General features: G+C 37.2%; 8 protein-coding genes and 2 pseudogenes across 19 annotated transcripts; 6 read left to right on the forward strand and 4 right to left on the reverse strand.

The window, feature by feature from the left end:
- Positions 1 to 2,710: 2,710 nt before the first annotated feature.
- Positions 2,711 to 43,604, reverse strand: LOC129243881 (activated Cdc42 kinase Ack). Of its 4 annotated transcripts, XM_054881293.1 has the most exons (7): positions 42,717 to 43,604; positions 22,923 to 23,015; positions 19,924 to 20,443; positions 19,180 to 19,850; positions 18,796 to 19,121; positions 16,764 to 18,729; positions 2,711 to 3,462 (listed from the first exon to the last, which is right to left on the reverse strand). In XM_054881293.1, exons 3-7 carry the CDS (start codon positions 20,419 to 20,421, stop codon positions 3,363 to 3,365), a joined length of 3,561 nt encoding a protein of 1,186 aa, XP_054737268.1. In that variant the 5' UTR covers positions 20,422 to 20,443; positions 22,923 to 23,015; positions 42,717 to 43,604; the 3' UTR covers positions 2,711 to 3,362. The 4 variants fall into 4 exon arrangements, with proteins under 4 accessions (XP_054737268.1, XP_054737270.1, XP_054737267.1 ...); XM_054881295.1 differs by lacking the exon at positions 22,923 to 23,015 and having other exon boundaries at positions 43,361 to 43,604; XM_054881292.1 differs by lacking the exon at positions 22,923 to 23,015.
- An 8,969-nt stretch (positions 43,605 to 52,573) lies between these two features.
- LOC129245731 (sodium-dependent nutrient amino acid transporter 1) lies at positions 52,574 to 78,121 on the reverse strand. 2 transcript variants are annotated; one of them, XM_054884072.1, is made up of 10 exons: positions 77,947 to 78,121; positions 62,277 to 62,543; positions 58,088 to 58,391; positions 54,472 to 54,697; positions 54,140 to 54,410; positions 53,957 to 54,060; positions 53,663 to 53,852; positions 53,312 to 53,588; positions 53,066 to 53,242; positions 52,574 to 52,996 (listed from the first exon to the last, which is right to left on the reverse strand). In XM_054884072.1, the coding sequence occupies exons 2-10, from the start codon at positions 62,445 to 62,447 to the stop codon at positions 52,746 to 52,748; spliced, it is 1,971 nt and encodes a 656-aa protein (XP_054740047.1). In that variant the 5' UTR covers positions 62,448 to 62,543; positions 77,947 to 78,121; the 3' UTR covers positions 52,574 to 52,745. The 2 variants fall into 2 exon arrangements, with proteins under 2 accessions (XP_054740047.1, XP_054740048.1); XM_054884073.1 differs by having other exon boundaries at positions 77,895 to 78,121.
- A 55,006-nt stretch (positions 78,122 to 133,127) lies between these two features.
- Positions 133,128 to 183,519, forward strand: LOC129245129 (proton-associated sugar transporter A). Its single transcript, XM_054883131.1, has 7 exons — positions 133,128 to 133,261; positions 181,103 to 181,920; positions 181,994 to 182,196; positions 182,257 to 182,592; positions 182,656 to 182,786; positions 182,866 to 183,040; positions 183,129 to 183,519. The coding sequence occupies exons 2-7, from the start codon at positions 181,155 to 181,157 to the stop codon at positions 183,348 to 183,350; spliced, it is 1,833 nt and encodes a 610-aa protein (XP_054739106.1). The 5' UTR covers positions 133,128 to 133,261; positions 181,103 to 181,154; the 3' UTR covers positions 183,351 to 183,519.
- Positions 179,381 to 179,564, forward strand: LOC129246526 (U2 spliceosomal RNA; annotated as a pseudogene).
- On the forward strand, positions 179,808 to 179,993 carry LOC129246509 (U2 spliceosomal RNA; annotated as a pseudogene).
- Positions 183,520 to 190,619: 7,100 nt separating the features above from the next.
- Positions 190,620 to 230,676, forward strand: LOC129243965 (sodium-dependent nutrient amino acid transporter 1-like). 3 transcript variants are annotated; one of them, XM_054881473.1, is made up of 9 exons: positions 190,620 to 190,877; positions 191,112 to 191,305; positions 217,736 to 217,854; positions 217,937 to 218,210; positions 219,989 to 220,295; positions 228,965 to 229,235; positions 229,293 to 229,763; positions 229,829 to 230,105; positions 230,182 to 230,676. In XM_054881473.1, the coding sequence occupies exons 3-9, from the start codon at positions 217,759 to 217,761 to the stop codon at positions 230,421 to 230,423; spliced, it is 1,938 nt and encodes a 645-aa protein (XP_054737448.1). In that variant the 5' UTR covers positions 190,620 to 190,877; positions 191,112 to 191,305; positions 217,736 to 217,758; the 3' UTR covers positions 230,424 to 230,676. The 3 variants fall into 3 exon arrangements, with proteins under 3 accessions (XP_054737448.1, XP_054737450.1, XP_054737449.1); XM_054881475.1 differs by lacking the exon at positions 219,989 to 220,295 and adding an exon at positions 228,562 to 228,859; XM_054881474.1 differs by having other exon boundaries at positions 191,187 to 191,305.
- LOC129243966 (probable 6-phosphogluconolactonase) lies at positions 230,600 to 231,819 on the reverse strand. The gene is made up of 3 exons (XM_054881477.1): positions 231,557 to 231,819; positions 230,949 to 231,439; positions 230,600 to 230,883 (listed from the first exon to the last, which is right to left on the reverse strand). Exons 1-3 carry the CDS (start codon positions 231,672 to 231,674, stop codon positions 230,779 to 230,781), a joined length of 714 nt encoding a protein of 237 aa, XP_054737452.1. The 5' UTR covers positions 231,675 to 231,819; the 3' UTR covers positions 230,600 to 230,778.
- A 538-nt stretch (positions 231,820 to 232,357) lies between these two features.
- LOC129245284 (protein CBFA2T3) lies at positions 232,358 to 424,107 on the forward strand. Of its 4 annotated transcripts, none has more exons than XM_054883363.1 (9): positions 232,358 to 232,920; positions 307,047 to 308,607; positions 388,386 to 388,482; positions 421,125 to 421,777; positions 421,848 to 422,270; positions 422,334 to 422,690; positions 422,745 to 422,978; positions 423,041 to 423,148; positions 423,247 to 424,107. In XM_054883363.1, exons 2-9 carry the CDS (start codon positions 308,605 to 308,607, stop codon positions 423,463 to 423,465), a joined length of 2,094 nt encoding a protein of 697 aa, XP_054739338.1. In that variant the 5' UTR covers positions 232,358 to 232,920; positions 307,047 to 308,604; the 3' UTR covers positions 423,466 to 424,107. The 4 variants fall into 4 exon arrangements, with proteins under 4 accessions (XP_054739338.1, XP_054739337.1, XP_054739339.1 ...); XM_054883362.1 differs by lacking the exon at positions 232,358 to 232,920 and adding an exon at positions 306,436 to 306,607 and having other exon boundaries at positions 306,991 to 308,607; XM_054883364.1 differs by lacking the exon at positions 232,358 to 232,920 and adding an exon at positions 306,436 to 306,607 and having other exon boundaries at positions 308,186 to 308,607.
- Positions 424,108 to 434,690: 10,583 nt separating this feature from the next.
- LOC129246221 (inner nuclear membrane protein Man1-like) lies at positions 434,691 to 436,414 on the reverse strand. 2 transcript variants are annotated; one of them, XM_054884857.1, is made up of 2 exons: positions 436,266 to 436,414; positions 434,691 to 436,200 (listed from the first exon to the last, which is right to left on the reverse strand). In XM_054884857.1, the coding sequence occupies exon 2, from the start codon at positions 436,196 to 436,198 to the stop codon at positions 434,780 to 434,782; it is 1,419 nt and encodes a 472-aa protein (XP_054740832.1). In that variant the 5' UTR covers positions 436,199 to 436,200; positions 436,266 to 436,414; the 3' UTR covers positions 434,691 to 434,779. The 2 variants fall into 2 exon arrangements, with proteins under 2 accessions (XP_054740832.1, XP_054740833.1); XM_054884858.1 differs by having other exon boundaries at positions 436,343 to 436,359.
- Positions 436,415 to 446,436: 10,022 nt separating this feature from the next.
- LOC129245396 (long-chain fatty acid transport protein 4) lies at positions 446,437 to 466,400 on the forward strand. Of its 2 annotated transcripts, none has more exons than XM_054883522.1 (7): positions 446,437 to 447,032; positions 463,467 to 463,680; positions 463,758 to 464,248; positions 464,311 to 464,461; positions 464,559 to 464,953; positions 465,024 to 465,463; positions 465,517 to 466,400. In XM_054883522.1, exons 2-7 carry the CDS (start codon positions 463,484 to 463,486, stop codon positions 465,823 to 465,825), a joined length of 1,983 nt encoding a protein of 660 aa, XP_054739497.1. In that variant the 5' UTR covers positions 446,437 to 447,032; positions 463,467 to 463,483; the 3' UTR covers positions 465,826 to 466,400. The 2 variants fall into 2 exon arrangements, with proteins under 2 accessions (XP_054739497.1, XP_054739498.1); XM_054883523.1 differs by having other exon boundaries at positions 446,437 to 446,705.
- Positions 466,401 to 516,969: the final 50,569 nt, after the last annotated feature.

The raw sequence follows: 516,969 nt of genomic DNA on the forward strand, positions 1-516,969 counted from the left end.
AATACGCGCGTGAGTGCATATTTAGTGAATTTTAGTGAAGTGTAAAAAAATATATACTGTAATGTGCCAAATTATAGTGAAGTTCCCGAGGGCACTTTGAAGGCAAATAATCACGAAACTATTATTTCCGGAATAATGCTTAGCAGTCGCGAACGATTTGCTAAGTCTGCTCGTTTCTATCGAAGCAACGAAATTAAGCTAAACAGAAAATGAGAAGCTGCAGCAAAAATATAAATATTTGAGTAGTCTTGCAGTACTTGCGGAAGAAACTTCAAGTACTGATGCTACAAATTTCGCAAAAATGACCGTCCGTGGCCAAAAAATCGGTATAGTGAGGAGGATAGGGATAAATATTTATTTTTTATGGTTAAGGAATTGTGTTCCATGGAATTACGTATTTTCGTATTATAAATCCAGTCAGGGTATACATACAGACACATTAGTGTCCATTATAAGTAGTATAATAATATATATTATTATTAAATACTTAATTTTTTTCATATTTTTATTTTCATTTGCAGACACTCGGCAACACTATACTGTTCAATTCCAATGAATTCTTATTCGCGTTTAAAATTGGAAAGTGATTATATGGATAAATGCATTTGCATTTAATTTTCATAGAAATATTTCAAATACAAGTATAAAATTGAGTAAAAATACGCGCGTGAGTGCATATTTAGTGAAGTGTAAAAAAAAATATATACTGTAATGTGCCAAACTATAGTGAAGTTCCCGAGGGCACTTTGTAGGCAAATAATTACGAAACTATTATTTCCGGAATAAAGCTTAAGGAAGGGTGCAATTTCTACCCTCAACTTATGTAAGTTTTCCAATGATATGAAATGTGCAAACATAAGAATGATGTGGGTTTTCATATTGTGCTGTATTGCATTAAAGTAAGCCTTCTAATTGGCATGTCCAATGTATGCACACATGATATAGTATTAGGGAGGGTAGAAAAAGCGTGCGAAAAAAATGTTTAAATATATCAAAATACTACAAGTAACTAGATTTAAAGTCTTAGATGGGGCTGTTCCTTCTTTAAGATTAGAGCCAGTTAGAATAAGTCGCTCATCTAGTGCTGGCCCTGATTGGGTTTGCCCGCCCGTTACTAAAATGTATGTAAATCCTTACAGTAGGTGTAGGAGACGATCTTGCATTAGAAGAATTTCAAAAATATTCAATGCTAGAGGAAAAAGGCAAATTCCCCAAAACAAAAAAAATTGTGAGGACTTCGAAATCCTTAGCAGTCGCGAACAATTTGCTAAGGCTGTTCGTTTCTATCGAAGCAACGAAATTAAGCTAAACAGAAAATGAGAAGCTGCAGCAAAAATATAAATATTTGTGTAGTCTTGCAGTACTTGCGGAAGAAACTTCAAGTACTAATGCTACAACTTTCGCAAAAATGACCGTCCGTGGCCAAAAAAAATCGGTATAGTGAGGAGGAAAAGGAATTGGCTCAAAACATTAATTATATGTCCTTCAAAGTACATATATACGCTTATGCGTGACGATCTAGGTTGTGCTTTGCCCCACAAGTCATCTTATTCGCCTCGGCGCCTCCGAGGTTCGATGCCAATGTCTTAAATTATTTAGAAAAAAATGTTTCTACTATGTCTGACACCGAACGCATTAGCGTTCTATTATTCGATGAACGCTAAAGATGTTCGACGCAAAAATAAAATTGGCAATAAATTTTTATTTTTTATGGTTAAGGAATTGTGTTCCATGGAATTACGTCTTTTCGTATTATATCTCCAGTGAGGGTATACATACAGACACATTAGTGTCGATTATAAGTAATATAATAAAAAATATCACACAACTTAAGAAATGGGGTTAAATTTAAAAGGTATAGTTTGCACTAAGGGCCCTCCAACACTAGCATCTTACCTTTAATACTTTAGGAATTTTCTACCAGCATTGCAGCGAAAATAGTTCCAAGAAAAACACAAGCCTCGGGCGAGCACCGCAATGAGCGCAGGCCCGATCAGGAAGACAATCAGATGACCTAAAATCAACCAGCCCTAAGTGTTTTGCATGGTCAGTCTGCAAGCAACCACAAAAACTGGCCAACCTCGGCAGCGCCTAGCATGGACAACAGAGATGAACGCCATAGTTATGCAATTCTATTATCAAGCAACAAAAATGGAAACAAATAAAGTAGGATATAAAGACGAAATGCGCAAATTATTTCTTCAAAAATAATAAATGAAATATTCAAGCAAAAATGTGACGCTTATTTAAGGAGGCTTGCCAGCCCTACCTACTCCGGCCCTATAAGCCCCAAATACCGTATATGGTGCTGGTGTGCAAATTGATGGATATCCCCAAGACATCCACGGATTACTCAACTAAAACATTAAATTACAATATTTTTTACATTCTAGAGATGCTACAGCAACTAAGTGTGAAAATTTAATGAAAGTATAAATCATGTAATTTCATCTTACTCAATCCTATAAAATCATATACACTTTATCTGCCACACACAAGTCTGAATAATCCACTCCGTTAAGATAGCCAGAATCCGTCGAGAACCTTTTATCTTGCAGATTATATAGGAACCTTGAATTTAATATGAAATGTGAACTTTAAATTTCACATAACTTAACACAGAAGACAAGATGTAGGCTCTTATTCTTCTATATGCCTTGTTCAATTTCAGAAATGTCATGTGTAGGATTTAAACTATTTCCATTTACATGCAATCATTTATAAGCTTTAATCCATTTACATAAAAATACATGTATTATAATTTTTATTTGATTCAATATTATAATATCTATAACAAAGCTCATACAGCTAACGTGGATAGATTAGGAATTTTGTATCGCTATAAATATGTATTCACTGCTTTTAGAACTTGAAGTTAGTATTCTTCGGTTATTTCAATTGTTTATACATTTTTCTTTTCTGTTTATATATTAAGGCTAATAAGTTCACGTCATAAATAAAATCTATACTAAATCTATATACTTCGTGCCAATTTTGACGTCAGGTATTTTGAATCGGACAGGTTCAGTAAATGTTAAGAATTTGAAAAAGTCTCAATGAAATGCACTCGGAAGTGAATTTCAAAACCTGCCCGAATATTCATGTTTTCGCTCTAAAAAAGGACGGCTAGTGAAAATGAATACGAAAACATTTTGTGATGCTTTTTGTTTTTGTATTCGATGATTATGTACTTTACTTGGCCAAGATCTATAGTAGATGCATATACTTATGCTAACGCAACAACTGCCTTGTAACATCGTAAAGTAATCATCGAATTTTAAAAACAAGAAGATGTGATGCAATTTGGAATGATGAATCAATGACTTAATGAGTATTTCGGAAATTTGGAAATTCTAAACCTTCTATGAAGTACTTTCTAGTAACACAGCAGCTGCAAGCTCCAGGCTCCAACCGGTTTTCTGCAACGCTTGTTCACACTGTGGACGATTGGCAAGGCCGAGTCTGGAAAAATTAAATTAATACATATCATATATACAGTCACTGGCAAATATAAGTCAATAAACTCATTGCATTGGCTTTTCTTTACATAATTTTATATATAATGATTATTTTTAAATGTTATGAGACAGAAGATGAAACGATTCAAGATTTTGGAATGCTTAAAAATAAGATAGTACGAGTACTTATACTCATTCTCTCCACGCTTGCAGTAGAAGATATCTATCCATAGTTCGCGGAACGTTTTATGAAGGAAAGTGGTCACGTGAAAAATTGAATGCACAAACAAAGCTGCTTCTAGAGCAGAACTCGCCAGAAGATACGAGCTGAAAGATCTAGAAATTACGATAGTTATTAAGCACCTGTATATAAGTCGAGGTGCATGCACATGGGGTATTCAGTTGGAAATTGAACTTGTAAGCGAATAAACGAAAAGAAATAGAGTGATTCAGTCTTAAGGTGAACATGTACATTCAGAAGTGAAGTCGTGGAAATAAAGAAAAGCAAGGGTGTTGCCATTAATCTATGTTTTTTATTCGACAATCCAGTGATCGAACTCAAGGTGTTATTGTAAGAGGTTTATTTGAATTTTAACGTAATAAAATTCGCAACAATATTATTCTAGGGCAATCGGGTCGATGTGACCGAACCTACAGGATATACTGTGAGTGTTTTGTGGGACCTCCCCACCCATATTACGTAATTTTTCTCCATTAGTTCGTAGTTCACAAAATAAAGCTGTCCTTTAATTGTTAATTTAATCTTAAGATTCTCGTTGAATAAAGCACAAGCTCGAGCTACGACTTGATTTTTTGTTCACAGAACTGGAAGATTCTAACACAAAACACAACCGTATTAAGAAATAAACTAAATTGGATAAAAACATAATGTTTGAGAAAAATTTAAAAAAAAAATTGAATCAAGAAGACAATAGTCTTAAAAAATAAAATAGAATTAAAAGCATCATCATCAAAAGGTGACCACACAAAAAATGTTTAGGCTTCCTTGCAAAGGTTTTCTGACGATGAAAGTGAAATCTAAGTAGCAGACACACATAGACAGCCTTTATAATAAACAATAATATCATTACAATCTTCAAAACGGATACTACACTTTTTGGATATTTAGAGCCTTTTGGTGTAAACCTAACTAAAGTTCAAAAAGTTGAGTTTCTGAGTCTACCAGACTGTGAAAAGAAAATTAAAAAAATACTTGGATAAGAGATTTCCTAATAATAGGACAACTCTGAAAGGTCTGAAATCACATTTGTCAGAGTTCAGAATCTCAAAACAAAAGACCAACTTGAACTCTAGAAAGAAAGTAGCAAAATTTCGTGAGACAAAGGGCATACAGTGTCAGTGTGATATTCAACCGTGTATTTGTCCTTCTACATCAGCTAGTACTTATAGTTCTCAGACTTCGGTAACTGATTCAGATAGCTTGAGCTGCTCATCAACAATTTTAAAAGAAAAGACAGAAAATACAAGCACAATGGCACAAGGAGGACAAGGTTTTAACATGAATGAGGAGATTACTGCTGCTATGACTACAAGACCATCCACTTTTGATGTTAACGCACCAGAGACGGAGAACCCAGAGCAGGATGACTTTATATCCATGATGATCTCATATCTATCACAGGAAGACATCATGCATGGTATTATTAATGCAGTGTCCTATCAAGGTTTTGATCCGATATTCATTAGGAAACTAATGTCAAAACTTCAACCTGACATGGAAGTGAGGAAGAAACAGATTTCTTTCCTAATTGTGTTAATGCTTTCTCGTGGTTCATCCATAATTTCCAAAACAGGCAAAGTGAAGCAAGAAGCACAAAGATATATTTCTGAGTTGGTAAAACTATACCGAATAACAAAAAATTTCATAGCATCACAATCCAATCGCGAAACCATAACATTATCACGCATATTGAACAGTTTCCCAGAAGTTGGATTTTCTGTATAAAAGAAATTCCCTAATATAAACCGACCAGTAACAGTTAAGCACATGGTCTCATTAGGATACGCTGATTTTGAATGATGGCTAAAATTTATTAGGTAACCACGAATACGTGATAAAATGTGTTAAGCCCGCACAGATATTTTAAAAAAAGTGAGGATATGTTTGATGAATTTGATGCGAAAAATTTCCAGTCAAAAAACCCTTTCAAGGAGTCACACCAAGAAAAATGTAAACATGAAATAGACATTTAGTTTTTACGGTCATTCAAGCTGCCGGGAAATCTATTTTCACCGGTAAAATAAATCAAGATGTGTTAGAAAACTTTTTCTATTGCATTCGAACTGGTCAGGGTATGAATACCCATCTAACAGCACGATAACGCGTTTAATCTCCATGCAAATTTTACGCCAGAGATTTGAGAGGAAATATAGTGAAGATGATGACGATATAAATTTAGATTGGAATGTAGGTCCCGAAGATCGTTATCTTGAGATAGAAGTCGGTGACCAGCAATATGAGGATCTCGTCTTAAAAGAGATAAATGTGGAAGAAGAGAATTTTAGCGAAGAAAGTGATTAAGCTGAGGCACAAGTGCAGCGTTATTACACATATATACAGTATTCCCCGCTTATATGCACCCCGGTTATAAGCATTTCCCGGTTATGAGCACTAGGAAAATTGTAAGAAAAATTCTCCTATTTCAATGTACACAAAAAATCACGATATAAACACCCCGCTTATAAGCATTTCCCGCTTAAAAGCACCTAATTCTTTCTCAACTTTTGTAATTTTCCCGTTTATAAGCACTGAATAAAAAAAAAAATATTGTAAACCCTCTACTACACGTTTTGAATTTATTTGGCTTTTAACTCTATTTAAAAGCACTGTGTCAATCCTTTTACCAATCATACTTTTATCGATTTTATTCATAAATTTAACTAGCGCACACATCCCTAGTTTCTTGTTGAAGTATGTACAATGTAAACAATGAGCACGCGAACAAGTTTAACGTATGGGCAAAAAAAGGCAATTCTTTCAGAACTGCAAAACACAAATAAAAATGAACTTTGTGTAAAATATAAATGTTCACGATCAACTATTAACCGAATAATTCGCGAAAAAGACAGTTTGGCCGTAAAATGTAACTCGGGAAATATACGTAGGAAGCGGAATAGGTGCAGCAATTCGTCCGAGATAGATAGAGCGGTAACAATTTGGTTCAACCAAATGCGTGCGTCTGGCGTTGTCATATCTGGGAGCATGGTGAAAGAAAAGCCAACGCAATTGTCTATTAAAATGAATAAGAATTTCAATGCCACCACCGGATGGTTATGGCGCTGGCAAAAACGGAACGGAATTTCATTCAAACACCTTCACGGAGAAAGTGCATCAGCAAATGTTGAGGGTGCAAATGATTTTTTTAAAATGCTTCCCGATTTAATACAAAATTACAGGAATGAGAACATATTCAACGCCGACGAAAGTGGTTTATTGTTCAAGGCACTGCCCAACTCAACTCTAAGCATGCATAACGATCGACCGAAAGGATACAAATCAAGCAAAGAACGGTTGACGGTTTGCTTCCTATGCAATGCATCTGGGGACTACAAAAAAGCTTTCGTTATCGGTAAACCCAAAAATCCACGATGTTTTAAAAATGTAACTTTACCAGTTCATTACTTTTCGCAAAGTAAGGCTTGGATGACTGAAGACATATGGACATCGATACTGACATCTTTTGACAATGAAATGACACTGCAGAAAAGAAAGGTTATTTTATTCGTCGACAATGCCGCGCCCCCAAAAGTTAGTGCCTTTACAAAATGTAGATCTCCAGTACCTTTCAGCTAACACGACATCAATTTTACAACCGCTCGATCAAGCCATTATCCACCCATTCAAAGCTTATTATCGTCAAATTATTGTAAGGAAGCAGATACTTTCTGTGGAGAGTGGAAGAAGCATTGAAGAGTTTAAGAAATCGATTAACTTGTTGACAGCAATTCAAATGATACATCGTGCTTTGTGGTTGGTAAAGCCCGAGACCATATCTAACACTTTTAAAAAGGTATGGCCATCCTTATTTTTTTATACAATATTTATTTTTTATTTATTTATACATAGTGCAAATTTTTCACCGAAAATTCCGAGATCGTGGAAGGCGACGACGAACTGGATCAGGAAAACATAATAATATTTAGTGAGCTACAACAAGAAGAGTTCAGAAATTTCGGGGGAATCTACCGACAAGCATATAATCGCAGAGGCCATAAAAGGAGAAAATTCAATAATGGAAGACCCGTCCGATGATGAACCTCCTAATAGTGTTGCAGATAGCATTCCAAGCCATAAGGAAGTCATTGATTCCATTAACACTATTCGTAGAGCACTTATGCCTACAAATAAATTTATGCTCGAGATCGATAATATTGAACAGTATTATTTCGAACTCTCTAAATTAAACATTCAGTCGAAAATTACAGACTTTTTTAAAAATGATATGTAAATGAATTTGTGCATTCATCATATGCAGTGCATACCTATATGCACATATGGATGTATGTAAGTATGTAGAACCCAATAAGTGATACAAAATTCAGTAAAACTGTTAATGTATTGATTTCTGTGCACTTGCAATTATTTATTTTAAATAAATGAATTCTCAGTAGTTCTGTTGTTCTGTTAGAGGCACTAGTGATTGGGGATTTCAATATAAGCACAATCAGTGCTTATAAGAGGGATTTCTATAAAGGCACTCCCCGCTTATAAGCACGGAAACTGGTGAATTTTCCTCGGTGCTTATATCCGGGAAATACGGTACCTACCGAAAATTGCTGTGTAAGCTGAAAGGAAAGGAGAGTTAAAATTGCATTCAGAAGCCCTGATTAGGTCCAAAAACTTCACGGACGACAGGGATAAGAGGCTTGTTTGTGCTGAAGGCAAGGCTTTCGAAGTGTGTCGACTCCAAATGGTGTGGTACCGTCAGCTCTTCGCAAAAGGTTTATGTTGTCCGTTATTAAAGAGAAAACAGAAAAAATATTTCCCGACTGGTTTGAAGGATCTGGCGATGTAGGATTATTAGATTTCGTTATAACATTTAAAAATACGATGTGGTTCTTGCGAAATCAACAAAATACTATTATATTAAACTAAAAAAGTAGTGTCAAGAGTAGTCTAAAAACATATCGGAGGAAACACACTCCTACAAGACAATTTTGAGTATTTTTAGCAAAAATTCCAACCCATTTAAAAGTATTTTATTACTTTCTAAAACATGCGCATTATCAGAATGGCATATACAATATTTTGTACATGATTCAATTTCTGAAGGTTTGCTAAGTCAACAGCTTTCTCATTCTCTCTTGTGAAATCGGCTCCCAAACTGCTCTGAAAGCTCATGTAAAGAAAAAACGAGAAGAGTTTGACTTTGAAGAAGCCATACCATCTCATTGGTAGGCGTTCAAGATTTTCAATCCGCAACAAATTACTTATTTACTAGCAAACACTAAAACCGGTTTGGAATTACGGTAAACAATTTTGGGGATGCGCTAGCTAAAGTCTATCACCTTTATCCAACGTCTGCAAAACAAAATCCTGCGTCTACATTATTTTTAAATGTACCGACCATGACATTAAGTTTAAATGTATGACCATGTCCGCACACAATTCAACAACAGTTATCTTACAAGTACGAGTTGTCAATATGTCGAGCGATGAAGAGGAATTTATTTTATTGCATTATTTTCTCCATCGGAGGAGAAATAAAAGAAAAATGAAGCACTGGGTGCACGCGTACATTAGGAATAACTCAAACATCACATTATTCTTTGCCAAAAGGGAGTTACAAGAGGATGATTACAAATTTCAGACTCTTGCTTACACAAAGGATTACAAAGAAACGTATTCCTCGCGTACATTTTGTCGCATATGCTACGATGACGATACGACCCGCCAAGTACTATACAACAATAGACTTGATATCCGATTTTCACCAAATACGAAAGACTCAGACGTACCCAAATGGTCTTCTCGACGATAAACGGAAAATACAAATTCCTAAGTTTACCCTTTTGAATGAAAAATGTACCCGCTATTTTCCAAGGCGAATTCATTAAAGGTGATAGCAGTAAATCAGCTGACGTATTTTTTTTTTCGCCGTGTTCATCACAGAATGACGTAAAGTATTTTTATCATTCAAATTTGTAACTTAAGAATTGAAATTTTGTAATTCATTTAAATTCAAAAGATTTTGTAAAAGTAAGAAGCCTTATTCATTCCACCCAAAAGTACCATGGGTTCCCGGCCATTGCGACAGCGAGGGGAACTGTAAAGCAGATGAACTAGCGAGCATCAGCACCAAACTGAAGTAATGAATATACAGAGAATGACGTAGGCATGCCCTTACAGACATGTAACCTGCTAATCTTTGAGAAATTTGTAGCGAAAGAAAGATGGCGTAATGAATCCACTTACAGAATCGCCCGACAATTGTGGCGAACTCTCAATATTACACACGGAAACTCAGCGAGCCGAACTAAGCAACATCTTAGTACACTTATCCACTTCCGTTATAATGAGCCACTGTCTAATACGACTTGTACGACCTACGATAAAAAGGAAGATTTTGCAGCTTCTATGCAATTGTGCTGCTCTAGCCAGACGTAGATTCACCATTTTAGGGAGACAAGTTTTCAACGAGTTAGAGGATCTCACTGGGATCTCTCTGAAGTTTATAAATGATTCATATCGGTTATAGGATAAATAATGACAAGTTCTCCACGAGGCATCTCAATAGGATATAAGACTGCATGTGCCCAATGGTAGACAACCGCCACAAGCTAGCTAAGGTAGCCTAAGTCTAAAGTTAAAGTTTTTGCATACGTCGTATACATACTCCCCTCGGGAAACAGCATGGCGTATTTATGTAGAAATTTTTATTCACACAACAACAAATGATGGAGTAACGTTCTCATTCGCGTTCTTACTGTGACGAAACATTACAAACAACTGGAACAAATGATTATCAAGCTTTTATATTATATTTTGAATTCTTGGAAGAAGAGCTCTATTTAATTAGATTTATTATATGAAGCATTTCTGCCGTTGGAGGAGGGTTGCGATGATACAGAACTTTACCCAACCATGGGGCAAAAAAGAAGACGAATGAAGAATTAAATAAAAATTTTGTTGGAATTGGTAAGTCACACAAGAGGCTGTCCAGCATAGTCCTAAAAATAAAATGCATCCATTACTAATGAATTCCGAGAAGCAGCAATATCAACCTGATGATAATGTTAAATACATTGTGTTCCTAGAAATATTGCGAGATACTAACGGGTTGCGAAATCGAGTGTTTTCCAATATCTTTCTCATAGAATTAATCGAAGATATCTCGATTAAACGGATTAAAGATGTCGAGGAAATGGTCACGCTAAGCTTACTTTTGACTCGGCTAATAATGCCAAGTCATACGGGATATAAAGGAGAGCGCGTCAATAAAAATACAAACAAAACAGAGGATATACCAGAATTTAAAAAACGTGAGCCTATTATAATAAAACCAAAAACAAAACAAACAAGTGATAAAACAAAACAAGACTTGAATAATAAAATTAACCCTAAAGAGCTAAACTTCGCTGACATAAAAATACGTCAAAATGGGAATATGATAATAGTGTGAATAATGAGGAAAGAAATAAAATTAAAGCAATAATCGAAAAAAATATAAGTGACCAGTACGAGATTAAGATCCCCCGACCACTTAAGCCAAAATTGATGATAACAGGTATGTCTTTCGAAAAGAACAATGAAGATTTATTAGAATGTTTGAAGAAGCAAAACAAATGTATGGAGCAAGCTGAAATAAAGGTCTTGAAACAATACGCGGTCCAAAAAAATAACAAAAGTATTACAATGCTATACTGGAAGTGGCTGAAGAACATTTCTCGAGCGCCCTAAAAATTTAAAGTCAGTATTGGATGGGAAAAATGCAAGGTGTATGACGGAGTTGATGTGACGATGTGCCGTAAATGTAAAGGATACAACCACAAATCGCTAGAATGTAAAAACGAAGAAACATGCGGCAGATGCTTTGGAAAACATAAAACAAGCGAATGCAAAGAAGACCTCAAAAATAAATGTATTAATTGTATAAGAGCAAACGAAAAATTCAATTTGGGTCTAGACGACAGCCATGTATATACAAATAAACAATGCCCAGTGTATGTAAGACATTTAAGAGCAAAGAAAAGCAAAAAATAGGATATTAGCAGTCAGAAACTATTGAAATGAATAATCCTTCAGAAGGCAACGGGAAACCACTGAAGGTATACTCCCCCATGACAATTACATACAAACAACACACAAATAATAAATAATGAATTTAACAGATTGAAACTTGACTTTCTCGGTATAAGCGAAACATGGTGGCAATCAAACGGCTGCATAAAAAAAGGCGTACACTTTTATTACTCAGGAAATGCCTCTTCAAGACATAGAAGGGGAGTAGGCATTATGATCGCGAAAAAGAATTGTGGGAAAGTTAGCGAATTTATTCCATACTCTGACAGGATGACGATCCTAAAATTGAAAACAATTCAAGTTGATTTAAATATTATCCAAGTATATGCTCCCAATGCTGACTGTACTGATGACGAGATTGAAAGTTTTTATAATGGCCTTAAAAAAATTCTAATGATGACTAAGAAACAAAATATAAATATAATCATGGGCGACTTCAATGCAAAAGTAGGATAAGAGGAAACAACAAATGTGACTGGAAAATTCCGTCTAGGAGACAGAAATGAAAGAGGAAATAGACTAGTGCATTTTTGTCAAGAAGAAGAATTCACCATTCGTAACACGTATTATCAATTACCAGAGAGACGGCTGTACACATGGAAATCACCACAAGATGGAATGAGAAATATAAAACGTAATCAAATTGACTACATCTTGATTAACAAAAGATTTAAATCATCTATGATACGGGCTAAAACACTACCAGGCACAGACGTTCCTTCTGATCTTATAACTTATTGCTAGCAACGATACGAACTCGATTAACATCGCGGAAAACAAAGCAGAAAAAATCACAAATATGACGTCAAATGCATAGAAAACTTATATTGGAATCAGACTGCAGAAATTAGATTCGGAGACAACACCACAAGAGAGACAAAAATCTACAGAGGAGTGAGACAAGGTTGCATTTTATCGCCACTATTATTTAACGTGTACGCAGAAAAAATATTTGAAGAAGCAATAAATGACGCAGAAATAGGTATTAAAGTTAGTAGAATATATGTATATAAATAACATTCGCTACGCAGACGATACAACGTTAGTAGCAAACAATTTCCAGGATCTCCAAACTATTGTAAACAAAGTGGAAAAAACACAGGAAAGACTTCGGGCTAAATATAAATATTGATAAAACCAAATTTATTATTGTAAATAAAAACAGATCCCTAGCCATATTGGAATACGTCTAAACACCTTAGCAGACGCAGCAGCAAAACTTGCCCTTAAGTCGCCGTTACACACAATATGCAGTTTTAACAAGGTCGACCTAAAAAACGCAACTAACAAAGCAAATCGACAACAAATGTTTTAACGATGGCAAAACATAAACCATTATTATAAATGCATTAATCCTAGCTTCAACCCTCCAATCTTCCCAGCAACAACCACAAGGCGAAACACGATTATTTATACCCGTTTTCGGCTTGGACATACACGCCTGACCCACAGCAACCTCTTTCAAAACAACAACCCACAAAACCACGTTTGTCAATTCTGCAACGAAGAGACACTTTCTATCCAACACATCGTTACAAATTGTGAAGCATTACATTAAATAAGACAATCAATATCAAGCCACACAATAGAAGAACTTCTGTCCGAAGTTAACGCAGAAAACATTAAAAGTTTTATACACTTTATTTACAAAATTAATTTGTATTTTGAAATCTAAATTATACACGAATATTATTATATAAATACTTATGTTACATAAAGCTGATGGCCTAGTCGCTAATGCTTTTGTGATTGTAATTCATTACTTTTCCAATTTTTCAAATAAAAATAAAAAAAACAGCAGAGACTATTCCTATGCGAGACTAACCATAGGGGCAAAACAATAGAGAGAGTAAAAAGTTTCAGGTATTTGGGTGTATAGCTGAATGACCAATGGGATCATAATCAGGAGATAAGAGTAGAATAGAAATGGCTAGAGCGGCCTTCATGAAGATCAAAAAGATACTGACATGCCGGGACATACCAATCTGTTTAAAGACAAGATTTTTAAAATGTTATGTATGGTCAATACTCTTATATGGATGTGAGGTCTGGACATTGAAACCCGTAAGCATACACCGACTAGATTTTTTCGAAATGTGGTGCTATAGAAAAATGTTGAGAATAAGCTGGAATGATAAAATATCAAATGACGTAGTGCTAAATAGTCCATGATTTCCCGTCTTCTCCAATTATATAACCGCATCCTTACCGTTGGTATTTACCCCCAAGTTTGGAAAACTAGCTCTGTTACCCCCATTCTTAAAGCTGAAAAGCCTCCTCTAGATATCTGCACTTATCGTCCAATATCCCTGCTACCCTGTTTAGGGAAGTTATTAGAAAAAATTATCGCTGCTAGACTTTCCTGGTATGCCTATACAAAAGGTCCTATTCATCACAGCCAAGTCGGATTCAAAAGAGGTCATGGAACCATTGACTCTCTTCTCCATTTAGATTTCTACATTTCAAACGCATTATCAAACAAAAATCATATAACCCTCCTGTCCCTAGATTTCATGAAAACCTTTGACCGCATCGGCATCCATATTGTTTTGAGACAACTTGATAAATGGAAAGTTGGACCAAAAATGTACAATTTTATAAAATCATTCCTATCCCATCGAAAAATCGACGTTTCAATAGCCAATTCCTATTCATCCACCTTTCCCCTCCACCTTTATCTGTGATCCTCTTCACTATAGCGTTTAATGAGCTGAGTATGATTTTATCGAAATTTAGCACTGTTGAACACCAGCTTTACGCTGACGACGTACTCATATTTTCAAAAAAGTCTAATAATACAGATATCATAAGAACGTACACAGAAATTTTACATCAAATTGATACCTGGTCCAAAACTTCAGGCTCTTCCATTTCTCCCGATAAGTGCAAATTACTACATATATGTAAAAAATTAAATTGCGATGTACCCTCACTTACTTTTTACAACATTAATATAAAGTGTACAAATAGCCTTAAGTTCTTAGGTTTAATATTAGATAAAAAGTACACTTTTACAGAACACTGTCATTATATAAGAAGTAAACTAAGTTCTAGATTAGAAGTTATTAAGTACCTGTCCACAAAGCGCTCATATATCGGCTCGGCATTGTTGATAAACGTCACAAAGGCTCTTATCACGTAAATTTATCAGTACGGCTTGGAGATTTACGGACAGAGCCATGGGCTGGAAGCTGATCTATACCGACGGGTCTAAGACCGAACAGACTTCATATGCTGTCGTAAAAGAGCAAAACGAAATAATAACTTATGGGCTCTTATTCCCATTCTGCTCTATCTTTACAGCAGAAGCAGTTGCAATTTTTAACGCTTTTTTGTATGCAATCCAAAACAAGGACAAATTCATAGTGTGCACTGATAACTTATCGTGCTTTTCGGCCATCCAGAACTACAACAACTCTAACTACATAATTGATTTTATAAGAGAGACACTAACTACCAAACCACAAAAAATCCAAATTATGTGGATTCCTGGCCACGCAGATATTAATGGTACATGCTGACCAAATTGCAAAACAAATGAGAATCACCCCTACCATTACAACCAATATCATCTTTAAACATGACATCTACAGTCTCATAAAACACCAAAGACAAAGTGATCTCCTACGCGAGTGGAGTAATTATAACCATCCCTACTCCTTTGTTAATCCTAAGCGTGTAAAACCAGGTTTTAGTGAGTCAATCCCAACGAATATGGTCACACCATACATACGCCTTCGACTAGGCCACACAATACTTACACACGCCCATATACTTCAAGTCATTCCACCCAATCTATGCCCGTTTTGCAACTCCACCCTGAGTATAAATCACCTTCTGTCTTCATGCCCTAACCTTGCATCAACTAAACATTATTACTTTCGCAACATTGACCCTCTTAAAATATTAAAAAACCCAACCGAAGCCAACATATCTACATTATATAACTATCTCAAAGATACTGATTTACTTCTAATCGAGCCATAATGAACCTACCAGCCGAAAGCCTCCGATGCTAGCGCTGCACTACTTTCCGTTTGTATAATAATTTTATTGTTATGTAAACCTTTATAAAATAAAATTCCGAATTTCACTTAAATGTAGTGAAGAAGCTATTCTGAATAATATTAAAAGCGAATCCCCCGAAATCTGTAAAGATTGCCTCTAAAGGTAACTCTAAAGTTGTTCAAATGCATTTGTGACGTTGAGTATTTCGCGCCTACCCTAAAGCAATACAGAATGTGAAGCAGACTTGGCCATATTGCCAATTTTTGTCAAAAGAGGTTAGGTGCCTACAATGTGGAGTCACATCGTGTTGTGATGACGAATGCGCTGATACTAATTATAACAACTTATCCTACTGTACTATCCTTGCATCAATGCAAAATGCAACCTGCGAACAAAGACGTTGCTTAAAATGCTAGACAAGGATGATTCAATTACGAGGATGACTACTACCGTCCGCACCTCAAGCATTTGAGCATTATTGCTATCCAAAAGTCTTCACCGACGGACCAGCGTACATGCTGCTCTTTCACTTAGACGCGTTGAATCGCAAAGCTCCACATACGCGATGGAAAAAAAAACAACTCATGTACGAACACTTCCAACGCACTTTAGCTAATGTCTTTGGCAAGTGGGAAGACATGGTCCATCAGACAATTACTAAATTGGGGTATTCTGAATGAAAATTCAACATAGCCAGAAAAAAAAAATATACAAAAAAGCAAATAAAATCCTTAATAAAGAATATAAAAAAATATAAAAAGAATATAAAAAATCAGTTTAGAAATGGCACAGGACTTTTACGACTACCTTAAGAGAAACAAGTCGTATTCCGTATAACTAAGTCATAGAGAGCTAGCTAAACATGATTTTATATTGACACAACCTCTATTTGCTGGACTGCTTTCGTAGAGTTTCATGATAGATAACTTAATTTAACAAAATATGAATTGGCGCAGGTAGATTAGCCTATAAACTTCAAGATTGTATGCACATTCAATGAGTGTAATTTGAATTACTTTCATAAATTTGCATACCTTGTCAGCTGATCGATTTTGTAGTGTCGTATTGCGGCATTTGCGTCGCCATTTGCAGCTCTCAGTGCATTACGCACATCTATTTCCTGTGCGACCGAACCCAAATCCTTGAGTATTTGTTGAATCTTTTCATTCTCTCGAGCGGAATCGGCTGGAATAGGCGCATATAAATTTCCACCACCTTGCTCCTGTTGGTGTTTCAGTTTCTCCAGACGTCGTTGTATTTGCTGTGCAGAAAGTTGTGGTGGAGCCAACGGCGCAGGCCGATGTGGACGTAAAAAATCGTCGAGCGTCACCTCATCGTACACAGCTGCAGGTGCTGCTGATGCGGTTGTTAACCCGTTTGAAAATATTCCATTTCCAACGCTAGTGGCTTTCAATGGTAATTGACCGTAATAAGTTGGGGGTGTTGGCGCCACCAAGTCGTACATTTCACGACTGCCAATACTACCGTACAGCGAAGCAGCTGAAGCATAAATTTGACTTGCTTGCGTTTTTGGCACCACAACGCGATTTGAAATAGCCACAAAGCTATGGTTTGGTTGTTCGGAAGTGACGGCAGGTGCATTTCTTTCGGCATAATCTCCTTGGTTTTGGTAAATACTATCCACTGGAATCTCATAGTAGGATGAGTTCGTTGAAGTAGTGCCACTGACACGTTCATACCATATTCGATTGATTACTTCTTGTGTGCTTATTGCAGACGCTCTGTTTCCCCCTCCAATTCTTGCCGCTTCATCCGCTGTACCAACTTCCAGATTGTTTTGTTTATATTGATCATTAGAGCGGCTATTACGAGATTCTGTAGCACTTCTAGTTGAATACTGTTGTTGGCTGTATGCATCGGGATTTTGCATTTTAGGGGAAGCGCCGCTGCTTGATGCACTTGCTGAGTTAGGTTGATTGGCAGAATTTTTTAATGGCGTTAAATTTTGTTTATAGACAACTTCTTTATTAGCATACATTTGCGTGGAATTACGTTGGTAATCACTTTGACCTTTACTGCTGTACATGTCTTTCTCCAATTCGGCAATAAATGATTTGTCTAGCACCACATTGTCCTCTAAACTAGATTGCTCCATAGGGTTCTCAAGACTTAGTAAACTCAGTGCTGATGGTATGGTATCTTGGCCTTCTGAACTCATCATGCTTTGACCTTCTGGGGTAAGAGTATGTGGTACATTTTCCTTATTACTTGGACTATTGGATCCTGCACTAAAAAGGCTTTTTCTCGCTGAAGAGCTATTATATATTGACTGCGTGGCATTTGTGCGCAATATTGACTCTTGTAGATGATCGTGTTGTTGGCGCATAACGTTAGAGTAAAGCGCAAAAGCACCGGCATTCGCATTATTCTCCGTTGTTTCACTGCTATCCATTTCTACACTACTAGTATCAAACGGATCATGCTGCTGCATCAATTGTGTTTGCTGTTGTTGCGAGAATTCAATGGTATTCGAATAAGTGGGTGGCATTTGATATGGGGGTGGCTGTGGACGTTGTCCCAGCGGTGAGGTTCCAATTCGAAAGCTTTGCTTAACTGTGCCGAAATTGTGTGAGGGTGATCCTGAGTCAGTAGCGCCTCCCGGTACGTTGTATTCTTCTCCTGCAGTCGGCACATCAATCGGTGCATCCAATATACAGAATGAGCTATCCACTTTTAGTGAATTACTACCATCTCCTTTTGTGGACGATGAAGGCGGACCAAATTCCGGCGAAATATCAATTAGAACACCTTCACTTTGTTGTTGTTGCGGCGGAGGTGGACGCTGTGGGGCCTGTTTAAGATGACTGAGTCCCTTTCCCTTTATTGCCTGGGTTGCTTGATTACGTTGCAGTTCAACACCCCGTTCGTTAACCAGTTTATTATATGCAAACTGTTTATTAGATACCGACTTCCTCTCTTTGGCATGGGGGGCTTGTTGTAACATTTGTGGCTGCATAGAAGCACATTTACGATTTCTCTCTAAAATTTTTTCGATTTTTTATTAATTTAGTCAGTTATAAAGCTAAATATTTAAGAAACACTTGCCTGCTTGCATTTCGGCACTCGAACTCATTGCACCCGCCCCTCCCCAGCAAAAGCCAAAGGGTGAACCTGCATGCCCACCGCTTTGACGAATGCTCTCGTGCAATGGTCGTATCAGGTCGCTATTTGTATTTTTCGGCTTCTCCAATATGTTGCGCGGAAAGACACCAATATCAAATGTGCGTTGATTTTGCCCCTTAATTAGTTTCAAATCAGCGCGACCGTCAATGATAGCCAAAGTATCACCAGCTTCGATCTCCAGCCGATTTTCTTCATGGTAGGAACGTAATGATTTATATACAGGCGGTGACATACCAACTAAAAATTCTCTTAAAATAAAATTGAAAAGTTAGTCTTACGCGCAGACTTATTCATCATCTCACTTACTTCAAAGCGGCAAAAGTTGGCCGTTCAGCAGGTGTTTTGTCCCAACACTGCAGCATCATTTCGTAAACATCTGGCGGACAAGCATCTGGTTGATGAAGTCGTTCACCCTCCCTATCAATTTTACGTAAGATTTGGGAACCATTTAGACCCACCCAGGGATCCTCGCCGAAAGTAAACATTTCCCATAGCGTTACACCAAACATCCAAGTATCAGAAGCATGCGAAAATTGCCTAAATCGTAAAGATTCTGGTGCGCACCAAGGAAACGGCACCTTTTTGTGCTCAGACATAACATAGCAATCATCTTCTTGCGGCAGCGCCCGCATAAGACCGAAATCACCAATCTTGATTTTATTGCCGGATGCTAGTAAGACATTCCGACACGCCAGGTCACGGTGAAGGAAGCGCTTTTGCTCTAAGTACGCCATGCCTGTAGCGATCTGTACTGACCAATTCCAAATGTTGGTCAACGGTGTATTTTTGCACTGTTTGCGCAAAGTATCTAATAAAGAGCCGCGTTCGGCTAACTCGGTGATCATCATCATTGGTTGAGAAAGCACAACGCCGTATAAACGCACCAAATTCGAGTGATCCAAAGCATGCATTGCCTGCACCTCACGAAAGAAGTCGCCTATAATACCCGGCTGTGTGAGATTATCCGATTTTAGCACCTGAAAATAATGTGCAATTATTTTGGTATGAAACTATACTCGTATTATATAAATTTACAATTCAATTACTAACCTTTACCGCAACGGCTAACACTTTCCCGTTTGGAGCGGTATGCCACTCACCGCGACGCACCACTCCGAATGAACCATCGCCCAATTTAACGCCGAGTGTGATATCCTTTTCGTGTATAAGGCATGTAAGTTGAGTATTTTGCTGTTCTTTATTTACAGCTTGTTGGGATTTTTTAGCCGAGGGTTGCTTGCCACCACCAATCAGTTTCGAAAGTATATTTTTCCGCCATTGATGTGCCTTTTTTTTGCGCACCGCCTCCATGAGTCTGCGCACAGCTGGCTTACCCAACCCGCATCGTTCCAGATCCTCCGGAAGCACGTAGTCGAAGTGTGCCAGGCGAGTCACTTGTAAATCATCGCGTATACGTTCAAGAAATTGCTCGAGTTGTACCTCATGCAGCAAATCCTCCAACCACTCAGTTTCACTCGTTGTATTAATGAAATTTACAGACGAAGTCGAACCAGCAACGAATGTGTCAGTATTTACTGGGGAAGCCATAATATTGTATTACAAGGACTGGCTAAAAATTAAACAAAAAACAAAAATATTCAGGATTAATTCCAATTATGATTAGAGGCAATAATTTTTATAGAAGAAAATGGTTATTAAATGGACCTAGTAATACCAAGGATTCTAATAATTCAAGTGAAGACTGTACTTTGCACGAAAATAAACAAGCATCAAAATATCATTCCATCTAACGGTATTATGCAGCAGTAAAACTTCAGCAGTTGTAATAGTCTGCTTGATTTATTGATTCATATGAAATTTCAATTTGAGTCGAAATAAGCATTTTTGCCTTCAAATTTGCCCATTCTCATAAACCTTACGAGCAAGCCATCCCCACAGATTTTCAATAATATTTAGATCTGGGGAATGCGGTGGCCATGCTAAAGTTTCAATGTTTTGGGGCGCAATCCAAATTTTGACCGCACTTGTACCTGGATATAAACAGGATAGTGTAACTGTTGAAACATCCAATAAATAGGTCCACATGTTTCACGAGTCTCGGATAAAGATGATTCCAACAAAGCTTCATAACCGTTTCTCGTCATTTTGTAGTCTACAATTTTCAATTCGAACGCGTACGATAGTACGACATTGCACCCCATACCAGAACACCACCCTCATGGCTGTGATGTCACTCAAGTATCTTTCCTCCTTTCTTAAGTCATGGAAATAATAATTGTATCCATCCGGCCCATCCAGATTGAACTTCTTTTCCTGACTAAATATTTGACTATTTTTGAATGTTTCCTTCCCGATTGGCTTCTTTTAATCTTCGCAAAGGATTTCAATGGGGTTTAGGTTGGGTGACTGGCTTAACTAATCCATAACTTGAACTTTATTTTCTTATTCCATTCCTGTACTAACTGGAGAAGTATTGTGGGTCATTATTTTGAATAAAAATCCTCCCACATATTCTTCTCAGGAAATGGAAGTAGTCTTTGTAAATAAATGTGTACATTAGTTATGAGGTGAATAGATCCTACTCCATATCAACATCCCCAAATCATTATGTTGGCGCTACCGTGCTTGATTGGTTTTTTGTGAACCGCGATGAAAGCTCTTGTCCTTTAGGACATCTAACACTTCGCACAACATCATTTCCAAGTAAATTTCCTTTTGGTTTCATCGTTCCAAAGTAAGTTATACCATTTTTTCATAGCGTCTGTTCCATACAATGGCTTGTGCTCTTGAACACAACTTTTTCGCTTCCTTAAATTTGTTTGTTTCAACATTGGAACTTGACGAGCTATTATGCCTGGTAGGTTCATGTTGTACAATCGACGACGACAATTCTCATTGAAGCTAAGTTATTGGTTTCAGCTGCAATAGCCTTTGATGGCTTAAAACGATCCCTCTTGGCAAAAGTCACTATCAAATTATCAGTAGTGCAAGTCGTTTTCTTTTTGCCGCCACGTCGCACAGTGATTCAGGTATATGGGCTAATCGGACAAAAATCACTACTCCTGTATTACTTTACCGATTTTAATTTAATAAAAGCAGTTGTGTAGCTCATGTATAGAGTTACAACTGTAGCATGAAAAAAAGTTCTGGGCTAAGTTAGGAGGCAGGAAGTATAAACGAAAAATTTTAGAATATTAAACATTGAACTTTTAATAATATTAATTTATTTAAAACAATAATTTTTGCTATACATTGCAAAAAATCAAAATTATGCTTCCTCTTTAATTAGCTAGGAATATTTTTAACGCATTCACCAACTTTATATAATAAACTTTAAATAATAAAAAAAAAAATATTTTTCAGTAGTACAAAAAAATATACTTAACATAGGAAAGGAAGAAAAAGAAAATTATTTAGTTAGTCACTATCTGAAATATTTTCTAAATCAAATTGATTTACATTTTCCTCTAAAATATAGGTTTTAATATCCGAAAAATTAAAAGAATGCGAAGTGGTAGTCTTTCTCAGAGAAGATATAAAAGGGGGGAGAAGACACAACACGTAATATTTGAGAAAATTTAAAAACCAAATTCTCATCAATGCCCGTTATTTCAGAGCTTATTTTGGGATTTTGAAAAAAAATTCTTGCCGTATTCCCATCATTAGTGGACCCGTAACCTGGCTTTTTGCCATTTAATATTTATTTTTCCACAAAAAATGCCAACAGATTTTTCAAATTCCCGCTTAGTTGCTTTCGTGACAGTCTGAAGTCTCATTAGGTTTAGAACCTTTTCAACTAACTTATTTTTCCTTTGTTTTTTGGGCAATGAAATCCATGTATCCACCGAATCTTCATTTTTTATATTTGGCAAAGTACCTAAAAAATAAAAATTCGGAATAAAGTACAACTTTGCGCAAAAAAAGACCTATACCTTTAAAAACAGAACAGTTTAAAATATCAAATAACAACAAATTTGGAAAGGCACCTTTTGGGACCTTTTACCAAAAATAGAGTTTTCTAAAACTAATGACTACTTTACAAAAAAAATTAAGAAAAATACCAAACATATATTAAAATATTTACATACCTTGCTGAATATTTGCCATAATAAACGAGTAAAACTATAAAATATCGAAACGTTCAGAACGAACTACCATACAATAATAAATGTTGATCAAATCTAAAAAAAACAAAATAGGATTTTATTTAGGTAGACTTAATCATAATTTTACTGATAAGGAAACAAAAAATAAAAATAAACTTAAGGTGATTTTATTTGAGCAATATAATGATGATTTTATTTCCATTTTAGTTTTTCTAAAATATTGCTTTTAATTTTTTGATTTTTGTCTATTGTTTAAATCACTGTGCGTCGTTCTGTTGATTTTTTGGGATTTTTTTTAATCGAATGCTTTAGAGTAGCTTATAAGACACCCCTTAATGTTTGTCTGTTCCGCTATTAGACTCGCCTCTGAGAGAGTGAAATCATCTCCCTGAGGGTCTAAAAATGATTAAAAGTTTGCATAATCGCTTAAAAAATTAACAAAAAAAATCATTTTTAGCCTGCTGTCGGATACGTGTTTGAATAAGAATGCGCTTCACAAATATAGCAAAACAATTTAAGGTACAAGTTTGCATATATTTAAAGTTATGTATACAATTTATAAATTAAGTTATTTATATATAAAAGTTACATCAGTGAATTAATTGCTTCCTCATAAATCAAACCGTTTTTGTTGTGGAACGTTTGTCTTAAGGTGAATCAAGGCCACCATGACTTCGCTTCTGATCAGAACCCGCAAAGGTATCCACCTGGCAAATGGATAACAAATTCCAATTCAGCAACGCCAAAAACGTATATATGATTTTTTTTTAATTTTTGCGGTGAATATTCCAGTTTTGATCTTGAACTGGTTTTTAATTTGACCCCGCAAGGACAAACGGACAATGAATTCGGATGCAGCAACACCAAAAAACTTTATATCAATTTTTTTATAGGTTTCTCCATGAAAAATATTAGTTTTTAAGTTTTAAGGTAGTTAGGGAATGGTTTCTAAGGGGTGAAGGCTGGGAAATTTGTTCTGATGTATTACCGTTGATTAGAACTGCAATAAAAATGTTCCAAACCGATTTTGAATACATATAATTTTTTATTTTTAAAGTTTCTCCGAATTTCTCATAAAAATATCCCAATTCAATGTCTAGTGTGTTTTGATATAATAAAAAAAATTAAATTCGGGTCTAGAAATTAAAAAACAAAAAACTATTGATCAGATCCTGTAGCCATTTTTGAAAAAAATTGCTCGAAAAATCCCCACTGTGAAGCACAAGGAAATCGATAGATAATAGCAGCGGACCTGTACCTTAATACCCATATGATGTAGTTCAGGTATTTAGTATCTAAAAAGATCCTTACAGGGATCTTTTTTTGCATTTTTTTAGTGTGGCACTAAGGGATTACAATTAAAAATCTGCATTCATTAAAATTTCCAATTCATATTGCACTTATTAAATGTAAACTTTTTGGTTAAATTACATCTATACCAATGAGTTGAAATCAACAAATTACATGTCTACATGTCAACTGTTCCACATTTTGGGCTTTCCATGTATAATTTTTTTTTTAACATATAAGCCGATAGTTGGTTTTTCAAGAAAGAACACAACCGATATGGGAAATTTCATGGCACATTACTTATAACTAAAGTTAAGTAGTAAAATGAAAAACAATTTAAAATACAAGTATACATATAAAGCAATATGCAAATAAATAATAGATATAAATTGGGTTACCAACCAAATAAAGAAATGTGAGTGAAACGTGCTTTAAACTTGAACTTTCATTGAGTCCACCACACGATAGAGTTGTATTGCTTTATCACCTTATTGCATTACTGTTTTCTTTTTTAATTTTTTGTATCGAACTTGTGTACGATTCAACAGGCATATTATTGTTTACGTTATAGCTGTTGTCGTAGAATGACGGAATGGAAAAGCGTAACAAAATGCGATTACATCAGTTCCATTTCAATTATATCACAAGGCGGCAAACTGAATTGGTCAGGGAACGGCGGTAGTGGCGATGCGTGTACGTGTATGTATGTATATACGCTTATCGTGTTGCGGGCCATAGGCAAAATGCATATTTAGATATTTTGTAGGGAAAATAATACAAAAATCCGCTGCTCGAGTCTCCGACCTACGAATGAAAGCTGTATTTTGTTTGCGCCAACTAAAATTTATTCGATTGCAATATTTCGTAAGCGATTATGAATCCCAGTCAACCTTCCTACTCCAATTCATTAGATCGGGAAGATTGACCAGATGGTGATTCAATGAATCATTCGTAATTCAAATGGAAAATAATGAGGTCAACATTCAATGAAAAGCTTTATCGGCAACCAACTTAGTTGTTTTTTGTTTTGTTTCGTTTTTTCGGCGCTTAAACAAACATTGATAATGACTGGCCGACTCCCGAACAAGCACGTAATATTGTCTATGGGCAAACCATGGAAACTCCAATTTAACCCCGCACACTTCTAACGTCTGGCCTAGCGATATGAAGGTTTGGTATCATAGGTATATAACCAGTATTTTTTCCAACAACGAGGTTGGCTATCGCTATTGCATTACCGTGTACAAAAAGTTCGATTGAAAGGACATTTAGCCCATTGAGACGAGTGAAGACTTGGCTCCGATCAACTATGGTCGATAATCGTTTGAATGGTAAGGAAATAATGATAAATTCATAAAATCCGTATTGATAACTCATTTTTAACAGGATTATGCATTTTAAGTGTACACAGACAAATGGTCATGGACAACGAGAAAGATATATTGAAAAGAGTTCTAGACAGGTTTGCTGAAGACCCACGCCGTTTAGCATTTGTATAGATTTACCTAGTGTGTGAGTTACTTATGCGTATGTTTCTTGAATAAAATGTGACATTTCCATATTTCGCATCTAAAATGAGTTTGCCCAACCCTGATCGACCCAAAATAAAATCCTGGCTACGCCCTTGGAGGAGGAGCTAGCGTGCAATTTTGTCTCTTGGATCGCAGCTATCTTGATTCCATGACGGCTCATGAAGTCGACTATCTCATCTGTCTTGCTCATGAGTCCGTTGTAGTTCAGTTGGAGGAGCTCGAAACTCTTCGGGAGTATGGTCGTAACACGGGGGGTGAGGGACGCGTGATGTTGTCTGCGTTGGGACCTGCTGTGCGTTCCGCAATATTTGTTGCGGCTTGATGTTGACGGGCGACCGCGCCACGGGGGGCGGTTGCGGGTGCAGAGGTCTGCAGCAGGGGGTAACGTAGTCGCGTGACCCCTCACGGGTGGTGCGTAAGCCACAGCACCTCCGAAAGTGGCACCAACCATTGCAAGAATTGCAATTGACTGTTGTCACGTTCCGAGGAACTCTGGTCTGACACACGGAACAGACTGTGCGAGGGACCAAGAGCTGCTGGTTTGTCCCCGCACTGGAATAGGAGCAGGAGGGTTGTGGGTCGATGGGGGAGTTGTATTGCACCTGTGGGCTCCTGACCGTTAAGGTTTGGTTTGTGGCGTTAGTTTGGCGGCACATTGGACGATATAGCCGTTGAGGCAGGGGCCGCCTGATGGCGGGAGCAACACGTGGGCACATACCTCGAGGAGCACTCGCTGTGCGTCTTAAGGTCTGAAGAGGTCTTAAGATGACACTTGTTGCACCTAACCGAGGTGGAGTTCGGGTGGAGCCGTTTGTGGCATATACAGCAGTAGAATACTTTTGGTTAAGGTTCGGTTCAATACCAGCCCTGAGGAGAAGTATTTGTTTGGAGCAAACATGCTGCGAGGGATTGCTCCTGTGACGATAGATTGGGGGTGGGATACGTTACACTAGACAGGGCTAGTTTACTGGGGCGGCAGCCCTTGTTCAGAAAAACCCGAGTCATTATGGTAACGTAGAACCGGCTGCCATGGGAATGCCAGTTCACAAAGCCCTGTTAAGCATTGTGAAATCACTGGTCGTTGGCGTCTACCTCATCTAGGCCCAGAAAGTATGCTGTTTTACCGGGGTGGGTTCAGACGGCAAGGGGTGTTAGATGAGTGAGTTTAAGGTGGGATGTGAATTGGTGGTTAGTCTCGTGCGGATTACCATCACATGCCAAACATACGTTGCCTATGTCTGGCTCGATTCTGGATGGGGAAATGTGCCAGAGTAACGCAGGCCACACCGGGCAACTGAAGGCTATTGTTGATGTTGTAGCAGTTCATTAATCCCTGGCGGTGCAATGTAGCCACCGGTCGTTCATAAGGAAAAAAAAAACCTAATAGCTACAACAAAAAATTGGCAAATATCAACGGTATTTTGTAGTCACTTGAAACCTACACGTTTTTATAATAAAATTCAATGGACTATACAAAAAATTGTAAACCCAATTGCGTGTAGTATATACGGGGCCGTTTGAAAAGTCCGTGCAAAAATAAAAATTACTTAATTGTCTGGGGTAAACTTTTTTTTATTTTTCGACATAGCCTCCATCTAAGCTTATGCTGTTCTAGTTTGTTGATCCCTTCTGAATAATAAGATTTGTCCAAGTCTGAAAAATATCCATTCGTTTCTGCAACCATCTCCTCCTTTAAATAAAATAATTTTCCCGCCAGCCATTTCTTCAAATTGGGGAACAAATAGTAGTCCGAGGGATTCCAGAAAGCCAACTCTGGGGAATATGGGGATGTGAAACGAGTTGAAACCTTATTTTCATTCATTTTGCCACCACAACTGCTGAGGCGTGAGCTGGTGCGTTCTCGTGATGGAAAAGGAAAATCACTCGAATGCCAAATACAAAGTTGAAAGAGATGGTACTAACTTAACATAACCTCGATATGCGCCAGTAGTGCCATCTCTCTGATTTTGCATGGACTTTTCAAACGACCATTGTAAGCATGATAAAAACGTCTAGGAAGTGGCGTCGTTGGAAAACTAAAGACTTTTCGATGTAGCCATAATAGCACATCCATCTATTTGTTCTCCGTCTATTTTAAAACTCTGTCCAGAGAATCATTCGTTATTCATTCATGTAAGAAATGCAACTAAGAAAACTGCAGATTTCACTGCACCACGCAAAATTTGTATGCGCTTTTTTAGTTAACAACTATAGGGTTTTGCGATAAGGGTAAAATGAGAAAGAGTAATTTAAACCGGATAGGTCTATGTATTCCATTATGCACAGTAGGGTGGTCCAAAAAACTCAAGTTTTTTTTAGAGACCTAGGGACCCTCTCATTTTGTTACATCTAATAAAATAATAATCTATGCAAAATCTTAGCACCCTAGAACATATAGAAGGCAGTGCTCAACAACGTTTAGTTTTCATAAATTTCTATAAAAAACTCATACTTTCGGGTAATTAACGCCTTTTTTGACATGAATGTGGTAGGGGCTTTAGACAGGAATAAAGTTTCCGATCGTGAAGCTGTAAGGCTTATCATTCCTATTGCCGCCGCACTTGACCATGATCCTGCGGCATTGCCGCTTTCAAGAAGTTCTATAAAAAGAAAACGAGAAGCAGCAAGGCAGAATTTTTCAACAGAGATGAAATCAAACTTAGACATCAAAGAACCAGTTGTTGTTCATTGGGACAGCAAAATCTTGCCCGACATTTTAGGTTCACAAAAAGTAGATAGACTACCAGTGCTAGTTTCCTATGCTGGTGGAAATGAGAAACTACTGGGGGTGCCAAAATTGGCTAGTGCAACAGGTTCGAAAACTGGAGATGCAGTACTTAAAACTCTTAAAACATGGAATCTTGATGATAAAATCATTGGTATGGGATTTGACACAACAGCCGTCAACACTGGTGTCAAGAGTGGTGCATGCACTTTCATTGAAAATACGCTGAACAAAGAACTTCTATGGTTGCCGTGTCGCCATCACATAATGGAAATCATTTTGAGCAAAGTACTTACATTATGTTTGGGACCTTCAAGCTCTCCTGAAATTCCCATATTTAAAAGGTTAAAGGAATCATGGAATGCAGTTGATCGATCAGATTACACACCATTAAATTTTTCCCCTAGAGAAGCTGAGTTAAAAAACAGTGCCATCGAATCCCTGATACATCATCTTAGTAAGAAAGACCAGCCTCGAGATGACTACCAATAGAAGAGAGGACAACAATAGAAAAAATTCACTGGAGAGCACCTGGGCCTATACACCACGCTCGGTGGATGGCTAAGCTTATTTATGCATATAAATTGTACCTTTTCCAAGGTCAGGGAGTTTACCATCTCACAAACAAGGAGAAAGAAAACTTGGACAGATTTGTCCGTTTCGGAGCACTTTTGTACGTGAAAAACTGGGTTGAGGCTCCAATCAGCGTCAATGCAGCTTTCAACGACCTAATGTTTTGGAAAGAGGCTAGGAAATACAGCGCGATTGATGGAGAGATAGCTAAAACCATCAAAAAAGCGTTCCAGCAACATTTGTGGTATCTATCCGACGAACTGGTCGGATTATCACTTTTTTCCACGAAAGTGAGCCTTGAAAACAAAGTGAGCATCGTGAATAAGATGTCTGTCCCTGCACCGCCCAGGATGATTAGAGGAAATGCCAATTTATTAAGTGATGAATGTGAATTGGCATATTTCGCTAATAGTAGAACAATGATGTTGTTTACTAAGCTAAACATTAAGCAAAGCTTTTTGAACAAGCACCCAAGTGAATGGGAACAGACGCCAGAATTCAAAGAGGCAAAAAATACTGTAAATAAAATCAAAGTGGTCAATGACATCGCAGAAAGAGGTGTTGAACTATTTCAAGATTTTAACAAACTCATAACAAATGATGAGGAGGAAAAACAGCTGTTGCTGCAGATTGTAGAGGCTAATAGGAAACAATTTCCGACTGAACCAACGAAGAAGGTCGTTCTAGAAAGCCTACAGAAACCATCCACTTCTAAAGAAAAAATGTAAAAGCTTGCATTTTTATTATGGTCTTCACCATAAAATGTACATATTTTTAACATGATTTATAATGTTAAATAACCAAATAAATTTAAGTTTTTGTATTCTAACATGTCTTGTCATTTTTTTCAAAAATTGTAAAAAAAACTCCCATTTTCATTTTTTAAACAGCGTTGAGCACTGCCTTCCAAGTGACTTATGACCTTGAAAATTTAGCTCTTTACTTCTTATATCAAATAGAAAAGAATTGGGGGGTCCCTTGGCTTTTACATCCAACTTGAGTTTTTACCATAGGATCTTGGACCACCCTAATGCACAGTATATGATATCCCTCAAATGCTCGTCACGGCTTCACACCGTGACAATCTGAGAGATTCAATTGAATGATTCTGTTGAAAAGATCTGGTTAAATTTGAAAAATGGCCTGCAACTTCAGAAAACCCCAAAAGGGGCACGAATTAACTCACCAGTATAAACTCTTGGTAATTTTTCAAGTAGCGTAAACATATAACAGCGCTTACTGTTCCGCCGAGTTTTGACCTCATTTTAGTGGGTTTTTGTCCAATGGAAACGTCTTATCGACTTGTCCAATGCCTTCCTCCTCTTCACACCACTGGTATTCCAACAGTTATAAAATATATATCCGAAACTTTTTCTTCTTATTTAATTTGACTCTCAATGTAATTGCGCAACCGCTTCTCACAAAACGCAAACTATTCATGGTTCACAACTAAAACAAAGTAGTCTAACAGCTGAATCTTACACTTCTAACTCTTTGAATACAAGCTTATGTCCGCAACTGTATGTGCATGGTTGCGTGATTGGGAATAAAAAATTGTGAAGAACGAATGCAGGACTTTGTTATGCGTAAAATGCAACCCTTTTTGCGTTCCGCATGACAACGTGACATATGGCGAAGTTATTCTCATAGCCAGTAGTGACTGATTCATGTTAAGAGATGGAAATGGGATTTGGAATATACTCGTACATATGTTGCAATATAGTAAAGTACAAAATTTCCACAACTTTATATTCATTCAATCATTCGCTGCATTTTTTAGATGGCTTTGATTTTGTTATTCACGGTAATATCAGTGGTAGACTTTACATTAGCGATAGGAATTTATAATATACTTTTTATGACGCACCGAAAACCTGTATGGTAATCTAAAGGAGTCACTTTAATTTTAGAAGCGACAATATGCGAGATTCAATTAATCACATGCAATATGGGAATGCAAAAAGTTAAAAACAAATCGCAGAACACGATTTGCATATAAATATTAATAAGGTTTATTTACTTGTTTATATTTAAATTTATTTATTTTTTCTCAGTAAAGAAATTTTGCTCACCCCAAACAAAAATAAACAATTAAGAAAATAAGGAATTGAACTTATAAACATTAATGTAAATAGTATATATTATATATATATATATATTTGTGGTGTGCGTCTTGACGTTGTTCCACAAATGGAGGGACCTGCTGTTTCAAGCCGACTCCGAACGGCAGATATTTTTATGAGGAGCTTTTTCATGGCAGAAATACACTCGGAGGTTTGCCATTGCCTGTCGAGCAGCGACCGCTATTAGAAAAATGTTTTTCTTAACTTTGGTGTTTCACCGAGATTCGAACCGACGTTCTCTCTGTGAATTGCGAATGCTAGTCACGCACAAGTGCTACTTTGAACTAAGTAGGCAACTGAGCAGTAAAGTCCGTGTGTTCGAGAGAAAGATTCTGCGTAAGATTTTTGGACCTTTGCACGTTGGCAACGGCGAATATCGCAGACGATGGAACGATGAGCTGTATAAGCTTTACGACGACATAGACATAGCGCAACGAATAAAGATCCAGGAGATACGTTGGCTGGGTCATGTCGTCCGAAGGGATACAAACGCTCCGGCTGTGAAAGTATGCGATGCGGTACCAGCTGGTGGGAACAGAGGAAGAGGAAGGCCTCCTCTGCGTTGGAAAGATCAGGTGGAGAAGGACTTGGCTTCACTTGGTGTGTCCAATTGGCGCCGGTTAGCACGAGAAAGAAACGACTGGCGAGCTTTGTTAAACTCGGCCAAAATCGCGTAAGCGGTTATCGCGCCAATTAAGAAGAGAAGTCACGCACCAAGCCATTCGGCTTCGGCGGCCGCCCGATTCATGATACATTTTAAAAATTACGATAAAACGTTTAAAATTGATTTCTTGCCAATTCCAGTACAATATTTGTTCACCTACAACATGCGCAAATTTATCATCGATTTTGATGAAGCTGGTTCAAATGAAAGGAGAACTCTTAGCGGCCTAACCACAAAAAGGCCTATCATACGGTATCTAAAAAAAGCCAATGGTTGAGTTTTCTAACTTGATTGAATGGATGAATTTATTTAGCCAAACAAAAGTTTTGTCGAATGTGACGAAAAATGCAAAGTTCAAGATCTGCTACCATACACAGGTACTGAAAAAATTATGACTACAAATGAATGTAATCTGGAAAAAGCGGATAAAAGAGACTTTGTTCCCATTGAAAGTCATCATTTTTACAAATACAAGAAAGATCAACCGCGCGGGAGGTTCGCGAACTATCTGTGTGGTCGACCATCGTCTGTCATGTTTCGAGACCACAGCTCAAAACTGAGGAATAAATAAAAATAAGCCGCAAAAAATAAAATAAAGCCGGAGGGTGGTGTGCTATAACCACCTGAGGGAGTTTCCCTGGAATACTTTGCTGACGATTATTCGATAACGCATCCGGCGTATCTCGCCAGCCTCTCTTTTATTGCGAGCAATATCCAACTTTCCCGCACTAAATCCATGACGACCCTCTTTGCCACCTGGACGAAGAATGTCAAGCCGCAGCTAAAGGTGAAAGTCGATGATATACCATACCGACCGTTAAGAAATGTTCCTGGCAACATTTAAAGCAATTGGATGGCCGGTACTAAATTACACTGCGCCGGTCTGGTCGGCTGGTAACTGTGACTCGAAGTGGATATCCCCCTTGCAACACTTTCACAAGCTACCGAAATGAACGAAAAATGAAGGAAACAGTGCAGACAGATTTTTCTGAGATGCTTTAAAAACTGCTGATATTACCGAGACGCATTTAAAGCTCATTAAAGTCGCATAACATATTTGAAGCTCTAGGGTCTGGCTTTACAATTATCACATATTAAGAATAGGATATTAATATAAGGTTGTCAAAAAAGTCTTGAGGTATTTTTATTGAATTTTCAATTGTTCATAAAATTGGTTATAATAATGCGATTTAAGTCAAATATGCGCCGTTTTGTTCGATGACGAGTTCCCAACGAGATGCCAACTTCATAACGCCCCTCTTATAGAAGCTCGCTTCCCTATTGTCAAAAAACTCGGAGAGCTAATTTTCACAGGACTCTCTTGTGGAAAACTTCCGACTACCAAGCTCGTTCGCCATGGACAGAAATAGGTGGTAATCACTTGGTGCGAGATTCGGACTATACGGTGAATGCAAAACAACCTCCCATCCGAGCTCCCGGATCTTCTGGCGCGTCACCAAAGATGTGTGTGGCCTGGCGTTGTCCTGATGGAAGACAATTCGGCCTCTGTTGATCAAAGATGGCCTCTTCTGCATGAGTGCTGCATTCAAGCGGTCCAGTTGTTGGCAGTACAGGTCCGAATTGAGTGTTTGGCCATAGGGGAGCAGCTCATAGTGGATGATTCCCTGCCAATCCCACCAAACACACAGAAGAACCTTCCTGGCCGTCAATCCAGGCTTGGCCACCGTCTGGGAAGCTTCACCGCTTTTCGACCACGACCGTTTGTGCTTCACGTTGTCGTAAGTGACCCACTTTTCATCGCCAGTCACCATCCGCTTCAAAAACGGGTCGATTTTGTTGCGATTCAGAAGCGATTCGCATGCATCCATACGGGCAAAAATGTTTTTTTGCGTCAAGTCGTGTGGCACCCATACATCGAGCTTCTTTTTGAATCCAAGCTTCTTCAAATGGTTTATAACGGTTTGATGACTCATGCCCAGCTCTTGGCCGATGCTACGGCTGCTACTATGCCGGTCTCTTTCGATCAATTCAGCGATTTTATCGCAATTTTCGACGACGGGCCTTCCGGACCGTGGCGCATCTTCGATCACCTCTGCACCAGAACGAAAACGTTGAAACCATCGTTGTGCGGTGGAAATGGAAACTGTATCGGGTCCATAAACTGCACAAATTTTATTGGCAGCATGAGATGCATTTTTGCCTTTATCGTAGTAGTACTGTAAAATATGCCGTATTTTCTCTTTATTTTGCTCCATGTTTGCGACGCTATAACTCACGAACGACTAAAAGCAAACAACAATTAATCACACACGTGTTAGCACGGGAAAAGAGCTTTCCAAAAAGCTCTAGCGTGAACCGATGCGACGAATACAACTAGAACTACGCGCTTGCAAAGACAAGCTTGCGGAAATGCCGCAAGACTTTTTTGACAACCTTATATAATATAATAAATACATACACATATTATATATATAACATTATGTTCAGTTACTATTTATCTCATTTATATTTAATTTGAACACCAGTTAACAACAGTGTTCGTCATCTAAATTTAAATCCAGGATGACTTTAAAAACGCTGAGCATTTTTGAAACGGAAGAAAACAACGCATAGAAATAGTACGACACCGTAGATAAGCAACGGATGTGCTCTAAAAACCCGCAAATCGAAACGATACAAAACGTTTTGCACAGCAAGCACGTGCTTGCGCGTATTGTATAACTGGCTTAATTGCACTGAATCTAATAAACTACGCTGAGATACAATTACCGTCTTTATCCAACATACGAGTACATGTTCTTATTCTGAGCCACGCCACCGAAGATAAAAAATGTAATGTCTGTGCCAGTTACCGGGGGCTAATGTTTGTGCGCCAGCGCCAGTACTGCGATTTTGCGGTTATTGAACTTTTGATGAAAGTTTAAAGCCAAGACAGCGGTATATGACTTGTGTTTTCCCTCGTACTCAGCGCTATTAAAGCAATGGTGGTATTCACTACGAAGGTCAACTCGTTTGTTTGAAGGAGTTACCAGATAGCAATGATAGTTTTTCAATTTTTACTTCGACTTTGACGTCGATGACACGTCGGGCAGTGGAAGGCCTTCTGAAATCGATGAAGAACGTCTCAAATCACTTTTGAAGGAGAACGTTCACTAAACCAGTCGTGAATTGGCGATAAAAAAATGAACAATTACCTTCATTAAAGGAAATTTACCGAAAAATTGGGAGCATGGGTGCTTCACGAGCTCAATGAAAAAAAAAAAACAAAGAAAGTCGCCTCCAAATTGCTTCTCAGCATCTCAAACCATACTCCTTCACAACAACGCCAGGTCCCATGTTGCACAAGTCATCAAAGCCACACTCCAAGAGTTCCAATGAGAGGTCATTCAGCATCCTCCGTACTCTCCGGACTTTGCACCGACTGATTACCGTCTTTTCCGCTCCCTGTCAAACAATATGAGTGGCCTTCGATAACGAAGAGATCCTTAAAAATTGGCTCAACAACTTCTTTGACACAGGACCAGGCGATTTTTGACGGAGCGCCATCAACAAAGAGGTTGTAAACAGCAACGGCGAATATATAATTGATTAACTTATTGATATAATTGTTGTTTTTGTTTAAATAAAGGTCTTCGGTAAAAGCGCTACGAACTTATTCCCCAACCTAATACATTGCACTAACAGGTTTAGTAAGCTGCTACAACAGCAACAATGTGTTGTCGCTTCGGCGGCATTTTAGCAATTGTAGGTTTCGAAATATGGTTCAGTCATCATACATTACCATTCAATAAATACAATTTTACCTCTCTTAAATAATATCGTTGCCGGGTGCAGTTCTCACAATAACTAACCTCAAATTGTCTTCAGTTTTTGTAAACAGTGTCCAAGTATGATGCAACTATTGAAATACTATTGAAATGATTCGGGTTTTTCCAGACCAAGTGCTACCGCCCCAGTAAACTAGCCCTGTCTAGTGTCGGTTAAGTTATGGAAATAGTAACTGTATCCATCCGGCCCATCCTGATTGAAATTTTTTTCGTCACTAAATACTACTTATTTTTCAATTCTCCGAGATCTTTATTTGTAACAGCCCTCCAAGCCATGTAGTTCCTTGCAAAATCGAGAGGGCATTCTTTGCGGAATTTATTTAGAAGTGGCTTTTTTTATGCTTCAGATGTGACGCTTTTAGAATAGCCTTGGAACGATGGATTTTCTGGCTGCAGCATTCGCCATTTCTTAGTTTTTGCGTTTGAAAGGGCGGTATTTGATACAATCCTAAGGATTATTTCCCTTTGTAGTGCCTTTTTTCACGTAACGATCTACAAAATTTGGACTTCAACCAATCTTTTGACAAGTTTGCATTAGAAAGTCCCTCCGTGGTCCGATTTGTCCTTTTTCGCGATCAGTTAAACCTTTCTGCTTTCCCATTTTATTAGAATTAAGAAGTTTTCGACCAACCACAATGGGTGCGTAAAACGATCTCTTTTCACAGCTTTAATGCGCAAATAATGTAGGCAAACCGAGCGTCCCTATTCAAGTGAACTAATAAGCCAAGCACAATATTCCAGCTGTTGCAGCTTTACTGCTGCGAAATACCGTTATATGGAATAATATTTTGATGCATGTTTACTTTCGAGGAAATACACTCTTAACTTGAATTATCAGAAAACCTTGGGCCACTAGATCAAATACGGTTGCTTTAATAACCATTTTATTCTATAAAAATTATTGTCTTTAATCAAGTGCACCGGACGGTACATACCAGTATCACTTATCGTACCATATATTACAGGCAATTTAGTAGCGAATTTACAGGCACAACTTTCTAAATTTCGCACTTATCGCGCGTCAAACATCTACTCAATGTATCCACGGAAGAAAACGTAATATATCAAGCCTTCAAACGATTAACCGTAATGCATTTACATCTTACACATGCTTTTTCACTAATTAACAGCATTGCACTAAATAATTTCATTCAAACAGAGCTGCAATAGGGTTGTCCTAAATACAATGTTCCAGTTAATTTTGTTTGGCCGCCCTTTTGGTTAGATCACACTTGTCAGTTTGGATTTGACGGTCGTAACGTCGCCGATATAACATATAAAGGTGCATCTGACGACGCGGCTGGTTGATGTCATAAAAAAATGTATTTGAGTAATTATTCAATTGTGGATAGAGAACAAAAAATAGTTAATTTTTTGTTGTTAACTAGAGAACGACCGAACATCGATTAAGGCTAGACCGAAAACGAACTGAACATTTTAAACGATCCAAGTAATAACCAAGCAATGATTTTTTAAAAATCTAATATTTTTTACATTTAGATATAAATTTCAGCTCACAACATATACTCACGTTTTTAAAAACAAGAAACAAAAAATTTAAATGTGCAGATTTGTTAATTATTTAATGCTTATAGTTGAATAATTTTATTTTTTAATGCAAAAACTTTAGCTTATCTGCACTTTTACCATGACAGTCGGTCCTACGTTACCGGAACCACCCGGATTTATATCCCACCAAGGACTGTCACTCCAGCAACATTCCGCATACATTTATGGGAAATATTTATGCTGCTACAACAATTATAGCAACAGTTGTAGAGCTGACTGCCAGCACGAAATTAGTGCTTACTAGCCACATTCGATGAAGAGGCAGATAATATTTGAGAACAATTTAAAAAGATATGGTTTTGATACCAGTACTCAAAAATTTTTGCAAAGACTAAAAGTGCATAAGATTTTTTACCAAAAAAAATTTACAAACTACTGAGTTAGATCGCTGTGGTCGTAGCCCTTGGTCATGAAAAATACAAAACTTTCCGGCATGTAAAGCCGCCTGCCATGGAAATTTAAGGACCCCAGCTAGGATATTAGAAAGTTCGCAGTTACATGTGCTAAGGAGCTCCCTCGATGGTCAACAGTTCCCATAATACAGGGTGGCTGATGAATTTTGCTACATTAAGAAACTCAAATAACTTTTTTTTAGTGTATGGAATTCATTTATTTTTTTTTTTCAAGTTGAAAGTCATTAAATTTTATTAAATGTAGCTTAACTAGTTTTAAAAATAATTGAATTTAAATGCCCCCCATGCTCGTTGACACAAGTGCGGCATCTTAGTAAAAAGTTGTTCATTGCTGCTTTGAGAGTTGCGACAGGAATAGCCGCAATTGTTGCCCGAATGCATTGTTTTAGTTCATCCAAATTTGTTGGCTTTGTTTTATAAACTTCTTGTTTACATAAACCCCACAAGAAAAAAGTCAGGTGCAGTAAGGTCAGGCGACCTGGGGGCCAACGAAATTCGGAGTTTCTTGAAATCAGTTTATTGGGAAATTTTCGTCGCAACTCTGTCATAACAGTCTGGGCTATGTGAGACGTTGCCCCATCTTGTTGAAACCACACAGAGTTGAAAGGAATTCTCTTTCTGCGTAGTTCTGGATAGAAAAAATCTTTCAGCATTTTCAAATAACGGTCTCCAGTAACCGTAACGGTGTGACCATTTTCTTCAAAAAAATAAGGCCCGACAATACAGCGTGAAGAAACCGCACACCACACTGTCACGCGAAGAGGATGCAATTCCGTCTCGTGGAGTATCTGTGGGTTAGAAGTACTACATATTCGACAATTTTGTTTGTTCACATTGCCGTTCAAATCGAAATGGGCCTCATCAGACATGAAAAGGCAGTTTAACATGTTTTGGTCTTCTTCCTCCATTTGCAGGATCTTCTGGCAAAATTCCAAGCGAATCGGCAAGTCTGCTGCATTCAGTTTGTTAACCATTTGAATTTTGTAGGGAAATAAGTCTAAATCTTTGTGCATTATTGTTTGCAAAGACTGTCGGCTGACACCAAGTTGAGCAGATAAGCTTCTTGTTGAAACCTTTGGATTGCTTTGTATAGCTGCAGCTACAGCAGCGATCGTTTCCTCCGTCCGAACTGGTGGGTTTCGATGATAAGGCCTTCTTGCGACTGTTCCTTGCTCAGCAAAATTATTCACCAGTCTCATTATGGTCCATCTGCTCGGGGATCGCCGCCAAACATCCGCCTGTACTCTCTCTGTACCAAAACTACGGACTCCAGTGCGTGATAGCGGCGGACTATCCAAATTCTTGTTTGCGTGTCCCAGTTATCCATTTTAATAAATTTTAAAGGTCAATCTGCAAATTAAAACAAAAATGGAAGAGATAACTTAAAAAGAAAAAGTTATTCAATTTTTGTTGGTAGCGGCTTTCATCAGCCACCCTGTACTTTTAAAGTTTTTGGTTTGTTTGTCAGATGGCTTTTGTGCTTAATGTACACACGAAACTCACTTTTCCATATCGGTTTAGGTGTATGGCTGCCACAACAAAATTATTTCCCCGATCATTCTTAAAATTATATTTTATATATATATATGTTAACATATGTATATAGTATATAATTGACGCTTACACCCTTTTTGGGTGTTTGGTGTTGGTGTGGTTTGATGTTGTTCCACAAATGGAAGGACCTACAGTTTTAAGCCGACCCCGAACGGCTGACATTTTTTATGAGGAGCTTTTTCATGGCAGAAATACAGTCGGAGGTTTGCCATTGCCTACCGAGGGGCGATTAGAAAAAACTTTTTCTTCATTTTGTTGTTTCATGGAGATTGGAACCAACGTTTTTGGAATGCGTCTTGATAAACAAAATGTTTGATTTAAGGTAACGCTATCCGTTCTAATGTTTAGAGAATTATTGACCACCCACGTAATATGTTTGGATGTACAGGGTCCGGCACTCGGAGTGTAACCAGCTTCAGACCGCTCGCGCAGCTGATGCACGGGAATCAGCTGTCTGTTAGTTGGCTAACTGACAGTCCAGAGTATTGTTTACAAACGAGCCGAGGCATTTTGTCGAGATACTGGTTATAATGATACTGGTAGCATCGCGAAACGTCTTAGAGGTGGTCATCAAAAGACTGCAACGTCACGTGAAATGGTTTAAAAAGTGAAGAAGCGACTTGAGCGAAATCCACGACGAAGTGCCAATCAAATGGCGATAGAACTGAAAACATCTGACCGTAGCTTCCACCGCATACTGAAAAATTATCTCAAAGTCAAGCCTCACAAGATCCAGAAAGAGCCTGATCTCACTAAAAAGCCGAAAGCGAACAAATTTTGAAAATTGTGTTTTCTGATGAGACAATTTTTGATATTGAACAATTCGTAAACTCCCAAAACGATAGGGTTTTTTTGACCGACCGTTCATACGAAAATTTGAGTCTTGGATTGGCCACCAGGAGACAACACTCGCCACAGCTACCGGTTTTGGCCATTGTAACCGTAGATGGGCGCTTTTTAATCGTTTTCATCGATCCTGGCACCTAGGTAAATGCGAAATATTGTCAGGAAAGTATTTTAGGGGTTGATTTGAAGCCGTGGGCAGACAAACATTTCGGTGGCAGACCATGGACGTTTCAACCGGACTCGGCGCCGTTTCACAAAGCACTAGTGCACCAAGAGTGGCTAAAAAACAACGTTCCGAACTTCATAATGTCCACTCCCTAGCTCTCAAATTCACCAGACGCAAATCCGATGGATTAATTGGGCCATTTTGGAGAGCAAGGTCCGAACTAAGAGATTCACCAGGTTCGAGTCGCTGAAAAAAGCCATTGTCCGCGAGTGGCCCAAAATCCTGCAAGACACATTAGGCAGCTTGCGATTCGTTTCTGGACCGTCTCAAGGCCATAGTCAAGGCAGAAGGTGGTCGTGTCGAGCAAAAGTAAATTGATTCTTAATTTTCTATAATTTTTCACATATTATTTACTTTGAATTGAATAGAAGTGATTTTCCAAACTAAATGTATGACCTTTTTAATTGGTTGCCCTTCGAGTGCCGGACCCTGTAGAAAAAATATAAAAATATTAGGGATGTTCATTAATATTATAATACACTCATACACATTTCTATATACACCATTATACATAGTAGCCAAACCATCGTTTAAGAGTTATTGCGAATATTTTGTGAAAATAAGATCAACCCTAGATCCACGGTCAAGTCAACTGCGACTGAAAATATTGTCATTTCTTTATTTAAAAAAATTCAAAACATTGCTTCACATGAGTACATATGAATATACTCGTATCTACCCATGGCAATTTCATGTGCAATATAGTTTCTGAAATAATTTTTGCCAACGACATAGCTACAGGCATGCTAACTATTTTACCTGTGACGGGTAATTTGATACCAGCCAATGGATGCTGAAGCTAAACTAAATAATGTCCGTAGATATAAATTTACGCTCGATGAGCAAACAGTAGCAGGTGTAAATATGTAGATATACTTGTATACATTCATACACACATCGTATGGCTATCGTCACAATGCCAAACACCACTGCAGCTTTAGGTTGACAGATGGCTGACTATGCATTGTTTCAGCATTTCGTGGTAAGTGAAAAATATCTACTTATGGCCTGTATTTCAAACATATAAAAAATATTTTAATTGCCAGAAGTTTGGTAAGGATCAAGAAATCTATGTACCACTAAATTAATAATAGTTATGGTTCGTACTCAATTTAGGCTTGCAAACTTTGCATCAAATAACCAATTAGAGTGGAATGAACGGCAAAAAAAAGAGTGTGTGGAAATTATGTTCCTATGTTGCTTCGTTTTCAATCGCATCCTTTTTTTTTTTGTTTTTTGCTTCTGGCAGCACTCCATTCAGCCATGCTTTTCAGTTATTATTAATTTAGCTGGCGCGTCAAGAGCTTGCAAGTTATAAATGCAATTTAAATTGTTAATTTATGCTATTTAGTATATAAATAAAAAGTGTTAGAAACGTGTGTGTATGTTAATGTAGATTGAATAATTATTAAAATAAATGTGATAAGTGAACTTATTGTATCAAAAAAACAACGCCCAGGTCAGGGCGTCCGAAAAAATTATCGACCCGGGAAGAGTGTTCTATAATCAACTTGACAAAGGTTAACCCCCGGATTAAATCCTCAAAATTAGTTGAAAACATAAATCCAACAAAATCGTCAAATTGTTTGGCGAAAGCCTGGAACTGCTCTTGAAAAGCAAAATCTTGTTGACACGGTTAAGCACGGAGGAGGCGGGGTTATGGTTTGGGGCTGCATGGCGGCAAATGGGGTGGGTCAGTTAGAATTTATTGATTCGACGATGGATATGTTGGGGATACTTAAACATACTTAAACGGAAATTAAAGCAAAGTGCAGAAAATCTCGGCTTATCAAGAACATTTTGGTTTCAACAAGATAACGACCCGAAGCACACAGCCGAGATCGTTAAGCTTTGGCTCTTGTACAACGCCCCAAAACAGCTTAAAACACCGCCACAGTCCCCAGATCTTAACCCCATCAAACATCTGTGGAATCTATTGAAAAAAAGAATTCGTCAGCAAGTGATTACTAGTAAAGAGGTTTTGCGGAGTGTCATGCAGGCAGAATGGAGGAAGATAACAGCAGAGGAAACAGAGAAACTAGTAAGTTCATTGCCAAATAGGCTGAGTGAAGTCCTGAAGCAACGTGAATATCCAACTAAATATTAGATTTAATTTTTGCATATAGCATATCATGTTTTTGTATTAGACTTTAAGACTGAACGCAGACTTATGGTCGCTTTATTTACTTGTTACAGCCATTATTCACCGTTATCTAAAAACTTATGTGAGGAATCTTGAAATTTATTTTTGTTTTTGAAACTTAAACATATAATAAACATATAAATATATACAAATTTATAAAAATTATAAAATCAGGTTGTGTGTTTCATTCACTAAAAAGTTATTGTAGGGTGAACGCAGACTTTTTGGGGCAGAACTATCAGATTTTTTTTCTTTATTATTTGAACAACGCCAACATTTCAACTTTGAACTTTGATATCACATTATAACTATTATTTAAATTAATCTTACCGGAAAGACGTGCGTACATATAGCATCCAAATGAACCGCAATTAACGGGAAGATAACAGACGTAATAAATCGAAACACAATACGCAACAGCTGCTATTTACCGAAAAGCTGCAGCAAATTGTTGTTGTTAAATTTCCTGCTTACTACGAAGGGCAACTGCACTTGTATGAAACACAATAACTGGATATTATAATCTTTGTCGGATTGGAAGACGAACTTCGTTGCCACAAATTATACTTGATTACACCTCTACTACTATACCCACGCGTTTTTAAACTTAGCCGCACAAGCTGCCCCAGCCGCGAAACCTGCTGCTTACACTAGTGTACTGGGACAAAAGTTACTGGTTTTGTAGAAATATTTATTTGTAGTATTTTCCGGGCGTTTATATTTAAGTGGTACTTGGTCAAGTAAGAGTGACGATGGCGTATGCCATGAAAATTATCACTATAATTTCCTTCTCTTTTGATGGAACATTTTCTTCCACTTGAACTTTTTTAAACACCTTTACAAGTAATTATACGCCAACTAAATCGTATTCTCCGATGAACTAAACGTTTCTTATTAGCTTTGTTTGCTAATTGGCTTCCCACATTCCATTAAAACGGGAAAAAGCAGCATACGAACTAAACACACATATTCACCGAGATGAGAAGCAAAGAACTGCACCACATTACGTTTTGATCATTTTTGTAGTACTAAAATTCCAATTTTGCGATCAAAACTATTTTCTTATATGAATTATATCAAAGGAAAAAGTCAAAACTATTTGATAATTATAAGCAGCAGAAAAAACGCACATAATATTAGATGAATACAACGAAACAAACGAGACAAATTTTCACAATTCAATTCCACTCTCTGAATTCGCCCTGAATAACACGAAAGAAATAAAAAGAATTACTGAACGCTGTTGGAACGCTGGTAAACAACAAACTAATTGAAAGGGTTGCAGGGTTGCTTTTGAAGTTGCCACTTTGAAAAAGAAATTTTTTGTTTTAGAATTATATCAACTGTGCAGTGGGGTCGCCTTATTATTGTGGCGAATGCTGAACATTCGTAAAACCAAACGATTGAGATACTAAAACAAAGACATGAATGCCAGGCGACAAGAGAGAAATTGGTTAAAGAAGGAGTTGCCAAATCTAGGAATTACGATAGTTATTATGCAAGGCGAATTGCGTACTGAACAAAAGAGTTACTTTATTTTTGGCATTTTGACATGTCTGACGTTAAGGCACTTACCATTAAATAGCAAAAGGAGCAGGGGAAATCACATGTTTGTGAAAATACAGTGAATGACTTGGTAATATTGTGATTTGTGAGGTTTAAACTACTGAGAACGAAGTGCCACGTGTTAAATTGAGAAAGCACAAATGTAAATAAAGTCTCTAAATGCAGTATTTTGGGTTTTATGCGGAAGATACCGTAATTTGTAGAAACTTTCTATTGCTTTCACCTACTCTTCCTCCTCACAAAAAGAAACTCACCTGCCGTTTGTTCTTTTATTCAAGTGCTCTGATGACACACCGAATTCGGAAGGCACAACCATGTAACCTATAATCCTTGAGTTTTAAGTTTTTGTCACCCATGATGTGTTCACTTATTCTTCTTTTCAATTGTTTATTTTCTGTACTCACTTGTATTTATAATTCTTGCTAACCGTAAAAAACATTAACTTACATTTCTAGAATAAGTCCATCTAGTTACAAGACTGTTTCCTAATACTTAAGATTTTATATTTTTGTTTGAGTTTATTTAGCAACTCTACTATCTTTTTACAATATTTGAACCAAATAATCATGGGCGCCGTCTTTTTCTAACAGAAACATGAAATACTCACAAAGGGGATAGCATGCGCATATATAACTAATATGAGATGAACCAAGGTGGATTTATTATAGGTGACAGCATTCACACAGCTGAATTTTTCGCCGTAGGTATGGCTTACGTCAAAATGATATGCTTTGTTTGTATGTATTGGTATGTTTACATTTGCGATTGTACGTTGACGTGATGCTTGGACCAAACGCAACAACAAATACATGTAGGGTTTTACTTATATGTGGTTGCTGTCACCTATAATAAATTCGCCTTGGGATGAACAATATATCTATCAACTAAGTAATTGCAAATTTCACTCATAGTTGGCAATTCAGCTATCAATGAGTAAAAAAGTTTTTCGATCGGTTGCGTAGTTTTCGTTTGGCGTTCGTTGAAAAATGGAAAATCAAAAGGAACATTTTCGTTACATTTTGCCTTTTTATTTCCGCAATGGGAAAATCGCATTGCAAACTCATAAAAAGTTATATGCTGTTTATGGTGACGAAGCCTTAAGGGGTAACACCACTGTACACACGTAAAATAAACACGATTTTTAAAGAATTTTTTTGTATAGAAGGAAAGAGAAAACAATCACTCTGATTTGGGAAGTTATTACATATATACTAAAATACAAAACTACAAAGTTTGATCGAAAAATTTTACAGAATGGCGGCATTGGAGACATTTTTGTAATGTGGTTTCTCTTGAAGGAGCTCCGCGGCACGCAGCACAGAGGGTGCAAATTTTAATCTGGAACAAAGAAACATTTTTTTTCTTAATCTAGATAAGAATAGCTAGAGAAACTCGTAGGGGATTTAAAAAATATTTATTTTTGTGGAATTAGCAAGCATTTGAAGGAAAAAACTCTATTTTGAACTAAAAAAACGGCACTTAAATAATTATAACAATTGTTTAAATTAATCTATCGAAAATCCCCTACGCTCTTCTCTTAAGAAGGTTATTATACAGACGTAGTGAAAAACCTGATTAAAAATATTTAAAATTGTTTGAGTTATGCTGCGTGCCAATTTCAGAAAACGTGTTTCGAGAAAAACGCGTTTAAAGTTTGGAAATTTGGAGAAGTCGTTAGGTAGCAGTCACTAACGCTTGGTTAAAAGCTTAAAATATTTATGAAATAAACTTCGGTAACGTATAAAACTTTTTGTTATGTATTTTAAAAGGTTCAAAGAATTTTTTAAGCTTATAAAAAAAAATCAATTTTTTGAAATTTCTACAGTGGTGTTACCCCTTAAAAGAACAGCAGTGTAAACTTGGTTTGCCAAATTTCGTTCTGGTGATTTTTCACTCAAAGATGAAAAACGCTCTGGTCGTCCAGCGGAAGTTGATGACGCCCTAACCAAAGCAATAATCGATTCGGATCGTCACAGTACAACACGTGAGATTGCAGAGAAGCTTCAGTTATCACATACATGCATTAAAAATCACTTAAAATAACTTAGCTATGTTCAAACTCTCGATACATGGGTTCCTCACGAACTGAAAGAAACGCATTTAACGCAACGCACTAACAGCTGCGATTTGCTAGGAAACGTAATGAAAATTATCCAAAACGACTGATAACTGGCGATGAAAAATGGGTTGTTTACCAAAATATCAAGCGGAAAGGATCGGGGAGCAGGCCAGGGAACCAACTCAAAAAACATCAAAAGCTGATATTCATCAAAAGAAGGTTTTGTTATCAGTTTGGTGGGATTACAAAGGACTTTGAACTCTTACCACCCAACCGAACGATCAATTCTGATGTCTGCATTGAACAACTAAAGAAATTAAACAATGCCGTTGAAGAAAAGCGGCCCGAATTGACAAATCGAAAAGCTATTGCATTCCATCATGACAATGCAAGGCCACACACATCTTTGTGGCCACTCGGCAAAAATTATTGGAGCTTGTTTGGGATGCTTTGTCACATCCATCATATAGTCCTGACCTTGCACCATCTGATTACTTTTTGTTTCGATATTTACAAAACTCGTTGAATGGTACAAATTACAATAATTATGATGAGGTCAAATCGTACCTGATTCAGTTTTTTGCTAATAAAAACCAGAAGTTTTATGAACGTGGGATTATGATGCAGCCTGAAAGATGGCAAAAGCTCTTTGATCAAAATGGGCAATACATTACAAAATGAAGTTATTTAGTTCCATGAAAAAATTGTCTTTGATTTAAAAAAAAAATCCGCAATTACTTAGTTGCCAACCCAAAATTTTATAAGAGAATATGGCCCGTACTCATAGTGTAACCTTAAAATACATATTAGTTAAAAACAAATTCTTACTTAAAATAAGTTTTTACACTTTGCTAATCGGTTTCCAGCTAAAATGAGAGAGAACTCATTATACTGCCGACTAAATTTTTCCTTCCACATAGAAGGCAATATAATGAAACGTGGGACTTTAAATAGTTCACCCCAAGGGGAAAAGAATTGCGAAGGTGTGGCCAATAACACACCGTTATCCGGCTCTCAGTGAATTTAACAGAATCAGGTGGTAGTCTGACGTAACTGAGGTGACGAAGTGGTTTTTTATGAAAAAGCTAAGTTTGCATTAGGTATATACGAAAAAATCAACACAATTTCACTTCATTCCGTCTGAAAAACGACTGATTGGATGATATATACATATGTATATGCCGCGTGTATATGCATATATCCGCACATATGTTTACCGTTTACATTAGAAAGAGAAGACACTAACTCAAAAGAGGTAATTGCGCGATCTAGGTATTGCAAGAACTAAGTTCAGGGGGAAAGCTACTGTCAGAAAAGGAGGCTGATCGCAATTTCTTGAGCGTGTAGAAGAGTGTCTCATGGAAAACTTAGTGCCGAAATGGGAGTATGAGAAACTATTCTAGTTAATCTTTTGATATCGACCCAAATTATTTTTGTACTGGACTAGAGCTAACGTTGCTGGTGAAATTTCCTAAACCGGAATCAATTTTGTCTTTACAACGAAAGATAGCGTTACTTATTTTGTGAATGATCAGATTTTCGGCTGACTTTGAGCATTTATATTCATGCCAATCATTTTGTTTGTCTTGTCTCAAACATGCAAGCTCAGTACTCCATCATGGTGGAGTCGACTTAAAAGTTAATCCACTTGTTTGTGGTATGGATAAGTTAGCCGTGCTTACGATAATTTTCTGTATCCCAGATGTTTCTTGGTTGACTTTAATGGAGATCGGAAGGAATTTACAACCTTGCAAGCATGAATTTTGGAATTTTAACCGAATTAGTTTTGTATTTTAGCTTCGATTTAAAAAGGGTGGGTGGGTGTTTTAAATGGAGTGGTCGTGGGAAGTAGTCGCTTCCATATAAATCGTGCCATGCACATTACATGCCATGTGCATTTGGTAGATAATGAAATTGACCATAGGGTGAAGCCGATATTGGTGAAAGATTTGTGGGTAGGAAACCCATCGTTAAACACATAAGCATTGGAGAGACGAATGGCATTGCCCAATCTTGAGCCCCAGAGAGAGAGCTCCACGCATTGAAATCTCCTCCTAAAATAAAAGGCCTCTGAACTATAGGAAAAATATTACTAAAGTCAACGGAAGTGAACGTTTGGTCGGGAGAAGCATAGACGCAAACTGTGTTTATTTTGATGCTTGCTTTTATTTCCATATCTAAAGCGGAGATACAGAATTGGAGGTAGACACATTTTTATGAATCGTTTTTTTAACTAATATAGTAATTCCTTGCTTGCTGGAAGTGATGTCGGGTAAATTATGAAAGTGGTATTGGCAAGATGAGGTTAATTTAAAATTATTATTGTCGAGAAAACGGCACGTTCAAGTAGAATCGATTCAAATCAAGGAGAACAATATTGAGGAACTCTATATTAAAATTAAGATTAACAATGACAACCTTATTTTAGGCTGTGTATATATACCTCCACATACCACGTACGAAGCCTATCACGCGCACTTATCTGCTATCTCTTTTCTTTCCGATAGCTTCCAGAATGCCAGTCTATTGGTCCCTGGTGGCTTCAACATGGCAAGTAGCTCACCCAGAAATGAATGCACGAGATTGTTATACGACAGCTATTCTACATCCGGATGCAAGCAATGCAATCATGTATTCAATGAACAGAGAAACTTACTCGACCTTTGCTTCAGCAACACCGACACAATCCCGTATGGTACTGCTGCTCTGGTTCCTGAGGATAAGTATCACCCGGCCCTAGCTTGTCAGCTCAACTTCTAGCCTAGCTTAACACCGGTCGGTATCCCTAACTATGCTTTCAAGAAAGCGGACTATGCCAGCTTGAATGTCTTTTTTATGAGAACCAATTACCAGCAAGAATCTGTTGATTATAAACTGCGTTGGCTCTACAACATTACCAGGTGTTACCCAATTCGTGCCGGTTTACTTCAGCAAACCCAGTAGATTTCCACCTTGGTTTTCAGCGCACACACAGTGTAAAAAAAAGAAAACCAGGCGAAACTACACACTCTTCAGTAACCTGAGACAAAGTCTTCTGGAATTATATGAAGGATAAGAAGCGAGGAAACAGTGACATTCCAGCATCCATGGTCTAGGATAATCAATCAGCATCAAGTGGCGTGGAGATCAGTAACTTATTTGCACAGTTCTTTAAAAGCATATATGCACCTGCGTCTGACGATAGCGTAACCCTGGCACACTCACACCCTTACACGCAATCGGTAAACTTAAATTACTTTGAGGTTACCTTTGATAATGTCTTCAAGCAACTGAACTCCTTAGATCCTAGTAAAGGTGCGGGACCTGATAGCCTACCGAATTCCTTTCTTAAGAACTGCGCCAATGGGCTCTGTGAACCGCTGACACACATTTTCCAATCGTCTCTGCATTGTGGTGTTTTTCCTACAGACTGAAAACTCTCGTACGTCAGCCCCATTCATAAAGAAGGTCAAAAGAATACAGTCACGAATTATCGGCCAATCTACATTCAGTCAGCCTTGGCTAAACTTTTTGAAAATCTGATCTTACCCCAACTCTCTGCTGCTTTTGGTCCAATCATCACCACAAGACAGCATGGTTTTATTGGTAGCCGTTCAACGTCAACTAACCTTTTCGCCTACACCAACTATCTACTGAACTCACTCACCTGTGTTCAAAGCATCTATAGTGACTTCAGTAAAGCGTTCGATCGAGTTGACCTGACATCTTGCTATGCAAACTCAGGAAATATGACGTCTGTGGCAAAGCATTAGACTGGCTCAGCTCATATCTAGCTGGTAGGCACCTGCAGGTGAAAGTGGATGGCCACCTATCCCATGAATATGCGGCTATCTCTGGTGTCCCGCAAGGTTCTCACCTCGGTCCGATTTTTTTCAGCATATTCGTGAATGATATTGGTAATGACTTCAACTCGGAATACCTACTCTTTGGAGACGATCTTAAAGTTTATCGATCAATCACTAGTGTCCTGGATAGTTATCTACTACAACAGGAGGTCGATAATCTCTCTGACTGGTGCACAAGGAACAAACTGGATCTCAACTTTAAAAAGTGTGGTGTGATGTCCTTCCCGAGATCGCGCACGCCCTTATCTGCAGTGTACACACTCATTGGTGATAAAATAAGGGAGGTGGATGACATCAAAGACCTCGGTGTCACGATTGGCACCAAACTAACTATCCACAAGCACATAGACGGAATAACTCAGAGAGCATTTAAGATACTCGGATTAATAACTAGGAATAGTAAGGACTTCAAAAACCCCTACTCTCTGATTTTTCTTTTCAAAACTCTAGTTCTTCCAATACTGGAGTATGGATCCATAATCTGGTCTCCATACACTGAAGCAGGCATTACTAGAATTGAAAGAGTGCAGCGTAAGCTCTGCAAGACCTTAGCCTTCCGGCATTCATCATCAACCGTTTCAGCCACAGAAGATATCTACATTCGGTACAACATCAACAGTTTGCGGGCTCGCCGTCGCATAACTGATCTGGCGTTCTTCTATAAAGTGGTAAATGGTATTATTGATGCCCCGGAAGTACGCAGTTCCTTCGAGCTTGCCCCGACTGGTCTCACTCTTAGGAATAGTCGTCTACTGAAAACAGTCGCTACCTACAAAAGCTACGTCTATCACGGCCCGTGCAATAGAATAGCCATCAGCGTCAACTCACTTCATGGTGTTCTCGATTTCTATGGTGGAACCTACGATACTCTTCAGCGAAATGCCAAAAATATCATCCTATAGTAATACCCTGGTTTTTCTCAAGAACTTTCTGTCCCATAATCTTTATTATTGTATTTCTTACCAGCCCTCTATAAATTCTGATTCTGTACTCTCTTTTATATTTGTATGTATATTGTCGATTGGCGTTTGTTTTAATAAAATAAAATAAAATAAAAATAAAAGAAGTATCTACGCACGCCGTAACAAAAACGACTATAAATATATTCTCGGATAGCCAGGCGGTCATCAAATCAATGAATGCGGCTTTATATTCAAGGTCAGCCTTATTTGGGTTCCAGGACATAGAAATATTGAGGGAAACTGTAAAGCTGATGAGCTAGCCAGAAAAGGTACTGCTCTCCAACTGCTCAGTGATAAAAGTACCATTGGAATACCCATGGCCAAGAGTAAACTAATAATAAAAAACCACATTATCCAAGAGGTCATGGAGAAATGAAGATACGTGTCGAACAGCTAGGCTACTGTGGCCGCAAATAAACAAGAAAAGAACAAAGGAATTGCTTAGTCTCTCGAGAGACAATATCTCGAAAGTCGCGGTTTGTTTAACCGGTCACTGGCTATTTGGCAGGCATTCCTCGAGACTAGGAGCTTTCTCCCATGAATATTGCAGAAGTTGCAGAGATGAGGAAGAGGAAGAAACAGTCGAGCACTTCCTTTGCAATTGTTCAGCCCTAGCTAAAATCAGAGCAGGTTGTCTAGGTAAATACTTTTTTAATTCTCTTACGGAACTGTCTGGCGTGGGGTTGGCATCAATACTTCTTTCATAAGAGCCACAAAATGGTTCCACGAACGAAGAAAAATGAGGTTCCCGTGTAGCACAATGGACCTGTAAGGTCTAAGTGAGTTGGTCGTGCAGACCGACTACCACCATAACCTAACCTAACCTTTTGGTCTTTTTCCCTTTTTCTTTTTAAACAGGAATAAATAACCAACATTACAAACGCACCATCCGCGTTTTTAATATCCATCTTTACGCTATCAGCACAAAACTATATGTGAGACGTTCGCCGGCAAAATACAGCGAGCATGTTGGCGAGCAGGTTCGTCGTCTGTATGCTACTTTCGGGCAAGGATGATAGATTTACCAGGTTTACTCTTTATAGTGAAAAAGGAAATTGTGGTGGGCTGCACATCACTTGGGAGATTCAACTGAATTCTGCACGATCATTTCACATGTATTCACACACTCGTCCAATTAGTCGTTGTTCAATAGCAACGAAGCATAGCATGACAACGAACATGACCGAAGACTGTGTTGATTTTTTTTCGTATATCACTAACACAATTTTATCGCCAGCCGAAATTCGCACATTTATTTCACACACATTCACACACTCGTCTAATCAGCCGTTGTCCAGACGAGAATGAAGTGTCATTGGTTGATTTTTTCATATATCACCAACTTTTGATTTCTTGTAAACACATCCTAAGTGACTAAGTGAGTGATTCTGTTAAATTCTCCCAGAGCGGAATAACGGTCTGCTAATGAGCACACCTTTAAAAATCTTTTCACTACGACTTAGGGTATTTAGAGTGGTGGTTACTTAGCATTAAGTTACGTAGGTCGATCGGGTTCATCTGCTCAACAAGTCGTTGATTTTCCATCTTAGTGTTTTAGGCAAAGCCGTTTTAGGCATCTCATAATTTGTGATGTCTTCAGTGCAGAAACTTGGAAATTATTTGATCAGTAGATAAATGGAAGTCGTCTTAAAAAAAACATAGGGCCCATCAACTGATTCGGATGCTGTTTCAAGCATACGAGTATTTATCCTTTTTTCACTTGCTTAGTAAACAGTGCGCCACTATATCACTGGAATATTTTACATATATTACAAATACAGTATTAAAAATACATTAAATTTAATGTTTCCTGCATTAAATACAATAACAAATATCACTATTAACACACTTATGTATGTATATATACATTCGATTTGTATGTACATTCATATATATGTATAGGTAAATACATATGCGGCAGTAAATTCTATCCGAATATGTTATCATAAATTTTATAACAGATGCCCGTTTTTATAAACATTTCATTTGTTCGTTGATCTGCCTTGAACAGATGATATTCCTTCAAAGTGGCAGGATTCATTGGTCCCCAATCAGCTACGGGCTTAAAGCTTTCTCTTGTTCGTTCGATTATTGTTCCGCTGGGCCTGTGCCACACCTCGCTTATACCCCAAATCAATAGCTGGCCAATACCAAAACCGGAAAGACACCAACCAAAGGCTGTTAAAAGAAGTAAAATATACTGTAAGTATGCATCTATTGTTTTAAATTTTTTAATTTTTAATATACCATATAATCCATCCTGATAGGTGTAGCCATTGTATTGTAAGGGCGTGTAGTTCACCAATGTGTAGACCAGAACGGCAGTCATGAAGGCGGGTGTAATAATTCCCCAGCATATACGGTAGTAAAAGGAAGTTTTTATGCCAAGCATGAAGTAAACGTCACGGCAGAGGTTTTTTACTCCTGTAAAACAAGAATTACATTCAGTCCATACCATATTTCGCCATTATAATTGCTTTAGGGCGGACTTACCATATATCCAGCCAACTGCGATTAGCTCGAATATTGCCAATACCAAAGCTATGAATGAAGCCCCGTAAAAGTCCATAAAATTCAATAGATATTGACCACCCGGTGTTATGTAAATAAGACCAATTCCGTAACATACAACAGCGATGCATACTGCTAAAATCCAATGTTTCGTGTTGGTAAATTTATCCTTAAGTACAGTCATAACGCACGAAGCCATGCCCACATTGCTTCCGATACCAAGTACAAACAGCATCAAAAAGAAGAGCACGGAAAATACCTGAACGTTTACACACAATTTACACAACAATTTGTAATACAACAAAGTCAATACAACGGCTGAGGAAATCTCACTTGGGGCAGAAATTCAAATTTAGATATGGCATCCGGATATGAAATGAAGGCCAGTCCCGTGTTACTCTTCACAACACTTTGTATATCAGATGTATTCGATTCATATGCTAAGTTGCCGAGTATGCCGAATATTATAATGCCAGAGAGTAGGGAGGTGAATGTATCCAATGAGGTGACAATTGTACAGTCCCTGTAAGGAGTATTAGTACATCCAGTATAAAATTATTAAATTACGGTACACAACTCATACGCATAAGTTCTGTATATGTATGTGACATATAGTGCTGACATTACCTTTTTATGTTGTGTCGGAATCGGTTGTATGAGGCGTACATTATGATATTTCCGAAACAAATTGCAAGCGAAAAGAATACTTGAGTAACTGCTGCATACCATACCTGGAACGGAAGTACATAGAATATATGGAACTCATTTTTGCAACGATAAATTTTTTAGTTTTTAGTTGAGAAAACTTACTTTCGGATCTAGAAGTTTATCCCACTGAGGCTTCAAAAAGTACACAACACCATTAAGGGCTCCTGGCAGTGTCAGTGAACGTATGAGAAGGATAAACATGACCACATAAGGAAAAAGTGCGAGCACATAGGATGCCTTGCCAGAGCTTTTAATGCCTTTAATAAGTATAGAGGTTATCACAAGCCAAGAAACGGCTAATGCTAGAGCTAATGACCAACTTGGATACCCAATGCCATCGTCTATGGAGTCCTTTTCCCGTAAAATTACTTTTCTAAAATAGAGAATTTGTGAAAAGAATTTTGAAAATTTTAAAAAAGAATTTTGTATTTTACGTAAAATAAAATTCTGCTGATGTGGTTTTCACTTTCGTTTCATTTGCGGAAACCGTTGTTTTGTTGAGTTTTGAATCGATGCACGCGTCGCCCCATTCCTCACGACAATAACTCCATGGTAATGTCGGATAGCACGACTCAATCAAATATCGAAGAGTTAGAGCCATCAAAGTGGCATAGTATGTGGATATAATAGCTGTGGCAAACACTTGACCATATCCAACGCCTATAAATAGATTATAAAGGGAGGTGAGAAAAAATTAATTAGGAATCTATGGAAATATTGATTTGACGGTTATGTATAATAAATATATGCACACATGTTTAATAAAACACCATTTGACAAAATCCGACTTTGTGTACTCATAAGAAAATCCGAAAGAATCTGAAAATGTAAATCGTAAGAATTGATATGTATTTTGGCGAATTGCTGTAGCACGCTGATGGTCTCAAACAAAATATAAATTTTAAATTATAAAATAAAAAAACCATAAAATGAGTAAAAGATTACCGATTTAAAGAAATAAAGTGATTATTGCAAAATATAGGTTGTCAAAAAAGTCTTGCGGTATTTTTATTGAATTTTCAATTGTTCATAAAATTGGTTATAATAATGCGATTTAAGTCAAATATGCGCCGTTTTGTTCGATGACGAGTTCCCAACGAGATGCCAACTTCATAATGCCCCTCTTATAGAAGCTCGCTTCCCTATTGTCAAAAAACTCGTAGAGCCAATTTTCACAGGACTCTCTTGTGGACAACTTCCGACTACCAAGCTCGTTCATCATGGACAGAAATAGGTGGTAATCACTTGGTGCGAGATCCGGACTATACGGTGGATGCAAAAGAACCTCCCATTCGAGCTCACGGAGCTTCTGGCGCGTCACCAAAGATGTGTGTGGCCTGGCGTTGTCCTGATGGAAGACAATTCGGCCTCTGTTGATCAAAGATGGCCTCTTCTGCATGAGTGCTGCATTCAAGCGGTCCAGTTGTTGGCAGTACAGGTCCGAATTCAGCGTTTGGCCATAGGGGAGCAGCGCATAGTGGATGATTCCCTGCAAATCCCACCAAACACACAGAAGAACCTTCCTGGCCGTCAATCCAGGCTTGGCCACCGTCCGGGCGGCCTCACCGCTTTTCGACCACGACCGTTTGCGCTTCACGTTGTCGTAAGTGACCCACTTTTCATCGCCAGTCACCATCCGCTTCAAAAACGTCGATTTTGTTGCGATTCAGAAGCGATTCGCATGCATCCATACGGGCAAAAATGTTTTCTTGCGTCAAGTCGTGTGGCACCCATACATCGAGTTTCTTTTTGAATCCAAGCTTCTTCAAATGGTTTATAACGGTTTGATGACTCATGCCCAGCTCTTGGACGATGCTACGGCTGCTACTATGCCGGTCTCTTTCGATCAATTCAGCGATTTTATCGCAATTTTCCACGACAGGCCTTCCGGATCGTGGCGCATATTCGATCACCTCTGCACCAGAACGAAAACGTTGAAACCATCGTTGTGCGGTGGAAATGGAAACTGTATCGGGCCCATAAACTGCACAAATATTATTGGCAGCATGAGATGCATTTTTGCCTTTATCGTAGTAGTACTGTAAAATATGCCGTATTTTCTCTTTATTTTGCTCCATGTTTGCGACGCTATAACTCACGAACGACTAAAAGCAAACAACAATTAATCAAACACGTGTTAGCACGTGAAAAGAGCTTTCCAAAAAGCTCTAGCGTGAACCGATGCGACGAATACAACTAGAACTACGCGCTTGCAAAGACAAGCTTGCAGAAATACCGCAAGACTTTTTTGACAACCTTAATTGCATACAAAATTTTACTTTTTTTCTCCAGAACTATTCTTTTCTTTTCTTTATTTTATTTATTTATTTATTGTCTCCCGATTATTCTTACAGACTAAGTAATAGTTAAAAAATGTTGACAAATTTAACTTAAAGCAGCTTAGTATTTAGATCTTTGCATAATTATTGCATATGTGAACGCATCTTGAGAGTGGCTCACTAAATTCATATTTAGTCATGTGTACATTTTCGACGGACAAACGATATATTCTTAATTCGCGGTTTGGGGAAACTTAACTCTATCATCGATTTGTCACCAGTAATATTAGAATTTAAGCAAGTCAAGAAGTTTACGCCTACAAATATAGTTCGGGAGACCGTTTGGCCATGATAAAGTACGCCAAGTTAATTTTGTATTTATAAATTCTGTGAATTTTTTCTAGATTACGCAACAGTAGTCCAAGTGACAAGACACTAAGCCTGGATACAGCGCTTTGAGAGTTAGCAGATCAATAAAGTCAACAGAATTCCTAATTATGAAACCGATAATCGTGGAGGCTTTCGACACCACATAGTCAATGTGTCTGAAAAATGTAAGTTTTGATTCAAAAATTACGCCCAGATTCTTGTCTGTGTTATTGCGGCACAACTTATGACCATTTGGTGCATAATCAAAATATATTGTTTTAGATTTTTTATCAAAAGTCGAGACACGGCACTTATTAACATTGAAGTGCAAATGATTTGAGGAACACCAATCAATGAAATTGTTCAAATCCGATTGGAGATCAATGCAATCAGTGGTATTGTGAATCTCCAAAAAATAACTTCAAGTCATCTGCATACATAAGGCAATCTGCGCCATCAAATTCCATTGATGTAAACGATAACCAGCCTAATTATGTTGCTTCTTTTGAAATTTTTGAATCCCGAATTAAATCGAAAAAGTACTTTTATATCACAAAACATGGAATTTTGATCAAACATTCACTGGCAGTTGGAATAAATTCAGATTCGACAATTGATGCAGTATTATTTGAATTGTGGATACTTTTTCCAAGTACTTTTACTTACTGTCTTATGTTGTCCAAAATATTTAACTTACACTTTACACTTTAATACTAGATTATACACTTTCTATTTAAGAAAAGATAACAAAAATGTAGTGTGTCTGGCCCCAAATGATTGTTATGCGGTCTGGTACTTGGGCGCAACTAAGTAACAGGAGTTTGATATTTATTATAGCGGAATTAGTGCAAAAATTTTAATTTTATTTTTTAGGTAGATTATCACTTGTATGCATTTCAAAATAAGTTGATGAATTTAACTCTATAGAAGCTATATCGTTGTACGGCTGTTCTTCCTATTAAACTTTTAACTGTACCGTACAATGGCGGCTCCATCTAGCGGCAGAATAGTTATGGGGAACAGAAAATAAAATGTACATACTTAATTATCTTTCCAATAAGCTTTTTATATTTAAATGGGTAAACTTTTACTTATTGTATTGATTTTTTCTTTCATTTATAATTTTTTCAAGATTATCAGCGCTAAGTCCAGGCTTTAAAGCCGATTAAAAAAAAGCCAAAGTACATTTTCTTTTGAAGTATATTTGCAGATTCTTTGGATTTTCGCATGTGAACTAAAAAAAGTTTAATCAATTGAAAACGAAAATGATGATCGGGATTACAACTCTGAATAACAGTTATTAAAATATTATTTAAGAAAACTGCTTAAATTGGACGGGTGGTTTCTATGCTATTTACATTCCATTTACACCTAAGTATGCGTATAGGAGTTATGAGCTCACCTCTCATGATGGGCGAAAAATCAAATACTTTGATGCTCCCACGACTGGAGAATTGTCCGAGCAACATTTCCATGTAGTATACTGGCTTACCAACCAAAAACAAAACTATAATATAGGGAATTACAAAAGCACCACCCCCGTTTTCGAGTGCAGTGAACGGGAAACGCCAGACATTGCCTAAACCCACGGAAAGTGCAATGCACGACATGAGAAATTCGATGTCATTGGTCCAGGTATCTCGTGCCTTCCCTGCAGTTTCGACAATAACCGGGTCGTTAGGCAACTGGGGAACATCAGAAACTTTCTATAAAATATAACAAAATAAATATAAAAATATATATGTAGGTATATGTACGTATATCACGACAAATAACCGAGCTTAATTACTTGTACCTAATTTAAATATATAAGTACGTATGTATATGTAAAATAATGGTGGTCGTGGTAGCCGAGTGGTCGTCCCTGGACAGACAATGGCAAACCTCCGAGTGTATTCCTGTCGTGAATAGAAGGCACTAATAAAAAATCATTTGCCGTTCGGAGTCAGCTTAAAAGCTGAAGACGCACGCCACACATATGGTAGAAGGCGGAGCTCAGCCAATTATTATACAAGGTGGCGCAAAAGTAACCTTGCGATGTTTTTTGGCTGTAATTTAAAAAAAAATGAAAAACTTTGATTCTTCTTGTGGATTATTTTTATTTGGTCTTTTAATTTTTTTTACATCAAGTCGAGAATATGATGTCATGTAAATGGCCGCCGCCAAAGTTGCCATTTGAGCCCTTTTTATGGCATTTTCCTTCACTTTGGCCAAAACTTCCGGCGATAGGTCCTCACATTCTTGACGGATATTGTCTTTAAGAGCTGCAAGAGTCTGAGGCTTGTTGACATAAACCCGCGACTTCAAAAAGCCTCACAAAAAAGTCTGGAGCGGTCAAATCAGGCGATCTTGCTGGCCAGTGCAAATCGCCAAAACAGGAGATTAGGCGCCCGGGAAATGCATCCTTCAGCATATCGGTTGTGGCACGTGCAGTGTGTGCCGTGGCACCGTCCTGTTGGAACCACATGTTTTCCAATCCCAATTCATCAAGTTGCGGCAAAAAGAACTCGTTGATCACTGCTCTGTAGCGCTCACCATTCACAGTAACCGTTTGACCCGCGACGGCTTCGAAGAAAAAAGGTCCGATGACTCCTCCAGCGAAAACAGCACACCATACAGTGACTTTGAGCGAGTGTAATGGCTCTTCGTGGGTTACACGCGGATTTTCAGTGCCCCAGAAGCGTAAATTTTACTTATTTACGTACCCGCTAAGATGGAAATGGGCCTCATCACTCATGATTATTTTTAATGAAAAATCATCTTCCTCTTGGTGGTGATTAAGGATGGCTTTAGCGTATGGTAGACGCGATTGGTGGTCAGCAGCTAACAGCTGATCCACCGTCTGGGCTTTGTACGGAAACATCTTCAAATCCTGTACCAAAATTCGCTGTAAAGACCGTGGACTGATACCCATTTGCGTGGCACGTCGTCTGGTCGATTTCCTCGGCTACAGCAGCAATATTCTCTACAGAACGGCTACTCCGGGGTCTGCCACGCCTGGCAGCATCTCATGTTGTGCCAGTCTCTTCGAGGCGAGCGGCTAAACGTCGCAGTGTTTCACCAGAAGGCGTTGGACGGCGAGGAAATCTGCTACGAAATTCACGTTGTGCTAAAGTCACCGACCGATTATTGGTCAAATAAATAGTCCGCAATATTCCGCGTTCTGGAGCAGTGTAGCGTAACATTGTTTATTAACGTGTATTTCGTATGTGTTTACTATACAAATGTCAAAACAGAACTGACATTAGGGGCCAATCGCAAAATTTATAGCATTTTCTGATAGGAGGATTACTTTAGCGCCACCTGTTATATACTTAGTCCTGCCATAAGTTCTGTTACAAGTCATTCGAAATGGTCATGATTTGCTTTTACACAAGCCTTCAAACAATTAAGCCATTCAGCTATTGCAGCACGAACATTTCCCATGGATATTGACGTCGCTGCTCGAACCAAAGACTTTTCAAGATTTCCAATCTTCTGCGGTTATGAACCCAGGAATATTGTTTTTTAGCCACTGCTGGGTGGATTTTGATTTATGGGCTGGAGCGGAATCTCGCTGGAAAATCCAACACTCTCAATTGAAGAGAGTACTACTCAACTGCTTCACCACGCCTTCAAAGACATCCTCCTGGTACACTTGTGCCCCATCTATATTTTTTGCGTATTTTGAAGTTTTATCATAGATTTTGTTGTTTTTCTTATTAAAAACTTCTTCAACAGTGACTCTTTCCTCATCTGTAAAAAGAATATTTTCATGGCCGTTGACCGCGGGTCTAGTCTAATTTTCTTCAAACGTTGTCAAAAGATGACTAGTTGAGCGACGGAAGGCTTTCATGTGGAGATCATCTCTAATTAATCATGACATGGATCTGGTCGATACATTCACTTCCCTGGACATGACTTTCTGCTTTCTAAGGGGATTTCTGCGAATTCTTTCCCTAGCGGTTCTTATGGCTGCACTGGTTCGAACAACGCGAGGACGTCCACTTCTTTTTCTGCCTGTCACCTGAGACATTTGGGAATAGCGATTGATCGTGCGGTAAACAAATATTCTCGAAATATTCAGTTTTTTTAGGAATTGGTAAGACGCACCTGCACTTTTACCACACTTTTTAGTGCAATCACTGCAATGCGATTTTCCTTAGCTCCCCACTCCATTGTTAACGAGCGAAATTTGCCACGAAACTGAGTAAAATTTATAAGTAGACGATATATACAAGCAAAAACGAAAATAACGGAACTTTTTTATGCGAATTTGTTCTCGCCGTATGCATTGCAAAATTTGTCACTTATACTAAGTATATATATATTTATTATAAATTTTTCCTTCAGCTGGTCTAAAAGGTTACAATAATATTCAGAATTTATTGTTTCGCCAGTTTTCAAGTAATCCACAAATAAAATACCAAAAAACTGATGCTAACACCTTCTTGGCTGATTTCTGGATATGAACTCGTTTTGGAGCCGAAGAACCAGGCCCATCTCACAGCTTCTTGTTTTGATTTAGAATCATGGTGATAGACCCAAGTTTTATCCATAGTGACGAATCGATGCACGAAGTCCACTTTATGCTTTCGAAAATTCTCTAAATGCTGCTGAGAAAGTATTACTTCAATATATCTTCTAGTTACAATTTATAATTTGTTCCACAAATGGAGGGCCCTACAGTTTTAAGCCGACTCCGAACGGCAAATGGTTTTTTTGTGAGGATCTTTTTCAAGGCAGAAATGTACTCGGAGATTTGCCATTGCCAGCCGAGGTGCGACCGCTATTAGAAAAAACTTTTTCTTCATTTTGGTGTTTCACGGAAATTCGAACCTACATACGTTCTCTCCGAATTCCGAATGGTAGTCACGCACCAACCCATTCGGCTACGGCGACCGCCGTAAGAAAATGTATTGAATAAATTGATAAATGAAGTTAATAGTGATGTTTTTTTTTCATAAAAATGGGTGGTTTAAAAATGGGTGTTGAATGTAAAAATGTGCATGAATTCATCAAAGATCAGCCAAGACCGTCATTAATTCATGCAATGCATAGCGCATCTAAAAAAATTGTTTTTATGCTGAACGATGGTCTGAAAACCTATGCGGTTTTCGTTTCTAGGAAAAAATGCAAACCTTCCATAGTGTACAAATTGTTCAATAATGCACTCCACCCTTGAAAAAGGCAGACACGATCTTGCTTTGTCTGGCTCACGCATTTCTTTCGAAGCAACCAACCACGTGATAAGGCTACTCAAGGGAGAAAATTTGCATATTTTGTCTTCGTTTTGTGTGGCATTTTAAGAATAGAACACAGAATGTTCTAAGCGGATTACACTTATTTGAGAATCAAATACGAAAAAAATAGAGGACAATGGAAAGACCATATTATTTGGGAGAAACGAAATCGTCATTACTCGACATGCTTTTAGAACGCGCATATCGCTGCATTAAGATGGGAAGAGAAGCTGCTGTTTTGGTAAAGGATAATACAGAGAACAATGTTAGTAGTAAAAAATCGTTTGATCAGTCTTAATGCTAAAACATTATGTGAAATAATAATCCAAGAAAATTGTTTAAGTAATATCAATACTTTGAAAATAATACCTGTTCCACGGGCTCTGTATTGTCATTGATTGTTGGTACTACCATTTTGCCATTGCAATCACTGCTTTGTGGTTCGAATTTGGCTCGATACTCGCCAGGTATGGAAGTAGTTGAGGTATTTGTTGATGTTGGTATATACGCGTGGTTAACGAAACCGTTATCGTTAGCCATTTTTACTTGCTTGATAAACTAAGTTGGATTGAACTGGAAAGTAACAATTGATAGCACTGCATTTATATCAAGTTCAAGGCCAGGAAATCGCTCCCTCTGGAAATTAGATTAATATCGAAGCTATTAATAAAACACAAAGAATTACACTAGTCTACAAAATTTTTACTAAATCATTATATATTAAAACACGATTATAATCGATTTGATACTTTTTATATAAATATACTTATATATCTAATATTAAATAGTTCTTGTTCCTATTTTTTTTTTTTGTTGATAAAGTGCCGGTTTGCTAAATGCTTCCCTTGCAATTTACATGCTAAATTAAAATGGGCAAAGATATGTCTTTCGGCATACTTAGAGTGAACAGTGTTGGACGAATTTAGGCAGTAAGCTTTTCTGCATGTCAAAAGTCCTGTGTTAACCTGTGTGACTTTCAAGAGTTGCCCTTCTGAATTCTTTGCAGCACAGAAAGCAAGCTATTAGTTTCCGAGCTCTTCATGGAATTTCTTTCAGGAAATGACTTGGTTGGTCCTTGGTCAAAGATGATCTTTTCTATTGGTTCTTTCTAATAAGTAAGTATTTTATTAGTGAATTAGAAGTAAAAGTAGATAAGTAAAATATTTTTTTAATTATAATTATTTCAATCAAACACTAGATGGGTTGTTATGGTATAGGTGGAGGCTAAGAATATGAAAAAAGATATCCTGGTAGTTAGAAGCAATGATATGGGTATGCTAATGTCGTCAAACATATCTGGTGATCATAGCAGAGCGCGAGCGCCGACGGACTACCGGATGGGCTATTCAAACATGGCGGCGAGAAGCTGGTAAGATGCATGCATCAGCTTCTATGCAAAATATGGTCGGATGAAAGCATGCTTGCCGATTGGAATTTAAGTGTGCTCTGCCTAATCCATAAGAAATAAATATCGCCTATAAGGTTTCAGCGAGCGTATTGTATGGAAGGCTGAAGCCCACCATTAACCAACTGATTGGACCTTATGAGTGTGGCTTTAGACCTGGAAAGTCTACAATCGACCAAATATTCACAATACGCCAAATCTTGGAAAATACCCATGAAAGAGGAGTCGACACCCACCATCTTTTCGTCGACTTCAAAGCTACATTCGACAGTACGAAAAGAAGTTACTTATATGCCGCGATGTCGGAATTTGGTATCCCCGCAAAACTAATACGGTTAAGCAAGGTGATGTTGCTCAATACCAGCAGCGCCATCAGAATTGAGAAGGACCTCTCCGAGCCGAGCAACCTGATGTTGCCAACAAGTGCTACTTTGGACTAATTGAGTTATAAAGTCCTCTCTCGATGAACGAAAATAACACTCTACAACGCTCTCATCATGCCCGTCCTTACGTACGGCGCAGAAGCGTGGATGATGACAACATCCGATGAAGCGACGCTTGGAGTGTTTGAGAGAAAGATTCTGCGCAAGATTTTTGGACCTTTACACGTTGGAAACCGCGAATATCGCAGGCGAATATATGTCTATGTCGTCGTAATGCTCATACAGCTCACCATTCCATCGCAATATATATATATATATATATAATTGGCGCGTACACCTTATTTGGGTGTTTGGCCGAGCTCCTCCTCCTATTTGTGGTGTGCGCGTCTTGATGTTGTTCCACAAATGGAGGGACCTACAGTTTCAAGCCGACTCCGAACGGCAGATATTTTTATGAGGAGCTTTTTTCATGGTAGGAATACATTCGGAGGTTTGCCATTGCCTGCCGAGGGGCGACCGCTATTAGAAAAATGTTTTTCTTAATTTTGATGTTTCACCGAGATTCGAACCGACGTTCTCTCTGTGAATTCCGAATGGTAGTCGCGCACCGACCCATTCGGCTACGGCGGCCGCCAGACGACATAGACATAGTGCAGGAAATAAAGATCTAGCAGCTGAAAAGTATTCGATGCGGTACCAGCTGATGGTAGCAGAGGAAGAGGAAGGCCTCCTCTGCGTTGGAAAGATCAGGGGGAGAAGAACTTGACTTCACTTGATGTGTCCAACTGGCGCCGGTTAGTACAAAAAAGAAACGACAGGAGCGCTTTGTTAAATTCGGCCAAAATCGCGTAAGCGGTTGTCGCGCCAATTAAGGAGAAGAGAAAGCTTTTGTAATAAAACGTCTCTTTATGAGGCATATTTAGGTTAGGTCAGGTTGACTTGGTTGATCCCGCAGATCGCACATAGACTAGAAACCAATGCAAGTGTTTGTGTGGAGAGTTTAAGAACTTTATATTTGGTTTTTAATACACAGTTTAGTTAATTTAGGTAGGGTTGAAAATTATGCAGAAAATGAGTTTATTCGTGTTTTGCTAAGTGCAGGGCAGTTGCAGAGTAGGTGTTGAGAGTTCCTCTCATAGAGGTATATTTAAATTTCTTTTAAATTTTCGATTTTTCATAGACAACTTATCATTGCAGATTGTAAAGTTACGAGACTGCGGTTGCTCACAAATCGATTAAACTATTCTGGTAAAGTTGCCACATCGTAAATTTAAACCTAAACTAAATATGAGCGCCCTAAACATTATATTATATTTATGCTAGTGCCGCCTTGTCCAATTTGTTAGCTTTGTGAGAAATTTAGAAAGTGTACGTTGTTTTTAAAAGATTTAAAGTCGTGTTCCTATGTACACACCCTAAAGGCCCAAAAATGTCACGTGCATCTGCAGCAAAATATTTGAAGGAGTCGGAGAAGTTCATAAAAAATGAATGCAATGGTACCCCGAAGGCTAAATTGTTGACGACTTCCTCGGACGAGGATCAAAATAAGTTCAGAAGATCATTTGATTTGCTGGCGACAAAGCCGAACTTATCGTTGCATGAAACTGAAGCAGTTTTAAGTAAAAGTGGTATTTATGCATCCAAAGACACGGATTCGAGGACGTCTTCGAGCAGAAAATCGCAAATTCCGGAGCGCATTGAAAAAAGACTTGGATTGGCTAAGGCAAATTCAGAACAGAATTGGACAAACGTAATATTCACGGATGAATCTTACTTTTGGTCCTGGTGTACTGTTGATAGTCGACAAATTCAACGAACTGTTAAGCATCCAGTGGAGGGTTCACATTTGGCGCTGCTTCTTCGAAAAAGTATTCGCCCGTTTATTTGTGTTTACCGCCAATTTGAATACAACTTTGATGAATGTAAGCCCTATTCAAAGCAAAGCAATTTTACCACAGAAGGTGTTTTCAAGAAATAGGTTAGGTTAGATTGAAATGGTTGCCTATAGAGAGGGCAAAGTTCGTCCTTTGAGAGGAGGAGGAGAGGATGTATATTTGTTTAAGATTTACGGTGGTGTTAGCCTCTTCGTACTCCTGAGGAGATTCATCAGGATTTTAATATCCATGCCTGCTATATCAGCAGGGGCGGCAAAGAGATGAGAGCCAAGATGCTTAAGCAGGGCAATTAAGGAGAAACCGCTAAGACGATTCCACCTCAACCTCCATGGAACTGACGCAATAAGGACTCCAAGTAAAGTCAAGTCTCACACACACAGAGTGTATACCAAGCAGCCAATGTAATGGAGGGCACCCACGAAATTCGAGAGCTGGGATTTTTTTAACCGCAGTGGATCCCTCGAGCGCCTCCGATCCACTCGTTGTCTGAAAGATTTCACGACCTTACAAGTTTGTGTATGTGCACAGCGTTTTCTGAGTTGACGCGAAGCCCACCTCTCCAGGAGCAGACCGCAAGTAGTCAACGGGAAGAATTAGAACAAACAAAGAACTAGAAAAATTTGGATTTTATAAAAAGACACCGATCCCAAGCAACGAAGCCGAATATGGTGTGGAAACAGCAAAATGGGATTGAAATGTTGGATTGGGCTTCACAGGCGCCTGATGTCAATCCTACTGAAAATGGTTGGGCAATAGTTAAGCAAAAACTCAAAGGAAAAATATGGACGGCCAAAAGTTATCAAGACAAATTCGGCTGATTTGGAGCCGATTACCTCCACAACGTGCGCAGAAATTAACCCAGAGTATGAGTCAAGGATGTGAAGCCATTATAGCTAATGGTGATGACTATACATTTTATTGAATATATTGCCCATAAAATGCAGTTTTTAGAATTGAATTGGTCAAATAGTTTCTAAGTTGTGGCGGTCACGCTTCTATTAACCAGACTGTAAGAGCAAAGTGGTGATTCCTACAATTCCACCAATTCTAGTAAGGGCTTTGAAGTTGAAGCAAGATCTGGTAAGCAAATCGTGGAAAATATCGATAGATTTCGCTGGAACTGAAGATTAATCAAAAAATCATTTGGATCCATTTGCATAAGACCAGTCTGACAAACAAACTCGTTGCTGGAGCCTACGGGCACTAACCACCTCATCACATGCCCACTTCAACGCACTCATCTAACACCCCTCTCCCGCTGCGCTTATCGCTTGATGAGTTAAACGAAGACTACTGATGGCTTCACTACACTAGCTTGGGTGTTGTAAACTAATACAGCAACAACAGCAACATGCATTTGGTTGATACAAACAATAATTATGTGAGCAAAACTGTAATACCGCTGTGCATTTGTGCCAACATAAACAGTAGAAATCGAAAAAGCCATGAAAACTACTATTCTAGTGGATAAGGCGGTAGAAGACAAGAGTAGTAGTAGTTGGCCTTTCGAGAAACTGGTAGTTGCAGTAACAATGCTACTGGTATATCTATCTGCAGTTGTACGTAATACACTACTCTATCTATATAGACGTATGTATGCATAAAAGCGTGTTTATGTGTGTATGCACACGTGACATAATAATAGGTTAGTGTCAATGGATTGATGCAATTCCACAAAGTTTGCGTCATTGTTTTCATCGCCTTTGTGCTGTTGTACATTTAGCCTCATAGGAAAAAGTCAATAAAATTAATCAGTATGTATGTATGAATGTATACATTTGGATATTTACTGCGTATGAATTTAATCATAGCTGTGTATCAGTGAGAATGATGCTATCGCAGTTGTAGTTTAAACAGACAGATAAAAACTTAAAAATTAAAATAATAAACATCAGTGAAAGCAGTAGGATCGGGTGATTAATTAGGACCGTTACACCGCTACACGTGCTATTGGTGTAACGGACCCAATGTGTAATGTGGGTCTTAATGGTGTTCCATAAATGGAGGAACATACAGTTCTATGCCGCCTCCGAAAGGGGCTTATGAGAAGCTCTTCCATAAAAATATAAAGGGTGTTTTTTTAGAGGTTAGGTTTTCAAGTTGGCACTACTTTTTTCGTAGATGGTCTTTTTGACAGCTGTCAAATGCTGTTATGCTCAGTTTGGTTTGCCATTTCATAATGAATAGACTTACACCTGAACAACGTTTGCAAATCGTGCAAATTTATTACAAAAATAATGGTTCGGTTCGCGCGACGCATCGAAGAAAATTTTGTTCAGCGATGAAGCTCACTTTTGGTTGAATGGGTATGTCAAAAAGCAAAATTGTCGCATTTGGAGTGAACATAATCAACAAGCCATTGCTGACCCGCGGTTACATCCTCAAAAAGTCACTGTTTGGTGTGTTCTATGGGCAGAGGGAATCATTGGCCCATATTTCTTTAAAAATGAAGCCGGCCATAATGTTACAGTCAATGGAGAGCGCTATAGAGCCATGATTAATGACTTTTTCGTGCCTGAATTGGACGATGTTGATGTGGACGACCTTTGGTTCCAACAAGACGGCGCTACATGCCATACAGCCAACGCAACAATCGATTTATTGAAAGAAACTTTTGGTGAGCGCATTATCTCGCGCCGTGGACCTGTGGCGTGGCCTCCAAGATCGTGCGATATAGCACCGCTGGACTATTTCTTGTGGGGCCATGTGAAGTCGCTTGTCTACGCAGATAAGCCCGAGACGATTGACGTCTTGGAAGAGAATATTCGGCGCGTTATTGCTGACATACGGCCCCAATTGCTGCAAAAAGTGGTCGAAAATTGGGCCTTTCGGCTGGAATTTATTCGAGCCAGCCGCGGCGGCCACTTGCCCGAAATCATTTTTAAAACATAATGGCAAATCCTTATCTTTATAATAAAGCTAAATTCTTGGCCATAACATTAAATTATATACGTTTTATTTCATCTTGAAAACCTAACCTCTAAAAAAAACACCCTTTACCTTTTCTTTAGCCAAAATTATTTGTTTTTTGTCCCTTGTGCGCGTTAGTTTTTATTAATATTTCCATTTAGGGCAGAACAAATACAACAACATTTATGAAATTTAGTACCGCTATGACAGTGCTTCCGGCGAATAAGATAATTTTTTTTTAAAGGTTTGTTGTTAACCCAGTTTTAGTTTTGATCTTATCATTATTTCATGGAGTGTCGTATATTCAAAATCGGAACATGCTGCTTTATCGGTGGCAGATATATGATGTCTTTATCGGTTTTGAACTTTCGATTTCATTGGAATTGGCCCAGCATGATTTAGATTTTATTTAAATATGTATTGCCCTTTTGGTTTAATTTAATAAAGTGGGTTTTGCGAAACATATAACTATTCACAAGCAAAAGTTCTCACAAATAAATCAGAAAATTTGAAGTTGTCAAATTCTAACTGAGCATAAAAGAGCTGACTAGCAGCTGTGCGGTGTATATCTAATAATTAGATAGATTACTGCAGGACTACTGCAGTAAATATCCATAGGACTCCTTTAGACGACAGATCCTACATTTCACCGAAAATGTAGTGAGACCTGCTTTTCATACAAATGTTTGGAGTCCAATGTAACCTTTAGATACCTAACATGATGCGAAGTTTCGATAATAGAAACGGTTACCACAGGCAGAGTTAAATCATAAATTTATCTCCTTCTCGCAAAGAGAACCACATTGGGTTTTAGAAGAGTCCATCTTGCGCACTAAGCACCAATAGAGTCAAATGCTGCTTGTGCTTTATGAGAAAATTGCATGCAATGCAATGCAATGTATGTAGGTATGTATGAACAGTATGTAGACCACATCTTCGAAGTTGTTTTTATTTAATTAAAAAATTAGTGACATACTTTGAGAAACTTCTACATTATTCAACAGTATTCTTTAAGATGGATGATCTTTACAACAATTTCGGGTATATTTCTTGAAATTACATTTTTGAAAATTACTTTAAAGTAGAAAGGTAGTATTTTGCCCATTTCGTTAACAATGGAACAGAAACACATTCGAATGTGATTTTCTCAGCAACATTTAGAGCATTTTCGAAAGGACAAAGTGGATTTTGTACGGCGTTTCATCACTATAGATGAGACTTGGGTCTATCACCATGATTCTAAATCAAAGCCTCTAAAGAGTAGTGTGAACCTGGTTCTTCGACTCCGAAACGAGTTCGTGTCCAGAAATCGGCTAAGAAGGTGTTAGCATCAGTTTTCTGGGATGCGAAAGGATTTTTGTTTGTAGATTATTTGCAAACTGACAAAACAATAAATTATGAATATTATTGTAACCTTTTAGACCAGCTGAAGGAAAAATTCTTGAAAAAACCCAGTTTGCAAAAGAAAAAAAATCGTTTTCATCAGGACAATGCATTGTGTCACAAGAGCATTTTGACAATGACTAAAATTCATGAATCAAAGTTCGAATTGTTAGAGTATCGACATTTTTCACCAGATTTGGGTACTAGCGACTTCCATCTGTTTCCAGACCTAAAGAAATTCATGTGTAGAAACCGTTTTTCATCAAACGATGAGGTCTGTGGAACTGTATTTTGCAGCTCTTTCAGTCCGTCGGAACAAGCGTATTGATGTTCGGGGAGTCTATATTGAATAATAAAGTGTATTTCAAATCATAAAATTGTGTTTTTCTTATCGAACCACAAAACTTATTGAACAACCTAGTAGCTAGTATCTGACATATTTACTGATGATAGCATTTTTGATCTCATTATTAACTCTTGCGCGCGGGTTTTTGGGAAAATATTTAGGGTTTTTTCATCTTCCACGATTTTTTAAAGTTGTGGAAGCTGTGGTAAATTTGGGGATTACCATATGTATCATATGTCGCATGTATTTTTGTAGACAAATATTTTTTGCACGCATTTCTAAGGAACGCATTTATCTACATTCTAAAAATAGAGTTCCGTGTACTACCTCTTAATAGCGGACGACCCTCGGCAGGCAATGCCAAGCCCCAGCGTGAGTTTCTGTTACAAAAAAGCTTTACATAAAAACCCAATACCGTTCGTAGGCAGCATTAAACCGTAAGTCTCACTATTTGTAAACATATCAAATTGTAGCGGTGTTCGACTAATCAAATCTTTCAAAATATTATCCTTCGACTCTACCGTAGTCTATCTCCGTCGTCTTCTTTTGTATAAATATTCTTTTTCACTTTTATTTCACACATATTTCGTTCAGTAAGCATATCTTAGCTGAAAAGAAATATTCCACGTGCCGGAGACCAGACCAGACCAACAAACAGAGAGACAGACAAAAAAAAAAAGAATTAAAAAGCGCACACCATAACTTAATGGTGAAGAACTGGTTTATGTAGCCCGTAGCTATGAGTTAACTGAAAATTTGAGACGCAAAAGCCAGATAAATTTAATTGAAAATGTTTAAATATTTCAGCGATTCTAATGTTCTGGCGAGGTACTGTAAACGCTAATTTGTATAATCAGACCATCTTTTATTGAAGTCATAAAATAATAACGAAAAAATATGCAATTGCATATAAAATTTGGATACACCATAATTAACTATATTTCAAAAGCTAGAAATCCCCGCAGCCTTTTTTTGAAATTAATTTTTGTTTTTCTATTGTAATTACCACAGAAAGTTGAAAGCAGTCTGCAATGAATCAGCTTTGTGCAACTATGATTCAACTACGACGCACAAACCAATTCAGTCTATACTTCCTCCATTTTATTGAGTAGAGTTAATTGTCTTATCACTTTTACTATTACCTATCGGTGGTTCTGCAGGAGTGACTTGTGGCTTAAGTAGGTGGAGTCTAGCGGATTAAAACTGCGCACTCGGTTTTTCGTTTCTTCCTCTAGTATAGAAATAAAACATTATTTTCGCTGAATTAAATAAGTCGACTACATAACACATATATTACTCACTGAGATACATACATTAATTGAGAAAGAAATTAGGTCAGCAAAGGGTTAAAATGAGTCGAGTTAACTAAAAGTTGTAAAGATAGTCAAACATAGACTTTCAGATAAGACAATGAAATCCAAACTCACATGCATTGACATATGCAACGCCTGAGGCTTTGTCGGTTTTATTACTTTATGATAGCTGTACAATTTTTACGTGAATAGCAAAACCATTTATGTATAAGTATATTTATCCAATAAACAGAATGCGGCAAATAGCGCAGCATGACAACCGGCATTTTTTCAATTGGTCTACGAAGGCAGAGAAATTATACCCAGGCAAATGTCAAGTAAGACTGAGGCAATTTATTTTAAATATACTCGTATGCTCAAAAGGACGAAATGGTCTGCAATTGATTTAGACTGACAGGTTTGCGCATCACCTAAATTGAAAATATAGGGCGAAACTGGCATTATTTTGTTACTTAAGTTTCGTATTGACAGCAAACAGTTGACAGATAGTTTTTTTTTTGTTAAATGGTTTTTATATCGGAAAACTTTATTGAAAAATTATATTAACATAATTTATTTTCATTCATAATAAGAAACATGTGTTACTAAAAAAATATATAAGAAAATGATGACAAATTTGAGTAGTTGTCCCAATTTTACGTCTTTGCGAAATGGATGAGAAATTAAAATATTACTAGTTTAAATTTAGTATCAGCGTCAACGGATGTTTTCCAAGTACTATATGATGTTGAAATTTATACCCTCACCATCATCATAATTCAAATAACCGAAATGTCGCTAAAAATGGCTTAAAAGTCTGCAGTTTACTATGCCTTCCTAGTGGTGACACCTTTTCATCTTAAGCGATATGTATGTACATGTATGAGGAACCTGCCCTTTTTAAATAACTTATGCACTCGAACAATTGCTATTGTCTGCCGAGAAACGACTGCTATTAGAAAAAATGCTTCCTATCGATTGCTCTCGAGATTAGTTTTTACTTAGTTTATACAAGGTGGCGCAAATGTAACCTTGCGATGTTTTTTGGCTGTAATTTAAAAAAAATGAAAAACTTTTATTCTTCTTGTGGATTATTTTTATTTGGTCTTTTATTTTTTTTTACAGCAAGTCGAGAATATGATGTCATGTAAATGGCCGCCGCCACAGTTGGTTTGCCATTTGAGCCCTTTTTATGGCATTTTCCATCACTTTGGCCAAAACTTCCGGCGATAGGACCTCACATTCTTGACGGATATTGTCTTTAAGAGCTGCAAGAGTCTGAGGCTTGTTGACATAAACCCGCGACTGCAAAAAGCCCCACAAAAATAAGTCTGGAGCGGTCAAATCAGGCGATCTTGCTGGCCAGTGCAAATCGCCAAAACGGGAGATTAGGCGCCCGGGAAATGCATCCTTCAGCATATCGGTTGTGGCACGTGCAGTGTGTGCCGTTGCACCGTCCTGTTGGAACCACATGTTTTCCAATCCCAATTCATCAAGTTGCGGCAAAAAGAACTCGTTGATCATTGCTCTGTAGCGCTCACCATTCACAGTAACCGTTTGGCCCGCGACGTCTTCGAAGAAAAAAGGTCCGATGACTCCTCCAGCGAAAACAGCACACCATACAGTGACTTTGAGCGGGTTTAATGGCTCTTCGTGGGTTACACGCTGATTTTCAGTGCCCCAGAAGCATAAATTTTGCTTATTTACGTACCCGCTAAGATGAAAATGGGCCTCATCACTCATGATTATTTTTGATGAAAAATCATCTTCCTCTTGGTGGTGATTAAGGATGGCTTGAGCGTATGTTAGACGCGATTGGCGGTCAGCAGCTAACTGCTGATGCACCGTCTGGACTTTGTACGGAAACATCTTCAAATCTTGTACCAAAATTCGCTGTAAAGACCGTCGACTGATACCCATTTGCGTGGCACGTCGTCTGGTGATGTCGACGGCGCTTCCATGAAATCCTCGGCTACAGCAGTAATATTCTCTGCAGAACGGCTACTCCGGGGTCTGCCACGCCTGGCAGCATCTCGTGTTGTGCCAGTCTCTTCGAGGCGAGCGGCTAAACGTCGCAGTGTTTCACCAGTAGGCGTTGGACGGCGAGGAAATCTGCGACGAAATTCACGTTGTGCCAAAGTCACCGACCGATTATTGGTCAAATAAATAGTCAGCAATATTCCGCGTTCTGGATCAGTGTAGCGAATTATTGCAATGCAAATTCTTCAATTTCCAAGAAAATGTGTTTAATCTACTTATTGAAGCGATGTAATGTTACACTTCATGCTTGAATAAATAAAACATAATAAATTTTCTTCAAGTATTTATTTACGAAGCATTGAATGATTATTTCACACGTTTTATCCTTTTTACCGAATCCTAATAAAATATTTGTGCTGAATCATGTTTTTTGAAAATACCATCTTTCATGTATTTTGTATTGGTGGGGAAAAATAGTCTATGACTACATTTTGGCAAACGTGAAGTGTAGGGGTTGAGAAAAGAATTCATCCGCTGGTTTTGTATGTAACAGGTTTAGTTCTAAATTAGGAGACTCCACTTTAAATGCTTTACTGTTCTGAATGTTTATGTTATGTATAGGTAGATTTTAATAATACGTTTTATTATAATATGACTTTAGTTATGTGCATATAACGGGTGATGACAAAAAAATCAGACTTTTGTATTGTAAAAACATTCTAAATAGGATTTATTTTATTTTTTCACAGAAAGTTTTCAATAAAATTATTTGCTGTGGTAGAACATTAAGAAAAAATATTTTTTAGTTGAGAAAGGTGCTTATCAACTATACGTCGGAGCCTTGTGGGGATACTTTCGAATGACCGCTGGATGGCAGTATTATCTATCTCATAAGCACAGATTATTTTTAGAGTTCTTCACAATTTTTTAGCTCTCCAGTTGCTCTTGTATACTAGTGATCTTAAAAGTCCAGAGAAATACTCTGGGTGATATTGGGACAAGTTTGAGGGATTTGGTACAAAATTAACTTCCGCGTATTTACGAATAAACGCTTCTGCGTTTTAACGTCGTAATCGAATAATGCTTTGTTAGGCCGGAAGACAAAGTTGTCATTCGAATAATATTTTTTAAGAAAGGAATCCATATTTTACCCAATGATTTTTTCTTCATGGCTCGAATAAAGGCTTCGAAACTTCTTTCCCGGATTGTGTGAAGTAGAGCATTACTTTCGGTTCATATTTGTGCTTGAACTTCAATTTCACATTGATGTCACATTTTGAAGCCCTATTTGTACAAATACCGATCATTTATAGACATCTGAGGTTTATATATTTATATATGAGGTTTGCTAATAGGAAAATAACTGTACTATTTATATTTTTTTCTATTTTTGTTGTAATTTCGAATCATCCATCGACATTGCGACTTCATTTTAGACATTTCTTCGACGGTGTATTTTGGTGATCTAACTTTTTTCGCAAATTTATTTGAAGTTTTCTTACGGTTTCGCAGATGTTGCTTTGACGGCAATTAATTTCTGCAGCCGCGTCACGTTGGCTTATGTTATCCTTAATGTTGGATAAGTCCAGTTTTGTCATAATCAATGGAATCCTTCTACTGCCACAGTTTCTTTTCACACTCATAGCCTTAAGAATTCTGTATAAAGTAGCCCATGGAATAGCCTCGCTTTTAAATTGGTTAATAGCAAATATTTCGCCAAGCTTTCCGTATTTTTATAGAGCTGCAAAATATGCTCGCGAATGCTGTTGCTTTGACAGCATCTTTATGAAAACCTTTTTTTCTCTGGAACAAGAAATTACGAAGTGAATTCATTAGTAAATTATTACCGATTCTATGCGTTAGCTTTTAAATTTAAAGAGTTTAACAAGCTTCCTTGGAAACTTTGAGTTCACCCCTCTGTCAACAGACCAGTGTATATCATCTCAGCACCTTCTCCTTAGCTGCCCTGCTCTGGCGATGCTAAGATTCAGGCATCTTGGCTCTTACTTCTTTGCCACGCCTGCTGATATAGCTGGCGCTGACATTAAAAATCTGATGAGTTTCATCAGCAGCACAAAGCGGTTGACGCAAACATAGTCATCGTTCGTAATCCGCACGCTCCTAACCATTCCATCACCACCTCTTCCCGCCCTCTCCCTGCACCTCATCCTGGTCCTTCCCTTCACCTCACTTCCTTGACAATGGTACCACAAAGGACGAATCCTTTTTCGTCCAAGTGTGCTCACTCCCTGGGTAACCATACCAACCTAACCTAACAAACGTTTAATTTTTTTGTAATCACCCTTTATCTGATTGCTTATGCTTGTTTGATGAAGCAGAATAAATAGGTTTAGAGGTTTTGGGTTTGCATATTTTTCTTAAGTTCTATTTAATGTCTTTTTTATATTAAATATTACTTCAAAAGGTCCCTTGTATCGGGTGGTTTTGTTTTAGCTGCAAGAGAACTATCGATATCTATAACTATGGTTTGACAGCGCTGCCACTACCAGCTGCCTCGCTTCCTAATTGCGGAAATTTAAATGAGCTACCGTTACAGGGAATTACGAGCGCTATCAAGCCATGCGGACCTAATTTTTGCAAGTCAAGCTCGAGTGTGTTCTTCGAATTTAACAAAATTTCGCCTTCAGACGCCTTAAAAATGTTGCAGACAACCTATGGGGACTTTGCTCTATCGCGTGCACGTGTTTTTCAGTGGTACAAATCGTTCAAAGAGGGCCGTACATAGGTTGAAAACTTGCCTCATGAACGTCATCCAGCAACATCAGTAAACGACGAAAACATCGGAAAAGTAAAGGAAATTGTGTTTGAAAATCGCACAAATCGCAAAATCGGTTAACGCTGAATATTATTTAGACATTTTAAAGCGTTTCCGCGAGAACATTCGTCTTAAAAGGAAGGAATTGTGGCACAACAAGCCATGGTTCTTGCATCACGATAATGGACCAGCTCACACATCACGTCTTGTTCGCGATTATTTGAACAAAAATAATGTTAATATCGTTCCGCAAGCACCGTATTCGCCTGATATGGCTCCATGTGACTTTTTCCTGTTTCCCAAGCTCAAGTTGCCGCTCCGTGGAAGACATTTGGAGACAATTGAAGTCATAAAAGAGAATTCGAAGAACACACTCGAGCTTGACTTGTTTACAGTAGCACAGAAAACAAACTATGTGACATATCACGCTGAAATTTGCCATGTAAGCTTATAACAGTCCTACCATCCAACAAAAAATTTATTTTTGCCATATGTCATCCGCGGACCGTTTTATTGATAACGTCTCGTTCATATTTGAGCAGAAGGTATATGAAAAAAGATAATCATTTCAACAATATTTCTGTTTTGTATTATCATTGTAAGTTCACATGCACTTAAAAAAAATCCGATATTTGCACTCTGATTTGTGATATGTCCGTACCTGAATCATGTGTTTTTTGAATACTCTTTACAAAATTTATTACTTTAAGATTTGTTTGTATTAGTAAATATGTGATTATTCAAATCAGTTTGTCTTAAATTTTAATGATTTCAGTTTTTGGATTTTTGCTCATATTAAAAAATTTATGCCCCACGGTTAATACCGGGACGAATCCGGGTTGCCGTGTTCCCGGGATTACTTCAAAGGCTTCCTGAAAGTCTGGGACCAAAGTTTTCCGCTAATATTAGGACCCTTAGCATACATCCATGGGATAACATGGATTTAGTTGCTTGTTGTTACCCTGTTTCGCGGAAGTATCCTTGTGCACACATGAATAATATTCTAACAGCGAGCGCACCATTTGTAGAATACTCTTTCAAATCTCAGAAAAAGTAGTTGAAAATTTGCGGAAAATTCTAATTTCCATAAATTCATTGCTTTTCATTTCAATTTAGATGTAAGCGCACACCTCGTAAAAAGATGTTCATTGCAAATGTGAGTTCACTCTATGGGAAAATTAATTTTGCCAATAAAAATTATATTTTTCTTTATTTTTATGAGTATTCAATTAATTACAATACATTGAACACTTGGCTAGTTTCGCTCAAAATAAACAAAGCTTACATTAAAATTCGCGGTCAACTGCGTTTATACACAGGTGCATATTTCAGTTTTCATAAGTCCATGTCTCAAATCACTAGAAATTCCACACTTTTTTACGCAGATGCGCATATGTATTAGTATATAAGCACATACTTATATAATAATAATTTTAGATATCACATATATTCATATTTATCATAAATAAACACTATTTATTTAATTAAACACTCACTGCAGTTAGTGTATGTACTTAACAATTGTACAAACATACATTCTATTTTTATAAATATGTACGTCCTTAGTGTACTTTTTTATAATTAATGATGCACTGTTGTACACTTGTAGATACATACATAAATCCAATATCCCTTGTTTAATCCTTGAAAATAATAATAAAAAACGCACCATTTACATTAGAAGTCATACACATATATACGTATGTGTGTATATTATTAGATGTTATGATGCGCGTTCTTCAGTCGCTAATAATTTAACTTGTTCTTGTTTTCAGTTAGCTCACTGGTGTAGGTCTTGTTATTTGGGCAGATACTCGCAAACTGAGTGTTGTAGCGCCAGCAGCACCTAAACTTGTTCCAACAGCGACGCCGGCACAATGGCAGCAATAAAGTCAATTGAAAACGTCAAATGTATACACTCATACATATGTACATATGCACCTACAAACAATATGTTTTGGCTCAGACAAAGCGTTGCACGTGCGATCGCACTCCATCGACAACAATTGGCAATAGCGCTGAGAGAGTAAAAAACGGAATATTTGAAATTGAAGTTACTACATACATATGCACATTTTACATGCATACATACGTATATATCCATACGTGTATACCTCCCAAATTTGCCTCACATTTTAACGGTGAACTCTACCTTTTGATATACAGTAAAAATTTTAAGCAGATTGAAATGTACGCTTGAACATATCACCGCTAATCAAGTAGTACAGGTACATACATACATGCATTGTTTAAAGTATGTTTTTTAAGCTGATTATGGTAGCGGCGCAAGGTTTTATAGCCACTGATCACTGGCACACCATCGACAACATCATTTATAAAAACACACATTTACGCTCGTATCAGTGTTGCCCGTTTTAAATTTACGTGCGGAGTGAAAATGCAAAACGCGTGAAATCGCTGGAATGCTTTGGAAAAAAGGATGGTTAATTTTGAATTATTGAAAAATATGCAACAAAAATTTTTTTTATACCAATTTTCGTATAATTTTCTAATAAAGTATTTATTCATAACTGTAAAAAAGCGAGGAAAATATTGTATTATTTCTTGGAATGAAAATTTATGTTATTTATTCCAATAATGTAGTAAAAAGATATTCATTATTTTTGCATGAAACTGAAGGAAATTATCCGACTTAGATCAAATATTGCACTGTTTTATTAGATAAGTTGAGCTGTAAATCCATCTCATAGAAGTACTCGACCTATTGGCAAAAACCACAAGCTTTTCTTGATGTAAATTTTTCACCAACAAATTCATTTGCCATGGGCAGAAACAATTGGTAATCATTTGGTGCATGCATAAGGGCCTCACAACCCCGGAGCTTCTGGCAAGTCTCACCGTTATGTGTAGCCAGACGTTATTCAGATGGAACAAAATTTCTTTCTTGCTAGTTATAGGGTGGGCCATGCAAAATATGCTTTTTGAATCGGCTATAAAAAAAAACGAATCAATATTTTTTCAAACTTTTGTTTTTATTTTGAAGATTGAACATTGTCATTTATGAATGAAAAATAATATCGTTCAAATGACTGCCACGACTGGCTTTACAGTAGGCCATTCGATCAACCCAATTTTTAAGCACATTTTCGATTGCTTGGGCTCCAATTTCGTGAATGGCAACTTCGATTTCGTGTTTTAAAGCATCAATCGTCTCTGGATGGTTCGCATAGCATTTGTCTTTAACGGCTCCCCACAAAAAATAGTCCAACGGGCTTAAGTCACAGCTCCGAGGTGGCCAAGTGATATCGGAATTTCGGCTGATTATTCGGTTTTCAAAAACGGTAGCCAAAAGTTCGAGTGTAACTTTGGCAGTGTGACAAGTTGCACCATCCTGTTGAAACCAAATGTCGTCCATGTCATCCTCTTCAATTTTTGGAAACAACTCGTTGAGCATGTCACGGTAACGCTGGCCATTTACTGTAACCGCGGCTCCTCACTCATTTTCGAAAAAAAAAATGGTCCGATGATGCCGCCAGACCAAAAACCGCACCAAACAGTGACTCGTTGTGGATGCACTTGCTTCTCTACAGTAACGTGTGGATTTTCTGAGCCCCAAATCCAACAATTTTGCTTATTGACGCAGCCACCGATGTGAAAATCAGAAAAGAAGAAGAAGACTCACCACTTTGGAAATAGGTTTTCAATATTTCCCAATTTTGTTTAAGCGTATAGCGTCCCATTTCGTAAATGTCAAACCTTTAAGTAAATTATGAACACATTTGACATGTCATTTGTGTTATCATTCTGAAAAAAATAGGTGATTCAAAAAGCAAACGCTATATGGTCCACCCTGTACATGCAGATGGTGCAATTGCAACATACAATACAGGTCCGAATTAAAAGTTCGGCCGTACGGGAGCAGCTCATAATACAGGGTTGGCCATATTAAACTGACCCATTGAGTAACCCTATAACTTTTTACTGTAATTTGAAATCTAAGGTTTACGTCAACAAGCCAAAGACACTAGGCGCACTTAAGGCCAATATCCGACGGGAAATAGCCGCCATATCGGCCGAGACGCTGGCCAAAACTATGGAAAACGCCGAAAAACGGGCACATTACGCTATACGAGCTAAGGGCGACCCCTTGCGCGATATCGTATTCAAAAAGTGATGTAAACGAATCTCCTTGAACTAAATTAAATGTTTTTCACAATGAAACACAAAAAAATGTTTCATTTTCCATATTTTTTTAATAATCACATGGGTCAGTTTAATATGGCCAACCCTGTATATAGATACTTCCCTGCTCATCCCACTTGACATACAACAAAACCTTCACGTTCGTCAATCCTAGCTTGGCCACTTTCCATCACTAGCCACCATCCGCTTTAGAAATGAGTAGGTTTTGTTGTGGTTCGATTTCTTTTTGTTTCAGCCTTTTTAATGTGCAATGCTTAGCTTCTGGGTCTACAAAGAAGTGTTTAAATAGCATGAAACGCAATATTAATTTTCGGTCGCTTGGCTTGAGTTTTCGCCGGTATCTGTAAAATAGGAATTGGCTCAGAAGTTTTTTAATATAGAAAAGATTTTAAATTAATTAAATATTAAATAAAATTATTAAATATAAGTATTAAAAATTAGTATTTCTATTAAACCTTCATTGATTTCAATATTTCTTGAAATTCTAGGAGATACGAGTAGAAGCCGATTTAATTACGTTCCCCGCAGCCGAATAAGTTTGTGCGTGACTGTGCGGTTATGTGCGTATCCGGGTTTGAAACCCGCTGTGGCCATGAATCATTAAATGATGTTACTACAGCGCTCACTACAAATTTAGTAAGATAAGCTAGAATCTAATTAAAAAATGGTTATATTGTAACATTTTCCCTTAGGCGGGGTTTTTCGAAGAAAGCCGTCTAAGGCTCACTAATCTATCATGTTAGTCGTGGTCAAATTCAGGGATAATATATAATAAATATTTATGGTTAAACTGCTTTTTTGATAGACTTCTAGCACAATTCATCTACCTGGAGGACAGGACAGACTTTAGAACTCTTTTTTTTTTAAGCCCATGTAAAACAAATTGCGAACCTAATGAATCATTTTGAGCTTCATGCCAATATTTTAACTTTCTAATTTCAGCACCTTTTATATATCGGACTGACGTTTACGATACTTTCAGAAGCTTAGAAGAAGCTAAACAGCTTTAGATTTCCATGCTTAACCTGCATTGTATTATAAAGAAATTGCGGATACAGCTATGATCTGATTTCAACCATGCCAAGAGTTTCCTTATGAAGGGAAAAATAAGCAACTCCGAGTTGCTTAGAGTAACCCATAAAGTGAAGGTTGCCTGTGAAGTGCGAAGAAGGAAATAGCAATGGATTGGTCGCAAACTTCGAAAGGAAAAAGGCAAAGTGGCCAAACATGCGTTACGGTGGAACCCATTCCAACAAGTAGGGTGAGCAGTTGGGAGACCTTGTATAACCTGGCGAAGATAAGCCGAATATGAAATGGCCACTTTCGGCTTATCATGGGGCGAATTAAGCGTCATAGCGCAAAATCGTATCCGATGGCATTCTAAAGTAGTTGACGCCCTATGATCCACTAGAAGTGAAAGGAAAACATATATACATATGTACGAGTATATACATATATTTCAAGGAAACATTTGACGGTAGTACGCAAGTATCAGAATACGCTTTTCTGGACTTTCAAGAATAAATACGCCACGAACTTCATAAATTCATAAATGGTTAATCAACGATTACGCCATCCTGACGATTTGCTTCTGCAAAATGACTGAATTCATTTAATGTAGAAAGAAAATTTTCTGAAAAAACGGAAAATTCTATGGAATTATTATGGAAATATTGATTGGGAGAATTTTTAATCCGCCGTCCATGCACATGGGTGTGATGGTCTATTTGGCTATTCCTTATTGTTGTATTTAGCTGAATGAATTAGCCTTCTTGAATTTTTTTCAACATAATACTAAATGAATGTAATGAACCACATAAAAAAATTCATAGTTGCTTTTTACATATCGCGGATACTTTTTTAAGAGCTTGAGAACTTTAAAAAAATTATATAGGACTTTTTAATAAGAGGTGTTATTTTGATATTCAAAGAAAAATGCTATTTTTTAATATAAATAATCGGATGTTTATTTCATTATAAAGAGGAAGGTATGCCCTTAATAGTGCGAAATAACATCAAGCAAATAACCACCACGACTTTTCCATAACCGAATTCCAAAGTGGCTGCCCTATGTCCTCGATAGCCTCACGAATTCCATCTTTGAGGTCTTGAATCGACCATGGCTTGTTGGCGTAGACCTTCTCTTTCACGTGGCCCCAAAGAAAAAAGTGACAAGGTGTTAAATCACCAGATCTCGGTGGCCAATTGTGATCATCTCTTCGAGAGATAACATGGTCCAGAGTTCGTGAGGCTATCGAGGACATAGGGCAGCCACTTTGGAATTCGGTTATGGAAATTTTCATGAAAAGGATCTTGTGCTGTAAGCGTGGTCGTGGTGGTCATTTGCCTAATGTTATTTTCCACTATTAAGGGCATACCTTCCTCTTTATAATGAAATAAACATCCGATCATTTATATTAAAAAATAGCATTTTTCTTTGAATATCAAAATAACATCTCTTATTGCAAAACCCTTTATGTATGTACATGTAGATACGTAATTCTGGAATATAAAACACTTTCGTTGTATGACGCAGAAGGTGATTAGCGTCCCTCATAACTTAGTGTCAATATACATATGTGTTTTTTTTTTGTAAGAATTCCCAATTCCGTTTTGTGGAAGCATGGAATTAATTAATTTTTGCTCATTTAGTAGTTTGTACATGTCAGTGAACAAGTTATTTCACGTAATTTTTAAATTGTGTTCTACGATTGTAAAAACTTGCCTAGTAACTTTTTCGAATGGGATAGCAACACTTTGTAAATGTTGAATAATACTTTAGGGTTCTAATTTACGTAAAAATTATGTCTTTTATGGCTACACTCGGGTAAGTGTGCACATCTAAAAATGATGGAACACAAAATTGCACCCATCAGAGAGGCGTGTCATCACCCTACAGCAGTTGCTTTTGAGAAATGCGAAAATGTGAAAAAAAATAAAATAAGAAGAAGAAATACTTAAACAACACACGAATAAATTGCACAAGTGGCATACTCAGTGATCCGACAGTGGTGGCTCCCTCCTCAAATGGTTTTAATAGTGCGCGGTAACAAGCAGATGCAATCTTTGACGTATTGCATTAGAACAATAACGGACGTTGTGTATAGTGCTCAATCCGCCTCCCCGCCGAAATACACGACGGCAGTACCGAAGGTAGGCGGTTTAGTTCGGGTTAGGCTTCTGATGGTTCCTGCATGTAAAAGAAAGCGGAATACCGATTCAAGATGGGCGCCACCTTCGGATTTTGTAATCGTGGTGCACATCTATGTATGTAAATATTTTGCAAGTATGTATGAAAGTTGAGAGAATGCGCAAATTGTGGCACCGGTAATTGGTTCTCATTGAATTTGGCAGGATACCCTGTTGAGTTATGTCACGGCAGAGCTTGTTTACAAAGCTCACGAAGTCTATGCACATATATTTTGTCAGTGAATATTTTCGGCAGACAGCAATTCATATGAGAAAATTAAATAAAAATAAATAATAAGTAATAAAAAAGTTCTCCGTTTGGAGGAGGCATAAAACTATACGCACCTTCATTTGTCGGACAACATAAAATTAGAGGAGAAACTCGGCTAAACATCTAATAAACGATACGTGACAATTTTTTGTTTTTTGGTGGGTGAGGCAGGGTTCAAAAAGCCTTCGCTCTTACAGCAGCCGTTGTCAACTGCGTTGAGTGGTGTGGCCACTAAAATAATCCCTCCTCCTCTTCTGGGGAGTCTCCCTTCCTACTATTTTCTGAATTACTTCGAGAGGGTCCAGAACTGCGTCCGTGAAATGTACCAGTTGTACCTGTCCTGCTTGTCTTCTTATGTCTCTATCTGTGCCGTGTCTGCCTTTATTGACCACAATTGGTTCCTGCGTTCTATCCTTTTGACATATGGAGGTTTTATGTGATCTGTAGTTTCGATTGCTCCGCTTTTTGAATCAAAAGGAACATCTGAAGAATTTGATATCAAATTTGTTAGTACAGTTAGCGCCTGACTCAAGAGCTCCTACTCTTCAGCCGCCCACTCCACATATCGGAGATACTGCAATATTTTTGCTGAATATGTTTTAACAGCACTCCAGTTATTAATTAATGCACACATGGCTGGTATCAGATTGTTCACCTGCCACGGGAGTCCATTGTATGACGCTCTTCTCGAAAATGGTCACATTGGAAGATAATGTGCTCTGCATCCTCGATTGTGTTGGAGCAGTGCGGTAGATAAAAATAAATGTCAAAATGTACGCGCCAATTATATACGGGCGGCCGCCGTAGCCGAATGGGTTGGTGCGTGATCACCATTCGGAATTCACTGAGAGGTCGTTGGTTCGAATCTCGGTGAAAGCAAAATTAATAAAAACATTCTTCTAATAGCGGTCGCCCCTCGGCAGGCAATGGCAAACCTCCGAGTGTATTTCTGCCATGAAAAAGCTCCTCATAAAAATATCTGCCGTTCGGAGTCGGCTTGAAACTGTAGGTCCCTCCATTTGTGGAACAACACCAAGACGCACACCACAAATAGGAGGAGGAGCTCGGCCAAACACCTAACAGAAGTGTACACGCCAATTATTTATTTATTTTATTCTATAAGTAAACGTGTTAGAAATGAAGATACCATTTCTTTCAAACATTGTTAGTTTATTTTTCAACATAGCCCCCTTTTAGAAAGACATACTTCTCCCAAAGCTCAGGTCATTTTTTAACACCTCCAAAAAATAGGAAATTTCCAATTCTCCAAAATACGCCTCTTTCTCGGCGATGATTTCCTCGCTTGAACTAAATTTTTTTCCAACGAGCCATTTCTTCATGTTAGGGAACAAGAAAAAGTCGCAGGGAGCCAGATCGGCTGAATACGGGGGTGCGGCACCTATTCCTGCAGTTTGGCGCCCACAACATCGGATGAATTTGCTAGTGCGTTACAGTGCGTTATAGTGCACCTTCTTTTTCGCCAAATGCGGTCGTCTCTCCTTCAGTTTTTTGTGAAAGTCGTCCAAAAAAATAACTGTAGTATTGTCCACTGATCGTACTTCTATAAACTCCATGAGGATGACGCAGTTCGTATCTCAAACAATCGCCGATATGACCTTTCTTGCCAATGTGACTCTCTTCGCCTTCTTTGGAGGAGATTCCCCGAGAGAAATCCATTGTTTTGATTGCTGCTTAATTGGTGTGTAGTGATGAATCCAAGTTTCATCAACGGTGACAACTCGATACAAAAATTCCTTCGAATCTCGTTTGAATTGCTCCAAACACGGCATCCGCTTGTTGTCCACCGTGAGCAATCGCGGCACCCATCGGGCCGACAATTATTTCATCGCCAACTTTTCATGTAACATATTTATTGGTGTTCCGGTCGACACACCTATGGTCTCTGTTACTTCGCGCACTTTCGTTCGGCGATTAGCGAGATTCATGTCATAGACTTTTTGGATGATTTCTTCGGTAAACACGTCTGCCGGGCGTCCTTGTCGCTCCTCATCAAAAACGGATGTTCGCCCATTTTAAAATTCGTTGAACCAATATCTAATTGTGGTCGTAGATGGGGAAGCGTCCCCAAAGACAGCTACTTTGCTGCTACGGAACGATACTGCTCTTTCTCCATCTTAGCTAAAATCACGAAACACGTCTTACTCGAATAGTAGCTAAATCCAAACTAACCTATCAATCAGTCTGAAATTTGTTTTGCCGTCGTTTGATAAATGGCAGCACACGATACTAACACCAGCTTTGCTTAGGAATACCCTCTGCCATCAAACACGGGTACTTATTGAATGTTGATGAATGATGTTACACTCCAAAACTAACGCGGCCTCAACCGATGATACCTCGATAGTATAGAGTTCTTTGGAAGGCTTACGAAATTTCACGGTGTGTTGGTTGGCTGATGTAAGAGGTGATTCATTCAGAATCCAACTAGCGCTTCCGCACCATTTTGTTGCCACATCCTCGTTACCAACTTGTTTAACGGTTATTTACAGCATGACTATACCTTATTAGGTTGTTGACATCTAAACAGCACAGTTGTTCGAGACTATCGATGGGATGACATTCTCTCCATCCATAGGGTAGGGCATTCATAGAGGAAATGGAAAATCGTTTCTTTTTTCTCCGGTTGTTTACAACTGTGACAGTGTGTGTTGTGAGGGATGTTCATTTTGGCTGCTGTTCTCCGACAGACCAAAAGCCAATTATGACTACGTTGAGTCTTCACCGTGTGTATTTTCCACAAATTGTACGACAACATACCCATATTTTTCTTATAAAATTATTCTAAGCTGGCTTATCTGCGTTACGTAGAAGTGTGTAAAATACAAATACAATAATAGATTCAAATTTTATGGAAACAAACCTTAAATTTTTGAAAAACTCCTGTCTATTGAATTGGAGTTTGCGTAAAACTGAACCTTTGAAAAACTAAGCTTCGTTTTCGCACATGGAACTTGAATATTCACTCATCACGCGATTACTTGTGATCTAAGTATGTCACAATGTCGTTAATTCTTGTAGAAATTGGCTCATTTATAGACTTGAGTAAAATAAGAAGGAAACTGAACAAATTTTGAAAAAAATTTATAATTTTGGAATTTTTTTCGAAGTAAAATATCTTCGGTTCTTCTTAAGATTTGTATAATAAAAGATAACAATAAATTGAATTATATTTTATTTAATTATGTGTTAACAATTTTGGGTGACATTTTTTTGGCCATTTTTGAGAAACGCGCCGTCTGAATTTTTTTCTAATAACAGCATATTGGTAATTCGTGCAAGTTCCACAATATGATTCCCATATCGCTGAATATCGCTGTTTTTCTACCGCAATCACCATTTACCTGTCATATTTGTCATCAAATTATAATTGGGGCAACCGCTATTAGAAAAATCTTGTTCTATCATTTGAGATGCGAACCTATGGACTTCCGATGGTAGTCATGCACCAAGCCATTTGGCTACGGTTGCCGCTTCCTCCTAATATAAAGTTTGTATATTTTACACATTAAAGGTAAAAAAATTTATTTTCGCTGCTTTATGGGAGGGACATCATAGATACGCAGAATGAAAAGTTATCTCAGCCCCAATCTTTTGCTAAATATTTGATATTTCTGTAAACACAGACAATACGCCAAATCTTGAAAAAAACCCATGAAAGGAGAATCGACATCGCACCATCTTTTCGTCGATTTCAAAGCTGCATTCGACAGTACGGAAAGGAGTTACCTGTATGCCGCGATGTCTGAATTTGGTATCCCCGCAAAACTAATACGGCTATGTAAGATGACGTTGCTCAACACCAGCAGCGCCGTCAGAATTGGGAAGGACCTCTCCGAGCCGTTTGATACCAAACGAGGTTTCAGACAGGGTAACTCGCTGTCGTGTGACTTACTCGTATTTAACCTGATGTTGGAGAGCATCATATGAGCCGCAGAACTTAATCGCTCAGGCCCACTATTTTATAAGAGCGTACAATTGTTGGCGTATGTCGATGATATCGATATCATCCGCCTTAACAACCGCGCTGTTAGTTCTGCCTTCTCCAAACTGGATAAAGAGGCAAATCGAATGGGTTTGGTGGTGAACGAGGACAAAACGAAGTACCTCCTGTCTTCAAACAAACAGTCGGCGCACACGCGTATCGGCACCCACGTCACTGTTGACAATTATAATTTCGAGGTTGTAAAAGACTTCGTTTATTTAGGAATCAGCATTAACACCTATAACAATGTCAGCCTTGAAATCCAACGCAGAATCTCTCTTGCCAACAAGTGCTACTTTGGACTAAGTAGGCAACTGAGCAGTAAAGTCCTCTCTCGATGAACAAAACTAACACTCTACAAGGCTCTCATCATGCCCGTCCTAACGTATGGCGCAGAAGCTTGGACGATGACAACATACGATGAGGCGACGCTTGGAGTGTTTGAGAGAAAGATTCTGCGCAAGATTTTTGGACCTTTGCACGTTGGCAGCGGCGAATATTGCAGGCGATGGAACGATGAGCTGTATGAGCTTTATGACGACATAGACATAGCGCAGCGAATAAAGATCCAGCGGCTACGTTGGCTGGGTCATGTTGTCCGAATGGATACAAACGCTCCGGCTTTGAAAGTATTCGATGCGGTACCAGCTGGTGGTAGTAGAGGAAGAGGAAGGCCTCTTCTGCGTTGGAAAGATCAGGTGGAGAAGGACTAGACTTGATTTGGTGTGTCCAATTGGCGCCGGTTAGCACGAGAAAGAAACGACTGGCGCGCGTTGTTAAACTCGGCCAAAATCGCGTAAACGTTTAGAGCGCCAATTAAGAAGAAGAAGAAGTAAACACAGTCATAGGGTAGATTTGTTTCAGTTTGCTAATTTTACTCAAAAATACCTGGGAATCCGTACATTTCAATCATTTATTCATTAGATTCAGTTCAACAAGAATTATTCATTTCAATAAAATCATATTGAATAGGACCATTCAGACCACCTTGGAGCGCCGTAGCTCCTAGACATAAACCTTTAGCGGATAGAAATAAGAGTTGAAAACTTCTCATAACAACGATTTGATGGTCGGAGACGATGTGACACCATCACGCTGCATGCCACTATGAATTACGCATTTTAAAGTAAACTCTTGAATATCTGCATCTACTTACTCATCAACTGTTGTTTGCGTTTATTATTATCTCATTAAACTGTTATTTTTCAGTGAACACCTTTTTATTTAAGCCATCCGGTTTAACTTAAATTTGTGTATGTGATGATTAAAAACACGGTGGAGAGAATTCAGAAGGTATGTCCCACATCAGACCGTTGATTGTCTCTCAGCGATTTTGAAGGTATCAAATAATTTTCTGACGTAACAAGAAGATGTGAGAGTGTTTTTTATAGCGCTTTTTACGGCAAAACTGAGATTTTTTTGGTGATGTAAGAAAAAGTCAAACCAGAAACCTTATATTATAAAAAATTGGTGTTGTTTTTTCGATATGCATAATAATATGTATACTATATACTTTGTAAATAAAAACTCTTAAAATGAAAAAAAACTGTTTTTATAAAAAATATATTTAACAAAACAGAAATTACTTTTAGTAATACTATTGAGTATTTTAGTAATAATAAACAGAAAATTATCTTAACTTTAATATATATTTGGTATGCCAAAAATTAAAAAACATGGATTAAAATTGGGATTCTTATCAATACTTATGCACACTTTGCTAATTTAAAAATATATAGTAATCATCAGACATATCGTGTATTACAAGTTTATTAATCTTTAAAAAAATGGGTTTGGTCCGATCCCCAGCCGAGTGCTGTATATTGTAATTACTGCATGTGCACATGTGGGCAAAAATTATTCTTTTAGTTTTTTTACGAGCATGAGCATCGCTGAAATTTATTCACGGTTTTTGGTTTTTATTCATAAAAATACTGGATTATTAAACAAGCCATTGCTTGTGTTCGCTTCGGCTTTGAAAATCGATCTTCGGTCGTTCCTACTTAACATTGTAAATTTGGTCGAAAAACAAGTTTTGAAAACTTTTTTTTAATACTTGGATATACCACCTACTCACCCAGATTAATAACTACTGTCGAGCCCAGCTTTCTCTTTCTATATCCGGCGCATGTTTAAGAGGGAATAGTCATAGTTAATGGGTTAAACCATTTTAGATGCACTGCTGAATTGGGGGAAAATGAGGTGACGCAAATGGCAACATTTATTTAAATAGAAACTGTAAAGGAATTCAAAATTTTTCCTTATAACTATTTACTGAAGTAAAGCGTGTTTTGAGATTTACACATAATATAATTTATCGGTTTAACGTATTTTTAAACGGGCGTAAATCGAAATTTTTTATACGAGAGGGGGCATGATTTCTGTTTATTTTCGTCACTACTAATTAAAAAAACAGATTAGCCATATAAAATTGATTCCACATGTCATAAAAAATATCAGATTATAGCGATAGCTTCAGCATATTTTGATGTTTATTTTTAGATGAGCCACGACATAACTAAAAGGTAAGTACAAAAACCAAGCATCTTCACTAAATATTAGTTTATTATGAATATTTTATTTAGTATTTCTTTGTACATATTTAATTCGGTCGTACAAACGAATAGATTGGTTTAAATAAAAAAAAGATGGACACTTAAACAGTCTTTAGATATTTCATTTTTCGTTAACACTAAACCTACCACGGACGGGTCAAATGACCCATTTTAAACTTTTTGTTAGAAGTTCTTAGAAATAACATTATTAAATCGTCGTTTGCCTTCACGACTTTTATTAAAAAATACATCGAATGTATTTTTCAAGATTTACTCTTCTCTTGCTAATTGTTTTACCGAGAAATATATGTGATCTTAATAATATATATAATTTTTTAAAAACGGGTCATTAGACCCACTTTGGTAGGAATAGGAATACATAAAATACCGGTAGGTTTAGTGTTAAGGAGTGCAAAGTCACAGTTTTAGCGCCGCCCCATACATTTTGCGCAGAATACACAAAACGGGGCTACACCAGCTGTGTCACTCATTCTTTCGGTTGTTATAAAATGCTTACATATTTTCTTGTAACATCTTGCCAATAGTCTTGCTGTCCTACTGGGTTGGCGATCGTTACTAGTTCTAATGCGCATGAAATACTTCTATACCAGAAAATTATTGCATACTTCTAGGCCTTCACCTAAATACCGTGTGCAGTTAAGCAGCCAGTGGCAAATCTAATTTGACTATTTATTTAGTGATTTAAACAGAAACAAATTCGAGAAAGATAATAAATAAAACTATAATGCTCCGAAAATGTTGATTCTCTAATGAAATTCTGGCAGCCAAGCTAATTAGTAATATCGGTAAACAGGTTTTTGATATAAAAGAAGCAGGATTTTATTGTATGAGTACCAGGCCATGCCAATTATATTCGGATATATTTCATTTTTGAACTGATGAATTCTTTAGCCCATTCTGACTATTGATTTTTTCACTTGAACTATAGAAGATGTAGCAACTGCAAAGGAAAAATAAAAACTTTTTGTGCTAATTTGCCGACGGAATACACAGAAACCACTTCTTGGTATTATCCGAGATTTATATGTTTAGTTTGTAGGAAATGTCGTTATTTGCAGCAATTGACGTCTTCACAATTTCTTCGGTTTTTAATCAAGTTAAATAACCTATTTTTTAATAACAAAATAAAAATAAACAAAACTCAGTTCACTCAACTCACAATAAATTCATCAAATAGAATTATTATGTACGAGTATATAATTAGCATTTACACCCTTTATTGGGTGTTTGGCCTTGGATGTTTCTTTACAAATGGAAATATCTACAGTTTCTGGACGCCTCCGAAAGGCAAACGGTTTTTATGAGGAGCCTTTTCCATGGCAGAAATACACTCGGAGATTTGCCATTGCCTGCCGAGGGGCGACCGCCATTAGAAAAAACTTTTTCTTCATTTTGATGTTTCATGAAGATTCGAACCAACGTTTTCCGAATGCTTCTTGATAAACAAAATGTTTCATTTAAGGTAACGCTATCCGATCTAATATTCAGGGTATTATTGACCACCCACGTAATATGTTTGGATGTTTGGATAAGCGCGCGGAAGTATAATATTTTGTCGAGAGCAAACGCGAAAAAAGAAAATCAGTAATTTTTGTTTATCGCCCCATTACTTGTTACAATGATACTGGTAGCATCGCGAAACATCATGGAGGTGGTCATCAAAAGACTGCAACGTCACGTGACATGGTTCAAAAAGTTAAGAAGCGACTTGAGCGAAATCCTCGATTAAGTGCCAATCAAACGGCGAAAGAACTGAAAATATCTAACCGTAGCAGCCACCGCATACTGAACAATTACCTCAAAGTTAAGCCTCACAAGATCCAAAAGGCGCATGATCTCACACCAAAGAGCGAAGGAGTTGCTTCCCTTGGCCGAAAGCAGTCAATTTCCGGACATTGTGTTTTCTGACGAGACAATTTTCCAAATTGAGCAATTCGTAAATTCCCAAAACGATAGGGCTTATTTGACCGACCGTTCATACGAAAATTTTAGTCTTGGATTGGCCACCAAGAGGCAGCACTCGCCACATCTAACGGTTTGGCCCATTGTATATGTATTTACATATATAATTGGCGCGTATACCCGTTTTGGGTGTTTCGCCGAGCTCCTCCTCCTATTTGTGGGGTGCGTCTTGATGTTGTTCCACAAATGGAGGGACCTACAGTTTCAAGCCGACACCGAACGGCAGATATTTTTATGAGGAGTTTTTTCACGGCGGAAATACACCCGGAGGCTTGCCATTGCCTGTCGAGGGGCAACCGCTATTCGAAAGAACTTTTTCTATTATTTTTGTGTTTCATGGTCGGAGATTCAAATAAGGGCACTGCCGAATGGAAGCCACACACCAAACCATTCAACTACGGCTACAGCATAGAAATTTACGTGGAAACTGCGTTGGAATGATTTACACCGTTACTCTAGAAAAAATGTGTATTTGCATTTAAACTAGATTGCAAGTTTGCCCGTCTGTAGAAGGGCTTAATCCATTGTTTTGATGGTCAATGCTTACTGTTAGCACGCAACTTTACTTCAAAATTGTGTTGTAGGCTGATGTAATTTGGCGACTACTGCTAGGTTGAAACTTTCTCCTATTAAACTGACATGTTGGTGACTCCAGTTCCAAACAACAGTGCTGCCAAATCGAAATCATTTACAAAATAAACTTGGAAAAATTTTAATTTTTGTTAAAATAACTTAAAAACAATGTTGAATAATGTTAATTATAGATAAATGAACTATTTGCATTTGTTGGTTTTTGGCTTTGGTTTATTAAACAATGAAAAATTGTAACTGATAACGCGGATGTGTGATGATCGTTCTCGCCAACTACAACTCGTCACGATGTTTTTCCCCTCCTCTTCTTTTCCCCCTCTTCTGCTTTTCCCCCATCCGACCGCATCAATATGCCGATTTGTCGTTTATTATTCTATCTTATTATATACTAAATGGTTTAGATTAGGTTTGGCAGCCGCACCGCACATAGGGGCAGCGATGCCACTTAGACCACGAAATGGGTCCGTTGTGAGTAGTAAATGGTTTAACGCAAATAAAAAGTACATCCTTAATTGAATCCTGATACACCAAATGTTGGTAAAGTAAAAGGTAAGTTTTTGAAAAAATATTCGCAAAATATGCTTATATTGCTTTTAGAATTATCCCGGTCATTTGACTCAACAAGCCACATTTTTAAATTTCTCTGCCTGTTCTAAATTATCTACACGATTTAAAGAGTATGAAGAAATAGCTCAATTGGTGATGCTTTGAATGGCAACAACTTTTTTAAATTGTCCACATAAATAGTGAATATATGCTTATAAAAAAGCTATATAAAAAAGAAAGTAATCTCTATTTTTACCACTCATCCATTCATATACCCATGTAGGTACGTATATTAAGCTTTTGTACTTACATACATGTGTACATATGAACATCTTTATAAACAATTATTGTCAGCTCAAATTAACTAAACCTCTGCAGCTGACATTGAATTGGTAAGATAGGAGGAGCATATGCCCTCGAAAGGAAATAAAAAGTAATACAGTAGAAGCCCGATAAGTACAATTCGAAAATTACAGCAATGATTGCACTTAGCGAAAAATTGCACTTCTGCGAATTTCTCCTGTGGATCGAGGAATACCTAGGGAAAAATATTTTAACTCTATTCAATGCAATTAATGAGCTCAAAAGGTCGATATTCAAGAAAAATGAACACATATTTATTGAAATTAATACAAAGAGATCAATGCGGAAGGACATATGAGTGTGTAGAAAAACTTTGTTATTTTCGATTGCGTTTTCTCGTAACACTTTTCAAGTGCTTTTGATCGGATATCATGCAAACAAGCGGTCTGATTGAATGACTGTACATCGTTCTGTTCACCCCATTTCAAAATTGTATTGACACAGCCAAAAATCGATTCATGCTGGACTTTTTTGGTTGCTTCTTCTTGAGTAGTATCTTCGGGTTCATTGGCTTCACTATCACCTTCATCTATTCCTAATTACAAAACCCAATTGCGGATTTCATCTGTGTCTGCTTCACCCACATAGTTTTCGACCATCTCATTTAACCGTTGTAATCCTCCAACAAGAAGGGGGTCGTCAATTTCGATATCCAATGGCATATCGTCTGGATTAGATTCAATAATCGCGTCAACTGTTGGGCTTGTACCCAATACGCTTTTCCAGCATTTAGCGATCGTTTCAGGGAGCAATTTCCCCCATGCTTGGCTCAACATGATCACGGCGGTTTTCAAATCAATTTTCTTCAATAGTTCATGTAATGAAGAATCTTTTTCACTAATTATGGTTTCCATTAGCAATGTTTTGTATTGAATTTTTGTCAAGTTAATAACACCTTGATCCATTGGCTGTAAAATCGCTGTGCAATTGGCCGGAAAATACATCACTTCGATCTCACCACAAACTAATTCTTCTTCGGGCGGATGAGATGGGGCTTGATCCAGCAAGAGTAATGCTTTGGGTGGAACATCATTTTCTTTGGCGAATTTTTTCACTTCTTCGACAAAATTATCAAAGAACCACTTTTTGAAAATATCCCACGTCCTCCAAGCAGTCTTGTTGCTAGCATAATTCACCGGTAGATGAAAATTTTTAAAACAACGCGGATTCATAGATTTGCGATCGTTAATGGTTTTATTTTGTGGCTGCCATCACCATTTGCACACAAAAGAACACTGATTCGATCTTTTGAAACTTTGTTGCCTGGAGCACTATTTTCATCTTTCGAAACGTAGGTTTTATTTGGCAAAAGTTTCCAAAAGAGCCCCGTTTCATCAGCATTATATATTTGTGATGTTACATATCCTTTTTCAGCGATTTTCGCCGTCAATTTTTCCTTAAATGGCTCAATGGCTTCTGGATCACAAGATAATGATTCACCAGTCACAGTCAAATAGCGAAGTCCGAAGCGTTTCTTGAATCGCGAAAACCATCCATCACTTGCATTGAATTGTTCTCCATCCTTTTTTATTTCATCAAATATTTTTAATGCTTTGCTTTTCAATATCAAGCTAGAAACAGGAGCATTTCGTCGCCGCTGATTCATGAAAAACTGGTACAAACGCTTCTCGAGCTCTGGATGATTGCCAAACCGCAAAGTTTTCCGTTTATTTCCAAGTGAAAATGAATTGTATGCATTTTCTTTTAATGAACGGGATTGTTTTTTTATTCGGCAAATCGTTGCGCAATCAACTTTGTATTCGAATGCAAGATCTCGTTGTTTAACGCCTTTTTCAATTTTTTGGAGAATCTCATCTCTTTCTTTCAATGTAAGAAAATGTATTATAGATTCTTTTTCACTTTTTCCATGATTTTATTTGATGAAAGCAAAAAAAAATGATTCAAACTCCGAACGATTGTTTTACTCTCAAGAACCAGCTTGAAAGTAACGCGTGTTGAATGTCACAAACGATTCGATGCCATATTTTATATCAGCGCTACAATTTCACAGTTATTTATAAAAATCAAAAATCACAAAGCGTGAGAACAGTGTTTTTGGTCGCAATAATTCCGAGAACCATAACTGTGCATAGCTATAAAGATGTGTCTTCGCGCGTGATGAACGCAAATACATTGCCCTATTAAGTAAAAAATTTCTTCGAACAAGAATTCTTTTGCGCCCGAAAATTGCAATTTTTTATTGCTCTTTTCGAGTTTTCTATGGACTCAAAATCGAATTGTACTTTCCGCGAAATTGCAGTTATCGGTATTGCACTTATCGGGCTTCTACTGTATTAAATAATAAAAAAACAAATATGTTTATAGGTGAATATATTTTTCTTTATGTAACTGACTGTGCTTAATAGTGAAGTCAATTAGCCCTCGAGAGACCAATTTGTATATATATATAAATATATAAAGGGTGATTTTTTAAGAGCTAGAGGGAAGTTTTTCAAAAAAAACACACGTAAAATTCAGAAAAGTGTATGAAATATTTATTTAAATCGATAGTACAGTCCATATAATTTAAGGTTTAAAGATTATTTCATGCAAATGTTGACCGCGACTGCGCTTCAAATGGTCCATCCGCTTAGTCCAATTTTGGCATAATCTTAAATGCTTTAATGTTGTCTTTCAATGCGTTAATTGAAGCAGGCTTGTCTGAAAAGACATGAGCTTTAACATATCCCCACAAAAAATAATCTAAAGGCGTTATATCGCACGATCTGGGTGGCCAATTGACAGGTCCCGAACGTGAAATAAAATGTTCAGCGAACTCGCCTCTCAACAAGAACATTGTTACACGTGCTGTGTGGCATGAGGCACCCTCTTGCTGAAACCACATGTCATGCAAGTCAAGCTCTTGCATTTTGGGCAAAAAAAAGTTGGATATCATTTCACGGTAGCGCTCACCATTCACAGTTACGTTACGATTCGCAGCATCTTTGAAGAAGTACGGTCCAATGATACCTCCAGCCCATAAACCGCACCAAACTGTGACCTTTTCTGGATATTCTTTTCTTGGAATTCTTCTGGCTGATCTTCACTCCGAAATCGACAATTCTGCTTATTTACGTACCCATTGAACCAAAAATGAGCTTCGTCGCTGAACACAATTTTTCGATAAAAAAATGGATATTCGGCCAACTTTCCCATTCACCAAAAATTCTGCGTTGCGGTAGGTCGTTCGGTTTCAATTCTTGCACCAGCTGTATTTGGAAAAGCTTCACACCTAAATCCTTTCGCAAAATTTTCCACGTTGTTGAGTAACAGAGGCCCAATTGCTGCGAACGGCGACGAATCGATAATTGATGGTCATCATAAACACTGGCCGATACAGCAGCGATAGTTTCTTCAGTTCGCACTCTTCTAAGCGTGTTGGTGGTTTGATGTCCAATAATGTAAATTTGGTTATAAATTAGTCACAATAGCTGGAATAGCCGCTTCAGTGGGTCGATTAAACTGACCATAAAATGGAAGAAGCGCGCGATAAACTTTCTCAACAGAACACGCATTTTTATAATAAAATTCAATGATTTGCAAGCGTTGTTCGTTTGTAATACGATTTATGATTAAATTATAGACCAAACTGAAGATGTTTGACAGTGAATCAAAACACGAAACGTGCGTCAGCTGTTTAAACAAACTGTTTAAAAAGATAATAGCTATAAAATCACCCGTTAGAATCACTTCCAGCCCCGCCTGAGGCGTCGATCGGAGCGCACCTGTTATTCCTACACAAGCTAATCGTTGGACTTATTTTGCTTTAATTTTGAAAAAATTGAAATTTATTTGCTTAATATTGATTGCTAACGTTTTAGTTGCCAAATTTGGCTTGTTTTTCTTAACATTTTTGTCTAGTCTTTAATATAATTTTTACTGTAGATTATTAAAATAAATATTTTAATGTGACGTACATATAGTATAAATGAGGATTTCGGTGGCTGCATGTATTCATAAAGCTGGATTTATAATATATTATCAGGCAAAGTAACTGGACACTTTCAGTTAAATAAACGTTTTTTTATTCTCTTCATAAAATAAAATATCATAAATACTTACTTGTAATGTTGTGGAAAAAATTGTACTATAAAATGTCTAAGTCATGCGTTCAAGAGGTATTAATGCCACTTGGTGATAAGAGTTAGGTTACTACAAAGTATATACATATAAAGTGTGTACTTGCAGATATTTGTAGACATTTACTTGCATGCATGCAAACATATTTACTTATGGATTAAGCAATTTGTGGTCCGCTTCAAACAATTATTGCTTAGAGATTCAGCAACACTCATACATTTGAGTATGTAATTAAACTTATCAGATTTTAAACATTTCCATTTGGAAGGGTGCTTATATTTATAAACTGTAAAATGGAACATTAGACGATCGTTAAACAAAGCGTGTGATATTTATGAACATACATATGTACATTGCTAATTGCAATAAATCAAGATACGTTAGATGCACTACTTATATTTGGAGTACCTCTGGTTTAGCTATAAAATAGTGTTGGAGACTATCGAGTGATTTCAACTATCGATAGTTAGTTACTGATTGATTTTGATTATTTTGGTTATTTATTCATTCAAAAGGCAAAACCATTTTGATCAATATGTGCACACGTATAAAAAAAAATAATAATAATTGGTCCGTACACTTCTGGGAGGTGTATGGCCGAGCTCCGCCTCTTATTTATGGTGTGCATCTTGACGTTGTTCCACAAATGGAAGGACCTACAGTTTGCCATTACAGAGGGACAGGTTTGCCATTACTTGCCGAGTGGCAACCACTATTAAAAAAAACTTTTTATTCATTTTAGTGTTTCACGGAGATTCAAACCTAGGTTCTCCGAATAGTAGTCGCGCACCAACACTTTCGGCTAAAATTGTAACAAAAACAATTTTTTTGTTTAGTTTGCGTCCTTTCAGTATATTTCTTCTGCCATTTATTATATTGCCAGTAATGTCGAAGATTTAAAAAAAATATTATACTTTAAAACTTCTACAGTCAAGCATTGAAAAACAAAAACGTCTGATTCTTTTTCATCAATATAATTTCAGAAAACATCATTCAACCTCGCTCAAATACACAGAGTCGTAAGCACTATATGGAAAAGAAAAAAGTGCGTTCAGTCGTTTCGTTTCGTTTAGATTCCTCTAAAAGCTCAACATGCTACGGGTTCTCTCATCATATCTTAATGATAGAAACTTTTGCGTAAAACACGAAAATGGATACTCGGCTCTAAAAACAATAAACGCAGGCGTTCCACGGGGAAGCATTTTGGGACCTCTGCTATACTCCTATATATATTACAAAGCAAGTCAGCACATTAGTGTTTCCATAAAAAATGCTACTTACAAGTCAGTCTTCATCGATGCGTCGATAGTCCCGTACGACAATAACACTTGATGCCAAACTGCGTTGGAAAGCTCTCCTCAAGAAAAAACGAGAATAGCTTGACTTGAAATTAAGTATAGTTAGTTAATATAGATAATATAGCTCAAGCTTATTAATCCGCAACAAATTACTTATTTAAAAACAAACACTAAGACCGGTTTGGACTTACGGTATACATTAAGTACATCACTTCTATCCAACGTCTGCAAACCAAAATCCTGTAGAGCATAGTAAACTCGCCATACTATGTATATAAGGAATAGCGGTAGCAGGCCTTATTGACAGCGAGGGGCGATTATATTGTAAAATGTTTCTTAAAACAACTCAAATGCTTAATAGTATACCTTTATGCGGTGTTAATTGTACAACGCTTCAAGCAAATAAAAACAAAATTCATTTACTAACGAATTTTTCTTCCAAAAATAGTTGATCGGACGACGCATTAGACAATCCAGCGTCTCAGAGAGAAAAGGCAGTGATTGGCCTATGATCACCTTTCGGTTTTAATATATATAATCTTAGAATCGGAATAATTTTGACATTTTTGCAGTAGGTTGTTCGACGCGTACGTGACATTGGATAAAATCTTAGGTAGGATACATTTAAGAAATTTTCATGATGTGTGTATTCCATCAAATCAGTTGCGTTATTATTAATTAGATACATGTATGATATTAACTCCACAACATCGCAGTCATCTAAGCATGCAAAACCAAAGTTTTGAAAGGAGTTCTCTGAATGTGTCACATCTGTTGTGACATGCGCTGTTTTTGGCAAGGTCCCGGATGTCTAGAGCTCGAAAATGTAGGGTATTTTCAGGATTTTTTTTACAATAAAAGAAATGAAAAACGATATTTAAAATTTTCAGGCTTTTTATTTAACTTCTTTTACATGCAAAAATAAAAAAAAATTAATTTTAATAATTTTAAAAATGGCGCTGAAGTTGACCCTCCCGAAAAATTGGACCTGGACGGTGTTGTCCATTTTGGCTCTTCTATTTATATGAAACACAAAAACCAAAAAAATTATTAATCAGTATGACTGTACACAGATATGTCCCGCTACTAGAATAAAAAAAAAATTTGACAAAATGGCGCGGTTTTGAATTTGACACTCTTAAATCGGGGGTTTTCAGCTTTTTAATCAAACAAATGCGAAATAATTTAAATAATAATATGATTCTAGTACGGGCCATAGCCATTGATGTTGTGAACATCATATTAAAATTTCAGACGATTCGGTTGAAAGTTTTTTTTCATTGACAACACCAGTCCGAAAAAAGTCGTTTCGAGATAAATGAGTTTAAAGTTTGAGGTACAGGAGAGCGCGGACCGCTTTCTACCTACAGGGTTTGATTGAAAAGTAATGAGCCTTATTTTTTTAAGCAGTTTTATTAAACCTTTTGGCTTATACAACTAATATTCTTCAAAATAGGACCCTTGAGCGTCAATACACCGCTGGTAGCGGTCCTTCCACTGCAGGAAACATTTTTTAAACTCATCCGCCGGAATCGCGTTCAATTCGGCTGTCACAGTTTTTTGGATCGCCTCGATGGAGTCGAAACGCCTCCCCTTCAGCTTTATTTTCAGGCGCGGGAACAAGAAGAAGTCCGGAGGGGACAGGTCTGGGCTGTAGAGAGGGTGGGGAAGCACCGGAACCCCCCTCTTGGCCAATGCAGAGGTGCAGAGGATAGCGGTGTGCGCCGGCGCATTGTCGTGATGAAGGGTCCAATTGTCGGGCCAAACCCGGACGACGCGGTTTTTCAGCCGAAGGAGCACTTCTTTGTAAAATGCCGCGTTTACAGTGCTTCCTAGAGGTACAAACTACTTGTGGACGATGCCTCGAGAGTCGAAAAAGATGATCAGCATGGTTTTGACCTTGGATTTCGACATGCGCCTACCGGCCTTCCTTGAACTACTTGTGCCACCGTTTTACCTGGGCACTGGACAGAGATTGGTCCCCGTAAGCCTCCTTGAGTAGCCCAATGGTTTCGGTACTCGTTTTTCGCCACTGCAATATCCTAACACACTTTTAAAACGGCTTTCACCCGCGGAGCGATGTTGACAGCACCGCTGTTGCCAGCGAACTGGGACCGGTTTCTAGTGGAAGAGGAAGGTCCAACAATCATTTTCCCCCACCAGCCGGTTCGGTTGATCGCTTGGCAGACGCTCCGCGCGGGAAGGCTCATTACTTTTCAATCAAACCCTGTAGTTAATGGGCTGTAAAAGCTATAACATTGGGAATTTCGGCATGAAAATTTCACAGTCTATTCTTAAGATACTATACTTTCGAAATGTCGAAAACACAAAAAATCGATTTTTTGAAATTTCTAATATAGACCACCGGGTCCCCTTAAGTACGCTTACATCAACAGCATTTAGAAGCTGGTGTGCTTAGACCCAACAGCTAAGCTAAATCTCTTCTCATAGTACCTGATTTTAAGAACCTTGACTTGACGATGATGATTTAAACCTTTGATTTGATTAACTTTCTAAATTTCTTATATTCAGAGTATAAGAGGTTACTTCTGGAGCATTTCTATTTACGATACACGCCATTCCTATCAGCTATTAATTCTGTTTATCTCTCAATTAAACCTAGAAGAGGGTATACATTTAACTGTTCTAGTAACTAAGTTGATCGTAACGAAGTTGATCGAAATTGTTGTAAATATAAATACTATATGTAAATAAAAAAAATTATTTACTTCTTAACCGGTTTGCATTCTTCATTGAAATATTTTAGAAACTGTTGTCAAACGCTATCCTCTTTACATGTTAGCGGGTTGTAGAATATATCCGAACCAGAAGATGCTAAAGTAGTAAACATCAAAATGTTGTCGAAAACAATTTTGCCCGTCAGACCGCGAGTGAAACATGAAAAGAGAATTTCCAGTGTCTGCCTTCCAGATGTCTCCGTGGTAAATCGGCACTAAGGAATGGATTCTTTTGTTGAAATTATAAAAGCCTTGTGCTTATGCAATGGAAAAAATAAGAATGCTGCTGGTATTGTATTTATGTAACATTAGTTCTTTTGTAAGTATAACTCATGTGTATTTTTGTATTCATGCTGTACTAGTGCTTTTGAATGCTTAAAGTATTAATACAGATGCAGGCATGCAGCAGTAGTTCAACTGTGTAGGTAAGTTACTCGTACTCATACTCTCTGAGAAGCCACACGTGTTAAATGGCAATGAAAGTTCATTTATATTGGCATGCGGACACAGCAACAACATTATGTCCCCAATATTGATGTTGTATGCATACGATTTCTACTGAGAATAAAGGAAAATATTCAATCATGAAATTAAATTTTTTATTAATGAACAAGTCAGTAAAAACTTTCAATTGGTGAAAAACTATTCTGCTATTTGTGTTTGTTTTCACTCACTTGGAATGATCGATTTATCCACAGATGTCAAATCCTCCAATATATAATATAATGTTATGTAGAATGCTTGGCCTCGAAAAATGTCTGAAGCATTTTGATTACAGTTTTAGCTTATCTAGCGCTTATAATATCATTTGTTTGATTATTTCTTGCTTGCTCGTCTCCGTCTTGTGCCGTAGTTAAAGAAATAATAAGATAATGAGATATCTGATAGATACCGCGAAATTGCAATATAGCCATCGAAGTGAACAGACTTTTCAGCTAAATTTCAGTTATTCTTTAAATATCTGTTATTCACTATCTTGGAGACACACGTTTTCAGGTATCAAAGTGATAGGACGGTTGACATGATCGGTGTACACTTAATGTATTGCACTTCGTTATGTAGAGGCCTCTGGTGCGAATCTCTAACCGTCTCTAACTAATCAGTATAAATAATTAGCTTTAAAGAGGCTTTTAAGTTGGCACTTCGTTACATAGAGGCCTTAGCTAACAGTTAATCGTCACTTATTCCGAAGTTTTCTTGCTCACAATTTCCTCGCTATATCTACGAACCGGTTTTGTATTAAAAAACTCGCCAATGAGGTTTTTAGGGGTCTCGGCAAAATTTTGTTATTTTCGTCTTCCAAGGTTCGTTATATCGAGGTTCCACTGCACTTAAAATTAACTTTCAAATACATGTTATGATAAGGGTTTTCCAATAAGAGGTGTTATTCCCGTAAAATATCAATAATTTCGATGCTTGTGTGGCACGTAGCGCCGTCTTGTTGGAAATAAACGTTGCCCAAATCAATACCATCCAATTCCGGCCCTAAAAATTGTTAATCATCTCTCGGTAACGCAATTCAATCACCGTAACTATTGCTCCAGCTTCATTTTCGAAAAAGTAAAGTCCAATGACTCCGCCGGACCATAAACCGCACCAAACAGTTGAGGATAGAGAGGCTTTTCAACCATAACTCTTGGATTTTCTGAGCCCCAGATCCGGCAATTTTGCTTTTTGACGAGGCCACCGAGGTGGAAATGGGCCTCATCACACAAGATGATTTTTCGATGGAATTTCGGATCATTTTCATGCATTTCAATTACCCAATCAGTAAAGACACGACGTTGTTGATGATCGGCCGGCCGGAGTTCTTGTGTTAACTGGACTTCATAAGCCTTAAGACCCAAATCTTTATGCAAAATACGGTGTAATGACGTATGTGGAATGCCTAATTCCAAAGAACGACGAGTAATGGACAAACCTGGGTTTTCTTCAATACTTTCGGCTACAACATCAATATTTTCGGCTGTTCTTGAGCAACGTGCACGGGTTTTATTCTTCACATCACTAATTGTCTCAACAGCTCGAATTTTTTCATCAATTTCTGTATTGCGGTCCGACAAGGTACTTCACGATTACCCAAAAATGCTCGAGTTTTACGAACCGTCTCTGCCAAATTTTCACCATTTTTATAATGAATTTTAATAATTTCAATGCGTTGTTTAAGCATGTATCGTTCCATTATTATTAATGGCGTAGTTTCTACTTGTCAAATATAAAAAAATGACAGCTTCAAAAGTGACATCTACCGAAATAGCGGGCTATTCAAAATAACACCTGTTATTGGAAAACCCTTTAGTTTATTGAGTGGCTCAGGAAGGAGAAACAACACTTGCAGGAAATTTAAACAATTTAGTGCCAGAAATTATGTAAAACAGTTTCATCAGCGTTTTTCCTAAATTGAATGTTTTTGTGACTTAAATATAGGAAAACTCGCACACTTCATAAATGTTTACTTGTACATATATGTATGTATATATGCATGTATTAGGAATGATAGCGTTTATTAACTTTTAGTGAGTTTTTTATATGTAATTAGCTGTCTTTTAAGCAAATATTATTTATTTGCATAGGTATCAACTCGGTTATTTTACCGCCTAGAGAGCGACCGCAATTCCGAAATTCTTTATAGTTTTTTCTCGAAATACATATAAACTTTTAAACTTAAAAAAAATTTTATAAAATTTTGCCGTTATAGTCAATAATTTATTTAAGAAAACGAAATTTAAAGTATCTATCTGCTCCGGCTTCGAGTGCGACTAGTGCTGCAAGTTAGCTCTATGAGATGGATGATGTCTCTTACTCAGCATAAATGCCAATAAGTTATTGTTTTTCCAAGAAGTTGTTAGTTGGTCTTGCCCACCGAAATTTGGTACACCGAATCCTGTTCAGAAATTTTGTACTAAGCATATCACATAATCCCGGAGAAGACCCACGCAGAACAACTCGGCTACCATCTCGTCGCCGATTTTAAAGTCGTCTTTGATAGCATAGATAGAAATCCCCTCTATGCCGGAGTTTGGTATTCCGATAAAACTAAAGAATTAGAAGTAACCTCCCCGAAAAGTTTGATACTAAACGAGGTTTCAGACAAGGTGATTCTCTATCCGGTGACCTTTTCAATCTCTTACTCTCTTTCGCACTTTTCGTACTATCTTACCCAAGAGTACCATGCTACTAGCATACATACATATGTCGATGTCACTGACATTATCGGCGAAACCATGCTCAGCATTCTACAGTTTAAAGAGAGCGTCGAGCAATGTGAGCCTTGCGGTGAATGTGAGCAAAACCACTGTCAACCGATTTTGTCCACCGTCCTGCTATATGGCGCAGAAACATGTACGATGTCAATAGCAAATGAGAAAGTTTTGAGAGCCTTCGAGAGAAAAATTCCTCATAAGATCATTAGTCCTCTCCGCGTTGGTGAGGAGTATCGTGTCCGGTGGAACATCGAGCTGTACGAGCTATATAGGAACATGGATATAGTTAAGCGTGTAAAAGTACAGCGGTTACGCTGGCTGGGCCATGTCATCCGCATGAGCGAAGACGCCCCAGCAAGGTGAATATACGGCACGGTACCCCAAAAAAGAAGATGAGGAATAGGAAGTCCACATTTTCCTTGGAAGAACCATGTACTGCAGGACCTGTCAGTGCCCGGAATTTCTAACTGGCACAAGTGAGAGATATCCCTCTCCTTCAATTGATGTGGCACCCAGTTACCTGATTTCTGGACCATCGCATGCAAACGTTTACCGACCGTTGATCTGTCAACATTAAACTCTTTAGACATATTATCAAGGGGTCGACATGCGTCTTCCTCCAATAATTGTTGTAGTTGAGTATCTTCGAGTTTTTTCGGTGCGCCCTGACGATCTTTAACACTCACGTTCAAATTGCCACTTTTGAAGTATCGAAACCACTCTTTACAAGTTGTATTTGATGGAGCGTGGTTACCGTAACTATTCATCAATATACAACACGTCTCAGCTGTACTTTTCTTTAAAAGATAATAATGAAGCATGACTTCCCGCAAATGCTGTTTTTTCGGGACGAACGTAGACATTTTTGACGTCAAATAGAAAAGGATCTTTCGGAAGTACTCAAATAAGTTCCTGGGTGCGCTCTCACATAAAATGAGAGAGCTTCGCATCTTGTCATCTATAGTTCAGATGGAAGCGAAGTAGTATTGGCAATGGTACACAATCCCACCGGTGCACAGTGGTTCCGCCATAGGACATTGGATGAAAATAGTCATGTTAAAATTATGCAACAATATTTAGCTAAATGTTAGTTCATTAGTCATAGTAACTTAGAGCACAAAAGAAATTTCAACTGCACAAACAATTCACTTATAATTGTGCCTCCAAAGTAAGGGAATTTGAAAAGTGATAGTTAGCATGGTCTCCGCTCCGTACTTACGCAGTTCTGGGAAGTGTTATTTTTCTAAGCATTACTGTGTTTATGACCTGTTGTACAATGGAAATTCAAGTTGAAGGTATGCACGACCTGTTAAACGTTTTGTTATCTTTTTTAATTATTATTTAATAGGTTTTCAGACCGTACCAAATACGTGCTTTAAAATTTGCCGTTTATTTTTTTTAATAACAAGTTTGTAAAGTTTTAACTAAGTTCGCACGAATTACATTAAAATATTCTTACGTATGTTCTCTTTAAGGAAAAATAATTTCCAGCTGCGATGACCTGCGATTGCGCTTGATATAGGGTCTAATCTGTACCTATGTGTAGGATTTTGAAAAATGTGACTCTACCAAGATTGCTAATAAAGATTTTTTTTGTTTTAGGTGTAAATTTGAAGTGTTTATTTACGAGCATGCATATTCTAGGAACGTGGTTATGTTACAATAGCATTAAAAATGATGTTGATAGATGTCGCCACGTACTGAAGAACATAATTCAAGCTTTACCAAACTCTGAGAATTTAACCTTAGAAGACGTTGAAAATCGTTTTTCTTGGATCTATTCACGGATTTCTCGATACTGGAAAAAAGTGCAAAGATCAAAAACAAGGCTGATTGCCAAGTACAGTAATTGGTTAACTGAAACCGAATTATGTGTGTTGAAAAAGCGGGAGTCGGGCGAGGTGACAAACTCTACGAATCCGTCTCCGAGCGAACACAGGCAGAGACACAGAAAAGATTTTGAGGATTGCAGCAAGAGGACAAAGCGTCGCAGGTTATCCGATCTAGCTAATGTTGATAGTTCCGCTATTCATGCAATACTAAGTAATTCAAAACAGCTGAATCATGTAATAAATTAGTGAAACAATTCAGACGTGACAATACCAGAGAGCACTCAAGAACTGTAACTAACACGGATCTTTTGCACAGGCTTCTTCTTAATTCCGATCCATTTATATCTAGTCTACGAAAATTACCATGTAAAAAGAAATCTATGATGTCAAGAGAAGTGTTAGATTTATTGAGTTAAAAGTTTTGTATTTCTAAGTGCATTAACTTTTTTGGAAGTGAATATTTTATTGTTTTCATAAATAAGAATAAGTTAACTGGCATCAAAGTATACTTTATGCTCATCCTTTCGGAATTTAATGTTTTTTTCTATTATTGTTTATAATTTAAGATTTATGCAAAACTTTAAACGAAACAAAAAAATTGTATATAAAAAATGTGTGTACCTAATTTTCCTTTGACTTTTTATATTAATTATATATTACTTTATTATATATTATTATTATTATATCTTATCTATATTAATATGTTTGTTTGTTTGTAACGAATAGGCTCAAAAACTACTGGACCGATTTTAAAAATTCTTTCACCATTCGAAAACTACATTATCCAAGAGTAACATGGATTACATTTTATTTTGGAAAAAAATAGGGTTCCGTAAGATATTTGGATTTTTCGGACACAAACTGAAAAAAATCTTATATATAAAATAAAGTCAACTTTTTGTGTGTGTTCGCTAACCGGCCGTGTCTGCACCGAATTAAACCAAACTTACACACATTGCTAAGAAGGTATTGAAGATGGTTTCCGTATAGTTTGGATACCTATTGGTGGATAGGGCTCGAGATATAGGTCAAAACGTGGACCCGGGGAACCTTCGGATGTGTATGTTCAGAGGGGGAAGAATCGGCGAGGATTTAGTGGGGGAAAGCTGGAGATGAAAGCTCGCAGTGAAAAAGCGAGAAAGGCTGGAGAGATAAATGTTCACTTTGGACGGACGTCATTATCAAACAAACGTCACCATATGAGATCAGTGAAACTCCCTGTGGTGGTTGAGAGAGCTTCGAAATATAGAAGTTCTTGCCGACCCCGGTTGTAAACAAACCGCTGCCACATCCCTTCTTATATCAGTAAATCAGCTGGCTCCTTCAAATTCCCTTCGCAGAGAGCCGAATAGCGGTTTATTGTTGGCGACACCTTTGAATTCTGTACATTGTGAATTCGTACGTCTCACTGCTCTTCCGCTAAAATAAAGTAATGAATTTATTTCGATTCTAAGCCCAGTTTTACAATTCCCATCAATATTTTTATATTTAAATATATTGTTTTGTTCGGATTTATTCGTTGTAATTTTTTTTCGTTTTTCGATATTTATGCTTTGAAATTTTTATAATCGGCTCTTGATCGGTCCAGGAGTACGCTGTATTTATTTGTATATATTTTCAACTTATATTAATAGATTAGCGCCTATTTAGGGGATTTTTGGACGATCTGATTTTAGTTCACTGAAATTTTATAGACCTTATCCTGTTGTACTGCTTCCACTGCCTTGTAATCCACCTTATGTTATTAGATGCGGGTTTGCCGGGTTCTGCTTGATTGTCCATACTTTCTTATGAAAATTCATTTTGGAGGCAAAGGCTCTTACGCAAATGTTTTAAAAGCTGTTTCTATATGTATGCACGCTTGCAAAGGGCGCCAAATGAAATCGGCATATTCTAAATGGGCCCTAACAAATGCTATGTACAACTTTTCCCCCGGATCTTTTAAGGATCTGAGAAATGTGTACAATTACGCCGGACAAAGGCTTGCACCAAGAATAAACTCTGTCTATGTCAGATTGCAATAAATCTGAATCTTCAAAATTCGATATGGCAGAGTAAATTTTAAGATCCTCAGCCTGAATATTAGTAAAACTAATAAAGAGAAGTGGACCCAGAATACTACAATACCTTGAGGAACACCAAACGATACCTGGAAACGACAGAATATTTTGTTTTCCAGTGCAACTGAGCAGGCAAAATTTTATGAGAGACCCTATCAATAGCCTTTGGAAAGTCAGTGTAGATGCCATCTACTTGATAGCCAGCCTTACATCTATCGATGCTTCCGAGGGAAACAGCAAAGAAGCTTGCAGAAAAATTGTAATAAAACTCCCTAACATAGAATGGGGACGCAAAGCCGAAGCAAGGTGAATGCGACCGAGCTAGAAGATCCAACAGAATCGTCATCTAAACAAGTCCTTTTGAAGCAGATCTTCTATAGGGGTGACTGTATTTACGAACAGAAGACAAGCACGAACTCCAGAGGAAAGTTTCAATGCGAATCCAAACAGACGACAAGTCGATAACGAGCAACGATTTTGCAACTTTCGGATGCGCCATTAGTCCCAAAGTAATGGTGGCTTTTGATGCCGTATAACTTCTATACGCAATTAGGAGAGGAACCTGGACGCAGACACCTGGTATGTCTAAAAGGCACAACCACGGCTCCTGTTACGGGATGCGTACACCACATACCACTAGTGCGACGGCACCTTTGATAATGTTTCAGACATTTTTGATTTTACCTCCTCTGCGAAAATAGGGCCTAAGCAAAAATGGCAAGGTTTGAATCGTAGAACTTTTAAAATTAACATAAAGACAGCATTGGCCTATGACCAGAACTGTAATGTAAAGGGTTTGAATCGTAGACCTTTTAAAATTAACATAAAGACAGCATTGGCCCATGACCAGAACTGTAATGTAAAGGGACAGTTTATGCTCGAGAACTGCTTACTTTCAAAACTTTGGTGAGAAAGGAAAGCCGACAACTTTTTGAACGAACCTCGTATGGCCAAAACAAAACTTTTATTTTTTAACAAACGATCAAGAAATAAAATACTGAAAACAAAAATAAAACATTTTTTTCGTTTCCGTTTTACAAGCTTTTAAAGGAACACCCAAAAAAAACCATTTCAAATGAGGCGAGGGCCTTAAGGCAGCAAAAATTGAATGCGTAGGTAGATTATAAAAAAAAAAAAAAATAAAATAAATAATTGGCGCGTACACTTCTGTTAGGTGTTTGGCCGAGCTCCTCCTCCTATTTGTGGTGTGCGTCTTGATGTTGTTCCACAAATGGAGGGACCTACAGTTTCAAGCCGACTCCGAACGGCAGATATTTTTATGAGGAGCTGTTTCATGGCAGAAATACACTCGGAGGTTTGCCATTGCCTGCCGAGGGGCGACCGCTATTAGAAAAATGTTTTTATTAATTTTGCTTTCACCGAGATTCGAACCAACGACCTCTCTGTGAATTTCGAATGGTAATCACGCACCAACCCATTCGGCTACGGCGGCCGCCACTTAATTTATTTTCAAAAGTGTTTTTAGAAGGAATTAAAAGAATTCTACAAATAAAATTCGAAAGCACTTGATATAAAAATTCGTCTTTAACTAAAAAATGTGGCAGGTCCCCGATTGAGCTGTTTAAAATTTCGAAAATGTCTGTATAATATGACGCAATTGAATTGTAACCAACTTAAAACTTCTTCAACATTCGAACTGCTGACAACGCGTATATTTACATACTCGTAGTTATCGACAACTGATTTAATTGATCATAAGCATGCGGAAGCTTTTGCGCCTCGTCCAAGGTTTTTATAACTTTTCGCATAATTTAATATTTATGCTGCAATAAATTGAAAAATATTCTAGTTCATGTATCTGTAGCATTCGGTAAATGTAAAAAGAAATAGCTAATCCAAGAATTAATATACTAAGGTAATGAATTGATTTAAATAATCCAGCACGTTCTGCGTACACAATTAAACAAACCGATTCTTAAAACAAATAACTTAACTTTATGAGACATATTACAGTTCAGCGATTCTTATCCAATGCATGGTTTTATTAATGCTTGCATACACCAACGCAGCGATGAAACAGTAAACTGAATAAACCTTCAGGTAAATCTCACGCAATGCAGCACTCTTAGAAAAATCTTAAATAAAATTGAAATGATTGTTAAGATTTTTCGAAGGGAGATAAAAAACCAAACAAACTAAATATTAATTTTTAGATGTTAGAACGATTTTTGCGGGAACCGGCGGAAATATTTTAATGAAGTCTTTTTAACTGCTTACATGGGTATCAAAAGTCCATAAAAATTTGCAACACACGAGCAAAGAATATTTATTGACATATTAAAAATTATACTCTGAAAAATCCAGCCGAGTTTGCAAACGAAAAGAAATGAAGTGAAATACATACGAGTATATGCATAATTATTTGGACGTAAGGCTAGCTTTCAACCAACTGCATCTAGCGAAAATGAAAAAAAACTCTTTTAGTACAATGTGTCAAGCTCCGTTGATGTTGTAATAAGTTTACCAGAGCAATCGATTCTTAGCTATGGGAATGATTTGGACTTCTCTCCGGCCAACAGCTGTCACCCCAGTAGCATTAATTAAAAGCTGATGCATAAACAGCACAATATTTTTGCTTTTAAATATTTTCATCCATTAGCTCATGTGACATATGTTGCAATAATTCTGTTTAGGGAGAGTGAGGAGAGGTTGAACTTAGGTAGAAGTGAAAACTTATTTTGAGATGTGTGAGTGATTGGCGCAGAAGTTTTAAGATATATTTATTTTTAGCTTTAGCTCACTCTTACGAGGTTGTTCGAAACTTTGTTTATTTAGCAGCCAGCATTAACATCGATAAAAATCATGCCTGTTATCATCGGAGTACGACGCAATGAGTGGTTTAGAAATGTGGGGCGTCCACGGTCGCTCCAATGATATATTATAATAATAAAATACCTCTGAGTCGGCTGACACGTCTTGATGGTAGGATTTGAGAAATCGCAGTGGAAGTTAGAATTAAAATTGAGGCGAAAGTAACCTCGCCGAACAGCGTTTAACACGGTAAACGATTTAACTGTTCGGCGGGGAAATGCCAGGGTTAACGGCCTTCACGTTGCAGCGACTGGAAACGGTGGTTAGCAACAGTCGGAACGGTAAGCGCAGTTACCATTAGGGTGGCTAAAAATTTATTAAATATTAGGGTGTGGCCAAATGTATAGCGCAGAAGTTTGAACGACGTCAACATCCGATGAGGCGTCCTTTGGAGCGTTTGAGAGAAAGATCCTGCGTAAGATTTTTGGACCTTTGCACGTTGGTGACGGAAAGTATCACATATGATGGAACGATGAGCTGTATGAGCCTTACGAGGACATAGACATAGCGCAGCGAATAAAGATCCAGGGGATACGTTGGCTGGGTCATGTCGACGGAATGTATACAAACGGTCCGGCCCTGAAAGTATTCGATGCTATACCAGCTGGTGGTAACAGAGGAAAAGGAAGGTCTCTTCTGCGTTGGAAAGATTAGGTGGAGAAGGACTTGGCTTTACTTAGTGTATCCAACCAGCGCCGGTTAGCACGATAAAGAAACGACAGGCGCGTTTCGTTAAACTTTACCACAATAAAGAAGAAGAAGAAGTTCACTCTGCAGTCTAGGATGCAGTAGCCTCCACATAGTTGTAAGTCATAGGGACTTATCATTAATTTTGTGTATACTCAATGCATATTACCTATGTATTTAACAAGCCGACGCGGCATCTCATATTCTTGCAAAGCAACTTGAAGTCACGAATAACGCACTAAAAAACCTTCAACGAAGTTAGTGCCCAGAAAATGTCGATAAGGAAACAATCATCCAGATCGGCTGCATACGCCAAACCAAGCTTCATAACTCTTTACTGAGCGAATAGGGGTATTGAAACTTTTCCCCTCACAAAGGATGAAATATATTTGTGTATATATATAAGATGCACCTAAGTAGATGCTGGAGTTTCAGGAATCGAACCAGTTGATGCTGCAGCTAAGAATTTCAACAAATCCCAAATACTAACGCTTAAATACGGCATCAAAAAAGCAAGGTTCAGACTCGATCTCAAAGATTGGACCAAGCAAGACAATAATTACTGCGCACTAAACCCAAATCACCAAAGCACAAAGGTACTCTGCCAGCTTGACTTCTATCATCCTTAAGCCATACATCCCTAAGGCTGGGTCACGGAATATTTTCGATCACTCCCATTTCCTAACTGGAACGAACCTTTCTTGCTGCCCTTTATGTGGCGGATGAAATACAGTAGATCACCTGTTATACCGAACCACTGATGATCTCCCACTTTTCCTTACTGCTTAGCATTTAGACTTCGGCAGCATCCCCGTCTATTAATGTGGGCCGTTCGCTTTTCCTTATATTGAGCAGAAATACCGCAAATACCCGTGCCCTGAAATCATTTGTTATTTATTAGCCTAGACGTCCACCGTTAAGTGGTGGTCTTGCCATAGCTTTAGCGTTTCATCCTTTATTTCGCACGCTGCAGGCTTGCTAACTCTCTCTTTCTTGAAATCTAATTGCGCTCTCAGCATTACCTTAAATTAAGAATATTTGTAATTTTATTTAGACTAGATTAAGTTAAATCACATCATTATCATGATACTGAAAATATGATGTAACTCAACACGTTTTTTATTAAAAGGAAGAAAGTCTGGTAGCTGGTGGCTTTTTTTATTTTATGCTGTAAGCACAAGCCTGATACAAAATTTAATTTCCATCTGGTCTGAATGTAGTTTAAAAAAATATTAATTGAATTGAAAGTCTTCTTTTCATTTTTATAATTATAAATAATTAGGGCTGTCTGAAATCCAAGATAATCTGCCTGTGACAGCAAGATCTTTTATTTCTGTAGTACGAGTTATAGTCAATATACTGATTTTTGGTATGTTTGAAATAAGTACGGATTTTGTGTGTTTGTGCTGATATTTTATAGTTATTTTCTATATATAGTATTCTCTTTTATTGGAAAAAAATTATTTTATAGATTTGCTTTTAATCGGTGCCTCCAGTGTAAGCCGAATCGTACGCAAACATTTCTGTATTACTACGACTTTTAACGAACAACGTTTTTGTACAGGATCAAGTTTTAGAATGGTACTCACAAGGTGGGAATAATATTACAAAGAAAGAAAATGTATGTGCAGTTTGAATGCCTAAGTGCTATGTTGACTAGCACGAATTTATTTATTTTTCTTGTTTTATTTGAAACAGACTTTCTTACAGACTATGATAAATACAGATTAATTATTCAATTTGAAAAAACTTAAAAAAAAAAACTAGTGCAGTGTTTTTGTTACAAAGGTGAATAACTCGAGCTACTGGTTTATTGTACGAGAATAGCGACTCACCCGAACCTTCAATGAACAATTCGGATTTCTGAGATTAATATTCTATTCTAGAATTTGATAAAGTACTTCCGCAGAGAGTAATGTGTGTAAATATCGGCGATAAATGCGGCCTCTTGTCAACTAGAGATTAGAGCGCAAGAGGTGTATTGCTCCTCCTTTTTGAGGTATATTCTGGAATATCCCGGCAATTTGTTCATAGCAAATATGGTGAATTCCTTTTGGCTACTCTATATTCTCTCAGACTGGTTTGTGTCCCAATACGAGTCCCAAATTATCGTCCCGTGTTCTGTAATATTCTGTACCAAGTCAACAAAAAGTGCTTTAAGAGTCGAGTCATAGTGTTCATTATAAACACCCCCATTGAATAGGCTTTAGGCCAGACTAAATCAATGTGCTTTGAAAGGTAAGTTTAGAGTTAAAAATAACACACTAATCTTTAATTTCGGGCTTACACTACAAATCAATACCATTTAGGGAATAGTAGAAAATTCTGACAGATGCGTGACGGGTATACATATGAATGTATAATGAAACTGATTTGAGGGTTAGATTATTTATGATATACAAATTCAAAAATGTTCTTCAATAAAATCTAAGCTTTTGACCATCCAGAAGACTGTTGATATTAAGAAATAATTTGACATCGTCTGCAAAAATTAAGCAATCCAACGATAGGATTCTATGAGAGCTTTGCACTTCGACCTCATGACCTTTTGTCCTCAACGGTAGGATACTCGTATGCGACGGTATGTCACTAATAAAAAGTGTAATAAATAGGGTGCCTATGTGAGTATCCCCATGTGTCATTGATTTCAATGTCAGAACTTGTCGAACCTGAAGGGCTTAAAAAAGAATCGGTAACACCAAATTTATGGAGCTTAAATAAAAAAATGTCATGGTTGACTTAATCAAAAGTAGCATAAACAACAAGGACGGGTACAATTTTCCGTATTAATATAGCTGTAATAATGCTTTTCGGAATAAGAGACAAGTTGGTAACTGTATATATACCAGATAAAGCCCCGTGTTGGCAGCTAGGTAGGGCATACCAAACGTGTTCAAGTAACTTTATATTGATTATATGATCAAAAATTTTCAAAAAAACTTCTTGATTTGCTATAACTCAATAGTCACAGATAAGAAAAATCACCTGTTCTAGTAACACCACCTGCATGAATTCTCCTTGGAAAGGGGCTCATCGATAAAATCGACAACCGATTATTGACAGGATACCGAAATATGTAGGTTCTACGAGTAATAAATTCTGAGTAAATAAAAATTATTTAGAAAGAAAAAATAAATAAGTTTAATGGCGAAGAGTGGAAAAACCAAATTTATATAAATAATAGATTAATTGAATCAATTTATATGAATTTCTTAGGTAACGTACTGATTTTTGACTTAAGTACCTGCAGTTTTAACCAGTTATAACATTTAAGTAAAAATTGAAGTAGTTTAATTTTTTTGATGAAAAAGTTTTAAAGGTATTGAAATAATTTGAAGCCAGTTTACCTGTACATATCACTTTTCATACATAAAATAATGACGAAATATTGCTTAAATGTTTATCGTAGCAAAACAAGTCTTTTAATATTTATGCCATCAATTAAATGCAACATTCCTTCCAACATTCAATGAAATAGTGGTTGGAGCTGGTGACGTATGTACTAGTTAACATAAATGTATGAATATGTTCAACAAAATTATTTGTATAAATTGTAGCGCACTGTGAAATAATCTATTTAAGTTATATATGAAACTGTGTTAGTTTCATAACGAATCTATTTTGTACGTCAAATAATTACTATCTCAATAATTACCATTTGCGAAAGGTGACTTAATAAGTGTTTACTATTTAATTTAATCCAGCCATAAGAAGTAAAGAGTAAGAATTGATATAGACTTGTCATAATAAACTGCTACGATTCATAAAAAAATTTGGAAAGCTTGCAGACGAGAAATGAATCACACCCACCTGTATCTCCCTATTATTTAACCCTTTCAGCCCCGACTTTTTTTTTAAGTACGTTCTCTCTGCTCTGAATTTCTCACATCTTATCTGACAAAATTTTTTTTTTTTTTTTTGGTGGTTGAGGGCTCAAAATGTCTTCGCTCTTACAGCGACCGTCGTCTACTGCGTCGAGTGGTGTGCCCACTAAAACAATCCCTCCTCTCCTTCTGGGGAGACACCCTTCCTGGGACTAATTTCTGCATTATTACGGATGGCATTCATAAAGCACCATTCTATTCACCCACGTCTGGCTCCACCGTATTCGTAACCAGCTTTCATGCTATAGGCTTATGCTTCTATCTGTACGATTTCGCTTTGTTCCACTGTGTCGAGGTCTATCTTTTTTTTTGCGGTACGTCGTCGATGTATCTCTTTACTGCGTTCCAACTGCTTTCAAGTTCGAGCATTTTGTTGATTATGCTGCTCGGCGCGATGTTGCCAATCTGCTTCCTCAGAGCATCTCTTTCCTCGAGCCATCTGTCTGCGCTTCGCAGTATAAGCACTGGGGATCGCTTACCTTGCCCATGCAGTATAGGTATCTCTGGAAGTATCCGCGGCCCTAGAGAGACTGAGTTAAGAAGTAATTCACTTCGCGGAAGTTCCTTTGGACCAATTTGCCTATTGTTGTTGGAATGAGTTTTACCGTCCATCTGCCACTCGGTTTTGTGTCCCCGGGCTTTGCCCCCGCAACATGGCTTGGGGTCTCCGTTCCGCGATGCTAGTGTTGGCGGGTTTCTTCTTGCAGTCCGACGCATCCATTCGTTCCCGGACCATGGGGTTGACGGGTATCTCCTCACTGATCACGAAGACTGGCCACAGACAGTGCGGTAGGCTGAAGCAATTCTGAGTGCCGCTGTTCGTTGCACAGCATCCAGTGCTTTGCACTTGGCTTTGCAGTTTAGCGCAGCTCCCCATACTTCGCTACCGTACAGGAGAATTAAGTTTGTGGCCGTTATGATTAGCTTTCTTTTGCTCTGAATTGACCCACCGATGTTTGTCATTAATCTGCAATTGAATCACTTCACTCAAACTACTCTAAATCACGGTTCACAAATTTGCTGCTGCAGTCTGTTACAAATAACTGAACAATAACAGCAAAGTTTGTTATATAGGGTGAGCCATGTAAAATTTGTTTTTGAATCGGCCATAAAAAAAAACTAGTCAATATTTTTTCAAACTTTTTTTTGTATTTCGAAGATTGAACATTGTCATTTATGAATAAAAAATAATATCGTTCAAATGACTGCCACGACTGGCTTTACAGTAGGCCATTCGATCAACCCAATTTTTAAGCACATTTTCGATTGTTTGGGCACCAATTTCATGAATGGCAACTTCGATTTCGTGTTTTAAAGCATCAATCGTCTTTGGATGGTTCGCATAGCATTTGTCCTTAAGGGCTCTCCACAAAAAATAGTCCAACGGACTTAAATCACAGCTCCGAGGCGGCCAATTGATTTCGGAATTGAAAAACGGTAGCCAAAAGTTCGAGTATAACTTTGGCAGTGTGACAAGTTGCACCGTCCTGTTGAAACCAAATGTCGTCCTCTTCAATTTTTGGAAACAAAAACTCGTTGAACATGTCACGGTAACGCTCGCCATTTACTGTAACCGCAGAAGAAGAAGAAGACTCACCACTTTGGAAATAGGTTTTCAATATTTCCCAATTTTGTTCAAGCGTATAGGGTCCCATTCCGTAAATGTCAAACTTTAAGTAAATTATGAACACATTTGACATGTCATTTGTGTTACCATTCTCAAAAAAATAGGTGTTTCAAAAAGCAAACGCTATATGGCTCCCCCTTTATTTACTTTGATTCTCATTCTAATTACGTCAGTTAACATATTAGTAACTACTTAAGTCGAATCAAGAAATTTATAGCTTAAAACAGAAAACTGTAGAGACTGTAACGAAGGGTTAAATCCTGCCTCATTCGATTCCATACCAAACCTTGCCATCAAACATGAAAAACAGTTTTATGCCACGTTTACTCTTAACGGAATTCCTCCATAAATTGTCTGATGGGGTTAGGCATCAGACCTTCGGCTGATTAGGGATTTCGATTTTCGATTGTAATATTTCCCAATTTTATTCATGTGAAAAACATCCCAGTTGCCAAAAAATAAACTAAATTTCTCACACATCCAGAATGTTATTTTAGCTGCATAAACATATCTGAAATGATTTCGCGAAGTCATTTTTAAACTTAAAAGGTAAATATTATTAATGATCAGCGGCCGCCGTAGCCGAATGGGTTGGTGCACAACTACCATTCGGAATTCACAGAGAGGTCGTTGGTTCGAATCTCGGTGAAAGCAAAATTAATAAAAACATTTTTCTAATAGCGGTCGCCCCTAGGCAGGCAATGGCAAATCTCCGAGTGTATTTCTGCCATAAAAAAACTCCTCATAAAAATATCTGCCATTCGGAGTCGGCTTGAAACTGTAGCTCCCTCCATTTGTGGAACAACATCAAGACGCACACCACAAATAGGAAGAGGAGCTCGGCCAAACACCTAACAGAAGTGTACGCGCCAATTATTTATTTTTTTTTTTTATATTTTTCCACAATAAACCTCTATCTAAATAATTAGATGAAGATGCCAAAGTGGAAAATTTCTACAACTATGTATTTATGTACATATTTATATTAGGGCGTGCCAACTAATTATTAAGTGTGTGAAATAATCCCTGCTGAGAATATGGTTGAGCTTATCTGGAATTTATGCAAAGTAATATAAATATAAAAAGAAAAGAATCTTGGGGCCACTGAACAAATAATATATGTAGGTACTGTCTACAAGTATTACAATAAACATGAGATATCAATGAATAGACAAATTGTAGTAATTTACGTATAAACAAAATGTGCTTCTAAACTCGGAGGTGTTTTATTGGGCTTTATTTATTCTAAGTTAGTGTGACGCGAAAAATAAAAATCACTCGAGTTGAAAAAGAATTAAATTTAGCATTAGCATTTTTAATATTTTCTTAAGTTTTTTAAAGTAAATCTTTAGTTGTGGAGAATAAACCTCCAAGAAATATTAACTTTTTACACACCACTAGACAGTAGTTTGATATTTTGCGTTAATAATCTTGTGAGCATATTGGGTTTAGAAACATGTGAATCTTATAACAAATTTACTTTTGGCCAATTGCGTTTTTGGACATTTAGTCAGGAGAGAATTTAACGAACTTTATGGAGATATAGCTGGAAAATCGGTAGCCATAAGCGTCTTTGGTAGCAAAGCATGTTAGGGTCAAATTTGTTGTTGTTGAAGTGAGGTGAAGTCTCTAACGCCAAAAGTTGGCAGTGCATACCACATATTTCTCAAAGGGAGATGGTGGAAAAGTTTGAAAGAAGTAAACTTGTATTCAATAGACCATGAAAAGTTTGATCAAACGGGATCACTGAAGCGAAGTTTATGTTCAAGATGACCATCGAAAATTATATAACAAGATAAGGGCAAAATTTTGCGTTCCATAAACTTATATAGGGTGTGTCTTTAGCTGTGTGAAAACTATCCATAAAGATAACTAAGATTTGACAGCTGATAATGATAAACTGTGTTGAAATTTCTGTTCAGTAAGGTTTGGGAATTCATCATGAATCATTTAACGGTAGAACGACGCTTCCAAATAAATCTGTCGATTCGTCACTATTCTGAACTTGTTGGTCTTTGTCCTGCGACTACGTGGAAAATTTTATATGAAGATGTTGGCTTACGTGCCTGTAAAATACACCATCGTTTGCGTTGCATTGTTGCTGATTGGTGTCATTTAGATTTATTATTTACCAGGTTATGATAAAAAAATTCATTTTTCCTGTTTTGAATTATCATTTTAAGTTAAAAGTTCTCAAAAGAACATCAATTATATGTATATATATATTATATATATATATATATATCTATGTAGGTATATAAGTCCTGTGACTTGGAAATGGTAAGTATTGTAGATTTTGTATAAATTATATTATTATACATTACCAAAAAAGTGCTTATATGCAATTTTAAGTGCAAAACTCTAAAAAGAGGTTGTCTGCAAAGTCGGTTTACTGACGATAGTTTAACGTGATAACGTCATAAGAAAATACTGATTGAATGGTTGCATTTTTCAAAAGAAAATTTTAATTTTATTTGTTTGATACATATTTTGTATGGATATAGAGAATGAGTTAACATTAACATAACATATACTTTAACATAACATAACATAACATAACATAACATAACATAACATAACATGACATAACACAACACAACACAACACAACACAACACAACATAACATAACATAACATAACATAACATAACATAACATAACATAACATAACATGACATAACACAACACAACACAACATAACATAACATAACATAACATAACATAACATAACATAACATAACACAACATAACATAACATAACATAACATAACATAACATAACATAACATAACATAACATAACATAACATAACATAACATAACATAACATAACATAACATAACATAACATAACATAACATAACATAACATAACATAACATAACATAACATAACATAACATAACATAACATAACATAACATAACATAACATAACATAACATAACATAACATAACATAACATAACATAACATAACATAACATAACATAACATAACATAACATAACATAACATAACATAACATAACATAACATAACATAACATAACATAACATAACATAACATAACATAACATAACATAACATAACATAACATAACATAACATAACATAACATAACATAACATAACATAACATAACATAACATAACATAACATAACATAACATAACATAACATAACATAACATAACATAACATAACATAACATAACATAACATAACATAAAAAATTACCCCGTATTAAAGCACTTATCAACAGCTTTCATTTGATACGAATATTGTACATACACAACCAAAGGTTACCCGGGTCCACGTTTTGACCTATATCTCGAGACCCCAGTCATGGAGCGGATGGAAATACTCTGAACTAAAGCATTCACCAACAGCTTCCATTTGATACCCATATTGTACATACACATCCGAAGGTTACCCGGTTCCACGTTTTGACCTATATCTCGAGACCCTATCTACCAATAGGTATCCAAACTATACGGAAACCATCTTCAATACCTCCTTAACAATGTGTGTAAGTTTGGTTTAATTCGGTGCAAAGACACGGCGGGTCCACGTTTTGGCATATATTTCCAGACCCTAGTCATCAATAGGTATGAAAATTACCCCGTACTAAAGCATTCACCAACAGCTTTCATTTGGTACCCATATTGTACATACACGTCCGAAGGTTACTCGGGTCCACGTTTTGACCTATATCTCGAGACCCTATCTACCAATAGGTATTCACACTATACGGAAATCGTCTTCAATACCTACTTAACAATGTGTGTAAGTTTGGTTTAATTCGGTTCAAAGACACGGCGGGTCCACGTTTTGGCATATATTTCGAGACCCTAGTCATCAATAGGTATGAAAATTACCCCGTATTAAAGCACTTATCAACAGCTTTCATTTGATATCCATATTGTACAAACACATTCTAGGGTCCACGTTTTGGTCTCTATCTCGAGACCCTAGTCACGGAGCGGATGGAAATACTCTGAACTAAAGCATTCACCAACAGCTTCCATTGGATACCCATATTGTACATACACATCCGAAGGTTACCCGGGTCCACGTTTTGACCTATATCTCGAGACCCTATCTACCAATAGGTATCCAAACTATACGGAAACCATCTTCAATACCTCCTTAACAATGTGTGTAAGTTTGGTTTAATTCGATGCAAAGACACGGCGGGTCCACGTTTTGGCATATATTTCCAGACCCTAGTCATCAATAGGTATGAAAATTACCCCGTATTAAAGCACTTATCAACAGCTTTCATTTGATACCCATATCGTACATACACATCCGAAGGTTACCCGGGTCCACGTTTTGACCTATATCTCGAGCCCTATTTCCAAAACAAAATATAATCCATGTTACTCGTGATGTAGCTTTCGAATGGTGAAAGAATTTTTAAAATCGGTCCAGTAGTTTTTGAGCCTATTCATTACAACCAAACAAACAAAGTTTTCCTCTTTATAATATTAGTATAGACAACATATCTTATAAGGTATATGGTAAATATTACCATACATTTTTTCCTTCATATATAATAAAAAAATAATAATAATAACATTAAAACAACAGGTATTATTAACAAACTTGGTTTTATTTTAAATTCTTCAAGTAAATCAAATTAATAATAATCAATAAGAAGGCATATGCAAATACAAATACGTGAATTTAAATATGTACATATGCGCATATACATACATATATACGCTCACTTAAGTAGGGGAGAGCAAGATGTCGAACGTTGCCGTTCGTTTGCTTTGTTTGCTTTGTTTGCTTTGTCGTTCCTTCCGCGCTTTCGCTTGCAGTTCATTCAATGCAATGAGCAAGGTAACACTAATATGAGCAAGGTAACACTAATATGAGCAAGGTAACACTAATGAGCAAGGTAACACTAAAGAGCAAGGTAACACTAATATGAGCAAGGTAACACTAATATGAGCAAGGTAACACTAATGAGCAAGGTAACACTAAAGAGCAAGGTAACACTAATATGAGCAAGGTAACACTAATATGAGCAAGGTAACACTAATGAGCAAGGTAACACTAAAGAGCAAGGTAACACTAATATGAGCAAGGTAACACTAATATGAGCAAGGTAACACTAATGAACAAGGTAACACTAAAGAGCAAGGTAACACTAATGAGCAAGGTAACTACATATGAGCAAGGTAACGACACATTTTTTCGTTTGTGCAGCCTGTTAAATCGAATTATAAGACGTTATCACGTCAAAAATTTACAATAGAAGAACATTTGTAAACTGGCCTAGCAGAATTATATTTGCAATGGCAGTAAAGCCATATCAATATTGGATAATCGAGGCAAACAGTTGCAACGTATAATATTAGTTTTTTTAAATTAAAATGATCATAATCTATTTTTAGTAGTTTGCAATGCATATTTACTAACAAAAATTGTCAACTTTGAAAAGTAACTGATTTTTGATATAATCGAATATGGTTATGCATAACCCACTTCAGTCAAGAAGAAGATGAAGAAGACGAGTAATGAAAACAAATATCAGCTGTTGTCACCCAGCAAGGCACATTTTTTCTGAAAACTTTCACGATTCATTATGCCTATTGTATTAATTTACTAGAAATGCAAAAAAAAAAAAAATTAACGCGGTCTTCAATTATTGCGCTATAGCAAAAAAAGTAAAAAGTATCTTAGCTTAATATACCGTTAATGATATGTGGACTAGAAATTATATTGATATTCTAGTTTAAAACAAACCGGCTTTAGTATTGTTTTCACCAAAAAAATAGAGCTGGATGTGATTTGCATTCGCATATAAGTTATATCGTTTTTCAGCTTTCTTCTATGGAAGTTATATAGTGGTTCAGCTTTCTTCTATGGAGCAGTGATGAGTTCTTTATTACACAATGGTTATATTGTGGTTCAGCTTTCCTCTATGGAAGTTATATAGTGGTTCAGCTTTCTTCTATGGAGCAGTGATGAGTTCTTTATTACGCCATTGTCTTGGCAAAACTGATTATAAGTAAGTAGAGTATAAAAGACTAAAGCTAGTACATAAACACAAAACATGGATCTAAACTTAAATACATAATAAATATATAAAGATTATGCCATGGGTTTGTGTGTGGTCAGTAAGACCGACTCAGCACATTTCGGTCAGAACTCCAACGCTTGCGACATAACGGAAACGACTGGCCGTTGCTTTGACCCACATTACTTTGTTTATGTTGCATATGTGGTCGGGTTCAACGACATTGTTTGCGCGCGGGTCGCTCGGTGACTTCATTGCGAGGGAAGTTCGATGACTTGGCTGTTAACTAGCCCCCCTTTAAGATTGTTGCCGTCCTCGGTGACACTTAACTCCTTTACCATTTCTTGCAATTTGATGGAAGATCTTCTCCGGTACCAACATTGATAGATGATGCCAATACAGCCAAAGGCAAGGCTGAGTGTTACACCAACCATGAACCAGACTCTGGGAGTCCCTCCGGAAAACATATCGTCTCTTAACTTCTGAATTATATGCAGATTGTGCTCATTCATCCTTTGTAACATTGGTAGGCTGAGCACTTGGTCGTGTCCTGTAATATTCAGCAATGGTGACGCCACGATGCCTGGACTCTTGTTTACAACACCATTGTAGTTAATGTATGTGGTCTCGTTTATAGTCGCAATACGTTCAAATGTGATGAGATGCGTGCCTTCAATTGTCATCACTGGGCCGTCATCTACTCTTACTCTTGCTGATACTTCGTTGACAACGATTATTCCTTCGTCTAATAGGGTAATCGGTTCCAAGTGGCTTGGCTGTGTGTGGCGTAACGCTGAGCCTCCGGAATGTAGTCCGCTGGCGCATGTGTCGTAAGCAGATTTCTTGCAGAACGTCGCAAAGTTGGTTGTAGCGCATTCTGTCACAGCTAGGACTCCATCGTCGCATTCAGCTACTATGTTATCATGTACTTGCAGAATGGTGTTATTGTGGGCAACAGGATATATCATAACTTTCTTACAAATAGTCTTAACATTAGGATATTCAATTATTATGTGGATTACTCTATTTGATTGAAATATTTTTATATTTGATACTGCCATTAAACTAACTATTGGGACCTCTGCGAGCTGTTCGGTAAAAATTGATTTTAAATCTTCGTGGTCGAGAATTGCGGGGTTTATGATGTTAGATTTGGCGAGCGTTATAGTGAGCATAAGGTTTTGGATTTCAGTGGTTAACATTCTATTTCGTGCAAGTAAAGTTTCATACAAATGAGGAGAGTCTACGAACTCGCCTTTTTTTTCTTTAATTAATTTATTTACTGCATCAGTTAAAAGGTTAATTTGTTTCTGTGCTTCAGTGATTACTATTACTTGTCTGTTGTTTGATTCTATGAGCTCGGCTTCGGTAAGTTTAATCTTTTCTAAGTCTGATGCATCAGGCGTACCTGCAACGATTTTTAAAGCTGTTCCTAGAAAGTCTAAACTTCTGGCCATTCTATGGTGTATCGTTAAGCTAGATAAAATATTCTGAATATGGTCGATATCTACATCTAACAATTTTCGCATGTGTGACTGAGGGAAAAGTTTTGATAATTTAATTGTATCATCTATAATGCTCACGAAATTAGATAAATTTGTAGAATGTCTCACGTAACTATGTTGTTCCCATACAAAAACGTTTCCGTCCTATATCGGAATGTAGCTTGCGTGCGTGAGTTGTGGATAAGAGTATGAGGGTCACTCCGATGAACTTGTATGAAATCTTATGCGTTATGACCTATGTTTACCTCACATTGTCCTTATGGACCACCCTCCCCTTAACAAGTGTAGACGTTCCCAGGTCTGCTTGTACGGCGCCCTCTGTGCACAAGGGAGATAGTTTGTTACCTAATCTTTTGTTATTTTTGAGGTAAACTTTTTCTCCTACATCAAACATCCTGTTCTGTCTGTTCGGTTTGCATCTAGCTAATTGATCTTGCTGAGCTTTTATTAGTCGATCTTTGTCAATGACCAGCCGTTTATTCTTATTTCCGTTGGAATCTATTCCTTTCTTATCAACAACCCAGCTATTATACGCAGATCTTGATGGCCTTATGATGCCATCTTTCAACAGCTGTGCGACTTCGTTGTTTACAAAATCTGACACGCCTACTGGGTATGGATAGGGCTTTGAATATACCTCCTTATTGTCTACAGTCCGGATCCTGGCGACGACTGAAGTATTGTAAGGCAGTGCCTCGTTAGAGGTCGCGAATGCACTAATTCTCTTCAGTATCATTTTCTTGAATTCGCCTTTTACGGAATTTGGGACTACGATATCATCGACACGTGTAAAGTTCACGTTATCGCACGGATGGTGATTGAGTATTTCCGAAGTATTACCGTAGTTTATGCTGTTTTCCATCAGGTCAATAGTTACCCCCGCCTGCGTGAGCAGATCGAAGCCTATTATAGCATCAAAGGTGTCAAGGGTATCTAATATGAAAAACGTGGCAACTTTCCCAAAAATTACTATTGAACATTTTTTTTGAATTTTACTGGACCCGTGAATGGAGTTCACAGTAAAAGGGGTGTCGACTGGTGTTACGTTTTTTAACTCCTTTACGGGTTTAATGTAACTTTTTGCCGCCCCGGTGTCGATAAGAATCTTTAATGTTTTGCCAGCCAATTGACGCTCAACGAACGGCAATCGGGAACGACCTCTTAAAAAATACAATAAATCGTTGTCCTCGGGTTCGCCACTTTCGTCATCTATTTCAGCACGCGCAGTTTCGGCCATTTCTTCGTATTCTTTCTCGTCTTGGGTAGGCGCTCGTTGCGTAATATTGTTAATCTTTTGGCGCCTATAGCCTGACGTGTGTTCTGAAGTGTTATGCCTTTTGCGAGCCCCGTCTTGTGTAGAATAGCCCTGTGGCTTTCCCCAATTGGTCTGTTGTCTTAACTTGGACATCGAAGGATCAACGTCCATGGGTTGAGCCTGATGCTTTGATTGTGGCTCTTTGTCATTCGCTAGCGTTTTAGGGTCAGCTTGCTGTGCCCTGCTTTGGCCTTGATTTCCCACAAAATGTGGATTTCTTTCCTGGCCCCTGCCTTGTCTAGTTTGGTTACGATTGCCAAATCTAGTATTATCGCCGCTATGGTTTCTTTCTTCAATTACTTTAGCATAAGATGCAGCAAATGCGCTTCTTTCGATGCTATTTTCAGCCTCACGGGCCACTGCTAATGCAGATGGCAAATCCTTGGGCTTCGCTGGCATTACTAAAGATTTTAGGGGCCTCCTAAGTCCTGCCATGAAAGCGTGTAGTGCATCGTCTCTAATTTCTGCACAAAGAATGGACGCAGCTTGCTCGTCATGAGTCATTACTATTTTATTTGTGACCAGAGTGAGCTTCTTTTCTACCTCATTCGAGAGATATTACGGTCGGGAAACTTTTCCCGTAAAAGATCAATGGTTTCGTTGCTTGTGTGGCACGTAGCGCCTTCTTGTTGAAAATAATCGTTGTCCAAATCAATACCATCGAATTCCGGCCATAAAAAATCGTTAATAATCTTTCGGTAGCGCAATACATTCACCTGTAACACCTGTTATTGGAAAAACCCTTTATAAACAACCCGAAGATTTCCAACGGCGTAGCAAATTTTAAAATCGGGGCAGTGAGCGATGCACTTTCGAAGAAATGTTACACGATTTATATACTCGTACATATGTATGAATGCGAGTATAGGTAGAGATTTAGAGATTGAGCGTATTCCAAAACGCCTGTTGCTTTGTGTTCGAACAAAGTATCATGGTCCTAAATGCAATCGTGAAATCGTTGGCGATGTATCGTGTTTCAAAAAGTATCGTTGATTTTATCTATATGCAACAAAAAGCACCAAAGCATCACTAAAAAAGCTGATACAATATGTATACATGCAGAAAAAAAATGGCTGAGAACAAAGAAAGTAAGTTTTGATGAAATTGTTTTTATTATTATAAGATATTTGTGTTTAATATTTAATTTTTAATATTCTAGTTTAGCGAGGTGCACGCAAAGGTGAAATATTTTTGGGGAAGGCGCAACTAGCGCGCTGGTTTTTGGGAAAGAGTCTCTTTACTCGAGTTGATATCACCAGATAATTTTCATGATGATGTATAAACGGATCAAGACGAGAAACCGTACGTCGAGTGAATTAGCTACATCATGGGAGTATTCTGACAACCACGACGAAGTATATGGTTCTCGCTCCGACATATCAGTTAAAGAAAGTAACCTTGTCTCGTCAATTGGATCAATAATTGAAAATTTTAAATGAAGAAAATGAGAGTGAAAGGAAGGCCATAGGTGACCTTCTTTAGCCCCACCACGAAAACGAGCCAAAGAGGACGTTTAAGAGTTTCTAAAGAAGTCAGATGAAACGTTTAGAGCATTGTTGGAGGAAATTTTGAATTGTTGGAATTGAAAAATAGTACACTTATCAGAAGATTTTAGCGCGGAGCGATTTTTAATAATGATCTCAAATACTACTTTACTAGGTAGAACTACTTATATAAAACTATTTTGAAATAAAAATGTGATGATGCTGAAATACGATTCAGATTGCTTTTTATTTTTATATTTGCAAGTATTAACTATGGGTAAAAATTCAGTTGAAAATATTCAGTAGGTTTTTTTTTTAATAAAAAAAATTTATTTTTGTACCGTCCTCCTTAAGGCAAAGTGCCAATTCGATTTACTTAAAATTTTGCAAGAGACGCTAAACATTGCGAAGAGGCTAAACAAAATAAAAATATCCAACGGGGTACTTTGCATTAATGATATGGCCACGCATTTATTATATATGTAGATCAAGTGGACAGGAGAATGGTAATCCGTTTTCCCTTTAGCCTTGCTTTTTCTCTTTGGTTTTTATATGCTTCTAAACATACGAAATTATTTGTGGATTCTGCATACCCTCGTTGTTCGAAATATTGTTGTGAAGTATAACGCAAGCCATTATTATTTTCTTAGCTAATTTGATGCCATACATTTCCAAAAAGTATATACCCGTATGTTAAGCATGATGGTCAACGATCTGATGTTGGCCACAGCTCTGGCCCGTTAAAATACTCTATGGTAAAATCCATATTGGTCGAAAATAGAGGGAAGGCGAGCTAGTTGAAACGAATTGTGTAGGTTTCAGGGTAACGAATCATACTTTGCAAAACTACGTTCATGTACATATGTATGTAAACATAATATAAAACTTGTAAAGGTTTTTGTTTTTGGTTAAAAACAGTTTTTGGTCTGAAAGTGATTAGTGGACAAACAATTCGTTTCAATAAAATAAAATAAAATTGGTTAAAAATTAAAATAGGGTTCCATATTTCACCCACTAAATTATTTTTTAACAGTTTCTTTGGAAGCGTTATCTCTTTAAAATTAATTTTATATCTTCAATTTATTTCGGAGTTTCATCTTAATATTAGCAAGTTCCCAAAACTTCCATTCTGTACCTTTCCATTTGCAGTCGCCCATTTTCGCTTCAGATTCAAAATAAATTGTCATTCACTTCTGCCAAACATTGGATACAAAGTTTGATGCAGTACTGATAATACATAAGATTCAGTTCACAGTACAAAAATATGCCTAAGTGTGAAATAAAAGTTCCCAATTTTATAATGCAGTCACACAAATTGTACTATCCATTTTTATGAAATTTTACCAAAAAGTAACCATTTCAGAACTATAATAACCAAAATGCTTGTGATGAAAAATAAATAACTAATATTAGTTAAAAATACAAAAAAGGCAATACTAGCTGGGAGTTACTCAACTTTCTGCATTCTCCATATGAACAGCTTCGTATAAGTTCTATACTTACTATATGTTAAATATCAAGTGTATTCATGTAATTGTCGAAGCAAACCCGAACAAAAAGTGTATGCTTATGTAGACGGCTCTTAACGCTAAGGTGCTGCTCTCGAATCTATTGCGGCGAATGCAATCGGCTAAGAGCACGTACTAAATGAAATTCAGACAAAATAACAGATAATAATTTATCATAATTGAACTTTTATCATTGCGTACCCGATGCCAGAAAGAAAAAATGCTGCATCTGTTTGCTCCCTTAACACTTAAATGATTGTTCTTTTCAAATATTAAATAATTCGAATGGGATGAAATTTAATTTTAATTTTAATTTTGGTTCGAAACTTTTGGGCCAGTCATAGAAAAATGCTGAGCATAATATATATTTATGATTAAACTGCTCGCTGGGTCGATTTCTTCTGGCAAAAGTTAGCCGTAATATTCTCTCTCCGAACCATTTCGATCCTAATACCATACGTCTTAATTCTCAATCTAGCACTTTTGATATATCGACCAACTGTTTACAAACGACAAAGCGATAATATCCTCTCTCAATAAATGATTGTACCAATGGTACATCTCTAACTTTTCATTCAGCTGATGGAGTATTTTCGGAACATTCTTAGATCTCGACGCTCAATAAAATCTTGCCTTTCTCAAAACAAAAACCTTGTTAATCAGGTAAAGAAAAAAATTAACTAGTCGCAAATATGCGCGGCACTCACATTTATTGGCACTCTCATAAGACAATTCGTATCAGCTAATAGTGCGCACACTGCCCGACGTATCGTAGTTCCTTACCGCGGCCCGTAGAGAACATAAAATTGAGCAAAACTTATTACGTAGAGAACAACTACGTTCTTTTAGTTACATATTTACACAATACATCGGTTTGTGTGTGTATGTGCTTGGTTGTATCTACACAATGTTGCTATTGATATTTTTGCTTACACACTTTTTCACACATCCGCGTTATCAGTTACAACTATTCATTGTTTAATACACCAAAGCCAAAAAACCAACAAATGCAAATAGTTCATTTATCTATAATTAACATTATTCAACATTATTTTTAAGCAATTTTAACAAAAATTGAAATTTTTCCAAGTTTATTTTGTAATGATTTTGAAAAGTACTGTTTGGCAACACTGTGTGGTGAGAGAGCAATCAGCTGACACGGTTCTACGGGAATTTTCAAAAATCCTGCTATAAAATCTACGATACTACGATACGGAAGGGAAGTAATTTTCATTTACATGGGGCTCTCATCAGTTTGATCGTAACAGCTGACAGGGGACTGCGTTTACGTCGGTGACATAAAAAATATTGGAAATACTGTGACTTAATTCTGTGAGTACAGTTGTCATATGTATCGCTACGACATGTATTTTTGACTAAAAATTTTGTTATTTTTTCCAAAGTTTGGTTACAGACTTAAGGATTCCTTTTGAATGCCTCCTTTATCTTTATTTCCTTAACCGGAGGATTTCGGCGGACGACTGCTCATGCGACTCTACTGAGACTATAATTTTACAAACTTAGTTTTTTATGCATACATAAAATTCTTACAATATATTGGAACAATATTTTACTTTCTTCCAATAATTGTCTTTACTCATAGTCACGTGTACTTAGGCATTTAAAATATTGACGCATTGCACTTGCTGCCAAGCACGTGTTTTCTGCAGCATCAGCAAGTCGGCAAGACGGAAGACCACAAGATATCCAGCATAAGAGAGTGGTGATGTTGTTTATAAAAACACTACGTTTGCAAATTAAATTTAATATCCGAAATTTTACTTTCGGCTTATTCTGTGTGGTTATTACTTCAATTGCTAATATTGAAGTTTCAAAATCGTTAGGCAAAATTTTGACTATTGGTAATTTATTGCCAAATACTTTCTAGAGAAATTTAGAAACTGGAAGTTAAATGGATCGCTGCTACGATATACCATATTATTAAATGGAATGCATATGCTATAAAACTCATATTTTAATACGTATGCCGATATGTAAATATATATGTAGCAAAAATTAATTTATGTATAATGTCTGCAACGTTAACTTATATTAAAATGTTTGCTCACGCTGCAGCTGAATGTGTCAAAGCGTTCGTTTTAGTATACACAAAACGAAAGTTGTATGTAGATGGCCCCTAAGCGTCGGCAACATTAATTAGCTAGCTGCTCGCGAGACTAGACCACTATCTGAAAACGATGAGCGAATACTATCTCACTGCGAGAAAAAGCGACTTCGAATTGACTGAGGAAAGAGCATAAATCCGCAAACACCGCGAGCATATGGTCAGTCGTTCAGAGTTTTTGCAATAGATCATTAAACCGCGCAACATACGGAACTAATCGACGGCGAACGTTTTGCAGACCACGAATTGAATAAGAAGATCGTTGCAGACGCACAAGTGAGCTGGTCCAGCTGAACCAACTAGTACACCTTCATACGCACAAACATATAATACACTGAATTGTGTTAATATACGAGTGAAAACGCACTTGACGTCGAGACGCCGTAAAAGTGTCTATTTTTGTGAAAAACAAAATTAAGGCAATTGAAAAATAGCCACAAAAGCCAGTGCAAAGAAAAAAAGAGTTCTGAGTTGTGAAAAAGGAACGATCGCGGAAAATTGAATATTTCGTTTTCAAGGTGTCTGGGCGACGTCAAGAGATAAATTATGCGAATTCGCAAAATAGCAGCCACACGAAATTGTCACGAATATAGTTGAAATCCCATATTCATAAATGCAAAATTCATATTTGCGTAAAACACATTTAATTCTGTTATATTAAAAATAATTCAGTATTTGGCTCAAATAAACATTTGAGAGTGTAAAGTGATTTTTTTGCGCCCTGTATGGTCAGAGTTATGAAAGTGCCACTGCATCAAAGCAACACAAATCCGAAACACCCATCTAACGCATTTAGAAATTGTCATACAAAGTACGAAATCGTCGCACTGGCGAAGGATCGCAATTTGAAGTCGAAGTTAAAGAAATTGCAAATCTATTTTATGTTCAATAATTTATGCAAACGGAAATCTTCAAATTTAAAACAGCAATTAACTATATTATTGGCACTCAAAACACTAAAGACATCGTTGGCCATTTGTGAAATATAATTTGTTGGTGGTGTACAATCAGAAAAATTGAAAAATCTTTTGCGGTTTTGAGCTTCGTGTTTCGTTTTACATACGATACGTGCTGTAGTATTAGTGTATATATTGGAAATATTCGGATTACATATTTCTGATTAAGGTGAGTACATTCGAAGAAAGGCCAAGTATATTTAATAAATTTTTATATCGTAAACAAATTATTATTTCTACTGCTGGCATTATTTCCTGTTATCGAAAAATTCAACGAATATAACTAATTCTTTCGCACTATAAGTTTCAAAATGATTGATATAATCAAAATTTAACCATTTTTTGGAAGCAACCAAGCCTTAAATGAAATTTTAAGCCAATGGTATATCGTAAAAAATTGCAATTTGTATGCATCGGAAATAATAAATTTGAATGCTTCAAATTGAAATAGGATTGGTGAAGTTACTCAAGGAGCAGGCGTGTTGCAGTAAATTTGTAATAGAATTTCATCATCATAAGGAGCAACACACTGTATCGAGGGTATATAATCCAAGAGAAGAGGAGAGATGTTTTTAGTAGAATCACACACGCAGTAACGACGGTTACTAAATGGTGTGAAGGCATTTTCAATACAACCTCACCGTCACAAACAAAAAGGGCATATAAGTGCATGTGTTTGCCCATTGATATAATAAAATAATAGCGGATAGAGAAAAAGTTCAAAATTTGGATATTGATGTGGAAAAACAATTAAATCAATAATAAAAAAGTAAATATTCAATACCTCCATTAACCGCTTTCTTATTGATTACATAATAATAGAAATGAGATATAGAATAAATTTTCATTGTTTTTTTTTTTATCAAATTTCCGTGCCGTAATTGAAAAGACTGAAGAATAAATTGAAGAACATCCCATTCTTCCATCATTCCATTTTCGTTTTCTAACTTTTTTGTGTTTTCTCATGTGGCCAATTACGGTCAGAACCAAAGCGAATCTATTAAGGTGATATCAGTGAACTGAATTGTTTTTTTCATTCGCCTTGCACATAACGATGTCAACACAAAATGGAATGACGAATAGTCGTTCCATTTCACTTTTGTCCTGACATTCTAATGTTAGTTTAGTGATTTCCCAACAGAATACGAAGTTAGTGCCCATTTCTTACCACTATTCCGCTTCAGTGAATATGATAGACTCGTTGTGTGTGTGACGTCAAACTTGTGGAATTTTTTGTGTTGCTTGTGTAAGTTCTTTTTCTACTTGCATTTTTGTTCGCATTTTCATTTTTAATCGCATGCAACTGCATCAATGTGACATCACGCACGCTCTTACGGGCGCAACCTTGCGTTCTATCATCCTTGGTCGTAACATTTAAATTTTAAAATGGCATGAAGGTGGGAGTCAGACGAAAAAATTACAGTTAATGTTAACATAGCTAGTTTAACATTTTCGATTCGGTAAGACAAAGATGCCCTAAAAGGGGATATTTCGGTGTTCACCTGCCAGTTTGTTTTAGCACAGCTGTTTTAACTTACCATTTTGAGTTCCACACCATATTTAAAATTACGGTAATTATGGTATTCAAAAACATATAAAAGGGCATTTCAGAAAATAAATGGTCCGAAAAAATTTAATGTAAAAACATGTATTATATTATTTAAAAACTGCGAAAATTTATTTACGTACATATAAAGCGTTTGCTTCAAATCCTGCCCCATAAACGAATCCAGAATTATCTAAGAAAAAAAGAAACTTAATATTAACTAGAAAGCAGAGTTGCTCAAAAAAAAATTTTTTTGCTGTTTCAACTAGGCCAAATTTGTAAGTAATAAGACGAGATTAAAAAAAAAGATGAGATTAAAGATAAGATGAGATTGAAACAAAAGTAATGAGAATTTCGTAAAGGGGAAAAATATATTTATACAACTGGTGATTCTGAAGAAATTAGTCGAATATTTCACTATTATGGATTACAAGCTAACCAAACTTGGTACTCACATGACGTTTGCTCTCGTCGATTTATTATTATACAAGGTGAAGTGCAAAACAAACAAGACTGAGATGAAACAGAAGCGACAAGAGCTTTGTTCTGACAACTTCGAGTTCATTTATTCAAAATAATCCCTAGCCTTGATACACTGTTTTGCGTGATATAAAAGCTTTTCGAAAGAGTGTTTCAGGTCATTGACCGGAATGTCCTTCAGGATGTCTGTACAAGCCTTTTGTGTGGTCTCTACGAACGCAAACCGTTTTCCTTTCATGGCCAAAGGCAATTTTCCGAGTAGGTAGAAGTCACAGAGAGGTAGAAGTATCAGGCGAATACGGTGAGTGATTGATGGTTAAAATGCGATTTCTAGTCAAAAAATCAGTCACAAGAGTGGATCGATGAGATGATGCTTTATCAAGCAATAAGCGCCAGCTTCCTTCTTCGCGGTGTTCTGGGCGAATTCGACGAATGCGATGCAACAAACGCTTCAAAACACCAAGATAGAAAATTGCATTGACGGTTTGGCCCCTTGCACAGTGGTCCCGCCGCGTAGGAAGAGCGGTCATAAGAAATTTTGGCGTGATTAATGACTTTTTAGTACGTTTTTAACTTGAGAAATGTTTTTATCTGTTAAATTTGTTAAAAAAACATTAAGACATATAAAAAGTAATATATATATGTATAATAAGAATATATATAAGATATAATAATAATAATATATAATAAAGTAATATATAATTAATATAAAAAGTCAAAGGAAAATTAGGTACACACATTTTTTATATTAAATTTTTTTGTTTCGTTTAAAGTTTTGCATAAATCTTAAATTATAAACAATAAGAGAAAAAAAAAAAAACATTAAATTCCGAAAGGATGAGCATAAAGTATACTTTGATGCCAGTTAACTTATTCTTATTTATGAAAACAATAAAATATTCACTTCCAAAAAAGTTAATGTACTTAGAAATACAAAACTTTTAACTCAATAAATCTAACACTTCTCTTGACATCATAGATTTCTTTTTACATGGTAATTTTCGTAGACTAGATATAAATGGATCGGAATTAAGAAGAAGCCTGTGCAAAAGATCCGTGTTAGTTACAGTTCTTGAGTGCTTTCTGGTATTGTCACGTCTGAATTGTTTCACTAATTTATTACATGATTCAGCTGTTTTGAATTACTTAGTATTGCATGAATAGCGGAACTATCAACATTAGCTAGATCGGATAACCTGTGACGCTTTGTCCTCTTGCTGCAATCCTCAAAATCTTTTCTGTGTCTCTGCCTGTGTTCGCTCGGAGACGGATTCATAGAGTTTGTCACCTCGCCCGACTCCCGCTTTTTCAACACACATAATACGGTTTCAGTTAACCAATTACTGTACTTGGCAATAAGCCTTGTTTTTGATCTCTGCACCAGTATCGAGAAATCCGTGAATAGATCCAAGAAAAACGATTTTCAACGTCTTCTAAGGTTAAATTCTCAGAGTTTGGTAAAGCTTGAATTATGTTCTTCAGTACGTGGCGACATCTATCAACATCATTTTTAATGCTATTGTAACATAACCACGTTCTCAGAATATGCATGCGCGTAAATGAACACTTCAAATTTACACCTAAAACAAAAAAAAAATCTTTATTAGCAATCTTGGTAGAGTCACATTTTTCAAAATCTAACATATAGGTACAGATTAGACCCTATATCAAGCGCAATCGCAGGTCATCGCAGCTGGAAATTATTTTTCCTTAAAGAGAACATACGTAAGAATATTTTAATGTATATTTCATTTGTGCAGATTCGTGCGAACTTAGTTAAAACTTTACAAACTTCTTATTAAAAAAAATAAACGGCAAATTTTAAAGTACGTATTTCGTACGGTCTGAAAACCTATTAAATAATAATTAAAAAAGATAACAAAACGTTTAACATGTCGTACATACCTTCAACTTGAATTTCCATTGTACAACAGGTCATGAACACAGTAATGCTTAGAAAAATAACACTTCCCGGAACTGCGTAAGTACGGAGCGGAGACCACGCTTACTATCACTTTTCAAATTCCCTTACTTTGGAGGCACAATTATAAGTGAATTGTTTGTGCAGTTGAAATTTCTTTTGTACTCTAAGTTACTATGACTAATGAACTAACATTTAGCTAAATATTGTTGCATAATTTTAACATGACTATTTTCATCCAATGTCCTATGGCGGAACCACTGTGCGTTGGCACAAACTCCTTGTGAACAATTCCCTTGGAATCGTAGCAAGCACCGACTAGATTTTTGACTTCTCCAAACGCGATTTTATGGTGGTGGCACGTCTGGGGGCTTCCATTCGGTTCATGTTGGAAACACCAACAAACATTTATTGAAGCAGGCCCATAACTTTATCGACTAGTGCCTTTCGTAATGGAATATAATTATTCATTATGTAATATAATTATAAAAAAAAATATAAAAATAATATATCATCACCATCGATTCCTGTTTCTTCCATTGGAGCAGAGGGCTTCATATTCATAATTATGAATAATTATATTGCTAATAAATAATTTATTGAGCAACTCAAGGATTTGTTCAAAAGCTATGTATCTTTGATGAAAAAGAAGAGCGACAAATTTAGACACAAATGTAAAATTAAAATTGTAGCAAATTTTATTAGGAAAATATAAAAAAGTAGACAAAAACGCTACTACAATACATAAAGTGTGAAAAAAATCTTTCTCTCCTTCTTCTTTTCAAGCACAAATAAATACCATGCATGACAATTATTCTTTTCCGCTTCCATATTCGAACAGCGTGAAATTAAATTGGTCAACAATTCGTCAAAACACGTGAGTGGCGAAATGAGTTTCAGCGGATCGTTTCGATTTGTTTCGCGTTTGTGGCCTGCATAAGTGAAGAAAATAGTGTGAAATTAAATTAAGTTGTACACAAGCGCACGGGGGTATTAAAATATATTTATGTAAGTATATACAATACGTACAAGCAAACGTAAATAAAAAACACAAAGAGTATTCGTTTGCAAAAGTGTGGTCCAACTAGCGTTTGGAAATTAATTAAAATCGTCTATAAATAAAATACTCATAAAAATTTTTTAATTAATGTTTTTCATGAATTTTTATTTTTTAAATATTGCATAAAAGCAGCCGTACATAATTGTCTAAAAATGAAATGAATTTAACGGATATTATTTTAGCTATCAAAGTCAAAAAAATCAGTAGTTAAAATTGCCATCGCTAAATGGGCCACCATGCACATGCTATAACAAATGGGGACAATGACCTACAGGCTGTTGTCCAAACCGTGAGCGAGAAACCTGCAAATTTATTTTCAAATTTAATGTCTTGAAGTATTCTTATTGTACATACATATGTATATAAACTTGGCGCTTACACACTCTATCATTTGGTGTTTTGCGCTCGAGGTCTCGAACCTACGCACTTCCGAATGGTAGTTACGCACCAACCAATTCGGTTACGGCGGCCGCCGTTTGGAATTAAACATAGTAACCTCTTCTTTTCGACAAGCCTTAGCCAGTGGTCTAGTATAAATAGGATTGAAGTACTTCCACCATAATTAGATCAACCAGATTTGTAATAAGTACCGATTGAGGGTACGTATGTATGTATGTACATCAGCAACTTGAATTGATGTAGAGATAAGCTCGTTCGTGGAATATTGCAGCACTTACAATCACCCAAGTAGTAAATATTACAATAGTACAATACATATAAGTATGTGTTGATATTTACACATTTGGATGAATAGGTGTAATTGATAACTTATTCGTTCTTTAACCTGATGTGTGACCTTATATTGTATGTTTGTATAAGTATATCAAATTTGATTCAATTGATTTAATTATAAATACATAATTAGCAATTGTATAGAGGAGAATTTTCGAGGGAAAGTGATTTCGATTGAAAGTGAAAATAACAGATTATATACGAATTAAAATATTACATTGGTGCATCTATTCTTCTTTCATCTTCGTATTCTGTTTAACATACATAAATATGTACCCTGGAATGCATGAACATTTTGACAGGCATTATATCACCGGACTTACACACGAAGACATCTGGAAGGGAGACACTGGAAATTCTCTTTTCATGTCGCATTCGCGGCCACACGGGCAAAATTGTTTTCGGCAACATTTTGACGGTTACTACTTTAACATCTTCTGGTTCGAATATATTCTACAACCCGCTAACATGTAAAGCGGAAAACGTCCGTCAACAATTTCTTAAATATATCAATGAAGAATGCAAGCTGGTTAAATAATAAATAGTTTGTTGTTTTTTTATTTAAATATATTTATAAATTGTTGTACTTGAATAAAAAAAATTAAATTAAAAATACTTCATATGTAAACAATTAACTATCTAGAAATGCAGGGAAAAATTAGAAATCAACATAAAAATGTCCCATAACTATTTTAAATTATACCTACTTTACTAGCAAAAATAATCGTGCATTTCCCAAGCAGCGTTCGGATGTTTGTCATCGTTGTTATCTTCCGTTTGATTGAAAACCAACACATAACTCAGAACTTTCTCCCACAAAAGAAGAATACAAATGAAGCAACTGCCAAAAATTGCTTTAAGATTGGAAATACGAATAAGAAGAGCAAAGCATGTCGTCAGTACAGGAGACAAATTCCCTTCTCTCTTCCGCAGCCGTCCTTCACTCGCAAACAAAATGTTTCTCTTCCAAATGTTTCCGTGTGTAAATGGGCACTATGTAGTTGTTTTACGGCCGCCGCCGTAGCCGAATGGGTTGGTGCGTGACTACCATTCGGAATTCACGGAGAGAATGCAGGTTCGAATCTCGGTGAAACACCAAAATTAAGAAAAACATTTTTCTAATAGCTTGAAACTGTAGCTCCCTCCATTTGTGGAACAACATCAAGACGCACACCACAAATAGGAGGAGCTCGGCCAAATACCCAAAAAGGGTGTACGCGCCAATTATACAAACACAAGCCATACAGTTAAAAAGTCAAAGCTTGAAAAAATAAATACATATATACCTTACAACCACCTAATTCTTGTTCAATGGTACTTGTAGCTCTGTTGAAAGTTTCAAAAGAAAATGAATAGCGGTTTGATCAAAATTGAAAGACTTGCTTTATGCTACTAAGAATTTATTGCATCTTGGGTCCTCACTGGTGTCACCAAACATTATACAACTGTCATTTTCTAAGAGGCCAGGAGCTTAGCCGTGCATACCGCTATTTGTGGATCTATAAGGTGTATTGGTTATATACATTGTTAATTACCGTTATTTTTCATGTTCGATCAGAGATGACCGGGTGCATCTCTGTAATCTTCTGACGCTGTTGTTACTGAAACGCAGCGATTTTCAGTTGTGAAAAGTTTTGGATTGAAATACAGGCTTTTCCAATAAGAGGTGTTATTGAAGGTCTTTTCCCGTAAAAGATCAATGGTTTCGTTGCTTGTGTGGCACGTAGCGCCGCCGTCTTGTTGAAAATAAACGTTGTCAAGATCAATACCATCCAATTCCGGCCATAAAAATTGTTAATCATCTCTCGATAGCGCAATTCATTCTCCGTAACTGTTGCTCTAGCTTCATTTTTTGGAAAAAGTAAGGTCCTAGAACTCCGCCGGACCATAAACCGCACCAAACAGTCACACGTTGAGGAGAGAGAGGGTTTTCAATAATAATTCTTGGATTTTCTGAGCCCCAGATCTGACAATTTTGTTTGTTGACGAAGCCACCGACTTGGGAATGGGACTCATCACTCAAGATGATTTTTCGATGGAATTTGGTAGCATTTTCATGCATTTCAATTACCCAATTAGCAAAGACACGACGTTGTTGATGATCGGCCGGCTTGAGTTCTTGTGTTAACTGAGAATGGGACTCATCACTCAAGATGATTTTTCGATGGAATTTGGTAGCATTTTCATGCATTTCAATTACCCAATTAGCAAAGACACGACGTTGTTGATGATCGGCCGGCTTGAGTTCTTGTGTTAACTGGGCTTCATAAGCTTCATAAGATCCAAATCTTTATGCAAAATACGGTGTAATGTCATTTATGGAATGTATAATTCCAAAGAATGACGAGGAATGGACAAACCTGGGGTTTCTTCAAACACTTTCGGCTACAACAGCAATATTTTCGTCTGTTCTTGAGCGACGTGCACGGGTTTTATTCTTTACATCACTAACTTGTCACAGCAGCTCGAATTTGTTCCCCAATGACCCGAATGAGTTTTAATAATTTCAATGCGTTGTTTAAGCACGTATCGTTCCATTTTTATTAATAGCGAAGTTTTTACTTGTCAAATGTCAGAAAATGCCAGCTTGAAAAGTGACATCTACCGAAATAGCGGGCTATTCAAAATAACACCTGTTCTTGGAAAACCCTTTAGTTTATAAATTGCTCACCTTTGTTGCTTGTGGCCTTCACAAATATCGTAAAATTTATCGAAACCTTGTCAACCTCATTACGGGACCGACATACATTATTATCCTTTGGAGGTTTGGGGATTCCCTGGTCTGATCAATGGGCCTTTCCTGCTGTCAATATGTTGATGTTGTATGATCTCATTCTCAAACTGCAGCAATTTCCTACTTTAGAAAGCAATGAGTGGTACCACCTTTCGCGATAGATAACGTCAGAGTGATAGGTCATTTATTTGATACGAGACGTCTAACTAAGAAGATTATTTGCGAAGAAGCATCGATCTAGAATATGTATAATTAAGAATGAATATTGAAGCATTTATTTAGCTTTCAAAGGCCCTTTTAAATTAGAATCAGGACACCATTAGAAAAAGCATGGGAAGCTTAATGCAGATCGTTGTAATTTTTTTTTATAAACTGAATACTTGTCTTTGTATTCACTTGGATTTATGTCTAAGAAACGCAGTGTTGGATGAATTTGTTTTCCATTTCATAATGATTGTTTATAGAAAAAATTAAATTTCCGTTTCGATATTGTGGATCTGAGGACGATAATATAAATTTAAGTGTTAAGAAATGTTTTTGTGTCGAATTTCAATTATCGGGGAATTATTCATAATAATTGAAACAGGTAAATTTTATCATTATATACTGTAAAAAAATATATATGCATGTATGTGTTTGTAAGTATGTATCGCATTGAGTTTAGTTACCTCGATCCGAATGTTGCGTTTCAGCTAAGGAATTGTTGTTGGCATATTCACTTAGACTTTACTTAAAGAAAGGTCACAAAAACAACAATTCTAGAAAATATGCTGAGTACTCATTAAGAGGCCTAGTGTTGTCACTTAAAATTTAGGGCTTGGACCGAGTGCGCTTGTGACCCTAATCGGCTAGCTGCCAAACCCGGACATTCCCTTTTTCGGGAAGGGCTTCACAGCTTCTGAAATGAGGATTAAATGGTAAACCCAGCTTTACTGCGTGAGTGCCGATCGTACAATGACCGATAATCACAGCCACAAGTTTGGAAATTGAATGGCGTGGAGTTCCCGGGACTATCCGCGTGCTGCATCTATTGTACTGAGTCCAAAGAATTTTCGAAATAGCACACGAAGAAATGAATGTCCCTTTGATCTGCGCTTTCCTTAGAAATAAGTTGTGCTATTGCCCTTTAACAGTCGTCAGGGGAATGCCGATGACCGGGTGGGAGACCTCTGAGACTAATTCAGTCGACCCTTTTCTGGCAAGCCTATCATCAGTTTGATGTTCCTATGTCCTGAAACTCAAATCAGAGAAATGTTACCTGCACACCCAAGATATTTGAATTCCTCTTTACAGGAGTTGATCGGTTTAAATCTGATCGTTAGAGTCTTGGTCGCGGCTTGACTATCAGAAAAAATGTTGATATTTCCCCCGCTCTCGTATTCCTTAAGCATTCTAGATGCCCTGCAGAATCGCAATTATTGACGTTGTAAATAATAATCACCGGAACTTCATTTAAAAAGTAGCACTGATTCGACTTAGTTCAAATGGTTTGCAATTTCGGGGTTACTAATAGGATTTTTCCCGAATTGACGGGAGTTCTTTAGTAGTACATAATAGGTCTGCAAGTTCTTTTAAGGCTCTAGCAAGCCACATTAAATAGGCAGCAGCAGTAGAGTAAAAACAAAATAGAGACATGTAATTGGTTTTGCTTTGGTTCCTAGAATGTCAAAATCTATGCTTATCAAAATAAAATGCTTTACAGTCTGTGTAGTTATTTAATAGTCACACCTCGTAGTGTTAGTATTGCAACCGATCATAGTTCCTGATGACATTGCCTATCACCGGCAAAGAAGAAAGAAATTAGAAACGATTGGTTTTAATATTTCTTCTAGAATTTTTCGACATTCAAAATTCTTTAAAATTGCTTTTTCTAGAAGTAGTTATGGCGGCCGCCGTAGCCGAATGGATTGGTGCGTGACTACCATTCGGAATTCGGAGAGAACTAAGTTTTGAATCTTCGAGTGTTTTCTACCATGAAAAAGCTACACAAAAAAACATCTGCCGTTCAAAGTCGGCTTAAAACTGTGGGTCCCTCCATTTGTGGAACAACATCAAGACGCACGTCACAAATAGGAGGAGGAGTTCGGCCAAACACCCAAAAAAGGGTGGACGTGCCAATTATATATATACATATATTATAATATATAGTTATGGTGTCAATGCTCCCATATCGAGAACTTGTGCTGAACTAAATTTAATCTTCAATGCTTTAGATTTTGATTTCACGCAATCAAGACCGTCTTTAGATAAATATTTACGTATGTTTCTCTCTGCGCCACATCACTAGTATTACATCTTAGCTCAGGTATTTTATTTTTGTCCTAATTTTAAAATTGATCTACATTTAGATTAATGTTAGTCTGTAAGAGCTTTGTACTTTAAGGCTTGGAAAAAATATAAGTAAATAAATGTATCTAGTCTGTAAGATTCCTGTAATCATAGACTTAAATAAAATAAATAATAGCAATCCTGCCATATAGTAAGTATAAAACGCTCTTCGTATCAATGTTTCTTGCAGAGCAAACAAATATGCGCTGCTATTAAAACAATAATTCATGGTACAAGTATTGCGTAGCTATCGATCGAATATATGTATAGTTTATATGTATGTATGTAAGCCCATACATATTTATATTTTTGTAGATATTCAGATGTGTTAATGTCGCTTACAAAGCGTGTTTGTATTAAGAAAAGAATGAGTCTCTAGTCTGCCTCGAATCAAAAGTGAAACCGAATTCGTTGATGAAGGGCGCGATGTGTGATGAACTCAACAAGGTAGATCAGATTGCATTATAACAAATTATTGTAGGCCCCTGCAGCTAATTTGGAATTTTTATTTCTCACAATTGACAGTGAATTAGTAATTGTTAAATTAATTTGCTACCACTTGATGAAAACAAGTGAGTTTGCTTTCATATATACGAGTTGGAGGCGCACCTATGCATATATGACGTTTGAGTTTTTATTTTAAAATATTCAAAATGATATATGTACGTAAAATCTGAAATATATCATTAAAATCAATGAGTATGAAGTGAATACCATCAAGCGAAATGGGAATCTAAGTACCCAGCGCACATTCCAGAAATATCGTAATTTCGCACAAATTCAAAATTTCTGTCATTTGAGAAATAGTTCGCGGGTGAGTCTGTGTTGTCTTATTTTATTATATAATAGATGAAGTGGTGTCACTAATGCTTAAAATTAAAACTTTAATTATATTTTAGTACTTCGGATAGGTGTGTAACCTATCAAATCGTAGGAAAATTGTTTAACAAGTTGGGAAGTGATAATTTCTGGAATTACTTCCAGTAAATCAGCAGTATTGGAGCTAGGAGGGAAATTTACACTAATAATAGTGGCATAAGTTACGGTGCTCACACTCACCAACGTAAACGTACGCCCGTATCAGCTGATACAATGAAACTAATGAGAGCCCCATGTAAATGAATTCTAGCCACCGTTCCGTTCCGTAGTACTGTAGATCGTTGTTTCATCGTGTTAGCTGATAAAGGCGTACGGGCGTACGTTTACGTTGGTGGGTAGAAGCACCATTACTCGTATAACAGAAAGTAAGGCTAAGAAAAACTACTGTGGCTAAGATCAGATTAGGCTTGGGAGTTCATTTTTTCGAATAATTTTTTTTTTTCACGTTTTATGATTAATTGATTAAATAATTTCGACATGTTTTTACGCAAGTTACAATTTTAGCTCACACTCTTCTTCTCTGCATACATTTGAATACCTTTCTTTCTCCTCTTCATGAACTCCTCCTAAAAGCATAACGTGTTCTTAATATCTACAATTGATTCTATTTTGATTTGAATAATGTGATACGAACGCATGTATTGAATTTTTCTAAATAATCTGGAGCTGAACATAAATTACATAAAAGTGTATAAACAGCTCAGCCGCCCCATGTGTCCACACAGCACCCATATATGTACAAGTATATTTTGTTTGCTTTTTAAGATTTTATTTTTGTATAAAAAAAAAAATCAAAATAAATAATTTAATTCAGGAAATTATTTTTATTCGGAAGCTCATTATATATCATTAATATTTAAATATGACGTCGGATAATATAAACAAATAAATAAATAATTTTAACGTCCTTTTCGAGTAATTTCTGCTATAACTTGATCAATGTTGACGATCTGTAAGCAAATTTTTAATGAAATGGTAAGTTGTAAATGCCCTTTTATCTGACAACAACTTCCTTTGGGAAGCCCTATCATTCAGAAAAAAGGGAGAACGAAAAGAAACACCCTATATGTGTATGTCTCCATAAGGTGTTTGCATAAGGGCTGCCATAAAAAACCATTACGATTTAAGTTTATGGTGAGATAACTGCCGGGTCAGTAACATAATTCTACTAATACTTTCGATCTTTCTTTTCTCAAATAGTTCTTTTAAACTTTGTGCACAAAAATTTCGGTTATAATTTTGTTTAGTTTTTGGCGCGTCGTAAGGTTCAAAGATATCGGTGTTCCTTTTCGGAAGATATATGTATACTTATATATCGTATGTGTGAGGCACTAACTGCTAATGGGGACGATTTATAAATTGTACTCTTTCGAGAACCTCAGATAAGTACGCAACTTCTGAAGCAAGGAATTCGAAGTTGGCTTGGCCCGCCTACAAATTTTGGAATCTTTATTAACGGTTCCTAACTGGCTCTGACCGTTGATGCAAACCGAAGTGCTCTTCTCTTTAGAAAAAATATTGAAAGGCGAACATCTGCTAGCTCCTTAACATTCTACTACCAACTCTAATTTAATCGTAAGTGGGATAGTAGTGGTTTTTTGACTCAATCAAGCATAAAAAATGCAGAAATCCAAATCAAGTGAATTCGATGGCTGTTGGATGGTAATTCATTTCGTTCTTCACGGCTAATGATAGCACGGCTGTGCGACGGTGCGTATCTTGATGCTAAACCCACGAGTTGTTTTCCCACAAATAATGCTTGACCCAAAAAATAGTCCGCTTTAACTGTCTGACCTTCTGGCAATGATTCGTGGTGTGCAATACCTTTGTAATCAATAAAACTCGTAAGCATCGCTTTCTTTTTGGACTGAAAACTATGTAGTGGTTTTGGGCTTGGTTCATTCGGAGCTCTCTACTCACTCTCCAGTAATGATGTATTTGACGAATTTTGGGCCAGATTCCGACTTTGGAGATATCGACGCGACCCCATTTTTGCATGAAACTCAAGTCCTTTGGGACCAACTTTACAGCAACCCGTCGCAAATCTAAATTATTAACTACAGTATCCTGAACAGACTCATAATCAATGTTTAAGTCCTTTGCCAGCTCTCTGATGGTTAATTTGCGGTTATTGATCACTTTATTGATGTTTTCATCAGTTTCGTCATTTTCAGCGTTCATACCACTCGTAAGCGGTTGCTTTCTTCATTACCGAAACAATTTTCAAACATTTCTAAGTTTTTACAAATGTCAAGCTATTGGGATAAAATTTTGGTAGGAATGTTAATCGCATGTTTAGCAATCTCACAAAAAACATAACTTAGAGCGTCACCTGGCGGTTGTTCCAGGAACTTTTTGATCAAGGTGATTTGTATGTAAAACATATTAGTAGGTTCAATGAACGATATGTAGGAAATCTGAGTGCTTCTTTACAAGTTCTGTTTGTGAAACTTCTCTTGCCTCTGGGACATTCCTCCTTTTCGAACATTGATATGGAAATATTTTTCATTGCCTATATAATTTATATCTTGCCGATATTTTATTCATTAATGAAATACAGCAATTATTTAACGTCAAATTCAAGGATTTCTCAACAGATGTATAATATGTAGAATATTAAGAAGCACCCAACACCTGCTAATGCCACTTTTGTGAGCCAACGTTTCATATTTGAAGCTGCTAGGCGTTAATTATGTACATAAATAAAATATTTATTGACCATCAAAACTTAAACGGAAAAAAATTAATGCAAAGCAAAGTTGCTAATTTTATCACTAATTTGGCTTTTGTAAATCTGCGGAATATTTTAACAATTCGATAATAGGAAACTGAGCATCTGATTCCGAAACTATAACAGTTATATGTCTACGTAGCAATTTTTCAGCATTTTTATTTACCATATGCAATTAAATGTATGCACCATATTTTAACTACAATAGACAAAACGGTAAGGGGTTACGCCCAATGTAGTACCTAAAATTTTTTCTAATTACTGCAGAGTGTAACGGAAACTGGTTGCTCACAAGCAGTAAAAATATTTTAACTTGTTAATTGACCGCTTAACCGAGTTTGGTTGAGTTCAACAAATCTCGCCATTTTTTTCAGGTGTGTCTTTCTTCAGCAGTATTCCTTGGTGTAACAAGACTTAGGCAGCAGCGGCGCTTGTAGTTATTTGGCCGCTGCCCCATATATGTTTTCCCGTAAAGCACATAAAGCTTATTTTATTTACTTAATTAAGACAATAAACACAGTTCTAGGAACTACTTAAAGTTAATATCAGCGACTAGTATAGGGTGTTCTTTTAGCAGCATGAGTACTATCGATATCGATAACTATGGTTTGACAGCTCAGAATGGCAAACTGCGTTGACATTTCTCTTCAGTAAGATTTGTCAAGCCATCATGAATCCTTTAACGCCAGAACAAAGGTTCCCAATTGTGAAAATTTACTCTGAAAAAATAAATCTGTTTTCGAACTTCACAAAGCAAAGTGATGAAGAAGTCATAATTTTCAACTTGTTGACCACTGTTCTTCGAATAGGTGGAAAATTTTACGTAAGAATTTTTGCTTACGTGCCTATAAAATACGTCTCGTACAAGAACTGGAACCAAATGATCATCGTTTGTGTCGCATTTTTGCTGATGGGGTATGTCAGAATTAGTGGAAAAATTGTTCAAAAATTGGACTAATCGAATGGTTGCATGGTCGTAACCGCAGCGGACATATCCTGGATTCATAATCAAAAAATAAAAGTCGTGAAATTATCGGTCAGATTGTAATAAAAAAAATTCATTCCAACAATATTTCTGTTTTGTATTATCATTTTACGTTCTTAATCACCCGATATATTACGAAAAGAGGAGGAAAAAATAAAGTATTGACAGAAGATTTAAGTCGGTATTCAGCAAAAGCAAACTGAAGAAAAACTCTTTAGATAATGAGAAATCAAGAAAGGCGGAACTCGAGTTCTCATTGAATTCCCGAAGAGTATGCGCTAAAATTCATACTTAAATCAGTCTTGACATTGTCTATCGTCGTTGTTCTATCGTCTGCGACATTCGTCCTCCCGAACCCTTAAACCTTCCTCAGAATCTTTCCCTTGAACACTCCAATGGCCACTTCTTCGAATGTTAACATTGTCTGCGCCATTTAATGGGACGGGTAGATTTTTAAGTTGTTTTGTAATATAGAGAGGGAACATTTCAGTTCAATCGTCTACTCAATGCAAAGTAATACTTGTCCGCAGCGTATATATGTACTTCATCTTGTAAGTAAGCCTTATGTTTAATTAAATTGCTTTAATTTTTTATCGTTTAAGAAAGGAATACTTAGCAAATGTAAAAAATGGTGTTTGCGAATTTAATTTCATCACATTAAAAAAGGGAGTCATCCTACCTAAAGTCTTGTTTGGTATCAAAGGGCTTGAAAAGGAGCTGTTGAATCTACATAGATGACTCAAGATTTATCAACTCTAGAGCAATCTTAATACGGTAAAATAAACACACACTGATGGAATCTGATATTAACATAACTGAAGACCGGCCAGACCACATTTAAATTCAAATCGTCGGGCTAGCCTTCTGCTGGCGGCATAAACTTTATCAGCTCCTAACCGCAATACAGGGTGGCTGATGAATTTTGCTACATTAAGAAACTCAAATAACTTTTTTTTTAGTGTATGGAATTCATTTATTTTTTTTTCAAGTTGAAGGTCATTAAATTTTATTAAATGTAGCTTAACTAGTTTTAAAAATAATTGAATTTAAATGCCCCCCATGCTCGTTGACACAAGTGCGGCATCTTAGTAAAAAGTTGTTCATTGCTGCTTTGAGAGTTGCGACAGGAATAGCCGCAATTGTTGCCCGAATGGATTGTTTTAGTTCATCCAAATTTGTTGGCTTTGTTTTATAAACTTCTTGTTTACATAAACCCCACAAGAAAAAGTCAGGTGCAGTAAGGTCAGGTGACCTGGGGGGCCAACGAAATTCGGAGTTTCTTGAAATCAGTTTATTGGGAAATTTTCGTCGCAACTCTATCATAACAGTCTGGGCTATGTTAGACGTTGCCCCATCTTGTTGAAACCACACAGAGTTGAAAGGAATTCTCTTTCGGCGTAGTTCTGGATAGAAAAATTCTTTCAGCATTTTCAAATAACGGTCTCCAGTAACCGTAACGGTGTGACCATTTTCTTCAAAAAAATAAGGCCCGACAATACAGCGTGAAGAAACCGCACACCACACTGTCACGCGAAGAGGATGCAATTCCGTCTCGTGGAGTATCTGTGGGTTAGAAGTACTCCATATTCGACAATTTTGTTTGTTCACATTGCCGTTTAAATCGAAATGGGCCTCATCAGACATGAAAAGGCAGTTTAACATGTTTTGGTCTTCTTCCACCATTTGCAGGATCTTCTGGCGAAATTCCAAGCGAATCGGCAAGTCTGCTGCATTCAGTTTGTTAACCATTTGAATTTTGTAGGGAAATAAGTCTAAATCTTTGTGCATTATTGTTTGCAAAGACTGTCGGCTGACACCAAGTTGAGCAGATAAGCTTCTTGTTGAAACCCTTGGATTGCTTTGTATAGCTGCAGCTACAGCAGCGATCGTTTCCTCCGTCCGAACTGGTGTGTTTCGATGATAAGGCCTTCTTGCGACTGTTCCTTGCTCAGCAAAATTATTCACCAGTCTCATTATGGTCCATCTGCTCGGGGGATCGCCGCCAAACATCCGCCTGTACTCTCTCTGTACCAAAACTACGGACTCCAGTGCGTGATAGCGGCGGACTATCCAAATTCTTGTTTGCGTGTCCCAGTTATCCATTTTAATAAATTTTAAAGATCAATCTGCAAATTAAAACAAAAATGGAACAGATAACTTAAAAAGAAAAAAAGTTATTCAATTTTTTTTTGGTAGCGGCTTTCATCAGCCACCCTGTATTTGAGTAGCTCAGGTAGCAGTTCAGCAGGTACCACACTTTCATTGTTTTTTAAAGGCACCATGCCTTGTTCTCTCCCCTGCAACGGTATCGCAAATGACGAGTTTAGTTTTCAAACGAAGTGTGCTCTTGTTGGGGCTGAAAATTATTGATTCAACCAGAACACAATTCTTTTGATTTCTTACTGAGACGTCTGATCAGATTGACTACTCACGCTTAGGAGTGGAGGGCTTGTACATACATATCTACATATGAATGTAGAACGTAAGATACAGAAACCATGGAAAGCTAATGAGAGCAGAATTTTTTTTGGGCAAATATGCACCCTCTATTCCATGGAAAAAAGATTTTGAAACAACCAATCTATATTTTGTGACAAATAATTATTTTTTATTAGTCAATATATTCAATACAAATTTTCGTGCTTTTCCAAGTTTTGAAATGAGAATGGTGGCCACTGCGGCTGATATAGCTTCAACTAATTCATAGTTCAGGATGCCAAATAGTGGAACGAAATTGTTTCCCTTTTTGTTAGAAATTCTCTCACAATTCTTGACCGATCTTTGGATTTTTTGGTTGGTGTGATACAAATCATGAATCAAGTTCTCTAGCCCTCTTAGCTGAGTACGTTTGTGCGTACGACATGAAACCGTAGTCAATTTTAGGGCAACATCAAGACGCACATCACATGTTGTACGAGAAGCTAGGCCAAATCGTTCGGTCTAAATGTGATACTCAGTTATCTGATTTATAAGAGTTTCACAGAGGTTTGGTATTATTTTTACTGAAATAACATATTTTTAGGATAATCCACTAGGTCTTTAGGCATAAACCACTTAAAGGACGACTTGATCCTTCATCGTCACTGAGAGTTTCCAAGAGTTCAAATCGCTTGGGCCAGTCGTGAACTTTTACATGGAAGAAATATACAATTGTACGTTTTTTGAAATATTGCGGCAAAAAAATTGTATTGTATATAAAAAATTTAACTAAATTTAGTTACATTCAAATTTACGACATTACTTATTTACAGAGCCCAATGCTGGTCTAATATACTAGATTTCAAGGTGCTCCAATGGCTTTTTCATATTAAAAACTGGGTTTTTTGGAATAGAGGGTGTGTTAACGTAGACATAAACATACGAAGCCATTGGAATAAAAATGTGATGCAACAAACTTGCTAATGAATAGTGTGCATCTTAAGGGCAAATAAAAGGTATCCGCGGTTTATAGAAAATAAACATACCCATAGAAATGCTTTCATGCGTATGTATTTAGCATTTTAGCTGGTTGGAGACGAAAATGAAAGGTGCTGAAAACAATGTAAATAAAAGCAAAAGTTCTAAATGAAATTTGTGGATTTAAAGATGCTAATCGCGCAGGCACATGATTTCTGCAGTAGTTGAAGAAGCGAAACATATGTATTTGACCCTTCTGCGCCACTGTCCTGTTCTATTCAGACGAAGATTCGCCATTTTAGGTAGACAAGGAAGATTTCAGCACTATAGAAAATAGGGATCATTTCAAATCTTTGATCGGAACAAATTTCCCATATGGCATCACAAAGGGCTATGAGCCAAAGTATGTTTCGTAGTGGAAAACCGTTACAACTGGAGGTAGTTTAATATGGTATTGTTCCGATACTAGCAGGTACTCGTTCCTAAAAATTATCGGATGGAAGTAGTCGATTTTTGTCATATCACACTCATTTTAAAATTTTAAAAATACTTATTAAAACAAGAACTTTAAATATATTTTTAAAACCATTCTCGAGATACATTAATTGTATGTACATATGTACTTATACATTCCTGACAAGCCGATAGTACATCAATATTTGGACCAGTTTTGACTATATACCTTTTTTTATTTTAATTTTTCATTTCAAAAGTGTAGCTCATTGTCTAACATAAACTATCCAAAAAAATTTATAGAAAAATTAGAAAAATGTTTCATCCCAACTCCTCGGTTTTAATTGGAGTTTCTAGAAATATTTGTGGTATACAAATTTATAGCTTTTTAAATTCTAGTTTAATACAGTGCAAGTTTGAAGTTACTAAAAAGTCACTTTGATTTTCACACATTTTCTTCATATAATGCCGTGTATTTTTCAGGAAATTTCTCATGCTTAACAATTCCCCCACTTCCGCTACGTCATTGTGTATTGCTGTGAAATTCCGAACAGCAAGTAAGTATATTGGCCTCAGTACTGCCATCATGGTAGTGAGTGGCAAGTAGATGAAGCAACTGGTGCTGGTAGCACTGGAAAAGAGATGTCAAATATTATATTTGTTTGGAAGCATTTAATGAGTATCATTAAGGCCGTCTTCATACATTGCTTCATCTCGTTGCTTGTGATGCTCCTGCTATGTCAACACCCTTCGTGTTCTCGTTCTTCTCAATTTTGTTGCTGACTTTAGACTTAAAACTAACAATTTCAAGTTGTGTGATCACGACCGACAAAAGCAAAAGAGAATTAGCAAAGTTAAAGCTGCAGACCGCGATCTAATGACATTGAAAATAATGAGTTATATAGGGTTGTTCAGTAGGTGCGCTTCAACTTTTTTCCGATAGGGAGGGCGAACGACGCAATATTTTTTATTTTTCGCTTGTCATTTGTAAACTTCATTAGTATACATTTCATCATAAAACGCTACACACTGGAGCAACGATTGCAAATCGTGCAAATTTTTTATGAAAATAATCGTTCTGTTGCTGCTACTTTAAGAGCATTACGGCCATTTTACGGTCCATTTAACAAGCCGTCCCGTTTTGGGGTTATGTGAAGTCATTGGTCTACAGTAACAAGCCGGCGACGATTTGTGAGCTCAGAGCCAATACTGAACGGGAAATTGCTGGAATTTCGGCCGATTTATGCAAAAGAGTGGTCGAAAATTGGGTTCAACGATTGGACTTCGTAAAACGTGCACGTGGTGGTCATGCAAAAGAAATCGAATTTCATACTTCAATGTATATGTTCAAACTCGATAATAAAACAAAAATTAGTTAAAAAAGTCAAACCGTTTGTGTTTATTCAAAAAGTTCAAAAGTTGAAGCGCTCTTACTGTTTTTATGGGGTATAACGTGTATGGTTAGCGGCGAATCTCGCTCGATAACTTTTTTGTTGCTTTCACATGCACATTTTTCGTCAAGTGAATAGAGCTCGCGAGTGTGGTCACACCTAATAAAATTGTTATAATTCACTATATTCAATGCTGTTAATTCTCTTTCTGATAGTAGGCAAGTTTCATTACTAAAGCAAATGTTTCCACGTAAAGTTTGCTAAATGGACCAATATTTTACATACTTCGTACACACTTGCAATCTGATGGGAGAGATTAAAGACTTGGAGTTATTTTTGATTCTAAGTTGACGGTCATATTCGATGCTAGTATTCATACGTCGAAATTGTTCTTCATTTAATTGCCCACACACTCTCACTTAGATCGAGATTAGAGTATACCGCTGTTATTTGGAGATCGTACCAAGTAGGTCTCTCTAATCGCGTTGAGAGTGTTCAAAAAGTTTGCGCTCCGATCTTTAAACTTTTCAGAACTTTTCCCATCGTACCGTTCTCAATGTTTACTGATTGACATACAACCTCTGGATAGAAGAAGATCTGTTCTACCGTGTTCATTTATTATTAGTATCATTACTGGAACTATTGATTGTCTTTCCCTTCCTAATAAGCATCGTCGAGAATATAAAACCTTAAAAATTGGCTTATCAAGAATGAATTGCCGAGTGAATGCTTCGATTTCTAGGGCATGTGCGGATTTAAATTTGTTTTTCAATTATTTTGGTGTTGATTTTACATGACTCTATGTCATCTTAGTCAGTCATCTCAAATCGTTCTTTCTTAGTAATTATTGAACTATACTCGTAGTACATTAGCTTTATATAGTCTGTAAGAATATATCCATTCAAAGACAAATAAACAAATAAGCAAATAATTCTCATTAAGTGCTCTAAAAAATATAATTTTGGTTGCTCTTTTTCAGTACTGCCACGTATGTTTCTTCATCTATTCACCACTCGCTACTTGCATCCAATAGCCGCTAGTTTAATATGTTTTCAAAGAATAATAAAGCATACAATGTCTTGTAAGCAACTGAAGATTACGAGCTCAAAAATTTTACCAGAGTAGGTGCAGGTATTGTTAATAATCAGTAAAATTTAAAATGAAAAACGAAAAAACGAAGCTAAGTTTTGTTTTTGTAGAAAGCATGTACTTACACAAGAAACGACAAGAAACATTATTATGATGAAAGTTAACAATGGAAGCCCATTTAAATTGATCTCTATTCATTGAGCGACACCCATTTCGTACTGGCTACTCGTTCGCAGAAGTGAAAATAATGCCAGTTTTGCATTTTTTGTACATAATAAAAATATCTACGTATGTACATATGTATGCATGCTTGTATGAATGGATATTCGTTTCCTTTTAATGCGTTTATTTGCCTATCAACAATAAAAGCTTTTGTTGTTCATTTTATTAAACCAAATTAAATTCTTCACACATAATTTTTTGGCTTTGTTATTCATTGCTAATTCTGCTATTATTCACTTTCCTCCTTTTCATTTACTTTTTCTTTTTTAAATTTGCTCAATTCATTGATAACAAAAATCTGTTTACATTTAATTTTATGCATATCGTAATATTTTTAAGTACACAATATCATAATTTTTTGTATTGCTTTGTGGTTGATTTGCTTTAATTGAATGTAAAATAAGAAGTTGTGAATTAAAAATATAATTACAATACATACATACATATGTATACGTACATATACCAAATAATCAGTGTTTTATTAATATGCATTAATTACCAATAAATTCACAAAATTAATCTACCCGTTCCCATATGGCAGATTACGAGTACCTGCAAAATTAACAATTAGCTGTCAATACTATTGTGAAAGGTTTAATTTGAAATGAAAATGAATAATGAAATTATATTGGTGGAATATTTCGGTTTTTCAGAACCATATGAAGTGGAAGTATTTGGATCACACTTTTTTCAAAACATATAGAGACCTTCAATTTGTAAAAAGCATTCGCCCTGGTCGGGAAAAAGGTGATGCTAAAGTCACTGATATTCGTGCGATAAAATATACAGCAAAAAAGAAAATGTTTTACAAATTGAGATTCCCAAATTCATGGCAACATTATCCCCAAAGAATTACTAAGGCCATTTCTCCATTAGATTGGTCTGATTTGCCGCAACTCCACAGAGAGAGAAAAAAAATTACAACTAGAAAATATGACGATTTGCAATATTTAAAAATGACCTTGCCAAAGGATCACCACAAGTTTTTGACGAATTACCTCAGGATACAAATAGGATACTTATACAGGGTTACCCATATTCGACGGACCCATCTGGCAACCCTGTATCTTTTGACAGAGACGTCAGATCGCTTAATGACATACCGCGTTGGAAGCGTCAGTCCAAGCAAATTTTTACCATTTTACATTCAAGAAAAGAAGTCAGAAGAAGAAGAACAAAATCATCATGCCCGATGAGGCTCATTTCTTATTGAATGGGACGGTAAACAAGCAAAATTGCCGTATTTACGCCACTGAAAATCCTCACGAAATTCAAAAGGTACCTCTTTACGACGAAAAAGTCACTGTTTGGTGCGGCGTTAGTGCGAAAACGATTATTGGGCCGTTTTTCTTCGAAAATGAAGATGGTCAAGCTGTTACCGTCAATCAGGAGCATTATCGCGATATGATAACCACTTTTGTGATGCCAATTATTCGTCGAAAGCGTATGAGGCAGTTTTGGTTTCAACAAGACGGCGCTCCACCACACACAGCTCGCACCACAATCGATTTTTTGAAGAAATTGTTTCCTCGTCGTTTGATGTCGAAAAATGGCGATTTTGACTTGCCACCGCGTTCGCCCGATTCAACGCCACCTGACTTCTTCTTGTGGGGATATTTAAAATCAAAGGTTTATATTAATAAGCCAAAGGCCATAGAAGAGCTCAAGAACAACATCCGTGAGGAAATAGCCGCTATTCCAGCCGAAATGTTAGCTAAAACTATAGAAAATGCAGCAAAACGGGCACAATACGCCGTACAGGCTCAAGGCGGCCATTTGAGAGATATCATATTCAAAAAGTGATGTCAACAAATCTACTTGAGCCATATAAAATAATTATTATCGTCAACATAAAAAAAATTGTGTTTTTCTTTGATTTAAAAAAAAAAACACATGGATCCGTCGAATATGGACAACTCTGTATCTACCATATAAATTGTGGATGTCCATATTTTTTCATACTATTTTATATAAGCAGCGACGGAGTAAGACTGCGAAATACATTTCATGTGATAGAAACTTTTTCTTAGGTTTCATTTCTTATAATTAATTTTAAGTTACAGCAACGAAGTAAGACTGTATAAAATGTAAATCTTATTTTAAATAAATATTAAATGCCAACGACATTAAAAACACAAATTAAGTCATATTATTTAAGTTAAATAAAAAAATGTGCATAATATTTTTTTATAGAAAAGGTGCTAAGTGATGTGTAAAAAACAAAAATAACAGCAGAAAAGGTGATAAATGACAAAAGCTCTTCTAAAGCAAATATCCCTTTTTTGTTTTTTTTGTACTTACTGTACATTTAGGCAACAACCAAGGAAATAAAATTGTATTCAAGAAAAATTACAAAATTCAATATTAATTTCTTAAGACAGTTTTTTGCCTCTCCTGTAAAATTTCAAAAAGTGCGGTTGGCACCTTTGCACTCTAAGCTAGCGAAATACGTTTACCAGGAGATAATTTGTATGTATTGCTTTGAATTTACACACAGAAATGTCGTGCTTTACAAGTGAAATTGAAGTTTCATTTTGTGGTCCTTATCTCCACAAAGTACAAATATTGAGACCTTCAACGTAATTTATATCGAAAAATCAGCTAACTTATATGTACATGAACATACGTACGTTTGTACTTGTGCTTTATTGCTTTAATATGTATTTATTTAAAATAAAAATAATTGTTCTACTTATGGGTGGAACTACTGGATGCAAAGGCTTTCCGTTACTTATCTGAAATACAATACATACGTATGTAAGTATGTATAGTATGCACTTATATATGGGGTTGGCAGCTAAATAATTGTGGATTTTACTCATAGATGGCTTCAGTTGAATTTTTAGGTTTGCAGACGTAGTACAAATGTAAAACACATTTTGTTATTTGATAGTTGGCAATTCAGCTGTCAATCAGTAGAAAAAGCTTTTTGGATCGGTTGCGTAGTTTTCGTTTGGCGTTCGTTGAAAAATGGAAAATCAAAAGGAACATTTTCGTCATATTTTGCTTTTTTATTTCCGCAAAGGAAAATCGCATTGCAAGCTCATAAAAACTTATGTGCTGTTATGGCGACGAAGCCTTAAAAGAACGGCAGTGTCAAAATCGGTTTGCCAAGTTTCGTTCTGGTGATTTTTCACTCAAAGATGAAAAACGCTCTGGTCGTCCAGCGGAAGTTGATGACGCCCTAACCAAAGCAATAATCGATTCGAATCGTCACAGTACAACACGTGAGATTGCAGAGAAGCTTTAGTTATCACATACATGCATTAAAAATCAATCAAAACAACTTGGCTATGTTCAAAAGCTCCATACATGGGTTCCTCACGAAGTGAAAGAAACGAATTTAACGCAACGCACTAACAGCTGCGATTTGCTAAAGAAACGTAATGAAAATGATCCACTTTTAAAGCGACTGATAACTGGAGATGATAAATGGGTTGTTTATAACAATATCGAGCGGAAAAGATGCTGGAGCAGGCCTGGTGAACCAACTTAAACAACATCAAAAGTTGATATTCATCAAAAGAAGGTTTTGTTATCAGTTTGGTGGGATTACAAAGGAATTGTCTACTTTGAACTCTTACTACCCAACCGAACGATCAATTCTGATGTCTACATTGAAGAACTAACGAAATTAAACAATGCAGTTGAAGAAAAGCGGCCCGAATTGATAAATCGAAAAGGTGATGTATTTCATCATGACAATGCAAGGCCACACGCATCTTTGGCCACTCGGCAAAAATTATTGGAGCTTGTTTGGGATGTTTTGCCACATCCATCTTATAGTCCCGACCTTGCACCATCTGATTACTTCTTGTTTCGATCTTTACAAAACTCCTTGAATGGATACAATTTCAATAATGACGATGATATCAAATCGTACCTGATTCAGTTTTTTGCTAATAAAAACCAGAAGTTTTATGAACGTGGGATTATGATGCTGCCTGAAAGATGGCAAAAAGTCATTGATCAAAATGGGCAATATACTACATAATAAAGCTATTTTGTTCCATGAAAAAATTGTCTTTGATTTAAAAGAAAAATCCGCAATTACTTAGTTGCCAACCCAATATGGTAATGTGGCGATGTTTTTTAGATTGAGATGTGTGAATGTAGGATAGTTGTAAATATAATGTTGATAGTTGTGCGATGTACATATGTTGAAGTTTAGATTTAAGTTGAGAACCTATTTCACGTATTCGGAAGAGTATTTACATATGTACATACATACATACATACATCATCACTCGCAAGATCGATACGTTGAAAATCGCGATAATTCGTAAAAAAGTTCGGCCCCTTGAATAACTCGTACGAAATGCATTTGGTTCCCTCCATAATTCGTCTTCTTTTTTCCTGCTAAACAACTTCCTGAAATTTTTTCTGCTTCGTCGTTTGTGTCTTACAAAACTGTTCCAAAACTCGTAATTGACGAAATGTAAAAAGTCGCTAATCCATTTTAACCGTTTCTTTTGCTTTTGGTTTTATAATATTTTGTGCTTTATAACTCTTAATTCCGTTCCGGTGGTCCCTTGTAGTACGACTTATCGCGGCTCCACTGTACCTATATATTTAAGTATTTGAACTTCAGTATATTACAGTGAAACTTTAGTATAACGTAAGTGCGAGATCTCGTTTCCTTCCTCGATATGAAAATGTGTGGACCAGTAGTATCCGATTCTTAGGCGAACAAATGTTCCGGTTTTTAGCATAGGGAGTGTGGCGAATATAGAAAAGTTATAACTCTTAAGAATCTAAACCCATAGTTCCGGACCCCTGTGGTAGGAGGGATGTGGTTGAATGCATAAAAAGCTGTAACTGCTGTTGGCTGACTTAATTAACTCGTAAAAAGTGATTGATGAGGTAATTTCCCGTATCGAAAGATTGAATCTTAGTTTTCAATTCATTGGTCTGGAAGATTAATCGCTTGATGTCGATTAAAATGCCAAAGGCGGACGGCTTATTAGTCCGTCATTTTTGGTTATCAAAATTCCACGCTAGAGAACTCCTGCAGTATAAATTTCTCGAATAACCACCATAGTTTTGAACCGGTCTCAGCTAAAATGACTTACTCTAATTGGCGAAGTGATAATTGAAAATTTCTTTTCTGTTTCTGCTAATGATTTGGAGCAACAGCTAAATCGTTTTAAATATTGTCAAAAATACGTTTTACTTGGGTCGAATAAATGAGAACATCATCAATGTAAACAAAGAAGGTTATATGATGAAGTTAACGCTCATGAAGGGAGTTTTAAATAAACACTCAAAAGAGGGGAACAAGATATAATAAATAATTTTAATGAGATATTTGCTATTGCAGGTGCTTTTCAGTTTGCACATTTCTTGCGTCGGTATTTTTATTCTTTCTAAGGGTGCTGAAACTTGCCTGGAAATTTAACTAATCGGGTGAAGGTTGGTCCAGTTAGTAAAGCAAGGATTTTGGTATTTCAGTAAAACAGAGCAAAGTTTTTTAATCAGCCCGTTCAACTATAAAATTTTAATCTGTTCAAGACTCTAAAGGAACGTTTTGGAGTTTTGGAAGCAGAACAAAAGAGAATGGGTAGAAAAATGGCATACATTCTAGGCATATGATGATCCCAAAGATGACATTTTTTAGTAACTCTCTTTTTTTCAGAGGAGGATGCTAGGCGCCAAAGGCATTGATGCCTCCCAAGAAAGATATGTATATATCGGGTGTTTTTAAAGAGCTTCAGGACTTCAAATGATAATACAAAACAGAAACATGGAATGTATTTTTTTATTTTATTATAATCTGGTAGATAATTTCATGGGATTTATTTCTGGAATGTGACATCCGTCATAAGTCCGCCTGCCGCCGTAGCCGTATAGGTTGGTGCGTGACTACCATTCGGAATTCGGAGCAGAAATGTTAACACAGTTTGCCATTCTCAGCTCTCAAACCATTGTTATAGATATCGCTAGTTCTGATGCAGCTAAGAAAAGCGATAAAAATAGATTTGCAAAATTAAATATGTATCTCATGTGGTGAAAGTTTGTTTAAAAACATTAACCCCTTCTCCTCGACTTTCGAGTTAATAAATAAATTTATGCATGTATTTTGAATATATTTTTATTAATGAGGGCAATGCTTTGCTTGCAGGAAGTTTTATTGGGTTATTGTAGTCGATTTCATAATTCTTTGGCGAATACAATGGTTTTATTGTTTGTATGTGTGCTTCTTGTACAACAATTGTGTCTGGGTTAAAGTATTTAATTGTTGTATAGAATTCTGAATAATTTTTAACCGTTCTTTTACGGTTAATTATTCCGAGTACTTTCTTTGGAATTGGAAAGGGAAGAGACATTTTTGTATGTAAAGGATAGTGCTATAGTTCCGGCTTGTGCTACTTTGGGCTGGGTGGTTCTACTCTTCTATCGAGGGATTTTAGGGATCTTGCATTCATCTAAAGTGTTTAATAAATAGTGGTTTTAGTAGTATGTGATCTTTCAATGCTTACAAATCTCTACACTACGAAGTGTTTATGGTGAGCATTCAGCGCTCAGATCCCTCTTTCCTTCCATGGCAGTCGTTTCAAATTCAATTAAAACAAAAACTAATGATAAAAACAATATTATTCTACCTGTTTTGTAAGTGATGACAATTTTGTGTCCGATAACCTTTTATTGGATATTCTTATTTTTAGGAGGAAACTCTGATGGCTGATTTCGTTAACGCACGCATTTGATTTTGTCAATTCAAGGTCAGCTTCAAGGATAAGATACACCTGTTCCAAAATACCTATAGGCACCATTTTATCCATATAAATCGTCTCTTAACTTCCCATCGCATCTTATTTCTTTCAAAATGAAGACAATTTTTCAGCTACAGGACAATTTTACAATTTTTCACTAAATAACGATATCGGTGAGTTTTGGTGTCTAAAATGTCAGTAATTATTTCTTGTAATGTTCCTGTCAATGTGCCACCAAAATCATGCGATGTGGCACAGCTGGCAATGTGGGCAAACACAAAACAACCTGAACAGTTGTGAACCGGTACTCAAAATGCGTGAAGCATTCAAGTTAAACAAAACTTGTTTCCATTAGTATTATACAGGGTGACATATCAAATGTGTTCATAATTTACTTAAAGGTTTGACATTTACGAAATGGGACCCTATACGCTTGAACAAAATTGGGAAATATTGAAAACCTATTTCCAAAGTGGTGATTCTTCTTCTTCTTCCGCGGTTACAGTAAATGGCGAGCGTTACCGTGACATGGTCAACGAGTTTTTGCTTCCAAAAATTGAAGAGGATGACATGGACGACATTTGGTTTAACAGGACGGTGCAACTTGTCACACTGCCAAAGTTACACTCGAACTTTTGGCTACTGTTTTTGAAAACCGAATAATCAGCCAAAATTCCGATATCAATTGGCCGCCTCGGAGCTGTGAGTTAAGCCCGTTGGACTATTTTTTGTGGGGAGCCGTTAAGGACAAATGCTATGCGAACCATCCAGAGATAATTGATGCTTTAAACACGAAATCGAAGTTGCCATTCATGAAATCGGAGCCCTAACAATCGAAAATGTGCTTAAAAATTGGGTTGATCGAATGGCCTACTGTAAAGCCAGTCGTGGCAGTCATTTCAACGATATTATTTTTCATTCATAAATGACAATGTTCAATCTTCAAAATAAAAAAAAAAATTGAAAAAATATTTATTAGTTTTTTTTTATAGCCGAAAAGCAAATTTCACATGGCCCACCCTATATAATCAATTTTGCACAGCTTGCGCAGCCACTCTGCGTACAACAAGTATGATAACAGTGCTTCCGCTGCAGAAGCAATACACACCAAATATGTATGTACTATGTACATTCGCATCATATTTTTTTTTTTATGTATCTACATACATACATACTTGTTTGATTTGTTTTCCGTCTGTGCCCAGCTTTACAGACATTCATATGGATCAATAGCATGTCTAATTAACAACTGATCGAATTCCCTCGCTTTGTTTGCCATCGAACTTGAAATAAATAGTAACTAGTTTCGCCAAGATTCATCAATTCGATGTTGAGATGTGCCCAACGATGAATAATCAACCACTCCACAAGACAGGTTATCAATGGTATACATACATACGTACATATATGTCACTCGAAATATCAAGGAACTAGTATTGGTACATTCGGGTAAACGAGTTTACATCTTTTTTTGCCACCTCTGGTTTTTCCTCCACTTTTAGTGGAGTTAATAGATTCATGTTTTTTCTTAGCCTTTATGTACTTGCAGAAAGCAATTGTGCTACCATCTAAAACACATCTACATACATAAATATTGGGTTGGGGAATAATTTATTATTATTATATTTTCTTTTATTTTACATCGACTTGTTTGCTGTTTGGCAAAGGATAAGTATTCATTCGATAGAAGTCTTTCTGCTCTACAAAACTTTGTTAATTGTATTTTTGAGTTATTTAATTTTTTATTAGTGTCGAGGCTTGAAAATGAAATACCCAGGAGGCAAAAATCAACATTTCTGACCCCTGCTCTTCTTTGCTTTTCATCGAGGTCAAAAAGCTGTCGAAGCAGCCGGGACATTTGCGCCGTGTATGGAGAAGGAGTCTGCAGCACGGAAATGGTTTCAAAGGCTCAAAATGGCGACTTTGACGTCGATGACACGTCCCGGAGTGGAAGGCCTCCTGAATTCGATGAAGAACGTCTCAAATCACTTTTGAGGGAGAACGATCGCCAAACCAGTCTTGCATTAGCGGAACAAATTAGCTACGATCATAAAACAATTCTCTATCACCTTCATTCAATGGGATTTACCGAAAAATTGGGAGCTTAGGTACCTCATGAGCTCAACGAAAAAAACAAAGAAAGTAGCGTTCAAATTGCTTCTCAGCATCTCGCCAGCCATCGAGCAACACGCGGTTATAAACAGCGCTTTTTGTGCCGAATCGTCCCTTTAGATGAGAAATGTTGCGCAAAGAAAGGAGTGAGTGGCTCCAGGAGAGTCAAGCCAAAGCCGAGAGTCAAGCCGGATCTTCATTCGAAGAAGATAATGATATGTGTTTGGTGAGACTGGGAGGGCATGGTGCCCTGGGAAATGCTCGAAAAGAATGTTACGGTCATCAAGGAGCTCTACATTGGCCAGTTACATTGCCTAAATGAGGCTATTCGACTAAAAAGACCTGAATGATATGGTCCAACCGTACGCTTTCACGACAACGCCGGCCTTATATTGCACAGTCGTTAAAGGCGCACTCCAAGAGTTCGAATGGGAGGTCCTTCAGCATCCGCCGTATTCTCCGGACCTTGCACAGACCCATTAACATCTTTTCCGCTCCCTGTCAAACCATATGAAGGGCGTTACCTTCCTTAAAACCTGGCTCAACAACTTCTTTGACACCAGCCCAGGCGATTTTTGGCGGAACGATGTTTGGCATCAACAAATTGGTCGAGAGCTGGGAAGAGGTTGTAAACAGCAACGGCGAATATATAACCCAATATACCTATATAATTTTCATAATTTTCATGACTTAATTAACTCGTAAAAAGTGATTGATGAGGTAATTTCCCGTATCGAAAGATTGAATCTTAGTTTTCAATTCATTGGTCTGGAAGATTAATCGCTTGATGTCGATTAAAATGCCAAAGGCGGACGGCTTATTAGTCCGTCATTTTTGGTTATCAAAATTCCACGCTAGAGAACTCCTGCAGTATAAATTTCTCGAATAACCACCATAGTTTTGAACCGGTCTCAGCTAAAATGACTTACTCTAATTGGCGAAGTGATAATTGAAAATTTCTTTTCTGTTTCTGCTAATGATTTGGAGCAACAGCTAAATCGTTTTAAATATTGTCAAAAATACGTTTTACTTGGGTCGAATAAATGAGAACATCATCAATGTAAACAAAGAAGGTTATATGATGAAGTTAACGCTCATGAAGGGAGTTTTAAATAAACACTCAAAAGAGGGGAACAAGATATAATAAATAATTTTAATGAGATATTTGCTATTGCAGGTGCTTTTCAGTTTGCACATTTCTTGCGTCGGTATTTTTATTCTTTCTAAGGGTGCTGAAACTTGCCTGGAAATTTAACTAATCGGGTGAAGGTTGGTCCAGTTAGTAAAGCAAGGATTTTGGTATTTCAGTAAAACAGAGCAAAGTTTTTTAATCAGCCCGTTCAACTATAAAATTTTAATCTGTTCAAGACTCTAAAGGAACGTTTTGGAGTTTTGGAAGCAGAACAAAAGAGAATGGGTAGAAAAATGGCATACATTCTAGGCATATGATGATCCCAAAGATGACATTTTTTAGTAACTCTCTTTTTTTCAGAGGAGGATGCTAGGCGCCAAAGGCATTGATGCCTCCCAAGAAAGATATGTATATATCGGGTGTTTTTAAAGAGCTTCAGGACTTCAAATGATAATACAAAACAGAAACATGGAATGTATTTTTTTATTTTATTATAATCTGGTAGATAATTTCATGGGATTTATTTCTGGAATGTGACATCCGTCATAAGTCCGCCTGCCGCCGTAGCCGTATAGGTTGGTGCGTGACTACCATTCGGAATTCGGAGCAGAAATGTTAACACAGTTTGCCATTCTCAGCTCTCAAACCATTGTTATAGATATCGCTAGTTCTGATGCAGCTAAGAAAAGCGATAAAAATAGATTTGCAAAATTAAATATGTATCTCATGTGGTGAAAGTTTGTTTAAAAACATTAACCCCTTCTCCTCGACTTTCGAGTTAATAAATAAATTTATGCATGTATTTTGAATATATTTTTATTAATGAGGGCAATGCTTTGCTTGCAGGAAGTTTTATTGGGTTATTGTAGTCGATTTCATAATTCTTTGGCGAATACAATGGTTTTATTGTTTGTATGTGTGCTTCTTGTACAACAATTGTGTCTGGGTTAAAGTATTTAATTGTTGTATAGAATTCTGAATAATTTTTAACCGTTCTTTTACGGTTAATTATTCCGAGTACTTTCTTTGGAATTGGAAAGGGAAGAGACATTTTTGTATGTAAAGGATAGTGCTATAGTTCCGGCTTGTGCTACTTTGGGCTGGGTGGTTCTACTCTTCTATCGAGGGATTTTAGGGATCTTGCATTCATCTAAAGTGTTTAATAAATAGTGGTTTTAGTAGTATGTGATCTTTCAATGCTTACAAATCTCTACACTACGAAGTGTTTATGGTGAGCATTCAGCGCTCAGATCCCTCTTTCCTTCCATGGCAGTCGTTTCAAATTCAATTAAAACAAAAACTAATGATAAAAACAATATTATTCTACCTGTTTTGTAAGTGATGACAATTTTGTGTCCGATAACCTTTTATTGGATATTCTTATTTTTAGGAGGAAACTCTGATGGCTGATTTCGTTAACGCACGCATTTGATTTTGTCAATTCAAGGTCAGCTTCAAGGATAAGATACACCTGTTCCAAAATACCTATAGGCACCATTTTATCCATATAAATCGTCTCTTAACTTCCCATCGCATCTTATTTCTTTCAAAATGAAGACAATTTTTCAGCTACAGGACAATTTTACAATTTTTCACTAAATAACGATATCGGTGAGTTTTGGTGTCTAAAATGTCAGTAATTATTTCTTGTAATGTTCCTGTCAATGTGCCACCAAAATCATGCGATGTGGCACAGCTGGCAATGTGGGCAAACACAAAACAACCTGAACAGTTGTGAACCGGTACTCAAAATGCGTGAAGCATTCAAGTTAAACAAAACTTGTTTCCATTAGTATTATACAGGGTGACATATCAAATGTGTTCATAATTTACTTAAAGGTTTGACATTTACGAAATGGGACCCTATACGCTTGAACAAAATTGGGAAATATTGAAAACCTATTTCCAAAGTGGTGATTCTTCTTCTTCTTCCGCGGTTACAGTAAATGGCGAGCGTTACCGTGACATGGTCAACGAGTTTTTGCTTCCAAAAATTGAAGAGGATGACATGGACGACATTTGGTTTAACAGGACGGTGCAACTTGTCACACTGCCAAAGTTACACTCGAACTTTTGGCTACTGTTTTTGAAAACCGAATAATCAGCCAAAATTCCGATATCAATTGGCCGCCTCGGAGCTGTGAGTTAAGCCCGTTGGACTATTTTTTGTGGGGAGCCGTTAAGGACAAATGCTATGCGAACCATCCAGAGATAATTGATGCTTTAAACACGAAATCGAAGTTGCCATTCATGAAATCGGAGCCCTAACAATCGAAAATGTGCTTAAAAATTGGGTTGATCGAATGGCCTACTGTAAAGCCAGTCGTGGCAGTCATTTCAACGATATTATTTTTCATTCATAAATGACAATGTTCAATCTTCAAAATAAAAAAAAAAATTGAAAAAATATTTATTAGTTTTTTTTTATAGCCGAAAAGCAAATTTCACATGGCCCACCCTATATAATCAATTTTGCACAGCTTGCGCAGCCACTCTGCGTACAACAAGTATGATAACAGTGCTTCCGCTGCAGAAGCAATACACACCAAATATGTATGTACTATGTACATTCGCATCATATTTTTTTTTTTATGTATCTACATACATACATACTTGTTTGATTTGTTTTCCGTCTGTGCCCAGCTTTACAGACATTCATATGGATCAATAGCATGTCTAATTAACAACTGATCGAATTCCCTCGCTTTGTTTGCCATCGAACTTGAAATAAATAGTAACTAGTTTCGCCAAGATTCATCAATTCGATGTTGAGATGTGCCCAACGATGAATAATCAACCACTCCACAAGACAGGTTATCAATGGTATACATACATACGTACATATATGTCACTCGAAATATCAAGGAACTAGTATTGGTACATTCGGGTAAACGAGTTTACATCTTTTTTTGCCACCTCTGGTTTTTCCTCCACTTTTAGTGGAGTTAATAGATTCATGTTTTTTCTTAGCCTTTATGTACTTGCAGAAAGCAATTGTGCTACCATCTAAAACACATCTACATACATAAATATTGGGTTGGGGAATAATTTATTATTATTATATTTTCTTTTATTTTACATCGACTTGTTTGCTGTTTGGCAAAGGATAAGTATTCATTCGATAGAAGTCTTTCTGCTCTACAAAACTTTGTTAATTGTATTTTTGAGTTATTTAATTTTTTATTAGTGTCGAGGCTTGAAAATGAAATACCCAGGAGGCAAAAATCAACATTTCTGACCCCTGCTCTTCTTTGCTTTTCATCGAGGTCAAAAAGCTGTCGAAGCAGCCGGGACATTTGCGCCGTGTATGGAGAAGGAGTCTGCAGCACGGAAATGGTTTCAAAGGCTCAAAATGGCGACTTTGACGTCGATGACACGTCCCGGAGTGGAAGGCCTCCTGAATTCGATGAAGAACGTCTCAAATCACTTTTGAGGGAGAACGATCGCCAAACCAGTCTTGCATTAGCGGAACAAATTAGCTACGATCATAAAACAATTCTCTATCACCTTCATTCAATGGGATTTACCGAAAAATTGGGAGCTTAGGTACCTCATGAGCTCAACGAAAAAAACAAAGAAAGTAGCGTTCAAATTGCTTCTCAGCATCTCGCCAGCCATCGAGCAACACGCGGTTATAAACAGCGCTTTTTGTGCCGAATCGTCCCTTTAGATGAGAAATGTTGCGCAAAGAAAGGAGTGAGTGGCTCCAGGAGAGTCAAGCCAAAGCCGAGAGTCAAGCCGGATCTTCATTCGAAGAAGATAATGATATGTGTTTGGTGAGACTGGGAGGGCATGGTGCCCTGGGAAATGCTCGAAAAGAATGTTACGGTCATCAAGGAGCTCTACATTGGCCAGTTACATTGCCTAAATGAGGCTATTCGACTAAAAAGACCTGAATGATATGGTCCAACCGTACGCTTTCACGACAACGCCGGCCTTATATTGCACAGTCGTTAAAGGCGCACTCCAAGAGTTCGAATGGGAGGTCCTTCAGCATCCGCCGTATTCTCCGGACCTTGCACAGACCCATTAACATCTTTTCCGCTCCCTGTCAAACCATATGAAGGGCGTTACCTTCCTTAAAACCTGGCTCAACAACTTCTTTGACACCAGCCCAGGCGATTTTTGGCGGAACGATGTTTGGCATCAACAAATTGGTCGAGAGCTGGGAAGAGGTTGTAAACAGCAACGGCGAATATATAACCCAATATACCTATATAATTTTCATAAAAGTATAAATATATGTATGTATATAGACTTTGCTAACTAGTAAATACTGTAAAAAAACGGTGCCTTTTTAAGAGAAAAAATATCGTAGTTTATCAGTATATTTTGGTGAAGAATTTTTTTATAAGCTATGAAATTTTCAACAAAAAATTGCTGCTACATTTACAAATTAAAAACAAATTTTAAGAGGCAGTCCATTCTAAGAAAAAGTGGACAATCGCTATATTTATTAATATATCTCCCGCCTAAGAATACACATAAATCAGTTTCAGATATATATATTATATATCTGTATGCTCGTAAATCTGTGGTTTTGCATACTGGAATATACTGAAATATGATGGGGGAAGGTAGAAGAGTATGCAATTTTAGAATATTTTCATACAAATTTTAATGCAAATTTTCATACAAATTACGCTGTACGACAATATCAAACATTTTCCAAAATAACACAAAAAAATACGAGTGTACGAGTATATTTGTGAATCCTTACGTTTTAGGTATATGTACGTGGTTGTCAGCGATTCTATTTAAAAAGTAGCGGCGAACATTTTTGCGCAACATTTTGACACAACTCTTGTTTCTTTTGGGGAAAAGGGCATAAAATACTCATAATAGGCGGATATAACGGATTAAAATGTGGCACAAAAATATTTCTCATGCAATTCTATTCTAAGCCTCTCAGTACACTAAAGCTCAAATTCAACTTAAACGCCAGAAATAAGACAAGAAGGAAAATGTAGACGGCAACTTATATTGAAATTTTGCCAACATTAATACAATCAATACACAATAACGAATTTAACTCTTAAATACATCAAGCTATAGCATACATATTGCTATATTTCTTTTATTAATTGTTTATGAACTTAATTTTCCGAGCAAGTGGCAAATTTTCTCGAAATTGAGCTCTTTTAAACTTGTTTGACTTGATACCTACATTATAATATTTGAATGAACTAATTAATATAATTTTACTTTTTTAACAGGTGATAACTCTCTTGAAAAAGTAGCCTATTTTCAATTCAATGTATATGCATTAAGCAGTTTTCGAGTGACTGAGTTACAAACATCCAAATGAACAAACTTTCCCATTTGCTGCACCACCTTAGTGGGATTATCAAGAAAAAACCTAATATCTTCAGCTAGCAAAAATTTCATAAGCTCATCCTCATATAAATATGCGCTACTAGAAGCCTCTATATAAGCTAGATTACTTCCTCCGCACCGAATTTATAAGTGATTGATTATAAATTTCACAGATATCAGTAGGTAGGTGGTGACCCTGTGTGGTACTCAGCATAACATAGCTTGCTATATATGTATGTAAGCACATATGTATGTATAATTATATATCTATAATTGGGGCATGAATCATTTGTTGGGTGTTTGGCCGAGCTCCTCCTCCAATTTGTGATATGCGTCTTGATATGGTTCCTGGGCCTACCCAATGGTAGTTACGCACAAGACTATTAGGCAACGGCGGTATCACTTGCGGTTCCAAAATGATGGCTCATTAAAAATTGCATTCCACTGGGCAGTACCACACCCACTTGCTTAATCCCACTTTTTGTACTCTATCATTGATTCGGCTGCCACGGCAATACCCTGTATCACTTTGAAGGGGTTAAAATGGATATTGATGAATAGTACAATAAATATTGTATTTTTCGAGAAAAGACCTCCACCAAACTTCGTATGCACGTAGTTGAATATTCATGTAATAAATATAAATTGTATTCCATTGATGCCCCGTTTATCAATCATATATTGATAAAGATTGTGGGCAATGTTATGTAGAGCAAAATATATATGTAAGTATATATGTACACACCATACATATAACTGCATACAATATACTACATAGTTAGTTATACGTTTGGTTTACATTCTTACATTACCGCATAAACGAAGCTGATGCGTGAAAATATCATAGAAACATGACTTGCCATCGTTTGAAAACTTGTACTAGTCGTAATCCGAAATTTATAATATTTAATATGCAATGAATGATAGGCTATTCTTCTTTGAATAAAAACACAGTATTGTGCTACTATACATACACTAAGGTATTGTGCGCTTTTTAGAGTACACCCGGTGCACAATGGTGCGCTATATACATATGTACATAGCTTGCGCCCGATAGATTAGGTTAGGTTGAACCAGTGGCACACTTGGATTGTACAGAAATGAATGCGACTATTTAAACAAATAAAAGTAATGCGTATCCAAATTAAAAAAAACAAAATTCTATGGTGAAGCAACAAGAAATTAGGCGATCTTAAGTTATTTTTTAAAGCTTATTTTGCCTCATAAGCAACGTGGATTGTGCGTAATATTGATTCAGCTAAGCCCACAGTGCGTACAGTGAGCCATGAGCCAAAACAAGCAGTGGTAGCAACGATGTTAGATTACAAGGTTTGGCCATCAGAAGCAAAATTGTGAGAGTAACTTTTGCTGTTACGTCATAGGAGATTTTACAGAGAGAGGCAAATGAAAACAAAATATGTAAAAGCGGTTAGTTTAATTCAATCAATCTGACGACAGCGACGTTTTTGCGCACCTCTGTTGTAAACAAACCGCAGGCACATCCCCTGTTGCATCCTCTTCTTCTTAATTGACGCGATAACCGCTTACGCGATTATGGCCGACTTTCTTAAAGCGCGCCATTTGTTTCTTTCTGACCCAGCCAACATAGCCGCTGGATTTTTATTCGCTGTGCTATGTCTATATAGTCTGGGAGCCAGGGGTCATTTTGACCTCATCATTACATGCCGACTGATTTTAATACTGAAGGCGAACGCCATCCAGTAGATGACGAAACCAATCGTCAGCTGGTCCAGTAGCGGTGAGTACGTGCGTGGGATGTTGCGAAACGTGTCAAAAAAAAAAATTGAAAATTCCGCGCGCCGCCGAAATGTATGAACGCAATGATACATTCTTGCTTCGGCTGACGGTCTGCCCACCGCTATAAACGCAGCTGACCATCATTATTATATTTTCATATGTGTCCAAAATTATGTAAAAAAATTTCAATCGGCATAAAGTAGTATTACTTTTTAATTTTATTTTACAAAGTTCCCCTGTTCAGCTGACGTATTTTCCCCCCTCTACCGCGCAGCTGACTATTTGTTTTTATTCTACTAAATTTCAACAATACATGAAAAAATTTCAGCCAGTATAAAATGAGTTGATATAAAATTTTTTTTCGACACATTTCGTCCCTCCCACAATCACACCCACCGCGGGTGCGCCAGCTGACGTTCACTTTCGTTATTTATAAAAGCTAAATCACAAGTATAGTTAAGAATTTAACGGTATAAAAACGCAGTACAAAATCGACCCCTGGCTCCCGGACTAATATCGTCGTAAAGCTCATACCGGCTCATCATTTCATCGCATGCGATATTCGCCGTCACCAACGTGCAAAGGTCCAAAAATCTTGGGTATACAGGATATTTATAAATGAAATAGTGAAGAAGAATAGGAAAGAGCAGTCCCTAACAAAGTGATATATGATTAAAGGAATCCACTATATGGACCATCCTGTATACTCCACTTAGGACGCAAAATACAAGCTGCGATGTTTTTCAAGTGTCCGGTAACAGAAATTTTCTTTGCGATGTGGTTTCTGTGGTGAATCGTTATTTTCGGTACATTCAGACGAGCTATTTAAAAGGCAGGCTGGAATGCAAAAAGGTTGAGATAAGTTTATGTGAATTCTCATACTTCTTCAGCAATATGAATTTTCTTCTACTACTAATATAATTTTTTACAATTCTAATAGCAATACACTTCGCAGAAAAAGTGGGGGTACCTTTACCACAGTTGTTGCCAATAGGTTAATAAAAGCAAACTTTTAAGTCCGAATAAGCATGTCGTCGACCCCTGTATACTGTGGCTAAATCTACTTAAGTGGTTTTGTCAAAAGTCTACAGATATGACGCGGCACTTCTTATTGGTTTATGCTTGCGAGTATAAAATTCTCCTAAATTAATTTATAAACGACAGCCGCCCCCCATGTGTTCGTATCGGCGTGACAGCTGAGCTGATTTAAAACAATGACTTCTTCTTATTTCTAGTGCTTAACTGATCAACACGCAAAAATGTGCTTGCCCTAAGCAGGTCAATCTGTAATTAATCAACTGGAGAAATAAGAGCATCATAATAAAGTTTTCTAACTCTGCATACGCGAACTTAGTGACCTATGAGTATCGGTGGCTATTGAAATATTCACAAGTATCGATTATATTCGATATTTTTTTGATTTATCTCCTGGAAATTTTTAATAATTACTAATAGACACCACTTTTATTTTCTTAAGCAGTAGTCACATTACTTTCTGTTGTTTTAGAGAAAATTACCATTTACCACATGACCACAATTTTAATATAATATTATTAAGCGAATAACTTCAACCCATTGAAGCTATGTGCAAGATTACGAGAACCCTAAGCATAAGTAGAAAGGTTGGTTTTATAATGAATAAATATGATTCTTTACGTGAGCTTTTTTATAACTTGTACAAAGGTCAATCTTCTTTTATTTATGTTATTTCCTCTTTTTCCCATTTGTCTCCATTACCAACAGTTAAAAAAAATTAATAATTTATTCTTACTGACTACAGAAGAAGTATTATCAAAGTAACTAAATAACAGGGTTGCATAGAGTAGTGCCAGATCAAGATTAGGAACATATTTTAAGAGGGCTCTCGACAAAGGAACAAATTCTCGTAATTGACCTTGAAAACCCCAACATAGAACTGGACTGAGCTTTCGAAAAGTGATATTGAACGCTAATTTTTCTAAGAGGGCACGATAACCGGTAGCGCTTAGCACCAAAACAAGACTTACATGTTATGTACGCTAAACATTATTGATATAATTATGTGTACACAAAAAAAAACCCCATAATCAAGTCGGAACCCTACGTAGTGTATAACATCTTTAGAGCACACGGGTCTGAAAACGCCGAACTGTTAAATTGGAGAAAAGCCAATTTTGGAACAATATAAGTGATATGAGTGGAGAAGCTAAGCTTCATGCCTAAGTGTAGTTAAACCCAAGACCTTAACTTCGTTAATATTTGACCGAAACCCTGAGATATGATAGAAGGCAGAGTTTGAATTTGCATTATAGCAAAGAAGATCGACAGAATTTGTTAACATTCAAGTCATTGATTACTTCCTGCAAGTTTGACGGTTAAGATTCAATTGAGCTTCATAAATAGACTTTGATAATTTTTTTTAAATAGTAACAGAAAATAATTCGTATCTTAATATTCATTTCGGTTCGATCCAGCTTTTTATATTTTTTAAAACCAGTGACATGTTTTTTAAACCTGTAATCGAGTACGTATTTGATAGAGTGTTCTTATAGATGTTTAATTTATTTAGAATCGTATTTTCCAATTAGATTCTAATTTGGCACTTTTCGCTGTGTTTTCTGAATTTGATGGCCAAAAAATGAGTTAAATGCCATTGAGTGCGACTATCAGAGTGGTGTCAGTTACCACCATGAACAAAGAAAGAATTAATTTTTTTAAACGGCTCACTTATCACGTCAATCTTCGCAATACAACTTTTAGCGTTCCAATGTTGTGTGGAATGCCATGCAACTACCAGTACTTTCACTAATTGCCTTGCAGTAACAACAATATTATATTGCAATAATAGCAGATGTTCATGGGGATGAAATAATATCTTAGAAGAGATAAATAAACTAGGGGTATACATTAGAGTGGGACGAAAAAACATTTTTTTTAGGATCGAATTCGAATAAAGAATCTAATTCTAAATAGATTAATAAAGTGTGTGCCAAATTTCAGCCCAATTGAACGATATCTTCTGTCGCCAGCAGAGGCCTCAAATATTGAAATTTCAGTTGATATTCTGAAAAATTTTATTTTTTCAGGACATTTTTTTTTCCTCTATGCTTACATTCCGGAGCACATTTCATACCAAAAATAAGAACTATAAACTAATTAGACATAAATTTATCCAAGATTAAGCACCTGTACACTATAAAATAATAATAAAACGTTATTGATTGTGCAGCTTTTTGCCTACTTTTTATTGCGAAAATACGATAACATAAATATTTTTGTAGCCTAGAACCTACCACGTGGAGGTTGCTGCACTTTAGATTCCTATGTTTTTGTTTTTTTTTAAGTTTATTATTTTTTTTTATTTATTTTTTTATTTAACTGGTGTTGTCTTTTTTCATGTTTTGTAATATTGTAAAACAAAAAAAAAGGTAGTTCAAGAAAACACTGCGGTTTTTAAACTTAAAGCAATAATTCATTTCATGTTTACCAAATTTTTTTCTTTTTGTCCACATTTTGCAGTATTGATAGAAATTTATAAAATAAAAAGTATTTCAAGAAACTCTGCGTTTTTTAAACGTAAAACAATAGTTCATTTCATATTTATCAAATCAGAAGAAGTATTGTGCTTTGTTGTCAAACTGAGGCATAGTTTGACGGGATGCTAAAGTACAGTGAATGAATCCATCCCGAGCGTCACTTCCGCATACTTGAAGCGATGCTTCAGTAACGAGTTTCACCATTCGCTCCACCGCAAGTGTGTGGCATGGATATTTAGAGAACGCCCGATTCTTATACACATTGTTGGATGATAAAATCTCCGTAAGAATTTCATTTGTTACATTCTTTAAAACGGGGGGAGATATTTACCGAAGACCAGTTTATCATTTTGCTGTAATCATCAGCATCAAAATCGAGATTGGGTAGAGTGCGAGAGCATCGAGGCGAATTTCTCGTCTCTCATCAGTCATCATTGTTAAAAGGATGTTTCCGGAAGAGCAAAATATGCGATCCGAGAAATAGAAACATTAACAACATCTAAATATTTAGGTGGGTCTTGGCCCGTTTTCAAGAGAGCTATTATTTCGTATTTTAAACCACATTGGGACATAGACGGTCAGTAAATATTTTACAAGATCTTTGAGCTTAGTTGAAGGTCGAACTGTTGAAATATACAAACGCAAAATTCTATTAGCACACGTAAGCCAGCAAGCGTGGTTGATTCGACCAGGATCACAAAAAATAAGTTCCGATAGGCAAGTACCTCTTTGAATTCCCTTTATATTTCCAGTAAATACTTTTGATCTTTGCTGAGATCCATAGTTAAGATGGATAATTCACAATTAATAGGTGCATATTTCACCACTCCAAGGTTTTCGCAACCATTTAGTTTTGAGAGAAATTTGACCACTAAATGATGCCGGTCCAAAAGTGACACCATCTATGAACTGGAAAATACTTGGAAACGATAGATCATTGAAATGGAGGAGGCATATCGACTACTGAAGCGAACGTCCCAGTTTATCCTCTAGACATCTTAAGATATCTCCTTTTGGTCCGGTATTAACTGCGGTTCCATCACAACCTACTATTGTTAATTCCTCGAAACCATCCTCTTTCATAACCACTTCATAAATCCTGTCTGTAATATCCACAGCGCTGCCTGATTTCGGTGTAACGTGAGCTAAATATTGCGATCCAGGCTCAGATAAAATTGAAGTATGTTCTTCTTTGATCACCTGACGGTAGAATTCGTTTCTCCTTTTGACCTGAAGCAACGTCATTGACGCGATCTTTGAGTTGTATTTCACGTCGCGTCTAATTTTGTTTTTATCTGTCATGAGGTTTCGTGATTCGGAAGAGATCAAACCAACATCTTTAAGTACTGAATTAACAAGCATTGCCGTTGCTCTATATCTTACGCCATATCGCTGGCCTATAACTGCAGTTTCCTGTAATCTCATACGCATTTGAGAAGTAGAGGGGGAATCAAAACCAATGAATAAGTTCGGCTGACTAGTATCAGAATTAGAGGTGTCACTTTCTGAACCATCATTCACTTCCGATATATTGCAGCCGAACGTAGAACAAGAGGGGTAGGACCACAAAATTTTTTATTAGTAATTTGCCTGGTCATCTCCGTGCGGCGTCGTTGTCTTTCTATAAGTTTCTTTGTTTCAGGTATGTCCACTATTCCGATACGGCCTATACGAGCACCTCTTTGGTCTGACAGAAAAGCTTGCTCGTTTTGAGTAACTTTTTTTTCTCAAGTTGTAAAATCTTGACACTTACAAGCCGAAATATCAAAAAGTCGGGAAGCATTCGCCTCAAAGTCATCAGCACATTTTTTCAAAGCAGGACTTCTATGTGCAGAATACAAACCCTTTTTAATTTCTTTGTACTTTTTATAATACTCATGTATCATGTATATTACGCGTGAATGTTATAAATACAAATGATTTGCTTGACAACTTGTTCGGCTATAATCGAAAAGGCCGGCTCTCTGTTTCCTCCTGACTTTAGTCCCAGTTGCCGTCTTTAAAAAAAAACAACATCTCATTACATCTTCATAACTTGGTAGTTGATGATCTGGCAAATCTTTAGGACTTCCAAACAATTGGCAATTAAACGTTTGTCTTAGGAAAAATTTGGTTAATGCCATTGTCGTCATATAAACTTTTAATAAAATATTATAATTAAATGATTTTATACGAAACAATATCTTTCGAATAAAGCGGAAGAAAAAATAAACAAAGCAATTGCGGTAACTTCAATTCAACTCGCAGTACAAGGACGAGCTACTGGCAGCTCCATAAACGTATTGCTTGATCAAACAAACAGAGTGGAGTGTAGTGAATTAAATTATTTGTTAAAATTTCTATTTAACATATACCGGAATAATAACAAATAGTATTTTCAAAAGAGTTAAAATTGTTCAGAATGTAAACTGAAATTTCAAAATTTGAGGCCTCTGTTGGCGACAGAAGGTATCGTTCGATTGGGCTGAAATTTGGCACACACTTTATTAATCTATAACAGTTCAACTTTTCCGCACTATTAGAATTCGATCCTAAAAACAAATTTTTTTCGGCCCTCTATTAAAAAACACGCGTTACACATATGTCTAGATTTTTTTTGCTGGAATGTTGGTACAACTGTCCTCTATAGTGTCCCATAGTTTGAGCGTAATCTGTCAATTAGCTTGTATTGGGCATTTAATTATATCAGTCAACCGCAGGTTTGCTCTGCGATTTTCACTATGGTTAAAAATATCGAACAAAGAATTTGTCTTAAATTTTGTCTTTTGAACGGGATTTCGCGTGCTGAATTGTTGAAAGTGCTGCAGAAAACCTATGGCGAGTGTGCTTTATCAAAAACACGGGTCTACGAGTGGTATAAGGCTTTTGCAGAGGACCGAAAAGTCATGGAAGATTTGCCCCGATCTGATCGACCATCAATGCTGGTGGAAAACCATCATTTAAGTTTGAGGGACCTTAGGGTGTCGAATCACGAATCAATTCGCAACATTTTACACCACCAATTGAGCATGAGACGCGTGGCTGCTCGACTCGTTCCAAGAGAGTTGAAACGAAAATGTGCATAGGAAATGACACAATTTGTGGAAAGAAATCTCAGGGATCTTGCACCATAATAACGTACCGTCTCACAAGACTCATATTGTGAACACAAAAACTCGACAAATACTATATAATCGAACAACCACCGGATTTAGCCCGCTGTGAAGATCTGTTCAAACGCTTTTAAAAGGTACTTTGATGACTGGACTAATCGTTGGCATATATGTATTGCTTCGAATGGAGCTTATTTTGAAGGCGAACAAATTTAGTTTAATGCTTAAACAATTATTTTGCGTTTTATTGAACAATTCCCGCTACCTTTTTGACAGAATGTAAAAACTAGAAAAGTAGTTATTCCTCATTTAAATTTAATTAATGCGTTTTTGTATCTTCTGTTTAGATAAGATTCTTCTGAAATATATACTATTTTTTACAGATTTTTGAAGTGAAAACTTCTTTAGAATCGTTGGGAGTGATTTGAGGAAAAGTGAAACGAAAAAAGCGACCAACTTGGCTACGAAGCGTTATATTATATGTTGATATAAAAGTAGCGACGAACTAAATAAAAATAACTTTTAGTTTTTCTTGTGATTTGAACCAAGGATTTTGGATCGGAAGCTAACATTGCTAGTCGCTCGGCTACCGCGCCATGCTGTCGTCGCTGGCCTAAAAGTTATTTAGTTACGAAGCGTTATATTATATGTTGATATAAATAATTTTTGTGAGCGTGTAATTCTCAAAAGTTTTATTAGGTTTATTATTTAAAATGTATTGACTAGGTAGTGTGGTTATCAGCTTAACATCTGATAGATCCTCCATCGGAGGACAACAAATGTTAAACTGATTTTTGGAAATGGGCGGAGTGTTTTAGGGGCTTGCTCCTTCTCTGCCACGGGTTGACCCGGTATTGCAGTACCGCCGGGATTTCAGCTTTGAATAAATACAAGAAAAAATATATATTACTAATACATTTAGCTTTGGTGGAAAGAGCCATAAATTTTTATATGAATACATGTAGACGAAAATGGAGTTTTTTTTATTGAAATTTGCATTGTAGGACATTTCTGATTATTTATTGAACAGTTTTTTGGTTTAGATACTGAAAGTCAGTTTAAGTGAATCGGTATAAATATTTCGTACATTAATTTTTGTGAGCGTGTAAATTCTCAAAAGGCTTATTAGAAAATCTATTGAAGTAGGTAGTGTGGTATCTGTTCCTATCAGCTTAACATCTGATAGATCCTCCATCGGAGGACCACAAATGTTAAACTAATTTTTGGAAATGCGCGGAGTGTTTTATGGGCTTGCTCCGCCTCTGCCACGGGTTGACCCGGTATTGCAGTACCGCCGGGATTTCAGCCTTGAATAAATACAAGAAAAAATATACTAATACATTTAGCTTTGGTGGGAAGAGCCATAAATTTTTATATGAATACATGTAGACGAAAATGGAATTTTTTTTTTTGAAATTTGCATTGTAGGACATTTCTGATTATTTATTGAAAACAGTTTTTTGGCTTTTCTATTTTTGGTTTAGATACTGAAAGTCAGTTTAAGTGAATCGGTATAAATATTTCGTACATTAATTTTTGAAGTGAAAACTTCTTTAGAATCGTTGGGAGTGATTTGGGAAAAAGTGAAACGAATTACATATAAACGTAGCGACGAACTAAATAACTTTTAGGCCAACACCGACAGTATGGCGCGATTGCCGAGCGGCTAGCAATGTGAGCTTCCGATCCAAAATTCTTGGTTCGAATCACAAGAAATAAAATTTTTTTTTTTTTTGAAATTTGCATTGTAGGACATTTCTGATTATTTATTGAAAACAGTTTTTTGGATTTCAGCCTTGAATAAATACAAGAAAAAATATACTAATACATTTAGCTTTGGTGGGAAGAGACATAAATTTTTATATGAATACAAGTAGACGAAAATGGAAGAAATTTGTAAGTCTGTTTCTTCGGTCTGTTTGGGTATTTTTTTTGACAACATCGAAACCAAAGCATTTGTATCATATTTTATCTATCATAAGCCACTCGTATCATTTGTTGAAATTGAAAACATTGAGGATGAATAATGATAAAATGAAGAAAATAAAATATGAACTTTATAGCAATATTATAATGAACCTATAATTATCCCGCTCCTAATGCTGCTTTCGTCTTATTCTCTCTCAGTTTGTTTTACGGAAGGTTTCACTTCTATCAAGTCTAACCGTTAGACTGGTATTTTTTTTTAAATGGTTATTGTTGGAGGTTTTCAGTTCTCCAATTAAAAAAAAAACCAAGGTCCAAAGCGGCGCACATTTACTGCCCGACATCACTCTACCAAAAGTTCAGTTGACTTCTACATGGTTTGGGTTTCCGATTTAATAGTCGGGTATAAAATATGATATTTTCGAAATTTATTTGTGTAGTATCTATTAGTTTTTATTTTGGCTTATACTTACAATAATATTTATTTTTAATTTTTCAGTTTGCTTGCTCTTCAACATCTCAAACCTCAATCAGTATAATAAAATCCGGAAATGGTTGGTGTAGCCGCAGCTGCCAGTGAGCAGAGTATGTCATCGACGAAAAATCCTATGATTAAATATATGTTGAAAGCTCGCGAAAACCATGCTCGTAATCAGAAACACGACTACTCACACGTCTTCCGGCTCAAGACGCGTTTTGAAATGTTTCGGCTTGCCGTTATTGCAATGGCCATAGAGTTTGCCTATGCGGCCGAAACGTCCTTCGTGTCCCCGATCTTATTACAGATTGGCATCGATCACAAACTTATGACCATGGCCTGGGGCGTTTCTCCCGTTATTGGGTTTTTCATCTCGCCATTATTAGGATCGATTAGTGATCGTTGTACACTTAATTGGGGTAGACGTCGACCGATCATTACTGTCCTATCGGTGGGTATCTTAACAGGCTTGATACTGGTGCCTTACGGAAAAGATCTTGGTTTGTTATTGGGCGATATTGGATATAATACAACCACAACCAATAATTTAACGGCTACGAATGATGGATTAGCGGCTGCTTTAGTTTCATCTGACGCAGAAAACACGGATGGGCCGGTTACAGCGAATTTCAAATTTGCTGCGATATTGACAATACTTGGCATGGTACTGTTGGACCTGAATGCAGATACTTGTCAAACACCGGCTCGTACGTACATGTTGGATGTGTGTGTACCTGAGGATCAGGCACGTGGCCTAACCACCTTTTCACTGTTGGCAGGTTTCGGTGGTACGATTGGTTATGCCATCGGTGGCATCGACTGGGAGAAAACAAAATTTGGTTCGTTTAAAGAAAATATTTTTGATAATAGAGAATTTTTATAATTATGTATGTATGCATGTATGCTCTTCAGGCGCAGCATTAGGTGGCAACATTCCTACGGTTTTTGGAATGGTCACCATTATATTCATCATTTGTTACTTTGTCACCATTACAACGTTCCGCGAAATTCCACTGAGGTTAATCGAAAGAGACGAAATGTTGAGACCCCTTTCAGCCACTGCTATTAAGAAGGAAATAACCAAAAAGAACAACGCTGTTTATTACATTAAAGAGGTAATATTTTCATTTACAGTTAGAAAAGATTACACTAATGTAGGATACTTTTTTGAGTAGACCGATGCTTTGGAGCTAGAATATGCTAAACAGGAAGAAAAGTATGACATGGAAAGCTACCAAAATGGTTATTCACCAGCCATGGCAAACACAAATAAAGATAATCAACCATCTCAGTCTACACCCAGCAATAACAATAAGACAATGGCTGTTGAACTGGATGAAGGCATGGACGCGCCTATCACATTGGCAAAGTACTTGAAGAGCATTTTCGTGATGCCCCGTTCAATGCGAATACTCGCACTGACAAACCTTCTCTGCTGGATGGGTCATGTGACATACTGTTTGTACTTTACGGACTTCGTTGGGGAGGCGGTATTCCATGGAGATCCAACCGTATGTTCTGTATTTAATTAATCTATAGCTACCACACGTTTAACGTAACCCTCTTTATGACAGGCTCCACCCGGCTCAGAGGCAGCTGAGTTGTATGAAGCCGGTATTCGCTTTGGTTGTTGGGGAATGTCTGTGTACGCTTTATCTTGTTCTATTTATTCGATTTCGGTAACCAAGCTGAGGAAGCTATTAGGGTAAGTGCTGGTGGCATGCAACATTCACGCTTCAATATTTGTGGCATACATCAAACTTTAATTTTTTGTTTCTTTGCAGAACTAAAGTTGTTTACATTACTGGCATACTGTACTATGGCGTCGGTATGTTAATATTGGCCATCTGGCCAACCAAGTGGGGTGTCATCGTGTTTAGTACTTCAGCGGGCATACTGTATGGCACTATTTTCACAATCCCATACATTCTGGTGGCCAACTATCATGCAAAAGATTGTGTAAGTATCTTTATCTTTAATTTTAAGAAATTTTCAACGGGCGTTTGTTTATTTTAATTAATTACTTTTATTGTATATTTTCATATAGTTCCGCATGCACAATGGCGAATCAGTTCCTCTGAAACAGGCCCGTGGCTTAGGCACAGATGTGGCGATCATTAGCAGTATGGTATTTATAGCGCAGCTGGTAATCTCATTGTCTATAGGTCCATTAATTTCATGGATGAAGACGACTTGTGCCATATTATATGCATCTACATTTTTAGCGTCAATTGCTGCAATATCTGCAATGTTTGTTTTATATGTGTAAAAATTATTGTTAGACATGTACATGCATACATGTAATATTAAAATCAGAATACTGTATAGATTATGTGCCAAAAATTACTGTTATCTCGATAAAATATTTAGGATAAAAAATACTTTGTAATTGAAGCAACTGTAATTTATTTGAATAACATGCTTTTGAATTATTTCAACAGTTTTATTTTATTTGCTGCATTTGATTTCGTGAGCACGTAAGTGAAGAGAATAGTTCAGCAAACACAACCGTCATACCGGGCAGTGCGGCCGATTCCCGAAAAGCTGGCCAAAACTCAAAAAATTAAGTAATTGATTCAAAATTTCTTACTCGGGGGTTGTCGGGGTCGCTGATTACGAATTTGATTTTAAAATTTTGAAAATCCACCCCCTTCCACCCCTATTGGCCCCCCCCTCACGTGAAATAGCGTATATTCTAGAACATAATCAAGATGCATGTAAATGTATATGTTTTCGGGGTCGCAAGGTAGCAAGTGGTAGCAGCTGAATCTTGTTTTATTCAGTAACCATTACTTTTTTGAGTAACCTTTAATAGGTTTCAAAGCAGCATATGACGGCGTTGTATTACTATACAGTTTGAAAACTCAAATTTTATAAAAAAAATTGCAAAAAATGTATCTACGTATTGCTGCAGCTAAAAATTTTGTGTCGAGGTATTGATATGTACTAAAGATTTCTCGTATTTTACTAACCTTCCGAAGATGATTCCATTTGGTTTTGTTCAATTTACTCCATTACAAAATCTTTCAAATGTGTACAACTTTCACTATTCATCGACAGTAATACGATGCTCAAACGAAGGCCACGTTGCGAATGAAAATACAGAGGATACTTAGGGTACAGGACGTTGCTATGAACGGTTTTAACTACTCAAGGCATTACTGTAGCCAACCCAAAGATAAAAAAACTCTATCTAGAAACTTTTTTTTTCGACTTTTGGCCAGCTTTTTGGGAATCGGCCGCACTGTGCACCGTCAAGTCTGCTCTTCAAGTGATCATCATTTTATTTTGTTTTTTTTCGCGTACTTTACACACAGGTCAATGCAACTCATCAGTTAATTAATCGGTGTTATCAAGCATTTGTAATCGTCGTGTCTTTCATGAAATGCCGTTGCACGCCCGTGATGATATTTGAGATCTTGAAATTCGTTTAAGTCGCCTATTGTACTTGTATATAATGATCGTACAACCACGCAACCAAGAAAATATGCGTACACATATACATTCCGTGAAATTCCACCAAAGGCACCTTGCTTTTCCTTAAGAAGTTTTGAATAAAACACGCAAATTGTTTCTTCATTTCTTCAACGCATATTAGCGAAACTTTTTTTTATAATCAAACTTAAATTAATTAAAGGCACTGGTTCTTAAATATTTACAATAAATTATTTCAAAAACGAACATGATAAATATGTTTAATATAAAAATAATAGTGCGTCCCATCTCTAAATTTATTTATCGCTTCAAAACTCCGGTTTGCCATCGAAACAATGGCATTTTGAAACTCTAAAAATGGGATTCGAGACCATACGACGTTGCGCAGCTATTCTCAGAGCTGCGTCGTACGACTTCCAGTCTACATTGGACGGGAAAGACTGCCTACCATCTTCTCCATCGGATTTAAGTTGAGGGACTGTGATGGCCCCTCTATCACTTGAATCTTTTCTCCCGAAGCCAACTTCAGGGGCATGTGACCCAAGGATGCTTGTGTTATCTTACTGAAATACGACATTAGGCCCTCCATAAAGTTAATAAATAGAGGGTGGGCCATATAGCGTTTGCTTTTTGAACCACCTATTTTTTTGAGAATGGTAACAAAAATGACATGTCAAATGTGTTCATAATTTACTTAAAGGTTTGACATTTACGAAATGGGACGCTATACGCTTAAACAAAATTGGGAAATATTGAAAACCTATTTCCAAAGTGGTGAGTCTTCTTCTTCTTTTCTGATTTTCACATCGGTGGCTATGTCAATAAGCAAAATTGTCGGCTCAGAAAATCCACACGTTAGTGTAGAGCAGCAAATGCATCCACAACGAGTCACTGTTTGGTGCGATTTTTGGTCTGGCGGCATCATCGGGCCATTTTTTTCCAAAATGAGCGAGGAGCCGCGGTTACAGAAAATGGCGAGCGTTACCGTGACATGATCAACGAGTTTTTGTTGCTGTGATTTAAGCCCGTTGAACTATTTTTTGTGGGGAGCCGTTAAGGACAAATGCTATGCGAACCATCCAGAGACGATTGATACTTTAAAACACGAAATCGAAGTTGCTATTCATGAAATTGGAGCACAAACAGTCGAAAATGTGCTTAAAAATTGGGTGGATCGAATGGCCTACTGTAAAGCCAGTCGTGGCAGTCATTTGAACGATATTATTTTTCATTCATAAATGACAATGTTCAATCTTCAAAATAAAAAAAAAAGTTTGAAAAAATATTAATTAGTTTTTTTTTATAGCCGATTCAAAAAGCAAATTTTACATGGCCCACCCTATACCTTGTTGAACAAATGGTTGTAGCTATCTGAGTTCATACGTTCGGAAATTTTCCAAATGGGTGTTGTTCTGCTATAGTAATATCGTGCTTTTCCTTTGACCTCAGTCAAACGAAACGGAATTGAAATTCGAATAGGTTGGGACTAATCTTGGTATAGCTAGAAATCTAGCTCTAGCTCTCAAATCTAGCACATTATAACGTGGCACGGTAGGTTCATTTATTGAAAAATCAAGCTTGCTCACATATCCTTGTATGCCAAAAATATTCTCGGATTCTTCTTCTTCTTCTTCTTAATTGGCGCGATAACCGCTTACGCGATTTTGACCGAGTTTAACAAAGCGCGCCAGTCGTTTCTTTTTCGTGCTAACCGGCACCAGTTGGACACACCAAGTGAAGCCAAGTGCTTCTCCACCTGAGCTTTCCAATACAGAGGACGCCTTCTTCTTCCTCTGCTACCACCAGCTGGTCCCGCATCGAATACTTTCAGAGCCGGAGCGTTTGTATTCATTCGGACGACATGACCCAGTTAACGTAGCCGCTGGATCATTATTCGCTGCGTAATGTCTATGTCGTCGTAAAGCTAATAAAACTCATCATTCCATCGCCTGCGATATTCGCCGTTGCCAACATGCAAGGGTCGAAAAATCTTGCGAAGAATACTTCTCTCAAACACTCCAAGCGTCGCTTCATCTGATGTTGTCACCGTCGACGCTTCTGCGCCATACGTTAGGACGGGCATGATGAGAGTCTTGTAGAGTGTTAGTTCTGTTCGTCGAGAAAGGACTTTACTACTCATTTGCCTACTTAGTCCAAAGTAGCACTTGTTGACAAAAGAGATTCTAGCCTAACATTGTTATCGGTGTTAAAGCTGGTTCCTAAATACACTAAGTGTATTCGTCTCTCCGTCTTACTGTACCTATAAAATAAAATAAATGAAATGAAATTAATTTATATGCCGTCAACAATTTGTAATACTAAACCGCATGTTTTTGTTCGTTACAATTTTGTATCACAACAGAGTTGCATGAAAGCTGCACCAATCAGAAGTACGTATTACCATTTAAGAAAAGCGTTAGCCTTCTTGAATTTTTTCTAATATTTTTGCTTAAAATATGGTCTAATACTTTAAAATTAAGTATGTCAAATGCTTTCAATGGAAAATGAAATGAGAAATGTCTAGATAATTCAAAGTATTTTGAAATTTGGCACGTCTTCTCTCAGTCTGATGCGTACCATACCGGAAACTTCAAACGCGTTTTTCTCTGTTACAATATCGGCATCATAAACAACATTCACAATTTCAACGGCCTGGCTTGCATTTTCGCTTTTATCAAAGAAAAAATTGGCCGAATTTTCTCTTTACTGACTTTCATTGTTAACACCCTGCACCTCACAAATGAATGGAACAAACAAAAACAGCAAACGATTTTTTTAGTGTGAAATTTCACCCTGACAACGAACATTAACTTTTAATTGGGGTACTTTACAAGATATCGATCACTACCGGTACAGTTTAGACATATGTATGTGAACATAACTACAACACCGCATAAGTGAAATTCTTCATTAGTTTAATCCCGGCCAATGTTAGTTTATATGTCAAATACCCCTCATTTGCGAAAAGTTTGGATTGGAAGAAAACTATGGCTGTGGCTTATCAAATGCAAGTGGTGACGAAAAGGTGTCCATTACGATGAAGAGAATCGTAGAAAGTTAATGCGAAATCTCGGGAGTGCTTCTTCGTTGACGACCAAACTCTGTATTTGGTGAGACTAACTCCGTGCTATATATTCTGAACTATTAAGTGAAACTATCAGAGCGGAGCGGAATTTATTCTAAATGTTAACCATATCTGATCATAATTTAGGTGACAGCATCAGCTTGTCGGATCTTAAGGTGCTATTGACAAAAATTGGTGCAGAAACGAACACGACATGAAGAGATCTATCTGCAGCTATTAGAATTCTTACGCTGATCTTCCGCTATTAATAGATCTCAGTAGCTACAAGAAGATTTATTATTTCTTATACTTAAAAAATAATTAGCTCGAATGCGCATAATGCACTATAATTGAGGTCGATAAAGCAGTATATAATATCCGCTTAAAAGCTTTACCTCAAAGCTTATCAAAGGTAGTTTGAAAGCAACTGTTGTAGGCAATCCTATCAAATAAGTAACAACATTTATGAATTCTCAAAGGCGACTATTACTTCCGTTAATATAAGTGAAACATTGTTACATATTATATTTAAGAAGGACGGAACACTTACATATATTGTTTATTATTCACGTTAGGCTAGATTTGAGTGATTATCGGCAAAAACAGCGATACACATAAAACTTCAAATTTTGTTTTGTTTTTCCTGATTGTTCATATCTTTGCTATGATTCAATTTAGCAATTAAAGGTTTGCTCACTTCTAACATTTGAATTTTTACACCCCCTTGCATTTAAGAAGGGCGCAGAAAATGGAAAAAATTAAATCCCTTTCGGTAAAATTAGTAGCAAAAAAGTATATTTTTACTTAAATGAAAACAAATGGTTTAACTTCATCCAAGAATTATATTTTACCAATTAATTTAAAATTTTAAACAGATCGCGAAGTTGCAAGTTTCGCCATTATGAAGCTTTCATGTTACCTAAGTAAAGTAGGGCTACAAATTATTTCATAGAAGAAGCGGATCAATCAAATTTAATCGACTAAACACAAATTTTACTTACCTATCTTACTTTATTTAGGTATTTATTATTTAATTATTATTATATTTAGAGAGCTTTTTTATTTATTTTGAATTTACTATATTTGTATTTATTTTTAATTAATAGATACATTCTTGTTTTGAAAAAAACTTCTGCATCGACCCATTGGAAGGAAGGTTAATTGGAAGCATGTTCCGTCAATCTCAGCTTTCTTATAATGAAACCTACATGTATTCGATCTCGTTCTCGGGGAGACTATCCAACACTTCTCCCTATAGTGCCCCGTTATGAAATGCTAGCTCATTGCAAAACGTTAGATTCTTCAAAATTACCTCATCATCAGAAAGAAAGTTTTTTTAAATACGCCACTGATGTGTAACTTAGCCAAAACCACTCGGTTTCATCAGTGAGCACGTTACCACGCACAGCAAAACTTGCGGTATTGCGGGCTGTGTTTAATTGCCTTGTAATGCATACTTCTGCAATCTATATTTTAAAAGCAACGGACTAAAATTGTTAAAAAGTGCATTACTCCAAAAAAATATTTTGTGATATCCTGATTAAGAGGTATGTCAGGACATATGCCATGCCATATTTTTACTGGACCTACCAAGCAAGTTCTTGCTCATAAGCATAGCAAACCAAATATTCTTCCTACAAATATTAATTTTTCTCAAAATTCCTTTTTACTAAAAATTTCTAGAGTTAGCAACCCAGAGGAGTCCAATTTGTTTAGGGGGACCGAGAAAGCTGCTTACTGAGCAAATCGCTTATTATTGAATCATCGATCTATACTATACATTTCGTTGAATTTCGATAAATCTTTTAAACCAATGCTTTGCATACAGTGTTGCCAACTTTTCTCTTTCATAAAGCTTCAGAACTTAGAGCAAAGCGTTTTACCACAATTAAAAGCTCTATTTTTTTTTATCAAATAATACTTTTTTTACAACAGTTTATATATATATATAATTGGCGTGAACACCCGTTTTGGGTGTTTCGCCAAGCTCCTCTTCCTATTTGTGAAAAACTTTTTCTTCATATTGGTATTTTACCGAGATTCGAACCTACGTTCTCTCTGAATTCCGAATGGTAGTCATACACCAATCCATTCGGCTACGGCGGTAGCAAAAGTATAAAATAAATAAAGACGTAATGAATCATGAAATAAAATTTATCGTACACAACGATTTTGTACAAAAATTACCCTCTGCACACAATATGCAAGTTATATCACAAATTAATTCCATAGTATATTTCCTCGACAAGCAATGGCAAACCTCCGAATGTATTTCTGCCATGAAAAAGTTCCTCATCAAATATATCTGCCGTTCGTAGTCGGCTTAAAAAATTGTATTCCAAATAAAATTCGACGTGGTTAGCACTTAAAATTTTTAGTGGCATCACTGCCCATAATGCAGGAAATCTACCACATTTTTTAAATAAACGAACTGTATTTCTTTTGTCAGGCAACTGTAGCTGAATTCAACTCCGTACTCCGTTGGCTTTGTCACCTTAGCATTTCCGTTCATTGTTGTTTACTAACCAACATCAAATAAGAATTGGCGATTGTTGTTTTTTAGCCAAAACAAAGTTGAGAGGAGAATATTTATACTGAATCTTATTTATATAAGTTGAGCTGCTTCTTTATTATTGAAGTTTAAAAAAAACCGAAGGAAAAATCGGTTAAAAACATACTCGAATATGCTCAGGAGCTTTCTGCAGCCTAGAAAATACAAGTTCCTTCTAGCGTCCATATTCTTTTTGCCTGATTCATAAACGTTTGCTAGCTAAACAAGGAAGAATTCTACCTACTGTAAATAGTTATATTTGTTTTTAATTTTAAATCCATCTGCATATTTATAATTTATAAAATCTTCTTTTGTTATCTACTTGTATGGAAATACATATGTACATGTTTTGTTCAATATCTACCACATTCTACTCAAATCTACCACTTTTGTCTTGTTGATTCTACCACATAAAAAACCAAGTAGTCCGCAGCCTGGTTGGCTATAAGAATGCTGGTTGAGAAAAATCCATGCTCAGTTGAGTTTTGCAGCCGGGCCTAATAGTAGTAGTAAGTGTTAACGGTGAAGTGGTGCAGTGATAAGTGATCGCGAAGAGAAAATACGAAAATTGCAATAAAGTTAAAAAAGAGTTTTTTATTTTGTGAGAACATATTCCTGAAATATTTATTTAATATTTGAAATAAAAACTCTTTGAAATAATGTGCAAAAATGCATAAAATTCACACTAACGCTTAACGTATTCAGAAATGTGTATAACGTTTTAAAGAAATAAATACAAGCAACAGGTAAATACGAAATTTGTGTTGTGAATGTCGGTTCATTGACATAAATATGGCAAAAGGGGGACACTTTAAATAAAAACAAACGATATTTATATGCCCAAATATATAAAGAAGCACCTTAAGCCAAACACTATTTTGCATTTGTTCATTTACATACACATTTATACACTTGTCTTATATGCCACATGTATACTTATGTATGCATATATTGTATAGAAATATAATTGTGATTTTCAGTTTGAATCGGTTTCAACCAGTTCCGTACTTACCGTGTTTTAAACTTTTCCTTTGGCTTTGCGCCACGCTTGCTAGAGGCCAATAAATAATACCACCGGCGGGAAAAGAATCCAAAGTCATTTGTTAATTGAAGTGCTGAGGTTGTTATTATTGTTATTTGCCAGCTAGCGAAGCATAGCATCAGCGCTGAGAAGGTGAGTTGACGATTAAAAATTATTACTATTGGTTAACTATTAGAATTATATGTACACATACTTACCACAATAAGCGCAGCGAATAGTTTCAGGTGTTAGGTTCACGTATATTTATACATATTTACAGTAAAGTCGTAATTAAAAATGTGAGACGAGTGTTTGTGGTTAAGCGCTAGTAATTTGCAATTGAGTGTTTATAAGTTTTACCTTAACAGGAAATGCAAATTGGTTTTTAATATTAAACTATCTACCACATATCCACATACAAATGAACTTAACTTATATTAGTTAATTTGTATTCTGCCATTGGCCCAAGCCAAATTAGCTGAGTGCTCGTTTTCGAACCGTTTAAGCATTTCAACAAAGGAGTGTGCAGTCGGAGTAACGTATATACGCGTGTACATGCGTTGCATATTGCACATGTGTGTGTACTTATATATATGCATTGAATTTTTTGGAAAGTCACGAGTTGTCACCGGCTATTTCAACAAATTATTCTTGTTTTTTATGAACGGCTGCTGTTGGAGCTGCGTTAAAATTCAGTAATATTTCAGTAAAAAGCTGATTTTATATGTTTTGTCATATAATATTTAAATGTGGACGACCTAACGATTTCTTCAGTAACTTTGCAACAGAAAGATTAAGGGGTAACACCACTGTAGAAATTTCAAAAAATTGATTTTTTTTATAAGCTTAAAAAATTCTTTGAACCTTTTAAAATACAGAACAAAAAGTTTCATACGTTACCGAAGTCTATTTCATAAATATTTTAAGCTTTTAACCAAGCGTTAGTGACTGCTACCTAACGACTTCTCCAAATTTCCAAACTTTAAACGCGTTTTTCTCGAAACACGTTTTCTGAAATTGGCACGCAGAATAACTCAAACAATTTTAAATATTTTTAATCAGGTTTTTCCCTACGTCTGTATAATAACTTTCTTAAGAGAAGAGCGTAGGGGATTTTCGATAGATTAATTTAAACGATTGTTATAATTATTTAAGTGCCGTTTTTTTAGTCCAAAATAGAGTTTTTTTCCTTCAAATGCTTGCTAATTCCACAAAAATAAATATTTTTTAAATCCCTTACGTGTTTTTCTAGCTATTCTTATCTAGATTAAGAAAAAATAAATTTCTTTGTTCCAGATTAAAATTTGCACCCTCTGTGCTGCGTGCCGCGGAGCTTCTTCAAGAGAAACCACACTACAAAAATGTTTCCAATGCCGCCATTTTGTAAAATTTCTCGGTCAAACTTTGTAGTTTTGTATTTTAGTATATAAGTAATAACTTCCCAAATCAGAGTGATGGTTTCCCCTTTCCTTCTATAGAAAAAAATTCTTTAAAAATCGTGTTTATTTTACGCGTGTACAGTGGTGTTACCCCTTAAGTATATACATATGCTTACACATCAGTAAATCCAATCCGTGTTTTTTGGAGCTATAGAACATTTTTTAGAGAAGTAAAAACAGAAGGAACTCAATGGAATCGGCAATATTTTGTCTTTATTACCTTCCAAATTGCATAAAATTTAACGCTTACAAATAAACTAGGCTATATGGCTACCTAGACTGTCCCGTGCGAAGACCGATAAGTCACATTTTGCGCCAGATTTTCCAGCATAATCTCATTTGTCTCCTTTATGCCCGAATTGAATTTTAAGTCTGAGTAAGTCAATTATAAATAGCTTATTTACTAGCATAGATTCGTTAATTGAATTATCTTACAATACCGCAGAAAGCAGTTCAAAGGCACCAAAAAACATGCCAACCAATTTCTCATATCTCGAGATGATTTGGCCTCAAGGCATTCACGCTTTCTATGACGCTTCCGCCTTGCTGGAAGCAATTGGCACTTAGACGATTGATATTAGCATATGAAACAAGAATGAAGAATTTGTCTGTAGCCACCCCTAATGATAGTACCGCTGATTCTCTCTTCACTAAGATGAACTCCTATCAGGAGATATCAGTAGAGCAGCTAATTTGTTTCTTTTTTGGTCTTCAAATTTGATGGTTTGAATGTCAAAATAATTTACTTTTTGCTATTTCGTTTGTTTGTTTACATTCTGACACCCCAAATTCCAAAACTAAATACATGAAATGTTTGTGTTTGTACTACTGCTATCGCCTTTAATGGATTCGCCTTGATATTTAGATTTGAAAATTTATTTTTCTTGGCGGTAACACCGTTAGTTTTGTTAGTGAATTTTTACGATTTGTCAAAGTTTGCTACACGTAAGTTTGATAAGTGATTCCAGTGAATGCAAAATTTGCTCATTTTGTTCAACCGACATTCCCAAAGATAGTTCTATGTGCCCAAAGAAAGCACCCGCTATTTACATTTATACAAAAATGTACCTGATGTACCTGCTTTTGATTACTTACTTACTTACTTAGGGTGGCCATAACAACCCGTTACCGAGTTACGGCCGACCTCACTAGCTCTCTCCAGGCGCCACTGCTCCGCGCGCGCCTTCTCCAATTCTGTACACCAAGCGAGCATAGGGTTTCCTCCACCTGGTCTTTCCACCGGAGCAATGGTCTTCCTCTGCGTCGGCTCCCTTGGACTTCGCCCTCGAACACCTTCTTTACTGGAGCTTCTTCATCTATACGCACGACATTCCCTAGCCAACGCAGGCGTTGGGTGGCGATGCGTTGAACTACGTCAATGTCGGCGTAAAGCTCATACAGCTCGTGGTTCATTCTTGAACGATAGTCTTCGCCAACGCGCACAGGACCGTAGATCTTACGAAGAACTTTTCTCTCGAGCATCCCAAGAGCGGTACAGGCAATCCCTTATCGGGCTATCGAACGCAGCTTTATAGTCGACAAAGAGATGATGGAAGTCGACTTGCTTTTCATGGGTCTTTTCCAGGATTTGGCGTAATGTGAAAATCTGGTCGATGGTGGACTTACCACGTCTGAAGCCGCACTGATAAGGTCCCATCAGTGTGTTGGCAAACGGCTTAAGTCTTCCACATAGGTGATAGGTGATGCCCCGGTAGTTGGTGCAGATCGTCGGGTAACCCTTCTTCAGTACAGGACAAAGAACACTGAGATTCCAATCGTCGGGCATGCTTTCTGCTAGCCATATTTTGCAGATGAGCTGATGCATCAGCACATCGCCGCCAGTCTTGAACAATTCAGCGGGCAAGCCGTCAGCGCCAGCCGCTTTGTTATTCTTGAGCCGCTGAATGGCAACTCTGACTTCGTCATGACTAGGTGGTGGAACGTCCAAATTATCGTCGATTGGCGGTATCGGGTTATCTTCTACTGGGGCGGAATTGTGTGCGTCATCGCCAGCAAGTAAATTGCAGAAGTGTTCCCTCCATATGCCCAGTGTGGACTGTGTATCCATAACCAGATTTCCGTTTTTATCACTGCAGGCTGATGCTCCGATCTTGAAACCTTGTGTCAGACGCTTGACTTGTTGATAGAATTTTCGAGCATCATTCCTGCCCCTGTACTCTTCTAGCAGCGCACGCTCACGCTTCTTCTGTTCTCATTTCTTGCGTCTGAAGAGGCGCCTCTCTTCCGATCTCCTTTCCCTGTAGTTATCTCGCACGGACCGCGTTGCAGCTCACTGCAGAGTTCTTTTGTAAGCTGCGTTCTTCGCTGCATTAGCTTCGCGACACTCTTCGTCGTACCATTGGTTTCGTTTAGGTGGGCGTTGGAACCCAATGGGTTTTTCAGCGGCAGCTCGCATAGAGCGGGATATATGTGTCCAAAGTCCGCCTGCGTCTGCAGGTAGAGAATCGTGGAGGAGCAACTCCGAGAGGTGAGCGGAATAAGTTTCGGCAGTCCGTTGTGATAACAGCTTAGCGACGTCTAGCTTTCGTTGCATTGCATAACCGCATGCGTATTTTGGCTGCGAAGATAGTGGTCAGAGGTGATGTTCACTCCACGGAACGTTCGCACATCCTGCACACATGTAGCATACCTTCCGTCGATCACAACATGGTCAATTTTGTTGCGCGTTCTTTGATCAGGGGACAGCCAGGTGGCCTTATGGATATTGAGGTGTTGGAATCTGCTGCTACTAACTACTATGTTTCGCGCCGCAGCGAAGTCGATCAGCCTTAGGCCATTGTTCGATGAGGTCTCGTGGAGGCTGAACTGACCGACAGTGGGATCGAAGACAGATTCTCGCCCAACCTTTGCGTTGAAGTCACCGAGTACGATCTTCACGTCTTGGGCTGGGCAGCGGTCATATACTTGCTCGAGTCTCGCATGGAAATTGTCTTTTATGGCATTGTCCTTTTCTTCCGTTGGGGCGTGCGCGCAAATCAGGCTTATGTTGAGGAACCGTGCCTTGATACGGATTGTGGTTAGCCTATCGCTCACAGGTGTGAACCTAGAGACGTGGGAACGAAGCCTCCCGCTTACAACAAATCCGCATCCTAATTCGCGCCGCTTCGCATGGCAGCTGTAGTAGATATCGCAGCCTGCTTGCTTAGAGCAGCCTTGTCCTGTCCATCTTATCTCATGTCCATCATCTAATTTTTTCGAGGGCTTCCGCCAACTGGATAGAGGCACCTTCCCTATTTAGGGTTCGGACATTCCAGGTGCATATCCGTAAATCGTAGTTCGGTTTTCCTTTGCGATGGTCGTCAACGTTGAGGGGCTCATTATCCGAGACTATTGCGGTCTTCACTGGTTGTTTTTTGTTTTCCGCGGCGAGTTCCAAACCCAGCGCACAACGCAAATTTAATGTCCTGGGGGGACATTCGTCTCAGACATTCGTTCACAGCCCGGCGGGTGCTCAGCAGCTATCCAGAATGGCCAAGGAAAAGACAGGATCAAATCCAGGGGGCTGTGTGTCGACTTGCATAAAGCAAGTGTCAAGGATAGAGCCCTGGAGTTTGCCATGTTAAACCCAGTCAAGGCCGTTGCTTTGTATTGCTAAATCCCATACACCTGCTTTTGATTGCAATTATTAATTTTGACCTAATAATTCAACAAACAATATGCTTCGTTGACCGGTCTACTGCCTGGTTGTGAACAACAGGCTTACATCCATACATATACAGGTCTAATATGTATGTATGCAATATGTTTCAATGGCTATGCATTACGAGTGCAAGGTATTCATTCAACAAAAACAAATGTACGTACATTATTGTTTGCGGTATTTACATACATACATATATAAGTAGTCATAACAAGCTTTGTATGTTTATGAATATTTGCGATTTTTAATGGCTTTTATAAAGTAAAGCCAGTAACTATCTTGTAATTTTACCAAAACAAAAAATAATCATACTGAATAGTAATAAACAATATATTTATAAATGTACGTATCTGCATTTGCATATACACATAATTACGTGCATACACAGATGTAATATATGCATCCAAAGCCGCAGTAGTGCACTGCGGCTTGTGTATGAGGGAGTAAGCGTAATACCAAACTGGCTTGGAATACTACAGATGAAGAGCTTGTAGCAGCTGAGTAGGCAGCTCACTATGACGTATACGCAATTTCCTTAACTTTGTGCTGCATATCGGTTATATGTTTACATCTGCATTGTTGTTTCTGCAATAGTTGCGTTGTTCGCTTTTTAACTTGTCGCATAATAAGTTGTTGAACAGGTATGAACGTTAATGTAGGGCCACGCGTGCGTATATATACATAGGTAGACTGTATGAGAGTGCATACATATGTGTGTGAATAGATTTTATAGGAAGGCTGTAATAACAAAAGCGATAAAAAAATAAAAATTAAAACAGTTAGTTTGATTTGAGTGCAACAATTGTCGGTTTCTCACTGGAATACCATTCGCATTTCGGTAACTTTATTTCAGGTTTGTTGCAAGAGGTCAAGGCGGCCGTTTTGCAATGCCACGCGGAATGACTTCAGGGCACGGAAATTTTATTGCAATGCTTGCTAAGAGATAGTTTCTTTATACATGCGTATCTATAATTAAAATTAAATGATGAATTTACTTTGACACAATGTTTCAAAAACACAGAAGTAAGTTAAATATATATACATACATATATATGTATGCAGGCATGTTTTGCCCGTTTTACATATGTATATATGTAGGTATATGAAACTTTTGACGGACTGCATGTGAAGACGTATAGCCTAGTGACCAACCGCCTCCCGACGATTTACTTAATGGTAGTACCGGGAGGGGATCAGAACATTGACGGTAGGAGGTTTAGTTCGGGTTAAGGTCCTACACTGACGGGGTAAAGGCTTTCGATGCCTTCTCCACGTACAAAAAAAAAAATTTCAAAAAGTGCCACTCACCATACATGATTTATGTACATACATACATACACATTAGGCCGGGTCGATTTGTGGGGAGGCAAAAAAATCGCCCATTGCTCTGTGAAAATCATATTCTAGGGATCACAATAAGAAACTTTGCCGAAGGAACCATACCTCTAAAACGAATTCTGATGTCCCCCAATTTGGGTCGAACTTTTCAGTTTCTTTTCTCATGTAAAGGCCAAACCCCCCAGGGGAGTTCCAGGGGGTGTGCTATTGGCATGGGTGGATCGGCCGTCCAAAGTTTGTGGGGGTCGGTCATTCATTTGGACTCGATTGGAGCACTCTAAATGGGTCAAAGTGGGATTTTTCGTTCGACCCAAATTGGGGGACATCAGAATTCGTTCTAGAGGTATGGTTCCTTCGGCAAAGTTTCTTATTTTGATCCCTAGAATACGATTTTCACAGAGCAATGAGCGATTTTTAAATCCACCCGCCCTAATACACATGGAATAAAAGGACTACGTTCCCCCAATTCGAATTTCTTTGCAGTGTCAAAAGTTTAAAATTTGAGTTTAAGATAATTCAAATTGAACAGAAAAAGTCTGCGTTCACTTCAAGAACATTTAAGAAAAGTAATAAAATTAAATATATTCATGAATTCAATAACTAGTCGCGCCTTTTTATGAAGCGATTTTTCATTGACCCAACTAACTTTGCAGTTATTTCTGGATTTCCCATTCTTCTTTGATAAAATATTTTAGCATTTCTTTGCTGGTTGTAGTACTCTGCCGGATTTTCTTCTCGAGTACGTTCCATAAGTGATGTATGTGATTTAGGTCTAGTGATTGTGGGGGTGTATGCAGTTGATTTGGAGCATTATAGACCAACCACAGCTTAACAATCTCGTCCGTGTGCTTCGGGTCGTTGTCCTGTTGAAAAATAAATCTTTCACCTAGTTTTGTTCCACTCTCTCGTAAATTTGTTTTTAAAATATTAAGACACACAACATGGCGGCTAATTTTTTAAAACTACTCAAATCCACTTAAACCCCTGAGTAACGAGTTTCATGCGAATTCATGAGTTTTTTCAAAAATCTGTCCGCCATATTGGATCCGCCATTTTGAAATTTGGAAATCTAACACCAGATTTGTAATCAGCGACCCAAAAAACCCCCGAGTAATATTATACATTTTAAGTGGATTTGAGGAGTTTTAAAAAATTAGCCGCCATGTTGTGGCCGCCATCTTGGATTTTAAAATTTTTCATTTTGTATTTTAAAGTAAACTTTATTAGCTAAATTTTGAGACCTCGTACAACTCTTTCCGTTGAAATGAATTTTTTTGGTATAGGTTATTAGAATGAATTTAATGAATTTTGATTACATTTTTAGCCATATTAAATGAGCCATCTTGAATTTCGTTTTTGGCCACTCTGTATTGAAAAGTAGATAAAAAGAGCTAAATTTTAAGCCCTATTAGAACTCTCTAGGTCAAAAACATTTTTGGACAGATAGGGGTCTCCCGTTGAGAAAGAATGCCCCATATATATATATATATATTGTAATTTATTAATGAAAATGAAATTCGGCCTTTAAGGATTTTTTGTACTGTATCTGCTTAGGGAACTTTTCTTCTATCTCCTTTGCGATCTGGCTTGCTGTCAGTCGGGGATTGCTGTCACAAGGATAGTTATGTTGCGCATTTCTTTTTTCGTCAGTTCTGATGGTAGTCCTGCCTTGGATTCGTAGGATTTCGTTTGCTTGAAGTTGTTAATCCCTCTTTCGAACTTAATGAAACAGAAAATATTTACAAATTTCAAAGATGCCAACGGCCAATTAAAGTAAGCGAAAAAAGGAAGACGTAAACATTAAAAAAGAAAAAAACGTGTTTTCGAATAACAGTCTTCACTAGTCTAACATCATTCAAGCTGGCCACACTACTTTTATGTAGAAGTTTTTTCAGTTCCACATGCTTGCTCGCTTATGGGTTGTATAGGTCTAAATGGAATTGACTTAAAAATAATGTGCAATTAAAGATATTTTATATTTTTTTCTAGTTAAATCATTATATTAAACTTGAATATAATCGGGCAATTATGTACATATGCACTTATATACCATAAACATCATAAAACCGGGGACCGATTAGTGATACTTATTTTAAAATATCTTGTGTTTTTTGGTTATGGCATATGGAAATAGGATTCCACCAATTCAAAAAGACGCGCTATACAGGCTATCGACCTGCTATGCCAAAAAAAAGGGATGGTTATTATTAATTTTGTTAAAAAAGGGAAAGAATTTGCAAGCATTTTTATATTAAAACCTAAAATTCTATTCTCTATGAGCGGAGGTATTCGAAACTTTGAACACCTACCTTTTTTTAAAGATCGAAAAATCGAAATTTACAAATTTCTCAACAACTGTTTTACTTTTATATATGTATGTTTGTGTTGAAAGACATAATTTTAATTGGATTAATTTTCAATAATTATCCTTCCGCTATCGGCATTTTAAATATGTATCCTCACACTTTCCTTTTAATTAAGTTCCTTTTCTACAGCACGAAGTGGTCGATAGTACTCAGTAGACAGAGGATGTGAATTTTGCCCTATTATAGGATCTGCCGTTTGTATGCATAGACTTATAGAGTAAAACCATCGCAATACCCTTTATGCAGTGCGGTCAAACTTTTAAATTTACAGCTGCTTTGCTTCTTCAATATGGCTCGTGTGGTCACCGAAAATCTTGTACTTCGAAAATTGTGTTGACGCTTAAACTTTCTAGACTTTCTTTATCTTAAAACATCATATTTTGAATAAATATTAATATTTCGTTATTTACCACCTGTTTGCATTAACATATAGTGGATTCACAAAATTCGAAACGTTTTTTCTGACGTAAATTTCACAGTAAGATTGAGGTTCAAGCCAATTGTGGCCATTTGACGAGGGAGTGTCCATAATACCACTTTTATCAAAAAGTTCCCGGAACAACCGCCAGGCGACGCTCTAGGTAAACTGATTTGAGTTATATTTTTCTTTGTTATTTTTCCATATCTGAGACGCGACTTCGGTTTTTGAGTACGACATGCAATCCATACATCAGCCGAGTGAGTGGATAGCTCCGAATGAACTAAAACCAAAAAAACTTAAACTTGTATTGTAACTTAAAAAATAAACTTGTATTTTGAATTTTCAGAATATAATCCGTGAACTTTTTGAGCAGGGTAAATAAGTTCATCCGACGATATGTCGTTAGCTAGAGAGGTTATTTTTTGTTTTAGTTTAAGTTAAACAAATTTGTATCTCACCTTCTAGCCATTCCATACATCAGATCCCAAAACAAGCAAGTGATAATTGCATTGACTGTAACTGTATGGAACACATACATATAGCACCTAAAATTATTATCTATATCATCACAATGAATGCACAAAACAGATGGAATCAAAATTATGTTAGCACGCCAAAGTTCTTATCGAAGACGCTGATACAAACAATTTTTTCCCCTTTATGGCCATGTCAGAAGGGCAGTTTTCCATTGAAGCCATGTGACAGATCGGTAAAGCCTGCTAAAATAACGAACCAAGAAAAAACAGTTATGGTACAAAAGCATTATCTCCTTAAAAAACTAACTACTAAGAGATAAATGTGGCCTTACAAATGGAGTTTTTATCTGCAGTCACGTTACAATAATAATTCATAGACAATATTTTGGAATTTGATATCAGTTCCTCTCAATAACATCTCTTAGACACGCAACAGCATGCAAACTAGCACTCACTTGATAACATACATACGTAGTAATGCAGCTAAATATAGTATATGAGTGCGCTTGTTTTCGAATGCTTTTATCTTAGTTGTAAAATTTGTGAATGTGCAAATCAGTCTAATAGAAGCTAATGACAAGGCCAATAAAGTGATCCGCTAAGATTAAAAACAGTACTTTTGAGAGCTGGAACAAATTAATAACATGACAACAGACTGGAATATTAGTATCGTCAGGTTATCTATGAGTGCACTATGTGTGTTGTAAATTTTGTTGGAAAACACTGCATACAGTGTTTGCAAATTTGCGGAAGAAATTTTATGAAGCATGCAAATATGGAAAAATAGTACATTGACAAAGTTGCTAATGATCTTCCTCTTCTTAATTGGCGCGCCAGTCGTTCCTTTCTCGTGCTAACCGGCACCAGTTGAACACACCAAGTGAAGCCAAGTCCTTCTCCATCTGATCTTTCCAACGCAGAGGAGGTCTTTCTTTTCCTCTGCTACCCCCAGCTGGTACCGCATCGAATACTTTCAGAGCCGTAGCGTTTCTATCCACTCGGACGACATGACCCAGCCAACGTAGCCGCTGGATCTTTATTTGCTGCACTATGTCTATGTCGTCGTAAAGCTCATACAGCTCTTCATTCCATCGCCCAAAAATCTTACGCATAATCCTTCCCTCAAACACTCCAAGCGTCGCTTCATCGCATGTTGCCATCGGCCACGCTTCTGCGCCATACGTTAGGACGGACATGATGAGAGCCTTGTAGAGTGTTAGTTTTGTTCGTCGAGAGAGGACTTTACTACTCATTTGCCTACTTAGTCCAAAGTAGCACTTGTTGGCAAGAGAGATTCTACGTTGGATTTCAAGGCTGACATTGTTATCGGTATTAATGCTGGTTCCTAAATATACGAAATCTTTTACAACCTCAAAATTATAGTTGCTAACGACGACGTCTATTAAAAATGGGCAGCATACGTAGATATTTAATTACGAGATCATTTGAATATCCAAATCGGGAAATAAATTATATAAAAAAATTGGATGCAAAATGTCTAAAATTTATTATATTATGAGTATATTGTAATTTTTAATTAATCTTATTTAAAAATAACTTATACCAGAATATTTGAATTTGAAGTATCCTAAGGAAGTTGCGCTCAAGGCCTGTGTGCGCCCGTTAATTTTATTGGCAGGCAGATTAATTTCAAAGTTCAGTGGATTTTCTGACAATTTCGCTGAAAATATTATCAAAACATAATTTTTTCCGAAAAAACGTTTTAATATTGCATTTAGCTGCTTTTACTCTCTGAGTTATTAATTTAATTTTTGTAGAATAGTGTTGAAAACTCGACCAGTAATAATTTTCATTTCATTTCATTCCCATTTAATTTCCATTAGTTATTTTATTTATTGTAATGAAACGTATATTGCACAGCCTCATTAGGCGAATTGGTAGGTGTATGACTGCCATTCGGAAGTGCGTAAGTTCGAATCTCCGTGCATGAAACACCAAAATGATAGAACAAGTTTTTTTCTAATATGCCGTCCAGAGGCGGCTCAAAACTGGGACCTACAGCTTACTTAGACTTACAGACATTTTGGAACAACAACAAAAGACGCGTGCCTCATATAGGAGGAGGAGGGTGTAAGCGCCAATTATATGTATACATATATTATATTGCACAAGACACATTATATTTCACGCTTCTCAAAGTAAAAATATATAAAAAGTATTATTGCTTTAAAAAATACTTGTGCGTTCAGTTAAACTTCTTATTATAGCGAAATAAAACGTGAGGACACATTACTTTTCTTTCACTCAACTCAGTTGGTGACATCACTGTTTTTTTAGAATGCAATATGCATTGAGCGCATGATGGAACGTGGTCCCGTTACTTTGCGCTCAGCGAATTTGACAACGAGTTACGTGATTTTAGCTCCAGTATGGCCAGATTACTATTTTCGTAACATGATTTAGCATTTTTTTTTTGTTATTTAGTCTGAGAGTTTTAGTTCTTTCTTCATGACATTTTTCTAGCCTGTTCTAATTAAAAGTAATGTTTATAATTTTGTAAAATACATATATATTTTTTAATAATTATTTAAATAATTCACTCAGTTTTATTTAGCTTTACTGTTTTTTTAACATCTGGTGGCATTGCCCGCGATTGCAGGTGTTGTTGGTGTTCTTCTGCTTTCGGCAGTCAAATCTCTCTCGCTACTGCAGTGTTGCCTAGCTTTGGATATAAAAACGCACTAGAATGCCCATTCAAAGAAAATAACACAACAAATTTTTATTGAATCACTTAAAGAACTTTGTATGCGTGACAAATTGTCTTTAGAATGTGCGTTTTTTTTTAATAAATGTGTTATGCTTATGTACAATTTAATTTATAAGTTATTTTTGTCAAGCGAGACTCTTTTGTTAAGGGAACGACTTATTTGCTATATTTGAGGTTATGTAACTAGATAAGGTACTCTTTTTGTAAAAATGTCAGTATGGCTTCTTTAGTATTTTCTGGTAGTTTGTGGCTTATTTTTACAATGAATACACCTCTTGATGCCCCATGTCCCACTAAGGATTGTTGGCCGGAAGAAACGATTACACCTCTATGGTTTTAATCCGCATTCAGTAAATTCAAACGCCTTTTAAAATGTGTAAAAAGTTTTCAATCTTAAGAAGAGTTGAGAGAGGGACATTTAATATTCTTCCATAACCTTAAAAGGAGCAAAAAATTAAATTCACACTTTCAAAATATCAAATTTTATAAAAACCAACTAATTTTCATTAGCACTAAAATCTTCTCAGAGTGGCCTTTTTTAACCTTCTTTTGTATAATAATACATTTTTTTTTAAACGTAAAGTTTCGGTAGCTTTAAATTAAAAAAAAAAAAAGAAACAAACACGAAACTTCAAAATTTTCGCATTTTCGGTATAAAATAGCACTAAATTTATTGCGAAGAGCAAATGGTTGGCAATACTGCACAACTCAGCAAACGTGACGTCACGTACTCTCTGATAGGCGCAATCTTCTTTCTATCATTCTTGCATTGAGCGTAGTATTTGGGCTCTACGGTTTTCCTTAAAATGGGATTTCGATAATAGGCGTTTATGTGTAATTCCAGTACCTTTCAGAGATAAACTTCTTCCCACTTTTCGATATTTGATTCCATTAAAAGAAAAGTGGGGTGTACGTTTTTCATATTCTGGCAACTAAAATCTAGTATGTAAAGATTATAAATAGTTCTAGGTCAGATATCCATAAAATGCTTTTTTTGCCGTGCTTGTGATTTTTCTGCATCAAAAAAAAATTTTTTTTATTCAATTTCAAAAAATTGTCTCTTTATATAGTATCCATATTATTATTCTAAATTGCATCGAATTGTTTAATTAATCTTCTGAATGGCAAATATGGACTGGAAATTTCAAAAGTCATTTTAAAAAAATTCTATCATCAGAAAAAACTGAAAAGGTAGTTTTACTTTGTTATGCCCTTAGTTTCTCCATAAATGTTTGACAAAACAATTTCTTCTTGGAAAAAAAGAAAACTCCGCCAAAAACATATAAATGTTTTTATCAAAATAAATGGAATATTCTACAATCGGGTTGAAAAGAAGAGATTAGCTCTCAGACTGTGTCGTACATTTATAGGATACATTTAGCTAGCAGTTCGGGCTGGGTAGTTCTCTTCGGGATTGATATACCGATCAGATGAAAGTCATAGAGAGAATTCCTATTTTATTGAACTTAAAAAGACAGGTGTTTCAGCAAACAATGTGAGTTTGTGAACAGCCATAAATCAATATTTAAATGTCAACCCTTATCTACCTATCACCTATCAACGTTACACAACCACTTGTCCTACCTCTGTAGGACCCCAAATTAGAATAAATACAAATTGCAAACATTAGTAAGGAAATATATGATTCTTAATTGAAAACATAAAAAAATTAAACTCTTTATCAGAGAAAAAGATGCATGATTTTTATTGTTGGTTCTTTGTTTTATCTCTAATAATTGTCAATACATCTTATGAGATGTACGAACGATGGAGAGAATAATAAGGAGCGCCGATCGTGGCACTAGTACTTTGCTCTCACGAATTTGACAGAATCGCTGTGGGTACGACTTCGCACTTATGCAATTTACTCGTGTCATTTCTTCTTTTTCTTTCATTCTTGTTCGCTTTTTCACATCTTGCTCATGCAATTGCACCAATGTCACGCCTCTCTGATGGGCACAATCTTGTTTTTATCATTCTTGAGACATATGCGTACGTCCACTCTCGATAAGTATTTGTGCAGTACTGGGGAGGGCGGGGAAAGGCAACGAGCAAGATAATTCGAAACACGTGAGAAAAAATTTTCACGGTTTGTACCTCCACCGGATCTGAATGATAGATGTTTAAGTGTTTTTGCGTTGTTGCTAAATGCCTATTGGTAAAAAATAAAAAGCAGAAAATATCAAAAAAGTTCTAATAAAAGAAAATTACAGGTTATACAATTAAAAATTGGAAGAAGTGTATACGATTGGGCACGGAGTTATATATTCCATTAAATATTAGTCCAATAAAGAGCAAGCTTGACGCAGCTGAATATTCTCGTTAATTTTTGATAATTTTTCCCCTGACAGTTGTGCGTAGTTTCTCCATATAAAAGAAGGATTTCGTGGATTTGTTTTTTGCATTAAAATGCGCAACACCGTCAAGGAAAACAATTATAAAAAATTAAAAAGATTTTTACCCCCTCCAAATTGACTCTTTATTATAATAAAACTTAATGCCCAATAGAATTGAGTACCGAATTTTTTTGGTTCTGATTAAAAAATTAGAAATTTTGCTGAAACTTTGTCCAATTTTTCAAATATTTGAATAAAATTTGAAATCTGGATTTATATTGTAAATTAATTTCTAATTAATCTCTCCTATCCCCTTTTAATACACTCATTTCCTAATGTTATAATAAAAAATCCCATCAAAACCGAAGTAAAATTGTTAAGGAATAGTGATTTTTCCTTCAAAGCTCCACTTTCGTTCTTCAGGAGTTACTGAATTATCGCAGTTTTTGCATTTCTGAAGATTAATATTGCATGGAAGGCGGTCGTCGTTATTTTCCTTTTTGCGTATTTTCAGTGTCAATGTTGGCATGTGCATCGAGTTTCGTTGACTTTTAATAAGTTATCTGTTGCGCAGTCAGTCAGGCAGACACAGTGGAGATTAAATTGATTTCTCAATTATTCTGAACATGCTGGTATGTACAGGGTGAACGATATGAAGTGTTACCAACTTCACACTGCTTGTATCTGTAAAAGAGCTCATGACATCAACGTCAAAATTGTTCTAATGACAGTTCAATATATTGTTTATAAGCCATCAAAAGCATTTGCATCTCAGTTTTGTTGAATTTTTTATTCTGTGATGGAATTCAAACGTAATAGTATGATTGCGTTATATTTGGTCACCTTTAAGTGAATAAAATGTTTGTGTATCGCACTATAAAACGTTACAATGATATTGGTAGCATTCCAAAACGCTATGGAGGGGGACCAAAAAAACCGCAACAACGCCAGAAATGGTTCGGAAAGTGAAGGCTCGGCTTGAACGAAATCTACGTCGTAGTCTAAGACAAATGGCCAAAGAACTGAAAATATCGCAAGACAGCATTCGATGCATATTAAAAAATGAGCTCGAGGACAAGGCTTCCAAGTTCCAAAAACCACACGATCTTTCACCCCAGAAAAAAAAATTCGGTGCGAAAGAGCAAAGGAGTTGTTGCGCTTGCACGAACATGGCGAATTTCCTAACGTTGTGTTTTCTGATGAAAAAAATTTCCCAATTGAGCAGTTCATAAACACTACGATCGTGTTTACTTGACCGAACGCTCATACGAGAATTTGAGCCTACGTGAGTTGATGGACGCTCTCCAATCGTTTTTATCGAGCCTGGTGTCAAAGTGAATGTGATTTATTATCGGGAAAATGTTTTACAAGCTGCTTTAGAGCCGTGGACACGCAAACATTTCGGTCGTAGATTAAGCCTGAACGTCCTGAGACCATGGACGTTCCAACAGGACTCGTCACCGTCTCATAAAGCTCGTGTGAACCAAGAATGGTTAAAGAATCATGTTCCACACTTCATTTCGTCCACACAATGGCTTTCGAATTCGCCAGACGCAAATCCGATAGACTATTCCATCTGGTCCATTTTGGAGAGCAAGGTGAGGACTAAAAAGAATGCCAGTATGGATGCGCTGAAAAAAGCGATTATGCGAGAATGGACCAAAATACCTCAAGATCACATTCGTGAAGCACACAACTCATTTTTTCACCGTTTGAAGGCTATAGTCAAGGCAAAAGGTGGTCATATCGAGCTAAAGTGAATATATTATATGTTAAAATTGTAATCATTTTTGAACAATTTTGTCTTTGAAATCAATAAAAACTAATTTCACACAAAAAAGTTATGGTGTTTTGATAGGTAACACTTCATATATTCCTATATATGTACATGTCTATATTTATCTCTGTACTGGCAGGTTGAAAAAGTTGTAATACTGTACCGCAGTAGGTTTGAAAATTATTTGAATTTCTGAAAATAAAACTTTAGCATCTTAGATAAAAGAGAACAAACTTAAATGCTTACGAACCTGAGTTATCAGACTGCCTTCTAAGAGGAAAAGGCTTGCGTATTTTATATTAATATTACACTTTTCAGCATTCGTTGTGGGTTAACACGCAAAAGTTAAGTCAATTCGAGTGCTAAGCACTTGGTCTGAATACCATTCTAAATAGTTTCGGAGTGTCCTTTGTAATTATGCAATGAACGAGTCATAACGCTTTCTAAGAATTTATGGGACTTACAATTTGTATCTTTTCTTATTCAACCAGTATGAAAGAGAATAAATAATTAATTATATCCGGGAACCGGTTAGCAAAAAATGTAGAATAAACGTCAACAAACAAGAGCTGTGAGTAGGGGTGAAGCAGTCTTCAGATTTACTCATTAGTATGAATGTACGCAAAAGTTCAATCTGGTTACTCACTTATTGACGTGCTTAAAAGTCCCCGACACAAGTTTATGCCCACAACAACATTTACTTAAACGAGTATACAAATTAGGGGTATGGCATTGCACATTTTCTTACACCTTTTAACGAAAACTATATACATACATTATTAGAAATACAAATAATACTGGGCAGTTAAAAAATGGGAAAATATCGCCTTTGAAAAAAATAGAGGTTCAATTCAGTAAACCTTCAGTTCTATTTCACGTTTTTAGTTGTGATCGTCCAAAAAGACTACTCACAAAAAGCAGCACTCGTGCAATATCTGTATATATGCTTGAAAGAATTGATCTAAGCAGTTGCTTACAAGCTAAGCAGATATACTTCTTCTTCATCTTAATTGGCGCGATAACCGCTTACGCGATTTTGGTCGACTTTAACAAAGCGCGTAAGGCGTTTCTTTCTCGTGCTAACCGGCACCAGTTGGACACACCAAGAGAAGCCAAGTCCTTCTCCACCTGATTTTTCCAACGCAGAGGAGGTCTTTCTCTTCCTCTGCTACTACCAGCTGGTATAGCATCGAATACTTTCAGAGTCGGAGCGGTTGTATTCATTCGGACGACATGACCCAGTCAACGTAGCCGCTGGATCTTTATTCGCTGTGCTATGTCTATGTCGTCATTAAGCTTATACAGCTCATCGTTCCATTGCCTGCGATAATCGCCGTTGTCAACGTGCAAAGGTCCAAAAATCTTACGCAGAATCTTTCTCTCAAACACTCCAAGCGTCGCTTCATTGGATATTGTCCTCGTCCACGCTTCTGCGCCATAGGTTAGAACGGGCATGATGAGAGCTTTGTAGAGTGTTAGTTTTGTTCGTCGAGAAAGGACTTTACTACTCATTTGCATACTTAGTCTAAAGTAGCACTTGTAGGCAAGAGAGATTCTACGTTGAATTTCAAGGCTGACATTGTTATAGGTGTCATGCTGGTTCCTAAATATGCGAAGTCTTTTATAATCTCGAATTTATAACTGTCAGCAGTGACGTGGGTGCCGATACGCGAGTGCGGCGAGTGTTTGTTTGATGACAGGAGGTACTTCGTTAAGCTCTGTTAAGTCACACGACAGCAAGTCACCCTGTCTGAAACCTGGTTAGGTATCAAACGGCTCGGAGAGGTCCTTCCCAATTCTGATAGCGCGGCTGGTATTGAGCTCATCTTGCATAGCCGTATTAGTTTTGCGGGGATACCAAACTTTCCCGGTCTAAAGCCACACTGATAAGGTCCAATCAGTTGGTTGATGGTGGGCTTCAGCCTTTCACACAATACGCTCGCTAGAACCGTATATAACCGCTATAAAACTTATAGGCGATATTTAGAAGACTAATGCCGCGATAATATGGATTGGGCAGAGCACACTTACATTGCAATCGGCAGGCATGGTTTCATCCGACCATATTTTGCATAGAAACTGATGCATGCACTTTACCAGCTCCTCGCCGCCATGTTTGAATAACTCAGCCGGCAGTCCGTCGGCGCCCGCGGTTTTGCTCTTCTTTAGTCGCGTTATCGCTATTCTCACCTCGTCGGGGAACGAGAATTCCGTCGTCAACGATTGTGGTATCAGGATCTTCACATTTTCTGTGACATACGCAGCTATCGCTGTTTAACAGGTTCGAGAAGTTTTCCCTCCATAATTTAAGTATGCTCTGGATGTCAGTCACCAGATCGCCGTCTTTGTTCTTACATCTTTGTTCCGGTCTTAAAACCTTCTGTGAGCCGCCGAACTTTTCGCGTTTTTCGATCAGGAGACAGCCAGGTAGCTTGGAGTATCTTCTAAGCAGATATACTAGGTGGCAAAATATTAATCGCCCCATGTGGAAACAGTTGACCATTCTCTCCAGCCCAAAACCTGCAAACTTTGGGTTTGTCTTTGGTGGAAACGTAGTACAGTCCAATCGTGATAGTCCGACACATACGGGACCGACTCGTTGTCGGATTATCAAATATTCCGGACTACCGAAGGTTCCATTTAATGACACGAAAAGACAGAAAAAAATCACATCAACACCGTCAGAAATCGCGAGAGAACTGGCGTCGTTCAAATTTAATGACAAATACGTTGTGACCGGGAAACAAAACACAATCCCCCTCTGCTGCTCTGCTACGACTGATCAAAATAAAATAATGCCAATTGCATCCATAGACGTTATGAGGTTGTCGGATTACCGAACGTGTCGGATTAAGAAATGTCGGACTATCACGATTGTACTGTATTAGTTACTGTGTGCCATATAAGATTTAAGAGGAATTCATAGTTTAAAAAAATCAAACACACATATAACGTTTGGTAGTATAATTAACCTTAATTAAAGGAGAACACGACTTAAGGATATATCTACTAAAGAAATTAAGAGAATTATAATGAAATTATTTGTACGAGTCTCGTCCGAAAATCAGTATTTTAAATTTTGAATCTGCCACTATTTTTGTGAAAAGTTATTTAAAGTAATAAAACATGCACATTCATTCATTGATATTTAATGAAATTTATGAACTCGTATACCGGGCTAGCCAGGGATGAATATCGTCGACTCCCAGGGATGAATGTCATGAAGTTTTTCAGTTCTTTCGGACTCGGTAATAGGTATAAGAAACTGATATTGAAGGGCTTAAACTCGCGACTAATGTTGCAAAATTAATAGCATTTTGGATAACGGTATCACTCCCTTGACTTTGAGCTTGTTGAAGTACAAGTCAATTTACGTTAACACCGACTCGGTCTACATTTTCCCGCATTACTTTTACAACATTACTTGCATTTTGGTAGAATAAGCTGAACTATCCACAACTGCTACTAATATTTAGATCTTTCCACTTCACTTTTATCTCTTTCATATTTCCTTCGCGTTAATTTTTCTTCTTGGATCATGATTTACATTTTCCTTTCTCTCCATTCTTTAACAATTGCATTTTCCTTGTTTGTAATATCAGGATCGTTTTTAATTTATCCATTCAATTTTATAACACTTCATCAATTTTGAATGACTTTTTGGACAGGGTATCTCGTCGTTGTTGGTTGTTGGTAGTGAAACTGTTTGTAGTGATGCATGTAGTTGCTTTCAATATGCCAAATATATACTTTTAATAGCAAGTATCAGATTAATATTATACTCGTATGCATAGAAAACAAAAAAAATTTCGTTTCTAAAAATAAGAAACCAAAAAGTGAAATAAATCGAAAGATCGATTGGTATATTAAAGCGCATATATTAATTTATTATGATATAATGTAACAATATTTCAAATACATACATATACTGTGTCCAAAAAATAAGGTGACATTTGATTTTAAACTGCGCGCTTTGAAGGATTAGGAGAATTCTTTTTTTTTTTAGGTTGGTAGTACTGTGAGTGACATCTATGTCAAATTTCATGTGAAATATTCATTTACTGTTTGAGATACGCGTCGTTTTGTGAGCTGCTAAAAGTGAGTTTCTCGTTTTTTGCAATGTCGAAATTTGTTGAGCAAAGAATTTGCATTAAATTTTGTTTGCGGAATCAATTTTCGGATACGTTGAGGATGGTGCAGAAAGCCTTTGGTGATGAGGCTATGTCTAAAAAAAATGTTTACAAGTGGTATAGTGAGTTCCAAGCCGGTCGTGAACGTGTCGAAGACGAAGAGCGTCCTGGGCGACCATCAACCTCAACTGACGAAGCTCACGTCCAACAAATCAAAGATTTGGTGTTGAAAAACCGTCGATTAACGATTAGAGACCTTGCTGATGATGTTGGCATATCGAAAGGCTCAGTCAATACCATTTTGAAGGATGTTTTGGGCCTCAAGCGCGTCAAATCTCGACTGGTACCGAAAACATTGAATTTTTTGGACTCGTAATTCGTGATCATTTCATCAAAAACTCAACCCATATCGTTCCGCAACCACCGTATTCACCTGATCTGGCACCGTGCGACTTCTGGCTGTTCAGCAGGCTCAAAAGACCGCTCCGGGGACACCGTTTTGACACGATAGAGGAGATTCAAGCCGCAACGAAGACGGAACTGAAGGCCATCCCGGAAAGTGACTACAACCAGTGTTTCGAAAATTGGAAAAAACGTTGGCATAAGTGCATTGTGTCGGGAGGGGATTACTTTGAAGGGGATGAAATTGATTTGGAAGAATAAATAAAGAATTTTCAAAATAAATACAATGTCACCTTATTTTTTGGACACAGAGTATATATGCAGTGAAACATTCATTCGGAAAAGCATTTTAGTCTGGTGGTCGAAATTTACCAAATTTCATGGAGGGGGAGGGGCGCTACTTTCCTTCCTGTGAGTAAAATACATGAATGTACATATGTCTAATCGATTTTTAAATGCAAGTTTTCGAAGCATTTCGACACCAGCTCCACCAGTCGAAACCAAAATGAATATAAAATGTACTAAAACCTCCGGTTAAATACAATTACGGATGCTTCCTACTATTATTACTCGTATTAATAAAAAATATTCCCTATCCACAGAAAGTTGTTATGCATTAAAATGCTAAATTTAACATTGCTTTCTTTTATTCGTAAAACAAAATTTCCCAATAATGAAAAACTATTCTGTAGGATTTTTCTTTATTATATTAGGCAATTTCATCAGAAGCAAAATATATCCACAAAATCATCATTTTCCTGGTACATGGGTTGTATGCAAAAACTTTCCATTGTCAATTGTTTTGAAAATCAAAAATGAAGAGCTCTTCATTGACTTTTTTATTTTTTCTTCCGTTGAACATGCGAAATGGCAAAATTGCCATAACAAAGGTTATCAATGTATGCGGCTTTTTAGTTTCTGAAGATCAATCGATATTATTATGCGTCCATAAAAACGAAGTATAAAATGTTTGTTAAAACTCGTTTTGGACGTAAAAAAGCTGATGAATCATACAAATTTGAAGAAATTCGCCTTCAGAAAATAATCTGCTATTAAATTATTGGCCATTACGAGTTAATGTATGTACATACCTACATAAATATGCGCATACTTCTATGGTACATAAAATGAATTAAATGTGTGTAATGGCTGAATTATTATAATAAGAGTATCTGCTCTGTCTTGTTTTTGGCTGAGTACGTAGGGTATGCGTGTATGGGAGCACCACGCATGTAATTATGATATTGCATTCCTACCCGAACTAATGACGAGTATCACAATGCGAAAGTGTGATCGGATAATCGTACACGAATACCTGTAGCTTGAGTAGTAATTGGCATCACCAATGACGAGTTTAAAAATTTTGAAGATTTATGAGAATTTATTTTTTTGTATTTGGTCCGTTACACAGAAACAGAGCACAGGAAACTATATCATGAAATATTGGACACGATGAATACAAAGATAAAATATATGACAGATTCATTGATTCACATACATACATATCATATGTACGTAGAAATACTGTGCAATTCCAGCGATACGGATAAATTTAATAGTACGCATTCGCATGCTTGGCTGCTCGTAGTTGATGATTACCATTATTGTATGTGGCTCTGAAAGGGTATAACTCAACATACGCGGAGATATATCCAAGTACGTATAAGGCAAAGTCGAAAGATGTATACGTCCTAATGCTTATAAGTGCAAGTACGAGTTTTTCATTAGCGGCGAGTCCTCGTAAAAGTGTCTGTTTAAAATTTTCGTGGAACATTTTAACACTAATTGCTTTTTCAACGTCCTTTCATTAAAGCGGTTTTGAGAACGAGTCAAAAACGCCCATTTGAGTGGAGTTTTAGTGTTAAAATCCATTCCAAAAAAATCTCTTGTTAAATTCTCTGTGGGAAAAAATTTAATTTGAAGTCGTTTTGTTCATGATATTTTCTATAAATTAATTGCACTTTCGGCCAAAATGTTAACATTTTAACCCCGGCCCTCTTATAATGGTACTGTTTTCGGAAAAGTTGGTCTGGCCGACATCCTCTTTAATAATTATTAGCATACAGGTACATATGTTCGTGTTGAGTTACTACTATTGGGGTTATATAAGGCGGTTATACGACCAATTTCAACGTATGGTTCGGTAGTTTGGTGGAAAGCTCTAGAGAGAGAATACAACTTCAAATTACTTGCCAGAATACAAAGATCAGCCTGTACAATAACAGTCGGTGCAATCAGACCATTTCCTAGGGAGGCTCTAAACGCTCTGACACACGTTATTCCGGTAGATCTACATATCAAGAAGATGGCAACAATGAGTGCATTTAGGTTAAATGAAGCGGGCCGCTGGAAGGAAAAAGCTCATGGCCATGCCAGTCTATTACTGCGACAAACCCAGTATACCTCGAAGAGGACTGACTACGTCGGCGCGGCCGTAACATTCAGTAGAAATTTTGTCACTCTCTTTCCATCTCGGAAAGAATGGAATAATGGATTCTCACTAAACAAGTTCAACACTACAGCCAGGAAGTAAAATGGATTGTGGTTTTGGAGCGGGTATATATTTTCATAGACTTAAAATTGAAAGATCTGTGCGTCTCCCTAATGCTTGCAGTGCCTTTCAGGCGAAAGTACTGGCAATTGGGGAAGCTTGTAGGCTTCTAATCGCAGATCCCTCTTTTAAAGGCAATATCGCTATTATTTCGGACAGCCAAGCTGCAATCCAGGCACTGGTTTCAGCTACAACAACCTTTAAAGTGGTGGAACAAAGTAGGACTGGCGTTACCACCTTAAACCAAACCATAAAGTTACCTTAATCTGGGTCCCGGAACATCGGAGCATTGAAGGTAATGAAAAAGCAGATGAACTGGCAAGAAGGGGATCTGCCATGAATAACGCTCTTGCAGAATCGGTATTCACACCACTAGGTGCAGTCAAAAGTGCACTTTCCCTAAAATACCTCCGAATCGCAGATTGTAAATGGAGAGACCAGACGAAATGCAAAGTTAGCAGAACGTTATGGCCCACCTACAACCTTAAGCAATCGTCAACATTGATAAACATGAATCGACGGGACGCCTGGAGACTAACGGCAGTCATAACTGGATTTTGGTCTGTGGGAGAACAAACAGCCAAAATGGGTATCCCTCACAACATATATGTATGTACTGTCACAGTTGCAAACAACTGGAGAAAAAGGAAACAATCTTTCATTTCCTCTGCAAATGCCGTGCCCTATGGAAGGACAGAATGTTAACCGTGGGTAAACCGTTGTTCGAGAGTCTGGAACAGCTGTCTAGCTTAGATGTCAACAACTGGATATAGTCATGCTGTAAATAACTGGTAAAAAAGTTGGTAACGAGGATGTGGCAATAAAATGGTGCGGAAGCGGTGGTTGTATTCTGGAAGAATCACCACTTAAACCAACCAACCAACTACTATTGGACCGTGTAGTCATAAGAAGAGAAGTTCCCTGCCAACGTACTGCGCAGAGATACTCCTCGATACTGAGCTTCAAATGAACTTATATTATGTTTGTTACAAGTATTGGCTTAAATCGACTTTAATTAAAAAAGAAAATTGCTAACAGACCATGGAATAAACATTTGGGATATCAATGCAAACCTGACCAAACGTCAAAAAGATTAAAACTTTTTCTCCGCCTCGTTTATTTTTCCATTGCATGTAACAAATATATCTAGAAAAGCCTATTGTTATTATGACTTTGTAAGCTGTACTCGCGCTGCGACCTAAAATTCGTCTATACTATTAGGTATATAAATAATTGTGGTGAGAGTGGCAAAAAGACACTTATAGGCTTGTGTCTATTAGAAAAAAAACGGTTCTATCATTTGTTGGCCACACAAACCCCCATTTAAAATGTCCCGTCTTCCATTTGGTTGCATCGTAGAGAGACACTAAATTAGAGAGAGTGCAGAGAACTGCATGTGTGGGCATCACTGGGGCCTATAGAACATGCCCCACCGCTGCGCTCAACGTTATTCTCCACTTAATTCCTGTGGATCTGCAGGTTAAATCCATTGCTGCTCAGAGTGCTATTAGACTGAAGGAGTTTGGCCTTTGGAGACAACTTCCTGTAGGACATAGCAGCATCTTGAAGCAGATCTCCCCTTCCTTCTCTGATATTCGCACCGACCTCTCCATCCGCAAACTGTGCTTTGAGGGTTGTGCTAGGGCTAGCACAGCGTCTTTCAAGCAGAGGTCTTCGCGATCCTGCAGGCATGCAAAATGCTTCGGGATCGCTGTTGGGAGGGAGACATTAATATTTTTTCCGATAGCCAAGCTGCAATCAAGGCACTATCGTCGCCGTATTGCAGCTCTCTTCTCGTGAACTTCTGTAAGGAGGAACTTAAACGTCTCGGACGTGCAGGAAACATTTCCCTCATCTGGGTTCCTGGGCACAGGAATATAGAGGGAAATGAAATTGCCGATGAGCTTGCCAGGAAGGGGGCGGCAGAACCGGATCCAGCTGCCCCCTTCTCAGGCATCGGTATCCCCTTGGCTGTCGTTAAAGGGAAACTACACAACTTCTTTCTAAGAAAAGCGCAAGACAGATGGAGGTCTGTCTCATCGTGTGCCATTTCAAAAGCACTGTGGCCTCAATACGATAGAAATAGAACGCTTAAGGTGATGGGAATCCCCCGCCATTCAATTTCCAAACTCATTGCGGTGTTCACTGGTCACTGGGTGATCGGTACTCACGCGGAGAAGCTTGGAATTCCGTACAACCCCTATTGCAGAAGCTGTGGGTATCCTACAGAGAAAGAGAATGTTGAACATTTTCTCTGCAAAAGTCCGGCTCTGGCGGCTAGGCGCTTGAGATTCCTTAGCGTGCCCTTTGGGGATGACTTGACGAAATTCTCAAGCCTAGATCCCTTTTCTCTCTCCGCTACATCAACAGCACTGGATGGCTGTAGACGGTTTTATCTCCTCCCTTAATCCTTTCACAGGTAGTGGTCCACATTATGGTATCAAAACGGCACGTAAGTGGTACTTGTAGTGTACCTGGGGTACTCTTGCCATCTTACCTACCTACCTACCTAGAGAGACACTTAAGAATCCAGGCGAAGTTGTGCACTTCGCGTTTTGTGAGGCAGGCATCCCTTCTTTTACCTTCACGGCTTTCAGCCACACACACATACACTTTTACCTCTTTATAGCTTCCTAATTGGCTTAAAGTAGTTTTGCGATCGTAGACGCGTTCACGGTATGGTTTCACTTGCACCCTTTAGTATACTCAGTACCCCGACCATAAAAGTTAGATACATTCTTACCTTCACTTTACCGGGGCAATTTGGATTCAAACCTAAAAAATACTCGATCGAACTTCTGGAAGCTTCTCGATTACACGGCTTCACTTTTCACGAATTTCGATTGTTCTGCAAGTTGTTCTCAATTTTTACTATACCGTTATGCTAACTCATAACGCATTGATTTGTTTATATTTATTTATTTATATTCTTTTAATACTTTCTATTTCCACTTTTAGAAATTCTGAACAGCTTATGAATAATGGAGACACCGCATGAGAATCCGGCTTTCGTAGGAGATGATGGCAAAACTTCTAATGGTCATCCAAGACTTTCACGAAACTCAGATGAAGAGGCGGTTAGTTATTATTTCATTATAATTATTCATTCTTCATTTGTTTGTTTTTCTTTTAAAATACTCTTCTTTATTTACCCCACAGAGCCTACCTAATAAAGGAGCTAAGGAAAATGACCGCGCCACCTGGGGTAAAGGTGTTGAGTTTCTTTTCTCGTGTATAGCGATGTCCGTCGGATTGGGCAATGTCTGGCGTTTCCCCTTTACTGCGCTGGATAATGGAGGTGGAGCCTTCTTGATACCTTATCTAATAGTATTGTTTTTAATCGGTAAACCGATTTACTATCTGGAAATGGCGATTGGTCAGTTCTCAAGTCGTGGATCGGTAAAGGTCTTTAATTTGTGTCCAGCAATGAGAGGTGAGCTTGCACAACGGCATATGTATATAATATAGTATAAAAATGTATGTACGTATTAAATATGCATGTACATGGGAGTCTCTTACGGGATATACAGAATTCCAAGGTTATTAGGGGAAATACTTGAAATTTTCTTTTTCATGATTTATAGCCGCAGTTATGGAAAATACCCAGCACTTTGGTAAATACTTGCCTATTTACCTTTAAACGTTCAGCTTAACGGTTTGGTATTTACCTTCGTATCATTCCTAAATAAGTAGTAATAGTAGTATTTATTGCAAATAAAAGTAAAATATACAAAATTTGATATTTATTTATTCTAATATTAAGAAAAAAAAATATTTACAATAATTTTACGACAATGGCATGAGCCGCCTGTCGATTTATTTTTCGTACAAAATATTTATTCCGTTTACGGTTTTTAAAACCAGCTAAACACTTTTATTAAGTAATCTCTGTATCTAAGGGCATATTTAATAAAACGCAAATGAGTATTTATAATACAATACTTCACGCAGAAATGTACATTTTCTAGAAGAATATAAACTTATATGAAATTTATTGTTATTAAGTAGATGCGCAAGCGCAAAACAATAAAGTAATGCATTTATAGGGTTACCGTATCATTGAACGCCAAAAGGGTGACCAGTTACAACATGTATAGATGTAGACACATACATGCATATATACAGTTACGTTTATTTACTAACGGGTGATCAATCATGAGGTGCTTTTTTCAATAGTTAAAAAAAAAACAAAAATGTAAATTATGTTCAAAACCTTTATCTATCATTTGAAAGGACATTCTTTGACATTTACTTTATGAATATGACTTCATTCAAATGTTGGCCGCAACTACGCTTAAGGTGGTCCATTCTGAAGGCCCAATTTTCAATCACTCGTTCGAGCATTTCGACTGGTATGTCGTGAATAACACGCGTAATGTTGGCTTCCAGAGCTTCAATCGTAGCTGGTTTATCAGCATAGACCTTGGACTTCACGAATCCCCAAAGAAAAAAGTCCAAAGGTGTGATATCACAAGATCTTGGTGGCCAACTCACAGGTCCTAAACGTGAAATCAGCTGCTCTCCGAAATGACTTCTCAATAAAGTCATTGTTTCACGAGCTGTATGGCAAGTGGCTCCGTCTTGTTGAAACCAAATGTCGTAGAGATCATTAGATTCAATTTCAGGTAGCAAAAAGTCCGATATCATGGTACGGTAGCGAGCACCATTCACAGTTACGTTGCGGCCATCATCATTTTTGAAAAAATATGGACCGATGATTCCACCAGCCCATAAACCACACCAGACCGTTGTTTTCTTTGGGTGTAAAGGTAGCTCTTGAACCTGTTCTGGTTGCTCTTCATCCCAAATACGGCAATTTTGCTTATTGACGTAACTATTGAGCCAGAAATGCGCCTCATCGCTGAACAAAATTTTCTTCGATGTGTCGCGCGAACCGAACCATTATTTTCGTAATAAATTTGCACGATTTGCAAACGTTGTTGCGGTGTGAGTCTTTCCATGATGAAATGCCAAACGCTGTTCAACAAATCCACGATGACAGTTTGCCACAACTCGCGCGCGATCTGTAAAAAAACGCAAATGAAAAAAACTCCTCTTAATTGATCACCCGTTATATACTTGATTTTTTTTAATTTTATGCATTTCTCTTACCCTCATTAGATTTTATATTTTTTTCGCATACTAACATATAATATCTACATACGTATGTACCTCATTAATTGTGAATGTACTGAATTTGTCAATTTCAAGGTATTGGCATTGGCCAAGTGTTGTCCATTTCGTTTGTGACTACCTACTATGTTGCCATTATGGGCATGATTGTACGATATCTGTTTGATTCATTCAAATCACCATTACCTTGGACAATATGCGACGATGCATGGAATGAGACCTGCATAGCATCCGGCACAGTTCCCTCAACAGAACCCGTCATTGAACTGTCAACAGGAGCATCGTTCATAAACAGTAGCAAGGCTATGGTTGCAAACTTTAGTGCAACCCCTAATGTTATATATCATCATAACAAGACCATTTCATCTGCGGAATTGTATTTTATGTGAGTTTAACTTTAATTTGGTTCCATTAAACTGGCTTTGTGTTTTGTTTACTAACTCATCATTCAATCATAATGACTGCTAATAATTTCAGCTAATTTACACTTCACAAGCACAGTCATACTCGCATATACTCGTAGCATTTGGGACATTGTTGCTGTTGTAATTTTTTTTTTTTGTAATTTTCAGCTATATAAGTTACCAAAATTTATTCAATGCAAATTTTGCGCTCTGTTTAATTTTACACGATTGATTGCTGTTTTTCATTTAGCTTTCTGATGCCGATTTTACAGTTATTGCGTGAGACATTCATAAATCAAAACAATTAAATTAATCAATGAAAATTTGCCACGGCTCGTCACATAAAATTGTATGCAAAATATTTACAAACAATCGCTGTAATTATTACCAATAAATTTAATGTTATAAAGAAGTGCCAACTACATAAAGGGTCTTTCCAAAGTGACGCATAGATGTCAGTAGTGAATAATTACTAGAATGTACCTTTTTTATGCCATCTTTGACGTTGACCAAGTAGATGGATATACAATTTTACATGACAGAGTAACGCGTTAAAATTATTCAAACTTATTGTGGAAGCGATCGATCACTAAGGACAACATAGAATAAAATTCGTGCTTTTTTAGTGGAAATAATCGTGAGAATGAGTCGACAATTCAAAGGTTGGTGAAAAATTCTCAAGAACCTGGCTCTGTCGAGGGTAGAAAAGAACTGGCAGATCAAAAACTGGGCGTTATATTCAGAATATTGTTGCTGTAACACAAAGTGCTGCTAAACAACCTCCAACAGCGATATCTCGACGTTCTCAAAAATTAGGCATTAATGATAATTGGGCAATAATCGACTGTTTGCCGGATTTTAGTTAAGGATTTGCATTTGGATCCATAAAAAATTCAATTAACACAAGAAATGAAGCCAACACATCATTATCCAATCCGAAATTTCGTGAATGGTTCTTTGAAATATCACGCAAAGTCATCTTTAGCGATGAAGCTCATTTCGCACTGAGCGGATTTGTCAACAAACCAAATTCCCGCATCTGAGCAGAAGAACACGATCGAGTAATTTCAGAAAGATTATTACATTTACTAAAATGCGCTGTTTCGCCGGAAAGAATTTAAATTTTTACATGTTTTGTGTTAAAATAACATCTAAGCACTTCTTTTGAAAGATCCTTTGCATGCTTAACATACAAGTACATGCATGGAAAATAGATAGTAACTGAAAACATTTTTTTCTGTAAAAATCACATTTAAGTTGCGATAATATTCGAGGACTGACAGCATATAACTCGAATACTATATATGTAGGTATATATAAACAAATATTGGGTAGTCGAAAAAGTCTTTTCGTATTTTGTCAATCGATGCCGTTGGAGTCATCTATCTCCAGTGCTACCAATCACATTGTGTCATATCATGTGACATTTTAAGCTTCATTTAACCAAAAAAAATTAAATTCGGAGAAGTTGAAAAAAAGTAATAGCTGTTCAAAAATGAGTGAAAATAATGAAGAAATTCGCTATATTTTGAATTTTTTTATAAAAAAGGGAAGAATGCCACGCAAGCCACCAATGAAATCTGTGAAGTTTACGGAGACGATGCTGTATCAGTTCGTGTAGCACAGTAATGGTTCGCTCGCTTCAGTTGTGGAAATTTCGATGTGAAATATGCACCTCGCTCCGGTCGACCTATCGTTGAAAAATTCAATGAAATTATGGAAAAGATTGACCAGGACAGTCACATAGGCTGCCATGACAACGCCAAGGCACTAAACATTCCTCATCAAACGGTTTTGAACCATTAAAAAAAGGCTGGTTACAAAAAGAAGCTCGATGTTTGGGACCACATGAATTGTCTGTGAAAAATTTAATGGACCGAATTAACATCTGCGATTCTTTGCTGAAACGAAATGAAATCGAACCATTTCTGAAGCGAATGGTAACAGGAGACGAAAAGTGAATCAAATACGACTATAATGTGCGAAAAAGATCATGGTCCAAGGGTGGTGAAGCTCAACAAATGGTCGAAAAGCCAGGATTGACGCCTCGAAAGGTTATGCTGTGTGTTTGGTGGGATTGGAAAGGAATCATCCACTATGAGCTGCTCCAGCCTACTCAAACGATTGATTCTACACTTTAATGCGAACAACTGATGAGATTGAAGCAAGCAATCGAAAAAAAACGGCCAGAACTGATCAGCAGAAAGGGCGTCGTCTTCCATCAGGACAACACTAGGTCACACACATCTTTGATGACTCGGCAAAAACTGGGAGAGCTTGGCTGGGAAGTTTTGATGCATCCACTATATAGCCCTGACCTTGCACCATTTGTTTCGGTCAATGCAGAACTCCCTTAATGAAAATTACTTGTCTCAGTTTTTCGCCGAGAAACCAGAAACGTTTTACACCGATGGAATAATGCCTCTAGAAGAAAAATGGCAAAAGGTGGTCGACCAAAATGGTATTATACATATTTGGTTTAATAAAGTTCATTATAAATATAAAAAAAAAATTAGTTGAAGTTTGATTAGAAATACGAAAAAACTTTTTCGACTACCCAATACAATGCACGTAGGTGCGATCAGCTTCAGTTAAGCCACTACACCACAAAACAAAAACACTGTAATTCACTAGTTATATGTGTTAAGTCCTCAAGGAATGAGGGTTGCTGTTTAAGTTTTGAGATAGACAAGTAAAAATTAATATTTATAAAAAAAAATGGCTTATTGCTTTTCAATATATATCCCATACTTTTAGAATTTTTAAAGACATCGACACGAGCCTTTTTGAGAGATCGCCCAATTGTGCGGCGTGGAACAAATCTTTTCGACGGTCAAATGTTAATGAGTGCAACTAATAGTAAATGCCTTAAACACATAATGTGTCACAATCTTGCAATATTATTTCACCCACAGCATATATTTTTCTGACACAACAATCGATTTTGGCCGACCTTCGCAAAATTCGTCTAGTAGCGAAGTGCGAAGATGATTGAGTTCGCCCTATGCATTTTCTTCAAAATAACAAATGCTCGAAATTTATTTTATATGGAAGGAAAAATGATCTAAAATCAACGCGAATTTTGAGCCACGCTAAACTGGCACAATACCGAAATTGAATGCGCTATAAAACTGCTAAAACTTCTAGAAATTCTGATTAAACGGTTCAAATTTTTGATACAAATTTGTTGAACTATTTTTTTAATTTTATACAATACATAGTTTGAAGTTTCGATTTACATATATGAATTATATTTTTATTAAAATAAAAAATAAACAAACAGTCAAAACTTTGCAATATACCGCGCTGCTGTTATTGTACATACTATACATACATAACTCGGTGCTCTCATGATCAAATCTAGGTCATGTTGTTCTTGCAGATGTGCCGGCATTTTTCGCCTATGTAATGTAAATTAGCTAATCATGCTTAAAGGTTGTGCAAGAGTCTCCATAGTAATATGATATGAAATTACGATAAAGTTTCCCCAATAAGATAATTGATAATAGTGCAGAGTTTAGAAGTGAGACGCGTGAAAAATAATCAGTTACTATTTTTTGGCAGTTATTATTCTGTAAGTGATGGTGGCCGCCGTAGCCGAATGTGTTGGTGCGTGACTACCATTCGGAATGCACAGAGAGAACGTAGGTTCGAATCTCGGTGAAACACCAAAATTAAGAAAAACATTTTTCCAATAGCGGTCGCCCCTCGGCAGGCAATGGCAAACCTCCGAGTGTATTTCTGCCATGAAAAAGCTCCTCATAAAAATATCTGCCGTTCGGAGTCGGCTTGAAACTGTAGGTCCCTCCATTTGTGGAACAACTTCAAGACGCACACCACAAATAGGAGGAGGAGCTCGGCCAAACACCCAAAAAGGGGGTACGCGCCAATTATATATATGTATAATATATATATATAGTATGGTAGAAATGAAATGAACCAACTGATTGGACCTTATCAGTGTGGCTTCAGACCTGGAAAGTCTACCATCGACCAAATATTCTCAATACGCCAAATCTTGGAAAAGACCCATGAAAGGAGAATCGACACACACCACCTTTTCGTCGATTTCAAAGCTGCATTCGACAGTACGGAAAGGAGTTACCTGTATGCCGCGATGTCTGAATTTGGTATCCCCGCAAAACTAATACGGCTATGTAAGATGACGTTGCTCAACACCAGTAGCGCCGTCAGAATTGGGAAGGACCTCTCCGAGCCGTTTGATACCAAACGAGGTTTCAGACAGGGTGACTCGCTGTCGTGTGACTTCTTTAACCTGATGTTGGAGAGCATCGTACGAGCCGCAGAACTTAATCGCTCAGGCACAATTTTTTATAAGAGCGTACAATTGTTGGCGTATGCCGATGATATTGACATCATCGGCCTTAACAACCGCGCTGTTAGTTCTGCCTTCTCCAAACTGGATAAAGAGGCAAAGCGAATGGGTTTGGTGGTGAACGAGGACAAAACGAAGTACCTCCTGTCTTCAAACAAACAGTCGGCGCACTCGCGTATCGGCACCCACGTCACTGTAGACAGTTATAATTTCGAGGTTGTAAAAGACTTCGTCTATTTAGGAACCAGCATTAACACCGATAACAATGTCAGCCTTGAAATCCAACGTAGAATCTCTCTTGCCAACAAGTGCTACTTTGGACTAAGTAGGCAACTGAGTAGTAAAGTCCTCTCTCGACGAACAAAACTAACACTCTACAAGACTCTCATCATGCCCGTCCTAACGTATGGCGCAGAAGCTTGGACGATGACAACATCCGATGAAGCGACGCTTGGAGTGTTCGAGAGAAAGATTCTGCGTAAGATTTTTGGACCTTTGCACGTTGGCAACGGCGAATATCGCAGACGATGGAACGATGAGCTGTATGAGCTTTACGACGACATAGACATAGCGCAGCGAATAAAGATCCAGCGGCTACGTTGGCTGGGTCATGTCGTCCGAATGGATACAAACGCTCCGGCTTTGAAAGTATTCGATGCGGTACCAGCTGGTGGTAGCAGAGGAAGAGGGCGGCCTCCACTGCGTTGGAAAGATCAGGTGGAGAAGGACTTGGCTTCACTTGGTGTGTCCAACTGGCGCCGGTTAGCACGAGAAAGAAACGACTGGCGCGCTTTGTTAAACTCGGCCAAAATCGCGTAAGCGGTTATAGCGCCAATTAAGAAGAAGAAGAAGAAGAAATGCACTCGGGCATTGCCTGTCCAAGGTCAAGATGCATCCTTCGTGAACAATAATTTAAAATAGAATCCATGACCATCCGACTAGAAGTCAAAGTACTAGTAATTTACATATGCACCCATATAACTTTAATACATAGATAATCTATAAATAGCCACTATCAATTTATTTTGCTGATATGACATTCTTTTAGTGAACACCTCTACTCACCAACTAGAAAATACGATTTCACACTCAAAGCCTGGTTACATGGCAATGAATATTTCAATTGATTATGTTCAAAATTATATTTAAATTTATTATTATTTGCATACACATATATATGTACTCCTATATGTATGAGGTATATGTACGTCCATATATACTGCGTTTCCAATGACAATCATTTTGACGAAAGTTCTCATATACCGCTTGAGTGCGATTGTGCAGTCGAACGTTCATATACAAGTCGTATGTAGTAAGCATACCATTACGCCTCTTTGTAAGATTGCCTACTAATATAATAAGCAAGTTAATAAAATTTCATTCATCTAATTTCAAAAAGCATTCAATGCTAATTCTGAGGAAAAAACCTCTCAATCAATATTTTTATATCGCATGCTACTAAAATATCATCACCGTTCAGTAATATTATACATTTTTCTACGCCTTCAAACATTTTTAAATAAAGTAATTTCTCAACATATACTTGTGTGAGGATGGAAGGAAGGACGGAAAAAAACTTAAACGACAAACGTTAGATGGGTAAACACTTTTTAAATGCAGTTTAAAAATAAATTAAATTAAAAAAAAATGCAATTTTGTAAACAATTTATAGCTACATGAATTGTTGCAAAATTTTAATTGATTTAGTGTTTTTTATAATTTCAATTTCCGAAAAATTATTAGGGCTTTACCCTAATACACCCTTTTTGGGTGTTGGCCGAGCTCCTCCTCCTAGTTGTGGCTTGCGTCTTGATGTTATTTCACAAATGGAGCGACTACAGTTTTCAGCCAACTCCGAACACGGCAGATATGTTTTTTTGTTTTTTTTTATGAGGAGCTTCGGCTATTACGAAAAACATTTTGTTCATGTACCATACATGTGTTCAAAATATGCGTTTAAAATGTATTAGAATTAATCAATGGTCTTCGGCAGCTTCCAGCAGCCGTTTTATACTTCAAGAACTGTTCGTGGGTTATTGTCCTAAACTTTTCCTTTCCAAAAACAACCTAAGAAAGAACGCAAGATAATATCTTCGAACAAGCTGGCAAATCCTTCGTTATTTTGATAGAGGATTTTTATAATTTTTACGCTGTACGGCCGTCACAAAAACTGGTGAAAAATCCCAAACGAGGCGGGTATACCACTATACCAGTTTCAGGGTCACCTAGCTTGTTGGGAGGTTGCTACACTATGGGAAATAAGTATTGAGGATTTGCCATTGCTTATAGAACAGCGGTCGCTATAAATATAATGTACTCATATAAGAACTACAAAAAACACACGTAAAATTCAGAAAACTGCATGAAATTTTTATTCAAATCGATAGTACAGTCCATATAACTTAATGTTTGAAGATTATTTCATGCAAATGTTGACCGCGACTACGCTTCATATGGTCCATCCGCTTAGTCCAATTTTGGCATACTCTTTCCAATGTTTCGGCCGGTATCTCACATATAAATGCTTTAATGTTGTCTTCCAATGCGATCATTAAAGCAGGCTTGTCTGAATAGACATGAGCTTCAACATAGCCCCACAAAAAATAATCTAAAGGCGTTATATCGCACGATCTGGGTGGCCAATTGACAGGTCCCGAACGTGAAATAAAATGTTCACCGAACTCGCCTCTCAACAAGTCCATTGTTACGCGTGCGCTGTGACATGTGGCACCGTCCTGCTGAAACCACATGTCATGCAAGTCAAGCTCTTGCATTTTGGGCAAAAAAAAGTTGGATATCATTTCACGGTAGCGCTCATCATTCACAGTTACGTTACGATTCGTAGCATCTTTGAAGAAATACGGTCCAATGATACCTCCAGTCCATAAACCGCACCAAACTGTTACCTTTTCTGGATACATTGGTAGCTCTTGCAATTCTTCTGGCTGATCTTCACTCCGAAATCGACAATTCTGCTTATTTACGTACCCATTGAACCAAAAATGAGCTTCGTCGCTGAACACAATTTTTCGATAAAAAAGTGGATCTTAAACTTTCTTAACAGAACACGCGTTTTTATAATAAAATTCAATGATTTGCAAGTGTTGTTCGTTTGTAAGACGATTCACGGTTAAATTACAGACCAAACTGAAGAAGTTTGACATTCAAACAAAACACGAAACGTGTGCAGCTGTTTAAACCAACTGTTTAAAAATATAATAGCTAAAAAATCACCCTTTAATTAGTAGTACTTTAGGAATGCCCAACGAGCCTTAACTCGATCAACTTTATGGCATGAGCCGTGAGTTAGGGGGGACAGCTCTGATTTCTTCTTATAAATTAAAGTATACGCAATGGAAAAGTTTAATTAGTGCGGGGGCCTACTAATATATATGTATATATCTAATTATAAATAGATCAAATAAAGTTGGTGCAAAATTAGTCATAATTTTCTTTTGGAATAACTTTTTTACCAAATAAAAAAATGCGTTTGAGTGATGAAAATCTTTAATTTCACCTTCAGACGTTTCATTACTTGTCTGTTTGTATACTGCAGAAGTATACAATTTTATTGACGTATAACAAATATTATAAATCTTCCGTTAGAGTGATTAATTTTGCGCAACCTCGTACTTCATAGAAGTTTGATTTGTAGATAAAGGTATTGAAAAATTAGTTTAACGCTTACAACCTCCTCCTGAGACTTTGTACCGACCCTGTCTGAAATTTTCCACACAATTACTAAACTTTGAGGCGCATTTTCCGCTTTTTGTATTCTTAATTTATTAGGAAATATAGAGTAGCGCATATCATACCCAAACATACGTATCTGCATATAACAGTACATTCTTAATGCTTGTATATAGTCCTAATTGCTTCCACATCTCATTTGCATCTTTAACATTTTTAAGGTATTGGCTTGGGTCAGGCTTTCATGGTATATCTTTTGGCTACTTATTACGAGTCTATTTGTGCGCTGATCGCATACTATCTGGTGCAATCATTCCGTGATCCTCTGCCCTGGTCCTATTGTCGATCGGAGTGGGGTGCGAATTGTATTGATGCAGCTCCACATAGTTGGCTCGAAGCTTCTAGAATCGTAGACTCTAAAGGGCTTAAGGTTTCCGATGGAAATTGGAGTTTGGTTTACGGTAATCTAACTAAGGAAAATAAGGAGCGGGTTAAATCGAGTTCGGAATTTTATTTTGTGTAAGTTTTGCTTAAATGGCTCTGGAAAGTTTTTCTTATTGGTTGTGGGATATAAAAGGTGTCATCTATTATTTGTTTAACAAAATTCTGATCGAACATCCACAGGAAGGAGGTGCTGCGTGAGAAAGACAATATCGACGATGGAATTGGTGCGCCGAACTGGGAGTTGGTGTTGGGTCTCTTGGTGTCGTGGACAACAATATTTCTGGTTATTAGAAGGGGTGTAAAAAGTTCTGGCAAAGCTTCGTATTTCTTGGCGCTCTTTCCCTATGTGATAATGGCAGTTTTATTGGTACGCGCCGTCACCTTGCCAGGTTCTGCCGACGGCATAATCTACTTCATCAAACCCGATTGGGGAAAGATTCTGGACCCTAAGGTGCGTAAACTACTTGAAAGTAACAACATGTTAAATTAAAGAAAATGTTTCTTCCAGGTGTGGTATGCCGCAGTTACGCAGTGTTTCTACTCCCTATCCGTTTGCTTCGGCAATATCATCATGTACGCCTCGTACAATAAATTCGACCACAACATCCACCGCGATGCAATGATAGTCACCACTTTGGACACTTTCACTTCGCTAATTTCGGGCTTCACGATATTCGGCATTCTAGGCAACTTAGCGTATGAAATTGGTACTGATGACATTGGTACAGTGGTTAAAGGAGGAACTGGCCTTGCCTTTATTTCATATCCGGATGCGATTTCCAAGTTCAAAACATTACCACAGATATTCTCCGTACTGTTCTTTTTGATGCTCTTCATTCTCGGCATCGGTTCTAATATTGCTATGACATCGTGTACAGTGACGGCGATACGCGATAGTTTCCCACAGGTTAAACAGTGGCATTGTGCTTTGGCTATATCTATAATTAGTTTCTTTATTGGATTGGCCTACGTAACGCCGGTAAAGAAGAAAACAAAATTGGAACTTATGAAAATTTAGTTATTAACTCATTGGAAAATTTTCAGGGAGGTCAATTCATTTTGACTTTGGTGGACTTTTATGGTGCTTCCATGATAGCGCTAATTTTGGGCATATTGGAGCTTTATGTTTTGGGTTGGGTTTATGGCGTAGATCGACTCTGCAAAGACATCGAATTTATGATTGGACATAAAGTGGGGCGTTATTGGCGTTGGTGTTGGGCGCTTATCACACCGGGCATAATGACGTTGATTTTGATTTACTTCTATGCGACATATCAATCACTCACCTACAACAATGTGCACTACCCAAATTGGGCTTATGGTATGTGAAATGCTATGCAATTATTTAAATTAAAATACTCACCAATAATAATATTTATTACCCATTCATTTTATAGCATTGGGATGGACTATTACCGCACTGGGTGTTCTACAAGTGCCTATATGGGCTGTAGTTGCTATCGTCCGACACCCTGGCGGTACTTTAAGTGAAAAAGTTCGGGGTGCTTTTCGACCAGTAAGCAGTTGGGGTCCCTCTGATCCTCTGCTTCGAGAACAGTACAATAAAGAGCTTGCGAATGATAGTAGTTCAAACACTACGGGTTGTTGGAACAAAGTCAAGAAGAATTTCTGCGGTTAATTAACTATTTATGTGATTTCTAAGACAGTAGGTGCTGTTTACGACTTGCCAAACTTTGTGTATTATAGGTTTTAGAAGAATCAAGTATACTTTTTGTAAAAAACACCATTAAAATATGTACGTAAATCTAAGATGGATCACCAGTATAAGCTTTAAATAAGTGTTTCTAAAAAAAATACATGTGATCATACAAATGCATGACTATTTTATTGAAAATACAGTATTTACATTATTTAAGGAATGCAAAGCACAACTCAATCACCTTTGTCTTATTCTAATGGAAATTCGTTTGATTCAATTTTTAAGCCTTTTGTATGTACGAGTATATTGTGCATATTCATTATAACTGCCAAAACTACAGGATATATCTTCCCGCTTCAGCATCCAATATCAAAAGTAGTTTACCATTATTGGGTAAAACCTTGCCAGCTGGTAGGTCTTCTTTATCGACAAATACTCGCTAAGTTAAGAAAAAAAAACTCTTGTTTGTTCAAATTGAAATAATTTGCGTTTGCTTGTACTTACTTTTACAATTTCCGCCTTGCCTGAGCCACACATAGCAAAAATGCAACACTTGGCATTGTTGATAAGCGGAAAGGTCATGGTGACCCGCTCTGGCGGCGGTTTGGGTGAATCTGCGATGGGCGCAATCAAACGAGTTTTCTCATTAAGCAATGCATGATTTGGAAATAACGAGCAGGTGTGCCCATCAGGCCCCATTCCCAAAAGCAGCAAATCAAATTCGGGAATACTTTCATCACTTAGATCAAATTCTTCTCTTATCTTCCGCTCATAATCGGCAGCACATTCGTCCAGTGGTAAGTTCAAGTTAATAGGTACAAATTGTTGTATGTGTATGTTGGTTTGTGGCACCAGTGTTGCTTTGTAAATACCATACGTAGACTCCGGATCTGTTTCGTCAACATATCGTTCATCACAGAAGAAAAATTTCCATTTGCTCACGTCAGAATTTACTCGTGGAATAGCTTCGCATAAGAAGCTTACCATGGAGCCTCCTTTGAAATAAACAGTTTTATTCATATATTTGTATGTATGTATGTAGTTTAACATAAGTACATTCCAAGGGCATTAGCATTGACCTTTCTTAATGTCTTCAGCATGTGCGTGCGTACCTGAGAGTCCCACACGAAAAACGCCATTTTTGGTGAGTGCCTGTTCGGCGCAATTCGAAATTTCACTGATTAGTCGCTCGACTACATCCAACTTACGGGTCACTACTGCCGTGGACATTATAAGTACAAAAATTACTGTTTATTAAAATATATTTATGAGCAACCATTCACCGCCGCCTTCAATCTATGTGCGCTAGTTTAACCATCAGCTGATTCTACCGTATGAAGTTACCGGCAAATAAGCTTTGACCACTTGTTGCTTGTCACTATCGCAACTATTCCAATAGCTTTATACCAAGGTGGATTTATTCCACCTTGCTTTATACGTATATACAAATATGTGGTATTCTTTGTGGAAGGAAAAAGCCGCACATGTGAGCTTTGTAAAGCTTTGGACTATAAGCTCGCACTTGGAGATTTGATGCGTATGTGTACGTCTTCGCTGAAGAAGCTTTTTCGAAATGTTTTATGAAAAAAAAGCTTTTTACAAGTTCAATGTTTCCAATCTACACGTACTGCTCCCAGTAAATATGTTTTAGCCCTCCATTAGGAGCGTGGACTACGTTCGTAGTCCAACTTATTTTTCTGTTGCAATATTTGCCAATACTGCTGTTTCTGTGGCGCCGCAATTTAATGGCGGATTCTTATAGAACTCGACAAAAGAAAACGAAATGAAGAAGTACAATTTTTTGATATCTCGCTTAGTTTTCAAGTAATTTAATGTTAAAGTTCTCTAATTTAGCGAAAAGTTGGTGTTGCCATACACCTGAAATAAAAACGAAGTTCGTATGCAAAGATGTTCAGTAGAAGGTTCATTGTAAAACTGCAGTATTTTTTGCTCTAATTTTAAGTTGAGAAATAATTTTTAAAATAAAAACATACAACTCATTCAAACTTAAAAACAATGATATTAAGCGTATCTCAAAAAATAATAAAGTAATTAAAATTAAATTAATTAACACAGTATTTTTGCGTAGAACTCCTTTTCGCGTGGGCGGCCTTCGGCCGCGCTTCAAAAAAATAACCCTCATCAGTCCAACTCCGGCTACGCAATCCACAGTATTTTTGCGTAGAACTCATTTCCGTGTTAAAACCATTGAACCCAAAATTAAAACATCATATGCGTGTATGTAGTAAGGAGGCACAATAACCCCCATCCCCAACATTAACACTAAACTTAAATACTTAATTTTTGTTCATATTTTTGTTTCATTTGCAGGCATCCGGCAACACCATACTGTTGTCATTCCAATCTTCTTATTCGCGTTTAAAATTGGAAAGTGACTGTATGGACAAATGCATTTGCATTTTATTTTAATAAAAATAATTCGAATATAAGGATAAAAATAAGTAAAAACACGCGTGTGAGTGTATATTTCGTGAATTTTAGTGAAGTGTTAAAAAATATATGGTGTAATGTGGCAAATTATAGTGAAGTTCCAAAGGGCATTGTGAGACCTTTTTTATTCAATATCTCGAAAACTAAGCTAGATATCAAAAAATTTTACTTCTTCATTTCGTTTTCTTTTGTCGAGTTCTATAAGAATCCGTCATCAGATTGCGGCGCCACGAAAACAGCAGAATCCCCCAATATTTTATAAAAAAAATGTTTTTGCTTGCTGATAAATGTTTATTTATATTATATTAAACGCCTAAAAAATATATTTACAATTACTTTTACTTATATTTCGTTATAAAAAAATGAAAACAGTTAATTCATGTTCTTTTGAGCTGTTTAATGGCAGGTTTTTAAAATGTTTGCGGAATTAAAGTGTTTAATAAAAAAAAATCAATCAAATTCATTCTTCTAATAATAAATTAACCTTATATCTAATACAAACTGACCAGTAAAAAAATATAAGGCTATACAAAAGAGTAAACATAGTTCAAATATAGAGCATATTTTATTCTGCCCAACAGGCGGTGCACACATCTCTCATATGTTCTTTGCATGCATACAAGTATTTACTACATTTTTGGCAAATTCTTCTGGAGGATTTATTACGACTCCTTGCGCAAATATAGCTTCGCCGAATACAATTTACCGCGGGTTGTGGAGGCGGTAAGGGGTCTTCTAAACTAAGTAAGTGCCGGGCTAGGCGCCGCACTTCTCTTGACACGAGTGGAATGGTTGATCGTTCTTCAATTTAAGGTGTTATTAGCTTCCAAGCAATCCTTTCAATAAAATCTTTTTTTCCGGATTCTTCGCTTTATAAACGCAAGTAGCATTGATTGCATATACAGGGTTTGATTGAAAAGTAATGAGCCTTATTTTTTTTAAGCAGTTTTATTAAACCTTTTGGCTTATACAAATAATATTCTTCAAAATAGGACCCTTGAGCGTCAATACACCGCTGGTAGCGGTCCTTCCACTGCAGGAAACATTTTTTAAACTCATTCGCCGGAATCGCGTTCAATTCGGCTGTTTTTTCGATCGCCTCGATGGAGTCGAAACGCCTCCCCTTCAGCTTTCTTTTCTTCAGGCGCGGGAGCAAGAAGAAGTCCGGAGGGGACAGGTCTGGGCTGTAGGGAGGGGGGAAGCACTGGAACCCCCATCTTGGCCAATGCAGAGGTGCAGAGGAAGGCGGTGCGCGCCGGCGCATTGTCGTGATGAAGGGTCCAATTGTTGAGGAGGTCGGGCCGAACCCGGGAGACGCGGTTTTTCAGCCGAAGAAGCACTTCTTTGTAAAATGCCGCGTTAACAGTGCTTCTTGGAGGTATAAACTCCTTGTGCACGATGCCTCGAGAGTCGAAAAAGATGATTAGCTGCATTTTCGCCATTGCACCGCTGTTGCCAGCGAACTGGCACCGTAGAAGGAGAAGGTCCAACGATGATTTTCCCCCACCAGCCGATTCGGTTGATCGCTTGGCAGATGCTCCGCGCGGGAGGTCTCATTACTTTTCAATCAAACCCTGTATATATTTAGCAAATTGTAGAATGCTACCATTGGCCATCGATTTGTTGTTCTCGCTACATTATACTTTTCGCACATCTGATCTACCAAATCCACGCCGATTATCGTTTTGTTATAGCAGGTTATTATTTCGGGTAACTTCTTGTCACCACTTTCTTGGTCAATCGAATTATCATGATGCATTGAGGATATCAGAACAACGGTTTTGTTTTTTTTCTTCTCTGTCTTTTCTTGGCAAAAACTTAGGGGGAATTTCCCGTTTATTTTTCCGCATAGTACCGATATATATAAGTCAGCTTCTTTTCATTAAGTAATTGCTTTACAAGTGGTACACTGGTAAACCAGTTGTCGCCAGTTATATTGCGGTTTGCTCCTTCTACTGGCTGCACCAACGGGAGAACAACTTCATATGGAGAATTACTAACCTTGTATGGTTCGTCAAGCAGAGTTCCCACGTAAGGCTCAAGATTAAATGTATAAGAAACTTTTGCATCGACTAACACAAACATCTTTAGCCCATATTTAGCCGGCTTACTAGGTATATACTGTTTAAAGGAGCATCACCCCCTCTAAAAGCCAATAACTGCTCATCTATTGTCAAAAATTCACTTGCAATCAACTTTTTTTGAAAATTAGCCACGAATATGTCAAATATATCTCTGATGGGCACAAATTTATCGACTTCTCTCCTATCATTTCTTGTTCTAAGGTCATCAAACCTTAGACATCTTAACAAAAATCTAAAATCCTTTTCACTCATTGTCAGGTAACTCAATGATGACTGACTCCTTTTGAGTTATCCCATATTTTGTGAGCATTTTTTTAGAACTTCTCAAAGTTCTAATTAGAAATAGAATTCCAATAAAGCCACTTATTCCTTTCCCTTTCAAATTTGTTTTGGATTTTTTCAATATATACATATATTTGTTGAATCAATTATCTTTTGAATAATACGAGGGGTGCCTTTTATATGTCGGGATTAGAGAACGAAAACAAATTTTAATCATCGAAAATCACTTTATTGTTTTTCAAAATATTCTCCATGAAGATTTATACACTTTTGCATGCGTTTGAACCAATTGTCGAAGCACTTTCGCCACTCTGAATGAAGTACCTCCAAAACATGCATTCTGAATGCCGCAACCGCTTCTTCAGGTGTCGAAAAACGTTGACCTCTCAGTTTGTTTTTTACGTACGGGAATAAAAAGAAGTCATTCGGTACCAAGTTAGGACTATACGGCGGATGACCCATTAATTCGATATTTTGGGTGCTCAAAAATGCATTTATTTGAGCCGATGTGTGAGAGCTCGCATTGTCCTGGTGAAGAGTGATCCGTCTTTGGCGATTGGTTTTCCTAATTTCTTGGAAGGCAACTGGCAAACAAATGGTTGTGTACCACTCAGAATTTACTGTTCTGTGTTGTTCTAGTAGTACGGTTGCGACATGTCCAGTTTTTCCGAAAAAACAGGCGACCATTTGCTTGGAAGTGCTTCGTGCGCGAACAACTTTTGTTGGATTTGGCTCATCTTGAAACACCCATACTGTTTACTTTCGGGTTCATACGCGTCAATCCATGATTCATCACCTGTCGCGATGTCATAGACGTGTTTCGAAGCCCCGCGATCGTATTTTTTGAGCATTTCCTTTGACCAATCGACACGAGCCTTTTTTTGAGCGATTGACAAATTGTGTGGGATCCAACGCGAACAAATTTTTTTGACAGTCAAATGTTTATGCAATATTGAATGTATGCTGGTCCCACTAATGCCCAAGATTGTCTCAATCTCACGATAGGTCACATGACGATCTTGCAATATCAGTTCGCGCACAGCATCAATGGTTTTCGGAACAACAACTGATTTTGGACGACCTTCACGAAATTCGTCTTGGAGTGAACTACGACCACGATTGAATTCATCATACCATCGATAAACACTAGTCCTTGATGGAGCTTCATGGCCAAAAAATTAATCAAATTCATTCATGCAATGTTGCTGAGTTAATCCACGTCGAAAGTTGTAAAAAATAATCGCACGAAAATGTTCACGATTTAATTCCATTTTTGGACCGAGATGAATCTTTTAAGTTACTGTACACAACACAAATAGCGCTGGTATTTCAAAACGTTCTGAGTACGTAAAAGCCAAAAAATGTCAAACTTTGCGATACAGCTGTCAGTTGCCAGATTGCAACACCAGGGTTGCCAAATCCCGACATATACAAGGCACCCCTCGTATTGTCAGTTAGAAAAAGTTGAATACTCGTACAATGAATCTCCGAAGCTACCCTTCGAGCGTTACCTTTTGGACCAGGAAAAAGTTTTATTATATTGTGGGAACGAATGCGTACCTGCAAATTAGCTCTCAATTTTTTCCACTTTGTTGTTTTGTCTCTGCCAAGGTAAAAATTATTGTCATCTGATTTTCTCTCTGCGTACGCTTCTGGCTCTATAATAGCTTCTTCTTCAGCCGAAGAAAGTTCTTGTTCAGAGTAAGTTTGATGATCGCTACTTTCTACGACATTGTCCTCTAGTTCATCTTCATCTGCTTCATCCATTGAACCTTCCTCTTCGCTAGAAAACTCAGCTAACCATTTCGTCCAAACAGCACGATGTGTGATCTGACATTTCAATCTCTACCATATAAATATAAAACAAAAATATTACTTTCTGTACTGAAATATTTGTTGCAGTGAATAGTCTCTAATTATGAAAATAATAAGATTTATAAATAATTCTATTTTTGGAATAATATAACTTACCTAGGTGTTCCAACAGACAAACTTTTAAATTGTGCACTCTGTAAAAAATGTATGACGGAAGCAAAGGCTTTTTTTATGGATTTTTAGCATTATCTATGTTGTTAGCACCGATTCGTGAGAAGGATAATAATTTCGCACAAATTTTAGAATTAAGGCCTCTGGTTTTGGGAGTAAAAGTGATACCGTTGGAAAGCTTAAAGCAGAATTATAAAATAAAAAATATAATTGCAATAATGTGGCCAATTTGTAGACTTGTTTATTCAAATTTTGAGGCGCCAATAAACTGCTCGCAAAAACATTGGTATCCTTTTAAAAAGTTAATCGGAGCGATAGAAACCGTAATTATGTGTATTTGTTCTTACTATTATCTATTATTATTGTGCCCAAGGGTATTATAGTTTTCAGTTATGTGTTTGTTTGGCTATATCTGGCAAAGTTTGGCGTACAAAGTAAAGTAACTTTAGAAGTAGTTTAATAAGTTATTTATAAATAATAATTAAAGAAAGGATGCCAACGGTTTTAAATGTTACTAAGGATGCTTTCCATTTCAATTCAACCGGGCTATTCGGGTCATGTTCTTCGATTTCGATGTAACTGAAATATGTTGCTCTCTGGTCAAAATAATGAGACACGTATTTTTTTGTTCGCCCGAAAAAATTGTTTTTCAAGAGTTATCGGCAATTTTGTTTTTCGGCTCAAACTCGATTTTTTTTAATTATATAAGAAACAATTTTTTTTAAATGCCCATAACTTAGTCAAAAATGAACCGATTTTAATAATTTTGGGTTAAAAATGATCGCAATTACTTACACGAGCGACTTCATGTAGAAACAGTTGCAAAAAAGTAGTTGAAAAAATGTCTTATATTATTAAAAAAAAATCGATTTTGAGCCGAAAAACAAAATTGCCGATAAAGATTGAAAAAAAAATTTTTTCGGGCGAACAAAAAAATACGTGTCTCATTATTTTGACCAGAGAGCAACATATTTAAGTTACATCGAAATCGAAGAACATGACCCGAATAGCCCTTTTGAATTGAAATGGAAAGAATCTATATAAGAAAATTGTATTTAATTACTCATAACTTAGTCAAAAATAAGCCGATTTGAATGATTCTGGGTTCAAAATAATTGTAATTACTTACACGAGCGACTTCATGTAGAAACAATTGCAAAAAAGTAGTTGAAAATGTTTTATTTTGCAAACAACAAAAAGTGCGAAACAGGTTTTTTACTCAAAAATTCATTACTCAAAAACAACTCATTTTAGCTACTGGGCATTCAGCTTAATTGAAGTTTGAGGTGTCCTCTTGATTTGGAAAAAGTTATAAAAAAAAAAAAAATACACTTTTTGAAATATTGAATTTCGACAAAATTTCAATTTTTTTTCTTTTTTGCTAAATAAAAAATTTTCAACTACTTTTTTGCAACTGTTTCTACATGAAGTCGCTCGTGTAAGTAATTGCGATCATTTTTAACCCAAAATTATTAAAATCGGTTCATTTTTGACTAAGTTATGGGCATTTAAAAAAAATTGTTTCTTATATAATTAAAAAAAATCGAGTTTGAGCCGAAAAACAAAATTGCCGATAACTCTTGAAAAACAATTTTTTCGGGCGAACAAAAAAATACGTGTCTCATTATTTTGACCAGAGAGCAACATATTTAAGTTACATCGAAATCGAAGAACATGACCCGAATAGCCCGGTTGAATTGAAATGGAAAGCATCTAAGTATTTGTAAAACTAAAACAAATGAAATCAGTGGTTATCTTCATAGCTAAATCGTGGTGTGTTTTTAACAAATTTTAGAAATTAAGCTACAAATAATTCGAAAATAAAGGGCCTTTCAAAAGGGACGCCGAGATGTCAGTAGTGAGTAATTCCTAAATGGTACCTATTTTTTATGCCATCTTTAACGTTTACCAAGTAGACAGATGTAAAATTTAACACGATAGAATAACCGTTAAAATTATTGAAACTTATTGTGGAAACGATCGATCTTTAAGGGGTCCCGCTGGTCTAGAGCTCGAAAATTTAGGGTATTTTCAGGAATTTTTTTACAATAAAAAAAATGAAAAAGATATTTAAATTTTTTAACCCTTTTATTTAACTTAATTTACATACAAAAATGAAAAAAAAATTTAATTTTAATAATTATAAAAATGGCGCTGAAGTTGACCCTCCCGAAAAATTGGACCTGGACGGTGTTGTTTATATTGGCTCTTCTATTTATCTGAAACACAAAAATAATAATAATAAAAAAAAAATTTCAAAAATGGCATGGTTTTGAATTTGACACTCTAAAAATCGCGGTTTTTAAGTTTTTTAATAAAAAAAACGAAATAATTGAAATAATAATATGATTCTAGTACGGGCGATAGTGATTGATATTGTGAGCAACATTTTTAAATTTCGGACGATTCGGTAGAATTTCTTTTGTTGACAACACCATTCCGAAAAAAGTAGTTTTGAGATAATTGAGTTTAAAGTTTTGAGAGTGGCCGCGTGACAAAACTGACTCTACCTGCTAAAACGGCTGTAGAATCGAAAATACTGGTAATATCCTTCCAAGAATTTGACAGTATATTCTTAAAAGCCTATACGTTCGAAATATCGATTTTTTGAAAAGACTAGGCCGCTGGGACCTCTTAAGTATAACATATTGTAAAAATCGCAATTTTTTGGTGGAAATAATCGTCCGAATGACTCGACAATTCAAAGGCTGTTAAGGATAGAAAAAGGACTGACAGAACAAAAAATTGACGTTCTGTTGAGAATATTGTCACTGTAACGCAAAGCGTTGCTGAACAACCTTCAACTTCGATATCTCAATTCTCTCAACAATTGGGCATTTATGATTTGACTGCTTGGCGGGTTTTACCTGCATAACTTTTATTTAAATAATGTTATTTTTCACATATAATTGTTAAGAGCCATATTTTGATTAAAAGTAGTGTAACCTGAAAGAATTTAAATTTTTACAAGTTTTATTTTAAAACAACTTCTAGGCGCGTCTTTTGAAAGATAAGTATATTTACCCATAATATTAAATGTTTGTTCTTGAGACGCATTTACAAAGCACTCTTTAACTGAAACTACACGTAAACGTATGACGCATAAACAAAACGTCGGGTACAGTAAAGATATAATTCGTGATTCAACCCTTGGGGCCATTACATGATTCGGGCAGTTTCATATTACGCAAACGGACTTTTAGTGCGTCGTTATAGTTTATTTGTAGGCATTCCCGGAGATAATTCAATTTTTGTACATTGCTGAAGTTCTTCTCTCTTCTCCTTCGAAGTGTTAGTGTCCCAAAGTGGAATTCCGTGATTTGTAAGTTTGCAGTATTTAGATAAGCAATATAATTGTATTATTTTTTTTATGATTTATAAGATCAATGTAAAATATTAGTATGTACTACTTACATACATCTAACGGTAAAACAGGTATCCACTTGAGATCTACGGATGATACATATAAGCCGTACAGTGTAAAAAATACTGAACATTTAAAAACCAGGTAAGATTACATTGGCCTTAAGGCAAAATTACAGTTAATAAGTCATGGCGCCTCTTTTAGGCGCTTTTCAAATGCTCCTTATTCATATTGACCAGGGTACTTTTTCCCTCGGGCCCGGAGTTTTCAGAGGGGCTCGGACTCGGGGGTAATTCGAAGAAATTTCCTGCTTGAAAAAATATAGTAAATAATACTTCTACCAGAGTTCCGTCACAGACTTTTTTTGGTGTCACCATATCGAATGTTATGATCACGATTACGAAGAATATATATAATATGGTGATACAAAAGTGTATATTATTGAGCTCTTATTAAAATGAAACATTTTATGCTACTGATTTATAAGGTAATTAATAATTATAGTGATGATTAGATTACATTTAGATAGTTGTATTTTAAATGAAGACCAATTTTAAAACGTAGTTATTCTTTAAAGCAATTTGTCCTTACGTTGATAAAGAATTAAATGTAGAGATAGCAATAATACTTTTTATAGTTTTTTTTAGAAATGTTTGATTTTTCACTGGGTATATTATTATATAAATAATTTTTTAAATTCGTTTCCCCAGTCAATTTCACACTTTTATTTTATTTTTTTATGTTTCGGCAACTAATGCGTGGCCTCTTTCAAGAAAAGTTTGCTATGTGAAATAACGTTACATTCTGGTAATCTTGTCAATTATTTTGAGCTTAAAACATATACGTTCTGAACAAGTGAACACTTTTCGCATTTTAGATACTTCATAAAACAAGTTATTTTGAATATTTATGACCGCCGAAGAAATTGATTTCAAGAGGAACCCATTTCTCGTCATCATGGACTCAGTTATTACTGGTATTGAAAATCGGTTTACTGCAAGTAAAAACATAAACAACATTTTCTCATTCCTCCGGCTATTTCCTAAAATTGAAAAAGCAGAACTTCAGACAGCAGCTCTTAATTTTGCTAAAAAATACCCTTCTGATGTGTCGGAAGAAATCTCAATTGAGATGTGTCACTTAAAGAGTGTGTACAAGGCGAATTTTACTGGAAATTCGGAATGTTGTACTACTGTGGGCAAAAAGTAAGGGGAATTTATTTGTCAAACTTCGCGGGATTAAAATTTCGCTCTAGTTATTTTTTTCATGAGTTGGCAGCATTGTTAATAACATTTGGGCCAACTTTCATGTGATGTCATTATCAGTAATATATTTGCGCTTGTGTTTACCAAACGACCAAGAGTGCATTTTTCGATTTTTACAATGTCTGATTTGATTGAGCAGAGAAGTGCCATCAAATTTTGTTTGCGGAATGAAATTTCGGCTGCGAAAACATTTAGCATGTTGCAGAAGACATTTGGTGACTCCACCATGTCGCAGAAAAATGTTTATAAGTGGTACAAAGACTTCAAAGAGGGTCGAGAACGTGTTGATGACTTGGACCGCTCCGGACGACCATCGACGTCAACAGATGACCAACACGTCAATAAAGTGAAGGAGTTAGTGCTCAAAAATCGTCGGTTGACTGTTAAAGACCTTACTGATATAATTGGAATATCAGAAGGATCTGTGAAAACCATTTTGAAAGACCATTTGGGCCTACGAAAAGTCAAATCTCGTTTGGTACCGAAAACTCTCAATTTCTTGGAAAAAAGTCGTCGCGTTGATGTGTGTGAAACAATGCTTTCTGACTATCAGGACAAACTCAAATCCATCATTACGGGAGATAAGACTTGGATTTATGCTTACGACCCTGAAACAACCGACCAATCAAGCGAATATCGTGCTAAAGGCGAGGCCAGACCGAAAAGAGCACGTCAAAGTCGTTCAAAAATAAAGGTCATGATGACAGTTTTTTTCGATTTTCGTGGTGTGGTGCACTATTAATTCCTTCCACCTGGCCAAACTATTAATAAAGAATATTATTTGAGCGTTGTGCGTCGTTTACGTGAAGCAATTCGTCTAAAAAGACCAGAATGATGGGCCAACTATTCTTGGTTTTTGCATCACGATAATGCACCGTCTCACACTGCACTCGTTCTTCGTGACCATTTCGCCAAAAATTCCACGCATATCTTTCCGCAACTACCGTATTCGCCTGATTTGGCTCCGTGTGACTTCTGGCTATTCCCGAAACTCAAGAGACCACTCCGGGGAACGCGTTTCGAGTCGATTGAGGAGATAAAAGCTGAATCGAAGAAGGTGCTGATGGCTATACCGGAAGTGGACTATTTGGCATGTTTCGGGGATTGGAAAAATCGTTGGCATAAGTGTATTTCATCGAGAGGGGATTATTTTGAAGGAGATGAAATTGAAGAATAAATAAAGATTTTTTATTTTACAACCAAATTCACCTTACTTTTTGCCCACAGTAGTATGCCTCCGTTCGACTTGTTGAATGCCATCACAGCTAAAAACTTGGATACTCTGTTCCCGAACATCTACATTGCTTTGCGAATATTCTGCACCCTGCCAGTGTCGGTTGCCGGCGCCGAAAGATCGTTCAGCGCTTTATCAAGGATCAGAGACTACCATCGTTCTTGTTCAACTTAGAGTCGAGTAACAGGGTTGGCAACTTTGTATTTGGAATTTGAGTTAGCAAGGAAACTCGACTTCGATGATATTATAAGAGCTTTTGCCTCAGCTAAAGCAAGAAATGCAATATTCTAAGCATCGTGGCAGTCATTTTCAAATATTTGTAAGGCTCACAAAATGATTAAAAAGTTTTAACTTTTTTCAGCTGCGTTTATTATTTCAGATCTGTGAAAAGTTTTCTAAAATTCATTTTAATCAATATTTCATAATTAATTCTATCAAAAATTTTATCAATGAATTTTTCAATGTTTAAATGTTAATATATATCACTATAACATAATACGCATTTTGATAAATAAAAAAAATTTGAAGGGGCCCGCATCTCAAGTTTCCCCCGGGGCCCGAATACTCTCTCCACGGCCCTGCCAGGGAGTGATTTCTGAAGTTTAATCGTTCTAGAGTCTAATGACAACAAGAAGTAGAATTTTTGTAAGGACAAAGTCGAAAATGCGATAATTACAATTAGTATGAAGTAATTTGTTCAAAATGCTCTTCTAATCTTATTCCCCTGATCCACGCCCCTCAAAAGCTTACAGATGCGTTCAGTTCATTAGTCTTCAACTTTGTTCCGTAAAAGTATGTATGTAGGTATATCCTTTACCTCAGAAGAAAAAAACAAAAAATAAGGGGTATAAAGACTTGCAGTTTGTATTCTAAAATTGTATTTGCACAGGCGTTGAGACCTTGCTTAGCGACGTGCCTTATCTCGAACGGCAGTTGAAAGTGATTGCCGCTGTAACAGGAGGATGCTAGTAAGGGAAATGATAAACAGACAACATTTCCGATATGTCGTATGTACACACGCATACGTGTGTGTGAGTAAATATAAGCCAATATGGGCGTAGAATACAGGGCCCGATCACAACTGGGAAATCTGCACTAATGAAATATATGTATAAATGTCGAAAATTCGTGTTTCGATGATGAAGGCCAAGATAACTGAAAAAGGGCTTAGATATGTAATTCACTATTAAGGAAAATAAAAAAAAAAATTCTTATTAGTACATACTAAAAAATTTAAGTTATTTGCACCTTTTGAATTAAAACCTTCACTTTTTATTGAATTAGGAGAACCTTTTAAAATTATTTCATTAACTTACTTGGCTACAAGTTCTCCGTAAGGGTAAAATTTTTGAATCCCCCGAAGCAAACAACAACGAAAATATCAAAACAAAACAAGTGATTCTCTCAGTTGTCGAGAAAGTGTTTTACCATGTCTTTACCGTGATATACCGTTATTTCACTGACTTGTTACACACACGCTAGTCATGAATTAGTCATAAAGTGATCGTAAGAGTGGTTTGTTGGTCAAAATATCAAATCGTACGTATGTAAATTACAAACATCGCAAAAATGGCTGAAAAACGTACATCGTTTGAGGTGATTCAACTATAATTATACAATAGAAAAAAGTGTGCAGTAGTTATCAGTTATCAGTTAACATAATTAATCGAGAAAAAAATGAAAATAGGGTAGAGCCCAAATATGCAAGTGGAAGACCACGGAAAATGACTGATCGCGTTGAACGTATTTTGTTCAGAAAAGTAGCGGCAAGCTCGCAGACTTCGACAAGGAATCTTGTTAGTGAGCTTAGAGTTGAGTGTAGGGGCGAAGTTTCTCATGTAATAGTCAGCTAAGTTTTGCAAAAGCGTTATATGTCCAGAGTTGCTCGAAAGAAGACTTTGCTCTTTGCACAGCATATTGAAAAACGGTTATCTTTCGCTAGAACGTACCCAGCTCAACCAGGTAGCTACTGGGATTATGGGATGCGCCTAAAATATTGCTATTCTACAACGATGGACCCAATAGAGTGTGGAGTCAGCCATTAAACGCGTCCGAAAGGTGGAATACTGTACCGACAGAGAAATTCTGCAAACTTTTAGTTTTGGTGCGTGGATGCATATCCAGCAAGGGAATAAGTGATTTGGTGTTTATAGAAGATAAGATGGATGTACGACAATATTTGAATATTATGTGATGCCATTTGAAAAATGTGGCAACAAAATGTATCTTCATTATTGACAACAAAACTCAGTTTAAATTCTACCAGTACAACCATCCAACACATAAAGCTCATGTGGTTAGAATCTGGTTTCTTCCCATTGCAGTAAAGTATTGGATACACCACCCCAAATAAATAGAAAATTAACAAAAAAAAAACACTCAAAATATCAGTCATAGCTTGACACAAAGTAGCCTAGGAGTATAATGTTTTAAAATTGATTCATTTATGAGAGATTGACTATAAGGCGTTACAGATGCCGAATGGGTTGGTGCGTGACTATCATTCGGAATTCACAGAGAGAACATAGGTTCGACTCTCGGTCAAGCACCAAAATTAAGAAAACATTTTTCTAATAGCGGTCGCCCCTCGGCAGGCAATGGCAAACCTCCGAGTGTATTTCTGCCATGAAAAAGCTCCTTATAAAAATATCTGCCGTTCGGAGTCGGCTTAAAACTGTAGGCCCCTCCATTTGTGGAACAACATCAAGACGCACACCACAAATAGGAGGAGGAATTTTAAATGAAATAACTTGATTTTCTACTAATGGCTTATAAATTATTTATTAGTTAAGTAAAATCAAAGATTGAAAGAAAACCATGAACAATATGTCTGAGTTTCGCTAAATTAGTAACACTGCGTCAGATTTCAGAAAAAACCTTCAGGTGAAGTTACCACCTAAGAGGGACTGAAGAGAGCCATCTACATAAATCCCATCCTACCTAACTTTTCTATAATTTGAGAGGCCCTGAAAAGTATTATGAAACAATTGCAAATAAATACATCGCGGCTGGATTTTCACCAATGGGAATATTCATGGCAAACTTTTCTTCCACTCGTTTAAGAACATAATAGCCTTGCAATGCATTCAAATTCACACCCTGTATTTGTATGATATGCGAATCAAATACTGGAAAGTGCAAACAGGAGCTCATAAAAAAGGTTGCGATTTACACAAAATCGAACTAAACAACCACAATTTTTGGGTTATCCATCGAGTGTCTCCCATGTTTATAGCACAGCTAGTTGCCAATATTAGTGGCAACGTGTTGTCGCAACGTATGTGGCACTTCAACTACAAAGCGCTACACGGCAATATTGGTGGCGGCAATTAATCTCCATAAATGTTCACCGCGAAAACATTTTTGCGGTGCCACACCCGCTTTCTCTCTGCAATTTGTGATCTACATATCTGGATACATCTGCATACATCCATAAGACACATTCGCACATTTACGCAATATCTCTGGTATTTGCAACGGCATTACATGTTGTTTTGAAACGTTGAAGAGGGCGGAAAAACCAATAGATGTTAAATATTTGGAGAACGTTGACGCAGCCAATTCGATTTGTATGTTTGCACTTAGTACTCTTATTACCTTCATCTCATAGTGGATTGCCGTTGAAAATGGGCAAAATCAGGCAATAACCATGCCCACTTTGGATATACTGGTAGCTTTTAAGGATATAGGAAATGTGTTTTAATTCTGCTTCAAAGAGAAACTCTAGCATCTAGCTCAAGTTCCCGCAATCCTACGTACCGTCCTTTATTAACACTATATTGCCCAAGGAAGTCATTTTGACTGCCTTTTTAGTTTTAATTGAAAAAACAATTACGTATACCTATAATGACACAATGTCTTAGAATTTTGTAATTTTTTGTGCAACATATAAATGCGTTTATTAATAAATGTAGTTACCTCCCCCTCCTTCATTTCCGTTGTATTCATATGTGTTATACATATACTGCCCAAAAGCAGTCATTTTGACTAGTTAGGAAATTTTAAATAATCAAATGACTCTTATTGAATTGAGTAAATTTCTTATATGACCAGTCTGGCTCTGTACTGAAATAACAGTTTTCATTTTACCGTTAGAGCATTTTTCGGTTGCCGCCACATGATATTTTTGTCGATTTGGCAGTATACTTGATAGGTTGCAGTTGCTCAATAAGCTAAAGTAGTACTTGTTATTCGAATCTTTATGTAGTGATACTTGTTCTAAGAAATTGTTTATTTTATTTCTTTTGTTCCCTAAATTCATGAAAGAAATGGCGAATAGAAGTGAGTTATTGGAAAAGCTAACGAACATAAGTGAAGAGTGCTTCGATATAGAGTCAGATGCAACAAATTCTGAACTATCATCTGAAGATGAAGCGGATTATATTCCAAGTGAAACTTCTGACACTGAAGATAGTGATGAAGAGTCGATCACCAATGATGAAAATAAAAGTGTCATCAATATGCCCTGGAAAAGGGTAGGGTAAATAGTGCAGACTCTGATGAAGAAACTGAAAATATCTTTCAGGAGACAGATAACAGCTGGCGATGGTACTGTATGGTCAAAATTTGACGAAGGTGGTATTTCTGGAAGGCTATCATCTACTTGTATTTTCAAGGGTGTGCAAAGCCCAACAGGCTACGCAAAAAGGAACATTATGGCAGATAATCCTATCAGTGCATTCTCGTTGATAATAGATAACTATATTATCAAACATATAAAAAAGTGCACAGAAGAAGAAGGCCGCCGAAATTGGAGGAACGATTGGACAAAATCATCGTGGAGCTTACGAAGCAAAAAATTTAAAATTGAGTTATTTATGGTCAGCAAAGTGGGGTCCCGAATTTTTTAGAAAAACTATGGTCAGAGAAAAGTTCAAGCAAATCCTACGATTTATTCGGTTTGACAGAAGAAGCGAAAGAAGTAGACGCCTACAAACAAATAAATTTGCCTTGGTTTCGGAAATATGGGACAAGTTCATTGAAAATAGTCAAGCTTGCTATAAACCAGGGCAAAATATAACAGTTGACGAGCAATTATTTCCCTCAAAAGACAGGTGCAGGTTTACCCAATATACCTTCTACTCAAATATGAACGAGACGTTATCAATAAAACGGTCCGCGGATGATATATGGCAAAAATAAATTTTTTGTTTTTTGGTAGGACTGTTATAAGCTTACATGGCAAATTTCAGCGTGATATGTCACATAGTTTGTTTTCTGTGCTACTGTAAACAAGTCAAGCTCGAGTGTGTTCTTCGAATTCTCTTTTATGACTTCAATTGTCTCAAAATGTTTTCCACGGAGCGGCAACTTGAGCTTGGGAAACAGGAAAAAGTCACATGGAGCCATATCAGGCGAATACGGTGCTTGCGGAACGATATTAATATTATTTTTGTTCAAATAATCGCGAACAAGACGTGATGTGTGAGCTGGTGCATTATCGTGATGCAAGAACCATGACTTGTTGTCCCACAATTCCATCCTTTTAAGACGAATGTTCTCGCGCAAACTCTTTAAAACGTCTAAATAATATTCAGCGTTAACCGATCGGCCTTGCGGAAGGAACTCCGAGTACACCACACCTTCGTAATCGAAAAAAACAGTCAGCATAACCTTAATTTTTGAGCGACTTTGGCGTGGTTTTTTGGGTTGATGTACGGCCCTCTTTGAACGATTTGTACCACTGGAAAACACGTGTACGCGATAGAGCAGAGTCCCCATAGGTTGTCTGCAACATTTTTAAGGCGTCTGAAGCCGAAATTTTGTTGGAATAAGAAAATTTCAAACAAATTCTTTGTTCAACTTGAATTTCCATCGTTAAATTCGAAGAACACACTCGAGCTTGACTTGTTTACAGTAGCACAGAAAACAAACTATGTGACATATCGCGCTGAAATTTGCCATGTAAGCTTATAACAGTCCTACCAAAAAACAAAAAATTTATTTTTGCCATATGTCATCCGCGGACCGTTTTATTGATAACGTCTCGTTCATATTTGAGTAGAAGGTATGCCTAATAAACCCAACAAATTTGGCATCAAATTCTGGCTTGCATCAGATGTTAGTAGCAAATATATTTTAAATGGTTTTCCTTATTTGGAGAAAGATGAACAACGACCATCGTCAATGCTTCTCAGTGAACACGTTGTTCTGAAACTTGTCGGACCATATACAAACTGTGGAAGAAATATCACGACCGATAACTTTTTCACTAGCTTGTCACTCGCGACAAAATTATTGGCAAAAAAAACTACTCTAGTTGGAACTATTAGAGCAAACAAAAGAGAACTACCCAAAGCAGCAGCAAACAAAGGAAGGATAAGATGCCTCGTTTTTCCACTATGCTATATTATATAAATCAGAGAATTGTGTTCTTACACTATATAAAAGCAAACTAAATAAAAGAGTAGCTGTTCTACGTTCTAAGCATAAATTTGTGAAAATTGATAAGAGTAATAAAAAAATGTTACCGGAATCTATACAATTTTATAACAGCACAAAATGTGAAGTTGATATGACGGCCAGAAAATACACAGTAAAATGTAGTTCTCGTAGATGGCCCCTTCAAATATTTTTCAATATTTTAGATTTGGCTGCAATAAATGCTTGGATCCTTTCAAAGAAACGACAGGAATACAAATACAACGAAAAGAGTTCTTGTTTCAATTGGCAGAACAGTTTTCCACTGAATACAGAGCAGCAAGACAGAAAAATTCATCAGAACATGAAGACCCAAAAAGATCAACTGCAACATTATCAAATGCAACCCATTCTAACAAACGCAAAATTTGTCAAATACGACTTTGCCACAAAAACAAAACAAATAATATGTGTGCAAAATGTCAAAAATATGTTTACGGAAGATGTACACATAAAAAGATTTCCACCTTAATTTGCATAAAATATACAAATATGAATGAACTATTTTTTTTCCAAGTGAAGTAAATTTTTTTTATTGTTAATATATACTAATAACTGTAAATAATATAAAAAATTTTAAAAATTAACTTCAAACAAATTTCTTTACACATTAGTTATTCTTTCATAATGCAGTCATTTTGACTGCATTTGGGCAATATAGGTATATACTAACTTTCAGTCTTTCTAGTGTTTTTTTGAGCTCTAGTAAGTGATTTGCACTCCCGTTTCCTACGCGCCGGTGCTAGTTAAACCTATAATAACTTTGCTGTTTTCACAGATATTTCGTACTCAATAGCTCGTTTGTCCGTTAGCAAAATTAATATTATAAGCAACAAACTTAGTTCTTCTTCTTCTTCCTTCATTCGCTGACATGTATTTGGTTTTCGCCACAGTGGAATTTTACCAAACGAAGTAATTAGAAGAGTACGCAAGATCAGGCACTACCTTATTTTGAATCTGACCCTGTGAAAATGCAAGAATTAGTATAATTAAAATACTAATTAAAAAATGTTGGTTGTTAAAATATGAAAATTACGAGAACTCACCGATCATTGATAAAAAAATTTAAGTAAAGCGAATTCGATCAACATATCAAAATTAAGTTCAAAATACATAGCCGCGCAATTTAATGCCTTCAGTTTAAAACATGTTGAAATTTCCAAGTAAGTGCTATGAAATTATTGCAAAAGAGACCGACTTGTTACGCCCTCGAATTTTTTAAACAATAGCAAAATTTAATAACTTCAACAATTATGTACATAGTTTAAGGAAATCGATGTTATCTTTGGTTTCGAAAGATTAACGAATGTTGAAAACTTGGTCCATCCATGACCAATCTGTAAGCCTGAAGAAGCACATATCCCCTCTTTTTCTGTAGATTCCGTGCAATAAGCTCTGACCCGCACTAACAAACTTGAAAAAACATATACATTCTGCCTTCCATTCTTTTCGCGCACAAAACCCATTTCACCATTTTTTTACTTATATTAAATCTTTACCCGAAATAATACCATATTTCCACTTCTTTTGTTTTTTGTTTGTTTTGATTCAATTTAAATGGCTGGAACATTATTATTTCCCCTCCCATAAAAATTTCCAATAATAATAGCACTGCGTTACAAAAACAAACTTTTTTGCTGTTCTATGAACCAAATATACTTTTTCGGAAAGGGGAGAAAAAATAAAAATACACGTGTATCGGCGATTTTCATGTACACGTCAGAATTTTTTTTTATGTATAAAATATAGAGCTCGTAGTCCGCCTGTCTGAAAAACTTTGGATCAATTTCTAACCCTTTTTCCGTGATCCAATCGCGGTTTTATATCTCTATTGTAATGCGGAGTGAAATACCTTTCTTTTGATACCCACATCGGCATATCTCATGCAATTTTTTTTTTAATTTCGAACAGGTGGCAGCCCTGTGAAACATTGTCAGTAGCAACCCCTAGGAGAAAAATCTAGAAATGTGATACACTATCTGTGTGCCCAATTTCATTCAAATCCGTTAAGCTAATCCTGAGATCGTGTGGCTATACAGATATCCATACAAGAATTGCTCGTTTAAAGTTATAAAATACAAAAAAAAAAGATTGTGACGTGTACATGAAAATCGCCGATACACGTGTATTTTTATTTTTTATCCCCTTTCCGAAAAAGTATATTTGGTTCATAGGACAGAATGTGCGTAACACGGTGTAGGAAACGAAATATTATATGATATGCAAGCAAAGCACAAACTTTTGTGTTGGATTCGAAGACAACTGAAACTGATTAAACTTTCTGTAAAACACAATGGTTGGTCTTTTGGACGAGTTTTCCTTGTGCCAAAGGAAAAACATTGATTACAGCATAATGGTCCAGTTCATTTTTTGATTGCTACGACGAAATTCTTCGAATAGAGATGTCTGAGAATGTGCATCTAGTTGGATATGGAGACAACATTGCAGCTGACATAACTGCTCGAAACACTGACAAAACCTAAAGGAAGTAATCAAGTGACGATTCGAGTACAGACTTGGCTAAAGGGCCATGGATTACAATTGACCACAGAGAAAACAGAGCTAATCTTTCTAACTAATAGAGGTAGTATGCAAGTACTCGGTGCCACTTTATCGACAAAAAGAATTGTTCAAATACCTAGGAGTGTAACTGGACGCAAGATTAACTTATTGGGCGCATATAAATCATGCTGCGGCATGTTAAGTCACCTCATGTCAAACATTGGAGGTACAGTTCAGAGCAAGCGAAAGCTTTTAATGGATACGGCGAACTCATGTGCTCTCAGAGTGGCTTCTTCATACAGAACAGTATCAGAAGCACCGGTCTTAGTTATCAGCGGATCCATCCCTATGGATCTTTTAGCCCAAGCACACAAACGGAGACGGCAAAAATCTTAGGAACTCCAGCGCATGCTTCTCCGACATTAGAATTTGCTTACACTTTGGCAAAAAAAAAATGGAGCAGTATGGTAGATGGACAGCGATTAATATCCAATTTAAAAAAGTAGGTAGAAAGAAAGCACGGTGAAGTTAATTATTACCTCACACGATTTTTATCTGGATATGGGTTCTTTCGTAAGTATTTTTGGCGAATGCGAAAGGTGAACCTACCAAATTGCATTTATGGTGGTATCTTCAAATACGAGAGGCGGAACATAGAGAGAACAGCTCTGCAACGAGCTATTGGTGTAATCACACCCGAAGAAATAATTGAGGAAAGGCGAGGATGATAGGCGAAGAAAAATGGAATGTCGTCGCAAATTTCGTTGAAAATCTTATCCGAAAAAAGCATAAGCATATGTTTTTCAAAACAAGAGACCCTAGACGCAGGGTGAGTAAGTTAATGTGTCCTTCTTGGCGTCCTACACTTGTACCTCTCTACCTCGAAGCAATGCGGAAACAGTCTCGGGGTTGAGGAAAAAACCAAAAGGAAGAAGAGGAATTTTTTTAAGGAAATCACCACACACGTAGTAACGACGGTTACTATACGGTGCGAAGGCATTTTTAACCCCACCTCACAGTCAACTAAAAAAAAGGAAAAACTTTCGATTGCCGTTAGGAGTATTTACAACAAAATATTTGCTTATAGTAATCTTGTAAAAAACCTGAAAGAGCTGCAGCCATAGTTTAACCCCTTGAATACGTATTCCTTTGAGAAAATACTTGCGTGTGGAAGGGATTTATGGGCATGTAAAAGCAGTACATTTTATTTACATAAGAGTTCATTTATTTCTAAAATATGAGTGATTGATCAGGTAATTAGAATTGCACAACAAAAATCTGTTCCTAGGGCAAACAAGTGCATCACGTGTCTCGGACATCAAATCTACCCAAGGGGTTAATCAAAAATGGCTTCAAATCAGAGCCATTGAGGAGGTTTTAAAAAGAGTTCGGAAAAGGTGTCGAGCCCACTTGGAAATGGAAGAACATCTTTGATCATCTTTGCAGCTTTGGTTCTTGTTTTTGTTGTGTTTGATTCTAAAAAATAAATTAACAGGTGATTGGAAATAAATGTATCAGAAAGGAATTACTTGCATTAGTTTGCGTACCTATGTTTTTCAGACGTATTTGCCTATTTTGGTCCATACTCCGTATATATATCGGTTCATCCGTAAGATTTATATATATATAATTGGCGCTTACACCTTTGTTGGGTGTTTGGCCGAGCTCCTCCTCCTATTTGTGGCCTACGTCTTGAATGTTGTTCTACAAATGGAGGGACCTACAGCTTCAAGACAACTCCGAGTGGCAGATATTTTTTTATGAGGAGCAGGTGAGGGGGAGAAATACACTCGGAGGTTTACCGAAGGGCGACCGCTATTAGAAACAACTTTTTTTAATTTTGGTGTTTCATCAAGATTCGAACTTACGTTCTCTCTGAATTCCGTAAGATTTACTTCCATAAATATATAACATTATTTTCTCAACACCCTGTAGAGTAATATAAAATATATACAGTAAATAAAAAAAATTAAATTGCATGCATCCCATAATCAGCCATCCCGAAACTAGTATAAACAAAAACACTAAAAATTAATTTTCAGGCGGTATATAGTATATGATTATGGGGAATTCTGTTTATCACGCCGCCTTCGAGTTGCGTAATTTGCAACTCTTATAGTGCAACTTTAAATTGTACACCTTCGCCCCGACTAACAAGCTTTTAAGCACCCATTTATGCCAACCTGCTCATAGTTGCTTTAACATATTTTTTCTTACTTTGGAGGTCTATACTTTTACTATCACACGGCATAAGGTCCTTCTTCAAGTAAACTGTTGGGGAAGGGAGTCGTGATAAGTGAAACAACAGCAACAGAAAGTAGCCACATTTCTCTAGAATTTTTGAAATAGTTTGGCTGGTTATCAATTAAAAAAAAAAAATTAGTATATGTAAACTAATAATCAGAGCTTATAGGTTTTAAATTATAACAAAAAAATTGAACTGTATAATTCAAACCTGGAAAATGTGATTATTGTTATAACTAAACGTCTTATCTCGATTGACTTTTCTCCTAGCATCTTATTGCAATATTTCTGTATTCAGTGAAGTTACATATCGAAAATGTTTGGGGAAGTTGCGGACCATTCTTTTCTTTCCAACAAAAAATAAAAACTAAAAAAGATTAACCCAATTAGGCTACCAATCTGAAGGGACATACATACTTGTCACATTGGTCGTCTGTGCAGATGATTTACAAGAAAAAAATTCATGTTGAGTGTTGAAATATAATTTTTTATGGAAAATCTCAAAACAATTTCGATCATTGATAGAGAAACTAAATTTTACCAAGAAGCACAATATAGATATCTTTGTTCGACTGCACTCGGTTTTGTTTGCAGCAGACTTCTTATATCCCGTTTTGCAATTAGGACAAACACCCAATCTGCAAACTTTTGAATCCTCATGAAATTGGTGTTCCTTTCATTACTTCACGATGTTCCGTCCCTTAAACAAAAGTGTCGCCAAAAAATTTGTTTTTACCTGCAAAGGCGAGAAGAAATGTGGAGCCTTTATACCCCAACACCAGCAGGACTCACTCCACCACTCACAACTAGGAGGAGGAGTTCGGCCAAACATCTCAAAAAGGATGTAAGTTTCTATTAATTCCGGGGTCGCTGAACTCGAATCGGGCGTCGAGTCTAGGAATTTCTCTAAACTACCAAATCAGCATCTAAATTATCACTTTCGCTCAAACATTTTTCATTTGGTTGGCTCAGTAAACCAAATTGTAACAATTTAAAAACTGTTGGCATTACCCAAAAACGCTTGCTTGGGATATATATTTATTTATAAGTTTGAACTCACATTTGTATGTGTGTTAGTGTGTTAACAAACTTCACACCAAATTATTGGCTCTACTCGTTTTGGTTCAGAAAAGTTTTAGTAACGCGTGAAAAGATTAAGGCAAAGCAAAAATAAATGTTAGTACTGAGGAAATTAAAAAAAAAAAAATGAAAATAATAATGAAAAGTTCGCAAAGCAGAGCAAACAAAAACGCGACTTAAGGCGAATGAATATTTGCCGTTATACACATGGCCAGAAAAGTGAGTTTGTAAATGACGTGAATATTTGAATAACGTGAGAAGTTCTTTCATAAAGCCAACGAAAAGTATAGGAGCCGTAGCACAAGAAGCTAATAGCCCAAATCCAACACCTTTCACGAACATATCCGTTATGTGTAATTTATGTTGTCGGCTGGGCGGGAAGGTCGGAGTGAAGTATTGAATATTAAAAAACTTCTCCAACGGAAACGGTAGTCGAAATCGAGCTGTTTGGAATGTTTGTATTGACGCTAATTTCTTGGCTACTGCAGTCATGAACGCCACCTGAAATTGGCATTAAAAAATGTAATTGCACGTATAAAAGTTCTCGTTAATTAGAAATATTTGCCAGAAAATATTGAAATACGGAACACTTTCTGCCAGGGAGGAGAAAAAAATGAGTCCCTAAAAAGAAGGTTCAATTTAACTGTACATTTTTTTGTATTATGAATTATACTTAAAATTATATTTTGTTGAGAAAACAATCAGAGATAGAAATTGTTATTACGAGTTATATGGTAAATTGGGTCATTTGGATCTTACTCCAGGCAAGTAGTTGCCGTTGAGGTGAATACAATCTCGAGTGAAAGGGATTTTAGCACACAAGCGGAATGAAGGAAAAGCTCGAAGAGGAGTCAGCGTTGCGTGTCGAATTTCGTATATAATTAGGAATAAAGATGCAATGTTTTATATGCACGTTATTGTTCCCAAATAGCAAATTGTCGATATTTTAAAATCAGTTCAATTTAGACTCCATTAACAGGGCTTTTCATGTATTTCAAAACTAATTATTTTAATGACCGGTTATATGACTTCTAATATCTGCAAAAATATATATTTTTTAAACTTTTGTACGTATAAAATATGCTAGACTGTGCGTTAGGAGCGTTTAAAATATATCTTAATGCAAATTTATCCGCATTTGGTTCTGTGTTGAGTTGCATCTACATGGTACTCCAGTTGTAGGACGATAACAAAGTGAGCACATCGAATTGCTGGAGAAGATCAACCTTATTACCTGGCTAAAGGATTGCAAGGCAGACTTTATTGGACCAACCCCATTTTTCTGCTTTAATAAAAATAATATAAAACGGGAAACTAAAAATGGACCCAAACTAAAATCAGGGAACCCTGGAACTGTGATGTCGTCTAAAAATATTGAAGCGCTAAAGTTGCAACTCCCACTCACTCAGCTACCCAGAGATGATATTAACTGAAGTAATTGGAAAAGAAGAATTGAACTAAACAATAAGTTGAACTGGAGTAGAGCTGCATTTGAAACGACGCTCCAGCTGTGTACACAGATGGCTCGAAAACCCTAAAAGGCATAGGCGCTGGAATGTACGGCGCCAAAACCAAACGATCTGTGCTACCCAAGCATCTTCCAAGCGGAGATGTATGCCATCTGTCTATCTACAGGGATAAACATAGACATACTATAAATATCCGGAATGAGCAAATTATCATTCTGAGTGACAATCAGGCGTCACTCATGGCCCTATCGTCCTGTGGGATCAGATCTTCACTGGTACTTGAGTGTATTGAGAAACTTAATCTACTATAGGAATGCACAACTGCATCCGGCTAATTTAAGTCCCAGAACACGGGGATATAACTGGGAACAAAGAACGAACACATTGGCGAGAGAGGCTGCAGCCTCGCCTGTAATAGGACCCGAGCCCTTCTTTTCCATGGGACAACACACCATCAAGGAGAAGCTCAGGAGTGAAGAGTTAGGGGTAAGGAAGGTTTGCTGGCACCAAACTATGTGGTTACAGGACAGCCCAATGCACCTTCTCCTGGAATGCAGCGCTATAGCGCGGATAAGCTTGAGACATCTTGGCCAACTGCAGCCAGAGGAAAGGCACATACGCTCAATCCAACCCAGCTCTATCCTGAGCTCAATAAGGGAACTGAGCTTGAATGAGGTACTGTGATGAGTAGAGGGCATAAAAAACCATTAGGTCGAAGTGCGAAACTCATTCATTCATTCATTTATTCAACCAAGGGCGTACGTAGAAGGGGGAATCGCACTACGTTTTGCAAAACTTTTGTTTTATTAAATATCAAATTTAAATTTTCTCAAATACTTAACAAACTTGAATTCGCCGCAAATACCACCCTGGTTGAACAAAAACTTATTTTTGGCCCCTCGTTTCATGAATTCTAAAACTCATTTTATACGTATCAAATAATAAATATCCCAAACCCTAAAAGTTTCCAACCCATCACATTTCACTTTTCTGAGAGGGGTGATAAGTCTTTGGTAGAAATTGCAAAATGTGCTGGCAACTGGCACAGCTAATTTTTTCTTTTTTTTTATTTAACTTTTCTTTACATTTTTTCATAAGTTTCGTTTATTGTCTCATTTGTCTTCACACATTTTTTTAGTGTTAAAGAAAAATAATGACTGTTTTTTTTAATTCAGATTATTTCCACTACGCGACTCTTCAGAGGTACTAACATTATTTTTTAGGTTGGTTAAAGAGTTTTCTGCGAGGATAAGCGCTTGGATAGCTCTAGTGTATTTCAGGTATATGCTTTCAAAGAAGCAGTCGAATAACTGCTCAACGATGTAACAACGGAGGGACAAAAGGAAGCTTTTAAAACTGTCAAAGCCGCAACTCTCGATGATGGCAAATGCCCTAATCGAGTATTGTCTCTCAGGCACAGTGAGACTTTATATCACTTCGAGCGGTAACTGTATAGTATACCAAGATTATGAAGAAGATCCCTTTCGGGAGGTTGAGATTCAGACAGCTTGGCTCTCACTTTCTAATCACATATATTTGCCATCAGTTACAAAGTTGTTTACATACCTGTCACTAATATTGGCGGCTGTAGCCGAATGGGTCAGTGCGTGCCTACCATTCGGAACTCGGTGAAACACCAAAATTTAGAAAAAGTTTTTTTTTAATAGCGGTCGCCCCTTGGCAGGCAATGGCAAATCTCCGAGTGTATTTTTACCATGAAAAAGCTTCTCATAAAAATTATCTGTCGTTCAGAGTCGGCTTGAAACTGTCGGCCCCTCAAATTAGTAGATTATATATATAAATAAAAAAATAAATAATTGGCGCGTACACTTCTGTTAGGTGTTTGGCCGAGCTCCTCCTCCTATTTGTGGTGTGCGTCTTGATGTTGTTCCACAAATGGAGCGACTTACAGTTTTAAGCCGACTCCGAACGGCAGATATTTTGATGAGGAGCTTTTTCATGGCAGAAATACACTCGGAGTTTTGCCGTTGCCTGCCGAGGGGCGACCGCTATTAGAAAAATGTTTTTATTAATTTTGCTTTCACCGAGATTCGAACCAACGACCTCTCTGTGAATTCCGAATGGTAATCACGCACCAACCCATTCGGCTACGGCGAATATATAAAGGTTGATCAATTTAGAGGCATCGGATTTTAACTTGAAATAAAACAACGAAAATTTAAACTGATGGCGCAATCTTTACTATTTTTGTGTAGAACCATTAGTGACAACGACAAGGAACCGACTTTAACAAAAACAACCTAAGATAACCAAAAAATGGATCAATGTAAAAACGGCCTTAATCCCTTCTGCTCTAACGCTAGATAAAAAGGGCCTCAGACTACTCTGTGGAGTACTTACAGGTCACTTTGCCTGGCCCAATTTTCGACCACTTTATGCAGCAATTGGGGCCGTATGTCAGCAATAACGCGCCGAATATTCTCTTCCAAGACGTCAATCGTCTCGGGCTTAGCTGCGTAGACAAGCGACTTCACATAGCCCCACAAGAAATAGTCCAGCGGTGTTATATCGCACGATCTTGGAGGCCACGCCACAGGTCCACGGCGCGAGATAATGCGCTCACCAAAAGTTTCCTTCAATAAATCGATTGTTGCGTTGGCTGTATGGCATGTAGCGCCGTCTTGTTGGAACCAAAGGTCGTCCACATCAACATCGTCCAATTCAGGCACGAAAAAGTCATTAATCATGGCTCTATAGCGCTCTCCATTGACTGTAACATTATGGCCGGCTTCATTTTTAAAGAAATATGGACCAATGATTCCCTCTGCCCATAGAGCACACCAAACAGTGACTTTTTGAGGATGTAACGGCGTCTCAGCAATGGCTTGTGGATTATGTTCACTCCAAATGCGACAATTTTGCTTATTGACATACCCATTCAACCAAAAGTGAGCTTCATCGCTGAACAAAATTTTCTTCGATGCGTCGCGCGAACCGAACCATTATTTTCGTTATAAATTTTCGTTACGATTTGCAAACGTTGTTCAGGTGTAAGTCTATTCATTATGAAATGGCAAACCAAACTGAGCATAAATCAACTGACAGCTGTCAAAAAGACCATCTACGAAAAAAGTAGTGCCAACTTGAAAACCTAACCTCTAAAAAAAACACCCTTTATATGGGCAACTATGGCTTTGAGTTTTGTAGATTAATCGGTTCGGTAAACTAATCTATTATGGCGAGAAGATGCGTTGTGGTGACCAAAAAATGTTCGACATTTTCGAATTATCTCACCAAAGCTTTTACCATTTCGGTATTAGAGTTATACAATGCCTCAATCATGGTCATTACAAAAAGAAGTAAATATTGTGGGAAATTCAAAGTAGGTCTTAGTGAATTGCTTGATACATCGAAATAAAAAAAGAAATAGCGTATAACCCCAAAATATGTACTTAAACAAAAAGACATACCTAATTAAAATTCTTGTAATATACTATTCTTATATTTATAAAAAGTGAAAAGTTCCAAAATAATAAATAGTATGTCGTATAGTACTTACAGTAAGTGATGCTGTAATATTTTTTTTAGTAATGGGTAATTTTATAGTTTTTCGATGGATACCAAAATCTTTCAATCATCTACTTAATTAATTTACAAAAATGTTAGGAATTGCCCCAGTGTGTGGTGGCCGCCGTATACTACACATTGACATTGTGCTTCCCAATCGCCCAATCAACCATCTCACCAATACCTCGGTAAATATGTATGTACTCACAGTTACATTTGAATGATCTTACTTCCAACACAACAAAAGTCTTAAATGTGGGTGGAGAAAGGTTTTGTGGGCAGTGGAATGCAAGTGTTCCGTAGTGTAATGAGTGGTGAGCGTTTTTTGGCACAATTGCCGTTTGCTTGTTTGATGGGATTCGTTGTCGTTTGTGCGAACTGTTGCAGCTGTTCAAAGTTGGAATTAGCAGAAAAAGGCTGCCACCCCAAACACATAATCATGCTTCAGCCAGATGTTGTGGCTGTTGCTGTTGTTCCTGTGAGTTTTTTACGAGAAAGCGTGCAGCAAGTGGCATAGACGGCAGCCACCACACACTCTATATGTCACCGTTATCAAAACAACTGCAGTGGCATCTTGTTGGAGTATATTGGGTATGAGTTTCTCTGGCTGGCTGCCTGTCCAAATGCTACTTTGGGTGGCATTTATTAAGCGTGGGTCAGCGTCAGCTGCTGCAAATTGTGTTTGGTTTTCGTCTACAGGCATGGCATGCCGTGGAGCAAGCAATCCAGGTCTAGCTACCCCAAAACCAAGGGCTATGCGAAAATAAAATGAATACAATAAGAAAAGGTGGTGGGGCAAAATATTTGAAAAGGAAAAGAAACAAAATCATAAAACAACAAAAAATTCATTGAGGACAGTTCCAGCTTGTCGTCGGTGTAAATGGTAGCATTTGGCGCCACTTTGCTTGGGCGTCTATTTGAATGTTACTGAAGCAGTCAATACAATAACATAACAAGCCGAATGAAATATTATATTAAGAAAAAAGAGGCCAAAATGACTAAAATGAGAGCATTCCTATTTTTCTGGATACAACTGTATACAACAATTTGGCGCTAGAAGGGAATGCTTAATTTTCAAGGGCGAAAGCGGATTCCCTATAAAACTCTGTTGGTATAGCGCTGATTTCTAACATACTGGATGCACCGGGATAGATATTTACCTGAGTACATACAGAATATCGATCAACAAGGCAGGGATCTCTAGAGGTATTGTTATTTGTTTGCTCATCCATGGCAGGTAAAACTTAAACAGTGAGCGAAGTTTGCTTAGCCGTGGTCATAGAGGAAGGCAACAAATATAATAACAGTGGCCACTCTTAAAATTGTTGTTATTGTTACAAAGTGTGCCAATCAATAAAATGTGAAGTTATGAATGTCTCTGAAGAAAGCAAAACAGCATACATTTCAACAAGAGAATGCCAGTGTCCCCATTGGCAGGAAGTCCTAGGAGTTGTTTCTTCCCGATCGGTGTCTTTGCTCGACTGTACTTACTAAATTCCATGTTTTGACGCATAATCGCAAGGGCATGGGTCTAAATATAAGCCAGAATTCAACGGTACAGGAACAAAATCATCGATTTTGCAGGCGTGGCTGTATCTGGACATAAATACAGTGCCGAAATTAATTGACTGATTAATTGACAGAAAAAAAATAAGAATGAGGGTTCAGCAATATATTAGAATAAAAAAATATACATATTTTTACCTGAACCAGTATAGTTTTCTTCTAAGTGGTTTTTAATTTATTACATTTGAATGCTAATCAGTTTCTAAAAAAATATATTCAAGAAATCTGTTCTAATAAAAATATATTGAAGAAATTTAATTCTCAGTTGAGCCATTCCACGACATTCGGCCATTGCGCTAAATTTTTATGAGAACTGATTTATTTGCAGGCTTAAGAATAGAATGAAGTAAACTAAAAAAATAAAATTAATAATTTTGAAACTTATCCAATGTTGAAAATTTTTGTTGTCATTTTTGGAAAACCGCCCATTCAAATCAGTGGAAACATTGCTACGTGTACGTTAATAACCAAATACACGGTGTTTTTCACTTGCCCATGTACGTATTTGAATATATCTCGAGAAGTTATGGGAATAATATTTTAATATTCAGAATAAAACTTTCAATTCCAGAAAACTCATATTTGTTGAAGGCGGCCTTGCAATGAGGCTTTCAGCTTGATTGTTGTAACCTACAGGGTATATCTGTTCTTCGCAAGTAAAGGGTTTTTCAATTGGCGCGGGTCAATTTTGGCGCCCCGTGGCAGCCATTTTGTTTTGGTGACATCTGTCAAATCTTTTGTTTATTATTCAGTTGCTTATGCCAAATCATCATGGCAAGTTACACGATTGAACAGCACGTTCAAATGATAAAACTTTATTATCGAAATGAGTGTTCATTAACGCAAACGTTGCGCGCATTGCGCCCATTTTTCGGTAGACGTGGTGGCCCTTCCAATTTCTTATGGCCCATATTGAACCATATGGACCTAGACGACATGTGGTTCCAGCAGGATGGCGCTACGTGCAACACAGCAAACGTCATTTTATTCCATTTCAACAACTACCCGCCCTTATTGAAAAACCTTTTAGTAGCCTGTGATTTCCGATGGTTAAACTCTATAACTATGTACATATATCCATTTTTTACCTCTTTTGATATATTTCGCACACAAATTTTTATAGTGCAACCTCTTTTTTCGTACTTAACCATAGCATGCGTTTTTGATGCAGGTTTCGTATCCAGAGTTGCTCTCCGAGAAATTTTTCCGACTCTAATGAGTAGACTAAAAAGTATCACTGTTTGCCAAAAATTAGTTGCGGTCTGCTCGATAGTTTTCTGTCTTCGGTTAGATTAAGAATTTTGTTTTTTCTCATTTTAACCTATGCAATTTTGCATTAAATGTAGTTACTTTGTCGTTTTCAGCGAAATTTTAGTTGTTGCTGTCATTTCAACATGATATCATCACCCACTCCCTCCTTCAACCCATTATGGCTATTGTTGTTCAACCAATGTTACACTATCCGATGGTTGTTGTAATTTCTCAACTGCTGTTGTATGTCGTTCATGTTGCTGGTTTTAGTGGTTAGGTTCGTACACTCATTTCTCTTGCGCCACCACTCCCCACACCAACACTTAAATCATATTGGCGTCGCACACGTACTGTTGCGGTGGAGTTGGTCTACGAGGTGTACTCGTGTTTCGTACCCACATCAGCTAATGTGCGTGAACATACACACATACGTATGTACATACAAATGTGCGTATTATGGAGGGTAGGGTTTGTATGCTCAAAAATTATAGCATTTTTGCATGTTGTTACCTTTCTCCCTCTGTTTTCCGCTATTGCCTACACTTCGAGTTATTTCAGGTGAGACAGGGCTTGCATGTAGTTATACATAGTTCGTGTGCGAGGTCGGAATAGCTTTTTTCGTTAATGTGTTTCCAACATGTTCGGCAAATTGTGGATGGCACAGATGTGACGAACAATATTTATAGGTGCACCAACTGCCAAAACTACTTATAAATAGTAGTGAAATTTCCAAGCATTGACGAGTAGGAAAATTTTGAGCATTTAATATGGCACTGCATTAACATACAACTTTAATGAAGTTCTGAGAAGGTGCAAATCTAATCAAACTAAATCTGTGTTCTCAATGTGTGAGCAGCCTATTTCGATCTCAAGTCCTTAGACATGGTACCAAACGGCTGTGGTATTCATAATGCACAGATTTCATTGAAATATACATTCTTTAACATTTGCAAAAGCTATTTCCATGCGGTTGCGAAATATATATTTAAGTATATATAATTGGCGCTTATACCCATGACCGAGCTCCTTCTTCTTCTTCTCCTTCTTCTTCTAGATCGATGCGATAACCGCTTGTGCGATTTTGGCCCAGTTTAACAAAGCGTGCCAATCGTTTCTATCTCGTGCTAACCAGCGTGAAGCGTATTAACCATTTGTGGTATTGTTGTAGGACTGTACAGTTTTTCAGAAAACGGAAAAACTGAAAATGTACTTTTTTCGAACTGTCCTGCCTTCGTTCCGCATTTTACTGAGCAGTTATGGATAATAACTACCATTCCAATTGAGAATATAATTTTTTCAATTCCATTTTCGTGTGTGCGGTGCAGCAATTGATCATCAAACAAAAAAATCACGTTGATATTTGATAACTTTTTCTTTGCTGATGGCGCCGTGCACTTTCTGCCATGCATAGAAATTGAATAGAGTATATATCTGTATACCGTTTTTTTAATTCTTATTAACGCTGCTTTGATAACCCTATTGAAAGTTGTTAAGAAGATAATCATACGTCTTTGAGACATATAATGGCTTTTCTTTATAGGGCAGCATTTATTTAACTATGTCTTAGCTTTTTTGTACTTACGTGTGTTCTTTATGTATTTCCTTATTATTCAAAGACATTTACTAGTAAACATTTTTTTATAAAAAAAAACCAAAAGCCAACAAATTCAATCTTCTTATAAAATAAACAAAATTTTTTTAGATTTATTTAAAAGGAACTGCCGTTTTTTATCATGTACAAATTTTACACAAGCCATTTTTGTATTCCTGGTATATGGGTTTGTTGCATTTAACGCATACCATTTTTCACATTCGTCTTACTATAGAGAGCTCTTGCGGAACTTCATTTTTGATATTCCGCTTCAAAGCATTACTCCACTTCATGCACAGTTCTCTAAAATCAGTGATTTACATGGTCTAGCAGGACCTCTTGTCGTTCGAACAATGTTTATCGAAGAAACTCTGCCAGCGTCTTGACCTTTCGACGCTGTCCAACAGTACTTAATTTTGCTTCTAATAGTAAGCTGAGAGAACGTAAGTATGCAGTTATTTGAAGATGGAACCCAATTAGTAGATACTGTGGGTTTATCCTCAAATAAAGCTGTATACATGCAGGCTTTATCAGGTTGTAGGATATCGATATCCTCATCTTCTATATCGCTATGAACATCATCCTCAAATACTATATTTTCAGTGTCCCTGTTAATATTAAATGAATCTGAATCTTCCATTAAACCTTGTAAAAGCGCAGCGTGTCGTCTACATGTTCATTTCGGGCCATTGTTCTTGTTTTAACAAAAGAAATGCTAAAACAATATCAAAACATATTCATTTTTATCGAGTGTTAAAGTTACACAAAAGGTAACCATACGTCTTTGAGACGTATGCCATAGGCAAAACTCAAAGCGTAAAAGATTTACTACCACCACCGGCAACCTGCTGTAGACGTCTGAGCCGAATGAAAATAACAATGTGCTCCGAAAACATTCGCGAGAGAGAGAGCAAAAAATACAAAAAGCATCATGAAATTTTGATATAACTTTTTTAATTTTTTGTTTTGAGTTTTTGTACAAAATTTGAAATTTAGATGTACATATATGGGTTTAGTTTATATCCACTGCTTTATCTCTATAATATTTTAGATATTCTTTTAAAATAGATTCATACAATAAATAAAATGTGATTTATGTTTTAAGTTTAAAATTGGTTGCAGAAATATATATTTTTGTACAATTTATATATGCATATATATTAGGCCGGGTCGATTTGTAGGGAGGCAAAAAAATCGCCCATTGCTCTGTGAAAATCGTATTCTAGGGATCAAAATAAGAAACTTTGCCGAAGGAACCATACTTCTAAAACAAATTCTGATGTCCCCCAATTTGGGTCGAACTTTTTAGTTTCTTTTCTATAACTCACTTAAATTAATTTTTTCATTTACATATGTTCTGACTAAATAAATTTCTTAAGAGAAAAAATAGATATTATTATAAATAAACAATAAATATTATTATAAATAAATAAAAATAAAGAAAAAACATAGCCATTTAGCGGATTTTTTCATGTAAAGGCCAAAAATGTTGATATTTAGAAATGATTGTATGGGGAACCCCCCAGGGGAGTTCTAGGGATGTGCCACTGGCATAGATGGATCGGCCGTCCAAAGTTAGTGGGGGTCGGTCATACATTTGGACTCCATCGGAGCACTCTAAATGTGTCAAAGTGGGATTTTTCAAAATTGGGGGACATCAGAATTCGTTTTAGAGGTATGGTTTCTTCGGCAAAGTTTCTTATTTTGATCCCTAGAATACGATTTTCACAGAGCAATGAGCGATTTTTAAATCGACCCGCCCTAATATAATATATATATATATATACATATATATATAATTGGCGCGTACGCCGTTTTTGGGTGTTTGGCCGAGCTACTGCTATTTATGGCGTGCGTCTTGATGTTGTTCCACAAATAGAGGGACCTACAGTTTCAAGCCGACCCCGAACGGAGGAGCTTTTTCATGGCAGAAATACACTCGGAGGATTGTCATTGTCTGCTGAGGGGCGACCGCTATTAGATAAAACTTTTTCTTCATTTTGTTGTTTTACCGAGATTCGAACCTACTTTCTCTCTGAATTCCGAATGGTAGTCACGCACCAACACATTCGGCTACGACGGCCCAATTTCTATGCTACCTAAATAAGAATAAATTAATATCTTATTTTGTTGATTATCTTTTGACGTGATAACGTCTTATAGTTCGATTTAACAGGCTGCACGCACGAAAAAATGTGTCGCTACCTTGCTCATTAGTGTTACCTTGCTCATTGCCGTTACCTTGAATGAACTACAAGCGAAAGCGCGGAACGAACGACAAAGCAAACAAAGCAAACGAACGCAACGTTCGACATCTTGCTCTCTCCTACTTAAGTGAGCGTATATGTGTATGTATATACGCATATGTACATATATAAATTCATGTATTTGTATTTGCATATGCCTTCTTATTGATTATTATTAATTTGATTTACTTGAAGAATTTAAAATAAAACCAAGTTTGTTAAGAATACCTGTTGTTTTAATGTTATTATTATTTTTTGACGTGATAACGTCTTATAATTCTATGCAGCCGGCTGCACGCACCAAAAAATGCGCCGTTACCTTGCTCATGCGTCGTTACCTTGAACAGTATGTTATGTTATGTTATGTTATGTTATGTTATGTTATGTTATGTTATGTTATGTTATGTTATGTTATGTTATGTTATGTTATGTTATGTTATGTTATGTTATGTTATGTTATGTTATGTTATGTTATGTTATGTTTTGTTATGTTTTGTTATGTTTTGTTATGTTATGTTTTGTTATGTTTTGTTATGTTATGTTAAAGTATATTATGTTATGTTAATGTTAGCTCATTCTCTATATCCATACAAAATATCTATCACACAAATAAAATTTAAATTTTCTTTTGAAAAATGCAACCATTCAATCAGTATTTTCTTATGACGTTATCACGTTAAACTATCGTCAGTAAACCGACTTTACAGACAACCTCTTTTTAAAAATAACCGTGGTCTCGAAGTCCACGTCCTTATTTTTATTATGCCAATTTTAGACTAACTTTACAATTATTCTTACTTGTACTTAACACCTAAATTTTGGTCAAGTCACGTTGAACTTGCATGTCCTGGGAAAAGATTGAATTTGGCCAACGCAGCGTTATCTGTTATTGTTGGGCGTGTGGTGTCGTTAACCCGTAGGATACAGTCGCAATATGTTATTTGATGCCTTATTTTGCAGTGTCTCCGCTGTTGCAACATTAGATGTGTTAACTCTGTACTTTCGCTGCGAGCAACGTACCTTTTTTGAATAATTTACGTGTATTTTCGATTTATTTTTATGGTTACCTTATTAATAAAACTTGTATGTATGTAGTTACATTATTGCTAAATTAGTTTTAACAGTTTTGTTCCCTTTGAAAGGAGCATAGGTTAGATTTACTTGAACCAAATACTCAGAAAAGTATAGGACATAAGACGGCAACCTGTAGTATTGCAGACACTAACTTGAATGGCTCCAGACAGATGATTTTTCGCGAGCCGATACTATAGTATCCGCAATTATGGAAGCTGTGGAGCAGTTTAAAAATTAGCTTTTAAGAAGAGATGTATTTATCTTTAGAAATAGACAAGCTATTATTAGAGGTCAGGTCTCTTAATTTCTAAATTGATCATAGATCAGTGCAGGCGATGCTAAACGAAATACACTGAATGGAATTACATGACATGTGAACTTGAAACGGCAAGATTTGTCTTATAAATTCTGCCCAGTAAATAAATGAATTATGATATACCAAATTCCACTTGAAAGTGTCTAATTGAGGAATTTGAACAAAAACTAGTTAGTGAAAGATGGGCAGAGCATAACACGATTATTATGTGTATATTTCATGAAAAGAGAGAATATTTCTACCCATGTCGTACTTCAAATAGGGCCTTAAAACAAGCGTGCTGCCTGATGCGTCTTTCCTAGGGTGTCCCTCTGAAGCCCGCACTGTGTAAAAACTGGTTTCGATCCTTCTGACTAGTATTAATTTTTAACAATTTCATAATTGAAACTATAATTTTATAATTGAATACACACGTACATACATACATATATTGTAATGTAATGTAACAGGCGGTCGCTGTAACCGACTGCGTTTGTGCGTGACTACTAAACTGTGCACTAAAATTGGGAAACTTGACACAAAACTAAACACGCCCACCTAAATATATACGCAATATTCATAAACATGTAATAATTATTAAGATTCAATGTATGTCAACCTATATTTAGTGTAAATAAGCGTAAGACCCTAGACGCCAACGCTTATATTTATAATTATGTTAAAATTGACTTCTAATTTAATGCTTTTCAAATAAATATGTAATTTAGTTTTATGCCGCCTCTCTAAATAAATTTTTACTTTTACATTTATTTTTGTTCATTTTTAACAAGATACTTCTGTATGTACTACCCTGTATTTCGAATGATTTTGTAACTTAAGGCTCTTCTTTTGGAATTTCCGTAAGATAAAATCATAAATTTTTTTTTCACAACTTTGCTAAAATTATCAGTAAAATTGTTTTTTGATGTAATACAAAATTGGATCCCCCATAAATATTGAGTCGTGGCTAATATTTTTCTATGCCTAATGCAAAATACAATATATTTCATAGGCAACGCAACAATGATCATTCCCAGCTCACTACTCTATTATAAATATTATACAATGTTCTCACACAATTTCTCAATAGTAAATGTACACATATGTACATACACACGAAGTATTTATGCCTTTTGGATTTTTTTTACTGGTACTATTTGTGCTTTTACTTCATACTTAACGTTGCTGCAACAATTATGAATGCATTTCAGCAACAGGAGCTGTTTCAAGAAGTCCACCGCAACACAAGACAATAGCTGTTACGAAAGCCAGAGCAACAACAACTTGTAAATAATTATTTGAAAAGCTCAAGTCTGTGCCGGGAAGAATTTTCCACCCAAAAATCTTTTGCAACTGACAGTTTCATAATTACGTATTCAAAATCTTAAATAACTAAAATTTAGCAACGCTCCATGCATCCCATTGCTTCCAGCTCAGTCATTAACCACCCGCACCTCATTTCCAATCAGCCTCAGGCAAGCACCATTCAGCTGAATTCATTTGCGTCCATCGTGTTTCATAGCATACCAAGTGGCACTGATGGTAGCCTGCAATTTCTTATTGTCGGTAAGATTTTGCAACACTTGTAAGATATTTTTTGCTACCGTTACTTTCAATATCGGTACTGGTCTCTTCGGTTTTCGTTCGTTGTACATGCAAGTGTGTAACTTCGAGAACATACATACACACATCTTGATCTCAAACACCTCAATTTTTGGTGTTTATTGGAAATGTACAATATAAAGAATCTCTGTAATTATGTAAAATTGCGTGTATAAGAAATGTGAATATTAAAAAAAAGAAACTGAGATAGTGAAAAATTATTGTAGATACCATAAATACTTATTATCGCCCTCTATATACTTATACACCTCTCCTCTATCCTACGTTCGAACCTTACATTGATCGAAACAGTGCTGGAAGTTTTCTTCTCTCAGCTGTTTGCTGACGCTCTTCGCTTCGCTTGTTCCAGTGGAATGCAAGTTTTAGTTTATGAAACAGATAAATAGGTAAATAAAGTCAAAAATATAACCAACTAACAACAGTGGCTCGCGTGCCGAGGCGCAAGTATGCTGACTGTCTGGTTGTGGAGTTTGTCAGGTTCTCGTTTATCACCAGACCTGTACGCAGCGTGGTGCAATCTGTCCTCAATCAGCCCCTTGTCGGATATTTTATTGTGCCGGATAATTTTTTAAAAGCAAACATTTGTTTGCCTACCCTGATACTCATATTAGAGTTGTCAATCACGATTTGTCAGTTCTGCCTGGGAACCGCTTGTAAATACGTTCCAGGTCCTCATATAAACGATCTTTGCTGATATCGTCCATCTCTGTGGTATAGGCGTGTATACGAATGAGCCATATGTTTAAAAATCGATGAGGATTTAACACGTGGGCTGAAAAGTCTCAGGCCTAACAAAGGAAAGACGTATTTTTGTTTGTTCAAAATTAGCTTTCGCAATTTCCATCAAAAACAACGCAAGGGAGCATTTTTTTTTAGATCTGCGAACAACCAGTAGTTGCTGGGAGTAAAATCTGGCGAATACGGTACGGACTACAATTCATGTAGTTTTGCCATTGTTTTGATTGAGTTGTGGCACAGTGCGTTTTCTTGAAAGTGGGCAAACGTGACCCTCAATTTGAATAGAGCTTTCTTATAATCAAATGCTTATCCAATATAAAGTCAACACGTTCTTTTTATATTTTACCGATGTCAGCTAACTCACTCAACTTCACTTTTCGATCATTCAAAACGAATTTGTGGATTTTTTTGATATTTGATGTTTTTTGGTGTTACCGCCTCATTTATATGCCCACTGCTTCGTACATCATCGGTGTCTCTGCGACCACGCTTGAAGTCAGCAAACCATCTTTTTTATTGTTTCGGATGAAGCGGAATCCCCATAGCACCTTTCAAGCCATTGCTTTGCTTGAACGGTATTATTTCCCATCAAGAAGTAGTGTAAAATTAAAGCACGAACTTGTTTGTTTTTTAAGTTTACATTGCGACTAGTTACAAAGAAAAATCTTACTAACTAACTTTGGGTTTTTTGCGTTTCAATCTTCTTCTCCAATTAGTTGGATTAACAAGAACAGAGACCTCCGAATTGATGTGAGCCTTTGCTGGGTTTTTTATTGTGTCTGCTACCGAACCAATATTTATGTTGCGCTCGAGATCGGAGCTACGGATAAACCAAGGAGCACCGACTGCACATTTAATAATTTTATTCTGGAACTTTTGTATAATTTGAAGGTTACTTTGGCTGGAACAGCCCCATAACTGTGCGCTATAGTACCATATATTTGTTTATATAGAATTATTTTATTATTGATGGATAGAGCCGTAAGCCAATACATATTTCTATACTTCCATTCCATTTCTTCTCTCTTTTCCTTTATATGCGCGTTCCATCTTAGCTTGGCGTCTAGAGTCATCCCCATGTATTTTGCAGTATTTTTTCCCCTTTATTTTATACATCTGTCGATTGACATTAAGTACGTTGTTTAACAATTTCGCCAGGATTTACATACATCGTTTAATGACCAGTGCCAAAACGATAAAAATGAAAATAAACGAAATAATATTCAATTAAATAATAATCAATACAAGTTTCACTCTACATAATTACAATTGTACAACAATATAACAATTAGGACACTACCTTGGAGAACACCAGACGAAGCAATAAAAGAAATGTTTTCAAACAGTCCTCCGTAAAGGCAGCTAAATTCGTTAATGTAGATCTGCCCGGAATAAATGTTGATTGGGGCATAACAAATGTTTAACCGCAAATTATATTTTGCCTTTGGCTAAATAGGTACTCAAATAATTACGAAAATGTAGATAGTGTGGAAATTGGCTTATAATTTTGAATATTATTTTTTGCCGCTTTTAAATATGGGATAAAATTAGGCAAGTTTACCCGCCTGAGATATTGTACTATACAGTAACGTAAATTTTGCACTAGTTTTTATGAGGATACGCCCAGTCGCTGCAATATATATTTTTCGTGAAAAGAATCGGCTTACTGGATTCTTATTAAAAATATTACATTATATATGTAAAGTATACACTTGGTGCTGTGCGAATGGGCTATCGGCAAACCCGACTCCTCTCCACCAGAAGGAAGAAGCTTGGCACTTGATGGACTTGTTCTGCCTAAGCTAAAAGGAGTCACAATCCAGCTATCCAAAGACATTAAATATCTCGGAGTAATCATCAATAGTAAACTCCTTTGAAAATCACAGGTTGAAACAAAGACATCCCCAAGCACTGACAGCCTTCTGGCAGTGCAAGGATGTTTTTGGGAAAATGTGAAGTCTTTCTCCTAGCAAGGTCCTATGGATCTACACAGCTATGATAAGACCTATTATCACCTATGCATCAGTGGTCTGGATGAGTAGACTCTCTCTCATGGGAGTCAGGAGGACCTTATCGAGACTACAACGCACTGTGGTCATCCTGTTGCACCATAGCTTTTCCGACTATTTCAGGCCCGTCATTAGATGCTCTGGTTAGTCTATCACCACTTGATACTTTCATCCAAGGAGAGGCCTTAAAGGCCAAGCTGAAACACAATGAAACACAATGGGAATTGGTACGGCCGCACGGCCGGCATTGGACAACAGAGTAGGCATGGACTTCGATCCAACGGTCTTCGCCATACTCCTTGACTCCATGCCATCCAGAGTCATGCAGAGGCTCAACTGTGGTCAAACTCAGAAAATTAGCCCGGCAAACACTATTTTCGCATTTTCGCGGATGGTTCCAGGATCGAGCACGGCTCTGGCTCTGGGGTCTACGTGGAATCCAGCCAGACAAAACTGCACTTTGCTCATGGAATGCATGCATCTGTGTTTCAAGCGGAGGTGTATGCTGTTCAAGAAGCGATGAACTTTGTTGTGGAAAACAGATGGATGGACAGATCTACATATATGTGTCTGCAGCGACAGCCAAGCTGCGCTCATAGTCTTAGACAGCCTCCTAACCACTTCAAGGGTGGTCGAATCCTCTAAATCCAGGCTGAACTATGTCGGTAGACATAATAGCCTGATGAGGCCAACTTCCTTGGCCCGGAGCCCGTTCTGACACTCCCTTCTGCTACCATCAAAGCCACGGTTAGCAAACGGGTTACTCTAACCCACAAGCGAGCTTGGTAAGCTGAGAGAGGCTTCACATGGATAAACGTGATGTTACCTGTCATGTCTGACCGACTGTCGCAGTTCCTTCTGTCACTAAGTATAAGGGACTGTAGGCGGCTGGTTGGACTGATGATGAGCCACTTTATATGGGCAAAGCACATGGAAAAGGTGGGCATTTCAGACAGTGCACTCTGCCTACATGTAGAGAGGAGGATGAGATGGCGCATCACTTTCTATGCGTCTGCCCCGCCTTCGCTCGAATCAGGCTTGAGGCCTTTGGCACTGATGTGTTAAGAAACGACCAACTTGGCTCCTTGGCACCGCAAGATCTACTCAGATTTGATCTTGTGTCAGAGTGCTGTACTTGGAAGTCTGTCCGAAAAAAAAAACGCAATCACGCAAATGCTTGCTTATACTGGAAAGATTTTAGATTTAGGCACTCAAAAATTCCACGAACTTTTCAAGACTAAACGGTAGCGGGATCCACTCAGGCGCTGAACTTAAACTTACGGCTACCTGACCACTGCAGCGTCTTTCAAGCTGAGCTAATAACTATATTCGTTAAATAAGCTGCATTGTCGGTCAGGGGTTCGCCTCTGTAACATATGTGTAGCAATTGAATGTTGAGTTATTTTAAATATGCAGGCTAAGCAATACACCACGAATGTTACCGGGGCCTCACTTCTGTCGCAGCTGCAGTGACGAAGAGAAAGTAAAGGGTGTTGAACACCTGCTCTACCATTGCCGGGTTCTTGCCGAAACTCTTCTACTACTTCTCTGGATGTTTGTCAGACTTAGAATTCGCTGCAAGCTACCTCATTAGAGAGATTGTAGGTCCCAGGTTCGATGCTCACCGTCATAAAAAAGCTATCCACAAAAATCATCTGCAATCTGGAGACGGCATAAAAATTTGTAGTGCAACATTATATCTCAATCAAACATTACAAATTGGAGAATAAGCTTGGCCAAGCATCTAAGCAAATGTGATATTCGTATGTGTGTATGGGCCCAAAACATGTTTCCGTGCTCGATATTGAATTCGCTTTATTCGAAATGCGATTAATCACTGGAATGTAAAAATTATGGGTGCGTAATGAATAACAACAACACAAAGGCAACACAAACGACATAAAAAGTGTACAACTGACAATGGGAAAATGATACCAGCAACGTTAGCAACATGAAACTTTTTAATTGAAATTTCCCACGTAGCACCAACACCAACACCAACATTAACAAGAATCAATAATCGCTTTTGCTTTTCCATCAATTGCTGTCATTTGCTCTTTGACAGCGACCAACAATGACGCTTCTCGAGGCGCTGAAACCGCTGCTGTTGTGATCAAAAACACCAATAGGGAAAATTGTTGATTTTACAAGGATTTGTGCCGACTTTTGCTGCAGCTATTCGCCGCTTGGCAGCGAACAGCAGTGGCGAAACCAACCTGTCATTGTAGCTGACATCGATCAGCACCCAGCATCAGCAACAATAACAAATAAAAAATAACAACATAACAAACATTGGCTACACAACAACAATGAAGCAAGTAGTTTTAATGTACAGTATTTCCACATTTTCAATGAGATGGAATGAAATTATTTAATTACTCAAGCACAAGAATGACAGCAGCAGCAGGAGTAACAGCTTTTTAGTAACAAGAACAGCACGCCAACAACAATAACAGCAAAACAATACAAAGATTGTAGAGAACAAATGATGCCATGAGCAGATGAGCAGCGATTTCAACTCAGCTAAAAAGGAAAGGCGGAATGGAATGAATGATTCCGTTATTACTGTTATGTTTTACTCTCCCGGTAGCGACAAATGCTGTTCAGTGGTAAATGCATCAGCACTGAAAGCTTTAATCTCTTCTTTTAAATTCCCTATAAAAATTTCTTCTAATCTTTAAAGCAATGATTACGACGAAACTGATAAAAATGAACTTTTTATTACACATGCATACATACATATGTAAGTTAACTTAGGATAAGCCAACACCACCCAAGTCGCCTGTAATACGACCCTCCGCCATAAATCGGCGGCTTCTATTAGATCTACCATGGAGCACTTAAGAAGCAATTCCAGAAAGCCCAGTACCACACAAAGCGTGGGAAACGCGATCGAAACGCATACATGTCACTTGGAACCTACTATAAATTAACTGCACCAAGATGACTCATATCAAGAGCCAACCCAAAAGAAACCAATATCGCACACGTTGCTAGAAATATGATTGCAACAGCGCATATGACGATCGAAATACGAGTATGATTACCCATCATAATTCAACAACTCGCAGCAAAACGCTTTCGCAAAGTGGTTGGGAATTAAAAATTATACAATTTTTGGTCAATCTTTATTTATGTTTGAATAAAGGCGGTTGCTGTCGTTGCTTTAGTCCTCGACCCAAAATAAAACCTTTGGCTTTTATAAACTTATACACATTGAGTAGGTTCATTCGGTTCCATCTTGTCATTGCCGCAATATTTTATTGATTAACTGTTTCATTGAATGTAATATGCGTTTAATACCTGTGAAGGTTCTGGGTCCAGTTTTCAATATCGGTCGTTCGTCGCAACAACTTAATCGAAATATTTTTGATTTATGATTATAATATGAATTTATTTACGATTTCAGCTGTTTCTGTCCTGCGCCGTTGGTGCTAGTAGGAAATCACATGTGACGACAGGTCCTGCAGCACTTCGCCCTTCCAACGGGGATGTGGTCCACGCCCTCTTCCACGCCTTCCTTTTTGGGGTCCCGTGGCGTAAATTCGCCTTGCGGGAGCGTGGTCTTTCATACGGGTGACATGGCCAGGACAGCGTAGCTGCTGAATTTTTACACACTTAACTATGTCCATGTCTCACCGTAGACGGTACTCTTTACTAACACGAAGATCTTACGTAGAATTTTCCTCTCGAAGGCTCCCAAAACTTTTTCATCTGCCGTTGACATCATCCATTCTTCTGCGCCATATGTTAGGACGGGAATGATGAGCGTTTTGTAGTGTCATTTTGGTCCTTCGAGAGAGAGCTCCACTTCTCAGTTGCCTACTGAGCGCAAAGTAACACCTGTTGGCAAGAGTTATTCTCCGTTGAGTTGATCTCCAGGCTGACGTGATTTCTGTTCTTAATGCTGGTCCCAACTTAGACAAAGGCCTTCACTTGTTTGTTGACAGCAGGTAGGTAGATAGGTAGGTAGGTAGGTAGGTAAAATGGCAAGAGTGCCACAGGCACACTTCAAGTAGCACTTATATACGTGCCGTTTTGATACCATAATGTGGAAAGAAAAGTTATGGGAAGAGAAAACCTTCTACAGCCATCCAGTGCTGTTGATGTCGTGGAGGAGAGAAAAGGGATCTAGGCTGGAGAATTTCGGCAAGTCATCCCCAAAGGGCACGCTAAGGAATCTCAAGCGCCTAGCCGCCAGAGCCGGACTTTTGCAGAGAAAATGTTCAACATTCTCTTTCTCTGTAGGATACCCACAGCTTCTGCAATAGGGGTTGTACGGAATTCCAAGCTTCTCCGCGTGAGTACCGATCACCCAGTGACCAGTGAACACCGCAATGAGTTTGGAAATTGAATGGCGGGGGATTCCCATCACCTTAAGCGTTCTATTTCTATCGTATTGAGGCCATAGTGTTTTCGAAATAGCGCACGATGAGACAGATCTCCATCTGTCTTGCGCTTTTCCTAGAAAGAAATTGTGTAGTTTCCCTTTAACAACGGACAAAGGGACACCCATGTCTGCGAGGGGGACAGCTGAAACCAGTTCTGTCGACCCCTTCCTGGCAAGCTCGTCGGCAATTTCATTTCCTTCTATATTCCTGTGCCCAGGAACTCGGTTTCTAGTAGTAGGGCAAAAACAACAAGGTCAATGTTTTTCATTTTGCTTTTGGCCAAATGAAAATTAATTAATAAATTAAATTTGACAATTCGGAGTTCAAATAAATAGAAAAAAATGAAGTCAGCTGCTCTACTACAGGGTGGCTGATGAATTTTGCTACATTAAGAAACTCAAATAACTTTTTTTTTAGTGTATGGAATTCATTTATTTTTTTTTTCAAGTTGAAGGTCATTAAATTTTATTAAATGTGCGGCATCTTAGTAAAAAGTTGTTCATTGCTGCTTTGAGAGTTGCGACAGGAATAGCCGCAATTGTTGCCCGAATGGATTGTTTTAGTTCATCCAAATTTGTTGGCTTTGTTTTATAAACTTCTTGTTTATATAAACCCCACAAGAAAAAGTCAGGTGCAGTAAGGTCAGGCGACCTGGGGGGCCAACGAAATTCGGAGTTTCTTGAAATCAGTTTATTGGGAAATTTTCGTCGCAACTCTGTCATAACAGTCTGGGCTATGTGAGACGTTGCCCCATCTTGTTGAAACCACACAGAGTTGAAAGGAATTCTCTTTCGGCGTAGTTCTGGATAGAAAAATTCTTTCAGCATTTTCAAATAACGGTCTCCAGTAACCGTAACGGTGTGACCATTTTCTTCAAAAAAATAAGGCCCGACAATACAGCGTGAAGAAACCGCACACCACACTGTGGGTTAGAAGTACTCCATATTCGACAATTTTGTTTGTTCACATTGCCGTTTAAATCGAAATGGGCCTCATCAGACATGAAAAGGCAGTTTAACATGTTTTGGTCTTCTTCCACCATTTGCAGGATCTTCTGGCAAAATTCCAAGCGAATCGGCAAGTCTGCTGCATTCAGTTTGTTAACCATTTGAATTTTGTAGGGAAATAAGTCTAAATCTTTGTGCATTATTGTTTGCAAAGACTGTCGGCTGACACCAAGTTGAGCAGATAAGCTTCTTGTTGAAACCCTTGGATTGCTTTGTATAGCTGCAGCTACAGCAGCGATCGTTTCCTCCGTCCGAACTGGTGGGTTTCGATGATAAGGCCTTCTTGCGACTGTTCCTTGCTCAGCAAAATTATTCACCAGTCTCATTATGGTCCATCTGCTCGGGGGATCGCCGCCAAACATCCGCCTGTACTCTCTCTGTACCAAAACTACGGACTCCAGTGCGTGATAGCGGCGGACTATCCAAATTCTTGTTTGCGTGTCCCAGTTATCCATTTTAATAAATTTTAAAGATCAATCTGCAAATTAAAACAAAAATGGAACAGACAACTTAAAAAGAAAAAAAGTTATTCAATTTTTTTTTGGTAGCGGCTTTCATCAGCCACCCTGTACTACTACCTGCTCAATGTGTTTTGATTTCTACCTAGAATCTGATTTATTTTTGATTTTTTGTTTTACTTTCCGGCTTAAGCAATAAGACTGCTAAATATTGTTTTTTTGCTGAATGTGAATTTTAATTGCCCACAACGAACATGGAAGCCGAGTATTTTTACAAATAATTCGATATGCTACACATGAACAATGCGCAATGGGCTCTGAATCGAGAACCTTAGCATTTCGTGCTTGCTCGCGGGCATTTCTTTAGAACACACTGAACGCTTTAGTATAGAACTCCCTGCGTATTTAAGTACAAACTACATGAACATAGCACAAGCATATAAGTACATATGTACATTTATGTATGTAATTGATTAACATTTTCGATTCATGCCTATACCTGCGTACAATAGATCTCACATACTCGTATGTACTTATACATATATACAAATTGGAGAATATTGTTGACATCGAGCTTTTCACTGCTTCAATGGCTTTGTATAAAGATCCCACAGGTATTTACGTGCCGAAATGCTGGCATTTGACAGAAAACTGAAATTGCGCACAATTTCCATTGGGCTCAATGACAAAAATTGAAAACTGCACTGCACAACATCAAAGGCAATCAACGTCAGTTGCAGGCATTGACTGAATTGCTAGACCGCATAAACTCATTTACGCAAAACACCCACACTAAAACAATCGCAAAGCGCCCCTGCAGTAAAAATCGGGTGATATTAATAAAAGCACCGGCTTCATATTAGACATTTTGTAACTGCTTTCGACTTTCTACAAAGAGATGTGGAGGGGAATTATAACAACTCCACTTCTGTGTGGATCCTTAGTTTTGATTTCATTCTATTCTAACTATGAAATTAGTGTCGCCGTGTTAGATGAAAAACAGGGTGGAAAAAGTACACCTTTGAAAGGTTTTATTGAAGATTAATCGTGGACTGGTATCGTCTCTAAATCGGGCTATCCTGCCTTAGTCTCGAGGCCAACGTCTTAACACGGGGCTACTAACATATGCATAAGTTTTTCTACATACTTACACACCTGCCAAACATACGATATGTATACTCATTTGCGCTGCATTCAAGTCATCAAAGTAGTGGCTAGCAGCAAATAATGCATTTTATGTTCGTACATATGCATGTAAGTATATGCAGGTACAAATACAGATGCACTTACATACATAGGCATGTGTTGTATCAACTTCTCACAATGCCATCGAATACTAATTTGTGACACAAAGAGAAATAGCAATTGGCCACATTCAACAGAGTCAAAATTTATCTGACTGTCAGGTGAGTGCATAGTTGCAACATAAACCAGCAATAAGGCCTCAAACGTGCAGCTGCAACAAAATTCGTTTACAGTTTTGCATCCAATGTTGAATAGTTTATGACGAGCTTCTATCTCATTTAGTGGAGTTCGTCTGTAAGAAGCTATTTTCTTAAAAAGAGGTGGGTTGGCTTTTATAAAACATTTTTTCGAGGCAGAAATGCACTTGGAAGAAATGTAGACGTTAATGCTCGAGTTTTATTGCACTGGGCTGGTCGTACACATAGACCGTATCTTCTTAAAGTGTTGCTAATAACATTTGGAGATCGCGAAATTTTATTAAGAATTGAAGAAACGACGGGTGCTAAAGAAACGATGGGTGCTAAAGAGACGATGAGTGAGAATTTTAATGACAATAAACATACAATTGTTACTCACTGTGTAAACCATCGACTAGCATTCGTATCCAAAAGAGGTTGTCTGTAAAATCGGTTTACTGACGATAGTTTAACGTGACAACGTCATAAGAAAATATTGATGGAATGGTTGCAATTTTCAAAACAAAATTTTAATTTTATTTGTTTGATAGATATTTTGTATGGATATAGAGGAGGAGGTAAATGGAATTGCAATGGAAAAGGTCAAGTTACATTTACACAAACGTGCAAAATGACGAAACTTTTATCAAATTCATGAAAGATATCTTCAATTTCGATTGTGCATTAGACGTTAATAAGTCAACCACACTAAGAGGCACCATCATCGATTTGCCTTTTTCAAGACACTTTATACTCGAAACACTCCCTTTCATTTCCTACTTTTTCTATCATCGTCCTATTCTCAACAGAGAAATGGTTCATTACCATGCACACAGGAAGAAGGCATATGCAAAGTATGTGAATTTATATACCTACATATGCGCATATACATACATATATTTGCTCACTTAAGTAGGACAGAGCCAGATGTCGAACGTTGCCGAACGCGGGGGCCGATTGTGCTCTTTGTCGTTCGTTCCGCGCTCTCGCTTGCAGTTCAAGCACATTAGCTTACATTTGCTTGCGTAAGGAATAGGTTCGTATATTCGATATGTCCATATGACTTGTATGCATCTTTACATATACATAGATTTCTTCCTTTTTGAAAATTGCGCGAAATTGTATATGTATATGCATGTTTATATACAGGGTTGGCCATATTAAACTGACCCATTGAGTAACCCTATAACTTTTTACTGTAATTTGAAATATAAGGTTTACGTCAACAAGCCAAAGACACTAGGCGCACTTAAGGCCAATATCCGACGGGAAATAGCCGCCATATCGGCCGAGACGCTGGCCAAAACTATGGAAAACGCCGAAAAACGGGCACATTACGCTATACGAGCTAAGGGCGACCACTTGCGCGATATCATATTCAAAAAGTGATGTAAACGAATCTCCTTGAACTAAATTAAATGTTTTTCACAATGAGACACAAAAAAATGTTTCTTTTTCCATATTTTTTTAATAATCACATGGGTCAGTTTAAGATGGCCAACCCTGTACATATCCAAATACGTGCTAAGGGCGACCACTTGCGCGATATCATATTCAAAAAGTGATGTAAACTAATCTCCTTGAACTAAATTAAATGTTTTTCACAATGAAACACAAAAAAATGTTTCTTTTTCCATATTTTTTTAATAATCACATGGGTCAGTTTAATATGGCCAACCCTGTACATATATTAGTATACAACATATCTTATAAGGTATGTGGTAAATATTACCATACATTTTTTCCTTCATAGATAATAAAAAAATTAATAATAATAACATTAAAACAACAGATATTATTAACAAACTTGGTTGTATTTTAAATTCCTCAAATAAATCAAATTAATAATAACACTGTGGTACAAAAAAAAGAGTTGCAAAAAAACTTTGGATCGGCCATGGTGAGGGTTGTAGCTTATGAAAAACTGAAAAGAATGGTATGTATTAAATTTTGAATACACCCTCAAAATCTCGTTTTAGAGCCAAAAAACCGTTTTTAGGCATATTCATGTACAGAATACATCGTACCTTTTTCATTTTTTAACGAAACTAAAAATTTTTTTTTTCATTTTCCAGCTAAAAGTTTAACCTTTCCAACCGTGAAAGAATTTTTTTATTATCTTTTGAATTCATGGAGATAGAGACCAAAAACTTTCAAAACATTTGATTTTTTTACTTATTTTTCAATTTTGAGACTAGTTGGTAGCTTTAATTTTATATAAAACATCTATTTTCTCTTACTACATCAAAAGTGTATTTAATTTTGCTTTTAATGACCCCTAATTCAAAAGAATTCGTTAGAAATTATCCAATAAATTGCGTTTATAAGATTATAGTCACTTTACTAGTTTTACAAGTAATGTGATATTTTTTCTATTCTTACTTCATCAATCAATAAAACGGAACTGTCATGTCGTTTATGTGCTAAAGATACAAAAAACGTGTGATCAGAAATGATTTGCGAAAATCGAAATAGCTTTTGCTACATTTGCGGCTGGTTTATAGATAAGAAGCATCGTTTGAAATTTGAAAACAATAAAGCAATGGTTCTAGTGTATAATGAAATTTTTAACCGCGCATACGTAACTAGTAAATGGTATGAACCAGAGTATATTTGTGTGGCTTGTTCTTCAAAATTAAAACTAGCAAAATCAAAAAGGAATAACAATCATCTACAACTTTTGAGTCCAATGATATGGAAAAATCAAACTTATCATAAAGAAGAAGATTGCTATTTTTGCCAAACAAATGTTACTGGTCACCATTACAAAACACGTTGTAATATAAAATATGCTGATGTTCTGACCGTAACAAAACCTGTGCCAGTAGCCGTTGACAATTTGCACACAATGCTTGTAAATGATCAATTAAATTGTAATGAAGATCACCAATCTGTAAATATACTAGATTGTGAAGACAGTGATACAGAAAGTGTTCCTTCTACATCACATTCACCTAAACGCCATCTAATAACTAATGCAGATTACAAAGATATTGTACGTGCTTTTAAATTTTCTCGAAGACAAAGCGAAGGTCTTGCTTCACGATTAAAGCAGTGGAATGTGGTAGATAGTGACTTCAAGATCACCTCCGGTCGCAATGATTTAGATCGAATGTTCTTCCAACTAAATACTTTTTGAAGAAAATAAAAACCAATCTCTTGTTTATTGTACAGATGTTAATGGATTGTTTATTGCCTTGGATCACACCTATGTACCGCATGAATGGCGCCTGTTCATTGACGGATCGTGTAGAAGTAAGAACACTCTAACTTAACTTTAGATTGACAAATATATTTTTTAAAAATTAATGATAATTTATTTTTTAAGGTCTGAAAGCTGTGTTATTACACAATGAAAATTCATTTCCGCCAGTTCCTGTAGCGTACGGAACAAACATGAAGGAGTCCTATGCTACAATGGAGAAAATACTTCAAATGATAAAATATAATGAGCATAAGTGGCGAATTGTTGCAGATTTAAAAGTTTTAACAATTTTGTTCGGCATGCAAGATGGATATACCAAAAATCTATACTATTTTTGTGAGTGCGATAGTCGGGCACCGAATAAGTATGAAAAAACAGAGATGCCCTCAATGCATTTCCCTCAATAAGATTGAGGGAAAATTTATTATTATTCTATAGTATCAGATGAACATATTATTAAACTCTACACACTGATATAATAATTTTGTGGAAAAAGTATAGAAAAGTGCATAAAATGCAAAAAAAAATACGAGGAAGTAAGAATAGAAAAAATATCACATTACTTGTAAAACTAGTAAAGTGACTATAATCTTATAAACGCAATTCATTGGATAATTTCTAACGAATTCTTTTGAATTAGGGGTCATTAAAAGCAAAATTAAATACACTTTTGATGTAGTAAGAGAAAATAGATGTTTTATATAAAATTAAAGCTACCAACTAGTCTCATAGTTGAAAAATAAGTAAAAAAATCAAATTTTTTGAAAGTTTTTGGTCTCTATCTCCATGAATTCAAAAGATAATAAAAAAATTCTTTCACGGTTGGAAAGGTTAAACTTTTAGCTGGAAAATGAAAAAAAAAATTTTAGTTTCGTCACAAAATGACAAAGATACGATGTATTCTGTACATGAATATGCCTAAAAACGGTTTTTTGGCTCTAAAACGAGATTTTGAGGGTGTATTCAAAATTTAATACATACCATTCTTTTCCGTTTTTCATAAGCTACAACCCTCACCATGTCCGATCCAAAGTTTTTTTGCAACTCTTTTTTTTGTACCACAGTGTAATCAATAAGAAGGCATATGCAAATACAAATACGTGAATTTATATATGTATATATGCGCATATATGTACATACATATATACGCTCACTTAAGTAGGAGAGAGCAAGATGTCGAACGTTGCCGTTCGTTTGCTTTGTTTGCTTTGTCGTTCGATCCGTGCTTTCGCTTGCAGTTCATTCAAGGTAACGCCAATGAGCAAGGTAACGACAAATGAGCAAGGTAACACTAATGAACAAGGTAACACTAATGAGCAAGGTAACACTAATGGGCAAGGTAACAACACATTTTTGCGTGCGTGCAGCCGGCTAAATCGAATTATAAGACGTTATCACGTCAAAAAGATGTCGGCAATCAGAGTTCTTAATAGTTTTCCATTTTTAGGACTTCGTAAGATATGAGTTCTGAATACACAACCTGATTGTTACACGCTGAAACAAGGTGGTCGGTCAAGTCAAATGAGTCGGTTTTTGTTTTACGTGTTCACAAGTGTTTTGGGGTTTGTGTTTATCATTTCAACTATTGATGTGAGTCTTTCAAATACAAAATGCGGGCATCAGCTGTCTGTTAGTTGGCTAAAAGACAGTCCTGAGTATTGTTTACCAGCGCACGGAAGCATTTTGCTGAGATTAAACGCGAAAAAATAAAATCAGTAATGGATTTGAAACGTAGGAGAGTGATTGCATTTGAGCACGATCGAGCACATTAGAGTAAATAAAGTTTTTGTTCATCGCTCCATTACTCGTTACAATTTCACTGGTAGCATCGCGAAACGTCATGGAGGTGGTCATCAAAAGACTGCAGCGTCACGTGAAATGGTTCAAGAAGTGAAGAAGCGAATTGAGCGAAATCTCCGATGAAATGTTAATCAAATGACGAAAGAACTGAAAATATCTGACAGTAGTATCAGTCATTTACTGAAAAATGATCTCAAAGTCAAGCCTTACAAGATCCAAAAGGCGCATGATCTCACACCCAAACAGTAACAAGTCAGACTAGAGAGAGCGAAAGCGGTCAATTTCCGAACATTGTGTTTTCTGATTGAGCAATTCGTAAACTCCCTAAACGATAGGGCTTATTTGACCGACCGTTCATACGAGACTTTGAGACTTCGTTTGGTCACTAGGAGACAGCACCCGTCACAGGTAATAGTTTGGGCCGCTATAACCGCAGATGGGCGCTCTCCAATCGATTTCATCGAGCCTGGCGCCGAGGTAAATGCGAAATATTATCCGGAAAGTATTCTGGAGGTTGCTTTGAAGCCGTGGGCAGACAAAAATTTCAGTGGCAGACCATGGATGTTTCAACAGGACTCGGCACCGTCTCATAAAGCTCGAATGAACCAAGAATAGCTAAAAAACATCGTTCCACATCATTCATAACGTCCACACAATGGCTCTCAAATTCACCAGACGCGAATCCGATGGATTATTCTCTTTGTGCCATTTTGGAGAAAAAGGTCCGCACTAAAAGCTTCGCCAGTCACGAGGCGCTGAAAAAAGCCATTGTCCGCGAGTGGGCCAAAATACCTGCAAATGAGATTCGGGTAGCTTGCGATTCAACCGGCATAAGGTCATAGCCAAGGCAAAAGGTGGTCATATCGAGCAAAATTAAATTGATTCTCAATTGTGTATTATTTTCAAACATTTTTTACTTTGAATTGAATAAAAGTACTTTTCCAAACTAAATTTATGCTCTTGGCAATTGGTTACACTTCGAGTGCCGGACCCTGTAGCTGCTTAGCTAAACTTACATTGAAGAAAAACTAGTCAGTAGCAGCATTTCGAAGAGCATTTAGCGATGGATCCATTCATTGTAATGCAACGCGGTCGCCTGGACTGTGATTTTGCTGACCGTCATCTTTTTCTGAACCATGGAAACCAATCACACAAGCACTTTGAATAAACATTAACACAAAGCCAAATTTATCTGGTTTGTTATCCATAAACTTCAAAAACTTACGCCGAACTCTTGCAGCAAAAAACTTTTTATTGACAGTAGAATTTTCACCTGGCTTGTAACGGTTACGAATGATCTTACGAATGTTACGAATGAACTTATTCGATACTTCCGAAATCATGGCAAATTTGTAAGTTACCAAATGTTGTGCCCTTTCTGTTTACAAATCAAACCGCAAGTTGCATTATATAAACTAGATCTATAGATTTTGTTCGCGCATTTTCAGCCCGGGCTGAAGAAACCCGCATACCTGTTCGATGCTCATCATTCGAGAATTTTCGAGTGTGAGCTCGAGTATATTGAAGATCTCGAGTAATTATTTTGATTAGTTTGAGGTTTTTGTTAGCACTTTTTGTTATTATTTATACATAGCGCAACCGACGTAGAAAACTAAAAACATTTCGACAAATAAAATTAACAATTTTTGTTCAGCTGCGAAAACTGTTCAAAAGTTCGAAAATTTCGACAAAAATCTGAGCTGCCGAGCAATAAGCGAGTTTCCTGCGAATATCGAGCTGCTCACACTGTTCGATATCCGAGTATTTGGAGCTCCAATAAATATCAGAATATATTCCAATATTATTCCAATGAAAGAGTTTTGGAAATATGTTCCATCAAAAATGTTATAGTGGTAACTTGCCTTTCTACTGTTAACGTGTTTGGAGCGACTCCCAGGTTGGTTGTGGTTTCCTGAAAGCACAGGGGAAGGAAAAGGTTCTGACCGTTTTCTGGTAGATACAGGGCCCGCCATCTATCGTTACGGATTTAAACTAGGTATTATTTGAAGAATGGTAACACTTAGCTGTCATCTGATTTGACAGAAAATTAGTTTTATTCTTCCGCTGAACGAAAATGGTTGTGTATACGCTCAAAGAACGCTGGGAAACATTGCGACTTTTCTTTGAAAATCATGGTAATGTTGCAGAATGTGTTCGAAAATTACCTACGGCAATGGGAAAAAGAAAAGCACCGAATGAAGCGTATGTGCGTTACTTTGCGAAAAAAGTAAGAGAAACTGGGTTGCTTATTGCCGTTGGATTATTATTTTTGGGGTACCGTCAAAGACCAGTGTTATGCCAACAAACCAGCAACAATTGAAGCACTGAAGACCAACATACGCGATGTCATAGCTTAAATACAGCCGCATACAATCGAAAATGTGTTGAAAAATTGGACCGATCGTATGGGATGGTGCATGGTTAGCCGAGGCAGCCATATGAATGAAATTGTGTTCCATCATTAACCGGAAGAATTGTACTTCAAAATAAAAAGTAGTTTCTTTTTTATAGCATATTTAATTCCGTAAAGTTATATGGCGGACCCTGTATTTAGTGAGAACCTATATTGTATCTGCTCACACTTTACGGCGGTATTAAAGGTTTATAAAAGTTGTTCGGCTGTTTTGTGTTTGGTGAAGCCAGCTATGCGCTACAGCTTTAAAAAATAGATTAACAGAGTTAAGAAAAAGAAACCAAAAACGATAGATTTGTCAGAACGATTACGACTAAGACGTAAAAAAAATTACGCTGTGAATATACCCAAAATTATATCATCGAACCTAGGATAAAGCAGTGGTTCCAACGATTCCGTTCTGGTAATATGCTGAGGTGCACTAAATAAGGCTAATCGTCGAAAATGTCATGGACATCGTGGAGTCGCACATTGGAATGTGAGCACATATTCCATTGGCCAGGCGTTGAAGATTGGCTAAAGAGTTATATAAATTGGCTAATCCTGGGTCTGTTCAACAATCCTCTCGGATTTGGAAAACCTCAATCGATTAAAAATCCTAATATATTTAAACTGGCAAAAATCAGTTAATTTTTTGATGCAGCCATTGATTGCATTTACATTAGATTTTGAAATTTGAATTTGTTCCATTTTAATTAAATATCCATTATTATTATTTTTTTTTTGTTTTAAAGAATTTTGCAATTTCTTTTTTTATTTATGAGTGCCATTGGAATCAGGGGAAAAAATATATTATTATTATTGTAAATAAAGATTATCAATAAAAAGTTTATAAATAAATAACATAATCGCCTAGGTTGTTAAACTACAACAGAAAATAATCATTAAAAAACATTCAAAATTTTTTAAACAAACTTTCTATTCATTTACACGATATCCTTTGATATGGCCTTGGCTATATATGGATTGAGTGAATGAGAAATATGTTTCATACTTAGATTTCTTTATTTTATGAGATCATTAAAACGATAACAAAACACAAAAAAAAAAAACGTTAAAAAAGTCGGATTTATGCGAAAAGTCGAGGGAGTCCGATAAATTAAAATCGATATGTTTGAGGGGGTGTGCTTATGCCGTTACAATTGGACTCATTTACTATACCAAGAGAAAGCGAAAATGCATTGAGAACTTCTTCCTTCACTTAACATAGAAAGAGGTGTACAAACGGATGTGTCATGTGATATGTCATGAAAACCATCAGTTAAGTTAGTTAGCAAGCACCCACGCTGTACGACTGAAATCACCAACCCGACTAGAAATTTTGGTAAGGCGGTGATTAGGCGCAAATAAGGCAGACCGCATTCCAAATTTGCGCCTCATAAGGCAGCCAAACTAGGCCCAAGTCCCGAAAGGTATCGCCACACATCTGCCTCATTAGGCGCAGGTTCGAAAAACCGAACTTCGGTAATACTCCGGATGCCCTTCTACAAATCAGTTAGGGATTCCATTTTATGCCTAAGTGAGACACTGCCACAGATTTTCGTGACCACAACCAAATTTGGTATTGTTCTGGCATGCCAATCTTTGCCTTGCCTAACGTGGGCCTGGTAAGGTAATAGTGAGGCGTGCCTCAGTAAGGCCTGCCTAATTCGGGCCTAAATGATTCTTCGGCATGCCTCACTGCAATTCTAGTCGGGAAGGTATTTTTATACGTAACAAATCAAAGATAACGATTAGCAATTCTGGAAAACCTGGAGGTCGTAGCAGCCTTGGCTTGTAATTTATAACTACAGGCTGCGGTTTGTAATAAACAAAAGAAATTCTGCAAAAAAATTTTCATAATTTTAATTTCACTTTAAAGACAATTAATCATCGTTGTATTTATTAATAGTCGTCCATTAGTTGAGAAAAGGAAATCATTCTTTAGAAATATCATAAAACATGTTAAATTTTATGAACATCAAAAGAGGCAAATCGCGTTTCTAGTAAATCCTTTAGCGCTGCTTGGTGTGAACATTTTTCAGCTGTTCAAATGAAAATGCTGGCTCAAATTACAGCAAATGCTCACACTCATGCACCCACATGCAAATAAACGCACACAAACTGATTGCAGCAACAACACATTGAATGTTGCCACGTAAATGCGCTGAGTAAACAACTTCTTTATCGCCACGAAACACACCACAGCAGATAATGCGGCCAGTAGACTTTGTGGCAACAAATAATCAGCTCAACTATACAATTTGAAAGAGCACAACACGTACGCGTAAATGGGGCAGAAGGCAAGGCACGGGTTAAGTAGGAACGAAGTGCCGTATAAGCTGAGGGCAAGCACACAAACGCCCATCAACAACTTTCGTATTATAAATGTGATGTGTATGAATATGGATGGCTTATATGTGTATGTGTGTATGTGTGATTGTACATTAGGTTATCACATCGTTTTTCAAATGAAAAATTCGGATTTGGCCATAAAGCCGTTGGAACCGTTACTAAACGCGCCAAAATAAGTCAAGAAGAAATATTGAGAGAAATTTGGTAATCTTTCAGAGCGTGGTTAGAATGTAATAATGCTTTAAGTGAATTTCAAGCGGGTTTTCGCAAGAATTACTCTACTACTGATAATTTGTTTAATCTGTTTTTGTGCAAAAAAGAAAACTTTTGCGTTCTTTGTAGATTTTACGTGTGCCTTTGACACAGTTCCGCGTAATGTAATTTTTTATAAACTAACACCTATTGGCCTCTCTAGCCATATAATTGAGATTATACCTTTTATCTATTGCGACACTACAAATCAGGTCGGCTATAACGGACCGGCAAAGTTGTTTGCCGCGTCCTACATATTTTCCTTGCATCTTAATGACCTAAATTACAGTTTACAATGCGGTATTAAAGTTGCTGATACTCGTACTGCGGTCAAGGTATTGAATACTATGACGATATCGTTTTGCTGGCAGTGGGGTCAAAACGTAAACCTGATTGAGTCTAAAGTTATGATTTTCAGATAATGCACAAGAATTCCTGCTGGCTCTCATTGTTGTGTAGTGTTCCGTTTGAAATCGTCTATGAATATAAATATATTGTTAAACTATAAACTTGGTTACGTAAAATATTTGGAGAAAAGCTTTCTGAGAAAAACCATCTAGAAATAGGATTTTCACCGCAATTTTCAATACTCTCTGTACCCATATGACTTTTATTGTACGGTGCCTTAGTCTACAGCAAACAGGTTATGAAGCGGACTAAAATATATAATTGTGTAGATGTGGATCCCCCCTAACTTTTTGCCCCTCGTCTATTAAGATTAGCTTGCCCTTATTAATAAGTAAATTGGTTCCGAATGAACTCTTAGCTTTTATTGAATGTGCTCAAAATACATTAAAAATGATCTGTATTCGCATTTGGCGCTCCTAGAACCAAGTTATTTTACTGATGAGCTCTCGGCGTATGCTACAGGGTGGGCCATATAGCGTTTGCTCTTTGAACTACCTATTTTTTCAGAATGATAACACAAATGATATGTCAAATGTGTTCATAATTTACTTAAAGGTTTGAGATTTACGAAATGGGACGCTATACGCTCGAACAAAATTGGGAAATATTGAAGACCTATTTCCAAAGTGGTGAGTCTTCTTCTTCTTTTCTGATTTTCACATCGGTGGCTACGTCAATAAGCAAAATTGTCAGATTTGGGGCTCAGAAAATCCACACGTTACTGTAGAGAAGCAACGAGCCAATGTTTGGTGCGGTTTTTGGTCTGGCGGCATCATCGGGCCATTTTTTTTCGAAAATGAGCGAGGAGCCGCGGTTACAGTAAATGGCGAGCGTTACCGTGACATTCTCAACGAGTTTTTGTTTCCAAAAATTGAAGAGGATGACATGGACGACATTTGGTTTCAACAGGACGGTGCAACTTGTCACACTGCCAAAGTTCCACTCGAACTTTTGGCAACCGTTTTTGAAAACCGAATAATCAGCCGAAATTCCGATATCAATTGGCCGCCTCGGAGCTGTGATTTAACCCGTTGTACTATTTTTTGTGAGGAGCCGTTAAGGACAAATGCTATGCGACCCATCCAGAGACGATTGATGCTTTAAAACACAAAATCGAAGTTGCCTTTCAGGAAATTGGAGCCCAAACAATTGAAATTGTGCTTAAAAATTGGGTTGATCGAATGACCTACTGTAAAGCCAGTCGTGGCAGTCATTTGAACGATATTATTTTTCATTCATAAATGACAATGTTCAATCTTCAAAATAAAAAAAAATATTAATTTTGTTTTATAGCCGATTCAAAAAGCAAATTTTACATGGCCCACCCGTTATAAGCTTGATTTCTAAAGCTAGAGGTGACTTTCTAAAGCTTAAGCAGAGAGCCTTTACTAATGCTACATCAGCAACTTATACTGTTTACAATTTAAATGTTGTTGAATTTATCGGTGTGTGTCCTATTTGTTCAAATAATCGTGTAAAGTGTTTTGGTGAGAAAGTTTTTGAACTGCCACTGGTGTTAAATATATTAAGTTATAAACTACTTTCACAAATTCAGCACAATTTCATGGACTTCACATTACCATTGAATGACAATGACAATCACTACCATCTCATAAATATATACATATATTCGTACATACATGTGTATGTATCTTCAACATCAATTTGGTTTCCTTTGGTCCATCCCAAAAATGGAGAAGAATTCTCAATAATTTTTGTATCTTTTATGATACCCAATTAAAGTAGTTGATAACCAGGCCCTCTTTGCACACATATATCAACAATTTGAAAATCGCGATATTGTTATATTTAAGTAACCAATTAAGAACAACTGGTAAAATTTCACTTAACATTTAAAATGACAATGAAGAAACTTCTGCTATCGAACATACAAATAAATAAATAAATAAAGTTTCAGCACAACTGTGGGCCAACCTAGTGTTTGAATGAGGTGTTGATACCCAAATGTACATATATGTATATGCGAGCACAGAAAGACAAATAGAAGGGGCAGACGATAAGAGCAATTGGCAAATGCGCCACATATTCATGCGCACGCATTCAATCGCGAGCTAAACGTGCAGCATTTGGCTGCCGTACAAAAACATTGAATTGAACTGTGGAAAGTTGTTGGGGAACACCAAACGACCTGTTTGTAGCACAGTGTAAAAAAGTGTTGAGTTATTAGAAAAAAATGCAATGCTAAGGATTTTAACAAACATTTAAATTGATTTAAAACAAACAGCGAAAGCATAGGAAGAGGAAGAAAAAGGGCTTACCAGTATATGAAATGCAAAGGCCAGCAAAAAGCGAAAACAGCGGTTATCTGTAGGCAATCCCCTGTTCTAAAAAGCCTTAACTGTAAACATTTTCATGAATGAAATATTCATAATGCATCAATATATTATTACATTAATATTATTTATCGTTTTGCTCTTTTTTAGAGAAGACATGGAGGACTACAACTTAACTCTACCGTCGCTATATGTGCAAATCAAAACGATTGCGTAATCTCTAATTTTCTGTTCATTTGTTCATAAGGTTGCCGTTCGCACTTGGCGGTGTTATCAGTCGGTTTTGTCTTGGGATATAAATCCCACGGCATAAACCCTGCGCAGAAGTCAGTTTGTGTCGGAGTTAACGCGGAAACAGCGAGTTATTTGATCAAACCGCCTTATAAATGAAATTAAACACCCTGAAGCGCGTGAGATGCATTTTTTTTTCTGACCATAAGATTAGCCGCAGAAATTACAAGAATGACAAATAGCTATGGAGCAATCCTTGTAACGAACAGACGTATCCCATTAGAAGTAGACATACAAGTACTTGATGCCACTTTATCGACAAAAAGAGTGGTCAAGTGGCCACAAGAGCTGCCAAGGTAAGCGGCATGTTAAGTAAGCTCATGGCAAACCTTGGAGGTCCAACGCAGAACAAGCGAAAACTTTTAATGGACACGACGAACTCGATTCTCTTATACGGATGCGAAATATGGGCAGATTCGCTAAGGGTTCAATGCCGGCGGAAAATTCTCCAATCTGCGCAACGCACCTGTGCTCTCAGAGTGGCTTCGCCATACAGAACAGTATCTGAAGAAGCGGTGTTAGTTATCAGCGGAACCATCCCTATAGATATTCAAGCACAAGAGCGTAAACGGAGATGGGAGGCAAAAAACACAGGAATCCCAGTACCACGCTTCTCCGATATTACAGTTCAAACACTCACACTTTGGCAGGCAAGATGGAACTCTGAACGGTATGGTAGATGGACAGCGAGACTAATACCCGATCTAAAAAAGTGGGTAGAAAGAAAGCACGGTGAGTTTAACTATTACCTCACACAGTTTTTGTCCGGACATGGGTCCTTTCGCAAGTATTTGTGGCGAATGGGAAAAGTGAGCCAACTAAACTGCATATATGGAGATACTGAGTATGATGATGCGGAGAACACCTTCTTTAAATGCGAGAGGTGGAACGTAGGGAGAACAGGTCTGCAGCGAGCTATTGGTGTATTTACACCTGAAAAAACTATCGAGAAAATGATGATAGACGAAGAAAAATGGAATGTCGTCGCAAATTTTGTGGAGGATATTATCCGAAAAAAGAAGCGAGAAATGGAAAGCTAAGCATTCAGCATAGGTTTCTCAAAACAGGCGACCCTGGATGCAGGGTGAGTAAGTAAGTGTCCTTCTTAGGACGCCGTCTTGGCCCTCTACCTCGAAGCAATGCGGAAGCAGTCCCGGGGTGCAGGGAAAAATCCAAGAGAAGAGGAGGGATATTTTTAGTTGAATCACCACACACGTAGCAGCGACGGTTATTATATGGTGCGAAGGCATTTTTAACCCAAACTCACCGCCAAAAAAAAAATTCTACAGAAGTTCTTGTTGCCAAGCAAACGAAGTTTCCAGCCACTGTTAGGTATTGTGAGCAAGGATTTCGAGTGAATTATGCTGCATATATAAAGGTTCTAGAGACAATAGTCGCTTACATCCTTTATTGGATATTTGGCCGAGCTCCTGTGTGCGTCTGGATGTTTTTCCACAAATGGAAGGGACTAAAGCTTTATGTCCCCTCGGAATGGCAGATAGTTTTTGATGAGGAGCTTTTTTATGACAGAACTTCTCACTGAGGTTAAGAATTTGCCTAGCTTTGTGTCTGTCAATAAAACAATTCTTCTTTATCTTTGTCGAAATATTGAAATAAATACGATTGGCTTTATAGTGGATGCAACTAACCAAACATAAAGTCTAAAAAAGTCTAAAGTCTAAATTCTTCTCGAAGATTGACTCCGTGCTTACAGTCTATCTAATAGAAGCGTGACCCGAAAAATTAGAACTTGGAGTACCGTTATAAAAAAATATACGCCTATTTGTATTCCAAGCCCACATGAAGCAGTTTTTTACAATCAAATTTGTCAAATAGTTATGGCGAGCACGTTTTTATTAGACTGCTGTATATATATTAGGTTAGGTTGTGGTGGCAGTCGGTCCGTATGACCAACTCATTTAAACCTCACAGGTTCGTTGTGATACCACTGTGCGACACGGGAACCTTGTTTATTTACTTTCGTGAAACCATTTTGAGGCTCTTATGAAGCGCAGGATTGGTCTAATCCCCGCGCCAGATAGTTCTGTAAGAGAATTGAAAAAGTGTTTACCTAGACAACCTGCTCTGATTTTAGCTAAGGCTGGACAATTGCAAAGAAAGTGCTCTACTGTTTCTTCCTCCTCCTCATCTCTGCAGCTTCTACAATATTCATGGGAGAATACTCCTAGTCTCAAGGAATGCCTTCCAAATAGCCAGTGGCCGGTAACACAAGCCACGACCTTCGAGATATCTTCTCTTGAGAGGCTAAGCAATTCCTTTGTTCTTTTCTTGTTTATTTGCGGCCATAGTAGCCTGGCTGTTACGCATGTATCTTCTTCTTCCCATGACCTATTGGCCTCTTGGATAATGTTGTTTTTTACTACTAATTTACCAAAGGTATAGTATTCCAATGGTACTTTTATCACTGAGCAGTTGAAGAGCAGTACCTTTTCTGCCTAGCTCATCAGCTTTACAGTTTCCCTCAATATCTCTGTGTCCCGGAACCCAAATAAGGCTGACCTTGAATAGGACGCTAATATCATTTAGGGCTGCTCGGCATTCCTGTGCAACCTTTGAACTTAGTATAGCCGCATTCATTGATTTAATAGTCGCTTGGCTATCCGAGAATATGTTTATAGTCGTTTTTGTTACGGCATGCAAATTTAGGTATGTAGCCACTTCTTTTATAACTAGAACCTCTGCCTGATAGACGCTACAGTAGTCTGGTAGTCGAACGGATAGTTCCAGTCCTAATTCTTTCGAAAATACTCCATAGCCAATTTTATCGTCTAGCTTGGAGCCATCTGTATAAAAATTTAATTCCCCCCTTCTCCATGGCCTTGGTGTTTGCCACTCCCTTCTTGACGGTATACTTGTCTTGAAGAGCTTTTCGAAGGTAAGTCTAGAAGTAGAATAGTCTATTTCTTGTTTGTGACTGTTCAGAGTGTGCAAAATACAGGCGTGGCCAAACCGCCGTTCTTTCCATAGCGCCATACTTTTGAGTCTAAGCGCCGAAGCGGCGGCCACGTTTTTCCCTACGAGATTTAGTGCAGGCGAATTGATTAGCTCTTCTAGCGCTTTGTTTGGGGTAGTCCTTAAAGCACCAGAGATGCATAAAAGAGCTGTTCTTTGGACCTTACTCATGATTTTAGCGTAACTCGCCTTTAGAGTAGATGGCCACCATACAAGTATTCCATACATTAAGATTGGTCTAACTACCGAAGTATATAGCCAATGAGTAACGCGAGGTGTTAACCCCCATTTAATACCGACCGCTCTTTTGCAAGTATATAATACAACGTTGGCCATTTTTACTCTTTTTTTACTATATATATTATATTCCATTGTTTTTTTTTCAAATTTAATCAATGATTAGTCATTGTCTAGCTATTAAAACCTAAATTTTTAGACCAAGATCTCTTCATGTACAGATTTTGTAAGTTAATTCCAGCTGTGTTGGTGATATTTCCTATTGTACATAGGTAATGTAGGTCCCTCCATTTGTGTGTGTGTGTAACATCCCCAACATGCCATAAATAGGGTACAAGGGCCAATTATATATACAAGTATATGTATATGAAATCTTTGTCCAACTTTTTACTTCAGTTGATTAATCTGAAATATTAAGAGAACACATATTTTATGATTTTGATTTTGTTTTATTTAAGGTGTGTACTCAGCACGGTTCCTCTTCAGCTAGCATATGAGAATTGATTCTTCGAGTTTCTCTTCACTTTGCAACAATTTACTAAAAATACAAAATTGTTCAACTGCATTTGTTTCACGGATAAGTCTACTCTAAAAACTGCTATACCCTTACGAAATGCCTTTATTATTTTATTTTCGATGCCAATGTTATCATACAGACATGGCATTAAACCCTTTTTAGGCATAAGTAACATATATACATACATCTAACTTACCAACTGTTCCATTTGAAATGTGCCCACTGTGCGTGGCGTTTAAATTATGGGCGAAATGCCGTATTTGCTGCGCTTGCGATGTCGTAGCACGTGTGAGAATGTAAGGGTGTAAAGGGAATGTAAGACTCAAAAGATCGAGCATGAAAATGTGTCGATTCGGCAAATGAGGCGAAGGAGTTTTCCTAAGTGCGGTTGTAAAAGTGATGCATTAAGGTGTAGACATACAGTACGCAAAACTAACTTGGACAGCCCACGAAAATAGTAATTATATTCTATCAATTTAAGTGCTATCCAAATAAACGCTATCTTAATTTAAACCGTCTAACTGTATGATATGTATATATGTATTTTATGCTATATGAATTTGTGTGTATGTACCAGTATTTGCCTACGAGAATTGGGAATATGATTTCCATATTTTCAATTTTTCTGAGTGAAGTATGCAAATTAGCTGGTTTCCCCAATCGTTGAGTCTGCATTTTTCCCCATAAATCGCTCGAGCGTTTTGTTTGTTCAATGGTTTTAGTATTTTTTGCTTTTTTTATCATACGCTTTCGATTCGATTGGCTGATAGGAAACCCCCGAAAAATTCGAAAATTACAACATGCAGCGCAATAAGTGCGCATTCTGTGACTTGAGCACACGCATACACACGAACAAATTAACTGCCTTAGTTTGAATTTGCCACATTGACGCAGCCGCTTCACGAAATCACCTCATACAACAAATATTTCTAATGCACATATTTGTTCATATAAAAAATAATTCTCCAAAATGTCGCACAGTAACCAAAGTTTGTGGCACATGCCCCAATTTTGCCCAGCTCCACTTTCGCATAATTCAACTTTCCAAATGTTGTTGGTTGGGGTGTCCTTGTCGGCACGGCGCGTCAGCTTATCACAATTTGCCCGCCAACATTTCCCACGCAATTTCGTGCAATTCAGCAGACCTTGCACGAATAGCACGAACAACAACAGCAACTACAAATGCTGCAGCACTGACAACAGCAATAAAATCATGAAAAAACATTGCCTTTACTGGCAATGGCACTGGCTGTGACATTGGTGGTGGTGGTGGTGTTGGTAGTCGTGGCAGTGGGAATTGCCGTGATTTCAATTCATCTGCTGCTTCGTCTACTTTGGTATTTGCCGCATCAGCAGCAAATGTTGCTTCTGCACTCCTGCTATATACATACATATATTCTACTATAATTTGGTCACATCTTGTGGGACCAATTTACGGCCTTCAGCAGGTTGCCATACTAAAAAGATTTGGTAAATACATATTTACGAAAGTCTGTAATAATAATCGATATCGCTTATTGGTATGTTATCCCCAGTTGTTTCAAACAGCACTCATTAATATGTAATACGTGGCTGACCTTCATCACAGAGAAGTTTAGCTCGTTACAAATAGGCTAAACTAGTAAGAAACGGGTTACGGGGAACAATCCATAAAGACGACATGTGGACGACAAGGACACCATAACGTTATCGACGATTCGCTGTGTACATCTTTTTCGGAGCATTTTGGAGTATAGAGCAATTTCTTTGACCGCTGTCCGGTTTCCGCCACATTTATGCAGATGGTGAATCTTTAAGTCGCATGTATTGAGAATCGGTGAGGTATAATATATTTTTTTTACTCCCATCGACTGGTTAGATTCATAAAAGTCTGGGAACTTGCAGAGGAGTAGTGGATCCCTTGATCCTCGCTATCCGTTTAATCTTATATCTTGGCCTTAAGGGCAATGGGCAATAATGCCTGAGTGCTTGGAAAAGCCTCCGGCAAGGGGGATACTTCATTACTTTCCAAATTTTTTGAACAAATCACTTAAGATAGTTAAAAGCAAGTAATTATTGCTGTTTTTCCGAGAATGGGAATTCTTATAATATATTATACTTATACAAGTCTCATAAAATGTTGGCTAAAACTACTGATAAGGCCGAAATAAAGTAGAAGTGTACTTCAGATTTTGACTAAAATTTATAAGAAGCCAACTAATTTCTCGAAATAGAAAAATAAAATTCTTCTGAATGATAAAAACAATTCATACGAAAGACTATTTTGAGGCCTCGAACTTCTTCGGATTCTTCAAAGGTAACAAATCTTCAGTCATACACACATCATCTCCATTGGCTAGAGTTTAGTTGCTCTGTACAACGAATTTGTGATTTGCTTTGTAATGACGAAAGTTAAAGAAAGCATCTAGTGACCGATAGTTAAATCGTTAATAACTGGTTGTTCGGTTATGCATGTGAAAAAGCTTTAGAGATGCTCATAGACTGCATTACAGTCAGCCACCGATAGAGGTTCTTTTTGCAAAATGAGTCGGATAAAGTTTATTCTAGTTATGGTAAAACTATAAGTATATATATGCATGTATATATCTATAATTCTCACGTTTGGTTTATTTTTATTTTAGCAGAAGTCATCAAACTCATAAAGAAGTGTAAAAGTTGGCTGCTAAACTAATGACAATAAGAAAACGAGCAGAACGGATCATAAATTGTACCAGATCTCTATCAGGATCCCATGGTTATTGTTGATTTTGCGCGCAACATTTTTATTCTAATCAAGCAAGTTGAATAAATTATCGTTAAGATTTTATCACCGATCATGGCCGATTTTTTATTATTGAATTCAAAAATGCTCGTTGTATTGCAAATGCGAAAACATCCATAATTGGCAGGTTCTCAGTGCGATTTTTTTAAAACTCAAGTGCAACTCTTCTTAAGAAAGCTGAGGAGTAATTCTGGTGAAAATACCTCCGCCTATAAGGTCTATCGTTAGAGGACTAAGTTGATATTTCTTACTTGAATAATCATTCAGAATCCTTAAGAATTTAAGAATTTCCCTTCCACAAAAAAGTTTTGCCCAAAGAGGTCTATTGGTACTCACAGTATGTACATGAATACTAAAAATAATCTGGCAACTTCCGTTTACTTTCTGATGTTTTAAAAGTAGCCCACTACATGTTTTTGCGTCCAACCGACTGTGCCTTCGGTGTTGTGTCGCTTCCCATTTATTGTTGCACAATTGTTGTTCGTATGGCCAAATCTCACCTAATGGCGTTTTCCATCATTTGCCGGCTGATGCTGATGCTGACGCTGACTTTGAGTTTGTGCTTGTGCTTGCGCTGGTGATAAAGCTGTTGTTGTGGCACTCCAGCAGCTGTGCGCCAATTGTTGGTGTGGGGAGGGGCGGTAGCACAAAAGCGCGTTTGTGTGCAAACTTCGTTTTCTGTGTTGGCTGCCTTGTGTGCTATGGCGCGGCTGCTATTGGCATTTTGATGCTTTTGTTGTTGTTATCGTTGTTAGCACGGCTGGCACGGGCAGACTTAGGCATATACTCGTACATACATACTTATGTACATATGTATGTGCATGTGTGGGAGTTTTCTTTAATTTTTATTCTGATTGTGCCGCGAAGTTTTGTGCCGAACACAGCTTGCACCACCTTCTCATATTGAACCGGCATTGGCGCATTCTTTTTAAGATGACGTTAGTGTCAGGGAGCTTCAAAATTGGTGTACGAGTATGTATTTACATACACAAGTACTCTCAATTTTTTTTACTTTTTCTTATTATGAAAATCACAAAAATGTTTGTTAAGATTTCCAAATTAGTTATGATGTTTTCAATAAAATTGAGTGATTGCTGCAAATTCAATTGGTACGCCCATGACGTACAAATATACTCGCAAATGTGAGATACTTCTCCTTAATACACTACACATCTTCCATTGTGGCTGGCCAGCGTCATGATGAAGTTCGACATATTTGATAAATATCTGCGCTCTCTATCCATTTGAAAATTAACACCGATTTACATTTATTTACTTTGCGCTAATGTTGAGGCCATAATTTACTATATTTTCTAATTAAGAAGAAAAAGAATCCTAGAACAGAAAACACATATTTTTTTCGTATTTATAGTTTTCGAAAAAACGTTTTGTGCGTGTAACTTAAATACATTTTATAAACAGTGATATTCAGTGAACACCCTGCATAACGGATTTTCGGTTTAACGAAGTAGGTAAATTATCTCACTGATGTTTCTATATCAAGAACGCTACTGAACTGTTTTATTCGATATAACGAACGCAACGAAGGTTGTTCATGTTTTTTCTTAAACTTCGCTTTCTTTGCAAAAAACAAAGGTTTCGTTAAGCTAACGCTAAGAAAGTGTATGTATAGGGTGGGCCATGTAAAATTTGCTTTTTGAATCGGCTATAAAAAAAAACGAATCAATATTTTTTCAAATTTTTTTTTTATTTTGAAGATTGAACATTGTCATTTATGAATGAAAAATAATATCGTTCAAATGACTGCCACGACTGGCTTTACAGTAGGCCATTCGATCAACCCTATTTTTAAGCACATTTTCGATTGTTTGGGCTCCAATTTCATGAATGGCAACTTTGATTTCGTGTTTCAAAGCATCACTCGTCTCTGGATGGTTCGCATAGCATTTGTCCTTAACGGCTCCCCACGAAAACTAGTCCAACGGGCTTAAGTCACAGCTCCGAGGCGGCCAATTGATATCGGAATTTCGGTTGATAATTCGGTTTTCAAAAACGGTAGCCAAAAGTTCGAATGTACAATACCTTTGGCAGTGTGACAAATTGCACCGTCCTGTTGAAGCCAAATGTCGTCCATGTCATCCTCTTCAAATTTTGGAAACAACAAACCGCGGCTCCTCGCTCATTTTCGAAAAAAAATGGCCGGATGATGCCGCCAGTCCAAAAACCGCACCAAACAGTGACTCGTTGAGGATGCATTTGCTTCTCTACAGTAACGTGTGGATTTTCTGAGCCCCAAATCCGACAATTTTGCTTATTGACATAGCCACCGATGTGAAAATCAGAAAAGAAGAAGAAGACTCACCACTTTGGAAATAGGTTTTCAATATTTCCCAATTTTGTTCCAGCGTATAGCGCCCCATTTCGTAAATGTCAAGCCTTTAAGTAAATTATGAACACATTTGACATGTTATTTGTGTTACCATTCTCAAAAAAATAGGTGGTTCAAAAAGCAAACGCTATATGGCCCACCCTGTATGTAGTTTGTCAAAAGATTCAAGGAATTTTTTTGGTGTGGTCTGTTTTATTTCGTGTGAGGCAAATCGAAAGCGTTTGTCATTGCAAACTAAATTAGAGATTTTGGGCGATTCCACCAATTAAGGTTATAGCCGCGAAATAAGGAGTTCCCAGGACATCGATTCGCACTATAAAAAAATTTAATTTAAAATCGAGAAATACGTTAAAAATAAAAAACGCATCACATGAAGTAAACGGCGAAAGCGTCCTTGAATCGACTCTTGCAGCAGCAGTTTTCCTTGATGTAAAACCTTGCTGTTAGTTATATTAATAATTAATATATTAGTTTTGCAGTATTTAGTTGAGATCGTGGATATTTACGGAAGGAATTGTGCTGAGGGTTTTTCAGACTCCGATGAAAGCGAAAATGAAGATGATGAAGCACACATCTCGTATAAGCTACTCGAATAGGCCATACTGCAAATGAGGTTAAACATGATTGGCTACCTGAGCAATATCAAACAACGTTGAACTGTCAAAACTTTCAAACGCAAGAAATCGCAGTGCAGAAGGACTTGAAAATTGTTAAAAAAACAGACGCGCACGGCAGAATTTTTCGGTAAAAAATAAATAAAATGTTGTCGTTGAATTTAAGACAATAGGCTTCTTCGTTTCGCCGAGCTTTAGCACATGGTGAATAGATAAAACTACTGGTATAAATAAAATTATCTTGGTAGCGCTGGAAAAGAGCTGTCAAAAATTACATTTCTTTGCGAAAATAGTGAGTACCAGTTTTATGAGGTACAACAGCGCTCGCTTGCGGCGAATATTACGCCATAATTTTGTTGTTACTCTCACATGAAAAATTTTCGTCAAGTGAGCAGAGCCCTTAGATAGCGAGCGGAGAAGTGGCGAATCGAAAGCGCCTAATAAAGGGTGATTTTTTAGCTATTATCTTTTTAAACAGTTGGTTTAAATCGCTGACGCACGTTTCGTGTTTTGTTTCACTGTCAAACATCTTCAGTTTGGTCTATAATTTAACCATTAATCGTCTTACCAACGAACAACGCTTGCAAATCATTGAATTTTATTATAAAAATGCGTGTTCTGTTAAGAAAGTTTAAGATCCACTTTTTTATCGAAAAATTGTGTTCAGCGACAAAGCTCATTTTTGGATCAATGGGTACGTAAATAAGCAGAATTGTCGATTTTGGAGAGAAAATCAGCCAGAAGAATTGCAAGAGCTACCAATGTATACAGAAAAGGTCACAGTTTGGTGCGGTTTATGGGCTGGAGGTATCATTGGACCATACTTCTTCAAAGATGCTGCCAATCGTAACGTAACTGTGAATGGTGAGCGTTACCGTGAAATGATATCCAACTTTTTTTTGCCCAAAATGCAAGAGTTTGACTTGCTTGACATGTGGTTTCAGCGAGACGGTGCCACATGCCAAACAGCACGCGTAACAATGGACTTGTTGACAGGCGAGTTCGGTGAACATTTTATTTCACGTTCGGGACCTGTCAATTTGCCACCCAGATCGTGCGATATAACGCCTTTAGATTATTTTTGTGGGGCTATGTTAAAGCTCATGTCTATTCAGACAAGCCTGCTTCAATTAACGCATTGGAAGACAACATTAAAGCATTTATATGTGAGATACCGGTCGAAACATTGGAAAGATTATGCCAAAGTTGGACTAAGCGGATGGACCATTTGAAGCGCAGTCGCGGTCAACATTTGCATGAAATAATCTTCAAACATTAAACTATATGGATTAAACAGTTCATGCATTTTTCTGAATTTTACGTGTATTTTTTTGAAAAACTTTCTTATAGCTCTTAAAAAATCATCTTATATATACTTTTTTAAATGAATGCATTTAGTTATTTAATTGAAAGATGGTATTGTGGGTAAAAAAAATACTCGATTAAACGAATTTTTTTGATTTAACGAATTAGGCGCACTACATAAGATTCGTAATATTGAAGGTCCACTGTATCACATATATTCTGTAGTTAATTTGACCAGAAAGCCCCATTTTATACTTCGTGCATCACATTTCAATATTTGAATCCAAATGCAAAACATTTTTTCTTATACACAAGTATAATTTTTTCTGATAAGATATACTCCTGTTGATTTTATTGGTTATTTTTATACACAGACATGATTTTAAAAGCCATAGATGCAGCATAGAAAACTACCCATTTTTGCAAAATGTATTTATTGTATAAAATATGTGGGCTTAAGGGACCCGTACTTTGCCTGTAAGAACTTAAAAAATTGAGACATTTTATTTGTATTACGAGTAACATTGGATGTGTTAGTGTGACAAAGAGTTATATGGAACATATTTCAAAAAAAGAAAAAAATGTGCAAATTGTCTGAAAGGCAGAGAGAGTGTTAATGCAAAAAAAGAAACGATCCAACACTTTCAGAAATTTCAACATTTTGCCAATTAAAGACGTCCAATTGCCAGATAAACTGCAAATAGAGAAAAATTCTTGATTTTGTGGTAACCAACAACTTCGTCAGAAATAAAAGTCAGAGTGCAAAATGGTTTTGGCGCAATTGTTGCAAATACGATTATCAGACAGCGACTTTTAGAACGCAATCTACGGGGATGCAAAACTATGAAAAAAAGACAATGTCACGTGCCACAACAGCCAACAAGAAACAAGCGTTTAGAGTCCATCAGAAAATATATTTATTCATTAACATCTACATAATATTGATGAGTGATGAATAAAATTTCATCTTATGTGGAACTAATGGCAGAACTTATGTTTGACGTCTTCGTAACAAATTGCTCTATCCAAGACACTCCTCAAAGATGACCGGGTTATGGCATGGGTAAGATGGACGGTTCGGTTCTTCGAAATTTATTATTGGAACACCTTGTGCCATATCTGGGAAAATTTCCGCTGTATATTTATTCGCAAGAAGTTCCTAATAAGGCAACTTGCAAATACTTATTTAAAATGTGACAACTCGAGAATGGAGAATCAGTGGCTTAAATATCGGAATATGCCAGTTATCGAATGAGGTTTTTGAAACCCGAACTTAAATCCGATCGAAAATTATGGACAATTATGTATGTATAATAATAATTAAAAAAGAGTTGTGGCAGTAAAAGCAAGGGCTGTGCAACAAATGTGGATCGCTCTCGAACAGAAGTTTATAGAAGTCCTAATCTTTGTGATGTTAGTTAGGCGTGACTTCGTAACAGTGATATTCTTATATTTTTCGCTTTCATAAGAATTCATTACTCAAAGTTTTAAAACTCTTAATTCAATTACAGAAATCTTAAAAACTGTTTACAAACAAATATTTGCTAATATAAAAAATACATTCAAATAAACTGCTGCGCATATTTTCAAGTACATACATGTGTATATGTGTATGTATGTATGCCAGCGTATAATTTTTAATTAAAATATTTCCTCGTCATATCAATAATTTTTGCTGTGGCATCGTTCGCTTGCAGCAACATTTGGCCAGTGCACACAACTATGGCTAACCATTCATTCAAATGAAATTACATCGATAATACCAGATCAACTACACAACCACATATACGAGTACACTGTAGCTGCAATAGCAAATGCTTAAGCGAGCAGAAGCAAAAGCAAAAATACAAAATAAACAAAACAGCACCGGCTGCTCTTGAGTGTCCACCGATGGCTGACACTTATTTCTTTGCTTCATTTTTGTATTATTTTTTTTTTCGCCCAAGCAAATGCCAATTTCAGATGTGCCGCGCGGCAAGCAAAGGCATGAGCAAGTCAAAGAATGTAAGCGAAAGGTGCACAGCAGCTGGAAACCGGCAGGCGCCGAAGGCACTCAAGCGGCTGCCGCAAACAGTGTTCACTCATCAGCCGTGGAACAGCTGTTTTGCCAACAACATAAGACTATCCCTACTAGCGTTGGCAGCGCGCATGCGCCACAAAAAGCCTTCTCCCAACTGCTACGGAAGATAACAGATGGAAACAGCGACAGGAATCGAATGGGTAAATGCCCACATTTGTATTGAGTGAGAGGGAGCGAAATTTAGAGAGACATACAAGTACAACCAACTAGTCTCTGATCTCAACACGAAAGGACACAACCAGACAAAACGGCATTCTAGCCAAAACGAATTTTCAACTATAAACGAAAAGCCAAAGACGAAAACGACGTTGGACCGTGAACACGTGAAAGCGGATGAAAATTTTCAGCCAAACCAAGAAAAATATTATATTTTTTAGAGAAACATTTCTAAGAATCACTACGAGTATATTTACGTAGAGAAATAAAACAGACTGACGGCATTTACTTGTGCAGCAGTGGTTTTATTCGTTGTTTCTCCTGTTTCGCTATGCTGCATTGGGAGTGTGTTTTCATATTGTGTTTGCAAAGACAAAACGACGCAGCAGAAGCAATAGAAAAGCCGACGAGAATGTGGCGCTGGTGTTGCGGCTAGCTTTCGTTTCAGTTGAATTCAGTGCCATCGGAAAGTGCGTTGTTATTGGTTGTGTTCAACGGATGAAGCAAAAAAAAACGGCTCTGATTGTTTATTATAACATTCAGCTCTATTTAACTTTTTGCTAGGTTCTTAATGGAACTAGGCATTTAGAAATCGTGAGTTATATGTTGCAGAGTGCAAATTTGTGAGAAGCGAAAGGCAAGAAAGTTTGCGGCCTCAGTCTTTTGTGTTGGTGCTGCTTAAACGTATCCTTCAACGTGTGAGTTTATGAACCAGTGAAACACAGTTGACAATTTAAAATAGCTCGCATGTAAACAAAGCGGATATTTACGAAAACACTTGCTCGTTTGCTGGAAGAGCGTGATAACTAAAAAATTATAAATTCGAGGAAAACGGATTTAAAGTTTTCAATTTGCAATTTCTCCCTTAGTAAGAATAAGGGAAATCGTGTCAATAATATCGCAATTTGTTCAAACTGAGGAGCAGCTGGCGGTAATTTCTGCACACTTAATCACAAAACGAAAATTTTTTCCTCCAGCAAACGAGAGATATATGGAATTAAAACTAAAATTAATACTTTACGAAACCCTATAGACTAAACAGTAAGATGATGTAATGTAAGAACAATGAAAATTACGTTTGGGAACTATCACGACACATAACAGCACAGCTGTTTTTGAAATATTAAATTAATATTAAAAAAAAATCGTGCTTATAACAAATAAACTGGAAGGAAACACAAAAGCCAAAGTAAATATACATAAATATCTATTAAAAAACAATAATAAAATTAACCAGCCAAAAATTAAAAACCAAAAAAAAAAAACAAAAAAAAAAAACGTAAATAAAAAGTGAGTTGAAATTATTTTCTGATGAAATGTAAATGAATTTAACTAAGAGACGAGTTAAAACAGATGCCCTTTTGTGCGAAAATTAAGTAAAGGCAACAGCAACAAAAGATACCGCAGTCGCTAACCCAACAGCAAAAAATCTACTTAGGAAATTTGTAAAGCGCGGAACAATTTGAACAACAGCAATAATATTGAAGTGAGACTCGGAGTAATTGACATTAAGTTTACTAAAAGTTGAAGGGAGGTGTTGCTGACATAAACATTTGCACGTGGTTCGAGGTTGCTCGGTATATCGCGGGCATTCAAAATAAAAAAAAAAACTCTTACTCTTACACATACTCATAGAAAAGTAAGAAAAACAAAATAAAACAGCGACGTCAAGCAGCCACTGAACAGAATCTGCCCGCTCGTTGCTTTGCTCTCCCTTTCCACTTCATATGTTTCCATTCAATTTTGCGCTGTTGACGTGCTGTGAACGAACTAAAGAAGGATAGAAAGCAGCTGCAGCTGTTTCACTGTGTCATCCAACTGACTGCCCCACCAAACAAAACAAAAGTAGCAAATACACGTAGTAAATGAATGCATATGCATGAATGTATGTATGTATATTTGTTGGAGCAAGTGAATGTGTGTACAAAGGTGAAAAAAAGAGGAATAACAGCGTAGATATTTGTAAATGGAGCTGAAAATTGAATACTTTTGAAAATATATCCGCTGTTACAAAATATTGCAAAACAGACAGTGCGTTTATAGAAGGCAGGCCTAACGTTAAAAGTCTTCGGAGCCTCTCTCTCTCTTTCGCATTAGTGTTTCTAAAACAAATAACAGTTTTAGTGGCAACAAGAAAAACATCTAATTATGTAGTTGCAAACTTCGTTTCAGTCGCCGCGAATTATTGAACTAAAAATTTCTCAAAATATCGGTCAATGGGAGAATATTTTTTTCCGGCTATCAAATTCATATTCATTGCTTGAAGAGCACGAGCTAAATTGGATTGCATTTGGTGCGAGTGAATGGGATACAAATAAATAATTAAGGAGTGTGTACATATGTTTTTGGAGCACCACTTATCAATCAACGCCAACGCCGTTGACACCCGCCCCGATAACATTCACTGCGACACGTAATTGATCAAAAGGCGTACTCCACTCTATCACTTGAACTGCGAGAGTAGATGCATGTATGTATGCAGATGCTATATCCTGCCTTCGTTAGATGAGTTTGTCGAAATCTTGCACCCAGCACTTGTGAATTTATAGACATTTGAACTGGCGGCACTTTTATCATTGGCGCATTTGATTATGGTAAGTACTCATTTGTGGTTTAAAATTAAATTTCATAAAAGGTAGCTCTATAAATTTTCAAAATATATGGATTTATAGTTTTGAAAGAATTAAATATGCTTTACACTTTAAAATTACTTGGAAGGATTAATAAATCGTTGAAAGTTAAAAAAGGAACACGCTATTTGGCAATAAACGTTTTATTTCCGAACATAATCTTATTTTCGCTCGACACATTTCACCTAAAAAGGTCTTTGTTTTATTCACGACCTCTTCATTCGGCTCAAATCTAATGCGACTAAGCTATGGAGAAGATGCTTGGAAAGTATGCTGGACGAAGGAGGCTGTCGTAGCTTAATTTATGCAGTTTTGTTTTTCTCGAATTGCTTTATGCTTTTTATAAGATAATATAACTCTGCAGGTATGCGTCGGTGATCATTTTACACTTTACCATTTTCAAGATAGTCGATTTGAGTGATGCCGTTCCTCGGCCTCGATTTACCATTACGTGTGTACTCCAATTATGCGTATTTTAGCAATTTTCCCTCATTTTCAGTGGCGTATTGAACTATACCTGTATTTGTAATTAAGCAGGAAATACGCAAAATATATTGGACAAAGTGTGATTGAAATTTACATTGCTCTCATAAGAAATATATTATTCTATAATGCCAAATTGAAAAGTGAGCCTGAGTTGTCAATCACGCCTGAGATTCATCATGCAAAATTTGACAAAATATCAAACAAATTGCTGTTAAATTAATTTTTATTAAATATTTATTGAAGAAGTCAACTTTCAAACAAAGACAGTTGGTTGGTTAAAGTGGTGATTCTTCCAGAATCCAACTAGCGCTTCCGCACCATTTTGTTGCCACATCCTCGTTACCAACTTGTTTAACGGTTATTTACAGCATGGCTATATCCAGTCTGTGCGGTTTAAGAACCTTATTAAGTTGCTGACCTTCTAAGCCAAACAGTTGTTCCAGACTCTCGAACAACGCAAGGTTTGCCTTTTTCAAGACACACTACACTCGAAACATCCCCTTTCATTTCCTACTTTTCCTATCATCGTCCTGTTCTCAACAGAGAAATGGTTCATTACCATGCACACAGGAAGAAGGCATATGCAAATACAAATATGTGAATTTATATACAAATGGACATGTACATACATATATATGTTCACTCAAGTAGGAGAGAACCAGATGTCGAACGTTGCCGAATGTGTGGGTCGATTGTGCTCTTTGTCGTTCATTCCGCGCTTTCGCTTGCAGTTCAAGCAAGGTAACGGCGATTGAGCAAGGTAACGGCAATTGAGCAAGATAACGACGAATGAGCAAGATAGCGACGATTGAGCAAGATAACGACACATTTTTTCGTGCGTGCAGCCGGCTAAATCGAATTATGAGACGTTATCACGTCAAAAAATGGTAATGGGGAACTAAAAATTCGCAAAGTATTTAATTTCGCTCATTATAATAATCTAAAGGGCTTGAAATTAAAAAGGTAATTGAAAAATTTGAGCCGACTTACTCAGTAGGTACAAGATATGAAATCACCAGCTCCGGCTCCCATTCGTTCCGGCCGTTATGAAGAAAATAATTGAAGGAGATGAAAATGCAGCTAGAAATGCGCTTACAGGTGGTGTGACGGCCACGCAGTAGAAGAAATTTGTAATCACTCGACTCAACGCCCTTGGGCTATTAAACAAAAAGCAATTGAAGTTATTACTTATGACTAGAATTTTTACTGAGAACTGTTTTACGCATGGACTTTAAAATATGTGCTTAATAGAACTAAAAAAAAAAATCGAACTGTAAAGACCCACGCAACTTTGCTAGGAAACCAATATTGGATTACACAACTCCTGATAAAAGGATTTGTGACGGACCTAGGCCAGAAGTAACTTTCCATCATTGATGTAATGAAATCATATATCGATTAGGAGATTCTCTCTTACCCAACACTTGTCCATCTCATTTCGAAGCATAATCCTTCACCTATTAAAAACACCTTTGGGTATATAACCCGACAGTAAGTTTCGTAATTGTTTTGTTTTGATTTTCTTTATTTATTTTTTAATTGCTGATAAATACAAATTCGTTACAGTGTGCAACTGTAACTGCATTTCTTTTATTGATCTATTAGAAATGATGTCATTTAAATAAAAATTCATTCAGGCTCCGCAGATTGCCTACAGTGGATTTTATTACTCATTGCTGGCGGATGGTCGTCGTACGCTGGACGCCGTGCACTTCATTCGTTTGACTGATTCAGCTATTTTAGCAGCTGCTCAATACAGCTGCTGTGCTCATATGTGGATATTTAAAAATAATCAACAGAAACATGCCATACATACATTTATTTATGTGGGCATATAAGTATGAAATATGCATGTGTACATGTGTGATATGTATGTGTATAAGTGTGTTCATCCCCATGTGTTTCAATGCCTAATTTTGACTTATCGACGTATTGGCTGGTACTACTCGTATTAACGGTATATTTTCAATCACCGTGCCATACTTAGGCGTTCATAGTCTCCTTTCCTCTCTGTAATAAGTTTATAAGACACCAATAGAAACATTTTGAATATAAACAACGAATTTCATTAGGCCAGTAGCTTCGTGTACCCAACATCGTTTCTAAATTTACATTTCAACAAAATTTTAGCTTAATTGGCGCATTTGGCAAGGCTATATGTTGAAAGGCAGGTGTTTTTACACACAAATTTTTCTGCAGGTGTTTTTGAGCTTTAAATGCACACACACAGTTCTGAAAAAGAGTAATGAAGGCTGACAACTTTTCTATAACTATGCTATACGTCAGCAATGATGGTTTATTTTCTTTGTTGATCTGTGCACTCGTAATAAGCCCAAGGAACTCGAAAATAGTAATCTATACCAAAATCCATACTGGAGTCTTTAAGAAATAAATTAAAAAATGACAATTTTCTTAAAAACGTCTTTCTGTAAATTTCGTTCCGTTTAGTATGTTAAAGAAAAAAATAATTGAAAATGAGTTTCATGGATTGAATGGAGATTTTGAGGAAAGATCTTTGACTACATTCTTATAAGATCCAACTTCTGAAATCCAAGTCATGGGCCATTCGTTACGCCATTCGCTCGATGCAAGAATTGAAAACTAATTGAGAGTTGTGCCGCATTTTTGTCATAAAAATATCTAGCGAGGATAGAAAGCCTCAAGAAAATGGGAAAATCCCAAAGATTTGTTTCCATGTTAATCAGCTGGCAGGTGTAAGAGGATTACAGCCAGCATAGATTTGTACACATTATTAAACCAACTGAGAAATGAGTCTGTATCTGTAAAACTTTAAGCCTTTTATTAACCCTTTTTCGCTGTGCGAAGTTACAAATTTCGAAATACCTTTCTTTAAAAAGCAATTTTAAAACTTACAATTTAGAAAATATTATTATTTAAATGTAACTGTAAATGAAATGTAATGTAGCTGAAATTGAAATAAACTTTAAGAAAAATTTAGGAATAGTCGAGATGAGAATTAATAGTAGAAATTAGAAAGACAAAAATAATTTATGCAAATGTACAGGGTGAACGATATGAAGTGTTACCTATTCAAAACACCATAACTTTCTTGTGTGAAATTAGTTTTTATTGATTTCAAAGATTGTTCAAAAATGATTATAATTTTAACATATATTCACTTTAGCTCAATATGACCACCTTTTGCATTGACTATAGCCTTCAAACGGTCAAAAAATGAGTTGCATGCTGCACGAATGTGATCTTGAGGTATTTTGGCCCATTCTCGTATAATCGCTTTTTTCAGCGCATCCATACTGGCATATATTTTAGTCCTCACCTTGCTCTCCAAAATGGACCAGATGGAATAGTCCATCGGATTTGCGTCTGGCGAATTCGAAAGCCATTGTGTGGACGAAATGAAGTGTGGAACATAATTTTGTAACTATTCTTGGTTCACATGAGCTTTATGAGACGGTGCCGAGTCCTGTTGGAACGTCCATGGTCTACGACCGAAATGTTTGCGTGTCCACGGCTCTAAAGCAGCTTCTAAAACATTTTCTCGATAATAAGTCACATTCACTTTGACACTAGGCTAGATAAAAACGATTGGAGAGCGTTCATCAGCTCACGTAGGCTCAAATTCTCGTATGAGCGTATGAACTGCTTAACTGGGAAATTTTTTTAATCAGAAAACACAATGTTAGGAAAGATCGTGTGTTTTTTGGAACTTGTAAGCCTTGACCTTGAGCTCATTTTTCAATATGCGTCGAATGCTGTCTTGCGATATTTTCAGTTCGTTGGCCATTTTTCTTTCACTTCGACGTGGATTTCGTTCAAGTCGAACCTTCACTTTCAGAACCAGTTCACCTCTATAGCGTTTTGCAGTGCTACCAGTATCATTGTAACGTTTTATAGTGCGATACACAAACATTTCATTCACTTTGAGGTGACTGAGCTCACGAACAATGACTGCTGGTGGTTTTCCAGCCAAATATAACGCAATCACACTATTACGTTTGAATTCCATCACAGAAAAAAAATTCAACAAAACTGAAATGCAAATGCTTTTGATGGCTTATAAACAATATATTGAACTGTCATTAGAACAATTTTGACGTTGATGTCATGAGCTGTTCTACAGATACAAGCATTGTGAAGTTGGTAACACTTCATATCGTTCACCCTGTAGTTGGCTTGTAATGCTATCGTAAGACTGAATGGTATAAAAAATGGGTACATCTCGACATCAGCCACGTCACAGTCGTGATCTAACTCATTGACCTCTGTCGAAACCGACTGCTACCTGCCATCCCTCAGTGAAAATGACTTTAAAAAAAGTAGAACAAATTTGGATCAAGCAAAGTTATTTACAAACGCTAAATGCCATACGAGTACAATTTGAATGCTGATATAACCAAAACTTTCGTGGATTCTTTTTTAATTAAAAAGAAATGTTTTATTTCTTTAAATTCAAGACGTGGAAAACACGCTTTCGTGTGCGCTTAATATAGAATATCTGCTCCAGCTACAAAGCCACCACACATCTACATACGTTGGACATACACACATTCATTTGTATGTTCGTATGTATTTGGCGCATAATCAAGTGTTTGTTTCAATGACATATGCGAGAAATTAAAAACAGATGAACTCAACAGCAATATAAGCCACCACTTTGAAACAGAGTATGCGTATGCATATGTATGTATGGGACTACAAAAGTAATAACAACACGCAAACACACATTAAAAAGAAAACATTGATTGCTTATACCCTAAAGTAGAACAATTTTGTGGTAATAACAACTTGTAGTAAATACAAAACCAAAATGGAAATGGACGTACGAGTATACATACACCTATACATTTTAGCATTTTGTGGATGTGTGGATCTTGAGTGGCTGCTGCTGCTGTAGATGACAGACGAAACGGCTGCATGTGACATTGAATTTAGCCCTTGTCCCCTCTTGCTTTTGCTGCAGTTCCCAAACCTTAAATGGTGCTCATAGTGTTTGAGCTGATGGCGACTTAACTGTTCCTGTTCCGGTCACATTCGAAGCTGCATTTTTTCTTCACTACTTTCCATTGTTGTTGGGTCTGTAGAGTTGTGTTTTCATCGATATCGTTTAGCCAACATATGTAATGCGCATACATAGCTATGTATACGAGTATGGTGTATGTACATGTTGGGCTGGGTGCTGTTGCTAATGGCGTTTAACGTCTGTTTCTTATGGCACAGCAATCGCGAGCGTTCACCGCACGATTTCATCTGTTCATAATTGCATATGCAATCGGCAGCAGGCAGCAGACAGCAGGCGATGCCAGTGCCAAAAGCTTTAGCTGTTGCTTATACAGCGTTCATTCATATATACATGAATACTATACATATGTAAATATAATAGACAAGTAAGAAAGTGCCAGTAGAGTGAATTTGGTTTGGCTTTCGATTTCATTCGTCTTTTTGAAAACTCAACACCGCTTCAGTTCGATTCTATTGAATTTTGATTGAATTGTAGTTAAGGGGTTACATGGGTTTCGTTGGTTCAAAAGATCGATTTATTTTTTTTGGGCTTATTAATTTCTACAACATCTCAGGAACATTATCCTAAATTTTCAAATCGATCCGAATAATAAATTCGGAGATACAGCCTTTGGAATGTGTGCGCTCCAAGCCACTTTTATTGTTACTCAAAACTTTAAGCGCGTTTTTCTCGGAACCGTGTTTTCAAAGTCGGTTGTCAAATGTTCTCGAAAACTACTCAACCGGTCTTGATCAAATTTTACACAGGTGTTCGAAATACAATTTACTCGTGCTTGAACGAAGGATTTTGTTTTTTTTTTCAATTACAACTATTTAAAAAAAAACAAAATGTCAAGCAAATTTGACCGAAATTTTCCTTTTTTTGGAAAAATGTCTGCCAAAATTCCAGTTTTTACTTTTTTCTTTCCTTCGTTCAAGCACGAGTTTATGGTCTTAACTAAAACACTTATTTTTGTTTTCTCATTTTTTATGAGCCTGTCAGGAGTTATGCTGACAACGCGGACGCACCTTTTTTTTGAGGGGTCACAGGGGCTATAAGACAGACAAAAGTTTGAATTAAATAAATAATTTTTTACCTAGAAAAAAAAATATTGAAAATAGGCCTTTTTTACCCGACCCATGTAACCCCTTAAGTAAAAACGGTCGAAAAATAATCTGAACTAAATTTATTTGATTTCTAAAATCTAAATTATAAATTTCATTTTTCTTATAATGGAGCTTTTAACAGCATTTTAAACCAAAGCAGATTCGAAACTCGTAATTGCCCCCTTCACTATCATATTTTGTTGACATTGTTCACTTATCTAATTAAATATGCTGTAAGTATTAATCTCTAGGTCCCTCCATTTGTGGAACAGCATCAAGACGCGCACACAACAAATAGCAGGAGGAGCTCGGCCAAACACCCAAAAACGGCTGTACGCGCCAATTAAAAAAAAAAAAAAGTATTAATCTCATAAGGAAGCACATAGAAAGATGCCTGAACTGCGATATGAATAAACTCATAAATGGACCATTCTGCACAAATGGGTGCAAAATGATGAGACTCTACCGATATTATACCACAGATATTGGTACCTTACGGAAATCAGCTTAGATTCGATATGAGTACACCTTTCGAAGATGGTAAAGCTTTACAAGACATTAAATGCCATTTATGTACGAAATCTTTACAAAAAAAACATAATTTAAAAAAATATGCTGCAAGTAGGTAGCGGCCATGACAAAATTATGTGCTTTATCCTAATAAAATTTTAAAGTTATTGGAATCGTAGCAGACACCTCCCTTAGGCGGACGCTTTTTTAGTACATACAAATCTTAGAAGTTTTTTTTAATTTTATTTCTCTTGAGCGGGCAATCCTTTCATATCACATCCCTACCCCTACAAATCCAACATCAAATTTGCGCTCCTTTCCATGGCAACTGTAGTGCACTTTGCAAAACTTTATGGTCTTCTTGTCTTGGCCCGTCTGTCGCATCAGCCTTTTTCTTACGAGGACATTACCCAACTGGGTGGAGACACCTTCCGCATTAGGGCACCAGACATTCCAGGTGCATGCCCTCAAATCATAGTCTATAGTTAGTTTGCCATGGTCTCATCAGGCCTCGTCCGGCTTTGCATGTGTTCTCATTGGAAAAGAATTTTTATGTGGCGATTCCCAAACTCAGCATACAACCAGATATCCTGTGGTTTTTCGGTCCGAAATGGGTATTCGAAAGCTACCCAGAGGATATTTAGGTGAAGTCCCGAAGTTGTGTGCTGTTTTAATCGTATGCCAAAGGCGATCAGAGACTTTCTTCACTTGAGTAGACTTCTACCCGCGGAACCATCCTATAATAGGAAAGCTTGTGAAAGAAAAATGGCGGTTGCGAGAATCATTTTGCACTACCTGTAGAAACAAAAAAAAAAAAAATCGGAAACCCAAATGGTAACTGGACTCGACGCGTGGAAAAAGTTAATTATGTTGCAAAATATTAAAAAAAAAATCGTCCAATGAAATTGCTCTATACCTGGCGTTACACTGACAGACATATCCAATATTACTGCCGAAACGCACTGGCCTCTCAGTATATCCGTTTTGGAAACTAAGAATGCATACAGACTATTTACAGTTAACAAATACAATATATTTACTAGTTAAGCCAGTTCAGCCATTAACTTCTTAAATCTAGATTTTGGTAGAGAAAAATCTGTACTAAACGACTTTGGTAGCTTGGCACGACAGTTCATCGCCCAAGCAATTGGTGAATTAGGAGCAGAAGAAAAAACAACTTACCCTAACTAATGCTTCTAGATGAAATGTTAAAACGAATATATTCAAGTAAAAATGGCGAATAGAATAGTTCTTGTACTATTTAGGGATTCTAAGCTAATAAATGACAGGAAGGAATCGGCTTAAGAAGCCATAGAAAGCGAAGAGCAAAGCGCAAACACGTTTTTTGAACACAATCAAACCGGCAGATATACATACATGGCAGATGTAATTCGGACCCCATATGTATTCTAATGTAGATCGCACCAAAAAAGTAACAAGTAGCTTATGCGTATATGGATCAGTGAAACCCGAGCTAAAACGACGAACGCATCGAAGTATAGAGTAAGACTTTGCGATAGCGTAATTTAATTGACCGTGAAAAAGAAATCTCGTCAACCGAACTCCACAACGAGTCACTAATATAATAATAAAAAGAGGTAGGAGATCGAGACTTAGAAAACGGCAAACAAAATAATTTCTTAAAATTTAGATGATGTGGTTATTACATTAGCAAGATCCGATTAGAGTTTGATAGAATAAGAAAGACTCGCGACAGTTTAAAATATTTTTAAGTCTTCCGCATGCAATAAAAAATTAGAAGACCTGAACCAATGTCGTATGTCACTAATAAAAATGCCAAGCAAAAGAGGTCAAAGAACGCTACTTTGCGGAACATCAGATGACGCAGTATCAAACCGTGGGCGAATACAATACACAACAACAACACAACGACATTCAGCCATGTATGACTTCAGCCAACACAAAAGGAAATCAAACAAGTTCCTTTGCGTCAAGCCCACAAACTTCCCGGCAATCAAACTAAAAAATTCTATTACCATAAAGTAGTGAAGCTACAGCGTGTTTTTTTTAGAGGTTAGGTTTTCAAGTTGGCACTACTTTTTTCGTAGATGGTCTTTTTGACAGCTGTCACTTGATTTATGCTCAGTTTGGTTTGCCATTTCATAATGAATAGACTTACACCTGAACAACGTTTGCAAATCGTGCAAATTTATTACGAAAATAATGGTTCGGTTCGCGCGACACATCGCGCGCTGCGTCCAATATTCGGTCGACATAATCGTCCATCAGAGTCACTAATTCGATTAACCATGGATCGGTTTCGAACCACATTTGCTCTAGTGGATAATACGCATCCTCAGAGACGTCGTACAGTGCGCACCGAAGACGCTATTGCTGCTGTGGAGCAGAGTATCGAAGAAGACCCGAATGAGTCCATCCGCCATCGTGCGCAGCAATTGGAGATGTGCCCATCCACTTTATGGAAGATTTTGCGGAAGGATCTTGGTTTGCGGGCTTACAAAATCCAACTCGTGCAAGAATTGAAGCCGAACGACCATCAAGCGCGTCGCACGTTCGGTGAATGGGCCCAAAACGAGATGGCCACCGATCCCGATTTTCACAAGAAAAGTTTGTTCAGCGATGAAGCTCACTTTTGGTTGAATGGGTATATCAATAAGCAAAATTGTCGCATTTGGAGTGAACATAATCCACAAGCCATTGCTGAGACGCCGTTACATCCTCAAAAAGTCACTGTTTGGTGTGCTCTATGGGCAGATGGAATCATTGGTCCATACTTCTTTAAAAATGAAGCCGGCCATAATGTTACAGTCAATGGAGAGCGCTATAGAGCCATGATTAATGACTTTTTCGTGCCTGAATTGGACGATGTTGATGTGGACGACCTTTGGTTCCAACAAGACGGCGCTACATGCCATACAGCCAACGCAACAATCGATTTATTGAAGGAAACTTTTGCTGAGCGCATTATCTCGCGCCGTGGACCTGTGGCATGGCCTCCAAAATCGTGCGATATAACACCGCTGGACTATTTCTTGTGGGGCTATGTGAAGTCGCTTGTCTACGCAGATAAGCCCGAGACGATTGACGTCTTGGAAGAGAATATTCGGCGCGTTATTGCTGACATACGGTCCCAATTGCTGCAAAAAGTGGTCGAAAATTAGGCCTCTCGGCTGGAATTTATTCGAGCCAGCCGCGGCGGCCACCTGCCCGAAATCATTTTTAAAACACAATGGCAAACCCTTATCTTTATAATAAAGCTAAATTCTTGGCCATAACATTAAATTATATACGTTTTATTTCATCTTGAAAACCTAACCTCTAAAAAAACACCCTTTACTTATCTAGGATACATTTGGCATAGACATATGAGAGCTAAAATCTTGTGCTTTATACAGTGATGAAGTCAATTTGGAATCCAAGTCTTACTGATCAGAAATGTCAACACAGTTTGCCATTCTCAGCTGCAATAAGCCCGAAAAAGAGAAACCAAAATGCTGTAACCGCGTAGAAGCCCATCCAGCCAGTTATAGAGGGTGTAAAGGACTTGGTGCGTGAATGATAACATGTTTCCTGTTTTATTGCAAAAGTTTTATTAATGTTCAAAACATAAATGCACAATTTAGTCATTAATTAAGAACTTTTATCTTTAATTACCACGCTGAAAGAAAGTTTTGGACGGAATGAAAAAATTAACGGAATGGGAAAAATAACGGGAGCCCAATATAAACCGCTGTCGTTGGTTACAAACAAAAATAGATTGTTGCGATTACTACCAGGAGTTGCCACAAGACACCCCCGCTAATTACACAATCGAGCAGGAAGTTTGATTCGACGACCCGATCTTGTAGATTTGATTGGCGGTGTTTCGATGTAATAGGTTCAGGAATTGCTAATTGATTGTCTAAGTCGTCGATTAAGTTCTCAACAAACGCTGGCTTAAGGCGATGAATTGAAATAATTTTGAGTTCGCCGTTGATGTTTACTTTAAAATGTTTAGCTGCGTGTTATAAAGCCTTAAATGGACCGTTGAATGGTACTTATAATGATGTTTTATGACCGCCAATACGGACGAAAACAAACCTTGCTTTCGGCAGCTCTGGATGTATGAATCTGATGGCGAATCAGGAAAAGATGTTTCAAGAGGCTTAACTTTTCTTAATGATTGTTTTAATGAAGTGATAAAATCATTGTCGCTCGTTCTGATGATTTCCTGGTATTGCGAGTGTTTTTCCAAAAACAAGTTCAGCGGGAGATGCATTAAGGTCGTCTTTGAGAACTGGGCGTTACCCAAGTAAAATCAAAGGTAATTCAGTGATCCAATCACTGTCTGTTAACTTCGCTTTAATTCAGCCTTCAGCGAACGATGCCAGCGTTCAATTATCCCATTATCTTTTGGATTGGCGTCGTTCTGATATTCTTCACTCCGAGAAACTTGTTTAGTTCTTTGAATAAAAGGGATTTGAATTGACTGTACTAATCCGTTGTAATGCGTTAACAGTTTCAAATTAAAAACTATGGAACCTATCATGTGATTCAACCAAGCAATTGTCCCCGAGGTGGTAGTGCATAGGTATATGCAATAAAAATAAAAAGCTGCATCAAGCACTTCGAAGAAGAAAGAGTTTCTGTTACAGTAGTGACCATTAATGAAGATCAAAACCCCCTTTCGCCTATTGCACTATACAGCTCCCCAAGGCACCAGATCAAACGTGAACAATATTATAAACTATTAAAAAGATATAAAAAGATAGATTCATCATGGGTGGAGGCTTTAACGCTAAAAACGTACACTGTGGCCTAAGACTAAGGCGATGCAACTTGCTAGATGTGACACGGTTACAATATGCAAACCAACGTACTGGCCAATTGATTTCAAAAAAATTCCCGAGCTAATTGATTTTTTCATAGTAAACAAAATATCTCGAAACTTTATAGAAATTGAAGATAGTGATTATCTAAACTCGGATCACTCACCAATATTTTTGTCTCTCAGCGAGCATACTATTTTTAAAGAACAAATGGGCAAATTGAGTAACCGATTCACAGATTGGCAGAAAGTTCTAGAAAATTCCAAAAATCATCAAGAAATGTAAAAATGATAAATTTTCTTCACTTGCATTCATTCTCCAACGATCGTCGTGTAGATTATTCCTTATGGAAATGCATTAAATACTTAGAAAGGCCACAAATGCACTGAAGAATGGGCTAACAACAATTCCCAGAAAGCAGAATTATATGCAGACTATCTGGCTGATGGTTTTACACCTCATGAAGCAACAAGCAAAAGCCTGTTGCACATCCATGCCGCAAGAGTTCGAAGAAATTCCACGAGTTACAGCGCCGAACTAAAAAGAGAAATTAAAATGCTAAAAAATAAGAAGACTTCAAGCAGCTTACACCTAAAAGTGATCTCAAAGCTATTTGAAAAGCTGTTGGTTAAGCGACTTAATAAAATAATAGAACGAAAAAAAAAATAATTCCAACACATCAGTTTGTTTTTCGAAGTAAACATCCTACAACAGTACACAGGATCACGCACGAAATAGAAAAAGCACTAGAAAACAAAAAAGTATGTTTTGGCGTATTCTTCGATAAAGTTAAACTCAAATTAATACTTCCCAAACGATACTACGAAATCTTTGAGTCGTACTTATCAGATCGCTACTTTCGAGTCAAGCAAGATGATGCTTAATCAAGTATACGACAAATAAAGGCAGCAGTACCTCAAGGCAGTGTTCTTGGGCTTCTACTGTACCTTATCTTCACACAAGACCTACCGTCTTATCGTATTTACGTCACAGCAACCTTTGCAGATGACACCGCGCTGTTTGCGGTTAGTGAAAGCGAATCGACAGCTACATTACAAACCTCTTTAAATAAGATCTCCCAGTGGATTACACTAAACCAAACTAAATCTATACACGTTGTTGTTGTTTTTGAGGTGGTTGAACATTTCCACTGAAATACTCCTAATTAGTGACCAGCACCGTTTTACTACCACCATCTCGTGAGATGATGTATGTTTTTTTTTTTTTTTGTTTTGCTTCCAAGTCAGATCCATTTAGTGAGGTCCAAGTATAACAGCAAATCCTTTATCTCGATGTCTGAGATCTCCTTAATTTGCTGTAGGAAAGGCTTACCGAAGGATCGGAGTCGTGCCCTGGCTAGTGCCGGACATTCATATAAATAGTGGAAAAGACTTTCCTTCGCTCCTTCCGCTTGACAGCTTCTGCAGATAGGATTGAAGGGTAGATTGAGCCTAGCTGCATGATCCGCTACTTTCCAATGACCTCTAAGGGTTGCAGTGATGCGTGAAATATTTGGCCGAGAACATCCTAGCAGGTCAATCGTCCTTTGGATTTATTATGACAGCCATGTGTTTTTTGTTGTAATACATGTAGTTGCTTCCATCTTCTTTCGGCTAAAGCATGATAGTGTGAAGGAATGGATGCTTTTATTGTGTTCAGTGGGGTGTATACTGCCACCGCCTCTGCTATGTCTAGTGTCGAACCTTTTGTTGCTAGCTCATCCGCTATCTCATTACCCCGTATGTTCCTATGACCGGGAACCCATATCAGAGTGATTTCAAGCCAATGACTAAGCAGTTCCAGCTCCTCTCTACACTGTAAGACTAGTTTGGATGAAATGGAGTTGGAGTGTAAAGCCTTTATAGCTGCTTGGCTGTCTGAGAAGATAGCTACTTTTGCACCAACTTCCTTGTAGAGCTCTAGGGATTTGCATGCTTCTCTGATCGCTAAAAGTTCTGCCAGGAACACGGTGGCATAATCAGGAAGACGAATTGACTGAGATAGGTTGAGTGGCTCCGAATGGAAGCCGGCTCCCACACCACAGTTCATCTTAGAACACTTAGTTTTCACAAACACTAAAATACAACTTATACATGGATGATCAAAAGGTACCCAAACTCTGCGAGGTACCTAGGACCTAGGTATGACACTTGTTAGTAAACTTTGTTGTGTAAAACATGTTAAGAAAAGAGGGAAGAATTGGGTATCAAACTCAAAAACATGCAATGGCTCGTGGGTAGCAGATCAGCTCTAACTACAGAAAATGAACTATTAATCTACAAGCAGATACTAAGCCTAGTATGGAGTTATAGATGCGCCACTCAAAGTACGAAAAACCAAATCCAACAGTTCCAAAATAAGGTTCTTAGGTGCATTGTCAAGGCACCATGGTACTGCAGAAATTCCGACATTGAGCGCGACCTTAATTAAAGTGGCCCATAAAGAAAGATTAACAAACCAAATCAATAAAGAAGCAAATGTTGTCATATTTAAGTTGGTTGTAAGCCATTTGCAAATATATAAACTCGTCGCAATAAAATTAAATAAAAAAAAAATCTCAGCTGTAGAACCAGAGTTATCGACATGAACAGTTCTCACGCAGGTAAGAAAAACCCTATACATCTTCCAATGATGAAATTATGCGCTATTCATCTCCAAAGAGAATCCATAAATATTTCTATAAAAAAAAAACAGTTTATTTATGTATTTCAATTGTGTTTGCTGGAATTTCCATATTTGTCTCATTATTAAGTAAGTTGTTATGCGATTCACTTAGCCTCGAAATATGGCTGTTGTAACACCTGCTTAAATATTTTAACAGCTTTCGTCTACAGCGCGCATTTCTTTTCTTGCTTATTAGTGAATTTACAAAACCAAACAATAACTTGAAAAGCACGCAAGTGCAACTAAAAACATATGATCAAATACCCTGCAGAGAAACTCACTAGTACGAGTAGCAAACTTGTACGCTTTCAGAGAACTTATTTCCATTACCATATCGACTTTCAAGGGGGTGGCAATTGCATAAATTTTGCGAAATTTGAAAACTACAATAGTTCTAAACCCGGCATATAAGATCTAGTAAAAAGTGTGTGTGTAAAACGCAAATTGCATGCATATCGATAAAAAGAGAAACTTTAACATAACTTGCTTTGATATTGTCGCAATAATCGAAAGAGCACGGAGTATAGCATTGGTATGCTAGGATGTTTGGTCGAAAGCTGAACGGTAATCTATCGCATTATATTAGCGCTACCCTAGACTTCCGACTAGAGTTTAAGGTAATGTTTCCCACGGAAAAGGAATGGGAGTTAAATTTAGTAGGTAAGGAATATACTACCGCACTTTACACTGATGGATCCAAGATGGATTACGGGGTCGGCACGGGTGTATATTTGCAAAACCTTTAAGTCCTCTCGCCAGGCGAATTAGAATAGCGTCTTCTAAGCAGAAGTTCTCGGGATAAGCGAAGCTTGCAGGATAATCAGAAATCATCCACAACAACTATCAGAAGCTTTGAATTTTTTCAGATAGTCAAGCAGCCATCTTAGCTATAGTAAAGTCATCAACAAACAATTCAAAAATCGTCAGACTTAGTACGCGCGATAGACATCACTCTCATCCGTGTACCTGGCCATGGGAACATAGAAGGAAATGAGAAAGCTGGCAAGACAGTGGACTTCCTCTAGAGTATTCGAATTGGTATCAGTGGGCTGCTTCCGAAGCGTCTACAAAAGGGAGATCATTTGGCACTACAGAAGTAGGCTGTTGACAGATGGACCAACACCAATACCTACAAAATAGCGAAGGAAACGAGGCCAAATTACAACAAGTTCAGAACTGACGAGCCGTTAAGAAAGCCAAGAACAGACTTGTTTGGAATTACGTCAACAATAACCTACCATTGGCCTATCGGAGACCATGTTAGGAAGGTGGGGTGGCCGTATAACGATTGCAGTTTCTGCAATCAAGAAAATTTTAGGGAGATATTCCTCCACTATCTGTGGAATCTGGCTTGGTAAATGATGGGGAAATTGTCAATGAACAACTTGGTAGAAATTGCAGGAAAGAAAATAGATGGTATAGAGATGGATGGACAGTTTTATGTTCAATTCCTCGGAGAGGAATCAAAATTTTTTTTGGTTTTTTGTCGTGATGAAAACCAATGCCTACTATACCATTAAAAAAAACAAAACAACATTCATTAAAATTTTACGTATGTTCTACTATACATATGTGGCCAGTATAAATGGATACAGGGTGAATTTTTTAAATTCGATTTTAATAAAAAAAATATATATATTCGAACAAAATTTTCACGGCTTGTCTTTAAATGCTTGCACGGTTTGTTGTTGTTAAGGAATTTTTTTCCAGAAATGTTGTTCAAGAAAGAACAAAGTGGTTTGAAATGGGCGAAATCAAAATATTTATAATCCAAATATATGACACTAGTTTTCCTGTGGTTTTCCTGCAGGGTATGCACTAGTATATGAACCGGTATATGTACATTCCCATTCGTATATATGGGGTTGTACCTGTGTACATAGGTGTTTTGAATGGCATTCGTGTCATCAAGTTTAGTCAAGAAATTGCAGCTTTTCTGTTGCAATCGAGACAACAGCACGAGTTAATTATCTTTAAATTACTTTGCTAATTTATTAAATCGTGTTAACGGGGAAGGAGGCAACGGCAATTGCCGCAGTCATAGCAATTTACGATAGCACATCTGCATCGACAAGCCCTGCGTAGTTAGTTATATTATATAAGTAGGCGTTTGCGCAAGTGGCATATGATTTTACTTTAATTTGTACGCGAATGCAGGGGTGGATTTGTGAAACTTCTGCATAGTTCGCATTTCTTTTATATTACGGGAATATAATCGCCGCAATTGATTGACCGCATTTGGTTTGAATAATTGATGCTCAATTTCTCAATCAATTGTATATATGTATGTATGCATGTACTATGCACATTTGTCCGCTTATACGTTCGCGCATATATAACAGACTCTGACTCAACAAAAAAATACCTTTCGTGTAGAAAGATTATTGCACCCAAACTGATTCATGGATTACAAACTTAGATTGAAGAAAAAGAAATATCGAAATATGTGGCAATTAACATAAATGAAAGTGTGAAAAGTGAAGAAATCTATGCAGGAACAGTGACTCCCATCAATCGCAATAATTCAGCATTTCACGCACTGCCTTGATGAAATTCCGCACAAAGATCGCGGATTATCCAATAACCACATACAATTGAGCTGGCAAACGGCCGTATGTGGCACTAGAGCTTAGCCCTTATTACAGACCAAAAGAGGTGTTGCTCTTGCTGCAATTCCCAAGCCATCAATGGTTGGCGACTTATCTGTACCTGTTCCGGTCACATTCGTGGATAGAAAATGCATTTTTTCTTAACGGCATTATTTTAGGGGGATTCTTAAAGTTTTGCAAAACTCTTTCATGGTGCGCGGATGACACAAATTGTATACTTTTCCAGTCCGCTCAATAGCACAATCAAAAACCCATGCAAGAAAATATTTGCAATGTCTGAAAAATTACTGCTCCAATAGTCAGGAGCCAAGGCGACCCCGTGCCAGCTGTTTATTGTTGTCTCTTTTAAGGCTGCTACAATTTTGCAACAGGGGTACTCGTGCCCTACTGCTTATTTCAGTAAATGATTTTTCCATTTCTTGCTATTCTGCCATTATGCAAGACATAGAGAATGCCCCTGTTGTTGTTGCGTCAGTAAACTGCAAAGAAGACAAATGACAGACTATTACTTCGTTATAACTTCTCAGTCATAAAATATTTCATTGAACAGTAACTATGTTTTGCATTTTCGAATTCAGTTTTCGAGTCTTTGCCTATTAATTTTTAAAATTTTTGCATTTTTTGAAATTTTCAATTGGTTGTACTCCAATTCGCCCATATTGTGGAAGAAATGCAACTGAAGCATCGTTTGCGAAGGGAACGCGCCATGAAGTGGAAAAGAGCCTGAAGGTATCGGACGAATGATGTTTGCGGAATATCAAGCTGAGTAGAGTGACTGCCAGTGCTGTTTGTTAAGGTAGTAGTCTGGTAACTTACACGTTTTTTGAGGCCATGTTTGGGACATTTCTTGGAAGGCATAATAAAATTCAATCGGTTTGATTTTCTGATATGTTATTAAAGGTATCAGAAGGTGTACAAAAAAATTTTCTTTCTTTTTTTTAATGTTTTGATACTATTTTTGTACACTGCAGCAAGCGGCAAAAAAACAGGTACAGTGGCTGGCCGGCGTGATTTCGTCACTTGTGGTCATCTGAAACAGAAAAAACAAATTGCTTATTAATCAGTGTGCTTGTCGTTCTGGCGGGTAGTAAGATCAAATGATTTTGGCAAAAAATAATATAACAAAATGGCGGACTTCGTAAGAAAATTGCCTTTTTTTAAAGTGCAAATCGGACTAAGAAATGGAAAGTTAGGGACGAAATAAATTAAATCTACTACCCGCCAGAACTATTGATGTGTAGAAAAACATATCTAAATTTCAGCTCAATCCGTTAGATAGAAAATTTGTTTTCACGACGGCCATCCGGAAAAACGTTGTTTTGAGAAAAACGCGTTTAAAGTTTTAGCGGCTTAGCGCGCGCAAGTACGAGCCGCTCTCATGTATGTGCTATAATTTCGTCAATATTTCGAATTTCGGTCTAAAATTTGTACAGTATATTACCAATATATCGCACTTTCAAAATATGTAAAAAACCGAAATTCGAAATTTTCAAAATAAGTTACCTTAAAGTTACTACCTTAAATTGGCTGGCCGACTTGCAAGTGAATCACCTTCGGGCTCAAAATTGCCTTGTTAAAGACAACTTTACCATCGATCACCTGTGTAAGTATATGAGTCAATCGGATTAGGAAATAGCAATCACAGCAAGGTCTAAATTTAATCAATAAATGTAGGTAAATAAAAGTTTTAAAGTGTATGGATCAACGAAACCGGAAAGCAAGTATTAAATAAAATATTGATATGGTCCTTAATTGTGTATGAAATAAATGTTTCGAAATAAGAAATCAAAAACCATATTTGCGATGCATACGAACAACCTCTGGTTTAGTAAAGGCATTTTGCGTTTTCTGCGTGCGATTTGCTATAACCGAAGTTTGACATTAAAAAAAGTATTTCATTCAAAATGACAAATACACATGTGCGTTTCGAGAAAATTGTAAATTAGCGGTATACCACCGCGTAAAGCATTATCACACATACAACTACATAAGTAGATATGTATGGAAGTATATACATACGTACACTAACGATGGAAACAACACAAAATAAATCATTATTGCAATGAAATGGCTCAACGCGCACAGGCAGAACTTTAAGCAGCAGGAATCAGCGGTAATTGCTAAAAATAAGCGGTAAATGAGAAAGCAAACACGCAACCGTTGTGGAAAAATTGAATGAAGCAGCAAGGTAAAAACTCTGATTGAGTGGTTCAAGGAGTAGAATTTCATACAAAGTTTTAGATTCCTTCTACAGAGCTTAGCTGTAACTTTTCTATTTGTGTTTCGAAATTTTTCGCAGAACTGAAGCTTTTCTGGATTGATTGATTTTTACACATTCCATTCTCAGATGTTCGCTAGCGAAAAAATTCTCACACATTTGCGGCTCATTTATTATTTTTCCACATTTTATTTCTTTGTTTGTATGCACCATTAAGAAGAAATACAAAACAGAGCGGGATCAATTCATCAATCAATCAATCAAGTGATTAGTGTGCTTAAGCAATTGACAACCCAGAGAGTTGAGTGCGAAAATAGTATGGGGAGTTTAACAGCATTCAGTTAGCGAAAGTCGTTGTCGAAGCAGCAATTGGCGCAAATGAGGGTGGAATTACGAGCAACACACACTACGTACTGTGCTATATGTGTGTTTTTGTATGTGACGGGAAGAAATGTTTTTGATGTGAAAACGGTGGGTGGTACTGCAATTGGGACTCTGGCGACGGCAGCATTTAAAAATGCAGACAGATGATGTGACACTGGGGCAAGCACAGGTGAGCCAGAAAATGGCACACTGATAACAACAACAAAAGGATATAATTTTTGGAACAGATGTAAGTATAGGGTGGGCCATGTAAAATTTGCTTTTTGAATCGGCTATAAAAAAAAAACTAATCAATGTTTTTTCAAACTTTTTTTTTTTTATTTTGAAGATTGAACATTGTCATTTATGAATAAAAAATACTATCGTATCAGTAGGCCATTCGATCAACCCAATTTTTAAGCACATTTTCGATTGTATGGGCTCCAATTTCATGAATGGCAACTTCGATTTCGTGTTTTAAAGCATCAATCATCTCTGGATGGTTTGCATAGCATTTGTCCTTAATGGCTTACCACAAAAAATAGTCCAACGGGCTTAAACCGATGTGAAAATGAGCTTCATCAGAAAAGATGATTTTTCGGTAAAAATGCTCAGCTTCGGTCAAACGATTTTCTGCCCATTGAGCGAACCGAAAACGCATGGATGGTCATTGGGCTTCAGTTCTTGCACCAATTGAACTTTGTAAGCCTTCATACCGAGGTCTTTATGCAAAATTCTCCTCAAAGAAGTGCGTGAATGGTTCAATTCTTGAGAACGATGACGAGTTGGGGTTGTTGGATGTTCACGCACATTTTCGGCTACAACAGCAATGTTTTCGGGTGTACGCACGGTAGGAGCACGTTCACGTGTTGTTTTATCCATTAACCATCCACTTTCACGAACACGATTAACAAATTGATCCACAAACTGTCTTGTTGGCAAATCTTTTTTTTGGAATTTTTTTTTCAAATTTTTCACAGTTTCAGTAGAAAACTCACCACTTTGGAAATAGGTTTTCAATATTTCTCATTTGACACGCCATTTGTGTTACCATTCTCAAAAAAATAGGTGGTTCAAAAAGCAAACGCTATATGGCCCACCCTGTACTATATTTGACGAATTCGACTGATTTAATGCGACAAGAATATACTTAAACAAAAATTAGCAAACACGTTTGTCAGAGTAAAATTTCAAGCCAGCCGAATTGCTTTTTGCATTATTGCCATTCGATTAGTCAACATTCAAAGCTCACTATGAACATGAAATATCAAATGATAGAAAAAGTAATGTTAATATTCGATTGCACTTCGAAAATCCCATTATTGGTTGAGGATTTTTAAGCACGATAAACACCCACCAAAGCATGCATAGGCAAATATACTATGTACTACATAAGTATGTATACAACACTGTAGATGTCTACCACCACAGGTATGCATCCTACAAGTGATTAGTTATGATAGATGCGATGACATCAAATGCGATGAGCAAGCGAAAACGGTGACGCTGACATGCGAGAAAGTCATTGCTCAACCCACGTTCGTTCTTTGCCACCGCCTCTGCGGCCAAAGACACAAACATGAATGGATGAAAGCATTTTTGGAATGAAAAGTGGCACGCACAACTGACGCCATTCGACAAACTGGCACTTTGGTCTAACCAGGCAAGTTCAATGATTTGGCTGGTCGATTAGAGTATTTTCGCTGATTACTTTGGTCTCATGCATTTAAGATTTGGCCAGCGCTTCAGGAAATGATAATTAGTGTAGCACAAAGTGTTGCTGGACGATGTACGTCGCCAGGGTGGGAAATATGAATATAATAATTGTAATTTTACATAAATGATATCTATTAATCTCTGACATAGAGCCACATCGTTGCAGGTAGCAATTTTTGCATATTTGAATAACATTTACAAAACGTACAATTGTATTACGAAAATCGACGCCCTGTGAAAAGTGTTCATCGCGCGCTCAAGCCCAATTATGGTGTACATAACCGTCCTACCGACCGCACTATTCGGCAAACCATCGGCAAAATTGAGAATAATTTTACGTTATTGGATGATAATCGACCGATTACACCACGTACAGCCCGAAGTGAAGACAATATTGCGGCTGTAAATGAGAGTTTTGCCGAAGAGCCCAAAAAAATCGATTCGGCGCCGATCTGAACAACTTGGGCGATTTTGAGCAAATATCTTGTTTTGAAAGCTTAAAAAATACAGTTACAGTTCAGGTGCTGTGCACTTAAAAAATTCGCATTTTGGGACCCGAATGGCGATGAGGCTCATTTTTGGCTTAATGGCAATGTCAATAAGCAAAATTGCCGTATTTGGGCTGAAGATCATCCCGAAGCCATTCAAGAACAGCCATTAAATCCACTGAAAACAACCGTTTGGGCTGGATGAGCCCATAAAATAAAGTCTAAATGCTTTGTTGATAAATCAACTTCGATTGAGGCATTGGAAGTCAACATTACTAAAGTTATTTACGCGATAGCGTTTACGGATGACCGAATTACGGCGCCGTTACGGCCAACATTTGAAAGGGATTATTTAAAAAAAATAAATGTGATGAAAAGTTGTACACAAATATAATAAAGATTGCCCAATAAATTGGAATATTCGTTGTTTAATTTTAATTTAAAATTCGATACCCATAAATTGATCACCCTTTATTGTTCAGATTACATTGCATTAGCTTTTGTTTCTTGCGATAAAAATATAAAATGTATGTATCTGATTAAAAACACGAGTATGTTTGAAAACACAAAAAAAAATTTAAATAACTAGATAATGAAGACTTCAATACCTGGATTTAAAAAACAAAGGTTGTTCCCATCACAGATAGTCAATTCACCGCAATTCAAAGTCTTGAAGCTTGCAATATTTATTTATTTCGTAAAAGAAAAACTCCAATAAGATTGCAAATGTTAAAAATTTTACAAAAAAATGTTAAATTTTCGCACCTTCTCACAATTCAAGTCCGTGAACTCAAACCATTGAAATATGTTTATGAACTGTGAAAAATTAAGCCATCATAGCTATTTTTCGAAAAAAGTTGTACGAATTGAACTTCTCGATTGAACAGACGTGCTTTTATTAGCTCTTCCTTTGTGAAAGTTTCGTAGTGAATCTACCAATCGTACAATATTTAAAAACGCACAGCGATATAGACTGCTTTAACACTGCAACACAATACATCTTGTGCTATCTTAGTCCAACTTTGTTTTGCAAATATAAATACAAACAAAATAAAAACATAAAAATAATAAAAACAACTAGTGAAAAAATGTAACATTTAAAATGCCTGTGGGGCGCTCTCCTCGCAAAGACAGGCTCCGCTCACCAGCGCAAAAGCAACTAACAAGTTCTAACTCCAGCTACAATATTCCGTTCTCGGCAAGTGAAATAAAGAGTAAGTCATCAGCTGTACACCTCACCGCCGTTAGCTCTATACCCACAAATCCTCTCTCATGGAATGAGCAATGCCAAACTCCAACTGATCTAATCAGCATTTCTCATCCCACCATTTGTCTGGTAGCTCTCACAAGCGCAAAAAAAAATCACAACAGTTACAACATCAGCATCAACAAGCAGAACCGCTACTACTCTTCAATTTTCTCATATTCGCCAATCATGTCTACATGATCGGAATATCAGAAGGATCTGTGAAAACCATTTTGAAAGACCATTTGGGCCTACGAAAAGTCAAATCTCGTTTGGTACCGAAAACTCTCAATTTCTTGGAAAAAAGTAGTCGCGTTGATTTGTGTGAAACAATGCTTTCAGACTATCAGGACAAGCTCAAATGCATCATTACGGGAGATGAGACTTGGATTTATGCTTACGACCCTGAAACAACCGACCAATCAAGTGAATATCGTGCTAAAGGCGAGGCCAGACCGAAAAGAGCACGTCAAAGTCGTTCAAAAATAAACGTCATGATGACAGTTTTTTTCGATTTTCGTGGTGTGGTGCACTATGAATTCCTTCCACCTGGCCAATGTTATTCCTGTTAATAAGGAATATTATTTGAGCGTTATGTGTCGTTTACGTGAAGCAATTCGTCTAAAAAGACCAGAATGATGGGCCAACAACTCTTGGTTTTTGCATCACGATAATGCACCGTCTCACACTGCACTCGTTCTTCGTGACCATTTCGCCAAAAATTCCACGCATATCGTTCCGCAACCACCATATTCGCCTGATTTGGCTCCGTGTGACTTCTGGCTATTCCCAAAACTCAAGAAACCACTCCGGGGAACGCGTTTCGAGTCGATTGAGGAGATAAAAGCTGAATCGAAGAAGGTGCTGATGGCTATACCGGAAATGGACTACGAGTATTTGGCATGTTTCGGGGATTGGAAAAATCGTTGGCATAAGTGTATTTCATCGAGAGGGGATTATTTTGAAGGGGATGAAATTGATTTACAAGAATAAATAAAGATTTTTCATTTTACAACCAAATTCACCTTAATTTTTGCCCACAGTAGTAAGAAAGTGACTATGTTCCAAAGAAATGTTTACTTAGACACAAGTAATTTCATCGAAAAAATAAACAGCTTACTAAAAACTTCAATAAGAACAACATTACTTCTATGGAAATAGAAAAGGATAGCTGGCTATTTACCACACTTATGCGTAATAAAATGATTTACTTTGAAAGGTTTGTCAACAACAGAAATTGGTAAATAAAGGTGAAAGTGTTAATGGAATCTGAACTTTCATTTCCAACTGTGCAACGATGGTCTTGAGAATTCAAACGTGTTTGTACACGTGATGCAGATGAAGCGGATGAGTCCCACTCACAGGCCATTCTCTCCTAGGTCGACATGCTGAAATATTGAACGTACCTAATTTCGACTATTGGAGAAGCTCTAAGAATGAGGAGGAGGAAGAGTCTTCTCTGTCACTGTCCTCCGTGGCATGCCACTAGATTTCGTTACTTCAGGTCAACGTTCTTCAATGATACTGATGACTTTAGGGATATATGTAAGTGCCAACCAGCTCATCGTTTGAAATAAAATCCAAATGTTTTAATGAGGAGTGAGTAGCAGGTATCTTCTGTGGTATCATAATGGATCGGCAACTGCCTAAGTGAGTTGGTTTAAAAAATCGACTGCCACTTCTACTTACCTGCCTACCTACCTGCATCTCAGGTGTGGTGGAGCTTGTTCTTATTTTCAACTTCACCTCAACTTGCAATCCTATATTCGGCATTAATTGAAGGAAACGGATTATCAACATATCAACAAATATCTCAAATATCTGAAAAGTAATTGTTTTATGCTTGTTGTGTACTAATACTTTATGCTAGCTGTGTAAAGTTGACCAAAATTAACTAGTACTGGTTTACAATTCGTCAGAAGCAAATAAACTGGAAAGGAGTATTAGGTTTCTAACTACCCATATGTTTTATATTATAAAGGCTTTATCAAAATGTACTTTTACACATATAAACACCTAAATAATAGGTTAACTTCATATAAATGCATAAATTTATACGCATAATCGTTCCAAAAATCAAAAACAGTTGATGTGGAACGAAAAAATCACTACGTCAATTGTTTGCACAACGAACTCAATTTGAATTATGACATGAACACTGACAGACTCGCTAAATGCTTTGATGGTTGATGGAGAGTTGGCTGCAGGCGAGGGTGTCAAGTGCCGTTTGCATTTGATAAGCCAGGAAATCAGTTTTCCAAATGCCGCGGCAAATACTCTCACGAAGCCGTTCTCCTACTCTCCGCTAGCAATCATCTACATTTAGCCGCTGTTAATGACAGTTACAACAAGTACGCGCACCAATTTCAATAGATGTATGTACACATGTATATGTACATATACATACACACAAACATAAAATCAACAACAAGAATAACAATGCCAACTAAATATACATACGTAAACAATATTAGAAAGAACATCGCCACAAAACACAAAACGAATATTCAGTAACATTTTAATTTCAATGATTTTGTGGAAAACGTAGCTCTGGAGGGTGGTGTGCACGTTGCACTACGAGAGTTTGGGGGTTGCATACGGCATCGTTTGTCGTAATTTGTGCGGGGGGTGGTTAAGTTGAAAACGGAAGCATACCGAAAACACGTTAAAAATTTCTTATCTGCGAATGTCAGCTGACATTTAGCCGGAGCGCGTGGAAATTTCCATTACAAAGCTTTCGTGAGAATGTAGAAAAAAATACTAACAGAGAATAACAACATAAAATATAGTGTTGGTTCATGTGTGCATAAACATACATACATATACCATTGCTCCGAAAGTTAGGCTGCGGAAGTGCTGCAAAGAAAAGCAAGTAATCACGAAATGTGTTCAAACAAAATAAGCACACTACAGAAAACATGAGACTGGGGCAAGTTCATGAAAATTGGAAAAACGGATGAAAATTCGCCAAAAATGCCAAAAACACACGCAACGGTTCGAGCGAAACAAAGCAAAGCCATTCAAGTACTTACTAAATATGTACACACGTACGCATACAAATACTAATTTACTTGCTCTGAAAATATAAACGGAAATAAGAGAACAATTTCGAGCTCCACTGTAATTTTGTTTTAGCTCTTTTATTCCCTTTTTATATTAAGAGAGCTGCAGCTATTCACAGAAAATATGAAAAACAAAAAAATGTGTCAGAACGATTTACTAGAATTATTATTTGCGTAAAGCAAGTAGAGACAGTAAGAAATCTTAGCCAAAGGGCCAGTGAAGTGAAAAAAGCGGAAGTTTGGATAACGAATTCACTGACAAATTCTGCAGAGAGTTAAAAACATTTTGTCGTTTCAAAAATGCCTATATAACACCCGAAAACGCAAATACGTTATTTACTATCCACCAGACGTTACCTGAGTGTCCAATACGGGGAAAAATTAGTATGGAAAGGAGTTCAGCATTTATGACGCGTACAGGCCTGTTGTACCCGGGTAATAACATTTGCGTTACTAGTTACACTAATTTAAAGCAAAAAAAACCCCAAAGAACAGACAATCAAATTCCTATGTAACAACGGTAGGTGAGTGCAAAATCCCATTTTTTTCTTATGTAGTTTTCGAGATATCTTCAAATAACGGCTTTGGATTAAAGAAAAAAAAATGGATCAAAAAAATTTCTAATAACTGGAGATTTCATTAACCGTTGAACCCGATGAAGTTATATATCAAATTTAACATGTGGCCTATTAACCCTTTGGTAAGGTGGTAAGATGTTTGACTGAGACTTTCCTCTAATTTGCCTCGTGTGTATGTGCCGTGGTGCTGTTCAACAAATAGAGATCCCTATAGTTTTATATTGTATTTGTATGTGTCATCGCAATTAGAGGAAAGCGAAGGGGGTAGGGTAGTAGGGTTTGAGATAAATTTCGAAGGTTTCTTAAAATAATTTATATCGGAAGATACATATAAGATAAAATTGTTTCTGTGTTTTAAAAATGCACAGATTCGGTGTACCATAACTAGTAAACAGTAATTAGGGCTACTTTGAAAGTGATATATATCCCACAATATATTCATACTTGGTGGTACAGAACAAGTGTAAAATTAGCTCGCGCTCTGGTAATTGTAGATCGGTTACGTTAGGCAGTCGGCCTAGAGTAGCCAACTCACTTAAACCATGTATGTCCGTACTGTTTATTTTTCATGGACCTTAGATATCTTATGAATCGTAGGAAGGGCTTTATCCCAACACCGGATAGTTCCGTAAGAGGGTGAAAGTGGCAATTTTCTAACAAAGATAAGACTGGACAATTACAGAGGAATTGTTTCTTCCTCGTCTGTACAACTTCTGCACTATTCATGAGAAATAGATCGGAATAGATGAGAATAGATCGGTTAGAGAATATTATATTTATGTATCGATTCTTCAAATTTCTGCTTTTTTAATTGTTTTTTTTTCATTTATAAAATTCACGTCACGTACAATCACGAGTCGAAACAACAACTATCGCTGCCTTTATGGACGTGGAAGGCGGGTGATGGCTTTTACTTTTCGGATTTTCTACTGCTATACTCTGAAGAAAGATATTACAGATTCGCGCCTAGTTCTGATGCAGAAATTCGATTGCCAGGCAAACCTTAAAAGTGAGATGATTTTTGTATACAATAATATTACCGTCATCCTTTAATTGCTCCTAAACCTCATATGAAGCAGCTCTACATATGGCGGCGAATACTTTTTTTAAGTACTAAGTACTTTTGTGCTAAAATATTTCTCAGTTGGATATCGGGTACATGGTTAAAGTATTTACTTGCTTTTCTTTCTTTTCGTTTTAAAAATGCAGGAATCATGCTTAGTAGTTTGGCAGTATTTGTACCTCTGAGCTAGGAAAACAAGTTCCACCAGAGTCCTATAGTGGCATTTCTGTGGCTACAACTTTAGAACCTAGATTCAAACGATTCACTTAAGATACCCCGTTGCTTATTCCAAAGTACTCCAAAAGATAAAGAGCTTTTTAAGGGGTTAGGGGTAGTCAGAGGCCCGAAAAAATGATGATTTTCACGAATTTTTTTTTGCTAATTAATTAATTTATTTAACAAAAATAAAAACATAGCATAAAAACATCATGTTTTAACTTGACTTCACCAAAATTTCACAAAAAAAAATTAATAATTGCAAAAGTTATCGCTGCTTGTGTGAAGCCCGTTTCTCCAGAAGTCCCTTGCGGTGAACATCACAAGTCCTTGCAGATTCATCTAAAACCAATCGGACAAGAAAAATTAGTTTTATTAATAGATAATCTTGTGCCTGATCGAAGCTTTTTTTTTTTTTCAAAATGAACAAAATGGCGGCCTCAGAAAATTTTTTCCAGATTTTAGAAAAAAAACCAACAGTTAATTGTTAAAAAAAAATCGAAATTTTTGAAAAAAAAAAATCCTTCGATCAAGTTTTTTATGTTTTTCAAAAGCTGTATAAATTTTATTGAAATCTACGTAGCGGTTTTTAAGTTACAGTGTTCACCAGTTTGAAAAACATAGTTTTGAGAAAAACGCATTTAAAGTTTTGCTATCGGCTCCGGAGCGGCCGAGCGCCCTTTGTTAATTGTGGAATAACTTAAAAAGTATTTGTTGGATTCACTTCAAATTTTTACACAATATTTTTAAAACATTATACTTTAAGAAAATGCAAAAAAAAAATCGATTTTTTGAAAATTCTGACTACCCCTAACCCCTTAAGGCTGAATTTATCACTGATTCATGGAGTAGTGAGTCAAAAGAGAACACTGCGATGACTTATGATTTTTGAGAGCGTCACCGTAGTCTCGTGCTTGGGCAAAAAATATTTTGACTAATTTTCGAGGTATGTAGCGGCACCAATTTCGGCATTATTTTAATCCACATGCCCTATCCTTTTAAGAGAGTTGTTTCTTTGCGAAAATTTAGAAAAAGTCCAATGCGACTAAGTATCGAATACATTTGTAGCATGAATACCTACTTCTAACAAGTATCGAGTACATGGCGGCATCTATTGCTGTGTTAGTTGAACCTTCTTCGCGAATTAGGCGAGGCGCGTTTGATCAATTAATTCTATCGAAATTCCATTTTAAAACTTACACTGCTTTGGTAAGATAGCTTCCATTTTGGAATGTGAGTTTCGAAATACTTCAAAATGTTTTTCAAATGTAAGCGATACGATCCTATTCATCTGGGAATAGGATTCATCCGAGCTCCCAAACCGATGGTCCACCTCTATATAGTAAAATATTTTGAATTAAAGAAGTTTCAGAAGAAGTTCCCGATATATTAAAATTGTAATACTTCTTTTCGCTACCTTCATACAGACATGTACTTGAACATTTAACTTTCCTTAGCGCGTTTGCATCAAAATGGTTATCCAAGTAAACACGGATATGGGGAGACACAATGCATTTGATCTAAAGTACTAAAGTACTGCCATCGGAGATTTCGATAGAAGCCAATAAAGTCAAAATAATGGCAATTTTAGTTATTTTCCTGCTTCTTTTCTTTTACTGCACTTTTAGACGAATGGTTGCTAATTTTTCGAAGTAATATCATGTTTAGTAACTAGCTTTTCGAACACAATCCAGCGCCTGGGATGCTTCTTTTATATGTGGCAATACCCCACTCTCGTTAACGGACACACTTATTTGGGGCATCGCCAAAGAATGAATTCCGTGACCGACCTTTCCATCGATCAATACGGCAATTGCATTATCACATTATACAAAATTGAGGATGCGTGTGTTATATCTGTTTTAGTTTAGTTCTGATCGTTAAAAGAGCCTTTATCTACGAGTTTGTAAGCCGCAAAGAGTAGGACAAGGCTAATGACGACCAAGAGGATATGAAACGTTTCCTAATGAGACATGACGTTTTCCCAGACATGAATTTGCAATTCATAGGTTTCTCAAAACCAAAAAAAATCCAACAAATACAATTAACTTCAAAAAAGTATTGTCAAAAAAATAAAATTTAAGAAAGGACTAAAACTTGTGACCATCAATTGCGAAGTGAGATATTGAAATAGCGGATACTTCCAGAAAGAACACTACTTCCAAAAATTTACAATTAAGCGGTCGAGGTGGATTCATCTGCATATGTTTCCACTTAGTTAAAGTACAGGAGGAAGAAGATGCGTTGGTTTATTTTTCTCCATACAAAATAGAGATGTTTTTCGCTATTTTACATATTTTAAGCATCGAGTAGGGGATTGAATCAAAATACTTTCGATTTTTAATTGTTTTTAAAATACGCTTTTCATTCGCCGTACGTAAATCAGTGTACAATTTTATTTTTAAAATATACAGTTTTGCACCCGAGAGGAAATATATTATATAAATCGACGCTTATTTTTGATTAAAAACTCTTCCAATTCATATAAATTTTTTCGAACGAAAAGCTGGACAGCGTAGTAAGACCGACAGCCGAAAAACGCGTAGATTATCTGCACAGCGTTGGTTTTGCTCCCAGAAAGTCTGCTAGTGGTTTGGCTCGACACAGCCTACCGCCACCAACAAAAAATATGCGATGTTTGTACGCCTGAAATAATATCAACAACTTGGAATTTCGAAGGCTGGCAAACGAATTGAGAGCTAGATATGTATGTAGTAACAGCAGTGATGGCAACAGCTGCCGCTTTGCCACAATAATTCACAATTTTCAGAATATTAGATGAAGCGCAGATGCTAGAAGTAGACTCCCCCTATAAGATAGCAATGTGAGAAATATTTGGAGGGACGAATGTGGGTACGTACATATGTATGTACGAATGAGTGTGCATGTGCCACGATTACGCCTTTTGGGTGCGGATAATTGAGCCCATTTTTACAAAAATATTTTGAAAAAAATATCTATACTAATATTATAAAGAGGAAAACTTTGTTTGTTTGTTTGTTTATAACGAATAGGCTCAAAAACTACTGGACCGATTTTAAAAATTCTTTCACCATTCGAAAACTACATTATCCACGAGTAACATGCATTACATTTTATTTTGGAAAAAAATAGGGTTCCGTAAGATATTTGGATTTTTCGGACACAAACTGAAAAAAATCTTATATATAAAATAAAGTCAACTTTTTGTGTGTGTTCGCTAACCGGCCGTGTCTGCACCGAATTAAACCAAACTTACACACATTGTTAAGAAGGTATTGAAGATGGTTTCCGTATAGTTTGGATACCTATTGCTTGATAGGGCTCGAGATATAGGTCAAAACGTGGACCCGGGTAACCTTCGGATGTGTATGTACAATATGGGTATCAAATTGAAGCTGTTGGTGAATGCTTTAGTACAGAGTATTTTTCATGCCGCTCCGTGACTGGGGTCTCGAGATATAGGTCAAAACGTGGACCCGGGTAACCTTTGGTTGTGTATGTACAATATGGGTATCAAATGAAAGCTGTTGATAAGTGCTTTAATACGGGGTAATTTTCATACCTATTGATGACTAGGGTCTCGAAATATATGCCAAAACGTGGACCCGCCGTGTCTTTGAACCGAATTAAACCAAACTTACACACATTGTTAAGTAGGTATTGAAGATAATTTCCGTATAGTTTGAATACCTATTGGTACATAGGGTCTCGAGATATAGGTCAAAACGTTGACCCGGGTAACCTTCGGATGTGTATGTACAATATGGGTGTCAAATGGAAACTGTTGGTGAATGCTTTAGTTCAGAGTATTTCCATCCGCTCCATGACTAGGGTCTCGAGATAGAGACCAAAACGTGGACCCTAGAATGTGTTTGTACAATATGGATATCAAATGAAAGCTGTTGATAAGTGCTTTAATACGGGGTAATTTTCATACCTATTGATGACTAGGGTCTCGAAATATATGCCAAAACGTGGACCCGCCGTGTCTTTGAACCGAATTAAACCAAACTTACACACATTGTTAAGTAGGTATTGAAGATGGTTTCCGTATAGTTTGGATACCTATTGGTAGATAGGGTCTCGAGATATAGGTCAAAACGTGGACCCGGGTAACCTTCGGACGTGTATGTACAATATGGATATCAAATGGAAGCTGTTGGTGAATGCCTTAGTACAGAGTATTTTTCATGCCGCTACGTGACTGGGGTCTCGAGATATAGGTCAAAACGTGGACCCGAGTAACCTTTGGTTGTGTATGTACAATATGGGTATCAAATTGAAGCTGTTGGTGAATGCCTTAGTACAGAGTATTTTTCATGCCGCTACGTGACTGGGGTCTCGAGATATAGGTCAAAACGTGGACCCGAGTAACCTTTGGTTGTGTATGTACAATATGGGTATCAAATGAAAGCTGTTGATAAGTGCTTTAATACGGGGTAATTTTCATACCTATTGATGACTAGGGTCTCGAAATATATGCCAAAACGTGGACCCGCCGTGTCTTTGCATCGAATTAAACCAAACTTACACACATTGTTAAGTAAGTATTGAAAATGGGTTTCGTAAAGTTTGGTTGTAATTCGGAGCAGTGGCAACGGGTACAGCGTTCTTTTGAGCCAGCCATAATGTCGCTTACTTTTTTAACGCTTGGGGCGGAACTGAACTGTCAAATTGACAGTGTGAGTTACAATGTGTCAATATTTCTTTCTGATTTGAATGCCATAAGGAAAAAACGTAAGTGCAACATGTAAAAATTGTTTGTGAATTTTTTTGGAGTGGATTTTGGAACAGTGAATAATTTCTTACGAAATTTGAGAATTTAATGTGAAATCCGAATGAAATTATGTGTTCGTGGAGAAAACAATTTTTTTCGTTTTTTTGAAAAATATAAATGGATAATGGTTAAAAAAGCTCCAATGCTTAATAAAACATATAAATTGAAACGAAAAATTCATGGATGATCAGGAAAAAAGACGATTGTTTCTTAGAAATTCATATGCGTTGATTTGAAATTTAAAAACAATCTTCTTTTTTCCTGATTTTCAATTTATATTTTATATTTACTCAAAAACAAATAGAAAAACAAAAAATATTGTTTATGCCAAATCGCTTGAATAAAGAATAAAGAAATAAATAATATGAAAACCATATATTTTCTGTTCTAAACCATATCTATTCTATTTTAGTGTGCCCAGCGAAGGGGGCCGGGTTTGCTAGTTTTGAATAAAGTACGCGTGCATGCCTATACATGTACAAGTATACATACATACATACATATTAGGGCGGGTCGATTTAAAAATCGCTGATTGCTCTGTGAAAATCGTATTCTAGGGATCAAAATAAGGAACTTTGCCGAAGGAACCATACCTCTAAAACGAATTCTGATGTCCCCCAATTTGTGTCGAACGAAAAATCCCACTTCGACCCATTTAGAGTGCTCCAATCGAGTCCAAATGTATGACCGACCCCCACTAACTTTGGACGGCCGATCCACCCATGCCAGTGGCACACCCCCTGGAACTCCCCTGGGGGGTTCCCCATACAATCCTTTCAAAATATCACCATTTTTGGCCTTTACATGAGAAAAGAAACTAAAAAGTTCGACCCAAATTGGGGGACATTAGAATTCGTTTTAGAGGTATGGTTCCTTCGGCAAAGTTTCTTATTTTGATCCCTAGAATATGATTTTCACAGAGCAATGGGCGATTTTTTTGCCTCCCCACAAATCGACCTGGCCTAATACATATATTAGGAAAAGAAACACTTTGGTGGGACGTTATGTGTACATATCATAATTAACTGTGTATCTTATAAGCAGCTTAGTGTCTTTACAAAAATATTTTTAATTTTGATCTAATAGCCAAATATTCGATATATGTAACTACTCATTAGGCTTATATAAATAATTATATGTAAACAAAAACATAATTATCTCTAAGTGTATTCTTTCTCTCCTTTTAAGAGTAGTTGAGGAAAAAATCAACTTTCTTTCATCAGGTAATATTTTTCATGAAAAGAGAGGGAAAGGTATGATGTCACGTGCGTAGGTGTCTCAATATATTTTTTCATACTCAAAATACAAGTTTCTTAGAGACTATAGGCAAATAAAAAGTTCACATACAAAAACTTAGGAAGGTAAAAGAGAAAAGATAAGAGTTCAAAGTTTTAGCAAACTCATATTTCGCTAAAGAAAAATCAATTAAGGCTACAGTTGTCTTAGCTACCAAAGTCTGAAGGCTTATTAGAAGTAAGCGATTTCACATAAGAATGAGTTTCTAAAATATTTTCCAATAAATTTCCTCAAAAACACTGTTGCGTACGCACGGGTTGAACAATTGCCAACTTCAAACTGCACAATTAACGGCCGGTGGGGGTTTTTTGGACTGGAAACTGAATTGAGTGCGTCGCCTTGTGGCATGGAGTGTAGTTTAAGCAAAGCTGAAGTGTACTACAAAGTGGACTGCACTGGACTCAAGTGTGGTGAATTGTCTGCAATTGAAATGACGCACATTTCAGTCACATCGCATAGAAGGAAATATTAAACTAAATTCAGAAAAAGTAGCAAAAGGAAAGAAGTCGCAAAAAAAAATTAACAAAACATTCAAAAACCGCGTAGCACTGGCAAATTGTGTTTGCCAAGTCTCAAGTGGACAAATAATTTAAGAACAGGCACACACACATGCATATGTAGTGGGACCTGTCAGTAGCGCTATTGCGAGTTATTGTATGCAAGTGTTGAGTGAATTATGCAGTAGGCACATACATATGTACATGTTTAATGTAAAATCCCTGCATGAATATCCGTTGGTTTCAAACTGGTTCAATCCTATCATTTCACCGGACGCATTACTTCCCCTTCTCGCACAACCAACTATTGAATTTTACACTGCCATACTCCCCCTCATACTCACATACTCTGAAGTGCAAAACTGAAATACGGTGTAATACTTTCGCTTAAATATGGTTCTTGTATAGTCTTAATGGTAGACATGCACTCCCTCCAAACAACAAATTTGGTCAAAATTTTCCATTTTACCATTATGTTTAGGTTACATTATAGTTAGATTCCTTTTTTCTTAAATGCAATGTATTCAAAAGTGATCGTGAGTAAGTCGAATGGTCAACATAGAAACTAAGTTCCAAATAATTAATTTATTACGGAAAGGTGTGTCTGTAAAGAAAGTTTTCACGTTAGCCACATGACTGTGCAAAGACTAAGAGAAAATATAGAAGGAAGTGTTTTTAAGAACGAGATAGGTCGGCCAAGAAAAATTAGCTTTCCTATACCCATCATCTGACAAATGTAGGCACCAGCAATGATGCAGCTGCACTTAAAGTACTCGATATTGATGCAAGTCAGTGGACAGCTAGGTGAATCACTTCTAAACACGGCGTAAAGGCAACAGAGAAGAAGAAGAAACCAATGCTGACTAAACGCTATTGCGCAGCCCCTCTTAGTCTGATGAGAAGCATAAGAAAACCTTAAACGCGTTTTGCTCGAAGTAGATTTTCAAGTCCTCGGGACTCATAACTCGACCAATTCTCTTTGCTTGCAGTTTTAACTGAACACGTAAATAAATATTCACAATCACATTCTGCATAGAAGTACAAATGGATTTAAAAGACATATTACATACTTATTTAAAAGGAAAAAATTTGGATAATGTTTTTTGTTTTGTATTATCGAACTTTTTTCTATCGATAAAGCCTACTAACTTCTTTTCACATTTATAATCGAACATTAATTAAATAAATTGCGCGTACAGATGGTGGGTCTTCCGTCGTTGTGTTTTGTATTACTTTGAAGCAAGAATTTATACATTAATATTGCAAATTTTCCAGAATTTTGATTTCTTTTATTTAGAGTAGCCTAAGCCCGGACGGAACGCAAATTTTTTGAGGCGCGCACACTAGAGGGCCACACCATATACGAACCTGTACAAAGCTGTGATATTAAATAAGTGTATATGAATTGAGACTGACGAGTGTCTATACATCTAAACAGTTTTAAGCCGACTCCGAACGGCAGATATTTTTTATGAAGAGCTTTTCCGTGGCAGAAATACACTCGGAGATTTGACATTGCCTGCCGAGGGGCGACCGCTATTAGAAAACACTTTTTCTTCATATTTGTGTTTCACGGAGGTTCGAACCAACGTTCTTCGAATTCCGAATGGTACTCCATCACCTACCCATTCGGCTATTTGTTCCAATAATAATATGTACCTTAAATTGTAAATTTTTGTCCGATATATATCACATGGTGGGCACTTAGATCTGAACACTATATCGTTTATGGCAAAATTGTTCGTACTATGTTAAGACAAAATATTGATAAGTAAAATTAATTGATAAGTAAGATCAGAACATAATTTTTTTGATATTCTGTTCAGCGAAAGCATTGACAATTAAAATTACTTTTTTTTTGTGTGTAGTACATCCTTTGAAATACTTTGACAAGTGATTGTAAGTGACCGTAACACTGATAAACCTAAGATCTTGGCTATTGCCTCGGTAAAAATCATACCGAAAGTAATTACAGAGTGTAATATTTATCAAAATTGGTTTTCGATATGTCTGTAAATGAATAATCGTCTGCAGTTGCTGGTTCGCTCAAACGAAAAAGGTCTCGAATGCAAAGGGTTAAAAGCATCTTACCGAATTGCGGGCACCATAGTAATATTTTAGATTTCAACAAGAGTTGTTTTGGATTTTGGGCCTTACAAAAAAATAAATAATATGAAATGCAACTGTTCAAGTTGGAAGTTGATGGCTTGTCTAAAACGTTATAACGATTACAAATGAGTGGGTGTAAAATATCTGTGCAGATTACTGCTATATGGTTCCCTGCGATTTGGATCTCATGTTCTGTTCGATCGATTCAAAAAACATCTATCGCGTTCCCCCGTTTTAATAGCCGAAAGGAAGTAATGGAAAAATCGAAGACAGCTCTAATGGCTATACCAAAAATCGAGCACCAGAAAAGTTTTGAGAGCTGGATCAAACGCAGGCATATGTCCGTTGCAGATGATGGGGAGTACTTTGAAGGCGATAATATCACTTTTGAGGAATAAACTTGTATTTTGGATTATGTGAATGCATTTCGCGAACTTCTAGATTCCTCTGAATAAAAGAGGTACTATAAAATACCTTGGCATACTAAAAATGTAAAGATATTGAAGAACCTAATGAATAAATTCTTTCGTAAATTCAAACAAACCAAAGAATCTGTTTATTATTTGGAGTTCTAAAAAATGCAATTATCTATTTGAGTTTTTACATAATAACACAATTTGAGTTGTGGAGTTTTATAAAATATTATAAAATCTAAAAAGCAAATGTGATCTGCCATTCCAGCTCCCCATTTTTTCTATTGTAGTGGCTAACCCCTTCGCCGATTTTTTTAAATGCAATTTTATTATTCCGTCTGTTAGTGTTTGTGAGTTTAAGCATGATGCGAATTCATCTATTGACTCTGGTTCTATCTTCTTAGTTTCTGATGATGTTGCCAAAGGTATTGCTAAACTAAAGAACAACAACAAACATACTATATGTGGATAGTCTTTCGGTTGTTCTGTTTAAAAATTGTTTTTCGCTTTCCTACTCTCTTCAGTTATCTATAGGTAAATTTTTTGATGAGTGGAAATTGGCTTTAATTACACCAATTTTTAAAAGCAAAAGCAATAGTAATATGAGTTATTATAGACCTATTTCCAAGCTTTCGCCTCTCTCGAAGTTCTTTAAATGCATTGTAAAATATAAATCAATCTCCACTACGGAGAATTACTTTTTAATGCAGATCTTATTGAAGTGAAACTTCTTTAACGTTTAGAGATTTCGTTACGCGAGAGAGAAAAAAAGATACAACGTAGAGAGAAGGAGAAAGGGAGCTATACATTTTCTATACCTTAGACATAGGCTTCGTTGTAAGACAGAATATACAGATATATAACATAGAGAGAAAGAGAAGGAGAGCTATACATCATAATGTTATGCGACAGAGAAAACCAGTTGCTGGTCATGTTGCAGCGCATAATATCAGTAAAACAGCGGTACCAATCGGACGACGCACATCAACAATCCCGCTTAACAACAAAACGATTAACGCTAAACGATCACATTTACCATTAGTTTGTGCTTGTGCGACGACCATTCACAAGTCTCAGGGAAGCACGTATCTGAAGTTGTTTACGAATATTATAAAAAACATTCGCAATCATTAGTTTACGTTGCTTTATCACGAGTCACTTGTATTGAAGGCTTGTGGATTATAACGAACGGAAATGATTTTAGATTCTACCATAGTCGACGAGCATCAGTCAGTATGTCTCATTTTCAAGATGAATTCCGGAGACTATCGTTAAATAGACTGGAAACTGTGGATAAACAAATAATCGATTTCATGACTCAGAGAAGAGGGCTATCTGTATATACTCTTAATTGTCAGAGCCTACGAGCACATTCCGCAGATTTAACAGACTCTGTCATCCGCAAATCGAGTATAGCACTTTTGTCCGAAACTTGGTTAAACGATAACGAGGATATTAGTATACCAAATTTCAATTGCGTAATCAAATATAAGCGACTAAATGTTAGAGTTAGCGGTGTGGCAATCTACCACAATCAAGATGATAGCGTAAATATCGTCACACCAAACATGGAAATGACGATGAGTTTCAGTCATATTGATCAACAGTCACACGAGTTGGCGATTTTTGCATTGCAGAATGTCAAACGCTGAATGGAAAAACTATTGTCATAGCCGCCATCTATATCTTACCGAACCAAAATCTTGATGACATAATATTGTTCATTCACCGCTCACTACTGGTTTACAGCCACGCAGGTGCAAATGCACTTGGAAGAGGCGAAGACAAAATTCCATTGATTCTCGGGGGAGATTTCAACGAAAATTTCGGATCCAATGATTCTTTGCCGTTGATTCAATTTCTTCGAGAAACATTCGGTTTGCAGATAAACAATAACCCTAAAGTATCAACAACAAAATCCGGAACTACACTAGATGCAATTTTCACACGTTATCTAGAAAATATTGTATCACGTAAATATATTTCATATTTCAGCTATCAAAAACCAATTAGATCAGTATTACCAATTGAACCACCAACAGATGATAGCATAATGCATATATAGTTAATAAAATCGAATTTTGGTTACACAAATTTTATACTGTTGTATTTCTTTTGAAATTATCCCTGTCTCTTTCTCTTCCTCTCTCGATCTTTCTCTCTCTCTCTCTCTTATTCACACTCATTCACACACAGAAGTTTCACTTCTACCACGTGTACGATGCTGCACATGAGTTTTTTTTTTAAAACGCGATCTCTCCGAAAATGTGCGGAGAGTGTAAAATAACTTTTGTACTTCCCATAAACTTGATGGGCGCTCTACCATTTTCTAAAATTAAAAAAGAAATGCCGTTTTGTAAAAAATCGTTACATCGATAAATCCCACTTACTTCCCATAATTATTATGGGCGTGGTTTTGTGCATGAATGCATTGAAAATGTTGCAATTGTTCATAAAACTGAAATTGGCAACTCGCTAATCGAAAAGTGTGCGGTTTGCTCTGATCAACCTTTGTGACAGATTTTTGACTAATAGTCGGATGAAATGAAAGCACTTTGTGAGTCATTCGAAAATACTGTTCTAAGTACTTGAAATATTGAGCCTAGCAATTTAAGAATAGAAAAATATAACACACACCAGACTTATTCATGCAGAAAAACTCGCTGCATGACCAAAAATAGCCTGTCATCAGCTACACCTGCTGCCATGCACAGTTTTAATTGAATTCCTTTTAACAACAACAACTACTATAGCTTCCTAGTCAACATCTGCAAAAAAAAAAAATAAAAAAATGCATATAAAAAATATAAAAACTATGAAAATTGAGGCTCTACTGCGGCCACAACAGTCGCCGCTATTGTCGTCGAAGTCGACACGTGTCAGCATATGTTGCCATGCAGCAGACTAACAACTGCAACACCAATAATATCAAGGAAAACAACTCACATTGACACAACCTCAAAAATAGCAAAAACAATGCAAAGCCATCAGAAACGGACGATTCTACAGCATACAAATATAGCGTCGATGCATTGCAACAATACCACCTTTCGCGTAGTGATGGCGAGCGAGTTACAAACTCACGTCCCACGAAGCGTATGTATGAATGTGTGTGTTTATATGTATATGCAAGCTTTAGAGTTATGACTACTGCCAAAGGCCGAATTACGCAAACATATGCAGCAAATGTTATAAAATTCTAAAGGAAAAGTTGAATTCTGTCGTTAATAAAAAAATGTTTCAACGTGGCAATATCGTTTGCAAATGTGCCACCTATGCATATCGGTATCCAGCCGGTGATATTTGCCACAAATGCGTTGGAGGAAAGCCATTAAATTCCATTCAAAGGGAGGCGGGGCCGCCGTATACGTTATTAAGGGCGCTACACAGTGGCACATTTAGCATGCAGACGAAATGCAATTAGGCAACTCGGCAACTCGGCAAAACAGTCAACACCCCGCATGGCTGTCTGCAATCTGTGCACCACCTACCCTTCGCATCGCTACGGCAGCGATTTGTGCCAACAAGCGTTTCAGAGTTTATACGTTCGCAATAAGTGTGCGAGGCGAGGTGGATCCTGAGTAACTTTCTCGAGCGTTGAAATTTGCAAACTCCTGAGAAAGTACGAGTATGTCTCAGTCTAAGAATTTTACTTAAATCGTACACAGTTTGCCACCTCTTCTTCAGATTCACACTTTGCGTACATATTAGTGAGAGTTTGTCCAAGCAAGCACGTTTGGTTTAAATTTGTTTGTTTGTGAACTTTGGTGAAGCGATTCCTTTTGCTTGTGTTGCGAGTACGTGACTTTGGCCTTGTTAGCAATATTCAATTTCCTTGTGCTTTTCGTTAAATGCGAACTGCGCTGTAGTTGACAAAACGTTCTCACAGCTTTCCTTGGATTATCATGAATATTACAATAATATTGTCCTATTGGTATTGCTCAGTATTTAACACATGGACTGAAAAGTCCCGAGCCTAACACATAGATGGAACTAGTTTTATTGCATTCAATTAGTAGGTATATGCGAGTATATATAATTGGGTGTTAGACCGAGGGAGGAACCTACAGTTTTAAGCGGACTCCGAACGGCAGATATTTTTTATGAGAAGCTTTTTCATGGCAAAAATACACTCGGAGGTGCCTGTCGAGGGGCGATCGCTATTAGAAAAAGACTTTCGAGCCTACCTTTTCCAGATTCTTTGGCAAATCTGTAAATATCCTCCAGTTTTGGAGAAGGAATATTAATCATTCTCATGACATCGGAACCCAATACTCGTAGCCTTGCTCTAGCAAAGGCAGGACCTCACAGAGAAAGTGTTCAGTGCTATCCGCCTCCTCCAAGCCTGACAGGCACACCGGGTTCTCGATGATTCCAATGGTGGTCATATGCTGACGCTATGGGTTGTGTCCCGTAATGATGCCGACTATCAACCGAATGTATTTCCTTCTAAGTTTTAGTAGAAAGTTTGACAGTTTTCTTTTCGGACTTGTAACAAAACACTTTGCAGTTCTGCAGCGTTCCAGACCGGACCATCGCTCTTTATGTAGATTGCCTACATAATCGCTGATACAATTCTTGATCCCAGCGGGACTGATTCCGATTATTGACTCTGGCCCCTGTGGGGGCACCGCTGATCCACGGTTGGCCAATTCGTCGACAATTTCGTTTCCTTGAACACCGGAGTGTCCCGGAATCCATATAACATCAATCTGACATCAAATTTCCTTCCAAGTTAAACGGTGGGTATCAGGTCATCTTTAGGTGTCAAAAACAGTGGATACTGCTCCGACAGTAACTTAAAGATTTCTCTGTGTCCCGAAGTTCCATCTTCGTGCCAGAAACCATATTTATGGAGTCTACACATTGCTTTTATTGCTTCCTGTTGTATATTAAGATCAAGGGGGAGCAAATCAAGCATAGCATTTAGGGCATCACCAGAGGTTGTACTCATAGCACCCGTGATGCATAAGCATACACTTCTTTGCAGCCTGTATAGTTCCCGGATTGTGGACTTAACCATGCTCCGTCGCCACCAGACCACAGAAGCGTAAGTGATGATTGGTCTGATAAGTGCCGTGTATATCCATAGGACCACAGCAGGTTTCAGACCCCAGGTTTTGCCAAAGGCTCTACGGCATTGCTGAAAAATCTTCAATGCACGATTCACCTTCAGTGAAACGTGTGTCTCCCAAGTCAGCTTCTTTTCCAAGATTACTCCTAGATATTTAACTTCGTTGGAAAGACCAAGTGTCACACCTTTCAGTGTTGGAAGACTGAGTCCATCCATTTTCCGTTTTCTCGTAAACAAGACTATGGTTGTTTTGTTCGGATTAACGGAAAGACCTTGTCTCATGCACCAGTCATCGATTTTGTCAAGAATCCTATGCACTTTCGTGCAAAGCCTCCTTAAGGATAACGAATGAAAGAAATTTTTTGTTTGTCTGAGTACTTTTCACGGACAGACGGAACGCCCTTTTAGACTGCTTTTTATTTAAAGTAAAACCTTACAAAAAGTTTTGAAATCCCGATCGAGTTTAATTGCTTGTTAGACTGTAAAATGAAACGTCCAAGCGTCAAGGGTTTTGACTGTATGTTTTTAGGTATTTCCCGCCGGTTTCTAATTTCTTTGTTAACTTCATCCATTATCTCTGCTTTATTATTTTTTGGACCAATATCACGTCGTTTCTATTTTATTTGGGGTTGATTGCGATCTTTATATAATATTGATAAGCAAAGCATGCATTTACATTTCCATTGTCTAATGCTATCCACTTTTTTCCCAACCAGCATACGCGATTTCCTGGTTTATTCTATTATATTTTTATGTATATAATTAGCGTGTACACCATTTTTGGGTGTTTGACCGCGCTCCTCCTCGTATTTGTGGTGTGAGTCTTGATGTTGTTCCACAAATGGAGGGACCTACGGTTTCAAGCCGACTCCGAGCATTAGATATTTTGTATGAGGAGCTTTTTCATGGCATATACATGATATTCTTATACCATGGACTAATAAAAAAATGGAGTGCATATATATACAAATGCAAAATTTATGATGTGTCAAAAAGTTGCTCCTATGACTAATTAAGTTTTCAGTGTACAGTTGGCAACTTCTTTCTAAATTGTAATTTCTATATTTATCTTTTCGACCAAAACATTTTTAGTGACATTGTTTATGCTTCCCCAAACATGCTTTCAATTGATCTTTCGTCTAATTGGGCTAAAGTCGTAAAAAAATATAGCGATAACACCCATTATTTGAATTGTGTTAACGCAATTTGGGAAGTAATTTATGCTCGTATGACATAGCAAAGAAGCCTCAAGTAAATTTCCTAAGTACTACCATTACCTTTCATAAATAAATGCTAGTTTATGTTATTATACATATGTATGTACGTATAATTTCTTGCACCGTTTCATTGGAATTTACGCTTTCTTTAATAAAAAAATTAAATAAAAAAACACGACATACTACCTATTTACAAACTGCTTATCATTTAAGCAAAATTTAGTTACGTGACTATACGAGGAGTAAGAGGACAAAACGAAGTACCTCCTGTCATCAAACAAACAGTCGGCACACTCGCGTTTCGGCACCCACGTCACTGTTGACAGCTCTGATATGTTGTAAGGGAGAGAAGAGGGAGAGAAAGATTTTGCGGAAATTTTTGGGCCTTTGCACGTTGGCGACGGCGATTATCGTAGGCGATGTAACTATATGACGGCATAGACATAATGCAGAGAATAAAGATCTAGTGGCTCTAGCAGTTATAGAAGGGCATGGCTTCACTTGGTGTATCCTACTGGTGCCGGTTACCACGAGAATGAAACGACTGGCGCGCTTTGTTAAGCATCGCTGAAGAGGTTGTCGCGCCAATCAGTCACGCGAATCAGTAGTTTATAATTAATATACGCATGAATGAGAGAAAAATTTGGTGTTTAGTGCGTAATCATTGTCCTGAGTTAGAGCCCACTTTAGTTAGAGTAATTCTAAAAAGTTAGAGTCGAATTTATTTTTAACTCTCCATACTCCCCAGGAGCCCACTGTTTACTTGAAATTATTTACTTTTTGCGCTTGTTGGCTAGCAAACAAGATGAATTCATTGAAGGTGGTGACCCTAGAGCAGCTGATTTTGCTTCTTTAATGTCACTGTGCCAAGTTTCTTTGTTGTTGCTTTGTTTGTTTGCTTATATTCTCATGGAAATTTTGTGATTGGAACAACCAAACTGTAAAAACAAAATAAATGTAAACGTTGTTGTTGCTCTAGCGACAGTCTACGTCAACTTTAGTAAGCCACCTTTTGTGAATTCTCCTTGTTAGAGTAGCTAAAGATACAAATTGCACGTCTCATGTCATGCCAAATTCGCGCCTCATGAATACAAAAGCATGTCGAAGAACAATCCGAGAAGTTTCATGCCTTGACGGTGAAACTTCTTTTATTGCAGAAGTCATATAATTGTGTTAATATGCATATAATTTTTAGATTTATAATAAGATGACATATTTTTATTAAAAGTGTTAATATCCCTCATTTGCTGAAAGAGTACCTTAACCCAAAAAAGCAATGTTTAGCAAATATTGTGCAAAAAATATATGGCGATATCTATTAACATACATTAGAGAGGTAAAGTATATCGAAAATTTTGAATTGCTTTTCTCGGCATTTTCATTATATTTTGGAAATGGCACTCTTGCAGCAAATGGCCCTCATTTGTATATATTTCTTTAGGCAAACAATTTCTCTCAGTGGCCTAGTTTAATCTACCGTGATTACAGAAATCTTTTTTTTTTCTAAATTGAACGGATCAAATCGTAAGCTACATATTTTTGGCATTCTTATTAACCGTCAAGCATTTATAATATCGAAGTACCTTTCCATTTTTTTCAAAATATTACATATCCACTCTTTTTTCAAGATCACAGCCTAAACGTTCCAAACAAACACACAAATGTAAAATGCTTTTAATTGGACAGTTTTAGTAGCTGCATTAGTAACAGTTTTTCGCCACTCTGGCTGTAAGCGAAAACGGCAAATCTAGCTCGATTATGACTAGGGTACGGTACACTTTTAATTAAAGTATGGTATGCTCTAGCTGATGTGCTCTAGTATGGTATGCACCATCCCACTCAATTCTCACTTAGTCCTTCTAAGTGCTTGCTGGGTATATTTTTAGTCCAATGTGGCACCAATACGCATTTGCTCACACCCAAATTGCAACACTTCATTGCGTGCCACCCATATTTGGCAGCTGCTGCCTCAGCTACCAACGCCAATATTACGCCTATTGCTGTTCTTTTTGTTGCAGCTGCGATAGTCGCAGCGATGGTCTGCACAGCTGCGGCCATATGTGAGCAACAATTTTGAACAGCGTGCGCATTCGTAGACCAAGTGCGTCAGCTATGTATGTACATTGCTTTTAGGCTCTCATCTTTGGTAATAATGTCAAAGCATTTGCGTCTTTTGCGTCTTTTGCGTTTTTCTGTTGCTTTTGGTGTTATTACTGATGTGGACGGTGATGCTGATGCCGATGCCGATGACGATGCCATAGAAGTTAGGCATCTGTTTCATATCCAAACGTTGTCATTTGGCCACTAGCATTTGCTTTTGGCAACGGTTTTGCTGTTCGTGGCAGCTGCGAGCCAACTAAGCGAAATGTTGCAGCTGTAATTGCGCCGAAAGCATTCCCATTATTGAAAATTGTAAGTGAACGAGTGAGCGAGTGTGCAAAGAACGACGCAGCAACAAAAACAATTGCAGCGCAATGCCGAATTTGTCAGTTTGAACGGTAACAGCAGGCGCAAAAAAAAAAAGAATCTAACAATAAGCATCAACCGCAACACTGGTGAGGCCTCAACCTCACTTTTAACAGAAGACAGATGGTGGTGGTGGAATGGCTTTGAACAAGTTGAGTAAAAACCATTAATTCTGAATGTTAAGTAGGTAAGGAATATGAACAAGTGCAACATCGACATCCACAGATTCCACATTGAAAACATGTCTCCGTTGAATAGTTCCATGTGCTGTGTTTCACGTGATGTGAGAGTAAACCGATTTTTACATATTGATCTACTACCAGACGTCTGGAATTAGTATTGTGATTTACCAGTCTGACTCTCTTTACTTTCATTCCGGAAGGACATTTGCTCTTCGTATCTATAGGTGCATTTGTAGACATATATATGATGTATATGAAAATGTATAGCCTTGGAAGGCCTAAGGGTCAAAGATGGATTGTGTGTTAAATACAAATTTTAGCTGGATGTTGCCACCTATTTGCACTAAAAAGGTATTTAATAAAAATATACATAAATATTACAAGATGGGTATTAGCGTTGCCACCTGAAAATTTATTATTGCAAAGACAACACGCTGTTGATGACTATTGAGATGGTTAGCAAATGAAAGTTGTTTAAATAAGTTTTAATAAAAAAGTTGCTAACTGGAGTTGCCATCTATTTTTTCGAAATTAAGAAATTGTTTACAAAAATATATTAATTGTAAAAATAGATACATATGTATACATGGGTATAGCTTTTATCCAATAAAATTTTTAAAAGGTGTTGCCATCTTATTTAAAACAACTTGAAATTAATAAGAGAATTAGCATATGGGTATCTCACAAAATAATAAGGAATGCTTTAATAAAAATCATTTGTGTTTGGAGTTGCCACCTAACTTTAGATGCAAATAGTAAATAATAGCACTTTCATCTGTTTCATTTTGATGTGGGATTCACGTGCATTTTAAATAAAAAGTATTTTTGAATGCCCGTACCCGAACACCGAAATCTGCTACAAACCGAAGTTGAAGACGAAATTTGAAGAAAGAATATACAGTGCACTCGCGGTAACTCGAATAGCCGCTAAGTGGAACGACGTGCTAACTCGAGCACATTTTTTTCCCTATTGACTAGTTTGTAACTCGAACAATATTAAAGCGCTATAACTCGAACAAAAAAACAAATTTATTTGTACACACATTCTTTTCAAACATGTACATTTTGTACATACATACATATGTAATAGTATATGTATATAAATTATATGTATACTAGTGTATTGTCCATATGAATATTTCGACGTTAATATCCCGTTAGTTTTCTGGGAACAACATCTTGCATTGACCAAATTGCTTTAAATTTGTCATTTGTAGTGTATCAGTGCATGTGAGTAATGGATCGTAAAAGGTTGAAGTGTTTAACATTAAAAGAGAGGGCTGAAGTCCTTAACAAAATTAAACGTGGATGTAGTGTTAGTTCTCTAGCGAAGGAATATGGGGTAGCCAAGTCCACCATAAGTCTTATAAAAAAGAAAGACAAGGCAATTTTAAAAGCAGTAAACAACACGTTTTTGGGTCCTGGGAAGAGGAGAACTTTAAAAGCTTCTGAGTTTCCTAAAATGAAAGCCGCATTATACAAATGGTTTCTGTCCCAAAGAAAAAAGAATTACCCAATAAGTGGACTCATCTTGAAAGAACATAACATGAAAAACATAATTTACAGGTCGAATTTACGCTTTATGATGTTAACAAATGAAATGATGGTGCCGAATTTACCGACACAGAAGTAATAATTGAAACTAGTGATTCTGAGTCTGAGTTTAACAACACAACTGAGACATGTGAGCGGATATCATCTGAGGGGGCAGTTAGCTCTATCAATAAGGTAATTCAGTGGGCCACAACTGAACAAGTAAGCCCCGCAAAGGTTAACACTCTTCAACATTGCTGCAGGCAAGAAAAGACAAACACACATTACAACTTTCTTTTCGGCCTAACTTTTCTGTTAAAGCTGACTTTTTTTGTGTAACTGACACAAAGACTGCCAAATATTTGATGAAAAATATTGAAACGAATTAATTATTTTAAACATATTCATGTTCATATCCATATGTAAATAAATAAATAAATTTAATTGAAAAAAATCGATATCGATGACTGTTTTTTTAACATAGCACACTCAATTGATAAGTCGAACAAATTCGATAAATCGAACAGCGCCTGTTTTAATTAGTTCGAGTTATCGCGAGTGCACTGTACATATGAATTGCTCGTCAATATTAAGCCATTTGAGGTTTTGAAGAGTTCAGAGATTTTCGAATAAGCACTGATTTATTACAAAAGAGGGGATCTTAATGGCCACCCTATATTAAATTTGACTTCAATTGATTCTGCTGATGAACTAATTTTATAGATGACTGATCGGCGCAAAGTTAATAAGACTGGACGTATTTAGATTACTAAGACAAGCCTATGTGCCTGGGACAAGGTTCTATGCCATTTTATACCTATAATTATTTGCGGAATCGATGGCTTGCATTGCCTATCATACCAAAATTCTACTGATGCAGTCTTCCATACATGCTAAGTTCGTTCTCCCAATTAATTCGCTTAAAAAGTATTGATTTGACAGGATTTAAAAAATTCTCGTGACCCTAAATTGAGGAAGCCACTACAAATTACTAAAGTTTTGCTTTTGTTTTCAGTCTTTTACGGAGTGTGCTGTGTACACGGGTCATTTATCAGCAGCAAGACTCAGTCTAATAGACCACCAATGCCTACTAATGACCTAACTCCAATATTGAAAATCTTACTGCAATTCATTACTGATCTTTCACTAGTTTGCTTCCCAATATATGGTAGGACACATTTGTTATTGCAAAATTAATAGTTTTTAAGTGACGAACTGCTGTATAAAATTATTGATCCAGTTGAGTTATGGCGAACACGGATTTCAAACAGGTATAGAAATGTACGATCAAAACTCATAACTTTCATTTCGAGACCTTATGCATTTAAAAAAATAAGAAAAATTTAAACAGCCTAACTAACTCTCTTAATGCCCAACTTGGAAAAGCTTCCTCTATCTGACCAGGATTAATGTTTAAAATTTTTAGAACTGCTGAAAGTGTGGGATCACGCGGTCTCGCATATTTATTGGTTTAATTTCTTTGCTTTTAGGAACAAAGCGTTGGCTAACATCAAAATTTATTTGCCAATTTTCTTCCACCCTTCTTTTCCGCAATAAATCTATTATTTCTTAGTGATCATCATTGAAAAACTTACAATTAACAAGCAATACAAAGAAATACAAAAATGAGAGTGGGCGCAAAACTTTAACAATTGCCTTGCTTTACGTTTTTACTGCCCGTTCTCTCGTGCTTGTTATATCAACTTGGAACAGCCTTGATAGAGAGCGCACGTGTACCAATAAGATTACACAACAGGAACAAAAATATGTAATTTATTATAACTTCGAGAAGATAACAGTTGCTGAAATGAGAGGTGGTTCACTCTGTAACAGCATTGCTCGTTGGTGTATGTAAGCTCAACCAAATCATAAATTTAACTGGCATACACTCACACACAGCTGTTCAAGTAAAGTGGAATAAAAAAAGTGCCTAATCCGACGGAAAAATAAATAAATTTGCAGATGTAAAAATATAAAAATTTAAGAAAAGCAAAAACAGATAGAAGCAACTGAAATAAGAATTAGAAATGAGATCTATTGCTGCGCCGTCGAACGCTGTGGGAGAGGAATCAGCTGCGCTTTCATCCCCACTTCCTTTTCACACTACGTTGTCCCTTCTGCAGCCGCGGGTAAGACCATTAAAGCCCACGACCGAATCCTATTATACTTAAACGACTAGCGGTAATGACCCGGCAGCAGGTGAAGTGGTGCAACGATAGCAAAGCAAATACAACACACCATCGACTTATTACGTACACTGCACCCCCATACCTTCTACTGATTTTCCGTCAGTTATTTTACTTCTGTTTTAATGTTTCAGTTGTTGCTGCAGCGTCATTTCGAACAAATGTTACCACTCAATGTTTGTCAGCGCCGTCAGCAACACCTGCGACCATTCTCTGAACAATATGTAAGCCGCGTCAGTACAAGCCCAATGAGGCTTCAAATTCGCAAGGGTGGGCATAAATATCATACTTAGATGTAAGTTAGAGAATCTGAACAGATTTGCATGTAGTTGTTTTTGTTTCTGAGTACTGCACATATTTGTAACATACAGCAATAGGCCTGGCAAAGCTTGTGCCGCAATAGCAGTACGCAGATTGGCAGCAAAACTCTCTCGTATATGTGTACATATATTTTGTTTTAGCTCGAAAAGGTAATTATTGTAATTATGTATGTGTGAAATCCGCAACCAAAAATATGACAACGCTTCCGATCAAGTGGACAAATGAGTTTACAAGAAAGTTTATAGCAAAATCAAAGCAAAAGGTCCACTAACTATTCTGTCGCCCACTAAATTATCGGTAAACATTGCTTTGGGATGCACATATATCTACATATACACATACACGAGTGTATACATTAACGCATAAGCAATAAATACAAAAGTATATAGTATGCTGGCTCAACAGTATCTGCAAAGCTGCTGTAACCATATAAGTTCGCTCCCATTTTCACAGCTTCAAAAGGCGCACAGGGCCACAGTAGTTGTTAGCCAGTTGCTGGATGTTTGGCGTAGCATTTTTTGTCCTTGCGTAAGTGCGCGAGGTGGCATGTGTGCGCCTGTTTGTGTTTGTGTGCGGAGTGTGGGTATCTGCCGAAAGGATAAAAATATTGAAAATGTGCGGTTGACATTCTCAAAAGGATTACAACACCGAATGCAAACGTTCGCACATCTGCAACTGAAAGATACGAAATGACACACCAAACAACAGCTGTGAAAAAGCGGCAAATACAGCTTCCACTTTCTGAATATCTGCGAATGCTAACTCCTATTGCGAGAAACGAGTGCGGAAAAAGTACGTGAAAGGCCGTGTTTGAAGAAAAAATCTTTAAATTCGTGTTTACTTTTGAAGTGTTTTTAGTAAACAGCCGTTATATTATATAAGTTTAAATTTAAAAACTTTTAAAAAGCTTTATATTTTTAGGTGAAGCTGTATTTATAATTTCATTAGCAGCTGGAATGGCTTTAATTGATTAATGATTACTTTCTTTCACCGCCAAATGCAGCCTAGTTGATTTAATTTAATTGGTCCCGTCCAAAATCATTAGTGTCCCCGATTTGCTAGTTTGACCCCAGTTTTCGAAATAACGGTATTTGAGAATTATTTTAAGGTGATCCGTTCTTGGTGCTAATCAGAAATAAGTGAAGCTCTGCTAAAAATAGTTCTTTGCCGAATTTCAGAAGAATAGCTGTAAAAATGAGCAAGTATTTCCTAAAAAGGCTAAAATGAATTAAAATATATATATATTAAAATGTATTGCCATTCTATTTTTGTTTCATCGCATTTATATATGCTTTAAGAATAAAGGGTTTTCTCATTTATGATATAAGGTTTTTGTTTTTATTAGCCTTGACTAGAAGAAAATGTGAAAGATGATGTCATTAGTTCTTTTTATTTATACAAAGCTCGGTGGTTATTTTTTATTTTATTTAGTTCTTGGTTTTTCAATAGAGAGGGAACTGTAAATGATGAAGTGTCTCGAAATCTGTGCATGAGATCATTAAATATCAGAACAATCTTCATTTATTGAATTGTAATGGGATACCTTAATATCATCAATTTATTGTGTGTTGAAAAAACATTTGAATTACCGAAAAGAGCTTGCCCTAATCGACAGCTCAAGCTCATACTCATATTTGTCAATTGAAGATGTTCCCATTAAAAAAATCCATTAAAAGCTTCTCAGAACCTGGTTTAAAATCTTATTTGTAAATTACCTAAGTTGTCATTATTATGGCACACGCTTATTTCTCCTTCAGTTTTAACAGTTACATAACTACATATTCTTTTAAGAAATCAAAATAACGCAGAGATACAAAAAACATGTTATCTGATATAGCTTTTTGTTGACCTAAAATGAATGTAATTGAGAAATATAAATATGATTCGCCCTGAGCAGGAGCCTTTTTCATAGAAGTGACAATGACAATTTTCTAACAAAATGTATTTTGATATACCAAGAATGATAGAAAGAAGATTGCACCCATCAAGAGTGCGTGACGTCACGTTTTTCCAAGTTGTGCAGTATTGCCAACCATTTACTCTTCGCAATAAATTTAGTGCTTATTCATACCGAAAATGTGAACATTTTGAAGTTTCGTGTTTGTTTCTTTTTTTTTAATTTAATGCTACCGAAAATTTAAGTTAAAAGCAACTGTATTATTATACAAAAGAAGGTTAAAAAATGCCACTCTGAGAAGACTTTAGTGCTAATGAAAATTAGTTGGTTCTTATTAAATTAGATATTTTGCAAGTGTGAATTTAATTGTTTGCTCCTTTTAAGGTTATGCAAGAATATTAAATGTCCCTCTCTCAACTCTTCTTGATATTGAAAACCTTTTTACGCATTTTAAAAGGCGTTTGAATTTACTAAATGCGATTTTAAGCCATAGAGGTGTAATCATTTCTTCCGGTCCTTAATTCTAAATGGGACATAGAGCACCAGAGGGGTATTCATAGTAAAAATTAACAAAAAAATACTGGAGAAATCATAATGACATTTTTACAAAAGGAGTACCTTATATTGTTACATAACCTCAAATATATCAAAAAAGTCGTTCTCTTAACAAAAAACTCATAAATTAAATTGTACATAACTATAAACCATTTATTTAAAAAACGCACAATTTAAACATAATTTTTCACACATTCATCATCACAAAAAATTAATATTTTATTTTCTTTAAATGGGCATTTTAGTGCGTCTTTATATCCAAAGCTAGGCAACTCTGCAGTAGCGAAATGGAGATTTGACTGCCGAAAGCAGAAGAACACCAACAACACCGGCAATCGCGGGCAATGCCACCAGATGTTAAAAAAAAGTAAAGCTAAATAAAACTGAGTGAATTATTTAACTAATTATTAAAAAATGTGTATTTTACAAAACTATAAACATTAAATTTTAATTAGAACAGGCTAGAAAAATGTCATGAAGAAAGAACTAAAACTCCGAGACTAAATAACAAAAAAAAATGCTAAATCAAGTTACGAAAATGATAATCTGGCCATACTGGAGCTAAAATCACGTAACTCGTTGTCAAATTCGCTGAGAGCAAAGTAACGGGACCACGATAGGTGCCATCTCATTATTCTCTTCATCGTGTTGATATACGATATAGTAATAACTCATCATAATCAAAAAAATTTTTGACGTACTTCTTATTTTATGGAATTTTTACATGTGTACAATGTAACTCCTTCACTTACTCGTATATATAAAAATTGTCGAGATCGGTAGCCTGTGAGGTGGGGTTCCTATACTACTGATTGATCAGATAACAGCGAAATGGGGCCTTAAGATGGAGTTTGATGAAATGTCCTCGTCTTAAGCTTTATCACAAGTTACAGCTTACAAAATACCCGAAAGCAGCAGTTCCGTTTGTTTTTTTTTTTATTTTGTTTATGATGAAAATAAGATAGATAAATGAAGTTCATTTTATTAATAATATAACTTAAAAAAATAGTAAATTACAGAAAATATATTACATTTAAAATGAAAATACATCATTTGACGTATTAAGTCGTTTGCCGGAAAAAAGATCAATATTAGTCACCTAATATAAATTACCTACATCGTAAAGCACCAAAGCACGTAAGATATCTTCAGTTTAGATCATCTATACCGTTCATCAGACAATTTTAGATTGGAGTAGAAAGTGTTTCCCAAAAGCTGCGTGTCGATAACATTTTAATATAGGATTCCTTCCTAGAAAACGCTTGATAGTTTCAATTTTATTTAAGTCACAGATGTAGGAGTTTTCTTATACAGTCCGTTTAGCAAAATGCACGCACTCTTAGCTTTAAAAATCAACGAAACTCTGTGCATATTTAAATCGTCCCGAAAGTAATTATGTCCTATACTATATTATGAGCGAAAAGCTTATATATCCTGTCAGTACTGTTCATTGCATATCATTGATGAAAATTAATTAAACATTTTCCAACTGATATGTTTGGCTTTGCTTTGTTTTACTTCTCCATCGACAAAAATAGGTGTTTTTTTAAATAAATTGGTATCACAAAAATAACGAAGCACGATAACATCGGGGATAAAAAAAGAAGTGAAACTACCTTCTAAAAATTGTGTATCATGATTTGGGGTATATTTTGTTTTATAAAAACAATTATCAATACCATTTCAATTCCATGATAAATTTTACTGTGAAAGTAACAAAATTTGATTTTCTTTAGCAAAATTGTTGTCAGTCAAGCGTAATTTTTCGTCAACCTTTTTGTCGTTGTCAATCGACTACGTGGAACATTTTACGTAAGTTTCTTGGCTTACGTGTCTATAAATACAACTCGTGCAAGAATTGAAGCCAAATGCGATCATTTGCGTCGCATTTTTGGTGGTTGGACCAATTAGATTTATTGGAAAAAGTAGTCAAAATTGGATTGTTCGAATGGATCATGTAAGTCGTAGCCGCGGTGACATATGCCATGAAATTATAAAAAAAATCTCAAGCTCTTAAAAAATACCCGATACATATACAAGGTTAAGTCCAAAATAAACAAGACTGGCGTCATCTTTATAATGAGATAGTGCGTTGGAAGTTATATCCCTAGCTGACTTCCAGTGAAAGCGTGGTGTCATAGGGTTCAGTGGAAGCGAAGTTATTGCGTCTAAAGTGTCACTATGTTTATGTTTATGTCACTGAGTTTCGAACAAAGAGCTAATATCAAACTTTGATTTAAAATCGGTAAAACGTTTACCGAATCATTTGAATTGATGAATAAAATTTTTGGCGATGTTTGTCGATCTCGTGCAAAAGGTCATGAGTTCAGAGATGGTTGTGAGGACATAAATGACAATGACCATTCAAGCCGCCCAAAATCAGTAATCACCGAAAATTCCATCGAAATTTTTCGTAGATTGATCAAAAATGAACCGAAATCATAGTTCAAATTCATGGAATCCCATCTCCAAAATATCGATTTATCGCATTTTAATTGATCATTTGGGCTTACGCAAGATCTGTGCACGTTTCATTCCGCGCAAGTTAACTGAGGACCAAAAATTGATCAGAATTTAACATTCGAAAGAGTTCATTAAAGAGGCTAGACGAGAACTTCCTTTACAACATTGTAACTGGTGATGAAATGAGGTGTTTCCAACATGAATCTGAAATTAAACGTCAAAGTACCGAATGGAAGCCTCCAAAAATCAAGTCGATGCTCATTTGTTTTGACGATTCCAAGGGAATTGTCCACAATGAGTTCATGCCAACGGGCCAAACCGTCAATGCAATTTCCTATCTTGGCGTTTTGAAGCGTTTGTTGCATCGCATTCGTCGAGTTCGCCCTGAATACCACGAAGGAGGAAGCCTCCGCTTATTTCATGATAAAGCATCATCTCTTCGATCCACTCTTGTGCTTGATTTTTTGACTAGGAATCGCATTTTAACCATCAATCACTCACCGTATTCGCCCGATACGGCTCTTTGTGACTTCTACCTACTCGGAAAATTGCATTAGGCCATGAAAGGAAAACGTTTTGCGTTCGTGGAGGCCATCCAAAAGGCTTGTACCGACATCCTGAAACACTCTTTCGAAAAGCTTTTAGATAGCGCAAAACAGTGTGTCCAGGCCAGAGGGCACTATTTTGAATAAATAAACTCGTTGTTATCAGAAAAAAAAACTCCTGTCGTTTCTATTTTAGCTCAGTCTTGTTTATTTTGGACTTCACCTTGGGTTTTTCAATAAGGGCGGGTAGATGTTGAAATGGAATAAAATGGCGTTTGCTGTGTGGCACATAGCGCCATCCTGCTGGAACCACATGTTGTCAGGTCCATATGGTTCAATATGGGCCATAAGAAATTGTAAGGGCCACCACGTCTACCGAAAAATGGGCGCAATGCGCGCAACGTTTGCGTTAATGAACACTCATTTTGATAATAAAGTTTTATTATTTTAACGTGCTGTTCAATCGTGTAACTTGCCATGTTGATTTGGCATAAACAACTGAATAATAAACAAAAGATTTGACAGATGTCACCAAAACAAAATGGCTGCCACAGGGCGCCAAAATCGACCCGCGCCTATTGAAAAACCCTATATATCGACGAAAAAACAAGGCTGCACAGACAATTGGTTTTTGCCAAACCCAATTCTCTCTTTAATATATGCTGGATAAGTTAACAAAAACGAATGGAAACTGAACGTTCATGTTTACTTGACTGAATTGACTGAAATGATGGCGTGATAGTCGCCTTAAATATAATATTTCTTTCAGTGTATGGGCCTTTAATGCTTACCTTAAGCTACCAGCCCATTATCCTACAATCTGTGCTAACTATCGCTAAATTACTTCTAATCAGAGTCTGGCTAATTGTGTGATATCCAGTAGACCTCTTAAGAATCATATACTTGTTACCTCGTTAAAACTCTTCAAAATCTTTTCGGATAATGCGAAAATAAGTTGCAAGTAATTCGATGTCTGAATTTGGAGCCTTATAAAAGATGGTGAGCTCGTTGGAAATGGGAATAGCTTTTCTCATTTTTTCGTTACAATCTGACTCAATTGCATCAACAAGCGCTGCAAAAAATGCCTCACGCATGAATAGAAACTGCAACTGTATGGACTTTACAACCTGATAGAAGAATTCAGCGGTCCCACTATCAGATTTTCCACCTGAAAGTGTTCCAATTATTCGCCATTAAAACTATTCGACCCGATGTCTAATAACGGCGGTAGAACAATTCCAATTTAAAAATTGTTCATTGTTTCGTGTTTTACATTCTAGAAATAATCCATTGCTGCCGATATTTTTGGATCACTTTACGAACCAATCATTTAGAAGTAGTAGTAGTAGAGAAGTCAACTTTATTTTGTGTCATTATTACACCTGCCTACTACTTGAGTTAGTTCACATATAAGTACATGATTGCGGGGAACATACACATTTTTGATGTTGAGTATAAAAACTAAAATAAATTAAACTTGGAAAATTCGTGAATCGGGCTTCTTGTGCTGGCACCCACCTTTTGAAAGTGTCAAACGCAGACGAGAAATTTCAAGTTAAATGTACGAGTATTTTGCTGCCGACGGCGACTGAAATGTACCAACTGAAGTTGGAACTACCCAAATCATCAGCGCCAGTAACAACAAAATTTAAGCAAGTGAAATTAAAGCCAGCGGGAACAAAACATTATTTCAGGCTCTTTACCTCACCCTCTTGCTTCCCACCAGAATCAGAAGGCCAAAAGGAATATGTAAGTACAATTCTGAAAATCACTGCCTGCCAACACCGACGGAACAAACGAAACCCAACCACTCTGCAGGCAGATTGGGAGCAAAGCCGGAAATAGCAAAATGTGCATGCAGCACAAGCTCCCACAAGTACCCATACATACGCACGCGCTCACACAAAGGGTGGCATCGGTAACTTCTGTCACTGGCAGGCAGACAGGCAGGCAGTCGACAACAGTTGGTGGCAAATTGTGCGCGCTTAATGGTTGGCAACACTTGTGCTGGCGGCAAGCGGTCGCCACTAAAGAAACAGGGTGGGGAGGGCACACGGTCACAAATCGTGCCACGCACTGGCCTATACACACACACATACAGCACACTGGTTGCAATAGCATTCGCCGATAGCAGCGGCATTTTCATTGCTGCGCACATGGATCAGTGGCAGTGGCTGTGTCTGTGGCAGCAACATGCGCGCACTCCATATGCCCCATTCGTTGTGGCGCGCAATTATTTTCACAGCAATTGCCAACGGCTGTCGTTGTCATTATTGTGGCGCTTTTTGTTTTTACTATTGCTGCTAGAATTGCTGTTGCTCTTGTTGTTCTTCCATTTACTCTTGTTGTTATCGCTGACAGTTGCCTGTGGTTCTGCTGGCAGCTGTATTGGCGGCAGCGACAGCAGTAGCGGCAATACCGGCAGCGGCAGTGACAACAGTTTGTGCTTCTGACAGTTTCCATTTTCTTTGCTCAGAAAATGAGTAATTTTTGAAGGGCACAAGTACCATTATATGCAAGAGTATGTGTGTGTATGCATGTATAGTTGTGATAACAATAACAAAGATTGCCACCTTCGGCGCTGACTGGCCCACTCTTCGGTAGCAATTTTCCATTTTCCCGCAGAGAAATCGCATTTTTCACTACCACTACTCAGATGCTACTGATGCGTGCATGTATGTGTGTTTCATACGTATACACAAACGTATGCCTGTGCGAGCACTTGTAAGTACGTCCTTCGGTGCCTTCATGTTGGCGCTGGTGTTACAGTGTGGCATTTGCAACTGACATTTCGCTTCATTCGTCATTTTTGTGGCGCCGTTGGCAAGCGTTACATACAAGCGTGGTGGTATTGGTATTGGAAAGTAACTGAAGAACGGAAGTTTTGCAGTAAATACATACCTATGTACGTATAAAACAAACTTGTGTTCACGTGAACAAGAGCGAATTGTAGGTATGTATGTAGAACATAGTGCTGATTCCACATATTTTCTTTACAGTAATTGCAACTATTGTGTTGTTTGTGCTGTCACTGCAGTTGTCACTGCTGCTCCGGCAACACAAAAGGAGAGAAAATTATGTGCGCTGCTGTTGCTGCCAACACCAGTCTCACTGCCAGGACAATTGCTATTACCGTCGTAAGCATCAGCACTGCTGTGTTGCTTGTTGTTATTGCAGTGTGTTGTCAACAACAGCTGACATCGCACGTTCGCCAACACACGAACGACACACATACATGCATGTCTGTAGCAGCTTGTCAGAGGGAACCCCTCTACTACTTACATACATGCACATGTTGGCTTATTCTTGTTGGCGTTGTGCCATTGTTTTTATATTGCGCTCGCTTCTTTGCTTCAGCTGAGCTAAATTCAATTTCTGGAATGCCAACGATCCAGTCACACAGCTTTCGCACATACCCTACACCCATTTAAGTAACTAACAGCTTCGTTCCTTTTTGGTTCTTTTGGTTTTTGCTTTTACTTCAATTTCACATCCTTTACAGTTTTGCTTCTTTCAATTTTGCCGTTGATGTATGAAGTGCCCCTCGTGGTTAGTTGAACTTGTTATTTGTGCGGCAAGCAACTTCATTCAACGAGTCGAGTGAAATTGACTGAAGTGGAATGGATGGGTATGTTGCTGTCTACTTGCTTGTCAGGACTACACTTGTTGGAGCAGCAAAACATGCGGTTTCTTAGTAAGCGGTTACTTGGCGTTTAAATAAAGCGAAGTAAAAGAAAACTGGTTTTTCATTTTTGCAGATTTGCCTGAGAAAAAGATGCGCTTTGTACCCCATATTTACAAAGAAGTAATGAAATATTTTAGTCATACGCTCTCTAAGAGAGGAATCTAGACGTGGTCATTTAGCGGTTAATTCTGGTTAAAGCTTTTTCTAGCCACGTGCTAAAAATAAGATAAAACCTAAAAACAGCTAGAAAACTAAAAGATGACACGTTATGCAAGTCTAGTTTCTTATTGTCTTTGCTGCCTTTACGGAGATTGTTTGTATACATTATTCCAGTATTTGCTTGCTCATGTAAAGTGAAACCACTTGACCTATTAAACCGTTCAACAGTACTAGGAGAAAATCCGCATATGCGCGATACCGTAACCCAATGGCAGTAAATCTGAGTATTTTGTTTTTCACCACTACGCCAAAATTTTTTTAAATTACCTCAACGTTTCAGTAAGAACTCAGCATTAAAAATTATCCTAATGCCATAAAAATAAAGGGGTTTTTAATTGGCGCGGGTCGAATTTGGCGCCCTGTGGCAGCCATTTTGTTTGGTGACATCTGTCAAATCTTTTGTTTATTATTCAGTTGTTTATGCCAAATCATCATGGCAAGTTACACGATTGAACAGCACGTTTAAATGATAAAACTTTATTATCAAAATGAGTGTTCATTAACGCAAACGTTGCCTAGACGACATGTGGTTCCAGCAAGACGGCGCTACGTGCCACACAGCAAACGCCATTTTATTCCATTTCAACATCTACCCGCCCTTATTGAAAAACCCTTTATATGTCATAGATACGATATATGGAAGAATATGAAAATAATTCAAAAATAAATTCTTTTTCATAACAACCTTTGCCTAAAAAAAGAAAATGGTTTATTCTTTTCTTTAAATTTGTCCTTCAATATCTACGATTATTTTCAAGGGATTGATTAAAAAAAAAATATTGTGACCAAGACCATTATAAGCCGCCATAAGTTAACTAGTGGATTAATGTTAACCAAGCGCTTTTTATTTTATAGTATTAATTAGACTAACGGTTTACTGTAGTCAGCCAATAGTTGAAAGCTGGACGTTGAGACGAAAATTAAAAACTAAAACTATTGCAGCCTTTGAAAGCAAGATCAAGCAATATTTTTAGTTATTTAAACTAACTACAATTTTTTGCCAGAATCAATTTTAAAACAAATAAAAATCTTTACAAAAGCTGGAGAACAAATACGGCTGTGACAAATAAGTTAAAATCGGTTTTTAATAAAAATAAGGACTTTGCGGAGAAGGAATCTGGTAATTCATTTCATCCGCCTAAGCAATAAATAGTGACTTTGACATATACTTACTATATACATACATATGTGTGTAAGTGAACACGCTCTGAATTTGTATTATTTTACTTTTACCACTGTTTTTGTACTCTTTTTGAATAAAATTCAATATATTTTTATGAAAGAAAAATCGAGGAATTTATTGGTTTTTTAAATGCTTTTGATATTTGTTGTGTATATTTTAAGCGTTTTAAACGGAATATTTTTGGTAACTCTAGTAATTCAATTTAGCTCTTTGCTCACTTCCAACAACTATCATCCAGGTCACACCTTAGCATTTGTTGTGAGTTTTAGAAGATTTCACATCTTGCATGGAGAAATCTAAGCTTCACAGAACAACCTACAAACAACAGATAACATTTTATGTACTTTTTGTACCTAAGAACTCATGCATTCATGCACATAAATACTATATTTTCGTAGCAGCAGTTTTTTCTTTGCCCCACCAAAGCGAAATTTGTTTACTTTTTGTCTCTTAGGGAAGTACATTACCGAAGTGAAAAGAAATGGAGTACATCAGCACTTAGTAGCTGTTGCAGTTGTTCTGGCGTTCTGTTCAGTATCGGCGATCAGTTTATGTCGAAATGTGCTGCCAATTGAAATGAAATGGATGCAGGTCGAAACGAGACTGACTATGCTCCTATTACACTTAAAACAACTACCTTAAAAAAATACAAAGTGATGTAAATCGCTTCGATTTTTATGGTACTGGGATCTCCGGGATCTCATTATTACAATCTCGGGATCCTGAGATTTAGATATTCATTATTTTGCCACAACTTAAAGCGATAAATTGCATCAATGTTGCTGAGGAAGCTCTTCTATCATTTAATAAATAATAAATAAATGAATACTAAATACACTTTTTATTTAAAGATAAAATTATTTCATTAGCAACAAAACAAAAGACAGTAGCTAAAATTATAAGCTTTTAGTAACATCTTAGTGTGCAGGTACCTATTTAGGTGGTTTAAGGTATGTCGAAAAATGACGAAAAAGCAAACAAATGTTTTGTGATTGAAAGTAGTTAATATATCGATGGTTTTCGAGAAAAGCGACACAACTCAAAATTAACTCAAATTCAGAGTTCTGCAGTTAAAAGTAAAAATCAACTACAGAGTTTATATATTTTTATCTGGAAAAGCGTCACAAGCGAATCTTGAAGCAATTCTGAGAGATGGCGTTAGTGTCGTTTTGTCAGGTGATAGAATTGGCGCGTCAATTATCTAGAAAACTGACCCACCTCAGTATTTTGTGGAATAAGTAAAAAATATTGGCCTTTAATGCATATTCATTTATGTTATAATAAATTAAAATATTAAAGAGAAAATAAAAATGCTCAAACATGTCCATATTCGCTAAAAGGATAAAGTAAATATTGCATTTTTCCCAATATAAGGAGATTTTTGTTTCCGTTTCTTTTTCTTCGAAAGAGATTAAAAATTCCGAAATTCGGCACTTAAAAAAATTGAAATACCGAATTCCCGAGTTTGACATCCCTAGCATGTATAAGTATGTGTATGTAAGTAGAAAGGAAAAATTGAAAAGCATTTTAATGGACTTCCATTGAAAAGCAGCTACACGCAATTCCGTTGTAGAACGAGTATCCAACGCAACAACACAGCTCCATTCACAAGCAGTGAACACTTAAGTCACACAGACAGTTAAAAAATTTAAACTTTATCAGCCCTAAAGGAAATTGTGCACACTTTGTAAATATATATGTTACCGTGAATGTCCGAAATAGGAGAATGTCGACTTTCAGCGGTGAATGTCAACAGATACCAAATACGTCGGTGAAAGACCGAATATTTCATTACATTGTTGTACATTCGGATACTCTCCGGTGTGTGTCGACAATCACAGATATGCTCTGGTGGAGGTCCGAAACAAAAGAGTCAAAAAACATGCGGCTAGCTCTCTCCCGCCAAATCATTTGTTCTGCTCGGAGTCAATCAGCTGTGTCACTCTTATGCAAGCTTTGATAACGCGAGCAACGTTTTCTTAATTTTTTTTTCCGATACCCTAATTTATATTAAATGGATACTTCAGTAAATCGTGATCTTTTTCTTGAAAAGTTAAATGCATTAATTGCGGGTAAACGAGAAGACAATTGTTTTTATTTTTCTCAAGAAATGTATTCTAAAATAGTTTCTGAAGTGGTTTTTGCTAAAATTAAATGCAAGACACCTTTGGATTACAAACGATTAAAACGTTATGATGTTTTAAAAATTAATGATGAAGAGATGTTAATTGTACCATTAAAACCAGGGGAAACGAACATATGCACAGTATTATGTTACTAATGAAGAATTGTGAAACTCTCACCAGAATAGGCCACCAAGGAAGAACACGTATGCTTAAAGGGTTGCAATTTAAATACAAAAATATTACATATGAAGTCGTAATGTTGTATTTAAATTTATGCAAACAGTGTCAAATGAAACACAGTGCATCTAAGAAAGGTACAGTGGTGAAGCCAATGGTTAATTCTGAATTAAACTCAAGATGTCAAGTTGATCTGATAGATCTGCAATCAAGCAGAGATGGCGAATATAAGTTCATAATGGTGTATCAATATCATTTAACTAAGTTTGTCCAGCTACGACCTTTGAAAACTAAACGCGCTGAAGAATTAGCGCATCACGTTCTTTCAATATTTTTAACATTTGGAGCACCAGCAATATTGCAATCAGATAATGGCAGAGAATTTAGTAATCAAGTGATATCCGAAATATGCGCTATAGTGGAAAGATGTTAAAATAGTTCATGGAGAGCCTCGTCACGGCTCAGTTGAAAGGGCCAATCAGGATATACAGAATATGCTAACTGCATGGATGAACGATAACGATACAAATAAATGGTCAGATGGTTTATCCTTTGCTCAATTTACCAAGAACACTACACACCACGAAGGAATACGCCAAAGTCTTATGAAGCCATATTTGGCATTAAAGCAAAAAGAGGCATAGCATCGTCTTTTTTGCCTGGCGAACAAATCACAAATATTGAAACTGAGGCACAACTTGAAATACTTCTGAAACCGAAGAACAGCTTGAAGAAACTGTTAATGCTTATAAACAATAATTGAGCATTGGTAATGCCGAAAACCATAGTCAAACGAAAAATATTGAAGAGGACTAAGTTATAGGTCTTCACGTCAAATTCTGACTGAAAAACACGCGTTGATTTCTTCAAAAAGAGCGGCCGCGAAAGAAAATCTTCTACTGCAAGCAACAAAAATGTTACGATCCTCACAAAAACAATTTCCTCCTACTAAAATTGGTGATAATGTACGGATACAAGTACTTGATGTCGACCGTGATCGTACAGATACTCGTAACCGAAATGTGTTAGCGGTTGTTGTTGGAATAGAAGACTCCGACTTCTGTAAACTGGCAAATAAAAATGGTACCCTCAAGCAGCTTTACACACGTAATCAGTTCGTAATTTGTAAAGAAAAGTTACTTTCCATAGATGAGACTTATTTTCAAGAAATGTCGCTGAGAGAAGCAGCTGCAGCTAATTCGAGAAGCGGGGAACAAGGCTATAGACGCTGTCATTGCAAAAGGAAGTGTTCTACAAATAAATGCAGTTGTAAATGCAAGGGACTCTTTTGCAATTCGAAGTGTCATAATAGTTTAAGTTGTTGCAATAAATAAGATTTCAATCACCCAAGTAAGTATTTTTTTTATTACTATTATTTTCTTTTCTCTCTTCTTCCTGTAGAATGTATCATGTACCATGAACTACGGAGAAGAAAATATAAATCTCCAACATGTGCAACATTCGCCATTAGTGCATGGTGAATGTCAACATTTAGCGGTGTAAGTCAGAAATAAGGGTATTTAGCAAATATTTCGGACATACACCAAGCGACTAAGTGAATGTTGACATTCACCGGTGAAAGTCGACATTCTCCCGATTTTGGTGTGTCACTTTAACAGAATGAGTGCATGCAGATTTGTGCATTTGGAAACAAAAATAATAGTAAACTTTGTTACTATTGCAGTATATTATCCACAGCTTTAATTAACCTGTCTTATTGGGTGATTGTGATGTGCCAGTTTACTCCATTCATCGACGTTGTTCGGATCCTTCATATCGCATTAGTCATAACTCAAAAAACCAAAATTTAAAAAAAAATGTTCAAAGTTTTAAGTTTACTAAACCTTCCTAAGTAAAAGTAAAGACATATTTTCAGCTGTTAATAGATATCCCCATGCAATTGTGACACATTATAAAGGTGCTTGGCGTCATTTTTGCATACTTATCTATAAACATTTTGTTGGCTTATGACTCTATTGAATTAGATGAGTTGTCTCTTTCCTTAACAGAAACCTTTCAATATTTGTTTAAATTTCTCTTCATAATGTCGTGGCATCCCTCCTTCATTAAGTATTAGATTCATCAAAATCGGAAGTTATGTTTGGTCTTAAAATAATTTGCGTGAATTTACAAATCGTGCGCGGTGGAAAGCTTGCATTTCCTAACAGGATTGTTTCTCAGTACCAAATATATAAGTGTGAATATGTGCGAAAGAACGCTAGACATCGGCAGCATGTTAAAAATTTCAAAAGGAAATTTTCATATAATGACGGCTGTGATGAGCCAGGCACAGAGAAAAATGTGGTGAGCAGTGGCGGTATTTTGATGACGGAGAACAGTTGCGGCGAGATGGCAGCTGCAGCTAGCACAAGTGGCTTCAATTTAAATCCCATTGAGGCAAAACATCTGTGTATTATTCTCAACAGGCAGCATGAAATACAAAACTAACAACAACAATAAAAACAAGATGCAGAGAATGACCTCATTGATGGCTAAATAATTTGAAAACTAAAGATCGAATACATACATATGCATACATGTACATACATACATAAATACTTAAAAGCTACGGAACTATTTAAGAAATATTGTGTAAAGATGCAAATGCATGCGTATGTATGTATGTATTTATGTCATGCCAAAACTTAAATATTACAGTGTTTTATTTTGACAAAACTCTGATTAAAAAGTAAGAGCCCATTTTCCGTTGCAGGATGCGAAATTCGAACTTACATTTTAAGGCTTTATTCTTAAATTATAAAAAGAGATTCTAAAAAGTGATTCTTATGCGATTTGGATAGAGTCTTGTGGCGCGCACCCAAACCAGATTTCATATCATAGTTAATTAAATTTGCTAAGTAAATTAAGCTTTAATTTTATTTACTACAAATACAAGCCGGTAGTGTGCACTGGTTGATTAGCTCTTACTAGCCGCTCTACTTTGAGTGTAAAGTCTGCTATACACTGCATTATAAGGGCCAGAAATTTGTGAAAAACTTCGAGCTGTTGGGACAAGCTAGTAATGTGAAGAATAAAACCCGTGCACGTCGCTCAAGAACAGCCGAAAATATGGCTGTTGTAGCTGAAAGTATTGAAAAAAACCCAGGTTTGTCCATAACTCGTCGTTCTTTGGAATTAGGCATTCCACAAACGTCATTACACCGTTTTTTGGAAATAGTTTTGTGTATCTTAAGGCTTTTAAAGCCCAGTTAAAACAAGAACTCAAATCGGCCGATCATCAGCAACGTCGTGTCTTTACTGATTGGGTCATTGAAATGCATGAAAATGATCCGGAACTCCATCCAAAAATCATCTTGAGTGATGAGACCCATTTCCACCTCGGTGGCTTCGTCAAGAAGCAAAATTGTCAGATCTGGGGCTCAGAAAATCCAAGAGTTATTGTTGAAAAGCCTCTCTATCCTCAACGTGTGACTGTTTGGTGCGGTTTATGGTCCGGCGGAGTCATTTGATCTTACTTTTTCGAAAATGAAGCTGGAGCAACAGTTACGGTGAATGCATTGCGCTTTCAAGAGATGATTAACGATGTTTTATGGCCGGGATTGGCTGGTATTGATCTTGACAACGTTTATTTTCAATAAGACGGCGGCGCTACGTGCCACACAAGCAACGAAATTATTGATCCTTATATTATGACCCTTTATAATGCAACATATACTGAACTGAACTGTCTATAGGCTTTTCTTAGTTATTTTCATTTCTTTCAATTTCTTTCTCTCTAACTGACCACTTTCTTTCCCGCACTTTAAAATTTCTTCCACCATTGCCTTATCAGTTTTATCTGACTTCTTTAAGAACTCCAAAACCTCTTCCCTTACTCGTTTTCGGGAATGGGGCTAATCAACTTTTTCACAGTCAACTGTGGCCTCTTTTTCAAATTCATTGTCTTCCCTTAAGATCCCAATTTGAGATTTAGTTGATGAGTCGAGGCCACATTCCGTCAAGCGAATGCTCAAACGGAGCCATATACTGCGTTGAGTGTGTCGAAATACGCGCATTGAGAAACTGCTTATACGTCACATTTATACGCCACCATAAATTTGGAAAAACTGACATCATCCCGCGTAAAGGGGAAGCTAAGATCTACGGTCTTAATTTTTTTGAAGACTCTTTACCACAATACAGCGCGGCTTTTGCGCTTCGCTCGAAAATCTTGCCCCTGAGAAGCCTGAGGAAGATGGTGTAAAATGCTGCGAATTGATTCGTGAGACACGCTAAGGTCATGAGCTATCTCGCTCATACTTAAATGATGGTTTTCCAGCTCTACTTTCTGGACTTTGTCAACGTTTTCATCCTTTGAAGACGTTGATGGGCTATCGGGGCAAATCTTCCACTACTTCTTGGCCCTCTGCAAAATCCTTATACCACTCGTAGACGTGTATTGCAGGCTGGCTTAATAAGTTAATAATTTTATGTTAGTACATAGGAAGCAGTAAAGTTAGTTAAAATAACTCTCAGAGATATTCAATGAAATGATCGACCTATGGGTGGTGCTATGATCCTTTTTTATGAAGAGAAGCTTGGGAAGATCATGGGAAACAGGAACAGTTTGCCAAGAGCGTTATTATAGAAGGCGACTTAACCGTGACAGTAGAGGACAAAACCAATGCTCAAGAGCTTTTTCATTCCTGTATCATTAAAAAACGTTATGGGATTCAATGGATAACACCCTTTTTCTCAATAAATTATCAATTTCCCAAAAAAGAACTATACGATTCAGGTATTTAATATAAAGGAACATTTAGAGAGCAACATAATAAAATTTTTAAAGCCTGCTTTTTTGCTCCTTATCATAATTGTTACCGTTTACAGCTTTTATCTCTTACATCTATAATGGTCAAAATCAAGTGTCTCTCAAGCTTAAAACCACCGATTTAATGTACCTGTTTCCCTGAAGTAAATCCAGCGCTGATATGTCTATATTGCATAAGGTGTTTCAATGGGGCAGCGAAAAAAATAAAACTCGTAACAAGCTTGGTTATTGTTTAGCTCTTCTGTTGCTATTTGTCATTGCAGGTGTTCAAATATCTATGGCCCCTTTTTTGAAATGTGAAGTCTTTTAAAGATTTGTTTTTTGGCTGCTTCCTCTTTTTGGTATATCTTTAAGCAGACATTACATATGTACGTAGCAGTTATCCATGCACATATAAGCGTACAAAACATTTTCAACTGCAGCTGTCATCTCTACCACGCCACGCCACCCTCCACTTTATCAGCCCAAATCATCGTTGCGCAGCTACATATCTTTATCAGTTAGTCAGCCAGACCCTGTGTCATTTCCAATTGCCGCCAGCCAAGGCGATTTTTAAGCAATTTATGAATGCAGGTGTTACTTTTCCAATCAGCTATGGGAACAAAAACAAAAAGAAACAAAACATAGCAAAGGTGAATAGAATAATGAATGGCAAATGGGAAGAGGAAATGAGCGGAAAATGTTTTTCTCACAATCGCTCTTCACCCATTCACCACTCACCATTGCCCAAATATGTATGCATGTACATATCTTGCAAACGCCGCACTCCCTTCTTCAATCTGTCTGTCAGCGCAACAGCTGCTGATGGCTGGTAATAGCGCACACATAGACATATATATACATGCACACCGTGTATACTCATACACACTAATACATATGTATATTTATATTCCCACTAAAGAGAGCATGGCTACGAGTACATAGGCACTGCCTATGCTGCCAACACTTGTTTTGATGCTTCACATTGCCGAATGGTGTTGGCAGCAGCTGGTGCGATTGACGTAGCTGAAGCCGTGGTCGTTTTGTTGCTATTTATTTGCGTTGCTGATTTTTTAGCAATCATGTCTGGCAGCGACTGTTGCTCTGCATTCACTGATTGAATGCTGATTTCATCGCCAGCATCGTTTATTGTAATCAGTCAACAACAGTTTGGTTGCCGGATTGCCGGACAGCCATTGGCGGGCTAAGAGGGCAGCAGACAACCGGGCTCTATGAATGCAGGCAGCAACCAGTTGCTGCTGGCACTTACATATTTTTACATACATTAATGTATGCAGTAAAATACCAGGTTGCTCTGCTAGAACCCACATAGTGGCGTTCTTCCCCCTGTCGACTGTGCGCACTGATTGTTTCCCAGGATGTTGCCATCTTTGCAGATATCGCTCGATTTTTCTAGGGAAGCATAATTTGCATGCAATAGACCCTTCGTAAATGTTGCTTAACTACACAAATGTGTGCTGAAAACTTCTGGTCGATTACCTGTGGTTAGAGTTTCAAGAGATATATCGATATATCGACTAAATTTGATAACGCAACGTATACAGTCCGGTTCACTTGTAAGCCACGGTTTTCAAGTGAAGGCTGTACCTTGCGCGAAAATAAACATGCATACAAAATATTATTCCATCTAACGGTACTTCGCACCAGTCAAACTTCAGCAGCTGTAATATTGCACTTGATTTATTCGTTCACTTGAATATAGGCACTTAGTTCGCATAAAGCTGTGAGACGGGATCGTGTTTTAAGCATTCATTGAGTTTGGTCTAAAACTTCTTGATTCTAATAAAGCAGATTCTGGGAAGCAGAAAGGATTAACAGATCGCGAAAAAGGACAAATCGCTATCTTGACCTCAGAAGGACTTTCAAATCGCTAAATGGCCAAAAACATTGTTTGAAGTCCAAATGTTGTGTATCTTTATGTAAAACAAAGTGCCTCCTATGGTAAAAATTACAAAGGCAGAACTGCGAAGGAAATGACAAAGAAACCCACATTTGAATAAATTTCGCAAAGAACGCCGCCTCGATTTTGCAAGGGACCACATGGTTGCGGCCGCCGTAGCCGAATGGGTTGGTGCGTGACTACCATTCGCAATTCACAGAGAGAATGTCGGTTCGAATCTCGGTGAAACCAAAATTAATAAAAACATTTTTCTAATAGCAGTCGCCCCTCGGCAGGCAATGGCAAACCTCCGAGTGTATTTCTGCCATGAAAAAATTTCCTCATAAAAATAGCTGCCGTTCGGAGTCGGCTTAAAACTGTAGGCCCCTCCATTTGTTGAACAACATCAAGACGCACACCACAAATAGGAGGAGGAGCTCGGTCAAACACCCAAAAAAGGGTGTACGCGCCCATGGCTTGGAGTTCTGGTGCAAATAACGATCCCGGTGAATGGAAAAAGTAGTATTTAGTGAGGAAAAGAAGTTCAATCTAGATGGGCCGAATGGATAATTTACTTATTATTTCCAAGACTTAAGAACGGAGGAAAGGTACTTGAGCCGACACCACAGCCGTGAAGGTGGTGTTATGGCATGGGGAGCAAAATCGTACTATGGCGCGTTCGAATTGAAAATTGTAGAGTACAAAATGGCGGAACCATCTTTTCGTCAAATAAAAGAACAATGCACCTGTACTCGATTCAAGTCTGGTCAAAACTTGGATTGCGCTTCAAAACGTTGAAACTTTAGCAATGCCACCGTATTCTCCAGATCTGAACATTATTGAAAACCTATGGGGATGGGCAGGTTTATGTGAATGGGCAACAATTTGAAGACAAAAATGATTTAACTGCAGCTTGAGCTGAATTTGTACTAACCCATTCAACGAAGCCATTTTTAAACAAGATGACAGCACAAACTATTAAATTTTAAATAATAAATTAAAAAAAAACAAAATTTCCTATATTTGTTATTATCTTTTCACAAAAGACGCCTCTGCATCACCAGTTTTTTATCTGTTAAAAAATTTGCTATATATCAGAATATTGCTTTCCTATATTCGTAATATTGATATCGATTTACGAAATTTGCATCTCTAGCTGCGGTTGTCGCATGGGGGCGTTTCGCGTAATGCGCCGAAGCTTTATCAGCGCCCATTTAGCTCATTTAATGTCTGCACCACTAATTCGCATGTCAAGCAGTAATTTTATCATGGGCCCCTCATCAAAATCAACAACAATCCACCCTCATTGAAAGCATTTGTACGATTAAACTGTGAGAAAATCATCACTTGTCATATTTGTACATATATATTTATTTAAGCCTACTTTTTCGTATTGAATCTATTTAAATATTTTTATTTATAACATATCGTGCATTTGCACCAGACCATCAAAGCTGAAAAGAACTTACAATTATGAGAAATTTAACTCTAAGTATTCAGGTGGCATATATTTCGACATGATTGTTTTTAGATAAATATATACACATTTACATATGTAAGTATGTGCGCACATATATACAGACATACATATATAAGTATACCTAATGGCATGGGAGGGAATACGTTTTATTGCTAATAGCTCCTGGTGACGCTCAAGCATGCATGTTCAGCAGCTTATATGTGTGCGTGTCGGGTGCATGACGCTAATACAGGGTGGCTGATGAAAGCCGCTACCAAAAAAAAATTGAATAACTTTTTTTCTTTTTAAGTTATCTGTTCCATTTTTGTTTTAATTTGCAGATTGATCTTTAAAATTTATTAAAATGGATAACTGGGACACGCAAACAAGAATTTGGATAGTCCGCCGCTATCACGCACTGGAGTCCGTAGTTTTGGTACAGAGAGAGTACAGGCGGATGTTTGGCGGCGATCCCCCGAGCAGATGGACCATAATGAGACTGGTGAATAATTTTGCTGAGCAAGGAACAGTCGCAAAAAGGCCTTATCATCGAAACCCACCAGTTCGGACGGAGGAAACGATCGCTGCTGTAGCTGCAGCTATACAAAGCAATCCAAGGGTTTCAACAAGAAGCTTATCTGCTCAACTTGGTGTCAGCCGACAGTCTTTGCAAACAATAATGCACACAGATTTAGACTTATTTCCCTACAAAATTCTGCTGCATTCAGACTTGCCGATTCGCTTGGAATTTTGCCAGAAGATCCTGCAAATGATGGAAAAAGACCAAAACATGTTAAACTGCCTTTTCATGTCTGATGAGGCCCATTTCGATTTAAACGGCAATGTGAACAAACAAAATTGTCGAATATGGAGTACTTCTAACCCACAGATACTCCACGAGACGGAATTGCATCCTCTTCGCGTGACAGTGTGGTGTGCGGTTTCTTCACGCTGTATTGTCGGGCCTTATTTTTTTGAAGAAAATGGTCACACCGTTACGGTTACTGGAGACCGTTATTTGAAAATGCTGAAAGAATTTTTCTATCCAGAACTACGCCGAAAGAGAATTCCTTTCAACTCTGTGTGGTTTCAACAAGATGGGGCAACGTCTCACATAGCCCAGACTGTTATGACAGAGTTGCGACGAAAATTTCCCAATAAACTGATTTCAAGAAACTCCGCATTTCGTTGGCCCCCCAGGTCGCCTGACCTTACTGCACCTGACTTTTTCTTGTGGGGTTTATGTAAACAAGAAGTTTATAAAACAAAGCCAACAAATTTGGATGAACTAAAACAATCCATTCGGGCAACAATTGCGGCCATTCCTGTCGCAACTCTCAAAGCAGCAATGAACAACTTTTTACTAAGATGCCGCACTTGTTTCAACGAGCATGGGGGGCATTTAAATTCAATTATTTTTAAAACTAGTTAAGCTACATTTAATAAAATTTAATGACCTTCAACTTGAAAAAAAAATAAATGAATTCCATACACTAAAAAAAAAGTTATTTGAGTTTCTTAATGTAGCAAAATTCAACAGCCACCCTGTATCTAAAATTTTTGATTTTCATCATGCAAAAGCCGACAAAAAGTATGTGTGACACAAAGCATGGTGACGTGTGCCACCCGACACGCACACATATAAGCTGCTGGACATACATGCTTGAGCGTCATCAGGAGCTATAAGGCTACATAATAACGCAGGTTTACTTACCCATAATTTTATTGTTTGTACGTTGATTTAAAAAAATAGGCATTCAGTTTGTAGTCCAATGTATGTATATAAACACTTATATCCAATGGAAAGTGATAACAATACCATAATACTTTTCAATATATTGCTTCGCTTGAACGGTATTTTTACCCGTCAAGAAGCAGTGTAAAATTAGAACGAATTTCATTTTGATCCATTGATTTGAAAATAACAAAAGTAGCATCACTCTTAGCATATCTAGAATATCTTGAAATTTTAACAGCTGTATTTTTAAGGTTATTACTAACTAACTAAATGCAATAAAATTAGTGGCATCTATGTGTTAGGCTTGAGACACTTCAGCCGATATGTTACTAAATTACAAGTAATAACATTTTTTTATTTTTGTACTGAGATGCGGCACCATCACAAAATCACGATAACTTATCCTCTTTTCAGGTTTAGTTCTGTATAAAATGATTTTTGTTTTTTAATTAAGGACACGTCGAGTAGTCATACTTGGAATAGCACGAAAAAAAATTAAGCGCATCGAATATGTCATACCTCCTAGGTGGAGGTGAAGGTGGAGTGGGTAATAAAGTGCATTGAAAAAGTGTGTTTTGTTTTTATTTAAACATAAATACCAAAATATCATCTGAAAATCCCTTATTTGCGTGCCAATAGTGTATTTTAAAAAGTTCAATAGCCTGCGGTCTACGCAATTCATGTTGCCCGAGACTTATAGCCGAAAATTCAAAAATTTATTTCCCGAGAAAATCAGAAACACATTTTTATACGTATATAATTTCTTAAGGATACTTCAAACTGTAATAAATTTAGATTATTCTATTGGGTTTAAAATTTTACTAAATTAAAAAACAAAAATTCAAATAAAATTTCTTTGCTACTGGTTTTTTAAACCAAGACAAATTTTAATATTTTTTTGCTTAAATTTAGTAGGTAGGTAGGTAGGTAAGATGGCAAGAGTACCCCAGGTACGCTACAAGTAGCACTTACGTGCCGTTTTGATACCATAGAGTGGACCACTACCAGTGAAAGGATTAAGGGAGGAGATAAGACCGTCTACAGCCATCCAGTGCTGTTGATGTAGCGGAGGAGAGAAAAGGGATCTAGGCTGGAGAATTTCGTCAAGTCATCCCCAAAGGGAACGCTGAGGAATCTCAAGCGCCTAGCCGCCAAAGCCGGACATCTGCAGAGAAAGTGTACCACAGTCTCTTTCTCTGTAGGATCCCCACAGCTTCTGCAATGGGGGTTGTACGGAATTCCAAGCTTCTCCGCGTGAGTGCCGATCACCCAGTGGCCAGTGATCACCGCGATGAGTTTGGAAATTGAATGGCGGGGGGTTCCCATCACCTTAAGCGTTCTGTTTAGGTCGTATTGAGGCCATAGTGCTTTTGAAATGGCACACGATGAGACAGACTTCCATCTGTCTTGCGCCTTTCTTAGAAAGAAGTTGTGTACTTTCCCTTTAACGACGGCCAAGGGGATACCGATGTCTGAGAAGAGGGCAGCTGGACTCGGTTCTGCCGCCCCCTTCCTGGCAAGCTCATCGGCAATTTCATTTCCCTCTATATTCCTGTGCCCAGGAACCCAGATGAGGGAAATGTCTCCTGCCCGCTCGAGGCGTTTAAGTTCCTCCTTACAGGAGTTTACGAGAAGAGAGCTGCAATGCGGCGACGACAGTGCCTTGATTGCAGCTTGGCTATCGGAAAAAATTTTTATGTCTCCCTCCCAACAGCGATCCCGAAGCATTTTGCATGCCTGCAGGATCGCGAAGACCTCTGCTTGAAAGACGCTGCTTGTCTCCGGCAGTTTATAGGAGACCGAGATGTTGGCTGATTTGGAGTAGACCCCCGCTCCCACTCCAGACTCCATTTTGGATCCGTCAGTGAAAACAGAGGCATCTATATCCGCAACAACTCTCCCCTCTTTCCAATCTTGCCTGCTCGGAAAGATAGCCCTAGCACAACCCTCAAAGCACAGTTTGCGGATGGAGAGGTCGGTGCGAATATCAGAGAAGGAAGGGGAGATCTGCTTCAGGATGCTGCTATGCCCAACAGGGAGTTGTCTCCAGAGGCCAAACTCCCTCAGTCTGATCGCACTCTGAGCAGCAATGGATTTAACTTGCAGATCCACAGGAATTAAGTGGAGTATAACGTTGAGCGCAGCGGTGGGACATGTTCTGCAGGCACCAGTGATGCCCACACATGCAGTTCTTTGCACTCTCTCTAATTTAGTGAAGTTGTAGCCCTTCTGAAGAGCTAACCACCAAACTAGGCAACCGTATGTCAAAATTGGCAGAACCACTAAGTTGTACATCCAGAGTACGACACGTGGCTTGAGGCCCCATTTCTTGCCGAACATAGATTTACAGGCATAGAAGGCTATATTAGCCTTCTTAACTCGATTTTCTATGTGCAGCTTCCAGTGGAGCTTGGGGTCAAGTATTACACCAAGATACTTGACTTCCGATGAAAGTGTAAGACACTGGTTATTAAGTCTAGGAAGCTTAAACAGCTGAGACCATCAGGACCAAGTCATCGGCATATGCTACCACCTTTACCCCCCCCCCCCCCCCCTGTTTAAACGAGTTAAGGCTTCATCTACAGCTACTAGCCAAAGGAGGGGCGAGAGGACGCCGCCCTGCGGTGTGCCCCTATGTACGAATCTGGTGATTCTAGCCCCTCCTGCCACCGCATTTATTTCCCTACCACCAAGTAGGGACGAGATCCAGCGGTAGATAGGTGTTTCTACCCCTAGCCTGCTTAGAGCCGTGACAATTGACTCCGCCGTAATGTTATTAAAGGCGCCCTCTATGTCTATGAAGGCCGCCAAAGTGAATTGTTTCCCCTCCAGAGATTTCTCTACAGTCCCTACTACCTCATGTAAGGCTGACTCGGTAGATTTCCCTTTTCGGTAGGCGTGTTGGGCTGGAGAAAGTCTGGTTTCACAGTGCTCTCGGATGTGACAGTCGATCACTCTTTCAAGCACCTTGAGAATGAAGGAGGTAAGACTTATAGGTCTAAAGTCCTTGGCCAGGACGTGGCCCCTCCTTCCTGCCTTAGGAATGAAGACCACTTTGGTTTTAGTACTTTAACAACAAATATTTATTATTTAACTTTAGATCTTTCCTTATAATTTCCTAAAATACAAAAAAATATTACTTAGCTTGATTAACACTAACTTGTAATTTTGATTAGGTTAGGTTGCACCTGTTGTTCACTACAGTACATATACAGGCATTGCTCTGTGAAAATCATATTTTAGGGTTCAAAATAAGAAACTTTGCCGAAGAAACCATACCTCTAAAACAAATTCTGATGTCCCCCAATTTGGGTCGAACTTTTTAGTTTCTTTTCTCATGTAAAGGCCAAAAATGGTGATATTTTGAAACGATTGTATGGGGAACCCCCCAGGGGAGTTCCAGGGGGTGTGCCACTGACATGGGTGGATCGGCCGTCCATAGTTAGTGGGGGTCGGTCATACATTTGGACTCGATTGGAGCACTCTAAATGGGTCAAAGTGGGATTTTTCGTTCGACCCAAATTGGGGGACATCAGAATTCGTTTTAGAGGTATGGTTCCTTCGGCAAAGTTTCTTATTTTGATCCCTAGAATACGATTTTCACAGAGCAATGAGCGATTTTTAAATCGACTCGCCCTAATATACACTCAGGCTCATAACCCATTGTGAACTGCTAAAACCAGTGTGAACTTTTCAGCTCATTGAAAAAATTATCTCCGTAAAGTGGTAAATCTACGTCAATGGTGCAGGAGGTGCGAGATCATCTCTTCCTCATTTAGACAGCTTCTACAATAGTCATGAGTCTGTACGCCCATCTTCTGGGCATGACTGCCTATTAGGCCGTTGCGCCGTTGTAAAGGTGTTTAGCATTCAGAGTCAGTCATAATTGTTGGGCGGTCCTGCGGTTGGACTCGTTACGCTATTTTTCATTCACTGTCTTTACAATTTTACAAAGTCTGAAAGGGTATGCCTATGTTATGTACTCATGCCTTATGATTCAATGATAAAATTACTAAAGGTTTGCTCACTAGTGACATTCGATTTTTGACACTCCCTTACAAAAGGTTGTATTTAAGTAAGTGAATAAAGTGGAACAAATTAAATCTTTCGTGGTAAAAATAGTAGTAAAAAAGTAGTTTCTTACTTAAATGGAAACAAATTGTGAACGGTTTAAACAATTAATATTTGAATGTAAATAATGGTACAAGTAGAAGTTATTAGCGGAAATTGCCAAGAAATTATTTCACTTAATCCAAGATTTTATTTTGTGAATTAATTATTGAATTTAAAACCGATCGCGAAGTTGCAAAGCTTCGCCAATATGAAACTATTTTGTTACAAATAAATAAATAATTGACACGTACAATTCTGTTAGTTGTTTGGCCGAGATCCTCCTCCTATTTGTAGCGCGTATTTTGATGTTGGTCCACAAATGGAATGACCTGCAGTTTTAAGCCGATTCTGACAGATGGTTTTTTGTGAGGAGCTTTTTCATGCTGGTACTGTGCTTTACTAAGCCTCCTCTGAACACTGCATCCATCCATGGTCAGATGGGCTTATTGGAAACAAGTTCCGTCAATCCAATTATCTCTGTGTCGTATCTCTTGGGGAAATGCAAAGCATGAATTCCTTCTAAATCAACACATCACAGGAAATAAAGCTTTGTAAATTCTCCACTCATAGATTACGTCAAATACTCTATCATGTCCTGACTTAAGCGGTATGTATTCCACGTCATACTACCATAGTCCTGAACATACCGATGAAAACTCTTGAGCGAGTTGTTGCTCGTAAGCAGACCATTTTGAAAATTAAATGTTTTTTTCTAGAAATTTTACTTTTCCTCCACTTTTACTCAAAATTTCTAGAGCTAGCAAGAGAAAGCTGCTTACTGAGCCAACCTTTTATCATTGAATCATGATATGTAAGAAAACCCCTAAATTAAATCTTAAGAAGTAGAAGGTATTGCCATATAGAAATAAATACATTAATAATTTATAAAATATAAGTATGCTACAGTCTCCCCCTTTGGCGTGAGGAACTCGTCCCGACCACAAGCCAACATCTACTGGTTACCGCTTTTCCTTGGTCGGCCACACTTCTTCATAGGCTGGAGAGGATTGGGATGCTCATCTTTCCCCTCCCCGTGAAGTAAAGCTGCACCTAGTGCGTATGCACGGGCATCTGTTTTAAGTGTTTTCACAAAAGAGAGTCGATAAGGTGGACTAAAAATAGGTTCGTGATCACTCGTATCTATTTTGTGCTCTACATATGGAGTCGGTTTGTCGATTTTGCCAAACGCTTCTGCGTGATTATGAAGTACGCCGTCGAGCATGTATTTTCTGCTCCTGATTCAAGTCTTTACCATCAGTTGATTTTAGTATTTTGAAGTCTATGGAATAAAGCCTCGTAAAATCCTTGTCATCATAGTTTACGATATTGTAAATTAGATCATTAAATAGTGACGGCTGCAGCTTTCTGTCTGGGGTTACAGTATCGGCCTTTTGTTTTTTGAAACAGTTTTCCGGCGTGTGACCTTTCTTTCGACAAAAATTGCAACGCAATGCCACTTCACTGTTAACACTCTTTGCAGTTTGATCGGAGTTTCTACCCCTACGTTCAATTAAAAAAAGTTCGGCTTCTCGAGCCTCGCTGAGCAAATCTTCATAAGATGATATCTTCTGTCGGCTTACTCTTTCCCGGATTTGTGCGTGCACCATACTAGTTGTTCTGCTTCGGCAGGGACGATATCTAGCTGCGAAAATAAAGTTCGCTTCTTCCGAACAAAGGTGTCCGTCGGTTCCCTTTTCTGTTGCTTTAAATCAAACCAGGCCGGTTTTGAAGGCGAAAAACTTTCGCGCAGTCTACATGTAACGTCTGCAAAATCAACGACTTGCTCCTTAATGCCACGCCACCATTCTGCAGCATCACGCAAGCAACCGCGTCCACATCCGTAATTTTCTCCACCGCTTTGAAAGTTGAAGTTGCCGCAATGAACTCTTCCACTCTTGCTGGACTACGCTCACCATTGTAACGCGCACTACACGTGGTAAAAGTTCCTGTGCGGTCATTGCAGGTGTGAACTAAATTCATCAACCGCTCGAATTGCTCCGTTGTAAACAATACAGCCATGGCGCTTTGCAGTCTTGAACTTCGTCTTGGAATATAGGTTATCAATCGAAAGTTATACTGTGCACAATTGTAGGTCCTACAAAAAAGGTATTTAAAAAAGTAATTGACTATCAAAATCAAATAAAAGAACAAACCAAATAAAATGGTATACATTAAAGTTGAATGAAATTCATGTGATGTAATGTTTTCAAACTTCAAAATAAATCTGATAATAGTGAAAATATAAATACATTGTAGTGTGTGGCAGGTAACCCCGCATCAAAAGATGATTTGCATCCTTAAAATATTTTAAGTTTTATTACGAATGGCGTCTTATCGGAATCAATCGAAAGTAATATGTAATACTGTACAGTGTACACAATTGTAGGTCCTACAAAAATATTTTCCGAGCAATTATTAAGGTATAGAGTTTCATAATGATTTCAAAATTATTTAAAAGACTAAAAAACAATTTTTCGATGGTTCGTCGTTGCGCGTGCATCACTCAAAAACTACTGGATGGACTTTGATCAAGGGCGACATTTGGAAACATCTCATTTTAATTCTAGAATATTTGTAGAAAAACTGGTCTGGTTTGTGGTTGAATTTGAATGAAGGACACTGCAAAAAAGGCGAAATATTGACGAAGTTATGAAATTTTTTACATAAATAAAGTTTGAATTCAAAATATTTAAGGGCGAATTTAGAAACACTTTTGCTTACCTTCTTATATTTTTAGGATGCAATAAGTAGATATTTATCTTCATCTATCATTTTCATTCCAGATGGCTCTTGACGGCAAAACAATAATTAAAGAAGAAATCACAGATAAGGACGCGTATGAGGCTGCAACATCCAATAATCCTAGCCGACGGAATAAAGGTTGGTATTAAATACATACTTACCAAAAGTTTTTTAATTTGCATATGTATAACACGGGTTGCGGCTATGGACTTTCGATTTTGTACTCCTTTACATGCCCGCGCCCTTCTGCTGGGCAAAGATATTTCCCTACATCATTGAGAAATGAGTTTACTCCTTCCCGGTAACTCATCCATTTTCATTTTAATTATTTTTTATGTGGCGATCTTAAATAACAGTTTAATACCGCACAATTTGTGGTTGAGTTCTTGAATGAATGTGGAGAAAATGAGCAACAACTTTTCTGACGATTTTTTTTGAAATCAACGAAAACTTCGAGCCACTTCAAATTTGTATGTGCTTTATTAGTGCAGTTTTTTTTTTTTTTGAGCGAAAACGGACAGTCCGCTTGCGAGTGAAGTGTCTGATTTCGAATACTCCGAAGACTTTGCATTTTTAAGCGAAACGTCTTCGCAAAGAGTGTAAGTAAATCTTCTCAATATTCTGTGTCAATATGTATTTATATATGTACATATGTGTGTTAATTTGAATATTATAGAACATTTTGACGCATGAACAGTCTAGGAGCAGCTTCGACGACAGCTTCGTTCACACCGGCTGTAATTATGTAAGATTTGGTATATGTTTCGAAATTTTTTAACATAAACATTTTCCTGTTCTACTCCAGACGTTGACACTTAGTACATTGGCAAAGCGCTCCAACAATTCTAGTGCGGCTCTGCAATCTTCAGCAGAGAAAATTGTGGAGCAAATGAATAGTATTGCGGAGTTAGGGCAGAGGGTGCAGAGTTCCAAGTTCAAGCATATTTTACAGCATTTGGAGTCACTTTTGGAGCAGATGTCGTAAAGTACGGCAAATATGTTGGGGGCGAAGTGCACCCAAATGGAAAGGACTGAAAAGCTCCAAAGAAGTACTGATGGAATGTAATTTTATTTTGTTATATTTTATTTTACTTAATTTTTTCGTTTCATTTTATTTTATTCTAATTTATTCAATTTAATTTATATTTATTTACTTTATTCCATCTAACTGGATTGAGCTTAATTTATTTCATTTTATTTTCCCCCTTGGTATATATGTTGTACAGGGTGGGCCATATAACGTTTGGTTTTTGAACCACCTATTTTTTTGAGAATGGTAACACAAATGACATGTCAAATGTGTTCATAATTTACTTAAAGGTTTGACATTTACGAAATGGGACTCTATACGCTTGAACAAAATTGGGAAATATTGAAAACCTATTTCCAAAGTGGTGAGTCTTCTTTTGTGATTTTCTTATCGGTGGCTACATCAATAAGCAAAATTGTCGGATTTGGAGCTCAGAAAATCCACACGTTACTGTAGAGAAGCAAATGCATCCACAACGTGTCACTGTTTGGTGCGATTTTTGGTCTGGCGGCATCATCGGGCCATTTTTTTCAAAAATTAGCGAGGAGCCGCGGTTACAGTAAATGGCGAGCGTTACCGTGACATGCTCAACGAGTTGTTTCCAAAAATTGAAGAGGATGACATGGACGACATTTGGTTTCAACAGGATGGTGCAACTTGTCACACTGCCAAAGTTGCACTCGAACTTTTGGCCACCGTTTTTGAAAACCGAATAATCAGCCGAAATTCCGATATCAATTGGCCGCCTCGGAGCTGTGATTTAAGACCGTTGGACTATTTTTTGTGGGGAGCCGTTAAGGACAAATGCTATGCGAACCCTCCAGAGACGATTGATGCTTTAGCACACGAAATCGAAGTTGCCATTCATGAAATTGGAGGCCAAATAATCGAAAATGTGCTTAAAAATTGGGTTGATCGAATGGCCTACTGTAAAGCCAGTCGTGGTAGTCATTTGAACGATATTATTTTTCATTCATAAATGACAATGTTCAATCTTCAAAATAAAAAAAAAAAGTTTGAAAAGATATTGATTAGTTTTTTTTTATAGCCGATTCAAAAAGGAAATTTTACATGGCCCACCCTATACAAGTATATTAAATAAATATTAAGGCCGATAGTCTTAGCTACTAGTGCTTTTCGCAATATAATACTTATATATTATTTAAAATTCATAATTATATTTCTAATAAATAAATAAGTGTTAAACATTCATCGAAAACATTAATGAACAAGAACTTATTTCGATTTTGATTTTATATTAGTTTGGGAAAAAAGAAACACATTTTCTCGGTAGATGGCTGTAGGGATCGATATCTCGTAAAGTATCGATGAAACAATTTATAGTTTATGGTCGTTGTCAAGGTGACATTTCACCTAAACATATTCTGCATATTTTTTGTTTGAGGTAAAAGATGCTGTTGTGTGTTTCAGGGTGTTAACAATGGAAGTCAACAAAGAGAAAATTTTACAGTTTTTCTTTTATAAAGGCGAAAATGCAAGCCATGCCGCTGAAATTGTGAATGGTGTTTATGGTGCCGATATTGCAACAGCTAATTAGGGGCAATTTTGGTTTCGTCGATTCCGTTCAGGCATTTTTGATGTTAAAGAAAATGTCGTGAATTTCGGCAAAATCACAGGAATAATAGAAGTTGGCCGGCATGTTAGTAGTCGTAGCATCACCCAGGAGCTAAACATGGACCATGAAGCAGTTTTAAACCATTTACGCTAAAATAATAGATTTCTCTTTCCACAAACTAAATTGTTTTAATTTTAAAAAACAAAAAAAAAAAAAAATAAAAGGAGTTGTTTTAATTTACTATTCATATAGAGGTAAAACGAAAAATATGCACATACTAGTAAATGTAGTACAACCTGCTAAAAGAATACAATTAGTTATACTATTATGCTTAAAAATACTTTTCCTGTCAAAATATGCCAATCCCTTCTGGGGCGAAATTTGATCAACTTTCATTTTTACGTTTCTTCTTATTTGACGAGTTAGTTAGTACTAGTACAAGTGGAGTTAGTACTACCACATATCATATAGAACGACGTTTTCAAGTATTAGTAGCGACCTCCGTCTTGAAAAACTCTTTCGACTTGATGAAAACAGCTCTATCTTTACCGCTGAGACTCAAGCATTGCTAGGGGCCGTTAATACGTGTAAAGTAATCCAAGGAAAACATCTGATTTGCTTTGACTCATTATCTGCCATAAAAGCACTGCTTAACATACAACACAAAAACGAGACTATTCAAAAGATCAGAAATGCATTAATCCAATACCCTACTAAGATAAGAATAATGTGGATTCCAAGTCATGTTGGCATCCGTGGAAACGAACTAGCTGGCGAAGCCGCAAAATTTGCTACAACAGCACCTATCATCACTCAAAAAACTATTAACAAAAATTACATCATAAGGTCAGTAAAATATCACTACTCACAAATAAATAGAGATAAATGGAGCAGATACTTTGACGGGTACAAAAGTTTCAACGAAGAAGGATTAGCCATTAAATATCCATATAATTTTTCCAGAAATGAACTTATAAAATATACACGCTTAAGGCTCTGCCATACGCGACTAACGCACAAACATATTATGGAGAAAATACCACCGCCAACATGTCAACTTTGTCTAACCAGCGCACTAACTTTCGAGCATTTAGTTTACAACTGTAGCTATATTAAGAGTATGCAACTACAATTATTCAATGAAATATGTTTTCCCAAATTGTTAAAAAATGTTACCTCAGAAAACATTACCAATACCATATTGCTCCTAAAAAGATGTGGCATTTATTATTCAATTTAAACAACTTTAATAATTATCTGATCAATCTATATTAGGCCCAATACCACAGTTGTTAGTTGCCTACTTTTACAGTTTATTTATATAATTTAATTATGTAAGTAAATTTACTAAATAATATAAAATAAAATAATTAAGAACGACTTTCTTGTCAGAACAGGAAAAATATGTGTATTCCTATCGATTGAGCAAGCAGTTTTTGTAACAATAGTCATACTCTTCCACACAAAGTAGGCGGCAAGGCGCATTTATTAAAGGTGGCAGCACCAGACCAACAACAATGTTCTGTACGCTTGATTGTCAAAGCAAAGTATTGAGTAACTAGAAAACAAATAATGAATTCGCCTTGTTTCATTCTGAGCTGACAGCCACATGGACACGGCGAAAGCAAAAAAAAAAAAAACAACTCAGCTGATTTACCGCACCACCCTTAATAGATTCGCCTTGGTAGGCGGATTGTATAAATTCGAACTTACAAATAAAATATGCATACACGTAACTGCCAACTACCCGCTTTGAATACTAATAATGCTTGAGAATTCTTACAAGAATAGCAAACAAAAAAGTGCGCAAACTATCTTCGTGTGAAATAACACATTACGTCAGCAAATAACATTCAAGTGAAATTTATAATTGTGGGAAAATATTAAAATAACACGACCTGTGGCTGAAAATAAAAGAAGGAAAACACTAACTGACGGAATGCTCTTCCAAAGCTTAAGAAAATCAAACACACAAAAATGAATACAATAAAATAATCCTTCTTAATAATAGCGAATACAACCTACACACATTTTTACGTATGTATGTATGCATAATGATGGAAATTTCTCTAAAAATAACAATCATGTAACAACAAAAATATAAACAACAAAGATCATGCAAACTGAGGAGAAATTAGTTTTGTATGAGTTCTATTCCGAATTGTGGAAGTTATTTCATTCGTCGCCTTTGCCGAGTACACTCCAATCCTGCATTGCTGGGAAAGCAAACAGGTGTCTGCCATGGCTGTTTGTGAGTTGTGTCATGCAAATTCTAAGCAAACACATGAACCGGAAAAACATCGTCATTCACCCCACTCATCAAAGAACTAACCGACCAAAAAAATTGTATAGCGTAATTCAAGGAAGGGGATGAAAAAGTGGGTTGTTAGCGCAATAAGCACATGAGTGACAATCTCTGCATTAGTAAATTTAAATCTGTGAAGCCTTTCCATGTTTAATGCTACTTAACATAGCGACCCCAAAAGAGAAAAGATTATTGTATTTTGGTTTTCTCGCATCACTTTTGCAAGTCTTTAACATTTTTTCAAGGGTTTCTCTTGAGCCTGATTCGTCAGCAAAATTAGACGAAATTCAACGAATTCAATTCAGCAAATGAAGAAGAAAACCAATCACGTCCAGTTTGGAGTAGGTTAAGTACTTCAAATTGGTCCCACATAGTCTCATTTTAAGCACGGATGTTGAACACTCTAACTTATAAACAATTATCCAGCGATTTATTTTCTTCTTGATTGGCTCACTAATCGCCTAAGTGATTGTGGGGCAATTGTGTGTATTGGTATAAAGCGCAGATGGATATTTAACATATTACACCCTTCGACTTTCGCCCTCTTAGGTTATTATAGTATATACTGAAGTATTATCAGATATTACGAGTGTAAATGTAGGATATTCTTACGAAATAACTAATAAATCAAGTAATAGCTTAAGTTTAATTGGCGTGAAACATAAATGATAGAAAATGTTTTTCTCTTTCACTATTATGTGCCACTTGTTAAGGCAGCCTACTCAACTAACAGAGAATTTTTCATGTGTACAGTTAAGTGTTCACAAAAATAATACCAGCGTGATGCACTGAAGGGGTTTGACTACTTATTCAATTTTTGTTAAATTTTTTTTTGTTTATTTTTATAAAAATATGGCTTGTACTATCTGCAATCTTATGACTTAAAATTTAATTTGTGTAAAATCGTGAAAGATTCAAAAAAATTGCAAAATTTCAAACTTTTTAACCCTTTTGAACCGGAAAACAACCAGTGAGAGCATTTCGAGTTTAGTGATATATCTAGCTTCAGTATAGGCCCTGAAATTAGAAAATATGAAAAGGAAGTGCACCACCCCCTCCAGGGGCTCTAGGGGGGTGGGATATATGTGTCCCATTAGATGTTTTGAGCGGGACCTTTAAGTCCCATTAGGTCTTTATATCATATCGTATCGTATCAACAAAAATAATGTATTTCATTTATTTTGAAAAAAAAAGTAAGTGAAATTATATTTAATTCAGATATTATAGCAATCAACGCTTATGATAAGGAGCGAAACAATTCTTGCGTAGTGGAACTTCACATTCTTCACAAATTGTTTTAGTACGCCTTTCAACATTTTTGAGGCGACAGCCAGCGCATCGTCGTCTTGTGCTTCCTTCGATTGGTAGATGAGTAGCGAACTTTCCATAAGTCTTTTTCTTTTTGGAAATGTAACCAGACCTTCCACTGCGAATATTGGCGGTCGTTTTCTGACCTTCGGCAATCAGCTCTTCTGCCAAAATTACTTTAAAATCAATCAATGGCATCTTTTGACGACATAGCTCTGAATATAAAATCCATGAATTCACAACGGACATCATCAAAAGCCGATAAATATTTTTCTTCCACCACTTATTGGGTTCTCGGTTCAAATCATATAAGCCGGCCATTTGATCTGCCCTATCGACTCCTCCCATAATTCGCCATAAAACTGTATCATCTTAGGACATGGTGTAGGTATTATTTGGCCATCCCTCTGCTTTTTTCTATGGTTGTCATTTCATCATCGTGGCAGTTGCTTAGGAGGATAACATCTTTTGTATACAGCCATTTCGTGTACATTAGTCCAGAGCTGCTTGTATTACTGAGTCAGATCGTCCGATATGTGAAGAAATGATGGGGGTTCGTTGATGTTGACGTGATAAGAAATTTTCATCAGGTATTGACCGAACCATTACATTTTCAAATGTCGACACATAATTATTCTCACCACTTTCCGTTGATTGCGACTGATCATTTTCAGAAGAAGTATTATTTCCATTATCTTCGCTAGATTTTTCTGATAAGAAGCTTTATGACGTTTATGATTAAATATGTTTAACATTTCGAAAGGTTAGAGAATGTCGACAAGCTCTAAACGGGACATATTTATACCAATAAATAAACCGAACGGGACACATAGATCGCATAAATAAAAATAATCGAAATAAGGCTTAGAAACTGAAATAATGCTACATTAATTAACTCATCCAATTCGAACTTAGTTTTAGTAAAATGTACTATTTTTTACATTTATTTTCTCTGAAAATCGAATATTCACAAGAAAATAGAAATTGATTCAAGCACAGTCACGTTTAGAAGCAACCTGAGCGGCGTCTGTTTACTATTTTAGCATAAAAAAAAACAGAACCGTTACCTGAACCTCACTCTACCAGACGGGACAGTTTTCAATAAGTTTTAATGGAAAATTTAGACTATAGTTATAAGAAAACTTTTGCTGGGACGTATGTATGTGCCGGAATCGATTTCAGGAGCTTCTTACAGAACATTGATTGAAAACTTTTTGCGGCCAAAGGCGGAGCAGTATCCTAATTTGTGGTTTCAACATGAGGGAGCAACTGCCATACTGCTAGGAAAACTATGGACATGCTGCGTAAAATTTTTGGAGAACGTCTGATTTTCAAAAATTCAGATTTCCCTTGGCCACCTCGTTCGCCAGATTTGACTGCGCCCGACTTCTTTTTATAGGGATATTTAAAAGACAAAGTATATCATAATAAACCAGAGACTATTAGACAGCTGAAGCAAAATATTCGAGACGAAATACTGAGCCTTCAACCAGAAACATTATGTGGTGTAATGGAAAACGCGTTAAAAAGAGCCAATCTTTGTATCGAGAAAAATGATGTAATATTTCATACATAATTTCCATAAAATATATTCAATGTATAAAAACAATGAACCAAAATAAATGATTATTGCAAAAGTTATTTGTGTTTACCATTAGTAGGTCTTATGTGGCCCACCCTGTACTTTCGGATGCTACTAAACTCATTGTTGCAATTCGGAAGTAAGGGGAAAACAGGCATACGTTTATCCTTCCTTTGAAAAGCTAGTAAACAATTTAAAAAAGGTCTATGTTAACCATAGAATATTTGTATGTTATTTTATGAGTGGTACTTAATTATTTATATTTTTAACTTAACCATTTCCGTGGATTTGAAAATGCATGTGATTGGCAGCTATTTGCGTTTAGTTACAAAGTTCTATATATGGTATTTTTGTTTGTAACTCTTTAATTTAGGAATGTTGCTCAAATTCGTTATGATTTTTTTCAGGTTTCAGAAAGATGGATATCTTAATTCCAAATTCGTAGTTTGACAAAAATCTTCTACAACCAAAAAAAAAACATAAATAAAATACAACCTAACTTAGTATTTTCAACTTAATTGTTAGATTTTAACAAGTGCTGATACTTGCGGAACATTACATAAAAGCTTTGTCAACCTACATATGTATATCTTAAAGACTATTAGTTCCCCACGAAAAAAGATATTTTTCCCATCCTCAGAAGATCCACATATGTATATTAATTCACATATAAATTTCGGAGACCGGTTGCTTGCCACAAAATTTAATTCATACGGAAGGAGTTAGTTGCACTTCAATTCCACATCTAACCCTTCACTGCAGTAATATACAAAACAACTTGAACGAGTGGTGAAAAGCGAAAGGAACGAGCCGTACTCACACCTGTGTATTTTAAACACTTATTAAGAAATATTCACTATGAATGAAAGAACCTCCTGCTTTTACTTACTACTAAAAGTTTTCATTCCTTGCTTCTTGAGTACTTTTTTTTTAAATTTGTTCTAAAATAAAAAGTCGCTTTTAGGACATCCCGGATTTACTAAATATCTCAAGATGGCCCCCATAGGGTGAAAATTAGATATACTCACCTTGAGTTATTTCTTCATGTTACAAAACTACAAATTGAGAATTTTTCCAACATTTTTGAAACTTTGATGAACATTTAAACACTTTTTTTTTAATTTTTTGACATTTTCTGCCAAGCTTGAGACTTTGAGTTATATGGTTTTTGTTTTTGTTAATTTATTGACTTTTCCTTCTCTACTAACTTTTTCCCCGTACATTAGTAGAATTGGTGAGTGATCAGATAAAAGGTCGTAAAGGTCAAGAGTAAGTCAGGTTTTTTATTTATCTTAGTGGGCCAATATGTTGGTTCTCCCGTACTTATGTGCTTTTTCTTATAAACTGAATTGCTTGTAAGAGATTCTTCCCTTTTTTATTTGAAATTTTAGAGCCCCAAATTGTATGATTTGCGGTAAAGTCTCCGGCACATATGAACCTATCACCTCTATATCTGAAGAGATTTTGTATTTAGGTGGGCTGTTAAGTGCCGAGATTGTGAATACACTTTTTTCATCACTGATTTGAATATTTGTAGATTGGATATAATCTTTTTTGAAGTATCCCACCTCTGGGAATTTTATTGTATTTTTAATTATTATTGCTGTTCCAGCATGCGCTGCGCCGTTTGGGTGGTTTGTATTTATTATTGTGTAACGGGGAATTTTTAAACAATATTTTTGTGTGAAGTGCGTTTCTGTAAGTGCTATGTCTATAAAGTTGTCGCTAAGGAATTGTTATTTCATGAGCGTGGTTAAACAACCCGTTTTCATTCCAGACAAGCATTTTAAGTTTTTGCTCCAGTTTGTCCAAATCGGGTCATCAGCAGAGTGTTTATTACACCCATCATGTTTGAAATTTGTTGAATCAATTGCTTTAGCATATCCTTTATATTCCCCATTACCTCGTGTGATACGAGTACAGCACTTTTTGGTTGTGTAGCAGGATCGTGGACATTATTTGTTTTATGGCGTAGAGTTGGGACACGTTGTATTTTGAGGGCCTTATAGATTTCGCATCCTTTGTAATTGGCAGTGTGATTACGTGAGCACAGATCACACTTAACTTGCCCGTCTGTTGCTGTCACAGTACAATCCAGTGTTTTGTGTTTACCAGCACATTTAACGCATACGTCGTCTCTAGTGCAAAAGTTATTTGTATGACCATACTTGCTACAGTGAGCGAGGTACCCTTATGATGTGGGGTTCAACAATTACTTTGGTTTGTAGTAGTGAAGTTTTATTATATATTTCTTTATTGTTGTTTTTTGGTTTAATTTCTTTAAAGAATAGTGGCAGTGGCTTATTTGTATGTTTTTGTTTGATGTTATAGACCTGCTGTATATCATGTCCAAGTTCACTAAGTACAGTTTTAATTTCGTCAGGGTCTGAAAATGGGTAGAAGTTTCTTATAACTACCTTGAAGTTCCTTTCTTTAACTTCAATGTGTAGTTCTTTAAACTTGAATGTGTAAAATTTAGTTTGTTTTTCTTTTAACTTTTATTTAAAGCTGTGTAATGTATCGACTCGATTGTTTGTATTCTAACTTCATAATTTCTTAGAGTTTCAAGAATGTAATTCTTACCAATTGCTTGGATGAGGGCAGAGTTGAGAGCTTTTATTTGTTCCATGCCTTCTACATAAATTGGCGGTGGTTTCGGAATTTTGACCGTTTCTTTTGTTGTTGAAATCTCGTCTGTACTGTTGTTTTGGTTATAGGAACTTGTTTCTAGCCCATTGTTGTTTTCTTCAGCTAAAAGTTCGAACATATTCGTTGAAGTTGGTGCACTAAGCCAGTATTTTTAAAAGGTTGTTTGTGTAGTGTTCTGTGTTTATTTTTTTGTTTTTGGTATTAGTATTGGGCTCAGATTTGTTTGAAGGAGATTGCTTGTTGCCAGAACGTTTTAACTAAGTAGGATCGTTGTTGGTTTTTTCCTCTCTTGCTTGTTTTTCTTCGTTCTTATTTCAATTGCGCCTAGATATTGTTTTAAGATAAAACATGTTCAAACTAAGATTCTTTCCGGTTTCACTATTTTTTTATTCAAAATACGGTTCTTAAAAATTACATGGGAAAAATTACAGCATTTAAATATCCGCTATAAGCAAATCTAAAACATTGCGCCACAGCAGTAATATTCTCAACAAAACGTCCAATTTTTGGTCTGCCAATCCTTTTTCGAAAAATCCCACATTGACGCATTTAGAGTGCTCCAGTCGAGTTCAAATGTATGACCGACCCCCACTAACTTTGGACGGCCGATCCATCCATGCCAGTGGCACACCCACTGGAACTCCCCTGGGGGGTTCTCCATACAATCCTTTCAAAATATCACCATTTTTGGCCTTTACATGAAAAAATCAGCTAAATGGCTATGTTTTTTCTTTATTTTTATTTATTTATAATAATATTTATTATTTATTTATAATAATATCTATTTTTTCTCTTAAGAAATTTTTTTAGTCAGAACATATGAAAATGAAAAAAATAATTTAAGTGAGTTATAGAAAAGAAACTAAAAAGTTCGACCCAAATTGGGGGACATCAGAATTCGTTTTGGAGGTATGCTTCCTTCGGCAAAGTTTCTTATTTTGATCCCTAGAATATGATTTTCACAGAGCAATGGGCGATTTTTTTGCCTCCTTACAAAAGACACTAAAAGTTCGACCCAAATTGGGGAACATCAGAATTCGTTTTAGAGGTATGGTTCCTTCGGCAAAGTTTCTTATTTTGATCCCTAGAATATGATTTTCACAGAGCAATGGGCGATTTTTTTGCCTCCCCAAAAATCGACCCGGCCTATTAGCCATATAAAAATTTAGTATTGAAAATTATAGATTTTAATAAATAATTCAAAAAATTTAAGCTATAGAAACTCAAAACAAAAATACATGAAAATAACACATTCCATTTAAAATATTCTTTAAATTAAAAAAGTAATTTTTTTCTTGTTTTTTTTATTTCTTGATATCTCTTGTCAAATTAACAATAAATAGTTTGTACATGCAATTATTTAAACAGTTATATGAAGAAATACCGCTCTTAATCAGAGCATAGGGTGGAAACAAACTCAGACCAACGTGGGCGATCTTGTGCAATTTTTCGAATTTCATGCCAGGAACACCTTGATTGGTATTCCACGTGTGTTGATCGCATCCAAGTAAGTTGTTCGTGGTCGTCCTCTTCTTCTGGAGCCTTGTGGATTCCATTCTAGGGCCATCTTTGCGATGTCATTGTCTTCTTTGCGTAAGGTGTGCCCAATCCACCGCCATTTCCTTTCTTTGATATCAGCTGCGATGGCTTTGCACATTGAAATATTGGGGGACATCAGAATTCGTTTCAGAGGTATGGTTCCTTCGGCAAAGTTTCTTATTTTGATCCCTAGAATATGATTTTCACAGAGCAATGGGCGATTTTTTCGCCTCCCCACAAAAGACACTAAAAGTTCGACCCAAATTGGGGGACATCAGAATTCGTTTTAGAGGTATGGTTCCTTCGGCAAAGTTTCTTATTTTGATCCCTAGAATATGATTTTCACAGAGCAATGGGCGATTTTTTTGCCTCCCTACAAATCGACCCGGTCTAATATATATGTATATGCATATACTTTCCTATATATTATATTGTAACAGTGCTGGAGGTCTGCTGATATTCATACGGGATAGTTTGCATGCTTTGACATTTGGTAAAGCACTTGCAATTGTGCGATAAATAAATATTAGGTATTGTTATAGTATTTATTTCATTATTGTAAATATAACAGTAAGTAAGTAATTAATAAAAGATTTCTGATGACTGAAAATACAGTCGGCACCACGGCGTAAGCTCTTCGTCAAAACTGTCTACAAGTTTGATCTAACAACTTGAAGTTGGCTCCGAACTCATACCCTTCAGATGTTCTTCATGCTAAACATAGGCACGAAATATGGCGCCAAACAATTTCAGCTAATTCAGAAACAATATTATGAAAAACAATTCATGTAACAGAGGTACACATTTTGGCTTCATTTAAATAAAAAGTTAGTTTAGCAAAGTGATATAAATCCAACAGCTGTTAGCGATTATAAATAGTCATATGGATGTATGTAATGGATGTCGTCTGTAACAATTGCACAAAACGGAATTGGTTAGGTTGGTCATTGCCGCACTTGCTGCCACAGTAAATTTTGAACAACTTTCGTGCGATACAAACAATGGGTAACATATGCGCAGAGCATAGAGTAGCACAGATGCTCCCCATTCGTACATATGTACAATGTACATACATATATAAAAGTGCTGAGCAATTCGGTTTAACCCATTCACCATGGCTGCAATGCCATTAGCAAACATAAATTTTGATAGTTTTTTGGGAATTTTGAATGTTGCCAACGAAAAAATGAGCAAAAAGATTTCCAGTGCTGAAGAATAAAAATTGAACAAGAGGAATATGTTACTATAGAAAAAGTTTAGTAAGCAACTTTTACATTGTTGTTGTGCCGCAACAACCACAAAACTTTGCACACCCACAGCTCAACTAAATACATACCTCGAGGCAGCAGCTGCCACCGTTGTGGCAATTCTAAGCTTCGTCATCAGCAGCAACAAGAAAAAAATGTCTAAAACAAAGATTACAATAACAGCATGAATAGAAGCTTCTTCTTCATCATCCCACAATTCAACATTTAGTCCCAATCACCTCCTACTCAATGACCTTATCAAGTATAAATATTTGCCACAACTGTCCATTTGTTTTATATGTATTTGTTCATTTGTGGGACGGCACTTGTGCATTCTCGTCCATTCTCATTTCGTCCAACGCGCACACTTGGCCCACTGATGTCATATCGAGTGTACGTAAAATTCGATGTGAATATCGCATGTCGGGTACGTTTAGTATGAACATTAGGCTGCACCAACAAAGTGGTGGAATCTGTTTTCTTCTCTGATTTCTTAGTTCCCACTCCTTGAAATGTTTCATTAGGTCTTATAATGAGCAAATCATTCCAATCGAACAAGGGCCTCAATACACTTCTGGTGTAATGAAAATAATTTTTTTCAAAACTTCTCTAAATTTTAACAAAATAAGGGAAACAGGTGACCGCCGTATGGGTTTGTACATAGCACAAATGCCGCACGCCACAAATTCAGGAGGATCTCAGCAAAACATTTAAAGAATGATATTCGTGCCAAGCTAAACATACTTTTTAAAATGAAAATAAATAAGATCAATGCTCCAGCATTTCAAGTTCCATCCTTTTTAAGTCTCTCACTTTTTTATATAATAGCTTATTTCACAAATTGCAAAAAACTTCATCTTAAATAATCCATAATTGATTTATTTTTCATATTTAGTTCAAGTGTAAACAAGTTCGAGTTTTTCTTCCGATTTGTGGTGAACTTTTTGCTTCATACTACCCCCGAATGGCGAATGGCTTTTGGTAAAAATTCTTTTCATTACAAAACTTTTATTTGAAAAAAAAAAAACTGTTTCTATCATATAGTATTGCTGTTTCATGAAAACACACATTCCGCTAAGGGGGAAAACCAGTGATCGATTAACAGTGGAATGCAACGTAATTAAGAACTAAGATTTTCCTTCAGAAAAAAAGTAAAAAGTAAAGAAAAAATATGCCTATACATATATATGTATACGTATACATATATATATATATACATATATAATTGGCGCTCATACATCTGTTAGGTGTTTGGCCGAGCTCCCTAAAATGAGGGGCCTACAGCTGTAAGAAGCTCTTTCTGGCAGAAATATGTCCATTCGCCTACGGTTATTCCATTCCATTAAAACGGTATCTTCAAACATAATTCAATTAAAAGAAATAAGAGTGAACTACCCTAATATGTCTACATATGGGAAAGATGTAGATATGTTTATTGATAGTGGAACTGTCTGGTTCACTATGCATACGCTTGTGCATATGGGGACTGTGTGATCCAACTGTTTGTCCCATCTGCTGGCAAAAAGTATTTGCAAAATTTTTATTACAATTCACATATTTTCTAAAACAAGATGTTGGGCACTTTTCTTTCCCCACCTTTCTACCATCACAAAAAACTATGCAATGCACTGAGCAAAATTCTAGCAAGTTGTGCTGCTTCACAAAACTCTTTCGTTACAATTTATTGTATTTGTAAAAGCCCCAAGCTAATGTCGCATAAGCACTTTTGTTTAAAACCAAACTGAATCGCCTAGTTTGTGTGTTCTGTTAGAGAGGCCTTTATAAATGAAAGGTTGACGTTAGCCTGCCGGTGAAACCCATACAGAAGAATATACATACATACGTGCATACATACATTTATTGATATACGGTTAAGTTTGCATTTGCCGTTAGTTTGTCTAAAATTTGCACAGCTGAGTCCATATACACGTTGATTGCATGGGCGACTGAGGCTGCTACTAAAGGGGCTTTCACCCAAATCATTACTACCCAAACTCTTCCTAGACTGACCGACCGCTCATCGAACAGAGGAGGAGTGATAAGCAATCGGCCAGGGAAATTTCAGTGCTCATTGGTGAATATATGTACATATAAGTATATAAGTACATATGCACATATGTGAATTAAGCAAAGTGTGGTAAAACTGTGGTTTGATGGCGATGGCAAAGGTACCCATTACGGTGATGGCTATTGATGATGATAATAACAAGGCTTTGCAATATGAATATGGTCAGTATTTCTAATATATTCAAGCTCATAAATATGCAGTGGTAGTCAGGTAAATATTACCAACACCGAAATCTTGGGATCCTGATACTTTTTCTTAGAAATGCCTATTGCTCAACCGCTGATGTAGCACTATAAAGCTGTGTCTTAGAAAATTGCTTCTAAATAAACGCATATGAGTATTTTTCGAAGCTTCTGCTCACTCGCTTTATATCTTCCGAAAAGCCTTTAAACTACTTTGGAATTGTTTGCATCTTCTGTACGACGTCCCTATCCACAATAATACCTAGATACACAGTGGGAGTGGTAAATAATATTATAAATAGTTGAATAGTTGAAAAGACTGTAAAGGACTACTCTCTTTCTTTCTAGTCACATTCTTTTGCAAGACCACAATGTATCTTCCCGGAGATTTAATGTTCTTCTAGGACTCAGCAGGAATAATTCTTAAATTGTAATAGGCTTTCTTGTCGGGCATTTGTAAGTTTAACTAAATCTTCGCTTATGAGTCTAACTGTCAAGCATGTAAGGAGGAAGAAGAAACATAAAAACACCGTCACTCTAGAATGTTCGCACGAGTTTACCTCTGTGTGAATAACATATAATTGCCAATAGAGGTTATCTCTTTTCTTGGCACGTACTTCCTTTTTGGGTGAGCTCCACCTCCTATTTGTGGTGTGCGTCTTGATTTTGTTCCACAAATGGAGGGACCTACAGTTTCAAGCCGATTCCGAACGGCAGATATTTTTATGAGGAGCTTTTTCATGGCAAAAATACACTCGAAGGTTTGCCATTTGCCGAGGGGAGACCGCTATTAGAAAACTGTTTTTCTTAGTTTTGGTGTGTCACCGAGATTCGAACCTATGTTCTCTCTGTGAATTGCGAATGGTAATCACGCACCAACCCATTCGGCTACAGAGAACGCTCATTAATGATCTTGAAATTTGACAGGAAAATAAACAGTAAGCCTCAAAGCTCTGTTCTCTCAAATGCGCTTTCCGCTTTTTACAAACTTTACAAACTTGATTTATTTTAATCAATATTCCAATTTTTTTAAATTGAGAAACCATGTTCCTTTATTAAAGACGGTGGGATAAAGGGTCTTTCAGAAGTGATGTCAGTAGTCAATAATTCCTAGACGGTACCTTATTTTATGCCACGATAGAATAACGCACAAAATTGGCTTAAACCTATTATGAATTGGTGAATTGGTTCCTTGAAAATCATCATTAGTGAAGAAGCCCATTTCCCACTGTGTGGATTTGTCAACAAACTAAATTTCCGCATCTGGGAGGAAGAAAACCCTCGAAATGTACTGTTTGGTATGGGTTTTAGTCTGGTGGAATAATTGACCCGTTTTTCTTCGAAGACCACGATTTTATGTAGCCTGAGCTTGAAGGAATAGACATAGACGATCCTTATTGTCAACAGGATGGTGCCACAACTCACACAATACGGGAAAACATTGCATTATTGCGATCTGAGTTGCACGTAATGGTAACATAAACTGACCACTTATCTAATCTTACTCTACTAGACTACTTTTTGTGGGGTTTTCCGAATGTGAATAAGCTGACAGCGACTGCAGAGCTGAAATACAACATTCGCATCGAGATTGTTGAACTTAATGGGATAATGTGGGAGCAAGTCCTTGCACATTTTAATTCTCCTATGCCTGTTGGTAGGCGTGCTCATGGCACACATTAAGTGATAACATTTTTCACATATAATTGTTAAGAGCTGTTTTTTGAATAAATCAGAAAGAGTCTAACTTTGTATGTGTTTTATTTTAGTTTTATTTTAAAACAACATCCAGGCGCGTCTATTGGACACCCTTTAGACTGCAACTGCGTTATCAAGCGCATACACAAGTAGATGCATAGATTCCCGGACTTGTGGGAATGTGGGCAATTATGGGAACCCTGCAGGGAAAACTACTTGTACCTAGCTAGAGCACTTCTGACTGGTTCGTGTTCCTCCTATTTCTTGCATGAGCAGCTGGATGTTCTGGTACTAAATTTCACACTAGCACTTGTTCATGTATAAGTACAAACATACTTGTTTAATACATGAGAATGAAAATTGTAATCTCACTCCCAGAGTTGCCGTTGTCGCTGACGCAATTTTCGTACCATAAGTCTTATAGAGCATATTGTTCTGTTGAATATTTGTTCTGTTTTAATTTTTTCCTAAATGACCCAATTTTAAATTAAAAATTCATATTTGCTTAAACTAAAATTTGATCCCGTTTCAAATGAACAATTTTATGCTTTAGAACATTATCACATTCCGAAAAAAAATGTTGAAAAGGAAAAATCGGCATAGATAGTTTATCCCCTTTCTGAAAAATTAGTAAAAAATTGAAAAAGAGTCGGTGTAAACCATAGAATTTTTTTGTCATTTTATGAATGGTATTTAATTATTTATATTTTTAACTTAACAATTCACGTGGATTTGAAAATGTGATTGACAGCTATTTGTGCTTAGTTACCGAGTTTTTTATACTCATATACCATACTCGTACCATATCTCTTGGTATTTTTTTTTTGTAACGCTTTAATTTAGTAATGATGCCATTCGTTATGATATTTTCAGGTTTTAGAAAAACAAAAATCTGTTACAATCAAAACCATACAGAAATAAAATATCATACAACTTAACTTAGTATTTTCAAGATAACTGTTGGGTTTATCACAAAAGCTTTGACAACCAATATTTAAAAATTATAAGTTTCCTGAATCCATGTATGAATTTTGGATATTGCCTGTGCCATACCGTCCGAGTCCCAATGAATTGTTTTGCTTGCGACCTCGAAGTTTTTAATCGCAAAAGTAAATATAAAATATTTGACTGATGTGGGATTTGAATTAATGTAGTTTCACAAGTCGTTCCTTAAGATGGGCCTATTCTTTTCCGGCTGAAACACACGACAATCAGTTTATAATCTAAATCAAAATTCGTTTAAACAAAACTACACTTGTTTAAATGAAAAAAATATTTACTCTGTTTGCGTAGATGCGTCAACCAATGATGGGCCGTCTCGAGCTTACTCCAGCAATGCAACATTTCGATAGACATTGGAAGAGCATTAATAGAGAACTTCGCCTTGTTCTGATCTGATCTTCGATCTCGAAATCCGTTGCCGAAAAGCGGCACATGCAAAGTTTTCGCCTGGTACTTTCTTTTGCTTTTGTTTAATGAAAGCTACATTTAAAAAATTACATAGGTCCTATTTAGTAATAGCGATTTTTTGTTCTGTAAGAGAACACATATCTTTTCTATTTTGTAATTTTGATGAAGGTTTGAACAGCAGTAATAAACCACTCGATATATTTGTAATAATTAGGTTGAAATCTCCCGACTTATGTTGTTTTCAAAAAAAGTAAAAAGAATGATTAAATTATATGTAAGAGCGATATGAAAGATTAAGACACTTACAAAAATATTTAGGTAGAATACTTTAATTCATTAGTTCTCAGATAAAAGGTTCGTTTTTACTCTTATTTTAAGAAACCTTTCAAAAAAAAGCAGTTTTGGAAAATCTTAAAGATTTTTTTTACTACTTGCGGCTTTTCCTGTAGGGTAGGTGTGAAAAATTAGCATAATTTCTGAATGTTTGCAACACTTTTATAATATTGTAAATATTACTTGCGTCAGGGAAAACACATCTGTTAAAATAACTATGTTTGGAGGTTGACAAAATTCTCATGGCAATGAATATATAATGAATTTTAAGTGTTGTTGTTTGGTGACGACAAATTTGTATGGGCGTACTTTGTTCTATTGTTTTATCGCCAATTTAACATTGAATGCTGTTGTGCAAAGCTTTTGCAGCTAAGCAAACCCTTAAAATTTCCGTCTATTAATTTTAGGCGGATGGGAATTTACTCGCTTTGTTTAATTTTCTTTAGTTCTTCATAAATTCATTTGGTGAACACAATTAATTATAAATTTTAATAGTACTGAAGAAGTAGGCATTAGTTGATGGCCGTAATACCACTGACGAATGTGAGTTTCTTAAGAAAAATCCTAACCTCTTACTTAGTGTGTTGATATAAAATTAAAAAATGGGAATTTGAAAAGTGTCGTACGTGAAAATATTAAAATAATACATTATTTTTTACTTTTACTAAGAGTGATCAAATTAGCCAATAAAAAAGTATAAAAATGTAGCTTTTTTCATAAATGTGTTCAAGTAATCGAGACTTTAATATAGCTACGTAATTTCAATAAATTAAAACGTATATTAGAAGTGCCAAGATAAGCCAAGTCCTCCTCCACTTGGTTCTTCCAAAGCAGTGGAGGCCTTCAGCTACCACCAGCTGAATACTTTCAGAGTCGGAACATTCGTATCAATTCGGATCACATGACGTAGCCCGCGGAGCAGCTGGATCTTTATTCACTTTATTCGCTTCATACTTCGCCATAAATCTTATGAAGCTCATTTTTCTATCGCCTGCAATATTCGTCATCGCCAACGGAAAGGCCCGTAAATCCTTCACAGAATCTTTCTTTCGAAGTCTCCATGGGCCGTCGCATCAGATATTGTTATCGTCCAAGCTTCTGCGCCATAAATACAACAAGCATGATGAGAGACTTACAAAGTTTTGTTCGTCGAGAGAGGACTTTACTACTCAATTGCCTCCTTAGTCCAGAGTAGCAATTGTTGACAAGAGAGATTCTCCGTTCGATTTCAAGGCTGACGTTATTATCGGAAACAGACGAAGTTCTCTGCTTTTCCAAATTTATAGCTGCCCATAGTGGCGGGGTTGCTAAGGTGCGAATGCGAATGCACTGACAGAACAATCAGCGAGGTTGTTAAGACTGATGATGTTGATATCATCAGTATACACCAGTAATTGTACTCTCATGTAAAGGTTCAGTTCTGCAGCTATAATTATCTTCTCCAGCACGAACTTAAAAAATCGCGAAATAGAGAGTTGCACTATCTGAAACCATGTTTGGTAACAAACGGCCCAATTCCGACGGAGCTGGTGGTATTGCTCACCATCATTTTGCATAGCTGTAGTAGTGTTCAGGGTTACCAAACTCAGACATCCTTTTCGCGCTATCGAATGCGGCATTGAAATGGACAAAATGCTGCGGTGTCTGGCGAGCCTCTTCTCGCGGGCAAATAATATTTGATCGATGGTTGATTTACCAGGTTTAAGGTTCAGTTTGCCTGGCATTTTTATTCCAAAATTGACAAATTTTAACCCAACTTTTTGAAATATCAGTTGTACTTTCAATGTGAAATTCTTTTCATCTGATAACATAGTGTTATTATAGCATACCAGATAGGTGATTAAGTAGTTCGTTAAGATACGCATGAAGAATGAAGCCAAGAATCTGAAACCGACTTCCATATTACAACTGAAGGTACCAGACCGTCAACTTTTTGCTTCAAATGGAAGATATGAGGTGTACTTACTCATTTACTTATGACAAGAGCTGAACGTGGCTAAGCAATTCTTGCACAAAGCATTTTTCATTATCTCTAATTCCATGTGTTTGAAAATTGTTTCGTAAGCAATACCTATAGCCAGCGGCGAACTGCAAACGAGCCAAAGTAAAAAATCAGCCCTTTCATTCAGCCATCTGACAGTCTAACTAATCAGACAACTATTCATTCTACCATCAGTGTTGTTTGGACAGGCTAATGGAAATTCTCATTCTCAACCCCAGAATACGTACATATCACATACTTGTACATACCTCGCACAGGTGCTCATTCAGGTTTATGGATATGTGGGCAGAATTGTTTGCCTATTTGTGCGGGTCCGATAACGATGCTGGCAATGATGTCAGCTAGTGGCAAGTGCCAGCAAGTTTGTGTGTTTGTTAGTACGTGATGAAATTCGCCTCACCATCATGCGCCGTGGCATGGCAAACCTAAACGGCACTTGTCGCAACTGATGGTAGCTTCTTTCGTGCACCCCTTCAATCACCTTCATATTCGCATTTTCCTTCAGCTGGAGTTTGCTTTTGTGATAATAATTTGTGGATTCAGCTGCAACAACACTCACTCTTGCATAGTCGCAACCTCAGCAGCAGCAGAGAGTAAGGATGGTAGCAGCAGTAGCTTGCAATGTTTGCTGACCCACTATATATACGTAAGAAGATAAGTTAGGCAGGGCCGTACTCCATACGTAAGATTTAAAAAAGTGTTAGAAACTTTAAATTTTCTTTGAAAAATATTAACTGTGGTGACTTCTTTTTAACCAAATTCAAGTTTGGAGGTTTAAACGTATAGTATTTTAGATAGAAAATAGAGTCTAAGTTGCCACAAACACCTGACATTAACCCATTGTAATTTCAACAATACAAACAAAATTTTGTTATCATCAATTATAATCTGTGGGCAAAAAGTAAGGTGAATTTATTTGTCAAACTTCGCGGGATTAAAATTTCCCTCTAGATATTTTTTTCATGAGTTGGCAGCACTGTTAATAACATCTGGGCCAACTTTCATTTGAATGTCATTATCACTAATATATTTACGCTTGTGTTTATCAAACGACCACGAGTGCATTTTTCGATTTTTACAATGTCTGATTTGATTGAGCAGAGAAGTGCCATCAAATTTTGTTTGCGGAATGCAATTTCGGCTGCGGAAACGTTTAGCATGTTGCAAAAGGCATTTGGTGATTCGACCATGTCGCAGAAAAATGTTTATAAGTGGTACAAAGACTTCAAAGAGGGTCGAGAACGTGTTGATGACTTGTACCGCTCCGGACGACCATCGACGTCAACAGATGACCAACACGTCAATAAAGTGAAGGAGTTAGTGCTCAAAAATCGTCGGTTGACTGTTATCAGAAGGATCTGTGAAAACCATTTTGAAAGACCATTTGGCCCTACGAAAAGTCAAATCTCGTTTGGTAACGAAAACTCTCAATTTCTTGGAAAAAAGTCGTCGCGTTGATGTGTGTGAAACAATGCTTTCAGACTATCAGGACAAGCTCAAATGCATCATTACGGGAGATGAGACGTGGATTTATGCTTACGGCCCTGAAACAACCGACCAATCAAGCGAATATCGTGCTAAAGGCGAGGCCAGACTGAAAAGAGCACGTCAAAGTCGTTCAAAAATAAAGGTCATGATGACAGTTTTTTTCGATTTTCGTGGTGTGGTGCACTATGAATTCCTTCCACCTGGTCAAACTGTGAATAAGGAATATTATTTGAGCGTTATGCGTCGTTTACGTGAAGCAATTCGTCTAAAAAGACCAGAATTATGGGCCAACAACTCTTGGTTTTTGCATCACGATAATGCACCGTCTCACACTGCACTCGTTCTTCGTGACCATTTCGCCAAAAATTCCACGCATATCGTTCCGCAACCACCGTATTCGCCTGATTTGGCTCCGTGTGACTTCTGGCTATTCCCAAAACTCAAGAGACCACTCCGGGGAACGCGTTTCGAGTCGATTGAGGAGATAAAAGTTGAATCGAAGAAGGTGCTGATGGCTATACCGGAAATGGACTACGAGTATTTGGCATGTTTCGGGGATTAAAAAAATCGTTGGCATAAGTGTATTTCATCGAGAGGGGATTATTTTGATGGGGATGAAATTGATTTACAAGAATAAATAAAGATTTTTCATTTTACAACCAAATTCACCTTACTTTTTGCCCACAGTATTACACAGTGCCAGAAGGTTCTATGTATTAGGGGAAACCAAAAGTTTATGGAAGTTTACATCTGCCGCAACAAAATCTAAACAAATAAAATTTAGCTAAAATTAGGGTTTTTATGCAGTTTTTAAAGCTGGGGATTTTTAAAATACCTTGTGTAGAGGAAAAAGTTAGTAAAATTCGATAAAATACTATAATTAAATATTTTCTGGAATTCTTCTGTAAAATTATGGTATATACAGTTTTTGGGGCCGAGGCATTAATTTTTGATGTCTAAAAGGTACGTTAGCTGGCACTACAGTCATTGAAGGGCGATCGCTCTTGGAAAACATCTTTTCTATTATTTGATGTGTCGTATCGGCAATAGGCTCCGTAACCAACTAAAGGGTATCCGCACAAACAGACCCGACTATGGTGGCCACCACATCAGTAAGCTCGTAAGATAAAGTTATAAGGATAAAAAAAAAAATAGTTCCAAAACTTTTGTGTTCTTATATCACCGCCATTCTTTTTATTTAAAAAATATTATATTTACTGATACCAAGTAACATTGACAAGACAGTAGCAGAAGAGAGAAAAATCTATAAACAAAATTTGACAATTTAGGGACCTAATAAATAGACCAAAATCAAATCAGCTCCTTTTAAACGTGCCTTGAACGGTATTATTTTTCATCCACTATTTTTCCAGTGCATTTACACAGTAATTATATCAGTAAAATCTCTATGAAGATCTGACGTAAACTTCACCATAACTATCATAAACTAGTTGAAATGCTTTTTGGAGAAAAATTATTGCCTTTTTAAATTTTTTATTTTAATTTAAATTTGGAATGTATGAAATTTTACAGTCCATTAAATTTTGTTTTAGAATTTTCTTCCATTCTTCCGTCCTTCTTTCGACTTCAAACTTACACTTTATTATACTGAAATTGATTGGATTACAAAGAGTTTTTGCTGATTAAAAAGTTTAATATTTTGATGACAATTTTTTTGGAAATTGGGTGACAGTTTGGAACAGATTTGTGAACTACAATAAATTAAAAATAACTGAACCGATTGCAATATTATTGTTGTACTACAAAACATCAAAATATTTGCTATTACTCTGCATTCATCAAAAGTACCTTAACATATGCATTAATTACCAATAAATCCACAAAATTAATATACCCGTTCACATATGGCAGATTAACTGCAAAATTGACAAGCAGCTGTCATTACTGTTGTGAAAGATTTTTCTTCATAGAAATTATTTTGGTGGAATATTTCGGTGTTTTTGGCTGCTTTATTAGCAGTCGTAGTTGGAGGAAATCCGTAAACGACATTTACTGAGGTTTCAAAAAATTATGGCAGCAATACGCATTAGAAATTCGATATTATATTTCATAATAAGTAATAAGAGGGCACATGTTTATGGACATTTCTACCAGTTTTTCAACTTTCACAAATAATTGTGAACTTTGTAAAGTTTTGGAACGAGCACCTCTAATGTATGTCTGTATGCATGTAAATATACGTGAAATATATATGAAAGTTTGCATGTTAGTAAAAATGTGTAAATATTTTTAAGCATTAGAACGTGAGCTTTGTCGGAACCGAAAGTGTACAGCTTTCACCATCTAACACTCAAACTTTCTTACAAGCTACAGCTTTCTTCTATACTCGTACAGCGATGGCTGTCACTGTGGAATGCGCCAAGTTTGCGATATGTCATCATTCAATGTTTTTGTCGTGTGCCACTGCTGGCATTAACAATTAGTTTTTGTTGCTCATTCTCATCCCTTTTTGTTTGTGCTCAACTCTGCTGTTTTGTTTGCATCTTTCTTGTTGCAGCTGTTGTTGTTTTAGCGCGGTTCGTTTATCTCGATTTGCTTTGTTTGCACAGCAAATTGTCTTCTGTCGGCCAACCGAGCGGTCGACCAAACCCAGCTAGCAAACCCAAAAGCCCACATAACAGCTCTGAGGCAAAATTACACCCACACCCCTTCTACCAGCATAACACATACACGCACACTCACACACAAATACTGTCGACATAAAGCAATTCGAGTGGTGTTGCTCTCTTGTTTGCGGGTGTGACGGGTATGTGAACATCAGAGCAATCAATGCATAAGCAGCAGGTGGACTTGGATTGAAGTGGGTGAGTGTCGGCGTATATGATGGATCATGTATCCCTCTTGGTTATTCTCTACAATGCCATTATTGTTGCCATCAGTTGTTTACATCCAGCCATGCGTGCGAATACACATGTTTGTAAGTATGAATGCATGTAGGCATGTATGTGAAGGAGAGCAAGTTTATTGTAGAGTTTGCAAAAGACATCCTGTTGTCATCATTGCTTCGTTACCCCACTTTCATCTTTACCCCTATATTCGTCAATTTGAAGATGCCTCAGCTGTTCGTAGTTTAATTCGAAATTGCTTTACAACAATGTTTAAAATTTACATCAGTTTCTAGCATATCAATTTCCACAACCAACACGAGCGGCGTTGCTTGCAGTTTCTAGTAATTTCTCCATAAATGCACTTTTTATTTTATATGCAAGTAGAAGTTTTACGTGTGATAATTTCACAAACATTAAAACAAACTACCCTTTAATGTATTTTCAAAAATTTTCTTATATGCTTGTAGATATATACATACATACATACATATAAAAACGTGAAAAACTTCCTCTAAAGACCATCACTCAATGCTGCCCCGATTTTAACACTTTGTACACCGTTGGAAAGCTTATTGGTCGTAGATGGTTTGCATGTAAGACTCAATTTGGCTAGGTGCTTCCACTTGTTTGTGTTTAAAAATAAATTTATAATTTATTACAAAATAAACGGAAGCATTACGGAGCTAGGATTTCTAAGAAAATTCGATTCTTAAATAATTTTTTGAAAATATTGTCGTCTGAGTCTGATTTCTAAGAAATTTCGATTCTTAAATAATTTTTTGAAAATATTGTCGTCTGAGTTTGATTGCAGTCATAGCAACTTGTCACAAATTTCATTTGAATGTTCAGATAAAGATATCAATGGAAAGGTCCTTAAACAAGCTTTAATAAAATAACTAGTTTTATTCGGTATTGTCTGTTATTTTTATGGAAATTACGAATTTAACTAAAAAATAGATTAATTGTATAAAATTATGTACATATATGTAAGGATTATATTTGTACATATGTATGTATATACACGCAAACATTTCGGTGGTAGACCATGGACGTTCCAAAAGGACTCGGCACCGTCTCATAAAGCTTGTGTGAACCAAGAATGGTTAAAAAATCATGGTCCACACTTCATTTCGTCCACACAATGGTTTTCGAATTCGCCAGACGCAAATCCGATGGACTATTCCATCTGGTCCATTTTGTAGAGCAAGGTGAGAACTAAAAAATATGCCAGTATGGATGCACTGAAAAAAGCGATTATACGAGGATGGGCCAAAATACCTCAACATCCCATTCGTGCAGCATGCAACTCATTTTTTGATCGTTTGAAGTCAAGGCGAAAGGTGGTCATATGGAGCTGAAGTGAATATATGTTAAAATTGTAATCATTTTTGAACAATTTTGTCTTTGAAATCTATAAAAACTAATTTCACACAAAAAAGTTATGGTGTTTTGAATAGGTAACACTTCATATCGTTCACCCTGTATATGTATATTTGGCGTTTGCTCTCTTTTTGTGTATTTGGTCGAGCTCCTCTTCCTATTTGTGGCGTGCGTCTTTTGTTGTTGTTCCACAAATGGAGGAACCTACAGTTTCAAGCCTACTCCGAACGGCAGGTATTTTTTGTGAGAAGCTGTTTCATGGCAGAAATACACTCGGAGGGTTGCCATTGCCTGCCGAGGGGCAACCGCTATTAGAAAAATGTTTTTATTAATTTTGCTTTCATCGAGATTCGAACCAACGATCTCTCTGTGAATTGCGAATGGTAATCACGCATTCGGCTACGGCGGCCGCCAATGCACGAGTGCATATTAGTATGCAATAAAAAAAGTCAGTGTATTAATGATCGGATGTTGGGCGTGTAGTGTTTGCTTTCTCGGTAATCACCAGTTTTGCTAAGCGGTCGTCGGTTATTCGACATATTGCTTCCAATCTCGTCATCTTTTGCAGCTCCACTTTACTATATATAAGAGTTCGCATCTCGACAGTTGAGATCGAACGTTCTGTAGCTGTTATGTCTACACTACGTGTCCTAATGGCATACGTCATTAGTCGGACTCAAGTTTTATAAACCCTTGTTCAATACTCATTTGCAGCAAATTCACATCGTAATGGATAACGCGACTTTCGTACGAAAATAACCAGATTGATGCTTTTTCAATTTCATAAAGTAGCATTTGTAAATTGTCTTCTGAGTCTGAGATAAGTACGGCGTCGTCTGAATAACAAATTATCGTTATTTTCGTGTTTGATAATTTATTTCCTCTGGAAATATTTTTAACGTCGCTTATTATTTCATACATTATGAGATTAAATAGCAAGACTCGATCAAATGCTTTTGTGAGATTTACGAAGTAGCAGAACGCAGAATAGTTGTATTCTATAGGTATCCGTCTGAAATAAATATTGCTTCAGTTGTTGATCGGTTCATTTTAAATCCTTGCTGCTCTTAGCTAATGCCTTTGTTTGCAATTTCTGCAGCCACAATCTTACTTAATAGTTTTTGTACCGCATTTAGAAGTGTTATCCCGCGACAATTGTCTGATGCTTTTTATCCCCTTTTTTGAAAATTGGAATTGTTATGCTTTCTCTCCATTCCTGTGGAACTTTGGTTTCGCGTATTGTTTTTGAAAATAGTTTATATATCTCAGGTTTAATTTCCTCATGACCAGTTTGAAAACTTTTAATGATGTGCTCATTAATAAAATATCAAAACAATGTATTTTTGTCTTTATAGCGTGATCTGGAAATAAAAACTTCAAAAAAAGTTAGTACCCTTGGACATTTTTATTTCGTATATCTTGACCTACACGCTTGAGTCACTTCCGCAGCCACATGCACCTCGTTCCATTCGTCGTTGCTTCTCATCATCAGTGGCACTACATTCTCGGGCGGGACGTGAATAAGAGTTTAATTGAATTGTATTAATACCCTGCAACAGCAAATTTTGTCCAAGTTACCAATGCATATTATTTGCGCCAGTCCAAATATAATACCTTTGAAAAACTTATTTAAGGATAATAATATGATATTACCTAATGAATTATTTACAAAACATTTATTTTAAATGCATACAAATGTAGTAATATAAACCTCAACTTCGCCCTTCTTGCTTGGAAATGTAAAAATATTGTTATAATATACATATGATAATACGGATCGCTCCATTTCTTTGTGTTTGGCATTCCTTTGAATAGAGGAAGTCGAGGGATTTTCCTTTCCTATCACACCGACGCACCAACTCACACCTCATGAGTTGTAGTCGCAAAATTATTGGAAATAGGATTACAAGTCGTTTCACATCCCGCCTATTCTCCAGATTTGGCTCTCTCGGACTACTATTTGTTCCCTAATTTGAAGAAATGACTGGCGGGAAAAAGATTTTATTCAAACAAGGAGGTTATTGAAGAAACGAATGGCTATTTTTCAGACTTGGACAAATCCAATTATTATATTATATATTATGGGGTGAACGAACTAGAAGAGCGGTGGACGAAGTGTATAAACCAAAAAAGAGACTATATAGAAAGGTGTATCAAAAATGTAAGTAGTTTTCATTTTTGTATAAACTTTTTATTAGGCTGTTGACGTCTATGCCAGACAGTTGCTCGAGACTCTTCAACAGCGGTTTGCCCAGGATTAACATTCTGTCCTTCCATAGGTCAGGGCATTCACAGAGGAAATGGAAGATTTTTTCCTTTTTTCCGGTTGTTTACAACTATGACAGTATGTATTGTGAGGGATTCCCATTTTGGCTGCTTGTTCTCCGATAGGCCAGAAGCCAGTTATGACTGCCGTTAGTCTACAGGCGTCCCGTCGTTTCATGTTTATCAATGTCGACGATTGCTTGAGGTTGTAGGTGGGCCATAACGTCCTGCTGATTTTGCATTTCGTCTGGTCTCTCCATCTACAATCTGCGATTCGAAGGTATTTTAGGGAAAGTGCACCCTTGCACCTAGTGGTGTGAATACCGATTCTGCAAGAACGTTATTCATGACAGATCCCCTTCTTGCCAGTTCATCCGCTTTTTCATTACCTTCAATGCTCCGATGTCCCGGGACCCAGATTAAGGTAACTTTATGGTTTTCACTCAAGGTGGTGAGGCTGTTGGACTGTATGCATAGAAAAATTACAATCACTTATCACATTTGGTTTTACGCGTCATTATGCGTACTTGACTATGAATATTTCTACTAATTCAATAATTTTTGGTAAAATTTTTGCTCAAAATGGTTTGATCCCTAGGTGAAATTTTCCCTGCACAATAAAAAAAGTTAATTTTTAAAATTAATTATAACAGTGGTCTTCGATCCGCTAAATGTTTAAATAATATTTCCGAAGTTTATTTAAACTTCAACAAAACAGGAAATGATGAGTCCGAGGCGCAAAAGGAGCATCGTTACTCTAATCATCAATTCGGCCAGCTTATCGTGAGAAGAAAAAATGAACCCAACCCAAGTTTCATAGAATAGGATATTGCGTAAACCTGAGAAGAACTAAAAACATATGAAAAATTGGTTTTTCGGCTTGAATTCCAGATTTTGAGCGCCAATCCAAAATTTCTAGTATGACTTTTTTGCTTCTATACTAGACCTAAAGTTTGTCTCGAAGATTCACCTGTGCACTAGATTTATACATTCTTAGCAATTTTATAATACAAATAGGACGGGCTCAACTATGCAACGGTGAAGTTAGGGGTAAATCGTATTAGGCTGTATGCACCGGGTTACAATTATTAGTAAATCAGTCGACGGAATTCTTTATATTATAGAAACTCCTTTCCATGAGCGAAACCTAGTGACCAAATGCGTAATAAGTATCTAACATATCCATGTATAGGAAATTGTATAGTTATTATTATGTATGTATGTGAAAATGAGCAATGTCCCTGCAAGAGTATGCACTACTACCCGGCTAATGTATCTCTGGGAATATGCAACCATAACGAAGGAATTTTCCTTTTCCTATAAGCAACGTGAGACTTTCACATGGCGATGAAGTCTCAATTGCTGCATCCCACTTCAATAATTCGTATAGGTGCTAAACTCGACAAGTTGGAATTCAAATTCAGAATTTTCATTTCATGTTAAGAAATATTCATTTTAAACTCCACAATTACCATTTCCTCAAAATTGTATTTTAAATGCAGAAATTTTCAGTTTATTTTCGAATTAAATTTAATTAAATTTCAAAGTAAGTGCAGAGAGGCTCTTTCAAAAATGACTCCTATAATAGGTGCCAGTAGTGAATAATTTCTAGACGGCACCTTTTTATTATGTCATCTTTGACATTTCTCAAGCAGATAGATGTTCAATTTTACAAGGCAGCGCGTTAAAATTATTGAAACTGCATATCCAAAATTCGTCATTATTTAGTGGAAATAAAGGGCCGCCGTAGCCGAATGGGTTAATGCATGACTACCATTCGGAACTCGGAGTACGTAGGTTCGAATCTCCGTGAAACATCAAAATGAAAAAAGAAGTTTTTTCTCTTATAGCGTTCGCCCCTCGGCAGATAAAGACAAACCTCCGAGTGTATTTCTGTCATGAAAAAGCTCCTCATGAAAAATATTATGTTTGCCGTGCGGAGTCGGCTTAGAACTGTAGGTCCCTCGATTTGTGGAACAGTAGCAAAAAAAGCGCACGCCACAAATAGGAGGAGCCAAACAGCTAAAAGGGTGTAAGCGCGAATTATAGGTATACTTACATTTATACGTATGTTCTCAGCAAAACGTCCAGTTTTTGGTCTGCCAGTACTTTTTCTATCCTCGACAGAGCCAGTTTCTTCAAACTTTTTCACCAAACTTGGAATTTTCGACTCATTCGGACGATATATATATATATAAACTGGACGTTTTGTTGAAAATATTGCTGTTGCATCGCAAAGTGTTGCTGAACAATCTTCAACATCTAAGTATATCTTGTCGGCCTCAGTAATTAGGCACTCATGAATCGACTGTTTGTCGCGTGAATACCAATGTAAGTAAAGGAAGTTACTGAATTTTAAATGAAAATTTTTTAAATGAAAAATTTTGAACTAAAACTGAAAAAAAATGTGGTAGGGCGATCTGCGTCCCATTTTTAGAACTAAGTATTATATACGGGCATAGTTCAGTAAAAAGAAAGGAAAACTGAATTCAGAGAAAAGATAAATGAATTTTCCAACTCGTCAGATCAAGGTCAATGGCTGAGAATAATTCTTGGGTGACCCTTCTTTTCGATTTCACACTGTCGCACTGTGCAAGGATAGCGAAATGGTGCGCAATAATGCTCAGTAAGACTACTGCAAATATTTTCCGCAGGGATGCTACGTAAATTGGATGGCCATTTTTTCCAGTTGTAGCACAATCATAGTCACTCTCCTCTTTTGTGTAAAATTTAAGTCAATTGTTGTAGCTCGAAACTCTTTTAAAGTTTTCCATGTTTGAACATGTGCCAGCAAAATGCAATCATGTATTTGGCAACAAATGTTAAAACACGTGTTTGCGCTTTCAACACCAGCACTAACAGCCGACCAACAACTGCAACTACAGCAGCAGCATCGACAATCGAGAACGACAGCAATTGCAACAAGAACACGAGTGACAGGGAAAAACTCGTGCGCAACTGCAATTTGTCCAGAATGTTACTAATTTATTTGCCATGTTCGCAAATACCAAACCACGGCAATTGCCTGCTGCCCCCAGTCGAATTGAAATGCGTAATGGCCGGCTAGTGTTAGCCCTCGCCGTACTCGTGTGGCATGCCGCATCCTATAAAAGCACACACACTCGTGCTCGTAGTTGTGTGGCCAAGTGCAGCAATGAAGCAGGGACGATTGTTGCATTGGTCAGTTACCCTCGAGGCTGAGAGGGTAAGTGGAAAGGACCACTGCAAGAGATTTCTGAAGTGGTTGTATATATATATACATAAATGTGAAATGCAACAATGCAACAGACCAACGAAGCGAAATGCCTTCTTCATGTTGCAACTAATGCATTTATGATGTGTCAGCTGCTGGCATGTCCTTTCGCATGCACCACCAGACAGCAACGTATTTATCCTTCGGGTCAGCAGCAGCAGCAGCAGCAGAATCACTGAGTCTGCGTCAATGACAGAAACAACGTAACACAAATCTCGGCATTTGCGGTTGCGCGAGCACACGAGTGCAACGATGTATCATCGGAGAAACTGTTGGACGGACATGCGAGTTGCGTGTTTCGGGTAATGCACAGTTTGAACATGACAACTCGGCAGCAACAAAAATTCATACAATATGCAACAAAGCCTCCCACTATTCAACAAGCTCGCCGGCAGTCCAGTTGACCAGCACTGGTGGTCATGTTGCAGCTGCTGGCCAAATTTCGTAACATTTTCAGTAGGTAATGAGCAGCAATGCTTTGTTGTTTGGTACAGGCATTTTCCCTTTTGTTGATGTTGCGGTGCTTGCGGCACACTTGTTCAGACAAAACACAACCACCTAACGCTAATTACAACATTTCTCATTCATTTACAATTTTGCTCCCTTCTCATTGCAGCAAACTCTTCCTCGAACTCCTCATCCGGAAAGGACTCAAATAACAGTAGCACTTCGCATACGAACGGCTGCTCTGGCGCGGGCAGTGCCAGTGGAGCGAGTAACTCTAGTTCGACTAGCTCAAATCCGAACGGCAACGGGGCGCGCAGTTGTCGCACCCCTGACTCTCCGGAGAGTGCACGTGCTATTGCGCCGCGTTCACCCATGTCGCCACAACTTCATCACTCTAGTCTGGCACCACCACCCCCGCGTCCGAACCGTAATGCCAGCACCTCCCCGGTGGTAAATGGAGCCACGACCACTACCACACCACCTCCATTGCCCACTCCACCTACACAAGCAGCTCTGGCAGCTGCCGCTGCTGCTGCAACTGCAGCGGCGGTACATGCCGAGCAGTCGCGTCTCCTAGGTAAAATTCGCAAGTTCCTCGGCTCCCTAGTGCAATTAGCGCAGGAGGTTCATCCCGAAGTAAGCGATCGTGTGCGCGCTTTAGTACTCTCTCTAGTCAGTGGCAGTATAAGCATTGAGGAATTTCGCCTAACTCTGCAAGATGTCATTAACTTGCCATTACGCCCATACGTCATTCCATTGCTTAAAAATCACATTTCGCTGCTGCAGCGCGAGATAGGCGAACTGGCGCGTGCTAACAACCAGGTAAGAAACACTCTACAATCTGCGTGGATATTAATCACTTATTTATGGCTTCTTAATCGTACACCCCCAGACTACGCTTCAATACGTCACAACCAATGAGAATGTTGTAATGGAATTCTCCCCACATGGACCGTCAGCCGAATATAGTGACATGTTTGTGCATATGGATGCGGCACAGGCTGCTGCAGCCGCAGCTGTAGCGCAAGCTGCGGCTTCAAATGCTGCCAGCACCACCAGCCTCGTCTTCAAGCGTCGAGCTTCAGACACATTAATGGAGCATCACAATGGAGTACAAGACTGGAACGAATATATGGCCGCGTATCCGCCTACCAAACGCGCTTTGCATGCACACTCGGCTCACCTGAGCGCTACATCAACAGATGCACGTCTTGCATTTGCCAATCAACCAACAATTTTCGATTATTCTTCTGCAACTAGTAACGCGACAGCTGTTAATCAATCGGAAGCCAGTTTTAATAGCCTAATGGAAAAGGTAAGACCTCTAATCCGCTAACCCTGACTTAAAGCCCTTTCAGAAAACATATTATTTGATCAGGCAAATCACAGGGAAGAGCGTGACATACGTATTAATACTGGATCGGAATCTGGAGCGCAACGGCACCCCCCACGGACTGGTCTTTCAACTGCAAGCGGCAGTGCGGGCGGGGGTGGTGGTGGCAGTGCAACAATCGGTGGAGAAGAGGAATGGAAGAACATTCACACTATGCTCAATTGTATATCAGCAATGGTGGATAAGACCAAACGAGCCATAACCATATTGCAACAACGAGGCGTGGAGCCACAACAGCCCAACTACGGTGAATTGACGCCAGCGTCATTAGTCGAAATACGGCGCCAGACAGAAGAAAAAGTTTCAGAATTCAAGCGCAATGCCGAGGAAGCAGTCAATCAAGTAAGCGTTTAGCATTACATTTGAATGCTAATTACTGATCCCTATTGGCCTTAGGTGAAACGTCAAGCAGTGATCGAGATACAACGCGCAGTAGTGGCTGCGGAGACGCGAGCTTCAGAAGTAATGGCCCAAGAGCGTTTACGTATGGAGAAGTTCTTTATGGAGATGAGTCGCCATTCGGGTGGTGTTCACAGCTCCAGCGCAGCAGCGGCAGGAGTAGCAGCAACCACGGTGGCAGCCGAGCGTGAGTTGGACAACAAATCTCCCTCAATCACAACTGGGCAAAATGTAAGTCGAATCGGCATTGAATATGCAACTGATTTGATGTACATTGTAAATTTTCATTTAAGGCTTGCTGGAACTGTGGGCGCAAAGCAACTGAAACCTGCTCCGGCTGCAATTTGGCCCGTTATTGCGGTGCATTCTGCCAACACAAGGATTGGGAGCATCACCATCAGGTGGGTAATAACAATCACCAATATCTACATGCATGGAGTTGAAATGGAAATACTTGCATATATAGTGAGATGAGAACATGTGATTAATTCCTTTTTAGATTTGCGGCACGACACGCTCGACTGATCTCTCTGCCAAACACAGCGTATCACAGGGGATTCCACTCTCGGCTACAATGCGTGGTTCCATTTCGAGATCCCCGCCCAACCAACCTCAAGCAACGCAACCAACGTCGCAGGTGCCACAGCCGCAGAACTCGGGCAGTGCTGGCGTTGCGCCACCGAGTTCTCTAGTGGCGAATGGAGTCGGCTCCAAATGACGCATTCGCATGATGAAGCCGAAAAAAAAGTACTTGTGCTAGTCAAATTAAACTAAAAATTATACATACATTAATTAGATTAAACTCCAACATAAACACAATTCATTAAATTAAATTCATGTATAAAAATGAAAAAAATAAAACGAAATCATATGAAATAAAAAATATGAAGATTGATAATCGAAGCGCTCAAAAGAAATTTACAGTAAAAATTTTAATTGTAAAAGCACAACAATATCAGAAACATAATCAAAATAGATTTTAAAAATTTAACAAAAACCTTAATGGGAAAAAGTAAAATTAAAATATTTCAAATTCACTTAAAAATGGCAGTCTTCAAACTTCAAATGTTATTCAAACATTTATGCACCGGTTCTCAAGTTAAGTCAGAATGAATGCACCCATAGCGAAATATAGAAACTTAGGTATTTTCGGTTTTACGATTTACAATTTTCAATATCCTCCAAAAATAATTCAGAGAACTAAAAGCTGTAAGCCGAAATGAAAGCAAGTAACTCTAAAATTAAAGTAATTTAACTAAAAGTAAAAAACCAAATAATAAACAGATATACGGTAATTTTAGTAACTTATTTATTACGTATTATATACATATTTAAATAATCTTAAATGTATTAATTTATGTTATCGCTCAATAAAATAAATAAATAATAAATTATGACAAACAAAACATTGATCACAATATTGAAATGCGTGTTGAATCATTAGCTTTATTCTGTCCATGTTGTGGTTGCGACATTAACGAAAACGTGAGTATGATAATTTGTTTGTAAATCGTTTCCCAAGGCTTTGCTAGCGAGTTCTTCCTTCCCTTTCTATGCAACAACCAAGTTTACAAAAAGGTTGTTATTGTACCCAACCCTCAATGGAAATCGTTGTGAAACGTCAGCTGCATTTTCTGACAGGTGGTCGTGACATCAAAAGTGACAATCGTCAAAAGTCTTTGCCTGTTGGTCTTTGGGTTGGGAAAACGTACGTAAAGACATTTACTGCAGGCCTAGCATCTGCAAAGTAATAAACGGCTGTGGCTAACACTTGGGACAAGTGCAAACTGCCTTGTGCCAGACCGGATATTACAGTTTTTACTTTTTTCCTAAGAAATTTTCGAAGAGTCTCCATACATGATCTACTCCTGTACAATACTCGTATAAAACTTATCAATATTCTTATTCTTGCTATTCATCTGATGAAATTTTGCACGTAGCTCAACAGTTTTAGATCTCGACGCTTAACAAACTCCGGCCTTGCTTGGCCCGGTAAGTAATTAATATTTATCCGTAAGTGTGTACAATTTTACAGCTCATTGACTTTTTGCGAATTTTTGTGCTACGGGTTTAAAAATCGCATTGATTTTTGATATTATTTCTTGCTGGTGGTCTTTATACTAAAAAATTCCATCATTCGTTGTACGGAAGAAAATGCATAACGCCTTAAATAAAACATCAAAAATCAACTAGTACCATACGATATTACGAGGGGTGCCTTTTATATTATATGTCGGGATTAGAGAACAAAAACAAATTTTAATCATCGAAAATCACTTTATTCTCCATGAAGATCTATATACTTTTGCATGCGTTTGAACCAATTGTCGAAGCACTTTTGCCACTCTGAATGAGGTACCTCCAAAAAATGCATTCTGAATGCCGCAACCGCTTCTTCAGGTGTCGAAAAACGTTGACCTCTCAGTTTGTTTTTTATGTACGGGAATAAAAAGAAGTCATTCGGTGCCAAGTCAGGACTATACGGCGGATGACCCATTAATTCGATGTTTTGAGTGCTCAAAAATGCAGTTGTTTGAGCCGATGTGGGAGAGCTCGCTTTGTCCTGGTGAAGAGTGATCCGTCTTTGGCGATAGGTTTTCCTAATTTCTTGGAAGACAACTGGCAAACAAATGGTTGTGTACCACTCAGAATTTACTGTTCTGCGTTGTTCTAGTGGTACGGTTGCGACATGTCCAGTTTTTCCGAAAAATCGGGCGACCATTTGCTTGGAAGTGCTTCGTGCGCGAACAACTTTTGTTGGATTTGGCTCATCTTGAAACACCCATACAGTCGACTGCTGTTTACTTTCGGGCTCATACGCGTAAATCCATGATTCATCACCTGTCACGATGTCATAGACGTGTTTCGAAGCCCCGCAATCGTATTTTTCGAGCATTTCCTTCGACCAATCGACACGAGCCTTTTTTTGAGCGATTGACAAATTGTGTGGGATCCAACGCGAACAAATTTTTTTGACAGTCAAATGTTTGTGCAATATTGAATGTATGCTGGTCCCACTAATGCCTAAGATTGTGTCAATCTCACGATAGGTCACATGACGATCTTGCAATATCAGTTCGCGCACAGCATCAATGGTTTTCGGAACAACAACTGATTTTGGACGACCTTCACGAAATTCGTCTTGGAGTGAACTACGATCACGATTGAATTCACCATACCATCGATAAACACTGGTCCTTGATGGAGCTTCATCGCCGAAAAATGAATTAAGTTCATCCATGCAATGTTGCTGAGTTAATCCACGTCGAAAGTTGTAAAAAATAATCGCACGAAAATGTTCACGATTTAATTCCATTTTTGGACCGAGATGAATCTTTTAAGTTACTGTAAACAACACAAATAGCGCTGGTATTTCAAAACGTTCTGAGTACGTAAAAGCCAAAAAATGTCAAACGTTGCGATACAGCTGTCAGTTGCCAGATTGCAACACCAGGGTTGCCAAATCCCGACATATAAAAGGCACCCCTTGTATTACAACATGAAAAACAAAACTGCATAACTAAAACTTTTTTAAAAATTCCGACTAAAATTTTTTAGATTTTGATGAAAATTTGTTTTTGTTTTTGTAATTTTGTGCAAAGTTTGAAATTTTGAACTCTTTAGTTTTTGTTGAAGTATGAATAATATTTTAATCCAATCGGATCACACTCATCTGCGAGTCTCACCGCTCCACCAAGAAGATCAGATCAAATTACGGTTGAGTTGCAGTATTTCTGTTTCCTGAATGTGACGGGTAAGTAGAAGTTTGGATAATTTCAGTCGAGGTACCTTACCGATGTGGTGTGGCTCAGATATGTAGATTAAATTCGTTTCTCCAAGCTGGGTAGCTTTCTCAAGATGCAAGAGTCTTAGATCCAAATTATCTACAGAAATTATCAGAGGTAAGTATTATCGGTCTGCGACGATTATTTCATAAACTTTCCGAAATGGTTTTTATGTCCGGTCACTTGGGCATCATACTTTGATTCAAATACTGGTTGTATGTAACTGCATAAGGGAATCGAGATAGTTACGGATAAATAAAGGGTGATTTTTTAGCTATTATCTTTTCAAACAGTTGGTTTAAGCAGCTGACGCACGTTTCGTGTTTTGTTTCACTGTCAAACATCTTCAGTTTGGTCTATAATTTAACCATGAATTGTCTTACAAACGAACAACGCTTGCAAATCATTGAATTTTATTATAAAAATGCGTGTTCTGTTAAGAAAGTTTATCGCGCACTTCTTCCATTTTATGGTCAGTTTTAATGATGACCATCAACTATCGATTCATCGCCGTTCGCAGCAATTGGGCCTCTGTTACTCAACAACGTGGAAAATTTTGCAGAAGGATTTAGGTGTGAAGCCTTTCAAAATACAGCTGGTGCAAGAATTGAAGTCGAACGACCTACCGCAACGTAGAATTTTTGGTGAATGGGCTCTTGGAAAGTTGGCCGAAGATCCACTTTTTCATCGAAAAATTGTGTTCAGCGACGAAGCTCATTTTTGGTTCAATGGGTACGTAAATAAACAGAATTGTCGATTTTGAAGTGAAGATCAGCCAAAAGAAGTGCAAGAGCTACCAATATATCCAGAAAAGGTTACAGTTTCGTGCGGTTTATGGGCTTGAGGTATCATTGGACCGTACTTCTTCAAAGATGTTGCGAATCGTAACGTAACTGTGAATGGTTAGCGCTACCTTGAAATGATATCTAACTTTTTTTTGCCCAAAATGCAAGAGCTTGACTTGCATGACATGTGGTTTCAGCAAGACGTTGCCACATGCCACACAGCACGCGTAACAATGGACTTGTTGAAAGGCGAGTTCGGTGAACATTTTATTTCACGTTCGGGACCTGTCAATTGGCCTCCTACATCGTGCGATATAACGACTTTAGATTATTTTTTGTGGGGCTATGTTAAAGCTCATGTCTATTCAGATAAGCCTGCTTCAATTAACGCATTGGAAGACAACATTAAAGCATTTATATGTGAGATACCGGCCGAAACATTGGAAAGAGTATGCCAAAATTGGACTAAGCGGATGGACCATTTGAAGCGCAGTCGCGGTCAACATTTGCATGAAATAATCTTCAAAGATTAAATTATATGGACTTTACTATCGATTCAAATAAAAATTTCATGCATTTTTCTGAACTTTACGTAAGTTTTTTTGAAAAACTTTCCTATCGCTCTTAAAAAATCACCCGTTATATAATATATACCAAAATGTTCAAAATGCGGAGAAGAGTCATTTTAGAGTCCGCGCGCCCGTTAGCTCGAGCAAAAATCAGTATATTTCAATGGACTTTGGACAAGTATTACCCTCTGCCCATGGTATGTTGATATTGGAAATGAGCCACATCGCTCAATAACCCTTCCTTTTGGAAAAATGCATGCATCTCGACAACGACTTTTTTATATGCTAAGACTCCCGTCTCTGTGTGAACAAAACAAACTGGCCTTAAGAGGTCAGTGACCGCCGTAGCTGAACGGGTTGGTGCGTGACTGCCGTTTGGAAATGTTTTTTTCCAATTACGGTAGCCACTCGACAGGTAATGCAAAACCTACGAGTGTATTTCTGCCATGAAAAAGCTCCTCATAAAAAACCATTTGCCATTCGGAGGTTACATGAAACTGTAGGTCCGTTATGTTGTGGCTGCTGCGCATCGCTTTTAGAATGGTGTCTCTGATCTGGAAGGTCAACTGCCGGGACAACAATTTTTATACGTACTAGACAGGCACATATGAATATAATTTTAACTAGAGAGGTATGTACGTTTATGGCTAAATAACGCTTGTAAATAAAATGTAGAAAAATACTACAAAGAACTGCATATTTTTTAAAATATACGAACTATGCAATTTGAAGATAAATCCTTACGCACTTTCCTAGACAATATACATGAACATATATTTTTAAAGTTATCATTAAAATTTTAGGTGAAAACGGTTTAAAATTTTGTGAGTTGCGTTTTTTTTGTTTTGAGATAAACGCGTAAAAAGCCACAAAGGGAATTCACTGCTCACCGACAGTTATTGCACAAAACTCACAAATCGAGTATTAAAAGTTTTCTAAAAAAAAAAAAAACTTTAACTAGGGTGCCCCAATCTGTTAACTTAATGCACTGGAGTGACTCCCTTTAAGTATAAGTACAGAACTATTTAAACTGCCATGCATGGGTACATTTACAAAAATGTATTTTAGATGTAATGACAGAAAAGGTTTTTCCTAATAGCGGTCGCCTCTCGGCAGGCAATGGCAAGCCTCCGGGTACATCTAAACTTGTCAAAGAAGCAAAGGTTCAATAATTATATTTCCATCGGCGAGAACTTAAATTTCACCACAATATACATATACATATATATATGTACGTATTACTTTATTGCATTGATAAATGTTTTTATATGCACATACCTATGTGTGTATTTAAGTAATGTCATTGAGGCCACTTTCTTTAACACACATCCAATTTGCATTAAAAAGAACAATAAACTAAAATATTGAAATGCCGGTGACAGCAGTTTTGTCGCATCAGCAGTAATATGCAAAATTCTTTGCACTCTTTGCATCTCGCCGCAGCAGCGCACAGGTAAACAAAAGGCACTGCCAACCGCAGCAAAAGCACAAAAACGCAGCAACAAAGGCTCAAGGAACAATGACAAAAATGATGGCAATATCTGAAAGGAGAAAAGCATACATACAACAAAGAACATCAGGAAATACACACACACACATACTCAATGACTGCGCAAACATACCGGTTATATCAGTAGTAAGAGCAGCGACAGAAGCGCCAACAGGGACGTCAACAACAGTTCGACAACAACGTTTGTAAACTATATGCACCTTCACACACACATAACTACGTTTTTGGGCGCTCCCATTCATACAACAAAACTGCTTATTCTCATATCAGTCCTTTAATCGTGTCTGCCAGCTTTCGGTTTTTCAGTCTGTTGTACAGGTATGACTGCTTTTCATACCGTTTATATTCCCTTGCTTCGGGCGATAACATACGATAAATGCATGTAAAACAGAAAATGAAATGACAGGCGGGAGGACGATGCGGCTCCAAAAGATTGTGCGGCCGCAGAGGAGCGGGGAGTATATTTGAGAGCCTCATTCTCGGATAAACTTTTGAATATTCACTCAAGTGCCAAAAACCACCAAACCAGAAACAAGACATGAACACAAGAGGTACTCAGGTAGCAAATTTGCTTGTTAGTGCACTGCTGAAGGTGATTTGGAGTTGAAGTTCGCATTTGCAAGTGTACATTTGTGTTTATTTTCAAATACTACAACTGATGTGGCTTTGTTCAAATTTTTTCTATAGTGGCGACATTGGCTTACAAGTAATTTCCAAACGGTGGGGATTAAAAAGTTAATTATTAATGCTTAGGAGTATTTTGCAACGACAAAGCACAATGAAATTTATGACAATAGATCGATTGTTCTCTAACGCATTTATGCTAAATTTAATTAATATTTCATTAACAAATATTAATATATTATTAATTAAGCGAAAAATTTGTATACGAAGGTAACAAAAGTTTAGCAACGTTCAAGCTACAGTCGACTCTCGTTAATTCGAAATTCGAGGGACTCTTGAAATATTAAATGGTTCTAAATTTTTGAGAGAAAATAAATAAAGCTTCGAATTATCAGGTGTTTTTATTTTACTGCTAATGTTTTACATATTCATATGTAATTGGCGCGTACACCCTTTTTGAGTGTTTGGCCGAGCTCCTCCTCCTATTTGTGGTGTGCGCCTTGATGTTGTTCCACAAATGGAGGGACCTATAGTTTCAAGCCAACTCTAAACGGCAGATATTTTTCTGAGGAGCTTTTTCATGGCAGAAATACACTCGGAGGTTTTCCATTGCCTGCCGAGGGGCGACCGCTCTTAGAAAAATGTTTTTCTTAATTTTGGTGTTTTCACCGAGATTCGAACCAACGTTCTCTCTGTGAATTCCGAATGGTAGTCAAGCACCAACCCATTTGGCTACGGCGGCCGCCAACATATTTACATATTCGTAATATGAATTAATTAATCTTTGGAAATACCTCATTTATACGGATTTGCTTCAAATCACATTGCTGCTACTGAGACTTTTCAATCATCATCATCAGTTTCGTTTTGTAGACAAAAGCTGTGTAAGTTATCGAATGAGGCTCTTGCTACCTTAACTGACACCTCTGCCAAAGGTTCTGATGTATCGCCTTCATCTTCATCGTTGCTCTTTTCATTCGTATCTGTCGCCGATGAAATTTCGCCATCGGTTAGTGATCCTGAGACGGCAACATCTTCATCTACTTGAACATAGTCGGAAAAACTCACCCCGCTGATGTCAACTACTGGTGCCATTGATGGTTTTTCATCATCCATAATTATTTGCGCATTGTATACCAACGAAGTGATTCGTGCGGAAGCGTGCGTTAAAATGTGCCTATGTTTTATGCGTAACACGAAACCACATAGTAAAGGTATTTTCAGGAGAGTCCCAAAATTCAAAGTTCTTACTAACACACCAAGAAACTCTGCAAATTTGAATTGTCCACTGTTTTCCCATATGGATTCGAGTTACCGCGTCGTAGCAATGATTTTTTCGTTCGAATTACCGAGTGCATAAAAATGTATGTAAAGGGTGGTTTAACTTCAAGGCCCGGTGTTGATTTTGAATAAAATACAATTTTTGACGTGATAACGTCTTATAATTCGATTTAGCCGGCTGCACGCACGAAAAAATGTGTCGTTATCTTGCTCATTCGTCGTTATCTTGCTCATGCGTCGTTACCTTGCTTGAACGATCGACAAAGAGCACAATCGGCCTCTCTTTTTTAGGAAATTATTTTCATTTCTCTTTATTATGATAATATTGGTATGGCTCAATTACGCATAGAAAAAAATATCGACCAAATGGCTGCCATGGCCTCGGCGACACACCTCCGTCCGATGGTCCAAATTTTCGATGACGCTGAGGCATAACTGAGGTTCTACGCCGTTAATGTTCCGAATTATCTCATCCTTTAGCTCGTGAATTGTTACTGGCTTATCGACGTACACCTTTTCTTTCCAATAACCCCAAAAAAAGAAGCCCCACGGTGTCAAATCACATGATCTTGGTGGCCAATTGACATCGCCGCGACGTGAGATTATTCGGCCATCAAATTTTTCGCGCAAAATACCCACTGTTTCGTTAGCTGTGTGACAAGTGGCACAATTCCTGTTGAAACCACATATCGTTCACATCCATATCTTCCAATTGGGGCCATAAAAAGTTCATTATCATCTCACGATAGCGAACACTATTCACAGTAACTGCCTGACCGGTTTCATTTTGGAAAAAAATACGGCCCAATGATGCCACCGGCCCATAAACCGCACCAAACAGTCACTCTTTTTGGGTGCATTGGTCTTTCGGCAATCACTCTTGGATTATCATTCGCTCAAATGCGCAATTGAGCTTACTGACGACTCCACTGAGGTGAAAATGTGCCTCATCATTGAAGATTATTTTCTTCACGAAGTGCGCGATATGCATTTTGATTTGAACGCACATTTTCATAATAAGCCTGAATAATTTTAACGCATTGCTCGATTATGTATCTTTCCTTGGTTTAAATTGAGTTAGTCTGAGATTGAAAAATGTCAAATGAAATACAGAAAAAACTTGACGTTTAGGTGTGGTTCACATACAACATCGGCCCTTGAAATTTAACCACCCTTTATAAAGAGATTTTGTAGGGGATTCATGATAACTTTGAATTAATGAGAGGTTCAAAATATCGCAGGTTTGAATTAACGAATTTCGACTGTATTTTCTTTATAGCCGCTCAGCTCTCTCGCGGCATACTTAGGTTCGTGTTTGCAAAGATAAGTATTATTATGTTGCATACTTTTTGGCGGTATGCTTTGGAATACAATGAAATTACATTACAATTTGTCCAATTCAGGTTAATTACTTTGTTTTATTCTCTATGGTTGGTGAGTCGAAAGGAGCTAATTTTATTTACTCCCAAAGTCAGATGTGAGAATCATCACTAAACTCATGCAATTAGATGAAACGGACTATTACTTTTTTTAAAGAACTTATTTTTGAAAAAAAAAAATTCTACAATCTATTGTATAAATTAAGAATAAAGCATCTATAAAGTCAAACAGTGCGGAATAAAAAATCGTTATGTTCGAGCTAATATCCGAGTTTCTCCGTTGTAGAGGTTAAGCGACTTTAGCACTTCCGAATCGCAGTCGGCGCACCAACCCATTCGGCTACGGCGGCCGCCAAATACATACACGGTTTTATTTACTGGATCGCTTAGAAGTAGAATTAAGGCCAACAGTAAGTTTTTGAGCACAATTTGACTACTTGTCAGCCGATTTGGTGAGCTGGTTTTCATCTTGCAAAAGCGGTAACAAGATGGGTCAGAGGGGTCTGCAATTTTTCAAGATATTTTTCTCTGCTAATTTCATCATCCACAATCGGTATTTTAAGATCTCTATATCTCTGATATAGTTCTTAGTACCTTGGATTGTACTCTTTTTATAAATCGATGTTGGTTGAGCACGTGCCCTGAATGCCTCAAAGCTGTACACCACGCATCCATATTGGCTCTACCATATAATGGAACTGTATAAAGCACTTTGTAGTCTAGTTTTATTGTATACTCCCAGTTCATTAAGGAATATAAGCTTGAAGTTTTCAAGAATGTGTCTGTCCAAGTGCATACCAAGGAGCAAAACGTTGTTATCTGTGTACGTTATTCAAAATAGCAGCTAACGTGTTTGTCTCGAGGGTACATATCACGTATTTACATTTTCGTCCATTTACTTCAGTTCACTAGTTCCCCATCTACTCCTCAACAAGCTTTAAGGAGTACTTTTCTAAGACTTTCGATGCCTCTGTTCTGCTTTTGTTTCAGTATTTAATTGCGGTATCATCCGTGAATGTTGAAGTTGACACAATTTTACTTATAGGTTTAACGTTAGACTAAAAGTGCTTCCCTGTGGCAATAAGACCGTTTACTCTTGCCATAGATCGTCTATCAGAGAGATACGACTTGAAGATGGTTTCGCGTCAAACCATGTCAAATGCTTGTGCAATGTCGAGGAAGATTGACCAGCTGTTTGCTCGATTGCCTTTCTTATTTCACTGGCAATGCGATTAACCTGTTCCATAGATCCATGTTTGTCACGAAATCCAAATTGATGTACTGGCTATAACGCCATGGCTATTAAGGAATTGTCTCATTTTAGATAACAGCGCCTTTTCAGAATATTAAGCATGAAGCACAATTTGATTCAAATAACACCCCCGCCTAGCGGTACATTTTCGGTACGTTTTCGTTTAGGAGTAACGAGTCCATTTTTCAACTCTTGAATCATCTCTACTTTGAATATGCAATTATTTATTTATTTTAGTCACCATTTGCTATTTCGAAAGGCTGGTAGACGAAGATTTGCTATTTGTATTCTATAGAATACTCGTACGTTAGCATAAGAAAAACCAAATAGTCAAATTCAGATAAAACTCGGCGACTTAAAAGTTTAATTAAAAGCTCTCTCATTGACTAACTAAATTAATCCATAGTGTTGGCCAGATATTGTATGGGGGAGTAGGATTTAAAAGCTACTTGTGATTTACTGTTTTGTGAAGCTTATTGAATTACTGATCCTACGCCTCGCAGTGTCAATCAATGGGGAGAAACACGCAAAACCAAAACACTTAAGGCCGCGTTTGGCAACATTTACTCTGCCGGCTGCCATAACCGCATGAGTTGGTGCGTGATTATCATTCGGTATAGCCTGGGTTTGAAACCGGTTGTGAGCATGAAACACTAATTGACAGAAAACGTTTTTTCTCACATCTGAGTGCATTTCTGTCATAGGAAAGCTTGTCGCGCATTTCGAATCAAAAACCTGTGAACGGTTGCCAAATACGGTTGCCAAGATACAAGTAAACCTTTATTGTTATACAGCTTATAACGAATCTTCGAACACAATAATTGCATATCACTCAACAATTCTAAACTCAACAGTTGGTTTCTACTTCACTCGTACTACCGCTGGCTGTGTTCAAACCCTCAGCTATTAATTGTGTGTTATTGTCCATCCATCGTATAGTGCGCAACTCCTCTCCATCACGTATCTTCACGTCAAATCGGACACAACTATTATTTGCTTCCAACTTTTCCAAGGCCTCATTCCAAAACTTCAGCTCACATTCTCGATTACTCATAGGTATCAGCTGATCGCGCAGATGATTCACAACCACTTCGCGTTCATCAGGACTGTCACTCTCAATCGCACGCTGCCGTAGCTCACGAATAATATTGTTAAGTAAATTTTGTACAGCCCTTAGGCGTTGCACCTGAATTCGATGCACATACAAATAAGAAAGGAAGATCAATATAAGCACACACATCAGCAGGGCCACGTGTCCAACAAAACTTATAAACCTACGCGCCTTAAGCAATAGAGAACAAGGTAAAGGCAGATGCAGCTGTTTCAGAACAAAAAATGTATTCCTGTTGGAGAGTATCTTGTCAACTCCGTTGAAAATGGCTGGAACGCCTCTTTGGTCCACCATATCAATATTCCATTGCGGATTGCAGGTGATTAGATATTGTGCATCTCTAACGCTGCGCATATCGACTGTGCTACCCTCTTCGAGCAGTGATCGGGTAAATTCGGTCACACTCATAGCTTCTGGTTGTGCGTGATCGTAACAAAAATGACGCTCGGAGCGAATACGTAACTGCTCCATCAAATTGCGCACAATCGCCAACGCTGGCTCTAGACGCGCTTTATCGATACACACCAATGGCGGTCGCAACAAAGGATTCACTGGATGAAGTCTCTCACAGGTTACATAATGCATGTCATCTTCATTAAAGTGCTTCCACTGATTGTTGGTTTTCATCATATAGATAAATGTGATGACGCATAAAAATAGTGTAAAGCTCCACCACACACTGTTTGTGTAAATCTCTTGCAAGCCACAGACTTTGAAAATCATACCGAAATACCCATTTGAGTTGTTGTCACTTGACATGGAAAGCAGTTGGTTTGTAGTTTGGTTACGAATTCGTATATTCTGCGCTGGTTGATATATTTCATCGGCGCTTTGCGCGACGCTGTCAATGGTGGCGGTTTGTTCCAACCGATTGAGTTTTAGGGAATTGCTAACCTCCCGCGTATTTTTCTCCATGTTGTGCTCACTCCAGTCGTTGGCTCGTGTAAGCAAGTTTTCCTGCTCCTGCTTGGCCCGTAGAGATACACACACATTTGTTGAGTGTTTCCGACTTTTTAGATTTTTTATATGGTTTTTAAGTTTTTTCACTAAAAAACCCCGACTTGTTTCCGTTATGGGGATATTCGGGAAACCGTATTCCTGCAACTTGCGGCGAAGCTCAACATCGGTTAGACCCTCAAAATTTTCTAAAGACATTTCTGTAATGGAATTAATGGAAGAATTAAATAATTAAATTTTCAAAATAAAGCACACCACGACCTACAAAAAGAAATCAATACAAAAGGGATTAATGTGAATGATTCTTTGCGACGAGAATTATACAAAAAATTTAACAAATACAATTTTTAATACTGAAATAATTTTTTTTATATTTTCTTTGTGTATTTTCAAACTACAAAATAGTTTTTTTTTATAAAATGACTGAACCGCTTTGATTGATTTTCCACATCAGTTTTTGAAAAAATTTAAAAAAGATCCAGTATTTATAAGGATTCTTCTACAAGTCGTAACATATCCTCAAGCGTGAGCTTAAATATAACCAACAGATATCCTCCAACATTCATCCTAATATCCGTAACGAGTCATATGATTTCAATAGAATGGGGGTTATTTCGCGTCGCAAAGTTGAAAATGATCGGAATTAATTCAAGCTGTTGTAGATTTTCGAATGTGCAAATTAATTAAAAACATGCCCACTAATAGCTTCCTGCATCCATTCATGATACAATAAATGTTAGAACGTAATTTCACTTCTTCTCCTATCTGAGAGAAATCGTTTTTCATATTTTTTGCAGTACCAATTTATTTAAAAAAAATATAATACATATACATATATATTAGGTGCGCTACTAAGTTCCCGCTGTTTGCCAATAGATGCCGCCAGCAGTGTGTGCTAGTCGAATCTAACATAACCTAAGCTTCATAAACCAAGCTTAGACATATTTATGGTAAACAAACTGCTTCGACACACACTTGAGTTCCTTATGAGCTAAAACCAAGCCTATGAACAACTGCTCCAGCGGCAAAAAAGGCAAAACAGGAAGGGTTTTCTTCATCGCATCGAGACGGGTGATGAAAAATGGATTCATTACAGCAATCCAAAGAAAAGAAAGTCATGGGGACTGCCCGGTTATGCTTCTACGTCGTCGCCTCGGCCGAATATTCACGCTGCGAAGGTTATGCTATGTATTTGGTGGAACCAAGATGGTCGTTATTTATTATGAACTGCTAAAACCAAGCGAAACCATCACTGGGGATCGGTATCGACTTCAATTGATTAGATTGAGCCGAGCACTGCGCGAGTAACGGCCGCAATACGTGGAGAGGCTAAAACCTACCTTGAAACACTGGAATGGGAAATCGATGGCACATGGTCTAGCTGACCAGCAGTTCCATTTATATAAAGACATCAAAAAATTGCTTGATCCGTGGAAAGCCTCAAAAGATGAACAGTTTCACCGCGACGGTATACGAGATCTACCAGAAAGATGGGAAAAAGTAGTAGCCAACGATGGACAATACTTTCAATGATTCACTTTTAACCATTTATTCAGAATAAAGTTGTAATTTCATCAAAAAATAGCGAGAACTTAGTTGCGCATCTAATATATTATATAATTGAATCTACCCCTCTCCCCATTTTGGGCGTTTGGCTGAGCTACTTCTATTTGTGGCGTGCGCCTTCAAGTTCTTCTACCTTATTTCCTTTGGAAAATAAAACAATGCAAAACCAAACATAACAATGGATAATTCAATAGCTAATGCATTCCAAAAGAAACGCACAATAAATGCCACCTCGAATTAAATTAAGCACAAAAGAAAGCGATAGAATCGACCTTCTGCATTCAAGCCACTTTAATCCAATTAATAACAAACGGGAGCTATAATAGGGATATGGGACAGAAAACTTTAGAGATCTGAGAGCATATTTAAGAAACATCTTATGTACGCTTTCTATTCTTGTGATAGCAAATTGGTGATAAGTCTCCAAATAAATAAAGCTTATTCCAACCTAGATCGAACAAACGTCGTAAACATTATTTCATTGTGTATGGGTCTGAGGAAGTTTGAACTGTGGCGTCTAACAAAGCCCAAGGTCAAGCATGATTTTGAGATAATATAATTGATATTACAAGAAAATGAAGATTAGAGCCAAAAATTCCTCCAAGGTCTTTGATCTCATCCACAGATTGGAGGGCATTATTGGAGATATCATATGACGACTGTAGAATATCACGAGATTTAGAGTAAGTGACTTGAAAACATTTTTTAAAATTTACAGAGCTACATGAATTCGGCCGGCGTAGCCAAATGGGTCGGTGTGGGACTACCATTCGCAATTCACAGAGAGAACGTCGGTTCGAATTTCGGTGAAACACCAAAATTAAGAAAAACATTTTTCTAATAGCGGTCGCCCCTCGGCAGGCAACCCAAAAAGGGTATACCCGCCAATTATGATTATATATTATATATATGTATATATACATGAATTTGTGCACCAAGAAACGAGTTCATTAAGGTCAGTCTGGAGCCTAAGCACATCTGCTGAGCCTCATAAATCAAACGAATAGTAGGGGACCCAGAATACAACCTTCAGATACCACAGAAGTAGCAATAAAAGGGGCAGAAGTTTCACCCTCAAATGTAACAAGACAATTCCTTCCACTTAGATAAGATTTTAACCATAAAAGAAAAATCGAGTGAAAGCCAAGAAATCCCCATTTACACAAAAGAGTTCTATGTGACATAATGCCAAAAACCTTGAAGAAATCAGTGTAGATGCAGTCAACTTGAAGTCTATATAAAAATGAGTCCATACAATATTCACTAAAAACAGCTAGATTGGAAACAGTAGACCTACCTCTTACAAAACCATGCTGGTGGAAAGAAATTAGTATATTAATTTTTCTTTAATAATCGTTTCGAATAAGTTAGAAGTAGTGAACAGCTTTGAAATTGGTCTATAATTACGCATATCATCCTTATTGCCACTTTTACTGTTATTACTTTCCAATCATCAATGACATTTCCGGCTGCAAGTGATTTATTAAAAATAATGTATAGTGGAATTGCTATAATGGGACACTTCTTAAAGAGTAGTACCGAAAGACCGCGCAGTTAAGGGCTTCAAAGTTAAAATTGCACCATTAAGTTCATCAATTATAATTTTAATGAATTTGCACCAGTTATAACAGAGATATCATGTCATTGTTATACTGCATGTGGGCGGGATTATATTCCGGTTTGGACCAAGATTAATATGTACCATATGGTATATGTATCAAGTTTCGTTGTAATATAATAATTTTAGCCTCAGTTGTAGTTCGTTCAGATGGGCAGATGGACGGGCGGACATGACAGACTAAGTCGACTCTTCTCATAATTCTGAGCATTTTCCTATATATACGAGTATGTCTCTATCTATCTCGTTTATCTAAAACCGTTATCTGGGCATACCCTTGGGCACAATTGCGCCGTTATAATGGACGCTCAGTTTTAAAATATGTAAGTATTTACAAGTTGAGTTAAAAAATAACTAAAATATTAAGTGAATTATTGTATCATCATGCCATCACTATTGGGTTTGGGGAACGTTTTTAGATTTTCTTTTCTCTACCCTTCAAAACTATGTATGTTAATTTTATTTTTGAGTTATTTGATTTCTTAATAGTTTTGAGGCAAGTCTACAGCACGGAAATGGTTTGCAAAGTTCAAAAAAGGCGACTTTTAAGCGAAAGGAAAGTGAATGAGACTATTCCACTGAAAATACCTGATCTACATGGTCAAACCATACTCCTTCACGACCACGCCAGGCCCCATGTTGCACAACACGTCAAAGTCACACTCCAAGAGCTCGTTTACCATCTTTTCCGCTTCCTGTCAAACCATACGAAGGGCGTTAACTTCGATAACAAAGAAGTCCTCAAAAACTGGCTCAACAACTTCTTTGACACCAAATAAGGCGATTTTTGGCGAAACGGCAACAAGAACTTTTACGAGAGGTGGGAAGAGGTTGTAAACAGCAACGGCGAATATATAATCATCAATTACTTACTGATATGATTTTGTTGTTTGTTTAAATAAAAAACGCCACGAACTCATTCTTCTTCTCAATGGGCGCTATAACCGCTTACGCGATTTTGGCCGAGTTTAACAAAGCGCGCCAGTCGTTTCTTTCTCGTGCTAACCGGCGCCAATTGGACACACCAAGTGAAGCCAAGTCCTTCTCCACCTCATCTTTCCAACGCAGGGGAGGCCTTCCTCTTCCTCTATTACCACCAGCTGGTACCGCATCGAATACTTTCAGAGCCGGATCGTTTGTATCCATTCGGACAACATGACTCAGCCAACGTAACCGCTGGATCTTTATTCGCTGCGCTATGTCTATATCTTCGTAAAGCTCATACAGCTCATCGCTCCATCGTACTCCAAGAGTCGCTTCATCGGATGTTGTCATCGTCCAAGCTTCTGCGCCATACGTTAGGACGGGCATGATGAGAGTCTTGTGGAGTGTTAGTTTTATTCGTCGAGAGAGGACTTTACTACTCAATTGCCTACTTAGTCCAAAGTAGCACTTGTTGGCAAGAGAGATTCTACGTTGGATTTCACGGCTAACATTGTTATCGGTGTTAATGCTGGTTCCTAAGTATAAGAAGTCCTTTACATCTTCGAAATCATAACTGTCAACAGTGACGTGGGTGTCGATACGCGAGAGCGCCGACTGTTTGTTTCATGACAGGAGGTACTTCGTTTTGCCCTCGTTCACCACCAGACCCATTCGCTTTGCCTCTTTATCCAGTTTGGAGAAGGCAGAATTAACAGCGCGATTGTTAAGGCCGATGATGTCGGCATCGGCATACGCCAACAATTGTACGCTCTAATAAAATTGTGCCTGAGCGATTAAATTCTGCGGCTCGTACGATCCTCTCCAACATCAGGTTAAAGAAGTCACACAAACCACACAGTGCACAACCAGCTATCCTGGAATGTTTCGCCTTCTCACTTTAGCTCACTCCCGAACGGGTATTCAGAAGCTACCCAGAGGATACTTGGGTTAATCCCGAGAATTGTGAGCTGCTTGAACCATATGCAGAAGAATCGTCCCGGCCACTCCCAAGTGAATGACGATCAGTAACTTTCCCAACTTGCGTGGACTTCTACATATGGAACCATCCTCGCTACGTACTCATTACCCAACCTAATAAATAATTCTAGAGAGTTTCGTTTGTGCTAATCTGTTTACCGAAAACTTTGTTGTTGTACCAAAACTAATAGATATACTAAGGCTTCCGTAGCTATGATCAACAAGAAGGATATTTGATATTTTTGTATGTGTGTATGTATGTATAACTACTGCGAATGGACCTCACAACTGCAGATGCAATAGTCCAGTTCCCAAAGTGTATGTAGATTCATACGACATTTTTGACTCGAATTACGAAATAATAATTTGCAAAGCACTGTAAGAAATGTCCTGTTTTTGGTATATTTGTATAATAAGTATTTTATGTACACTTACACATTATTTAAAATTGAAAAAAAAAATAAGTTTTACCTGCGCAGGCCATACACACCATAGAGTGGGAGGCAACAGTAGGCTACAGTGATTGTTCCATTTCAATCAACATCTGTTTCTGATTTCAAAGAAAGTATTTTTTGACAACACAAACAGGATGCCAACCAGGACTCAATCACACTCCAGTCAGCAGCAGCAACAACCTACGCGCTGACACACAACAACCTAACTTATGCATGTATGTTGATAGATATTATAATACTTATGTATATTTACAAAACTTCCCAACAAGAAAAATGAATAAGTGAATTCCCGCTTTAAATTCGATTTTCGTGCATTACATACCATACTTCTGACAAATGAGTCGCAGTTCTCGGGTCGACTGGTGCTGCAGTGCTGCATTATTTAGGCAATACAGGTAAAGCTCGACTAAAACGGATATTATCCGCCGAACCTAACACATAGATGGCAATAGTTTTATTGCATGCACCTCTTTTTCAGTCAGTACTAACCTTAAAAAGACAGCTGTTAAAATTTCATGATATTCTACTCATTAGTTCGTGAGTTATTGCGCTAAGAGTGACGCTACTTTTGTTATTTTCAGAAAAATGGGGGAAAATTCCGTTCAAGCGAAGCAATGGCTTGAGAGGTATTATGAGGACTCCGCACCATCAGAAACAACAATAAAATGATGGTTTGCTGACTTCAAACGTGGTCGTAGAGACACCGATGATGCACAACGCAGTGGACGGTAGCGCTAGAAAACATCAAAAAAATCCACAAAATCGTTTTGAAAAATCGAAAAGTGATATTGTGTGAGTTATCTGGCATGGTAAAGATATCAGAGATATTGCATGAGCATTTGACTATGAGAAAGCTCTGTTCAAAGTGGGTGCCGCGTTTTCTCAGTGTTGACCAAAGTGTTGTCATTGAACTTCGAATTGCTCCCACATCCGCCTTATTCGCCAGATTTAGCTCCCAGCGACTTCTGGCTCTTTGCAGACCTAATGAAGAATTAATGAAGAGGTTATCGCTGAAACTGAATCCTATTTTGAAGCGAAAGATAAATCGTTCTACAAAAGTGGTATTGAAATGTTAGGGAAACGCTGGAATGATTGCGTTGTTCATGATGGGAATTACGTTGATAAATAAACCTAATTTTGAACCAAAAAGCGTGTTTTCTTTGTTAGGCCCGGATTTTTTCAGCCCCTGTATTATGTATATTCAGTCCCATGTAGATCCTTCTTTCTATAGTGATAGCAATGCTTTATAAATACCTTCAAACTCTAATCAAAATAGCGCCATATGTGACACATTTACACTTTGTGTTGTGTGGCAAGTCTCTTTAGTCATTTATTTCTGGTCTTTTGGGATTCAATGAATTTTCCTACAGGTCACCCGCGCAATGTACTACTCAACGATAAAAACACGCACACATATATTATATTTACGGAGAGACAAACGAATTGTCGGGTATGCATGAGAGCAGCTCCCATTCGATGCCAGATTTACTTCGTCTTTCTATGCTTTGTACTGGCCGCAGTGAGGGCGGCAGAATGGGGCTAAAGAGCCTCGCCATCTGGCAAAAGTTAATGGTAAACAGCGGTACGGCACGGCGTGTGGCTTATTTTGCTTCTTTTTGTGAATGAAATTTTGGAAGCCTTGGTTGGGCGGCCTGCTGGTTTGGTGTTCACTGACTGCATTTGACGATATAAAATGAAAACGATAACAATTGCATATATGTATGTACGGATCTGTGTGCTTAAACACAATACGGTTATAAGCTTTTGCGCCTGACGCGGCATTTGGCACTTTTAAGCGCGTAACATGTGCCAATTACAGTCGCTAGACTCTGCACGAACCTTTTTCCTTACATCATACACTTCTTCTTCGTCCTCTTTTACCAAGGCGCTGCAAGCTGTCGCCTTCAATAAAAAAAAAGCTTAAAGTTATTTTAGTATTTGGCATTTGGGTCATTAGACGACACCGGCGACATGCAAATAATAACAAACACAAGAGAGTGTTGAATAAGTAAAAGTTGGTGAAAGGAGTTTTGACAAAATTTAGATTTTATTGTTCTTTTTTGCTAATTTTTATATATTTCGCACATTTTGCATTTCTCTGTTATTTTTGTTATGTTTGCGATGCCATTTAGTATTCAACTGCCGCCATATGGAAATTATATGATACTTAAAAGCGGAAGTTTAGAAATAACTTAAACAAATCAAATTCGCAGTGAATTGCAATTACTAATTAAATCCTTGGATGATCCTGCTAAATTTCTTTGATACATTTTTTATAAAAATATAGTTCATAGTATAACATAATCTTCAAAACCAAAATTCCAAACTTTGCACAAAATTCTCAAAAATTTAACAAATTACGAAAAAATTGTTATCACAATTTAACTTTTTAATCAGAATCTTCAAAACAATTCTAGGTATGATTATCCAATTATAGCCCATCAAAGTTTAGGTGGGCATTTTCTTCCATTCTTCCTTCGGTAGTTATTTCTTCGACTTCGAATTTACACTTTATCATACTGAAATTGATTGGGATTTGGAATTTGCTACACAGTATTTTCAGAGATTTTTATTATGCAGTTTATTGGAGCAGAACTGTATTTTTACAAGAGACAAAATCCACTAATTGGGAAAAAGCATGCAAATCAAAAATTAAAGACGTATTTGTTATTGTGTTTCGTATAAGCCATAATTTGTCTTATCGACAGAGCAGCGCATACCGGGTGTTTGTTGTATTCGCCAGTATGATTGTATAAGTTTAATAGAGCCTGAAGTCACAAATAATGAAGTCTTAATAATCCGATTAAGAGAGAATCGAGTTAGATATGCTAAAAGGGACATCAATCCTAGACTTCAATGAATACAAGCCTTCCATTACCATGAGTACGGTGGTTGCTATCATCATCGCGCATTGCCTAATGGGAAAGCATGGGAAACATACGAATTGGTTTCACCACATTGGGATTTAGAGGGAAATTTGAGCCCAAACCAATGGTATGACAAGAGGCCTTTAGGCTTCAACGTTACCTAAACTAGATATGCTTAGAGACCAGCCTGTTTAAAAAATTTACGTAAATCATCTTCATTCGTTACGGTAGCTCAATTTATATACGCGTTATTGAGTGCACAGACGGACAGACATGCAGATATAAAAGTTAATTTATAGTTAATTTAAAGTTAATTTACTTTGTTTGGTTCTTATTTTCCTCATTTATGAGTGCCAAAACAACACTTTTTTTACTTTTCACAACAAACAAGAAACTCCATCCCCAGGATTGTTTTATACATAGAATCCCTTGGGATTATTCTTGTATTTGATAACCGTATATCTCAATCATATAATTTTATATGAAAAATCTTGACGTGATGGTGAAAAACTAAAAACGCAGATTGACTACCATTCGGTTATGGGATCGCGCACATATCGATCTTCTCATGTAGGGCAAGTACTGTTGCACGGCGTTATAATAGAAATCAGTGTGTTAAGTTTATGTGCATATTAACTTTGTAGATATTCTCTGTGATTAGCATTGGAAGTCGTTATGTGGGTTCGTTTCACAGATTTCTCAAAAATAAATAGCTTGCATGTTTGTAAGGGGACACCTGGCATTGTTCATCGACTCCAAATTTCCGCTCGATGTAGTATTGGTCAGAAACCCATGGTACATTTGGGCAAAATGATTCAGCTATCTCGTTAAGAGATATGCGGCATTTCATGACTACCGTGCAGGTTGTGGACTGTTTTATGAGGGATTTTACAGCCGCCTGACTATCCGTTAAAATTTAGATATCATTTCTAGGTAACGCATCTCACTGTACCTGTGTAACGAGTTTTAATTATTTGCATCAGTTCAGCCTGAAAAACACAGCAATGGTTGGGTAGCCGAAAATTAAAAAGATCCCCAAATACCCGGAATATAGAATAAATTAATTTCCGTGTCTACAGGTATGCTCATTTAATACTTCTGTAATCATACTACGTAGTGATGGAATCATCTGGCGCCTCCTCCTTATAATTTATATATATACAGGGTCCCGCATTCGGAGTGTAACTAACTTCAGACCGCTCGCGCAGCTGATGCCGAGCATCAGTTGTCTGTAAGTTGGCTAAATGACAGTCCAGAGTATTGTTTACAATCGCGCGGAAGCATTTGGTCCACTTCATAACGTCCACACAATGGCTCGCAAATTCACCAAACGCGAATCCGCTGGATTATTCTCTTTGGGCCATTTTGGAGAGCATTCTCCGAACTAAAAGGTTCACCAGTCTCGAGACATTGTCCGCGAGTAGGCCAAAATACCTGCAAGTCACATTCGGGCAGCTTGCGATTCGTTTCTGGACCATCTAAAGTCCATAGTCAAGGCAAAAGGGGGTCATATCGAGCAAAAGTAAATTGATTCTCAATTTTGTATTATTTTCACACATTTTTTACTTTGAATTAAATTCAAGTAATTTTCCAAATTAAATTTATGGCCTTTTTAATTAGTTACACTTCGAGTGCCAGACCCTGTATATATATTTTCCCGTGGCTCCTAGGTGGAGCATAGGGCCTTTGCAAATGAATTTCTATAAAGTTGTAATCGCATGATGTAATTAAAATAATGGAACTTTGAGCATGATCGGTTCCGGTGGGTGTCTTAGCTGAATGCTTTTACCAGCTAAACACCGCCAATCAGTGTTGTTCGTTAAACATATCTGCAGACAAGTTCGTTTTTAATCAAAATGACATTCTAACAAGTGGTTTGGAGAACTGCGCCACCATAAAGTATTTGTGTGTGGCATTCATACATTTGTACATGTGTGAGTAACTAAATACGTACATACGTTTGGCGCACATCTAGGGCGAATGGGTTGAAAAGTAAATTTGTAAAACAATCAGCTGGATTTGAGCAGCTGTTGTCAGTTCGTTCGCGAGAGTCATACTCAACGGCTGTACGTTTGTGGCGTTGCAAAATCGATTCAGTTGTGAAAATCAAAAAGGAAAAAATTTAACAATGCAATAGAATAACAAACAAAATCGAGGTGACAAGCAAGTAAAATTGCCAAGCGTAGAAAGTATCGAAGAAATTCGACAGATAGCAACGATAGTACAAGTGCTAATAAAGAATATACATAAAATACTTGGCGCGTCATTTGTGATTATTTCATGGTGGAACGATTAAGGTGGGTGCGTCATACAATGCGTTCAACTTAAGTAAGGCCGCGCTCACGCGAACGTTAGAGCGTGGTGTGTGCTGTTTTCCAAGTGCTTTACAGACACACACACCTATGAATTTTCATGTACATATATACATATATGTATGCATGTACTTATAAAGCTTTTCAAAGTAAATAGAAAAACAAAAACAAACGCATAGTGTGATTGCAACTATCAAAGACAGCTGCGCAGTACTGATAACAGGTGGCTGTGGTAAGAGGGTAAAGCGAACAGGAGCGGTGTGGAAACGAGTGAAGCAAGGGAAACAGCTGATCTAAACCATTTACGAAGAGGTAGGTAATCATGTGGCCAGAGAGTAGTGTGACTATTTAGTGTATGTAATGTAGACGATTTGTAATTGATAGTTGTTGTTATCGTTTCATTTCGTTTTACATCACTGCTGAGGTTAATATTCCGTTTCGTATGAATGAATAGACAAACGTAAATATATGCACTGATGGATTTGTACACTTGTACACTATTGTAGGCTGTAGTTCTTGTAAAGGGTTTTTCAATAAGGGCGGGTAGATGTTGAAATGGAATAAAATTGCGTTTGCTGTGTGACACGTAGCGCCGTCCTGCTGGAACCACATGTCGTCTAGGTCCATATAGTTCAATATGGGCCATAAGAAATTAGAAGGACCACCACGTCTACCGAAAAATGGGCGCAATGCGCGCAACGTTTGCGTTAATGAACACTCATTTTGATAACAAAGTTTTATCATTTAAACGTGCTGTTCAATCGTGTAACTTGCCATGATGATATGGCATTGTGGGGGAATAAAACTCCACATATGCTTTTATATTAAAATTAACACGCTTTATTTCCTATGAAAACTCAAGATTAAGATAAAATATATAAAGAACTCTAATTTTTATATGTCTTGTGTTTGCAAGAACGCTTCTCGAATCATCTATTTCTTCGGATTCATAACGACGTTAAATTCAGTTGAGTAGTGAATAAAAATGAATAATGAAATCAGTGTGGCCACACTGATAAGTATAGGTGTGTTCCCGTACGACACTCTCACCTGTGTTCCCACAGCATAAACAAATGAATAATAAACAAAAGATTTGACAGATGTCACCAAAACAAAATGGCTGCCACAGGGCGACAAAATCGACCCGCGCCAATTGAAAAACCCTATATTAGATTGCAAAAATCTGTAAATCTGTTTTTATGGACAACAATGAAAGCGTGATTACACATTTAAGTATGCAAGTGGTAGCGGAAGAATGCTTTCCCATATGTTCATAAGAACACATAGAAATATACAATTATTGTGCATATGGGCTAGAATAACTTGAGCTTTATATTTAATATCTCAGTTGAAACAGATTATTTCGGATAAAATTTCATTTCTGTTTTAAAGACTTAAAGCTGTTTTCCATTATTAACCCTGTTCCTCCATAGTGTATCTGTAAGCAATAATAGTCGAGTGCCAGAGACGGGTAATAACAACAACAACGTTAAATTTCAATTTTGATTGGCTGCCGGCAAAGGCAGTTATATCACACATTTAATATACTAAAGCGTGGGATGTCTATGGACGTGGGTTTTATTATACGGCGGTATAAGCAGAGCCTTTTAGTTAAGCCTCTTCTAGTGGGGTAGGTTTGGCTTTTATGTTAGACACAGAAACGTATCCGCATAATGAATGCAATTCAAGAGGGCGAAGAATATCTTTTGCTGCACACCTCAAATGTTTCATTTGGATCGTGATTAAAATTTGTGCAATTTTTTAATATTATCTTTCATATTTTTTAAGTTAAAAATCTATATTATTAAAAAAGTGTATAAATAATTACTCAAGCTGAATGATAATTAATTCATAAATATAAAGATTTTTAAAAATCGTATGCGCGACTGTCTAGCTGCCTAAAGGTGTCACCTATGCAAATACATACATATGTACCAGTAGATATTTCAACTTCATAAGTATACATATACACATTAATATGATTGATTCTTATCTAGTTCTACTAAATAAATTACGAAGGCCCTGACAGCCAGTGATTAACACTACTTATAGGAAATATATATTTAGAAGTGTTTCTCTTGTACTCGAAATGACTAATATTGCGCGGAGTTAAGCTACTCCGATAATAATAATAAACGAAAATAGTAGAAAATATAGAAAATAATAGAAATAGTGCGGCACACCCAACTTCTCAAGTTTCACGCCGTATTTCTATTTCCATTTTATGCCCTGGGTCTTGGCTTTACAAATTTTCACCTCGATGAAGACGTCTTACGCTGCGCATTTGACGAAATCAGTTTTTGTGCTAACGTAAATGTAAAGTAGATATTTGTTTGAATATCTCTGTTTACAAACAACTTTTCACTTTTCTTGTTCATATATAGTAACCTAACCTAACTTTTAATTTTTGTATACAAATCTCCGCTATTTTGACATATTTTTCTAGTTCTCTCACACATCTCATCTATGTACATTTACGTCACAGCAAAGTAACGCTCATGTTTTCACTTCAATCCGCGCAAGCTTGATTCAGTCTTGAACATTCATGTATACATACATACATACATACATATGTACGTATGCATTTGCATGGGTACCCTCTGCAGTGAGAGGTCAAACTGCGCAGCAAACATCTTAGTTCAGCAACTGGTAATTGATGGAAGAAGTCATAGTAGCTCCAGAGTGACCAGAATTGTGCCAGTTGCAAAATATCCAATTAGCGTTGTATTGAAAACAAATATTCTTCTATTAAATAAGAATGATTCAAACGTACGGAAGTTCAGGCAATCAATCCCAAAAATTCAATGTATTATTATTTCAAAAGTTGTCCGTGCAATCAATCGAAAAACAATCTGTGCGAAAACAGAGTATTTAAAGAATAGACAAAATGTTACCGATTATTGTAATTTTAAAAAACTGTAACTCATTTAGTAAATAAATAAATAAAATATTTCATAATAATAATATAATAATTCAAAATAGTTTTTAAATTAGCATTTATCAATTTTTATTTACTGTTTCAACTCGCCCAAGATTGGGAATTTCCGACACAAGTAGGACTATCATTTTTGCTATCTATTATGAACAAGTTTATTTTATGTTTATACAGATATTGACAGTTGGCATTTCGTAGCGCATGGTCATTTTAAATTTACAACAACAACAAAAAAGACGAACTAAGCAAACTGGTAGTATAGAGAATTTGCATATAGAAAAGAGAAAAGATGCGTTCTTTAACATTTTTACCATTGGATTGAAAATTTTTCCTCTCTTACCCTCCAACAAAATTTGCCAATACATAAGAGGCCTATGCACTTAAGTGGGAAAGCTGCGGCACTCTGGTTCCTGGAAGGAAGGGGGCAAAAACACAACAGAAAACGGGAGCGGAAAAGCGCATTTCAACTCCAAAGCCATCGAGTGGGGTATGCCAACTACGAATTCAAGGGGCAGAAGGGTTCTGGATATGGCGGCCAGGCTCGGATTGACGATAATGAACACAGGAGGAGTAACCACATTTAGAAGACCCGGTTGCGAAGAAACAACACCAGATATCACGCTCGTATCTGGTCGCATTGCTGGACTAGTAAAGACATGGAAAGTTCTCGAAGATTTCACGGGCAGCGACCACCAATATATTTCGTTCAGAGTGGAACTTAACGGATCACCGGGGGCGAATATAAGGAAATGTGGAATTCGGAAGTGGAATGTATCAAAGCTTGACCGAGGAATTGATAATAGCCACCGTTGATGCACATTCCCGCGGAGATGCAACCCTTAAAAGCGCCACAGAAGTGGTGAGAGCTTAAACGCTTCGCATCAAGCTTGTAATAAAGCGATGCCGACTCTGACAAAGAAAATACGTAAAAGCTCTGTTTATTGGCGGACGGAGGAAATAGCCGAATTGGCAGGTGACTGTCTTCACCACAGACGGAAATACACTAGAGCCAGACAAACCCGTCAAACCACTGAGGACGCAGGAGCATACAAAGTGGAAAAAAGCAGCTAAAGGCCTCTATTGCAAATAGGAAGAAAGAAAAATCTGAGGAACTACGGGCAGATCTAAATATGGACCCCTGAGGCTTGGATACAAGATTGTTGTGAAGAAACTGGGAGCCAGAATACCTACACTGGAACTAAGCTCGAGGGCGATGGACTACATCGTAAAAGAACTATTTCCAAGTCACGAATTCAGAGAAGGCATTAAGCGTCAAATAAACGTGACAGAAGAGTCTCCAGTCACTCCTGAAGGAGATCGCAAAAATGCGACCACAAATCACAAAAATCGTCAACTCGTGCTAATAAGCGAGGAGGAAGGCAACCTGAACCTCCCATCAGCATATCAGCTATTATGCATGCTCGACACAGCAGACAATCTCCTTGAAGGATTGATCAAGCTTCGTTTGGCCGCAGCCATAGATAACGCTGGACTATCAGCAAAACCTCAAGGCTTTAGATGCGGAAAGTCTAAAATAGGGGCAATCGAAACTGTTATAAATGCCACCAAATGTAAGGAACGCTTTCAATAGCGTAAAATGGGCGAACATATTGGCTGCCTTAGAGCTAAAGTTCGAAAGCGGTTCAATACCGATAGATTTACTAGCTTTTTAAAAGAAAAGTTGTAGGCATTAAATAAAGAGGGAACGGAAGAAAGAGCTAGCAAACCTTCAGCGCGCGAAATAAAGGATGAAACGCTAAGACTATGGCAAGACAACTGGATTAACGAAACACGCGGCAGATGGACGATTAGACTCATAAAAGACGTCGCCACATGGAATAGCAGGAACTTCGGTGAAGACAATTTTTATACAACCCAAATGCTTTCGGGGCACGGGTGTTTCCAGAAATACCTGTTCAAAATAAGAAAATGTGAACACCCCACATGCATATACGGAGATGCTGCCGAAGATGACCCTGAACACACATTCTTCCAATGTATGTGTTGGGAACAAGAACGTCGAACGCTGGAGAATGCAATCGGTCATATAACAACTGAAAATGTAATCGACAAGATGCTAAGTAGTGCAATCCGTATAAAAAAGGGGGACCTTGACGCAGGCACTTCCGCATAGACCTTTGTAATGAAGAAGATTGAACGCCACTCTGAAGTGATGCAGAAGCGATGATGCATTAGGTATTTTAAACACCCTCATCCGCAAAAAAAAGTACGAAAGTTTCAATTTCAAATTAGCAGAATGTTACGGCCCACCTACAATCACAAACAAACGTCAACGTTGATAAATATGAAACATAGGTGAGCAAGCAGCCAATATGGGTAACCCTTACAATTTATACTGTCATAGTTGTAATTAACCGGAGGAAAAGCAAACTGTCTTCCACTTGCTATATAAATGCCCTGCCCTTTGGAAGGAGAGAATGCCGACACTTGGTAAACCACTGTTTGAGAGTCTCCAACAACTCTCAGGCTTAAACGTAAACAGCCTACTGAGGTTCTTAAACCACCTAATGAGGTTCTTAAACCGCACAGACTGGATATAGTCACGGTGTAAAATAACCCTTAAACAAGTTGGTAGTGGGGACACTAACCAAATAAAATAATTGCAAGTAACTTTTTTAATTGTTCTATGAAACAATTAATAATAATAATTACCATATTTTGTTCATAATTGAGTACAATAGTTACTCTTAAGAAAGGAATTCAAATTAGATACTATAAAGTGAATACCAAATAGCGATTCCAGTCAGGAATCCAGGTGATTTAGCTTGCATTAATCCCGAAATCACGGAATTACTTTCAAAATCTCCCGAAATTCGGGAAATCGTTGTTTTTTCAAGTTTCGAAAATACTGTAATTGGCTTGTATTAATCTTTAATTACCTTAAAATTTTCTACTAATCACGGGATTAAAACTGTCCGCTAATATTAGCATCCCGATAAGAAACGATGTGTTTGAGCATGCTTTATCAGGCTATTTTTTTTAAAGGTTGCCATCTATTCAAAAATCGAAAACTATAAAAGTTAAATAAAGAAAAAATTTATAAAAAGCCCTGCAGAATTTATTCATTCATTTATTCTTCCGGAAGTGGTTTGAACGGTTTATGCGTCCTATGCGCCGATGCATTAGAACAATGAAAGGATTTAATAATACTTCATATTCGTTGGCTCTAATTTCGTTGTTCAGTGTTTTTTTTTTTTTTTTTTTTGTAGTCCGTACGAAATCATACATTTCCATATTTACTTTACTCACTTTTCCAAACTGGAAACCGAATAGGTTTGGTGGTGAACAAGGACAAAACATAGTACGTCCTGTCAACCAACAAACAGTCGGCCCACTCGCGTGTCGGCACCCACGTCACTTTTAACAGCTATGATTTCGAGGTTGTAGAAAACTTCGAAGTCGTAAAAGACTTCAGCCTTGAAATCCAACGAAGAATCTCTCTTTCCAACAAGTGCTACGATTGTGTAGTAAAGTCCTCTCCCGACGAACAAAACTAACACTCTGCAAGGCTCTCATCATGCCCACCCTATAGTATGGCGCAAAAGCTTGGACGGTAGCAACATCCGATGGTCCGATAAGGAAGGCCTGTTGTGCGTTGGAAAGGTCAGATAGAGAAGGACTTGGCTTCTCTTGGTGTTGTCAACTGGCGCCGTTTAGCAAGAGCAAGAAACGATCTAAACGCGCCTTGTTAATCTCGGCCAAATCGCTTAGAGGTTATCGCGCCAATCAAGAAGAAGAAGAATAATAAAAGAATAGAAAAATATGACCAAAAACACTTTTATTACTGTTTCTCAGAAATTTTTCAAAATGATAAAAGGATATCTTCGCATGTAGCACATCATCATCATCATCATCATCATCTTTTGGCTCTACAGCTCTTTGTGAGCTTTGGCCTGCTGCACGATTATAAAGCCTCTCCTATTCAACAGTCAACCTCTCCTACACGCTGGTACATCCTGACGATAACAAACGAGGCACTGACGACCGAATATGGGCGGTATAACCCTATAACCACTTGGCTGAACTCCAGCCCCATTGACGTAGGGCTGACAACCCACTCAGCGGAAACTTATTGTCATGAAAGCTACGCATGCAGCACATATTTTTGATTATTAGTTTTTACTTAATTCCATAAAACAATTAAAAACGAATTCAGTGGTAATTGCAACCACTACACTGTTAATTTTTTACAATTGTTAATTTAAGTTAATTGTGCTTAGAATTAAAATTTGGCCAACTTTGTCCTAACCGAGCATACTTATCTCAGTAAGAAAATAACATACGGACGCATATATATGTATGTATTTACATATGGCTACAAAAATTGTTTGCTATAAAGAAAAATCCCCATATGGAAATTTGGTATAAAAACAAAATACACTAAAAGCGTAACGAGAAAGTCACATTCTCACTTTGGATTCGCAATAGAGAAGGCTTCGTTACTCAAAAGCTTGTTAGAGAGAAGTTTGGTGTTAGTAGGTTGATGGTAGGGTACGTAAACGCATATACACATATACACATAGACCTAGTAATCGAATAATGAATGGAAATACACTTGTTAATTATATCGCGTATGGCAGTACCAATCGTTCTGCCCTTCAATGTCCCCTTCTAGCGTATTTTTGTAGGATTTTCTGCTTAGTAATTCTTACCTGCTTTGAACACTGGAGCTGCTGTCAAATCTATGATGTGTATGGATCTACACACATTCATACGCACTCAACAAAAATACTTCTGCATAGTTGTTACCTTTGCCAACACTAAAGTCGATACAACTGTGTTGCGTTTCGAATACAAATTCATTGAAGAAGTCGAGGTCCACTAAATTACTAGACCTTCCCTCACATGTGTATGTGTACGTACGTAGTTACCGGCAAAGCTGCTTAGGCACTTCTAACCACTTATACTCGTACAAGTATATGTGTTCCACGTACATACATACATGTATACTTGGTTTTTTGTTTGCCAAGCATGGTTTTACAGGTATGTATGTATGTATGTAGATATGTGCGTAAATACTAAGTAAAGCCAATATTGCCTTGTGCTTACCAGTATAAAAATGATGGTGCGGCAAATTGTGATTTGATCGCCGCTTGTCTCACTTTTAATGCGAATGTTTACTTTTTGTCATTAATCAAAGTTCTCCTATTTATGACTAAAAAAAAACGAAGTAATATTGCATTCATTTAGAGTATTCTGTTAATTGTTACTTATACAGTTAGTAAGTTGTGCATTTTTTATGTGTGCACTCTTTAATAATTTACACTAATTCATTTTCTGGCAAAAGTCCATAGTCAAAATTGGAGCATTCATACCTACACATACACAAATGCACGTATGCTCACAAGCTTAAATCATAAATATAAACAGTTGTGTGTTATCGCACAGACAAATTCACTTCTGATTAGACACAGTATAGAATTCCATTAACAAACTTAACCAAACTAAGTGACAAGTGTAATTTTTAGACAAATGCCCAAATTTAGAAGCTAAGACTAATTTGAAGCCTGTGAAATATGTTGTCATACTTTCTAGATTGTCTAAAATGTATATGACAGTGAAAAAAATAATTAAATTATGCAAATCTATATACATACATACATATGTATGTACATAAATTATGAAAGTATTTACTTGAGTTTGAATTGAATTTGAAAAGGTCGAGCCAAGGAGCACCAGGAGATTTGGTGGCTCCTAAAACACTCATGCTAAAGAGCCCATTGTATTTAAAGCTCTGGTAGATAGCCAAGGAGGGAAGAAGAAAAGTATCAGAGAAAGAGATAGGAAAGAATAGAGACAGAGATAGAGATAGGTAGTCCTGTGAGAATTTTCCAGATTCTTTGGCAAATCTGTAAATATCCTCCACTTTTAGAGAACGAATATTACTCATTCTCATGGCATCGGAACCCAATACTGGTAGCTGGCTCTAGCAAAGGCAGGACACTCACAGAGAAAGTGCTCAGTGCTATCCGCCTCCTTCAAGCATGACAGGCATACCGGGTTCTCGATGATTCCAATGGTGGTCATATGCTGACCCCATGGGTTGTGTCCTGTAATGATGCCGACCATCAACCGAATATTATCGATATATTCCGTCAGGTCCAGGAGACTTAAAGTTCTCAAAGGAAGATAAGGAAAACCTTATCGATTCCCTTGTCACTATCCGACTAGCAATAAACCAGCTGTACCTAGAGGTTCCACCGTTGCTACCGTTACTGTTCATGCCACTCTCTGCTTCAGAGAGAGTTCTGCTACCCGGAAAATGGGTTTCGAGTAGAACATTAAACGTTTCCGATTTGGAAATGGTGTATGAACCATCAGGTTTTCGAATGGAATCCAGCCTTACTGAGCGGTCTAAATGAAAGACCTTACAGAGTCTCGCTGTTTCCCTTATTTCTTCGACGTTACTACAGAAATAAGTATTTACTTAGTAAAGAGCTGGCATTGCTTTCGATTTCCTCTACTATATATTTGGTATTACAATGTTAGGAAACTGAGCTTCTATTTACGGTCTGTAAAGTAGAAAATAAAATAACCTTCTTCTCCAATACACAAATTCCTCTCACATCTTCCTACATGCAGTTTTGCTCGTACATACAAACGTATACGAGTTCGCTGGAGGGCTACAAACTTTGATTTTATGACGTAAATGTGCAGAATGAATTTTTTTTCAACTTTTAGGGTCCTGTCATTTGCTTATTTAATATGCCTTTGTGCTTAGAAATCGATATATAATGATATTAAAGGCAAAGCAATAGTAAGCATAATTAGCTTAACTACCATTTTGTTATGAAGTTCCTTTAGCAATCTCAAAGTCCATAAGATATAGCTTTTGCTACAATATAGTATAACGGCAGCATATGTATATATGTACCTGTAGCCACAATTGCTACTAAATCTATTAAAATAATAAATAAGCCTGCAGAACGTGTTAGTTCATAGGATCGATCTTATGACAGTGGCATGTAAACGAAAATTGACCAACGTAGAACGTGTCAGCAGTCGCAGCCCCCAAATTCATTAATGGGCGAAATATTGTTTTATCTCGCAGAATCGTGTCAGCTAATGGATTTCTTCTCGATAAGGCTACCCCTCGGCAGGCAATGACAAACCTCCGAGTGTATTTCTGCCATGAAAAAGCTCCTCATAAAAAAATATCTGCCGTTCGGAGTCGGCTTGAAACTGTAGGTCCCTCCATTTATAGAACAACATCAAAATGCACACCACAAATAGGAGGAGGAGCTCGGCCAAATACCTCGCAGAAGTGTAGGCGCAAATTATTTATTTCGTTTTTTAACGTACTTGTATGAAAAAGTTTCAGATTTTTCTTAATATAATTGAAAATATTACAATATTTTTTTATTTATATACAGTGCCAGCTCGCTAATCCGAAGGTGTGTAATCCGAATTATCCAGTAATCCGAATTGAATTTATGACGCATTACGTGCTCTATAGTCCGCATTCGTTGCAAGCTCGCTAAACCGAATTTTTGTTTTTTTATTTTTGAGTCTGTTTTTTTACAAAACCATGAACGGAATTTTAAAACTAACGGGACATTATTGAAATACAGAGCCTTCTATGTATGTAAGTGTGTATTTATCTTGTTGCGAATAGTTCAGTTGCGAATAGTCATTGGCTGATAAGCTTAAAATAATAGAAGAAGTAAATCGTGGACAATCAGGAAAAGTTTTAGCAAAGAAATTTGGTGTAGGAGCTTCAACAATTTGCGACATAAAAAGAAATGCTGAAAATATTAAAAGGTAAAAAACCTGTACAAAAAATGTATGTATTCTGTAAATATTACTGTATGTATTTATATATTTATTCTTTTATAAGATTTGCTGAGAATTCTGATGCCAAACTTTTAAAACAGCACAAGACACTCAAATCGGGAGAGAATGAAGAATTAGAGATTAAGTTGTATGCTTGGTTTGAAAAGAAGCGGTCACGGCATCAACCCATTTCAGCAGAAATTTTACTACAAAAAGCTAAATCACTTCATCAAAAAAATGAAGTGAAATATGCGGCGAATCCTTATCTGCTAGCAGGTCTTGTACCTGATTTTCAAAACAAGCTCTATGACATTATCGAGACTGAAAATCTGATTGACGACCAAATTTACAATGCTGATGAGTATGTACTCTTTTGGAAAATGTTTCCAGAAAAAACTTTAGTGCATTGTAAAGAAAAGTCTGCTCCTGGTACCAAAATGAGCAAATAGAGAATCACCTTCTTGTGCTGTGCTAACAAATTTGGAACTCACGAGCTTAACATTGCTGTGGTTGGGAAATCAAAAAATCCACGTTCGTTTAAAAAACAAATATTACGCATCGAAAAATGCATGGATGACAATATATATTTTTACTGAATGGTTTTTTAAATCGTTTATACCACAGGTAAAAGACTATCAAATTGAAAATAATTTGCCCAAAAAAGCTTTATTGTTACTGGATAATGCGAAGTGTCATGGAGAGCCCCTGGTATCTGAATGATCGTGTTGAAGAAACAGAAGAATTTCGCACAATAACGAACTTATTTCACCGCAACAATGACGTGCATATTTCTGAAGATGAAGTCCTTAGCTGGATTATGAACTCTGACAATACTTCGTGTAGTAGTTCAGAGTCAGATACAGAAAATGTGGAACCAGAGCCTTTAATTACAAAACACGTTAAAAATCGTGAAGCTCTGCAGGCCTTAAATATTTCAATAGATTGGGCAAAGGAACCAGGTCTGCAATCAGATTACATATTAATGCTAAAAGAATTGCGGAACAAGGCTTTAGAAGCATGTGCACTGAAAGACAAGCAAACCTACATCACTAATTATCTTCGTTAAAAAAACGTAATATGTAAATAATAGGACTATGAATAAGTTCGTGCGGTTTTTTTTTCGAAATTTGAAACTTTATTGACGTAAAATGGTTACAAATTTAATATTCAAAGTATTGTCCATCGCTTACTACTACTTTTTCCCATCTTTCTGGCAATTCACGGATTCCCTTTGTGAAAAATTCGGTCGGTTTTGCCGCAATCCACGAATCGATCCATTTTTTGACTTCATCGTAATTACGGAAGTGCTGGTCAGCCAGGCCATGTTGCATCGATCGGAAGAGATAGTAATCGGATGGCGCAAGGTCTGGACTATACGGCGGGTGGGGTAGGACATCCCATTTGAGCGTTTCTAAGTATGTTTTGACCACTTGTGCAACATGTGGCCGAGCATTGTCATGTTGCAAAATAACTTTGTCGGGTCTATCGGCGTATTGCGGCCGTTTTTCTCGCAGTGCTCGGCTCAAACGCATCAATTGTCGTCGGTAGACATCCCCCGTAATCGTTTCATTCGGTTTCAGTAGCTCATAATACACAACACCCAGCTGGTCCCACCAGATACACAGCATAACCTTCAGGCCATGAATATTCTGCGCCGACGTCGATGTTGAAGCATGGCCAGGGTATCCATACGTTGCCCGACGTTTTGGATTGTCGTAATGGACCCACTTTTCATCGCCAGTCACAATTCGATGCAAAAAACCCTTTCTTTTGTGCCGTTGAAGCAGTTGTTCGCATGCCAGAAAACGGCGTTCAACGTCTCTTGGCTTCAATTCATACGGCACCCAATGGCCTACCTTTCGGATCATTCCCATGGCTTTTAAACGTTTGGAAATGGTTGATTGATCAACTCCCAAAGTTTTTGCAACCTCTTCTTGCGTTTGAGCCGGATCTTGATCGAGCAATTCCTCCAATTCGGTATCCATCAACTTTGGCGGCGCACCCTCGCGTTCTTCGTCTTCCAAGCCAAAATCACCACTTTTAAAGCGTGCAAACCACTTCTGGCACGTTCGCTCAGCTAGAGCATGCTCACCATAAACTTCCACCAAGATACGATGACTTTCGGCTGCTTTTTTCTTCATATTAAAATAATGAAGAAGAATTCCCCGCAAAAACACATTATTTGGCACGAAATTCGACATTTTCAAGTGTGGTAAAAATATTGTTGTTTACGCTTCAAATAAAAAACTTATACTGACGTTTGTGCCTTACGACAGTAGCTCTCCAATGAATGTTTGGAAATGTGGATCGATGGAATAATAATCAAGTTACGCCATCTGTTGTAAAACCGCACGAACTTATTCATAGTCCAATGTATAGTCCTATATACATACATATGTATTTATAAAAATCTTTAATTTTTTCATTGTTGATTAATAAAAATAAAATAAATTTGTTTTGAAATCCTGGCTTTTGTTTTATTTTCGAATATAGTGAATTATAAGCATAATAACAGCACATCCAGCAATCCGAATATCTCGTTAATCCGAATCAGGGTCTGCAATCATTAATTCGGATTAGCGAGCTGGCACTGTATATATAAGAGTAATAGTTATAAATAACCAATACACTAAAATTTAACAAGGACTCTGGCTACCAAGGCCTTCGGCTCGAGATTTATACTTATACGACTAATTTTAGATAATTTACATTAAGTATTAAAAACAAAAACTTGGTGCTATGTTGAATGAAAGTAACAATAATTTTATATATTTCGTTTAGCTAAGATTTGAAATTTAAGGAAAGCGTTAATATTATCTCAGTTTCCAAATTTTAGATGGTCAGAGGGTTTGCGGCTGCCAAAAACTGTTGTTCGGATCTGAATTAGGCCAGGGCTTTCGTCCAGAAAATAATTGAAAATAATTAATAATAGAATTTCAGAAAAATAAATTGTTTCTTTTCCAAACTGGGTTCTTTTTCTTGAATTTTTACCTTCAGTCTTAAAAGTTACAATAATATTCAGAATTTACTGTTTTACTAACTCGTCTCGGAGCCCAAGAACCAGGTTCTCACCACCCTTCGCCTCTTGTTTCGATTTATTATTTTGGTGAAAGACCCAAGTTTCACCCATAGTAATGAATTCACGCACAAAATCCTCTTTATCCTCTCGAAAACGCTCTAAATGTTGCTTAGGAAGTCGCATTCCAATTGTTTTTGTTCCATTGTTTGTACCGATTTACACAGGGAAGCATTTGGAAGGGAAACATTTTGTTCATGCGAGAAGGACATATGGGGGAGGGAAAGGGCTTTTTGTTTCCCCGTATTGACGACACTACTTGTGCTTCTTATTTGTATTGTCAAACTTAAAGAAGTAAACGTCAAAAGCAATGAATCTTGCCGAAAACAATTTTGCCCGCGTGATCGCGAATGAAACATTAAAAGAGAATTTCCAGTGTCTCCCTTTCCAGATGTCTCTGTGTGTAAATAGGGACATGGCGAATGCGGCACCCATTATGCTCACAGCTTTCGGGAATCTAATACTTCAGTCAAAATATTGTTTACACTTCCCAATGAAATGCTTAAATCTCTTTCAGTCATTCAACGATTTTCCAGTACGCCTTCTGGTGTTGTTGCTGTTATACGTTCTTCACGTGGATCGAAGATCAAGGCTTGTACGACCACGTTTACTATAACTTCAGCAACCCATCTTGCTGCTATACTAATTGATGGTGAAAAGTCCTTATACGCTTTCAACATTCGCTCATAAATTAAATGACAGATTGAAATGAAGCTTACAATACGTTCATATGAAGAGTGCACCGATATAACGAACAAAGTAGGCTAGTAGCAAAGTTCTCTCTTATCAAACCGCAAAACTCATTGAGCAAACTAGTCGTATGTTATGTTCATGAATCAAAGATTTTCGCTTGCAATTTCCTGGGAATGGAACTTGCTGATCTGGCTTCACGACTTCCAAGTATGTACTGTGAAATCGTTCGCATTTCCTCTTTTTCACCTCCATTTTGGCTGTAGCCGAATGGGTTGGTGCGTGATTACCATTCGGAATTACAGAGAGGTCGTTGGTTCGAATCTCGGTGAAACACCAAAATTAAGAAAAAAATGTTTCTAATAGCGGTCGCCCTCGATAGGCAATGACAAACCTCCGAGTGTATTTCTGCCATGAAAAAGCTCCTCATAAAAATAGTTCGGAGTCGGCTTGAAACTGTAGGTCCCTCCATTTGTGGAACAACATCAAGACGCACACCACAAATAGGAGGAGAAGCTCGGCCAAACACCTAACAGAAGTTAACGCGCCAATTATTTATTTTATTTTTTTGGCTTATTATACATTTTGAAACATTTATGCTTTCGAAATAAAATTAATTAAAAAAAAAATTATAGCTATAAATAAAATTATTTTCAACGTCAGGCCCGATGAAAAATGATGGATTTTGTAGGAATAATTAGGCGATATGTCCATAAAATTACTATTGTTTTTGTTGTATTAATTAACTACTGAAATCAAACGTTATCAGAAACATATCTACAGCAAAATTATTGCAGCTACGTTGCTATTGAAAAAAGTTTAAGGGGGAACGCCACTGTGAAAATTCAAAAAACTCGATTTTTTTTTGCATAAATTGTTAGTATAACTACTCAAGAAAATGTGGTAAAAATTTTAAAGCGAAATTCGCTTTATTCCCGATTCCATGTGCACTTAACTGAGTGCGCGTCGGTTCGGCCCGTAGCGCTTACGATACGATGCCTTATTTCAAACGCGTTTTTTTTCGAAATGACTCTTTTTGATACGGTGGCAACGATTTCGCGAAGACTAATGAACCGATTTTAATTTTCTTTTTTTCAAAATTTGTATTATCGCATTGGCTATCGTTGTGCGTAGCCGATTTTCAAAATTTTGAAAATAACTATTTTTTTTGGCCTGTTGAAAATCAAAAAAATGGTGAAAAACACACATCGAAATTCAAATCTCCATTTTAACAAAAACAAAAAAAACGGCTACGTACAACGATAGCCACTATTGTGTAGATTAATAAAATTTTTGGTTTTTTGATTTCAGTTGATTATTCATTGCTGTATCGTTACCACCAAATGACGCCATTGTTTGTGGCATTCCCCCTTAAGGTTGTAAAACCTCATGTGGTTGAAATTATTAGTAGAAATAAGTGCAAGTTTTGTAAATTCGGTACATTAGCATACATACGTACGTACATGGTTTAAGTACTTCATAACGGATTTTAAATAGCGCCCTAAAAATGTTGTTCCAATGCAAAAATATTTCTAAGCTTTACACATTTTTATGATGGCTAAATTGAGCAGCGAGCAAAGTTAGGAAACTATTAAAATGCAAACATTTTTAATATTTTAGAGTCATCTACTCCAGTTTTTGATCGTAATAACACAGGCCAACAACTCAACATAAACAAACTTTAGCAATAATGTAAGGGAAGCCTCCAGGCTTCGCATTGCTTAAACTTGGTTTTATTGTTTCACAAGCACTTTAGGCAAAAATTTTACTAGGGGTCACCGAAGATGAAAATCTGTTCGCGATAGGACGGGTGTGCAAGAAAACTTTGTGCAAGCTAACGGGAACACAGCTAATCAGGTCAAGAGACCTTAAGTTTAAGGCACTATTAAGTGGCCGGACATTCTATTTCCATACCCTCAAATCTTTAAACTGTCTGCTATGGTTTCTATGAAAGGAGTAGTCTCACCCAAGACTTTGTTTGCTTTTTCTTTGTAAAGTCAGACGGCTACTTGCAGCCACACTTACTGGTGGATCGATGCTTAAAGCGAATGCATAGAAGTAGCACACTAAAGCTTCCTTTCTTTATGTAGTGACCTAAGACTCCTCCGTTGGTTACCGCATGTGAAACCAACGTTACTCACATTGCCCAGAGAGGGCAGACTCTGACATAAGTATATATACAATCCTTCCCATATATAAAGGAATTGTTGTTGTTTGTATTTTCTAAATATTTGGAGAAATTCTATTTCAGATTGAAACTGAACTATAATGCAAGTTTTGTTGGTGCTTAACTTTAGGCAACGAAATGCCACACGCCTTGCCACAATCCTTTCCGGAGTGTTTGCCCTCATATTGTTCAAAGACAGCGCAAAAGCATGCCTGATTCTAGGAGCTGCATTGGCGTTATTGCTCAGGAATCCAACCTTTGTCTACGCTTTCGGGACCACTATTAGACGGGATATTGTGTAAGTGTGTTGACCTATCTAACTCTACAATAAGTGTTGGTATATACTAGTATGTATGTATGTATTTCAACTTTCAGAGCGGGGTACCGTTTCGTCAGGCTGAATCTTTTCATAATGTTTATGGAACGGAGGCAATGGACTATAGCACGCATATTTCAAGAACGCGCGAAAATGCACCCTCAAAAGCCATGCTTCATAATGGACGACCGCTCATTAAGCTTTCAATGGGTGGAGGAGTATACTAACAAAGTGGGCGCTTATTTCAAAGCGCGCGGCCTGCAACGAGGCGATTGCGTAGCTTTGATCATGGAAACTAGACCAGAGTATGTGTGTCTCTGGCTGGGACTGTCGAAGATTGGTGTCGTCACAGCATTAATCAATTCACATTTGCGGCGTGAAACGCTGCTGCATTCAATACATGTGGCAAATGCACAAGCCATTATTGTAAGCACCGAACTTACTAAAGCATTGGAAGAAATTTACTACGACATGGAGATCAAGGCGTTACCAGTGTATCAATATAGTGATGATGAACAACGAGATATTGATAACTTTAATCTCTTAAACGGTAAATTTGACAACTCCCTGTGTCTAATGGGCATTGACACAAACTGATTTTATTGCCTACAGGTGCTATTGACCTCTCCAGTGCCTTGCAAGTGCAGCCGGTTGAAGATCTGAGTGCGAGTATTGCCCTTTGCAATCCCAAAGACAAACTACTCTATGTGTATACGTCGGGCACTACGGGTATGCCAAAGGCCGCAGTTATAAATAATCTAAGGTAAGTAAATTTAAATAAATCCATGTACGTGCGTATGTATAACTTTTCAATGCAATAAATTGAGTTGAAAATCTACAATTGAATTGAATGTGCACAGGTACTTGTTTATGGCCAGCGGAATCCACCATATGCTCGCTCTGAAAACCAGCGATGTCATATATAATCCCTTGCCACTTTATCATACTGCAGGGGGTATACTTGGAATTGGAAATGCCCTGGTGCATGGCTGTACCATCGCCATGCGTAAAAAATTTTCTGCATCAAATTTCTGGAAGGATTGCATCAAGTACGATTGCACAGTGGCGCAGTACATTGGTGAATTGTGTCGTTATCTTCTATCCACGCCTCCAAAACCAGAGGACACACAACACCGTCTACGCTTGATGTACGGCAATGGTTTGCGTCCACAAATTTGGTCTCAATTTGTATCCAGATTCAACATTCCAAACATTGGCGAAGTCTATGGATCCACTGAGGGCAACTCGAATCTCGGTATACGAATTGTGTAAATATTCAATCAAACAAAGAGAAATAAGTTTTCTGTGACTTTCAAACCTTTCAGCCAATATGACCAATCAAGTGGGTGCTGTAGGTTTTGTGCCACTCATTTTGCGCTCTTTTTATCCCGTACAAATTATTAAATGTGATGAGGAGACAGGTGAACCCATTCGAAATGCTAATGGCTATTGCCAACGCTGTTCGCCTGGTGAAACCGGGTTGCTAATAGGTAAAGTGAATCCAAGACGCGCGGCGACTGCCTTCAATGGGTATGCTGACAAGAAGTCGTCGGAAAAGAAGCTGTTGCGAAATGCATTCAGGGAAGGTGATCTCTTCTTCAACTCTGGTGACATGGTGGTTGGAGACATCCTGGGATATTTCTATTTCAAAGATCGCACTGGTGATACATTCCGTTGGCGTGGTGAAAATGTTGCAACACAAGAAGTGGAAGCGATTATCACAAATATCGTTGGTCTGCAAGATTGTGTCGTCTATGGTGTAGATGTAAGTATCGCCTTTAAAAAAATGTGCTTTAGTTCTTGTATAATGTTGCATAGGTCCCCTACGTGGAAGGCAAAGCTGGAATGGCGGCTATAGTAGACCCCGATCGCAAAGTAGACATGCAACATCTATCAGCAGGAGTGCGCGGCAGTTTGCCGGCATATGCACGACCACTTTTCATCCGATTGATGAATGATATACCGCGTACTGCTACCTTTAAACTAAAGAAGAGAGAGCTTGTACGAGAAGCTTTCGATATTCATCGAACTATAGATCCTATCTATTATTTGAACAAAGATGGTATATATCGATTGCTAACACAGGAGCAATTTGAGGATTTGTTACATGGCAAAGGCGGACTGTAAAAACAAATAATTGAACAATATTCTTAAAATAGTTGGAAAGTGAAATTTTAACGGTGGCATTTTGGATTGTGAAATTATTTTTACACAAAGAGTTGAGTGCAATAATGTACAAAATGAACAAATTTAATGGCCTTAGTCCTTAGTCAATGTAAAGTTTCATATCTTGCGCTGGCTGTCATATTTGAAATGTCATAAAAAAGTTTTGTTTAAGTAGTGTTGATATGAAAAATGTTTAATATGTGTGAATATTTTTAAATGAAATCGATTGATAAATAAGTATGCCGTTTTGTAAGTTCAGAGAGATAAATACATGTATATAGTACAACAACTGGTTACCACTGCATGTTAGTACAATTTTGATTTTAATGCAATAATCGATATAAAATTTAAAGAATATTTGTTGAACGAAAACAAATTTATTGCCGTATTTTACAAAGCTTCTCACAAAATCTTATTATACTATTTTTAAAGAATATGTATTAGTTTTCCATCCGATTTCAAGGTTATGAAATATTGAACTCTCTGTAGTATTTTTTACAAATAAGAAAGAAAATAAAATTGAAGAAATTACGAAACACGGTGGAGTATTTAAATATCTCAAGTCCATCAAAACGAGAAAGGTAAGAAATTAAAGCTTAGTTTGCATTGCAATTATATAGGGGTTTTCAGTAAGAGCGCTCAACTTTTGAACTTTTTTGAATAAAACACAAACGGTTTGACTTTTTTAACTAATTTTTTTTTTTATTATCGAGTTTGAACATATACATTTAAGTGTGAAATTCGATTTCTTTTGCATGACCACCGCGTGCACGTTTTACGAAGTCCACTCGTTGAACCCAATTTTGACCACTCTATTGCATAAATCGGCCGAAATTCCAGCAATTTCGCGTTCAATATTGGCTCTAAGCTCACAAATCGTCGCCGGCTTGTTACTGTAGACCAATGGCTTCACATAACCCCAAAACGGGACGGCTTGTTAAATGGACCGTAAAATGGCCGTAATGCTCTTAAAGTAGCAGCAACAGAACGATTATTTTCATAAAAAATTTGCACGATTTGCAATCGTTGTTCAAGTGTGTAGCGTTCCATGATGAAATGTATACTAATGAAGTTTACAAATGACAAGCGAAAAATAAAAAATATTGCGTCGTTCGCTCTCCCTATCGGAAAAAAGTTGAAGCGCACCTATTGAATAACCCTATATCATAGCTACATAAATGGGTACAATTAGCCATGTATTCTATTAGTTTTTCACCGGATACTCTTTGTTTAGCTTACAAAAACCTATCACACGAAAGTTATACTCGTATAAATCCTGCTTTTTACTAAATGAACAGTTTTTCTTTTATAAATACATTTTGGCGCATACAATTCATAACGCATACTGGTGAGCAAGAAATGACAAGGAGACGGTGCTGCATAGCTTTTAAGTGCTGCGAAATTGTTGACGCAGAGTTCAGAATTACTGCTGCGACGACGAAACTAAAAAATGGAGAGAGAACAATGTTTCAATTCCTAATCAATTGAAGGGAGTGGCAAAACGGGCTATGGGCCAAAGAAGTTGGCCTCAGAGCCCATCTTAGCCAAGGAGTCAGAGGTCTCCTTACCCACGTGACCCATGTTAGCATCAGGCTGTTATGTCTACCGACATAGTTCAGCCTGGATTTACAAGACTTCACTACCCCTGATGGGGTTGGAGGGCTGTCTAAGGCCATAAGCGCAGCTTGGCTGTCGCTGCAGACACATATAGATCTGCCTCTCCATCGTTTTTCCACAACAAAGTTCATCGCTTCTTGAACTGCATACACCTCCGCTTGAAACACAGATGCATGCATTCCAAGAGCAAAGTGCAGTTTTGTCCTGCTGGATTTCACGTAGACCCCGTGAAATGCGAAAACAGTGTTTGCCGGGCTCGTTTTCTGAGTTTGACCACAACTGAGCCTCTAGCAGCACTACACTGTATCTATTTTCAAGTACGACTATTGATGGCATGGAGTTAAGGGGCATGGAGGGAACCGTTGGATCGAAGTCCATGCCTTCTCTGTTTTCCAAAGACATACAAAGTAATAATCATAACCTATTGTATACTTATATCAAAAGAAAAATAAGTTTTAAACTCCCAGATAAATACAAATGTATGTTAGGATAATGCTAAACAATCTAATTTTGTCATAACTTTGTAAACTCCTATGTTAAAATGATTTTGGGCAATAAATGAAATGATTTGAATATTCTTGTGTGGTGTACAGAGTAAATAACTTATACGGAATTTTCCGGTTTCTTTTTGAACTTTTTGTATTCTTTCGTACTGTATGGTTATTTTACGTTTCAGTGATCACATCCCCAACTCGTGATATATAAAAAAATTTCGTATGTGACGTTGCGATTTTGCGATGATTTTTTTCCTAATATTTAGAAATTTGCGCAGATTTATTGTCGGATTGAGAATAGGACGTTCCTTGCGATAATACGGCAAACATTCGGCTACTTAGCCATGTGATCGAAACACTCCGACTATGAGCAGAAGCCCACAATATGAGTAAATAGCGCTTTCACTTATATGTGTGTATATTAGGGTGGTCCAAAAAAAATTTGTATGCTGCCGCCCCCCAAAATAGTAAAGAATGAAAAATAAAAAGACCCGTATTTTTTTTTTTTAATCAGACCATATTTAATGGTGCCGCCGGGGCTTTGAAATATCCCATGTATTTTGCATGGGAAAAAAATACTTTTTCGTAGATTTCATGTAAAAACCTGGAAAATGAATATATTTTAACCGGATACCTCAGTTTCTCTTCATAATTGGTCAGGGAATAACAACCAATTATGAAATAATTAATTTTTTTGTATTAACTATTTTTTATAGAACCCCAAAAAGCCCCCATAAAACGAAAATCTAAGAAAAAATCGAAAAACAATATTTTATATTACTTTTATGAAAATAGTTAATACAAAAAAAATTAATTATTTCATAATTGGTTGTTATTTCCTGACCAATTATGAAGAGAAACTGAGGTATCCGGTTAAAATATATTCATTTTCCAGGTTTTTACATGAAATCTACGAAAAAGTATTTTTTCCCCATGCAAAATACATGGGATATTTCAAAGCCCCGGCGGCACCATTAAATATGGTCTGATTAAAAAAAAAAAATACGGGTCTTTTTATTTTTCATTCTTTACCATTATGGGGGGCGGCAGCATAAAAATTTTAATATAAATTTTTTCCCATGCATTTTTGGACCACCCTAATGTATATAGTTCAGTTCAATTTCAGGGAGACTTGATTTTGTTGAGAATGTACAAAATCTTAGATCAGACAGGCAGTCGCTAAATAGGCCATTAAAACTAGCAAGAGAGAAAATTTCAAGAAACTTTGTTAGGAAGCGAAAAGCGTACACACACCCCAAATTACTTGCCCAGTCAGGTTGCGCCAATTTTGCCATCGTGCATACAACACGAAGCAGGTGACATCCCTCGTATCACCGAACAAGAACTCCAAGCGGCGTGTAATAAAAAAAGTCTAAGAAAGCTCCAGTTCCAGATGGTATATGAAATAGAGCCCTAAAATAATTTTTTTATTTTATCCACATGCCAGTTGGCTTCAGCAAATCCCGATATGGCGCGGCGGGAAAAAACGAAACACTTTTAACATAGCTAGCAGGCAGCGTATACTAGAAACCCTCGCAAAAATAGGGTCGCCTAGTTATATTATCAGTATAATTGAGACCGTAAACTGAAATTTAGAAGCGACAAAGGCATTGGGAGTATATCGTGTTATCAGGAGTTTCTCAAGGATCAGTTCTGGGTCAACTGCTATGTAACTTAATGCATGACAAAGTTCTAAGACTGGATATGCCACTTAGAATTAAAGTCATTGGATTCGCGGATGGCATCGCGGTGGTAATGGTGGCAAAACATATCCACGAAATTGAGAGCATCGCCAGCGAATCAGTAAACAGGATCAATGCTTGGCCAAGCTCTATGAAGTTGGAATTAGCCGAGTATAAGACCAATGTAGTCCTAATAACCAGCAGAAAAATAGTAGAAACTATGAATGTAAATGTTGGGACTGAAATATAAGTTCAAACCCCGTTATTAAATACCAGGTGGAGAGGTTTTTAGTCCTTAGGTGTAGATGTGAGGCTATAAGTCGTGCATATTGCGATGCCGGCAGTACTCATGAGAGTTTCCTCTTCACGGGCGTCATACTGGGAAACAAAAACAAAATACTTTGACCCAAGTATGTATAAACACAGACCGACTTGAATGCCGATATTATGCTCCTGACGGGCAGAATTTTCCTTTTCTCCGTCTGTTCCTTTAGATAAATTGCAGTTATATACGGATCCAACTTCGAAAATGTCATCATTTCATCATCAATATCAGTATCATTTGGTAATTCATCGCCCAAATCAGAATTTTCTAAAATTCAATTTCTTCTTCGTTAATGTTTGCACATCAAGAACACAACCGAATGAGTAAAAAATGGCCACCTTGAAGCAAGAATAAAGATGAACTCTTAACACTTCTAATCACGCATACAAATATAAAGCAGTTGAGTTTTAATACGGTTTGCTTGCACGTGGCACGAATGTACACTAACAATAAAATATGTGCCTACGTACAAACTCATTAGCTTATTGGGCAATTTTAACCCACATATACAGCAGACGTAACTGCTTCTGTCCAATGTATGGAAGGTATAAAAAAGCCAAAGTTCCTTAAATTTAGTTTTAAGAAAAGTTTATTGTAAAAATGATTCATCCACTGATATGAAAGCTGTAAAGAAACAGTCCTTTCTAAAAGTGCAGTGGGAAATTTTGCCCAATGAATACAGGATAACTGTTAAATATTGTAACAGATTGATAATTATTTTAATGCCATTTACCAACTTCGACTTTTTAAACCCTTCATTTTATTACCAGAAGCTATGATATTATCAGAAAAAGAAAAAAAATATTACAAGAGATATTAGGGATTAAAGCTGAACTATGACATGTCCTTTTTAGACTAGTCGATAGATGAACGCACTCTTGCAGCGCCCTTCTTCAATACCTTTAGAGAATGTCCAAAGCTTATAATAATGTTTGCTTTTTTCACAATAAGGCGTATAAATTGCATGCACGCAGGTTTCTATAGTTTCCTGAACTTTCACTGATGGATACTAACGGGTTTTCTTAAGAAAATTTAAATTTTTCAAAATGCTTTTATCCACTTAAAAGCGAGTTAAACACTGCCATAAAATATAAAAAGTTTACAAAGGCAAAGAAAAATGAAGAAAACGAAAGCCTCAAGTTGTATATCAGAAGCCACGAATGACGCTGCAAACCAGCTGTCGAACTGCAATAAATGTTTATCCTGCTACTTAGAAAAATATCGGAGGAACAAGCAAGAAGCAGGCGGTCGAGAGCTGCTAACAAAGCAGCAGGCAGGCAAAATGGAAAACATGAAAAATGCAGGAAAACTGCATATTCGTGCGTTCGAGAAAATCGCGCCCGTAAAGTATTGGCAACAGCGCAGAGCTAAACCGATAATGGATTCAATACATTTTTTTTTCTTCAAAAAACCATAAAACTATGGCAGCCACATACACGTAGAAAGAGCTTACCCACACAAACGCAAATATGCCGGCGCAGTGGGTATAAATGTTATGCAATGCACAAACATTACGAATAGTGCGGGCTGCGTTCGAAAAAAGCGAAATATTTGCTACCAAGGAATATTGGAAAGTGTTAAATCCCAAGAAGATTAAGTTTTATTTCATTGGCAACAAAGCGTAGAGGGAGAGCAATGGAATCAGTGGCAGCAGCAGAATATCGCCAACTATGCAACATTAACGCCATTTCCGACACAACCAACAGCTGAGCGCGTTCCCACAACACTATCACTGCCAACAACACAGCAACACAGGATATGACCAGGCAAAAGTTGGGGTTGTTGTGGGTACTGTGATATTTGAAAATGAACAAAAAAAAAAAAAACACATTGAGCGCTAAACTAAAATAAATAATGAGTAGTGGTGTAAAGATTTGGTAAAAGCGAGTTTGTGGGAGCGAATAGAGCTGCCAGTAGAAGCAAAGTAAAATAACAATATACCAGCTAGTTAAAGCCAAGTATAAACAACAACAGCAACTATATTTATAACAAAAACTTCTCCAGAGCTGCATGTGCTTACGTATGTATTATACTTCTGGCCACCCTATCAACCGCCTCTGCCAATCTCTTCTCAGTGCTCGCAGCGTTCTGCGAGCTGTTGGCAAAAAAGAAATACATTGCTTGTGGGGTCCAAAAACCGGAACCGGAAATGCGAGCTGCCAATTTGTGTTAAACAAAACACAAAGTAAATGTGAGTTCTGGCGCAGCACCAAGCAGCTTGTTGCGGGCAGGCAGGTGTTGGTTGCGCGAGCTATTTTTTATACGGGGCATTACTCGCAAATTGTTTTGCTGCTTTTGTTATTATTGTGTAAGTATTCTGTGTTTATTTGAGTGTAGCACTCATGTTTTGCGCCTTTTTTCTTGTTGTCGCCAAACAAACACGCATGGGAAAAATTAAATTTTCCAATAATTCGCAAGCTTTGTCAGTTGGCGACAACTGTTGTTGCTGCGGCAGCTATGCCTGTGTTCTGTGTTTTTGGCTGGCGATTGGCGCAGCTGCTCGGCGCCTGCCGTTGAGATTAAATCGTTCCAAAGTGCCCGCAAGCCAGTGGGGCCTGTGCTGTTGCTGCTAACGCTGCTGTCGCTGCGTACATACGATGTATGTCTGTTTGTATGTATGTATGACTTTGATTTAGTTTTGTGTTATTTTCGACATGGATATTGTGCAGTTCCGACGAACATACCTACATATGCATGCAAGCACATGTGTATGTATGTATTTATATTAGGGAGGCTCAATACTGTATTTGTTTTAACCTTTATCTAATTCGCTATACTCAACTAGAGAACGATCGATATTCCGATTCGGCTTCGCCCCAATTCCACAACTAAAGTTCAATTCGATTTCGATTCGGTTTTGGCAAAAAAAGCCGAACTTTTTATTCCCTTAGGAAAAAATGAAAACAGCTTTTGATTTAGGCATAATAGCGATATGATTTCCAGTAATCTTAGATAGTATAGAAAAAAATATGTTTCATTGACGTTACTCTCTCCCACGGGGGACCTCTCAACGCCTTAACCCACCATTGAGATTCGAAGATGTTGGGCCAAAATCGTAAACAAGTTCGCGCAGTTTAATTTACTTTTAATCAATACATAATGGCACACGTAATATTTACGTTTAATCCGATCATCGAGCGCCGGTCCGTCATTTTAGGTTAAAGGGTTAAGCAGGCCCCTTCCATGATCGGACACTTTTTCAGTACTACAAAAATCCTTGGGCATTTTTTAATATTATCTCTCCTGCGAAAAATCCTATCATAACAGGGCGCGGACATTTTACCCACCAAAGCCATTTTCGTTCACTCATAAGCGGACAACCTAAAGCTCTACCCTGGAGTGTCAAAATCAACATATTTGTGAGATGTTGTTTATTTTATATAAAAGTCAATACTGAAATAGTAATTGCTTCTGAACAATCGCTCTGAATACAAATTAGTAATTGAAATGGGCGACTGATTATAAAGAGGCTCATTTAGTTACAAGAAATTAACAACTTTTTCTATATAACCTTATGACTTCTTCATAATGTAAAAGGCGTTCAATTACTTTCTGATCTTCAAATGCATTTCCGAGGTATTGAAGTTAAAGTTAAAATATTTGAAACTATTTTAAATCAAAATTTGTTCATTTCATATCGCGTATTTCTCAATATTAGTGACAATTCTGCTTATGTCGTCCTATATTTATTTATACATTTGTACCTATATTCTGAGCAATTTTTCAGCCACTTAAGAGAAAGCTTACTGTAGCTGCTACCGCGAAACTGTAACAGTAGTGAATACTGATATCAAATACTCGTATCACATTTTCTATTGAAGAAAAATTGCTCGGAGGATTTGTTTAGTGCTGCAGATCAGCTATCAGGATCAAATCGTTGTTGTTGTATCTGCGTGCAAAATTTTATCCGGACCCCGATTATTGATCCGGATTTATTCAAAACGGAGCAATATGATATAGGTATTTAACAAAAAATTTCACTCTTTACCTTCAAAATAAACAAAACCAATTATTTCATATTTTTAACTATCTTTGAGAAGTGTGTGTAAATTGCATTTGCGCTCAGAAAGCAATAACACTAAAAATGGCAAAAGGAAGTAAATTAATTTTTCTATCGGCAAACCCTACCAAAACTGGTATTGTCCTCTTTACCAGAAGGAGGCAATTCGATGGACTCGTTCTGCCTAAGTTAAAGGAGTCACAACCCAGCTATCCAAAGAAATCAAATATCTTGGAGTAATCCTCAATAGTAAACTTCTTTGGAAGTCACACGTTGAAACAAAAACATCCAAAGCACTGACCGTCTTCTGGCAGTGCAAAGGTGTCTTTGGGAAAACGTGGGGTCTTTCTCCTAGTAAGGTCCTATGGATCTATACGGCTATGATAAGACCTATTATCACCTATGCACAGGAGGACCTTATCGAGACTTCAACGCACTTTGACCATCTGTTGCACCGGAGTTTTTCCGACTACCTCAGGCCCGGCATTAAATGCTCTGATTGGTTTGCGACCACTTCGATCCAACGATTCTCTCCATGCCTCTTGACTCCATGCCATCAAGGGTCGTACTTGAAAAGAGATACAGTATAGTGCTGCCAGAAGCTCAGTTGTGGTCAAACTCTGAAAATGAGCCCGGCAAACACTGTTTTCGCATTTTCACGGATGGCTCCAGGACCGAGCATGGCTCCGGCTCTGGGGTCTACGTGGAATCCAGCAGAAGAAAACTGCACTTTGCTCTTGGAATGCATGCAGCTGTGTTTCAAGCGGAGGTGTATGTAGTTCAAGAAGCGATGAACTGTGTCTGCAGCGACAGCGAAGCTGCGCTCATGGCCTTAGAAAGCCCCCAACCACATCAGCGGTAGTCGAGTTCTGTAATTCTAGGCTGAACTATGTCGGTAGACATAACAGTCTGATGCTAACATGGGCCCCGGGTCACGTTGGGTATCGTGGGAAAGAAGACCTCTGACTTCTTAGCTCTGGGCCAAAGAAGTTGGCCTCAACCCACAAGCCACAAGCGAGCTTGGCAGGCTGAGAGAGGCCGCAGATGGACTAAACTGATGTTACCTGTCATGTCCGATCGACTGTCGTAAACCCTTTTGTCATTAAGCAGAAGGGAGTGCAGAGGGCGGGTTGAACTGATGACGGGTCACTTTCTGTGGGCGAAGCACATGGAAAGGGTGGGCATCTCAGACAGTTTACTCTGCCCGGCTTGTGAAGAGGAGGATGAGACGGCGGACCACTTCCTGTGCGTCTGTCCCGCCTTCGCTCGAATCAGGTTTGACGTATTTGGCATTGATGTGTTAAGAAGCGACCATCTTGGCTCCTTGGCACCACAAGATCCACTCAGATTTCTTCGGAGATCGGGTAGATTTAAAGAAAATTAAAGTGTAGTACAATGGACTCAATTAATGTCCGAGTGCTGCACTTGCTAGTTGTCCTGACAAAAAAAAAGTTAATTGTTTGGTGATTTAATTTTGAAAACGCACGAGTTCGATAAAGTTGGCTGCTTGGTTGATAAAGTTGCAAGTACACCTGCCGAAGTAGCTGTCTTATTTGCTGACTTTTTTATGTATAATTATATCTCGGCTGATAGGTGACCCCTGACCTTTCATCCGAGATATCTTCATCTCTAAATTCAGCACTGTAAAGGACAAAATTTATTTTGCGGTTAAATCTTTAACTAACCCAAACAAACATGGTTTTGTAACTGACCGTTCTACAGCTACTAATCTTGCACATTTTAGCGAATTTTGTATGCCATCGTTTTCTAAAGGACTCGAAGATGATTGATTTACACTGACTTTTCTAAGGCATTTGACAAAGTGTCGCACGAGATTCTAGTACACAAGTTGGCTTGCTTGGGCTTTCACTCCACCTTTCTGCACTGACTGAAGTCATATTTGACAGACGGTGCGTGGTAAAAATTGAAGGAGTTTTATCGAACCACTTTGTAGCTACTTCAGGTGTCCCCCACGTGGGCATCTTAGGGTCACTCCTTTTTGTCATTTTTATCAACAATGGAAATGTTTTACTTTTCCTAATTTCTTGCTGTTCGCGGATGATTTAAAAACTTTCTCACCTGTTAAGGACTCAGAAGCTTCAACTCGACTTGAACAATCTTCAGCGTTAGTGGATGAGGTCGCGTCTGTCTTTAAATATTAAAAAATGTCTTCATTTAACATTCTCGAGACGTCAGTACATTTTTAACACTTCCTACACCATTTCTAATAATGCACTACTAAGTGTAATAGAGTTTAAGGGTCTTGGAGTATTATTCGATACGAAATTTTTCTTTAGTGGACACGTTAATTTATTCTTTCAAAATCGTATTCGTTTCTAGACTTTATTCGTCTCAATACACCCGAATTTTCTGATCCGTATACCTACGGCCTGCTGTTTACGTTCTTACTTAAAGTTCGCTGTTATCATTTGGAGACCTTACGACCAACTTTCGATTAATAGAATAGAGCAGGTTCAAACAATTTTTCTTAAGCAAGTTTTACGTTTCCTACCATTTGAGTCCCCTGCTTCATCCTATAATTCTCAGATAAACTTAATTAATTTAGAATCTCTAGAAAAGAGAAGGACAGTTCATTAACTTTCGTTTATTTCCAGTGTTGTTAATGGCAGCGTAGACTACCCAGATTTGAGCGAATAGCTTTAATGTTTCATAAGGAAGTCTTCGCAATTTGTATCCTTTTTATGGGGAAAACTTTAAGACAAAATTTGCAAGTAATGCGCCTATTGCTCGTGCACTTCAGAACTATAATTCATTATCCAATTCCGGCCTGCTTTATTTCGCTTTATCTAACATAGATGTGATATTGGAAGAAATTTAAATTTAATTACTTATTATTGTAGTTATATTGATTGCTAATATTTTAGTTGCAAAATTTAGCTTGCTTTTCTAAACATTTCTGTCTGGTCCGTAAGGTAATTTGTACAGTAGATTATTAAAACAAATAAATCTACACGCATTTTCGTGTGTATTTGCGTGTGAATATAAGTTCCCAATATACTTTAACAATATTGTATTATATATAATCTGCGCAAACGATCCGCTAGTTAAAGTTAGGTTGGATGGGAAACCCGAAGAAGCGGAAGTATGCTTGCCAATTGAGTGTAAAAGATAAAAGTAACATAAACTTAAATTTTGGATAAACTTATGAACCATATAACTCTTAAAGGTTTGAATTACCTTTTTTTTTGGTTTATTGGGTTGCTTATATTCATTCACGTGGTTGCATTTGTACTCGAACAGCCCCACATTGCTTTCGACTTTTACAACATACTTTTGGGCGCAATCTCTTCATCTTCCCAGAGCGATTGAGCGGGAAAAGCAATATAAGTAATTAGTTGATGGAAAATGCTAGACCCGGTTGTAGAGGGAAGGAGGAGAACTTTTTTACATGAGTAGACTGCATTGCGTTATTTATTGATCGCTGAGGAACTAAAAACTCATTAGGTTTATATCCGTGTGAGCTCTATCTGTCAATCAGCAAAGTGTACCACGTCCGCATAATTGTGAGCCATATGAAGTGCCAGGTGGAGCTCAGAAAGGAATTCATATGATTTGTTATATTAGAATACTTCTGCTCAAATATGAACGAGACGGTATCAATATAACGGTCCGCGGATGACATATGGCAAAAATAAATTTTTTGTTTTTTGGTAGGACTGTTATAAGCTTACATGGCAATTTCAGCGTGATATGTCACATAGTTTGTTTTCTGTGCTACTGTAAACAAGTCAAGCTCGAGTGTGTTCTTCGAATTTAACGATGGAAATTCAAGTTGAACAAAGAATTTGTTTTAAATCTCGCGGACCGTTTTATTGATACCGTCTCGTTCATATTTGAGTAGAAGCTACACCAAATCAGCTACCCAATGCGTACGACTTAAGGGGTTATATGGGTTTCGTCGGGTAAAAAAAGGCATATTTTCAATTTTTTTTTCTATGTAAAAAATTATTTATTTAATTCAAACTTTTTTCTGTCTTATAGATACATATTTAAAGAATAATTTCTGAAATTTTCAAAAAAAAAAAAATAAAACTCCTCCATGGTGACGTCATTTCCGGTGACCCCTCGAAAAAAGGTACGTCCGCGTTGTCAGCATAAATGACAGGATCATCAAAAATGAAAAAACAAAATTAAGTGTTTTAGTTAAGACCATAAACTCGTGCTTGAACGAAGGAAAGAAAAAAAAAGTAAAAATTAGAATTTTGGCAGACATTTTCCCAAAAAAATGAAAATTTCAGTCAAATTTGCTTGACATTTTGTTTTTTTTTAAATAGTTGTAATTGAAAAAAAAAAATTCCTTCGTTCAAGCACGAGTAAATTGTGTCTCGAACACCTGTGTAAAATTTCAGCAAGATCGGTTGAGTAGTTTTCGAGAACATTTGAAGCCTACTTTGAAAACACGGTTCCGAGAAAAACGCGATTAAAGTTTTAAGTAACAATAAAAGTGGCTTGGAGCGCACACCTTCCAAAGGCTGTATCTCCGAAACTATTATTCGGATCGACTTGAAAATTTAAGATAATATTCTTGAGATGTTGTAGAAATTAATAAGCAAAAAAAATCGATTTTTTGAACCCACGAAACCCATGTAACCCCTTAAGTTAATTGTAGATATGAGAGCAAACGGTATGCTCCACTATAGCGCTTCCATCTGTTTTGCTATTATCCCACAGTCGCATCTTGAGAAACACAATACGCGGATATGATAAAAGAACATCGATAATTCCATTACAACTATAAGGCGTCCGTTTAAGTCTCGTCAGCAAGGCTACATTCCTCAAAATTTTTCCGAATAAGAAGCAGAACTGGAAGGAAAATAAAGCTTAGCGTTACGAGAAGAAGAAGAATTTTCCCTTTGTATGATTGCAAAAGAGACGTAGCAGATGCATTCTCCGGTACAAAAATTGGTGTCCTGTCTTGAGCAAGGCGTTGAACTTTAATTTTCAAACAAATGTGCAAAAATTTAGTATTGAACTTTTGCCAGGCAAGAAAGTTTATATTACTTATAAAATGCTTCTCTGAAAATTTATATTTATTTACAAATACAAGCTGGTAAAGGAAGATATTAAGGTATGAATTATCCGATATCCAGGTAAATCGAAATGGGACTGGGACTGGAGACTGAAGTTAAAACAATTGTCGTTGTAGTTTTGACAGGACACTTTGTAATTAGAAATGACACGAATAGGTTAGGCGTGCCTCTCTGAATCTAAATCTGGTATCAGAGTTGGCTTTTATCTTTGGTCTAAATGCGCCGTTTTCCCCAGCAGCAACTATTTATTACTATAGGCGCATCTCGTCTTTAAAATATCTTAGCGAACTCTTGATCTTAGATTGCTAATTAGATTTTTATTTTTTATGAAGGATTCATTGAATTTAAATGAACTTGCCATCGTCCATTATGTAAACACCTTCCTATACTGTCAGTTCTACCTATTATTCAATCATATTGTTGTAGTAAATAGTTTTCTACATGTGCGAATGTATTTCAATGTGAATGAAACTCATTTATTCCCCAGTTAGGATCTGTTGTTGTCGTTTTTCGGATCTGCTTACCCTGTTTTTCATGCAGCGCTATTTATTGTTGTTATTTCTCTTGTTTCCTCTAAAGCCCAATGCTACTACAAATATTTCTGCGGGTGACACCATTTATTGAAAAAAATCAAACAAACGGCCACTGCAACAACAGCAATAAGAACCGCTATTGATGCCATACGAGCAACAGAAAGAAATTAAATTTTTCGTTTTTTCTCTTTCCACTTTTAATTCATTTTTTGGTTGGGAACAGACGTATTTTGGAAAAATTGAGAAATTTGCTCAGAATCAATTGCATGCTGGCAACAAAAGCAATCCAAAACACAAAAACAAAACACTCAAAAATAAATTGCAAAAAGCACAAACAAAACGTGTGTTGTTGTTATAGCTACGTAAATACATACTCATGCCTTATTCTGCGTCAGAAAAGTGCGCCATATAGCATATACGTGTATGTACGTATGTGTACGTGTAGGTGTGTGAAATCCTTCATGTGAGAGCAACTGGACGCCATTTGTGTGCCGATGGGTGAGAACTTGGCGCAGTGGCGCTGAGTTTTGCATTTGACAGCTTCGTAATTAACTGCTGCATTGTCGGTGCGTATTGGGAAAGGTATTTAGTGTACATACATACATACGTACATGTACACAACCATATTTACGTAAGGGCTTCAATATGAGTGAATGGAAAGTTGCATAAAATAGGATGATAAGCGCAGTTAACAGTTAACAGTTTTAGAAACCTATAAACTAGAAATTAGAGAAAAATTAACTCAAAACATTGCTCAACATTTTAACAGTAGAAAAAAAGAATTGTTCAGTCTACAAATTTAAAAAAATTATGAAAATAATTATATGTCAAATTTGTATAGATAAGTATTTTTTAACTAAACCAATATTGAAAAAAAAACAGTTAACAAATAGTGTTTTTTTTTTGTTTTCTGGAAAACAAATTTTAAAATTCTTCAAGGATGCCTGGAAAGCTTCCAGTTGGATTTATAAATTCTTTCTTATAAAAATATTAAAAATTTTGCTCTATTCTTCCGTTTAGTATTCATATCATTTATGACATGCAATTAAAAAAAGTTGAGGACTATTTATTTTTTAACTCCCCTTTTGAAACTTCCGAGACTTGCCATAAGAAAAATTCTCGGTGTTGGAGAAACGAAATATAATACAATAGAGCTCCCTTTCAATATTTGTTGTTTCATGTGGATACATCTTTGTCGCCCAGTGCTATGATAAGTTGCCGGTTTAGCGTGGCATGTTGGCAGTTTGACGAAAGGTCATGGGTTGGAACTTCTGGCAAGTGATAACAAGGTGTTAGAAATAGCGGTTATCCCTCGACAGGCAAGGGCAAAGTTCGGAGTGCTTTTCTCTATTTACAGGGTCCGACACTCGAAGTGTAACTAAATAAAAAGGCCATAAATTTAGTTCGGAAAATTACTTTTATTTAATTCAAAGTAAAAAATGTGTGAAAATAATACAAAATTAAGAATCACTTTACTTTTGCTCGATATGACCACTTTTTGCCTTGACTACGGCCTTGCGACGATCCAGAAAAGAATCGCAAGCTGCCCGAATGTGACTTGCAGGTATTTTAGTCCACTCTTGGACAATGTCTTTTTTCAGCGTTTCGAGACTTGTGAATCTTTTAGTTCGAACCTTGATCTCCAAAAAGGCTAAAAGAGAACAATCCATCGAATTCGCCATTCTTGGTTCACTCAAGCTTTGTGAGGTGGTGCCGAGTCCTGTTGCAACGTCCATGGTCTGCCACTGAAATGATTGTTTGCCCACGGCTTCTAATCAACCTCCAGAATACTTTCCCGATAATATATTGCCATTATCTTGACGGTAGGATCGATGAAAATGATTGGAGCGGCCCAAACCATTACCTGTGGCGGATGCTGCCTCCTGGTGGCCAATCGATGGCCTAAATTCTCGCATGAATGGTCGGTCAAATAAACCCTATCATTTTAAGAGTTTAAGAATTGTTCACTTTGAAAAATTTTCTCGTCAGAAAACACAATGGTCGGAAATTGACCGCCTTCGGCCAAGCGCAGCAACTCCTTCGCTCTCTCAAGTCTGCCTTGTTGCTGCCTTGGATCTTGTAAATCATTTTTGAAATCATTTTTCAGTATGAGGCGGATGCGCGGTCAGATATTTTCGCTCAAGTCGCTTCTTCACTTTTTGCACCATTTCACGTGACGTTGCAGTCTTTTGATGACCACCTCCATGACGTTAGTGCGATAAACAAACACTTTATTTACTTTAATGAGCTCGAGCTCACGAACAATCATTGGTTGTGATTTTCCAGCCAAATATAATGCAGTCACCCTATTACGTTTCAAATCAGCTTCGCGAGCGGTCTGGAGTTGGTTACACTTCGAATGCCGGACCCTGTATTGTTCTTATGAAATATTTCCGACTATCAAAATATTAATGTTAATATAAATTTTTGACAATTGTTTTATTTTTTACCCGCCATTGTAACCACTCAGATGACTACTGTCATACTCAAATACGTCGATGCTTTTAATTTGTGGAACCGCACCTCTGCAACCCTCTGCCACCGCAATTATCATTCTCCAAGTTATATATTAATGATCTTTCGTTATTGAAAACGAGACATTTACTCATACTATTTTAGTCGGCCGCCATAGCCGAATATTTTCGTGCGTGAGTGCCATTCGGAAGTACACAGGTTCGAATCACATAGAAAAGGTTTTTCTAATAGCAGTCGCCTCGGGAGGCAGTGGCAAACCTTCTCATAAAAAACCATTTACCGTTCATAGTCGGCTTAAAACTTTAGATCCCTCAATTTGTGGAACAACATCAAGGCGCATACCACAAATACATATGAGGAGGCGAGACGTCCAAAGACTGAATAGAGGGTGCAAGAGTCAATTATATCTATATATAAATGATATATATAATATGTACATATAATAAGGGGTGTTCAATCCGATGCCTCTAGGGATTTTAAATGTTTTCACTTATAACAATGAAGACACTTGTATGAATACATTTTACAATAGATGTTGTGCTAATTGTTTTCGCTTATTTTTCAGTTTCCGTCCGTCCCTACTACCCCAATCCCATGCGCTGCAAAAATTGTAATCTGTTAGGACACACAATCAAACGCTGCAACAATACTCCCTCCCAACCACCCTTCCCCTGCAGAATGTTCTAGAGTATACTGTGCCAACTGCGCAGGTGGACATCCCTCATCATCGAATACTTGTCCCAAGTTTATTGAATCAAAAGAAATACTAAAAACTAGAGCTATACATAAATGTACCATGAGAGAAGCCATTACCACTTACAAAAAACAACTTCCCAGCACATCTGCCTCCTCCTCCTTCGCTCGAGTGGCAAATACAGGTATAAACAACGACAACACCTCAAATATAAAAAAAACCCAATGGTACATCTGAAACCCCCTCTTTTCGCTCAGAGTAGCTAATACGCCATCCAACAATGATAACATATCAAATATAAACAAAATTAATAACATAGAAAAAATCTCAAACACAAAAAATTTAAACACTAATTCAACAAAATCATCCTCCAAGAATAATTCATTATCCCATGAAGAACTTCTTGAAAACCCAATGCAGACTGCTCTTTCCACCTCTCACAACTTGAATCCTTCCCCTTCTCCTCCTTTCTCACCCATTTCTCTCAATCCATCACACCCCTTCACAACTGCTCTTCCATCTCTCCCCTTGCTCATAACCCTAACTCGCCCTCCCATCCACACACCTCACCATCACCATCAATCCCCAAACACATCTTCCCAGCAATATTTCAGCCCATACCCCCAAAGCTTATTCCGGTCACTTCTATAACCTCCCTTCTATAACCTCCCTTCCCGTACTTCCTTGAAATAACTCCTCTCTTTCCATAAAAATTCCCTCCCCCAATAAAATCATAGTCATTTGCAATTATATTCCTCCCAATCAAACCTTCACTTCAACCGCCATCTGTAATCTCTTCCCCCCTGACTACAGCTCCTTTGTACTGGCCGGCGACTTTAACGCCTGGAACCCCCTTTGGGGATCTCCCTCAGCTAATCCTAGAGGGTGATTAATTGAAGATGCTATACTCAGTTCTAACTGCGTTATTCTTAATGACACCGCCTCATCGTCCATTACAACAATATCTTCCGTACTGGCATCTTCTCCCAACTTTGGAAAACAAGCGTTATAATCCCCATAGCCTGGAAAGCCTGCTTGTGAAATCGCTGGCTACCGCCCAATCTCTCGACTCCCATGTCTGGGAAAACTTATGGAAAAAATCGTTGCTACTAGGTTCTCCTGGTATCTTCATTCCAACAAACTAATCCATCCAAATCAGGTAGTCTTCAAAATGGGCCAAAGCACTAAGGATGCGCTCTTACATATAGACCTATTCATATCTGACGCCTTATCCAACAAACATCATGTTTCGTTACCTTCCCTCGACTTTGAAAAAGCCTTCGGTCGTATTGGTATACAGGTCATCCTAAGGTAACTCATCAAATGGAAAGTTGGGCCTCGCTTCTTTCTTCTTCTTTATTAAATCCTTTCTTTCCAAACGCAAAATCTAAGTTCTTATTTCTAATATTTTCTCCCCCACTCTACCTCTTGATAACGGCACTCCTCAGGGCTCACTCCTATCGGTCATTCTCTTTACCATAGCATTTGACGAAATAAGCTCTATCCTGTCTAACTTCCCCAATATCCGGCATCAAACATATCTTATTTTCAAAATTTTCTGACCTTAACTCGACAGTTTCTACTTTCGAGGAAATTCTCTCCAGTTTATCCTCATGGTCCTCTTCTTCCGGCGCTTCTATTTCCTATACTAAATCCAAGTTACTGCATATTTGTAAAAAACATAATTGTAGTTTCTCAATACTCACATTCAACAATACAAATATTTCATGCTCATATACTCTCAAGTTTCTTGGAATTATATTAGACAGCAAATACTCATTTAAATACCATTGTCAGCACCTCAGAGATAGACTGATAACGAACTCAAACATTGCAAAACACCAGTCACCAAAGCGTTCGTTCAGAGCTCTTATACTTTCTGTGATCAACTACGGTCATCATGCAAAAAATAATCTAAAAATGCTTGCGGCGCCGTATCACACTGCTATTCACAGAGCGCCTCGGGCATTTCCCACGTCACCCATAAAAAACCTTTTGGTGGAATCTGGGCTACCGTTCTTGAAAGACCAAATGGAGGACAGCATTTGCAAACTTTACCCTAAGCTCACCCTCGGCACCAATATGAGGCTTCGTAATGCTTTCTGTTCATCTACCTCTCGTAACCGTCTTCCAAAATTACAATCGTCTATCTACAAATGCGCCATATTCACCAAAGAAAATAACTTACCACTAAAAAGTCCTCTCTTACGTAAACCTCGTAACCCCCCGTGGCTGATTTCAAAATCGACATTTATAGATCAGTTATCGCTATCTTCCGCGAAACCATGGCTCGATTCAAACAAGATAACTGGTGGTTTATTTTCACTGACGGCTCTAAAGCAGTACACACTACTTTCGCTGTAAAAATGCCAGAAAATACATAATTTCTACCGATAGCCAATCCTGCTTTCACGCCATCAATCATTGCAATAACACCAATAACATTATCGGTTGCATTAGAGACAATCTCATCTCCTACCCAAATAAGATAAAATAATGTGGGTACCAAGGCACACCTGCATCGACGACAATACCTACGCAGATAAAATGGCCAAATACACGACTTTCAACCCGACAGTCACATCCAGCCCCTTCATCGAGAGCGACATACATCGCCTAGTTAACCAAAAAAGACGCACCAAGCTGGCTATTGACTGCATAGATTACAACCATCATTACACCAGAATCAACCCAACCCGGACCAGGCCTCACTACCCTTCATCCATACCAACAAACATGCTCACACCTTTTATACGGCTCCGAATCGCACACACCATACTCACACATGCTCATCTCCTAGAAAGGGGCCGGACCAACGAATGGCCCTTCTGTAATGCTCCAACAAGCGTTCTCCATCTAATTGCTTTTTGCCTAGGGCTCGATGCTAAAAGACAACAGAATTTCGTTGGAACTGACCCCACCGCACTTCTTATGAACCCATCCGAAATAAACATAAGAACAATGTATGGATTCCTAAAAGACGCCGCCCTACTCCGAAGGACTTTAAACCGTACATACTTCCCGGACAGCTGATAGCCTCTGATGCTAGTGCTGCATGACAACCCCACTTTATATAATACATAATTATTAACATTGTATAAGCTTAATTAAAAAAAATAATAATAATAATTTTTTCCATTGAAAATACAACAAAATTTTTATTGTACTTTAATAAATTATCGCCCAAAATAAATTCGCATTAAGAATCGAGAGAATCGAGAATATTAATTTAATATTATTTTTTACAAAATTTAGCACCACCGCTCCTTTCTATGTTCTAGGAAATTAGTCTCTATTGAAAAAAGGATTTTAACGATATTTCCGGGAACCGTCTATCACAGATGGTAGCCTATACATTTCCAACCGGAGACATAAATGTATCATCGAGCTGGTCAGCACATTTATACGATCAAGATCAGGAGAACTACTACACTCCAGACTAATAAGTATTTTCGATATTCAATGTTCGGCGTTAGCGACTTAATAAGTTCGCTTTTTCTATCTTACGAATTCGTCAATTTAAAACTATCTTCAAAACCTACAGTTGCATTACTACTCCCAATCAAGACTACCCCACATATTTTGCAATGCAATCACGCGGCGCCAACGGAAAGCAATCGAGGCAGAAACTGGTTGCCAATGAAATTAAATTATTTATAGAAATTAATATACAATTACATTCAGTGATCTGAACCGATTCTGAAATTAGCACTGTTATTTTAATAGTTTTGCCTTAATTTTGCAAAGCAGAACTGCGACAAAACATAATTGTGCAGTACAGAATTTTGAGTACAGAATATTGTACCCAACACGCACAGAAATGTATGGTAGCTTTCTAAAGATATTTCCCAGTCGTATCCAAAAAAAAAATAAGTGAAGAGAAGTGCTATTGATCCCATGGCAGGTTGGCAGCCCTTTTTGCTGCCCAAAAGCAGATTCATAGTAACTCTGTTTGTCATATAAATCAGAGCAGTATAAAGCACCAGCATGCACCAAGCGCTTTTAATCTAATCTGAATAAGAGAAAACGCAACAATTTTTCAGTATTGTTCTAAATCCTCGCCAACAAGAATTTTCTTTTTTTTATTTCGCTGCGATACTCTTCACTGCACAATATCAATTCGCATAAATCTTTCCCGTAAAATATTTGGTATAATAAAAATCGCGCAGTGAAATATATTCGAATATGCACCAAAATGCCAGATGACTGGGAACAGAAGCCAGAAGCCATAACCGAAGGGTCAACAGAATCCGAATTGTTTCAATTTGTCAAAATTTCCATACGCAACAGCATTAAAAGTGTCATCAAGTAACACAAAATCCCAACAACAACTGCCGCCGGATAATCAATGGAAGTGGAAGTGGAAGTTAGTGAAGAGAGCATTTAGTGGCACATGTCGCAAGTGTGGCGCATTTTATTGTGTTCACACGCTAGCTCGCTGTCTCAGAATGCTGCAAAAGTTAAATAAAGCGAAAAATATTCGAACATAGCCTCCTCTGTTACCAGCCAGTGGGTGGGTGTTTGGTAGAGAACTGTGAACACCGAAATTGCTTAATAATTTTTATGTAACGCCTTCTGAAATCGATTAGCAATAAAAATTCAAATTTTCCTGTTATACATAGGTATGTATTATGTGCGCTGTGCTGCTAGCGTAAGCCAAAAAGCTCGTAGACACGCTGGGGACACCTCCGTACCTTCATACCTCCATCCCTCCGCAATATTTGCTGTGAGAAATGCGAGTTTTGGCCTAAATGCGTGGTTTGTTTTGCTTACGACCATTCGGAACACGTTGCCAATATGGAGCTATAAAGTATTACGGCCGCTCCAACACTTGCACGCAAAGCCAAGCCACATTGCCAAAGTAATGCGACACAGGCGGTTGCGACAGCTAATATTGTATTAGCAATTGTTTGGCCGGGTGCTGCTAAATCGCGGCTACTCAAACTTCCAGTAAGAGGCCATTGTTCAATTGCTGTTGTTGCTTGTGGAATTGCGTGGTACAGTGGTTCTTTTGCCATAAATAATGGCACTTTTGTCATTTATTCACATAAATTGCAGCAGACGCACCAAACGTTATTCCAGAGTCCATACTTACAACAGGGCACCCACCTTGGGGCAGGGCAAATCGCCAACTAGGCGACATTACAGCACACTTTCGAGAAATCGCTTTGCAAGGGAAAAAATTCAGCATGAGCTGAGGAACAATCATCCTCTATTTGTGAACTTCTTAACGAGAGCGATGGTGATGGAATTTTATTTGTGTGCACTACCAATTTGACTACTATCAGCAAACAAAAAAATGTACGCATTTGGAGGGCACATACAACTACAGGCGTGGTGCCCGTTTGCCCAATACACGTAATTACCTACTGCGTGCGGATTGTCCCACTCGCTTCGAAGTTTTTATCTGATCGCCTCACCTGCAGGATGCACACGAATGTTCGCAAATGACAAACGCAATCAGCGCGAAAAAACCAAAAACAAAAAATAAACCTGCGAATCATTTGATTTGCGGTACAACAACGCGATATGGAAGTTTAAGAGCTGGTGTCAGTGCGGAGGTAAAAGTGTCATAAATTTAACTACCACATCGGGTTGCTCGCGCTTTAATTCGCAAATGACCATGCAGTGAGCATGACCTTGTTTTTCACACCGAAATCGGTCTCGCATATTAATTTTGATGTATTTTTTATTGTTGTTGCTATAAAATCATATGTACATACACCGGCAAATATTTTCGGAACTGTGTCGGTTGATGTAAGATTTACAAATATATCTATGTTTATGAGCACGTTAGTATGTAAGCAATTTTTTAAGGGTAATTTTAAACTATGTTTCCTGCAGTTTCCAAAAGTTGCGGAAAACGATATCAATCTTTTCAATTTACTATGCCTGCTAAGTATAAATAAAGACACCTTTTCATCTAATGAGTGAGGGAGTATCTATGTTACAGCTGGGAAAAGAGTGTAGATCTTAGTGTTACCTTTAAATTTTTTGAACACCCTATTCATGAAGAAGGACGGAAATTTGTCGTGCTTCATAATCTGTACGAAACTTTAGGATAACTTCAAAAATTAAAGGTAAATTGTCAGAGTAGACTTATTTCAACTAAACACCGTTTGATGATACCCAAGTCAACTCAAAAAATGTTCTTAAAAACTTATTTTAAATGCTTAAAATGTGTCATTAAACTCTGAATATATGTTCCAAAACTGCTATTAAAATCCTTATAAGCCTAAAAATTTCCTTTTAAATTGTACAGTGTGCCTCATTATTATAAGACAAGGACTTGTTAACAAGTTTTGACCATTTCTTTATTTCTTGTGTAATTTTAATAATTGTGTATGAAAATATAGTCCATTATCCTGCAAAAACCATATAAAACCAAGTTTCAAACTTTGCACAATTTAAAAAAATTCATCAATATTTCCATTTTTTCAGAAGTTTTAGAAAAATTTCGAGTACTCATTGATCTTTGAGATAATAAAGTGCAAGTTTGAATGGGCTAAAAAATCACATAGTCGAAGTTCTCTTATAAGTTAAGTCTGTATAAATATGAAATTACAATACTTTTTTAATGAAGTCAGTTGTATTTAATGATAAAAATATTTAAAAAAATTTTAATTTTCATTCGAAATGGTCACCATTTGCTTTTACTCAAGCCTTCAAACAATTAGACCATTCAGCTATTGCAGCACGTACAGTTTCCATAGATATTGACATCGCTGCTCGAACCAACTTCTGCGAGGCCTTCGGCAGGTCATGTTCTCTAATTCTGACCACAAACTGTAGCCTGCACTCTGCACTCTGATATGGACAACCAGACGACCAATCTTCTTGTTTTTTAGCCACTGCTGGGTGGTGTTTGTCTTATGGGCTGGAGCGGAATCTTGCTGGAAGATCCAACGCTGTCCATTGAAGAGAGTATTGCTCAACTGGTGGTGGCCACGTTGAACCCTTGGAGAAACATTTTTTGCGTCTTTAGAAGTTTTAGTATAGTTTTTGTCTCATTTGTGAGAAAACTATTTTCATGGCCGTTGACCGCGTGTCACCAAGAAGCTTCTGGCATCTGTCAAGTCTAATTTTCTTCAAACGCGTTGTCAAAAGATGACCAGTTGGGCGACGGAAGGCTTCCATGTGGAGATCATCTCTAATTTACATGGATCTGGTAGATACATTCATTTCGCTGGCCAAGATTTTCTGCTTTCTAAGTGGATTCCCGCGAATTCTTTCTCGAACGGCTTTTATGGCTGCACTGGGTCGAACCACGCGAGGACGACCAATTCTTTTTCTGTCTTGCACTTTTACCACACTTTTGTATGCAATCACTGCAATGCGATGTTGCCTAGCTCTCCACTCTATTATTAACAAGCGAAATTTGCCACGGAACTGAGTACAATTTATGAGTAGACAATGTATACGAACAAAAGCAAAAATAACGGAACTTTTCTCTGCGAATTCGTTCTCGCCGTAAGCATTGTAAAATTTGTCACAGAATTTATGGCAAGTATATAAGGAAGAAAAGTTACATATATTTTTTTCGACGGTGTAGCTCCAGTTGGTTATAAATCAGAATTTAAAGAATTTAGTGTAATTATTTAAAAAAAATCTTCTAATTTGATTTTAATAAGAAGAAATAAGTTTGATTATTTTAAATTTTATTTGCAATTCATTTAAGTGTGCGAGCCTACCCGAAATTTCCCTATATGAAAATTTACATAAAAAGGCACATCGCCATAAAAAGCAATTTATCATGCGTATTCTCTTTGCTAGATGTCCTGCAAGATGTGTTAATCTAAATTTATGACTTGGGCACACATTTTTCTGGCGCTCTGCAACTTGTCTTCAACAGCGCTGTGAGCGGAATGCTCACATACATACACACGTATATAAGTATTTGTGCATTTTTAAAACAAATATTTAAAAAATAAAAATAATGGCGTTTAATCCCTAAACTGACAAAAGTGCACAAATGCCGAAATTGACATTGAAATCTTTTTAAATTCACAAATCTCACAACTTTGTGTTAAAAATTCTTTAATTTGTCTTCTGCCCTATTCCTTTTGTTTCGTTTTTACAAATGTTTCCAAATATTAAGAGTCGCAATCTGGCGCCATCGATAGTCCCACCCGCGGCTCCCTCTTCCCAAAGCCATTATGTAAATGCACAACGATTCCAAATCAATTAGAAATATACAAATTTGACAGCCAAGTAGTCTAACCGGCGAAAAGTTTTACGAAATGTTTAAGCTGCCATCTGGTGCTAATACTTGTACACACTTACAAAATTTATGACTTTGAAACGAATTGCTTTAAAAATTGGACGTTTTTAGAGGTGGCAGATGGTATCAGCTGCTGTGCCAAAGACATTCCACGATATTTTACAACTACATACATACATATGTACTTATCTAAGAATATTTATATGCATTGCGACTGCTTTCATTTAGGCATTGACTAAATTCTTTATTATATTTCTTAAATCCTACTCTAACTCTCATGCAACATTTAAGTATGACCTTCGCGCGTTAATCTTTTATGGAAAGTAGTGCGTCTCTTGATCACATAATTCTTTCTTTAATAATATTTCGTTTTAGCACGGACAAGTCTTTTGTGCTATATATCTTTGCTGCCAGCAAGTAACATCAGTCCATGGAAAGAAATTAGTTCACGTTAAGGAAGCTTGCAAAGTTATTTTGTGACAAAGTGCTATTTTGATCAGAGAGCCTTTACCGGGGCCTATATGTATTTTTGCAAATAATCGAGCTTAGAAGCGTTCAGAAAGCAAACACAGTGCACCCACGCAAGTGCGCGCACTGAGAGGGTGAGATCAGCTCCTATCAAGGCGAACCTATTTTTTCTTTCGTCGTATACATTAGGATGACAGCACAAAATGAAATGACGAAAAGCTGTTCCATTCGCACCATCGTCGTATGCTTCTAGATGCTCCAGCTGCATGTCGGCTGGTCAACGTAGTTCGTCCTTTTCTTTTTCATTTATACTTTCTTTTGAGGTGACATTCCAATGTGCAAAACGTTGTTGTTGCTCTAGTGCCACAGCCTTTAATGAATTCACCTTAGCTCTTATTCTGAACGCTGTTTCTTTAATCAAACATGCTTGATTTTTTTACTCGATGGTCTGCGTATTATTGAGAGAAATTAGTTAAGAATAATGGAAGCGGAACAAGTGACTAGTGATATCACCTTGCGGAATAAAGTGGTTGAAAATGATGAAAACAGGATTATAACAAAACAAAAAATGTGGGACTCTTTCTAAATCTCCTCTCCGCTGCCTTAAGCTCGGTTATAAGATCTCTGATGGTGCGCCATGACATGTAAATCATCTAATGTAATCGACCTTGTTCGCAAAGTTCGGTTGCTCTGTTATCAGGCGCCATGGTTACGTCAACTAGATCTCTTGGAGCTGCAATTTGACGTCTTTAGATTTTTGACTTTGCACTCAATAATCTGCAGTTAATTGAAATGAAATAAGATGGAGAAGTACCTGTTTCGAATTTGAAAGACGAAATATAATATAACGATTCAAGACTATTGCTAACGAAAACTTCAATACATCCGGAGGTAAAACTATTTAAAATTTTAAAAATAAAACATAAAATTTTTTTTGGAAATAAAATATCTTCTCAAGGTTGGGCTGAGAGACTTGACAACCAAGTTAAAACCGATACGTATGGCAAAACTTAATTTCTCTTGATTGACCAAACCAAAAATCCTCCCTGAATCCACCATTGCATATGATTTGGCAGCACTGTATCATTTCCGTTTTGATAAACTGTTAAGTAGTGGCATTGCTTTTCGATTGCTAATTTGATACCATTATAGGGCCGCTTGTCGTTCAAACTGTAATTTCATCGCTTTTGAAGGCAATGCGCCCAAAGAATGCGAAATATAGCGCCTCTTCTTTTCGCCAAGAGTTAGCAAGTGGCGAATAGATGAAGTAACTGGTAGAAATGAACATGTGTTCGCTTCGCGGGAAGGGAGCTGCTTTAAATTACATGTGTTGGTAAGCAAGTGCGTCTAATGAGCTATAGCCATACTCGCTAGCGGTGAATCTTCATCGATAACTTTGTTGTTGCTTTCGCATGCAAATTTTTCGTCAAGTTAATCGGGCATAGAGATAGCGAGCGGAGAAATGGCGAATAGAAGAAGCCTATAATTAAAAAAATATCCCTGCTTATACTTGGAAGCACTGGCCTAAGCATATTACTTGTGAGCCAAGCCGCTATAAACAAAGTCGCTTGAGCATCGTTTAACTGTTATTGCTTATATTGTTAAACCTATCACGGTTTCGAATCTACTCAATTTTGTATTTATTAATCTCGTGGACAGTCTACGAATGTGGTAATTAAATGACTCTGTTACGTACCTTTTATCAAGCCTACTGTGTGTACTAAGCTTTGTTCAGATGTCATTTTTGTATAGACGAATGGATGCACACCTAAATGCTTTTTGTTGTTCACGGATATGGCGTGCAAAGACGTCCTTACAGCAAAAATAAATTTCTTGGATACTCCTACTGTGGCTTCAAAAGTTATATCTAATAAATATGTGTGCATAAATATGCAAAAATTATATACATATGTTAATTCATAACTTTATTATCGCATGGATAAGGCGCGAACTGTTGTTCTACTGTGGCCAAACACAAATGTGAATTTTCACCTTAGCGCGTCTTCGTGCGTTTATTGTCCATGTCCATTTGATACGTTTGATTTAGCTCTTAAGACTTCTGGAAACTCAGTAAACTAAAAGCGCCCCTCCCCCACACACAAAGCTTCGAGTTCTTATTTGCTACAACTGAATGTTACATTGGGAGTAGAATGTAACAACTGTTTCGGCACATCCTTTTTTCATTTTTGAAAATTACCAACCGGGCGCGAACGAAGAGAGACACCTACTTGCATACATATAAAGAAATTTGTTAAAACCTCTCACATTTCGTTCGAGTTATCAGTGGCGCAGACAGCCATCCAGCCGGACAGAAAAACATGGCTTAATAAATTTCTCGCGCCATTCTTTATATCTAGATTTCATTTCTTCATCTAGATTCTTCATTTATCTATCTAGATTCCATTATATGCCCGGGCTTCAGCGATCAACACTAGTCCGCCAAATCGTAGTCATGATTTGGACAAAGTGAATGGGTTTGCGTCAGGTTGTGCAAACATTAATATAAATACAAATGTAAACATACGCAGGTAAACACACAGAAAACTACTAGGAAAAGTGTAACTATATACATACATACATATGTACATACCCTAAATACATGCAAAGCTTTACGCTAAACCTGATTTTCGGATTTTTAAAATGTAGAAAATAGCCAACCCTGTTTTCCAATTTATTGCTCAACGTGAAAAGAGGAGAGGTGCCACAAAGACTGACCAATGTGAAATTAGCAAGCGCACGCGACAGGATTTGCAACTGGAAAAACAACCGCATTGCCAACAGTAATATCAACATAACGACGTGACGATGTTTGTTTACTATACATAGCTACTTATACAAACATATGTATGAGTATATGTTCATGTGTATTAGACCGGGGTGATTTCTATGGTGATTTCGTAATATTTTTATACACATTTCACAATTAAAAAGCCTTCCTAAAGTAAGTAGGGTAGTTTCCATTAGCAAATATGTAAATAATTTTGATGCGTGGAACATTACTTTTTAGGGCACTATGCCAAGAGGAACGTAGTTACCTACCGAGCAGCGCGTTAGTATTCTAGCTTATAGTGAATCAGTTCTCAAAATAGCGCTAAAAGTAAATCGAAACAAAATTCCAGCCACAACTTTTTGAAAAATCCTGATAGGTATGGAAAAATTAAAGGAACTGGTCTAAAGCCTAAGATTGACGACAGGTATAACAGAGAGATAAGACAATTGGCTATCAATAAAAACATCAGCCCTATGAAGTACATCAGCCCTATGAGAAGAATACAGAAAATTTTGAGTGAAGATTCGTATTTAAAATATCAAAATAGACTGGTTAAGCTAAAGCTTACACCACGACATAAAGTATGACAGCTAAACTAGAATTAATCATCATAAGTGATAATTTTTAGCGATTAAAAAAAATTTAGTTTCGATGGGCCCGATGAGAAGAATTGAGGAAATATTCGCGAGCCACGTCACTCCCGAAACTTCCACGGTGACTCTCTTATAATCTGGGGTGCTTTTAACTACCGTGGCAAGGCCCCAATTTGTTTTATTTTGTGGAAGAATTTCAGTGTTGGACGTGTCAAAAGGACAATGCTCCATTCCACAGCGCTAAGCGTACTAAAAAGTTTTTCGCACCGAAAAATATTCCCGTGCAGAAGTGGCCCGCAGTTAGTTTAGACCTAAGTCCAATGGAGAACCTCTAGAGCATTCTTAGCAAGCTAGTTTATAAAGACGGGCGCCAGTTTAATAGCCCATTTAACCTTAAGATAGCAATTAAAGAGGAACATCCAAAAATCTACCTTAGTATACTTCAATCATTCGTAAATTCATTGCCACGACGACTAGTATCAGGTACAATAAATAACGGAGGACGTACATTTTTTTTTATTTTGTCAGGATAAAATAGCAACTACAACACTCAAACAACATCAAGTCCATTGTACTGCACTCGGATTCCCTTTTTATTTTTCTTTAAATCTACCCAACCTCCGAAGAAATCTGAGTAGATCTTGTGGTGCCTAAGGTGGAAGTCAAGGTGGTCGCTTCTAACACCAAGCCTGATTCGACACATGCTAGGCAGAATGCACTGTCTGAGATACCCATATTTTCCATGTGCTTTGCCCATAGAAAATGGCCCGTCATCAGTCCAACCAGCTGCTCACAGTCCTGCCATGCTCGCTTGTGGCTTAAAGTAACAACCCATTTGCCAACCGTGGCTTTGATGGCTGCAGAAGGAAGTGACAGAACGCCTTTCAACTTCTGAGGCCAACTTCTTTGGCTCAGAGCCCATCCTAGCTAAAGGGTCAGAGATCTCGTTAATCGCGATACCCACGCATCCCGGGACCCATGTTAGTATTAAGATATTATATCTACCGACACAGTTAAGCCGGGATTTACGGGACTCAACTACCCTTGAAATGGTTGGAGGGCTGCCTAATGCCATGAGCGCAACTTTGCTGTCGGTGCATAGAGATCCGCCTCTCTACCTGTTTTCCACAACTAAGCTCATTGCTTCTTGAATAGCATACAGGGCATACATACAAGCTATTAAATATTATTTTATTTGTTTTCTTCTCTTATGCCGAAAGGAAAAATATTTAACCTCTGATTATTTTACTATAAAATAAATCCTTTATATAGAATTTTCAAAGCATATCACTGCAGGCAACATTTGACGCTTAATTCAACAAATTTTCAAATTCTATTTAAACTTTTTGAATATTTTTTTAGATCTAAACTCGAAATTTGGCAATATTTCAAAAACGATAACATCTTTTTATAAAATTATAATATAAAAAAAGTTTGGAACCTCGAAATTCATATTAAAACTTTTTGCAATAACAAGAGCAATCACAACTTCAACGTGGCAAAGTTGCCTCGACCTAATGTGTACGAATTTATGTAACATATGTATGTATATGGCTGCGTGTACGCGTGTGTGCTCGGGTTTCCAATGTTTGTCAGCCGATTTACCGCCATTCGCTATCGCCTTATCACACATAGCCATGTATTCATTCCTGTTAGTGCTGACTAGTCTGGCAGCACTGTGAACACGCGCGTGGTTTATGCTGAGTGCTACGGATTAAAGGCGGCTGGCCAAATGTGCAATATTAAATGCATGTGAATAGCAATGGTGTAGGTAAGGTTGCAAGAGCAGGATTGTAAATATCAACAAACACGTTGAATGCCAAAAAAATTGCATACACAGCCATTTAACGGTCGAACCAACTGGAACCCGCAGGCGTTTCGCGAAAAAATGCGGCAGCCCACCGCAGCACATCAGAGCACCCGCTCTACAGATTTTCATTTGTTGTTGATTTTGGAGTAGGCGTGTACCCATGGCAAATCAAGCTCATCGCAATTTGCGGGCTATTTTGGAAGAGACAATCCAAATTCATTTGCCAAATTTGTGTTGCCGTAGCAATAAAGTCGTTGCTATGCTAAATCGACACTATTGTATACATCATTGACCAATTTTTATACCCGCACTCTTGTGTCCAAGGCCACTCCAGTTTTGGTCAAAATGCCTAAAATGGCGAGGGGGACCGATTTAGTCATGTCTGTCTGTCTTTACATATTATAGGGTGGGCTATGTAAAATTTGCTTTTTGAATCGGCTATAAAAAAAAAGAATCAATATTTTTTCAACCTTTTTTTTTTTTTTGAAGATTGAACATTGTCATTCATGAATGAAAAATAATATCTTTCAAATGACTGCCTCGACTGGCTTTACAGTAGGCCATTCGACCAACCCAATTTTTAAACACATTTTTGATTTTTTGGGCTCCAATTTCATGAATGGCAACTTCGATTTCGTGTTTTAAAGCATCAATCGTCTCTGGATGGTTCGCATAGCATTTGTCCTTAACAGCTCCCCACAAAAAATAGTCCAATGGGCTTAAATCACAGCTCCGAGGCGGACAATTGATATCGGAATTTCGGCAGATTATTCGGTTTTCAAAAACGCTAGCCAAAAGTTCGAGTGTAACTTTGGCAGTGTGACAAGTTGCACCGTCTTGTTGAAACCAAATGTCGTCCATGTCATCCTCTTAAATTTTTGGAAACATAAACTCGTTGAGCATGTCACGGTAACGCTCGCCATTTACTGTAACCGCGGCTCCTCGCTCATTTCATAAAAAAAAATGGCCCGATGATGCCGCCAGACCAAAAACCGCACCAAACAGTGACTCGTTGTGGATGCATTTGCTTCTCTACAGTAACGTGAGGATTTTCTGAGCCCCAAATCCGACAATTTTGCTTATTGACGTAGGCACCGATGTGAAAATGAGTTTCATCAGAAAAGAAGAAGAAGACTCACCACTATGGAAATAGGTTTCTAATATTTAACAATTTTGTTCAAGCGTATAGCGTCCCATTTCATTTGACATGTCATTTGTGTTACCATTCTCAAAAAAATAGGTGGTTCAAAAAGCAAATGCTATATGGGCCACCCTGTATTAGGAATTTTCTTACGTTAAATCCAAATATATTAATTCCTCTGAGTTCGAACTATCGCAATTTCTTGATCTGCAACTCGTATCTTCTTGCTAGTTGTGTTGTTGTAGCAGCTTACTAGTCCCTGTCTGTGCGATGTAGTCACCTGTTGTCTTCGTCTCGCTAACTGCTGTCGCCATCAAGACTAATTCATGTTTTTGTTTTGCCATCTCATTCGTTCGCTATTATTGTCAGTCGGTGCGCGAAACTTCACCGTTAATATATTTCTCTTTGTTCAAAAGGTGCTTAGTATTGGAAATCGGTCAAAAACAACGCCCACTACCCATATAACGTTAAATGTCAAAAATACGAAAAAACTTAATGCCTTTTTTATAGTTTAAGCAAAATTACTAAAATTTAACATAAATGATAAGCCCATGAAAAGAAATACGACGCAGGTGCAATGTTGAAAAAAGTCTGTGCCACGGCGTGTGTCTCGAATAAGACTTAATAAAACTATCCTAAACTTGATCCACATACCTCCCTCCATTTAGATTCGACAAACTTTTTTATATGTTAAGACTAAATTTCCGTCCGTCCCTCTAATGTTACAAGTTATAACTCTCAGCAAGCTTAAATTCAATTTCCCAAAAATGTGCGCGGGTATATAAAGTTCGGTCCGGAACGCATTTGGCTTTCCTTAATTGTTTATGTTTGTTTTATAAATAAATATATGTATCTAATGTTATTTGAATAAGTACGGTTGCTTTACTAAAATAAGTACTTTTTTTAATGCTGACACTGCGTTTATTATTTTAATAGCAAACCAATAACTTTAATGGTGTCTCACTTGAATGGGTTGTGGCATACAAATAAACTCTAAGATACTTGCGGCGTTTAGGCAAGTTTAGTAGTAATAATGAGCTGAATTAATTTGTCGTGCTTCCGTTAACTAAGGTTGGGTTATATACATACATTTACGAGTATGTATGTATATGTATATAAAATTGGCGTTTACATCACTTATTGGGTGTTTGGCCGAGCTCCTTCTCCCTTTCTGTGGTGAACATCTTGATGTTTTTTTCACAAATGGAAGGGCCTACAGTTTTATGACGCCTCCGAACGGGCAGATGGTTTTTTATGAGAAGCTGACAGATTACAGAGATACACTCGGAGGCTTTCTTTTACCTGCTAAGGGTCGACCGCTATTAGAAACAACTTTTCTGTCATTTGATATTTCAAGCCCGGGGTTTCGAACTTGTGCAGATCACAGGCCGTCAAGTGGATACGAATCCTCTTATTTTGCGAGAAACTACTTCACATGTCACCTATCTAGCTAGCATATTTGCCTCCCAGTTTCCTACAATGTCACTGTGACAAGGTATACAGATGAGTCTAATACCAAAGAATTCGGATGCGATCGAAAGTGAACTCAGGCATTCTCCGACGAGTTTTGAGGTCCACATCATCGAGCCCAAGGCCCTAATTTTTATTACGAGGGGTCCCTTTTATTTGGCAGGATTTGGCAACCCTGGTGTTGCAATCTGGCAACTGACAGCTGTATCGTAAAGTTTGACATTTTTTGGCTTTTACGTACTCAGAACGTTTTGAAATACCAGCGCTATTTGTGTTGTTTACAGTAACTTAAAAGATTCATCTCGGTCCAAAAATGGAATTAAATCGTGAACATTTTCGTGCGATTTTTTTTACAAATCTCGACGTGGATTAACTCAGCAACATTGCATGGATGAACTTAATTCATTTTTTGGTGATGAAGCTCCATCAAGGACCTGTGTTTATCGATGGTATGGTGAATTCAATCGTGGTCGTAGTTCACTCCAAGACGAATTTCGTGAAGGTCGTCCAAAATCAGTTGTTGTTCCGAAAACCATTGATGCTGTGCGCGTACTGATATTGCAAGATCGTCATGTGACCTATCGTGAGATTGAGACAATCTTAGGAATTAGTGGGGCCAGCATACATTCATTATTGCATAAACATTTGACTGTCAAAAAAATTTGTTCGCGTTGGATCCCACACAATTTGTCAATCGTTCAAAAAAAAGCTCGTGTCGTTTGGTCGAAGGAAATGCTCAAAAAATACGATCGCGGGGCTTCGAAACACGTCTATGACATCGTGACAGGTGATCAATCATAGATTTACACGTATAAGCCCGAAAGTAAACAGCAGTCGACTGTATGGGTGTTTCAAGATGAGCGAAATCCAACAAAAGTTGTTCGCGCACGAAGCACTTCCAAGCAAATGGTCGCCTGTTTTTTCGGAAAAACTGGACATGTCGCAACCGTACCACTAGAACAACACAGAACAGTAAATTCTGAGTGGTACACAACCATTTGTTTGCCAGTTGTCTTCGAAGAAATTAGGAAAACCAATCGTCAAAGACGGATCACTCTTCACCAGGACAAAGCGAGCTCTCACACATCGGCTCAAACAACTGCATTTTTCAGCACCCAAAACATCGAGTTAATGGGTCATCCGCCGTATAGTCCCGATTTGGCACCGAATAACTTCTTTTTATTCCCGTACGTAAAAAACAAACTGAGAGGTCAATGTAATCTAAGAAAGCTCCGCTTGGACTAGACAAGGGTGTACACTGATCAATCACTAGGGAGATGAACTCAACATTTCTGAGAATACTTGAATGCCGGTAATTGAGGCACATTAAGTATTGCGTAAGTGCTAGAGTAGGACTGGTTCGAAGCGCTCAACTGATTTCAATGAGAGCATACCTTTGAACTCTTTCCAGATTTTTCACCGACGTGGTCATCTCCAGAAAGTTTCACGAGACAAGGAGTCATGCAACAGAATTGTCTTTATCATAAAGCCAAAATACAATTCTAGGCGAAAGGGGATTGTTGCATTTCGTATCCTCTCCTCATTGTTGGAATTCCACGTTAGCTTCTACCCTGACTAAGGTTACAACGGCTGCATTAGTAAACAATAATTAAGAAATAAATAATTGGTGCGTACACTTCCCTTAGGTGTGACGGCTGCCGTAGCCAAAGGGACGGGTGGGTGACTACCATTCGGGAGGGAATAGATTCGAATCTCCATGCATGAGCATCAAATAATAGAAAAAGTTTCTTTTAAATACATATATTTACTCAAAATTTTCAATTCTTATTAACATGTCTTAGCAAAAAACGCATAAAACTAGGCATCAACTGCACATGCGAGTCTCCGACCACATTTCGATTCTCCAGTAAGCCTTTTACAACTAGAATTGTGCTTAGAGCACAAATGCAGATATCAATTGGAGTAAGTTAAAATTTTAGGTAATCTTTCACCAGAGGCGTTGGAAAATTTCAGGTTTGCAGTCCTTTTCATTTTTATGTATTATGAATCCTTTTATTTCAATTACTTTACATTTTACGTTTTACTATACACATTTTCTCGGTTAACTTGTCCTACACATCAAATTTTTAACCAGGTCGGAACCCAGTTTACTTGCTTTGTTTACTTCATTTGACAATGAAAAAAAAGGCACCAGAACAGTGACACCTCCTATCAATATGGCGTTTTACATATGATATCTTATCTTACGGTATCATGATATTAGCACGACAAGTTTTGAATAAAACCTGTTTTTTATTTTAGTTTATTTAAGATTTTAGAAATATTTATTTTATTGACCTTCTACTACTGCATTCGTGGGAATATTTGTTGACGAATACGTACGAGTATCCACTCACTAAACGACTAGTGAAATTAGATTGGAGGAATGATGATGAACCGATTCTGAAAATGAAATGACTTGTGACTTTTCTAAAATTTCTAAAAAACAAGTTAAAACAGAAATGTTGCTCTGTGTGTGCAAACTAAGTATTTCGCCTAGTATTGTAAATATTTTAACCGCTTATTTGCTTTTACTAATAACTCTAACGTGTGTCTGTGTGTGAGTAGTTGAAGCTTACATCCTGTTGGATGCTTGGTCGCACTTCTTCTCATGTTTGTGGTGTTCGTCTTGATGTTTTTCCACAAAAGGCCTCTCTACAGTTGTATGAGGACGTTTTAAGAGGAGCATAAAGGAAAAAACTCTTTCTCTCTATTGGTGTTTCATGCTCTGTGTTTTCGAACCTGTGCACTACCTCAAGCACCAACCTATTCAGCTGCGGCGGCCTATATACATACAAACATATATATGTAATATGTAAATCAAACCATAATTAGGGTGTAACCAAAACATTATCTAAAAATACAAAAGCTTTCGATGTTCTCCTATATCACAGTAAATTAATTCTGAGTTTGAAGCATTGCGCCAAAAGACAATAGGCATATCGTAGAATCCGACCATTATTAAAATCTGAATTGAACTCGGCAAAATTTGTGTTTAGGTGTCGCGCATTTCTATAATGTCGATTTCATATTCGAATACAATCTTATATAGTTTTAGATCTCTTACCAAGGTATTTATTCTCATTTGGTTTTTACTTTTGGTTTTTACTTTCAGATTGTCAACACAGACTGATCATTTCTCAGGTGGATGAATACGCTTTCACAGAAATAGTTTTTTTCAGAGCCTTGCTCATGGTTGGATTGTATATACAGGATGGGCCATATAGTGTTTGCTTTTTGAACTACCTGTTTTTTGAAAATGGTAACACAAATGACTTGTCAAATGTGTTCATAATTTACTTAAATGTTTGACATTTACGAAATGGGACGCTATACGCTTGAACAAAATTGGGAAATATTGTGAACCTATTTCCAAAGTGGCGAGTCCTTTTCTTCTTTTCTGACTTTCACATCGTTGGCTACGTCAATAAGCAAAATTGTCGGATTTGGGGCTCAGAAAATCCTCACGTTACTGTAGAGAAGCAAATGCATCCACAACGAGTCACTGTTTGGTGCGGTTTTTGGTCTGGCGGCGTCATCGGGCCATTTTTTTTTCGAAAATGAGCAAGGAGCCGCGGTTAAAGTAAATGGCGAGCGTTACCGTGACATGCTCAACGAGTTGTTTCCAAACTTGTTGAAGAGGATGACATGGACGACATTTGGTTTCAACAGGACGGTGCAACTTGTCACACTGCCAAAGTTACATTCGAACTTTTGGCTAGCGTTTTTGAAAACCGAATAATCAGCCGAAATTCCGATATCAATTGGCCGCCTCGGAGCTGTGATTTAAGCCCGTTGGACTATTTTTTGTGGGGAGCCGTTAAGGAAAAATGCTATGCGAACCATCCAGAGACGATTGTTGATTTAAAACACGAAATCGAAGTTGCCATTCATGAAATTGGAGCCCAAACAATCGAAAATGTGCTTAAAAATTGGGTTGATCGATTGGCCTACTGTAAAGCCAGTCGTGTCAGTTATTTGAACGATATTATTTTTTATTCATAAATGACAATGTTCAATTTTCAAAATAAAAATAAAAGTTTGAAAAAATATTGATTAGTTTTTTTTTATAGCCGATTCAAAAAGCAAATTTTACATGGCCCACCCTATATTTACTTAAAATAAATCCGAGTTAATCGAGTCGTTTCTTTATGTTTACTTGGGCATGTCACTGAATGCAGGCTTAAGTAGGTTTTCCATAACCACAATAACTAGATTCTGTAGTAATAACCTAATTTTTCTGCATTGAAACCAGAATTGGATGAGCACCAAAAAGATAACGGCATTAAGGGTACGCAAGCGTCGACGTTTCTCTTTTCCATCATAGGGCCAATGTAGAGGACAAGCAGCTACCCCATAGCAGTCACCTGAATGGTTTTAGTGATTTTTAAACCCCCACCCAAACCCCATTCACATTTTGCATAAGTTTCAGGTGAAAAGGACTGACTTCCAATCTAAAACAGATGCGGATCAGGGATGCACTCGCTTCTTTGCTTCCTTCCAGGTAAGACAGGTGACGCAACTAACATTTAGTCAGTTTGGTGTTGCTACATTGGTTGAATAACACAAAAAACCTTCAATTGTCCACATATTTAGTTGCATCACATCAGCTTGTGAATTACTCGTTGCACAACAATAGCAACAACTATCTGCCATAACCGCAATTAGCTAGTGAGTTGAAGCAAATTTTTTGTCAATATTTCATTGAAACCATTGTGTCTGATGGATTTGCAAATTAATGTCAACAAATGATCTATAAATATTACACAAGTTGCTGTGAATGTACATACATCCGTGCGTATACGTAATTATAATTACAAAAGCGTCACACAAACATCGGAATCACGAAACAAAAAAAACACTGCAATAATAACAAATTTCAGAAAAATTATGCATAGCATGAAAATGAAATATAGAAATATAAATATTATTTTTCAATCAGCAATCAGCGACAACAATCAGAGGCAATTAAAAAATTGCAATGACCTAAGGACAGACGCAGGTACAGCGCCGTATCACGAACAGATATAAAATTAATTTAAATGAAAACAATTACAACTACAACAATTGCATTTATTTGCACTTTACTTTTTCTGGCTTGCTTATATTTGTTGTATTGGCGAAATGTAGGAAAAGCCTTTGTCTATTACAATTTACATGACATTTTAAAATTTTGTGCGATTTAAAGTAAGACTGACAGTGATGAAAATTTGCAACCGGATTACGTTTCCACATCATTCGAAATCATGCTACCGGGATGGCCCGGATTTATAGCTATCACTCTGGCAACATTACCAAAAAATGTTGGAGAATTTTTTATGCCCTTACAACAATAACAGCCAAACGGATTAGTTTCCAATCACAAACAGTGTAGTAAAAGTTGCGAAAGGCTTTTCGAGGCTTACGTTCATTCTGTGTACGTGCTTAGATTCATTTTAATAGGTGCCGGAGCGTTGTTTGTGTAGGCGGGCAATTCTTTTCATCTACATACATGCATATTCATTTATACATGCACTTATACATTTTTGTTTTTTCTTCGCAATAACATTTTAACAAGTGCACAAATTCACAAAATGCATATATAGACCAGCCAGTGGATCTGGCTCACTTTTCGATGAGTTTATACAATAAGTGTTTTGCTTTTGAACTCGCAAATTGCAATCCAATGTTTGCGTTTCTGCTCGCATTTGCATACCAGCTTCCCGTATTTTGCGAGTTGTTGCTATTTCGCGCCTGTGTAACTGTGCAAGCCTACAATACATGCATATATTAATGCATTTACGTATGTCTACACACACATACAAACATACATATAAGATATAAGTAAATACTAAAAATATACACAGAGTAGTATTAGAGGTATACGAAGTCGTGTGCGTTAGCACTCTTTTTTCTGCTTGACTGATGCGAAACTTATCACTTTCACTGATCAGTTCCAATAGAAGCCTGTCCTTTCGGGCTTATGCCTCAAAATATAAGTTATTGCAACTATATGAAAAGACCTGCACAAGCGAAATTCGACGCGTACAAAACGCCTGAAAGTAGCCAAATGTATTACTTCTCTACACTTTTGTATGTTCGTTATATATGTAAATATGATGCATTCATACTTGGAACCCACGACAAAACGATAGCTCCTCAACATTTTAACCAGTTTTGAATATTATTCTCTTCTGTTCTAAATAATCATTATTTTGTATAAAAGTACAGCTCATTGTGTAACAAAAACCATATACATAAATCTAAATTTCAAATTGTATACAAAAAGTAGAAAAAATTCTAGTAGCCTTCCATCTCAATTCTAGGTTTTTTATTTGGAATTTCTAGCCAAATTAATGTTGCCTGGGATTATTCTTTCCTTTATCATTTCTTCAATGGACATTCTTTCAGATGTGTATCTCGGGCAGGAGAAGAAGACATGTTCCGCGTTCTCATTACCGTTGCCGCAGAACGAGCAGTCTGCTGCGTCCTCATGGCCGAGTCTTTAAAGATACTCTCTATAGCATCCATGTCCCTTCAAGAACTGTGTCAGGTAGTAATCTGTGTCACTATGACCCCTCTCAACCCAAGCCTGTAAGCCCCTGATAAGTTTGTGCGTCCACCTCCCTTTTGTCGCTAGGTCCCAGCGATTTTGCCACTCAATTATGCTAACCCGTCTTCCTTCCTTACGCTCTTCCGACGTTAGTCGCCTGTTTAGGCTTTTGGCTTTGTCGTAGACTCTACCCAGTTCAGAGGCCATTATATCTGGTGGCATGAAACCAGATATGACACATGCTGCTTCAAACGACACTGTCCTAAAAGCACAGATAACTCTAAGGGTATTTAGTCTAAAACCCATTTCCACCTTCTTCGCGTATGTTTTTTGTCTCAGGGCTTTACCCCATATGGGCGCTGCATACATGAGTGTAGACTGGGTAACTTTAGCCAGGAGCGATCTTCTACTCTGAGTGGGACCACCAATGTTGGCCATAATTCTTGACAGTGCCGCCGTCACCACGGCTGCCTTTCCGCATGCTTTTTCAATGTGCTCCTTGAAGCTTAGTCGAGCATCGATCATTACACCCAAATATTTTAATGCCGCTTGTGTTCAGACGTTACACCCATCAATGCTTAGTGTGGTCGTTTCTAACTTTACTCGTAATGAGGACTGCTTCTGTTTTTTGCCCTGCTAGCTGGAGTTTAACCGCCGTTAGCCATTGTTTGACCTTTGTTGTTGCTTCGCTGCAGATGCTCTGAATCTGAGGGATTGTTTTGGCGACTATGGTCAACGCAATGTCGTCTGCGTATCCTATTATTTGCACTTCCCTCGGTATTGGGAGTTGCAGTACCCCATCATATAGTACATTCCATAGGATCGGGACCAGTATAGATCCCTGCGGTACTCCGCCCGTCACTGCATATCTCTTAGGACCTTCATCTGTATTGTACAGAAGTACTCTTTCCGACAGATAACTGTTAATAATACGTACTAAGTATGCAGGCGTTTTTTCTCTTCAAGAGCCTTTATAAAATGGGGCCAGTATGCCGAGTTGAAGGCGTTCTTGACCTCCAGAGTGACAACTGCACAGTATTCTTTATCACCATGCATCCACCTGTCACCCTCAATAGCCTTGCTTGCAATGTTTGTCACCCTCCTGACGGCGTCGATGGTTGAACGACCTTTTCGGAAACCAAACTGATGTTCGGATAGTTCAGCCGGTACTTTATCCAGATGTTGTTCCAGGCGCGTGCAGATTAGTTTCTCCAAGATTTTACCCATAGTATCTATCATGCAGAGTGGCCGATAAGAACTTGTGTCACCCACTGGCTTATTTGGTTTCTGGAGCAAGACTAGTTGTTGCTTCTTCCCTACTTTCGGAAACATGCGACTGCATATGCATATGTCTGTATATATGTATATAGGTATGTGCTTGCTTTCAACTTTCCTCTCCATAAATACACGCTGCTCTATTTGGTTAGGAAACAAGGATTTTATGTTGAGCGAATATATTTCATATTATTTCAGGTTTCGCAAATACTAGCTTTGATAGTACATATGTATGTATGTATGGGTATATGGTAGCAAACGTTGTGCAGAATGTCAACAAAATTATTTGAATTGACAGCGTGTTGATTTTCGACAAAGCAACAAAATCACTGAACCGTGAATAGTTTGCAGCGTTGTCTAATATCGTAGTTGAGTTCCATTGAAAACAATCAATTTTAAAAATACATGCATACATACATATATGTATACAAATTTGCATAGAGTACATACATGTGTATGTACATATACATATGTACGTTTATGCCTATACATGCTATATTATTTATTACGCATAGATTCTCATTCATGTGTGTAGCTATAACACCTGGAGCAAAAAATTTAAATTTAGAAAAATAGTACGCTATCCAAAAATTGCGTTTGTGTTTTCACTATTGTGTTTTTTGGCGGAGCTATTACAAAAATTGTTGCAGGCTTTTAGGCTTAAGCAAATATTTAAAGTGTGCATCTATAAAACGTTCATACGGCTGGAAGAGTTTTTAGAGGCTTTTTGTTAAAGCGTCGTATGCCCATATATGTAAGTTGGAAAAATAATACATATGCAGATATACATACATACAGTGGAAAGCAAAACTGTCCGTTTATTATTCGGACACTTTTGCACTGATTGCGGTATTTGCTGAAAATCAATTAATGTTGCCAATTCAATATTTCGTCCAAAGGCCTTTATTTTTAAAAACGCTTTCAATACGTTTTGCCATACTCTCTACCAACTTTTGGATGATATCATGGTCAAGAGCTCGCCATTCATGTTGTATTCTCTCCCAAAGCTTGTCCCTCCCTTTGGGGAATAACATCAAGACGCACACCACAAATAGGAGGAGGAGCTCGGCCAAACACCCAAAAAGGGTGTAGGCCCCAATTATATATAATACTATATATATATTTATATAATTCCATTCCAGTAAGGATTGATATTTTTTTAGCAATTATGGCATTTTGGTCAAAAAGTCGGCCTCTAAAAAAACGAGGTGGACATTTTTTATGTGATTTGGATGATGAAATAATTGATTTTGATGACGATGATAGTGTCCTGAACCTGCCAATATACCTACAGTGTACACTCTTCTGAAGCTTGATTGTACATGCAACAAAAGGACGGGAACTACACGGTGCGGCAAATTTCATCTAATCACTTTTTTAGATTTACATAGATTTGGTCCCCACCAACTACTGAGGACTTATTGCATGAATTGGAAGAGTAAAGTCGGCGTTGCTAAAATATAGCTACGGGTATATTTCAAGATCTTAAAAATAAATAAAGCGCAACCCATCAAACATTTCGGGGCTCGTGACTCATATCCCAGTGTGTTTACCGAAGGTTAATATTAATGAAAGCTGGTGCTGTGTCTCTGCATGAGAGATGGGTCTCGGTTGGTTCGGGTTCAAAACCCACTGTGAGTATGAACAGTGAAACAATAGAAAAAGTTGTCGCCTTCATCAGGCAATGCATTTCTGTCATGAAAAAGTTTCTCATAACAATCACCTATCTTTCGGAGGCGACATAAAACTGTAGCTTTCTCTATTAGATGAAAACAAAAGACCTACACCACGCATTACCCAAAAACCAATAAAGAATGTACTAGCCAATTATATTTATTTCAGTATAGAAATTATGTGAAACTAAGTCGCACGAAAGTGGAAACCTTTATAAACAAGCTTTTCAAAGATGATATTTAAACAAAAAAATTTTAGCGTAACTGTATACATTTGTATAATCGGATTTTGATAAATTTTTGAGCATAACTCTATTTTAATTAGAAATCGTTACAAGTACTTTGAAAGAAGCTGCTTGATAGTCACTGCCACAAACTTTTAATACTTCCTCCCATTTCAAAGATTGATCCCATAAAGGACTAGCGATAAAAAACAAAACATAAAGGCTAAGTTTTTAGGAAACTATTAAAATTGATGTACAAAAGTTTACCTTAAATGAATAAGAAATCATGTTTCGTTTTTATGAAAATGCAAAATGAGGGTTCATAAAACTTGCATAACTGAATGCTGAATTTTGAAAAAGACGAACACATACCAAATTTACTCTATACTATTTATTACAATTTCATATTGAGATGAGCTCTTTTCAAAATTTAACATCCATTTATAGGTATTACCCTTAAGGTGTAATTAGATTCAAAGATATTTTTTATATTTAAAGTAAATTATCAAAGTATCAAAATTTTGGAGTAAGCATTATAAATATACATTTTCTTCACATGCTTTTAGTCCATAAACGAACTAAACCACGCCACATTTTTCCCTTCGAAGAACTCTCTATTTTGTTTAGAAACACTATAAAGAGCAAAAAGAATTAGTCGTCGTATAAGAAGTTCTTCCTAATAATACTTATCAAGGCAGTAAAAATATATTTTCATTTCATTTTAAGATTCCATAGAGATTGCGCTCTTATTAAAGAATTTGCAGTATCTTTTTCGTCAAAGTCTCTTGTGGCCTTTATAGAGGGAGAATCATTTTTGAGGTTTTTTTCAGGCCATTGATACTAAAGACGCTGGAAAGCTTAGTCATGGAGCGATACTCAGTAGAACAGCGCGTAAAAGTGATCTAAACATTTTATGGAAATGGTCGTTCTTCAAGAAAGGCATTTCGCGAATCACATGATTTTTTCGGTCAACCGGTCGGTGTGTAGGTTTTTGGGTTGACAGAAACATTGGACCAAACGAAATTCGAAAATCTTCAGCGCATGAAACAATGTTCCTTTTGGAAACGAAATTTCCAGGACGCACTTTCTCACGAAAAAACGAAGTCAAATGGCCACCAATACCTTTCGGTTTGACATCATTGGGTTTCTTTATTTGGGGCTACGTGAAAATAATGAAAAAGACTATTTCAAAGATGAAGAATGAGATCATACGCATTATAAACGATAAATCGTATATCCCAATCTATGACAAAAAGTCATGGACAACTTTGATACAACTCAAAACCATTATAAAATAAAACAATTTTGTATTTCTTAATTTTTTCTGTTTAATTAAAGAAAATATGCGGTATTATTGGATAACCCTGTATAATTCTCTCCATCTTGTATACAACCTGTTCCATACAAATTCTCAACGTCAACCACGCGAAAATCGAGGAAGCAGAAACTATGTCCATTTCAGTATCCTTTTTAAAAGAAGTAGGGCTTAAACAGGCTGAATTAATATAATACTCGTAAGATAGGCTATTTTCCATTTCAAACAAAGTCTTTCAAAATATACCCAGAAAGCCAGGTATGTTCTCCATATATCATATTACCGTACGACATTACCTAATGGCGACGCACGATACGCAAATTCCCATACGAGCTTTCCCTCAAACGACGGCATGACCATCTTGTCACATACTTCTTTGAATGCCTAACAATCCTAGATTCCATCCTCAACAAAACGCAGTGAGTGTTTTTTTTCAAACCCAGTCGGGCCAGTTCTGCAAAACTTTCTCGGAATAAACATCGAATAAGTTAACTTCGTACCATTCCAATTAATTCGATCCCACTCGGTTCTAAAATAATCGCTTTAGAATGGGAAGGAACAGTGCCGTTTTTCTTATCAAAATGTATCAGAATGCAGAAGAGGGCAAAATTTTTGCTTGTCGACACTGTAATTTTTCGACTATGAAAAGAATAGAAAAAATGTCGATTGATGAAAGGAGGTCACAATGAAAATCTGTTCGTTACCAAAAGAAGAATACATGTATATGTATATAAATACAATATGTAAATTAATATATAATACTAAGGACAAAACATGATTTTCTCATTTATGTCATTCAAGGGAGTAGTCTGGTAACTTTCACGTTTTTTGAGGCCATGTTTGGGACATTTTTTGGAAGGGAAAATAAAATTCAATCGGTTTGATTTTCTGTTATGTTATTAAAGGTATCAAAAGGTGTACAAAAATTTTGTTTTTTTTTAATGTTTTGATACTATTTTTGTACACTGCAGCAAGCGGCAAAAAAAAGAGGTACAGTGGCTGGCCGGCGTGATTTCGTCACTTGTGGTCATCTGAAACAGAAAAAACAAATTGCTTATTAATCAGTGTGCTTGTCGTTCTCGCGGGTAGTAAGATCAAATGATTTTGACGAAAAATAACAAAATGGTGGACTTCGTAAGAAAATTGCCTTTTTTTAAAGTGGAAATCGGACTAAAAAATGGAAAGTTAGGGACGAAATAAATTAAATCTACTACCCGCCAGAACTATTGATGTGTAGAAAAACATATCTAAATTTCAGCTCAATCCGTTAGATAGAAAATTTGTTTTCACGGCGGCCATCCGGAAAAACGTTGTTTTGAGAAAAACGCGTTTAAAGTCTTAGCAATTGAGCCGCGCAAGTACGAGTCGGTCTCATGTATGTGCTATAATTTCGTCAATATTTCGAATTTCGGTCTAAAATTTGTACAGTATATTACCAATATATCGCACTTTCAAAATATGTAAAAAACCGAAATTCGAAATTTTCGAAATAAGTTACCAGACTACTACCTCAAATATTTGTCCTTCACTGGAGCTTAATACGCAATCGTAAATATATGAAAGTCTGCCTAACACACGAAAACTAGCAATTAGCCGAAAAGCGTTACAGATGTAAAGTAAGTCCGAACTGAGAGCAAATATTTCTTTTGGCAAGTTTGTTTGGGTCGATTTCTCGCCTGTCGATTTGGTTTATTTTAAATACAGAGCATCGCCATTAAGTTGACGCTTCCACTCGAACAGCTTATCGATGGTAGAAATGAAATGCAATGGTTTTTACAGACAGCCACTCCAATCAAGCGCTGAATCACACCAGCAATAGCACTCAACGAATTTAAGGGATTAAAAAATTTAATTTCCAAAGTCTCTTTTATTGGCAATCCACAGTTACCGTGGGTTTTGTTAGTGCGCGACGCCATATTTAGTTTTATTGTGGGGAGTCGTATTCAAAAATGTTTTTGGTAGGTGCCAAATTTAGTACTATTTTTGTATGGGATTTCCAAAACCTTTTGGGGGGATGTAGGGATGTTTACTCGGCTCAACATTTTCATATTAAATTGAGATATAATTATTTTGCTGGATGCTCTTAAAAATTTCACAAATGAAGATTTTCTTTGCTTTTTGCGTGGTATGTTCATAAAGTCTTCCTATCGTTTAAAAACAATATACCAATTAATATTTTCGATTCTTAGCTTATTATTAAAGTATATGAAAAGCGGCCGCCGTAGCCGATTGGGTTGGTGCGAGACTACCATTCGGGAAAACGGAGAACGTAGGTTCGAATATCCGTGAAACACCAAAATTAAGAAAAATTGTTTTCTAATAGCAGTCGCTCCTTGGCAGGCAATGGCAAATTTCCGAGTGTATTTCTACCATGAAAAAGTTCTTCATAAAAAAATATCTGCCACAAATAGGAGGAGGAGCTCGGCCAAACATCCAAAAAGGATGCAAGCGCCAATTATATAATATATATATATATATGTGAGGGCGGTTCAATAAGTACCCGTGCTTGCTGGTAGAGGGAGTTCCTGAGGGAAGTTGGTATTAGCATCGTATGCTGCCATCTATTAAATGACGGCAGAACAAGTTTCACACTGATTGATGGGTTAGTTTGGATTTGGCAGCTATTCGTTTGGATTTGGCAGTAATTCGCTTTTTGTTTTCGGATGGGAACAATGTGAGGAGATAAAAGCAAAGTTGGATGCTGCCTGTGGGGACGTTACGACATATGTGACCACAGTTAGATATTGATTTAACAAATTAGCGAAAAAATTGAAGCGACACCGCCGCATTTGGCGAAAAAGAAGGTGCTGTTTCACCACGATAACGCACCTGCACTTTCATCCGGAGTTGTCGCCGTCAAACTGCATGAATTGCGTTAAGAATTGTTCCTGCCGTATTCACCCGATCTCGCCCCCTGCGACCTTTTCTTGTTCGCTAACATGAAGAAATGGCTCACGGTGAAAAAATTTAGTTCAAACGAGGTAGTCATCGCCGAAGCAGAGGCGTATTTTAAAGAGTTCGACAAATTCTATTTTTGGAGGGGTTACAAAAATAGAATTTTTTTAAATTTTATTCAATTAGAAAAATTCCACAAACTTTTATTTGAATTTCCAGGGTTTTTAAGTAGACTCTTAAAAAAGATTATTGGAATGAAATTTTATTGTGCATTTAATTTGAGGACAATAAAGTGTAAGCTTAAAGGTGCTGGAAAATCCCATGTTTTGAAATATATTTAACTATATATGTATATCAAAAAAATAAAGTAAGAACTTAATAATGGGAAATACTCCTCTAATGGGCGTCATGAAGCCATTTTTTTTTTTGTCGGGACAATTAGCAAGTGCAGCATTAAGTCCATTGTACTACACTTGGATTCCCTTTTAATTTTCTTTAAATCTACCCGATCTCCGAAGAAATCTGAGTAGATCTTGTGGTGCCAAGGAGCCAAGATGACCTCAAACCTGGTTCGAGCGAAGGCGGGGCAGACGCACAGGAAGTGGTCCGCCGTCTCATCCTCCTCTTCACAAGCTGGGTAGATTACACTGGCTGAGATGCCCAACCTTTCCATGTGCTTCGCCCACAGAAAGTGGCCCGTCATCAGTACAACCAGCCGTCTGCCCATCTTAGCTAAGGAGTCATAGGTCTCGTTACTCACGATACCCACGTATGGCGAGAACCATGTTAGCATCAGGCTATTATACATAGTTCAGCCTGAATTTACATGACCCGACTAACCCTGATATGGTTGGGGGGCTGTCTAAGGCCATGAGCGCACCTTGGCTGTCACTGCAGACACATATAGATCTGCCTCTGCATCGGTTTTCCACAACAAAGTTCATCGCTGCTGGACTCCACATAGACCCCAGAGCCGGAGCCAGAGTCCTGAAGCCATCCGTGAAAATGCGAAAATAGTGTTTGCCGGGCTCATTTTCAGAGTTTGAGCCTCTGGCAGCACTACACTGTATCTCTTTTCAAGTACGACTCTTGATGGCATGGAGTCAAGGGGCATGGGGAGAATTGTTGGTTCGAAGTCCATGCCTACTCTGCTTTCCAATGCCGGACAAGGGCCGTACCAGTTCCTACTGTGTTTCAGCTTGCAGATTTGAAGGCCATCTCCTCTCCTTGGATGAAAGCATCAATTGGTGGTAAACCAATCAGAGCATCTAATGCCGGGCCTGAAGTAGTCGGAAAAGCTCCGGTGCAACAGATGGCCACAGTGCCTTGTAGTCTCGATAAGGTCCTCCTGACTCCCATGAGAGAGAGTCTACTCATCTAGGCCACTGATGCATAGGTGATAATAAGTCTGCCAGAAAGCTGTCAGTGCTTTTGATGTCTTTGTTTCAACGTGTGATTTCCATAGGAGCTTACTATCGAGGATTACTCCAAGATATTTAATTTCCTTAGATAGCTGGATTGTGACTCCTTTTAGCTTAGGCAGAACGAGTCCATCAAGCTTCCTCCTTCTGGTGAGGAGGACAATATCAGTCTTGGTGGGATTTGCCGATAGCCCATTCGCACAGCACCAAGTGCCAATCAGATCCAGAGTTTTCTACACTTTCCTGCAGATGTTCATAAGCGAAGAGCCTGTTACCAAACAGGCAACATTGTCCGCATATGCTTGTGCGTAGACTCCCGAATTGTTTAAGGTGGTGAGTAGAGGATCGATTACCATGCACCAGAGTAATGGAGACCGCACACCGCCTTGGGGGCAACTTCTATTAACTCCGGATGACACCAGCAGATCTTCCTCTTCTCGTACCGAGATTTTTTGGCCCATCATCGAACGATGATGACACCATTTGCTCTTCACACCTAGTGATCCATTATATTTTGTAAATGGTGTAGACGAATTTAGACACGTCAATGTTACTGGGAGGTTGTGTCAAAAATTAGTATGTTAAAGGTTAGTTATGAAGACATCCCTTTGAAACAAACTCTTCGAGGAATCAGACTAAATCCAGCAGTAGACTTTGAATAATATTTCTTCAAAGTTAGGAAGAAATGCTTTACATTTTATTTAGTTACCTGTATAGGTATGTAGTTGTATCTACGCTTCCATGTGGTTCTCCAACTGGTGCATTGTACTATGTGATCCTCAAACTTTTGCAGGTTCTGTATGATACACTTTTGCATGTATTGTTATGTATTTGTTACGTACTAATACATTCACACAATTATCTTACCTCCGACTATGTAAAATGCCTTACAAATCCCCACAGTGCACTTCACTCTCAACTATTTGAAGTTTTGAGGCGAATGCTTGTTTTGTTTCTAATTTTGGATGGAGAAAGGCGACAATTTTTATTCTTTATTTTTTGTAGACATCAGTTCTGCTTTCAGCTTTTTCATTTGAAACAGGAAAACTTACTATTTATGTGCACACATTTAAATTGCATATGGATGTATGTATGTACACATGTGTATGTGTGTATGGTTGTGAAAACGAATATTCGAACAGTAAATGTTGCATCGTAAAGACGCGCTAAGTTATTTTTGAAAATTAAGTTGTGTGTGCATGTGTATATATGTACTGTAAGTGCTTAAGCGTATTAAGGTGATCCAAAATGTTTGCAAAACTCGTTTTTTCCAGATACTTCCAAACAGTTTCAAGTTGGTTTTAAATTAAATACAACTATTTCGACAGCTGGGATTATCAAAAATAAGAATTTATAGAAGTTTTGCTGTAAATGTTGAGGAATCGAAATTTATATGCAACTTTAAAGTTGTATCTTTCAATTGAGAAATAAGCTTCATTTTCTTCTGCCGACATACATGTTAGGCAATTTTTTTCAATTGAAAGAACCAAATATCGTATTGTGATGAAATTCTTGTTTTTGGAAGTTTTCTCAGCAACAGAAATCCATAAAAAATGGGAAAAACGTTATGGAATTTGCTTTTTCACTTCCAACTTGCAACGATGGGTTTCAGAGTTTAAACTTGCCCGTACAATAAAATGAATCACGTAGCAGTGATGATATTTAACCCCTTCCGTGCCATTTAGCTCGAGGAAACTCGGGCCCAAGTGTTACGCGTCAACGCGTGGTAAACAGCAATTATGAGACTCATGACTAACTCTGGTGGCATACAGATAGAAACTAACAATCAATCTCGATCCAGGCTCGTGATGTTTATGTTTGGGCCGACGATCTATTCACGAGCCTGGCTCGTCATATTCATGTTTGAGCCAACATTTTCATCACGAGTCAGACTCGTTAAAGCACGGCAAGGGGTTAAGTACACTAGTCGTTTTTTAAGTACAGTTAATTTGAAGAAACACAAATATCCAGTTTGTTGATTTTCAGTACCCACATCAACAAGTTTTCTCAGTAAGATTTGGTTTGTTTTATTGGGTAGTCGAAAAAGTCTTTTCGTATTTTGTCAATAGATGTCGTTGGAGTCATCTATCTCCAGTGCTACCAATCACATTGTGTCATATCATATGGTGTTAGAAAGGTGACATTTTAAGTTTCATTTAACCAAAAAAAAATTTAATTCGGAGAAGTTGAAAAAAAGTTATAGATGTTCAAAAATGAGTGAAAATAATGAAGAAATTCGCTATATTTTGAAATTTTTGTATAAAAAAGGGAAGAATGCCACGCAAGTCACCAATGAAATTTGTGAAGTTTACGGAGACGATGCTGTATCAGTTCGTGTAGCACAACAATGGCTCGCTCGCTTCCGTTCAGGAAATTTCGATGTGAAAGATGCACCTCGCTCCGGTCGACCTATCGTTGAAAAAGTC

Source organism: Anastrepha obliqua, chromosome 4, assembly GCF_027943255.1.
Source record: "Anastrepha obliqua isolate idAnaObli1 chromosome 4, idAnaObli1_1.0, whole genome shotgun sequence".
NCBI lineage: Eukaryota > Metazoa > Arthropoda > Insecta > Diptera > Tephritidae > Anastrepha > Anastrepha obliqua.

What these genes read in the sequence shown, in the direction of transcription:
- LOC129243881 (XM_054881295.1), bottom strand. Translation starts at nt 20,421, where the DNA reads ATGGCTTCCCCAGTAAATACTGACACATTCGTTGCTGGTTCGACTTCG. An exon ending in TGTTAGCCGTTGCGGTAAAG is followed by an intron (nt 19,851 to 19,923) that starts GTTAGTAATTGA and finishes CATTATTTTCAG; the next exon opens with GTGCTAAAATCGGATAATCT. An exon ending in AAAATCGATCAGCTGACAAG is followed by an intron (nt 3,463 to 16,763) that starts GTATGCAAATTT and finishes TAATTTTTCCAG; the next exon opens with ACTCGGCCTTGCCAATCGTC.
- LOC129245731 (XM_054884072.1), bottom strand. Translation starts at nt 62,447, where the DNA reads ATGGCTAACGATAACGGTTTCGTTAACCACGCGTATATACCAACATCA. An exon ending in TCAGCAGAATTTTATTTTAC is followed by an intron (nt 54,411 to 54,471) that starts GTAAAATACAAA and finishes TCTCTATTTTAG; the next exon opens with AAAAGTAATTTTACGGGAAA. An exon ending in CTATCAGGATGGATTATATG is followed by an intron (nt 52,997 to 53,065) that starts GTATATTAAAAA and finishes TTCTTTTAACAG; the next exon opens with CCTTTGGTTGGTGTCTTTCC.
- LOC129245129 (XM_054883131.1), top strand. Translation starts at nt 181,155, where the DNA reads ATGGTTGGTGTAGCCGCAGCTGCCAGTGAGCAGAGTATGTCATCGACG. An exon ending in CTGGGAGAAAACAAAATTTG is followed by an intron (nt 181,921 to 181,993) that starts GTTCGTTTAAAG and finishes TATGCTCTTCAG; the next exon opens with GCGCAGCATTAGGTGGCAAC. An exon ending in TATTCCATGGAGATCCAACC is followed by an intron (nt 182,593 to 182,655) that starts GTATGTTCTGTA and finishes TCTTTATGACAG; the next exon opens with GCTCCACCCGGCTCAGAGGC.
- LOC129243965 (XM_054881473.1), top strand. Translation starts at nt 217,759, where the DNA reads ATGGAGACACCGCATGAGAATCCGGCTTTCGTAGGAGATGATGGCAAA. An exon ending in TCTGCGGAATTGTATTTTAT is followed by an intron (nt 220,296 to 228,964) that starts GTGAGTTTAACT and finishes GAACATCCACAG; the next exon opens with GAAGGAGGTGCTGCGTGAGA. An exon ending in GATTGGCCTACGTAACGCCG is followed by an intron (nt 229,764 to 229,828) that starts GTAAAGAAGAAA and finishes GAAAATTTTCAG; the next exon opens with GGAGGTCAATTCATTTTGAC.
- LOC129243966 (XM_054881477.1), bottom strand. Translation starts at nt 231,674, where the DNA reads ATGTCCACGGCAGTAGTGACCCGTAAGTTGGATGTAGTCGAGCGACTA. An exon ending in TTTTCGTGTGGGACTCTCAG is followed by an intron (nt 231,440 to 231,556) that starts GTACGCACGCAC and finishes TTTATTTCAAAG; the next exon opens with GAGGCTCCATGGTAAGCTTC. An exon ending in GCAAGGCGGAAATTGTAAAA is followed by an intron (nt 230,884 to 230,948) that starts GTAAGTACAAGC and finishes TTCTTAACTTAG; the next exon opens with CGAGTATTTGTCGATAAAGA.
- LOC129245284 (XM_054883363.1), top strand. An exon ending in TCCTAGCCGACGGAATAAAG is followed by an intron (nt 388,483 to 421,124) that starts GTTGGTATTAAA and finishes TTCTCATTGCAG; the next exon opens with CAAACTCTTCCTCGAACTCC. An exon ending in ATTGGGAGCATCACCATCAG is followed by an intron (nt 423,149 to 423,246) that starts GTGGGTAATAAC and finishes ATTCCTTTTTAG; the next exon opens with ATTTGCGGCACGACACGCTC.
- LOC129246221 (XM_054884857.1), bottom strand. Translation starts at nt 436,198, where the DNA reads ATGTCTTTAGAAAATTTTGAGGGTCTAACCGATGTTGAGCTTCGCCGC.
- LOC129245396 (XM_054883522.1), top strand. Translation starts at nt 463,484, where the DNA reads ATGCAAGTTTTGTTGGTGCTTAACTTTAGGCAACGAAATGCCACACGC. An exon ending in TGAGGGCAACTCGAATCTCG is followed by an intron (nt 464,954 to 465,023) that starts GTATACGAATTG and finishes CAAACCTTTCAG; the next exon opens with CCAATATGACCAATCAAGTG. An exon ending in GTGTCGTCTATGGTGTAGAT is followed by an intron (nt 465,464 to 465,516) that starts GTAAGTATCGCC and finishes AATGTTGCATAG; the next exon opens with GTCCCCTACGTGGAAGGCAA.